Raw genomic sequence first — 576,716 nt, forward strand, 5'->3', positions numbered from 1 at the left:
ATCAATTTACATTACAAGTGGTTCAACTCTAGATCCATTCATTCATTGAGCAAACATACCTCTAGAATTTAATATATCAATAATGTCATGCTCAGCCTCACAGTTTAAAGCTTTATTAACTTTAAACTTTCTATTCAGGGGTAAAGCAACCAAACGTTGTTCTCACATATTGTTAAAAAAAAGTTTTAAAGCTTTGTATAATTTCTTGGGGTGACTATCTCTTTTTTTATGCCATCTGCATTCAGATGTTTGCTAATATATAAAAAAGGGAATTGTTTCTCAGGTTTTAACTTTAATTAATTGGAAAATAGTGTCATCATGTTAATTATCATGTTAATTTACGAAGGCAGGAAAGTATATTGCAATGAGTTAGAAATGTGTTTTTTTTAATAGCAAATCTTAAAATTCTAACAAAGACTGTTAGTTATTTATAAAATCACTAGAAAACTGGGTAAATATATTTGATCAATATAAATCTATAGTTACACATGTTTTAAGTGGCAAGGCTTTAAAAAAGTCTTGTTAATTAAGTATAATGTAACTAGAAAATTGGAGAAAAGTAGATGTTATCTTCAACATTTTAGCTACTGCTGTTTTTATCATATAATACATTTTATATGATCTCATTTTAGAGAAGAGTGGACTTTACTTAATGACAATAAATGTCTTCTCAGGGATAGAGGAGAAATCAATAACAAAACTCGGATATCCATCTGTATTTTGTGGAATTTCTGCTTGTAACTCTGCTATTACAACTGAAGGAAATAAGTCCTATTGGAATGGCTTAAAAGCCATAAATATTGAAACTAGATTGAAATTTCCTTAGACATCAATCCAGTGATTAATACTGACATAAATTGATCCTGTTAATTCCCAACCTGAAATTCTAGGTGGCTCCCAACTCTCCATGTTTGTCTAGAGAGTGAACTTCAAACCCTTCACAAGACATTTGAAATCCAGTCTTCTGTTTTTCAGTTTTATCTTCCACCATTTCCACCTGTCCTCACTGCCGACATCTTTTATTCCAACCACACTAGCCAATTGCCAGCATTAGAAAGTGCCTCATTCCAAATACTTTTGCACACATACGTGGGTCCCTTTGACAAACTTCTTCCCATGCTGCATGGCTTCAAATTCTCATTAAAAACTCAAAATGTCATTCCTTCTTTGAGTGCCTTCCATACCACCCAGGTCATGCTCTCATCTTTGCCGTGTGGCTCATTTGACACTTCTCACTTTGGTTGTTAGTACATTAGACTTCTGGGTCTCTATCAGAATGTGGATTCCCTAAAACCAAGGTTCATGCCTTAGAAGCTTTTAAAAATTTTTTTAATGTGTATTTATTTTTGAGAGAGAGAGAGAGAGAGAGAGAGAGAGAGAGAGAGAGAATGAGCGGGGGAGGGGCAGAGAGAGAGGGAGACACAGAATCGGAAGCAGGCTCCAGGCTCTGAGAGCTGTCAGCACAGAGCCTGGTGCAGGGCTCGAACCCACGAACCATGAGATTGTGACCTGAGCCGAAGTCGGACAGTCAACGGACTGAGCCACCCAGGTGCCCCTTTGGAAGCTTTTTAGACACTCCAGTGCCAAGCACGGTGCCCACTAGTTCTTCAGTCCATACTAGATATGACAACTATTAACTTTTTTTTTAATGTTTATTTATTTTTGAGACAGAAAGAGACAGAACATGAACGGGGGAGGGTCAGAGTGAGAGAGGGAGACACAGAATGTGAAACAGGCTCCAGGCTCTGAGCTGTCAGCACAGAGCCCGATGCGGGGCTTGAACTCACGAACCGCAAGATCATGACCTGAGCCGAAGTCGGACACTTAACCGACTGAGCCACCCAGGCGCCCCAACAACTATTAACTTTTAATCACCTAGTGATTCCAAGGGGGAAGGAAGGAGCTCAGAGAGATTTCCTCAACTGATGCAGTCACGTTTCTAATACTGACCTCAAGGAATTAAAAAATAAAAGTTAGCTGTCTGCATTGCTTCTGATATTCTGGCTAAGTGCCTTGGTATTCACCTACAATATTATAGCAAGAATGTCCTATCTCATGTTTTCCCAATATTGCTACATTCTACTCTCAGTTACACCTTTTGTGGCAGAGATTGCCACATCTGCTTTCTTGCATGGCCAGGTGTCTCAAAACGAGGATTGACTTTAGGATGCCTGGGTGGCTCAGTTGGTTGAGCATTCGATTCTTGATTTCAGTTCAGGTTATGATCCCAGGGTTGTGGGATCGAGTCTTCCATCAGACTCTGTGCTGACAGCTAAGAGCCTGCTTGAGATGCACTCTCCCTTTCTCAGAATAAATAAGTGCAAATTAAAAAAAAAAGATTGACCTTGGTGCCATTATAGTAACATAGAGTTTTTGTTTAGTATCATTACTGTCTGAAAGAAATATGTTCATTAAATTTGCAAATGATGCTAAATTGGATGGTTTTGAATTCACAAGTGAATGTGAAAAGATAAAATGATCTGAGGAGGTTAGAAATATGGCCAGGAAAACAACAACACAATCAACAACAACTATGGAAACATAAAAACTAGTATCTGTGACGGAAAATAAGCAGAAATTCAATCGCTCTGTGTGGGGGAAAATGGAGTATAAGTTTCTAACTCTTTGAGGTTCTGTGTAAATACCAACACATTAATTTTCAATAAAATGTTTTTCTATTAATGCAGGCTTTTTTTATAGGCAGATCTCATAACACATAATATATACTGAGACATCATTGTTTGAGGTCAGTAAATGGAAAATGGTATTAACCCTGGTTTATAGACCGGGAAAACTTTTAAAGAACTATCCAATTTGTTCAAGGTCACTGGAAGAGCTATTGACGCTTATTCTTAACAGATAATTACTAAGATTGAGTTTAAATATATCCACTAATTGCAATTGCGTATTTGCCTAGTTTACTTCTTCAATTTACCTTGCATTCTATTTAGATACTAGAGATATCTTTTTCTAAGATCTAATTGAAATTTAGCATCACTACAGCTTAATCTATTCCTTCCAACTTGTGGGACATTCCTAAACTGGCAATTCATTTCATATAGACGTGGGGACAAAAGAATTAGAGAGAAGGCTGGGTTTGAGGTTTTGGCGTTAGAGGATATATTATGTCCTTATTCATAAAAAAGTGCTGGTCATTCCCAGTGAGGGAACGGCACCCTACCACTGCATACCATTTAAGGTCCTTGGACTATTCAGAAATATTTAAAAAAATACTTAAAAAAGAAATGCGGGTCTGAGTTACCTCACACGTACACATCTGCCTTGTATACAACTGGCCTCTGGGAGTAGCATATGGGAAATTTACCAAAGGGGCTGGGTCAAGCCAAGTGATCCCATGGATCATGGTCCATGAACCAACCAAGCCAAAGAGGAAGAGAAAAGAGGTTGGCTGTGAGCATACCTAAAATGGGAAAGTAGGAAGGAACCAGATTCTTCCTCAAGTGGAAGGGACAAGTAATGAATTGAAATCAGAATCCTTGAAGTAGAAAAAACGACTGAGAACTGAATAAAGCAAATGAAGGGAGCCACGCGGGAGGCTCAGTCCACAGGCCTTCACACTGTGTTAAAGAAGGAAGAGTATAATGGAAAGAAGAGAGCAAAGTGCCCCCCCATGAAATTTTCCAGAGTTAATATAATTTCCAAAAGGAAAATATCCTACGTGTTAGATACAACCATGAAGAAAGAGATTCAATTTAGCCATGGACAATTATTGTCTATTTCCAGAATTTTCTAGAGACGGTAGGGTTGCTACCTTGCTCTTTCCTGATCTCACAAGTTAGAGAACACCACCACCCTCTCGTTATCTCTAGACCTGTCAGAATACTTTATTTTCCTCATAATGCTTATCACAACCTGTAATGGCATTGTTCATTTATTCACTGTTTTTGCCTTCCTCAGTTACTATAGAATGTAATTCCTACCAAAGCAGAGAGCTCAGTCATTTTGTTCACTACTGTATTCCCAGTGACTAGCACAGAGCTGGGACATACTAAATACTCAATATATCACTCCTTCATTTTCTCAATGTGTGTATACACACACATATACACATACATTGAGAGAATGAAGCAGTGAGTATTTTTTTTTCAATTTTTACATATGGGGAAATGTAAATTCTAGTGTTATTCTTCCCTCTACTGTATGTGTAGGATACCAAGGTGGGGTGGGGGGGGGACATTTTTCCTATAATCATTTCACAAAATGGATCAGCGCTATTTTCTTTTCTGTCATTTCACTTCTCACAGTATCCTTTTTTACATGCAAGAATTGTTAAATAGCTGGGGGAAGTATTTATATTTCCACATATATATATATTTTTAATTTTCTGACTCCAAGAAAACATTAGGGCAGCTTGATTGATGATGCTAAGGCCAGAATCGGAGGCAGAATATAATGAGATTCCAGGTGCTTGTTTGGGCTGCCGATTGTATCAAAAAATATTGTAAAACCTCCCACTGTCCTTATACAGAGGGGTAGCAGGCAGAGCTTGAGAGAGCCTCCCTGAGATGGCTGGGTCGTTCCATCCACATCTTCCTCCCCTGGCCAACTTCTTTTTCTTCCTTTACACCACCAGTGAGGGAGATGTCAAGGCATAAATGATGACCATCCTACCCTGGCATATTTGGAGCAGGAGAAATCTCTCCACTCTTGATTATATTATTTCTTGCCTTTTCCCCAAGAGTGTTTTTTGCTTGTTTTGTTTTTATGAGGTGAGGCACAGAATTCCAAAGCAACTATTTTAAAACACGGGTCGTGAGCATCTATGTCATGTATTGGTTTCGAGACAATGCAACTATGAGGTTAAAATCAGAGAACTTAGCCATTCACTTTTTCATTCATTCATTCGTTCATTCATTCATTCAACGTATGTTGCTCTCTAAGTGCCAGGCACTGTTCTAGACATGGAGGATGCAATAAACTCATGTTGCAAAAATGCAACAGAATTTCAGGTTAAACAGAGAACCACTAAATGATGGGAAGCCTCCCTAAAGAGAGAGGGCCAGGTCAAGATCTCTGAGCAGGGCATTCTAAACGGCTGTCTCTGCAAAAGTCCAAAGTAGAGTGAAGTGCAAAGCATAGAAAGAAGAAGCATGGTTGGAACACATACTCATGGGGAAACGGTATGAGATGCTCAATATTGAGATTTCTTAGACACCCATGACTTCATAGCACAGCTGGTAAAAGACGAGCGAGTTCCAATTCGTCCTATTTCTGATACAAAGGTAGTTGATCGTACACCCATCTGGCATATTATGCAGAGCATTTAGCCTACTAGAGACATACATGGTTTTGCAATGAATTACCTAAAGAGCCTACTTAGTCCCTGTACTTTATGCTTTTAATATTACCAATGTCTTTTCTGAGGCTTTTTTCAATTAAGCCTTCCCTTTACTTCCTGTTAGTAGTGGGATGATATATATATATATATATATACATATATATATATATATACACATATATATACACATATATATATGTATATATATATGTGTATATATATGTATATATATATGTATATATATGTATATATATATACATACACATATATATAGTAGCTATTTGCAGGAGTACTATTAACAAGTATTACAATGTGAGTTCAAAGGAAATAAAAACTTTATTAATAAAATAAGAGATTTTGCAAATTCAACAAACCAAACTCCCTTTTTATAGGCTTTGCCAACAGTTGTAACAACACCCTTGAGTACATTAATTCTTCAGATCTCTGTAGGGACTCACACGCATGTACCTCTGCCTGTGGGGTGGAGATTCGCAAGCAACAGGATTCGATTAGAAGCAAAGAACGTTTTAGTCATGCAAAGATATTAACTTCTCTGTGCCTAAGCTACTTTCTTCCGAATACAGCCTAAGAGAGAGCTCATCCCTCTGAATGTTTGACAAAGTGACATTCCACAAGGAGCCGTGTTAAGGAGATAGTGCCTCTGAAGCTCTGTACTCGACTGTGCCCACCTGAGAATAAGAGCGTCCATTATTTCCTCGCGTGTACTTAGAGCTTTACTCATACTGTCATGCGTGGTTAATAGCAAAACCACGAAGCTCCAGCAATTCTCTTACTCAAGTAAGATGGGTGTGGTGGGTAGAAAACTAACTATTAAATTACAACTATACACTGTATTTCCCAGCAAGCTTTACAGCTGAAGGAAAAGGTTCGGAGAGATGACTCGTCCAAGGTCACTTGGCGAGTTAGTGCCGGGATCAAGATTGCGGTCAGCCAGACCATATTGTGATATATTCTGTATCTTCAGAATATAGTCCCTCTGGGAGGTCTGTTGTTAGTTTTATTCCAAAGTAAGGAGGAACTTGCAAACTACTTTATTTAAAAATTGGAACATTGAAAACCTTCTTTAAAAACTTCCCTGATTAAAGAATTTAGGGCATTGACCTCCCGAGGGCGAGTCTGGGGAAGCCTGAACATTACTCTTCCTTGGAGGACTTCTCGTCCCCCCTTCTGTATTCTACTCTGTAAATCCTTCCCTCTATCCGGCTCTGAAAAAAACCTGACGTTAGTAAATTGTGTATATTCATGTTACTCTGCTGTTGTCACAATAGCAGTTCTGTTTCAGTGGGGTTTTGTTTTGTTTTGTTTTTCTTGTTTTGTTTTTGAGAGAGAGCGCACATGACGTGGGGACAAGGGCAGAGGGAGAGAGAGAAAGAGAGAGAGAGAGAGAGAGAGAGAGAGAGAGAGAGAGAGAGAGAGAATCTTAAGCAGGCTCCATGCCTGACAGGGGGCTCGATTCCATAACCCTGGGATCAGACTTGAGCTGAAATCAACAGGCAGATGCTCAACCGACTGAGCCACCCAGGCACCCCTGTTTCAGTCTCGTCTTTAGAGGAGAACAAAAGGCTTTGAATCTTTCCATAGACTTTCTGTAGTGTTTGGCTAAGTTTGAGGGCTTCTTTCACTTTTAATATTACACCATTGGTATTGGGAACTACTGTAATGACCTATTTGAATAAATCTTTCAAAAAAAAGCTTCAAAAATGTTATTTCATCATCCAAAAGTTGTGCGATATTAATACCTGACTTTACTTATCAAATACTTACCAAATCAAAGCACTGAGGGAGGATCCTGTATTGAAATAAAATGAAACAAAACCCCAAGCCTCAAATCAATAGGCTTTAAATCTAGGATGTATTCTCGGATCTTCATTCATTCAGCATTAATTGTGCAGACATGCATTGAGCGTCCACCATATCCAGAGCCCCAGGGATTTCTACTGAGACAGGCTACTTGCACCAATGGAACTCGCGATCCAGAGGGAGATGCTGTCATGTAAACATAGTTATCATGCGATGTGTTAAGGACAACATGATAAGCATTAAAACAACAATATACGGACACCCATTGTCTTTTACACTTAGGCTCCCCAGGCGTTGTATTTTGTCTGGGAAATTGTCAGCAGAGCTTTGTCAGAGATTTTAGAACTTGGATATTTCAGGAAGCCAGAATCCACCATTTCTTCAAATTCCAAGTAGATTTGGTTAAAGATTTTATCGATGTTTGGGCAGAAACAAAAAGATTTTTTAAAAAAGGTGAAGACTGTTTTCCTTTATTAGGTGTACGTGAGAGAGAGACAAAGATAGAGACAGTGAAAAGGAAAAGACATTGAAATTATTACCCAGAAAACACCAAGGACTAAAACTGGCCTTCCTTGAGGAATAGGTGAGCCCTTATGGGAGGATCTATAATACTAGTGTTTTTTTATTTTATTTTATTTTTTTATTTTGCCTTTAGTGGGCCACCAATAAGTTATGGTTCACCACTTTTTTAACCATATAGATAGATAGATATAGATATATGTCCATATACCTATATAGACATGGATATAGATATAGATATAGATATCCATTCTGCTCATTGGCACTTTGCTAAGATAACTCAGGAAATCTGCTGTCTGATTTTTCTGAGATTCAAAATTTTGCTTTGGTCATTTCTGCATTAATAAAATTCTCTGTAATAAGAATTTCAGGGTTGAACTTAATATTTTGATTTTATCTCTCTTCACTGACAGATAGTTGTACTGATTTTAATATACTTCAATGGTCCATGAATGCATATATCCTAGGAATATCAAGACTATTTAATACCTAACCTTTCACACACTTCTCTTTAAATTTGAAAAGGAACTTCAAAACATCACATCCAGCTTCTTCACTTTTCAGATCAGAGAAATGAACCCAAATGAATCAGAATGAATTGCCAGACATTGGTGAAAAATCCAGAAATGCAGCCTTGTTTTATTCCAGTCCAATATTCTTTTCTCTACGAAAACTGCCTCATTTGTAGCTTTTCACAGATAATTTTGAATTATTTGCTTATGTTTTGAATATCTGGATTCGTTGAGTGTCCAAAATAATGTGTGAAATAAAAGGCTACCCAAATCTTCCACAACAAAGCAACTGAATTTATTTTGAAATGCCATTCAGTAAAGCCAAGTCTCAAAGGGGTTTCAAGACTATCACATTCCAAGGTATTTTTAGACGAGAAGAGAATAGAATTCTGGAAGCGTGGACCTTCTCATTAAACAATTTAATACCAGTCTCCTAAGAAACCAATTTAGGCTGTGAGGTTGATTCTCCAAGGACATATTAAGAGTGCCAGGTTTGTCTTTCCTTATGACCTTTAGATTATTTTTCCCTTCTGCTCACCCACTCCCCCCCAAAATATTAGACTGGAACTCTGTCTGCTATCTGGAAAATTTTGAAGACAAAATAAATATGAAAACATGAGACTTTTAAATACTATGGACACGAATCTCAAAGGAAAAAAATTCTTTCCTTAAAAATTCCTTTTTTAATTTTTTATTAAATATAGTTTTAATGTTTATTTATTTGTGTGTGAGAGAGAGAAGGCAACCAGGGGAGGAACAGAGAGAGGGGGAGAGAGACACAGTATCTGAAGCAGGCTCCAGGCTCCGAGCTGTCAGCACAGAGCCCGGTGCAGGGCTTGAACTCACGAACTGAACTGTGAGATCTTGAGCTGAGCCAAAGTCAGACGCTTAACCGATTGAGCCACCCAGGCACCATTGCTTAAAATTTCAATGTCAAATCTTGTAAGAACCTAATGATCTTTGAAATACATTATTAGATATATCTATATCAGAAAATCATTATTCTAATTCTTTAAGAACACTCAAAGCAAATATTATAAGGTATGTTAGCTAGAATTTAAAGAAAAATCTTAAACATAAATAAAAAATTAAAAAAGAATTCCTTTATCTTATCTCATGTATTCTGCTACTAAAATTGCAACACATAGTCATATTAGGAAATCTTCATAAGCCTACCACCCAGTTACGGCTTCTGTTAATTACTTGTGCACTTTTAATCCAGAATTTATTTCACTGCACCTATCCATGTAACCATTTCTGTGTCTCCCTCCCTCTCTCTTAGTAAAATCTGTACCCACCTTCTTTCTACAATTTTCATGTTGTTTTGCTCCAACATTTGCCTTTGTTTTTGTTGATGTCCTCAAATATCATTCAAATATATGAGTTTAATTTTGGCAAATTGACCTCCTTGAAAGGATCATAATTAAGTCAGTCAATTCTTTTTTTGGGCATTCAGATTACTTTTGTGTGTGAATTTTGATACAATAAAAATCAGCATGTTGTAAGCGCTTACTATGAGGTATATAGTTTTGTTAACTCACTGAAACAATTCATGATGTAAATACAAGTTTTGTGCAGAGAAGTTGTAAGGGGATTTCAGAAGATAAGTTACTTGCCCAAGGTCATACTGCTGGTAAATGGAGAAATCTGAGTTTGATCCAAAATCAAAAGTCCATGTTCTCAACCAGGCTATAATGCCACCACATGGATATTTCTCTTTTGAATACTTCCAACTTTTTAACCGGCATGGTAATCTTGCTATTCACTCATTAAGAATACTGTACATCGAATACCTCTTTTCTCTTTAATTTGCCCTGACATCTTTTTGTACACTAAATTCAGAGCACATTGTGACTAGACTTGTAATCTGTCAATATTTTGATAGTTACTGGTAGTACAATTTAATATCAGCAAAGCCAGATTGTCTTCCTGTTTTTATTTTTTTTCCAATACCTTTGGCTATTTAGATGAATTTCAGGTTTATTTTGCGAAGTCTCCAATCATTTCCAACTGGGAATTGCATTAGCTCTAGCAGTTAACTGGAGAACAATGAGTATACATTTCTTTAATCAGCCTCTGGATATTGATTGAATTCCTACTATGTGTCATGCACTGCTCTCTGAGCCTTCTCTCCAACAGTGAATGATACAGACAAAAATCCCAGCAATCGATCACAGACCTTACCTTCTTGCTGGGAGATACTGAAAATAAACCGGCAAATAGCTTCAATATCTGGGTTGTCAGGAGGTGATGAGTGAGATAGGGAAGAGTTGGTGGTGGGGTACAGTCTCTGGAATACTGAATGTACACTTTTTCAGATCTCCTTCTGACTCTTATGAAATCTATTCATCTTCGTACAGACATTTGGCCTTATGTTCTTGGATGTTTTCATTGCTATTAACATAGGATCTTTGTTACGTTATCAGAGTTCATCTAAAAATCTACTCATTTGTTTCAATGTGTTTCTGACTATCTTACTGCTTGCTCTTACCTAACTGTAGTTCCATTTGTTCTCCGAGTGTTAACATTGTTCTATTATGTCATCTGGAGAGAATATTTTTACTTCTCTGTTCTGATGGGTATATTTATTTTTAGGTTTCTTGTCTTCTGCTATTGTCTAGGTTCTGGACGCTCGAAAAAGTAGTTGGCAAACTATTGCCAAGGGCCAAATCCAGTGTTCAACCTGTTTTTGTAACATGTCTTATTGGAATATGGCCACACCCATTTGTTTAAAAATTATGTGTCTGTTTAGTGCTAAATTGGCAGAGTTGAATAGTTGTGATACAGACCACATGTCTGTGAAGACCTAACCTACCTCTCCTCTGGAATATTATTGGAATATAATCTAGTCCTAACTTCAAATATGCATTGGAATCACCTGCAGGGCTCCTTAACAAAGTGCTGCCCCTGCCTACACTCTTCTTTATATGTATGATATATATGATACTTGTTTTTCATTTTAGTATTTATGCATCAAACTGCATTGAGAAGAAAATCCTAATGCCATTTTTATAGTATAGTTCTCAAGTGAACATATTAGGTCTCTGCTGTCTTCATCGTACGAAGTAGGAAATTTTGAACGTTTTATTGTGTTCTGAACCAGGTTATATAATATAGAAACCACAGTTTCTTTTAATAGCTTATGAAATTTCAACTGCAAGTACATCTGCATTCTGACTTTGAATTGAAAGCAATCCTTTATAACTTGAAAAAATGAGTCTAAGTTTATAGATCTCTTTATTTTTTCCCTACTTGGTATAGGGGTCAATTTTGTTAATTTCAACTTTTCCCCCAGAAGACTGTCTATTTTACATAGGATAGTAACTGTTATTTACTGATGACTTAAAAATAGTTTCCTCCTCTTTTAACCCAAATTGCATATGTATGTATTTCTTATCTTTGCAATTTTATTGGACATGCCATAAGGTTGTCTTTTGATGGCATTGTGGGTTTAATAGCTCCCTTTTCTCTTGCTAAAAAACAGCACTTATTTTCCTAATGCATTATTTTTTACATCTGCTTTATTTCTCCCTGTTTCTTCGTTGTTTATTTATTGTCATGGGGCATCTTTAATGACAATATTTGAGTACATTTTAAGAAGGATCTGATTTATTTGGCTTTTCCTGGGATGCCACCATAACTCACAGAGATTTATAAGATGTGCTTTTAATCAGTTTACACCACGAATGTTATTTTCGTTTTGTAAATCTGTACAATCCAATGGAAATTTGATACCGGCTTTTTTCTTCAAATGTTACTATTATTTATAGAATTACTACTATAACCTTACATATTTAATGGAAGCTATGTATTTTGTTTTTTCAATATGTAGACAATATGTTGCACCATGTTAAAGTAACTTTACACGGAACAATTCATGTTTAAACACTCGGCATGCTAGAATGTATTAATTCCACAAGAATTGTCTGAATTTTGAAACTTCAAAATATTGTACCTAAAGCTGAAATAGATGATGTTTAATCCAGAACGAAGCAGTAAAAATCATTTGCCTGTTTCCGCCAATGTTTCAAAGAGTATATTGGCTAAAAAACAATGCCCCAAACTGGGAGAAATGGGATTTCCTCTTATTTCCTTTCTATTGTTTTTCTACTTCAGTTTGACAATTGCTACAGTTATCTTTGTTATTAGTCTTTAACTTTTACTTCTTTAGGCTGCCAGGGAAATTAGAGGCCACATGAAAGCAAATGTCTTCTTTAATGAGAGCGAGTCAATTTGCAGGGAACTTTCATTATGGAGTCTATTTTCTGTGTCCCATTTGAAGCTAATGGCCATGTTCTAGCGCTCAGGGAAGAGCAAGTTTAGTTTGTGGCACAAATGCGTCGTTCTTGGGTTCCTCTGCACTTGTCCCTTGTTCTTGGTGGAACAAAAATGCTACTGAAATCCCATGAGGGAACATGATGCGTAACTATTGGCATTTGCTGACCTCATCTTATTCTGTTTAGGAAAATGTGCGCTTCTTAAGTTATTCCCTTTTGCGATGTTTCCAAGTGAGGCTGTTTTTACTGTGAAGTCATTTGAATTGGACGGAACTCCTTGTTACCAGTTTGCTTCTGCTCAGGAGGAGGAGGGGAGGAGGATGCCCCTCATCCCTAAACTGTGGCTAATCAGTGACCGTTGAGACTGAACTTTACCGAGAGCAGATGTACCATTCACTGGGAATATTGCGGCCCTACAGAGTTCGATCAAGTTATTATTTTGGAACTCGTCAAATGTGTTTGGTCTCCATACCCCACTGACATGAAGGATCCTGGATGCTTTCTCGTTGCCTTGTAGAAATTGATCCTAAAAACCAGCAACTCTTGAAAGATCACGACCATCTGCTAATTGAATCAAATGCCTCCTGTATTAAGAGTTACATTCCAACAGTGTCCGTTCGTGCAGTATTTCTTATGCCCTGGTGTATTGAAGCGTATTCTGTCACGATTCTGAAACGAAACAATTCTTCCGGTAGTGGGTCCCCACTGACAAAAACAAACGCAGCCCTGGTTAAAACACCAAACAGTCACTTGTTAGCCTGCCAGCACGTTCAAGCCTATAAGCATCTAACTTCTATTACTGACCTTTGCATTGCAAGAGCGTCTGCAATTCTTTTTTTTTTTAATATTTGTTATTTTTGAGAGAGAGAGAGACAGAGTGCACAGGGGAAGAGAGAGAGGGAGACACAGAATCTGAAGCAGGCTCCAGGCTCCGAGCTATCAGCACAGAGCCTGACGTGGGGCTCGAACTCACGAACCAAGAGATCATGGCCTGGTCCGAGGTCAGACGCACAAATGACTGAGCCACCCAGGTGCCCCTAGCATCTGCACTTCTATGCACTGAATATTTTAGCAAAAATTGGCCCGTTTATTTATATAAATGTATATCAAAGCATCTTTTCACACTTCTTTAAATTGAAACTACCATTACTTGGCACATAGAGTTATTAATGGTACAGATGAAGACAAGGAAATCATACAAGTATTCTGGTCTTTGAACTAGGTCCCGGTGCCCACCAAAGTCTCTGAGTAAAGACAGCTCTTCTCGGTAAAAATGAATGTTAAAACACATAGACTTCTAGGGTCCAAATTAAGATTTTCTTGGCCACCTGAGGAGAAGGACATGTAGGGGCACCTGGGTGGCTCAGTTGGTCGGGCGTCCAACTTCCACTCAGGTCATGATCTCACGGTTTGTGAGTTTGAGGCCCACGTCGGGCTCTGTGCTGACAGCTCGGAGCCTGGAGCCTGTTTCGATTCTGTGTCTCCCTCTCTCTCTGCCCCTCTCCCGCTGTGCTCTCTCTCTCAAAAATAAATAAACATGATTTTTTTTTTTAAAGAGAGAAGGACATGTAGAGAATGCTGTTTAAGTCCATGAGGACTCACCTACCACTACCAGTCATGGAAAAGCACCCATTATGTGGTATCTTTTAAGTCTTGTCAGAAAGAAAGAGCAAAAGAGATCGATTGGCACATTCCTCTGCCAGAGAGAGAGAGAGAGAAAAAATGAGCGAACAAAGCTGGATCACATGGTTAATATGTAAGCAGTAGCAGATTAGCACTGGGGAAAGGTTGATTATAATAAATGATAATGCCCCTGAGGAGGATTAAAAGAACATGTCCACACGTACTTTCCCTCTCTTATTTGACATAGGCACTTGCAGGTTTGAGGATAGCAGAGAAGTAAGCATTGGCATCAGAGAAAATCACCACAGAGAAAATAGAGACATATGAGGAGCTAATTCTTACTATAGCAGGGAGATTATGACAATGAGAAGCGGTCATAAGGAACATATTTTTTTTTTTTTGGTCTTCCCAGTCAAGGTCTGCTCTCGCCCTTCTCGTAAGGACATCCCAGTCTCCTTTGGGGGTGTCACTGATCAACACTCAGTCCACATGGAAGAGGCAGGGATAACACCAGTCTTGGTTCCAGAAATCACCATGTGATCTAAACCGGGACCATCAAAGCATCCCACACAGACACTTCCCATCACACACCGTGCTCTGGTATAGTCTATACTGATACAAAGGTTGGCTCGCCTGGAATTCTGCTGGCACAATCAGGAAAAGGGGCTCCTTCTCCATGAGGATCAGTGAGACAGCAACCAGGACAGCCAGCTCCAGGCGTCTGCACCTGCCCGATCCCCACCTTGAGAGGACAAACAAGCAGAACAGGGAAGAGAGCACAGCTGAGAGCTGGAGCCTTGGATTCCTGCTGTTTCATTCTAGCCCCTGCCCTGCTGAGGCCTCTACCACTGGCTTCACCGACCACAGAAGCCAAAACTCTCTTCCTTTGCTTATGCTGCTTTGAGTTGGTTTTTCTCACTTGAAAGCAAAATAGTACGAATTCAGAAATATTGACAAAAGGTTGAGAAGTTTCTGGTATACTTTGTAACACTACCGTCATCTCCACATGGACTTCAGTGATTCACTGGATTGAGTTGTGCTGTCACTCTCTTTCTCATGCATTTCTTATTCCTTTCTTTCTTTCTTTTTTTTTTTTTTAAATAATCCATCAATTTACTTTTTTTAGAAGCCAGGTAATCCCATGCTATGTTTTGGGCCCTGAAAACATGGTTTAATGAGACGTGAGTTTGTCTCTCTGCAGTTCCAAATTTAGTGAGGAAACAGAAATATAAACATGTGATGAGGAAAGAAAAGGGGTAAACATGATACTCTAAGAGTGTGCAAGGAGTGTCCGTGCCCAGAAGAGTAGACAAGGCTTTGTTGAGGTGGGCGTGATGGACAAATGAGAAGATCCTCCCTGGTGAAGGAGGGTTTTCAGGGTGTTCTAGAGACAGCAGACAGCAGATGCAAAAGATTGGGAATGAGAGAAAGGAGGTCATGAGGGTGGTGTGGCGGGGACTAGGCATAGTGCAGAGGAACGGAAGCACAGGGTGTACGATGGGCAAAGCCCGGCTAAGAAGTTGGGCAGGTCTGATCTTTCCTCTCTCGAAAATCGCTATGCCAATTTCCACTTTGTGCCTTAGCTCACTTCTTTTTTCCAAGTGAATTTCTTATTTGTTTTTCATCACATGGCCATAGTCCTCCTTTCCATTCCAGGCCCACCTCTGATCCTGCTGATGCCAAAGATGATTCTCTAGTCCTCTACTGTTCTCTCTCCCAGATGAACTCCTTCCTAGCTTCTCATCCACCAGCCCGTGCAGGTTGAGCAAGGCACCCTGTCACTACCAGCGGGGGGAGGTACCTGCTGTGATAATGACAATCCATGAGCCTGTCTCTGTTCTTGATGCCCTGAGACTGGCAGTGAAATGGACACAGTCAGGAATGGACTTTCCACAACCAGGCTTGGAGACAGTCTAACGCAACAAGAGCCTTGGTACACCTGAAAACCAGACAGGGGCAGAAGAGTTTCACCCGTATGCTGATGTGGAACTCAAAAATTGTCTTCTTGTCAGAGAGAGTATTACAGAAAAATTGAAACGTTTAAATACTACACTATATATTTGCATATATGTGTATTTTCAGATATATGCATTTAAATAGCACTGTATACCTTTTTATATCTGTATAGTGTTATACGCATAAAATGTCCACTCTCTGATAGATTTTCAAGGGTAATTTTGGCTGCATACCAACTGTTCCTTCTGCTTTTATTATAGAGGGAACTTTCATTTGAAATTAAGGGATTCAAGAGAGTCTGCAGTTATGGGTCAATGACATAAGAATCCATTATTGTATAGCCCAGTACCATCCAATAGAGTATTCTTTGATTAAGGCAATGTTCTATGTTCATGCTGTCCATTGTGATAGCTCCTAGACATATATGTCTACTGAGCACTTAAAATGTGGCTAATGTGATTGAGGGACTAAACTTCCACTTTCTGTTCATGAATCTAATTTTAATGGGTTCTATAGAAATTTAAAAACTACACCTGGTTAGTGACCACCATATAATACAATTTGATGATGTTACTGGGGGTGAATAAAAAGATGCCTCAAGAAGCCCTCTGTCCCACGGACATTGCTGGAATCTGTGTGTCTAGGCAGATGTCACCAAATAAAATTGCCTTAGGAGTACGGATTAGTGAGGATCCTCCAGAGAAACGGAACCAGTAAGATGTATATGAAAAAGAACTATCATAAGGAATAGCCTCACACAATTATGGAGGCTGAGTGGCCCCGAGATCTGCAGTCAGCAAACTAGAGAGTCAGAACTGCGTTTGTGTTGTTCTAACCTGAGTCCAAAGGCCTGAGCACCAGGAAAGCTGATGGTGTGAATTCTAGTCTGAAGGCCAGCTGGCTGGAGATCCAAGAAGGGCTGATGTTGCAGGGGAATCTTAAGACTGGGAAAGACCTATGTTCTCACGCAACAGTCAGGCAGAAAGACTTACTCAGTGTTTACGTTCTTCTCAGGTCTTCAAGTGAGTACGTGGGGCCCACTCACGTTAGGAAGGGCAATTTGCTTTACCCATTTCATTGATTAGAATGTAAATCTCCTCCAGGAACACCCTCTCAAACGCGTCCACAGAATAACGTTTGACCAAACAAAGATAATGTTCACAACCTGCAGCCCAGCCAAGTTGACACATAAAATTATCCACTATAGAATATTTCTTTTTTTTTTTTTTTTTGAGAGAGAGAGACAGAGAGGTGGGGGAGGGGAAGAAGGAGAGAGAATCTCAGGCAGGCTCCATGTTCTTCATGGAGGCTTGAGGGGGAGCTCAGTTCCACAACCCTGGGATCGTGACCTCAGCTAAAATCAAGAGTGGGACGTTCAATGGACTGAGCCACCCAGGTGCCCCTCCACTACAGAAGATTTCTAATTTAACCTTAAGAGACAGATTACTTTGGGAAACTCAGGCAACAGGCTAGACAACAAGTTAAAACATATTTGCAACTTCCTGGTCCTATAAATAGACAGGAGGGTAGAGAAATGACTCACAGGTCAAATTATGCTTTCTAATCACTCAGGTTTTCTGGTCTTTCCATCTCTTCCTTTATTAACCCTTCACCCATCCACTCCCTGTTCTGTTGACCTGGACAAACTAGCTAAGCACTTATACATTGGTACCACTCGGAAACAAAATATTTTCCCAGGGATTTTATTGCTCACAATTACATAATCTTCTGGAAGATTTTTTTTTTAACCTACTTTCCCATTTCAGCACAGCATCAATTAAACATGACCCCTAACATGCCATACAGCCCAGTCTCTACATGGGAAGAGGTAGCTGTTATGTATATAGATGCCCACCATTCCAACAGTGGGGACCATTTTCAAACACATAGCCTTGAGGGAATAAAGTATTGTTGAGACCATCTGGACAGTGTATGCCACTGAACCCAGTTAAGGAAGGTCTCTCTGTCTGTCTGTCTCTCTCTCTATATATATATTAATATAGACATTTAAGTCTCTAGTAACATAGAGTTATTAATTAATATTAATCTTATTAATCTTTATTAATCTTATTGATATAGACTGTTTATTAATGTCTACATTAATATGGACATTTAATATTCTGGCAGTCAGGTATAGAATTCTACAAGTCTTGCAGATGCCCAAGACAAGCCTTCTAAGAATGTTCCCTTGCTTATTAAAACTTCCACCTACTAATTTGCAATGACCTGTCTCTTTCTTTGGTCTGTCCTTGCCCTCTATGTATGGGGCCAGCTTGCAAAACAACACTTCTGCAGAAGCGTCTCTACTGGACTGAGATTGAAGCCAAAGCACAGAAGAAGGCAACGCGACACGAATCACAGAGAAGCAGTGTCAGAACCCTGACGCATGCCGAAGTCTACCCTATCTTCAGTCTGGTTATGAGATTGTCAATATCCGAGAAGCATCTGAAAATTTACTCTTTTTTGCAAGTCAATGAGTTAGGCTGCCAGTTCCATGGATGCTGGCAGACGGCATGAGACTAAGTACTAAGTAACAAAGGATGATTTAGTTCTTAAAACAATTGTGGCAGCCAGGGTATGAACATGGGCGCTGGTTCTCTGACCCCCGCCACCCCCCCCCCCCAAGTCTCACAGGATGGCATGAAAAGGGCTGGGAGATACCTATTCTTTTTTTTAAGTTTATTTATTTATTTTGAAAGAGACAGAGAGAGAGAGCGGAGGAGGGGCAGAGAGAGGGAGAATCTCAAGCGGGCTCCACACTGTCCGCCTAGAGTCCAATGTGAGACTTGAATTCATGCAACTGTGAGATCATGACCTGGGCCAAAACTGAGAGTCAAACACTTAACCAGCTGAGCCACCCAGACACCCCTGAGAAGCACCTGTGCTCACAGTGGTTTGTGTTACAGGAGAGAAACCCTAAGCTAGGGGAATCTGAATCTTCATAACGGGCAGTAAGCATGCCTTCTCTCTGCTCATGAAGGAGACATTACTCTTATGATACCATACACTAACCTGGCCTGTTGTTGACTTTGGAGAGAGATGATATCTATCTTCCAAGGTTATTCACCATGCAAACATCCTTGAAAAGATAGGCTGAAAGAAATACAGGCAGTGCCTCTGCTCACAAAATGTGCAGAAACAAAAGAGGTGCATCAAGAATTGTCTTTCAATAAGGAATAATAAGAACCTAGTATGGTTTAGGCCAACTTGGGTTGGTATTTTCTGTTATAGGATAGCTACCAAATCATCCTTACTACTGTATGGAGGAAAGGTACACAGATCAGTATCGGGGGGAATGTACCAGGTGCAAATGAGATCTATGTGAGCTTACTTTTGAGCAGGGAAGGCAGATGTTTTCCTGTCTTGCGACAGGTCTCAGTAATGCATCTCACCCCCTGATTTTACACTGACTGCCGGTTGAAATCCAGCATTTCCCTTCTCAAATCAGACCTTAGGCTAATATGTGAGGAGAAAATACAAAAAGAGGGAAAGGGGGTTGATTTCTACATGGGAGCTTCAGAGCTTGAGGGATGGAGATCAAAATGAAGAGATCAGAGGACAGGGTGGACTCCGTTTCTAATTTAATTGCTAAAGTGAGTTTTTGTCTCTCAAAGAGTCTAAATCAATAGTGAGTGTTTATATCCAGAAAGCTGTCTTTTCAAACCGTTTTTCCTTAGAGTTGGACCTCTTATATATCCATAGTAAATTAACTGAAGCTTTGAACAACCTAATTCCTTGTAAAAGTTATTTTGCTAAATAAGTTGTCAAGGGATTGTGGCAATGAATCGATATAAATATGATTATCCTGGGAAAACATTTTATGAGAACTACAGCTACACAATTCAAAACAGTTCTGGTTTTTCTTGGTTCAGAAAAAAGGACCCTGTGGGTTTCATTACTGAAAATGGTTTCATTACTGAAATGCATTATTTACTTTTAACGGATAAAAAAACTGTGACATATGAGGAACATGCGAATTTTTAATGATGCTGACACCTACGTTTAACAAAAAGAATGTGGACATTTGAATGACAAAGAGCTGGACATAGATGTGTTATGGTTTACATTTGTCTAGTAAGGAAAAGAGCTCATACCCGGCTAGACAAAAAATTGAAATGGGGAAAAGAAAAGTTACATCTAGTCATATCTAGTTGATCCCAACTTTGTCACATATTTGTATGTAAAAATGGAATGGGGGGGCGGAAATTTAAGCTGATTTGTATTGATTCACTCAACTAATAGGTTTTTTTTAAAAGAACTTTTACAAATAACTTTAGTATCTTTCTTTGCTGTCGTTAAATGTTTATTTATTTTGAAAAAGAGAGAGAGAGCATGCACGGGGGAAACAAGCAGAGGGAGAGAGAGAATCTTAAGCAGGCTTCATGCTTAGTGTGGAGCAGGATACGGGGCTCCATCCCACGATTCTGGGATCATGACCGGAGCCGAAATCAAAAGTTGGATGCTCAACCGACTGAGCCACCCAAGTGCCCCAAGACTTTTTTTAAGAAATAGAGTAAGGGAGGGGCAGAGAGAGAGGGAGAGAGAGAATCCTAAGAAGGGTCCATAGCCAGCGCAGAGCCCCATGTGGGGCCAGTCTCATGACCCTAAGATCATGACCTGAGCTGAAATCCAGAATCCAACACTTAAACTACTAAGCCACCCAGGTGCCCCAGTAGTTTTTTTCTTCTTTAATCAAATGACTCTCTTTAGTTCCCAGTAGTGAATAAAACAAGCAAGTCCCTGTTCTCATGGAACTGATGTTGTGAAGATGCTCATCCAGACTGTCAATCAAGTTTATACTTTTGATGCATCCATTTAAAAGAAAAATGACCTCAGTGACTTGGTGAATGAAATATCATGGCAATAACTTGAAACAGAAGATGCTGATTTGTTTCATTTCCTCTGCTTCTTTGATTACCTGACACAAAAAACAAATAAACACACAAACAAAATGGCTAAAAACATAAATACCCAATTCTCTAAAACTCTTTAAATCTTCTCTTCTCACCCCAAAATGGATGCCGCTCATCTGACCTCCCAGATTCACACTAAGTTGCAAAGGAAGAAACTTGATGTTTTGAGTTTTGCCTCAGCAGGGAAGGAATTACTCTCCCCTGCATTAACCAGGCTGGTTAAATGTCCTGCCTGTGATGTTAGAGAGCAACAAACAGCTCTGGGTCAGTCTGGGAAATCTGGCAGAGGGTGGAAGTTGAGAACTTCGTACAGGCTCTGCTCTAGTATTAGGGAAGGACAAAGAGAGGAGTATAAGTGGCTTGTTTAGGCAGGAGAAGGTAAAGACCACTCTCCAGTTGATGGAGGTATGCCCAGATTCCCCGTGGGTTTGCAGATAGATATAGATGTCACAGGGGAGTATTTTGTCTTTTGTCATCTCCCCAAAGAGGCTGATGAGAGGGACCCCCTCCCCGTAGAGGCTGTGAGTTAGACTTAGGGGAAGCGGCCAGACCTCCCCCAGCATCAGCCTTCTGTTATGGGGAAGCCCATTTGAGTACACAAGACCATCTTCAGCTGTCAAGATATAGAAGTATCAAACATCAGAGATAATGAGAGAGCCACTATCAGGACACGAATAGCTAGACCAGCCAATGTCAGAGACCATTATGAGAATTTTAATAGTGGACACAGGCAAAGCCAAGCTATGTGGATCCAAACACAGAGCCTTTCCACCCTGAGATACAAACAATCACACAGGCAGATAGTCTTTCTCGAAGAGGGTCTAGTAATGATTGCTTACAAGCTGGACCAGAAGAACAAGGGGAGAGAATCTACCAGCGCAGAGGAAGTGGCAAAGTCCTACAGATCCGATAACATAATTTGATCTCCAAAACTCTTCAGTTGTATAGAGTTTGCCAGAACGGTCTAGAATAAATTGTCATTAGATATACTTGGAAGTGAGGTACCGTAGCCAATTAGGCTACCATAATTCTGTCTAACAAACCCTACCCCATGCAACATCACCCATCTATGGCCCTGTGGGTCATCTGGAAAGGCTCTGCATGACAGGAGGGGGGCTTCTTTGGATTGGGTTCTACCACATATGAGAAGAGGCCGTGGCTACTTGGGGTCTGCTTTTTTTCATGTCCTTCCTAAGAGTGCACAAAGACGAGCCAAACCACCTGTTCATATTTAAAATTTCTGCTGGCATCACATCTGCTCACTGTCCAAAGGTCACATGGCCAAACCAAGCAGGGAAGTACTCCACCTCAACAGAAGTGTGGGGACTGAATACTTGCTGAACAGGAAGCCAGTCTATGACAGGTGGAGACCATTCAGAACTCCATCCCCCCACATTTAATTATTAAATATGATCATTAAATGCAATGATGTTTATTATTTGTGTTTATACCTGTTTCACCTGCCTTACATCTATCTTGCCATATATGCAAATTTACTATGTCACGCTTCACCTGATAGTTTGGTGGCTCTCTATTTTCAGCTTCTTGGGGAGAATATTGTTGTGCATCACAGATTCATTGGAATGCTGTTTTATCTTAATTAGGAGGAATGCTGCTGTCAATGGGTGCTAGGGAAAAAAAAAGCTAATGAAACACTCTTAGACTGTTAACTGTAGCCCCGATCATGAGTGGTATGCTAAAGTGATTTTTTTAAATTTTCTTTTTGTTTTAAAGGTAAATCACTACTCCAAATCTTTGCCATCATTGTGACAGCTTCAGAATTGTACTGATTTACAAATAATGTCAGAAGTGACTTAAAAATCTACCATTTTTTTTTCTAACGCTCTCCCCAAAGTGGTAACCAACGCCTTAAAATTCTGTGTTCTTTATTCGGTGAAGAACACACATTTCCCTTTCTATTTTAAAATACGTTAGTGCACTTATACTAAGAATTTTACGGAGGAGCAAAATCCAGGTCAAAACTACTTGCTAAGTATACGTCCACCACTCGGGACAGGTCAGGGATCTTTCACACACAGTGTTCGCAGAGCATTTCAGTAATGGCAGGCATCTAAACCCACTAATGAAAGAATCAAGGATTTGCAGGGCTCCCAAATATATCCACCTGCTGGATCAGACCCTGGGGGTTGTCAGAAAACCATGTGGGAAGGACCAGTCCGGCTTCCTTCTCTCTAAGTGTGCTGGCAGCCGAGGTAGGGACCTAAGATGCTTGAAACGTAGCTTCCCAAAGTTGCCTAGGAATCCGAAAGCTGAAATCTCTTGGAATCACGTCACAAGCCAAAGCACAGATGTTTTTGGAAATGGTTTCATTGTGAAATTTTTGTCTAAAAACAAAAAAAAAAAAGTAAATGTGGTTACGACCACGGATTTAGGCTTATTGGAGTCTGGATTCCCATGCTGACTCTGCCCTTCACATAATGATGTGACACTTTGCAATGGTGCTCCGTGTCTGTACAATTGGGATGGCTCATAGCTACTCTTTGGAGTTGCCTGAGATTTGAACAGATGCACATAAAATATTTCACACAGGTCTTGACACATTATAAATGCTCACTCTATTATAACCATTATTGGTAGATGGCCATTTCCCCCATTAATTTGGTAATAAATCTCTCCCCAAACTCTGATTCATTAGCATTGCGATTGTGAGATTGGGCACGTGGGGATTTTGATGGGCAAGGCTTGTGAAAATGCATCATTAAGCATTTTTATGGTATGTTTGAATTGTAACAGAGCCAATTCTACCCCCGAGTACAGGCAACCTTGCTTTCCCCTTGAAGGTGATTTTGGCATGCATATTTATTTCAACTCCACTCTGTCTACAGGGCCCTGTGTCTTTGATAAAATGTGTTAACAGAAGTCACTGGGATCCTGCACAGGCTGCAAACTCATTGTTATACCTAAACTTTCTGGAAGTGACTTACATCCCTGGTTTGTAAGGCATGGACACGGGCCACCTGGAAGAAAAACATAGCTCTTCTGTACCCATCACCTCTCCCCAACTTCCCAGAAGAGAGAAATGGGAAGCAAAATTAGCACGTGCCTTTTCTTCTGAAGAAAATGAGATTGATCTGAAATAGTTTCAGAAGAGGGTTATCACTAGAAGTAAGTGAGAATTTGAGGCTCCCTATTGCCCACAGCAGTGGCTCTTAGAGAACATGCAAATACTCAACTAACTGAAAGCTATTTTGTTTTCTTGTTCTTTTACTCAGCACACAATCTCAAAGCTTTTATAAGGCTTGTGCCAGTTTGTACCCATGATCCATTATTAAGAAGCATCTTTTTCTTTCTAATCTCCTTTATCTCACCCATTCCTCACCCACCTCCCGTCTTTACAAGATCATTGGCACTCTTTGGGAAGCACTGAGTGACTTGAGTACATTCCCAGAAAATGCTGATATTCTCACCCCTCCCTCTGTCTTCAACCACATATGTAGATATGACTCCCTCTACTTGCCTCCCTAACTGCCTGCGCTGCCCTTTCCCCAGGCAGGCTAGAGTCTCTCCCAGTTTGACTTCTTTGTGTTCAATGCTTACTTTGCTGGAGATGATATTATAGGTTCACTAAACACGATGGTACCACGATACTTCCTTATCAGCTAAGTTTTCTCCTGAAGCTTTAGATCCTCTATGAAGTTTGTCTGATCATCTCATATGGTCTTCTGGCCCCTGGGATCCCCCAAGGTAACTTTACGACAGCTCCTTTCCAAACTTTATTGCCCCCGTCAGCCTCCTGAGGTCAGGCTCACTCTGGATTCCCAGCCACAGGCTCAGCAGTAGGCACATGGCTAGTGTCCATTAAACGTCCCATGTATCACTGAATAAATTAAGAAATGGAATTAACAAAATAATGTAAGCTACAAAAATTTGTTTTGTTTTGTTTTGTTTTGTTTTGTTTTTCCTTGTCTTCTCCTTGGGGAGCAGAGATGGACAGCAGGGCCTGAGGAATGCCTGATTCAAATCCCTGTCTCTCCTTGCTCTAGCCAAAACTCTAAACAAGCTATGAAATGTAAAAATTTGCTTTCTTCGCCTTCAAAACTGGATTAATTGAAGCCACTATCCTCATTGAACTATTGCATAGATAACATGAGTAAATACTTGGAAATAGCTCAGGGGTCATGGCTCTCCAAACTGTGCAGTGAGGTGCCCTGTGTGCTGTCCCGAACTCCGAAGAGAGATTTTTGAGTTTTCAAAGGAAAACGGACATCACACAAATTCCTGGCTCATAGTTTCCACATCAGACTGCACTACAATACTTTTGATGGTGGTTGTGACAAAAAGCAACTCTTTATTTATTTATTTTTTAAACTTATCTAGGTAATCTCTGCACCCAAGGCAGGGCTCGAACTCACGACCCTGTGATCAAGAGTTGCAGGCTCCTGGGACTGAGCCAGCCAGGTGCCCCCCAAAAGCAACTCTCAAGCAAAAACCCACATGGAACAGAGAAGGAGGGGAGATGTGCTGAGATGGGTTTTAAGTCTGGAGAAATTATGTGACGCCTAACAGTTGCATCAATGTGACACATTGGTGAATAACTATGGATACTTTGGAATGGAATAAAAATATTATCTTGGGGGAGGTCCCCTGGGTAGTGCAGTCGGTTAAGCATCAGACTCGCGGTTGTGAACTTACAGTTTGAAAGTTCAAGCCCTGCATTGGGCTCTGCACTGATGCTGCGGGGCCTGATGGGATTCTGTCTCTCCTTCTCGCTGCCCCTCCCCTGCTCGTGCGTGCATGCGCGCTCTCCCTCTGTTTCTCAAATGCATAACTAAACTTTAAAAAATTAAAAGAAAAATATACATTATTTTTCCGCTCAATATCTGTGTAGCAATTTTTCGAATCACTGCTAAGTTGTTACAATGTAACCTATTTGCAATATACATGATTACTCAGATGTTCAGACCTAATCATTTAATAAATGGAACTTTCAGGATTTATTTTTTTCTTTGCCTGTAGGTGCCATGAAAAAGTTCCTGAGGGCTCCATGACTGAGAAAGTGTGGGGACTTTTACTTAGCATGGTGAATGTTCTGACAGGCAACTCAGTGAGTATTAGCTTTTTCGACGGGACAGTGTATTGAGATATTAATTTGGGTTTCGTCCCTCATGTATTTTTTCCTCTTATGTCATTTCCTTCCCGTGAATGTATCCCACACCTGGCGGGTTATTACTCTGGGGAAACCACATGGCAGAACGGAAAGCTTTTATGCAGAGGGCTTCCCTGCATGGCTTTGAAGGCCCAAGCTTATTATGTCGGTTTTCTCAGAGAGAAGAGAGCGATGTGTGCTTTGAGGGAACAAGGTGTGGAGAGGATTGCCCCAGTCATAGAACAAAGATGGAAATCTTCAGGTCCCGTGAATAGAATGGTCTACACCTCCCTTGTGGGATGCTCCAGGGAGATCAGTATGAGAGCAATCTTTCTGAACCTATTAAAAGCCAGCTAGTGGTTCTCGGGTTAAGTGAAACTCAAGGACTAGTGGTCCAGGAGATGTGAACTTGAGTGACTGACCTAGCCCTATCCTCTGTATACTTAAATACTCCATGCATTTGAGAGAGAGATCTCTACAAATCTTTAACAAATAATAAATACCGTGTATTAGGCTCATTTCTTTTCTTTTCTTTTTTTTTTTATTCCAGGCACTTGGAAAAGAATTGCATCTTCTCACACGGTGCTAACAAAACTGTGAGTTCAGGTACCGTTATTACGCTCCTTTTGAAAGCAAAAAAACTAAAGCTCAGAGAAGGCGTGTAACTTGCCCCAGGCCACACAGCCAATTAGTGGCAGAGAGCAGATGCAAATTCCAGAACCCTTGCCCCTGCTGAATGTTGGTGGGGAAGCTTCTCATTCCAAATGGCAGAAACCGAATCCAAACTAATTTAAATGTAAAATACACACAAAAAAAATTGTCCAAAGTTTAGAGAGAGTGTATCTGTGCCAACTGGACCCAGTTGTTCGAATGATGCAGTTCGCCATCTGGCTCGCGTCTCTTGGCCCTGGCTCTCCTCTGTGCTGGCTTCATTCTGAGGAACTTACATCCACAGGGGGCAAAGTGGCCACGGACCACTTCTGGTAGACCTCCGGCAGACTAGGACAGCCCAGCAGAAAGAGAGCCCCTCTTTCCCCGGACATTTCGAAAGAAGCCCCAGAATGAGTCTCATTGTCCTGGCTTCGTCATCTGCCTAAAGCGGGGCCCGGCTCAGGGAAATGAAACACGCTGATTGGCTAGTTCTGAGTCACTCGCGCATCTTAGCATCAGGTTGGCTTTAGCCCCATGGGAACCGTATGGATTAGAGTGAGGACAAAACAGTTCCTCCAGAGAAGATCAACGCGTCTTGACTGCAAAAGACAGAAGGGGTTCTGGCAGGCTAAGCAAACATCTCGCCTATAAAAAGGATCTACATCTGTATTTTCTGGCAAGAGAGGGCTTTCAGCGCTTACGCCCATTTCAGAGGTTAGTCGAGCCTATTTGCACTCCTAGAATCCTCTGGATTTGGCACCAGCTGCTGCTGTGGGTTTCCCCTTGTTGCTGACACCTTGCAAGGGGCATGCTTTTTCGTTCTTGTCCGACGAAAAAAGACGGTAGGAATCTGTCAACGGGAAACACCCTTCCCTGGTCTTGAGGCTCCGTGAGGGGAGGCAAAAACCACATTTGCATCTCGAATTCCATTCAGTTATCAGGAAGGATGAGGAACACGTCCTCAGGCAACAGGTGGGGGCTCACCGGCTTGTGGTCTAGGTGCTGGCTTGGCCAGGCTGCTTTGCAGCCCTCGTGGTAACTCCTCTGCGTGGTCGCAAACACCACTAGGTTTCAGTTGCCATGCAACTGCACGGTATTTCTCCATAATACTGCCTTTCCTATGATTACAGAGTGAGCAGCTTTTATAGTCATAATAATACCTTACACTCATGCCAGGCCTTTTACATAAGAGGATCCCGATAGGGTGAATAGAGGGGCTCTTTATGTAAGTCCTTTCACCAAGCACTAAAAATACCCGCGCTTCCAATTTAGCTACGTGGCAGCCATCCTCTTCCAGTTAAAATACACAATAGCTATGTTGGCAGGAGGTGATGCGGAGGATTACACATCAGATTTCAAATGCGAAAGATATTTAGGTGGCCGTAATAGAAACATCTCCGCAGAGAAGGCCTTGGGCACCTCGTCGGGGATGCTCCTCTGCCGACAGCTATGTTGGGGGTGTCTCCGATTTGGGGACCTGGAAAACGTTTGATCGCCTCGGCTTTTTGCACGGAATGAGAGAACCCATGGAAAAGTGCACGGGGTCGGACACTCCTGAGTGACTCAGCCGCTCCCAGGTCTGAAATGGCCACTTAGAATAAGCATTGAGGGTGACCCCACTGGAGTGCCGTTTGCCATTTGTTACAGAAAATTACTCCGTGTTTCCGATGTCCTACTTTTCACCGAGCGAGTGGTCACTCACCTGGCAGGATCCGGCACATTATTTTTAATCCCTTCACAAGAAACTTTCAAAAAGCCAGTTATTATCATCGAGGAAACAATATTCTCTCTGAAAACAAGCAGGTCATCGAGTCCGCAAACATACCCATCAACCTTTTAAAGGAAACTACCACATAACACGATAGAGGAAACCAGAACTAAACCGGCTCAGTCTTAACTTGAATTAGCTGGCTAAATGTGTTATGAAAAATAATTTGAAAGTAAAAGCTTTATTTGCAGTAACAAAGTAATTTTTTAAAAGATGCCTTCAAAAATCCCGTCTTTTTTGGGAAACCACCCATTCTGGTCCTTCTCTTTTTCTACCCCAGTTACATCAAGCAAACAATATTTGGATTATTCTTATTTCATCTCCACTGCCATGATTGTTCAGTATGAGCTGTCTTCCAGTATTTATACCATTCTTTTCCTTTAATAGATTCCTTAAGATTTATAGGGACACATGGCTGCCTTGGTTAAGACATGTTTTCCCGTCTTCCTTACAGCTAAGTTCGGCCATGAATATAAATTCCGACTTGTAGGATGTGAGTAGAAGTGACTTGTGTATCTTTCTGGTCATGCCCTCAAGGGAAACAGATGAGTCCTCTCCTCTCCCCCACCCCTGCCTTTTTTCCTTGGAATTTCAAAAAATGGATAATTCTTATGGGTGTTAAGGACTGGGAACTGAGTCTTGGGAGGTGTTGGCAGCCAGGTCTTCTATGGAGACCAGTCTAGTCGATAATGGGAAAACTCGAGCCAAGATGCAGGAGAAGAAAGAAAGAGAGAGAGAGATGAGAGAGGGAGAGAGAGAGAGAGAGAGAGGGAGAGAGAGAGAGAGAGAGAGAGAGAGAGAGAAATTCTTGTAGGCATTTGAGCCCTGTGTCTAGCTGGCTCTGGGGTTGTCTCTAGGTTGCTCAGACCCTCGATGGTGATAGAATACAGCATAGTATCTTTCCAATAGCTGTCTTCTTTTTTTCAAGGTAATTTAAGTCTCGCTTCTGTTACAAGTAAAAACAATGATTTATCAAGCAAGATAGAGTCTCCTGCATTGTTCTCTAAGTTGGCCTATATAGATAGACTTCAATGAGGTTAAGACCTATATCCTTTTATATACACAAAAATCTCCCAATCAGTTAAGTACTCATTTAAGCTGTGTCAATTGTTTGCTGCATACAGTGACCAATTTCATTTTAGGACCTGAGTATAAAGAGAATAGCCATAGCTTATACTAGGTTTAAAATACAGGATTCCTCGCAGGGCAATATTTCCGTTAAAAACATGCAATTAATTTTAAATACACAGCTAATTTAAGTGGTTGGGAAACAAGCAACCTGCAGGTAGTCTAGGCAGCTTTAAAATGATTTTTTAGGATGAGTTTAGATGACTCGACATGTATGTGTTTAAAAATAAAATAAATGCTAAGGATCATTTACTATTTCACAAAGCAGTGAAATTAAAATGGGCTGTGTGTATTCAATGCCTCAGGTTTTGGTTTTGCTTTACTATAGCATCCCTCCACTTATGCGTTTTATCTTAACATGAATAGAAAATGTAATCATTATGGACAATGTTCTGAATATTTTAATTGAGATAAGAGTCTCCATTCAGATAAACATGCTGCTAAAAATCACCGGTAATTACCTTGGATGGACTTTTACTACCTGTTAATGGTGCAGCCAGAATCAACTATTTCCCTTACTCTAATTTTATTTAATTAAATGAAATTTAGAGCATCTACTAAAAACTAATTTATGTCAAATCATTTATCTTGTCGTAATTATTGTGAGTTTATTTCAAATAAGTTGAATTTAAAATTATGGCAGTATAGTGACTTTGAGAAGGAGATATATATATATATATATATATATATATATATATATCCATATATGTGTGTGTTTGTACATAAACATCTACACATGGCATTTAAGAGTTTATTAAAATTGGATCTTTTCAAGATACAGTTTGACATTCTTCTGACTTTTGTTTGTATTCTATTTTTTTTTTAATCTTTATTTTATTTTTGAGAGAGAGAGAGACAGAGCACGAGCAGGGGAGAAGCAGAGAGAGAGGGAGACACAGAATCTGAAGCAGGCTCCAGGCTCTGAGCTGTCAGCACACTGCCCAGCGTGGGACTTGAACTCAGGAACCTGAGATCATGACCCAAGCCAAAGGCAGCACTTAACTGACTAAGCCACCAGGGAACCCCTGTCTTCCATTGTTTTTAACAGGGTCAAAAAGAGTTGAAAAAAAGCAGAAATTCAAGAGAACAAAAGTTTCACAAAATTTGTTTTCTCTCATACCAGCTACATACACATCGCACTACATGATTTCCCAGGTGAATGCACCTGGGAACCCACCTGAACACAAAATATTATTTCCTAGGTGAAGAATTACAAGTCCGGTCACATTAACTCCAGACTGTCTCTCTGGGGGAAAGAGCACCAAACTGGGAGACAAAATACTAGATTATTTTCATGAATTCTTTTTTACTAATTTTTGCAGCTTTATTGAGGTATGAACAACAAAAATTGTCTACATTTAGGTGGTGATTTTTTTAAGGTATACGGTGTAATGATTTAATGTGCATTTGATATGTGAAATGATTACCACAATAAAGTTAATTAACACATCCATCACCTCACATATTTTTTCCTGTGGTGAGAATACCTAGGATCTACTCTCAGAAAATTTGAAGTATACGAAACTGCATTGTTACCTATAGCCATCATGCTGTGCATTAGATCTCCAGAATTTGTTCATCCTCTAGCTGAAAGTTTGTACCCTTTGACCAAAATCTCCCCATTTCTCCCTCCCCTCAGCCCCTGACAACCACTATTATACCCTCTATTTCTATGAATCTGACTCTTTAAAATTTCATATATAAGTGTAATTAAATATGTCTATTATACACATACATACATACATACATACATACAACATGGTCTTTATCCATTCATTCATTGATGGACATGTAGGGGGTTTCCATATATTTCTTGGCTATTGTGAATAATACTTCAGTGACCATGGAGGTGCAAATATATCTCTGAGAATCTGATTTCATTTCCTTTAGATATATACCCAGAAGTGGGACTGTTGAATCATATGGTGGATCTATTTTTAATTTATGAGGAAACTTGATATTTTCCATAATGACTATACCAGAACATTAGATTTTACCACAGATTTATCATTGATGGGCTTTTCACAAATCATACACTTTTTCTGGCTACAAGTTCTTAATTTTAAAATAAAGTCATTGGAAAAAACTAATTTGATGTATTTTATGTTATGTGGTTGGATTTAATACTGTTTTCTTACAAGAACATTGCTGTAATTTTGATATGGTTGTGCTTTGTTTTTAGACAGGGTAGTTGGAAATCTTATTTTATTATCAAGGAATAAAAAGGCAGTTTATTGAAATGCCTCATCTATACATAAGCATATAAGTGACAATTTAATAGAGATATCTAGACTATACCAGGCTCTAATTTAAACTGTAAAATAAGTGAACCGTGATGTTATACTCTTCTGACTTTTACATTCTTTCCCCTCCTTATCTCAAAATGTCTTCACTAGATGCCCAAGTAGAGCTCACTCACAAAAATTTTCTTTAATTGTTTACTTATTAATTGTAAGCATTTGTACTTACAACCATACTTGATAGCCATGGGGAATATAACAATAACAACAACAGTAATAATGAAGAAGAAGAAGAAGAAGAAGAAGCAGCAGCAGCAAGAGGGGGAGGAGGGGAGAGGAGGAAGAGGAGGAGGAAAAGGAGGGGAGGAGGAGGAGGAGGAAGAAGAGGAAAAAAGTTAGAACTCCATCGTTCCTATTCTGTATAATCATTTTTCAATAAGTAGTATTTATTTGGGTGCCAGGTGAATGTAGCCCCTGGGCTAGGGAGCAGGTGGGTATCTAAATCATCAAAGGTTTTTTCATGTCCCAAAATCCACTATCTACATTTCCTTAACTCTGGTCATTTTGTATGGTTGGCCTGGTTCTCTGTACTTGCTTTTAATATTTTGTTAATCTTTTGAACTTCAGGTTAAATATGATTTAAACTTGGAAAGTGACTGACTTTAATTCTTGACTCTTTTCCTAAAGCTAGTACATTTCATTTCCCAGTGAAATGTGTATTTCATGCATATTTTCCTATATATTCTTTTATTTGAAATTCTATTCCACATCCATTTCTCTCAGACCCAAGAAAGGAGAAAACTAAAATGTGAAGAAATTCATAAAAACACGAAATTTTCATAACTACAAACTGATAAGCTAAGTCGCCTCAATGTTTCATTTCTATCATTGCCGCCTGCCTACCTACATAGGCATTGGCCAAAAGAATCACAGGATTATAAACACACACTTTGCTTTTGTGGTCAGAGGTCTATTTATGATGAGAAAAAATTATTAAGCCAGTTGATATCCCCCAAAGTTAGGTGTAGGTGAACACAGATTCCTGAGTGGGTATTTGGTAACCTTCAGATGAAGGCAGAGCTTAAGTGAAGAAAAGAGAAGAATTGCAGAAACAATTGTGGTTCACTTGGGGAAAATCATTTGGAAAAAGGACTTTTCTCCATGCTCACAGGGCACTGATGTAGACACAGAATTGGGGCCACTTGTCCATATGCGTCCACTCTGCCCTTTACCGCCCTCTTTACTGAGGCCTGAAACACCTTCAGTCAGAACAGAGCTTCTGGTTAGAAATAAGCCTGAGACTGAAGTGCCCCCAAACGTGAACAACCACCAGCTACTTAACAAAATATGTATCAAGAGCCTTCTGTTTTCCAAGAAACTTTCTGAATACTTGAGAGGTGAGAGGAAAAAGAAAGTCAAGTTCCCTGCTCTCCTAGAAGTTTATTACCACGGTAGAGACAAATAACAAATGAGTTAATAAGTGAATATATTATTACGATAGTAACATGCAATAAAAACACATGAAAGGAAGTCAAATAGGGCAATCAGAAATAACGTTTTGCATTTTGCAAACAGTAACTCGTAATTATCTCAAGTCTATGACATAGGTCCGATTGCCAGTTTTCCAATGAGGAAGTTGAATCACAGAGAAGTTAAGTATTGCTCACGATGATCACCGAGAAACCCCCTCACATTCATATCTGAAATTTCTCAGAGCCCAGTGAATATTTCGTGTCTTATGTCTCCACCCTATGAAGTCTGGTTTACTTTTGGACTCCATTTGAAATATGTGACTTTATTCTTCCTAACCTTCTGGGCAAGGGCCGAAAAAAACCCATGAATGAGAATAAAGCCTTAGAGACTAGAAAGAGAACTAAGTTCTAGACAACCAAAGAAGAGGCTGTCTTTTCTTAGGCAAGCTTTTTAACATTCTGTCTCCAATGTCCCAATCTGTTTAATGAAGGGATTGCACTGGATTATCAACAAGGTCCTGTTGCTGTATTTAAATTTGACCTCAGAGTAATGGCCAGTCACCGAGAGAGTGGGCTAGGGCACGATCAAATCCAAACTTTATCCACAAGCCCCTGAAATTTAATTCGTAGTCAGCCTGGAGTTAGAAAATGGAATGTTTAGGAATGATAAGATGGGATTTATTATTTCCATTGTTTATCATGTTTTGAAGGAGTGTTGGTACCTCATGCCTTACTTTAGTGATCAATTTCCCCGGCCTCCTTCATCAGCCTTAAAATGCCCCCAAATAACTTTATTTGGATCAACTAAATGAAGTGAGGAAATAGGCCTGGAGGAGAATACGTTGTAGGCTACAGCTTTCATTTGCTTCTTCCACTGTTCTCTCTAATTACTGATGGGTATTTTCAAATACTTGTTAACTCTGTGTGAGCTTACATAAGACTACAGTGTCTCCATTCAGGAAACACTGTAGCATTTTAAGTGGCAGAAGCTGAGAAAGAAGGGCGAGACTTGGCTCAGCGTCAACTAAGGCAGTCACAGACAACCAAGTGGTCCCCAATCCTGAAGGACACAATCTTCCAAGCCCCGTTTTAAATGTTTTCATTAGACAGGTTGTTTCCACCTGCAATTCCTTCTTTCTTTATAATATGACTTTTCCCCAAATCCTATCTGGCCAATACACTACTCATACCTACTTCTGAATTTTTATCTCCTGGTTGCAGATATTGCCAACTCGGTAATGCGTTGGCCACATTTCCATTTCACAAATCCTCCTGACCCAGGCTTCTCTTTTTGAAAATAAATGGAAACTCACAGATTCCAAAGGCTTCTCTTTCAGGGGGAATTTTGTGAAGACGGAATTTTACGTTTTCTCCCAAATTACCATATAAAATTATTATAAAAATAGCATATGCTTATTCGAGAAAACTAAGCAACACATACATCTACTTTTTAAAGAGTAAAAAAAAAATCATTACCCAGATATAAAAACAATTATACTATTTTTTCTGTACTAGAAAGTTCTCTCTGCATGTAATAATTGTGTAACCTCAGACAAATCCCTTTAACTCCCCTTCAATATTCTACTTTCAAATGAGGAAAATGTGCTTGCTCATAAGATCCTTGTGGTGACTGAATGAGTTAATTTAGGTTGAGCACACAATAAACATCATGTTTACTGTTGTTATTATACTATGTTTATGCATGAGTATTTTATATGTATGCATGTTTTATGCTATATTCTCTTATTTCCTATGTAATATAGCTATTCAATAAGTTTTAGTTCAATATATCCTATAGATGAACAACCACTCTATTTGCTTGGATCCAGCAAAGAAGTACCTGGAAGGTACCTGTTCTCACAATGCTTGTATCCTCGTAAGAAAAAACTAGTAAAATTAAAACCGCGGTAAAAATATATTCAATATACGCATGTATGTATGTGTGTATGCATGGGTGCATAAACAAGATAATATCACATAGTGATAAGTATTTGCAGAGAAAGTGGTCTGATTGATGGGATGATCAGTGACGGGGTTGGTTTTCTTTTACAGATTGGGGGAGCAGGAAAAAATATGAAATCTGGGGCATTACTACATTTAGAAACCAAGCAGAGGAGGAAGCCAGCAAAGGAGATGAGGAGGGAGCAGTCCCTGAAATAAGAGGGAAAATAAAAGAATACAGTGTCACAGAGGATGAGATAAAATAGTACTACAAGTGGGAAGATAAAGGAAGACAATGGTCCCTGGGTTTGAAAATATGAACGAATTGGTTTTAGGTATAGTATTGGTTATCTTTCCGAGTACTGCTCACTTTTCTCTGATTGCATCTATCACGAAGGTACACATTTATTGGTGCACATTAAGCACTAGACACGGGTTTGTTTTGTTGTTTTGTTTTGTTTTGTTTTTACATGGACTTTCACATGGATTAACTGATTTAATCTTCACAATAAATTTCTGACCTCCACCAATACTATTGTCTCTTTTCAGATCACTAAACCGAGGCAGGGAGAGGTTTCGCAGCTTGCCCATTGTCAGGCAGTCAGGATACAGGTTGAGGGGCACACCAGCCTGAAGATTCCTTCGTAGAAATAGTGTTCTCTTCCTCTTGACAGTGGTCACCTTCACATAAATGAATACAGATCTATACTGGCATTTTAATACTTGCGTAATATTTTTAAATCTCCTATTGTTGAATGTGTAGGAATGTTCAAATCTCTGTTATTATAAACCATAAGTGGCCACAAACATATAGTTTTGTACGCTTACCATGCCCTTAACGTGCAACTATGATTTCCAAGACTGTTCTCCTTAAAGTAAATTAAAACACCATCAGATGTCCCTTCTTTTTGGTTGTGTACATTTATATAACTATCCATTTCTCCACATACTTGCCAACGTGGGCAATTATTTTAAAAATGAGCCACTTGTGATTTAATTTGCATTTTATTACTCTCGAGGTTAAACATTTTTTTCTGTATTTACTTGCCATTTCAAATTCTTATTTTATGAATAACTCATACCTGTCTTTTGTTCTTGTTTAGCACTGTGGTGTTTCATTCTTGCTTATTTATAAGTTTTCCTTTTTATTAATAATACTAGCGTATTAATATTAATAATATAGGAGGACTATGTAACTGCTTAGCTCTCATCTATGTTGCAAATAATATCCCAATTTTGCATTTAAATGATAACTTTATTTATAATCTTTTTCCATTTAAATATTTTGCATTTGCGTTTTGGAGGGCGCCTGGGTGGCTCAGTCAGTGAAGTGTCTGACTTTGGCTCAGATCTTGATCTCACAGTTTTTGAGTTTGAGCCCCATGTGAGGTTCTGTGCTGACAGTTCAGAGCCTGGAGCCCACTTTGGATTCCGCGTCTCCCTCTCTCTCTGCCCCTCTCCTGCTCATGCTCTGTCTCTCCCTCTCCTTAGAAAAAAACATTAAAAAATTAAAAAAAATAATTGGCATTTTTATATATTCATGGGTTGTCACTTGTTTCTAGGTTTCATGTTCTCTTTAGTTGGGCCAAATCCACCCCAAGATCGTATTAAAGTTTCTTTGCATAGATTGTTTTTAAATTTTTTTTAACATTTATTCATTTTTGAGACAGAGAGAGACAGAGCATGAATGGGGGAGGGTCAGAGAGAGGGAGACACAGAATCTGAAACAAGCTCCAGGCTCTGAGCTGTCAGCACAGAGCCCCACGCAGGTCTCGAACTCACGGACCGCGAGATCATGACCTGAGCCGAAGTTGGCCACTTAACCGACTGAGCCACCCAGGCGCCCCTATAGATTGTTTTTTATATGCAAGCATTTGAGAGGAAGATGTGGAGCTGCATTGTCCAATATGGTAGCACTATCGATATGTAAATTTAAGTGAAAATTAATTAAGATAAAATAAAATTTAAAATTTAGTTCCTCATTTTCACCGACCGCAATTCAAGCGCTCAAGAGCCACATGCGGCTAGTGGCTATCATACTCAGCAGTGAAGGTATCATCGTATGAATTTTCACTGGACAGTGTTTCTTTAATGTTAATACGCATACCAATCGCTGAGGCATGTGTTAAAAGGCAGCTCCTGATTTCAGATGGTCTGGGGGAGACTGGGCTTCCACATGAAACAAGTCCCCAGATGATGTTGATGCCGTAACTTGTATCATACTTTGAATAGCAAACACTGAGACTTATTTTTATAAAAATCCTTTATGTGCATATATACGCGTTTCTGTATGTTTAACTGTATTACTTACTGATATGCAATAGCATATCTATCATGTGCTAAACACCCATATATGTTTGCCCTGGACTCTCTGAACTCTTCTATTGATTCACAGTCAACTGTCCGAGGCTACAAGAAAATCAATATAGGTTTGCAGCATGCTTTCATGTTTAGTCAAGAAAATATCTATCAATAGCTTTGCAAGTTCCACCAAACATCAAATTTTATTTAAATTAAAAATACATTCACTTTGAAGCCAATTTAATAAGACGGAATTATTTACCAAATTCTTTCTTTTCCGGAAGAAAGCATTTATCTGTTTTCCTCTATCTCATTTTATGTCTCTGCTGTCGACTGAATGTCTGTGTCTCCCCAAATTTATATATTCAAACTCTACCCCCAATGTATTTGGAGGCGGGGTCTTGGGAGGTACTTAGGTTTAAATGAGGTCAGGAGAGTCTTAATCTCCATGATGAGATCAGGGTCCTTTTAAGAAGAGAAAGAGAGACCAAATATTCCTTTCTCCCCGCTGTGAGGACTCAGCAAGAAGGCTGCAAACCAGACCAGAGGAACTTCACTGGAGACTGAATCTGCCAGCACCTTGATCTTGGACTTCCCAGACTCTGAGACTGTGAGAAATAAATGTCTGTTTTTTAAGCCCCCCAGTTCATGGTATTTTGTTATAGCAGTGTGAGCTCCAAGACAGTGCCTCATAAAAAAATTGTATTATTTTCTCTAATTACAATCCCTATGTTTGTGTATTCAATTGGTCTTCCTATGGTACCCTAATTATTTCTAGTCAGTATTATTGATTATTCCTATGGTACCCTAATTATTTCTATGGTATTCCTATGGTACCCTAATTATTTCTAGTAAGTATGATTATTTTGGATTTTTCAGGAAAATTCGGGTTTTTTTTGGATCTAATATGCATTTTGGATTTTTCAGCGAGAAAATGGAGTTCCTTTGGAAAGGTTTTCCCTCTTCGAATGTTTGAGATTTAGGAGGGGCCATTTTTTTTCTTTTAATTTTGATTTAGAATTTCATTTTTAAAAAGAGAACTTCATGTTCAATATATGAGCCTTTTTGAGTTTTCTACTTTGGCAAGCCATGCCATTAGTTGAGATCCAGAGTCACGCATTCCTTGAACAAATCCCTGCCGCTGGCTAGATGCAACCTATATGCTGGGGCCCAGGGAATATAAAGGAAAGATACCACTTTTTCAGGAGTATTTGACGAGCACACTTGGAGGATGGAGTGAATATGTTTGGAAGAACACGAAAAAAATCTCCGAGGCACCTGGGTGGCTTATCCAGTTGAATGCCTGACTCTTGACTTCAGCTCAGGTTGATCCCAGGGTCATGGGATCGAGCTCAGCATCAAGTTCTGCACTGAGTGTGGAACCTGCTTGAGATTCTCTCCCTGTCTCTCTACCTCTAACCCCCTCAAAAAAAATCTTGTGACTTTATTATTTACTAGTGATGTATTTATTGATGGAGTAGTTCATAATACAGAAAAGAGGTTTGGCTGCGGTAACTCAGGAGAGGCAACCTAGGTTAGGTATTCTTGATTTTGGAAACTCGAGTAAGCAATAGCCTTTCAAAAGAGGGAGAAGATTTGTTAGAGTGAGAGTATCGGTTTCACTAGAACATAGGATGGTTTTTAAACAATATTTTTTATAATTCTTGAGTATAGAGACAAATATAATTTATTATAAACGTAAAACCTTTTGAAATCTGCACTAGGAAATATCAGCTTGATAAAAGAAGAGGGATAGATTCATATGTTTGGATCAATTCATGTGTTTCCAGTCATGGAATATTCCATTTATTGTCAGTTCCCCCCCCTTGGCAGTATAAATTTAGCTTTTGTATATATTATTAGGTAATAAATCTCTCCCCACCCTTACACACCAAGTTACTCAGTGTTCTGGATCCTGGAGCAATGTATCATTATCCACTGCTTGCCAGTCTCTAAGTCATGCACAACTTCTGTTGACATCTATATCATTGCATAGGCAAAAATCATGAGGAGCATATGGTTCTCATTCTACCTAGACTTTCATTTCATGCTGTTCCCAGAATGCTCAGAAATCCTGATTGGATGGGAAGATTAGCTTTTCCCTAGTGGAATAATTTCATTATAATGGAGGTGTCATCTCCCTAAGCTAAATGTGGAAAGAATAGTGGAAAGATTACAGATCATGAAAAAAGAACTAGAGAGACTTTATTATAAATTATGACATGATTTCAGAGAGTATATTTTGATATATTTGAATAAACTCCTTAAGTTTAGGTAACTAGATTGCTCACTTTCAATTTTCATGTTCTCGTGTGCCTCACTTTTATACAAAAAGCATTACCCACCATCTGGCTGATTTATAGACTAAGAAGCACTTTCAAGGTGCCAACGCTCCTTGTCTATCTGAGTTCATGGAAAGGACCTACTTAACCCCAATGACACCAACTCTGTCAGCCAGTAGAGCATAACAGAAAGAGCCCAACTTTACCCTGACATAAGAACTTTAAAAGAAATAAGTCATGAGGCATTTAAATGACTGGTTTCTATGAGATCAGGAACACCTATGTATTTTACAGAGATGTTTAAGAAGTAAACCAACACATAATTTGAGCTTTGTTGGTCTTTCTCTACCTTTGTTCTTAATATAAAAAATTTCAACTTTAATTTTTGTGCTGTGACGTTCTTCTCTAAATACCTATGTATTTTACAGAGATGTTTAAGAAGTAAACCAACACATAATTTGAGCTTTGTTGGTCTTTCTCTACCTTTGTTCTTAATATAAAAAATTTCAACTTTAATTTTTGTGCTGTGACGTTCTTCTCTAAATACCTATGTATTTTACAGAGATGTTTAAGAAGTAAACCAACACATAATTTGAGCTTTGTTGGTCTTTCTCTACCTTTGTTCTTAATATAAAAAATTTCAACTTTAATTTTTGTGCTGTGACGTTCTTCTCTAAATACTACTGAAATGAGTAGAGATGAATTCCACATTTGAATCTAAGGTTACTTGAAAGTAGAAATCCTTTTCTATTTCAATCAGTGAGACCTAAGGAACTAGTTGTGGGGACCTTCTAGACACCAACCCCCAAAGATGCCATTAATTCCTATACTCTACTATATCTCCAGAGAAGAAATTGCCTGATCAATATATACTGTGGCCTGGAATGAGGAAGGCATGGGATTGAGAAGATAGAGTTGATATAATGTGATGGCTCCCAAACTCTATTCTGTGCAAAGGAGAGAAAAAAATAAAAGAAATGAAACAGGACAGAAACACAATAATCATAAATTTTTCTAAAGCTGAAGATGTTAAGTTTAAAGGGCTACACATTATTTTCTTGGGGTAAAAGTCCCTTTACTCTTGAGATATTTTGGGGGGAAGTTTTTTTTATAGTTAGCAACCATAAGCCAGTGTCTCTGCATCTTATTTGAAATTATCCTGGTGCATGATATTAAAGTGACTGAAAGCTCCCTGTTGGCCAAAGATGATGAGAGACACAGCAGCCCAGTGACTTCTGATCCTAATCCCAATGAGCCAAGGAGTATGAGGCCTGAAGCAAGGCAGTATGCTTATCTGGGTTTTAATTTTCTCCAAGGTAGAAATGGGCTTTACGCTAGTGTCTATTCAAGCTCTCTGTAGATAAAAATGTGTTCCACCCATCTTTATGGAGTTACCAGTCATGATTAAGTATTTACACTTCCTAAAATATCTGCCACATAATTTCTTTATAAAGAATCTTTTCTGCTTTGGGTCACATGCTGAAAGACGACTCCAATGACAACACTTGACCACCAAAAATAACGATACACTCCTAAACCTCTCAATGACAGTGTGGTGGCTGTTACTAGTTTGTAAGTGGTACTTGAGACAATTTTCCCCCCTACATGGTGCTAAGTTATTAGAATCTTCATAAGACAGAGGAGAGAGAGAGAGAGAGTGGGGGCAGGGCGGTAAAGAGAGGGAGAGAGAAAAAGAGAGAGAGAGAAGGAGTGAGAGAGATGTGGCCTCTTCTCTTTCACAATTAAATTTCCCTTCCTTCTTTCATCTATCTGATCTTCCACAGATGTTCTGTTCTGTCCAAAGAGTGGAGGCACAAAGACTAGGAAATAAGTGACATATGTGATTTGTTTTAGGAATGCACATTAGGACATGTGAAAACTGAAACTTTTGTAGCAATGTAACATGTTGATTTTATTTTTCCTCAGATACATACAAGTTAAAAAAAATAACATTTGCAACATCGTGGTACAGTTTCAGATGGCATTTACGAATCAGGAAGGTAAACCTAAGTTTATTATTTTTTATGGTCTGTTGATGCATGAAAAATTACATTCAGATCACATTTTTCTAAGAAATTAGTTATGAATTTAGATTTTGGGGATAACCTTTAGGAAAATCAGTTTGTGAGTGAAAGTAATTTACAAAAAGAGTTACTGGGAAAATGTGATGAAAAGAAATCTCCTGGTCACTATTGAATAATTTTCCCTCTCAAAATTGGTATTTCAGTCTCAACTAAGCAGAAACTCATTGCTTATTGTTATATTTACCATAATACCAACTAACACAATAAAACACCTATATTTTACTTCACTATACTTCTTACTTTGAAGGAAAACAAGTTAGATACAAACTTATGGGCTTGTATGTGTATGCATATACGCACGTATTTTTGTATACATATATGCATATGTCTATAGAAGTTGTATTATATAACATGATAGATCTGCATATATTCAGCAGGCTTTTAAGAACGGAATGAGGAGAATCCTCAGGAAATGTAGGGAATAGGCTGACTTTCAGAAATTTCAACAGTGAATCTATAGGAGTTAGTGGCACACCGTGGTTAATTCACATCTTATTTTTGTTAAAAAAAAATAGCGCGCTCTCTGAGTGAGAGCTTTATTCAACATACATGTGTGCTGTACATGTTCCTTCTAAGTGGGCTAGTTTTGTTCTCATGCCATGGGAGCAGGTGGCACGAGGCTGTTTTGATGAGGTTAAAAGGCTCCTCCCCTCTTTCCCCAAGCAGCAGCCTGAAGTACGTCAGCAGTAATTGTGTGCCTGGCTCGGCAGGGAGGGTGGAGGCAAAATTGGTATCAAATAAGGGTCTCAAACTGAGATCTCGATGTTCCATTTAAGTTGTTGCTCATTTTCATTAGCCATGCCAGGGGTGAAAAGCTTATAACTTAAACACCCTCTGTAGTAACAACATTTATTTTTGATGGATTTATGTTTTTCTTCTCCATAAAGCTGGAATGAGGGTTGTAGTGGATATAAATGAAGGGGTTTCTTTAGCCTTTTTTCATTTTATCACTTACTAATCAGACTTCAGTTCAGACAGATAAAAGGGAGAGATTCTGTTGCCTAAATGTGAGGTCTTTAATGAGAATGGGAGGCCCCAGGGAGGCGAAATCCGAAGTAGAACGATGCTGCTCTCGGGTTTCTTGTCATTTCTTCAGTTGCTTCTTCGCCTCCCTTTTCCAAGGGGCCTAGTGAGCAGGAACTATCCAAGGTGCTAGAATGCTGGCAGCTTTGCCGTTCAATGCAGACGGACTGCAGAAACAGAGAAGAAAGATTACTGCTTATTTCAGAAGGTAGGTTCTTTGTTTCAGAATCCCTGATTAATCAGCAGCAGCATCAACAGACTAAGGCAGCTGGAGAGGAGAGAGAGAGAAGCAGGAAGGGAGGGAGTCAGGGGCAGGGAGGGAGGGAGGGGAAAGAGAGAGAATGGGAGAGAGAGAGCTGGTTGTCACGGGGGAGGGACGATACCACAAGCTAGGCTGCTCTAAACCTTCTGTATGTAAGTGGCAATGAGAAAGAGCATCTTTTGGGCTGAGAGGAGACATTTAGAGAGGATGTTTCTGATTTTTTGTTTTCATTTATTGTTGTCTTCACAGAATATAATCAAATGAGGCACCTTAGCCAGCCTGGGTGATTGCTTCGAGTCTTGTAATCATCTGTGTAGCAAAGTGGGTAAAATCATTCAATTTCTTCCCTGCTGGACCTGGAAAGAGAGGGGCTGTGTGTTCATCCCCACCCATTAGCTATGCCCTCTTTTCTCTGAATGTCGATTTAAGGAAGCAGGCACCTGTCTTCTGCCACCGCATCTTCCTAGCAAACTTTAAAGGCCATTTTATCTGATAGGAAGAATATCAACGATGCTCTGATCTCTAGTGATGAAGAATCTGGGAATGGACACTTTCCCCATCCAGATGCAATGCACTTTAATTGAAGAAAAACTGAGCTGAACTACAAGTCTATTTCTTATGGTGCTGGATTACTCCTACAGAACTGCCCAGAGATCAACCGCGAGAGAGGGCTCTGACAGACACTAGTCACCTTCTGATTGTTGCACTTAGCTCTCCCTGGAGACGTAAATTTTGGTATGTATCTCATTTTTCAGATTCTCTAAGCATGCTAATTGAATCCAGCACTAAATAGATCAGGCAATCTGGTTATGAAATGGAATGGGATTTTATCTGGGGATACTTAATGCTGAAGTTTGCATGTCTTATTAGGTGCAACAGAAATAAAGCCACAGCAAAGGCATCCAAGGCTTTAATAAGCCTCCGGCTATTTTGTGCCCTCTTACCCACTTAGTTACATTACCACGGAAATGGCTAAACTAGATTTTCATTGGTAAAATGAGCCATGTTGAATTATTAAAAGCATTGAAAATATTTTCCAGGGTATTAATTGGCATTCACATTGTGCATGCTAGCTATTTATCGGCTATTCCATACCATAAATATTTTACAACAGTCTCTCAGCACATTTGTGTCAGCCTAATTTTGTATTCTCAAAAAAAAAAACCTACCAAAAAATAAATAAATAAAACTATTAGACATACACCAAAGCTGAAACTGCGCCTTCCTAACAGAGTAGACATAAACCTCTTTGAGAAACATGAATTTTAACTCTCAGTATCAGGAAGATCTCATTAGTCTTATCACAACAAATATTTTCTATAGAACTTTAGGGAGATTTGTTTTACCTGGGACACACACTTAATTTGTTGGGGTGTCTCCATTTTAATTTTTCTAAAAACCAGGAACATTTTAAATACAAGAAATGTAGGTCTTCCCCAGCTGGAAGGACTATTACAGGAAATAATACTGTTCCTTCTCATTAAGAATTCCTAAAGTTGGCTTGGTACTGTAGAACTGTATTTTTTTTTCTACACATACCCCCAAATAAGGGAATCCGACCTAAGAAGTTACACAATGTAGTTTTAGTCCATTTAATATGCAAGACTTTATCATCAAATAGTATGAAATAATGACGATAGAGCAAGACTGAACATCAACTCTTTTCCTAATTCTTCACATGTTAAACAATGCTCCAACTCATTTTTCTATATTGTCCGTTGGTAAACAGATTAATATGAGAGTATGTGAGCTACAAATGCCAAAATTGTTTTATTTTTCTGTGGAAATCCCAACACACCTTTGCCAACTCAGCAAAGAGGACTCTGTGAAGGACACTGACAGTTGAGGAAATCAGTGAAAACAGACCTGAGAAAAAAACCCGACAACTTCACAAAGAACTATAGAGAACCCCAAGGACTTGAGGCGTCTGCAAAGTTTAGAAAAACAAGTGTAAAAATGCTAGAGACAAGAAGGTTGTCTATTGTTTAAAAAAAAAAAGTCATTCAATTAGATGGTTTTCATTGTAGCGCCAGTCAGCAATTTATCATACTGACTGTATCTACTTTGCCAATACTGCCTTGTAAGCGTCTGGAAACACTTGGCCAAAGGCTCAGAAAAGTACCTCAGCCATTGACATTTTGTGTGAGTCCCTAATATTATCAGAGATGTGCTATCCCTTTAGACCATGGGCAAACAGCACCATGACAACCTGGAAGTTGGGGGCGGGTATCTGAGTTATGATACCACTCATTAGCATGATCTATGCCCATTTTACCCACTTTGGGAAGGGAGAGAGTGGAGAAAAAACTCGCTTCAAAGTAATCTGCTTTCTGAGAAAAAAGCAATCAGCGTTTTTGTAGTCACTTCAACAGGCGCCCGTGGTTTTAACTCTAACATTTCCCATGTTGAGCAGAACAGCTGCATTTTGATGAAAGTGAGAATAAGAAAATGAGCATGACCATTTGAGGGGTTGAGGGTAGGATTTTAAGCACAATCCAAGTGAAATGATAAGATTTGTTGTTGACAGATTATCAGAAAAACAATTTTGACATGGTTTACACAGGTTACGAATTATAACCAGGCAATCTGGTCTGTTGATTTGGTCCTGTGTGAAGTCAGCGAATTCTAGAAATTAATTTGCATACAGATTTTACATATGTATATGAAGCCTGATTATTTAAATACTTATATTTTGACAATGCGTTTTCAAATTGGTCTGAGTACATGCAACAAATGTGAAAGATCTTTTTCTTCCTGCTGAATAAAAAAGAAATAGTCAAAATTGCCTTGGGAAACTTTTATTTGGCTGAGTCAATACTGCTGGACAAAATAGGATTCTCTATATCAGAGAAGATTCAATGATTGGAATGGGAGGGAAAATCAAATTTTAATAGGTCAGATTCTAATAACTTCCTCACAGCACTGGGGCAGGTGTGGTTTGAGAACCTCATAAATAACTGAGAAGTAGGGACTAGAAAACTTTCCCATAAGCAAATGAAATGAAATGCACAAATGTGAAATGAGGGCAACATGACGAGGCTTTCCACGAGGAAATGCATTCCCTAGCATGCATTTTCTCCTTCCCAGTCAACACAAACAGCATTATAAGAATAACACAGGATAAAGTTTACATTATTCTAGCTGTAACGTTATCTTATAGGGCTAACTGTAACCTGAAATTTAAGAAGCTTCTTAACTTCAAGAACTGGGGAGCACTTCTCTCCCAAACAGTTGCTTTTTCTTCCTCTGTCACTCAGCAGATATGGAAAATGTCTGGATTGATGGACTATTCACGATTTTAAATCTTGGAAAACCAAAGTTTTAGATGGAGAGCAGCTTCACCTCAGAAATTCTGAGTACATACTTTGAGACGAGAAGAAAGAACCAGCCCCCACAAAGGCCAGTGGGCTAATTCACTTCAGTGATGCTTATATGCAAGGGTCCTGCTTTTTTGGTAGGGGGTGGCAAAGGATCCGTCAGAAGGTTCTGCCTGAGAAGTCGGTTTACACACCCACCTGAGTCAGTTCTTGCAGAGCCAGAGTGACTGATGTCACAGTGCATGAAATCACACTAAAGAGGGAATTTGTTCTGCATTTTAAGAAAAGAGAAATACTTTAACAAGTATAAGATGGCAGGCTTCATTTTTATCTGACCCTTTCTGTATGTCTTTTCTTCAACAGCAGCCTGCAATGAATCAAATGCTTTCTATACTATGGAGACCCCAATCTTGACATCAGTTAGTGACACATTAAATATCCTCTGGTAAATTGAGGCTACAAAAAATTTATTCCTTAGTTTACAAGGGAATCTACATACATGTATGTGCTTAGTTAAAGTTTTGTATATACTTAATTCTCAAAAATATGCTCCCCCCCTTTTTTTTTGTTTTAACATCGAAAGTCACGTAATGTCTCAGCTTCTTGAGTTCCTTGGATGCAAGTAGTGGCTATAGAATGAGAAAAAAAAAGGAAATGATTTTTTTATGTTTCTATGGATTCAATTTGGATACCTTTATGTATATTTTATGCTCCACATGTATATGTACTAGATAGTTTTATTTCAGTGGAAACATGGTAAAGAAATGAATTGGTACTTTCAGCTCTAGGCTCAGCATGGGTGAGGTACAGTGATGGTTTTACACAAAAGAAAATAAAGAAATGGCTAATACAAGACAAAGTTAAATGCTTAATGCTTTAAATATGACCTCAATCTCACCAGTTTAAATCGGTGCATCTAAGCTGAAGAGAGTGAAATTTCAAATTTTAGGAGGTACCACAATACTATACAAAGTAATCTTTGTGAAGGGTGTGGTCTACAGGAAATAAGAAATAAGAGTGAAAGAATACAATAAGGCAGAGCGATTAAAACATCCAGCTGTATTTAAGCTAACATCTAATAAAAGCCAACAGCTTTTGGCTTTTATTAGAATGGCAACGATTTTAAATACAGTAATTCAAAAATGAAACAAAAGGAGGGTTTTCTGAATGCACCACACAGCAGTGGAAGAAAGGCGTAAGGTGAAGTTGTGAAGCTACCTATGATTTGTGTGGGGTTTCTGATCTCAGTCATTTTAGGTGCTTTCCCGGGAGACTCCTAACACAAATTCTCAATGTTCGCCACAACTTCCAAGAAAAAGAACACATATACAACTCTTGCACTATTTGAGTCCACGCCATGCATTCCTGATAAAACCCATCTACCTTGCAGACCAAGAATGTCAACTTTCAACCAATGCTCTAGGGGGAGCTAAAATGTCTAATTTGTTGCAAGCAAAAATGGCCTCAAACACACACTGATCCAAAGGCAAGGGATGACTGGAGAAATGCAGAAGAGCCCTTCAACCTCACTCCCTTTGTTGTCACAAATATACCATGCAATCGTTTGAGATCTAATTAAGAGTCTCTTGCATATTGCAATGGAGCTAAAGGTGCTATCTAAAGGAGAGGGGCCCTTTTGCTTCTTAACTATTGTGTTCCTAAGACGCCAACATGAAGAATTAAGTGCTCACGACAAGCCTTTATGAACTACTTGTACACAGGATTGTTGTTAAAGGGCCAGAGATAAACTTGATTTAATATCCAGCAGCCAAAATGAAGCCAAGTGTTTAGTGGCATGGACCATGCCTTGTTCAACATCTATCTTAGCCATAACTACACATTTCTGAAAGACAAACAGATTTATGACCATACCTGACTGGGTTCTCACTACATAGAAATGGTAGCAGTTGCAGTGAGACAGGCACTTCACGTACAGTTCACTTTTCTCTAGAGAGGCCTCACATTTGTTTAAGGAGGAGTGAATGAATGAGTCTCTGCATTCAGACTTCAGCTGGCTGAGAAACACCGGCTTGGAAGGGTGGAGCCCAAGTGTTTGAGCTTCATGGCTCCTCTGTGACAAAGCCCTTATCTTCTCTTGGTAGGAACTGGGGCGGAATGGATAAATGGTCTGTCTGCATGCCCTTGGTTAGGAAGCGAGTCTATGAAAGCCTTCCATGCCTCCCTTTGCACACCTGTGACTAAGAACTTGAACTGCATTAAACATTCTATTCGTGTATGTTTCAAAGTAAACATGTGTTTATTGAGGAGTTATTACTAAACACCATCTTGGCCACAATTGAGAATTAGGAAAAGGATGTAAGTAGTAATGTTAGTGACTAATAATTTTGCTCACATTTCCTGAACACTCACATGTGCTTTCTAACTGAACGCTTACAGCAACATACCGGAGTTAAGTATATTCCAACCACCATTTTAACCACATGGAAACTAAAGCTTAGAGGAAGCTAAAGCTTCATTAAATGGCATAAAGTCAGAGACCTAGGGGTGCTTGCATTGTGATTTCAGGCCATACCGCCCAAGTCCTCAGTTACACTCTTCAGGACTGCCTAACCGCCCTCTGCCCCTACCCCACATTACAATCTACCTTTTACATGTGGACAAGAGAGCAGGAGAGTGTGATGCTTAAACATTGGTAGGGTCCACGTCCATTTTTTATGGTTATTTTTGAAGCCTAGTTGTTGTTATTGGATAATGTTCTGTGTTCATCCTCAAAACTGGTGACCACACACCATGACAAACTCGTGAAAGCTACCACCTGTGCTTGTCCCACTGACACCGTGTTGCAATTTTTTAATTAATTGTCCTCTTACCCTGCAGTGTGAATGTTTAGAAGGACACAGGTTTGCCTTTATCAGTGCCTCATTCATAACAGGTGCTCAAGAAATACTTGAAGACATGAACGAGCGTAGAATCAAATCCCTCCCTAGAACTAGATGACAAGCATGATTTCATGCATCCAATTATCATTGTCCAGAAATTTTACCAGATTTTGTGGTTTTTATCCTTCAAATTTTCATCTTAACTTTTCAGGTTATACTCTTACTACTTATAGCACAACTTTCCCTAGTATACATACTTGATGGCATTGTTATTTAATGTTGTCTCGGAACAAACATAATTTCAACTCCAGTCAATTTGAAAGACCACATAAAGAGATAATTAAGTTTCAGAAGTACCCAATTAACCTGGTTCATATCTGGAATATATAAACTGTATGGAGAATCTCTGGTGTCCTTTGGGTGGGAGGAAAATTTAAGGGAAGAAACAAAAATTGGGGGGGGGTAATGCTTTTCACAGGGGGGCATGTACAGTTTTGCTCAAGGGCAAAGTGGGAGGGTTCTTCCACCCTGAGGCGTTGCCTCTGGAATCCTTGTGCTGACTTGGCCTGCTTAACTATGGTAGCATTAATTGCCATAAAGTTAGACAGAGTTTTGTTTTCTTTTTTACCCAGGCACACCTAGTGTTGAAGTCCTTGGGAGAAGTGAGTTCCCAATAATGGTAATTCTTCAGCTTTCTGAGAATCCTGTTCCTGTATTTTTTCCTGAAACTTGCAATCATTGGTAGCAGTAATTTCTTATTCTTATGCATGTCTACCCCTTGAGCATCTAAGCTCATGGACTTATAGTACAATACAATTCAATTTTGCTAGACAGTTGAAATTAAAAGACCATTTTATGTGCCAACCCAGTATGGCTCAAAACCAAACCAAATGTAATAAAACTCCACATAACAACAACAACAACAACAACAAAATCATGAGTCAACAAACAACTCATATCCCCTAGTTCCAACAATCTCTTACTGGCTGGAGAATAAATCTTTAAATTCAGAGTAGGAGTCAAATAACAGAAGAATTGACTGGCAGCCGAAACGCTAATAAACTCTGATAAGAAGTAAAGTTTCCATAGCTACCATCCAGGTATGGAACCTGATTATACTTGTAAAAAACTCAAAATGAATATGATTCATAAGGGCAACGGTGAAAGCCTAGGACTTCTACATTAGATAGTTTGGCTGAGATTAAAAAAAACATATCTTCCTGGGGTTTTAAAAGAAAATAAAAGATGTAAACATCATTTATAATTTTAAATGGCCGAAGTTTTTTCTTATTAATAGATTTTGCTTTTGCTTTTTCAATTTGATGCAATGATACCAGTTTCCTATACAACGGTGAATATGCAATTGAGGACAGTAAGCCTTATTAAGCTAGAAGGCTAAAATACTTATCTTGCATGCAATTAATTAAACTTCAGTTCTATTTTTGATTGATTAGAGCACCATTGCTCTATCCCCTGGCTTCATTGATTTCTATAATTCATTGGAATACATCTGCTTCAAAGCATCCTGATTTTCATAGCCTGCTGGTTATCTATCACCTGTCCATACACATACCCACATATGACATTGGCAATCTTTCACCTGTACTTTTATTATGAAGATATTAGCTAACATGACTGTATGCCTATTATTGTTAAACTTTATGTTAAATTCTTTATAACATCACCTCTCTAAATCGTTACATCAGCAAGCGGTAGAAGCTATTACTTCCATCATTTTGGAGGTGGACGGTATATATTGATCTGTTGAAAGTCCTGTGTTTTGTTGTTGTTTTAATTGGATCTTGGTTTTACAGTAATACACTCTATGGTTTGGGTTTTTAAACCTTGACGTAGCAATGATAATTATAGTTGTCACTGCTTGAGTTACCAGATTGGTAAGGATCAATGTGGTCCTGGTGACCGACAATATTTGAGTTCTAGCAGGCAGCCATCAGGAAGCACCATTTTGGAAAGTAATGATGGGTCAAAAAGGGTTTATTTCCAAAATAAATTATAATAGAAATGTGTATTTCCTTGTTTACTGTTATGTTATGCACAAATAGTATAGATTCGTAGATCTTAATTTAAAACTAGAAGGAGAACACACACAATAAAAAAGTCTTTTCCAAATAATGTTATCATCTTATTTGAAATCGAGAAGTCTTTGTAGCAATTAGATAGAAATGAAGCTTGGATCTGATAGATCTTAATGATATAAGAACACATTTTTGAAAAACAAAATCGTGACTTGAAATACATAAACCAAACATTGAACTTGGCACCCTGTATTTGTACCTTCCCGTTACCTTTAAGTGCGAGAGATTTGGCCTTTGATGTTCTAATTTTGTTTCAGGGAATGTTTGCTACTCAGGCAACATTCACTGAATATTTACTTCTAATAGTCTTGGTGGTTCGTAGTTTCTAATGAGACGTTGTCTCCGAATAGATTCTACCATAATCTTTGGAATCTGGGGCTGAGAAGATATTAGGGTGATCAAACAGCACTTTGCTTTTTCTCCTCACCTTTGATAAAGGTAAAATGTGTTCTTATCCTACAGGAAGTGTTCCTTTTTACATGATCCCCTCCAAGATGATGAGTTCTAATCCCGAGGTAGACCCTTTGGACACATTTCTCCAATATATCGAGGACATGGGGATGAAGGCCTATGATGGCTTGGTTATTCAGAATGCATCAGACATTGCTCGAGAGAATGACCGCTTGAGAAATGAAACCAACCTGGCCTACTTGAAGGAGAAGAACGAAAAACGCCGAAGACAAGAAGAAGCAATAAAACGGTAAATATAAATACAAGTATTCTGAGTCTTGCATACACAAGGAGATCCACGAAATCTCACCTGTCTGTGATGTTGTCACCTGGTCAAGGCTGTGATGTTGTCAAGAAGGGGTTTACCCAAGTTAGACTTGATGAGAACAAGTGAAATTGACACCTCAACTATAACATAAACACAATTCATCCGGCTCTCAGTTCTTTCACCGTAGCTAACAAAAGTTATTTACTTTTGTGTTGTGCATGTGGAGGTATAGCTGGGATGGGGAAAGAATTCAGTTTTCTTTTAAAAAAAAATTCATACTAAACAACCCTTGATAAAAGCCCAAGGGAAACACTTAAACACTTCATAGTCAATGTTTGATGAAAATCTCCACCTTTAATGGTCTTTGTTTGTGTTTAATACCTTATAATAGTTCATCTTCTTAGATTATAAAAAGACTTATCAATAATTAGAATTATATGAGCCTCTGAAGGCAGGAGGAACCCTCACTATGTGCTCTCAGTGCAGAGTTTTATGATGATTGCCAGGTGCCCCAGGTTCGTTGATATAAAATGACTTTTATGTTGCAAAACCTACCCCCTACAAGCAAATAAGTGCCAGATTATGGCTTCCACATTGAGGCTAAATGTCCTGGGGCAGAAACCCAAAGTAGGATACACATCCTTTGATTTCCCAAAGAATGTTATAGTGTTTCCAGCATGTGTGTGTGTGTGTGTGTGTGTGTGTGTACCAGGGGTGCAGGTAGAGGCATATTGTGTTATACAAAGTCTTCTTTCTTCAATAAGTTCTATTTACTAAGTACAAAGATTCAGAAGTTAGAAAACTAATCCATGTCAATTAGCTGGATACTAAAAAATAATAGTTAAGCTATTTTAATAGTTGGTGGATGTTTCATCTAATCTGGTATTAATACTTGTACTTAAACTCTCTGTGAACGTTATCACATTAGGGAAAATAAATTATTATTTTAAGATGAACTATTTATGGGGGCACCTGGGTGGCTCAGTCGGTTGAGTCTGACTTCAGCTCGGGTCATGATCTCATGGTTCGTGAGTTTGAGCCTCGTGTCAGGCTCTGTGCTAACACCTCGGAGCCTGGAGCCTTCTTCAGATTCTGTCTCTCCCTCTCTCTCTGCCCCTTCCCCACTCACTCTCTGTTTCTCTTTCCTTCAAAAATAAGTAAACATTAAAAAAAAAGAGATGAACTATTTATGAAGCTAGGTAAGGATGCTCTACTCTAATCATTTAGTGGCAAATACTTTTATGCAAGAGGTTTGAGAGAGAGAGAGAGAGAGAGAGAGAGAGAGAACTGGAAAGAAAAAACAATAAATGTTATGGAGGATTATTTTGGAAGAACGTAATCTTTCCATTTTGAAAATGGACATCTATGCTACTACCATGTATATAAATGTTTGCAAAATGACATACTTGATAAATATTGCCACAGTTGCATATATTTAAGTCAATACTTGTTGGGGACTATGTTATTTTTTATTTCTACCCATTTTAGTTGGTATCACAGATTTCCTTCTATGATATATTAAATGTCCTTTATATAGGACAATTTTTTTCTCCTGGGAATTACTTCTGATGGATTTCTGTATGTTTGTGAGCATTTTACTCTTATGAGAATGAGCTTTCTAAAATTCATAACAAAAAAGGGTGGCCCACTAGACTTCTAAAACAATTTCACCTGTAAAATGAAAAGTTTCCTGATCTTGATATTAAAACTCAATTGTTCATTCTTTTTTATAACCATATAAATAGAATTATTTGCAGAATAGTTTCATTAGATTTTACGGTACTGAAGTGTGCTTATCACTGTATCTGTGTTTCATCAACAACCTTTAGAAGAGTTCTAGCTAAAGATATTAAGACAGAAGATGTTTAATTTTTAAGTAGCTTACTGGTAAGTGTTCAAAGAGATGTAACCAACGACTCCAGAGAACTCTGAAGTCAAAGGGATGGGAACAGGGTTTTGGTAGGTGGCAACATAGCAAAATTCTGTCATTGCATAATAAGTGAGGCTGAGGAAATTCAGTTATTTGCAATTTGAGTTGGTCTCTGCTAGATTAATAAGTCAATATTTTCTAGTATCAAGTTAGAAAGCACATAAGTATAGAGAGTTTAGATCATACATTGAATTGAAAAAAAAAAGTCCCCAATGATCTGGACACCTTTATTTCCACATAATGCTCTCAGCATAAGATAAAACTTTAGCCTAGCTCTGTTTGCGAATAGAGCAAAGAACAGGAGTAAGTTATCAATCATGTTGTGTTTAGTTGGTGTTATTCACAGAATTACAAAGATTTGTGATTTGTCAGTTTGACCCAATAAGGTGGGATTTTGGATATCACTCCATTTAGAATTTCTCCCTAAATGTGGGCAGATAGAGCGGGAGAATAAACCAACTTTGTAGGCATGAGAATGGCCAACTGGAGGTAAACAAACCTACAGGCACTAACAAAACAGGCTTATGTTCAAGTTGAATTCTGACCACCCCCTGAAATAAGGCATATTCCTTGTCATAAGGAATAACACTGATTCAGGACATCTCACACCTGAGGTCAAGGTGATAGAAGGCAAAGGGCAAAAATGAATGCAATATGCAACACGGTTGCTGATGTCCAAGCTACAATGTAAGTTTCATGAGAAGAATCATTCTATTTTTCTATACAGGTCTTACAACAGGATCTAATGTAAATGCATTGTTCAATAAACCTTTACTGCTAAATGTATTAGTTGATTAGAGAAATATGTGTTGAAATTTTACTAATTGTCAGGCAATGTTCAAGACTTTGATGAGATGGCAACGAACAGAACAAAGTTTCTGATTATAAGGAAGCTACATTCTGAGGAAAGCGTGAATAGGAGACAGCACTAAACATATAAGTGTACATAAATAGGGGCGCCTGGGTGGCTCAGTCGGTTAAGCGTCCGACTTCAGCTCTGGTCATGATCTCACAGTTTGTGAGTTCGAGCCCCACGTCAGGCTGTGTACTGACAGCTCAGAGCCTGGAGCCTGCTTCAGATTCTGTGTCTCCTTCTCTCTCTGCCCCTCTCCTGCTTGCGCTCTGTCTCTGTCTCTCAACAATGAATAAACGTTAAAAAAAACTTTTTTAAATTTAACGGTGGCATAAAATTATCAAATTATGGCACCATCAAAATTTTCTAATTGCTGTGATGTAGTAGTTGAGTAAGAGAAAAAACACCGAAGATGGCTTTCCATTTGTTTTGCTATTGTTTTGTGTGTGCGCGTGTGCTTGTGTGTGTGTTTTTCTTTGTCTTTTGCCTGAAACATGAGAAAAATGATGTTTTCATTTAACGAAATGGCAAAGACTAGAGAAGAAGTTTGAGTTAACTGTTAGAGGAATAAAAGATCATCTTTGGTGCCCCAGTTTTGTGAGCCTTTTTGGATGTCCAAGTGGAGAATGCTGGATAGGCAGTTGATCCAGGATTTATGGTAAGATCAAAGCTAAAGACACAAATATGAGGGTCCTCGTAGTCTATAGAGTTGAAAGCATGAGCCTGGTTGAGTATACCTAGAATCTAAAATTAGAGAGGGAGGGGTGCCTGGGTGGCTCAGTTGGTTAAGCGTCCAACTCTTGGTTTCAGCTCAGGTCATGATCTCACAGTTCATGGGTTTGAGCCCCATATTGGGCTCTGCGTTGACAGCGTGGAGCCTGCTTGGGATTCTCTCTCTCTCTCTCTCTCTCTCTCTCTCTCTCTCTCTCTCTCCCTCTCTGAACCCCTCCCCTGCTCTCTCTCTCTCCTCTATCAAGATAAATAAATAAACTTAAAATTTTTTTAAATAAAAATAAGAATAGAGAGAGATGGGAGAAGCACCCAGGACTGTTCCCTGGTATGCCTGTCTGCCTCCATGGTAGGGACAGTAGATGAATCCAGGAAGAACAGCCGTGAGAGAGGGGGAGAACCATGTAGGAGGGCGATGTCTTGGAGTGAAGTGACAGAAGTGATCAAAGAAGAGAGACTTTTGGGTGCCTGGGTGGCTCAGTTGGTTAAGCATTTGACTCTTGAAATCAGCTCAGGTCTTGATCTCAGGGTGATGAGCTCAAGCCCTGTATTGGGCTCTGTGCTGGGCATAGGGCCTACTTGAAGGAGAAGAAGAAGAAGAGGAAGAAGAAGAAGAAGAAGAAGAAGAAGAAGAAGAAGAAGAAGAAGCAGCAGCAAGAGAAGAAGAAGGAGAAGGAGGAGATTTTACTGATGGATCAACTATGTTGAAACCTGAGAATTGAAGCCCCTTACCACACTGGTGTTGTTGACAAGAACAGTTTTGGTGAAGGGCTGGGACAAAACCTCATGAGAGATAGGAAGAATGGAACAAAAGCAGAATATAGAGAACTATTTTGAGGGTTTTGAGGCTAAAGAGATTACAAAATACAGTGAGTAATTGTAGTGGGAGGTGGGGGTCTATGGTACTTCGTGTTTCTTTTTCTTTTCCTTTAAGAAGAGAGAAAACTAGCTTATTTAAAATGCTGATATGAACGATTACAATAGAAAGGGAAATGTTAATGGCTTAGACACAGGAAGGAAAAATGACTGTGATTATGTCCTTGAGTAGGTGGGAAGGGTTGGGATGTAAGTCATCTTGGGAAAAAGAACAGACTGCTCAGCCATCGTAGGAGAAGGGATGGCCCAGGGTACAGATGGCTGAATGAGCCTGAATGAATGACTAATTCTGCAACACAAGGCCCTGGACCCAGTTCATCCTATCCCAACACCATTGTGTTACTTCCACAATTTCCACAGCTGTTCGCGTGGTACGATTTGAAGAGGTTCTGGAATCCTGATTTAAAGTATGAATATCTTTGGGAAGAAGAAAACACTAGCAAAGCCTCCTAAATCACTGAGACTTTTGATGTCTTTCTTTTCCCAAAGCATGGCCCATGTACAACAGGGGGACACAGAAGTCTCTGGATGTTGTTGGGGGATGGGGTCTGAGAGAGAAATGTCAAAGCAGTCAAACACATGGTGACTGGACAAAAGGAGGAGACCAAAGGCCTCCACGTGACTGTGCCAGGGCTGTCTGTGGGTATCTTACGTTAGCCCATCTCAGTATCCATTATAATATCCAAATGCAACTTGATTTTGCTTATATAGCAACCAGTATTTTGCAATCCTGACAATTTTTTTTTTATTTAAATAATTTTTTAAAGGTTTATTTAGTTTTGAGAGAGAGCACAAGTGGGGAGGGGGCAGAGAGAGAGGGAGACACAGAACCAGAAGAAGGCTCCAGGTTCCGAACTGTCAGTTCAGGACCTGATGTGGGGCTTGAATTCACAAACCGTGAGATCATGACCTGAACCGAAGTCCAACACTCAACCCCCTGAGCCACCCAGGTGCTCTGAGATTCTGACAATTTAAAATATAATAATCTTTTATTTTCTTCTTATAATACATTTTTGGAATTACTTCAACTTTCTTAATAGAAAATACATGTTTCATATTTTTGAAAACTCCGTGGCAAGATTCTGGTCACACAAGCATGCTGGGGTTTCAGCGTTGGCAACGGAGGCAGAATACTCACATCTATCTTTAACACACATTTTAATATTTTTAACATGTAATTTAGCCCAACTGTAAAGAAAACTCTACATGACATTAATGAACACAGTTTAATCAATTAAAATTCTTTAACATGTCTGCTGAATGCCTTCTTAAATATATGCAATGGTTTAATACATGAGATCGAAAGGCTGAAAATCTAAAGATGGGGCATGTTTGACCTTGAAAAGGCATTGATGATAATTCTCTGTGAAATATGCCAGTTGCAATTTCAGAAATGTGCAGACTGCCAAGGATTGCTTAAAAAATGGAAATAGGATTTCATATGATTGACCTTCTGGATCACATATGTGCCGAAATGCCTTTTGTGTTGAAGCTGGGAGGCTTAAAACACTGAGCTCTTAGAAAAAGAATCTCCTCACCCCTTTCTCAGTGTTGCACATCATTTAGGCTCTCTGAGCCCAATGCCATATATATATTTTTAGTTTTATTTATTCATTTTGAAAGAGAGAGAGTATGTGAATATGAACAGGGGAGGGGCAGAGAGAGAGAGGAAGAGAGAGAATCCCAGGCAGGTTCTGCATTGTCAGCACAGAGCCCGATGCAGGGCTCGATCTCACAAACTCTGAGATCATGACCTGAGCTGAAATCACGAGTCAGATGCTTAACCGACTGAGACACCCAGGTGCCCCCCCAATTCCATATTTTTAAACTAACTCGAGCCCCTTGTCACTACTAACTTTCTTGTACCTTCACTGCCATTTCTCACATGGGCTTTTACTGTCAAGGCTTTTGGGTGAAAACTTCTAAATAAATAAAAAGTGATATTTTCAGTGCTTCCTTTAACAGCCCCGAATAACATTTGATGAGAAAGAAAGGGAGAGAATGACTTAAAGGAGAAAAGTGCATGGAGAATGAAAAAAAATGATTTCAGTGGCTCATCATTTCTGCTATTTTAAATCCTAATGGTTTTGTTCAGGCACTGTTAAATGAGACTTACTTTTTATTAAAAAGCCTGGAAGGAAACAAACACTCAAAACCTATAGCTTCAGATGAGTGAGCTCACTTGAGGTGGGTTATAAAACTCCCGAAAAGGGATGTTTAAGAGACAGGGATGAAGTTATGTTGGACTACTGATGCAGCACAGGATACAGACATTAAGAAGGAAGCAACTTAGGGGCGCCTGGGTGGCTCAGTCGGTTAAGCGTCCAACTTTGGCTCAGGTCATGATCTCACAGTCCGTGAGTTCGAGCCTCATGGGCTCTGTGGTGCCAGCTCAAAGACTGGAGCCTGCTTCGGATTCTGTGTCTCCCCCTCTCTCTGCCCCACCCCCACTTGCCCTCACTCTCTCTCTCCCTCTCAAAAATACATAAACATTAAAAAAATAAAAAAAAAAAGGAGGCAACTGACCAAGAACAGAATGTGGCCACAGACGACTTGTGAGGCTGTACCTGTGTGCACCTGTGAACATAAGACCTGTTTTAGAGGTTCGCTGTGTATAAGTAACACCTTGTTTCGGACATCAGGTAAGGCTATCCATTGAGGAGGAGGGACAGTCAAAATGAGTATCTGGTGTACCAAAAGTACATTGAGATTTGAAGCTTCCTTTTAAGTGAATTTGTCCTTCTGGATTATGGAACTTGTCCCTACACTGTCTCATTTGACTATTAGCCACAGTCTTTTGAAAACAATATCGGAAATATCCCTTCAGTTAAAAAAAATGTTACCACTACATGTTTTTCTGAGTATGTTTTCTACTATAGGAAGGGGTTGGATTTTTTTTTTCCTAATGAAACAAATGTTACATTAGTGAAATTCTCCCAAACATTGCAAGTCTGGAAGACAGCTCTCAACTAGAGGAAAGTGGTTCTGTCACAAAGGACTACTTAGGCTGATTAGGAACATCTCTGTTCCCTGTGGATGCCCTCAAGGGATCTATATGAGGCTATATTTCCTCTTTAAAAGTGACAGTCAGAAATGGAATTAGATTACTTATGGCTCCTTAAAAAAATACATGCAATTCTACATTAGTATGTATACTTGGAAGCTATTTATATTTGAAGGTTTCAGTATTTCTGTTAGCCAGAGAGAAACAAAGAACAGCTAAAGATCCTTTAGACCATAGAGGGGAAAAAAAAGTAAAAATAAAAATGAAGAAAAGATTGGCTTTTCTTTTTCAAAAACATTGTTCCCTAAAAAGCAAATTGTTCTAATACCAAAGTTTTGAATTGGTAAATATTTTAAATAATGACCCAAAGACACAATTACACAGAGAACTCTTAAGAGAGGAATGTTAACAGCTACATAAATCCTCTTTAGATAGTTATGGCTTCTCTGAAATCATACTCATGATTTGTGGCTGAAGACTTTATGGAAAGAGAGAGCATTTACTGACGTGCATTTTAGCCAGCGATCTCTCTATCCAGTGCCTCATGAATACCCACTTTGGTCACGAATAAAGAATCTCATTGGGTTTGCTTTAATTGGGGCGTGTAGAAAAACGAAATGCCGTATTTGTGTATCAAAACAGATGTGGAAACACCTTTGCTCAGGTGAGTGAGGACAGTGAAATGAACCAGGCTTCGGAAACATAACTGTGTCAACTTTCAAAAATACTCCACAGCTAGTCTTAAAATCTTTAGAAATCCTCTATAGTTGGTAGAGAAATAGTCTACAATTAGCTAAAGCTGCTATGCTTGGAGCCTAGGAAGCAAACTCAAAAAGCCCTCAGCCAAAATCCTATCTAGAATGAAACTCAAATCTGCAGCATGTCAGGGTTTTGCTGGAATGAATCAGCTGATCTGATCTGATGTGAATTTCTGACCTAATTTTGCTGTAGGACTCCGTGCTCAGGCAGAGAAAACAAGGTTAATGTGTTGATAAGGGGGTGAGATTAAACAGGCAGACAGTGTCTTAATAACCCTCTCTCTAATTTCAGCTTCCTCTTGTGTTTGTGATTAATTCCAATCACTTTTCTACTAATCATTTCAGGGGACCTCAAGCTGCTTTGCTTGTTTTTAGGTTAAAATTATGCAGCCAGATTTTCTTTTCTCTTTTTCCGAAGATAAACAAGATGTCCAGGTCTGGAAGTCATTTTGGTTACGACGCCAAATGTATGGGGAAGTTTCTATTTGGAGAGCCATACAATTAGAAGACAGAATTCAATAATTCACCTTGTCCTTCCCTCACTGATTGCTTTTTATTGAGCCAGAAGCCAAATCTACAAGGGCTGATCCTAAATAAATTGATTTATTGAAAGTGTTCCACTTTTTTTTCTCAGTGCTGGGGGGGAAGTTAATATTAATGAGCATATATCCAGGGACACCACTTATGCTCATGAATATTAGCTTTCCCTGCTTAGCCTAAGGACCTCACATTGGTCCATTCTGGCCATTGTGCCTATTCATTTTGCAAGTCAAAGTGGTGTCTTCCATTGTCAGGAAGGGTCACCACAGTCCTGAGATGATTAAGGCAAACGCTAGCATTCATCTATTTACAACATACACTGCATCGATATTGGTAATAAGGGTGATTTTAGGTTTTTCTGCCAAGACAGATTAGGAGCCATATGGAGAGGGGGCCCTTTATGGCTCATTTAAGATAAACTTCCTTCTCTTTCTCACATACCTTCTTGGGAGCTATTTTTACTTGTGGTTATTTCGACTTTCATTATATTCTGGACCAAGCACTGACTTTACCTTTTAGAGATCTCAGTGTCTGTTCCATATCTGAAATAAATACACAGATGTTGGCAAGAGGAGGGGCTTTCAGAATATAACCCCATCTGGACCAGTCGGTCAGCATGACGATTAAGCTCTTCTAATGCTGAGGAAATTGCAGCAAAGAGTAGACCTCCCAAACCTCCAAAATTATGGCATCCTGAGTGATTGAAAAGAAACCCATTGGAAAACCTAAGGTAATTTTTCTTTTAGAAGTAGTGTTAAATATTTAGAGATGGTTATAGATTAATTAGGCAACAGCTTTCAGCCCAGGGCTGTTTTTTATACTCTTCAGGCTCTCGGAGGATATTCTCAATCTTTAACTAAACATGGCCTTTGTAAAATGTTCAAAAACCCAGATAAGGGAAAGGAATTATGAGTCAGAGGATTTTTTAGCTACTAAAAATGCAATATGGCATAGAGAACCTGTCTAATGTAGCAAATGAAACTGCTAGAGATTGCACATGCTAATAAAATAGCTCCAAGGCTCTGTCCAACGTGGACTTAGCCTGAAAGAAACGTCATCATTATAAATTTATAGATCACCTTGAAATTAAGTTTAATCATGAATTGATGGAAGGAAAATCAAGCCCCCTCCCAAGATGAATCTTTGCTCAAGCCACATGCCACTACTTAAAAAGTGTTTTCAATAACACTCATATTTGGAGATGCATGACAATATTCATGTCCATACTACAATGTGAATATTACTAGCTTGCCAGGAAGCAGAGGAAAAAAAAGACACAAACTTTTTTTGTTTTTTTTAGGAAAGCACTTTCAGTAAGTTATACAAGGAAGATGCTTTAAAAATAAAAAGACCAGCATTTAAACTCCATTATTTTAATTAGCAAAATGCATTTTAGTCTTTGATTCAAGGCTAAGTATACCACTCAGCCTAACCTGATGTTTGAATAAGAAATGAAGTTGTTCAGCAATGAAGAACGTTACTAAGGAGACGTTTTAATATCCTATTAGGCTGATGTTTATGTGTGTTTCCTCGCTATTTTGTTTCTGTATGAAATGTTTCAGTGAGCATTTAGTGAACATCTATTTCACGGCAGGGGTTGTTCTAGGGGCTTGGGATAAAGCAGCAAACAAAATAGTAAAACTGTTTGTCTTTGTGGGATTTACAATCTCAGGGGAGTGGGATGAGGGAGACAGACAATAAGCAAGTAAAGTATAGAGTAAGTTAAAATGGGATGAGTTGTATGAAGAAAACTAAATCAGAGCATCGGAGCTCAGAGGTATGGGGAGAAGGCAATCTTACATAGATCGGTCAGGGAAAAGCTCACTGAGCATGTCACATTTGAGCGGAAAAAGCTGCACCGATCTCCAGGGTGACACGTTTTTGGGATTAAGAAACCTCCAGAGAAGCTATCCTAGGTGGGCGCCTGTCTGGTACATTTGAGGAACCTACCAGAGGTCAGTGTGACCAGAATGGGGCAAATGAGGAATGGGGTTGGATCATGACAGGACACTGTCGGGACTTTGGCTTTGACTCATGAGATGAGATGGGAAATCGTAGAGTTTTGAGACGCAGAATATGCCACATCTGACTGCTATGATTAAATGGAAGGTCATGCCGCCTGCTCTGTGGAGAAGCAGGGCTAGAAGCACCAACATCAGTTGGGAGGCTATAAAAACAATTGTGAGGAGGGAAAATGCTGGTGCGGACCTGAGTCCGTGGACAGGGGGAGGTGTGGGGGAAGTCGAGATACATTTTTGAAGGTAGAGTTGATGGAAGTTGGTGACAGATTCAATATGGAGTTGAGACCAAGGTAAAATCCTGGCATTTTCATTCACTAGGATGGAAGGACAGCAGGCAGAGGGTTTCGGTGAGAAAGATTTTGAATATATGAAGTTTGATATGTTTATTAGCCTACCAATGATTTGTTGATGTTTGTGGGTTTTTTGTTTTTTTGTTTTTGTTTTTGGAAACGTTTATGTATTTTGAGAGAGAGAGAGCCAGCTGAGAGCATATGCACAGGGGAGGGGGGGGGAGAGAGAGAGGGAGAGAGAGAATCCTAGCACAGAGCCTGACATGGGGCTCAATCCCACAGACCGTGAGATCATGACCTGTGCAGAAACCAAGAGTTGGACTCTTAACCTACTGAGCCACCCACGCTCCTCCAACTGTTAATTTTGGTAAGAATTGATGTCTCAGTTTTGATCGTTTGTAGGCGGGAGACTGAATCATTTTAGAGAAATTTGAAACACTTTTATAAAACTCTCCAAGTTACACAGACACATGCACATTTAAGTCTGAGGACAGATTTTTTTTTTTAAGTGTTTATTCAGAGGAGAGCGAGCTTTGTAGGTTAATCACAGCGAATGAACAATTGCCTGGAGGTCTCTCCATTGTGCAGAGTTAGTGGAGTTAGTAATCTTGATTCTGAGAGCCACATGATCCATATTCTCACACCCCTCCAGTTTAGGGCAGAAATAAAAGCCTGGTCCTGTAATCTGAGACGTGAGATAAAAGGCAGGTAGGTGTAGACCCGCCAAAAACCTGACATTTCTGAAAAGAAAAAAAATGCTTCGACAATGGGTTGATTCAGTTATTAGTGCTGGTCATGTTCATTTCCGACCTTTTTACAATGATGGAGACGTAGATAATCAGATTGTTAATTGATGGGCATTGGGCACCTTTTCTGTTCTTAGGTATGACAATAAACCAGTAGATGATTAACCCATTGTAAACAGAAGATTTGGACCAACAGTGTGCGTGGGTGTAAGGAAACACAATCACGTAGTGGGAAAATCCTAGCACCTAGACAAAGGTGAGATGAGTAACTTGTTTTCTAGCTTTAGCGAGACCCATTAAAACTTCTCTTGATTATTTTTTTAAAAGTTTTATGTATTTTTGAGAGAGAGAGAGAGAATGGGAGAGAGACAGACAGAGTGCGAGTGGGGGAGGGGCTGAGAGAGAGGGAGACAATCCGAAGCAGGCTCCAGGTTCTGACTTGTCAGCACAGAGTCCGACGCGGGGCTCGAACTCATAAACCAGGAGATCACGACCTGAGCCGAAGTCGGACACCTAACTGACAGAGCCACCCAAGTGCTCCAAAAAGTCCTTTAATCTCTAAAGTTAAGTTGACTCGTTTGGTAATTAGAAGTAACAATATTCATTCTGTTGCATCGTTAACAGAAATAAAGAGAACAACATACAGGAAGCAACCGGTGGAATAGAGAACACATCGCTGCTGCTTAGAATTGGTAACCGCTATTATTGGTAGAATTTGTACTATTACCACTATTACTGCTTTTACTGTCATCATTATCACCTTTATCTCCATCCCATATTGTGGTTCCGTTAAAAATGACAAATGGCGCCACCTCCAAAAAGGTGCTGCCTCCATTTAGGGTGGAAACCGACACAGGGAAAGAAAGAGGGCTGTTTGCTTTGAGCATTTGTACACGGCACGTGTATCCCCCCCTCTAATGTGAATTTCTTACTTGATCATTCTGTTTCATCTTCTTGATGTGCACACATTTTTGTTGTTTCTTCTAAAATCGTTAAAGTTACATGAGCGCTGGAAGAATTTGGGCATACAAATAGATTCCAAAGGTTGCACTAATTGGTAGTTTTAGTTTTAATTATTAAATTGGCTTCTAAGAGCAGAGAAACTGTCCCTTGTGCATAGTAGGTTTTGAAACATTTGTAAATCAAATCACATCGAACTCACTTGGTGTGCTGACAGTGGATTTCCCAAAGGAATAGTAAATAAACTGGTCTTGCATGTAATTTTTTAAAATGTAATTCGCTCTTGAATTTCCAGGTATTTTCAGGGCAGTACCCTCAAAGTTTTTCCTCTTGGCATATGAGCTGCTACATTTTTACTCTTTCCATGGAAATGTATACTTTCTGTGAAACTGCCATAACGTTTAGGTTAAAGACAAATAGCGAAGGAAATAATGAATCATGAAGATAAAATGACAACTACTTGATATCTGCAAGAGTTACAATCTTAAATGTGGTAGGTGTTTTTGCTTGTTTTTTGCTTGTTGTTGTTTTTTGCTTTTTGCTTTTTTGTTGTTGTTTTGTTTTGTTTAAAGCAATATGCTCAGTGGTTTGATTTCTTTGCTGGAGAGCAATGTGACTTTCAACATAGCATGTAAATCCTGCTTAAAGGTTTCAACTTCACTTTGGTTTGAGGATTCGGGAAGGTTAGCTCAACAATAGCGCTTAACTGCCCTTTTCAGAGAGAAATTCTTTCAAGTTACTTGTTGCGGTAATTGTAACTCTGATCTCTCCAGCTCTTTTTGAAGAGGACCAGAATTACATGGAGAAACTTCAGCCTTTAAGAATTTTCCTGGAGGGATTCCCAACCCCCTAGGATGCTTGCTGTTACATTGTCACGTATAATTTTTAAAATGCCCTTTCTAGTACACAACTGAAATAGTATTCGTTTGGGGGAGAAATGACACACAGGACTGGAAATGACTTGTCAAACAAGTTATTTTATAGATCATTTTTAAGGAGATTTTTTTTTCAGCAGCTGTTAGTTTATTTTATTTTGGGGAGATATGTCACTTTGTGATAAAAAAAATAAACAGTAATGGAGAAATAAAAAAAAATAATGGGGAGATATTTCTGTCGTGCTCCGAGTACATGTAGACTCAGCTCTCAGGAGAAAGGGGGTAGTTTCTTTTTTTTCCCTCCTTCCATACCAGGTCTGCAATTGTATAGCAAGGGAAGTTTGATCATGGTAACGCTAGAATCTGAAATAATTTACCCTTAGGTTGCCTCTAAAGTGTTTTAGAGAAAACTCATTGCAATTAATGTAAATTATTCTCTTAAGCCTACCGGCCTCTGGATGCTGAAACAAAAAGTTAAGAGATGTGTAGTTTGTGACTTTTCTCTGGATTGTTACCGAGCCCTATTTGAAGTCCTAAGATCTCAGCAGCTCCCAACTCTTAGCAGATCAATACAAATATATTTTATTCAGAAAGAAATTCCATGTGCTTTAAAGCCCATGTTAGTACAGACACATTCATTTGTAGAAATGAGTTCTTCGAAATATCAAACTTTATTCACAGAAAAATTTTTTTCATATAATTTTACTTTTATTTCTTCTTAGTAACTTCTTAGGATTTTGATTTATTTCCTTAGTGCGTATGTTTTATAATACATTTTGATTACAATCTGGCTTGTGTGTGTGTGTGTGTGTGTGCACTGTGTTCAGTTTGTGCACAATTATTTAAAAGCCTTGGTATTTCAAATAAAAGTAGAGAGGAAAAACACAGTCTCAAAACATAGTGCAAGGTTCAACAAGATTAAATAGGCTAAAGAGAGATGGGGGAGGGGACACAAAACGACTGCCCAGTAAAAGCCTTTTTAGCAAATCATGCTGAATCTCATTAATAAAGAATACGTCCACTAAAGCTGTACAATCAATCTGCCATGTGCATTAGTGATGTCTAGTCCAATTCAGGTAGATAAATTGTTCCCTAAGTGTTGGTCGGTTGCCACTCAAATCACAATACCAATAATACATGCCGTGCTGAATTTCTCCTGACTCATGATGAAATTTCCTTCACAGGGTTAGACTAGACCAAACAGGTGAAGGAGAAGGATGATGTCTGTCTGAATGAACACCACCATCTGTAGTGAAAAAGGATAGATAGGAAGAGAGGTCAGCAATAGACAGCAACACGACAAACCAATCTACCAAAAATAGACTGATGGGGAGTAATCCAACTAAACCCCATTGCCCAAAGTGTCGGCTAAAAATACAACCGGAAAAGTATAGTCAATACAGCGTTCGCAAAGTCAGATGAGAGCATTAATGGCGCACAGAGATATCCATCACGGGAGAACAGGCTCAAGACAAGGAGGATAAAAGGGAAGGGAAAACAGAGTCACTAAATACTTCCGTGAAGATTTTAATTACAGCATCTTAGTCTGGTTTCCACCCATGAACAATTCTACTCAATGATAGCTACCATGACTAATATCTTTCCCCATGGCTCGCGATCAGAAGCATTCATTATTATAAAGACATACTTTTTAAAGGCACAATATAAGGTGTCCTTGTGAGATTCTTTGGTTGGGGTCGACGCCACATGATTATTCCATTGGCTTCATAGACAGCCTGAAAACGAAAGCACCTGCTTTTGAACTTGTAGTGGAAGGGAGAGTATTCCAGCATCTCTTACAAGATTAAAAGTCTCCGAGGAGATGGCGTGCATGTAAGAGAGCATTTTGAAACGAGGTGGAAATACTAAGCCTGAGCTGTTGTATGATTGCATTAAAGCGGAGGAATGAAAGATTAGCATGGTATTGGGTTTTAGGAAGGAGTGTCGCATGTGGATTTGTCATTAATGCAGTGACCCTATCTGCCCAAGCCTTTCCATTTCAATGTGACTTAGAATTCTAAAGAGAAGCCAGCTTTACACAGTCCCCTGTGTAAGTTGCCTTCAGCAAAGTACCTCTCTCTTTAATTTAACACAATTGGCAATCTTGGTTTGAGACGGACTGTGATTTAGTTAACACGAAAACAGAACGACCTCTGTCACCCCAGAGTTGAATGAGAAACTCCGCTCAGTTTTGATGACATGTATGAACTCTCTTGGAAGGTGATTTGGGGCTGGGGTGGGGACGGGCCTCGGTGACCGTGCGGAGGACCAGAAAAATCCTTCCTTTCATGGCCTGATCTTCTCCTAGACAAATGGATGCATGTTTGTTTTTTAATGGTGTGCTTCGATAATGCATGCATGTTGTATTACCTCATTGACATGGAAAGAAACCCCACTGCGATGAACACGCCCCAAACGAGCCACCTGATGCGACAGAGCGGTCTTCCCCTGCCAACTAGGGGGACTTGTGAGTTCCTGATAAGAATGCAGCGTATTCTGGGACCTGTTCACGCAAGAAATCGTATGTGGCAGACACATCACCACTTTCAATACCTTGAGCGATCAAATCCGCGCATGGCAGATCAGACCTGATACATCTCAAAACAATACTTAGCTCCACTTTCCTTGGCATTCACGTCCGAACTTTGGAGAGAGTTTCCCTCACCCCTTTCAAATCCATTCGGATAGACCGAAGAAGCGAACGAAGGAAATGTTGTTTTGTATTAAAAATGAGAGCGAGACAACAGATTAATGAAAGTTTTCATCAAATTGTTTTTCTTCTCAAGTATCTGTACTTCAGATTAATCAAACATCCCATTTGTACACTTTCTCGAAAAGTTCCCAGCCTCAATTTGTATTATTGTAAACCTTAATCATCATTTCTGGGCAAAGCAAATAACCACACTTATATATACTGTAGGCAGTATCTATGTTCTGTTGTACACGGTTTATAAATTAGTGGAGAAGTTTTTTTTTTTTTTTAATTTTTGAACAATGACCTTTGAGAACTAAAGTGATGCTATCCTCTTATTTTACTTAAAACATAAAACAAATATAAAATCAGGCAAAAAAGAGGAAATTATAATTTGAGGGAATGCTAAATTGAAAAAAAAATAATGTTTATTTATTTTTTGAGAGAGAAGCAGAGGGTTAGTTGGGGAGGGGCAGAGAGAGAGGGAGACACAGAGTCCAAAGTGGCTCCGGGCTGTCAGCACAGAGCCCGACGCGGGGCTTGAACTCACAAACCGCAAGGTTATAAGCTGGAGCCAGAAACTTAACTGACTGCACCCCCCCAGGTGCCCATACAATCTGAGGGAATTCTAGAGCCCTTAGGTCTGACTTTTATAGACAGGTAAATATAAATAATTGCATTGACCAGCAATGCAATTATGATATTTATATTGCGTATATTTAGATGTGGCCAGGACATGGTCTTCTTAAAACCAAAGCATTAAATGGAAGTAAATTAGACATAAAGTAAGGATTAAAATGAAAAGAGAGTAGAGGTTAAGGAAATTTTAGCCAGGTCACTAAAATGCCACACTTTGTTTCCTTCTTCTCTAGCCTCTGAATTTCTATGTTTGCAAAAATGGTTGTTAGAAGTAATCATTAAAAGAATCCTTGCAGTTTTTAATAAAGTAAGCCAAAAATAATTTAAAGCTATGTCTATCACACTAAAAGTTGCATGTTTGAACTGGCACTTAATTACTACAATAACATCTCTTTTATAAAACCAAACTTTTGGCATGGCAACTTCAACAATAGAAATCAGGGTGTTGTTTTGTTTTTGATTTTTTAATGTTTATTTTTGAGAGAGAGAGAGAGTGCATGAGCAGGGGAGACAGGGGCAGAGATAGAGGGGAACAGAGTGTTTGAAGTGGGCTCCGTGCTGACAGCAGAGAGCCTGATATGGGGCTTGAACTCACAAACTGTGAGATCACCACCTGAGCTGAAGTCAGAGGCTTAACAGACTGAGCCACCCAGGCGCCCCCTAGGTATCAGGTTATTATTAAGGGAGAAAGTTTTCATAGAAAGGAGACAAAAACAGGAGGCACCTGGGTGGCTCAGTTGGTTAAAGCTTTGGGCTCTTGGTTTTGGCTGAGGTCATGATCTCATGGTTCATGGGTTTCAGCCCCACACAGGGCTCTGTGCTGATGGTGTGGAGCTTGCTTGGGATTCTCTTTCTCAGTCCCTCTCCTGATTGTGCACTCTTCTCTCTCTCTCTCTCTCTCTCTCTCTCTGTCTCTGTTTCTGTCTCTCTTTCTCTCTCTCTCTCAAAATAAATAAATAAACTTAAAAAAAAAAAAGGAGACAGAAACATATCAGGTGCCTGGCAAGTTGATGTCAATGGAGTGGCCATGTCCTTCTTGCTATGGAGTCAATGAAGCCACCAGAACTCAGCTACAGGATCAGGGAACATGGTGCGTTCGTGCTAACTCATGTCTACCAGACGGTGTATTTCAAACTAGTCAATTTGGCACATCAGAACTTTGACTTCAATTTTAGTGGGGTTTTTTTTATCTGTGAATATGTGTGTGTGTGTGTGTGTGTGTGTGTGTGTGCGTGCACTTCATCCACTGATGTTTTGATGGATTATACACAGAGCATTTCTCATCAGGAATTTATCCAACAAGTAAGGGCACTTTGGTTATTAAACTGAGGTCTCATGTTAGAGGCCATTAAGCAAATTATTTAGTGCCTTCTGCTTTAGAAAGCAAGGGCACAAGAACAGTATTTTATAACTGGTTAATTTCATGCTGCAATTAAAATCTTGACACACAGTTGGAATGGCAAACTTAACGCGATGGGGAAAATCGAAGAGGGGTTCTATTGTCAAGTTTCTGTTTGAAAAGGGACTTTTAAACAGAGTTCTTTCCAACACATTTAAGAATTCACCTTGATAGGGGAGTGGGGGAGAGAGGGAAATGGGTGATGGGCAATGAGGAGGACACTTGTTGGGATGAGCACTGGGTGTTGTATGTAAACGATGAATCACGAGAATCTGTCCCCCAAAACCAAGAGCACACTGTATACACTGTATGTTAGCCAACTTGACTATAAATTATATTTAAAAAATAATTAAAGAAAAAAAAGAATTTGTATCTTCTGCCTGTTGTGGGATGGAAACTACCTGTTGTTTAGAGAATAATCCAAGCAGAACTAAATTTTTGGGTTTTAGAGATTTCTTTAGATTTTATACAAACAATAGGAATTGCATTATAATAGATTTTAGCAGACGCTTTAATGAACAATGTTTCATAGGCAACTTTTTGGTAATAAAATTGGACTAATTCAATATACATGTTATATTAATGTCTAATTTTCATTTTGATGACTAAATCAGGAGAAAGTGGGATTATTTGTGTGTGCATGCATGTGTATGTATGCACACATGTGTGTGTGTGTGAGAGAGAGAGAGAAGAATATTGAAGTGTAAACTCGAGTTTATATTCATTACAGTGGGAAATACAGAGACAAAGAAAAAGAGAGGTAGTTTGTCAAGAAAAAAATTCTTGATATCTGAAATCAAAAGAAAATTCTAATGTCCTCTGGAAAATTAGTTTCGTATTATACTTACCTCTTGGAAGTTTTTTTTTTCCTTGTTTCTACTTATTTAGTATTTTCATCTGAACCCATAGTACAATGTAGCAGTTAACAGTGTAATCCACAGTGTCAGACTTCCTTCCAGGACATCTGGAAGGGACGCCTTGTCCCTAACTTCTTCTGGCCGTGTGATTGTGGACAAATTACTGGAACTTTATGGGCTGTAAGTGTCTCCAGGATAGAGGGGTGGTGATAAGAATAGTACCTATAGCTTAGGATGTTACTAAAAAAAGCTCAGTGACATCAGCCATGTGGACGGCTTAAAAGAGAAATCACAGGAAACACTAAGTAAGTGTTAACTTTTATGCACTAAATTATACACAACACAAGGGCAGGGGCTTGGCCTGGCTCATTACTGCATTCTTAGAACCTAGAACTGTAGTTGTTCAGTAAGTATATTTGAATGATTTATTGAATGATCAATTGATATTATGAAACCTCACTCATGAATTACTAGAAAGTTAATAGTATAATGTAATTTGGGGGGATGCTAATTTTTTAAAGTTTTTACTTATTTATTTATTGAGAGAGAGACAGAGAGAGAGAGAGAGGTGAGTGGGGAAGGGTCAGAGAGAGAGGGAGAGAGAGAATCCCAAGCAGGCTCTGCACTGGCAGCAGGGAGCCTGACATGGGGCTTGAACTCACGAACCACGATATCATGACCTGAGCTGAAACCAAGACTCGGACGATTAACCAACTGAGCAACCCAGGTGCTCCAGGAAGGGATGCTAATTTAAACCTTACCCTGTGAAAATATCTCCTTTGATATAAGCAATACCATAAATCTCAAAATTATAAAATTATTCTTTTGGCTTCCATGTTGGGTCACTTTTTATAAGGCAAATGAAGAGACAACATATTAGTATAATCATATGACCAGTAGTTAACTTTGCCTTACTTTGAATGATTTATTATATCCATTCCCAATAAAAGGTTAGTGATCCCCCTTTCAAGGGGATACCCGAGTGGCAAAGAGATGTGAATTGAATAGGGCAATAGGCTGCTAATAAACCCTTATTTTACAGTTTTTCTCAGATTTAAATTAATATTTAATGTCATCCAGTAGGAAAGTGGGTTTCCCGAAGTCATATAGTGAATTGTTGCTGAATTTAAAAGAGAAGCAAGACTAGTTTCCTGTTATAACTGACCTAAATTGTCTTATTTAGTTTAGATTCTTATTGTACATAAAAAACAGTTGGGCGATAAAACGTGGAATCTTGGGATTAAAAAGCTTAAAAACCTGCTAGAGATCTTTTTTTAAATTTTTTTTTAATGTTTATTTATTTGTGAGAGAGAGAGACAGCCAGGCAGAGTGCGAGCGGGGGAGGGGCAGAGAGAGAGGGAGACACAGAATCCGAAGCAGGCTCCAGGCTCCGAGCTGTCAGCACAGAGCCCGACGCGGGGCTTGAACTCACAGACCACGAGATCATGACCTAAGCCGAAGTCGGGCGCTCAACTGACTGAGCCACCCAGGCGCCCAAAAACCTGCTAGAGATCTTTGAAGGGAAAAAAATTGCCTCTCATCCCTAAGATTCTTTTCACCAAACTCCAAAAAAAGGAGAATGAGTGCTAAGGACAGACTAAATTTTTAGTGTTGCCCAGATATTCATCATTCAGTAATTAACATCTAGGAAACTGACAACAAAGCGATTATTTCTTATACAATATTAAGTGAGATACCAATAATGGCACTCCATCAAACTGTGTAATGTTAGTCAAATTTATTTATCATGAAAGTTCTTAAGTTTCCTCATCCATGAAATTCATAATCATAATGCCCACTTTGCCAGACTGTAGTGAGGATTAAAGGGAATATCAATATTCCTAGAGGGGCCACTACTCTACAATTGGAGAAGGATGAGTGTTTCCGCCTCAAGTTCTGCCTCTGCTCACACTTGTGTATTTCACACCGTTCATGACCCTATGTCTTGGGTGGGTCCCTGTGTTGTTTCAAGACTAATCTCAAGTTTCATCTCTTTGAAACCTTCTCCGGTCTTCACATTGGTTGTGACATTGGTTGTTCACTCTTACTTGCCCTAAAGCACTCTCTCTAATTCTGTTCTGACATTTAATGCATCCTCTATGATGATTTCCATATGTAAAGCTAAAACTGAGCCAAATAATGGCCATACCCTGGCACAGAATGGCATTACAACAAATAAGAGTCTAACAACTTGTGGGGCACCTGAGAGGCTCAGTCAGTTGAGCATCCACCTCTTCATTTCAGCTCAGGTCATGATCTCAGGGTTCATGAGTTTGAGGCCCACATTGGGTTCTGTGCTGACAATTTGGGATTTTTCTTTCTCCTTCTCTTTCTGCCCTTCTTCCTGCTCTCACTCTTTCTCTTTCAAAATAGATTTAAAAAAAATTAAAAAAAAGTAGAGTCTAACCTTTAATCTGGACCTTTGCTGGAGTGTCTAAAAGAATAGCCAAGGGGTTATTTCATTCAGGAAACCAATGACTCTCCTTCTCACCTATAAACTCCTAATTGGCCCCATACTGTACAACTCAGGCTTTCCTCTCTCCACTCCGTTCTCTGACTTTAAACTCTTAATTGCTTAGATCAACTAACTCTCTGGCTTTGGGGCGTCTTGTGGAGAAACAAGAGAGGTTGATTTTTCCTTCTTCAACCTTTGTGCAGCACCTGAATTCTGCACAAAAGGTCAGGTCCCTGGGCTGGGATGTAGCATCCTTCTTCCTTGGGAAGTGACAAAAAGCAAAGTTCATAACAATGTATAGTTTAAAATCATCACTTTTGTCCCAGCCATAGTTGCCCCTTCTGCTTTCTTCCCTGTTAGATTGAGTTTCTTCTCAGTATAGGTATCAGGATAGAGCTCAGAAAAGCAATATATTGGAGTTCTGAATATAATTTGGCAACTGTGTTTCTTTTTGTTTTTAAGTGTATTTATTTATTTTGAGAGAGAGAGAAAGAGAGAGAGCATGAGGGGGGAGGAGGGGAAGAGAGAGAGTCAGAGAGAGAGAATCCCAAGCAGGCTCCATGCTGTCAGTGCAGAGCCCAATGCAGGACTTGAACTCATGAACCATGAGATCATGACCTGAGCCAAAAACAAGACTTGGACACTTAACCAACCGAGCCACCCAGGCGCCCTGGCAGCTATGTTTCTTAAGATCCTCCTCTCTCTACCTGTACTTTCCCTCAGGTACACTTTAGTCTATGAGTCAGCAAACATTTTTAGATAGTGGTTATCTTAGGTTTTGTGGACCATAAACTCACTGTGGCAACTAGTCAACTTTGCTATTGTAGCATAAAAGTACCTTGACAGTACTTAAACCATGAGCATTATAGTGTTCCAGTAAAACTTTATTTACAGAAATAGATAGAGTGCCAGATTTAGCTTGTGGGCCAGTTTTCCAAATCCTGCTATTCTGTCCATTGGTTTTGTTGACCTAATTGTCACCATCCAGGCCAATTCTTCTAAAGGGAATTTCACTGGTATTCTACACTTCCCAAACATGTGAGTTGACAGCATCAAGAAATTAGAACTCTACTTGAAGAAGAAGAAGAAGAAGAAGAAGAAGAAGAAGAAGAAGAAGAACAACTGTACTTTCTGTGGAGTTCTCTAGCTGGATTATTGATCCAGATGCAAAACAAAATTTCAATAGAACTTTGAGAGAATTTTTGAAATTCTAGGATAGCTAGTTTTCAAGATGTGCTTAATGTAAGTAATAAAGGTGTGCATAGTTATAAAGGCATGACGATAGCAGCTGACATTGATTTAGTGCTTATCTCCGACCAGATGCTCTGTATTTTTAACATGCTATGTCTGTTTAATCCAGATGATATTCCCATTAGTTAGAGCCTATCATTTGTTCCATTTTACAGATGGAGAGGCTGAGTCTTAGAGACTAGGAAGTTTGCCAAGATCACAAGATGAGTGGCATAATAGGGGTAGAGCTCAGGCATGTCTGACTTCAAAGAACAGTTCTGAAAAGTAAGAGAGAGAGAGAATAGGGAGGGTCAGAAATAATGCATAATTCTAGGAGTGGGATTTAGAGATGAGACATGGTGCTCCCATCAGTTGCTTCTCCTTGAGCCAATCTGGCAAGTCCCCTGGGCAATTCCAAATTCATCATCCAAATGCTGTGCTTGCCTTTTACATGGTGATACTGTGGAGAGTCAAGAGGACCTCTGAGTGCTCACGAGGGACCATAAAGTATCCAAACCCACGATCCAGTTCTCGGGGCAGCTTTTACGCAAAATTCGCAATGATGTCTTCAGATTTTCACAAAATTCAGCACACCCGGAATTTCTTGCCTGCAAAATGTCTGTGACATTTCAAAGAACCACAAAAAGAATCATTTTCTTTCAAAATAGAACATAATCAAGCAGCTACAAATTCCTCTATAATAAAAGCTTCAACATAGCACAAGAGGAAACAATGAACTATGGTTAATATATTTTTCAATTGTATGCTGATAATCTATTGACCATTTTGAGATAAAATCTCGAATAAATGGCATAACACATTTGCTTACAGACTCTAGTCTAAGTGCTGAATGCTTAACCAAAGCCTCTTAAAACGTCCTCGTTCAATGATTTTCTTATAGTATTAATTTGAATTCTGGTGTATCCTTGCTAGAGCAGCATATCAGAAAGAAAGAAAAAAAAAACTCACTTGCACACTATGTACTTACCATGGCAACCCCAGCATCACATGGTGCACATGCTAGTCTGGAGGCAAAGAGCTTCACGGGCTCTTAAACAGACACACACACCAGCCTCCTGGCCACGTGACTTCGCCTACAGTCAGCAGCCTTGGCCAAGAAAATGTGTCAGCATAAACTGATAAACTCTGGGTTATTCTGACTCCTGCAGTTCCCTGCCTTCTTTAGATCTGCTCACTCATTTTCTCTCCTTTTCTCCCTCACTCCCTCTTTCTCTTCCTTACTTTTGCTTATTTTCCATATAGAATGCAATAGTTAAAGATTTATTTACCATCTTAGACCGGCTCAAAATAATTCTTTGTATTGAAATTTCTGTGACTGGAAAAATATTTTGCAGTGTGCATGATCTTATTCGTTTTTCCGTCAGTGTCTCAGCATGTGAATGATATGCAACCTTTCTAAAGACCGACAAAAACGTCGAAATGTCCATAGCAGAGATGAGGGAAATTCGTGCAAACTATTTAAATCTCTTCTTCAGTTGAATGAGGGGATATTATTTGCTTAGCCATTATTTTAATAGCATCAAAGTTATTTATTAAGTAAAATGTGATTCATTTGGTTAAAACCAAAACCAAAGATAAATAGAGGCTTAAGTTAAAAAAAAAAGTGAACAAAATAAAATCTTAGACCTGGTGATGCATATCACTTCTATCTCTTGGAAACAGTGATGAAAATACAATGGCTCAATCTTTTTCAAAAATTGTTCCAAATCCCAGGCTAGTGTTTTAATCCACTTGGGCTAAACACATCATAGTTACATGCTTTCCATATGTTATTGCTATAGAAAAATCAAACCACCAACAAATAATATACTCTTGACATTCTTTCAGAGTTTCAGTTTACATATTGGTTTAATTAACAAAAGTCTACGTCTCAATTCCTTGCTGAGACTGCCTCTCTAGTTTAGCTTCAAGAACATAAAGGCAGCAGATTTTGCAAACAGACAACTCCCAAGATCCTACGTACGGTAATTAATGAATCTTGTGATTTGTGGTAAAGCTTTTGAACTTCAAGGGAGTCCATTTTCAATTTCCAATGCCAGTCAATCAGACTCCAGTGCTATTTCCTAAGTAATCACGTTTATGCACAAATGTTTTTAGTTAACAGCCATTGAATAATTGCCTGCCTTTAAGCTCTCTCTCTTCTAGCTCTCTCTCTCTCTCTCTCTCTCTCTCTCTCTCTTAAAAATGAGCTTGTTTGCTTGTGACCATTTTGGAAATGATCCAGAACAAAATATCATTAGCATGTTCCAGGAACTCATTTGCAAATGCATTTATGCATTAAGAAGCAGGGCCGTGTTGCCTCTACTGTGAAAACAGAAAGGGGCTGAGGAACTGAACATAGGAAGGGTTGACCAAAAGTTTCCATCAGTGAGAAAAATCTGATGTTCACTAAAAAAAAGAAAAAGAAAAAGAAAAAAAAAGAAAAAAAAGAAAAGAAAAAAAGAATTTAGTGTAAGAAAATAGTAAACAAAGTTTCCAGCTAAAAATATACTGCAAATATGCATGTGAAGCCATATAATTCATAATAACAGTGTTTAGAGGTCTTGTCTGCAGAGGCTGATCATGTTGTAAACATATTTGTACTGTGTTAATCAGTACATACTCAGGTTTGGTTAATAGGAAAAAGGCAACATAAAATCATCTTGTTACCTATGTTAAGATATCTTTCTATATCTATATATTTATGGCTATATCTGTATATATATCCATTTGTATCTCTTTCCTACAATCTTCTTAAGAGCTGTGCCAGCTCTGCTTTGGTCCTGCATCTTCCAAAATCCTACCTTACTAGTTCAATTTTTGTAACAAAGAACCAAATAACCTTGATTTAAGTAAGGTAAAAGACTCTTTCACTCCCATATTGTCTCTGTGACAGTCCAAGCATAAATAGTCCAGGGCTGACATGACATCTGCATCACTTTTTGCATCTAAACTCCTTCATGTTTTTGTGATGCTGCTCATCTATCTTCTTGCACATTCTTTCTTGTGATCTAAGATCCATATCTGCTCCATCAAGTCCTGTCATACTTGCATTAAAAAAAGTAATAACATTTATTTATTTTTGAGAGATAGAAAGAGACAGAGCATGAGCAGGGGAGGGGCAGAGAGAGACAGGGAGACACAGAATCCAAAACAGGCTCCGTGCTCTGAGCTGTCAGCACAGACCCCGATGCGGGGCTTGAACCCATAAACTGTGAGATCATGACCTGAGTTGAAGTCAGATGCTTAACCAACTGAGCCACCCAGGCACCCCCTGTCATGCCTGCATTTTAGTCATCAGAAAGGCAGAAAGGTAGTCAGGCTCCTTTATTTTAAAGCATGACCCAAAATTGCACACTTTGTTTTCACTTATTACCTATGACCTAGTCACATGATGCCACTTAGCTACATGGGATGCTGGGAAATGTAGTTTTTAGCTGAACAGGAAAACACACATTGATTGAGCATATCAAAGTCTCAACCACAGCCATTTTCTAGGGTAGACATTTTATACAGAGTGCTTAGGACATGCACTTAAGGTCTAATGAATACTTGAAATTTTAAAAAGCTTACTGGTCCCAAATACCAAAAGGAAAAAACAACACCCCCCCCCAAAAAAAAAACAAAAACACAACACCCCACAAAATATAATTTAATGAAAATCTAATAACATATCTATGATCTGTAATTAGACAAAATTCATTAATTGTTTAATTCAGTATTCAGAAAAAGTCACTTCTTTTAAAAATAATATTCACATTCGATTTCCTTCCTTTAGAATATGCACGTTCGCTGATAAATTATAGTCCGTCATAAATTAAACAGGAAATGTATGGTCAAATATTTTCAAAGAGCAAATTTCAAACTACTTAAAAAGTGTCACAGCGAAGCCCATATTAAATGTGGTTATGTGTATACATCTTAGTTTGTCCCCTAAAAGTTGAGTGAGAACGTCCCCAAACTAAGTGATTCAATGGTCTTCAAATAGCCTGTCAGAGTCCTGAATACATGATTTTTAAAAACTGCTACAGTCAAGCTGTACAAGTCATAAAATGTCAGCTGTTTCATTAAACTGTATTTTACAAAATCAGTATTTATGGGATGTAGAACTGACCGCAAATAGAATGGGTGAGAATAATATGTCCCTCCATAATTATCAAGCCCTGACCCAGTATATTTTAATAAAAGAACGACTCTGATCCCAAGTGCCCGTGAGTTTCTCCTGTTCCCACAAAAGAGAGGGTTTTGTGTGAATGCTGAAGAGAAGCCCTCTTTATGCTACCCTCAGAAGAGTTGGGGAGAAGATTGTGTGATACAACGGAGGCTATGAAGATAACCGGGTTCCCAGTCAGGATGCTGTAAGGGGGGCGGGGGAGCAGGTTGAGGGACCTGAGGGACAGCTGCCATTCTGCATCTTCCTGGGGGGCTTGAAAGCTGCTTAGGAATCTCTGTCATCCAACAGCTACAGGACCACTCGTCTTTCTGCACAAAAATTAGGGGACTGTATCTATTTCTTTCTTAGAATTCTAGCACAGTTTTGGAATATTTGTGGGCAAGCAGGGGCTGTTCTTTGAGCTAGCTGATGTGATCTTTGGTGCAATTACAAGAAAACATCTGAAAAGAAAAATAATGCTTTAGCTTCCTGTGATAGGAGAAGCAAGTTCTTTATTCGGAAAACGTTCGTGCATTTGACCGATACTGATTGATTGTTCGCTTTGTGCCTGCATTACTAATAGGCGTTGGCAGGTACAACGTGAACGTGGAGGTGCTCTTTTAAACTAGTTGGTAGCTTCTGGTAATGAATTTTCTTTGTGAACTTTCTCCTCTGAAGACTGCACATCATGTCATTTCGTAACAGGGAGATAAATGGACGGTTCCATGGTTACAGATGGGTACCGGCTATGTGTTATAACTTCACATATTTGCTATGTGCTCTAAATGAAAACCCTGTTTCGCATGCGTGTGTATGTGTACCCACATATATGTGGAAAACTGATACTGGCATGACTAAGCAACTTGAGACCCTCCAGATATGACAAGACTTGACTATCTATGCCAGACGCTGATGCTGAAGGATTCTTCTTTGGGCAGAACGCCATTGTTCTCGCGAGCCTTTGTACCACTGACTGAGTGCTCTCTGAGGCAAGCCTGAAAAGTGTCCTGGGATATGAAAAGGCATTTTACCTTGTGATATTGCTTTTGTTGCATCCTGACCCATGGCATGTGACTTTTTTACTAGCCTTTTAGATGTATGATATGTTTCTTTTTCCTTTTCTCTCTCTCTTTCTCTCCTTCTTTCTTTCTTCTTATGTGCCCTCAGAGATGTTCAGTAATCAAGTAAACATTGAAAGTAAACTAAGCAGAGACACAACTAGATGAGGGTGTCGTTTTACCTCGTTCCAAATATATGGCAGTGAAGGATTAGGTAAGAAAGGGAAAGTGGCCTATGTAAAGACATAAAAAAAGAAAAGACGTCTGCTGAAACTCAACTGTACTTGTATTATAAACACAAATGAGGGTGAATTGAAATGGAGAGGCTTGAGTGCCAAATGATGCGTTATACATCAGTCCAAGGCACCAACACCAGAAGTCAAAATGGAAGTTAAGCGAGCTTAATTTTTTAATTTGACTTGACTGGTCAAATACTCAAATCTCAAATTTCCTCATGCCCATAGCTTCAGTCTGCCTGTTGATTCAGTCTTCTGCCGGCAGGATAAATTGCATATCATTCCTGATTATTAAAATGCTGAGAAATTTCTACATGTTGCTATTGCTTTTACTAATTAATTTCCCTGTCAAGTATTCACTTCAGGAAGTTAAAGGGATGCGTGTATATTATCGCAGTTCCCCTTCATAGCTTTGTTTCTTAGTCATTCTTATGCACACGCATAGAAACAAAAGAAGATACACACGTACTCATTTGGTTATTCAACTTAACATTATTACAGGGCCATATACCATAGTGAACTTGCACTCTGGAAGCAGACAGATCTGTATTTAATCTTTGCCTCTACCGCTCGCTCTCTTTGAGTATCAGGTTGGTCATTTGTAAAAGGGAGATACTAATTCTCTCTCATGGGATAGGTGTAAGAGTTCAGTGAGGTGATACTAAGTACTGTATATCTGTACCAGATATTAAGTACTAATAAACGTAAGATGTCATTATTCATTGATCACTTACTAGGTGCCGGTCACGGTGATTTGCAAATGTGCTGTGGACTTCTCCCTGGACTCCCTGTCTTTACCTCCTGCACCCCACATTTAGTCCGCTTAACATGTGACAACCAAGTTGATTGGTCAGGTCGTTTCTTTCCTGACGTTTTCTATGCTTTCCTTTTGGCTCAAAAATTAAGACCAAGCAATCATTCGTCCCACATTCAAGATACATTAGTTTCCTCGGCTGCTCTAACAAAGCACCACGAACTGGGTGGCTTCAAAAACAGAAATGCATTGCCTCAGTTCTGGAGGCCAGAAGTCCAAAATCAAGGTGTTTCCTTGGATGGTTCTTTCTGAGGCTGTGAGGGGGCAATCTGTCCCAGCCTCTCCCCTGCTTCTGCTGCTTTACTGGCCATCTCTGGAGTTCTTTGGTGCATAGAAGCATCATCCCCATCTCCTCCTACATTTTCACATGGTGTTCTCCCCGTGTGTGTGCCAGTTTTCCCCTTTGTGTAAGGACCCCAGTCATGCTGGATTAGGGGACCATCCTACTCCAATATTGCCTCATCTTAAGTAATTATATCAGCTAAGACCTTATAACATGAATTTGTGGGAGGGAGAGGGACAAAATGATTTAACTTTCAACATAAAACATGCCCTAACCTGGCCCCAAACCCAGCTCTCTAACCTAAAACTTATCATTTCCTTCCATATAGAGGAAGGAAGGAAGGAAGGAAGGAAGGAAGGAAGGAAGGAAGGAAGGAAGAAGGGAGAGGAAAGGAATAAGGAAGGAGAGAAGGAAGGGAGGATGAGAGAGAGAAAAAAAGGTGGGGGAGAAAAAAAAACCACTTTCTGGCCTCTACACCAACCACACTTTCCTGCATGTTTGCCTTCATAAACATGAAAGATGTCAGAGTGCCCTTTTCCCTTTTTTTTTTTTTTGTTCTCGGGTCAAATTCTGCCAGCTTCATGTGCATTCATTGCCCTTTCTCCACTCCATTTTCTTCCCGCTTAACAGACTCTCCTTCTCTGAGCTTCTGCCCTATCAGACACCTCGCTCCCTCAGCTGGGTCTGGTGCTGGGACTTAGGGAGCGGATACCCACAAGGGCAACAGATGGCTTGAGTAACCACAGAAGCTACCCTAATGATCAAAATGGCTCTGCAGAGGAAAAGACGAGCTGAGCTATGAAATGGAAAATAGAATTCAGCAAGCTAGGTTGCACCCAAGGAATATAAATTAGAATAATCTTGTTATTTGGTGTCTCGCTTCCAAAGCCGAGCATCTGTGACTTCTGCAAAGGTGCTATGCCGGTCTGGGACATGAGCACTCCACGTGTCTTCCTCCAAAGCTCCTTGGATTGGCTTAATGGTGACGCAAAAGTTGCTTATGTTTACAGAGGTCAGTATATGGCAGGTGTAAAGGAAATTTCCTGCCCCTTCGTGTTCTCAGCATCTGAAGATGAGAGCTGGTATAAAACACCAGTATCACCATATTTGGGAGTCGGTTTGTGTCAGCATGAGCTAAAAGGCAGACAAGTTGTCCCTGTCTGCTCGTAAGAGCAATCAAAGCTGGCTCCAACACCTGGGAATGCTTGGTCTCTGCTCTCAGAGCACATTACTAGGAGATCACAACTGCTTTGGTTTTTTCTCCTTCGGCTGGCTAAATAGAATAAACATAATGCTCTTTGGTAAATCTGGGGGGTCGCTCTCAGAAAAGAAGGGCGCTTCTCCACCTTGCTAAATAAACTCAAATCAACATGTCTGCAAGTCTAAATGAGGCCTTCTTCACCTGACACAGACACTGGGCTGTGTGCTTCATGCACATTATCAGATTTAATCAACCTTTCAGAGGAGTCTCAGCAAGGTCAAGTAAGGGGCCCAATGCCAAAGAGATAATAAGTTCGGAAATTACATCACATGTAGACCCGTCTTACACCGAAGCCTGCTTTTTAACCGTTGGGTTGCCTCTGCTGTGTCTCCGTAACTAATTAATGGATGAGGTTTTCAATTTAAATAGTCCGAGATGAAACAGTTGGTGATTCTTTCTCTTTCTTCCTCTTTCTGGATTAATATGGGTCACGCATGTGGTTGAAATAAGCAGCTGAGCACATGATTGTTTTCTTGCTATTTCTTGCTCGTTAGATCTCGAGTGTGTTCCTAATAGCAAGTCTCAAATCACTTCTAAGCATCTGCATCCTGACCCCTTTGCTATGCCAAGTTCAGCGCTGAGGACCTATCGTGTCCGGACTCTATTGGCTGGTTCTGAACCTTCAGCTTTCCTGGGGATAAGTGAGTTTCATTGGGTATAGATGAGTTTCATTTGACAACTACCACATTAAATCATACGTTGGATAAGCTTGAGTATATATGCAGTGCTATTGCAATGGTTTTAAGAGCCCGCAATGGTTTTAACAGAGCAAAAGATTCTGGTTTTATCAGAGATAGACACATGGCTCCCATTCTTCACAGTGCACTGCCTCTGCTCTGGAGCTACAAGTGACAGGTTCATCTACTAAGCTCTGCCCTGGGAATTCAAGACCCTATTTAGCAAGTACTGTAAAATCACTGACAAACGCCTGATGCTTTTATATAGGGCTTTGCATTGATTTAATATCTAGAGATAAAAGTATCAAGATGTTTTGGTAGATAATAACTTCACATATCTTTCTCTCTTTCCAAATTAAGGAATTAAGAATTAAAGGTGGTGGATATCTTTCAAACAATATCATTGTAAGTCCAAGGGTAAAACAGGAAGACAATCTGAATGATATGTTCATCCATTTGCTCATTCATTCAACACATATTTATTGTGTTGAAAAACACTGACCATTTGTTTTTCGGCACCAAGAATTATGATAGAGGATGCACACGCTTTGGAAGTATGTAGGCTTTGCACCCAAACCAGCATTAAAGCATCAGGTAAGGCTTCCTAGGTGAAGGTAGAGGTGAGGTAAGACTTCTGTGATGAGTAGAAGTTAACCAGGATAAGATTAGGGAAAAGACTATTTTAGGGCAAAGGGAGAAAGAAGCTAAGAGGCTCCTAAGCATAATGGGTTTAAGAAACACAAAGTAGTTTGATGTGACTGAAAGGAAATGTACTGGGTGAGTGGGATATGCTGGAGAAGAAAGCAGGGCAGATGTTATGTGAGTGAGTCTGAGTGAGTCCATGTGTTTGAAGGATAGGGAGGAGAGAGTTAAAGGCTGATATCAGGTTGGAGATCATGGATACATAATGTCAATGAATTTCCCACTGGTGATGGGTTTTCTAGCAGTGCCCAGAATCTTGGATTAGGCTAAGGACAGGGCAAATCTATACAAGCTGTGTTTTTGAACGTCAGATCTAAAGGATATACTTGGGGCAAGGAAGTTGAAGATACAGGAAAAGGGTATAATTAAAGAGATAGATCATGGAGGTGGCACCTGGGTGGCTCAATTGGTTGAGCATCTGACTCTGGATTTCAGCTCAGGTCATGATCTCATGGTTTATGGGTTCGACCCCCATATCAGGCTCTGTGCTCAGAACCTGCTTGGGAGTCTCTCTCTCCCTCTCTGTCTGCTTCTCCCCCACTCATGCATGTGCGCTCTCTCTCTCTCTCTCTCTCAAAAAAAAAAATAATAAACCTTTTTTTTAAAAGAGATAGCTGTGGAATCTGAGCCAAATAGGGAAAAGCATTAAAACAAGAATGCCCTTTATAATTAGAGAGAAAGTAGAAAGGCTCACATTTGGACTTTCTTTGAGGTTAAAGCACCAAGGAGTAGAACATGAGTTAGAGAAAGAGGAGAAGAGAGAGCTGAAATGATGGAAAGTGTGGCTACAGAATAGGGTGACTGGATTTATTATTTCAGTGGTGGAGAGTTCCAGGTCACTGCAAATTGCGGGCTGCAGCCACGGAGGTGGGTCACTGAAGTACAATAGAAATAAAAGTTACTGGAAATGAGAACACCAAGGAAATGAAAGATAAGAATGAGTCAGTTTCTGTCTGGCACCGAAGATACCCAGAATGATCGCAACACGTGGAGTGGATGAGGGCACGATGACCCATGTTCCCCGTCAGTGAATGAGGAAGAGTGAACAGAAGGAAAGCATAAGAAAATACCATGAAACTCAAGGAACCAGTGATTTTGTACATGAGGAAAACAGGCTAAATGCTTAGAAGTAGCAGAGGGAGGGCTATCGATTTTGCCTTCAGTTCCTGGGGTCCATCAGGTGGAATGAATGAAAAGATTTCATTTTGTATTAGCAATTAATGAGACATTGAGACAATGAGATTCTTAGCTGACAATTTCAGGCAATGCTACAAAATGCAGTTTTGACCACATGATGTAGGGTTAATCAGGTGGACTCATGGTTATGAAAGTTTGGGTTCAAATCTCAGCGTAAAAACAAACAAACAAACAAAAAAACAAGAAACAAAATAAAACAAAACAAAACACCCAGCTTCCTCCAAGAAGAGTTCTGGTTCTTTTCAGCTAAGGAGCAATAGGAAATACTCAGGAAAGATGTCTTAATGCAAAGAGAATTTTATCAATGTGGAACATGGGTTACAGGGTCTAGGGTAGAATGACTCACAATTGGTAAGAATGATGAGCAGTTAGGAAAAGGACAAGGGGAGAGAGGAATAGACCAGGGTACATGATATAAGACACATGCATAATAAGAGACAAAAAGCTTGGAAAAGAGGTGGAGGGGGAAGATTATTGTGGAGGGCAGTGTCACATTTGGGGGAATGTCCAAGGGTAACCTCTGTGAGGCATGCTGGATTGAATTAATCTGATCTCAATTTGCCAAAACATTGAGTTCTTCTAGTGGATGGAGGCAAGTTTGCCTAGAATTCTAAGAATCCTGCTCAGTTTGGGTGAATTGTACTTCTGATAGATGAGAGACTCCTGTGTAAAATAATGGGAGATTCCCATTTTCCATTGTTTTCTACAGCCGTCTATGGGAATTTAGGTAACTGGAGTCCATCACTGAGGAACAGATCCACCCCTGGTGTATAAATAGATCAGGTTCTGAGCCTGAAAGGCTAGGAGTAAGACCTCTCACCATGGGTATGTGGATATATAGGGAATAGCCCCCGAAAGGCTTGAACTGTATCTACAATACCAGTACTTGAGTGTCACTAAACTTCAAGCTGAAAATCTGGATTGGCTTATTTGAAAGAGCTGAATACAGAGGATTCTTTTATTATTATTATTTTTAATGTTTATTTTTGAGAGAGAGAGAGAGAGATAGAGAGCACGAGCTAGGGAGGGACAAAGAGAGAGAGGGAGACACAGAATCCCAAGTAGGCTTCAGGCTCTGAGCTGTCAGCACAGAGCCCGACGTGGGGCTCGAACCCACAGATCACAGAGGATTCTTGCACATGACAGTGGGGAATTCACAAGACATCACCATGCTGTCTTGGGAGGACTTGCCTGGGCAACTGGCAGGTTTTTCTGGGATGAAACCTGTCTAAATTGCTGTGTCTTCATTAGGAATTTTCAGCTTTGAAATACCTACAGATGTAATCTATATGAACGTATAGTTGTACCAGGTCTGTTCAGTGATGTTGAGATTAAAAATATAAGTAGCTGATGCTCACGGCTTGATATACTGTAAGATGCCTCTTCCAAATGTCCCCTTTGCTCACGACCTACTTCCTATTTCTGTTCAAATTGGCATATGAATGGGTTGTTCCTGCCCAGTGAAGCAGTTACAAGAGGAACAGTAGTTTATTTTAGTAGACTTAAGTCAGTGTCATTCTGGAAAAGGTGATGTTATGCCACACGGATGCTTAGCATTATGCAGAGGGGCTGGGCTTGTATTTAAAAGGCAATCCTTGGGGCGCCCGGGTGGCTCAGTCAGTTAGGCATCTGGCTTCAGCTTAGGTCATGATGTTGCGGTTTGTGAGTTCAAGCCCCGCGTCGGGCTCTGTGCTGACAGCTCAGAGCCTGGAGCCTGCTTCGGATTCTGTCTCCCTATCTCTCTGCTCCTCCCCTGTTCACACTCTGTCTCTCTCTCTCTCAAAAATAAATGAAAACATTAAAAAAAAATTTAAAGGCAATCCTTGCAGAAAGAAGTTACTTAATTCTTCCTTAAGATCAGAAGTGTACCTTCCAGCAGCTTCCACAGATGAATTATGTTACATCCTAATGATCACATCGATGAATAATTGCCTTTTCTCAGACATGGTAATTTAAAAGCACCTATAGTTTTTATAATACATATTAATTTTTAAAAATATATAAAAATAATTTAAATATTCCATTTACTGATAAAATACTGAATTCTAACAAAAATATCTCAACTAGTGAAAGATATAAAGAGCATATGCATGATGTCTGTGTAAGGATTATGTGACATAATGGATTAGGAGCACAAGGTAGGGGTCTAGGATCAGAAAATAAAGCTAAGGCTAAAACAAAGAGTAGGGAATGAACAGAGAGCAAGGGGATTAGCAGACCTGCTCAGAAATCCCAGCAGAATATGTCCAAGGTCGTCTGGGACCTAGAGATTGGAGAAATGGAGCCCTAGATATGCTGGGTCAAAGCAAGATGATTGATTGAGGTAATCAGGTAAGAATCCAAAAGACACAAATATTGAGAAGCATCAGAATAAATTTTAGAAAAATAGTCAGGAGCCAGGAAGTAACAGGAATCAAAGGGTAGGATTGGAACAACAGGACACGAATGTCAATAAGTTACGTTAGACCGGGGCTGAGATCTTGATGAGAAAGAGGAGTAGTTTCACACACCTACGGGAATTCTATGCATCAAGGAACAAATTACAGTAAAACCTTGGATTGCGAGTAACTTGTTCTGTGAGTAATCCGTAGGATGAGCAAATATCTCTGATGAATTTTGACTTGATAGATGAGTGATATCTTCTTGCATTACACATGGTCTGTGGCACCAAATGTCACACGATCACCACGGAGCCGATGGATCTTGAAATTCGCTTTGACATACAAGTGCTTTGGATTAGAGGCAGGTTTCTGGAATGAATTATGTTTGCAAACCAAGGGTTTATTGTATAAAGCCTGGCTAAGGTCAAAAGTTAGCTTGCGGGAACTCAGAACCCCAGAAGGAAAAGAGCGAGCTTACGCAGCAAAGGCAAATGAGCATCCGGGCAGGAGAACCTAGGCCGGTGACTGCGTTACAGGTGCTCAGAGTGATACTGTAGTTCATACTGACCCAAGGGCTGTATACACCGAGGGTGCACAAGAAATAAGTCATTTTTACTCCACCGTGCTAGTATTCTTCAAACTTAACTGAGAGAACCCATGTTGGCCCCAACCCACATTGTTGCTTCCTTGAAAGTCCTTGGTGTCAGAAAATTCTGGGCTCAAATCACACATCTGCTACTAAACCTGAGCCAATCATGGGTTTTTTTGGGACTTAGTTTCTTCACTTAGGAAATAGAGGTAACTACCAACCTGACAGAGTTGTAGTAGGCTTCCATGAAATAACCAAATGAAAATATCTACCGAGCATACTTAAATATTAGCTCCTTCCCTTCCTGTCTTTTCTAACGCATTCTCAGGCAGAATTTTAAGGCCCCAGACCCGTGGCTCTGGGAGTAGACATAAGTGCCAAGTCAAGGCTACTCTGATGTTCATGCAAACTGATTTCTTTACACATCAGTGCTTTTGTTTGAGCAGAGCCAATCTCTGAATGTGGTATAAAATGATGGTTCTGATGCATATATGGCTCCATGGCAAAAAAAAAAAAAAAAAAAAAAAGGAGGGGGGAGGGATATGGCATATTCCTGTTAAAAATAGAACCACACTTACAAGAAACTACCTGTAAAATAATGACAAGGCCCATTAATCACTAGACCAACTATTTTTTTTTCTGGGAATTTTATGTAAATACTACTCGAGAGTTTTGAGTTTTCTTTTGAGAAACAGCTGTAGAGTAATGGTCGCATACGGGTTAGGCCCCTTTCCCTTTGGGCTGGTGAAGTCCCTTTATGAGATGTGAGCTCAGACCGAAGAGCAATAGTCACGGGCCATCTCTCCAACTGAATTAACAAACGTTTACAGAGATCACATTATTGGCCTCGTGTGATCTGTCAGTTCCCAGGAAGTTTTACACATTCCTTTGTACGGTCTTGTGTCAAGCCAAGATGGCAGCTGCTAGCTGGATTCAGATGATTTCAGTGGGTAGTTCCATGCTGAATGGGTGAAACACCGAATGGCAATCATCTGCTCAGGTTGTAATTTTTTCAAATAACCTTGGAATTAGTTTGAAAGGTTGAAACTATATATGTTCAAATGGCCACCAACCACTCAGAAAGAGTTACCGTGCAAGCCATTGATTCCCAGAGAGATTTGTTTCCTGCCTTCATTATGGCATCAACACTGCCTATAGAAATTCAACATGTGGAGTCTAATTCTATACCAACTTAACCAGAATCAGTATGAATTAAATTATGCGCACTGGCAACTACGTCTTCCTTGAGTTCACTATTTCTCTTAGCGCACATGCCATCTGTGGTATTTTAAAGTGATGTGAACATATATGAATATAAAATTGTAATACAGACAGAAGTGCTTCTAAAAAGTGAAATCTTCCCAAATAGATTTGTATAAAAACCTATACATGCCTGAGTTATTTGATTTATTGATTTTATACGCACACACACACACACACACACACACACACACACACCTGGGACATGGTAGCACAAGATGTAGGAATCAAATTTAAGGGAATATTATGTTTTCAATTAATTTACTTAGAGTAAACTTTTTGAAGGATATGATTAGTTATCTTGTAATAAAGGATCTGTAGAATTTACACGATGGTGAGGGAGGGAAAGCGGATGTCTGAGTTGGCTCCGGTCATTGGCCAGTTGTTGGAAAAATATTACCTTCACATCATTTTGTTGCCAACTTATCCTACAATCACGGGGAGTTTTAGAAACACTAATGCTTTTCCAAACTAGTTTGGAAATGCTAATAATACACATAAAAACATGTTCAAAGATGACACTACTTACTTATGTCATTCATCTGCTTCTCCCGTAAAGTTGAGGAAGGAAATGATATTTTCTTCTTCTCTCCCTTTACCAGCATAAAACATGTAGAATAAAAAAAAGTTGGTCCACATTTTTTGTTATTGACCTAGCCAAGAGCTATGTCACTTGGTACTTTAATGATGTTCATATAACCTAATTTATAAAAACTTTTGTATTTTGCAAAACAAATATTATAGACGTATATCACTGACATTTTCTGTGGCAAAACATTACAAATGTTTGGGTTACTCATAACATCGTCAGATGTTTCAGCTAGAAAATGTTGACTTATTTTCTGTGCACAATTTTGCCAAAGTCCTACCTTCCCCAGATTGCTAAAACACATCAAAATTTTGTTCTTTTAATATTTTAAAGAATAACAAGAACTGTATCAATTGAACATAAAAATCACCCCGATTCACTGACAGTTCCAAAGCTTAATTAGAGCTTGGATTTCTGTGAAGCCAGGAAGCAGATCTTAGAATGATAGAATAACAAAGTTTTCAGAGGACCATCTGGAAAAAAAATAGCGCTTCCCTCTCACTTGACCACTTTTTCACACTGGGTGTACAATTTATATATTTTAATCTACTGAGTGATATGTATATTGGGTTTGCATTAACTGAATTCTCATGTGAATGGCCAAAATGTGATTTATGTGACCTGTGATACCTTTTAAGATGGTATTAAAAATATATGTATGTATACATGTATATGTATACATACATTCATATGTACAGGACTTAAAATCTGAGCAGCCCAATTTGGTATTGCACTAAAATAAAAATGAATTAGAGGCTCCTGGGTGGCTCAGTTGGTTATACATCAGGAAACTTGGGTCATGATCTCACAATTCGGACTCTGCTTGGGATTCTCTCTCTCCCTCTCTCTCTCTGCCCTTCGCCTGCTCTCTCTCTCTCTCTCAAAATATATAAATAAACACTTTAAAATAAATAAGTAAATAAAATAAAATAAAAACGTATTAAAGTGTTATATAAAATATTGGAAAGAAGATATTAAGGCTAAAGTGTCTTCATTAAAGAAATATATGAAATATAAATGCAAGTTAAATAATTTTTCTTAGTATGTTTTGAAAAATTTGTTATTTACTTATTAATACTGACATTCAATCTTATCTTAGGCTAATAAACTTTCTTTGTCTAAATTTCCTCATCTAGAAAGCTAGTACCAAACTTCTGGAGTTTTTGAGATAATTACATAATTAAGTGACTTAGAAAGTAAATGGGCCTTAGGAAGCATTAATGAAGATTAGTTGCCATTGTTGTTCATTCGTTCATTCGTTCATTCATCTACCCATTCATTCCATCAAATATACTCTGCTGAATCTGGGATACAGAAACAAATAATTCTCTTGAATAACTTATTACACTGGGTAGATGGAGATGTGAAAAAATAATTGCATTACCAACTAAGTTAAGAGAGACAAAATATGAACTTACAACACAGAGAGGAAGGAAATAGTAACTAAAGAGGGGATAGAAATGAGAAGACCCAATACTGCGGTGCCTACAAATGTGAACAAGTTTTAGTGCTTAGCAATTCATTGTAAGATCCAATTATGTCACATTGATTTAGTAAAAACAGCATATACTTCAAGGCGATGGAAATGTTGCTGTTAAGTGGTAAAGCCGTTCATACACAGCAGCAGGGTGATTAACAGGTCCACCAGGATTGCCACTGCAGCCGTTACGTTTGGCTGCTAAGGAGACAATGAGTCCAAATGGATTGAGACAGTTTATCACTTATACAGACAGCAAAGTCAAGATCGGTGCGGTGTTTCTGGTCCCACAGTACGACTCTGAACCAGAGACACCATTTGCAAGACGTTGTGAGCAGTGTGTTTTCCACTGAGAAGCCAACACGAAACTATAGCCAAGCAGTTTTGCAGACTTCCATGCAACTCCACATCTCCAGCCTGAGGTGGGGTTCAAGGCAGGTCCTCACCACACAGACATGGCTGGTAGTTGTGCTAGGACTCCAGTAAGACTGGACTGTGGTCCAGCCTTGCCCCGTGCGGCCTAGAGAGGGCGACACAGAAGGCTGTCAGGGTACTTCTTGCTGAAACTGTTCCCTTTCACCCAGCTTTGGACCCCATTGTTCTGTCATTTCCCTCAGGTTTGCTTAAAAACATGTTTGTTTTCTACCGTAATTTGTATTTGTAAAGCTGTTTATATATTAAACCTGTGGATCTTAAAGTATCCTAACATATTTGATACTAACATCCAAAAAAGACCAACTCTATTACATAAACCTTGAGACTTTGATATTAAAACAATTTACAGGAGTGGTTTAGGCTCAGGTCATGATCTCACTGTTCTTGAGATTGAACCCCACTCTAGGCTCTGGGCTGAGAGTGCAGAGCTGGCTTGGGATTCTCTCCCTCCTTCTCTCTCTCTGCCCCTTCCATCCTTGCGTGCACATGATTCAAATAAATAAATAATCAGTGTTTAGAAAAAACAATATACGTTATCTATGAATAAAGTCATTTGCGTCATAACCCCCAAACCTGCTGAAGGATGCTGACACTGAAGAGCCACTACAAATAAGAAAATATAAATAAGAATAATGTGAATGGGGCAACTGGGTGGCTTAGTCCGTTAAGGGTCCGATTTCAGCTCAGGTCATCATCTCGTGGTTTGTGGATTTGAGCCCTGCATTAGGCTCTGTGCTGACAGCTCGGAGTCTGGAGCCTGCTTCGGATACTGCGTCTCCTTCTCTCTCTGCCCCTCCCCTGCTCATGCTCTGTCTCTCTCTGTCTCTCAAAAATAAATAAACATTAAAAAAGAAGAAGAATGTTGAGTACCTTCCATACTGGAAGGTTAGGACCTCAAATCTACTATCAATTTCTTTAAACTAATATAGAATGGGTGAAAGAATCAGACAAATGACTAGATTAAAAATGAGGTTGAAAGATCAAATACAAGAAATCTATGATACTCAGAGCACTAACCTAGAAGGAACTCGGAAATGGCTGGGGAATGGTAAAATCGATGTCTTCTACATTCGACTACCTCAGTTATGCCTAATTCAATATCAGCAGTTTGAACTTGTAGCCCCCTGACCAAGAGATTATAAAAGAAGATTCTGGATACAGTGAGCGCAGTTCCAAACAGCTGTTCAAACAAATGTAATTTCTGTGAATGTTCTTGTTGTTCTTCGGTGTGATCTTTAGTTTAAAAAGAACTCGGGAGGCGATTCCATGTGAAGTGGAATTTACCAAGACTGAACTTGTGATAGAAAAGCAAATGAACCCAAAGCTGTCCCAGTTTGTTGCCACCTGAGATTGGCCTTTTCAGCTTTACTGGCAAAATACAAGTGCACGGTGGCAGTCAGTTACTAAGAGATTCAGCGCCGTGGAAGCAGAGGAAAGAAGGCATTCTGGTAGAAAAGCAAAAAAAAAAAAAAAAAAGGGAGACAGAGAGAGAGAGAGAGAGAGAGAGAGACAGACAGCAGGCCAAGTGGAGGAGTTGGAATCTTTCCAGGCAATTAACATACCGCCCCCTGCTTTTGAGGACACAAGCTGTAATCCAGGGACAGTCATCAATAATCGTTAAAGATCAGGAGAAAGTGACATGGCTCTGATGGTGGCGGGTCACACTTAACAGAGAGCAGAGGAATTGTAGGAAACAGAGGGAGATGTATTTAAATTGAAATATTTAGGGGCCGGGGGGAGGAGGAGCAGAATCTTAGGTTATTCAAGGGGATACCTCTCTTTTCATAAAACACTCGAATTAATGTGCCTATTCTTTACTTATCAGTAGAAAAAGGAAGTGTAAGCCCCCTGGGTGGCTCAGTTGGTTGAGCATCTGACTTCCCTTCAGGTTATGATCTCGCAGTTCGTGGGTTCTAGCCCCAGCCCCACATCGGGCTTTGTGCTGATAGGGCAGAACCTGCTTCAGATTCTCTGTCTCCCTCTCTCTCTGCCTCTCTCTCTCTCTCTCTCCTTGTCTCTCAAAAATAAACATTAAAAAAAATAAAAAGGAACTGAAAGAATGTATTAACCCGTAAATAAGCCTCTTTTACTAAAGTTATGGGTCGTGAATGCTTCTGAATTATTTATTTCTAGAACTCAGTTAATATGTGTGTTTACAGTTCTTGCGGACGCACCCAGTTCTACATCCCCATGTATGCTGGTTCTCCTCTCCTCCAAGAGGGCTCTAACTTTAAGTTACACCTTCCAAGCTTCGAAATGATCATTGCTATTCAGAAGCACTGAATGGTGGCAAGCCCTCGTCTTTGTCGTGCTCCAGAATCAAAATTAGCCAGCAGGGATTCAATGAACAATGTCTAAGTTTTTAGGCTGTTAATTTTCAAGTTGGTTTGCACACTGTGGGCTTTGTTTCTATGTGTTGCCGTTGTGGTTGGTATACATTCAGATCCGCACCAACTCTGGAGCGTGAAAAGGACACGTATGTGTTTATAGTAGATCATTTCTGCACAAACTGCAATGCTGAATTCCTAGGGGACAGTGGAAATGTCTGTTATACCACCTCATTGTCTCTTGGAGTATCCAACACAACACACTGAACATATTTTTAGTGATGAAGGGGGATAAGAGCCAGTCAAACAAATACCTATTTATTGAGCACTGACTATGTGACGAATACTCTGCTGGCCATAAAATAATCAAATGAGAGTAGAATGAGTTAGGGCGCACATGTAAAAGTTTACATTGTAATGGTAGATGTTCACGCACTGGCAGTCTTTTATCCTTGAATCTGATTTTCTTTGACCATCTTGGGGAAGTGATAAGCACTAACCTCACCAGGCAGTTGTGAGAATCAGATGAAACAACACGTAGTAAAGTCCATTTCCATTTTGAAATGCACAATACATAGCCCCAAGGCCAAACTCCTATTTTTTCTAGCCACCATAATTAGTTCTGATAATCTGACACCTAACAAATGTGTTAGATTATTCAAGGGGATACCTCTCTTTTCATAAAATACTCGAATTAATGTGCCTATTCTTTACTTATCAGCATAAAAAGGAAGTGTAAGGATTTTGTAGGATTCACCCTGAAGAATCAGTGAAAACACAATACACGGTCTTGGCCTTTACCTTCAAGACATGTATTTTATTTGGGGGCAAAATGATGTGGACATTAGAAGTAACGCAAAATTCAATATGTGAAGGAGATAACAACCAGCTGTACCTTGATGTAGGTTTATAGGTGCTAAGTAGGGAGCAATCCTGTAGGCTAGAGGGGGCAAGCAAAGGCTTCATGTTGGAAACCGGACTTGGTAGAAAACGTTCAGCTAGAAAGAATAGGTTTGGTGGAGTATTTCTAAAGTCAGTAAATACGAAGAGTGAAACTCATGAGACACATTTTGTTTCTGAGGAGTCTGGTCTGGTTTTTGGCACTGATGGCAAACCGAAGTCGAAATGTCTCAGTGGGATTATTTAGCTCAATGGAATAAAATCTACAGTGACCCACCTGGCTTCAGCTCAAATGATGGCACTTGAAGAGGCCAGAGAAGGGAATGGTTAAGACGAGCCACCTCCTCGGGTTCAAACCCCAGTTCTGTCCCTCGATAACGGTGTGTCCTTTGGCACTCCTAAAGACTGTGTACCTCAGTTTCCTCAACTGTAACACGAGCATGTGATTGTCGCAACCAACAAAACAGCGTATTTACACGTGTAGTGCTCTCAACACTGCCTGTCACTCTGTGAATGCTCCACAAGTATTAATCTTGTAACTGTTAGGACTCTGTCTCTCTGGATTTCTGCCATCTCTCAGGCACCATGGGGTATCTAAAACCTCCCAGTTGAAGACCAGTAGAAAGAGCATGTCTTCTTCCAGGTAATGGTTTTAACTGATCATCCTTAAACCATCTATGGCCAGGAGACTTCAGAAGACTTAGGTTTTGGCCAAGCCTGAATGACTACCCTTGCAGCAGGTGAGAAAATACCATGCAGAAGAGGGGAGGGGAGGTCCAAAAAGCAATATAAGTGTGCCAGGACCACATAAAGGATGACTAAATATGAAATAGCAAAAACAGTAAGTCAGTTATGCAAATGCTAAAAGGAATAATAAAATTAATCAATTAAATTAAAAAGAAAGGTTGGACCCAGGTTACGGAAGGGTTTAATTTTTTGGTATTGGCAAGAATGGGTGAGCACAATGAGGAAACATTAGGTACAAAAAAATCCAACCACCAGTCACCAGAAAGATAAGAAGTCATTGGAATCCATTTGGAATTCTCCTCACTGTGTGTTCTTGTCCATGGTGACTGACAAAAGCCTTTATTTTATTTTAAATGCCCTTGATCTTACAATATTATCACTTAACTTGTGTTCATAATTACATACGCAGGAACACAAAATGCACCTGTTTTTATACAGAGAATTACTTCATTGCACTGAAACAAAACTGAGGTTTTTTTCTTTATTATTATTATTATACTATGAAGATTTAGATCTGGCGAAACTCCATCACTATCTGTAAGAGTCATTTGGAGGCTGGAAATTATTGCTTTGCCTTAAAAAAATATATATATATATATATATATATATATATATATATATATATATAATACAGGATGAATGCATTTACCAGACTGAACAGATGATGTATACTTTATAGAACCCATTACCAACACTGTAATTTAAAGTAACAGGTGGAACACTTTATAGCTGATAGGAACGGCTGGCTAATTCCAGTTCAAATTGATCACAAAAGCTCACACAGCCCACGTTGCTCATTTTACTCAGCTACAAATTTCTGTGGCATTAAATAAATAGAACATAAAATAATGGGCAAAATCATGTGTTTTTTTTTCCCTTGGCTTCAAAACTCCGTTATATGATATGTTAAGAAAGTAAAGTTTATTCATTTGTACATTCATTCAACAAACATTTCATGAACTTCGAAACCACGTGCTCTTAAGTTGCTTCCCATTCACTTGTTTAATCCTCTTAATCACTGTGCAGTAGGGAAACCAACCACCACTTTCTTGTCTCTATTCTCTATTATCTATAGCTATAGTTGCAAGTATACACACACATATCCGTAAATAGTACTGGGAAATATTGAATGATTTACTCACGTCAAATGACTTGGAAGCAGTAAAATGTAAAACATCCTCTTAAAATTTGGAGTCATCCTAGGCCTTTTGGCACAAATTACCAAGAAGCATTGTTCTGGTTGAGGGACAATGAGGGTCCAAGTCTGTTCTGCTTCATTCCAAGTATCTATAATCCAAGGGACTTGGATTCAAATTCTGTCCCTGCCATTCACTATGGGCACAATTTAGATGAAGTCTTTTAACTTCTCTGAGCCTCTGTTTAAAATGGAGAAACCAGAAGCACCCATCTAATGGAGTTGTGAGTAAGCAAATTAGGGTTGTAAGTTACATCCGCATTGCGCCAGACTCTTAGGAAAGGCTCAATAAATGTTAGCCATTATTATTAATCATCCAAATGAAACTTGAGTCCCCTCTGCAGATCTCATTTCAAAGGGTCATTCTGCCTAAAGCGAAGCACCTCAGGCAGAAGATAATTCATTAGGTCCCAAGGCAGCCATCTTATCCTCGGATAGCTAGCTCTCTTAGATGGTTGCAAAGTTATTTCTTAAGACGAATGAAATCCTTCTTCCTGTAACTTCTTCACATTGTCTCAAGTTTTACTCCCGAGGGCTATATTGTATAGTTTTTTCCTTCCTCTTTTATTTGACAGCCTCTCAGATATGTAAGGACAACTTTAGAGTTTCTCACTGAATTTGATTTGTTCTCAGTGAAGCAGCCAAAGATTGCCTAGGGTGTTAAGTTGATTAATTTTTCTTATTGTTTATTTTGATTTGTTTCCTTTCCAAATCGGCGTTAAAAGGGACAATAAAATCTGCTAAAACACGTACATGCACACACACCACAATTCAGTTTCAACCTTAGTGTTACATTAAAATCTGCTTCAGCTTTGGCTTTGTCGTTGGCCTTTGGAAGGCCGGGTAACCAAATGCCTGTTTCAGTGCAATTCCCAGAATTTTAAAATCTGGGTGTAATCAGCCCTTGAGACTTTTTAGGATACTTTCAAATCCAAATCGTGTACCCAGCTCAGTGATCAAATGAGGCACAGCATTCAACACTCCGGTATATTCACTTTCAAATATAGATGAGCAGGCTAGATGTAAGTCAGGGTGTAAGTTCTTCTCTGTCTTTAGAGATTGAAAAGTGGATCAGCGATGGGAAGTATGAATGTTTATTTATTATTGTACAAATTAAAATATGATAGGAAAGCTGTTAATTTTATGCATAAAATATTAATGAAGGCCTTTGAAACAGTTAACAGGGAAACATACTGACAGCTAAGATAAATGTTTACATTAAGTCAGAGACTCTGCTATATCAGTGCTTCTCATACATTAATTGCTCACAAATCAGCCAAGGATCTTGTAAAAATACGGATTCTGATTCAGTTGAGTAGGACCTAAGACTCTGTTCCTTCTTGCAAGCTTGCGCATGATATGGAAGAATTCCATTGAAGAATATGAAATCCTTGTGATAATTCATGCTTAGAAGAATAAATACACGTACAGAGTAGAAAAAAAAAACAGAATGAGGTAGCATAATTCTAAGGCAATTATTTTAACATTTCAGCCAATAAAACAGCTTTTAATTACTGTTTTAGAACTTCCGGTGTGTAATTTCTTTAAGATCACAGAAGACAGATTCCAGGAAAAGTGCCAATCTGCTAATTTTTTTAAATAAAGAAATTAATGCTTTTGTGTTCCAATGTAAAACTTTAAAATTCTCACAAATATACTTATAGAACTAAAACTCAATCATAATTTTTTCATAAGATTGCAGGTATTTTCTACTACCCAGGATTTCAGTTTTGGTGATGATATTGACTTGAACTTTAGCATGGTCGTCAGAACAATGGCTTCCCAAAGATGTCCATGTCCTAATCATGGAAACTCTGAATATGTTATATTATATAGCAAAGTGGAATCGAGGTTACAGGTGGAATTAGGGTTGCTAAGAGGTGGCTAGAAAATGAGAAGATTTCTGTATTACCTAGATGCACGCAGTGTAATCACAAGGGTCCTTAAATGCAGAAGGAAGAGGAAGAAGAGTCAGAGGGGTGGGGCCTGGGCAAGGCTCCAACCATCCATTGCAGGCTTCAAAGATAGAGGAAGGGGCCTTAAAGGAAGGAGAAGGGGCAGCCTGTAGAGTTGGAAAAGATAAGAAAACCGATTTTCTCCTGAAGTCTCTAAAAAGACCTGCAGGCATCTTAATTTTAACCGGCAAGACCCATTTCAGAATACTGAACTCCAGAAGTGTAAGAAAATAAATTCGGGTGGTCTTCGCCACTGTGTTGATGGCCATTTATCACAGGGGCGATACGAAACTGATACACTTGACTTTGTTGAGTAATTATTTTAACACTTCACAGTACACATTCAAATCATGAAACTCTGACCTAGGTCCATATCCGGATTCACATTCTCAGCTGTATATAATCTGTGCAAGACACGATTTCATGCCAAAAAGCCCGAGAAATGATGAGTAGCATGCCCCCTTCCATAAATATTCCAACTATGATTTCCTCATAATTGATCACATCATTTTATCAGTTATGGGCCAGATAGGGAACGGCTTTCTCTGAAACTGAGGTATAAATGTCCTTGATTTGATGCACAAGTGTGATTATGCTACATAAGATGAGAATAAACATGATGTCTTTCCTCAAGCCTTTTATTATTTGTGTATTTTCGAGATGATGTGTGCTGAAGGAGATGAAACATTGCCATAGATCTCCAGGGGAACAAAATTAAACACTGGTGGGTGTTAGGGTCTTCTCACACATTTCTTCCCTCCTCTGGGATCAGACTTGCACCCTCCTCCAGTCTTCAGATTACTTGGGGGACATGTTTGAGAAGCGCGTTGCTTCTGAAGGAGTTCAGAGCATCTTAGTCCCAGATCTTCCATTTTGACATATTGGCCATTTTGAGTTAAAGGCACTTGTGAACCAGCAGGTACAACCAGGGCATTTTGACCTACTGGAAAGCAGGAGATACAACTCTCATGTTCAAGGGCGCCTTGGACCTTCTGTATTGGGAAGATTAAAAGACACTCATCTTCAAGGATGAGACCTTGAGTCTGAAAGAATTTTTTACAAACAGACCTTGTTAAATAATTCTTATTTTCTTTTACCCCTCTCCCACATAGTTAGGCATGGTTCCTCAACTGCCTTACTTTTCTCAAACTCATATAAAAGCAAGTGGGTTTTGCCATTTCTTTAGGTCTGAATTTCCTCAGGAAGGCTCCCATATCATGTTAAACTTATAGTCCATAAATTTGGGGGCTTCTTTGCCACTACTCTGTCAGTTTAATTTTCATAGACAGTCATGGACACCGAGAGCAGTGGGGAAAACCATTTTCCTCTTCTACACTTAGGTTAGAGGCTCTGCATTCACTAAACTGATTTAAGATTATCAACAAGTTTTAAGATTTCAATATGGATTAAGTAAGGCATAAACCTATCGTTAGAAAATAACGCTGAAACAGTCTTGTGATGGGTCTGCTCACTTAATCATGAATCATGTGAGAATCTCTTGGGTTTTCAGAGGCCCTGGTCCATATGAAAATGAACATATTTATTTACCAGGAAGGTTGACTTCCTAGAATCCAAGCATACGGAAACAACCACCTTAATTGCTTTGTTGGTGGAGTTTTCAGTTGAAAGACATTTGCCACACATTACATTTTCATGACTGTGCTCTGCTCAATGACGAATGGGCTTACACTGCTCCTTTAAACAAAACAGAACAGAACAAAACAAAACAAAACAAAAAACCACCAGATGTGGCCCAGTGGAGGTCCTGCCCAGACTTTGTTCATGAGATCACATCTCCTGATGCCCCATTTGTCACTGATAGTTTCTCCTGTTGGCTCTGATTCATAGCCCAAGATCTGATACTTGTCTGACTTGCATCCTGGCATCTTCTCCTCGGAGACCGAGAACACAATTTTGGCTTGATTTTCTGTGTCTGCCCCTGGCTTCCATTCCTCCTTTCTTCATTGATTCATTATATATTGATCAAGACCCTGGTATGTGCCTGGCACCGGTCCAACACTGTTCCAGAGTGAATGCAGTGTACTCTCTTTGCTTTTCCTCTACCAATCACTGTCATGTACCTACTGTTGCTCTCTACTCAGCCCTCAAATTAATGCAGAACAGTATATTATTATATAGATTTAATGTCAATTGCTAATTTTCTTGTAAAGAGGATCCCCGGTTTGTTGCTAAAGATACGCTAATGCTTGTAAGTAGAGTATAGAAGAGACCACCGATCTTTCAATAACACACTCCTCCACTGATAAAAGAAAAAAATCACTTTGAATTAATCCCACTTTAATTCTTATTGTGGTTATCTTTGAATATCAAATAAACAGACAAAAACTCTAACACTGAACTACAGAAACTGCTGATGTATAAACTATAAGAAAAGAAGAAAATGTCATTAAACCTAAACCAAGGAACAGAACAACATATTAACCCCTGAGTCTGAGTCCAAAGAACAACACAGACTCTTGTCAACTTCCACCAGCCTGAATGCATTCAGATAATAATAATTATGATTGAACAGATGATTCTATTATGCCATATGCACCATTTTATTGGCCTCAAGAGTGTATTTGTGAATACACAGAAATGAATGTAATTCATTATTATGTTAACCACGACCAAAGGTCATATGGCAGACAGGTAGGAATAAGGATAGTGCCTAATGAAACATTTGCTTTTCTGTATTAAACATCATGAGAGGAAAACAGCAGACTTAATACCCAAACGAGTCTACAAGGACCACAGTACCCACATGTGATGTTTTCTAGAACAAGTGTTTGATCGAGCAGAAATAATGTGGAATCATTTCCAGGGTGTTTTTCTGGCAAGTGATGTGCTGAGCTTTAGTTCTCCCTCCTTTTTCTTTAGTTACCTGATTAAATGTTACAACTGAACTAATTTCCACTGATGACTGAGAAAAAAATAAGCAACATACAAAGCACAAAGGAGATTCACTTAAGGGATCGTTTAAGAAAATGTACATAGGTTAAAGCATTCTTTGCAGCTTTGTTAAAGATTTCAAAATATAAGTCAGAGTCTATAGGTAAGATTGGATTGCAAATGTTTTGATGAAATGAATGTCCGTATAGCTTTAATCCTTTCATTTAGAAAAGGAGATCGTTTAAAATGTTTTCTTTTAATAAAACATAGCAAAGGCTTAGATTTATCTGAATGCCAGACAAAGTAATGCTGCTTTGTACTGGAGAAACATATCTCTGAGCTTTGATTCACACTAAAGAAGAAAACTCAGGTGCCTGGGTGGCTCAGTCAGTTAAGCGTCTGACTTTGGCTCAGGTTATGATCTCACAGTTCATGGGTTCGAGCCCCGCATCGGGCTCTGTGCTGACAGCTCAGAGCCTGGAGCCTGGAGCCTGCTTCAGATCCTGTGTCTCCCTCTCTCTCTGCCCCTCCCCTGCTCATGCACTGTCTCTCTCTGTCTCAAAAATAAATAAAAACATGAAAAAAGTATCTCTTTTAAAAAATGCTTCGGTGTCCTACCTTTAGCAACTGCAAATTTCAACTTACAAATATTTGGTTTATTGGAAATATAAATGTTTCATTCCTTCTTATCAATTAGTTAAGAAGATACAATCTAGTTCTAAACTAATTCTTGATGACTTTCTCTGCAGACCTGTAGGGAGATGATGAATAACAGTCCCTTTCTTCGATAAAAATAACACACTTCCCTTGAAAGCCACTATTAGAGTTTGCATCTGTCATCTCTTCTTCCAGTTTCCTAACCTCATACTTAGTCTCTTTGGAGTTTCTTTGTATCCTTTTGGAAACAGAAAGATCCATCTTCTTTCCCATTTTCAAGGAGTAGGGTAAATGAAGGGTGAGAGATATTTATAGTTACCTCCTACTCTATTGTATCACCCCCCCTTAAAAAGAAAGTGCATCTAATAAAGCTGAACGATTTTACTTATTAATAGAAATGATTTTAAACTGTGTGTATATTTTTTTAATATGTCTTTTTTTTAATTTAAATTTTACATTGTGCTCTTGTTATTTGCCTGCGTTTTCTTCCTCACCAGAATTTGGGTGCCACATAGTATTCAGATTAGGATGTGGGTTAAGGTAGAGTTAGAGTGTCCTGTTCATCATTGTATCCCACAGTGACTAACGTGGCACCCGCCCCCCCACACACCGGATGCTCACATAATACTATTTTTTAGGCACACTAAATGTCCATTGAGCTAAACTGTCTCTTTCTATCAGGGGATGAACTGTGTCTGCGGTCTAATGTAAACCTCCGTTGAACTATCTTAGTACATTGAAATTTAATTGGAAAAACTAGGCACATATACATTTGAAAGTGAGAAACACATGCTTTAATTAAGCATGGATTGGGGTAAATTCTTTCAGGTTTGTATTTTGGTGCCCTGGACACTTACTCTGAGGGGTGTGATTACCTTTAGAGGGTATAAGCAATTGAGGTGGATGAAAAGATTCAGGACGGCACTGTCTTAGTTGCCCTTAAGTTGTGAAATTGATGCTAAGCAATCAATTGACGATATTTTTTGTATAGACATTATTTAGCATTCGTTATTATTAGCCTTTAAGAGATTCCAAGAGGATACCAACCTCCCTTACGGATAATCTACAATTAATAAGGTACCAATGTTCTATTAATCAATTAGATACATTTCAGATGACAGTTTTTGCTAATATTGTTCGTGGTACATTATTTTCATTGATGATTTACTTTGCCAAAATTATTATCAAAAAGCCCTCAACATCTGATTTTTAAAATCTTTCTATTTCATTAGAGGGTTTCCTAAGTTACGAAGCCACATTTGGTCATATATTTATAGTTTCATGTTGGGAGGTGGTAATGATTCTCTAATCCTGATATTCTCTTCCTGTGGAGCGACACCCATGAGTGTAATATTTCTAGGCTGTCTCTGAACACAGAAGGGGTGCATCCACTCTCCAATTGATCCATTTGGAAGGAAGAGTCTGAGTGTGTCCATCTCAGCTCTTCCTTATTTTCTTTCTAGAGTAAGATGGCCAGAAGAGAGGGTGGGCTCCATGCTAGACCTTCTCCTCAGAATTTAAAATTAGCATTTAGAATTCATAGATGGGTTCATTGTGCCAAGCAGTAAATGAACATGCCTCTTCTGGTGACTCAAAGAGAAATGAGCTTCTCCATTAAGTGAACCAAATTTCTTTTCAAAGAAATCATCAGTGATCATTTGCCCACTGGCACCGTGCGGCTTGTTCATATGCTCCATCAAAATTGTTTTTCCCCACGCAAAGACTTAAAATTGATGATGAATTCCCCTAAATAAATGCCAGATGCGCCGTAACCATCTGTCCTATGTGAGGAGGGGTCTTCCTAAGTTATGTTAGGTTCCGGTCCAGACAAGTCTGTGCCAAACTTTGCCAGGGACTTGGGAACATATCGGGGTTTCTTTCCATACGGGCGTGGCACTGCAATTGCCACCCAGCCTGTGGTGCACGGTCCTCCATCCATCTTTTCTCATGGTCCTGGTAAAGTGGTATTTGAACACTTCGCTGAAAATAAGATACACTTTAGAGAAGAAAGAATGAACTTCAGGATATGCTAGGAATGGACCAGTAGAAAACAAAAATCTGTTCCTGGAATAAACCACAGAGAGTAGAAGGCAGAGTGGATTTGAAAGAGAAATTGGTCTCTTTCTGTACTTACGGAGATGTAGTCTTCACAACTTCCGCCTTTCACTTTTCCTCATGGGGCCCCAGATGTCTTCGCCCTGCTCCGTGCTTTGTATCTCCTACCATATTGTTATTTTGAGAGCCAGCATAGGACAAAAAAAGGGATCCAAGGATCCTTTACCTACCATTGATACGTCCAAAATTCCATCACTCTACATGGATTGGAGATGGGAGACGTTCATTGACAAAAACCATGGCATCGTGTTTTTTGTTGGTAGCTAATAGTGCGTAGATCGCTACCGAAGAAGACCGACAAGGTTCCGAATCATTGGTGGCAATAGCAATTATCACAGACTTTACACAAATTTTAAGCTAGTGTCACTGTGGACTTAGGAAATACAATAATGTATGTACCTTTGTTGTATTATTTGTTTGAGTCAATACTTTTATCTTCTTCTGCCACAGATTGCAGTATAATTAAATGTGGGTGTCTCAACATCAACACTAATTAGTTAGCAATGTAAATTTCTAAAATGCTGGGTCCTAATTAGAAAGCGATTTCTCCCCTGAAGTCTATGCGTGCGTCCTGTAAAAATATATTATCTAATTAAATAAAGTTGAACATATAAACGCATATTGTGTATAGGTAGGCTGTACATTTGCCTAGGTTTACTTAATTAATATGAAGATTTAATTAATGAGATTTGCTATTCTACGCGTATTTCTCCAGAGATTTCTCAATAAATGTACGTGGCAGTCATTGTTACCAAGCTTGAATTAAAAAGTCTGTAGTCATAAAAACGACTAACATTTGGATTTAAAGAATGAAATGAAGGATATCTATGCTTCCTTTCTTTTCATTTTTCACTCTCTTGCCATGTTCTCTCCATTGCCCCCATCATCATTCCATTGAGATCTGACTTCACCTTTTTTTGTGTGTCTTGATAAGTTTAACCTCTTTTCCCGACCAATACATCCACCCAGACTAGAAGACTCCAGTTCCCAACTCTTCCATCCCAATGAATGGCTTTATAACTTTGATGATGTTATACTTGGGTCAGGGAAGAAATATGTCTGCTATTCATCTTCTTGATCTTATTAGATCATATGTTTCCAGGCCAGCTCCAAAGAAATGTGATTCTCCCTAAACTATTTGAAATCCCTGGCTTTGTAAAACTGGATGACCTGAAACAGAATGTAAGACAATACAAGTGATTTCAGTAATTCTGAGTTCTATTCAAATCAGAATATTAGTTAAAACTCCTTCCAGTTGCTTCAATTGGTGCATGAAAAAAATAAAAAATGACCCGTTTTATGTTTCAGTAGCATGTGTCTGTACATGTCAAGAGCATTTTAAAATGTTGACTTAGATTGTTTAATCCATTCAATCTCAGTGATTATATTTTAAAAAAAAATTTTTTAACCTCTATTTATTATTGAGAGACAGACACAGCGCGTGAGCAGGGGAGGGGTAGAGAGAGGGGGAGACACAGAATCCGAAGTAGGCTCCAGGCTCTGAGCTGTCAGCACAGAGCCCGATGTGGGGCTCAAACTCACAAACTGCCAGATCATGACCCGAGCCTAAATCGGTGGCCCAACCAACTGAGCCACCCAGGCACCCCATTAAGTGTTTGTAATCAACTGGTCCCTCTAGACTAATGACCTATAGCAGAAGATGCAAACTCAGATACCCTACTGGGACTGGAGGTATAACGTACATAGTGAAGTAAGCAGGCCAGGTGAGAAATGGGTAGGTAGAGACTGGTGATCTAGAAATTTGCCTCTCAGCCCTACCTGTATGTAAGATGGCTCACCACTCCAAATTCCAAGGAATCATTGTTAAGGACAGGCTTAAGCCTACACCTCACTAACCCTGGACATGAATTTGACTACTTGTGCTGGGGAGTGGGATAAAGTCCAGTTGCACCTGTGGCATTTGGAATGATTGGCAGCAGATTACTGAATGGCAAATTTGCAGAAATAATTTTGTCAAATGGAATAGGTCATCAGTCAATCAATCATACCTTTTTTTTAAAACATATTTTTAACTTCAGTATCTCTTTGATGAGCAGGTTATGTGCAAATAATTTGGTCCATTCTTCAGAAATCTTCCTACTTAAAAAAATGTGTTACTGAGCTTTATTTGTAATAGTGAACACCTGAGGGCAGGGGGGCCCGCCCCCAGGGTACCCTAGAGTCACCAGCAAGAGATGAAACCAATACTTAATTATGCCATTTGGACAAATTGTTTTCAATGAAATCATATGGAGTCATTATTTCCCATATCACTCTGTCCTTTCCCTCCCCCCCTGGAAAACCCCTCTTTGGGTCTTTCCTAGGACACTCAGAAAGCATTCGGTTGCTAGGGCAGCAGGCAGATGCCGGGTAAGCAGAGCAGTTTGCCTGTGGATTATAAGCAGGTGCACATTTCAGGAATCATGGAGGACTCTGCTTGTAGCCAGAGACAGCTGACATAGGCTATCCTGGTGACTTCAGAGCTATAGAAGCTTGAGTCCTCATAGCAGATGTCCTAATACAGCAAAGACCTGTCAATGACACCTCCAATGCTAGATTGGATGGGAGGGACTGGGGGAGGAGGGGAGAGCAAAGTGGCTTCTAAACTGGTCCTTCCCGATAGGGAGTGCATCCGCAGGGGGCAGCCCACGGCCAGTGACTACTAGCTGCAGGGGTTTAAAAGCCAAGCTCAGGACACTTCTCACAGCCCTCTGAGCTCCAGACCACATCTCAGCTGGACCTTTCCCCCTGCCCATCTCAGCCCTTCTCCTCCACGTCTCTTCCCCTGGTGTTGGCCAGGTGTTGGCCTGAGAAACCTCCTGTGCTGCATCCTGTAACACTACTTCAACATCAGCTTCATGACCTGATGCCATGATACTTGGGAGAGAAGCAGAGGGTCAGGTCTGCGGAGAAGATGCAGGTAGACATCTGTTGCATCAGAAACAATACAACACAAAACAACACAAAACAAAAACCTTGAGAAGCCAGGAGGGGGGCCGTAAATGATGAAGGCACTCTGCTTCTAACCCAACAGCGAGGGACACTGTTTGCACTTGCCTGGAGGGCACATGCACCATAAAGGGGCAGCACCAAACTCATCTCCAGCCTATTTCTGCATCAGGACTGATGAGGTCTCGTGGTGATGGTGAGGTTTGTGGGGTTTGGAGCGGACAGCCAGAAAAAGAGTTCTTGAGGAAGTCTTGGGTGCAAAAATGGTGATTTTATTAAAGCACCGGGATAGGACCTGTGGGCAGGAGGAGCTGGGCTGGGGTTGTGAAGACTGACTGGTTATATACTACGGAATTGGAGGAGGTAAAGACAGGAGGGAGGCCTCCAGAGCGACTTTGATATGCTAAAGAGGATATCCAAAGATACCTGAGGCTTTGCTATTGTCAGCCAAGGTTGATTTCCCTCTAGTAAGGCATTAACAGGAGGATGGCAGGGGGTTCCTAGAGAAATGTTCTATTATGTATTTGCCTCAAGTGTTTGTCAATGGGCTGCGGGTTATAAGGAAATTTAATTTTACCTGTCATTTCCTTCTTGCTTTTGTTCCCCCACATCCCCATGGAGGGGAGGGTGATATTAGGGGCTCCAGGAAACTGAGTCTATAGGTTTCAGGAGATTAGGTTATTGACAAGATTGCCTTTTTCTTATAATTTACTAAGACATTTGGAAACTGATGGAGACTCGTGTCCTGTATGACTGTGATCTCTATCAGTTTACCATTTGTTTTCTGTCCTTTTCTTTGTTCTTGGGCAGCCAGGAGAGCCGGGGAATATCACACATATCCCAGGGGTGGGTGGGGAGGGGGATGTGCTAGCTTGTGCTTTGCCCCCAGCTTGCCTTATGGTCCCTCATCAAGGACCACTGATCCCATTGTTTCCAGATCTTCTGGAATAAGGAGAAGCCAAAACTTTATTGATGTGAAATTTTCTGATTCTTATAAGTGTGCGGGTTAAGAGAAAGTGATCAATGTTTGTCTTCCTTTCTAATGTTTTTCCATCCCATGGGTGGGTGGGTTGGGGGATGGTCAGAGCATGGCAGTGAGGCACAAATGTGCGCTCATCTTGCAAAGGGGAAGAGATGATCGGTGATTGTGTACCAGGAGCAACGCAGTCTGATTTGCCTGTAATGCATACTTCTCTTTCTCTTTGCTGCTTGCTCTCTGAAATGCTTTAGCTCATTTTGGGATAGTGTTTGTGCAGCAAACGCGGCATGAGATGAGCTATTTAGAGAATTTTAATCCGATTACTGGCAAAAGTTGTGAGTATTTCCATCTCGCCCTTGGATAGGGTACGAACTTGGGAATCCAATATGTGGAAGGCAATGAAATATACAATTTTGAGTACATAAAAGAACTGTTTTTAGGGGAATGGTGAATTTGCTTAGTTTTCCCGTAAAATCAAGAGCAAAAGGATGAGAAATGGGGAGTGGATTTTCTGCAATAGTGGGAACAAAGGCGTCTCCTTTGCCTGAACTCCAGGATTGTTATCTAAAAGTAGGTCTCTACATATTCATGAACCTGGCTCCGGGGCCAGTAGGCCCATTTGTATATTCTGTCATCCTCTGGGCACCTACCTGTCTACCTGTTACACCTCTGGATCAGACTCATGAAGGAATTTTTACTGTTGGGTGTTTCCTAGACCCCTACACATGCCAACACTACTTGCTGTGTGACCTTGAGGGCTTTGTTGAAAAACGCATCTGACATCCCATGAATGCATTTCAATGGGACAAAAATCTGGGCTCCTTCCTCAACCAAAAATCACTGTGCTTTTTCACACTCAATAACTTCTGTCGATCATGGGGGTTCCCGTGAAATATGCAGTTCCCCAACCATTCAGCAATTCCTTAAGCACAAAAGTAACTGCGCTCTAAAGAGGCAATCAGCAGGCTTATTAAGGTTCACCTACAATTGAAGGCACCATGTCGTTTGTTAATTTACATTGCAAATATGGAGCTGGTGGCCTTAACCAGCCACTTGAATGGAGAGAGAGCTTTGATAACGTGGGGAGGAGCCTGCCCCCTTTGTGTGCCATCCCACAACACAGGAGGGAACAAAAATAACGCATACACAATGTTTTCTGAATATACCACTTCTTCAAAACATTTTTCCTTCAAACATTTGCAAAAGATTTATGCCCTCTTGCCAAACCATGTTTTCCTTTACCCCATCTGTGACTTAGGGAAATTTGTGCAGTTTCTTTTATCTTGCTTATTTTCTGTGGGTGGCATGGATGTCTGTAACATCTTGCAGATATCTTCAGGATTAAGAAAATGAGCATTTGGGCCTTCTTTGGGGGATAAAGAGACTACTGAAGTCAAAACATGAACGCAAAGAGGGCAAATTACTTTAATTCTCTTATTTCAAGTATTCTTTGTCATATTTAAGACCCCAGGTGTGAGCCTTGCCCTGCTCCCTGTTGTGAAACTGATTAGGAGTTATGAAAAGTTAACAGGCAGGGCTGCGGGAGCTGTTCTTATGATTTTCTACTTTAACATGCTGTTTTGCAGTAAACTGGGTAGGTATATAAACAGACATAGATCATTGTTCTAATAAAACATACAAATGGAGAGAGAGACGTATTACCAAAATATCAAAACTTGAAGTCTTTAGATACCAGATGGGATCTCAACAATTCTAATCAGCCAGATACCTCCTCAGCTACCTTTTACAATATTGGGAGAGGTTATATTTGGTCTAAATAAAACATTAATCATCAATCTGATCATCTTTGCTTTCACCTCAGTGGCCTCTTTTTCTGCCTGAAATAGACTTCCACTTTTTTCTTAATGCTTCCAAATAGGCTACTGATGTCTTACTACCTTTCAATCAGATTTTTCTAGACCGATCAATTAGTAAAGCATTTATCAGATTATCAGCCACATGGGAATCCCAGGCTGGACTCTGTGATCCTCTTGGGATAGAAGATTGATAAAATAGTGTCCTTCAGATTCTTTTAGAAAAGCAATTAATTTAAATAAAGCAAGTACCACTGTGTCATTGCATACAAAAAAAATAACTGAATTATATGGTATAAATGGATTCATTTGTTGAGTACAGGCATTCATTTAATGAATACTTATCGAGTTCTTACTACATATCAGTCACTATTCCAGGTTCCTGGAATAGAGGGATGAACAAACCCTTCATAGTTAATGCCTACAGTGAGTCAGTCTATGAAAATTTAGAGAAGTATCAGCTACACAGATGACAAGTACCTTCTTGATGGAGTTGGGGCGTATGTTGAGCATTGAGAGAAGAGTATTTTTTATGCGTTGAATTATGTCCCTCCAAAAGACATGTTGAAGTCTTAAACCCCTGGTACCTGTGAATGGGACTTTTGAAAATAGGGTCTTTGTAGATATAATCAAGTTAAGATGAGGCCATACTAAATTTGAGTGAGCTCTGAATCCAATACGACTGGTATCTCTGGTCAGAAGAGAAGAAGAAACACAGAAATAAATCCAGAAATAAGGTAGTTTGAGTCACAGGTTCAGTTCAAGCAGACAAAGTATTGGCATTCAGATTAAGGATGTGATTGAATGATAAATGGAGAAACTCAGATCCAGCAAATAGAAAATCATTGAGAAAAAGAGGCATGACAAAGGGACATTTTAGGAAATTAATTCATCAGCAATACACAAACCCATGATCACTTAAGTAATCTAGTCATTCTAGCAACATCCACCATCCTAATGAGAAAGAGGAGAAGCTCTGAGGACATGAAGGACACGAAGAAAAGTTTCCTCTGATTGTGATAAGGAACGATTTCCTGTGACCCATGAATTTAACAGTTTGTATGTATACTTGAATTCTAACTTTGATATTGAGAATTCTTCTATCAATCAGGCAGGTGGTACTTCAAAACTCTGATTTCAGTAGACTAAAGTAAGGAGAAAAGTGTTAATTAACAACTAATAGGCCATTTTGAAGATTTCGCAATGAAATATATTGCAGCTTTCTTATCTATTAGGCATTACAGAAACGGTAAGCGATTGCATTGTGTGTTTCTGTCTTAGAATGCACATACAGTTTTAAAACTTGGTATATTTTCCTTAAGTTACTTGTGATGTGATTTTTTGTGCCTAACATAATAGATCTGGTAAGATTCTACTTTTTAAAATATTACTATAGAAAAGCTCTGTCCTTCCTTATTTTCTCCATGTCTGCTTATTCCTATGTTAGATGTGAACATAGGTATATCCATTCCCCCAATTACTAGAAATAAAAGTAAAATCCCATTAGGTTTCACTTTGGCCTATTCATTAGGATAATTTGAAACTCCAAATTGCAGGACGTAAGTGCCTTCTTGAAGTCTGGCATACACAGTACAGGTTCTTTTTAATTTCCGTTGGATCTTGCTATTTGTGCCATACTTGAGGAAAAGCACGCTCAGCATTTCTGGTGGGTAAAAAGCAATTCTAAGGAAAACATCTCATGGGGGGATGCTTGCTGAGAAATTCTCCTTTCCCACAAAATACGGGGCATTGTGTGTTCTTTCTCACTTACATTTTGAAATGTTAATAGCCAACGCCTTACCAGGACTGTAGTGAAAAAAACAAAAGCAAAAACCTGGCACATAATGATAGCACTGGACTGTAAAGACTAGAAAAACTTTTACATAAGACTTTGCGTATATATTTATATATGTGCGTACATATGTTTACATACAATCTTACCTGAGTCTTACGTAAAGCATGCTTTCTTTTCAGATGACAATGCCAAAAATGTTGCTAAATCTAACTAACATGCATGCATACCTTTGCCAACAATATGTGTTAGAACGTTATTCAGGATCAACTTTCCATTCAATACGGAGGAATTTCAACAAACCTCCACTGTTCGTGGAAATTAATCAGACTCCAGCCACTCTGCAGAAAATGTCTGCCAGAAACCATGTCTGTATTATTGAACATGCTATAAACTTGGTTGTCCCCAAACAAAGCCATTGCAGTTTAAAAATCATACCTGAAGCTGTTTATGTACTGGTGTTTATATATTCGTGTGTGTGAATGAATGTGTGGGAAGCAGTGCAGTCTGGATGAATTTTAATTTTTTGGTTGCTTAGAAAACCTGCCTTTGTGACCTTGGTCTTTGGATATCGCTGTGATGATAGATTAAAAAAAATATAGCTGAGACTTTTTAAAAGCAATATTATGTCTCAAATAGCTTTTTTCACTCTCTGAGTTCAAGAAAATACCAAAGCATGGTTGTATTTAAACATATTTTGAAGTAATTTAGCTTATTTTCATTGGGAGTAGGTCTCTGAACTAGACTTATAGTAACACATTCATAGAAATATCCCGGGCAACCTCCCCATTGAAACACTTGCTTGTCTATAGTTGATTTTGGTGAATGCTAGTAACCACTTTTCACAAGGTTCTGGGTTCTAGGTGGGGGCATTACTATAAAGGCATTATCTTATTCTCCAAACAGCCCCTGTGAATATGTTGCCTCATTTGCCACAGGAGAAAAACAAGCTGAGAGAGGGTAAGTTGCTCACAATTGTGTGCAGCAAATGTCAAGGCCGGGATTGAACCTGGCTCTGTTTGCCTTCAATGCCAGACTCCACTGTCTCTCCATGGCAGTGAAAATGCTCCAAGGAATCCATTAAAATGCAGTATAAACATACCAAACACACCTTGACATCACTTAGCTGCTAATTTTCACTTACAGAATGTATCCAAGAGGTCAAAAATAATGGCAAGAAATACCATTTAACAAGGGTTTATTGTATTCTCTACTGGATATTTAATCTTCCCACCATTCTTTGAGGGAGCTACCATATTGTCCTTGTCTTCTGTATGGAGTAGGTAAAGGTTAGGGGGTCAAGTGATTTGCCTAAAATCGCATGTCTAGTAAGAGTTAGAGCCTGGATTTGAAACTTGACAACCTGGCTTCTAAGAATCATACTGCCTCCCAAGGAGAAGGAAACTGTTGAAAATCAGCCAGCTTTGACATCATATCTCTGAGAATCACACAGGTCTACTAGTCTGTTGGGATGCTCGCTTGGCTCTCCTTCACTTTCATTTGGAGATAAGAGTCACAGGTTTGGCTATGCATTTTCAACAGGCAGCAAATATGCAGGCAATTCGATGGGCGCCCGGGTGGCTCACTCGGTTGAGCATTCCAGCTTTGGCTCAGGTCATGATTTCACGGTTGGTGGGTTCAAGTCCCATGTCAGGCTCTGTGCTGACAGCTCAGAGCCTGGAGCCTGCTTCACGTTCTGTGTCTCCCTCTCTCTCTGCCCTTGCTCCCCCCTCTCTCTCACAAATAAACATTAAAAATTAAAAAAATAGAAGTAGACAATTAGAAGAGTGGACAGGGGAAGGGTGAGGTCAGAGTCATCTACAGTGGTGAGCCCACTGACTCTAGAAGACAGTTACTGATTGGGAGGAAGGAACGTAAGTGCACTGAGGTGGGACAGCATTTGGTACAGAGGCAAGAGGCCTTTAAAATGAAATCGTTCCCTAAACCCATCAGTCTATTTTCAAACATGGTACAAGACTGATGCTCTTAATTTTGACTTTGGGTAGAAAAGAAGGGGACAAATTATCAACATATGTTCAGTGGGTGCTGTTTAAAAATCCAGAAAGTTTGTCATTTTCTGAAACATTTATATCTAAATAGTAATTATTTTTTTTCATTTAAATTTTGTCTCCTAAATATTTCAGTGTAAGTTCTCCAGAAAGAAAGCAGATGAACTACCTCTCTCCTTGCTAGCAATAGATAAATATGGTATTACTCCTTTGTTTTTCAAAACATCACCCATTTCAGAGATTTGTTATTTTCTGAATATATACCCAAGAGTGAGGGTCAGGACAACTGGAAAATTTTTCCCCACAAAGTACGTATAATCTTTGTCAGATACTCCAGTTCTGGGTCCATTAAGACTCGTTGTCTAGAATAAATCTTTTTTTTTTTCCTATTTTTTCATGAATATTAAATTTATACATACCTCTGGTAGAAATTTGTGAATGTATAGAAAACCATAGCAAACAATCATAAATGAACCAAACAAATGTATTCACTATTTGCATTTTGGAATATGTCACTGTGAAGAATATAAGTTTACCCAAATTAACAATTGTTTTATTGGCCAAATCTTGGACTGTTGCGAAACTAAACCAAAGTAACCACTTCACAGTATGGTGCACTAATGAGCTTCATTCTACTTCCTCAAATGATACCATCTTCTCTCTGTTCCTCCTCTAATGGCACTTAAATTTCTCTTTGTCATGTTAGTCAACGGTAATGCTGATATTGAAAACATAAACAAGACTGAAGGAAGGAAGTGCAACTAACTTTTGTTTGATTTATACGTTATGAGTATAAATTCCACATGGGGTATGGAAACAATATTCTACTTGAATCTGAAAGTAAAAATGGCATTTTGGTTTTTTGTATGTATTTATGTTACTTCCACAAATCTAGATTGAGAAATCATTTAGTTGGTCATGTGTGAGGGTTACCGTTTGAATGATTAAGTTACGTACCTGAAGAGTCAACATTTACAGATTTCATTCAGCTCTTTTGCCATTGTGTAGACAGAGCTAGAGAGTAAATCCCATATTTTGTTTGTAATTAAAATCTCCTGGTCCAGGTTTTTGGATGTATCTTTCACAATACTGAACTGACTTCCCAAGGAGAAACTGAAAAAGACATTTGCCCCAGTTGCTAATAAACCTACATGCTTAGAATGTCCTCTGGGAATTAAATGGTCTTGGAGAACATGACACTTTATGGAATATAAACTCCTCATTTTATAGTGAGGGAAAAAGAAACCTGGAGAGGTTACGTGATTTTCTAATAAATATGTGAGGTCAGAACATGTTTATGGAATAATTCATAATTGCATGGTACTAGAGAAGCTCCATATATGTTCAGAGAAAATTTTGAGTTGAGTCTAAATAAGTTAATAAAAACCTATAGGGTGGGTTACTCTACTTTCCATAGATGTCCGAAAATGATTTTACATAAAAAAAATGTGCACGTTTCTGTTGATTGTAGGAACGTTCTATTTCTTGTGACTTTACCCAGCAATATGTTGGTAAATGTTGAACAGGATCCTTAGGAAAAGAAAATGTATGCAAATGTATATTTTATGACACACTTTTAAGTTCATTTACATTATTATCATTTTCTCCATCACTTTCCTAAATCCAGAAAATCAAAACACTCAGTCAAGACCTGAACTGTAATATTTGTGGATTTCCATGGTATAAATACTACCATCATGACTGATTTCAAGCTACCAACCACAGGTCACTCATTGCACAGTTGAAAAGAGGTATTATACACATCCTTATAGTATCATACCATACAGATAGGGCCGGGGAATCCGAGATATAAATAATAGTAATGTAAGTAAAATAATTGGGCAGTGATGAGTTTTGAGTATGTTACTTTTATTCTTAATATGATTTATTTGTGAGTTTGTGTATTTAATGTTTAGAAGTGCCTGTGTTTGTGGTGCCTGAGTGGCTCAGTTGGTCAAGCGTCTGACTTCCACTCAGGTCGTGATCCTGCTGTTCCTGGGTTCAAGCCCCACGTTGAGCTCTGTGCTGACAGCACGGAGCCTAGAACCTACTTTGGATTCTGGGTCTCCCTCTCTCTCTGTCCCTCCCCATGCATGCTCTGTCTGTCTCTTTCTCAAAAATTAACAAACATTAAAAAAAAAGAAAAGAAAATGTCTTCCCTTAAAAAAATTTAAAAAAGTAAATAGAAGTGCCTGTGTTTCACACCTATTTTAGAAACTTTCTAAGCTTTTCACAGTTGCGTGTTGCTTGCCTGTATGAACCAATTTTAACCACCACTGCCTATGTCTTTGGAGGGAAGAGTCTGCGAAAACAAACCAGAACAAAACAAAAAACACAAAACTGCACCATGCATTGTGTTTCATATGTTGTATATGTCATATTCAGCATTTGTGAAGTACCTATATTATAGGTGTGCTTTTAGAAGCTTACCTCCAAAGCAATACTTCTCAAAATTTAATGTAAATTACTGGGGGATCTTGTTCAAATGCAGATTCTGATTTAGTAGTTCTGAGATTCTTTATTTCTAACAGGCTCCCAGATGTTACTGGTGCTGTTGGTCCCTGGACCATCCTTTGGATAACAAAACCCCGCATGAATTTGCTTAGAGTCTTAGTATATCAAAGAATCAATCTATGGCCTAAGTCTAAAAAGAGAGGTATACATACATAATGTGCGTGTGTGTGTGTGTGTGTGTGTGTGTGTGTGTGTGTAATATGAAGGAGGCACCTCCATCTGCTCAAAACAGAAGAGTATGTAATTCTGTAAAGAAAACAGGAAGAAAATCAGAGTTAGAAGAATTGTAGATGGTCTCGTGGAGGAGGACAAACTGTCTCTGAGGAGAAGTAGGATCCACAAATTCGGGAACAAATTAGAAAATCAAATTTAAAGCCTTGAAGTCAAGGCTTATCCATCCTGGTATTTATAAAAAGAAAAATGTTTAAAGAATCCCAAAGCAGTTCAAACTCTTTGAAATTTTAGGTCGTAGGGGGAATATGTAAACCTTGAATTTCAGCCAGGGACATTTGAAAATTAATCCCGCAGGCATTTATGGAAACATAAGTCATTAATAAAAAAATCGTATGCTCTAGGAAGTTTAATCTGGTGCTATCCCAATTGGAGCCAAAGCAAGGCTGGTACAGAGAGGTTGTTTATCATAAGCCAGGAAAGAGTAAGTGTTAAATGCCTGTGCCATGGGGTGCAAGAGTCTGGGAAGAACCTATGTCCTGGGCATGGGGTATGAAGATTCTGAGATGGGGAATCCCTACAGCGATGAGGAACATGATGGTGCAGCCATTTAATTAACAGTCCTGGGAACAGAAGCCAGTCTCTCTCCCTCTCTCTCTATCTTTAATGTTGAGAATAAGATGGAAGATATTAACTGTGCTTATTATTATTTTTCTCAAAGGTGAGGTGATTCAGAGGCCTAACTCATGATAGGATTAGTAACATGATCACCAGGAAGCTCATAAGCTTCTAAACTCTTGAGAAATCTTCTGTATGCTGGCTTTTTGCCATTGACCACAAGACACATTGGCTGGAAGTAAATCCAACAATCAGTTGCAGCTTTAGCCTGGAGCTGGGGACATTTATTTCTAATCATTCCATTGTTTCTATTGTTTCTATTCTTAGTGATCAGATGTTAATTTAAGACTCTTCCAGGAATGATCTGGGGATAAAAACAGATGACAATAACCTGCCATAAAAAATAGTGGTCCTAAGTGTGAGGTTCAGGCCAGAGTAATCCAGGAAAGGGCACTGCAGAAACTTACTGGAAGGTGGAGGAGAAAATTATAATTTAAACCCTCATATAGAAAGCGTTCTGTAAATAGTGGAAGGCGTGGAAGATGACTCTTCATGGGCAGTTCACAAGAAAAGTGTTTGAATTGTGAAAGAAAAGAGTGAAGAACTTTGACTCGCCAAATTTGAGATGCCATCAGGGAATCCAATCATTGTAAACAAATTAGAGATCTGGCCTTAGGGTGTCAATATGTTTTAAAATTATGATAGCAGATATGATTGAATATCGAGGGAGTCAGTGTATTCATAGGTGATTCAGCGAACAGTCGATGAGGGGGAGCCAAAGAAGAGAACGTAAGAAATGATAGAACAATTAATGGGAAGTATGTTGAAGAGTAAGGTTTTAGATCAGAGCTTCTTTGTACCCTCTGGCCAGAAGAAGGAATTCGGTTAAATAAAGCCACTGTCGTCAAATCCATTCCTTTGAATTCAGTCTAATTTGTATGGGAATTTCTAATTCTTGCAAAATCAGGTCAGTTATTCTTGATTTAAAATACAAGTTGTCCTAAATTAATACTCTACCTTAGTGCATTAGAGATACCAATGTGTTCTACTTATTAAGTGAATCTCAGAGAGAATACTTTATGAAAAAAATCCAGAAAATTTGAGCGACCCTAAATGACCCATTGGGATAGTTAAGAGGCACTGTTGCATATGCATATCAAAAGTCCCTTAATAAAACAGCATGGCATGCCAGAGGTTCAACTTTCTATGGGTTCTGGTAGTCCAGCCAAAATAATAACCTCTAATAGCTTTTTTGGATTTGTGACAATGCATTATGAAAACATTTAGAATTCCAAAACGCCATTATTTTCACTTCCTTTTTTAATCTACCAGCAATGACCAAAGGTTATTTGCTTATACAGTCACCTTGTATATCTTATAGTGTGATCAGCATTTCCTTAAGGGCAGACTTGAGAAGATCCAGAGGTTAAATTTAGCCGGGTTGTTAGGATACGAAAAGCATCTCAAATTTATAGGATACATAATTGAATTTCATGAGATTTTCCCCAAAGTGATTTCCTTCCCCCAGTCCTGTTTTCTACAAAGTAGCTTTCTTAAAAAAAACATTATTCTAGCTCCACGTTCCTCTCTTCAATTTGTAACCAATCCCAAAGGTAAACCTACATTAAGAAATTCTAGTTCTTTACCTGTCTACGGACAGTGGTGAACTTCACCAGCCATGCCATCTTGATGAAAAGTAAATGCAATCAAAATTCGCATTACTTCCTAAGGAGCTCCAGACTGCTCTAAAGATGTAAATTCCCAACTCGGACAATCGTTTCTGATAGTCTGAGACATTTTTAAATTTCAGAAAATTATATTCTGAAAGATTTATCCTTGTTAAGACTATTTTTCTTCAACAGGCATCGTTGAGTAACTGTGTCATAACAATTACAGTTGTTATTGGGAAGAGTGGGTACAGATAAATGCTAGAAATTAAGTAACTATGATATCTTTGTTCTAAGATACATAAATTTATAATAGGAAAGATGGATAAGTAGAGGAAAATTCTAAAATACAACCAATTGTACTGGTAAAAATTAAAGGCATAGTAAGAACACGGAGAAAGATGGAGGTCAACCAGACAGCCTTAAGGAATACTTCTTAAGTAAAAGGGCATTTGAGCTAGCCTTTGAAGAAATATATGTTTTCAGTAGGACGGGTGTACCTCGTTCAAGGGACACTGGCAGGGGAGAGTGTGAAGTGATAATTGAGGAACAAGAACACAGGTTTTGTAAAAGGAGAAGTGGTTTGTATGATTGATACAGGATATATCGTGAGGCCATGTGTGGCAAAGTAGGCTGAGGGAATATCAAGGAGGATGTTGAATGCAAAACCGAAAAATATGGCAAGGTAGGTCCATTAAAGATGTTGAAGCAGGGGAATTGCATCTCTAGGGTTGTCTTTGAGATGACTTAAACGTATTTGGTATGACCAGAACGACGCGAAGATAATTTTTTGGCATAATTTGTTTTTTAAGTTAGAAAAAAATGTTTTTAAGAATTTGCTAGAATTTTTTAATGTTTATTATTTTTTGAGAGAGACAGAGAGAGACAAAGTACGAACAGGGGAGGGGCAGAGAAAGAGAGGGAGACACAGAATCCGAAGCAGGCTCCAGGTTCTGAGCTGTCAGCACAGAGCCGTCGCGGGGCTTGAATCCTCTGGCCCTGAAATCATGACCTGAGCAGAAGATGGACGCTTAACTGACTGAGCCACCCAGGTGCCCCAAAAGTTGCTGTAAAGTAGCTCAATATCATGATCCAAGTAACAAGTTTCTTATAATATTATATACTATATATATAAGTATATATAATAATATACTTATTATACTTATAATAAGTATAAGATCCAAGTGTTAACTATCTTAAATTTAGAGTAAACAACCCTGTTGTTTATTTACAACTTCCTTGTTTGATGCAATGTAAGGACTGTTATAATTCAACAAGAGACCTCCTGTCCTCCTTAAATTGACACCTCTTTGAAATTTCAGAATGATTCTTAATTTAGGTGCCATGAAATCCAAGGGAGAAATAACAGAAAAATTGGAAGATGACTACTGATCTCCAGTTTTCCTTTAACAATGCCTTTTAATCAGAAATGTGTATCAATTAAAAGTCTTGCCTTACATAATTAATCTTCTCTCAAGAAGCAATCAGGTTATCCATGTACCTCTTGTGACTCTGTTGTTTATCAACCATCAAATCTCACCATTAAGTTGGTAAGTCATGATTATTACTTTTTGTTCTCTAATTAGTTATTGTCAATTCATCTAATGATCACTATTTTCATTAGCAAATGCTTTGGAAGGAAATTACTGCCCTAAGCCTAGTGAATTAATGCAGTTTGTTGTATTTATGTTTTTGTTCTAAATTTTGTTGCTAGTTTTTGAAGTCTGAACCTTGTGATGTCCTAATAAAGAACTGAATGGATTAAGAACAGGAACAGAGAGAACACAGTTGGGGGGCCTGTTATAATTTTTCCATTTTTCAACCTCGGCCGAGGTTGGGATTTAAATTAATAGTGTTAACTTGTGAGCCACCTCTCTCCTTTAAGCAATGATGTAAAGGAGGATTTCTGAACATTTTAAAGATCACTAGATATGACTTGTATTGAAAACCAAATATATAAACTAGAAAAGGTTTGTGATGTTCTGGTTCAAAGTGAGTCTTTAGGAAGCAAGGCCTCTCAGACATTTATTTATGTCTTCAATAAATATTTTTCATTCCCGGTTTGACCCTGCATCGTGCTAAATGCTGGAGATAAGAATGAGGCAAACACTGAAATCCTGCAGTGTGTGATTTAGTTGCAGGAGTGAGACATCAAAAGGACAACCACAGTCGCACGGGTGCGTGCGCACGCACACACACACACACACACACACACACACACACACAAAGATGCAACGGCAACGGTAGTAATCGATCAAAAAAGCTGGCACAGCATTATGAGAGAGTGTAATGAGAGTAAAATTAAATAAAGCAACACTACACAAAAATCTCTTACCCTTATACGGGAAGCCTGATGCCAATTCCTATTCTATTGTATTCTATCCCTTCCAAATGAAATTCTGATAGTGACCTACTAAATGGATTTCAAAACCCTTTAGCATCACTAATACCTGCAATTTGACAGAAGAAGTGTTACTAAGGATTTTTTTCATGACAAAACATCTTTCCATCTGCTTTTGCCTATAAAAGTTTTGTTGTGCTGCCTCTAGAGTCATTAATTGTGTGGATGTGGGGACCAGTCTGAGAGGGAAAGGGGCTGAAAACCGTGTTCCACACCCGCACTGGGCACACTTGCTCTTGGCCTGTGCGCCCTGACTCTTCTGCACTGTCCCGTGGTCTTGGCCTTTGTTGCTGTCATTCTGTATCGTGTCGACTATGAGGCTACTTAATATCTTTCCTCCTGCTTCACTCTGTCAGCCGTAGGTTAAGGGATCTGAAAGGAAGGTGGGCCTCATCATCATGGATAAATGAGCTGTTTCAATAGAAAGATGCAGTGAAATTTCCCTGATGGTTCCAGGATGCACCCCTTACCCACCTTCCTCATCCCTCTTTCCTCAGTTGCCACAGAAAATTGAACCTTCCAGAATGTTGTTTTGTATGCTTCACATGCCCATTCTCCCTGTTGCCACCCGTCCCTCCCTTCCTAGGATAGTTACTTCTTTAGAACTCAAGCTCCCGCCTCCTGGTCTCTGAGCTGGAATCCCTAAGGTGGCTCTTTTCCCCAGCCGGCCCCACCTGAGCAAATGACTTAGGTAAACAAATATGCAGTATTGCTTCAAAAAGGAAGGACAATAGGGTTGGAATGGGAGAGAGAAATGGATGAAATGTTGTATAGAGGCAGGATGAAGCCCGTGGACGCATTATTTCAGGGATCCCGTGGACTGTTCAGGACTTCTTCAGATAGCTGGTAAATATCTCATCTTCTTATCGAGAAGAAACTAGCTTATGTTTTCCTAATGCTGTGTTGCTAGAGTGCACCTGTGTGAATTTTCTGCGTTGCTAATTTATATGCAGATGATGAGTGATGTGAAAATCCGTCATTTATTTTTAATTGTTTAAAAATGAAATTAATTCAGCATTACTCATAATGTCTGCCCTGATCTGAGCAGAAACTTTAAAAAGGAAAAGTGTGGTTTTCATGCCTAGTTTTAGAGCTATTTGTGGAACCCATAAACACTGGGCAAAAATACTGGTCAAAATAACTTCCTCTTATAATCATTTGTAAATTTGACAAGAGCCATGCACAGAAAGGGTATGAAGGGTATACAGACACATACACACGCTATTTTACATAATAATATATGAGTAATGGTATACCTAAGAAGAAAATTGCCTCTAAATAAATATTTATTGAACTCAGTGCTCCAAATCTTTGTTAATTTTAAGTTTTATATGGATAACTGAAATGGTTTTATTTAGGTTTGAGTCACTAAAAGTTTCATGCAGAAATAATTTGATAACGTAATTGCTAAATGAGGAAAAACGTTATAGCCATTTCTCTGTTTCAGGCCTGGGAAAACAAGTATCTTGAAAAGTGTATCTTAAATTATTTTAAATGCTATCAAGTATTAGACTCTTTCACTTAAGGAACTAGAGAAATTATCAATACATGGAGGGCACTGAGGTTTAATTTGGTTTTAAATGTATAAATAAATATGTTTTTAAATGAATGTTATTTTAAAAAATATTTTTTACATTTATTTATTTTTGAGAGACAGAGAGAGAAAGAAAGAGAGAGCGAGCACATGAGCGGCGGAGGGGCTGAGATAGGGGGAGACGCAGAATCCGAAACAGGCTCCAGGCTCTGAGCTGTCTGCACAGAGCCCGACGCGGGGCTCGAACTCACAAACCGTGAGATCATGACCTGAGCCAAAGTTGGATGCTCAACTGACTGAGCCACCCAGGCACCCCATGAATATCATTTTTAAAATCAAAAGAATCACATATGCTAAGATGTGTTTGGGGGTTGTGATTTGCGAGGAAAACGTGAGAGTCTTGGGATCTCTGACTTAAGAAGCAGTGATGTTTCCTCCACCATTTTAATAAATGATCACCAAGTGTTTAGAGAAATTAGCTCTTTAGCAGGGTGCTTGATGGACCTGGGTATTCCACGTTGCCATGGGAAACATTGGGTGCCCAGGTATTCTAAGAAGCTCGGTTGTAATGTGTAAGCGAACAACAGTTATATCGATTTGTTTACACTGCTCTTTTTTCTTAGCTCTGGAAGCGGGCACATCCTGGAGATTTCCAGAAAGGATGGTGTTCCAGTGTGTATTTTTCCAGGCCATCAGTCTCCAGTGAGCAATGGTACTTGAGCTAAGAGCAAAACCATTCTCCAGGGCTCTGCCACTTGCTTCTGTGGCTTCAGGCTAGTTTGTGAATAATAAGAATTCTTATGTCCATTTGTATCTAGTGTTGAGATATCATTGATCATTTTGTAAAATCTTATTTAATTATCTCCATGACACCGTGAAGTAGGTAGGACAAGTATTTTCTCTCTGTTGCAGATGAGGGGCTGAAGATCAGAAATTAAATGATTCATTAAAGACTACTTAGCTCAAATAGCGTGTCAGATAAAGAGCCCTCATGCCTAGAATTCAGGTGTTTAGATGCAGACACCCTTTACTCTGTCTACTTGACCTTATGCTCCTGCTTAATGTCGATAAGCTGAATGTTTAATTTCCTCAGAGTTATGGTTAAGGTTAATCTCTGCTTTAAAATGCAATTTGTAAATGTTACTGTCTTTTTTTTTTTTTTTGTAATGTTTACCTATTTTTGAGAGAGAGACAGAGGCAGAGTGTGAGCAGGGGAGGGGCAGAGAGAGAGGGAGACACAGAATTCGAAGCACACGAACTGCCTGATCATGACCTGAACTATAACCTCAACCGACTGAGCCACCCAGGCACCCCAACCCAATAGCTTTTTGGGAAAAGTTACTGCAGAAGGAAGCAGGGGAAGATGTGTCCAAGATTAACTTACTCCCTTTAGCTCTGGCTTTATGATGTTTTCTGCAGGACTGTTTAAAAGCAACACAGCGATGGGAAAGCGGTATGTGTCGGGACACGGGGTGTTCTTTGGGTCAGGAAGTGTACAGAGAGTACATTTCGACTTAGCTCCCTCTAACTGAACCCCATGGCCCCACACTCAGAGCAACACTGGGAAGGAAAAGATGGATATCTTCCCAACTGCTGAAGTGATGGAAGAATGGGCACAAAAGGAGAGTGATGTGTCGTCATCTCACAAAATTTCGGGAGCCCCAAGGGTAGGTGCCTGGCAATGGCACGGGGGACATGTTGGACGGCATAACTCTGCGGAGCCAGCTGTCCTATGTCTTGCAGAATGTTTACCAGCATCCCTGGCCTCCACTTGCTAGATGCCAGGAGCCATCCCTGATGGAGTCATGACAGTCAAAAATGTCTGCAGACATTAACAAATGCCCCTCGGGGAGCAAAACTGTCCCTGCTTCCATTGGGAACCTATGCCTCGTAGGGTTTGCTCTCACTTTTTCCATCTCATGGTGCCTACTTGGAGCACCTGTTCCCTGCCTACTCTTCCCTGGCCAGCAGAGCCATCATCTTCTGAGCGACACGCCCTTCTCCTGGCTGTGATTTCAGGACCCAGGTAAAAGGAGGAGACCCAGATTCTTGAGAAACTTTGTTGCCATGCGTGAAAAATCCATCAGGAGCGAGAGTTAGTTAGCGAAGCCAAGAAAGCATTGAAAGTTTTTATGCTCCAGGCAACGGCCCACTTTGAAAGAATAGCCAAGGATGGGAGCTATGGTGGTAGATGAGCTGAGAAGAAAACTGCCAGCTATTAGCGGTTCTGTAGGAGGTAAATGTTCTGAGCTTTGATGCGACGGAGAATTCTCTGAAGACCCGTGCAAATGGCGCTGTGCAGGAGCCCGGAGAGCAAGCAGGCACAGGCACTGAGCCTTGCCCACTGCTGAGCTGGGCTTATGGTATTAGGGAGACATGATCCCTGCTTCCAAATGCCACTGATTTCCTCCATGGAGACATCTGCTTCTCATAAATAACCTTTGAAACAACCTCTGGATTTATTTCCAGCCCCCGCTCATCTAAGTTCATTTTCCTCATTGAAAGCGATTGGGGCTGTATTAAAATATAGAAGAAAGAAAAAGCCATCAGAACCCACTTCGGGGTAAGCTGGATGGAGACAATACCCTCCTTCAGGCTCTGGGATGACATTTACTTGTCTCGCTTCCTCTCTTTCCCTTCACAGTTGGGTGTCTCTGGGCCCTCCCTTTTAAGAACATTATGGGGTAATAGCTATTACCTCCTCTGAGTTCCAGCTGTTCCCCAGAAATCCCCACATTTATAAATTTGTGGTGGGAAGGGCCTTAGCAGCTACGGGTTAGTCAGTACTATGGGAGAAAGACAACACCGGGGTCACCAGCACCTCTGAAACCACACATAGACAAAAATCATGGAGTGCCATCTGGTAACTAAGGCCAGCCTCTCACTTCTGCCTGTGCTGCTCCCTATCCTCTTAGACACTCTCTGGGTACTGAGTGGGCTTTGCCCGGCTCACCTTCCCTCTCTCTCTCTGGGAAGGACAATCTTGGCACACTCCCTGCTTTGCACTGGGAGTCAGTAAACCGTGGCCTGCCCCTGGCCACTAACGCATATCGGTGCCAGGCATGATGGGACAGGACAATCCACAGAGACCCACAGTGGGCCCTCACAGCTTCCCTTGACCCCTGCTTGAGCCGAGAGCCTCTTTTCTGCTTTCTCCTAGGTAACTTTCAACTTGATCGAATACAGATCTTTATACAAATTTTAGTTAGCTTGGATAGACCGGTTTCATCCCACGTTCTAAGGTAACCTATGGTATTTCTGGTGGTACTGTCTATTCACAGGCATCGAAAGGTTTTTGTAGCTATCATTTTCTGTTAGTCTCCATCACCCTCCCAAACATCTCCCCCTTATAATCACACCCACAGGAACAATTCCATAGGCGGTGTTTTAAACAGATCTTCCGCTACCTTTATGCACAGTGGCACATCTGTTCGTAGCATTGGCAGAAGCGTAGCTGACATTCATTCCCAGGATGCTTGGTATAAGAGGAGAGGAAAGGGCCCGCCGGGACGGGAAAAGGGATTCAGCCTCAGCATTCGCAAAGCTGTCTTTTTTCTCTCGAAAATTTTCTTTTGACCCATACCGATTGACCATCAGAGAGTTCAGATCAAAACTTGTGCATTTCCATTCCATAATCCTGCTGCTATGTAGGAAAAAAGGGACACGTTTGGCAGCATGGACATAATGAAGTCCCAAGTGCCGGGAGGAGAATGATAATCCGTGGCCTTTAAAAAGATAACAGGTTTTGTTTATTTAATTTGAGAAAAAAAAAATTGGACTGTTCACTTTGTAAGTCCATCAGGGAAACTTAATGGAGTTCTTATTTCATCCTTTGGATAGGACTTTTATTTCCAAACTTTTCCGGGCGGGCGAGTGACCCCTTTGTGCGCCTCCTAAGGGACACTCTTCTGGGGCATATTTCAGCCAATTTCTACAACGGCCTATAGAGCTGTGTTGTCATGAAATGACTTCCACCATGATGCTTGCTGAGAGTGAGTTTATCAGTAGTATTGAAACAAGGACTTCCCTTAACAGGTAACTCAAGACCACACAGTGAATAGGGAAGTACACCATCCAGGTAAGGAAACAAATAGTTTCCGGCATAGCTTTGCTAAGAATCCAGGGGCAAGACCAGTCCCAACCCCACCTACAAAACTATTTAATGACTAGTGACACCAACTCTCGGCTGAAATAAGAAGTTTCCCTCACTTGGCTGCACACGTACTCCAAAGTCCACATCATACCTATGGTTTTTTGTTTTTGTTTTTGTTTTTTTTTTTTTGCAGTAGTTTTCCCCACGGATTAGAGCTTCCTCTTTTTCTTTCAAACATGAGCTGTCCCATCTGCCAGTAGCTGGTAATGAATCATAAAATAAGACAGTGGATTTCTAATTTCTGATCGACTCTCTTATGAAAGTGTGATAAATAATGTATGCCCCTTTTAGAGATGAGATGGGTATGTTCCCAAATCCCTAACTTTTGTGGGGGTCATGAAAGCATTGGGAGGTTAAACCCTGCTGCCCATCGTGAGACCCTGGAAGGCTTTTTAAATACCAGTGCCCAGGACCTTGACCCAGACCAAATAATAGATCTCTCTGGGGATGAATCCTTACACTACCATTTTTTACAGGTCTTCAGGTGGATCCAATGTGCAGTCGGGTTTGAAAATCACTAACTACAAGTCCATTCCCGAGAGGATGCTCATAGGTCTGTGAAATTCCCAGCAAAATAGCTTGGGAAACTATAAACTGTGAAATCTTCTTGGACGGTCACAATACACATTTGCATGGTGTTTATCTTCGTGACCTGCAGTTAAGAAACCTGCTGAACTGTCTTTAACTTGTCTGTTCTTCATGACTTGACTATGAAACTCTTAATTCACATACTGCCCATTAGAGGGGCTTCTATCTGTCAGAGCACTTCACAAAACACAGAACTGAGTACTCTGGGGGTTGGGGCAGCTTCTAGCTCTGAGATTCAATTTCCATTCTATTCTGTTCTGTTCTATACCATTCAACATGCGATGTTGTCCCAAAGGTATCCCTTTGATTACTTACAACATAAAGACTCTTGTTCAGCTCCCTTAGCAGCAGCACACGAAACCCACAATCATTATCCTTTGAAGAGAAATTTTCAAAGCATCTCCATGAATAATGCTTTGGAACAGTGATCTAGGATGCTTGTGGCTAAATGAAAGGAAAGACTAGTATTGCAGAACATTGGGGATTTTCCTTGTAGATGTAAGGACATCTCCCTGACTTTCTTTGTAAATTAAATATTGTAAGTAGCACCTTCTGGGTAACAGTAACGTCCAGTAGACCAAGGAACCCTTGTTGCTTGAGAGGATTAGGTAACCCAAGACGAAGATTATCAATCCAGAGACTGAAAGGGAAGTTCACACAGGGTTGACTCTGTCAGGAGCCCTGAAAAGACAAAGATGTGGATTGAAATCTTGTTATATCTTTGTCTTTTCATAAATGTGGACTTGGCAAACTTGGTCCTAAAGTTTATTATTAGACAACCTTACATACATCTGGAAACTTGCCTAATGAGTCACATGACTAGTGTTAAGAGATGTTGAATCTCAAGTTTGCCTACCTGGAGCATCACTCTCTTGACTACTTTTATGAGATTATTTATTTGGTCCACCCATTAATCAGTACTTCTTGACATTATTCTTGTTCCAAGTTAATGCACAAGATGATCGGGACAGAATGAGAATCAAGATGAGAGTCTTAGAGTCTTTGAGTGCGATCCAGTCTATCCAACACCCCTTCCTAAAGATGCCTGAAGAGTTCTTAACACAGGACTTAGGAAAAAAAAAGTTTAAATAAAATTGCCACGCTACAGAAGGATTATTGCATATAATTTGTTACCTGTAGCCTAATTATATAAGCAAGAAGTAACATATTCTATAACATACAATGCAAGAATCAAATTTCAATCAACTGTTCTCTAAAGAGCTAGAGAATTCCCTAGCTGGCTGTGGTCAAAGGAAATGTGCCATTGCTGATTAAACTCAAATCTGCTTCCTTAGGTATCTGGGTCCTACAACCTACCAATCTTATTTTGTGTTGAACACCACCACGCCCATCTGTGTTGAAGTGTTTTATTTCTTTTGTTATGGATTTTACATCAGAGTTGTTTAAGTGTCTGAGTGTGCAATCTCTCAGCAATTTCTTGAAATTCAGACTTAACTATAGCAACTCCATCCCGTGTATTTCTACAGTTTTTATTACAATTATTTATCTTTGGTAGGGACTTTGTAAATTTCCTCCTCCTCCAATGCGGATACTGCAAAGCTGTCTGCTCCAGATGGCTCCTCTCCAGTGGGTTGGGCTGGGGTTCTTTACTCTGCAGTTAGTGATGTTTCAAGTCGTGAGAGATGCTTAGAGTCTCAACTTTGGGCAGGTGACATTTCCAGTTGAGTATGGTCTCAGAAAGGCTTTTCTTCTCTATAAAAGTCATTGCTTCCTCTAAAGCAATAAAAGAGTTTTCCAGGCTCTAAGAGCTCATGATTTAATCACTTACTTTCTTTATTTTTAGTATACATTGTCTGCACATTCTCAGGTAGTAAAAATTGGGAAAGCTGTGTCCCATCTGGCTGTGGAACAGGAATAGACAGAAACAGTGGAGAAGGTATTGGTGTGGACCAAAAGGATGTGGGTTGACTCTGGGGCCTGTATGGAGCAGGTAAATGTCAGAGTGTGTCCCTGAGTAGTTAAGGCCAGGAGAAGGTCCATGTGCCTATCGTGTGTTGGCTGGTCCATGGTGCCTGGGACTGGTGGGTCATAGGAGAACAAAGTCCCTATGGTGCCCACAGCTCACAGTGACTATCTCTCTGCTTGTTGAATGTAAGAAGCATCTATGTCAGGGCCATGAGAGGCAAGCCTGTTTGAACGAGGCCATCTTGTCCAGCATATCTATATTCTAAGACACTATTTTTGGAATTTTTTTCTTTAAAAAATTCCCCATGTCCCATACATTTTAAGACTATGCAAAAGTTCTGGGGATAGGCAGGCCTGGTTCAAAACCAACTTAATTTCAAGCTGTGAGACCTTGGACAAGTTACTTAGGCTTCTTAAAGTTCATCTTTCCATCTGCAAAATGGGGACTTCTTTGGAGATAGTTCATATACAGGATAGTGTCTTAAACATAGATGGTTATAATTTTATTATTGCTATCATTATTATTATTATGAGTAATTTGGTCCATACACTGTGCCAATTCATTAAATGTAGTTATCTGGTGTCATTAATCCTCCATTCAAATGTAAGTCATGTGGCATGATACAAACAGGCAGATTGTCATAGACGTGGAACATTCTGGAATTGAGTCTGCCAGTCAATTTACCAGAGTGTGTTCTTTCATTGATAAAATGGGTCCAATCACACAATACTGTGTATTCACAAGGACATTGTGGTACACATATCATTTGAGGAATACAGGTATTTTGCATAAATATAAAAGACTGATAATTTAGATGTTACTTCCACGAGGTATCCTGTCAGTTTGCTTGGTGCAGAGTAAAGTAGGGACTGCTGAAATAAGTGTGCATTTATAACAACTTTTCTGTGTTATAAAACGTGTGTTTAAGATGCATTCCCCAAAAATATATTGGTAGAGTAAGGACACTATCCCCAGTTTCAGGAAAAAGCTCGGGTTGTTGTAGAGCCATGAACTTGGAGCTGCAGAGTGACATCTGCTTATGGTCACGTTTATCTCACACCAGCGCCGCACGTAAGGAGAAAACTCCCTATCATTTCTCAAGCCACTCAGAGCAAGCCCTTAACAATGGCCGAGAATCGAGCCCATGCTTCCAGTTGCCTCTGTGATCTTACCTCCGACTCTTCTCTTTAGTTTTTCTTCCTTGTTATTCAGTTATTTAATTTGTAAAATGGGGGTATGTGTGTAGAAACACATCATAAGGCATGTATGACAACACTCAGTGCTCCTAAGGGAAAAAAAAAACAAATGATTTATAAATCCAAGTTGGTGGGAACACTGGCAGTTCCCCTCATGTGAGGGAATGTGACACATAGATCACCGACTTTCATTGAGCTAGACAAATTACTCAATGACTGTGTCTCCCCACAAAACTGGATGTGAACCAAAGTTTCTGTCACCTGATTTACTGTGAATAGTCTCTGTATCTCTGAAGGGAAATGGGAAGTGTTAGTTCGCTTGATTTTAAGGATGACTTCAAAAGGCAAGAATGACTCAGTCGCCATCATGCATTCAGTCACATCAAATCCTGCCTGTTGTGCAAATTCAGTCACTAATGCTTCACTTTGAGGTGACCAGTTCTTCTGGATTCACCTTCTTGCCCCCAATTAGCCATTCGTTTCTGCTCCAGAGCCTGCTTGTGTCTTATGAAGGAAGATATCAGATATCAAGATACGACATTCCATTCCTTCCAGAAAACTGGGTCCTACGGAGGGTAAAAGTGGTTTGGAAGAAATGATTTGCAAACAAGCTTTCCACATGTATCTGTCAAGGTACGGTTGTGCGGTCTTGTTTTGTTTTGTGTTCTGAACTTGGTGGGACTGTCTAAGGGGATGTTGTTTACTATTATTTACCATTCCTGCTAATGATGCTTTCGGGGTTGAGGTGGGGTGGGAAGATTTGGTGGAAAACACCGATTTCTGTTCAGAGAGCTGGTGTGCACAATGCAATTGCATTTGTACCTCCATCCTTATGGAAGAGTCTTGTCTGCCTGGATTTTACCAAAGTTTAAATGTAACACAAGAGAAAACTATGGAACTTGTTATGACTGTGTTTCTTCTACCATTGTTAGGAAAAACTCATAATACCCACCAAAAACAATGCATTAGCTTTATCTAAACTCACTAAATGTGGCCCGAAAAATTCAAAGCACTGCCTTTGCTCATCACGCAGAATTCAATTAATGGTGCTTATGTAACTCTCCACTGTAAAATGTTTACCTGTGCTTATTTTGATAATTTAGAAGGAAACGTTAATAGGACAGTTTTTCTGAAAAGAGAGTCTCCCACATGTTCAAGACTTCATGAAGACTGTTAAAAACAAACCTACGAAACAGCACTGGTCCCCACCTCACTTTAGGAACCTTTACCTTATTGGAGAACAAAACATCGAAACTATGAAATGGATGAGAAAAATAAAGTCTATCTTATCTGCACTTCTGCTGGTGTAAGAAGTAGAGAAGCTTAGAGAAATCAGCTATCAGGGGGATCGGATTGAATGGTACTGGGGAATGAATTGGAGCTGGGTTTTAAAGAACAGGTAGGATTAAAAGAAATGGGAAGGGTAGCTTTTACCAGAAGAATGAATTAGTCACTTGATGCCATCTGAAGGAGGTCTTCTTTTCTTTTTCTCTTTCACATCACTGCTCTCTTCGTGGTATGCGTCCTGATCATCCAGCTTCCACTTTGGGAAAGATAAATATCATGCTCTCTGTTGAACGACTAGGACCTAGCACTCTGCCTGTGTCAAACAGGTCTTCAAGAATTAATGGGTTTAATGAATTAACTGGATATAGATTCATTAATCAGGTGTCTGTATTTTGGTGGAGGGCATCGGGTGAGAATGGATATAGAGGTGAGTATAGAGGCAGAAAATAAGGTTGAATATGTTTGGCGTTGTCACATTATAACATATTTTTAAATCAAATGCAGCTGTGGGCATAGGCTGACCTAGTAATGTTATGGCGAAGAGATGGGAGGAGGCTATGCACCAAACCTGGTGGTTGCATGGGGTCGCGTGTGCATATGATCATGACAACCTTGTCTGCCATGCCCCTGAACCAACTGACCATGACGCCACATTTGACCGACCCTCGCTTTTCACATTAACACTGAAGTACAGGGATGAGGGCGTTGAGGGTATGTGCTGGGGAGTGATAATAATGAACTTAAGCTGTATACAGCAAGGCGATCTTTTCAGCAATTGAGGAGGAATACAGAGAAAATTGCAAAACCCGGTGGATAGGAGTGGCCAAATAAATGACAAAGAGGACTTGAGCTTAGCCAAGCAGAGGTAGTGAGCCAGAAAGATAGATGTTGGTAGTCAATAATGCAGATGTTTACATTGACTTTATGGAGAGGGCGAAGGTATTGGAAACCAAAAGGTCCAGGTCTGACCTCAGGAGTGGCGGCCAAGATAAGAAGAAACAAGGTATCTTTGAGAGAAGATATCATGAAATTGAGTGGTCGGGGAATGTGTGAATATTTAACACTGTGTCTTATGTATTCCCAATTTAATCTAAAACTTACAATATTTCATCTCCCATTTTTTCAATGAAATGAGTCCAGTGAAATCTCTTTTGGTGATTTCAGTCTGGATTCAAATCCTAATATTTTTCAAGGCAAACTCTTTAAGAGAAAACTGAAATAGGTGCCCGCAAATGACAGTTACAAATGGAGGGTGGGGGGCAGGGAACTCTGCCAAGGAATCATTAAGTTAATTATGTTCCTTAAGTTGAACCATTCCTCAGTAAATAAGAAACTCCTTTTTCAATAAGGCAGCCATGAAGTCACATCTCCCTGGTCTTCTTGGATGTGCATAGAAGGGTTTATTTTAATAAGGTAGAGCTTGAATTTAAATGTGCTCTCCAATAAACTGTAAGCCCTGAGGGGGTGTGTATCTTTCACTAGGGTAAGGCACCGGCTCATTGTGCTCTCACATGCGACAAATAACAGATGATAAATATTATAATGAGGCCAACTAAGATACTGCATCCATTATCATGAGGAAATTGTTTCTTTTTATTTGAAGATGCACCGTGGGCATTAAAACTGTTGCTAATATGTTGTGATAATAGCTTCCAATTTGTTATGAATAAGGATGTGTAAGAGAGGATGAGGCCTGATCAAAGGCAAATTTTAACACCGGACCCTGAAGCCCCTAAGGGGTGCACCATAAAGCAAATAATCCAAGTGCTTGCATTGACACAGAGCATTAGATTCAATTATTTTGTCTGAAGGAAACCAATCAGGGAAAGTGACTTGTTCTCAGAAAGTCATTCTAGAAAATAGGGAGCCAAGCTTCTGGCCTCTGTGTAGGCCATCCGTAGCATCTGTATTTCAGTCTATCACCTTATTACATTTGGGTGCATTAAGTGGATGTACAACCTGTTGAGGATAAAGACCGCACGTTGGCTACTCCATTTAGAGCAACTAATGCATCCATGAATGAGTATTTGGTTCTTAAGTAGCGTCTCTAGTGATTCACATTTACATGTCACATTGATTCTATGAATGAGGGATGGAAGGTTGGTTTTTAGAACTGCAGGCATTTTTTTTAATGGACTTTAAAAATACCAAGGAGTGCAGTTCTCAGCTTTACCAGTTTGCAGAGGTAGTATATTCAATAGAAAGGTTTGTGAAATGATTTTTGTTGTTAAACAGGAAAAACACTTTATGAATATAACCTGACCTTGTTTTACATTCTCATTGGAATGCCACAAATATACTGAGGGATTGTTGGGTTAAGGTATTACTACCCCGTTTGAAAAGTGACTGACTCTATTTGGAAATGAATTCCCTAGTGGTCGCATGATGATTTAAGAGTAGAGCCAAAAACAAAATTTCCAAAAAAGATTGGGAAAAGCGTGTGTGTGCACTATGTGTGTGTGTATCCGAGTATGTCAGTGTGTGTGTGTGTGTGTGTGTGTGTGTGTGTGTGTGTGAATGCGTGTGTAATCTATAGTGTCCTTCTCTGCAGATGCATAGCTTATAAAAATTTTTCCCCACTTCGTAGGTACTTCCTGGAAAAAAAAAAGTGGTTTGACTATTCAATTGTGGATCTTGAGTTCAGTTCTCTTTAGGAGTTGGGAATTTCTGGACAACATAATGTTCTTATTCTCTCTGTTTCAGTTTATCTACTCACTTCTTTCCAAACCAAACTTCCACTAAAAAAAAAAATTGTCTGCCAGCCTTATTTTAGTGAAGCAAAGTTTCTAGATAGTTGTAACACTTTAATACACCTGTAAATAATGCATGAATATAATTAACAACATTTTTCTTTTAATTAATGAGTGAATTTAATTTAAATCCTTCAATATTAACCCATTACTTTTTTATGCTCAAAAAAGCATACCACATGCCATAGGATATAAAGGAATGAACAAAGTTTGATCCCCATCCTCAAAAATTCCAGAGTCTCATGTTTGTATATAATGGCTATAATGTAAGGCAGAAAGTGACAAGTAATACCAAAGAAATTCAAGCTAAGGAGAGAGAGCATGTTGATGAAAGGATGATATTCAGGGAAGACACAACATTCAGATTAGACCCTGATGGGCTTGAAATTTATTATGACTTTTTTCTTATAATTTTTTTAATATTTATTTATTTTTGAAGGAAAGAGAGACAGAGCATGAGTGGGGAAGGGGAAGAGAGAGAGGGAGACACAGAATCCAAAATGGGCTCTGGGCTCTGAATGTCAGCACAGAGACCCACGCGGGGCTCGAACTCACGAACTGCGAGATCATGACCTGAGCCGAAGTCAGTTGCTTAACTGACTGAGCCACTCAGGCACCCCTATTATGACTTTTTTCAAATGGAAATGTAGTTTAGAAAGGAAAGGCTCCCAGGAGAGAGAACTATGTGAGCGGATGATAGAAAATTGGAAAGGAGGTCGGGCCAGATCATGCAAAGCCTGAATTGCCTTACAGAGGAAATGGACTCTATTTTGCATATTTCTAGAGAAACAAAGTGAGGTGATCCTATTTCTTTTTTATAACTATTTCTTCAGGTTAATGATTAGTATTCAGAAAACTGAGCTAGAGAATCCAACTAAGAGTATCACTTAGTGGTCAATGCTGAAAGTTAATATGAACCTTGCAGATGATTTGGAAAATAGGAAATCCAAGGAGAACAGGAAGGCTTTGTTGACCAGTTGAATGTACACATATAAGAAGAAACTAGGTGTCAAATTGTTTGGAAGGTTTAGTTCTCTGTGACTGATAGACTGATGATTCTATAGAGGACTTAGTATCGGTGCCAAATTGTTTGGAAGGTTTAGTTCTCTGTGACTGATAGACTGATGATCCTATAGAGGACTTAGTATCAATAGAGGGAACAGGGAAATGATGCTGAGTTCACATTGACCTTGAGTGTCAAAGAAATATCCATTTGGAAATATCCAGCATTGTAGAGGGAGAGCAAATATATGTCTCAGGCTACAAGAGACAGTGGAATATTAGATTCGAAATCATAAATAAAGAGCATTCAAGTCTTTAAAAATGCTATTTCTTTTGTCAGAAAATGGAGAAATAAGGAAAACAGGACCTTGACTTGTACTGAAGCATGAGGGGTAGTAGGTCAGTGAAGATACTAAGTAGGAGCAATGAAAATGATGAAAAGTAAAAAAGGATGATTGCAGGGAAGCCAAATAACAACAACAACAGGACATTCCAGAAAGAAGTTGTGCTCAAGAAGAGTGAAAACAACTGTAAAGGGATAAAGAAGAATCTGAACACCCAAAAAGGAAAATCTCTGAGGTTACGGAATTATGTTGAAAAATTCTACTGAGGGAGATTGAGTCAAGAAACCAGAGAAAGGGCACAGTTCACAATGTGGAGAACTTCAACGTTGGAGAGAAAGACAAAGGAGTCTCCCGTTAGGGGGCAAACTCTTCTCGGTGAAACAGACCTGCGGGTGCTCTGCTGAGGGCCTGGGCTGTGATTTACCAAAACCAGGGGGTCTTAAAACTTTGAAAGAGTCACGATGAAGTATACACCATGGGTGAATGTAGTGCCACCCTCACTCTTAAAAAGGGTGACTTTAAGTTGAATTCAGATAATCTGAAAATATTATCTAGAAAGACATTGGGTGATTGTTGGCCTGATACAGAAGATGCAAGAACTCTGAATTTTTATGCATTGAGAGGTCATTTCCACCACTGTTCTGTACAGGCATGTCTAGACTTTCCTGATCTTTCCAAAGTACATTTTCCTCTGTCACCCCATAACTCTGTTGAAACTACAAACTTTTTCTGGGAACGGAGCAGAATATGTTGCAAGTGGCATTTCACTGTGCTCAAATACTCTGCATCTGTAGTACTTTCCACAAAGGTTTTGAGATCTTTTATTCAAGAAATGTAGAGCATCATTCCATTGAATTTTAAGATGCCATTTTCAAGAGAGGCGCATATTACAAATCTTTGTGAGGGGTGAATGCCTTACATTTGAGATAGAACTGACATTAAAGCTTTCTTATTACAGTCTTCTCCTTTGGCTTGGCAAATCTTATCGTCTCTCTTCTACAAGGTAAATGAATGAGTGACTACGGACTTGGAAGTTTTACAGATTCAAGGAAAACTCATTTTTCTGGCTGTGAAATGCATGTCTAGTAACTTTGGGCTGTATCAATCCCTTTATGCCAATATCATGGATAATATAGGCTCTACAAAATGGGGTATAAATTTTCCTATTTTTGCATACATTATCAGCAGCTTTCAATGACGATATCAGATTCTAATGTAGCGACATAGGTAATGATCTAGTCTGGGAAATTCCGTAGTTTCCCAGCTACTGATATGTAACTTCTCAGAAGAGAAAATATATTGAAATAGTACCGAAGAGTATGGCATCTGCTGCTTTTCCTGAGTTGTCTGGCTCTTTCCTGAACTGAGAACATTGTTTTGCACACTATCACCACTAAGAAAATGTGCTCTCCTTCCAGGGTCCATTTCCAAAGTGACTTAAAAATGTAATGGCTTAAATAATTTTCCACGAGTGAATTAATATTCTGCATTATTTTTTTGGGCTGTATGCAATAGTATATATCAAAGAAAATTTGATTTTTTAGAATGGTTATTTCTAAAGTAACTTCCTTTGAATCAATTATCTTTAAGTCTTGCATAATATTAGGGGAAGGACGGAGCGATGAAACCAACATTTTTTGAGACTTACTGTGCCTCTACTATCTACTATATGCCAGGTTCTTTGCTAGCGGGTTTATTTGTAGAATATGAATATAGAAGATCTAATATAATTGAGACTTGATTGAGCAAAAGTAAAAAAATAGAGAAATATCAAGAAGAGAAACACATAAGCACATAAAACACTTAAAAACATTTTTTAACGTTTATTTATTTTTGAGAGAGACAGACAGACAGAGAGACAGAGTCCCAGTGGGAGAGGGGCAGAGAAAGAGGGTGACACAGATTCTGAAGCAGGTTCCAGGCTCTGAGCTGTCACCACAGAGCCTGACATGGGGCTTGAACCCACGAACCTCAAGAACATGACCTGAGCCGAAGTCGGACGCGTAACCAACTGAGCCGCCCAGGTGCCCTGCATATACAAAACTTTTTAAAATTCACATCGTTCACCAAATTTTGCAACAGAGTCATTCGCTTGTGTACATTTTCCCCAATTCCGCTTCTATAAAAACTTTATGCTTAATATGTGCTCATTAGTTTTCCCTTTTTAATGTGACTTCAGTTTCTTAAAAGCAGTGCCAGAATTTCAAGATATTTGGGAAAACAAGCACAATTCAGAGTCCTTTTAGATTTCACAGATTTACCTTAATCTCATCTTATCCATGTAGACCTTTTTTTTTTTTTTTTTTTTTTTTTTTTTTTTTAGTAAGTCTCCTTTTATTGAGAACCTTCGAAGCAGTCAACAGAGTTTTTCAACAGAGTTCCTAGGGAAATTCTCACTAATTATTCACACTCATATTCTTTGGTTTATATAATATTTAAAACTATATAACTATGGCCCAAAGCACAGTAGACATAAGCAGGATTGACAGCAAACATAACTAATTCTCAGAAGCACACAGTTACAATTTAGTCTCCAGAACATACGTGTGTGGACATGCCAGAGAGCTTGGCCTATTGACTATGGGTATTTAGAATGCTATGGCTGTTAATCAATATGTTTTACAAAGTTAAAGAAGAATCCAATCTAACCCATGGATCTATTAAATAAAGTAAAAATTATCTACAAACAATATGACAGGTAGCTATTAAGAGCCTCCATTTTTTAAAAAAAAATTTTTTAACGTTTATTTATTTTTGAGACAGAGAGAGAAAGAGCCTGAACAGGGGAGGGGCAGATAGAGAGGGAGACACAGAATCTGAAACAGGCTCCAGGCTCTGAGCTGTCAGCACAGAGTCTGACGCGGGGCTCGAACTCAGGGACCGTGAGATCATGACCTGAGCCGAAGTCGGACGCTTAACCGACCAAGCCACCCAGGCGCCCCGCCTCCATTTTGTTTTAACAGTGAAAATACTTTTTGGATAATCTTACCTGAGTCTCATAGTGTCATTTCAGCTTTTATCCTTCCGATAATGGTTGGGGAATCCTAAGCCAAAAAAATTAAAGAAGAGAAGGTTCCCGAAAGTATCAAACAGTACTTCATGAGTCATATCTTTCCCTCCCTTCCATTATCCCTACCTACTTTCTTCTTTTTGGAAATAGTTGATGGTCTGTGCCTCAAGGGGCTCACAGACCAATAGAGGAGGTCCACTCACAGATGACAACTGTAGAGTGCCATAAAGGAAGGGCTCTGATATGGAGAAGCACAGAACCCCTTGACAGCCCAGACGGGAGGTATTGAGTTCAACTTTGATAAAGCCTGGCTGATAATGGGAGCCTCCTTCGAAGAAACTACTATATCTGAATTAGATCTAAAAACATGATTTAGCCAAAGGAAGAATTTCAGGAAGACAGAGCAGCGTGACTGCGGCCTGGGGTCATGATGTAACCTGTCTGTCTTCTCAAGACTCATTGCCACACTTGACATGTGGTTGGTCTTGAACTTTACCTTTGAGTCAACAATCTGGAACAAAGTGAAGGTGGGAACATGTTATATCAGGATAATCTTAAAATCAAGGAGGGACAATGTTGCAGTTGAGACTTAGCATAAGATCTGAATATTTGAAAGACCTTGAGTGTTATATGAAATCGCGCATTTTTAGTCCGAAGAAATGGAAAAGCCATCAGAGAGTTTTAATTTAGGGAGTGACATGAACAAATCTGCATTTACAAGGATAATCTGGCAGCAATGTGGAAAAAAAAAAAGATCAGCTAAGAAGCCATTGCATTAATTGAGCCCAGAAATGATGAGCATCTAAACCAAAGCAGGACAGTGGAGACGGAGAAGAGGGGATTAAGTTGATCCTTGAATTCAAATTATTAACTCTTCTAACAAGGACAGGAATTAATAATGTTTGAGGACTCACAGATTTTTCCTTCCTCCTTTATCATAAATTAAGAAAATGGAGACTATATGGGAAATAGTGCAGACTGCCATTGAAAAACATTATCATCCTGGGCGCCTGGATGGCTCACTAGGTTGAGCACCCGACTTTGGCTCAGGTCATGATCTCACGGTTTGTGAGTTTGAGCCCCGCATCGGGCTCTGTGCTCTCAGTTCCGAGCCTGGAGCCTGCTTTGGATTCTTTGTCTCCCCCTCTCTCTGCTCCTCCCTCACTCACGCTCTTTCTCTCTCTGTCTTTCAAAAAATGAATAAACGTTAAAAAAAAAGAAAAAAAAGAAAAAGAAAAGAAAAACATTATCATCCATCTGGGTGGTTAAGAAACCCAGGAGTTACTCTTGAACTTTTCCAATCATATATTTCTGCATTCATTCATTTAATAAATGTTTATTGGGTGACCTCTTTGAGCCAGGCGTCATTCTAGCCTTTGGGAATACAAAACAAACAGGTTCGATCAAGTTCTGCCCAAATACCTCTATAATTTTTTGGTTTCTCTAGATCCTCACGGTCAACACACAAATTCTCTTCTCCCCACTTCTCTCCCTTTTCTGATTAAGTTTTACTCGTGCTCTGTATCAGCTGAAAAGCCACTTCCTCCATGGGACTTCCCAGCCCCTCGGTCGTGGTCAGAACCTCACCACTCGTTCTTCCATTCCACCTGCTCTGTACTTCCTCTAAGGGCACATCCAACCACATGGTGCTGAAATCATGCTGGTTCAATAGCCTGTGGTTCCCTGAGGATACTGACCCCTGGGCTTTGGTCACGGCCAGAAAATAAGTCCTTGGATACTTTTTGAATAAATAGTGAGTAAATGAATTAAATGCCTCCACGTAGAGTTGTTTCTTCCTCTGTAAAAATTATACCTTTGAGAAAGCCAAACCCATATTATACTTTAAACTGGCCTGAAGTTAGCCCTGTCTGCTGAGGAGGTTCAAGGCCATTAAATGTTAACATTCTGTATTTCTAGTTTCCACTTCTAGGTTGGAAAAAATGAGCCACATATGGTTAGCTAAACTCATTTGTAAAAAGTTGGCATGTTCTCAAACTGCATTCAAAGCTTATGTCAGTTTTGAAGACACAAATAAAATATATTTTCTAGAACCTCCCCGTCTTTGGTTGAATTTTTGGAAAAGATCTCCCACGATGTGAAGTTCTGTAAACTATGTTCTAAGTTGAATCTGAATATCATGATTTGATTTGAATTTTTCCCTATACCCTCTTTTCTTCAAGCCATGACACTTTAAGAAGCAGAGAAATCTTATTTATGTACAGACATAGGAAATATTTTAATTTTAAATTCCATAGTGCCATAGATAATAACATATGTTAATCTTAAAAGCAGTTGTCATGTCTTAGTAAAAATAAGTCTCTGAAAGATGTTCTGTAGAATGTTCTATGCCTACTCTTTAATAAGCATATAACTTTGATAAAGGTTAACAATCTCTATTCCCTGCTCACACCTCCTTTACTTTTATTCTTTTTTAATTATTAATTATTAATTTATTATTATATCTTGGATTTTATTGTTATGAATAAGCATCAAGTGAATCACAGCATGATCAACCTCAAACTATTGACAATAAGTACTTTGTGATTAAAAATGTTACATTTGTGGGGCACCTGGGTGGCTCAGTTGGTTGAGCATCCGACTTTGGCTCAGGTCATGATCTCAGGGTTCATGATTTCAAGTTCCATGTTGGGTTTTGTGCTGACCGCTCAGAGCCTGGAGCTTGCTTCAGATTCTGTGTCTGCCTCTCTGCCCTTCTGCCACTTGTGCTCTCTCTCTCTCTCTCTCTCAAATTAAAAAGATTTTTAAAAAAGTTACATTTTTTTCAAGCCTAACTCCCTAGCCATGATTGCCCTGAACCCTAACTTTCATAAAAATTTTAAATATTATGAAGTTTGACATAATAACTGTAAATGTATTCAGTAGATTTGCCAAACTCTATATTGTACTCGACCAATAATTATGACAGAAAAAAATGAATTATTTTTGCTCTTTTTTCTTTACTTTGGAGCAATTTTTTTTTCTGGATTTGGAGGTATGTCGTATGTCAATCACTGTCAAAGTCCACTTATGGAAATAAGCAAATTGTATTGATATTCCTTTATGGTGCTGTGGGATGGAAACTGATCATTAAGATGTTTATTTTATAGTTGGGTACCGAGAGACAAAAAGTGATACGGAGTTGCCTGGTAAATTAATGTTTGTCCAACTTCCATTTGTACTGGCCACATTGCTAGGTGACTTTGAAATTTTTAATCTTCTTTTAATTTCTTACAACAACCCTGGAAAGTACTTCCATCATTATGAAGATAAAGGTAATTGAGGCTCAGAAAACATGTGCCTCCTACCTAAAATGAGAAAATTAGTCACTGGTTGATTAGATATGTCATACTCTTTCTGAAGTATCAAATTTGGGGCAGTGCTGAAATATTCTAGCAAGGAGAAATAACAGATTAGATGCTTAAGAATATCAACTTTAAGTATAACATCTGGAGCTAATGGAAATTGCGTGTTATCTCTTTGGGGCAGTTTTTTTTTTCTTTTCTTTTCTGTTTTATTCTGTTTTGTTTTGCTTTTCCATAACCGTTGACCACAGCAGTTGACAAAACAAGTGTGTAAAGATTCCATTTTTAACACTTGGCCTTAAGATCCAAGAAGTGTCAATAAATAGCCAGACACAAGAAGTTAATGTCTGAAAAAAAAATCTAAGAGAGTTAAAATATTAGGGGCACAAAAGTAGAAATTAGGTATCACTGAGGACATGAAGTGCTGAGAATAAATGTTAGAGCTTAAAGCAAGAAATACATAGCTTACAACTTTGAATGAGCAACTGAGACTCAGAGAAGACATTAAGGGCGATGGTGAGTGAACAATTTGAAAGAAAATATGAACACAGTTTAATTTTACTGGAGCCAAGTTTCCGCATCAAAGTATACTGTGTGATTGAAAAAAATATATATACATATGGGACAAACATACAAGACAGTTTATTACTCCCACTTGTAGTGTTAAGTAGGAAGAATATTTACAATCAAGAAATAAGTACAATACATTCATTTCCTGCTCCCGATGGCATTGACTGCATTTTCTGACATAAGTTAGTCAATAGCATTTATTTAGTAACTGGTTCACTTTGGACTTTTTCCAAAGCATGTGTCAGCAAATCCAACTATTATTGCCTTTGACACAATGGAATTTAGTGGACCGTATAACTGAAGGGTTTTAGGGTTGACCTAGCTGCAGGCATAACCAGATCCAGGTCTTCTACAATGCCACGGACCTGGTCCAACTAATCTCCCTTCATGGTGGCAAGAGGGATGAGGGGCGTCTGAGTTTGCACACAGTGCCCAGGATTTCCTCTGGTTGGACCTACCTGAGGCATTTGTCAGTCCCTACAACAATCTTCATGGCCACAGGGATCTGGTGGTGGATTGGCTCGGTCTGAGTAAAGAGGACTGGTTCCCACCCAGGAATTTCCATCGTCAGGAGTAGGGAGAATGGTTCCCTGGGAAGCACAGATGACAAAACTCTACCAAGCTCCCTAACTAAGCCCTCGATCTGACTATTCTCACAGAGGACTTACTTCCTTGGTTCATTGTTCCTTCATAAAACACGTGTTTGAGCACTTACGATGTGCTAGTGACTACAGCAAGGAGCAAGAAGACAGGATACCTGCCCTCACGAAGCTCAGGGTGAGTGAATGCGAACAGTCCCTTGTAGTCCTAAAGGCCCAAGGGGGTTGAGATGAGTTCCATCTGCCAAAAATGGAGGCAAATATAATTAATGATGCCTTTCAAAGTCTGACATTTGGTTGAGGCATATTACCTGTCAAAATAGAAAAAGGTGTAACACACTAACCTCTTGGTCTATTTTATGGCCAACTTTTCTTGCACATAGATTAGCTGGAAATGATACTCAGAAGAGGCCAATGTTGAAGGGGAAAAGGATCAAGTTCTGAGGCAGGAGTCCCTTTGGTAGGGCGAGCAGCACAGGGTTATTGGCATTTAGCCTTGTGTATCTGAAGAGAAGGCAAAAGGGAAGCGACATCAAATGCAAACTTTTAAAGTCATAGTATTAATGAATGACGTCCAAATATTAATTTTCTTCTACAATGCCTGACATGAAAGATTTGAGTAATTAGCAGATGATGGCAGTCAACTTGCCCACTGGCAAATTTTATTATCTCCTTTGCAGCAGTGGCCTCCATTCTCCTTTCAGGTTTCCCCCCATTTCCTTCATGGCTGAATGTGCCCCTTTTCTGGTACCAGATAAATATATATTGAAGAATCAAAAATTCCAGGTGGTTCAGAAGTTTGTGAAGGTAGAGAAATACTAGATGATGCATCTGTGTCAAAGATGAATTTTTGAGCTCAACTCCACAGAATGGTTCCAGGAAAAAAAAAATCCAAGCAACAAACTCTTGGGTCATCCTTCAGTTTGCGTGAAAGAGGACATAGACGGATGGATGGATGGAATGCGATATTGGTTTTTTCCACTGGTTCTCAAGGAAGGCTCTGCTATGAAATATTGGCATGTTGGCTTCAACATCACACAGAGAAGCAAATACCTCTGTCACTTTGAGAGCTGACATCTCACCTTGCTAGCTCACCCTTTTCTAGGGTTGTGTTTTCATCTCTGAAAGGTGACAGTTCTCAGAAGGAGACACAAAACATTAATGCTGATGGATTTTCAAGAAGACAGCAAGACAAGTAACAATCTCTGTTGAATAGCATTGTCAAAGCAGTTTTGAAGCTCTTGTTTTGTACCTTTGTTTGTCTGTCACAATCAACAGGTGCTTTGAAAAACAGAAGCAACTGTTGAAGGAAGTTAAGAGAACATGAAGACTATATTTGTCTAGATTATCCTGATACCTTGAGTTGAATGCAAGATTTTGCTTTGACTTTGCGTGCAGTTTCTTGACGCTACATGGTGTCTTATAGTATTCTTTAAAAACAGTCTTACCAGGTGCATGATGATTCTACAAACAAAATTCAGGAGGACAGGATTTAAAAGTAAGACTTCTAAAGCCAAAATAATTAAGTGCATATTTTAAGTCAGACTCTGGCCTAAGAGCTTCATGTACAGTATCTCAGGTAAACCTGGTAACGATCCGTGAGGACAGAATTATTATTTAACAGATAGGGAAACGGGGTTAGGGATCAATACCTACTATTGTTTGGTTTGTAAATGATGGCACTGGGGAGGGAGCCCACAACTCAGTGACTCCAGAGCACACATGTCCAGGCCTATGCATTAGCCAATAACTTGGCTGGGGGAAAAGTTTGTAAATATTTTATCAATTACTTCCGGGAAAATGACCTCCCTTGATTCAAGAAATACTTTTGCTTTGCTTTGTTTTCTATTGGAAAAAAAGTAACCTACAACTAGATCGTGCAGCATTGTCTTCATTGTGTAAGAAAAAGCATACTTGTTTAAATTCAGGATTATGAAACTTATTTTTATTTTTGTAACATGAGATGTGTCAGGCTTCATCTATCTTGAGTGTTACAGTCTTATTGCAAAAAGACTCTGCTTTCTTTAGCTCACATTACTTTCACTTCCAGCCAAGTATTCCTACAGTGGAGATGGTCCTACCTCCCCAACCACCATTTAAATGAAGCAAGAGATTGCCCTATTTTCACAAGCATTTATTATTTCTGGGGTCTCACATTCATTTTTAGGCTTTCCCTTCCCTCTTCTTTGGTTTCTGAATTTCATTGGTTGCATGAGTATTCCCACATAAGTCAGTTAATGCCCTCTCCAAAGCAGGCACCAAGCTAGATGGGGCTAGAAGTGTGAGAGATGTATTGAGAAAGATGCCTGGGATGATGGGAAGGGAGCAGGAATAGGCAGGGCTGGCCTCTGGGTCACAATGCAGTATGACATCTGCTAAAGGAGGAGGAGTGGGAGGGGAAAAACCTCCCACCACAGTGTAGCTATGGGAAATTCTCAGCCAGCCAATAGGGGAGCTCAGACCCCAAGACCACCCAGAGAGGACTCCCACATGGGGTAGAAACAGCCAGGCCCCAAATCACATCATGCTCAGCTCTTGGCCAGGAGCTTTCCAGGGACAGAGTGACCTTGACTAAAATACTGCCCCAGATTTGATGACCTTGTACAAAGCTGGTGGCCAACAGCTGCTGTCCTTGGAGAAGTTTCTCTAGAGGAAGATCTAAGCCACATTCACCCTTTACCCTCAGCAAAAGTTCTCCTACAGGTTTGGAAAACAGCTGTTTCATGGCTTCCTTAGGACTTCTTAGGACTTCTTCCTTAGGACTCTTCCTTCTCCTGAGGGGAAACTTACAAAGGAACAGTTAGAGCAATAAACTGTAGCCCTCACCATTGCAGTTCATACGGGGGCTGCGAGTGATACCCATTTTCTGTTCTCTCCACCATTTATTCTGAATTCACCTCATTGTCACCCTCACCTAACACCTCTCCTGGGCTCAATGGCTTACTTGGTGAGCCTAGTCCATCCCATGAGACATCTGAACCCCTGGTAACCAAACCCTTCTTGGGCCAGGGTTGCTGCATGGACTGCATTTCAAAATCACGATTGGGCAAGGGAATACCAAAAGGGGTTCCACAGATTTTTCGTTCTGCCCCATAATGTGGCAGCAGCCCTGCTACCTCCTGCCGATCCAGGTGTAAGACCTGTTCCACAATGGAGACGTGTCTTCTGGCCTACTGGCTACTACAAAGGGAGTTCAAATTACCCAGGAAGCAGTTATGGCTTGTTGCTCAATGGAACCCTTCCCGTGTCTTCTAGAAAGAGTGTGCCTCCTTTGGAGAACAGAATCTCTAACCCTGTAGAGCCCAGAATCACAGGAACAGAAAATACAAATTCCCTCATAATAACCACTGGGCCATTGGTTGTTGGATGACTTCATTTCTCATGGCAAGTTCTCTCTTTAAGGAAGATCTCAGTGGCCTATACTACAGCTGCTGTACCAGTATTTGGTCTCCTACCTTCAGACGATTATGTATCCCCACATATTGTTATGTAACTTGCAGTGTTTTCCTATTGAAGGAGAATCTATCCCCACCCCTTTGACATCAAGCTTGGTCATGAGACTGGTTTTAGCCAATGGAATGTGAATGAAAAATTTGATGTCATGTCTGAGCAGAAGCTTTAAGAGACACCACGTGGTTCAGTGAGTCCTTTCTTCTCTGCCACAAGAACATATCCCAGTAGGGGTTAGATCTTAGAATGGAGAAGATCCATAGAGAAGAGTTCTACACAGCTCATACACAACCAACCCAATTAACGCATGCAAGAAACTAACCTTTTTTGTTGTAAACCACTAAGAATCAGAGGTTATTTGTTACTGCAGGATAACCTAACAAGATATGAGTAATAAATTGTACATTTTTTTAATCTGTGATACTGTGCTGGTCTCTGGCAAGTTTCCTTTGTCCCACTTTCTGATTTTTGTGTCTCCCTGGCTGTTTCTAACTAACAGATGTCTGCTCATTAACGCCTCTAACTGTTGTTCTTCATGTTTCTGAGAGGTCTGGATTGGCTACATCAGAAGCATCTGGATATAGTCTTTAAAAACACACGACTCATTGGTTGCACGTACAGAGGTTGTGACTCAAAAGATGTGATTCAGTAGTTGTCTTTATTTAGTATGGGTTCTAGAATCTGCATATTTTTAAACGTCCACATGTTTCAATAAATTCAGGAATTAGTTGTATGCTATGGTCCAAACTTTTCAATTTGCTGTAAGCTAATCATCTTTATTGGTCTCTTGAACTTAGATATACGATAACCTTTATTTCTTACCCTTAACCTTGCGTTGGACAATGGCCTTTGTATCCAGATTATTTTAGTGCCATTCCTTTATCCTTCATTCACAGCCTGGTCAAATTAAACCAGCAACTCAGACCTACTATTGTTTGAAGTATGCATTGAATTTCTCTTTGAAAGAAGTGTGTGTGTGTGTGTGTGTGTGTGTGTGTGTCCATACATGGACATATATGAACAGAAGCATTCAGAGTTAAAGGAAATTGTTTTCTGCTGAAAAAAAATGTAATTTTGAAATGAAACAGTAGAGCTAATTATCTGTCTGGAAAAAGGCGCAGGCTCGATTTAGGTCAAAAGTAACAGAGAAATTGCTGATACAATTATTCCTAGTAACTCTCTCATAAATGCCTACTCGCATTAACAGATGCATAAATCCCCTCACGTGACTATGTTACTTGGAATGAGATGACTGTCTAAATAAATCCTTAAAGCACTCTTTGTTCAGTGATATGACAACAGAAATAAGGAAAATGATTGAAGGCAAAGTTACATGAAATCAAACACCTGTGACAAAAATGAGGGCCACCGTCATCACAAATCAAAGATATACCTTCCTATTCCATCACACCCATCCCCCCACCTCCACCACTCTTAGTCTGTCTTAAATTCTTAATGATTTTTCATAAACCATGCCATTTGAGTAAGCTTCGTTTATTTATTTATTTTTTTTGATTGATGTGCTTGAAGAAAGCACAGAAAGTAAAATGCTTAGAAACACTGCACAGGCTTAGGATGCTTACTACTGTGATGTGAAAAGCTCCACCCAGGCAAGCCTTTGCTTTCATTCATGTTTCTGGATATCTCTGCTCTGGTTAGTGCCCTGAGTTTCCAGGTATCTTTATTTTGTTTCGCAAAGATGGGATATGCAGTGTCTGAATGTCAACTCAAAATATTCAGAAAAAAAGTAATAAATGTAAAAAAATACTTTTGACTGAGGGACAAGTTGTCGATGGAATTAATGCCAGAATCAGAGTCTCATGTTCTTGTTGAATGCTTTCTGGCTCTATCCACTGTGGTCACATAATTGTCCTAAGTCCTCAACTGAAGAGGGAAAGAACAAAAAAACATTCCTTATTGTTCCTGCTGGAATGTCAAATTTGTGACCAACGTTATAATGCTATAAAAGATATGGCACAGAGAATTACGAAACCTTACCTTGAATTTCATTGTTATAAAGGCAAGCCAGCCAAAATTAAGGTTAAAAAAAAAGTTTAAATAAACATGTCTGGAAAGTTAGATTAAACAGTCTCCCAAAATTCATATACTGAAAGATACATTTTTATCATTCATATCAAAGAAAACCAGTGGGATATTTCTAACAATGTTTCTTCTATTGATGAATGAACATAAATGGGGAAAACTCTGGAAAAATCTCTTTTAAAAATTCTCATTGACATGTCCTTTTTCTTCAGAAAAGAGTCACCATTAATAACATAGAAAAAGGCCCAAGAGTCATTTCCTATATGATCCATTGAGTTTCAAAACTGAGATTTCTTCTATTTTAAAACGTCTGTTCAAACTTTCCTACATAAAACTTAAGAACCTTACATTTAAGAATTTTACGTATTCAGGGGTGCCTGAGTGGCTCAGCTGGTTAAGCCTCTGACTCTTGATTTCGGCTCAGGTCATGATTTCAGCTCAGGTCATGAACTCATGGTTGGTGACATCGAGCCCTGGACTATGCTCTGTGCTGACCGCAGGGAGTCTGCTTGGGATTCTCTCTCTCCCCTTCCTTCTGCCCCTCCCCTGCTCATGCTCTCTCTCTCAAAAATAAATAAATAAACATGGGGTGCCTGGGTGGCTCAGTCAGTGAAGCGTCCGACTTCGGCTCAGGTCACGATCTCGCAGTTGGTGGGTTCGAGCCCCGCGTCGGGCTCTGTGCTGACAGCTCAGAGCCTGGAGCCTGCTTTGGACGCTGTGTCTCCCTCTTTCTCTGCCCCTCCCCTGCTCATGCTCTGTCTCTCTCTGTCTCTCAATAATAAATAAAGATTTAAAAAATTAAAAAAAATAAACATTTAAAAACTTTGTCTCTTAGTGAGGTATTTAGAAGTATCCCAATATCACATGATATTTTAACTGCATCTCTTTAATTATCATTACCCTATTTTATTCTGTGAGGCAAGCTTATCAGTAGAACTAAGTTTCTAGTACAACTCAAGGTTTCTGGAGAACGAACAGAGGTTGGCAATTCTTTTCTCCATCCCTGTCTCCCTCCCTCTTTTCCTTCCTTCCTTCCTTCACCTCCTGTTCCCTTCCTGTCTCCCTTTCTCCTTCCTCTCTCTCTCTCCATCCCATATTTGGTAACGGTACCTCTTTTGTTGCTGTTTGCTTTGTTTTCCCCACGATGCCAATCAGGTCAAAGTAGAGATGATTTTGGTGTAGGGGAGATCTCGGGTGCTGTCCATCTGACCTCAGTCATGTGTCAAAAGACAGTCTGTGAGTCACTGTCAGGGACTTGTTGTTGGCTTTTTAATCCACCACCAAGATTTCCTTCAAGAAAAACAATTGCCCCTTAAATGCACTATGCGGCATTTTCTTTTCCTCTAGAATACTATTTTGAGAACATCAGGAGGCCTGGGTGCTAGGATGGCTCGCAATAAGTGTCAGGGTTTCTGGTTATAAACACGTTATACCTGCTTTCCCATCACACTTCAGGCCCAAGTGTGACGTTTGTGCCAGTGGACACGTGTCTTCCGCAGTCTAGCGTTTCAATGTGCGCTCGGCCGCTCGATAGACGCGCGCGCGTCCGTGACCTTGCCCTCCCGGCTCCCTTCACCTTCACGGATTTGGCTCTGCTTTCTTTTACAGCATAGGTGGCGAAGTGGGGCGGGGCCACGAAGGCACTTACGCGGGCAAACATTTCCGCATGGGATTCATGACGATGCCCGCTCCTCAGGACAGACTTCCCCATCCCTGCTCCAGCGGCTTTTCCGTGAGGTCCCAGTCCCTGCACTCGGTCGGGGGCACCGAGGACGACAGCAGCTGTGGCTCCCGCAGGCAGCCGCCCCCCAAGCCCAAGCGGGACCCCAGCACCAAGCTGAGCACGTCGTCCGAGACGGTCAACAGCACGGCGCCCGGCAAGAGCGGCAAGGCCGCCGAGCGGCCCGAAGGTAACACCTGGGCCCACTCCCCTGGGGACAGGCCAGGACGCGTCCAGGCAGCATGCAGACGAGCATGTGCCTACCCATTCCCCCCCCCATCCCCCCCACCCCGGCTCTCCCAGTCCTGCTCCCGTGTCCCTGAAGTCCCAGAAAGGAGGCATGGAGACCAGGAGGCCACTTAGTAAGGTGTTGACAAGTGACACCCGGCAAGATGTATTTATGTTATCCCAAAGGGAAGGGGTGTGAGTGTGTGTTTTATTGTCCCCTAAAGCCTCGCATCATTAGGAACTTGTTTTGCCTGGAAGATACCTAAAGTTTGTATGTTCTTGCTTTGATTAGTATTCCTCGTATAATTATAGAAGTATGATGTGATTATTAGGGGAACATTGTAAGGCAGAAAAATACACAGAGGGCAAATTGTAACCCTTTTTAGAAATAATGATTTTGGAGGCGCTGGGGTGGCTCAGTCTGTTGAGCTTCTGCCTCTCGATTTCAGCTCAGGTCCCGATCCCTGGACGCAGCCCGCATGGGGCCCGCTCAAGATTCTCTCTTTTCCTCTGTTTCCCTTCCCCGCTTGAGCGCCCTTTCTCTCGCGCTCAAATAACTTAAGACAAAGAAGAAGAAATAATGATTTTGTACATTTTGACGTACTGCCTTCCAGTGAATATGAATTTATGCACGCACATGTGTTTGTAGGAAACACACACACACACATGCTGTGTATATATTTCAGTGTCTGCTTCGATCTTTACCTCTAAAGTCTACCTGAGCCTCTGTTTTTCCTCGGCTGTGAAATGCACAAATCTCCCTCCACCTCCTTGCTGGTCTGTGAGTATGAATTAGGTCAGGTTAACCATAGATCTCACCAGATCTTTAGTAAGTTTCCGCCTTCCTGAGTTTTTCCTGAGAGTCGGCTGGAGGCAGAGCAGTCTCCAGTGCGCGTGGATACAAGCCCATCCAGAGTGTTGTGCGTAGTTCTGGAAAAGGCTTCCAGGTTCCCAGGGCCGCCCATGACCAGCTTGAGAGCATGGCTCTGCCGGGCCCCTTAGTGTTTCTCTCGCCTGGTTTGTCCTGGACATTCTCCACAGCAGGCTTCCCCGGCCCCCAGGGTAGGGTACCAAGTTCTGCAGTGGTTTGCAGCTGCCGATAAAAGCCGGGTGGCCTTCTCCTCAACTGGGAAGGTATCTTTTGTCACATGGGCTCCCCAGTCCTTCACGAATGTTCCCTCACCTTCTGGTCTACCTCCTTCCACAGACGCTCAAGTTTAGCCCATGAGATGGGGCGTCCGTGAGGCACCGTCACACCCCCTCCGTCCCTCTCTTCTCCTTTCCCACCCATTGGTGTCCAAGTGCCTATTTGGCCAAAAACAAAAGCTTCAGTGCATACTGAAGAGTGCAAATCAATGCCCAGAGGTGGAGCTCATCCACGCACTCTACAAGGAAAATCCGCCTTTGGGCTCGGTGTTTCCTACTACACGTACGTGCAAAAAAGCATGACTATGTGCATGTGTCTGAGAGAACCTGGGTGAATGACATGTACGTGAATGCAGATTTACGAAGTTGAAATCATGATGCGTACAGTTTTGTGCTTGATTGTTCACTTATTCTCCTGTGACTATTTTCCATGGCGTTCAGTTTAAGAAACACCATTTCGAAGAAGAGAGGTGTACATCACAGTACTTTATTTAATCATTCCCCTTGAGAAATGCTTAGGCCGGTCCAGCTTGTTTTGCTGTAATGAATGCCACTGACATGTGACTGCACGTGCTGGTGTGGGTCTGTTCGTGCAACTCTCTTCCTTGTTCCTCTGCTGCCTTAAGAGGAGATTAGAAAGTAGACCCCTCTTTCTCCTGATCCAAGGGCATTGGTATGTCCTTCAGCTTGTAACACACTGATGCTTATAGAGACTAGTCAGGTGTTTCATTTACTTGTTAATTAACACGCTGAAGGGCCCTGGAGATCTGCTTTGGTAAGTTTTAAATCTTGTGCTTAGGTTTTCTCCGATGTTGATACGCAGTGTCTTTCATTTCTCTTTATTTTCCGTGATCTTATTTCCATAACTCACCCGTCTCCCACCTCTCATGCCAAAACGCTACGTAGTCAACGATGCTAGATTGTTTACAAAGGTAGTTTACTGATTTAGAGCGGCGATATCTGAGTGTTGAGGCTCATCTAGAAATATTGAGGAATCAAAGGGAATAAAAAAAGAACCTCCTGAAGGGGAGGGGAAAGATGAAACAGAGGAAGAAAGTAGTCAGTCAGGAGGGCGTGATCAAGCCGTGAACTGTTGCTGGTAACATCCCTGGAAGCAGTGTGAAATGCATGCCTCAGCATAGCCACCCCCACCACCCCCCCCCCCCAGCTCAGGAGAGGGTGACCTTGAGTCTTGAGAGCGAACGCATGTAGAAATACATGATGGTTGTCCCACAGAAGAAACATTTGAGTGGTGGTGATTCAGTTGTCTTAAAAGTACAACCGATTGCCAGTCCTTTAAGATGCTTTAGGTACCTAATTCCTGAGGTAGAGCCGCTCTTAACTCTTTCAGATCCCCTCACCATCTAAAGATCTAGGGTTTCAAATAGCTACTGTATCAAACAGAAGAGAGTAGCTGTATTATGTGTTTTTCTGAGGGTAGAAGAGGAGAGAGTAGCTAAGTTACAGCAGCACGAAGATTTAAGTTAGATGTGGAAAACTACATCTAGCATGAGACTTGATTGGCATCGAGACTTGATGAGCATTGATCGGCATGAGCTTCTTAAACTGGAGGTCCAAGTTCCACACCTCTCCTCAAAAGGAGTAATAAGGGAGGACTGAGGAATCTTCAGCTGTAGCACTTCTTTGTGGATGCTCGGTGGACCGGATGGGTTACTAGGATCCAGCGCAGGAAAGGTCAGCTTCTTCAGAAGAGTGATTCTCAATGCCAATTTCACCTCTTCAGAACACTGCATAAAAGGCAATTGCAAAACTGGATGCATTCGAATCTCCTCTCGCAAGTTTTGACTTCGTTAACAAGAGAGAATCGGGGCTCGGTTCAGAGATGGGGAAAAAAAAATCTCGGGTCCGAAAGCACGCATGAGTATGTGTACACACAAAGCCAAAATCATATAAATATGTAGATTGTTCTTTTATGAATTCGCAGTTCTTTATAACCGGGAGTTAACTGGAGCTCATTGCAGAGAGCATATGTTTTCTTTACAAATTTTTCTAGCTATCACAATTACAACGAAGATGAAAAGTGACTTCTGTGAATCTTTGTCTGTCTTTTCTTTTTACATTAAATGTCAGCAAAATCAAAATATTGATTCAGTGGCATTAGAATGATTTCCATGGTAACCGGCTTCTGTTTAAGTAGGGGATTATGACTTCCCTGTGGATAAACGTAAAAAAGAAGTGGACTTTGTGGCAAAACAGCTTTTCAGAGTGGGAAAAAATATGTGCTTAACGATGAGCACACACAAAAATTACATACCGAGAAAGTACAATTTAATTTTTTTAAACTTGTAATTCTATCACGCTGAGAATAAATATTGGTGATATTGGTGACTGTATGTTAGGGTCTTGTACGATAGTAACACCTTTAAAAAAATATGCAGTGGAGAAGAAATACTGGCCACAAGTACGCGATAAATATTTTAATTGCTTTTTTTTTTTTTATTGCTTCGGTGCGGTATCTACTTGGTTTTAGGGATAGATTAGATTACGTTAAGGGAGTTAATTAGAAAGGAGGAGAGGCCCTACCAGCTGTGTCTCATGTATGATCCAGAAAAAGCATGTATAAGCTCACATTCTTTGCCCCCTTCTGCTCAGGTACACATTCGTCCAGTTCCTCCATAGCGTCATAATTTGAGACACTACGTGGGGCAGGCAGAGACTATACCTAGGACCAACAGGCAAACATTGACTTTGGGCAAGTGATCCAATGAACCTGTTTCGTTACCTTTAAAATGAGTATAAAGAACTGAACATTGGGGCACCTGGGTGGCTCAGTCAGTTAAGCGTCTGACTTTGGTTCAGGTCATGATCTCACGGTCCGTGAGTTCGAGCCCCGCGTCGGGCTCTGTGCTGACAGCTCAGAGCCTGGAGCCTGTTTCAGATTCTGTGTCTCCCTCTCTCTGACCCTCCCCTGTTCATGCTGTCTCTCCCTGTCTCAAAAATAAATAAACATTAAAAAAAAAAAAAAAAGAGCTGAACATTGATGGTGACTGTCTCCCTCCCAGCCTTATGACAACCCACTGGGCTAATGCCCATGATGGTGCATCGTAGGAAGAAATTGCTACACAGCTAGAAGTTAATACTGTTTTAAGACATACTTACTGACTATCAATAGGCCTGAATAACATAAAATTTGAGTTTGGTTCAACACCTGTATTAAAGACAAATAGGAGAGGAAAAGGAAGCCCCCTCCCTGCCCCCACTCTACACGTTGGGCTGAACATTTTGTATACAACAGCCCAAATAACAGGGGAGTAGTATGCCGGTGTAATCATCTTTTCATGGTATCATGACATTAGTATAATATTTAGTATAATGGGGGAAACATTTCTTTAAACTTGAAATACTTCTACATGTTGGAGTCCTTTAAAAAAACAAAGAATGCTTTTCTTTTTTTTTAATTGAGGGATAATTGACACGTAACATAGCAGTTTCAGGTGTATAACACGACGATTCAATGTTTGTGTATATTGCAAAATGATCCACGCAATAAGTCTAGTTAACATCACAAAGAGTTATGGTTTTTCCTCTTACGTTGAGAACGGTAAAAAAAACATTTTGTGAAATGTTTATTTATTTTTTGAGAGAGGGAGAAAGAGAGAGAGAGAGTGAGACACAGGGTCTGAGCAGGGGAGGCGCAGAGAGAGAGAGAGGGAGACACAGCATCCGAAGCAGGCTCCGGGCTCTGAGCAGTTAGCACAGAGCCTGCAGGGCTCACTCTCAGACCCAGAGATCGTGACCTGAGCCAAAGTCAGACACTCAACCGGCTGAGCCACCCAGGCACCCTTCGGGTTATTGGGTTATTTTTCATTCTTAATTTATAATATTCGTTTATGATTGTCCCTTTACAAAACAATGAGAAGATATTTTTTTGGAATTGGGGTCGTTTTTCCTGGCTTCTGATTTTACCTCTTATAGAGATGTTTAGTGGAGTCATATCTGTGAGTCAAAAATTAGAGTATCTGCAGAGATACTTGAATCATGACTGTCCTTAAAAACTTGAAATGTGGGAGTGCCTGGGTGGCTCAGTCGGTTAAGCACCTGACTTCATTCAGCTCAAGTCAGGATCTCCCGGTTAGTGAGTTGGAGCCCTGCATGGGGCCCTGTGCTGATAGCTCAGAGTCTGACCTGCTTCAGATTCTGTGTCTCCCTCTCTCTCTGCTCTTCCCCTGCTCATTCTCTCTCTCTCTCTGTGTGTGTCTCTCTCTCTCAAATAAATTAAAAAAAAAGAAAGAAAACTTAAAAAAACAAAAACAAAAACAAAAAACTCGACATGTGTAGTCAAGCCAGCACGAAAGGCTAAATTCACTGTAAAGTCACTGCCTTAAAAACAAAACAAACAAAAAAACCGAATTCCTTTTTCAAGTTACCAAATGAAGAAAGTTACGTTTCACGATGCTGGTTTTCGTGCTTCCATTTATTCAGCCAGTACTGTGAGCACCTCCCTGTTGGAGTGGGGATCCAGAGGCGAATGGAACAAGTGGTCTATTCCCTCATGTCCCCTTGTAACCAATTTTGTTCCCAGCTTGGCAACTCAGCCTTCCGCTGTCACATCACAGAGCAAGCACTGACTTAAACTCCTTTCTAGAAACCAGAAAATCTGGCATGAGAGCCATGGGGGCTTCCTCTATGTAATTAGTTGTTTAGCTCCGAAAGGAGCAGTTTAACACATTTTAATAAAGTGCTTGTTCCTACAAAGAATATTTGCTGTTCTTTCCTTGTTCAAGGCTGACAATGGAAAGGTGCCCAAATCTGATTTTCCACCGAGAAAGCTTCAAAAGCGACCCGAGGGCATTTAAGGAGAGAGGAGGAGAAGGTTGAGTGCTTATTATCTTGGGAGAACTTTCGGGTTTCAGAATTCTGGTTTAGGGACATAAATCAGCACCACTCAGGGCCAGCCATATACTTGTTTTTGCTCAGTTATAGACCTCAGACGTTTATAAGGTACTCTGACAAAAATTTGAAGACTATTCCTTTTAAAACTCAGCCTGACATGTTAAAGAAAGAGGGTCTTTAAAGGCAAACAGGCATTGGTTTCACATCAGTGCTGGCAGCATTTAACCCTCTCTCTCAGCCTTGGTTTCCTCACCTGTAAAATGGGAATAACAATAGTGATTTGGGGGGTAGGCAGAATGGTATCCAAGAGGGTGTCCAAGGGTCCACACTCCCCGGCATACTCACCCTGTGTATTCCCTGGAACTAACATACCATTGGTGGCTTGAAGATAGACGAGGTCATGTGGCAAGGAATATCAATGGCCTCTAAGAATTGAAGGTAGTCTCCAGCTAAAAGCCAGCAAGGAAACAAGGACCTTGGTTCTGTCACTGCAAGGGACTGAATTCTGCCAACACCAAAAGTGACCTTGGAAGTGGATTTGTCCCCGGCATCCTCAAACAAGGATACAGTTGGGCTTCCATGTTGATTTCAGCCTGTGGGACCCTGAGGAGAGAGCCCAGCCTCCCGGGTTCTGGCTGTGCCCAGACTTCTGAGCTAAGGAACTGTGTGAGCTAGGATGAGGCTACTGATTCTTAAGCTACTGTGTTTGTGATCACTTGTTGTCACAGTGGTAAGTAATCCATCTTACCGAGTTGCTAGGCAGAAAACCTGAGGTAAGACACATTAGCAAAATGGAGGATGTGGCCCTTCCTCTCAGCACTGGGCTGTTTTCTCAGGGAGTGAAGGGTGGCTCAGACAGTGCCAGTGGCTTTCCAGACTTCCCAGGCCAGACCTTGAAAGTAAACGAGATGACAGAACCTCAGGAAACACTGACATAACAGGTAGGGCTCTTGAGTATCTCCTCAGCTTTTTCTGAATTTGCTTGGATCTTTTCCTGAGAGGGTCCTTCCTTTCTCACCCACAGGTTTTGTTCTTTCAAAGGGCTCAGCAGTGGCTTTTTGGGTGGCTTCTTTGAACCACTCATTTTGATGGCTGCAGCTCGCCCGCTTAGGGCCTTTTCCACATGACAAGTGGCACTTGTGCTTCACAGTGTGTGCCTAACGAGCGCTCAAGACCCCATGTAGCCCGGCACTAATAAAACACAATGAAAGGGGGAAAGCGAGCTCTCAAAATCTTCATAGTTCCGGCATTGGCGAGTGTTCTGGTGTGAATGCTTGTTTGTTTTATGGGATGCGATGTGGGAGATTGTCATCAGAGTCCCACATTCCTGGATTCCTCTTTCCAGGTTGACGGAATCAGAAGCTGCTAGGTTTCCTAGTGTTAAAGCCATCTGTCGAACCAGGCTCTGCTCAGATGGAGACAGGGTTATACATCCACGGCGTGAGTGATCTTTCTCCAAACGTGCCCCGAGGCCCATGAATGAAGCAGTTTGCAAATCAATCATCACGTAACGCATCTCTCTCTCTCTCAGTCTTTGCCAGGTTTGTTGACTTTGCTCCAAAGAGCTACCTCGCCTCCAGTGGTCTCACCCAACATCCTTCTATTAAGAATCTGGATTTGGCCTCAATTACCTCAGTGTCTCAGATTCATAAGAGGATTTTTGTCCATGTTGTCGACACAGATGGATTTTTCCCTGAGAGACCAATAAGCTCAAAGTTCCTGAGTGTGGTGATCAGGACATTCATTTTGAGGGTGTTCACTTGCAACAAATTGACACAAACTTACTGACTTAAAACAACATACCTTTATTCTCTTACAGTTTGTATGAGTCAGGAGTCTCCTCAGGGTCTCCCAAGGCTGCAATCCAGGTGCCAGCTGGAGCTGGGGTCTCATCTGTGGCTCAGAGTCCTTTCCATGGTCACGTAGTTGTTGGCAGAATTGATTTTCTTCAGGTTGAAGGACACACAATCGCTTACTTCTTCTAGGACGGGAGTGGGGTGGGGGGGGAAGAGAGGGAGGAAGAGGGCAACTCTCTCACTTCTATTCTTTCCCTTCAGGGAAGGCCTAGATCTTCTTTTGAATAGCTCATCTAGGATAATCTCCCTTTTGATGAATGGCATCCACTGATTAGGAACCTTAATTACAATGGAAAATCTCTTCACCTTTTCCCATATACTGTTAACTTAATCAATGGAGTTAAAAAACAAAACAAAACAAAACAAAACAAAACAAAAACATTGTATTCACACTCCTGCTTGCACTCAAGGAGAGAGAATTACGTAGGATGTAAGTCACAGAGGGAAGGGGTCTTTGGAACAGCCTAGAATTCTGGTTGCCTACTCAGAAAGATACAAAAGAGAATATGTACGTATAGCCTTTTTAGAAACCATCCAGCCATCTGGTTGAATACTTCAGAAGTCAGTGTGTGGAAAATTAATTAGCAATGCGAGCAGTAAACAATAATTCACCAGAATAGTACAAATATCATAACATAATCTAAATAATTGGTAAATAAATAAGACATAACTCCCCTCTTCATTTCTCTCTTTGTCTTTCCTTTATCCCATATCAGGGAAGCCACTCCTGCTGCAAAATGCCTGGGTTGTTTTGCTGAGTTGAAAGTGGAAAAATCTCATTTCTTTTGGCTTCAGTCTTCCTTGAAAGGCATGATAAAATACACTCCTCAGTCCCATAGTCTCCATGCTAAAGGACTTCTAGCACATAATGATCCAAGTAAAATAATGACACCAAAATGGTGCAAATATTTAAAATTGTGGTGTGTATAAATGTCAGTCTATTTGATCTTTGCTGCTGATTTTCCTCGTTGACGAACTCTCTTGTTGACCCACTGGGCTAGCTTCACCCAGCGTGAGTCACTGTCTCGCGAGTCACTGTCTCGCGAGTCACTGTCCCCTAAAACACCATATGGAGGTAGGCCAGGTAATACACAGTATCCTTGATATGCCAGTGGTGCTCTCCAACATTTTCGACTGTGGTTTTCCCTAGAACCTCAGGACTGTAGGGATTAGTGGTGTTAATTTAAGCTATTTACCTTCTTGTCTTCTGCCTACCTGTTGAATAGCATTTTGATGACAAATAAAGATGAGACTGCGTGTTCCCAAGTTATGCAACTTCTGAATTAAAACAGTTCATCAATGTCCATTTATGGGTACATGGATATACAAAATCATGCATCCACCAAGGAAGTAGAGAGAAGTAGACATAACCCACATTGCAACTTGCCCCATGGTCTCTGTTTTTGTCTAGTCTTGAGCTTGGGTAGGTATTTGTCTCTTCTTTGCAATTATACGAAAGCATTAAGGAGCAATGTAGTCAGTTATTAAATTACTAATTACTAAGGTTTTGTCAGACAAATGGAAGAAAGGGGTTTATAGATTGCTTTCCTTAAATAGCATCTGCCTCTTTTATTTCCTCCCTGCTCTGCAATGTTCTCACTTCTTCTGTATTTCTTTAGACTTCAGCCTGGCCCCTAAGGCCTGAGAGTACCATCACTTCAGAGTCTCCTTGCACTTACATAAGCATATTCCCTGGACATTAACCCAGCTCGTTACCCCAGTCAGTGTCTTTTGGAGAGTGCTTCCGATAAAAACATTTCCTTCCATTTGATTACATACAGCATTTGATATTTTACCAAACAGCTATTATATATACAACTAAATTTAATGTTTAATATTAAATTTAATATTAAAATAATTATAAATTTATAGTAATTGTGTACATATGTATATGTATAGACAGATATATATGTGTATATATATCTATATCTATACATATCTACATATATGTATAGATATATATATAATTTTAGGAAAATGGTGTGTTATTTATCTCAACATTCTCCATCTCATGGATAAAACAAAAATGGGAAGGAATCTTTAGTCCAGTAGTGGGTGGGCTTCCTCCAAAGCATGGTGGAAATGGGATTAGCTCATTTCAGACTAATCTAACCTTGACTACTAATCTAACCCACTTCCAACCTTGACCCTATGACCTCTTCAAGCCACCATCTTGTATGTCTCCTTGTTCAGTTGGTTTCTCAAAGGCCTTCTGCAAGTGCCTGCTCCACTGAGCCAACTCTTATTTGTTCCAGATGCATAACTCATTAACCGTCTCCACCCTCACCGTGCCACTGAATCCAGTCTTGGTTCCCATCTCAATGGCTTCCTTCTGTGCCTATCCTTTGTTATTTCTCTTCAGCATTTTAGACATTGGTAACTCCCATGTTGGTAACCCTGCTGCTCCATTGTTCATGCATCCCCCTCTACTGGTTTTGTTCCTGACTTCTCTCTGGATCTCCTTTGATGGTGTCTCTTGTTCTGCCTGATTCTTAAATGATGATGTCTCCAGATTTTGCCCTTGGCTCTTATCTTCTACCATGATAGATAGTTGTTGAATCAATAAGTGATGAATCCACATACTCTCCAAATGTCTGACTGAATCTCTGGACCCACTTCTATCTATAGACATCACAGATTCTTCAAACTCATCATGCCCACAACAAACCAGCCAATTCCTCCATGTTTCCTCTCTCGATGTTGAGGTCAGAATGTAAGAGCCTTATCAGATTTCTTTCCTTACCTTACCCTGGACATCTAATCCATTATCAAGTGTGGCCAGGTTCTGTCCCTCAAACGTCCCACGTCTGGCTCTCTCCATCATTTATGCTTTTACTCTCCCATCTCAGACCATCGTCATTTCTCACCTGGACAGCTGCCTGGCCTGCAGTTTCTTCTTCTCAAACCTACCCTCTTTACTACTGCCAGAGAGGACTTTTCTCATTTGCGTATCCAGTCATATCATTATCCAGCTCCTGACTTCTCTGGGCCATTTGTTACCTACTTCCTCATTTACCCGATGAAAGCACAAAACATGAGTATGGTCTTCATCATCTTACTCCTGCCCGCCTCCAGAGCCACATCTCCTATCATGTATGCCCCTCGTAGAGGTTCCAAACTACATGATTTTCTCTGAACAAGCCAAACTTGTTCCTGATCCCGGGCCCTTCTGTGCATGTGAAATTTCTTCTGTCTGGAATGCCTGTTCCAAGTTAGTCTCCATAGCAAGTTTCCACTCATCCAAGACCCCAGAGCAACTGCTACCCACACCGTCCACCCATCACTCAATCCCAGCTTGGTTTACAATAGAGTCACCATTCTGAATGCAATGAGGTTTCATTAGGTTTGTGAGGCCTTATATTTTCTCTGCTGTTTTACATTTCTAAATCTTGGTAGGCACAGAAATTAATTATGGATAGTGTCAAAGAATACTGTTTACAGGCTGTAATGTGTTATTGGCACTGTAGACCTTTTAAGTTTATTCTCACTTTATAAGTCAGAGAAGGTTCAACCTGTGGCATTCAGATAAGGTATAAAAAACAAGTTTCTCAGTTGAGATGCTCTAAATAGAGACATGAGATTTCTTCCTCCTCAGTGACTTTGGAAGTCAGTTTTAGTCTTCCCTATTCTCATATATTTTGGGGTTTCCCCTCACCATTTCTGTTGTTGTCTTAAAGACCAGGGTTATCTTACAAATTATTTCTGTTTTTCCATTATAAAGGCATTCAGCTTCCCAGTGGTTCCTCACTCTAACTTCAAGAAGAGTGTGTAAAGCCATTTTTTAAGGCAGAGTGACTTCAAGTGTACATAAATCTTGCCTTTAATTGACCTCGGTGAAACATCCACTTATTGAAGAAAGAGTGCTTTGGTTTTATGGCTGTGTGTCTGTACTGAGAGTTTCTATATTATGTATTGCTTTCTGTGATTTTTCTTGATAAGTGGGAGGGCAGTGATTTAAGACAAGCTTTTCAAATTTCTTTTTTGCTACAATATGTATTAAATTAAGTTGATTATATGGAGCAGAACATGGGAACACATCACCCTTTGGAAACCTCAGCTTTTTGACAACTTCATTGAACGAGAACAGCTAAAAACTAAGAAGAATTAAAAGAGAGAGAGCTTACTGGAGCTAAACTCCTTCTAGCACTGAGGCTTGTGAATTGTACAGAATGGCAGTTGCACGTTTATTTGTTTGTTTTTAACTTAGTATACATTTGTTTGTAGGTCTTGTTTTCACACCCCCATAGCATGTTAGAGACAATGAATAATCAGGGGGAAAAGAACAACAAGGATCGTTTTACCTAATACTAAGAGGAGAGAAACAAAATTCAAAGAATTTGTAGAGTTTATGTCAAGTCCGAGAGCATCACCTGCTCAAAGTGCCTTGACTACTCTCCCCCTGTATTGCTTTCGGTGTTAGTAGTGATGCCCCTGAGGTTGTCATCAGTCAACAAATTTTTTTTTATATTTTTTAAATTTTTTTAACGTTTATTCATTTTTTGATAGAGAGAGACAGAGCGTGAGGGGGGAGAGGCAGAGAGAGAGGGAGACACAGAATCCAAAGCAAGCTCCAGGCTCTGAACTGACAGCACAGAGCCTGACACGGGGCTCGAACTCATGGACCGTGAGATCGTAACCTGAGCCAAAGTCGGACGCTTAACTGACTGAGCCACCCAAGCATCCCAGTCAACAAATATTTATTAAGTATCTGCTATGTGCTTTGCACATATGAAATGTCCCCTAAAGGACATTACAACCCAGGGAGGGCCACTGACATTTAAACAGGTAGTCATAACGCAATGGGATCAGTGCTCTGGTCGGTGAAGTACGGGATCTGTTGTGAGCATAGATCAAGGGCACCCACTTCAAACTAGAAGAGGTAGACATGGCTTTTCAGAGAAAGTATCTTCAACTGCTGAAAATAAAGATGCAGTATATTTTAATTTAATTTAATTTAATTTTTAAGTAAACACTGCATCCGACGTGGGGCTTGAACTCATGACCCAGAGATCAAGAGTCACATATTCTATCAACCGAGCCAGCCAGGTGCCTGGAGATGCAATGCATTTTAGAAATATTCCATGTAGAAATGCTTAAAATGAAAAAATGTACTGCTTCTGAGTGAGAATGCTCTTATATCTCTGGAAAATGTGGCTAACCAAGCTGATTTATATTCCTGTAGTTCCAAACAACCAAAGTTCTTCTCTCCACGTATAATCTTTATTTGAGGAGTTTAGATGTTTATTGTATCTCATAGAGCCTTTCATCTTTATGAGATACAAAGGACTGGGTTATCTTTCAAAGAAAGCTAAGAGTACACACAGGTGAACTTCACAGAGATGAACTGGGGATACTCACTTCCATAGAGGAAATCAACCTTGTATCCATATGTTAAACAGCAATGAGAAATTAAAATTAGATGTTGCCTGTTGTTACCTATTTCAATTGTATTTTTTCCCCTAACTATGTCTGGGTATATTGGCCATGATTATTTACTGGATATATAAACTTTGGAAAAGAAAAGGATATATATATATACATACTATTTCTATCTATGTGTGATTAACTCAAGGCTATATAGATCTATTCTTCAGATGCTTTGCTCTCTCTTATATCCTTAATCAGAAGTCAGGTGTCAGTGACAGTGAATATCTTTGTTTTAACAACATGTGCACACAGCTTGACAGTGAACACAAGCAAATTAAATATAAAACCAATTGCCACATTCAAAAAATAACAGAAGGAGGAGTTATTGGTTTAGTTAACATGGTTAGATGCATTTGAGATGCTGGGACCACAATCTTCTGTGGTATCTTAAGGATGATACCTATAGCAATAAACAACTTCTATAATCTGTAATCTAGGACAAGTGGAAGGATTGGCACCTCTCTCAGTCCCCAGAGGATACAGAAATTCTGACATGTTAAGTTCCCCTCATATGGGACGGTATATTCAGAAAGGCAGCTGCTTGTGATCTGTTGATTATTCCTTCAACAAATATTTACTGACCATCTACTATGTGCCACTTACTGTTCTAGGAGTTTGAGATACATCCATGAACAACCTTTGGAAAAAGGTGCATACCTTTGAGGTATTTCTATTCCAGTAAGAGTAAGCAGTTCATAAACTATAGACATAATAAACCCATAAACTGGCAAGGATGCTGGAAGGTTATAAATGTTATGGAAGAAAGAAAAACCCGGAGCAAGGCCAAGGGGTCCAAAAGGCAGGAACACTTAAGTAGAGAGAGAAGAAAAGACTTCATCCTGATCTTTGAGTTAAGATAGTGATTCAGTCTAGACCCAATCAGGAGAAACCATGTGGTAATTTGAATAAGGAGCATATACTGTAAAGAATCATTTAACAGAATATTAAATTCATAGGAGATCAACTAGTAAGAGGGAAAGCAAACTGCAGAGAAAGCAGGAATAGAACATATGAAGAACAGCCCCTACTCCTAGCATTGAGATAGTGCCCTCCAGCCAGAGCTGAGTTCCAGGCCTTGCTGGGAGCTGCAGTTGTGAATTACTGGATGGCAGAAACATTCCTGTGGAACAGTGCTCTTGCTGGAAATCCACCTTCTGGAACTTGCCAGAGAACCTCCCTCTAGGGTGTGGGAAAAACCGTGCAGAGAAGTTTCTCATCAGAACTACTCCATCACAAGAGCCTCTGGGGTGGGGAGATTTGCTGTAGGCAGCTGATGGCTTTTGGGTGTTTCCGGAGCCAGGCTAGAGAAGCTGTGGGCTCTATAGGAGCTGGACATAGGGAAGCCACTTGCACGGCAGGAACTTGGCTGGTGAGCTGTTGGAACCAGGAAGCAAGATCTCACTTTGCTGCAGTGTTTTTCCAGCATCTTCTACTGACAAAGCTTAACATTGTGCCAGCTGGCCCAGGAGAAGATATTTAAAGAGCCTAGATCTCCTGTCAAAAGCAGGAAGAGGATGAGTTTAGAAGTGAGAGACAACCAATTGATAACTTGCACAGACAGTAAGGAGATGGGGATGTGCGCTCGGTGGATGTCTTCAGGGAAAATGTTCCAAGTAGAGAAGACAGTCGCTGCAAAGACCCAAAGGCAGGAAATACATAGGTAGGAGGTCAGTGTGGGGGGAACATTGTGGATGAAAAAGACGAGGCCAAGGGGCACTTGGATGACTCAGTAGGTAAAGCATGCAATTCTTGATCTTGGGGTGATGAGTTCAAGCCCCACATTGGGTGGAGAGCTTACTTAAAAAAAAATGCAGGACCAAGAAAGAGGTCAGAGAGGAAAAAGAAGGTGAGACCCTTCAGGACCTGGGCCATCCTAGGACTTGGCACCCAAGGGAGTCAGTCAAAGGGTGGAGTGGAAGAGTGGCATGATGTCTGAAAAGAATCATTGTCGTGGCTGCAGTGAGGGCAGACTCATAGGGGTCAGATATAGAATCAGATCAGTTAGGAGACGTTTGCAGTAATCCAGGTGAGATGTGACGGTGGCTCAGAGCAAGGTAGGAGCTGTGGAATTGATGAGAAGTTGAAAAGTGTTACCTTTTTATTTGGAGCAGTTACTCATAGTCCCGCCCCATTCCTTCCTTACCAGGGATATAGCTCTAGCTCCAGATACAGGCATAGACATTGGCATTGACATAGGTATAGATACTTAGGTGTAGATATATAGACGTGTTTAGGATATACAGGTCCTATCTGTAAGAAAAGAATCCCAGAGCTCTGTGTAGATGAAAGCTCATTAAATGTATGCTGTTGATTACATTTACATATTTTTCTTGCAATCTGGAAGGTTGTGAGTCAAGAATGAGTTGCAGCAAAAGATCTATAGGTGTTTAAATTATAAACATAGCAGTCACAGCTTTTCATCATTAAATAAATGCAAAAGGTTGTATTTAACTTTTCATGTTTACCAAACACAAATCTAGTTTAGAACATTATCTGAAAGCAGAGACGCTTTCTATGCAGACCCCAGGCCGTCTCCAGCTGGCCCTGTTGGCTTACTCAGCCTCCCTTCTTCTGCTCAGCCCAGGCTCTGCCCACAGCTTGGAGCTCAGTGTTCCCTCCTGCCCTCCAAATGCACTCGCTCCCTGCCCCTTGGCATTCTCGTAGACTTAGCTATGTTCAAATGCTGGCCTACTTCCCCCTGGCCCCTGGAAAATTTATCACATTCTTCATATTCTTTAAGTTTCCATTTTAATCCCAGTCCAGAGTTATATTAGTTTCAGGTGTACCATATAGTGATTCAACACATCCATACATTCTTCACATTCTTGCTTCAAACCTTCATGAGTGAACTTACCCAGCTCCTCCCAGGACTGTACTTTTCCAGAACAAAGTATTCTTTTCTATGTGCTCCCTTCTGTACTCTTATTGCCACGCTTGGCATTGCTGGGTTTTTTTTTTTCCCCCTACAAGACTGTCTTCTCCTTTAAGCTCCTTTAAGCTTCAATTCTTGAAGGTTTTAGTGTTTCTAATCTCCCTACCGAATTTCCCAGAATATGCTATGTTTAATAAATATATATCAAAGCTGACCTTTATGTATTTGGAAATGAAGTTACAGAGATTAATGTTAAATCTACTAATTAGAAAAACATTATCTAATAATCGTTGAGATCATTCTTGCCAATTATTTTTCACCCGTATGTACCAACTTGTGTCTATTACCGTGAATTTCTTACTCCACTGGACTATTTATTGAACTGGGGAGAAATTCTTTGCGACAGTCAATCTTACCTGTGGCATTTCCTACCCCTACAGGTACAATGAAATCCACACTGTATTAATACTTTAAAATACTTCAAAATGTTTTCATATGAAGCACGATAATTTTCTTTTAAACCTTGCACTTCCCGAGACTATCACGTTAGACAGAGGACAACTACTCATGATTCTTAATCTTCTAGCATGTTCTGGGTGAAGTATGATATATGAACTATGCATATACTTTTATTAAGATTCATGTTGTCACCAAATATAAGTGCTTAAAATAAAAAAAAGATCTGTGTATTAAGCAATGCACCTCACTGTTTAATTACATAATGCTCATGTGTCTCTGAGAGTAGGAGGTTTACTGGGGTTGTCAAGTTTCCTACCACTCTAAAATTATGCTAGATTGGAGCAAAACAAGAAGGCAGAGAAAAAGAAATGAAGTGGGATTTATAGCCACATAAATGAAACACTGAGGGGAGAATAATTCAAAGATATTTGATGAGAGAGGGACCAATCCAAATCCAAACCACCACTCAGGACCACAGCTTGACAGAAGTTCGACATTAGGAAAACATTTATCTCAAACCTGAGAACCCTTTATCCTAAGGGATACATAATTTGTGATCTAACTTGTACGGTTAACTTCAAGTAATAAGCCAAACAAGAAACTGAGCAGTTCCTGTAATGAGAGCAAAAGTTCTCAGAACTTGGCTATTTGAAATGTTTTCCTCTGTTTTCCAGAATGGCACTTGAATACTATCCCTTTGCGTGTAGACGTATTTTATGTATTCTCTATTACTACATTTTTTCCAGTTGTATTGTAATTATCCATTCGCATCTGTTGTCAACTCTAAGCAGTGACAAGAATCATGTTAATCTAGTGTATGTTTGGTGGTAGTAAGTGTTCAATTAAATGTCTGTTGAAAGAATAAGTAGTAGAATTAAGCATAACTCCTATGATTTTAGATTGAACAAGTGATTTATGATGGAGTTATCACTGAGATGGGGAAGATTAGGGAAGAGCTGAGTTTCAGATGAATGTGCTTAAGGTGCTTGTCAGATATTTAAGTGGAGGTAAACCGTATACAGGCGGATATAGTTCTCTAGAGAATTGGGCTAGAGCTATAAATTTAGCTGTCATTGTAATAGATATCATTTAGCCACTGAATTAGCTAGAATCACATTGAGAGAGAAAGCAGAAGAAAATCATAAGGTCTAGAAACAACCCATGTGCAACTCAGATTCAGCCAGGTGTGAGACGAGAAGCCAAGAAAGAAACTGGACAAAGTAACCAGTAAGCTAGGGGGAAGACAGGAGGTACTTTAAAAGCCAAGAGAAAAGAAGGTACCATGTGATATAGTGATAAATGGTGACAAGTCTTTGAGAACTTAACGTAGGTAGTGGGTGGAAGTCAGTCTGTTAGATCTGGCAATATAGAGGCCATTTGTGATCAGGACAAATGCGCGCGCACACACACACACACACACACACACACACACAATTGGGGAATGGTGGAAACAGGAGGCAGATTTGAAGGGGACTGAAAAGAAAATGGACTATGAGGAAGTGGAGAGAGGGCAGATGTAATTTTTGAAAGGCTGGCCATGGAAAGAAGCAGCCAAATGGGGTTATAGCCGGAAGAGATAAGGGGTCAGAGTAAGACAGCTACATCCATACTTGTATAAACTATGGGAGGAACAAGAACAAGGAAGGATGGTGGTGAGAAAGATTCAAAAGAGAGGGAGAGGAGATGACCAATGGAGGAAAGTCCCCATCAAATGACAAAGGCCTCTGACAGGATGAAGGTTTCTTCTTCTTCTGTGTTTGACTGAACACAGTAAGTAGCTCTGTTCCATACAGTGTAGCTGAGGCCACTTACGCTATTGTTTCCGGTTGGAAGCTTGGCCAGAAGGTAGTCTTTCAACCTCTAGCAGCTCTCTTTATATGGGTTCTCACCATTCGGTAGTGTCCATTTATGCATGGCAACCACTTTCCAAGAGCAACCATTTCTAAGAGAACACACCTGATATTCAAGCATTTATCAAACATTTGCATCCATCATTCTTGTTAATATTCCTGCTGGCCAAGCAAGTCACATGGTCAAAGCCAGAGTTGATGTGGGAGAGACTATTCATGGTTTTGCATGCTAGAGTTAAAGTTCATTGGGGGGCCACTAAAGTAACCATCACAGGTTGCTTCTGTTTTCTGTTTTCTTTAAAAAAATTTTTTAATGTTTATTATTTTTTATTTTTAAAAAAAAATTCTTAATGTGTATTTATTATTGCGAGACAGAGAGAGACAGAGTATGAGCATGGGAGGGGCGGAGAGAGGAGGAGACACAGAATTCGGAAGCAGGCTCCAGGCTCTGAGCTGTCAGCCCAGTGCCCGACGCGGGCTCGAACCCACGAACCGTGAGATCATGACCTGAGCTGAAGTCGGACGCTTAACCTACTGAGCCACCGAGGCGCCCCTTTAATGTTTATTTTTGAGAGAAAGAGAGAGACAGAGCGTGAGTGGGGAGAAGGGCAGAGAGAGAGAGAGAGAGAGGTGGGGACACAAAATCTGAAGCAGGCTCCAGCTTCTGAGCTGTCAGCTCAGAGGCTGACACGGGGCTCAAACTCGTGAACCATGAGATCCTGACCTGAGCCGAAGTCGGACACTTAACCGACTGAGTTACCCAGGCACCAGCTTCTGTTGTCTTAGTGCTTTGCTCTGCCTTAAATGTTAGTCAGAAAAGACATACAGAAAGCAAGACTATCATTATGGGAATTGGAAATACATAATAGTATTTTGGGTAGGGTTGAATGCCTGTATGAGCTGTGTTTATGAATGTAATAGCAAATAACATCAATCTGTTATTGTGGATTTCTGTGATATTCTTCAGTAGCTCTCCCAGGCACAAAGGCAGCAGACAGATTGGCAAGATCATTTACAAATGTTTGACTCTGGGAGAAAGTACGTAGATAGCAGAAAAGTGTCAGTGTATATAATACCTATCCTCTTGTCTTTTATGGACTTTCTTGTTCTTTTCCTTTAGGAATTACTGGTGCATTACAATCAATTTAGATATTTGCTATGTTCAAATCAATATGTTAAGCTCTCAGAAGTTCAAAAATAAAAGCTATCAGATGCTATCGTTGGCATCGACACATTTATTTTAATAGTTGAAAATTTTATGAAATAGTTGAAGCCCTTTTTTCCATCACATAGGCCTTTGTTCCTTTCCTACTTTTCATTCATTACACGTACAGTTTTGCTCCATTTGCCCTTTTCAATGAAGGATAGATTGTCCAAAATTCCCTCACGTGTTCAAACTTCTTTCCTTGGCTTTTATATTAGTCACTGTCCAGTCATAGATATAGAAATTACAGTTGCTATTTAAACACAAAGTATTTCATATAAGGAACTGATTCAACAGATATGGAAGCACTGAAAAGGCAAAAAGAGGATGCAGATAATAACCCAGAAATAGAAATTGCAGGAAGTGGCGACTGTCTTTTGGGAGCCAACGGAAGAGGTTTTTAAACCCCAGAAGCCTGGAGGAAGAGCCCTAAGTACAAGTCATCTAAAGTTCTGAGGAGAAAGAACTGCCTTTGAGACAAGATGAAGCTATCTGTAGAATTGCTAGAAAAATCTGGAGACTGTAATCAAATGCCATCCCAATAGTGAACAACAAGATGCAAAACAGGAAGAAATAAATCCCTTCTCCTTCCTTCAGTTGTTCAGTCTTCCTGTCTTGCCTCCTTTTGGAAGATTGTAACAGGGAGCACCTGGCAAAACGTGAGCAAGGTTTGCGGAGACATTACCCCAGCACCACAGAGCTGACCAGGGAAGGGTGGGATTCGAGCTGATTGATGATATCTTAATGACCAGCACAGTTGCCCTCCACCGTTTTGGCCATCATCTCTTCAGTACCATGACTGGGAGGGAAAACGATAAGCATAGCCCAGTGGATGGCGACTTATTATACCTTGATCCTTGGCCTTGGAAGTACTTTATTACATTGGCTTCAAAGAATACTTGGACATTTTTGTGAACCTAACCCTTATTTAAAAGGTTCCAGTAGCAAAAATGTGCGTATGCCTTCCATTTATGGCTTAATAACGACGTGAACACTTGATCAAATTTTATCAAAGATTAAAAAAGCAAAAAAGTGTCTCCTAAACACGAAAAAGAACAAAATTAGGCATTTAATGAACCTGTAGCAGTCTGGCCCCTTGGTGTCCATTGCTAATCCTTTTTGGTACCAGAATTTTCATTTTTCAGTGGCAAGAAAAACAGTGAGCTATGCAAGACATATTGTCGTTTTGTTTTGTTTTTTTTCTTGTGTCCTTTTGTGGGCTTACTGTAAACTATTTGTATTACGGAAAAATTCCCAATCCATAAACATCTCTAGAACTGTCATTCAGAAAACATTTATCTTGATAACAGCTAATGCACAGATCATGGGAATTTTGAGCAGCATTTGTGAGATAATCACAGCTTTCTCAATGTAGTTATTATAGCAGCTTACAGAAACTGCAAGTATTTTCCAGTTTCTCTTCACAATTTTTTATCTTTATTTTCTATACAAAGTATGTTAATGCTTTTGGAATGATTTTTAGAGGATAATTCATAGACTGAAATAAGCATGTTCAAGCTTCCTCCCAGAAGGATTTGTGTTTTGACCAGCCATTTGGAAGGAGGTGGGAGCAGCCAAAATAAATATAGGATAGGTGGGAGGGGAAAAACAAGCATTTTGTTTCATTCGTTTTATAAATATATTTCCTGCACCTGAGTTGAGTTTTTATTTTATTTCTGTTTTCTTCTCTTTTCCAAATTATATGTAGGACATATATTTTATGTCCTTTTTCTTCCTTTATCTAAATGATATGTAGAGTCAAATTTTAGCTATTCAATGAGGAACCTTCTCTTCCCTTCCTTGGGCATGGTCTTTTAGTGTCACCATCATAACCGAAGATTCTATGTTGTTAAAATCTTTTCATCACAGTCTTAGGTTAATAACATCTTTGATCTTTAGGGATTGTTAGAGTCCCCAGACTTAAGATTTATCCATCTGGTTAACAATAGTGACTGGTGTGACCAACAGGTCTGGTGTTGTGTGCCAATGGATCCCACCGTAGGCTTTCCACAATATGGAAGCACGCCTCATCCCATCCACATGGGACCATTGCCACACAAACCAGTTGAGCCTGAGTAGTCCCCTCCTCTTCCTCTGCCCAGTAATAACATCAGCCAAAATCATGTGGTGATAATATGAGGACAATGGGAACTCTAGAATTTCTAGAATCACTTGAGTGGTGGTGACGGGTATGAATGGAAGAGATTGGTTGAGGGGGCTCCTTCCTTCCTCCATTTCCACTCATCTCAGGCAAGAGTCAACTGCATACAATGAACTTGTGCTTCCTCATCGCCCCTCCCAAATCCTGACACCACAGCCTGATATTCCTTACCCAGTTCTTTGTTCCTATCAGCAGTTATTACGTTAAAAAATATTATATAACTTATTATATTGTCTTACTCCTGCCACTATATAAACTCCGTGAGAGTGGGGGATCTTTTCACTGATCTTTTTCTTATCAACTAGAACACATGAAGATTTCTTAAATTTATTCATAAGAATTTAAAATGTTACCACATTGAAAGCTAGCTTTTTTTTTTAAATGAACATTCTTTTTTGGGGGAACATTCTCTTTTTTTAAGTTTATTTATTTATTTTGAGAGAAAGAGAGAATGTACAAGCAGGGGAGGAGTATAAAGACAGAGAGATTGAGGGGGGGAGAGAGAGAGAGAGAGAGAGAGAGAGAGAGAGAGAGAGAGGGAGAGAGAATGAATCCCAGGCAGGCTCCCAGCTGTCAGCATAGAGCCTGACACAGAGTTTGATCTCACAAACCATGAGATCATGACCTGAACCGAAATCAAGAGTCGGATACTTAACTGACTGAGCCAACCAGGCGCCCTGAAGAACATTCTCTTAAGCAAACATAAACCCTTTGTGATCCTTAAATAATCCTGTGGAGATAATTTCATAACTTTGTAATATATACAATTTTGTTACATGTCAAACATATTGCATAGGCTAATGGGTGCAGCTTCAAACTAAATTTTAGTAGTTAAGAAAATAGAAATTCTGCTCTTGCTCATGTAACAGTCCAGGTGGGGGTGTTTATGGTCTGCCGTGGCCTCTCCCTATGTGATTTATCAAACTTCTTCCATGTTATGACTTTCTCTTTTGTGGGTTTCCTCAGCCATCAGCATCCAGCTGGCTGAAGGGGAAAGATATGGCTTCCTAATCATGTTGGCCTTGAAGAGACACACATCACTTCTATTGATTCCATTCCCTTGATCAGAACTGTCATATGGCTTCTGCCCATCGTTATGCAGTCTTTAGTTGGACAGCCACTTTCTAGGCACGGTTCTCTACTCTGCCAGGGGAAGGATAAATGGTGATGAGTTGTTAACTATCTTTGCTACATTTTGTGACCAAGCTCTCCTGTAGCAAGCATTCTCATCAGGTTTTACTGTTATAATAATGCCTACTAACTAGAATATAACGTTTGACATCATTATCACTGGCAGTGTTCAGCTTTAGACTATAAATCACATTCAGGTCTACTTCAAATCTTTCTCATGCTGAGACCTAGCATGAGCAGCACCAGCAGAACTTGGGACGTGCTTTTCTCTTAAGCATGATTGACAGAGGCCAAGTCAACCACGCATGTCTAAATCCTCTTCATAGACATAAAATATATGAGATCCGCACTAGTTTCATTGGCCAATGCAAGTTACATGGTCAAGCTCAACAAAATGAGGAAGACAGTTCCCCCAAGGCATATATGGGGTTATGAGAGCATGAATATCTGATGATATGTAAAATCCCCCACAGGCTTACATTGAACAGATTCAGACATAGAACTGCAATTCAATATGGCATCTCAAATGGTTCCACCTGAGAATATAGGAGCCACTGAAACGAGAGAGGCTCAGATATTAAGAGGCCGCAGTGAAAATGAGAGCCCATTTTGAAATACCAGTCTCCGGACTCAACTTCCTATTTTCCTTTCTTTATTTTATGCCCATTTCCTGGGCAAAGCTGTTTGATCGCTAACATGCAACAATCCCAACTTTTCTTCTGTCAAACCCTGCCTTAGTGCTCCAATCTTGTTGACTAGTTTCTGTGCTTTCCATACCACCAAAGTTATGCTCCTTTCTGGGTCTTGGATAGTGTTATTATCTGCATGTAGAATGTCATCTGTAATCCTACCTTCTCTCCATTGAAGATTTATGAAATGTCACCCTTTTGTGAAGATTTCTTGATCTTCTGGGCATTAGCTGTCTTTTTTCTTTCATCCATCCATCCAATCATCCATCCATCCATTATTCCATTTATCTATCTGCCCATCATTTCAACAATTATTTAATGGCTGCCTAGTAAATATCAAGCATTTTACAAAATGGATATTTAGCATGAATAAGATAGATAAAATCTGCAATTACATAGAGCTTTATATTTTAGTGTAGAACATAGATATATGAACCAAAATATAAAAACGATTGCAGATATTGTGAAAAAATAAAAACAGGGAAATACGATGGATGCTGATGAACTATGTTAAATATGTAGTCATGGATGGCCTTCTCAGTATTTCAGCTGAGAACAAAATGACAAAAACAAAATAGCCCATGAATCTTTAGTCAAATGTATAATTCAAATCAGAGTCACCATACCAAAAGAACCTATAAAGCTTATCCTTTTTTCCCCTGGTATTCCTTTATCATATTTATGTTTTTGGGTAAATACAAAAAAGACTAAGTACAATAGGCCAGGCTGATTGCCAGGGCCTATAATTTGCTCAATTATTTTAAGATGAGGTGAAATTACATTGTTAGAAGGGTCTTTATTTTTCTAACAAAGCCACAATTGAGCAAAATGGTGGAATAATATTGCCTAATGTATTAGAGTACTAGATTAAAAGATTCAGGGAAAAATGAACAAGGGTTCTTGGATATATGACTTCCTTACTCTGGTTTTCCTGCCCTGCCTACACTACTTTGGGTACGGACTGGTTTGATCTCACGATGTGACCCTCCATAGGGGAGTGGTCTGACTGTGGAGGAAACACTGACTTTGTCACATTGACATTTAAGATATTTTGGTTTATATTAAAAACTAGCAATAGAGGTAAAAAAGTGAGGCTTGAGATTTCTACCCTTGGTGTCATATTCATTGCCTATCATTGATGTAACAACATGCCATAGATGTGGTGGTTACAACACAAATTTATTTTCTGATAATTCTGTTGATAAGAGTGTCACTGGTCTGAAATCAACATATTGGCAGGGTTGTATTCCTTTCTGAGGCCTGTAAGGAAGAATCCCTTTCTTCAACTTTTCCAGCTTTTATACACCACATACACTCCTTGGTTTATTACCCCTTCTTCCATCTCCAATGCCAGAAATAGCTGGTCCGGCCCTCCCATGACATCTCTCTGACCCTGCCTCTATCCTCACCTCCCTTCCTCTGACCACCGCCTGGGGACAGGTCCTCTGTTGTAAAGATTCATGAGATTGGATTAGACTCATCTGGATACTTCAGCCTAATCTCATCATCTCAAAGTCCTTAACCTTAATCACATATGCAAAGTCCCCTTTGCCTTGTAAGGTCAGATATTCATAGGTTCCAGACTTTAGCACATGGGCATCTTGGGGTCTGCCATGATTCCTCCTACCATAGCTTCTCTTTAAATTTATGACTGAGGGAGCATTTGGGTGGCTCAGTCAGTTAAGTGCTCAACCCTTGATTTTGGCTCAGGTCATGACCTCACCGTTTGTGAGATCAAGTCCCATATTGGACTCTGCACTGATAGCATGGAGCCTGCTGAGGATTCTCTCTCTCTCTCGCTCTCTCTCTCTGCCAATTTCCCACTTGCATGCACAAGCACATGCCCTCTCTTTCTCTCTCTTTCTATCAAAATAAACACTAAAATCTTTTACATACATACATACATACATACATACATAAACTGTGACCTCTATGAATGTGGGAAGCCTCTGGAGATAGAGTCATTCTCTAATGAGACTACCCTGATTCCTGGGAATGGGGAAGGAGAACAAAAATGTCATCGTAGCCCTGTGACACCACTCAGCTTCTGACTGAGAACTCAGCTCATCTGGGGGCTGAGTACTGTTTGTAATGTGTTACTGGAATGCCCCAGCCTGTTTGGTTTTTGCAACTGGAATTTGAGTCACTTTTTGAGGATGTTCTATGATAACCTGGAAGGGTTGTTTTTATTATACTGGGAGGTGGAGGCCTCCTTTCCCCCCTCATTGTTGATGTTTTAGCATCATGTTCTGTCCTTTTGATGGATTCCAAAGTGTTCCTGGGAGGAAACTGTGCTGATAATTCTGATTTTAGCTACTCTTGCTCTGGGGACTGATTTGGGCCTTGTCTTTGATATTTCACTTCTCTAATCATTACCCTGATTTTTTGAAATATGAGTGTCAGTAGAGAAAAGGCTTGCCAAGTCTCTTACTCATTTATCACTGAGAGGATGCTTTTAAGGAGCGTCTTAAATGAAGGCATTGTACAAATGCCAAAAAAAGAAAAGAAAAGAAAAGAAAAAGAAAAGAAAAGAAAAGTAAAACCACTATGTCTAGGGATTAGTAAAAACTTCCCATTGTGTGACCTCAATTAGGAAAAGCAGAAATATTTCTAAGGATTGCTTTCAAGACGCCTCAAGTGTCTTACCGGATGTTGGAGTTAACAATCTCCTAAGCTGAAGCTCTTTGCCATTAGTGATCTAGTAACCTCATTTCTTTACTTCTTTTCAGAAACTCCTCATAGATTTATGTAATGCCCTCCCCTCGGTGCCAATGGTTGGATTTAAACCGGCATTTACTGGAAGTGAGAAGTCATTATGTGCAAAATTAATGGAAGGAACTTAAAAATCTCCAAAAAGATACATAAACATAAGATTAAAATGTTTGGACTGGAATGAAATGGGCTTTCTCAGCCATTTTTTTTATTATTACACTTATAAGGAGCCCCTTAAGATTTATTTTTTCCTAATCGCCCTCCTGTGAAACAGTACCACTGCTATCCTGTGTATCTGTTGATGTGCTGGATATATATCTTTCACTTACAGAAGGACAATAGTTTGCCCCTGATCCAAGAGTCAATTTCCACCCCGTTATGGAAGATATCAACCCACCGGGAAAGCATGCTATAAATTGAAGGGGCGTATTTTATCTTCTCTGTGCTTTAAAGTTACTTCTTTTAAATGTGAAACTGAATTATGATATGAAACTCATAAAATAAACATACACACAAAAATGATAAAGAACAATGATTCTCCTGCCAGTCATAGAAAATAAATATATAATATACAATATATAAAAATGTAATTTTGTAAATCCTAGCCATCTTTCTATGTCAATGGGCATATTATCACAACACCATTGATATGTTTTCAGAGTACTTCATCATATAGTTATAATGTCTCATAATTCAGGTACAAAACACTTTTCTCTGATATTTATGTTATGATACCTTATCTCCAAGGTAACACCAACATTCCTATTCCTTATTTTGAGAGAAACAACACTGGGATATAGAGCCTTTTATGTATCTTTTCCTACATGACTGAGTATTTCCTTGAGATCCACACCTACAAGTGCAATCTTCCAAATGTACTTTTCAGGGTCCTTTGATCCATGATGCTAAATTGCTCACCAAACCAGCATGATTCCTTTCAAAAAGCCATCATCATAGCAAAATTTGGATAGGATCTGGGTAACTGAGTGATTTCTTTCCTACCAATAAAATATTGCATTTGCATCTAGATGATTGGGCATGTTTTGAGAGGCTGTCATTGTTCAATTGGAATAGAAACTCTCGGGAGCAAGCAGGAACCAGGAGATTTGTGATGTGTTCCGAATTTGACACGTGTCACTTGGCTTAACACAACTTATAGGGGTTTTTGTGGAAAAGGGGGCAGGAAGAATGGGTATCAGCCAAGTGGCTTTTGGTTTGACTCATTCTCGTTTCCTTTCTTACTTTTTATTTTCTGAAAACCATCCGCACATTCCATTCTAGCCTCTGCATGGATTTGCTGTAGAGGTCTGAGAGGGCAGAGAGGCAGGCCACAAGGAAGCACCTTCCAAATACTGTTCTTATGGCTTCTTGTGAATTTCACAATGCAGCAAATGTTTATTGAGCAATTACTAGATGACAGGCACTGCTGCAGGCCCGGGGGGATATAGAAGTGTCGGGAAGCAAGTCCGGGCCATCATAGGATAAAGGTTCCCACCCGGGGAGGCAAACAACAAGCAAGCAGACATAAATAAACATGCAAGGTGATGGCAGTTAGTGATGAATGCTATGAGGGTAAAGGAGAGAGTGGATGGTAGGGAGGAGGAAAGGCAAGGGAATGACTATGTCAGAGAAAAACCCTTGGAGCAGAACTGAAATGAAGTGATGGAGTGAGCCAAGCAGATCCTGGTGGCAGAACATTCCAGACAGAGGGAAGAGTAAGCAAGCAGGCCCTGAGACTGGACCGTGCTTGGCTGTCAGGAATGAGAAGGAGGCTAGAGCAGACTCAGCGAGGAGGAGAGGGAGAGGAAAAGAAATTGGGAAGACAGATAAACAGTTAACACGTGGCATTATAAGACGCAGTAAGGACCCCACAGCATCTCCAGTTTTGAATCATTGTGTTCAGTCATTCAGCGTGTATCTTAAAGCTCCTGGTATGCCCCAGAGTCCAGAGCCTTGGCTAGACACTGAATAAAGAAGGAGATGAAGACAGTCTGGGCTCTGATGGAGCCAGCACTCTGGGGAGGACACCGGAAGCACAGAGGCCAGGGTTTATCTTCCATAGTACTATCACGGCAGACGTGGAGGCCATTAGCTGGAACACAGCAACAATTCACCTGGATAGCTGCAATCTAAAAATCAGTTTATTTTTAATAAAATGATAGTTTTCTTTCAGCAGCTCACATATATCATTCTATCATGGCGTGCATTATGTTGTTTTGCAATTAAATATCAAATCATCTGCTGACCCCCATGGGTAGGGTTCTGGAACTAGGGGCCATATCTTTTCATCTGTTTTCTTCAATCTTTTCTTCAATCCAGCTGTGTCTGGGGCTGGCTTTCACCAAATTCATGGCAGTGAACATAAGGATGTAACAGAAATAATTTAGTGAAGGTCTGGCTTCCTGTGTTTTGAAAAGTTCAGGACCCCACTGGACCGTAGGTAAAGGATTAGAATGTTTCCGAAAAGCTCACTAGAAACCCAGGAGACAGGGCAGGGCAGGAAGGAGTGGGGGCAGCGATTTGGATTACTGGTGCTTTTCCTACGTGTTTTGTCAGTTGTGAGTCTCACTTGCTGGTAAATAGTTAGAAATTATATGTGTTTTGTTTCCCCTTTAAATGGTAAATGCACCAGGGGAAAGAACAGGTTCTGCTCTGGCTTTGTGTGGGCGTATGACAAATGATACACAATGAGGGAAACAATTCTTCTCATTGGAATCTGTACAGAGAAATACACAGAAAAATTCGAGAAATCCGGGGCATGTGGCTTCCTGCTCATTCTAAGGGCATTTACCACATGTGTCCAATGTGTCAATTATCTCCCTGACTCAGGAATTTCTGTTATTGTTTCAAGCAGCTTGCTGGCATAGCCCATTGGAAAGCTCTTATGCTCCGGTCTAAGTGCTGTGCACTGGAGGGTGATTGTCACAGGTTTCTAGGACATGGGTTTGATCGCAAAAGATCCTTATCTCCAAGGTAACACCAACATTCCTATTGGCTGAGAACAGTTTGTCTTCCCTGTTTGGGTCTTTGTGCTATTTGAAAAGCATTGTAGGGGCAAATTTGCTTGAGAACATTCAGAGTCTTGGAAATGAAAGAGGCAGTACTGTTCCCAGTTACCTTCTGTGCTTGTCCTGCATAGTTTGTTCCTGCTGAACAACCGAGGACAGCACCCTAAAACTAGCCCCTGTCAACTTCCTGTCCTGTGCTGTCCCGACTTGTACATTATCAGCACCACACTCTTTTGTAGTTGTTTTGTCTCTACCTAAACTACCAGTTTGACATGGATAAACTTGGGCTGCATCTTTTCTCCTATTTTAATTGTGGTGAGCTTTTGATGCTTCTCATACTATGATGTGTTCTTTATACATGGATCAGATAAGACGTCTAATGCTGAGACGAAGTCTTCAGACGTGGTCTTCATTGCAAAATATTTCTGATGAAATTAGTAAGGGCTGTTTGGAATGAACGAGCAACATGAAAGCTTACACATTTTTATTCGTAACTTTGCAAAAATTCTAATTTTATTCCAACACAGGCACCGGTCTAGGAGCTGAGGCCTACAAGGTGATGAAGACAAACATGATATTCCTGTCTAGGGAGGAAGAAAGATACTCAACAACCAGTAACATGAATAAACATGCACCTAGAAATGGAGGTACAAAAAAAGAAGAGGTTTTCAGGGGAGATTCTTTGTAGATTGAATTTCTGAAGAAGAGGTCCCTGAGTGAAAATTAAACCAAGATCTAAAAGTTAAGTAAGAGGGGACAAGGGGAGTGAAGAATTCTAGGCAGAATTTGAGGAATTCTATGTATCGGGAGCACATGGCAGGAGAAACTTGAATGGCAGGATCACTTCTTTGGTCTGAATCACTGGAAGAGAAGCCTGTGCCTGCTGGGAGTTATCACAAGGAGGAGCACTGTAAGAAGATGTGGAGAAAGATCTGGAAGCCATGACATGGAACACCTTATTTATCCTAATAATTATGAGGAGGTGTTGCCAGGCTTTGAGTAGGAGTGGGAGAGTAGGCTCATGACATGGTCAGAGCTAATTATGATTATAATAATTACAATTGTATTTATAAAGGATCTGATCAAACATACTGACCATTTTCATTGTCACAAAGCAGGGCATGTCTAGGTATATAGAAGATAGATGGCGTCCCTGGGTGGCTCAGTCAGTTAAGCATCCAACTCTTGATTTTGGCTCAGGTGGTGATCTCATGGTCATGGGTTAGAGCCCCTCATCAGGCTCTGTGCTGACAAGGTGGAGCCTGCTTGGGATTCTGTCTCTCTCTCTCTCTGCCTCTCCCCTACTCTCTCTTTCTCAAAAATAAATAAATAAACTTAAAAACAAGAAAAGAGATGGATAAACAGATAAATGAACATATACATAAACATGTTAAACATACATGTTTGTACACACACACGCATATATATACACACACACACACACACACACATACCCACACATGTGCCTGTGTGTGTGTGTGTGTGTGTGTGTGTGTATACACACAGACATAGTTTCTGTGGATTGAACAGAATTGCCAAATAATATGAGAAAGAAAACAGCACAGCTGGTCGGAGGCCCTGGGCTCGACAGTGAAGGCTTCTGCTCTCCCATCGTATGGCACTGCTGGTGTTTGCATTGTTTGAACAGAGCCCAAGAACTTAGAACCAGAAAAGACCAGTGTCTGCTTCTTTGGTCAGTGAGCTTCTGGCTTGAGTCAAATCACTCTGGGATAGATGGATGGGACCATTGTCTTCATCTTAATTTACAGAACGGTAAATGGGAATTATATACAAAGCCTACGAAAGAAGAATTATAGGGTCATTAAAGAAAAACTGTGCACACGCAAAAAAAGAAATCTTTTCCCTTTCCAACCCCACTCTGTAAGAATGAAGGGGCACACTACACAGGGATAATGGGATATCCATAAAATCCAAAATGGAATCACACGAATATAAGAAAGCCTACGTGTTTATTACATGCATTTGGCATAAAACTTTAGGATGTCCTTGAGATGAGCCACCTCAATTTTTGGAAATATTCTCCTTCTCTTTTTTTAGAATCTAGTCACACTTTTCCTAAATTTGCGAAGCATGGAAAACAACCCCCAAATGTCATTTTGCAAAGCCTAAGGGGTATATCTATGGTTCAGAAAAAAAGAGTGTTTCAATAAGAGGTGTTAATCTGCTGAAGGTTTGGCTTTGCCAGGCATATGCTGTGATTTACATTCTTCATTTTTCCTTTTGTTTTGATTTTAATTGCATTATTAAATTAAAACTTACCGAAAGTGAACTTCCTTTTTTTTTTCAGCTTAAGCTAAGAAGCTAAAAATGCCAACACTGAAATGGCAATTGTCCCCCAAATTCCAATGCCCACATAATTTTAAAGGAAAGATTACAGCTTTCAAAATAAATTCACTTCTATTAGTGGATATACATAGGCTATAAACCTAATACAGAAGGAAACTGAAATATTGATCGCATACTTCAGTGAACATAAAATCTATATTTATTTAGGCAATCATTCATTTTACAATTTCCCAGAACTGGTAGGCTCTCTGGCATTGGCGCCATTAATTTTTATAGCTCCATGCTAAATAAGTGGGAAGTATGTGTGAAAGCATATGCTCTCATTACATATCTTCCAATGTAGTCAGAGACTCTGATTTTTTAATGAATGCTGATAATAATTGATAGGGATATTGCTTATACTTTTTTTTGAGACAGAGAGAGAGAGTGAGTGAGCGAGCATAAATGGTGGAGGGGGGCAGAGGGAGAGACAGAGAGAGAGAGAGAGAGAGGGAGAGAGAGAATCGTAAGCAGCCTCCATGTCCACGGAGCCTGAAGCGGGGCTCAATCTCGTAACCGTGGGAGCATGACCTGAGCTGAAATCAAGGGTCAGACTCTTAACTGACTGAGCCACCCAGGCTCCCCAATTGCTTATACGTTTTAAGCCATCTTGGGGCAGTATGCTAACAACTTCTAATATAGTGTCTTTTTAAATCCTCACAATATCCTGTAAATAAGCATCATTATTATATCCACTTAAGAGTTGAGCTCAAGAAGGCTTAAAGAGGCTAGAGTTTAACTATCCCAACGTTACCCAATGACTAAGTTGGAATTGGAGTTCAGGCGCCCCTGACTCATAGATGAGTATTGGTGATGTTGAAAACATATTTACCTATATATTTGTAAAACAAATAAGCACCATCATCTCTAAAGGTAAATTATTCTTAGACGGTATGACGGTATGGCAACTTGAGTCACATCACCTGGGTTCAAAGTTGGTTTCTTTTACTTGGGCAAGTAACTGAATTTCTGTATAACTAAGTTTCAATGTCTGTAAAATGAGATTTATAATAGTATCACCATATAGGGATGTTGGGGGAGGATTAAATGAAGTAATCTTTCAAAAGCATATTGCCTGATACAAATAATGCATGTGACATATGGTAGCTATTATTACTACACTTGTTGTTATTATTATCATCATCATTACTAAGACTATCTTTCATCATTAGAGGTGTCAGCATACATCAACACAACTTCGGTGAAGCTGAATGAAATGTTTTATGGTTCTCTAATTCCATGCTGCTTCCTTTGTGATCTCAGATACTTAAAAATCTCACAAACATTTCTATCTTTATATCTCAACCAGGACAGATTTACAAAGGATAAGCCCCAGTAGACTGTATCTATGGAACTGCCGGGATTCAGCTTCTATAGAGTTGACTTGCCCGAGGGAGAGGGGGAATGTTCCAATCGTTAATCGGATTTTCCTCCCAACTTACTTTCCCCTAACATAATATCCTCCTGGGTTGAATCCAAATTAATTGAGTTTCTATTGGGTGCTCACCACTGTGTATTTTCCATGGCTACTTTTTTGTTGTCACATTTTTCTTTTTCCCCTCAAGACTCAGGAAATTAACTTATTTAGTAACTTCTTTTCTCTGCAGGTAGAGATGCTGCAAGAGATAACCGATAGCCACGAACTTGTAAAGCTGATGGCTTCAAAATATTCAGGCAAAGAGATAAAAAGCCACTATTAAACCAGTGGTTTAATAACACAACTATCCCTAAGTTTTAAATATGTGTACTGTTTTGACAGATCTCCATGAATTATTTGATTTACTACCAGATGGAGGTGATAGCATGCATAGATAAAACCACCCAGTGAGTTCTTATTTGGGGAAACCTGTAGTGATGTAGACACATAGCTTTAATTAGTTAGGTTCTTTTCCTAAATGAAACAAATCTTTAAGATAAAGTAGTCCTCGAAACTCTAAGGAGATCAATTTTCACTAAAAAAAAAAAAATGAAAATGGATGGAAGAAGGAAGAAAATCTGAAGGAAAGGATGAGAAAGAAAATTGAAAATTTTGAAACATTATGCATTGGTAGTTTATTGTCCAGTACACAAGTATCTATAGGAATGGTTGATCAAATGCCTATGGGGGTAAGTCCCTCTGTTAAGTTTGTTGTTTTTTTTTTTTTAAAGATGAGTTGTTTCTGTCTTTGGAAAGCTCATAATCTTTAGGAGAGAGAAGCCGATAACCAGGTGCAAGGTAGGAAGCGCAGGAGGTAACAAAGAAGAAATACGTGAAGCACAAGTAAAAAACAAAAACAAAAAACAAAAAACAAAACTAAGCGGAAAGAAAGGAAGTATTGACGCTTGAATTAGGGCTTGAAGGATGGGAGGATTTGTGTTTCAGGGAGATAGTGGGAGAGGAGCAGAGGAGAGTGTCAGGGCGGCGTCTGAACACACACACATCTGAGAACTGTGGGCAATAGTGGACGTTTTCTTTGGCCACAGTGCAGAGTATGTGAAGAAGGCCAAAAAAAGCAAGGATGGCCATTACGTTTGGTTCTCATGGGAGGTCTGGTGTGCTACGAAGTGAAAGCATACTTGTGGCCTTGGTGGGAGTCGTTCTCTTGCTACTACGGAAAGATCCTGCTACGTGCAAGATGGTTAACCCGTAAGGGGGTTTCTGGGCACTTTTGTTTCCTATTTCCCACATCTGTGACCCTGTTTCAAATGGCCTTGCTATATTAAGTTTTGAATCCATGAAGAAAGTTTTTGTTTTTTTTTTCAGGGAATGACTGCCATAACCCCCAAATTCATGGACTAAGATAGTGTTTATAAAGTCATGAGACCTTACGTTCTCTACTTTACATTGCAGGATCTAACCTGTGAATTTGGTCTACCCCTCTGACCTTTCCTTAGCATAAGGCAATGGAAAAAGGACTGTCTTAATCCCTCAGCCCCTCAGCTAATTTTTATGTTCTTCTGTTCTTCCTTTTTGGCAGGGAAAAATATTTAACCTGCCTCAGTTTCTATACATGGGCATGGTGGAATATTCCTCCTTTAACCGATCCTTCCATCACCCGTATGTTCATCTGTTTTGTCACTGTTATTATTCTCCACACGCATCATCATCTTCCTGCCTCATAATTCAAATAATGCCTAAGAAATGGCAAAACCGAGGGTTGTTCATGGCTCTTTAGAGCCACTGGAGAATACCAGAAATCCTGAATGCTGACTAAGAATGTCAAAAGTCTACTGTTCCCTGACTAGTGAGGAGATATTTACTAAGAACATCTGATGTTCCAGTCAGAGGATTTAACAAAGATCATGACAAATGGGGACCCACCTCCATCTCTCATGGAGTTTGTACTCAAGTGGGAGAGAGGAAAATATATACACAAGCTTAGAAGCTTACATAAACCAGTTGAGAAATAAACAAGAGAAATATCCAATGTGATGTGTGCTGATTGAGTGGTCATGAAGACTTCTCTGAAGACACGACTTCATGCTGAGATCTGAATGCCACAAGGAAGCCAGGCATGTATAGTTTGTGGATGTCAAACAAAAACCAGAGCTGAACAGTAGTTAAAGTGGCAAATATAAATTTTATTTAAGACTATAATGAGAGGGGAAAAGAGACCTCATACAGAGGTTCCTTTCCATCCAAACACAGCATGGGCAAGTGGGAGTTTATAGCCAAAGAGCAAGGTGGGGTTCGGTGGATGGAAAATTATAACAGAAGACATCAGGGGTAAAGGGGTTTCTGGTTGAATGGACTTAATAAGATTTTTGCTGAAGACAGGCTGGGGTGATCAGATATTCCCTGGGGGGGGTGGCAGAGAATGAAGAACCCAATCAGATATCGAAGATGATCAGATATTGAGGGTGGGGGGTTGGGATTAAAATGATTTTAGCAGGGTTATGTAAAATTGGATTTTATAAGGAAGTGCACAGGTAAGCCTAGAGAAAGGTTCAGGAACCTGACTAATGTTTGGTCACGCAAGAAATTTTGTCAGCTATGAAACCTGCTAAGCATCCCCAACAGGGATGATCCCTGCAGGACAGTCCTTCTCCCTGATGGATGCATTGCCTCCAGTTCTTTTTTAATTTTTTTTCTAGATTTGTGTAAAGTATGGAATGTCAGGTGGAATCTGAAAGACTGCAGTTGTGAAGCCAAGGAAGTGCCCATAGCTCTGCACCATTTCTGTTCTTTATAAGTGGGCTGTGTCTAAAAGGCATCCAAGGACTGGAGCAAGAGAACAGTGATTAGGAAAAAAGATACCGCCCGGGGGTGGAAATATCAACTATACAGTTGGGATAAGTATTGTGAACACAGGGTTGTGTCTCCTTGGAAATGCTGGCTGCCTTCCTGGACAGATTCCATGAAATGGTGATACTGTGGTGAATTTTTTCTGGTGCAGTACTGGCCTTCAATCTATAATCTCAGAAACTCCACCATCAGTTATCTAGAATACCCAAGATGTCATAGTAGCCAAGCTCAAAAAACATGGGTATATGTCACAGTCTGTTTGGGCGGTTATCTAAAATACCATAGATTGAGTAGCTTATAAACAACAGAAATGCACTTTCACAGTTTTGGAGGCTGGCAGTCCAAGATCAAGGGGCCAGCATGGTCATGTTCGGGTTGGGTTCCAGGTCTCCACATGGTAGAAGAGGCTGGGGGGTCTGTGGGGGGGTCTCTTTCATAAGAGAATTAATGCCATTCACAAGGGCTCCACACTGGTGAGCTCATCCTCTCTCAAGACCCTACTTTCTGACACCATAACATTGGGTGTTACGATCCCAGCATGTGAATTTGGAGCGCTGGGAGGGGGGACGGCAAACACTCTGACCATAGCAGTCCATGAACCTTGTTTTTAATGAGAAACAGATGCACGGTATTTCGGAACTCAAAATTCTTACAAAGTTTCTTGACAAGTCTGAAGTTAGGAAAAGAAAGACTCATGAGAATCATATATATAGTGGCTTTAGGTTCTACGAGCATGCCGAGTCCATCCCCACAACAGAGATATAATGGAGGACCAGATACCCAGGGCACTGCTGTGGGGTGCCGCCATGTTTTGCTCTCTAAGCTTCCTGGTTTTATATTCCTTGTGGGTGGCAAGATCCCCTCTGGTTGTTCTTCCTTTAATATATTAATGCCTTCATTCTGATTTCAATCCAGTCTTTTTCACCAGAAAATATGTAATCTCTTTTTATATCTCTTCTTTGAATCATCCTGTGGTGATTTTATAATACTCAGAATGCAATCTTACTTCCTTAATTTTTCTATTCTGGAAAGATGCTTTCTGTTTCCTCAGGGTGCACACTGTACTCTAGTTCTATGAAAATAACAATAGCATTTTCTATGAGATATCTACACAAACAGGAAATTAATTCTGGGATTTCTTTCAGTTATCTAGTGCCATGCAGTAAACCAACCCAAACTGCTATGGCTTAAAAAACAGCAACAGTTTATTACTTCCTATTATTCTGTCAGTTGACTTGGCTTCTTTGAGTGATTCTTCTACCCTATATGACATTGGTTGGGGTCTCTCATTTGGCTGCATTCATCTGGTATTTGGGATGGGTTGGAAGGTCCAAGAGCATTTCACTCACATGTCTGGGCTTACTTCCCCTCCACGTGGCCTCCTCACATCACCAGGTTGACTTTCTTCGTAGCGTGTTAGTCTGAGAGTTCTTACATGGGAGTTGGCTTTTAAGATAGAGGAAGTGAAAACTGTCAGTCTTCCTAAGTCCAAGATTCAGAATCACTTCTGCCACATTCCAGGGGTCAAGGTAAGTCACAAGGCCAGCCCTGATTTGAAAAGGGTTTGACAGACTCCAACCATTAATAGGTAGAAAGCACACAAAGTGGGAAGGAATGGAAGGTAGCTATCTATGAAGACTGTCTACCACAATTTGCCTTTCAGCTACAATATTCCCAGTAGGAAAAATATTCTCACTCTCTTGCCCAAACATTTCCTTACATGACAACAGCAGCTTGAAATCTCGGATTTCACCATTTCAATCATGCCCCTGTGCCATGAGGCTCCTTGAGTGCATTTCCTCACATGCAAAGGTCTTTAAGCTAAAAGTGCAATTTATCTGTCTTGCAAAACCTGACAGAGACTGGCAGCTCAGGAGCAGGAAAACTGCAATGCTGTTCAAAAAAGGGGGGGCTGGAGGTTGGAAGGGCACATAGAAGTCACTGGCTCATAGTGATTCTGAAGTCCACTTCCACAACTTGCACCCGGTTGCCCCTAATCTGATGGCGGAAAATATGTAACGATTAGGTCCCTGCTTTCTCTGGTTTTGGTTCTCTGTGGCTCTTTGTCTTACTCTCTGAGTCCTCACATCTGTTTTCCAAGTCATCTTTTCCTGTCCAGAAGAAGTGACCTGTCCCTCGAGAGACTTCTCAGCTCTCTTCCTGCCCTGAAAGTTTGGGGGCCCAAAGACTTTTTTTTTAAATTTAAATTTGAACAGCGTCCTTTTAGTCAAAGTTAACGAAGTGCCTTTACAGTGTTTGTGGTCTTCGTAAGAATCAAGTTATAGGCTATTCCATTAGACAAAAGACAAACACCAACTGTTTTGAGACAGACCTGTCTTCTCAGGGTTGTGGTCAGAGCGTTGTGGAACAACACTTGTAAGATTCTTAAAAGATTATTTCAGTTCTCTACCTTAATCTTTCAAAGATTTCAGTAAGGGGTCCTATTTGTAGATTTCAGTAAGGGGTCCAAATTAAGGGTCCACCCTTAATATGATTTTTACCTCAAGACCACCTTTTACTGGAAGAGCTCTGGATTGACCTTTGCCCTGACGGCCATTTTTCACTTTGAAAACCCTTTGCTGATCTGACAAGTCTTCGTGGCAAGTCCTGCGTGCAATGATTTCCTTTCATTTTGCTTGAGAATGGAACACTTCCTTCATTTGTCTCTTTCTTTCGCACACAGCCCTCTACCATACAAGGCCAAACAAGCCAGCTGCCATTTCCACATCCTTCCACAATTCTCCTTACTCAGGCTCACCCATTCATTAGGTACACTTTAGATTTTCTACATCACCACAGGCAACCGTCTTGCCAACTTTCCACCAACCTACAACACCGTGTTCTTTTATTATGGCCTCTAATAGCAATTTTCTATCCAAATTTTTAGTCTTCCAATGGCTTCCTCACTGTCCTTCAGGCTTCTGTCACCATCCCAAGGCCAATGGATAAGTTTTAGATTTTCTGTTAAGGCAGTTCCATACTTCTGGTACCAGTTTCAGATATACGCATACACACATCTCCCCAAATTTAGAGACATAAAAGTAATGATCATATTTGCTTATAATTCTGTGGGTTGGGAATTCAGTGGGGTGCAGTGAGGATGAATTGTCACTGATTCAAAGTGTCTGCTCTCTCACCTCAGATGGTTCAGATAGTACAACGTTCACCAGAACTGCTTGACTGGGGTCATATGGCCAGGATTTCATTTTCATTATTGATTGTTTTTCTTAGTTCTTTTCCCCTAGGCTGGCTTGGGCTTCTTCACTGCATGGTCATCTCAGAGTAGTTAGACTTCCTTCATAGTGTCTGACTTCCTTTGGAGGAAAGTGAAAACTGCCATATTCAACGGGAGAAAAGTACCTCACAAGGGACAAAAAAGTATGCACAATTACTAGAAAGGAAAGAGTTGATGGAGCCCTCCCTGAAGGCCATCAACCAGCGATTGTCTGCTTTAGGACTGTTCAAACATCCCTTATCATAACTTATGAAAGATATGTGAGTCCTAGGAAATATCTATATACTTAAATATTGTTTCAACCAATAACCTCTACTCTTATCACGAGATGCGCTCATATTTTCTAATCTGATTTAATTCATTTCTTTTAAAATATTGGTGACAAACTCCAATTTTATTTTATAATTACTGCGTTGAGATGAGTAATAAAAAAAAACAGTGGTTCTGATTAAAGTCTCTTATTATCTATGATAAAAATGAGTACATATAATAACGCACTTAAAAATAATTTGCCCAAAGTTATGCAGCCTAACTGAAGCAATGAAGTGATTAGAATCATGTCTTCTAGCTTAAGCCAAGACACTAAATCCCATTCAACTTGAAACCATGCTTTGGACCAGTTCCATGTCTTACATCGTTTGTCTCCATCCAAACGTTGATCCGACTTCTCTGTTTTCCAGAACAATAAGTCCTACAACTCCAATTCCGATCCTTTTTGCACATTAATCATACTTTCCTGGTCTTACAGTAAACAGATCAAGGGCACTTGCAACTCTCATTCCTTTATAAACAGCACCTTAATTTAACATACATACATACATACATACATACATAAATAAATAAAGTAAAAAGGACCAATTTTGTGGATGGTATTGTAAAGCTTGTGACTGTGGAAATAAAAATATCCCTCAAACCCTTGGAATTTTGAGTTGTGAAAAGAGAGTTATTGTGAGCACAGTTCTGCTGAAAGTGGGAAATGTGTCTCTCACCTTCCAGAATCAGCCAGTTTCAGGATCGCACAGTGTGGACACTACTTCTCATCACTGGACTCTCTTTTCCCAATTGAATTGCCTGCGTAATATATCTCTATAACTGGAGCTACACAGTTAAGGTGCTACCATTATAGCGTAGGCTGGGGAGACCTTTTATTTTATTTTTTTATGCTTTTATTTTTATTTCTGAGGAGACCTGTTAAAATATTCTATGCCAAATACCAAATAACAAATTACAGAACTATCCACCCCTGTTGTTTTCTTTTGTTTGAAAATGTATATGAGATTGAGGTGCCTCGATGGCTCATTTGGTTAAGTGTCCAACTCTGGGTTTCGGCTCTGGTCTTGATCTCACGGTTCTTGAGTTTGAGTCCTGCATCGGGCTCAGTATCGACAGTGCAGAGCCTGCTTGGGATTCTCTCTCTCTCTCTCTCTCTCTCTCTCTCTCTGCCCCTCCCCTGCTCTCTCTGTCTCTGTCTCTCTCAAAATAAATAAATAAATAAATAAATAAATAAATAGTATAAAAGATTGAATTGAAATGATGAGATTTCATTTTTTTTAAGTCGTTGGTAAGGAATTTTTGTCTCTTCTTCAGTAGTAATGTACAGCCCTTGGGCTGCATAATTTCTAAGAGCCCTTCAAATTCTGAGATTCTGTGGCCAGTCAGGGAAATACTGACATGACCTGTGTTGTGTCTTCTTGGGACAGGAACATCCACAGATACTAAAGCATGGTTTTACATTATATTTTTTTAATAAGGGAAAATTATTTCAGAAGGATAGGTTGACAAAGGACACGGTGAATTTCCAAAATTAACTGTGAAAGACGGATCATCTGGGCATGACTGAAAGCCATGCATAACCTTTGTGCTCCGATATTTCATTTCAAAAATGTCACTTTCTGCTTATTCAATGCTACTGTCATCATACTATTTTAAGCATTAAAATTTGTGTTCTGGAGCTGAACAGGAATTATTGCCTCTATCTTTGGGTTTATTAGAAATAATTTAAAATTCATTCAATAGCAATAAAACTCACCTTTTTTTATTATGGTTGAATTTGGTTTAATGTGGAAATTTGCAAGCAATTTTCATTGTCTTTTATTAGCAGTATTTCAGCATCTATGTATATAGATCAAGACTGTTTTGAAGTATTCTCTAAAGAAATGACTTTTTAAACATGATTTTTTTTCTTTAATTTTTAATGGCCTAGAGTGAGGTTAAGGTAGAATAAATTATGTGACAATGTTGTTTAAAATTTCAGACTTTGCCTTATATGGGCAAACTTAAAAAAAAAAGCGTATATGACAGTTAAAACAAATTTTTATTTCTCCATGAATTATTTACTCAATTGCAAGGGGGATATGGAATGGGAAGCAACTATTGCCCGGGAAAAAAAAAAAAAAAGTCTCCAGATATCAAAGGAGTGAATCTGTTTATTCATCCCTATCATCTGAAATTTACTTAACACTTTACTATCTAAATAAACCTCAATACGCTCATTTCAAATTTGGATCAATACAAAGAAAGAGGACTAGGAAACAAAATGTGCTTGCATTATGTGAATCTGCCTGCATTAGGCTCTTTTTATCACACAGGGTAACGCAGAGGAATAAGGTTGCCCAGATAATGAAGTATTCCTTGGGCAAGGCCGGCTGGGGAATTACTTCAGCTGGTGGGCAGTAGAACAACGTGGAACAGGACATAATGTGCTGAAGCAAACCACAACAACCAAAAAGCATCCAGAAAATGGGTTGGGATCAGAAGCACGTGCCCTGGCACAAATTAGAGATCGACGAGTCAGACTGAGAAAAGCAACCAGAATTACAGGTTGTGGGTACCAGGATGGATAGCTGGGAGGAATATTTCTGTATTTAGGTGTAATTGCTCTTTGTGACTTGACTCCAGGGGATAAGAGGATACAGGGCAGAGGCAGGTGAAACGTACATTTAAAAAGGCTGGGAGAGAGTTGTATTAATTTTGAAAATAACAAAGCTATTTCAAGTATTTTAATGCCAGAAGATGGAATTAAAGTGAGTGCTTAACATTCAACTGTACAGGGTCTTTATGCCTAATGAATACATTATTATCCAAGTCATTTTGGGTTTCCATAACAAAATACCATAGACCAGCTTAAACAATAGCTTAAACAATAGACATTTATTTCCTCTCGTTTCTTGAGGCCAGAGGTCCAAGATCAACGTGCTAGGATAGTTAGTTGGTTTCTGGTGAAAACTCTTCCTGACTTGTAGATGGCTGCCTTCTCACTACATACTCACATGGTGGAACCCCACCCCCACCCCCCACCCCCCGACCCCGGCCATGAGGGCCCAGTCCTCATGATCTCATCCAAACCCAATTATCTCCCAAAGGCACCATCTCTAAATACCATTATATTGGGGGTTAGTGCCTCAACACGTTACCGTGGGAGGGATGCAATTCAGTCCATAGTAAAAGTGAATTTTGATTATCTAAGAGTCACCGTAAGAGTCACATATTATATTTTATTCCCCCGGTAAGACAGTATCTGTGTTTAGTTTGGCACTGAAGTGGTCTCATAGTACGAATGGATTGCCTATATTCCTTCCTAATGAATAGTTGCTCTACTTTAATTCTATGCTGTGTTCTCGAACAAAACCTTTTCTTTCTTCAATCATTTCATAGATATGAAGTATTTTTACTTATTTTTTTTTCTCTTCCTTTTGGCACGCAGAATGAGTGTCATCTGCTCACATTTTGAGTATAACCCAAGCATTGGTCGTGCCCATTCCAAAGGCCATCTTCTAACCTATGTGGGAAGAGGGACGTTGGTTCCAAGGTTGTTCGTGAGGCTACTGCCTCCCTAAGTATCAAGTCATTACCAGCCCTACCACTGACCCCTCCCTGCCTGGGAATCCTGGGTTATAGTCTTCCCTTAGTGTAGTCTGCTTCCTAGTCTTGGGCTCAGATGCTTGAATTCTGCCTGTCCTGTTATTTCTTTCCATATAACCACCCAAGTCTAGGTGGGGATATCAGACTTTATGAAAGGTTAAAGAAAACAAAAGCAGATTATAATTTAGAAGGTATAAAAAGGCTAATCTTATTCTACATGTGACCACTCCCATATAATGAATTATCATCTCATGGACACATTAATTCCTAGTTTTAGGTTTACCCTCCATTCACAGAGCACCTCACCAATCAGACTTCTCTCCTCTAAGGTTTCCCCTTTAGCCCAACCCACTCAATCTCTAGAACCCAATAATCAGTGGCAAATATTTTCCCAGAGTGTGAGTTACTTAGCCTATATAAGATTCTGAGGTGGAAGAAGGTAGGAAACAAGCTTTAGAAGGATAGTCTGGATAGGCTTTTGTTCCTCTGCGTATTAACTCCCTGGCCCTCAAGTACTAAGTCAACTTTATTCAATTATGTATAATTTTACTTTATGCATCGGGCTCACATTTTTATATATCATCTGATGGGTTTTTTAATTCATGAAAATTAACATACACAGTAGTCTTTAAAACCAGTAAACTTTAAGACCAGTGAGAGATACAGAGAGGAGCTACTGGTCCACTTTGAGTCCCTCCTAAAGAATTCTCTAGGCATTTTTCACCCAATTGTGTCTCTAGGCTTTTCCCTTTTGGCACTAACAGACTCCATTGCTATAACCCCCTGGAACTCAGCATCTAGTTTTTCCCGATATGAGTTAAAGGAGAAGCCCAGATACATTAAGAAACTTCCCTTCAAAGAGGTGTTTGATTGTAGTGAGTAAAAACTCACTCATTAGGGGCACAGAAGAGTAGAATATTTGAAAGAATGACCCAGAAAAGTGAGAGACATAACCACTTCTAGAATGTTTGATGAGCTTCCTCCCTCTGAAGCCATGTTTGATGTGCAGAGCAGCCTGCTAACTAATCTTTAAGCGCTCGCTTCTCCTTTAGTAAGCTTTAGAAAAACTCCTGTGTCATAGTATGCTAATTGAAGAAAGCAAAATGATCTCAGGTGTTTCCTGATTTGTGTCTTGAGACCCCCTGTCCCCGCCCTTACGGCTGCAAATTGTCGGGAAGCCTGTTATTTTCTCAATCGTTTTACACCTATAAGCTACACTGTCACCTTACATTATATGCTACTATTTACCGTAAGTAACTGCATTCCACCACACCGCATAATAATGATAATCATTGTAATCATATATCAGCACAATGAGCTAATGAGATAATAACAAGATGCCAGTACCTTCCCTGCATGCTAAATAATTGATTTCAGTCACAGACAAGTTGCCAGCCTGTTCCACCCCACTGTATAGTGTCAGAGTTTACGTTTCACTACAAGGGGTGCCCGCAGTAGGCTGTTGAATGCACTCGTACGTATATCTGTTGTGAGTTTCCAAAAGTTATTCTTGAAGCTTACACAGCATTCTTTGGTTTATTTCCTTGTAAGGTGCTCGAGGGGGTTCTGATGTCTCAGTGCAACATACCTAATAAATTCATTCCAAGATAGCATTTGGGATATCAAAAGAGATCTCATGAACAAAAACAGACAAATACACCCTAATCAACAATACCTGGAGATTCAGAGATTAACTTGTCTAGCCTCATAAGATTTTCACATCAATTTCCCTTGAAATATCAGACCCATCTGTATAGAAGTTATTTATCTGAACCAAGGCAAAGATTAAGTCTAGCAGGCTAGGACATTTTTATCCTAAATGAAAGCGAGATGCGATCATGTGCAATAGCCACAACATTAAAAGGGCTCAAATCCCATGGTATTTTTGTGACCATTTGTGCTCAAAGAAACTTGATTTTGTCCTCCTGAGTTTCTCACTTAATTCTTGGAGGTTAATCTTTATGAAGTTTATGATCGTTTTTATGGAACATGTTTCATCGGAAGGTTTCTCTTTAGAAATTCTAAGGCAGAGGGACGAATTGCCCTGGTTAATGCATTTGTCAGTGTCGGATTATTAATATTAGTTTGAAGACAAACATTAGTACTGTTTTATCAGGTTTTCCTATGTATGGAAAGTGCTTGACTTTTTTTGAGTTTTAGTCTAAGCCTCAAACTAGAAATGAAGCAGATTACCACCTCCCACGCCGATCAAAACTTCATAGCAGTAGGGACGCCTGGGTGGCTTAGTCAGTTATGCTTATGATTTAGGCTCAGGTCATAATCTCGAGGTCCTTGAGTTTGAGCCCCACACGGGGCTCTGTGCTGACAGCTGAGAGCCTGGAGCCTGCTTTGGATTTTGTGTCTCCCTCTCTCTCTCTCTCTCTGCCTGTCCCTAGTTCTCACACTGTCTGTCTCAAATACAAATAAATATTAATTTAAAAAAAAGGGGGGGGGGGCGCCTGGATGGTTCAGTCGGTTAAGCATCTGACTTCAGCTCAGGTCATGATCTCACAGCTTGTGAGTTCGAGCCCCATGTCTGGCTCTGTGCTGACAGCTCAGAGCCTGGAGCCTGCTTCGGATTCTGTGTCTCCCTCTCTCTCTCTGCCCCTCCCCCGTGCATGCTCTGTCTCTCTCTGTCTCAAAAATAAATAAAAACTTAAAAAAAAAAAGTTCCTAGGAGCCAACTCGAGTAGAAGTCATTTTCGAAGGCTTTCCTATTGTAATAATCTATTTTACCTTTTTTTTTGATTTTCTCTTTTGCAGTGTCCACCAAACCGAGACCCCACAGTGATGAATATTCCAAGAAGATCCCTCCTCCCAAACCCAAACGCAACCCGAACACTCAGCTGAGCACCTCTTTCGATGAAACGTACATCAAGAAGCACGGGCCGCGGAGGACGTCGCTCCCGCGCGACCCCTCCCTGTCCCATGTCAGCAGCCCTGCGGGCGACCCCGAGGAGGAGGAGCCCGTGTACATCGAGATGGTGGGCAACATCCTCAGAGACTTCAGGAAGGAGGACGACGACCAGAGCGAGGCCGTCTACGAGGAGATGAAATACCCCATCTTCGACGACTTGGGCCAAGATTCCAAATGTGACCTTGACCATCACAGTTGCTCTTCGCAGTGTGCTACTCCCACGGTGCCTGACTCGGACTTCGCCAAGTCCTCCGTGCCATGTACTCCAAAGGGTTTGCTCTGTGACATCCCCCCGCCCTTCCCCAACCTGCTCTCCCACAGACCCCCGCTGCTGGTGTTCCCCCCCGCGCCCGTGCAGTGCTCCCCCAATTCCGACGAGTCTCCGCTCACCCCGCTAGAGGTCACCAAGCTGCCCGTGCTGGAAAACGTGTCTTACATGAAGCAGCAGCCGGGCGCGTCGCCGTCCGCACTGCCCTCCCACGCCTCCGGCCATCCCAAGCTGGACAAAGAGCAGGCGGCGGCCCTGGGCCCGAGCCCCGCGGCCTCCACCGCCACCGCGCTGTCCTCGTCCCCTCCCCCGCCGTCCACGCTGTACCGGACGCAGTCCCCGCACGGCTACCCGAAGAGCCACTCGGCCTCGCCGTCGCCGGTCAGCATGGGGCGGTCCCTGACCCCGCTCAGCCTCAAGCGGCCGCCGCCCTACGACGCGGTGCACCCGGGCAGCCTGTCCAGGGGCTCCCCGGCGGGGCCACATCCGAGCGCCAGGCCCGTGTCGCAGGACGGGTCCAAGATGGTCAACGCCGCGGTGAACACCTACGGCCCCGCGCCGGGCGCCTCCCGCTCCAGGACCCCCACGAGCCCCTTGGAAGAACTGACCAGCCTCTTCACCTCTGGGCGGAGCCTGCTGCGCAAGTCGTCGTCGAGCGGCCGCAGGTCTAAGGACCCCGCAGAGAGTAAGTGTGCAGAGTCCACGTTCCCTTAGAAGTAAGGGGAAGCCCCGGGTGTGCAGGTGAAGCCCCGAGGGCAGGGCCTTGGGTCCTTCCAGTTGAAATTCCAAAGTGGGGGCGCGCCTGGGTGGCCCAGTCGGTTCCCGTGGCTGACTTTGGCTCAGGTCGTGACCTCAGGGTTCACGTGGAGTTCAGCCCCTCCTGGGGCTCCGCGTCAAGCTCAGAGCCCGGTGCCCGCTTCAGATTGTGTCTCTTTTTCTCCCTGCCCCTCCCCTGCTTTGCACCCCGTCTCCGCTGCTCTCAAAAAAAAAAAAAAAAAACAAAAAAACAAAAAAAAACCACAAACAAACAAAAACAACAACAACAACAAAACACACACACACACACACACACACACACACACACAAACCCTATAAAAAAAGAGAGAGAGAGATTGCAAAGTGGGTTATTTAACTTTTGCGGTGCTGAAGGACACAGGGCGTTCTGGAAGCACTCCAAGGGACAGCGGGCCTAGGGAAGAGATGTTATGAAAAAGAAGAATGACTTTTTGCGGGACGAAGTATAAAATCTAAACGGTCACAGTGGCTCTGGGAAAGTCGAACAAAGTAAACAGGTCACTATGGAATTTTGGGGTAAATGTCTTGATTTTTTGAGAAAAAGGTAGACATTCAAACATATTGATAAATGTTAACATGTATCTTTCTCTTTACATTAAAAACCCACTTGAGCAAATGCTAGTCCCATGCTTTTGCTGGAAGCATAGAAATTAGAATGGAACTTAGTATTTCCCTTAATGCAATGAATGATTCTCCTTGCACACTTCGTGCTGTGATATTCTTACATTCACCCTAAACTGGAAAAGGCTCATTGCTTCCCTTTTAACAACTCTGGTAATTAGAATCTTATGCCTATGTTACTCTTCCTACAGACGCTGATATATAAATTACAGAAAGACCACTAAGTGGTGAATGGGTGGCCACTGAACTCTGAAGATGGGGAAATGTCTCTGTATGAATGACTAATGCTTTTGTGAGCCCCAAATCACTTCATAAGTTTACAGGAAAGTCCAAACAAATCCCAGTTTTCTCAGTGTCTGTTTCATGAAATTACATTGCTTTCCCTGGCTTAAAAATGCCTTAGGTACCTAAACTGGTAATTAATCATTTTCATCTCAGATCATCCCAATGCAGGATTTTATATATCCTCTCCCACAGTCACACTGAGTTCCTTCCTTAAAGGAAAAACAAAAAATCAATACTTCTGACGATGGAGATGATGACGGCATTTCTTAGAATAATTAATATGTATTGGTAGTTAGAAGCCACTTATCCTGCCTTTTCTGCTTGTTTACCCAGAGAGATTTATGTAAGTATTACTGCTTAAGTAATCCCCTGCCCCCCAAATCATTTCATTTACCTGACTAAAGGGAAAACAAATTTCTAATCTATTAGACATGTCTGAAGTTAAATACATACATGCATTTTTAAAATGATTTTTTTTTAATTTTCTGAAGTTTATTTATTTTGAGAGAGAGAGAGAGAGAGAGAGAGAGAGAACGAGCAGGGGAAGGGTAGACAGAGAGAGAGAGAGAGAGAGAGAGAGAGAATCCCAAGTAGGCTCCACATTGTCAGCGCAGAGCCTGACATGGGGTTCAAACTCACAAATCTCAATTTCATGACCTGAGCTAAAATAAAGTCAGACACTTAACCTGACTGAGCCACCTTGACGCCCCTAAAATTAGTGTTAAACTGAATTAAAAATAAGGAGCAATTTATTTCTAAAATAGGGGTTCTTGTGGCACCTAGGTGGCTCAGTTGGTTGAGCATCCGACTCTTGATTTCAGCTCAGGTCATGATCCCAGGGTCGTGGAATCTAACCCTGCATCGGGATCAGTGTGAGAGCGTGTGGAGCCTGCTTAAGATTTTATCCTTCTTCCCCTCTCCCCCACTCACGCTCTCTCTCTCTCTCTCTCTCTCTCAAATAAAACAAAAAATAAAATAAAATAATGGTTCTCAGTAAAAAACAATTTGGGCCCCAAGGACTTTCGGAAATGCCTGGAGACATTTTCAGTTGTCACAACTAGGGACACCACTGATATCAAGATAGAGGCAGAGATGCTGCTTAAAAGCTGACACAAAAAGATGATCTGGGCCACCATGTGAGGAGAGGCAAGTTTGGTAAACCCTGACCTAAATAATTTATCAAAGTTTAAAGTTTCTTCTAGATGATTGATTTGGTTTAAGCACAGATCGGTTAAGATTTTTGGAATAAGTTGGAGGAAAAAAATGAACGAAAAAGATTTTACTTTCAAAATATGTGATGGTTAGTGTGAAATTAATGGACGTTACATTCTAGAATTGGTGAAATTATTGGATTTTCTCCCTACCTACCAGTGTCTTTGGAGGATCCTTAACAGCTCCAGCTGGCAGCTATACCAATTAGCTAGAAAAAGTATATGTAAAAGAAATGATTAACTAATGAAGTTATTTCAAGAAAAATCCATCTGTTAGAATTCGGCTATGTGCTATATGTCACAGACTTCTCCATTCGAGTCCAAAACGAGCTTTGTGTACTTGTGAAACAAAGCTTATACATGGAAAAGTGATCCAGGCTCTTTATAGCTTTTAGGGATCTGAAGATTGAATTTCTTCCTTTCGTGTGCTATTAACCGTGTATCAACCCTTCCGAGAAAGGGCATGTCTTGTGTTACGTTGACTTCGATATCTTACTGTATGTGAAGGGACGGGAAGAAAAATGCAGATAGTGCAAAGAATAATTTCATACTATTTACTTTGGACTCCAGAAGAAAACAGACACTATCAGAGGCTAAAAAAAGCATTGTGGCTCTCAGGATCTTTCTGTAATTCGAAAAGTAGATCCAAAGTTGTTGATATTTGAGAGTTAACCTATAATCACTGTTGTTAGTATATTCAGTGAGGCAGCGCTCCCCTTTAGCCTTGTCAGATAGGATTTATAGATACCTACTGATACCATAGGAACAGAATAAATGGTATGAGGTAGTAGACATTCATGACTCCTAAATCTCAAGTATTTTTTGTTTTTTACATTTAAAGAACAAAGTTAAGGCTGGTATTTCTATCCTCCATACCCTCTGGCTTTCCCGGAAGTGCCGATTACGATAATTTACTAATACTCAATTCAAAGAAAATTTAATATTTGTTTTAACTTGAAAAATCTATGTTACATAAAATATGTGCCTTCAACTCTTATCTTAATAATCTATAACGTGGGCCACCTGGGTGGTTCAGTCAGTTGAGCTTCTGACTTCTGTGAAGGTCATGATCTCGCAGTGCATGGGTTCAAGCCCCGTGTAGGGCTCTGCGCTGACAGCTCAGAGCCTGGAGCCTGCTTTGGATTCTGCATTTCCCTCTCTCTCTCCCTCTCCCTCTCTCTCTCTCTCTCTCTCTCTCTCTCTCTCTCAAAAATAAAAATAAAACACTGAAAAATTTTTTTAAATAATCTGTAATGATACACCTAACTTATTACTTTCATATCTTAAAAGCTTTACAGCTGTTGATACGGATTGAGTAATAGGAAAGAAATAAATTCCATTTCACTGCATGATTTTCTAAATAAGGCCTTTGTATTAATTGTTCTAGGAAGTTTTTTCCCCTGGTTGATGGGACATTGTAATGTTGCTTTGTTCTATGTGAGGACACTTAATAGTCTCTCTCATGATAATAAATTTTATTTCAATTGGTTAGGATTACTATTTCTTAATTTTGTGCGGAGAGATGGAATCTATGAGGCACGTAAGAGGTGATTCATTTGTATTTTATTGCTGTAAATTTTTGTCTTTATGAGAAGTAGGCGAAGTACAGATATGTTGACAGTGAATTTGGAGTATTCACCATAATAGTATTTAGAATATTTTTCTCTTCAAATAAAAAATATTTTCTTGGGGGAGGTGGTGCCTGGATGGCTCAGTCAGTTAAGCATCTGACCCTTGATTTCGGCTCAGGTCATAATCTCATGGTTGGTCGGATCAAACCCTGCATTGAGCTGTGCCCCGAGAACTGGGAGTCTGCTTGGGATTCTGTCTCAGCCCCTCCCCGGCCCTCTCTCTCCCCAAAATAAATAAATAAACATTTAAAAAAAACAATAAATATTTTTAAAAGAAGGATTTTGCCTATGTTTAATATAAATGCATGAATATATGTTCCTATAAAAACGTTCAAGTCACAATGAAGAATATAATTAAATTCTATAATACCCCCGAGGGAGAGCATGAGATAGGAAAGGTATAAGTGGAGAGATGTTAATAGAAAATTTAAGGAAAAATTAGAAACATAAAAAGGCAAAGTGACTAATTCAGAGACTAAGGCACCAAGAAAGATACAAAAGGAATGCAAATACAGGATGAGATGGACATATAAGCCAATATGGCCACCAATATATGAAGCACATGGAAAGGCACACATAGAGACCATGGAAGGACACAGAGACACGGTGGGCCTAAAGATAGAGCAAAGAAAAACGAAGATGTAGGCCCACTCATCCGGTATCAATATTAGAAAATCAAAAGAAACCCAAGATGTTGAGTCGGCGTTGGTGAAGTTTCATTATCCACAACAATATGCCACATTAACGGAGATGTACAATTTTGTACTGTTACATCTCATCTTTCAGCCTCTTGAAAATATTCCCATTTAAGACTTTTACATGCTATGTTATATTTTTACAGTTGTAAATATAAATGGATCTTATGGGTTTGATGAAATAAACCTAGGAATCTAATGCAACCTTTGCCTTTCCATTCACTTTCTTAACACACACACACACACACACACACACACACCTTTATCCTTTTGTAAGTTGTCTGAGGTACAGTAATGCTAAAATATTGGGCATTGCTAGTGAAGCAACGTTTCCAACTTACTCTTACTAATTTAATTTTAAAAAGAATTTTGAATTAAACAAAGAATGATTTTGAAAGGCAATCTTTTAAAATATATTTCTGGGGGTGCCTGGGTGGCTCAGTTGGTTAAGCATCCGACTTTGGCCCAGGTCATGATCTCACAGTTTGTGAGTTCAAGCCCGTGTCAGGCTCTGTGCTGACAGCTCAGAGCCTGGAGCCTGCCTTGGATTCTGTGTCTCCCTCTCTCTGACCCTCTTGTGCTCTGTCTCTGTCTCTCAAAAATAAATAAATGTAAAAAATAAAAGTAATTGAAAATTTAAATATATTTCTGTATTTATATATTATACCGCTTTTCAGAAAAAAGGGAGGGTATACTAACATAATGCAGCCATCTTTATGATTCAGGGTCATTGTTGTGATCATCATTGTATGCTTAACTCTGTGATAATGCACTTAAAGTGTCTAGCAAGGTGACCTGAACAGGAGACACCTCACGCAGTGGTGACTATCATTGTCCCCGGCCATTTGTAATAACAGTGGCACAGTGTTGATAGCTTAATAATTACTGGGATGTCTTCAGGGGATATTTGAGTTTGTAGCTCTGACTAACCCTTTACCACTATATCATTTCAAGTTATTTCAATTCTTATGTCTGTTTCTTGTGGTTTTCTGGCTTCCTACCTTTCTTTGGGGTAGTTTTATTGATGTAGATAGGCTCTCTTTCCCTCCCTCCACCTCTTCTGTTATCCTTCAACTCTTTCCTTCATTGTCCTATCACACCATTAATCAGTTGTAGGCCAAAGAACAGATACCCAACTTTGTCTTAGAAGCCTCTCATCCAATGTAAGTGTGTGACCTTCAGTGTAGGGACTCTGTGACCTTTACTTTCAAAGGCCACTTTAACCAGTTTACTGTCTTGAATGACAAGTTCTTGGATTCCTATCTGAGCTGGTAAGAATATCGACTTCCCAAGAACTAGGCTGTCCTAGGAAACCTGAAATGAAAGTTAGTTATTTTAGGAGAACCTACACATTTGGTTTGGTGTGTTAACAATACTTTCTTCTGTAAAATTCAAAATGCAAAATAATTCAGGACTTTATATCTCCTCCTTTTCATTCCTGTGAAAGCAGGGGCTGAAAAGAGTGGCTAGGGCAAAAGCAAGTATTGAGAAGCCAAAGGGGATGGCAGAGAAGAGAATCTATGAGTCTGGGTCTCTCACTCGCTGTGAGAGTGGGTGAGCCCTCAGCCTGTGACTTTGGCCAGATCTTCTGGATGCCCAGTGACTTGGAGCCTCCTGACCAGAGTTGGGGGCTGGATCTGGAACTTGTAGAATTCTTGGATTCTTCAAAGCCATTTGGGACTCGAGCTACACTCAGAACACCTGAAGATTATCTCAGACTATTCCAGAAGGACTGGAAAGACCAAAGCCTATAGTTTTTTCAACATCTTAAATAAAGATACGACCCTTGTCAGGTCCCTCTCCTGCCGTTTGTTGGTTGCACCCCTCCCTCTGCTCCGAGTCCCGTGCTGTGGCCTCAGACTATTTTCTGCCTCAGCAAGTCTCCTTCCAGCTACTTAGAAGGGAAGTTGAGCCAGGACCTGAGTTATAATGATGCACTTGAGCCAAGACGGTGATGACCACCAAGGCTTCAGAGAAGGTACTTGGGTGGTTTGAAGTATGTAGGTAAAGACATAGAAAGCCTAGGCGAGTGGTCCAAGAACGTCTTGCGGCATATTCACCTGAGTGTTTTCAAAAACACAGATTCCTGGGGCACCTGGGTGGCTCAGCCAATGAAGCGTCCGACTCTTAGTTTCAGTTCAGGTGATGATACCATGGTTCATGAGATCGAGCCCCGTGTTGGGCTCCGTGCTGACAGCGAGGAGTCTGCTTGAGATTTTTTTTTCCTCCCTTCTCTCTCTGCCCCTCCCCACGTGTACACACGTGCTCTCTCTCTCTCTCTCACTCTCTCAAAATAAATAAATGAACTTAAAAAAAGAACACAGATTCCTGGGCCTTATTAGAGACTCATTCAATGAGAAACTCTGGAGGCTGGGCCTGAGATGTTGATTTTTTAATGAAATCACCAGTAATCCTGCTCTAACTCAAGGATATATGGCTATAATTAGCAATGCCCTCTACTTGTATGCAAGGGAAACCTATAAAGCACTGTTTTCCTCTAACAACGTCAAAAACATAATTTTTGTAAGAGAAGGCAGAGAGAGGAGAGAGCTTAAAATGAGTGAATGTTGTTTTCCTTTCGTTGAGTAAGCTATGGGTTGGTTGGCAGTTTCAAAGAAGACAAGTCAGGGTCATCTGGATGAATCAGTAGGGAAATCCATTTTTGCTCTGTCTGGATTCTCCCAGAGACCTTGGGAGTTTCATAGTGGGGTATGTGGCAGGTGATCTGTGAAGCACGTCCATTCTGGTTCGTTAGCCCATCCATCTTAGTCATGCCAGGCCTTTGCCATTCTCTTTATCAGAATTCCTCAGCACTTCAGTTTGGGAACCACCAGTAAGAGCTACTTCAGGCAGGAGCTGGTGCTGTTGGTCAGGGAAGCAGGAGAACTCAGGCCCGTAGAGGTCCCTACCCCAGAGGTCTGCCGAGATGGTTCCAGGCCACCCAAGGGGGAGGGCTGGCCAGAGCAGAGGGGGCCCTCCGATGGAGCCTCTACCCAGAACGAGGGTGTGCTTCCCAGAAAGGGCACCTAATCACATGATCTAGTTGATGTAGGACAGTAATATGACAGAATAGAGGTCTTCCCTGGAAAGACAGGGAAAGAAGGCATTATGAGGGCAATGAGGAGGTCTAGCTGTCATGACAGAGCGAGGATCCCAGGCATCCGAGCTGATGGCGGTAATGGAGAATGAGGTGGCGAAGTTCTAGGAAAATGCTTCTATGTCACACAGGTTTGTCTTAGGAACCATTTCAAGACCAGATTTCACGAACTATGGCCACAGCGGGATGCATCAAAGAAGCGAGCGGTGGGGACCTGGGAAAAGTGTGTGGTGCCCAACCTTTTCCTTAAGAATGCTTCTGTGATAATGGTAGCAGATTCTTTTACATGTTTCCTCTATGCCAGATGCTAGTCTAAGCATTTTCCATGTATTCCATCCTCGCTGAAATACTCTGAGGCAGGCGATATTAACATGGCCATTCTAAAGATGGGAGAAACTGAGGCACAGCCTGCCCAGAGTCACACACGGAGTAAATCTGGGACTTGAATCCAATTTTTTTTTTTTTGGCTCCAGAGTTTCTGGTTTTAATGATATTTTATGTACTCCTGACCAACACCCCCAATGTCTTTCCCCTCCCTATTGCCATTAAATTATAGCAGTTGTTATCAAATCTCTAATGACTTAGAGTGTTATCACTCCCAGGGGTATCAGCTTACTAAGAGAAAGCTGAATGTGTTCCTCAATGGCATGTACACCTTAACGGTTGTCATCAATTTAGGAAGGGGTTAGAAAACCTTTTCAGCACCCTCCCAAATTCACTTTGGAAGATCGTAGTCACTGTGATGGGCTCTTCTGTACAGCAGGCTTCTGCGCTGCCCCTCAGGGAGGACATGTGGTCTGCCCAGTGGGCCTCATGTGTCGAGTGGACCTAAATGACCTGGGCAAAAATATGTGAGTGCTCACCTCCATGCCTCTAAGTATAACTAAAGAGTGTACGTGTATATTTCTTTGGTCCATGAGATTTTCAACACTGAGCTACCAACTAGATGATTCTACTTCCAGGTTATCAGGCCTTTTGTCCTCGGCTGCTTGCTTCTTGTCCATAATTAGGTCATAGTTTGATTGCCTGTAGCTAGCCCAAGGGAAAAAGTAGCTTCTGGATCAAAAACCCCAGCCAATGCTCAAAGGCGCTGAGGGCCCTGGCCTCACTAGTCTAGAAACTGATCTAGGAAAGCAAACGCTCTGAAAGAGCCCTATGCAACATGTAAGCTTTGAATCACCTCTTTTCTCTTTAGATTTGTGTTAATGTGTGGATGACAGAATCAGACACGTATCTTTGAAATTAAAATGAAAAAAAAAACATAGTTCTTCAAGAACATACTGACCTACTTAATTATTACTATTTTTTAAAGCTCAAGAAATTTCTTTTCAAGATGATGAGGTTAAAAGAGTATAAGTAAAATCCCTTGATTCTGCAAATGCGTGTGACTTCTTGGTTAATTGGGACCATGACATTGTCTGTTTTCCTCATTCAGTTTCTTCTTGGATTGCAACATAGAATCACTGAAGAAGACATAATTTCATAAATAATTGCTCACCTTTCTGAGGGTAGCTGGCAACTGTCTTTGATTGATGCAGGCAGACGTGTTTATCCCCTGTGTTTATATTCTCCAGCTGCTGGATCTTTAAGTGCACTTTCTCGTTGGCAATTTAATCAACAATTTTCTCCATTAAGAAGAACCCTCCCTGCTTTACATTTATAAAATGCAAAAACATTTCAATTCAGAAATAAAGCTACACCAGTCTATTAAAACAACAACAACAACACAAGATTCCCTTAGCTTGTATTTAATATAGTAGGATGACTGATTTCTTTCCCTCCTATTGAATTGCCTCAAAGAAAAAATCCAATTTCTGATTTTTATTTAATATCCTAGGTTTTCAACACTTTGACATCTATAAGTAATAAAATATTAGTTATAAGTAAAGGCGTGCCTGTCGGCCCTACATTTGTCTTAGCTCCTAATTATATATGATCTAGAAGGCTCAGGCAGGGGCTGGATGTCACAAGAGATGGTTTCCATCTTGGCTCAACCATTAAAAAGCTTTGAGATTTTGGGTAAGTCAGTCCATCTCTTAATGCCTTAGTTTTCTCACTTTTCAAATGAAAATGTTAGGTGCTGAAACTGTGTGTCTTTTCTGGCTCTGTTGTTTGATGCATCTGTGGATTACTGGATGATGTGTACATCCCTCAAAACATGATTCTCTTCCTCCCTGTGAGACGGTCTGTCTGATGTTGTTCTCTGTTTCTGGAAGGGCTTCCTCATAAGTCCATAAAACGAAGTCTAATCCTTGAATCTGCTCAGAGCCTACCTACTTCTTCACAGAGTTTTTCTTATGCTATTGTCTACAAATAATAATCTTGTTCAAACTCCAAGAGCACTTTGTACTTCTATAACAGTATGTGTCTTATTCTGACAAATTGTGAAGTTTTTTTTTTTCTTCTTCCTATTAAGACATTTGGCCAAGGGGGTCAAGGGTCATACCTTTCCATCATTTTACTTAAGGCAGCCCTCAGCCCAATACAATTTTTCTCAACGTTGATACACAATAAGTATTTATTGAACTTGTTGAATTAATAGACATAGTGACTTAAGAGGGCTGTTATACTCGAGGAAACAAAAGACATATGAGAAATGTTTGACCATTAAGTAGAAAGAAAAAGAAAAATCAGATCCTATGACTCAGAAAACTCCACACTGAAATCAATATAGTCATTCAGCCCAAAATGACCTATGTTGAATGCTGCGTTTGTCGCTTTTGCTCTTAAGTGTCCTGTTTAAAAGAATGTCTATTCCATTCTAGGCAGATTTATTAGGAGAAAGATGTAAAGAATATAGCCATAAAGCATTTAAATGTGGACCATTTTGTAGATGTCAGACCGTCATCAGTTTCTGTATAAATGAATAGCTGTGAAAATGGATCACTTCTCAGCATTTGGAGAGAGAGAGAGAGATGCATTTTTTAAGAGAATCATAGAGATCAACATTTTAAAGAAGGACTTCTCATCTGCTTAACATGATGCATTATTGAACTTAGATGGTAAGGAGGATGAAAGCACATTCAACCAGGTCATTTAACCTCTTTGGCAGAAAGGTGCTGCATAAATCCAGGTAGCTCTTATCGTGTGACTGGAAGTCTTGCCCATATGTGCTGCCAGGTGAAAAGGGGTTCAAGTTGTAAAATCTTTGAAAAGCTTTTTTTTTTTTTAATTTTCCAAAAACTCTGTTTTTCGGGATTCAGTAAATGGATGGCAATTCCAAATTTAACGAAGTGTCTGTAGCGGTGGATGGTGCTTCTCGGTTGAAGCGAGCTCGTTATTGTCGTTAGTTGATGGGAGCTAGGTTAATTACATGTTCTACTTCTAGTGGAATAACCAATCAACTGGAGAATCTGGGCGTTTGCTCTTCCCAAATGAAAGAAGTGAAAATACTAAATAGAATCTAACAGGGAGGAGGGAGTGTTAGTAACATGAATTTTTGAAGCAGCCTTTCCTGTCTCACTAAGTGTGTCCAGAGCAGCTGAACTTAAAGGATATCAAATATTTTTTTTCCTATTGTTTGCATGTATTTCCTTGTTGTAGATGAAACCTATGCAATTAAGTGGGGAAAGAAAAAAGGAAGAAAGACAAAAGGTAGAAAGGGCCAGCAAATAAATATTGGGGGAATCCATGGATTGTTATGGGTGGGCAATCCTGAGGTAGGTTTTATTCCCATGACTCAAGTAAATCTGGATTCCCCGGGCGGTGTGTGTGGCTCAGTCGGTTAAGCATCTGACTCTTAATTTTAGCTCAGGTTATGATCTCATGATTTGTGGGATCGAGCCCTGCATCGGACTCTGCCCTGTCCAGCCCAGAGCCTGCTTGGGATTCCCTCTCTCCCTCTCTCTGCCCCTCCCCTGCTCGTGCGCTCTCTCTTTCTCAAAATGAATACATAAACTTAAAAAAAATGAAATCTAGATTCCCAGGAACTAGAAGATTTAGTCGGTTTCGGTGTTAGCCCCCAACAGAATGACCAGAACTCAGGTGAGGTACTGCTCTCTCAAAGCTATCCCATTCTGAGTATCAAAGTTGCCCCTAGATTCACAAACTAGTTTCATTCTTTGATTGATTAGTTATTAACTACTTACTAATGATTAATGACAAGAGAGGTGTGCCAAAACGATGAAGGCTTTTTGTCAATGTGGGCTCAAGAGAAATTTCAAACCTACGAAATTAAATTGCCTCAGGTTGGTCCTTGTTTGGTTGATTGATAATGTTACCTGAAGCCTGTGAAGAATTCACTTTGGCCTCTAAGCCAAGCTAGGTTTATGAGTTCTGAATATGAAGTATAATAAAACTGTCCATTGATGTTTCAGAGAAAAACAGCTTGATTGTCTATCCAGCCATGATTCTCCATTTCCCTTTCACGGCCGAACCACTCAAGTGAATGCTGTGTGTTTGCCGCCTCCAATTCTTGACCCCCTCACCCCATTTCCTCCAGTCCAGCTTCCTCTTCTGCTCACTCCCAAGTCACACGGGGCTGATGCCTAATTGGTCTCTCGCTCTGGCCTCTGCCTTCTTTTGGTTCTCTTTGACTTCACAGAACGTCTGACACTGTTATGTATTCCATCTGAAGACATTTCTCTTGATTTTCATGCAAAGTTACATCCTCATTAGCAATCCTTTTTGGACTGTCTTCTGCTTTTTTGGCAAAGGCCTGGGAGGTCTGCTCCTCCATTTATAAAAGAAAAAAAAAAACTCTTTTGACACATGCCTGACACAGTGTTGTGATTAGCATTTAAGTGTTTGCTTCCCCAACTAAATTGTCAGGGCACAATACTGCGAGACTTTTTCATTGCAGCAACTAGCACATTTTCTGGCCCAAAGTACATCTTCAATATGTGTTCCTTAAATCATCAAATGGCTGTTTGACTAGAGTGAATGAATGTGTATCCAAGCTCCACAATTAAATGGTAAATTTTTGAGAGCAAAGACTATATATTTTGTTTAAGTGCCCATGGTTTCTATGACTATGTTTTGCATGCTCAGTTTATACTTATGGCTTATTTTTCCAAAGCTAACATGTTTTAAATAGCAAAGCCCAATGGGATTACCCTGATTACCAAGCATTGATAATAATCTGATTTTGCACAGGATGCACAGATCGAGACTAGTTAATATATTTCAGAATCAACTGCTCCAAAGAATATCAATGGAGAACCCAGGTTTAGATCATTTTTATATGGAATGGTCAGAAGGGGATCAGGCCTGTTACTGATTAGGAAAACTAGGCAGTACTCAGCAAGGAAAATGAGAGCAAGTACCCATAATCTGATCAAAGTAGTTTGTTTATGTAGGAAATAAAGTAGGGTCCATTACAAATAGCATTGCATAGAGTTTCACTGAATGATTCGGGAAGCAGTATTAAGATATTATGTTGTAGATAGAAAATTATCACCTGGATTGTATGTGGTGTACATATGGTCCATTTACTATTTAAATTCCAGCATTTCAGGGAAGTAAAACATGTATCCCCGTTTCTATACATTTGTTGGATTTAAAAAAAAAAACTCCTTTGCTTGACCAGCTTAAAAAACAATCTCATTATAATGGAAAGTAGTGTGGAGAGTTCCTTAAGATACACATATGGGCAAAGACACAGGAGTCAAATGTCCTGCGGTTGAAAGATGGATTTATCACTGAACAACTGTGCTTTTAGGGCATGTCCAACTCTCCAGGTATCAGTTTTTTCATATTTACCTCCGAGGATTGTGAAAAAAGGAAAACTGGGCTCAAGAAAAGACCCTGTAAAATGTAAATTGCGTGCAACTCTAAGGGGCAATTGACTTTTAGCTCTCTGTGGAAAGAATAAATATTTTATTAAAAAAATGAAGTCAGGTCAAAAATGAATTAAATTTTCAGAGATTCCATATTGTTTGGGTAAAGGATCTGACATCTTAAGTGGCTCATCCGGTAGCTGATGTGAGAAGCATAAAGCATTGGGGAGCATGTAAGTGGTTCTCTGTTCCCACAGGGGGCAGGCTGTTTTCTGGTTGCTGGAGGATATCTGAGCCTTGAAGGTGGAGGGGCATCATACCCGATGCAGTGCACTTACCCCTATCCTATAAAGAACAGCCCTGAGAACAAAGAGGCCATCTTCGTTGTACAAAGGGTCAGGCAACCTGACGTGATTGTGAAAGGTGTTTCATCAGCGAAAGAAAAAAGTCACTCTAACTGAGGGGGCTGACACAGTTTTCAAATATAATAATTTTTTTTCTGGTTGAACATGGTTTATCTTTTAAAAGAAAAGCCTTGCTTCCACAAAGGTATAGGTATTAACCAATGAATTAGTTGGAAACCAAGAAGGCCCAAAATGCTTCATATAAAAAATATTTAGTATGCAGATGGGGGCTCTCAAAGTGTTTTTCTAAGCAGCTTCAGTAGAATTGCTTTTCCTTTTTTTTTTTTTAAGGTTTTATTTTATTTTTTGACAGAGAAACAGAGTGCAAGCAGGGGAGGGGCAGAGAGAGGGAGACACAGAATCCGAAGCAGGCTCCGGGCTCTGAGCTGCCAACACAGAACCTGACGTGGGGCTCTAGCCTATGAACCGCAAGATCATGATGTCAGCCAAAGTCGGATGCTTCACTGCCCGAGCCACCCCGGCGCCCCTTTAAAAAAAATTTTTTTGGGGCGCCTGGGTGGCGCAGTCGGTTAAGCGTCCGACTTCAGCCAGGTCACGATCTCGTGGTCCGTGAGCTCGAGCCCCGCGTCAGGCTCTGGGCTGATGGCTCAGAGCCTGGAGCCTGTTTCCGATTCTGTGTCTCCCTCTCTGTCTGCCCCTCCCCCGTTCATGCTCTGTCTCTCTGTCCCAAAAATAAATAAACGTTGAAAAAAAATTAAAAAAAAATTTTTTTTAAGTTTATTTGTTTATTTTGAGAGAGACAGAGACAGCGGAACCTCAGAGAAGGGGGGGGGGAGAGAGAGAGTTCCAAGCAGGCTCTACACTGTCAGCACAGAGCCAGAGGCAGGGCTCGAACCCACGAAACCGTAAGATCATGACGGGAGCTGAAACGAGAGTTGGTCACTTAACCGTGCGAGCCCACCCAGGCGCCCCATATCGCCTTTCCTTTTAAAGTGGTTAGTTCATAGGCAACAAAATTTTAAGGTTAGCATTTGAAAAACTGTGCCAGAAAACAACACTTAAATCTTGTCTAGAAATCTGAACGTAACCACAGACACAGAAGGAATGCTAACCTCCTAAATACAGATTAACGGACGTTAGTAGGCAATGCATGAAGTGACCATCCCTAGAATGTCTCATAAATGGAAGGTTGACACAACGATAGCTGTTGAAATGCTTCCTTGTCAATTTCCTTATTTTTTTATTAACTTCCATGGCTTTCCTGGTAAAGTCTTTATCTAGATGCTAATTAAGCAGAGGTTTGCTTTGCGCATCAATTTTTAATATTCGCTCCTCGTGGTTAAATGAAACCTGCAGCGGACAGCTTCTCCAGTTAAAAGCAGTCCTGACCTACTTCCATGGGAAATCAATGGAGGACTCAGGAAACTCATAGGTAGCTGGCGTTTAAGGAGCCCAGCTGCTTATTCGTATTGGTGTAAACCGTGCTCCAGCATTCTCTGTCTTTACTAATTTTCAAAGTTTTTCTGGGGCACCTGGGTGGCTCAGTTGGTTGAGCGTCTAACTTGATTTTGGCTCAGTTCAGGATCTCACTGTTCATGGGTTCGAACCCTGGTGTCCAGCTCTGCACTGAGAGGGTGGTGTTTGCTTGGGATTATCTCTTGTCTCAACTCTCTCTCTGCCCCTCCCCTGCTCACGCTCTCTCTCTCTCTCAAAAATAAACACTTAAAAAAAAAAAAAAAAGTTCTTCTAACAATAGAGAAGACCCTAGAAGCTATTGAGCCACATAAGTGAAGCCAGACCTGCGTTTTGTGCCCCTGGGGACTCAACAGAAACCCCTGGGTCTGGGACTGAGGCAGGGAAAGAAGGCCCTTAAAAGGCACCCGCTCACATTCAGATATGATCTACAAAGGAGTCAAATCCAATCTACCAGAGTAAGGTCTTCAGACACCTGTGTTCCAGGGTTTTTTTAAGACATATGAGATATAGCAAACTTTTTTGAAGGCTTGTATGTTAGATATCTGAATTGAAGGGCACGGAATAGGAACAAGAATCATACCCAGCTAGACAGCGGGGCAGTCGTCATGAGGACAAGCACGCCGGGGCTCTTTCTGGTGAGGGGATCCTACGGAAGATCAGGTAAATTCCCTTCAAAAGTTAATGTGCAGCCACATAAGGGGTCGTGTGAAACCTGACAAAAACGGGAGAGTCGGCCTCATGCTAAATTCCAGAATAAAAGGCTAGAGGAGAGGGAGCTGGCAAAGTTGATGGAAGAAATAGAGTTTAGTGTAAGTAATTTTTACTCCCTTGGTTAAGTTTAGTCCTAAGAATTTGGGGAGTTTTTGATGCCATTAATTCATAAGTGTTTTAAACACATCTATGTGTTCATTCAGTGTTTCATTCATTCAGCGCATGTTTATAAAATACCTGCTGTATGCCAGACACTATTCCGGGTGCTAGAATCTCTGTTTTGAAATGTCAGACAGTAAAACCTAGGAATTCAAACGAAGAGGAAAGGTACGTTTATTAGTGGGGAGGGTGCCTTATGAGGGAAGACGTGGCCGTCAAACACATTGTTACAAAGGTATAAAGAGTGAAAAAGACAAAAGGATGTGGAACAGAGCATTCGAGAAAGGCACTGGGCTTCTCTTTCCCCCTTGCCTCTACGTTGTGCTTCTGACACCCCTGGTCCATGACGCATTTCCTTAGGTTCTGAAGTTCGCAATGGCCTGGGCATCCTTGATCCACTGGATCTGGTGACCCTCAGCTGACGAGTGGTTTTGTTTGAGGCTTAATCATAGCCTCAGTTGAAGAATCTTGCACTGCAAATACTAATCTCTTGTTCTTTTCCTTCTATTCCTTTGGTTTCTCTCTTTCTCTTCCTCTTTTTTAACCCCTAAGCCTAACCCCATGCAATGGCCATTGAAATTCTCTAAGGCCTTATTCATCATTCAGATGATCTGGCCACAAAGAAGTCTGCCAGCAGATAACTTATGAAACAAGGCATCACAGTAATAAAGAGTATTGGGAACATCAGAAATAAGGAATAACATGTAATCCAGGTCCTGTCTTATTTGCATTTAATTAATAAACAGGTGAGAAATAAACCTCTTATTCCCGAGGAACTTTGTGATTAATGCAGTTCATATGTGCATTTTGTGTGTGTGTGTGTGTGTGTGTGTGTGTGTATGTGTGTGTGTGTGTGAAAAAAAAGTCATGATGGCAAGGTGAAAGAAGGGAGCAGGTGGCATGTACCCAACCTAAAAGTAAGCTGAGAAAGAGAGACAGAGACAGAAGGAAAGAGAGAGGGGAGGAGGGAGAGAGAGATAGAGAGAGAGAGAGAAGAAAGAGGATGGAAGGAAGAGAGGGAGGGAGAAAGGAAAGAAGGGAGGATGGAAGGAAGGAAAGATGGGAAAGGAAAAGGAAGGAAGGAAAGATGGGAAAGAAAAAGGAAGGAAGGAAGGAAGGAAGGAAGGAAGGAAGGAAGGAAGGAAGGAAGGAAAAATAGGTAGAATAATATTTTTATATATGATTTCCAGGAAACTCTTATACCCTACCTTCCTTGACTCCAAAGAGAACAAATGTCAGATAAGATCCTTAACTTCCTGCTCTCCGTCCTTAGACCATGAGTCTCACAGTGGGCACTTAAAAAAATATTTGCCAGGCCTTGGAAATAGTCTTATTTAATTCCCTGTTATAGACAGGGAATTGTGTTATAGACAAACTGAAATCCAATGAGGTTCAAATATCAGAGCAAAAAATAGGATGTTATATAGAAGCACAAGCTATAGGGGCGCCTGGATGGCTCAGTCAGTTGGGTGGGCAACTACAGCTCAGGTCATGATCTCGTGGTCTGTGGGTTCAAGCCCCACATGGGGCTCTGTGCTGACAGCTCAGAGCCTGGAGCCTGCTTCCAATTCTGTGTCTCCCTCTCTCTCTGCCCCTTCCCTGCTTGTTCTCTGTCTCTCTCTCTCTCTCAAAAATAATAACCATTAAAAAAAAAATTTAAAGCACAACCTATAAAGACTTGCAGCTCTCCTGAATGGCTTCTAAAAATTAAAACAGCATTTAGATACATTTCCATTGGTTTTGCCCATAGCTTAACATGAACTTCTTGGCTGACTGCATTTAAAATACCATTTTTGGGGGGAAAACAAACCTAGTTAATTGGAGACTTTTCCTAAACAAGGTTTGGGTTTTCTTTCCCCTCGTCTTCAAATTTATATGTGTAGTTTTTCCACAAGAACACTATGAAGAATTCCAGATTGGCCGATAATGATTGGCCAACTTCTCTACTCTAGCTATATTTATCGAGAGAATTGGTCAGTTACAGTTAGCGAGAAATGTAATGCCTTATACATTCAGGCGTGCAGTCATCAGTTATATTACCCCTAAAAGGGTTAAAAATTCCACCTTGCTTTGCTTATGAAATTTTAATAGATCTGACTTTTTTAAGCCCCCAAATATGGCCATTAGTAACTGTGATTCCGACAATCTAAGTTTTGCATTTGCTTTGATAGAATTTAATTCTTTTTACCCTTTGTGATGAAGGGATTGTTCTTAGCATTTAGTGTTTGCTTCAGGAACATTTATGAATGTATTTTCAGAATTGCATCTTTCAGGAAGAATGTAAATGATATTTTCCTTCCCATGCATTAATATTTTTAGTGCCTTAATGCCTCTGTTTCTTTTAAAGAAGATTGAAGCATTTTTCCATCTGCCTGTTAAAATGATTTGAGTCTTAATTAAAGTTGATTGCACCTGTGCATATATTCGACTACCCACACACCTCCCACCTACTAGTGGAAAAGCTTGTCTTTCCTTCGAAAATCAAGAGAGAGCACTATGACCTTTAAAAAAAATAGGCATCGAGAACAGACAACACTGAGAAGGAAGTATGATGTTTTCTGGCTACCTTACATCATGACTTTGTGTCTCCTAATGATTGTTTGGCAGGTGATGTAAATCAGCCAGTTATTTTCCTAAAAGCGCTCATTTCTTTATCAATTATAAGGCAGCCTAGCTGAGGAAGCCATGCAAAAGAATCAAAATGCAACAACAAATTCTTGCCCAGCCACTCACTGATTGTGTGTGTTCTTAGCTTTAACAGCTCCATTTCCCCTTATTTGTGAAGATAGGCAATAAATAAATAAATAAATAAATAAATAAATGATGGAGACCATTTTAAAATTTGATGTGGTCAAACATTTTTCTTCTCCACCTATAACATTTTTTCATGGAATTTTAATAAATTTAAATTGATTAGCTTCTACTTTTTTTTCCCTTTCTCTTGGGTAAGGAAGGATAATTAAAATGCTTTCAGCTAAAATAGAAAAAACCAGGGAAATAACCCACCCAGTCTACAAAAGAGTAATGAAAAGTATATTAAATATTGCTAAAAATGTTCCATTAAGCGTACAAGAGTGATTGTGAACCATGGCTTTACTTCAGAAAGTCTTGGGAAGCTTTTAAAAAATTACCAATGTCAAGGCTCCAGCCTCAGCAATCTAACCTACTGGTGGCCCAGGCCCGGATATTTTTTGAAGGCTCCCCAAAAGTTTCTACTATGCAGTTAGGACTGGGAATCGTTAATATAAAATGTATTCTGGTACTTATCAGTAGAATCCTAAACTTCAAGACCCTTGAGTCCAGATGCCTCATTTAAAGAAAAGCAAATGAAGGTTCAGAAGGCGAAGGCGATTTGCTCAAGGCCTCACAGTTAATTAGGGGCTAAGTTTGAACTGGTACCCAGAGTCTCATAACCCCCCAAACAACTCTGTTTACACAGTACCCTGTTGGGGTTGGGACTTCCCAGATCTTGGTGTTCATAGGTATGAACCTTCTGCCCTTGGTTTCTAAATTGCTGTAGGAATCCATGCACTGCGTTATTAGCAACAATTTTATATCTTCCAACAACATCGAAGCCATTTCTATAAAAATGTGGTAATAACCCATGCAAGAGGAACATCAGTTTTGATCCCAAATGCCTAATAGTAATTTCCTGTGCACATTAACTCAGTCTTGAGGATACATAAAAATGTCCTGCATTACCAAAGTCTTTCCAATCTATAAAACGTCTAGTAGCAGAATATTGTTTTGATCTTTCTAGGTATTCCCTTTCTCTTCCATTGTTCAACAAGTTATTCTGACTTCTGCTTAAGAAATAGACAAAAACAGAAATGCTGTAGAGGCATTGGTAGAATTCCACATTTTTTTTCCCCTGTAGCAGAAAAAGTGAATTTGGATTCCTTGCATTCGATAGATAATTGGTCTATTTTCTCCCAATGGTCTTAGTAAGCAGTGATTTTGCTCACAAAGCCAAATCCTCATGAATATCTCATATAAGGGCAACTCAAGTTATAGCCATGTTTTGTTTTGTTTTGTTTTGTTTAATTTGCTTCATACTATTGTTACTTCTCCTTGGGCTTGGCATCGTTTCTTCTGCATTTTGGCTGTGGAATTGCTCATGATATTGGCAGCATCTACGGATATCTTGTATGTAAAACCACCTCTCTTTTGTCCTATGGTAAGGTATCATTAATTAGTTTGAAAACTCCTTAAAGCAAGCCAGAACTGTAATTTTAAGAACATTGGTCTTCAGTTGGTGGCTCTTTCATCAAATACCAGTTCTGTAATGAATTTAGATACACATAAATCCCATTTCACTTCAGAAGTTTAATTTTTTTTAATGTTGATTACTTTTTTTGAGACAGAGACAGAGGCAGAGAGAGACAGAGCGCGAGCTGCGGAGGGGCAGAGAGAGAGAGAGAGAGGGAGACACAGAATCCGAAGCAGGCTCCAGGCTCTGAGCTGTCAGCACAGAGCCTGATGTGGGGGCTCAAACCCACGAACTGTGAGATCATGACCTGAGCCAAAGTCAGATGCGCAACAGACTTAGCCACCGAGGCGCCCCAATTCCATTTCATTTTAAACTGAGGAAACAAGTGTATGATTTCAAGTTTGGGCCCCTTCTTTTTTTTATTTTTTTCCCATAGAGTTTCAAACCCAGAAAACATCTTAAAGATGCTATGGTCTAAATCCCTTATTTGAAAGATGAGTACACAGAAGCACAGAAAGTCAGAAAAACGTGCCCAGTGTCACCCAGATAATGGCAGAACCATTCCCAGGGTCAAGTTTCCCAAACAATGAAATCCAGAGTTCTTTGTGCTATGACAGTCTGTATCCAGCATTGCTGTGACTGGGGCAGTAGAAAGGAGGAGAATGTAAAAATCACATATGTTTGAGTCCCGGTGGCCTCCTTTCTTCAACATGATTCTTTTTTAGATTGTCTGCTTTATGTTAATTTGCTGCCTTGTGTCCTACTTAAGAATGACTCCGTGTCAGGTCTTCTATAACCGTTGGCATCTAATTTTGGAATTTGTCAAAAGATGTAGATGTCTTAAAACATCCTAAGTCAAAATGTGGGCCTGATCTAGGTTACAAAGATTTTAGAACCTTAAAACTATGTTTGCCAAGTATCTTAGAATTCCATTTGTCCCTCTAAAGAGATTTTTATCAGTAGTTTATCAAATATTTGAAGGCACTAGATGTAGAGGGAGGGAGATGAGCTTCGGAATGCTTCCAAATGTCAGGTCTTAAATGGGGGGGGGGACTAAAAGCCCACCATTGGTATTATAGGGGGTGCCAGGAGCTGTGGGCATAAATATTTCATGTGGTAAATTATAAGGATGCATTTGCATTTTTATGCACTATTTTAAAGTAAAAAGAATTGTTGAACAATAAGGGCACTTTCCATAATTATGTTCCATTTTTAATATGCAGAGAATTGACTCTGAGTTCAGGGTAGTTATTTGATGAATTCTTAGTATAACCTTGTCTTGTATTTTGCTCTCTAAATTTTGACATCAGATTAAGACCAGACAATGAGGTTGGCTAGTAAAAAAATGATTATCTTGTCATCAAACATATGATGGGTTTTTGCAGTTCAAAAAGTGATCTTCATCTGGTAAATAGTCACAAGTTTAATCTACTTTAAAGGTAAACAATGAAAAGTGTTTACAAAAAGATATACTACAAAATATTATATATTTCTGCATCATTGCATCTATGTTTGTACACCCCCATTGAAAAGGACGCCTAAGAAGTTGATGGCATCATAATGTTAAGACGGTGATATCTGAAGTTCTGTGGATTTCATGTGCCTGGAGATTAGATGATATTAATAATGCGTCTCTGACCTGGGATCACTGCTCACACATCTTCCCCTTGGTCCTTCTTGCATACTTCCCCTGGGAGAATCTTCCTTCAATGCTGATGGCGTCACCATACCCTGCTGTCACAAATACAAACTTCACCCTGTCATTCAAAACCCTCCTTAATTTGTTTCTTTTCCATGTAAATTCAGGTCCCATTCTTTCCTAATATAAAGGCTTTCTTCCAGACAGGCTGAACTTATTAAGGAGTCCGAACCATTCAGTTTTCCCCTCCATCCTTCTTTTTTCAAGTGTTGGATTTGCCTGTGCTTTTTTTGCCAAGCTGGAAGTTTGCTGTTAGGTGGGATCAGCTTTTAGGAGGACAGATCCAAGGAAAGACTGATTGTGTTCAACAATCAGTTTCCCCTGGCTGCAAAACTCATCTAACCCTCCCCCCGCCATTCTTTGAATCACTATTTAATCAAGATTTCTTGACCTCTCAACTAGGAAAAATCATCTATTATACTTTCATTGTACTCTGCCATCTCTTTTTACTCCTCTTATCAGAGCTCTAATACTGTATTAGCTCATGTAAAAAAAAAAATTATCCTCTCTCTTAGAAAAGGAGCCCCATGCGGGTAGAAGTCATGGTGTTTTGGTTCACTGTCTTAGTCTCTCACTGTCATAGTTCCTGACATGCAAAATGTCTATACATATGGAGCAAGGTGTATGCATTTTACTATTGATTGAACATAAGAAGAAGGATATATATATATATATATATATATATATGTATACACACATATATATGTATATACATATGTACACACATATATATATGTATCTATATCTTCATTTTGCTTTTTTTAATCAAAGCAATGCCCCCCTCCAAAGTGTGTCAGAGTAAACTACTAAAAGCAGTCCTAGAAAATGCATGTTCTTTGTTTTCTGACTTGCTTCACTGTTACTGATAAATATCAGTTAATTGCTGTGCTTTGGATTACATAGTGTGCTGCAGGAATTTAATCCAGTCTGCATCCCATCTGAAAACTACTATGGACTTCTATATAACTTGCATAGTAAAGTGTCTTAGGAGCTGAGTTGTGCATAATTTATGCTATCTAGCCTGACAACTAATTTCTCCTAAATCTCATTGCATTAATTTTCCTGTGTATATAGTCTTCAGATATCTTTAAAATAAAGGTGGGTTTAAAAAATTTTTATACTTTTTAAAACAAGGTAAATAATCCTCCTGAAAAGAACCCCAACAGAAGAAAAGAAAGCCAAACAATGCCTCACTGGTGTGGCTATTTGTTCAGAGAGACCTGAGTTCAAATCCTGATTCCTCCAATTACCCATCTCTGACCCATATTCACCAGCAGGACCCTAAGCTTTCCCTAACAGTGAAGGTTATCACTCTACATGCCTCCAAAAGCTATGTAAAGATTAGAAATATTATTTGTAAATAGTGTAGTTCAACATAAGATACATGGTCGCCACTGATTTCATGAAATTGTCATCACAATGCTGCTGCTGGTGTTATACAACATCGTTTAGAAGGGCTCCTGGGTGGCTCAGTTGGTTAAACGTCTGACTTCAGCTCAGGTCATGGTCTCGCGGTTTGTGAGTTCAAGCCCCGTGTCGGGCTCTGTGCTGACAGCTCAGAGCCTGGAGCCTGTTTCCAATTCTGTGTCTCCTCCTCTGTCTGCCCCTCCCATTCTCAGTCTACCTCTCTCTGTCTCTCAATAATAAATAAACATTAAAAAAAAAAAAAGACATTGTTTAGAGCTGGCATTCTGCTTTCCAGTGGTAACTAGGAGACAAACAGGGGAAAAAAAACATTGTAGGTATTCTCTCTCTATTTTCTAAAACCAGGACCCCTGTTTATTTCAAGTCTCCTAATCAGGTGGCAGGAAAAGAAGTTAGATGTTAGGTTTGCCAGTGATGCTACACAACTCATTAATGTTTTTTAAGAGCCCACTTTCTTAATTTCTTTTCTACTTCACTGGGATTTGATTGGAAGGGGAATTAAACTAAACTACAAAAAAGTCACCTTGACAAATGTAAAACATTCTGAAGTATAAATAGAAGTATATTTTGGAATAGAAATAATAATACTGTTGAATCTTCATGAAGTATTTTGCTTTTTGTATGAGCTTTGGCATTATAAAAGTAGATGACTTGGGGCACCTGGGTGGCTCATTCGGTTAAGTGCTGGACTTCAGTTCAGCTCATGATCTCCCAGTTGGTGGGTTTGAGCCCCGCATCGGGCTCTGTGTGGACAGCTCAGAGCCTGGAGCCTGCTTTGGATTCTGTGTCTCCCTCTCTCTCTGCCCCTCCCCCACTTGTGCTCTGTCTCTCTCTCTCTCTCTCTCTCTCTCTCTCTCTCAAAACTAAACAAACATTAAAAAAGTTTAATAAAAAAAGATATACGATTTTAGACCCAGGAGGATGCTTAGAAATAATTTATTTTATTATATAATTTTATCTGAGGAAACTAAGGCTCTGGAAAGATGTTTTATTGAACCAACCTGACCATGGACTGTAGCTCATTTCAACCCCATCCAGAATGGTTCTGAGAAATATTTTTTAAATTTATTGTACATGTTTCCTGAACATATCTAATTTACAGCTAAATTATTATTATGCTAAAGAAATAGTTGCTATTTTGTTTGTGAATGTAGTAGAAAGACCTTGTTTTAAAAATTCTTTCTTAGAGATTTTGTTCTTTGCTACTATTTTGGATGAAAAGCTATTTGGGAAAAGAAATTGGGGTGGCATTATCTTCATTCAAATGAATATAAATGAAATATACTGCTGCTTGGATGATCATTTTAGAGGCCCACCCACTTGTATATTCAGCAAACACTTATTGAAGCCATAGCATTTAAAATATTTATTAAATACTCGATAAAAACGTGTTTGTTAGTTTTATAAAGCTTTTTTATTCCAACTAGAACTGAGAGAGAAGGTGTGTTTGCCAGATTCTTACACTGTATTTGGCAATTTAATCTCTTTGCCCCTCATTTTTCTGTCGGTGTGCCAATAAAACTATTGTCCTCATTAGAAAGTCAAGGGTTTCATATTAAACTATATTCCACAGGAAGGAAAGTAAAAAGTAGTATCAGTTGAAATCTGCATGAAGGTAGTCCAATCGCTCTAACCCGATAACTGTAAAACCTCAGTGGCTTTATACGATACAACTTCCCTCCTGTTCACGTCATAGGACATGACATATGTCACGGGCATGTGATTCTCAGTTAGTGGGTATTCCGTGAAAGACGGGAAGGTCTCCCCGCAGTTACTGGGAAATTTCCATCTGGTGGTCCCACCGGCACCAGCATCTGGTACTTCAAAAAACTGCCAGCCAGCAGGAGGGGAATCTTCAAGAGGAGGAGGGATTTTGTGGGAAGTTTGATGACCCGACCTGGCGGTGACCTACATCATATCCACCCACATTCTAATGGCCAGACCTCAGTTATGTGGCGCTCCCTCACTGCAAGGAATGCTGGGAAGTATAGTTTAACTGCATGCCCGGAGAGAACAGACTTGGTCATCTGGCTGGACTCTGTTCACGGGTCCTCGTGGCTGCCACATTCCCAGAGCAAACAAAAATATAGATTGAATTCTCTAAGTTTTCTCTTATTGCCCTACAATACTAGAATTTCTTAAAGTATTACTAAAATGTGTCAACATTTGAGCTATGCCTGATGACTTCTGTGAAGGTGTTTTGTTTTTTTTTAAGTAGAGCTAATTTGTATTTCTACAATCCTCATCCACCTTGTTAAAAAAAAAGTGAATAAGTAAATCATCTGGATGTTTAATTGAGAGTTAAAATTTTTTTAATGTTTTAATTATTTTTGAAAGAGACACACACACACACACACACACACAGTACGAGTGGGGGAGGGGCATAGAGAGAGGGAGACACAGAATCCTAAGCGGGCCCCAGGCTCCAAGCTGTCAGCACACAGCCCGACGTGGGGCTCAAACTCGTGAACTAGGAGATCATGACCTGAGCCAACGTCAGACACTCAACCTACTGAGCCACACAGGCACCCCTAATTGAGAGTTTTAAAAGGCCAAACATGGTCTTTGAAATTCTATTTATTATCACACTCTGATAAGTGTTATTCCTTGCAACCATAAACAACAACTGTAGAATATGAATCAGCATGTGAGTCCCCCTGTCTTCTGGTGAGAGGTGCATGCTGGGTAGTGGCCAGGAAACCTGTCTCTTTAGCAGGCCTTTGCTAATTGCCATCTGTGTGACCTTGAGCAAGATGTGTAAAAGCTCTGAGCTGTTTTTACACCTGTCAAATGATCCGGATTATTTGCGTATTCAATCCTACGTCAATGTGCCTCCTCTATTTTGTTATTCTGTTAAGTAACGCACTTCATCTATCTTATTACAATGGAGGTTTTACTTTCTGTGCCTTCTTCACACAACCTGGACTTTCTTTCCAACTTTATTTGAAACCATGTAATCTGCAGAAGCCTGAGCTATTGTTCTTTCTCTATTTATATTTGAGGAGCTGACATCCCTCAGATGTTGGAATTGACATAACTGACACCTAATGACAGAATTCACATGAGACAGGAGCAATAATAATAAATAAATAAATAAATGGCCCTGCTCCCTGGTGCCCTTTTGCTGTGGAAACATGGGAGCCTGTGCTCTCTTTTCCCTGGAGACTCCAGAGATGGAATAAGAGAAGAGCAGGGAGAGGATCCCAGTGCTCCCTTAAACTCACAAGAAAACCATGTCAAGCTATCTGGCTCTGACCAGCTCCAGGTGGCAGTTTTAAAGGACACCAAGACATGCAATTAGTGTCCAGGCCAGGGTGCCCGAAGAGTGAGCATTCTAGACTTGTACTGTGAGGAAGATGTGACCAGAGTGAGACAGACTGCCTCACTCTGGATTCTAAAGGGTGTCTGCTTTAAAACAGAAATAAACTCATTCTGAGTTGCTTCAGAAACAAGACTACCTACAACCAACAAATGATGGTGCTTGGAGGGAGGCCCACTTGGGCTCAGTATGAGAGCTTTCTAGCAATTAAAGATGTTCCAAAGGGAGCCAAACTGTCCTGTGAGGTGGAAACTCCCCCTCCCTGGAGCTCTTCTCCCAAAGGCAGGATGGCCAGCTCGGTAATGACTATGCACACCTTGCTTTTCCTGAGCTGTTACAACTGTGATTTCAAGGTCTTTTTCAGCTTTAAGTCTGATGATTGAATCTAATACCCATCTGATAATGCAATTTAGTTCAGTGCCTCCTTCAGCACTTCCAATGTGCTGCCTTTTCTGCCTAATTAATCTGCCTTGATCACCTTTCATTATTTCCACTGTTCAGCAGTTGGAATAGAATGGAGGGACTTTGATCCTGCTGATTATGCCAATAGGAAGGGACAATTCAGTAGCGTGGTCTGTTTTTTGTTTTTTGTTTTTTTTTTTTTTTTTTTTGTCCATAGGAACCTCAAGGGCTCATCAGCTGGAGCCTTGGTCTCTTTGTCACCAGATGTAGTGTCTGTATTTTGTAACCAAGGGATCCCTATGTGAGAGGGTGAAATTTCAGGAATAATGGCAGTCACAAACCCCAGAAATAAAAGCCTCTTGTGTGAACCATTTGAATCATCTAGATGTTAATAGAAACAAGGGATATGCAAGTTAATCCTTATATATTGAAATAAGAAAGACAGAAAGCACAGAAAGAGAAAAAAAAGACCGAAAGAAAGAAAGAAAGAAAGAAAGAAAGAGGAAGGAAAGAACAAAGAAAGGAAAGGAAAAAGAGATAGAAAGAAAGAAAGAAAGAAAGAAAGAAAGAAAGAAAGAAAGAAAAAGAAAGGAAGGAAGGAAGGAAGGAAGGAAGGAAGGAAGGAAGGAAGGAAGAAAGGAAGAAAGAAAGAAAGAAAGAAAGAAAGAAAGAAAGAAAGAAAGAAAGAAAGAAAGAAAAAAAGAGAAAGAAATGGGATCTTAATGTTCCTCCAGGAAAATGGTATGACTGGTCACATTTACTAATTTTCCAGGCAAGTAACTTATTTTCTGGCCAGTAAGCAAGTCAGTTAGAAACATGCATGAATTAACAAAAATAACTTTAGCTAACTTGTGTTTGTCACTGAGGGTTGTTAGTTCATGCCAGGGCCCATGTGCTGGGTGAGATTGGAAAGGAGGGAGGGAGAAGCCATGGGTCATGGCCTACGTGGAGTAATATCCAAGAATGAAGGCTAATTAATTAACTGACCTGGGAGAAGTGTGCGTGCATTCATTCACCCTGTCTGTTCTCACTGAGGACTCTATTAATAGACACTGAGGACCAACATGAAACGTAGTCTTTGGTCTTAAGATGCTGTGTATAGTCTGGTGAGGGAACTAGACATATAAATCAATAAGTACACCATCTTCCTGACCAGAAAAGAAGCAAGTCTGGAAAAAGGATAATGCTGTCTGTCAGTTTTCATGTGTGTGGTCCCCAGACAGCCATGTGGAAAGGTTCATCAATGCAATAATGTTGTCTTTGTTTCTAGAGTTTAAGAGGGATTTGGGGGGTCTGGAGACTGACAAGAATCCTCTGTACCACTTCTGTTGAGAGAGTAAATGCTGATGAGGAAGAGTGGGTCAGAGATCTTGGGAAAAGTCAGTATCTGGAAGGGGACAGACTTGGTGGGGAAAGCCATCAGACCTGGAAACTGAAGTCTTTCTAGGTGACCTAGAGCCCCTGGGCAGGGACACAGAGGGAGAAGAGTGAGGTAGAACTGAGAGACAAGTGCAGACCCACTTGTCAGGGAAAATTCTGAGAAGGAGCCTCAGAATTAGCAGCGTGAACTGTGATAAGATTGGAATCCTGGAGAAAATATTCTGGTCATGAAAAGGTTGCTTCTAGCCTCTTATCCTTCTCTGTCCTTGTTTAACTTGAAAACCATAAGAAGTTTAGGACGAGAAAGTGCAAAATGCACAGTCTGAAAGACAAATGTGAAACATAACGTGTATTTCTCACAGCAAGATTTCAACTCAAGATCAGATTTCAGTGTGAGAATCAGATTTTAGGTCGGTAGTTGACATTCAGTCCTTCCAGGTAGTTGGCCCTGTACTGCAAGATCCCACCTAGAAATTTACCACAGCACCAAAGATTGATTTTGTTCAGGAATGTTTATGGTACTAAAATCAATTTTGTTTTTCAGGCTTTAAGAAAACATTGAAATATATGGATAGTGATAAATACCTCTTTATTCCTCTGAAAAGATTTCTTTGAGGTTTCAATGTGTCTTATTGTGTATATTTCTTAGTGTAATTGTCTGCCTTTTATTTCTTTATTTGCAACAGCTATTTGGAAGATTTTGATACATATTTTAATTAGAAAAATGCATTTTATAGGAAGTTTTTTATGACTACATGCAAGAAACTAGATTTATTCCCAAATAAAATGCTCAAAAGTACATTGATGATTTTCTTCCAGGTTTTTCAGCTTCGCCTTCTGTTTAGGAGGCAGATGTGAAGGTACATGGGTGCAAGTCTGAGTAGCATTATTTCTTCAATCCTTTTGTTCAAGTTTCTCTAAATACATCTGCCAAAATTCACTGAAGACTAACCTCTGGGACTTGAAAACAAAGAAGGAAGAACGAAAGGGGAAAAAAAGACTCCTTTTTGTTTCCAAAGCTGTATTGGGCTTTTATTTAGTTGAGGTTTGAGACCCAAATGACACTTCCCCAGGATGTGTATGTGACTAATTTGAATGAGAACAAAGAAACTGATGTAGGTGGAGGTGCTTTGACACACATCCTCAGCCTTTCATATTTAGAATGTTATCCAAACCTGCAGGAAGGATACATGCTGGATCCAATGTTCTGTGTAAGCATTTTTTAGTTTGGTTAGTTTCAGTCCCAGTGTTAGTAGATGCTGTGTGTGTGTGTGTGTGTGTGCATGTGTGTATGTGTGAGAAAGAGAGAGAGAAAGAGCAAGAGAGAGAAAGAGGGAGAGAGAGAGAGAGAGAAATAGTAAATTCTTAATGTTGCTATTGGAAAAAAAAACACAGAAGTTGATAATAAAAGCAAGCATCTCAGTGTTTTGTTTGAAATCTGGAAGAGGAGGTAAAGAGAAACAGATGTGTCATTAGGCTTTGAGGCTGTGACATTTGGAAGCCAGAGTTCCATTTTCCTTGAAACTGTGAATAAACAGCTTGGGAATAGTCTATGATGTTCTTTTCTGATACTGGTTTTATTCCACGGGACGCAGGGCACCAAAAAGCAAGTGTTAAATTGTCTTGCCGTAACTATGATGCTGGAATGTATTACTTTTTCAATACTTTTACTTCCTATATTTGATTTTAGTGTAACTGAGACTTAGGCTTTTATGAGCCCCACTTAAAGGCCAGGAATCTTTCTGAGGTTTTTATTATAAGATGACCCTCCTGGTTGAAGTTTTATCTCATAGAGTAATACTCATGACATATGTTTACACAACGGCCTAGCTTGTTGGAGCTGGAAGGAACTAGAGCGATGTGCATACAAATGAAGACCAAACAAATGAGAGCAGGCAAAGCCTATTCAGAGCTTGCTACAGCAAGCAGTTACCCACCATCACTTCTAATCGCTGAGATTCGAAGGCAGGGCGAAGAACGAGAAAAGTTGGTGGGAGAAACTTAACGGCAAACAGGCAAGACTTCAGATTTGCCCCAAGTGGAGGCTGTTGGCATGGGGTAGTTGCCCGCAGACCAGCCAGAAGGAGGGCGTCCTATGTGATTGGATAGAGATGCATATTTGATTTTCTCTGCTGGTCTTACGTTAGAAGCAGGGGCAAAAATCCAGGAAGCTATCAGTTATTAATCAAGTTAATTAACAATCAACCCTGGTTGTTTGGGGCCAAACAGACTGTTGTTCGGTTGCCTGGATTGGTTGTTAGAGATAGTAGTCTGACTTCCTGTAAGTCTGACTTAGGGAGGGTACATTGGCTTTCTGGGCTCATTACTGTAGATGATGGGTTGGAATTCTATTTCAATATGTGGTCTGGCAATTGTCCACTTGTGTTTTCAATCTCTCAGTAATTATCTAGTCCAAATGTAGAAAGGTTACGTAAATTCATAAAGGACAAATGGCTATGGTTAATTTTTTAAAATTTGTTTGAATGTCTATTTATTTTTGAGAATGAGAAAGAGAAACAGAGTGCAAGCAGGGGAGGTTCAGAGAGAGACACACACACAGAATCTGAAGCAGGCTCCAGGCTCTGAACTGTCAGCACAGAGCCCGACGTGGGGCTCAAACTCACAAACTGCAAGATCATGACCTGAGCAGAAGGCAGACGCTTAACCGACTGAGCCGCTCAGGTGCACCTACAGTTCATTTAAATTAATAGTATCTTTTACATGTATGACACTGCTTAGTTTTAAAAATATTTTAAAATAGAGGTGCCTGGGCAGCTTAGTCGGCTAAGTGTCTGACTTCAGTTCAGGTCATGATCTCGCTGTTCCTGAGTTTCGAGTCCCACGGGCTCTTTGCTGCCAGCTTGGAGCCTGGAGCCTGTTTGAGATTCTGTGTCTCTCTCTCTTTCTCTGACCCTGCACCCCGCTCATGCTCTGTCTTTCTCTCTCAAAAATAAATAAACATTAAAACTTTTTTTAATGTAGAATACCATTAGATCCTTCAAATTACATTGGAGAGGTTAGGCAGGGCTGATATTATCTTTACATTGTAGTTAAGAAAAATGAAAAAAAAAAAAGAAAGAAAGAAAAATGAGGCTCCAAGAGGAGAACCTGAGTGTTCAGTGGCATGGATTACTAGCCCATGACCATGACCAGGGCTGCAAAACTGGGCCACTCAGATGACCTCACCTAGGACCTCTTACTCTATTATAAACCTCTTCTACCTCTGCCCCACAGATATATGGTAATATGGAATCAAAGTGGGACATTTGTCCCACATTGCTGAAAGTTGATGAGTATTTGAGCCTAAACATAAAGAAAGCAAAATACAGATTCCCTGAACCATTTCTGTGATTTTTTTTTTTTTTTACTGCAGTCTTTCCCAAAGATTCCTCATGTGAGTGATACTTCCAACGTGGTGACTTTTAGGGACACCTGGATGGCTCAGTCGGTTAAGCATCAGACTTTGGCTCCGGTCATGAACTCACACGGTTCCTGAGTTCCAGCTCCACATCGGGCTCTGTGCTGACGGCTCGGAGTCTGGAACTTGCTTCCGGTTCCGTGTCTCCCTCTCTCTCTGCCCCTCTCCCACTCGCTCTCTCTCTGTCTCTCAAAAATAAAGACATATTTAAAAAAGTAAAAAAAAAAATGGTGAATTCTACAACTGTGATTGTTAGAGAATCAGATTTTTGCAGAACACTATTAGCTCTGTGCCACTTTGATATATTTATAACACTTGCCTGATCCTCTTATTCCATTAGGAGCACTGAATTTCCACACACATCAGAAAGATGCCCGAGGAGTTGAGAAACCTATTAAACAAATAAATAAATTAAATACTTATTGAGCAGCATGCTAGGTGCTAAGGACACCACATGGAAAAAAAAAAGCAAAAAACAAAACTCAGTTCCTGCTTCCAAGGACTCAGGGCCTTTTGAGAAGAACAGATCCATCGAAAGATGATATATGACAGTATCAGTGCGGAGATGACCGAATCCCAGCCTGGGGTGGGGATATGGGTGGAGGAAGCTTTGGAGGATACTTAAGTTGAATAACCCGGTCTGAGGGGCCTTCTCCAAGGAAAGACAAGATACAGAGGTATTCAAAGCAGGTGAGGTCGAGGACGGTAAGCTCAAGACAGCCTTGTTTTGGTGGCAGGTGGAGGGGGGAGGAAGAAGGTACGACCAGTTTCGCGGTGTTTCTTGAACACAACGTTCAGGTGGGAAGTGATGGTGTGGAAGAGGAGTGGCAGGGTTGGGAGTCTTTTGGGTCATAGGAAAGAGATCAGACGTACTTCTGTGGGTCACAGGAGGCTTCTGGAAAGATGTGAGTCAAGAGTACACTGTAAACAGGTTGTGTTGTTTTGTTTGTTTTTGGTTTTAAACACTTCTCTATAGGCACTATAGAAGGGCTGTGGCATCCATTCCCCGAAACAACACTGTTCTGAAAGTAACAAGCGGTTGTCACTCATATTACGACCTGTGTGTTTATTTTTTTAAGCTTATTTATTTTGAGAGAGCGTGTGTGTGCGTGTGTGCTAGCGTGAGCTGCAGAGGGGCAGAGAGAGAGAATCCCAGGCAGGCTGGGAGCTGTCGGCACAGAGCCGGATTCGGGGCTCAAACCCACCAACCCTGAGATCACGACCTGAGCTGAAATCAAGAGTGGGACACCTAACCGACCGAGCCACCCAGGTGCCCCTTGCTACGTGTGTTCTTGAACACTTCTGTACATGGGTACCAGAATGCCAATTATATCCATTCCCTATAAAATACACTTGGTTCCATTTGCATTTTAAACAGGTCATTTGGGCAGTATATGGAGTTCATGCTTTGGAGAGGGAAGGATAGATGGAGACTAAGAGAGAAGCTGCAGTAATGATTAGAGTTGGAACCAAAGTAATTGAGGTAGATATGATACAAAGGGCGGCAGAAGAGAAAGCAAGATTTTCATAAATAAAACGGGTAGAAAATGCTACTGATAGATTTGGGGAGTAGCAGTTAAAGAAAGGGAGAGACAAGCTTCTAGTTTGGGTGGTTGGCTGGACAGGACAGGAGGAACTACTGGCTTAGTAAGAAATAGTGTCAGTCCAATATCTGAAATGTTAAATTTGTAATACCCATGGGGCATCCAGAGAGACCCAGCTGGCAGTTGGATAAAGGGGTGCAAAGTTCAGGAGAGGGGCACCTGGATGACTCAGTTGGTTAAATGTCTGACTCTTGATTTCGGCTCAGGTCATGATCTCAGAGTCCTGGGATCATCCAGCCCAGTGCTACGGTCTGCCCTGGGCATGAAGCCTGCTTGGGGTTCTCTTTCCCTTTCCCTCTGCCCCTCCTCTCTGTGTATGCATTTTCTCTCTCTCTCAAATAATAAATAAATAAACAAACAAATAAATAAATCAAGCAAGCAAGCAAGCAAGCAAGCTCAGGGCAATGATCCAGGATTGTAGTAAACTATTTAAAAATCGCTAACAATCCTGGAAGGTAAAATCACAGGAAAAGTATATCTAATAGAATGAGAAGAATAGCAGCTAACCTAGCATCTTGGGGACAACATATAAGGGATGGATGAAGGAAGAGAACATATGAATGACATGGAAATAGTGTTGTGTGTAGAACGCAACCCAGGAAGATGGGCCATTCGGGAAGCCAAGAGAATCGAAGATATAGACGAGAGTAATAAAGGAGTTGTCAAATGTCTTAGAAGTGTTTTCTAAATTTGCCAACTAGAATAGGAGCTCTTAGCACAAGCAGTTTTACTAGAGCGGTGGGCTGAATTCAGGAATTCACAGGGGGTAGCAGAATGAATGGAAGATATGACAGTAAAGACAGTGAGTGTAATATGCTCTTTAAGAAGTTTCCTTGAAGTTGAGGGGAACCTATGAGGCTCAGTCGGTTAAGCGTCCTACTCTTGGTTTCAGCTCAGGTCATGATCTCACGGTTCATGGGATCAAGCCTGTATCAAGCTCTGCACTGTCAGCGCTGAAACTGCTTGAGATCTTGTTCTCTCTCTCTCTCTCTCTCTCTCTCTGTCTCTCTCTGCCCCTTCCCTCTCTCAAAAGTAAATAAACATTAAAAAAAAAGAAGTTTCTGGGGTCTTGGGGTGGCTCAGTCAGTTAAGCCTCCAACTTCGGCTCAGGTCATGATCTCACAGTCTGTGAGTTCAAGCCCCATGTCCGGCTCTGTGCTGACAGCTCAGAGCCTGGAGCCTGCTTCGGATTCTGTGTCTTCCTCTCTCTCTCTCTCTCCTCTGCTCGTGCTCTCTCTCTCTCAAAAATAAATAAGCATTAAAAAAATTTAAAAAAAAAGAAGTTTCCTTGACAGTGAATGCAAGAGTTACTAAGAGATGCACGATTCATTGAGGTTTTCTCTTCCAATGAGAAAACTATTTCCCAGTGATATTAACCTGCACACGGTGATCTCCATCCCTGTTATATTTAAACGGTGTAATCTCCAACACATTTCCAAGTTCACAAAAATAGATTGAAAGCATATTAGAAAATCATTCTTTAATGTTTTAAAAGAATATGGGAAGAATTTGACTTATGCTTAACAGAATGTAATTCTGGTTAACACACAGAATCAACAGAGGAACTGAAAGTCCGAAGTCACAGCACGGAGCCATTACCAAAGTTGGAGAGCAAAGAGAGAGGGCATCACGGGGCATCTTCCAGAGAGCCTATCAAAGCTCAGGAATGGGATGGAACACCAGGACCGCCTGTAGTCACCAGCAGACTGGGAAGATGCTCCGTAAGCCCCACCTTGTTAGCAGGAAACCATAGCTCAGGTAAGATCATGATCTCTCACCCGGTGATTCCTTGTTTCTCCAGAAATTACTTTTACACAACTGTCACTTAGAGAACCATAACCACAGATATCACTGTCTCGACCCATAGAGACAGCATAAGTAGCCCTACACACAAAGGGTTGAGACAATATATTGTCTCGGTTATGGGGGGGGGGCATTAGTCACAGGGTCATAGAGAAGTGAATAGCGCTTCTTGGAGCTGTATAACGAGGCAGCTCTGACAGCTTGAAACATCTTGTATTACGTTTCTTTAAAGGCATGTAGAGGCCTCATCTAAAGCAGTTTTGTTTTGTTTTGTTTTTTAGAGAAAGAGCAAGCAAGCGGAGGAGGGACAGAGGGAGAGGGAGAGAGAGAATCTCAAGCAGGGTCTATGCTCATTGCAGAGCCTGATGCGGGGCTCGATCTCGCGATCTTGAGATCATGACCTGAGCTGAAATCAAGAGTCAGATGCTCAACCGACTGAGCCACCAGGTGCCCCTAAAGCAGTTTTAATTTATAAAGTTTAAGTGATTTAGAGTTTATGTCTCCTTTGTTGCAAAATAGATCTTAGGCAACTGGGAAGAATTAAACAGAAAGTGAAAGTGACGATTCATAGATAACAAAAACTATCTGAAGGCAGTGGAGACAGTCTAGATCATGAAGTATGTGCAGTGATGAGCTGAACTCTGTAGCCGGACCTTGGGCATGCCACTAAGTTTCCAGATCTAAGTCAACCGAGTTAGAACACTTTAATGGAATTCACCTTTAAATTTTCCAAGCTGCAATTCAGATCTGCAGTGTAATTTTGAATTGTTGATAGATAAATATTATTAAACATCAAGTTTTTAGAAGCAGCATATGTTTGCTTTAAAGTGATTAGTCTTCATGAGGGACTCACCTAGAGCTGTCGGTGTAGGAGTCACAAATAATCAAGTGACCTCCCGTAGTTTTCAGGTTTCTACCCGTTAAGAATGTTAGAGGTCTGAAGAAAAGACCAATCCTTTAATGTTCTTTTCAACTCTGATACTCATCCTGGAAACCAATTTACATGTGTTCAGCCTGTGGTCTCTCTAGTAGTCATGCACAAGTTAAAATTGGAACAGTATGAATGATCTCTGTATTTGGGAAGGGATGTTTCTAGAACAGGACCCAGACAGAGACAGAGCAGTAGCTTCCCCAGACTTAAAATGTAACTCACAGTGTTGGTGATGGAGCCACAAAAATCTCGGGGAAGAAACAAGTGAATTTAGCAGAAAGTAAAAATGTATTTTTGTGAGTAGAGTATAAATAGCTATAGGTGTTTGAGAAGATGCATGTATTTTGTCAAAAAGAAAAGAAATGTAGGGAACAAATTATATTTTGTAGAAAAAACAACACCTCTCCCAAAGAAGGTTGACATCACTATCCAGTTGGGACTTATGATTAATTTTAGGCTTATTAGTAGTATTTTTTAATTATTTAAATTTGTACCAGTTCTAGGGGTGCCTGGGTGGCTCAGTCGGTTAAACGTCCGACTTCGGTTCAGGTCACGATCTCACAGTCTGTGAGTTCGAGCCCCGCGTCGGGCTCTGTGCTGCCAGCTCTGAGCCTGGAGCCTGCTTCAGATTCTGTGTCTCCCTCTCTCTCTGCCCCTCCCCTGCTCATGCTCTCTCTCTCTCTGTCTCAAAAATAAAACATTAAAAAAATTTAAATTTACACCAGTTCTGTTTAAAAAAAACATGAATGATATATACTCTTACTGGGACTAGAGGTCTAAAAGCAAAAACATTACCTGAATGTTTATTATGTAACAGCCACTGTCCTAGTGTCTGAGAGCACGATGATGAATAAGGCATCCTTGCATTTAGGTGCTCAAAGTCAAGTGCAAGACAGACAAATACAACCATTACAATATAATGTGTTAGATACACATAATGCATGAAACAAAAGAGAAATCAATTCATTTCTCCTGGGAGTGCATGATTTGGGCAAGAACAATCAGGGGATTTTAGTGGGTAAAATAACAGCTTGAAGATGTAACATTTGACCTAGTAGAACTTGAATCATCAAGAGCTGCCCACCAGGAGAATGCTGGAGAAGAAGTCGGCCGTCTGGATGAACACCTAAAATGCTGTAGAATGGAACAGAGTGTGTTTGGAGTGAAACGCGGGGGAAGACTGACAGAAGAAACTACAGAGTTGGTTGGTTCCAGAGAGCAAGAATCCTGAAGGGCCTTGTATATTACCTAGAAATGCTTTCAGCAACAACATGCCAATTACGTGGCTTAAGTAATAATGGCTTCTGCTAACTCCCATTGCATTGCCAGCTCCAGGTATTTTCCAACTGTTCACTGTTATCATTGAGGACACAGGGACTTTCTGTTTTTTTTTTTAACTCTGCCCTTCTGCTACCCTTGACGATTTTTTCATGATCATGAGCTGACATTTCTGGGCATCGTGCCCCAGCAAACGGTCCCTTTCATCTGGTCGGCCTACACTGGGAAACATGTCCTCTGGACCCATCATCACTCAGCGAAGGGGAATGGGATCTCCATGAGTTTACAGAGGGCCCTTCTTTCTCTTAAATCTCTCAGAAATGAAAGCAACAGTCTGTTCTCAGGGATAAGGGGAGAACAGTACGTAAGCAATGGACAGTATCTGCCACATCATGGTTAGGGTTTGAACATTATGCGTAGCTATTTTGTAGTCACTTAAATATTTTTAAGATAGGTATAAGGCAATTCCATTTTCATCGTGAAAGGTTCATGATGACTCCAAGGCTTCCGGAAGTGGTGACTGCGTGGCCGTTTATTAAAATAGAAATTGTCCATTTGAGTTGCGCACCATAGTTTAGGTGGGGAAGTCAGGACTTCTTTTCTGACTATGCTAAGTTGAGAGCGATCTGGGACATCTAGTTAAGAAGCTAGTAGACACTTGGAATTACAGGTCTGGAGCTAAAGAGACTCAGCAGTATGACAGACTGAAGTTAGAGACGTTTGGAGTGTTCAGAACCCTAAGACCAGATGATTGTAAACTATAGGAAAAGACCATGGAGACGGCAAGGAAAAGGAGTGTGGACCCGTGGCAACCAAACATTTTTAAGTGTGGGCAGAAGAAGAAGAATTCGTGCTATAAATGGAGGTGAAACAATTAGATGGTCCACAATTAAACTTTAACTGAACCTTCGGAAGGGTGCATAAAAATGAGTACAACCGTGATATGTTTTTGACACTTTGACGTGACTCCTCCGAGAAATTTAGAGTGTAAACAGGATTTATAACACACTTTCACTTTCTTCAACTGCAAATTCCTGAAGCATCTCTTCTGCTTGTTGACATCTCAAATCTGCCTTCGTGGGTCTTTCAGCTGTGTTTGTAGGGCAGCAAACCTTCTGCTGATCGGAAGAAATGACATAAATATCTTCAGTCCCGCACCCTCTCCATCTTACGTGATGAAAGAAGTAGATAAAGGTGGAAAAAGAAAATATTTTTGGAACATTTTGATAAAGACGCATTTGCGCCTATGTTAAAAGAAATGTGAGGGGCGCCTGGGGGGGGGGGCTCAGTGGGTTAATTGTCCAACTCTTGGTTTCAGCTCGGTCATGATCTCATGGTCCATGAGATCAAGTCCCAAGTTGGGCTCTTGCTGACTGCACAGAGCCTTCTTGGGTTTCTCTCTCTGCCCCTCCCCCACTTCTCTCTCTCTCTCTCTCTCCCCCCCCCCCCACTCTGTGTTTCCCACTCTCTCTCTATAAATAAATAAATAAATAAATAAATAAAAACTTAATGAATAAATAAATGTGAAATGCAGGAGCAAATGTAGAGTCCCGTAGACAACAACGTCAGTGCAAGTTAGGGTTTCTCATGTACCAGAGAAACTATCACCATGAACACTCAAAAAAGCATTACGATTACTGGAACAGTGAGATGGCCTTTGTCCATCATAGACAAATAACCAGTGAAGGGAGCATTTTGTTTGGAACAGAAGTTGGTATTTACCCTTCTCTTTTCGTCACACTACCTCTTCATGATTTTCTCCTCGCCACTGGGCCACTGAAAAACGAATCCCTCTACCAGAAACACCGGAACTGCGACCAATAATCTTTCTCCCTAAACAACAGAGATACTCAGGTCCACACCTAATGCTAGAGAGGAAAGAATACTTCACCTGTTCCACCTATCAATACCCACCTCTGCCAAGTGTCTGCCTCTGGTTCTCTCTCTCTCTCTCTTTCACACAAGCACACACACACACACACACACACACACACACGCGCGCGCACGCGCACGGACGGACTGCTACCCGTCACAGTCTATCACTTTACCGAAAGTAGTTTAGCCGCTTGGAATGGTTGCTTTTAACAACTCTTTTGAGGAATGCAAGAATTACCGACATAAAGCAAAGGAACGTGTCAGGAGATCTCAATTCTAATTAACATTGCCACTGGTTGCTGTGTTACTCTATTAAAGTCACTGCTGTTTAGTAAATCAGAGATTCCCCAGAGGGTGATTCCTGAAGGCAGTGGAGGATGGGGACCCAAATGCTCATGAAAATAATGGGAAAAAGTAGAAGTTATACAAGTGAATATAATCACAAAAATTCAAATTTCAATCGCTGAATCAATCAACAAATAGTCTCTAAACAGCTTGTATCCAGCTCTGTAATGGTTTCTGTGGGACAGATAATCATGTCTGTGCCAGTGCATGTGCACTAACACACATGCACACACATGCACACACACATTCACACACGCACACACACATTCACACACACACACAGGTTATACGAAACATGGTCTCTGCCACTCAAAGACCTTGCTATGCTTCCTTACGACACAAAATGATGGAACATAAATTAATTAGTATAACTAAGTGTATTTTTATGGTCACCTACTGTTTACTGTACATTAATATCATCCAAAGAAGAGAATACTAGGGCAGGCTTGAAAAACGATGGAGGGCTTAACGGAGACGTGGAGTCTTAAACCAAGATTATGTCAGGTATTATTTGTAATCAAGTCTTTTTTAAATAATGATAATTATTATTAATTGAGTAGAAATGTAGAGAGAAGTTTCCACATGGGGCAAAGAGGCTGAGTGAAGGTGCAGGCACACCTGTCATGGCTTATCCCTGCCAAGCCAGACTGACTGAAGAAGCATTTTTGGAAGTAAATACAGAAAGCCTTGGCTCAACTCTGTATGGAACAATCTTGAAAAGGCCTCAGTTTCTAGGGTCACCTAGGTGGCTCGGCCCGTTAAGCATCCAACTTTGGCTCAGGTCGTGATCTCACGGCTCGTGGGTTCGAGCCCCGTGTCAGGCTCTGTCCTGATGGCTCAGAGCCTGGAGCCTGCTTCAGACTCTGGGTCTCCTGCTCTCTCTGTTCCTCCCCCACTCGTGCATTCCGTCTCTCTCCCTCAAAAATAAATAAACGTTGAAAGAAGACCTCAGCTTCTATGTGTTCAACGATATATGTTTCTGCCATTTTGAGGAGATCCACCACGGGATGCAAACTGACGTGCCAGGAGGACCAGCTGTAACATTAGCAAGTAAATGAGAAGATGTGCCTCCTTCAAAACAGACGTGCTTTGCTTATACATTCCATACATGGGGATGTTCCTCACTTCCACAAAGCATTTTCCCCATCCTTCCGGAAACTTGAAGTGTTTTTCTTATAGGTTATATATTTCCACATTGGCTAGAATCTTAGACATGAAAAAAAAATATTTCCCCATTGCAAAGAAAATCTGCGTACTGATGAGCATCAGGACTGAATGATGGACATGCAGGTGACCTGGAAAGCACAGGGGCCTCTCGAGGGGACAGAAGCTATTCGATGCCAGCTGATGCTCACCATGAGAACCGTTTACCCCAAATTTCAAGATTTAATTGTTATTATGTGGACTCTCCCAAGTTTTAAATACGGCTCAAATTTCAGGAGAAATTGAATCGAACAATTCACTTCCTCTGGCTGGGTAAGACCTAAAGCTGCCAGTTTGCATTTTCTGGCTTGTAAATCAAGCAGTGACCATTCCATGAGGCATAGAATTGACCCTGAAGCAGAGAGGTTGGGTCATAGTAGAGGCAGCAGGTGCCGGTAGACATCCTGCCCTCTTGGCTTTCATTTTTCAGAAGCTGTACCTCCCTGAGAAGGATGTGCTGAGGGTCTGAGTGGGGATCAGAGAATGGCACATGGCTTTTGATGAGCAAGAAGGGAGGGGGGATTTCATAACTTTAGAAGAAGAGGAACTGAGGTATGGCATTCTGTGAATAGTAAGGACTAGCAGCTTATCCCTTCACAACATCCTGGAACACTGGCCTGGCCTCTGACTGGGACAGGTGGACAGGTGGGTGTCATACAGTCCGGATCTGGAGTTCTCTCTTGTTCAGCAAGAAAGCAGGATGCAGGATTAAAAATTCGAGAGAAGCTAATGTCCGGGAGGAGACAAGAGCCCCGAGTAAGGGCCTTTGCTCCGTTTTTATTAGGATCAGAAGACTTATAAGCATGATGGACGTGCACAAGGGAACAATGAAACCATGAACATTAACTCACGGGCGTGGGGCAAAGGGGGTTTTGGAGATATGTGGTGTTAGGGGTTTGCGTCAATACAAAACAAGATTCTGGTGCTGGGCGAAGATTGTTTTCAGCAGACATGGGGCACCACATCTGTGTACCTAAACTGGCCTAGGGGACAAGAAAGACAGAGCATGCTACCTCAGGGTCAACAAGGCACCTTTCTTTGGCTAATGAGCTCAACTCTGGGCAACTTTGTCCACTGAGGTCCATAGCCCTATTTACTTGTTTACCTAATTTGGTCCTTCCTTCCCATGAAAGCTGCTTTCTGCTATTGTACTAAGTTGGGGGGAGGCATTTCTGCCCTGAATACCTAATCTTGTTTACCTCATCTTGAATATTTTCATCTTGAGATTCCCTATTCCTGTACCTTTGTCCTGTACTGGGGACCTTTGTCCTGCTTGTCCTATACTGGACCTTTGTCCTATACTGGGGAACTTTGCCCCGTTTACCTATTTTATTTACCTAATCTTGTTTACCCAAACTTGGATGTGTACATCCTATGGCTTTCTAATTATTTATGCTTTGTTAACCCATCGGTGTAGGCTCAGGGAATTCCTAAGCTTGTTCCCCACAGGTGGGCAGAGTTCACATGAGGTTTCCAGTGAGGCCAGACTTCATACTTTATGGTTCGAAATCCCCAAATATGGAACTCCATCCTTCAAGGGAAAAAGAGACTCCCTCATGATGACCAGTATGGCCTGAAGACTTAAAAAGCCATCTTGTAGATTCTGCTCTAGAGAACAGTTCTGGGCCTTTTCATGACCCATTGCAGGGAAACATTTTCCACCACCATTCATGAGTCAGTTCTTCACATCCAAGAAGAGTCCTGTGCACACAAGTTCGGGGAAGCAAGAACACACATAGTTTTGGTTTCATTGAAAGAAAACAAAGAAATGTGCCAATTCTTGCACGCCACATTTGTAGAGTAAAATTTATGCATAAAATATAAGATAGTGGTTGAGCACTGTGATTTGGCCATCCAGTAGATCTGGATTTGAATTTTAAATCTGTTGTTTTTTTTTTTGTATTAGTGATAGCATGGGGTACATCCCATCATCTCACTGAACTTCATCATAAGGGATAGACAATAATAGTATCTAACTCAGAGATGCTGTTGAGAATTAAAGGTGAGAATTAAGTGAGATAATGTGTTAACGCACTTAGTATGGTATCTGGAGCACTACAGACATTAAGTAAATACTAGTTATCACTATGACTCCAGATACCTTTCCAGATATCTTTACAAGAGAGCACAGAGAAACACTGGTACGGGGTAATGCAATAAAGTTTCTATAAGTGGTGGCATTTGAGCTGGGCCTTGAACTGAGACAAATTTAAACAGAGACGGAAGCAAGAGAAGTGCAGCCAAAGGGATCTTGGGTTGTTTTGTTGGGGACAGTGAGAGCTCCAGTTCCAACCTGACCACTGAGCATACCCATTCCCCAGACTATGGTTTCTAAGACATTAGCCACTCTAATTCATATTCTAATCATGTCTTTGAAGAATAGGAAGATTACAAAGATGTTAGGGTGTTAACCAAAGGCCTAAGATTGGATATCCACCAAGGAGATCTAGCTGAATGGGAGCCATTTAATACAAGCAACAGAAAACCAGGGTTCAGCAAAGGGAATGATGATTGAATTCCAGAGTGTAGTCTTTGAATACCGAATTTTTACCAGTTGAATTTTTTAAGCTTATTTATCTATTTTGAGAGAGAGAGACAGCGAGCATGCACACGCACAAGCGCACACCCGAACAGGGGCGGGGCAGAGAGGGAGAGAGAGAATCCCAAGCGGGCTCCACACTGTTCATGAGGCTAGAACTCAAGAACCATGAGATCGTGACATGAGTTGAAACCAAGAGTCTGACCCTTGACTAACTGAGCCACCCGGGAGCCCCTTTACCAGTTGATTTTTAAGAAAGATGCTTTCCTCTTGAAAATTCCAAAACCTTTTTACTGATGATGCTGGAATCACTGGCGAACTTTGCTAATAAACCTCCTGGCAGCTCCAGCTCAAAAACATTCATGATCCAGCCCTTTATATCCAAGAAGAGTCCTAAGTACACAAACTGAGAGAAGTTATCCAGTGTCAAATTGGGCAGCAGGACTGGCAACTGTGGAATAGTATTTATGATGGTAATTCCTGGTGAAACATACCAAACCTATATGGTTTTCTTCTCTCTTTTTTAGTCCAGGTGAACCATGCTTTGCAACAATGTTAATAAGTTAATATTTTGGTGGGAATGACTTGAGGAAATTTCATTACACTGCTGTGCCCCAGTTTTTCTATCTTCATAGAAAAGATAAAGGAAATCTCACTGGGTAGGTCATTGTAAGGATTAATTTTTGAAACGCATAGAAATGCCTGGTATACAGCTGGCTTATAATAGCTGGTAGGCCCACAGTTTATGCTGCTACCCTTCAATTTTACTTAAAAAATCTGAAAACTTTCAGGTTTTTTTCTAGGACCGAGACTGAATGTTTCCTTGGGAAAGCAGAGCTCATTGCAAGTGTGATACAGGGTTTTCTCTAGATACACGTGATGTAACTGGCTACAGGACCGCTGACAGTCTGTGCTTTTGTTTGTGGATTTTCCAACAAAGATTTTAGGTCAGTGTCATAGCCATTTTCGGGTTCCCCTGAGGCTACATTTATAAAATCTGGGGAAAGGATCAGGTGCAGGCTTTAAGACTTGGTTGCTGCATTATACAGAATCATCATAAAAATCTTAATCTCTCACAGTGTTTCTGTTCTGCTTAGTAGCAATGAACGGGATTGGAAATCATGCTGTCGAGGATGTGCAAATCACAAGAAAATATTGATACCTCCAAATGTAAACATATCTTTTAATAAACACCTGACTTGACTTTCATTCATTCATTCATTCATTCATTCCCTTTATATTTATTTTCTAACGAATATTTCTTCAGCATCTACCCTATACCATTGCAGGGGCGAGGTGCAGAGGTGCAAAGTGTGCAAGGCAAATATGATAGACCAGACCCACATTCCCAAAGAGTATAGTCTAACAGGGGAGACAGAAATAAGATAAAACATTCTCTTTTTTTTTAAGTTTTGTTTATTTTTTTTTTGAGAGAATGAATGAGACAGAGCGTGTGCAGACAAGTGGGGGAGGGGCAGAGAGAGGGAGACACAGAATCCGAAGTAAGCTTCACGCTCTGAGCTGTCAGCACAAAACCCAACGCCGGGCTTGAACCCACGACCTTTGAGATAATGACCTAAGCTGATGTGAGATGCTTAACCAACTGAGCCACCCAGGCGCCCCTAAAATAAGAGTTACTTATAAATGTTATGAGGGGGGAGTACTAAAGACAGTGACATGATTTATTCTCTGGTAATTCAGACAGGCTTCCTAGAGAAAGTGATATTAAATTTGATACTGGCATGACAAATACGAGTTAGGAAGTAAGAAGGGATAGAGTGTGCCTACAGCTCACTCACTGAAGTGTGGATGAAAAAGATTTACTTTCAGAACCCAACTGGTATTAAGCATTTTAATATGGTGACATAATTCCCAAACCATATCCTTTTCTCCTTCTTCCATTTCTTCACATGATCTGGCACATCTGGGATGCAGTTTGGTCCCAACACTCTCCTTCCCTTGTATCCATGCTCTCGCAATGCACTTTTGTAGTTTCTTATCAGGAAGCAAGGTCTGTTTCTTACCCCTTGAATCTGGGTTGGCCTCGTGTCTTCCGTTGACCAGTTGAATGAAATGGAAGGGACTGTGGGTTCATTTCTGAGCTTCAGCTTCAAGAATACTTCTACTTGCTCTTTTCTAACCCTACCACCACCATGTAAACGAACTGGAGCTAGCCTTTTGGAGAAGGGGATACGTGGAGGAGAGCCAAGAATCTTTGGCCTTCATGTAGCCAACCCCCAAACATGTGAGAAAACACAACATGAGATTGCAGAAATACCTCCTTGACCACAGGTACATTATTGAGCCCAGCTGGGACCAGAAGAACCACTCAACTGGTTCGTGGACTCAGGAACAGAACCAAATGAGTGTTGTTTTGAGTCACTGAGTTTGGGTATAGCAGAAAATAGTTAACTGATAAAGAGGTCACAGTCTGTTTGAATTTTTGCTGATTTTCCCTCAAATGGAAATGCTTTATTGTGATGATTAGAAGAGCATGCTCATTGCAAAACAAAGTCAGGGGTGCCAAAGTCAGGGGTACTTGCCTGAAGCCTCCGACTTCAGCTCAGTTCATGATTTCATGGTTCACAAGTTCAAGCCCTGCATTGGGCTCTGTGCTGATGGCTCAGAGCCCGGAGCCCACTTTGGATTCTGTGTCTCCCTCTCTGCCCCTCTCCCACTCAGGCGCGGGCTCTCTCTCTCTTCTCTCTCTCTCAAAAATAAATAAACATAAAAAAAAAAAGAAAAACAGAAAGTCAAAGTAAAAAGTGAAAACCCACTCTCCTATCTTTTGCTTTGCCATCCCATGTTTCAAAGCATAACTTTTAACTGTCATGGTGTCACTGTCTAGGAGCTATGTATTGAGAGGAACCATGAGTTCTCTCTCATTTTGATCATGCAACAGGAACAAAACACCAATCTGGTAGATTTCAGGCCTCCACTGTAATTTGGGCTTTTCTGCAGGATGTTGACTAACTTCCTGCTTGGCTCCCCAGCAGCCCTCAGCAGCTGTGGGCTTTAGTGTCTACGACCCTCCAGGCTGTCATTCTGTACAGTCGGCTTAGGCACCAGAACATAGTTCTCCACATCTGCTCTCCCTCTCAGTTATAATTGGGTGCATGGTTATTTCCTCTGGGAACACTGGCCAGATCTCGTTGCTAGGTTCTGCTCAGTATTTTCACACTCTAGCGTTTAACACTCTCTTCCTTAATTCTAGTAGTAAACACATAACAGAATTCTCATTTGGAGAGCCTTCGGAGGGAAATGTAAGTCAGATCCCCAATAGCCCACTTTTATTTCTCTGTGGAAAACTGTGACTTCGGCCCGCTAGAATTTGTGATCACCAGAGAAATAGTTTGGTTTGTATTTCTCCCGATGCTGGCCAGATGGCTTTGAGAAACAAACAGAAAAGGGGAACGTGGGGTGAGTTAACCATTTTAAAACAGCCAGAGTGTGTCTTTATCGGAATTGAATGTAAATAAGCAGGGTATCACCTGTGGAAAGGTAATTTAAAAATGATAGAAAGTAATTACTCTCACATAGCAAGGCAAAAAGCTAGACCATAGAAGCATAACTTGCAAAGGAAGCGATCAAAATGAATTTTGTTGTCCTTAAGTGAACTCTCATCTCTAGCCTAGGAAAATGGTTGCAGGCTGAGAGATTAGACTCTAGGTATTAGACTTGGAGATAGACACTGGGTATTTGTGTGATGACTCTGCATCCTTGAAAGAAAACTTCCCAGTGGAGAATCAAGGGAGGGAAACTAATGGGACTACCTGTAAATCTTGCCATTGGCCTCTAGTCATTGAGCGGACGCAGTAAAATAAAAGTGCGAGAGGTTAGCTGAATGGCCTGTGTAGGCAGAGCAGAAAGCTGCTGGGCAAATAACTGTCCAGCCACTGACGGTGGGTTAAAAGTGTGCATAAAGTGGGTTTTCCGTGGACCAGATTAGGCCAGAGAGAGAAACCCTGGGGTTGGATTAGGTCATGTGATTGCCAGGAGTGGCGAGGACTCTGCAGGACGTGGCTCAAGGGGTACTACGGGATGTTCAGTGGGCAGCCAGAAGGAGATCGCCAGGTGGGAGATGGCCATTCAAGGGAGGCCTTTAGGGTACACTCGAAAGCACCCCAAGAAGAGAGTTGTTCCCTTCTTCTTTCATCTCTGGTGTCAGTGAAGAAGACCTTTCCTACCCCCTCTCCTCAACCCCTCCCTCCTCTCTTGGCCCTTGTGAAGGCAGATATGGTGGGGACCAAGTTAGGGGCAGAGGGGCAGCCTGGAGATGAGGCAGAGAGAAAGGTCGTCTACTTGTGTGCCAGGAACAGGGCTAAATGGGCTAGAAGAGAATGTTTCCTTGAAACAAAGTTCAAAATTGTAATTAATGTAAAAAAAAAAAAAACCACTAGACATTTAAATTATTACTCCAATACGACTTTTTTTTTTTTTTGACTTGAAGAAACTGATTTTTTTTTTGTCTTTTCAAGTTTTTATTTAAATTCTAGTTAGTTAACATATAGTGCAATGTTGGTTTCGGGAGTAGAATTCAGTGACTCCTTATAACACCCAGGGCTCATCACAAGTGCCCTCTTTAATGCCCATCGCCCATCTAGCCCATCCCCCACCCACTTCCCTCCATCAACCCTCAGTTTGTTCTCAGTCTTTAAGAGTTTCTTATGGCTTTTTCCCTCTCTCTTTTTTTTCCTCCCTCCTAAATACTCATCTGTTTTGTTTCTTAACTTCCACATGTGAGTGAAATAATATGGCATTTGTCTTTCTCTGACTTATGCCACTTAGCATAATACACTCTAGCTCCATCCATGTCATTGCAAATGGCAAGATTTCATTCTTTTTGATGGCTGACTAATATTTAATTGTGTGTGTATGAGTGTGTGTGTGTGTGTGTGTGTGTGTGTGTACCACATCTTTACCAATTCATCAGTCGGTGGACATTTTGGCTGTCTCCGTAGTTTGGCTATTGTTGATAATGCTGCTATAAACTTTGCATGTACCCCTTCAAATCTGTATTTTTTGTATCCTTTGGGCAAATACCTAGTAGTGCAATTGCTAGATTGTAGAGTACTATTTTTGGCTTTTTGAGGAACCTCTGCACTATTCTCCACAGTGGCTGCACCAGTTTGCATTCCCACCATAAGTGCAAGAGGGTTCCCCTTTCTCCACATCCTCACTAACACCTGTTGTTTCTTGTGTCGTTAATTTTAGCCACTCTGACAGGTGTGAGGTGATATGGACAAAATTAATTATCAAGATGAAAAGGAAAGTTCTGGGAGTTGGCCTAGGCTTTATCCAAAGGTCGAGAAAGAACTGCCTACTACCCCACCGCGGGTTAGAACTGGTTTGTGGGGAAAAAAGAATAACTTTGTTTTCTGATGGCATTGGAGGTCCTCTGTGTTCAATTGAACAGTGAAATATACAAGTTTAAAGAAAACAGAACTTGATATAATTACAAAGTGTACTCTAAGATTATTATTGCACATCATATTTAATCCAAATTCTGGAATTTAAGTTGATCACCTTTATGGATCATCTGTGACCCATTTAAAATAATGCCTTATATTTATTTGCAATGTGTTAGCTTTTCCAATACTTTTATAAGTGCTGTCTCATTTGATCTTCACAAAAACCTGTACATCTCTGGCGTGGTGTTGTGATCTGATTATTTAGGTGACCAAACTGACGCTCAAGAGAAATCAAGTAAATTGCCCATTGGTTTGTAGCAGATTCAAATAAAAAGATGGCTTTCAGGGGCACCTGGGTGCCTCAGATGGTTAAGCATCTGACTTCAGCTCAGGTCATGATCTCACAGTTCATGAGTTCAGCTCCCTTCTGACAGCTCAGAGCCTGCTTTGGATTCTGTGTCTCTTCTCTCTGCCCTTCCCCCGCTCATACTCTGTCTCCTTCTCTTCCTCAAAAATAAACATTAAAAAAAAGAGAAAGAAACATATTTCAGGTTCCTGACCCTTAGTACAGCTCTCTTTCCATGGTTTAATTAGACTGGGTTTCCCTATTTCCACCTGCAGGCTCATAAATCCATTAATTTATTCATCCACTCATTTATTTAGCTAATTTCTTTCAATATAATGCTATCAAGCATTGAACATATGCCAGTGGGAGAAATTGCCATTAATAACAAAAGTTAAGAATATAATTAATCTGTAACCAAAGCCACCAACCAAGGAAAATGACGCCGCACTTTTTCTTGAGTGTGTTACACGGCATCCAGGAGACATGGGAACTGAGATCTCAGGTGAATTAAGGGGAAGAGCATGAGGGTATGGTGAGAGGAAGCTGAGGGCCTGACAAGGGCTAGGCCAGCTGCCTATATGAGTGATTCCTGATCTTTAGGTCTTTAGGTCTTACCTAAAGATGACAGGAAGTCGCTTATGGATTTTAAACTTGGGGCTTGTGTGATCAGATTTACAAAGTCAGCTAATGCATCAGCATCCTAAACCAAAGGAAACAGAATTATGAAGATAAATGTGCTGCCCTAAATAACTTGCCTTGTAAATCCAAAGAAGAAACATTTTCTCTGTTGTCTCAGCTCTGAAGTTCCTCTGTCCCTATAACTAAGTGAGGGGTGCTTACAACGGATTGTTTTGATCCATCTAAAAATTAATTCTTGAGCACCTGAACAAGCATGTCACACGTGGGATTTTCCCCCCCGAAAAAACAGCAACATTATGTGTGCTTGTTTTTCTTTGGTTTCATCGTTTACTCATTCAGCAAATTTCTCCCAGTGAGAACATCTGTTTGAACAGCACGGTATGGGGTAATGACAGATGACCTTTGCCTCCAAGGAGCATATATGATGGGGTTGATTTTATATAGCAAGGGGGCATTATTGCCCCATTCAATAAGACAGGATGCTGGACTTTGTTTTGCACTAGTTTGCTGTGTTTTCTCTAAACCATTTATATTCTTTTTCCTATTTTTTTTTCTATCAAGATGGTTGGCTAAAGTTATGGGAGCCATTTGGAATTCAAGAAGTTTGATGATGCTAACTGGTATGCGTAGGGATGTGTATAATTTTAAGCTTGGGTCTTATGTGATCCAATGTGCAAAGTCAGCTAACTACTATCATATACAATACATAAGTATATGTGTGAGTACACACACACACACACACACACACAGTCCCTTAAACTTGATTTCTACTAAACTAGACCATGGCATTATATACTATACAGATACCCTGAAAACTGGTGGGAAAAAATACAATTTGATAATGATTTCATTCTTGTCAGAGAAATTCTGAATTTCTAGGTACTCTCTGTGCGAGTCCTGTGGGGAAAAAATAGTTAACCAGGCAGATACAATTCAGATAACACACAAGGTAGCTCCACCTCCTTGCCTCTCAGTAGACTAATCCTGTTTGAGGACCACAATGACAATACACTGGCTTGAGTGTTGACCTGAGTGCCAGCTCCTTCTGCCTTTCCCTGCAGGGAGCATGGTTCCACCCTGTGCCCTCTCTCCGAGGACTCCTCCTGACATTACTCCCCAGTTGCCCGTTGTTGGCTTGCTTTGCAAAAGCCCTGTGGGTATGCCGCACCAGCAGTATTCACAAAGAATGCCCCGTTTCTGTGAAAAGCCATAGTAGACACGACAAAGAAGAAGGTTCCTTCTGACTTATGCTGGGCGTTTACAGAGACTAGTTCTGGAAGCTTTGTAAGCCTACCAGAGTATGTATCAAATAATAGTGGCACTCCCACCTACTGTCCAAAACAGGCACTGCATTTTCCCCTCAATTTTTTTTTTTAAATGTTAAAATTCAGTCGAAGTCTGGTCAATGTATTTTTTGCCTTTTTGCTGGCAACTTGGGGAAAGTGAAAGAAAGGAAGACTATGCTTTTAAGGTACTAATGAAACATGTGCAAACAACTCGTCTTTTACCCTGGCTTCATTCTTTAAAATATGGTTTAAAATAATTCATTCGATAAATAATTCATGAGTCCTGATCAAGGGTCAGTTGTATTACTCAGGGGAAATGTATGGGGGAATGAGACAGACGTGGCTCCTGTCTTCACAGAGCACATGATCTAGTATATGAGGGAAGGGAAAGAAGGGGGGTGGGGGGACAAATGCACCAAGCAGAGCGGAAAGGCGTGATTAAAATCATAGAGGCAGAGAAGACAAGACGTGGGGCTTTAGGAGACCCTGACGGGGCATGGCAGGGGTGAGGCTGCAGATGAGACTGGTTATGTAAACTGAGTCACGTGTACCGTTGTGAGGAGGCGGTTTAGATCTCCTTATAGTATAAGCAGAGGAGGCGATGGTCAGATTGGCCTTGAAAGAATACAAATAGCCAACATTTCTTGACATCCTATGCGGGTTGCTTGGGTGAAATCTCCGATTATTCTCTTATTTCTTACAAGAACTTCATAAAGTGGATACATTTATTTCTTCCCATCTTACCTGCGGACAAACTGAAGCTTAAAGAAGTCAAGCAAATGGTCCACGATGGTCCGCTGCTAAGTGACGAGAGCTTAGCGGCCCTGACTCGAGAGCTCCGGCAAAAATCGGAAGGCAGCCCTCATTGCCTGACTTGTGTCACATGTCCTCCCCTGAGCCAATCAGTGAGTCTGAGGGGATGGAATAATTGATTGAACGGACCTGCGTCACGTGGTCACTTCTGGGGCTGGAGTCGTGGCGCCACCTTGCACAGAGCTGTAAGGTCTGAATGTGTTGGTTATGTTGTTCTCCAAAGGAAATTCAAACTGTTCTTCCAGAAAAATAAGAGCAGGTGGATTCTGGACCGGTGAAAATGAATGACAGACTACCCTTACCTCGCTTAAATTTAATTTTAAAGCATTTTTTAAAAAATCACGTTTAACCATTTGCTACCAAAACTGTTACCAACAGCTTTAGAAGAATTTTAGCAAATAGCAAACTTGAGTTAGACATAATCCTAACAACATTACGAAAAGAAAGCACAAAGAGTAGATCAGAAAGGAGGAGTAAAAGCCATGACGTTAGTAAACGAAGCTTAGGATCCATCAAGAGCACTTTTGAAGGCATTTCAGTTATTCCAACAGATTTCATTTATGAACGTCAAAGAATCAATGAATGAACCTTGGAGGTTGCTTCTTATTATAAATGATAAAAGTGCCCTGAGAATTTGGATGGCTTCCCTCAGGTCTCGGAGGCAGGCAGCACCTTTTCTTGGACATTGTCACAGAGACTGTCCTAGGGTAGCATTTCAAAACTGGTTGTTTTCCCAATCCCCTAAAATTTTCAAAGGTCTTCCTTTGTGCTTCAACATGGTATTTTCCTTTGTTTCAATCTGTGTTTTTTAAGTACTCCAATGACATATTAATTATATAAAAAAGTTACCTTTTTAAGGGAACTCTTTGGGGACTCAGAGTCTATATAAAGTTACTATTCTCAAAATCTTCAGTCGCAGGACTCCATATGTTCATAAAACTTACTGAGAATCCCAAAGGGTTCTCCTGGATCTGGAAGTTAAGTCTAACATATGGGTTAAGTATGACAATATTTATCATATGAGAAATTAAAATTGAAAATTAAGAAAATTATTCATTAAAAATAAATCCATCATATGTTAGCATAACCATTTTTATGAAAAAAAACTATATTCCTAAACTATAACAAATGGTGAAGAGATTGAAATTGTTTTATGTGTTTGTAAATCTCTTTACTATCTGACTTAATAGAACATGGATTCTCGTAGCTGCTTTGGACTCAATCTGTTGTAATACGTTGCTTTGGTTAAAATATATGAAGGGAATCTGGCTTTGTACAGATGTGTAACTGGGGGCAAAAAGGAATATTTTGATAGCCTTTTCATATAACTGTGTATATTCTTTTTCAATATCCTACCCAAACTCAACGAATAGCAGTTTTGTAAGGGTTAGTTACCTATCAATAAACTCATCATACTCTGTTGCATTAAACTCATTGGTCTATCTTGCCCTTTAAATGGATCTTTTATCCATGCATGATTTATAAGATCATGCTTTTAGAAAGTATTGGTTCACAAAGTCATGCAAATCTTCCATATGTTGACACATTTCATTATAAAAATCAATACAGCACATTAATTAATATCACCACTGATCTCATAAGAAAAGTCTTTCAGTATTAGGATGCTGTCTAGCTCACAGTGGTGCAGACAAGTTTTTCAAAATTTGAATTCCTGCTTGAAAGCTCAAATTTATCATTGTCAGCAAATTCTGTCAGTTGTCTTCCTTAAAGCAATAGGCTTACTTTATTCATTTTTGACAAAATATCTGTCAATTACTCAAGTCTGTGTGGCAATGAAAAATACATAATTACCACTACAGTTTAGTGCTGTTGCTTTGATGTGCTAAGGTCACAGCTGATTTATGCAGCATGGTTTTTGGACTTTGAGTGCATTTGTCAACCCAGTGGGAAAAGCAAATTACCTCTTACTTAATACTTCTTTGAAAATAGCTTTGACCTTATGTCACTACCTCCTCATAGGATCTTAGAGACCTCCAGAAGTTCTGCTACAGAGTGAACACACATGGCCATTATTGGAAATCAGATTGAAGTTCCCTTCCATCGTGGACTTGACCACATATGCTTTTGGATAAGTCTTGTTCCTAGGCACACAATGCTGAACTTATGTTCATTATGGACAATGGTTCAAGGCAAAAGCATAAGGACCATGGCCATGGAAATAAAACCTACCATAAGGACCATATAAATTATTTTGGACCAAATTTTGTTTCAAGATGTTTGTTTTTAAATAAACCACAGGGCTCCTGGGGGCTCAGTTGGTTAAGCATCCAACTTCAGCTCAGGTCATGATCTCACAGTTTGTGGGTTCGAGCTGCACATCGGGCTCTGTGCTGACAGCTCAGAGCCTGGAGACTGCTTCAGATTCTGTGTCTCCCTCTCTCTCTGCCCCTCCCCTGCTCACACACTCTCTCTCTGTGTCTCTCTCAAAAATGAATAAACATTAAAAAAATGTTGAAATGAACCACAAATGTCAATGGTATAAAAAAAGACGTCATTAGTATCACATCCAGTTTTGATTTTCATTTATTAGGAATAAAGAGTTTTTACATTAATAAGGTGGGTGATACATAAAATTGAAACTTGGATTTCCTTCTTTTTATTTTGTCATTTAGAAGTGAAATATAACACATTTTAAAAATAAGTTAAAATGGGGCCCCTGGGTGGCTCAGTCAGTTGAGTCACTCAGGTCATGATCTCACAGTTTGTGGGTTCGAGCCCCACATTGGGCTCTGTGCTGCCAGCTCAGAGCCTGGAGCCTGCTTCAGATTCTGTGTCTCCCTCTCTCTCTGCCCCTCCTCTGCTCATGTTCTTTCTCTCTCTCTCTCTCTCTCTCAAAAATAAACATTAAAATTTTTTATTAAAAAATTTTAAAAAATAGGTTAAATTATTTTTGTCATGTTTTCATTCCTAATACGGGTGATGAAGGGTTTTATTAAACTTTTGTTTGTTTGTTTATTCTGTTTCTGATGCCATAATACAAGGTAAAATGCCTATCCCCATGATAATATGCATTTGATCCTGATACAAATCATGATATGTCTTTTTAAATTTGTATCTTGGCAAATGGATTTTCTTTATGTTATGGTAGTAAGTATGATTAAACAGCATATATTACTTAATTTTTAAAAGTTTATTTATTTATTTTGAGAGAGAGAGAGAGAGAGAAAGAGAGAAGGCATGCAAGTGGGGAGGGGCAGAGAGCGAGAGGGAGAGAGACAGAGAATCCCAAGCAGGCTCCACACTGTCAACATGGTGCCCAATGCAGGGCTCGACCTCACGAACAGCAAAATTGTGACCTAAGGTCGAACACTTAACCGACTGAACCGCCCAGGCACCCCAGTAGCATATATTACTTATTAAAAAGGTAAAATATATTCCTTTATACACATATACTATAATTTTATTTTAATGTGAAATAAAGTATTCTTGAAGACAAGAGCACCTTTTATATGCAGCTAAAGTGATAACTACCCTAAGGGGTGTTTCAGAAATTATATATTACATGGGGTACCTGGGTGGCTCAGTCGGTTGAGAGTCAGACTCTTGATATCAGCTCAGGTCCTAATCGCACAGTCCTGGGATCCAGCCTCGTGTCAGGCTCCAAGCTGAGCAGAGCCTGCTTGAGATAGTCTCCCCCCACCCCGTCTCCCTCTCCCTCCCTTGCTCATGTGCACGCTCTCTCTCTCTCTCTCTCTCTTTCAAAATAAATAAATAAACTTAAAAAGAAAAAGAAATTATATATTACAATAAAAGAGGCTGTCAAAAAAACAAAAACAAAAACAAAAAACTGTTAATGCCACACCATGCTATCCTGCCAGGTAAGAAACCAAGCATGCATTGCAGTACGTAGGGCATCCCTGTGTGGTAGGCAGTAGTATGATTTATATTATGTCTACATAAGAAAGTGGAAAGTGGTAAGGGGAATCTCAGCTCTTCAGACATTTAGAAGGAACACAAGTGGGCATTCCTAACTCTACATGCGTATGATTCTCCTTCTCTCTACAATGGATCTTATATTTCTACAAGTACTTCTAGAAGCCATCCTTGGCCCATAAACTCTACCTATCATGTCTCCACCTCACTTTTTTTGGGGTTTTAGATCTTCACCAGAATTCCAGTATTCCCAAGAAGAATTACCAGTTCGTCCAGTATCTATAGTTTTACTCTCTGGCCCTGCAGATAACACTAGGACCTTGGTCTGTGACTATGGGGTACTTGGGACTCATCCAAAGCTATGTAAGTCTCATTCAGAGGAAAGCTCCACGGAACGCTGGAGAGAGGAATATCTTCTCCCAGGGTAGATGTTTGCATCCTGCTGGTTTTCTTTCTCTGGTCACAAAATGATCACAACTATGATTAGGCCCGTTTTCTCTTTTCAGCGCCATACTGACAATGCTGGGGCCTATGAGTTTCTCAGGGATCTACAGAAATATTGGGTATTAAAAATAAAATGGTAGCACTAAAATTCCAGAAGAAACTTCCAGGTTAACATTAATGAATGTTTAATGAAATTATACAAAGTATGGCATCAGGTTCACGGAATCAATTGTTAAATTCAGTATTAAAACAATTCTATTACAGTTACTTGGTGATCAAAAAGGATGAAATCTTACCATTCTGAATGGAGCTAGAGTGTATTCTGCTAAGCAAAATAAGTCAGTCAGAAAAAGACCAACATCATGTGATTTCACACATATGTGGAATTAAAAAAAAAAACAGATGAACATAGGGTAAGGGAAGGAAAAATAAGACAAAAACAGAGAGGGAAGCAAACCATAAGAGACACTTAAATACAGAGAACAAATTGAGGGCTGCTGGAGGGGTGTTGGGTAGCAGGGTGGGCTAAATAGGTGATGGGCATTAAGGAAGGTACTTGTTGGGACGAGCACTGGGTGTTATATGTGAGTGATGAATCATGAAATTCTACTCCTGAAACTATTATTACACTATATGGCAAGTAACTTGGATTTCAAGAAAATTTAAAAATAAATAAATAAAACAATTATATTACGTTTGGGAACAATTTCTAGATTCGATTGTGTCATACTGCAAGAATTCCTGAGTCCAGTTGATTATTGCCTAGAAATCATAGCCAGTCATGAATGAATTGGATTATTCACAGTCCAATCATTCCTGAAGCAAAATTATAAAAATGCATGCAAATTATATACAGGACACATGACATTTAGCGTGGGACTTGAGGGCATCTTATGTGTTTACTTGTGATGAGTGATAGAAGCCTTTAAACAAAGTGGTGGGAACCATGAAGGTTTTACTATAGTCCTGGTACAACTACCACTTATTACTTAAACACCAGTGTATCTCAAATAGCATATGTGTTATTTCCAACAAATGCCTTCCTTAGAAATGAAAGTAGAATTTGTAATAAGCATACTTTTTTGTATTGTAAAGGGACCTCTCCGTGACTTCCATATAGCCTTGAGCCATTGATTAGAAACTTTCAGCAACATGACTTGGGGAAATCATGATATGTTTCTGCTACTAGAGATAAATATTGCGTATTAGGAAAAAAAACTAAGATAGAGGAAAGATATGTCTCAGAATTTGACTGATTTTATTTCTTTGATGCTAGATGAAAGTGTTTTCTTTGGTGAAAATGCCCTACTCTCCTGTTGCTGTGTAGATACAGAGGTTGAGAAGAGTCATTTGTCTTTGCTTTCTGAAAGCAAAGAGAACTCCAATACTCACAATAATAGCAGTGAATGCCTTAGAGATTATTTGGTAACACAACTAAGGACATGATTTTGAAGAGAAATACAATTCACCTTGAAGGGAAGATGAGAAATGATTGAGAAATGACTATCTCTACAACAAAACAAAACAAAACGAAACGAAACAAAACAGTGATAAATTGAATCCACTAAGAATAAAAACAAAGAAATATTAAGTCACACAGTTTGCTGGGTACTTACATAATAAAAATTTTAAGATGATCATGAGTCATTACTTGGGAAACATTTCATGATAATATCTTGATAATGGTTTATTCCAAAAAGTTAAAATTGGTCTCTTTTCTTTTCCTTTTCTTTCCTTTCTTTTGTTCTTTCCTTTTTCTTTTGTTCCTTCCTTCCTTCCTTCCTTCCTTCCTTCCTTCCTTCCTCCCTTCCTTCTTTCCTTCCTTCCTCCCTCCCTCTCTCCCACCCTACCTCCTATCCTTCCTTCCTTCCTTCCTTCCTTCCTTCCTTCCTTCCTTCCTTCCTTCCTCTCTTTACTCCCTCCCTTCCTTCCTGCCTTCTCGGCTTCTTTTTCTATTCTTTCTTTTCCCCTCTGATTCTCTTTCTTCCTTAATCTACTACCTTTTTCTTATTCTTTCTTCTCTTTGCACTTGATCTGCATTGAAATTTCATATATGACATCAACTGTTACTTCTAGGATGATGATTAATAATACAGCTTACAAAGAAAGAGCTTTTCCTTGGATGTGGGAATAACAGGTGCCTTTTAGTTCATCATTAATCTCTTAATGAAATGGAATGAGTTTTTCTTGAGGGAGGAAAGTTCTACCTTAGATCTCTTTTGAGGAACATGGCCATTGTTCTTGAGCCCCCAAAAAACCTTGGCAATTTTTACATGAACAAAATTCAGGATGAAAATGTACTGTTTTTAGTGTCATGGCTCCTAAGCTTCCCTGTTTAAGGCTCAAAGCACAGTGTATTTCCAAGGGCAGGTAAGATGGACAATTTAACTTCAATGCCATAGCCCTAAAGAATCTCTGTGAGGCTTGGTTTTAATCAGAATCTTTTCTGGGATTTTTTGATTTTGGGGGCTTCTTCAGACAATTCTTTTGGTCAAGGATCCTTGGTGGATGCTACATCATAAAGACCCCCAACATGGCCCTTTAATATAGAGGGACCATGATATACTCCATAATATAACTCCATAATATAATAAACTTGAAATGCACGTAAGGGCCATGTAAAACCGAAAGAAGGGCAAAGAGCCAAAATGAGTAAGATAAAGATAAACCAAAACTTTACAATTGTAATAATATCCCTACAACATGACACCATTAAGCAGTAATGTTATGCAGTGTGTATGTGTGTGTATTTGTCTCTGTAAGCATGTGGACATAATGGCTTTATGGTCACAATGTTAGTCTGCTGCTACAGGTAGAATCATGACCCATATGAGCCATGTTGGGATCCAATAGTTGACTCCAGTGTGACCTCACCTTAGCGCTAACCCACAGGGTAGTCAGCTAGTAGCCTAAACTGCTGTGTGTAATGTGGATTGAGTGGTTTATACTGCAGTACCTAAGGGGGCTTCGTGAGCTCAGACATGCTCTGGACTGATGTCCAATGGTGGTAAGATGAAGCCTTTGCAGGTCATAATGAAATGGGGAGTCTGTCTGGATTTTGGTACAGCTCAGTCTGTTCCTTAGAGATATCTTTGTGTAGGTTTGAAAGAGGCTGGTTAAGTCAGAATCTGAGTGGAAGCCTAGCAGGAGAAATTAATCCATAGGTACACTAGATAATGTAAAAGGCCTCGAATTGTGTCACTCATCAGATAATCTCTTTAATATAAACTGGAAAAGGACCTTAAGTAAAGAAATATTATTTGCCATCCTTTCCTAGGAAAAAATAGTGAATTTTCTGACTCCATGTGACTAAATGTGCTACCACAGCAAAGGGATACATGGAAACATTGGCCCCGTTCTAAATACACATCAACCAGGATTGTGATAGATGCTTTACCCGTTATTTTATATAATAAAAGATGATTTGCTGAGGTATGCAAGGATTTATGCCTCCTGGGAAATGAGATTAACTTCTAAGTTACAGTGATAGTTTATGCCATTGTATGATACTGTTATATTTAAACTTACCTTTCAAAAGTGGTTGAGTAGACTAGAATCATCTGCATAAAAAGTAAGGCAGGGAGAGTTTCCAACCTCATGCCTCCTCTGAAATGGACCCTAGAACATCACAAAGCCTTTGAATGAGAATCACTGCCTTTGTAAGTGGGGAGCTAGGCCTTGAACTCAGGCCTTAAAGCATATTCTACATTACTTGCATTGCCTCCATTTGTTTTTAGGAGTTGCCTTGACCTTTCCTAGGTTAAACTGAGTGTCTTCAGTGAAAGAAAAATGCGTATTAATTGAACACTTACTGCGTGGCCCACACCGACATAAATGCCCAAAGCCACAGCAGGCATTGCAAACACTGTATAAGTGCTAAGGCAGTTTCAGAAGAGAGACTCAGGATGCTTCGCAGTAGGAAGGACTTGCTGAAGTTGGTCTTCGGAAATGGGTAAGACTTAGTCTGACGGAAGTCCACACAAGCGCACACCCTGAGGTGAAGGACAGAAGCAGGATCAAATGCAGAAACTGAGAGGGGAAGACAGTTGCATGTGCTTTGGGGAGAACAGTGGAAACAGAGTGGATCTGAGCAGATCACAGGAGGCCTCTGAAAATTAGTCAAGGGGGTTTGAAGTTTTTCTCATATGAAATATGGAATAATTAGAAAACTTGGAATAAGGTGGGTGGCTTCAAAGTAATTTAGGAAGCTCAGTCTAGGAAAATGGTGTCTAAGTTGGTTTTGAGCAGAGAGATTATGGGGGTCAGCAAGGAGGTTTCCAATATATACACGTGTATGTAAGTATGTGTAGAAATTCGCAGCTTTTCTGGCTAACTGTGTAACTCTATGGAATATCTTTCGGATTAGAGATAATTCAAATATAGCCCAGACAGAAGCTGGAATATACCTGGCACTCAAAAAGTTACAGCCAATATAAAAGTCTGTGACAAAAGTATTTTCTTCTCAAACGTCTTCATCTATATTAACATTGAAATTAAGATCCGATCTGTACCCTCTTGGATGAAGGGAACTCTTCCATTCCCAAATTCTAATCTCCAAAGTATCCCATCAATGGCCTGGGAAACTCGTTTGAGCTTCTGAAATCGAAGAAGAGTTAGGGGAATGTTTTTATAACTTGGAAAAATACTATCATTATGAAAAATACCAAACGTCTTAGAAGATGGTTGTCAACTTGAAAGTGAATAGAGATAAATTAGAGAAGGGCTACCTTTCAGCCCAAGCCCCAGGTTCTAGATTTCAAGATTAGAAGAAGGAAAAAGAGAGAGAGAGAGAGAGAGAGAGAGAGAGAGAAAGGGAGAGAAAGGAAGGGAGGGAGAGAGGAAATATTTTGGAGCAGGTAGAAAAGACATTTCAAGACCTCTGGACCAGCGCTGGAGGAAATGTTCATGTCACTTGCTTTTTTTTCCTGCATGGGGCTCTTGCTCTGGCACTCGCTCTATAAAAACTAACTCCAAATGAGGTAAAATGCCTGAGGGAACAAGGCCTCTGCTTGTTCCCTTGGCTCGTTCTTTATTTCCGGGAGCTGAGTGCAAATAAAGCTCGTTTTCGAGTCGGTTGTCGTGAGACTGTCACGACCTGCCAGGTACCAGCAACCATCTGCAGTATCCAATGCACTGAAAGAGCGCGCTGCAAAACAATACGGGAGCCTGAACGCCGCTGGTCGCTGCAGACCCTGCTCAGCTAATACTTTGCCTTTTCCCCCCCTTTTCACAGAAGCGAAAGTAAGCTGCAAATTAGGCCGGTCTGCGTCCACATCAGGTGTGCCCCCTCCATCAGTGACGCCTCTCAGGCAAGCCAGTGACCCGCAACAGAGCCAGGTACCATCACCGTTAGCCAATCGTGATTGACTTCGTGTGATGCAACATGCCAGGCGCTTCCACGTCTGTCTGTCCTGTGTTGCCGTAGACAACTCTTGCGTTTGCTTTTATTTTTCTATGTGTGTATGGGTGGAGGGGGTGAGTTGTGGTGGTCTGTGTTCTCATCCGGAAGGGAAAGTCTTTCTTCTCTGTGACTGGTGAAACTTCCTTTGCTGTTTGTTACCAAATCGTTTTTTTGTCTCTGGTTCCCATCATTCTGTAATATTAATGTAGTAAATTTGTACTCTATGTATTGGCTTAGTGGTTTTTTTTTTTTTAAAGCTCTTCCTCTCTTCCATGTTTTGTGTACTTTTATACTGTCTCTGAAAATTTATCAACATTTGATAAATTTATCTACTTTGTTTCATGTAGATTTCTTTTTAAATGTTTTGTCTATAACACTTGCACAGATGTTGGCAATGAATTTGTACATATCTTTCAGCTCTTATCCTATTAGACTGTAATATTTGTGGCCGTTTTGCTTTTATTTCTATTTAGCTTGGAGCATGATTGTAAGACACTGTGGATATCGATGTCCTTATAAATATTCATATACCAACTCATCTGGATTGAACATGGCAGCCAGTCTTCTTTCTTAGGCTATAAAGACAAATTGACCGACCAGATAATCTAGATATTTACCAAAAACTGTAGATTAATAAGGCGATCTTTAAATAAATGATTTTCCTCTCTTACACCAACAACATCAGAAATGTTCTCAGAAAGAGAATGTAAGTGTTCATGCATGGTAAATAAGATCTCTATTATCGCTTGGAGAAAAGAGACAAGAAATAAAGGCATAAACTAAAATATCATTTAATCCTTTACAGTAAGAGTATGTTGCTCTGATGTTCATTTGGGTACATGGTTGTGTCTGGGGAATAATCACGACACATAAATGTCTGTGTATAACTCACCCAATAGAAATTCAGTACGTTGACTTAATTTGTGAAACTTAATTGTTGTTAGTGTTAAGTATTACGGGTGTTAAATAGGATAATGTCGTCCTGGAGTGATTTCTCTCCACTTCCCAGCTTTAATCTTTGCATTCATAAAACTCTTCTGAAATAGTAAATTATAAAACTAGTGAGGGTACCTCCACAGGAACTGTCCGTTACTGATTAGCAAATTACATATTCATCAATTATTTAAAATGTCAAGCTATTTTAAAAACATAACTAAGCAGAATAATTGCATTTTTTTTTCTAGTGGGAGACATGGTGCTATTTAGTTTTTGGTCTGGCTTAAATGTGCACGGGATTTGATTTATGAATATATGAGTTATCTATAAACACGAGAGATGAGAGGCTTCTCTCAAGGGCATCTGAAGTGTCATTTAGATTTCCTTGTGTCTTAATTTAAAATGTTAAATGCTTTCATAACTAAATGTATCCAGCTCAAACACTTTGGGGGTAAAAAAAAGAAGAAACAATAGGACAAGGAATTAATAAATAAATAATGTAATTAACCTCACTGAGATAAAATTAGTTTCTTAGTTGATTCAGAGCTGTTTCAAAAAATTACATTTACTGATATTTAAAAATTTAAAAATTGAATCCAGAAAGGGGAGAAATTTAGCTGTCAGGAGATTGCATTAATATAAATGATTTTCCAAGGACATGTACCTTGCTATTACATTACCCTCAGTATCACGGGGAGGTTTTGTGTTCTTTGTTTTGTTTTGCTTTTTTCCTAATTATCTTTATAGTTGCTTCATCCTAAACCCCTTTAATTGTAAGGGTCCCTGGGTTAAAATGATAGCAGTTCCCTGGGCTAAACTTCTGAAATAAAAACAAGACAGGATTTTTGTGCTTTCGCATTACCAACTCTTTATTCACCTGATGGCATACTCTTTATTCTTCAAAATATAGCAACATGAGAAAGCCCCAACCAGCAGAAATTCTGGCCCACATCCATATGGTAGATAGGCTGTCAGGGTTCTGAACTAGAAGGCTAGCCTCTGAGACTCTCTTCTGTGGCTTGTGACTGGTTGTAGTATTTGCCTGTTCTTGTACTAAAGAAGTAAATAGGCTCAGAAGATCCTTGCTTTGCATTCCTATGACTTAGGACTAAAGTCAATGGTTACCTGTTGAGGATCTCTTCTCACCCAGTTCTCAGACCCTTGACTGAGATGTCTAAGTAACAACCCTTTGTTGTGTTGATGACACTGCCCTTTGTTCAGTAACCCAAGGCGGTGTTGACTTGTTGACTGTAAGAGTGAATATTCACACACCAACTAGGCTATGGAACACCTACCATTATCAAATAAATATCCCCCCCCTCACTTTGGATACCAGGATTCCCAGTAATTATTTAATAACAGAATGTGTAGTAAGAGATGAATCCACCTCTCGTTAGGAAATTATGGAAAACCACGTGATCTCTTTCAAACAAACAAAAGCAATCACCAATCCCTAAAATAATTCCAATGGGTGCTTATGAGCTGAGGAAGTTGGCTTTAGGATGCCTGTGCCATTTCAGCCATATTAAGGGCATTACCGTTCATAGAGAAGGCACTGTGCTTTCTTTCAGATTGTTCATATCTGATCCCTTTTCCATTTCTTCAGTAGAAGCTTTTGACTTGCCATTACATGTCATGGTAGGAGCTTTCTCAGAAGTACTGCAAGAAGGGTACATAGAAGTGCCTGATACTGCTCCAGCAGAAAAATACAGAGGTGCCCACAGTGGCCCTTCAGGCCTAGGCCAATAATGACTGTCCACCCCCAAAGAATCTAGAGACAGTCCCTAACTGACTGAGCTACAGAGGAGCCTAGGGCCAACAGTGACTGCCTACCATCTGCATTTGTGTATCAACAAAAGTCAAGGTAACATTGCTTGATTTTGCAATCTTTTGGTCTCAGGTAACTACGGCAGAGGCAAGATTTGTAGAAATACATAATCTTATCTGACTGGAAGTTCAAAAGACGTAAGTTAAAATGTAAAGCTCAGGAAAGAAGTGAGTTGTAAAGCATGTAGAGTCCAATATTCTTTGAAATTCAGAGAGATGAAAACACATTACTTTCTTTGTGAATTCACTCCGGAATAAGTAGACTAGACAAGGGGCAGGAATTTTATTGCCATGAAGCCGCATATGTTGGCATTTGTCTGAATGTAGATCTTTGGAAATTAAACCGAACTTCTGTGCCTCCTGTGAAAAAATAAAACCTTTTCTTTTCCTTAGTTATAAAAGCAAAACTGTCTAGTGGTCACATTGAACTTGGAGCACATGTAACTTTCTCTTTTTTCCTTATATAATAAAGTGGAAAGCCATGTGTTCAGAAGAAAGGGGGCGGCCACCTTTGCAGACAGTAGAAAGGGGAGTTCATGTCATGCCCCTGATTCGGCCGAGAACAAGCCTACCTCTGGGAATGGGACCCCCATTCCACTGGCAATCATACCATCTGTGGTCTTGCTGCAGCAGGTGATAGGACAGCCGCTAATGCTCTTGGCCACGTGACAGCCATGCTTTCTTTCAAGAAGGGTGCCGCGAGGCCGTGTCTCTAAACAGAAGTGCCAGTTTTCCTTGGAAAAATGTTCCCAAAGAACGTTTGTATTTGTGTTTCGAGGAAGGAAGGAGATGAGCACCACACCCTCCACTGTCCACACACTCACACAATACACACATGCGGACGCGCTCGCACACGCACGTACACACGCACGTAGACACTGACATTTACATACACTTACGCTCCATGATACACACGGACTCTCACACACTCACGTATACATACACATACGTGCTCACACTTGCACACTCAATCACTTGTGAATGTGCCCACGTCACATTTGTTAGGTAACACATCCCCGTGTCAAATCAGAGAATCCCAGAGTAGTGATCACATCACGTCACATCACAGCATCACATCGCCATAACAGTGATCTAAGTGTTGAAATGAAACTTCACCTTCTCCCTGAGGCTGGCTAGTTGATCTTTCTAACCTGGATTATCTCTGATGATCCTTGATCTTGGGGAGGGGTTGGGAAAAGGCTGTCTGTACTGTCCTTCGGACATACATTTCAAAGGCTGACAGACCCAAATCTCTTTGGAAATCTCACAGTCGCCTCTGAAGCCATTATCTCTTGTTCTGCGGGCCCTCTGTGCCATGACAGATGCCTCTTCACTACCTAGGACAGGCCTCACCCCGGCGTCTTTTCTGTGTCCTCACAAGCTGTTAGCCGGGCAAGCACCCCAGGTCCATTCAGCCTGCCCCTTCAGTATGATTTCTCAAACATTTATTCCTTTCAGTGCCAGTCCTCTGGACCCTTTCCAAGCTCCTAACATCCTCTTTCGATATTTGATGATCCTGCTGGGGCGTAATGAGAGCCAGCCTGGGCTGACTGCAGAGCAGAACATGTTCTCTTTCCTCATGGATGCCATAGCTACGTCTGCAAGCCAGCATCAGGCCAGCTTTTCTCTTCTAGAAAGAGCATGTTGGGGTGGCCAAAGCTTGGCACATGTCCAGCATGTGTTCTGGCCATGCCTGGATGTCAAAGTTATTTTTGAGATACCCTTATAAAAAAAAGGAAATTAAATCATTCAAAGATATGGATTAGGGATCAGTATATATGATTCTGTGCCCAATTCAGGGGCATACCTCTAATGGCCAGCACACTGTGTGAGAATCGGTGATCTTTGCTGACTCACAAAGTTTCTCCCTTGATAAATGTCTCTCTATATATGTCCTTGAAAAAATGTTTTTCTCACACAATCTAACACTGACCCTTTCCTTAATTTTCTACCTCCGATGCAGTGGGATGTGTTGATTGGTCCCACAGTCTCAGTAATGCTTTGTCTTAAAGCTTTGAGAAGATCACTGCTCTGTCTCAGGGCCTCTGTCAGTTCTGGGCTTTCATTTAATTTTCCAGATAGTCAGAACATTTGTACATAGAACCTGTCGGAGCCTGGAAAGCATAAGGAAGGTGAAAGACAAAGGGAGACCGAGTATAGTAACATAAATACTCAAACTAGGACGTGGGAATTCTGATTCCATCCACTCAATGCCTACCTACATCTCTGAAGAATGTAACCTTAAAGGGTATGTTCCAATTTAACTTCACCTTCAATACATGGGAGCAAGTAGAAAAATAGAAGAAACAAACGCTAAGAATAAAGAAGCCTTAATGATGCTTTCTCCTTAGAATTTCCATGCCACCATTAGCATGGATGTGGCTTGTTTTGCCAAGACTATACATCCTTTATTCTGGCATTAAGCCATATAGACCTAGAACATATGTATTAAGAGGTTTCATCTGATCAGTTGTATATATATTTTCAAATGTTTGCTATCTAGAAGCTGAAGTCTTGTGGTGGATGGGAGGGAACAGTGTTAGGCAAGGAGGGAACAGAATATGGCATGTGCCACCCCAACTTAACACAAGGAAGGGGTCCTTTTCCGGCATCTCTTTTTCAAATGTTGAACAAACTTTTGTTGTTGTTAAGACCCTGTGACTATTCCAGTTACTCTTATGAGACCTGATCCGAGAGAATGTTCTGCATTGTCTTTGTACTTTACACAGATGATTCGATTGTATGCTCATTATTACAGTGCATGATGGGAATGGGCGAAAGGCAGAAACAGAACACACAACCAAGCAGCAAATGTTGAACTCACTTCATTAACACATAGCTTCCCACCACAGAGTTTCCTTCAGGCCATGGGATAGATTTTACAATGACTCCTATTGTTTGCTTCATTCTGCATACAAGTTGACTGTTACGTATTTCCAAATATGTAAAAACTCAACAAGGATACTTGAAAAACCCTGCTACCTTTAGAAGGCAACCATCATCACGCTCGAGAAGGGTTTACCTGTACTAAGTTAAAATTGTAAAATAAAGTGTTATGTTAACAAAGATTATGTTACAAAGAAATTATAGTTATTTGTTATAATAATGATATTTACTGAAGAGATTGGACCTAGCCCTGTGAAATGTGGAATAAATTCATATTATAATTAAAAATGTCAGTGTTTATATTGATCTCTTGCCATGCATTATGGCAAAAGTGCATTACAATAATGCAGGTGTCCAAAAGCAAAAACAAACAAACAAAAAGCATTATCTTATGTGTGCTCTCAATAATACTGTCTGATTGCTTTATATAAATATTAGGCTTTAGTACCCTATAAGACTCTCTACAATTGTTTTCATGTTTAAAGAAAAAAAACCCAAAATTTTGTTGTTACTTTTAAATAATAGACAAATCCGGTAATATGTTTAATGAGATATTGGCATTCTTTGGTTTCCACTTTTATACAAAGAATTCAAGTAGCAGGGACTCCGATTGCTTTTCACAACACACTACAGTATAGCTAAGAAATGTGACCTGTTATTCAGGCATCATCCTGTGTTAACTTTTGTATATTTCAGGTGGCGAAATATTTAGAAATCGTCTTTTAAAGAGCAGTATTCTCATGAGCGGTCTCGCAGTCACTCCATTATTGAATAGGATGAACTGAAACAAATGTATCCCCGTGCCCTTCTGCCAACCCCCGCCCCCCACACATATAATCTTGCCATTTATTCCTTTAGAATAGGAGGCAGAGTGTACCAAATGAGGACGTTCTAGAGGAAGTCACGAACCAACTGGCACAGAGAGGTGGGGATGGGGACAAAGGGACTCTGAGACTGTACATCCTCTGACTGCCGCAGTCCCTGATAGGTGTGTGTGTATCCTCAGCATCAGAGTTGATAACCCCACCCACCAGAGCTGCAGGTAAAAGTGTGAAGTAGCTAAAGTCTATAGCCAGCATCCTTGAACTGGTGGAAAAGACCAAACATTGCTCGGATTTCTTCAATGAGGTTTAGCATGACGAAAGCCATGTGCCGCTTATTGCCATCTCTGATGTGTTTATTGTAATCCAGGACTGTTCTGAGAGCTTCCCCACATCACCGCAGGCAAGCTCTCAACAGTTCAACCAGTGGGTACCATTGCCATCCCACATTACAACCAAGGTACTCAAGTACCTTGTCCAAGTTTTGGACTTTTAGATGTCAGTCTGTGATCTTAGCTACTCAGCTGAATGAAAACCTGAGCTTTTGAGGTGGATTCGATTAGATTATGACTATTAGACTCTTGAATCCACCAATTAGTGGCTTGTGACCTTGAATACATTGTTCAACTTTTCGGAGTCTGTTTTCTTATCCGTAAAATGGGCGCGGTGTTACCTGCCTGGTATAGCTGGTGTTGTTGTTGAGGATTAATGAGATAGCATATGTAGGGAAAGTCTTGGATAGACAGACACAAACTGCTAGAAAAATACTCATTCTTTCTCTTTTCCCGGATAGCTTTTCCTTCTTCCAAAGAGTCAACTTTCCTGCTTGCTAGAAAATCCTAAGTGGGAGAGTCATTCTAATCCGTGGGATTCCGAAGGGGATGAGCACGGAGGGAATGGTTGCATCCACCCTGTGTTATGGACCTTGCACAGAACTGCTAGTGGGTGGTGATAAGAAAAGGCAAACAGACCTTTAGTCAGTTTTACTACTGATTTTAAATTCTCTGGACAGTGCATCTGTCTCCCTCTTGCCAAGCTTCTGAGCTGAATTGGTTTTTCCCACCCCCTCCTTGGTGTACATGATATGACTGGATTCATTGTTCCTTTTCCAAATAGGAAATTAGGTACTCGGTGATTCACTACACAACAGGAGTCCACATTGGGCATTTCTTCCTACCTTATCAGTCTCATGTGTGCCTTGGAAGCCAAGTGAGTAGAAACCAACTAAGGCTATCGTTTCAGAATTCCACCTGCCCCCAGTACCACTTTGCTCTCCTATTTGAGTTCAAGTATGAATGAACGTGAGGAAAATGTTCCCACTGCTGAGGAAGCCATTACTTGCTGGGGCCAGGACGACGGGTATAGAGAAACAGGTTAAGCTTGTTACCCACTTCCACACTTAAAGCTTTCCCAGACCATGGTTTTAAACACCTGACTTCTAACCCGAGTCTTGCGGAGGGAACATGTGCCAAGACTAGTCCAGATACATGGTGTCAGATGGCACCATTTTGTATTTCTTTTTTTTTTTTTATGCTTATTTATATTTGAGGTGGAGAGAGAGCGCAAGCAGGGGAGGGGCAGAGAGAGGGGGAGACACAGAATCCGAAGCAGGCTCCGGGCTCCGAGCCGTCAGCCCAGAGCCCGACGGGGGGCTCGAGACTCACGAACAGTGAGCTCATGACCTGAGCTGAAGTCGGACGCTTAACCCACTGAGCCACCCAGGCACCCCACCATGTTGTATTTCTTCAGCCAGGTCACAGACAGTGGAATCAATATTGTTTAGTCCTTTCTAGCTTCCTTTATTCCTCTTTAAACGCCCAGGGTGTCCTTCTTTACTAAACTAACGATAACATGGATGTGTCCGGGAAAGTAAAGCCGACGATTTTAAATCACATCAGTCCCTTCAGTTTATTCCAGGTGTTTTCAAGCTGATCTTTCAAGTCCCCAATTTCGTGTCAATTTTTATTCAACAATTGGAAAATAGAAAGTCGGGGGTGGGGGCGCTGCCGAAAATATTTCACTGCTAGACTTATTCCAAATGTCCGGTACGCTTAAAAGTGAGGCTTTGGCCCAGTCTAGAGAAGAAATGATCAATTTATCATGGTAGAGCTTGTGGGAGTTGTATACAGATAGATAGCCTTTGAAGGACCATTAAAACTTTACAGATTGATAGCTCCATTTGAGAGCTAAATGCTATGGTGGTGTTTTGCTGCCAGTTGTTAGCGGAAGTCCACAGAAACCTTCATCATGGACTTTAACTACTGAAACGAGTAGCAGGCTTTAGATGGGGCTGGCCCATCTAACGTGGGGAAAGTACTGTAACGTTAGGCGGACCCATAGCGCCACCTAGCGTCCAGAGTGTGCTTTGCAATCTGTACTTGGGTTCTAAAAATAAATGAATCCAACAAAACTGCTTTATGACAGAGAAAATATGCTGTTTGCGATAATAACCATAATGCTTATAAGAACCCACAATGAATACTTTTGATATTTGTTTTGGATAATGTTCATGACTTTAGTCTTGCAATTTTAGGTTATCTAACTTAAAAATTTTTTTTTCTAATGCTTATTTATTTTTGAGAGAGAGAGACAGAGACAGAGCACGAGTGGAGGAGGGCCAGAGAGAACGAGGGAGACTCAGAATCTGAATCAGGCTCCAGGCTCTGAGCTGTTCTCACAGAGCCTGACACGGGGCTTGAACCCATGAACCATGAGATCATGACCTGAGCCAAAGTCAGACACTTAACCTACCGCCAGCCAGGAGCCCCTAGGTTATCTAACTTTTAAGTATACCTTTCTGTACTTTTGTGGGGAGAGGCATGACGAACCACGGCCAGAGATCTCTGAATGTTGTGCATCATTTATGATGAGATGCAAGCATTTTCATTAGGACTTATGACCTCTTCTGTGCGTTGTAATTTTCTGAATCCAACCTGAGCCTCTTGGAAAGGAGATCATTTTTCCTATATTGCATTCTGAAAAGAAAGCTAGCAGAGAAAAGTCGACTGGCTGAGTGAAAGAATTCCTGTTGATTGCTTTTGTTTATCATGAACATATTTGAAACATATCACTTAGGATTCTTTTCTGAAAAGAGAAGCCTCCCTAACTAGTGGGTAAAATTACCTCCAACTTAAGCTGCATGTAGATTAGGAGGAAACCTTTATGCTACATTAATGTCGGGTTGGGTTATACTACCCTAGACTCAAAATAATAAATACACCCACATTATGACTGCCTTAGTCAAGAAGCACTAGAAATCTTTCCTTTTCCCACCACTTTCTGTTCTTCATCTATGGGCAAATTATTGTTCTCTGTTCTGCACTGCAAATAAACATTATCTTTCTTGTTGAAAGCATCTTCTCCAAAGACAGTCAATTTGTAAAATGGCTTTTGTTGAAGAGCATCTGGGTGGCTCAGTCAGTTAGCTGTCTGACTTCAGCTCAGGTCATGATCTCACAGCTCCTGAGTTCGAGTCCCACACTGGGCTCTGTGCTGACAGCTCGGAGCCTAGAGCCTGCTTCGGATTTTGTGTCTCTGTATCTCTCTGCCCCTCCCCCACTCATGCTCTGTCTCTCTGTCTGGATGTCTCTCAAAAATAAACATTAAAATTTTTTTTAATAAATAAATAAAATGGCTTTTGTTGAGCGCCTACTATATGCTCGGCACAGTGTTCAAGATGTTTTATTACCTGATTTTATTCTCACAACCTACATATGCAGTAGATAACATTATCCCCATTTCACTGATGGGAAAACCAAGGCTAGAGAGTATGTTACCTGTTGAAGGTCTCATTGCTAGTAGTAGCTATGTGGACAGGAGGTATGAGCCCAGGTGGTTCTGTCTACTACATGTTTGTTTTCTTTTCTACCAGAAATAGCTGCCCTTCTGAATGTGCTCTCTTTGTAAAACCCACCTTCCTTCATTTCTATTAATGTCATTCATTGATTTATTTAATCATTCTTTGATTTTCCTGGGTCTTGCCTTTGAACTTCTCTAGATTAAGAGCTAGCATAACAGAGGGTCAAATTCAACTAAGACTTCAACTGAACAAGGTACCACCTCAGAGCAGGATCTCCAAGAGTGAAGCAAGGCTGGGAATGTAGCCCCTGGAAGGAGGCTCGATGGCATTGACTGTCTCATTCTCTTATGGACCGTGGACTGCTGTTGAGAGAAACCAGCCGTGCAGGCGTGGGTGCGTGTGCGTGAGTGTGTGCACGTGCACAAGTAGGAACGCGGACACCTGAGCACATCTTATTCTTTGCACACACTGAAAAGAAAACGCACCCCCTCACACACATGCACACGTACACACAGCTTCTAGAGCACTGATGTAGATTTAACCAACAGCACACAAAAGACAAATAATGTATTCACCATGATTTATCCAGCTTCTGGGCTTCCACGGGGAATCTGTGAACAGACACTTTAAAGGGGGAGGAAGCAACCAGACTGTCACTTCAAAGCCTTTGTTTCCTAAAATAAATGCTGCATTAAAGGTAGTTAATAATCCCTAGTTGTCAGCTATTTTGACAGGGATCGTATTTGGAATACTGCATTTAATGACTTCGTTTCCAGGAAATGTGGAAGTTACTTGAAGGGCCACAAGGTGTCAAGATGACCCAGCCCAGTCATCTTTGCCCATGAAAGGGCTGAGGCTCTTCAGGAGTAGCCTTTGCGGTCAGTCACTTATCCTCCAGGATGCAATCTAGAGAGGAACCCAAACTGTGCTGTCGTTTGACCGATGCTAACAAATAATGAAACAAGGAAGCTTTGGAGAAGTCTTGCATTGGAAGCACTTAACATCCATGGTTGCTTTTCCCAGACCTCGTGGAATTTCCAGGTCTTTTGATTTCTACATCCATATGAAATGAGATAATGAATGTAAAATGACATTTTAAGCTAGAATATTTAAATGTAAATGCTTATTTTCAATCATTTATCGTTTAACACGTAGTTCCCCCCCCACCTTTTATTTTTTAACATTTAACTTTGAGCAAAGAAGTGCAAGGCACTGTCCAGAAGCCTTAGGGGGGAACAGGACAGGAGAGCCGGAGACGGCAAGACTGGGGCCGCTCCAACAGCTCTAGGTTCTGGCTTCTCTCAGACCCAAAGGTGTCTTGGAGAGTGATCATGCAGTTTTATGACAGGTTCATCCTTTTCCCCAATGGGTGACCCTTCTCGCGACCTGTCCCCATATCTAGCCTCCACACCACAAGAGACTATGTGTTGACTCCTCAGTGTAAAATTCTGTAAAGTGTGCCCATTGCTTACAGGATGGATGATAAAGGGCTTTGCCTGGATTTCAAGACCTGTATGATCGGGCCTGGTCTTTCTGTCCACCTTCATCATCCAGCACCCTATCTGGTCCATCTCATGCCTATCTACGTACCCTGCACGGTTCTTTCTCACTTTCAAATGTCCCAGGGATGCCTCCAAGATTTGCCTAACATTTACTTCTTCTTGGAACACCTTCCCTAATCTTGGGGTCCTGGAAACCAGTGCTTATCTGTACATCAAACCTGGAATCGGTGTGAGAGCACAGATAGCTGTGAATAGGGTTGTGATGGCTCCTAGACATAGGGTGAGAGTTTGAATGGTTGTGTTCTCCGGCCACAACCCTTCCAGGCATATCTCCCATCCCCATATCTCCCTGTACTTTGTACTTACTACGCCTTATTTTTATATAAAGTAAAGGGGAGAGTGTTCGGGTTCAGAGCCGACGGCCGAGAAAGAATTCTTGAGACATCTTTGGTGCAAAAAGGTGGTTTTATTAAAGCACAGAGACAGGACCCATGGGCAGAAAGAGCTGCCCAGGGATTATGAGGAGTGACTGATTATACACTTGCAGGTTGGGAGGGGGTTAGGGATAGAATAAGTCTTTAAGGTATTTTGGAAACAAGGTTTCCAGGACCTTGAGGGGCTAGCTGCTGTTAGGAAAAGGTCATTTATTACTGTTGAGTAAAAACTCAGTCATGAGACCCTTCAGATGTATATCAGGGGGCCATAAGCTTGGAGTATGATTGCTGATTGCCAATCTATAACTTAGGGGGTAGAGATAAAGGAAGTTTCCAAAGGAGGTTTTATATGTTAAAATAGACTCAGGGGATCCTGGAGGGTCGAGATAATGTTAAGCTAAGATTGCTTTTGCCCCTAGCAAAGTGTCATCATCCAAGCAGCTGAGTTCCTAGAGGAAGGTCTGTCTGCCTGTCTCAAGGACTTGTCAGCGGCTGTGAGTTGTATGGAAATTTAATTTTTTTTTCTTCTGCCTTTGTTTCCCACATCCTAAAGGAGAACATTGTCTGAGGATGTTAGCCTCTGTTCTGATACCCGGAAAAAGCAATCTGGGGAAAGGTCAGGTTAGAAAGATTCCTTTGCTATCAGAGTTTTCAGTTGGCAGTTGTGCATTGGAAATTACAAAGAGGAGGCTGTACCATGTCATGTTTCCCAAATATATTTGACCATGGAACCCTCCCCCCCTTCCTTTTTTTTTTTTTTTTCATTTTTCCAAAGAGCCTCTTTTTTAATTCCAAAGATGCAGATTATAAGTGTCTGGCTCTTTAAGGGCTGGGGTGCATATTTTCATCTTAAAAATCTCTAGTCGTCCTGTACATACTGAATGAATAAATTAATGCTACAGGTGGAAACAGATAAGCATCTCATTGTAAAGCTGTTACAATAATTTGCAGAAGCATTTGGGCTCCTGACAGGTGGCTCTGCGCATAGTCTTCACATATGCCCACCTCCATCAGTTTACTGTTTTTACCTGCTGGTGGAGGATGAGAGACAACTAAATGTTAGAGAAGAGATTTAAAATTCAAGGGCCACCGAGGGAGATAAAACAATGACTGCAATTCACAGGAAAAGGGAAATACCTATTCAATTCATTCCTAAAAATTTTTTCTTTCTTTCTTTCTTTCTTTCTTTCTTTCTTTCTTTCTTTCTTTCTTTCTTTCTTTCTTTCTTTCTCCTTCCTCCTTTTCTTTCTTTCTTTTCCTTCCTTCCTCCTTCCCTCTTTTTCTTTTCTTTTCTTTCTTTCTTTCTTTCTTTCTTTCTTTCTTTCTTCTTTCTCTTTCTTTCTTTCTTTTTTTTTTTTAAAGCAGCTTTATTAAAACAAGGAGGGACAGTATGTCATGGGGCCCATTTTAGAAAAGGAGTAAACTTTAATGATGCAAGAATATATTGAGGACAGAACAGAAACTGGGATTGGAGGAAATTAAGACCTTTATGGTCCCTCATGGAAGTGATTATGAAGCTCTCTCCCCACAAATAGCTCACTCTGAAATTTTATTTTTTTAAAATAACACAAAGCTTACACAATGTTTACACTTCTGACACCTGCCACATTGCGTGTTCATCTATTCACATTCTGATGTGTGGAAGGTCTTCCCCCACACCACCGAGCAATTCTTCAACACCAGCTGGGTATCCTATGACTTAACTCAATTCTGACTGCAGATAGCTCAATTATCTGCCCGCGGATGGCACCAGATCCCACAGGTCAAGGGCTTGGCTCTACAAGACTGGCCCCACCTCAGATGCCATAATGGAAAGTCCAGGTTGTCACTCTGCTTCTGACCAACTGGCTCTAAATCTGAGGTTCCTATGACCCCCTCCTTGGGTTCAGGCATTTGGCTGAAGCGGCTCACAGAACTTAGAGAAATCTTTTACTTACTAGATCACTGGGTCATTATGAAAGAATATAAATCAGGATGAGTGGATGGTAGAGGTGCCTTCCTCTTGACAAGAGGTGCCTTGTCCCCCAGGACAAGTTCTGGGGAAGCGAGGTACTGCTTCCAATGCTCTCTGAGAACCCCCTTCTCTCTTTGAATCTCTACACACTTACCAACCTGTAGAAGAAAGCTCCAGAACTTCTTCCTTTTGGGTTTTCACAAAGGCTTCATGCCACAGGTCGGATTGACTAATTCATTGACTATTGATGATTGAACTCCTTCTCCAGGGCCTCTCCCCTCCCTGGCGGTGGGTGGGGCTAAAAGTGCCAACCCTCCAATCACGCATGTGGTTGGCTCCACTGGCAAGCAGCCGCCCATCCTGCCTGGTTTCCAAAAGTCATCTCATTAGCATAACAAAAGACACCTTTACTGTTCTCTTGGCAGGTAATTCCAAGGGTTTGAGGAGCAGTGTGCCAGGAAGAGGGGTGAAGACCAAGGACAGATTCCTTATTATGAATCCCACTATCACAGTCTTTATATATTCTACTTCATTTAAATTTTCTTTTTACAAAATTTTGCCTAAGGTTATTGAAGCTGAACCCCTTCTGTCTTGCATCCAGTCTTTTTTTTTTCTATTGTTTTGCCCCCGATTTTGAGGGCAGGTGACCTCAACACATGACAACTTGTCTCTTGGGTGATTGAGCACATGTTACATGCCCGCAGAATTTCTAAAACTATTCCTGCAGCCAACTTTAAATACAAAGTCAAGAGTTCAAAAAGTGTTCTTTGAAGAGGTGTGAGAACTATCAGTGACAAAGAGCTATTTGCTATTATAGGATGCTGACTTAAAAGAAAGTCTACCCCCCTGCTATACTGTCTGTCTTCTCAAAAAGAGTCACAGAAGGGAGACTTTAATTGAACTATTAACTGTGTAATGAGTTGTGGGCGCGAAGATTTGCTAAAGCTGCCAGAAGAGGGCAGCATTTTGTCTTTCCCTGTTTCCTTTAAAATTCAGGACAGATTTTCCGGGTCCTTAAGGAAGTGCTACATGTCAATACTCGCCATGGAGATGAAGACAAATTATGTGGAGGGGTGAGGCCAACAGAATGATCTGGAATAGAGCATGTCATGTGTTTTCCTCCCTTCTCTTCCTGCCTCTTATCTTTCTTTCCTCTTCCTCTTCGATGCTCCCGGTACAGCGACTAGACCCTAGGAAATACGATTCACTGCAGGATATTGCTAGGTGCAAACTTTCTGATACTGTTACATGCTACAGCTCTGCAAACAGCCATTTGAGGTCTGGGCAAACAGACAGTGTGGATCAAATTAATTTGGGGCCATCTTACCTTCTCCTCTTCCTTCTAAAGCCTCCCTGCTCTAAAATCACCTGCCTCACACAACATTTTCCAGCCGGTGTCTCATACCCACTGGCTAACCTACCACCTTTTGAACCACTAACCAAACACTAATAACTAATAAGAGTAACTGTCATTGCTAGTTACTACCACGTAGAACTGTCATTGACGCTTTGCAGTAATTAGCATTAGCCCTTTAGAGTTTGCAAGCTGCTTTCATGCATTCACTCAACAAACGCTCATTCTCCATCTGAAAAGCACCAGGTGTTCTGATAGATGCTCAGTGGTTGATAAAACTTTTCGTGTTTAAAGGAACTTCAGCCTAATAAACGATACACGCACGTGCACACGCACGCACACCCCACACATTTTAATCGTGACATTTCATCTCTAAATACTTAAACTGTATCTCTAAGACCAAGGACATATTTTCTAAACAGTCACACCCCAAAAGGCAGTCAAGTCAACTCTAATGACTTAATACTATGGCCTCATATAAAGCCGATTTTCAACTCTCTACGAGTGTCCCAATACTATGCCCTTCCCCAATCCAGGGTCCAACCTGGCATCACATATTACATTCAGTTTTCATAGTCTTTTTAAAAATTACTTTTCATTATGAGTATTTCTGCGCTGCGATGATTTTTCACTGCGCTGAAATTTTCCGTCTAGAACAGTTTTGTTTTGTTTTGTTTTTCAGAATGACCCTTAGTTTTGATCTGATTGTTCCTTTGTGACTAGAGTTAGTTAAACGTTTTGAGCCAGAAGACCACTTGTGAAGGTCTTCTCAGAGAATCACATGGCACACAATGTTCCATGACTGACAACATGATGTTGGATCACTTGATGAAGGCTGTTTTTCTATTCTAAATACTCGGTGGGGCGCCTGGGTGGCTCAGTCGTTAAGCCTCCGGCTTCGGCTCAGGTCATGATCTCATGGTCCGTGAGTTTGAGCCCCGTGTCGGGCTCTGTGCTGACAGATCAGAGCCTGGAGCCTGCTTCAGATTCTGTGTTTCCCTCTGTCTCTGCCCCTCCCCTGCTCATGTTCTGCCTCTCTCTGTCTCAAAAATAAAATAAAATAAAATATAAAACCATTAAATACTCGGTACCAGGAGGGAGGGATCGGGGAGGCTCTGTTGGAGTCTGTTCACCATAAGACCAAATCCACTGATTAAATACATTTTGCCTCTTGCATTTTATTTTTTAAAAAGGTAAAAAAAAAAAAAACACATTGATCAATTTCTAAATAGATTTGACTTTACATTTTCCTTTGTGACCGTCACAATGAGTCTGCAAATTGAATCGTTACGCTCTACATCTGATGAGAAAACTGAAAAACAAAAGGTCAAGTCTCAAGTTTACATAGCTAGCAATGGCAAATCTGGGATTTTTTAACCCTTTCCAGTCACTCCTCATGCCATGTTTTTTCTTGTATGGATCAGCCTCAAATACCGAGCACAAATGTTTTGTACCGTTCATCACCACTAGAGGGGGGAAGAGGAATTTCAAAGTTAATGTATTGGAAATCTTGAGAGTACAGAGTTCCGTGCTGGGGACTGCTTAAACATGAATGAATAATAATAAAAAAAGATGCTGTATCCCCACTGCCGCTCCACCTTTTTTTTATTTTTTTGCTCATTTAGGTTAAGATAGATCGAATATACATTAATACAGACATTATAGAATAAGATTAAAGACAAGTATAAACCCTAGCCAACTATGAAATGAATAATGGCCCATATTTAATTTATAATAAGGTTTTAGATAAGAGAAGCAGTTGGTTGTTTTTTTCCAATATGTATTATCTATCTGCAAGCATAAAACATAGTACATGCACTTATGGAACAGGCATTGAATCTCTCTTCTTCCATGAATCTTTTTTCCTTTTTAGAGAAAAGACAGGAAGTCATTATGGAGTATGAACTTGGCATTTATTATACTGTGTTGTTTTAAAATTAAAGGACCCCAATTAAATATCTGTATATTACATCTTTACCTACCACAGTAAGATATCATGATGTTTAATACATCTTTAAAAATTCACTACCGTGGAAAAATACAAGGCAAAGCTAATCTTTACACTGGCTCGATTATTAAAACAGACCTTATCTTGTGATATAAATAGAAACCTACATTTTTTATTCCCAAAGTAACAGCAATAACAAAATAGTAATCAATGGGGGAAAAAAAGAAAGAAGGAAAGAAAGAAAGAAAGAAAGAAAGAAAGAAAGAAAGAAAGAGAAAGAAAGAAAACAAAATATAGAAGCCTGGTCCTCTCATGTCAGCCTTATGAAAACAGATGCCCCACACATACTGGATAGACTTTGAAAATCATAGGGAAGTGCTAAAGTGAATAACAGAAAATAAATCAAAACCTCGTTAATATTTAAAGTGCTAAATGAAGAAAATGTAAAGTAGCCTTCAGTTCAGTAATAGAAAATGTATAATAATGCTACACTTTAAAGAGGAAAAAAGGAAGATTGAAAGAAAGAAACATGACATATTGTAGTTCTGTCCCACTGTCAGATGATGTGTGGTGCAAAAAGGTCAACTTAGTAGGTGCTATGATTCCAAACTTGTTTAGGGGCACCTGGGTGGCTCAGTCGGTTGAACATCCAACTTTGGCTGAGGTCATCATCTCACAGTCTGTGAGTTCGATCCCCATGTCGGGCTCTGTGCTGACAGCTCCGAGCCTGGAGCCTGCTTCAGATTCTGTGTCTCTTCTCTCTGCCCCTCCCCTGCTTGCACTCTGTCTCTCTCTGTCTCTCTCTCTCAAAGATAAGTACATATTAAAAAAAAGATCTTTTGTTTAAAGCCAGTTTGAGGACCTCCTCTGAAGAGTCAGGAACTATGCAGAGTTGGAGGGCGCAGGGATTCACCTTGTATAAGGGAAAGCTAAAACACTCTTCAGATGAAGAGCTTTGCCTGGCACATTCTGGCCCTCTAAAACACACCCTCTGCTCTGAACGGTGGACCTGGTAGTCCTACCTTGGAAGGATTTGTAGATAAACCATGATGAGTTCCTCTGACCAAATTCGTTTCAAACAACTTTGCTATGGTTCCCTCTCCACGGCTTTAACGATATACATGGCCGCCAGGGAATAAAGGATGGAGATCATCTGTTTCTCATCTCAACCCAAGAGGCAGGTTTAACTAGAGGAAATGGGTGGATGCTGTTGTATAAAGTATTTTTATGAGACCGGAGAGGAAAATCCTGGAATGTTTTACCGGGAGAGGTCGTGAAATCTTCCCTTTGGAGACCTTTAAAACCATAGCAGATTCCCAAATTGATGAGCCGATACTAGTCTGGCTCTGCCCACAGGCAAGCGAAAGGATTTGTCGATGGGTCTTTAGGCCTTTATAAATATAATTTTATGGGAAGAAAATGTTGTAAAGGCCCTTATAAAATGATGGCCTTAATTATCATTTGTATGCCCTTGTACTGCCACACAGGGGTGCTATTGACTTAGTGTATCTCTTCCTCAGAAAATGATTTTAGTATTTTCTCCAAAAATCTTACCAGAGGCTTTTGGCAATCACGTTGGCAGAATCAGAGAACAAGTCGCAATTTTAAAATATATTTTGGAATTTTAAAATACATTTCGGAATGACAGAGATCTGGATTAAAGTCAATTTTCCTAAAAGGCATTTGGACTGCTTGTAACAATCTCTTTAGAAAAATAAACACCATCCCTGGATTATCACTATGGATCAATAACAAACTACACTCCTTCCAGGCAGTAATAGGAGTTATAGACATTTGTAAATCAAATCACCATCTTAGGCTGTGATCAGGCAACCCTTTTGGTACTAGAATTGTAGGATTGATGAGCAGTTCTTAGAAAAAGGGGATAGTTAGAAAGCTCAGTCTTCTTTGAGGAACGAGTGTGGCAAAACAAAAACAGTGGGGACCCCAGCCGTTGGATTTCCAACCATTCTTCCTTGGCAGGGAGGGGAAATGCCAAAGGGCTCTTCAACCATTTCTGTACTCGTCACCCATAGTTCTCTGTTGCCCCCTTAATATTGGGCGTAATAACAAAGCAGGTGTTCTGTCACTGAGCTGAGCTGAAGCTCACGGATTTGCTGTGTGGTGAGCAGCGGACCCATTGAAGGCTGAGGAAGCATGGTGAAGTCACAAAGCTCAGGGTCTTAATTTTCCTAAGTTGGATCCATTACAGTTTTAGTAACTGGCTTCCTGCTCTGAGAGCTGCTGGGTAGAGAGAAGAAGCGAAGGTGAATGAAAACCTCCCATTTCTCCTAGCAAGACTTGGATGAGGACACCAGTGTCTTCAAGAGAGGGTAACTTGCAGAGAATTTGAGGCTTTGGACGTCTATTAGGTTGTATGGGTTTGGAGGTTTAAAAGGCATCCTGACATGACCTGTGTAGAAGGACTATATTTTCTGGTGTTTGCAAATAAAATGCTTTGTGAACTTAACCTAAAAATAGTCTTAGAGATTATTAATTAATCTTTTCTCTGGAATCTTTGGTGGGGAGTGGGGATGGTTCGCACACCTGGAGTACTTGAGAAGAAATATGTGTGTTCACACTTGCCCCTTGGGGCTGTTACTGGTGAGTGTGCAGAGGGCAGCAGTGAAGTATGTCATTTTTGGAGAAACTACAGACGGGCAAAGTGAGTCAGCACAGGGTGTGGGATGGAAAGTTACCCTCAGTCCAGAAGCTTTGTCCTATGACCACAACTCCTGACCTGTCATTGCTTTGTGTATTTTTCTCTTTTTGCTACTTGAGACCAGGAAGCTGTCTATATTTGCTATTAGTCAATCGACAAGTGGGACATATGTTACATCCCATATCCCGAGTCCGATCTCTTTGTAGGGTCTCTTGGGAGTGATATGTGGAGAAAGAAACAGAGGTTCTATTCGGTTCCAGTGGGGGTGAAGATTTGTGGATGTTTGCCAAGGGTACGGGGGTCACCAGGATTCAGAGAACTCAAGTGGGAATACAATCTGGGAGTTATATTTTTCATAACATTCTGATTTTAGAGTAGATTGTATTTAGAGCAGTGAGGGGCAAAACTCCAGGCTTACATGCTGACAGAAGAGAAACGATATGGCACTTAATTTCTAGAGTAAAATGAATGGTTATCCATGACTGCCTTCTCAAATCATTTGGCAAGATATGTTTTTTTCACAAGCTGCATAGGTTGCATTAATGATTTTCATTAGTCATTGTTTACTAATGGTGAAAGAGTGTCCATGGCTCTTCTCAAAACTTGGAACAAATTAATGGCTTCCATTTTCAAAGGTCAAGTTCTTTCAGAGCTTTTTCTAAAATTTCATGGGAGGAAGGCAACTTTTCATTTAATTTGTAGCATTTTCTTCAATGAGTAAAAGTAAACATAATGACCATTTGTTTCTTTCCAGAATCCTATATGTTTTTGAATTGCATGATAAGATATGAAATATAAGCTTTGGGGACCCAGAGGCATCCTCCCAGAATATTATTTATGAAACTCATTGCTCATGAACATGGTATGATTGGTTATAAATGTGCAGATGTGCAGGGTCTTTGAGTCTAGTCCTAGCTCAATTATCCCCTTGCTAAATTCCATGGACAAATTATTTAACCTCTCTGACTCAGGTGTCTTATCTGAAAAATTGTAGTAATTAAGATGAGTTGTAATTATAGTTCTAAAGAGTATAGGATAATGGTAATTTATGACAAAATAGATTTGACAACATCATCGGTTTTGTTATCATTGCTCAGTCCTCAAAGGACAATGAATAAATTATTTCATTTCTGTCCCAGCTAAGAGAAAGATACTAAATATATTATATGAGAAACTTGGCAAGTTGTGTTCAGGGAAAAATGTAGCTTGACAAGTATGGACATCATTACAATTGTTTTTGGAGGCATGTTCTCATTTTAGAAGAATGTTTTAAAAAAGCAAATACTTATTTCAGAAAAAAGAAAACAGAAAAGAAAACATTAGTAATACTGTATAATTTGAAATCATGATACTAGGAAAAAAAAGTGAGTGCGCTAAGTAAGAAGTTGTACTATATATGATAACAGTGAGTATTTGGATACTTTGAAAAAATTTTGCCTATAGTGTTCATTAAAGCATATAATAATTATATTGAATTATGTAATTCTGTTGATTATCTAATGTAACTCAAAACTTATTTATTTATTTAAATGTTCATTTATTTTTGAGAGAGAAAGAAAAAAAAGAGTGGGGGAGGGGTAGAGAGAAGGAGACAGAGAATCCCAAGCAGGCACCACACCGACTGCAGAGATCCCGGGACGGGGCTCGAACCCCTAAACCGTGAGATCATGACCTGAGCCAAAGTCAGATGCTTAACCGACTGAGCCACCCAGGCGCCCCTCAAAACAATATTTACCAACTGGAAACACATTGGTAAAACATGTTTACTTCAGAGTGTAATTTCTAATGGTTTTAAATTTTTTCAAATCAGTTTTATTATTGACTCTTTTTTCTACTTCTCAAGAATGCTCCTGCGTGTAGAAAGATGGTGTGAAGTCCATCAACCCTGAAAACTCTCTGCCTGTCACCACCCTGCTCTGGAACCTTAGTTTCCTCACCTGTAACATGGAAATGGTCACAGTGCTTTTAGTGAATATAAATGGAGACATGAGATGAGATGATGTATCGAGCAGGTAGCGTTGTTTTTGACATACTCTGATGTCCGGTCTACCTCGTAACATTTCCCCTTGTCTTAGAAGTCATGAGTGAGTGTTTGGCTACAGCAGGACAGCTTCTCAGGAGCTCCAATACCTCTAGTCAGAAGGTCAATGGAAGCCTCTAAAAGCTGTTATGAAGCTTGACAAAATACATCTCTCCCTCATTAACCAAATATATCTTTGACAGAGATTAAAAGGTTGCTCAGATTTAAAAGTATGGAAAAGCTCTAGTCGAAAAGGCCCTGCCTTATAAGGTGTGGGGTTTTCTTACATTGGCGAGGTTGCTATTCATTCACAGACTGTCTTACCATGAGTCCCAAATATGGCACTGCTCCTGAATTACTCTACTGACAATAATTTGCATTTTTCTAGAGCTGTAGGGCTCAATTTTCTCAAGATTAGTATTACTATTTTAATTTTTATTTCAGGGAGAAAAAGCATGTGAGCATGGGGGAGGGAAGGAGGGAGAGAGAGAGAGAGAGAGAGAGAGAGAGAGAATTTTAAGCAGGCTCCACACCCAGCTCAGCACCCGAGGAGGGGTTCGATCCCATGATCCTGGGATCATGACCTGAGGCCAAATCAAGAGTCAGACACTCAACCGACTGAGCCATCCAGGTGTCCGAAGATTATTTTTAATTCAAGACTATTTTTAATTTTATGAACATAAATCCTTAAATGACAGAGATAACACCTTTTACTTATATAACTTTTTATAAAGATATGATATATTTTATTGGCCTCTATACATAATCAAATTGTAATAGAGACTAGCATTCTTATTTTTAAAAGTGGAAAGTGGAGACTGTTTATAACTTCCCTAATGTCCCTTCCAATGTAATTTTATTCCCTGAAAACTACTAATGGATATTAGCTACGGTTTGTTTTGTAATTCTGAACCCACACGTTCATTAAAAAAAAAGTATATAAAGAGAGCATCTCATTAGTATGTTGCATATCATTTCCATAATTAGATATGTATCCATCCATAGAACTCCTTTTTTAAATTTTTTTAATGTTTACTTATTTTTGAAAGAGATAGAGAGAAAGCATGAGTGGGGAAGGACAGAGAGAGGAGAGAGAGAGATAGAGAGAGAGAGAGAGCCAGCATGGGTGGGGGAGGGGCAGACAGAGAAGGAGACACAGAATCTGAAGCAGGCTCCAGGCTCCAAGCTGTCAGCAAAGAGCCCAATGCAGGGCTCGAACCCGCTAACCGTGATATCATGACCTGAGCCGAAGTTGGAAACTTAACTGACTGAGCCACCCAGGCACTCCCATCCATAGAAGTCTTTTTAAAAGTAAGATGTAAAGTATTGGAAAATATCATTCTGAGACATTGCACCCTAGATCTGGATATAGCCACATGAAAAAACTAGCTAGAATACAAGTTGTAAAATAACAATACACTTCTTCACACTTTATGTGCTTTTTTTTACATTTGTGATTATGGATTGAGTAGCTAAGTGGCCATAACAGGCATAGCCCAACATTTTAGTATTTTTCCCCTGAAATAGTGTTTCTCTGTCACACAAATTCAACATGGATGTTCCTGGTCGATGGCTATTTCTGATTTGGGGACCAACCTGGGCTTCTCCCAAGGTAGAGCTCTGTCATTCCTGAGAACATCTGTACCTTCAACTGAATCTGCTGCCTCCGGCTGGTAGGTGAGGGATGGAGGGAAAAGAGAGATCATGCATGAAAGATTTATTTCAGTCTGTCTTGAGAGAGACACATAGAATTTAGTTACAAGGTCCTTTGTAACTAGAAGGGAGTATGTAGGTCTTCAGTAAGTAATTATTGTAGATTTAAATGCACAAATCATGGTAGCAGGCATGGATTGAAAACAGCGGGGTCTAAAGTCTTCGGAATTGCTGAGGGGTTACTGAATTCAGAGAGAAGCAGTGGGGTACTGAAGATTCTAAAGTTAGATTCGGCTATTCTGTTGCCTGGTGGTACCTCTTTGGGCAGCACTGTAACTCCAGTGAGCCTCAGATACTTAATCTGTGAGACAGGAAGAGAAAGAAAATGAACACTTATTGGCCACATGCTCTTTTCCAGAAACGGTGATAGATAAGTAATAGAAAAGGTTTAGAATCCCACCGTAGTCACAAAACTGCTTGAGAGTTGTATTTCAAGAAAAATAAAACAGACTCTTTACTGTTTGCTGTTGTGGTCCTGTGTACAGCCCTGAGAAATTATAAGGTCTTTCATGAATAATACATGATTATTCTACTAGAAGATAGCCAATGCATTTAGAATTATCTCTATGTTAGCAGGTGTGGAGAACCATAGGAAGAGCAGTTTCAATGGGAAAGAAGAGGGGCACCTGAGTGGCTCAGTCGGTTAAGCATCCAACTTCAGCTCAGCTCATGACCTTGTGGTTTGTGAGTTCGAGCGCCACATCAGGCTCTCTGCTGTCAGCACAAAACCCTCTTTGGATCCTCTGTGTCCCTCTCTCTGCTCTCCCCCACTTGTGCTCTCTCTATCTCCCTCCCTCTCTCTCTCTTTCTCAAAAATAGTAAGTAAACACATTAGGGGCACCTGGGAGTTAGTGGGTTTGAGCTCCATGTCGGGCTCTGTGCTGACAGCTCAGAGCCTGGAGCCTCCTTTGGGTTCTGTGTCTCCCTCTCTCTCTGCCCCTACCCCACTAGAACTGTCTCTCTCTCAAAAAACTAAACATCAATTTTTTAAAAATACTAAATAAACATTTTTAAAAAGTGGGAAAGAAGAAATGAAAACAGTAGTAGGATTTTTAGGCCACCTCAATTCCATTTGAACCCTCTAGCAGCTACAAACTATTACAAAACATCCATATCCTCCTTCTCCCCCCTAGTCTTTGTGATTTTCATTTCTTCCCCCACTTGTATTTTATTTCTGAGTGGTCTATGCATCTGACCTGGGGAGAAGAAAGGTTGTCATTTTAGCTGTTATGAAATCATGGGTTTCTGAAGGTGTTGGTTATTTCTTCAGGCTCTCAGAACAGTATGTCAAGAAGGATTCCTCATATTTTCAAAAGTAATAGGCGTATCACATCTTCAGACATCTAAAGATGTCCGTGACTGAGAGAAATCATCATTTGATTTGCCTTGGGAGTGATATGGGAGCCCAGAGTTCTTAGGAAGGAGTTGTAAGCAATGAGATCATGAAAACAGACATGACCATCAGGTCCACACATTTCAATAACAACCTAACTTACGTAGCCATAATGCTCTGACAATGGGAGCCCTTTGACGTTTCTAGGCAGATAAATGGCGTGATGAAAGCCATTCTCTAGGGACATGGATGTACAATAGCAGTCGTCACCCCTCTTTCTTAGTGACTTGTCAACCAGGGTAGAGGCACAAGGACAATCCTGGAATAATTTCCAGCAAGGACTTTACTGCTTTAAATCTTTGATTTGATTCCACTTTTGAACATAAACAGTCCCTATGTACAGAAGGGAATGATACTGTGGCCCACACATGATTCTCTGGAAGGTGGGTGCTGAGAATGCTGGGGGATGGAACAGTCTTTTTCTGGGTAATAACTCAAGTCACTTCCAGGATGAAAGAGCGTATGAACAGGATGAACACTAGAAGCTTTGCAAGTATTGATTTAGAAGAGACTTTGTGCATATGGGTTTGGTTTTTAAACTAGGTGGCCTTCTCAATGGTTAACACTTTAATTACCATTTAATAAGAAATTCCTTCCAGTTTTCAAACGTTAGCCAATTGCATCCAACTGCCCTCATGAGAAGTGTATTACCAGCAAATAAGAGCCGTTAATCCTGGAAATTAGATGTCAAGACGTTCAGTTTGAGCCTTGCATGGAAACCCTTGTGTGTTTCTCTGTCAAGCACATCTTCCACAGGACATGCCTGTCCCAAACAGCAGTTAGCTGAGCCTCTGTTGCATTCGTAGCCCTTCTGAAGAAGGTCTTTCTGGGCAGTGAGTAAACAGAAGAGAAGGAAGAAGCCAGTGGAAGATACAAAGGCAGCAGGGAAAGCACCTGTCTCTTGAGCTTGGTAGATCATATGCTACAAGGAGACCTTTCGCTGTTGGGTTGATTTTGGGTTTCTCATATGAGGCGATGGGTTTTTCCTGCCTTTCCGTACTGACCACGTGAAGAGTTGAATGAATTTGGCTAAAAGGTATTGGCCGACCTCTTCTGAGAAAATGCAAATATAAGAGTCCAATGCACTTATGGTCAAAATTACAAGGCTGACTTTGATTACTTGAGGAGTCGGGGCTAGCCAGGAGGTGGGATGAAAGGCCTCGAGCTTTAGGTCCGTGTGGCCCAGACATGGAATCACAGAATGAAAGGAGATTTATTTAAATGGCACAGTTAGGGAGACACAGACCCCGATGCCTGCAGCTGCCTGGCAGGAATTAATAGTGCTTGCTCACTTTGATAGAATCAGCGGTACAGCAAATATTTTTCTCCTATTAAAAATTTCATTACCAGTAAAATGTAAAGTGGCAACTGGCACTTTGCTTCAGCACGGAATAAAAACGGGGACCGGGTTGAAGTGAAAGAGATAAGCCTACATAAAGAGAGGGGAGAAAACTCACCTCCACCAACTGTTGCCAGGCTTCTCTGATTTTTCAGGAGAACCCCAAAATCTAGAGGTGCCTGTCTCCCCCTTCCCCTCTCTTTCTCTCTTTTAACATGCAATCTATTGATTTTTCTTTGTTCACATCGGCTCAAAAATGTAAAATATCGTGCACTTTATATGAAATACAGCTATGAGCCCCATGTGGCCCTGCATTTTACTGTGTGCCCTCTGGTTCTTTCTAACCTGAGGCCAATACGAGTGAACTGACTTGCCCGGAGATAGTCAGTAACAAGGCTGGCTTCAGAATTGTTGGGATCAGAAGTGTGTTTCTCCTTTATAGCAGAGGGGTGCTCATATTGGGCAATGCTTTCTGGTGGAGAAAAAAATATATTTTATGTACTTTCCCAGCTTTATTCAAAGTTATAAGAACTAAAAATGATTGTAAGCTATTTATTATTAAAGTCTGTTCCTTGAGGGCTAGGATATTCTGCTTGCCTGTGAAACTCCCTCTCTTTTTCTAGATAAAACAAATGTTTACTGAGATGTGACTCTCCTTAATTTATCTGTGGTCAAGTCCATATGCGCTATTAAAAGCCAATATTTTGTAATGAAATTAAACTTGAAATTACATTAATGCTAATGTAAGTGATTAAGAGAATATACTTAGTGAAAAACATCAATACACTTCTTGTAATTGAATTTTATCTTCTAATACTGTTTGCTCCTTAAGGGAATGTCTCTTTAAGGCATTCTACTTATAAACTTCTTGCTCATTTAAAAACATAAATTAATTCTGAAACCTGCTCAGAGGGTTTTTTTTTCCTTTATTACAAACAATTAGTTTAATCAATTAACAGCTGAAATTGTATCTGTAGTCATTATTAGGTTTAATTGCTGAGAAATATGTTGTGTCTTTTTAATTGGGAAAAATGTATCACAATTTTTAATAGCCTTTTTACTTTCCAAGGGCAAAGACTTTATGATCATAAAATAATACAAAGCCGAATCAAAAATAATATATGTATTTTTGTATAATATAATATTTATATATTTTATGTTATTTTAGATTATTTTATTATTATATAATATTTTACATATTAATTATATATTATCTAATATAAGTATGTTACTATTCTATTACATTACATAATATTATATATTTTTAAGAGTATGCATGGTTCTGCCTATGGACATAAACATAATTTTTTACATAAGTTTTTTTAATGTTTAATTATTTTTAAGAGACAGAGACAGAGTGTGAGCAGGGGAGGGGCAGAGAGAGGGAGACACAGAATCGGAAGCAGGCTCCAGGCTCTGAGCTGTCAGCACAGAACTCTATATGGGACTTGAACCCACAAACCGTGAGATCATGACCTGAGCCGAAGTTGGATGCTTAACTGAGTGAGCCACCCACGTGCCCCGACATAATACTTTTTATATGTGACATGAATCAGCTTTTCTCTGAAAAGCCTCGTCTTGCATTTTGATATATGAATGTCATATATTACATTATATATCATTTAGGCTTATGTTAGATGTCCTTCACTACTTTATATACATTTTAATACAGCAACTTTAAGGAAATTTCAGACGCTTGAGAATTATATCAAAAACCAATTATTTCTCATACAATACTGTCATCGTGTCTCAGCCATTTTTCTGTATCCTTGCACAGAAGAATCCACTTATTACATGTGTAGATACGCTCTGTATACCTGTATAAAGATGCAAATATCATGTCCTTCACATCTAGATGAATTAGATAGAGAGGTTTCCATTACATGTTTGACAAGCCTTTCGCCAGGAAACAGGCACTAAATTACGTACAATTGCCAATTTGCATTTTGCGTGTCTTCATAAGAGATACAAAGTTAACACCCAATTCTGACAACTTGCTTTTTGCTTTTAGTTGTCATCTTGTAATATGGAAACTTCAAACCTTCCGTTTTCTGCATGTTGAAATTTTATTCTTCTCTAAAATTCGGCTACAGCAAAGAATTTGTAAAATGTTGCCTTGATGCAATTAGCATCCCTGGCCTTTTTCCATGATGCAACTTTTTTCCTTGAGCTTTTTCTCCAAATGCAACTCATTGAATCAGCTAACATTCCTGCCGCTCATTCAAGAGATACCAGTAACTCACCATACTTGTGAATATACCTAGAGAAGCAGACGTGTGTGCAGAAGGACTACTACATTGTCTGCTACCATGAAAGGGAGAAAAAAAGATGTTTATTGAAAGGAATTGCAGTGTGGTTGATGAAACAACCAGAAAACTATCTCCAGAGGGAGGGACTTGGCTTGAGGCAGTGTCCGTAGCAGGTAATAACACACGCTCAGCACGTACTCGTGTGGAAGTCCTACCAGTGAGTAAGAGGTTTGGAAGGGAGATGAGATGGATGTTTATACAGCGAGTAACAAATCGTCATTCTTATTGTTATTGAAATTGTTACGGAAATTGTGTCCACTTGGACACATCTCCAATCAGGACGCCGCATCCATTTACATTAAATGTTTCAGTAATCGTATCTTTAAGAAGGAAGCCAAAAGGGAGATAAAGCAAAGAGAAGAGAGGAGCTAGGTTTGCAGTTCAACTCTGGGATGTTAAAGATAATCAAATGACAATTTTCCAAGGCCTTATGAGTGTATTCTTGTGGGTTAGATGCAAGGAACGTGCACGGTGGACAGAAGGTCTGACCCAGGGAGGGAGATTATCGTGTTCTGCTCCCTTGTTAATTCCTTTTCACACCCAGTATGGAGTCTGTCTCCTGGGGCTGCTAAGTGATCTTTAACCTCTTGTGAACTTGAGTTTCTCATCTGGAAAATGGTGATCACAGGGTTATTGTGAGGCTAGTGTGAAATAAAGCAAGTGAATGTTCACATGATGCCTTGCCCACTGACAGGAAACACTTCGGTTACTGTGTGCATGATTTCAATAACATGATGAGAGGATGGTGGTGATGACTGAAATGGCAAATATGACAAATAATAAGGTCAAAGTTTCACTTCTCCGCTAAAGTTTTGATAGTTTATAAATCTTCTAACCTTTTAATCTTTCAGCAACAAACTTTATCACCTTTATTTAATCTAGTACATTTTCCCATGTCATTAACTATGTGAAGTGAAAGTACCATAATAACTCTGTGTGTGTGTGTGTGTGTGTGTGTGTGTGTGTGTGTGTATGTGGTTTCCAGTTTGGGCCACTTTAATCACAGTTAGCTGTGGGATAATTTGTTGTAATGAGAAGGGCATAGACTTTGACATTAGTGTATTTAGGTCTTGTATCCCAATTCTTGTTCTGCCTTCTATTAGGAATACGATGCTGTAGATGCTATTCAACCTCTTCAAGCCTCAGTTTATCATTGAAAGAATAGCAATAAGACATGCTTATAGAATGATTAAGCTTTAAAAGAATTAATATATGCTAAGTGCCTGCTGAGAGTCTGGAACAGGGTTTATGCACAAGAAATCACGGTTGCTGCTTATTACATTGTTGATGTTATGATTGTTCCTGAGACTGGGACAGTCCTTTGCTCCACAGCCACATGACCAAAGGTGAATACAACTTGCTAACTTATTTTAGAACTTTTGAAAATCATTCAAGAGTGTTTTGAATCATTCATTGAGTTCAATCAATAATCTTAAGATACGAGATTTTACCAGCTGTAGCCACCATTTTTTCTCTTCAGTGATATTATCAACACATATATTCCTTCAGCAAAACTTTTATTATTATATTTTTTGAACAACATGATAGCCAGGAGACCCCTAGAAATTTTCAACAATTTAATAATAGATGTATGATATATATATATATGCAAAAACATGCAAGTACATATATACACAAAAGTATGATACATAATTTTATACACACATATATAAAATGTGTGTGTATATATCTTCAGGAATATATATGAAATGTACATATGTATACGTGTTTTGTGTGGATGTGTATGTCCTTGTGATAGACTTCTAGACAGGCTTCAAAACAGATTTTTATTTTCTTTTAAGGGAATATAATGATTCTTTTAGACATACTTGTTAAATATTTTCCTAAGTGAAACACTTAAGAAGACCATTGTAATAAATTGCAACCTGGAAGACTACATTTGTCCAAAATATGCATCATTTGAAGCAGAAAAATGAAATTTTTTTTCCTTGGAAAAGACTGATTAGGTGTATATGTGAGTATGGATGTAGATTTATGTTTCAAGAAGATAATGGTTACACCAGGGCAATTTGAAAAGGGGAAGAACAATTTTTTCACTTAGACATTATTTTCCTTAAGGTAGAATTGACATATATATTTTAACGATTGAGTGTTTCACTCCAGCTACTACCTATAAAATGACATTATAAGACAGAAGTACAGAATTTAAAATGTGACTAAATCATTATGATTAACAAATATATGCTTGAACAGTTGATTAAATACTTGTAATAAATAAACATAGGTTCTTAGCTCATGAAGAATTAAAAAGTAAAATTTGTCTCTTCATTGTTTTAACTTTTGTCTCATTTTCCACCTTAAATATATTTTTCCCTTCCTAAGCAACATATTTTTCAGTGACGAGGAAAAGTATAAATAAAGTAAAATATGAATTAAAGAGTTTGCTGAATCCATAAACTTGAAAAATATAAATCATTATATTTATAGATTATTGAAAAGGCAGGGGGTTTAAAGAATAACAAATGGAGGCATTTTGAAACATATCAATTGATTTGACTTTGGAAAAATTAGAAACATCTGTCTGTAATAACAGAAATGACTATAAAGTGTCGGACACTGGAAATAATTATGATAAAATGTAAATACCTGTTTAAAAATGGTTAAAAAATATAAAGTAAGTAAATATATAATATAATATAATATAATATAATATATATATATATATATATAATATAAAGTAAAAATACCACCTCACTAGAGACCAAAAAAAAAAAAAAAAGAGCAAACTAAGGGTATGAATCAACTTTTCTGTTATTAAAAGTTTTGGAAATATGCAATCTCATTGAACTCACTATTAATAATAGCAAATGTTGAAATCAAAGGGTTCTTCTAGACACAGAACATTTATAGGGTTTTTGGGTTGTTGCTTGCTTGTGTCTTTGGTAACACAGCCTGTGCTAGTAGGGTATGAATCCCACACTGCATATGGGAATGGAAAATGGTTTAATTTTTCTGGAAGACCAGAGGCTATATCTGCATCAAAAGCCTTAAAATGGTCTGATGCTTGACTTGGGAGTTACTTTTTGAGAGGATTTCTGTAAGAAAATGTCATAAAGTATTGAAACATGACTTACAGCATTTAAAAAATGAAATCCAACCAAAGTAAAGGTATTCATAATGAATAATTTGTTTTTGTTATCATGTCTTGAAAAAAGCATCTAAAACTCTAACTATAATAATGAGGAAAACACAAGGATATGAAGTTTTATATATAGTGTAATCATAAGTTAAAAATAATTTGTATGTTTAGGTTCATACACAGTGGTTACATATATATGATTATAATTATGTATATATGATTTATATGTAAGGAAATATATTTAACATTTTGTGTGGTGGTATCACAATTGATTTTTCCCTTAAATTACTATAATCCATATTTGGTAAAATAGGCATAAATTACTTTTATAACCAGAAAAAACAAGTGGAAAATCTACTTCTCAGGTTAGTCGCTTTAAAATTTATTTCAAAGAAACTTTATTTATTATGATACTTCTTTGAGGGTACTGACTTAAGATTCTAGAGCTACCAAAATAACATAAACAGGATTTCTGTTTTCCAGAATTTCAGAATCCTGTGCAAAACTCATAATTAATACGATATTCATACCATTAGGAGATCTACTGACTTCAAGAATGAATGAATGAATGAATGAATGAATGCTGTGCCAGCAGTAAGCAAGCATGGCTATCAGAGTTCATAGTGGATCTCAGAATGGATTGGATTCTTGCTGCATTTGGCTGGACTTTAAAAGCATAAATCAGATTTCACATGAAAGATAAGGGTTCAAAGAGGCAGAGAATTCCAGAATGGGGAAATACCTTGATTTAACGAATGGAAGCAAATCTTGTGCCTGTGGTGTTGGGTGAGTTATGATAGCCTGTATGACGGGAGTATAAAGTAAACAATGGAGTGAAATAATTGGCCAGAAAAGACAATGTTGAAGTTCACTGTGGTGTGTCTGGGGCATTGACTGTTTTCTGGAGGAAGTGGGGAGCCATAATATGATTTTGTGGGGACCTCACCGAGAGTACTTGGGCAGAAGAGTGGCTGCAGGATTACAGGTGACCTGTACGTGCAACAGTAGAGGCCATATCGATAGTTCAGGAACTGAATCAAGAAACTGACACTGGAAATGTGAATATAGGTGACAGATTCGAGAAACATTTCTGAAATAGAATTAAACACTTTTTGGATCATTTGAATGCCGTTCCCTGAGCCCCACTTCACGCAGAACCTAGAGTCGGACTCTGGGGATGTTAACTAAGAATGTGCATTTTTTTATTTATTTATTTTTTATTTTTTTTCAACGTTTTTATTTATTTTTGGGACAGAGAGAGACAGAGCATGAACGGGGGAGGGGCAGAGAGAGAGGGAGACACAGAATCGGAAACAGGCTCCAGGCTCCGAGCCATCAGCCCAGAGCCTGACGTGGGGCTCGAACTCACGGACCGCGAGATCGTGACCTGGCTGAAGTCGGACGCTTAACCGACTGCGCCACCCAGGCGCCCCAAGAATGTGCATTTTAACAAGCTCTCACGGGATGCCAAATGCATACCGATGTTTGGGGGGCATGGGTTGGTCACCTAACCTGAGCCAAAGGGCCAAGGATGCTGAGACCTCACCATTCAAAGGATATGAATCCTTGAGACCCCAAGGATTCAAAGACCTTAGAGTCTGAGAAAGATACTCTCAACTGCAGAACATCCAGGATGTGACTCCCATGGAATCAAGGGCTGAGTTTAAGGTCGGATGGCTCTTAAGGTTCAAAAACTGTAGGAAATATATATTTTTTTTAACCTTGTACACTTGGCATATTGCTGAGTTCAGCTGAACCGAAGTGGAATAAAATTATTTATGTATTTAAAAAAATTTTTTTAACATTTATTTATTTTTGAGAGACAGAGAGAGACAGAGCATGAGCAGGGGAGGGGCAGAGAGAGAGGGAGATACAGAGTCTGAAGCAGGCTGCAGGCTCTGAGCAAGCTGTCAGCACAGAGCCTGATGCGGGGATCGATCCCACGAACCGTGAGATCACGACCTGAGCCGAAGCTGGACTCCCAGCGGACTGAGCCACCCAGGCGCCCCTCTATTTTGTCTTTAAAGCCGTGGAATCGTAAGGCTGTTTTTTGATTAGTGAGTTTTACATAATTGATCATGTAAGCAAGCACAAATATGTAAAACCAAATAGCTTACATGGCTTGAAATAACATGTGATGTTTCTCATATGCCTAGTAGTTGATCAGAGATTATACATAAAGGGGAGCTGCAGATCTAGAAAAGGAAGGTGGAGTTGGTGTATGCCCATGATGTTGCATTCAAAAGCAGCTCTGAAGCCAAGATGTGGCTCTCATTTTATCAATATATCTGCATTTTAAAGTGAAATTTGGTGGGGCGCCTGAGTGGTGCAGTCGGTTGGGCATCCGACTCTAGCTCAAGTCATGATCTCACAGTTCGTGAGTTCGAGCCCCGCGTGGGGCTCTGTGCTGACAGCTCAGAGCCTGGAGCCTGCTTCGAATGTGTCTCCCTCTCTCTGTGCCCCTCCCCCACTCACACTCTGTCTCTCTCTTTCAAAAATAAAGATTAAAAAAATTTTTAAGTGAAATTTTGGCATCCAAAGTAAAATCTGCAGTTCCCATAGAAGCCTTAGGTATACACTTGTCTAATAATTCTTTCATAAAGCAGAGGTTCTGAGTCAAAGTTGTTGATAAATGAGAGAGGAGGACAAGGGAATAATTTAAGAAGCACCCAATCAATAGATCAGAATTAAAGATGGGAAAAAAAAATAGAAGCTAGAAACTATTAAAAAAGCTAAAGATAGGCCAAAGATACTATTGTTACAAATAATAACATCAAAATCTAAAGTTAGGAGAATTTTATACATAGGTTTAATTCTCGTAATATCAGAAAGAAAGCAATATAACTTCCTTGTGGAGCCTCACGAATGGTCTCTGTCACCACTGTGTAATTCTGCTTTATAATGTGAACACAGCCACGGATGATATGTCCACAAATGGACATTCCGGGTGCCCATTAGATGTTCATAGTCACTGCCACTTGAATTTGATATAATTTTCATGTGTCAAAAAACATTCTTTTTTTTTTTTTTTTTTTTGGTTTCGTTTGGTTTTGTTCAACTGTTTAAACACACAAAACAGAAATTATTGCTTATAAGCTGTACAAAAATAGGCAGTGGGCTGTATTTGGGAAGTGGGTTGTATTTTGCCAACCACTGACGGTTACCTTGAAGTTAGATGTAAAAAAGCCACGGTTACTTACATGTTTATTTTTTTATGTATGTTTTGTTAATAGAGTTTCCATCTCTTTGCTCACTCCAAAGGACAGGAAGAACACTTTCAATGACAGCACTAACAGCTCTGGCTGACCTCAGGACACCTATGGATAAGGGAATGCATGGAGGCAGCAGACTCACTACCTCCCATAATTCCTGAAAAATTAGCTTTCCTTTCTCCAGTCACACTTTCCCTTCCTTGTTGCCCCGCCAATGCCATCCATGCTCTCCTAGGGAAATTTTCTGCAGGGTAAAGAGAACATGCAAAGAAATTTGGTGACTCTAAGCTTCTTTTTCAGTCAGATTAAAGTTTCCAGCCCCCGTGCTGGAAATGGTGATTTTCCATAAGAGGGGTTACGGGAGGTGGAGAAATTGGTGCAGAGAGAGTAACATGGAACTGATTTTTTATTTTCCTGAGAGCATCTGAAAATTAGTGCTGGTGTGGGGTCAATTGTTTTAAGAAATTAAAATTTTATTCACAAGTCACGGTTACATTTAATTCCAAGGCCAACGAGACACTTGCTCAACATTGCTTGGTCCTTTAAGTCTTTGGTAAATTACTGCTTGTTTTACATGTTAACTCATGAGGCACAAAAAAATCAAGTCAATGAAGCTATGCCTACCTGTATCAATTTTATTCCAGTATCCATTTTAGTGTTGAAGTGCTAACATTGAAATGCTTATTTCAGATTTTTTTAAATCTCTTCATGGTTTTCATATTTTGGAAATTAAATAATTTTAAATAAATATATGGAGATTTATTATTGAACATATTATCATTCTTCTGGTCTTTGGATAAAATATACTCAATATCAGAAAGTACTTAGTTTATTTCCTAGAGAAAGTAATGATTGAAGTAAATTAAAGATTCCTTGACATTTATGTTATTCTGCATGCGTTGAAGGATCAGTAGATAAGATCATTAACAGTGTCGGGGGCTTTACAATTTCCCAATCCAATTGCCTCTGTTCATTGCCTCCTATAACCATGTGAAGTATGATGTATGTGGCAATACATGAAATGTGTATATAAAGTATGTCCAATATACATAATATATATAAAGCATATACAAATATATATACTATGTGTATATGAATTATGTACCAATATATATACAATGTATATAGGAAGGGCATACAACTTCAGAGAAATACATGACTTTTCAGTATGATAAAACAATCAAGATCCCAATCAAGTTAGTTAACTTTTTCCATTATACCGTGTTGCTTCCATCTAAAAACATTGCAAGGTAAGCTGCAGTTAGCATTTGGAATGGATGTGGTTTCTTCAGGTGATTTTTAAAAAATATATCTTTTGAACTTCATAATAGTTTTACATTTACAGAGAGGCTGCAAAGAGGGCACAGAGGGTTCCTGTATGCCCCACACCGAGTTTCCCCCTTTTTAAAATATCTTATATTGCTGCTGTGTATCAGTATTGAAACCTTATTTTTAAAGCCCACACATTACTGGGATTTTCTTAGTTTTTACGTATCTGTTTCAGGATCCTTTCCAGGATACCGCACTAGTCAATTTCAGTTATCATGTCTCTTTGCCTTCTCTAGATTGCGACAGTTTCTCAGACTTCCCTTATTTTGGCTGATCTTAACAGTTTTGAGGATTTCTGGACTGGCATTTTATAGGGTATTTCTCATTTTGTGTTTGGTGTTTTTCTCATGGTTAGGTTGGGATTAATGGGTTTCGGAGAGGAGGAGCCCAGAGGCAATGTGCCTTTCTCATCACATCATACCAAGGGTCCATACAGTCCACATGACTTCCCGTTGTCGATGACTGGTGTGCTGTGTATACTGTTTGCCAGAGCTTCCCACGGTTAAGTTACCCTCCTCTTTCTTTCCATACCGTATCCTTGGGAAAGAAGTCACTGTATGTAGCCTGCTCTTAAGGGATGAGGATTTATGTTTCCCTTCCTTGAGGAGGGACTTCACTGGATTTTATCTGCCTCAACTTATTAGCCAAGAATATTACCTCTGCCGGATCATGTTGTCCGAGAGATGTAACGAGATTCATATTAATTGAGCAATTGTCTTACAATTGTCTCCTAATGTATGCTTGTTGTAAGTCAAACCCAAGAGTTCTTTTAACTCCAGGTTGAAATGAAATGGAATTTTACAGCTAAATTGAAACCGGTCTTGAAGAATTTCATGACAAATCATGAAATATTTTATGGGTAGTATTCTTAACGCACCTCCTATAAATACTTAACATGTTATTTGCTATGTACAAACTAATAAATTGAAGCATCTTACTATCAGAGTGAAATGTAATTTTTAGACATGTTTTCTGCCATGTAAATTGCCCTAGTGGTAACATTGGAGTTTAATGTCGGGAATTAAAAAGAATGTGCACCCTCCAGAAAGAAATATTGAAAAACAGATGCTATTTAAATGTAAACACGGAAAATAGATTTGTCTTCCACCAAATGAATCACATTTAACAAGTATTTATCTCATCTTAACATAGTAACAATTTTCTTGGGTATTTTAAATGAGAAAAAAAAATATTTGACAACAACTTAATATGAGATGATTCTATAGCATTCTTTGCCAGACTTATTAAAATATTGAAATTAAAAAGTTTCGAATTGGCTATTTTCTAATACCGTGTATTTAAATTCTCTTTAAAATATCTAGCCTTCATTCATGTACTGACAAATGTTTTCTCACAGAATTTGTATTGACTATACATCTGGCCACCAAAAGAAAATAGTTTAATATTAAAAAGCCCGTCTGAGAAAAAGGAATTGATTTTCTTCTATTAATATTTGAAACCATTAGATCAATCAAGTGGACACTTAACTATTTTAACATAAAAATGTAAAGAACATGAAAATCATGCTTTGTAACCCTTTATGCTTAAACTGATTTTTTAGATTTTTAAAGCATGGATTATTCTTAAATTGACACACTTACACAGTATAAACTTCTAATTGGCAGAAAACACACACTTATAGGTAATGTAATGCAGTTATACATGCGTAAAATGTAACGATAACTCTGAAATATATTAGAGATACTGTTGTTAGAGCAATTTAGGAAAAATATTATTTTTCAGTGACATGTACTGATTCGCACTCTTAAATATTAAAGGAGATTAGATATTATCCAATTTGTGGGGAGAAGTAAATACAATGCAAATGTTGAAGTGATGTAAATATCCTACCTTAAAGAAGTTGGAGGTTTTGCGGTTTTATTGGAATGTGTAAGACCCAGTGAGATTTTACTGAGAAGAAAATTATCTGGAGAGCTTTCCAAGGGTGAACAAACACTGTTCAATGATGGTGGCTTCTATTCGTTCATAAAACTTTTATCGAGAGCTTAATGACTCTGTTCTGCATGTTGGGTCTGCTAATGGATAAGATTTGGGGCTTCCCCTCTGGGAATTCTATGTTATAAATTCCATTTTAAGAGTTTATAGTCACTCAATAAATTTTGCTTGTATTTCCACCCAAATAGAGTTACTGTATTTTTATTGCATGGGTTATCAAGTTCTAAAATATTAGAAATCTTTTGAAAAAATTCCAAGCCATTTTGGGCAATGTTCTGTTGGTGCAAAAACCTATTGGTTAGATTAAAACCTATTATCTGGTTAAACCTATTTAATAAACATCTAGAATTTCATTTGAAAGGAAAATACCCGTGGCTGTGAAACATGGCTCATTCTTTCAAGGAACTTTGTATTGAATTAGGTACAAATATACAAGGTATTTATCTACGAGTATCATCTTCCGGACTCCAAATCCAAGCCGTTGATTTGGATTTATTTGATAAACACTTTTTATTCCCTCCTTAAAGCCATAAATATGTTTGTATTTTTTGAGCAGCACCCGGATATGGTAGTACCTATGCCAGTAACTATTATTATAATTTCTAGATAATATTCAGTAGATTGAGCCTGCTGTAGTAGAAAGACTATTCACTGTGGAGTCAGACAGATCCAAGTTTGGTAGAGGTCTGTCTCCCATGTAGTAATCTGAGACCTAGATCTACTTTCTCAGACTCTGTTTTTTCACTTATACTGGGTAGATAAATCCTAGCTTTCGGGGTAGCTGGGAGGATTCTGGGTAACATACACAGAGCTCTTCACACACGCTTGGCAGAGAGCAGGCACGAAAAACTCCCATGTGTTTGTCAGTGCGGCAGTGACAATACTTAGGCAATGATTTAGTGTTTTGAAAAATGACTTCACCTTCATTATCCAAGTTAACCCTTATATCGACTTCTGGAATTGAAATACGATCAATTCAGCTATTCAGATAAAGACACCAGGAAGTACAATTGCAGGGAGGAGTTTGATACATCCAGGCTTTGATTTCTTGTCTTCTAGCTCTAGATCCTGCTGTCTCCGTAAAGGATTGCGAATCATGAGAATTCAGTCTTGCCTTGTTCGCACCAGAAACTTACCTGCCTGGCTTTGGGCAACGTGTGCAGTTTCTTGAAGCCGCGGCTTCCTCACCTGGACATTGAGAACATTGTGCTCATTTATCTTCCCGATCCTTCCCAGTTGTACATGTACGCTGAAAGTCAGTATAGTGTAGTTGTTAAAGGCAAGGTGTTAGGAATGAACTCCTGGGATCCAATCCCGACTCTGACATCTGCTGGCTCTGTAAGCTTAGGCACGTCACTAGATCTCTCTAAGTCTCATTTTAGTCATCTTTATGGATTAATGAATAGCACTTACTTCAAAGCATCATCATTGTGAGGAATGAATGAATGAAATTACGCAGAGTATGTAGAATGGGATCTGGTACAGAGTAAGCGTTATATAAGTATCGGTGCTTATATTTATGCTAAAATTGTAACATCTAATACAGTGACTCCAGCTGAGCTATTTTAGCCCTTAAAGTCAAAGAGTAGACGTGCTTAGACACAGATTCCTCATGCTGGATTGGTGGCCCGATCACATTCCTCTCCTTGTATGGCAGATGCAACTCGGTAGTTCTGTTTTAAAGAAGATTTACCAGAGGACATGACCACATATACCTACCAGGGTGCAATGTTCTTCTTTCAAGAAATATGTTATGTCTATCAGTACACAGTCAGCTCTGAACCATCTCCTGGCACGTAACTGACCCCAGGAATCTGTTTCTCTAAATTGCCTGGGTCAGCGTGAAGGCACAGGTCAATGATTCTAATTAGACATTTGCTGAAGCATCAAAAGCATGGAAAAAATTCTTTGCAAAAAATTATTTGGGCATTTAAATTCCAAGCATTCGATGCATAGGCAAAGTCGTTTTGGTAGAATTATGAAAAATCTTAATTCTGTATTTTTTTATTAAAAAAAAAGTTTTATTTCAAGAACAAAAATGTTCTTTAAAATCTTCAAAACATCTCATATTCATATTAGATCTCACTGAAAAGCAGTTCCAATAATTGAACTTAGACACCTAGAAGACAATGGAGTCAACATAAAAGTCATGGGTAAATACAAGGCAAATAGCTTTAAAAAAGAAAGGGTTATCTCTACACTGTGAGCTCCTGAAACTTATCAGAAAAATCTTCTCACCCAAATAGTTGTTTAATTATATCACAAAGTCAAGCACAAAACTTATTTATAGTCCCCATACGTCAATTTTGCTTTGTAAGAATTACAAAGGTAAAGAAACAGCTGACATTTTCTCAAAACCACGACTAGCACGGTGCAAAAAAAAAAAAAAAAAAATGACGACAACAACAACAACACGATTGCTTTCGTTCCATTTTTTTTGCTTCTGTATTCACTCTTTCTTTTTTGCTAGGTGGCATGCATGCAGTGGTTTCATGGAGACCATACAATGCTTGAGATGATTGAGAAAAAGCGTTGCTTGTGCAAGGAAATAAAAGCTAGACAGAAAACGGAAAAAGGCCTTTGCAAACAGGATAGCATGCCTATCCTACCCAGCTGGAAGAAGAATGCAGGGGCAAAGAAGTACAGCCCTCCACCCTACTCTAAGCAGCAAACGGTGTTCTGGGACACCGCCATATGACTGTGCGCAGGATGGCGTGAGGTCCACACGGAGAGGGAGGTCGACTCAGTCTTGAGATAAAGAACTGTTACGTGTCTTCTCTGTCGGGATGGAATGCCAGTGCTTCCCCGGAAAACCCATGGGAAGCTGTGCCTACTCACAGGCAACTTCAACATAAAATGTATATTAATTGTATCCTTGCAATTAAGACACTTATTTATCCCGGATTATTTTGAATCCAAAAGATATTAAGATGTAAATATTTTACTAGTTTATGGGTGACACCTGAAATAATACACATTATACGGATATAAATTACAGAAATATCGAGAGTTTTACTATATGATATAATTTCGGTATTAACTGGTTTGTTATCTCTTTTATATGTAATCCCTTGATGCCTTTTATTATTAATTTTTGCATTTAAGACGTTATTATTTTTTTTCTGTCCACATTTGGCTTCTGTATGAGAGCTCACAGCTATAAAAATCATGTTCAATCACATAATATAAGATCTGGTGCTAGTAATGTAGAAATCGAGTATCATATTCGTCAAGAACATCTGTTGCTTTGTAAGTTTCTAAGGATTTGACAGGAAATGAATGCAAATGTGATGCTTAATTTGGACGTCCACATTACATCAATACCAATATTTTTGCTACATTGGCTTTATAAGAATTTCTCTTCAATATTGTCTTGTTTATACTAAGCAATCATTAGACTCCAGAGAAAGTTATTAGGATATATTTGGATTTCCCAGCAGAAAACATTTCCTTCAGAAATGACTTTAGGGACATGTGTCCTTGCATCATTGATCTGATTGGAGGAGACCAGGGTTCACTGTGACAATGGAAGGAATAAGGAATCAATAGCTAAATAGCATGACTGCTTTCAAGAAAGCAGGACCAGGGGCCTCACAGCCACTGCAATCACTATTTTTAAGTAACTTTTCACGTGTGTGTTTGTTTCCCCTAGAAAATGAGAAATAAACATTCAGACGGACGCATTTACATATTTTAGTACATTAAATGCCAATCTGTCTCAAAATTAAGGCCCATTAACAAACTAGTGTTTCTTAAGTTTTTTCAAACGAGTTCTCACCACATTTTGGGGTCACAATCTTCTGTGCATGACCATCACACCCGTTCTTACTGCTTAGGACACCATGACCAAAGAGTTTTGACCCCTTGTTTCTTTTATTTTGTTTCCAGGAAGAAGCGGGAAATGCAGGGGAGAGGGGGTGGAAGGGGTGGATTCAATTTTATGTGGTGGTAAAATTTAAGTTAAACAAATCATATATATCTTTTAAGAATAACTTGTTAGTTGAATATAAATATTGCCACGGATGAATAAAAAGGAAACTATCGCGTATATTTTGTAATATTTAAATTACTATCTATGCTTCCTAAAATTGACAGTATGTGATTCTTCTTTAACAATCAATTTAGTATTATATTTCTGAGAGAAAAAGGTACGTGTTTGAAGTTATTGTCATAGTGGTTTTCCTCGTAAGGGTGTTGACAGCAAGAGTCACTGCTGCTCAATAAAACCAAATAACAGGAGTTAGGGAATTTTTGTAATCTATATTGCTAACAACCTAGTGATGCTTTACCAGTAATCGTTCCTTTCAAGCCTTTGAAATGCTATAAAATAATTTTTTAATATTTTATAAGTAATGGATATTTTGATGTCCAACTAGAATTCTGAAAGAATAAGGAAAAAGGGTAAGTGGGAGCATATGTATCTGTTGTTTTTGCGTGAATGAGTTCTCAGCAGAACTGTATATGTACAGTGCTTACTGAGGTTTTAGGTTTTGCTTGTATCACTGAAGTGGTAAAAAAACAAACAAACAAAAAAGCAGGATCACAAGTACAGGAAATCATGGAGAGATCTTAAGTGGCTTCAATAAATCCTACTGCCGTGTTTCACCAGTTAGAGATTATATTTCAAACCCAACAATCAATGGAGTACCAATCGAAGAGGGATGGAAATGTGTTCAGATAAAATCAGCATAGACATAAAATGTGCTGAGGACCCAGGTTAGCCTGATTCAGGCCATTCTGACCACAGGTACTCAAGCCAATCAATGAGGCGTAAGACATCAATTCTCAGCATCTTGATGATCTTGGTGTATGTCTATGTATATTCAGGCTCAGTATGGTAATGGCTGGATAATTCCTTTGAAATTTATATTTCGGTAACGTATCCAAGTGTGTTTTTCAGATGCCAATCTTTCCCCCTATCTTTCTGAATAAGGGAGAAGATATTTCTCACTGCTGGCCACTTGTCAAGAAGGAAACAGAGGTACTGAAATGATGTGTGTTGGATTCAGACATTCCCATTTGTTCTGCCAAACTCATGATGTTGCCAGGTTTCATGGACTCTTTTTTCAAGCAAGTTATTTTCTGAGAAGGCAGCTTGTTTGAAAATCTGACCTTGGGCAACTATTTCTATTTAATATCTCCAAATCTTCCTTTCCACGGGAAGTAATTGAACGATCTGGAAAAGTGGCTTCGCTGATATTTGACTCCGTAACTTTTATTCAGTGCCCAAACCCCTGTCCATTGCAGCTTAGCTGATAGGGCTATAACCATTCTATAATTAATTTTCTCTTTGTGTAGCGTTTCTTTGTATGGAGAAAAAGAAGTCATTAGGATACAAAGAAAAATCAGTGTATTCTCTCGTGGCAGGCAACCAGGATGCTTCAGTCTGTGAACTTGGTCAGATGATCAACATTCCACATACAGAACACAATGGGAAGGTATAGCTCATATGTTTAGCAGTGCCAAAGAGCAAATGGTATCCTGGCATGGTTATTGGGTGGGAAGAGCTCATACCTATGAGAAATGGTCTTTTCACAGCAAATTTTACAGAAACAGAACTTTATTGGCTGTCAGCAAGATGCTTTTCTGTAGGAAGAACTTGTTAGCACACAAGAGACCAATTTCTTTAGAGTCCATGTAAGGGAAAAATCAAATTCTGCATTTCTGTGCAATGCCAGAAACTAGCATCTTCTGAGGTTTTATGGCAGTTCCTCACAGGAACACTGCTACCCTTTCCCCCATATTTATGCTGCGGACCCAAGTTCAGGTGAAGGTGATTGATTTGCGTTAAGTGAAGGTTAATGTCCACCCATACAAAATATTCGGGAAAGTGAAAGAAAGCAAAAATTAAGAGGTTAACGTTTGTGGTTTTAAAGAATATACACATTCAAATATCCAGAAATGGTCTGGATACCACAAGATACAACTTCCCTTTTCAAAACAGGATATTGGGACTTGGGACACAGAGGTTCCATATAGTTTTGTTGAATGCTTCCAGAGAATAGAGAAACATTTTTCTTACTACACTCTGGCTTTGGCCTCATCCTCACATATCATTTGGTTTGACTCTTTGGGCACGTTTAGTAATCAAGTAAAGAAAGAAAGAAAAAGAAAAGAACTAAGCAACCTTTTTGGGTTATAGTTTTAATGAACTATATAGAAGGCATCAAAACAATGCACGTTAACGATACAATTTAAATATCACCTATATGTTAAAGTGAATCACTTCACTAAAGCAGAAAAGAGATTGTAAGTTCATTATGGCTACCTATAAAATTAAAAAAAAAAAAACTTTCCTCTGATTTAAGCAGTAGGTGATCTGAGAGGAGATACAATTTACCCTTTTAAAGGAATACAAGTAGGATGGAATAACAATTCATAGGGCATTGTATCCCAAACTTAAATGGAACTGAAGAAAAATGGTACCTATAATATGTAAGATTAACTTACTACATCTTCCCTCCATGGGAACATTGATAGCTAATTGTAGAATGTGGACAATTTATTAATTTATTATTAGCAGTTCATGGTTGAGAAACGTATTAGTTATTTTTAAAAATTCTGTGAAGCACTTGGAATTAAATATTCAAAAAGATATGATCCCTGCCTTCAAGGAACTTAATTATGCAATCCTTAAAGTTTCAAAACAAAGCCAATTATTTCTAAGAAGGTATACAATATCACATGTTTGACATCTCCTTTGTGTTTATATATGGTATTCTCTCTTTTTTTCCAGATCAAGTGTACAGCCGAAAAAAATACTAAAACATATTAAAGTTAATGTCTAAGTATAAAATGTTTATGTATAAGACTCTATATGTACACATAGGATATGTACTGCTGTCTATGTATCTCAGTAAAAGGATAACACGTTTGCCATGTTGGACTTGAACATTGTGGCTTGTTGTTTGGATTGATTTAAAACCCTTTGATATTTGGGTCAATTACATTGCAGCAAAGTGTGTGTAATCTGGAAAAAAAAAACCATCTGATTACATTTCCCTTTAAATATTACACAGTTTCAAATTTAAGGGGAAACACCTTTACAGAAACATTGCTGGATTTATCGCAACCAAGTACGTGTGAAGATCTTGTCAAAGTGTTCAATTGTCCCCAAATGTGACTGGGTTCGCCCACCCTAAAAACATCTACATTTACACATGTATACACCCACATACAGTATACATACTGTATATAATATATATGAAAATGTTTAGTATGCACTTCTTTTGTTTGGAACTCCTTGAGTTAACATTTATAGTGTAGCAATTGGCATAAAGTGCACTGTGATTATAAAAAGCAAAGCACAGTAAAGTCACAGGTCTTGTTATCTTGCACTAAAAATGTGTTTACGTATTTAGCAATTGTATGTTTACTTTTTTGCTCTTTTCAAGAAACTAAAACAAATAGCTATTGAGAGATGATATAAAATATTGTTTTCTAGTGGATAATGGCACGACATTTTTAAAAGACAGGGTTTTTAAAAGAAACCATTAAACATCCATTTCAACATAACGTGTTTACCGTATCGAAGAAGCTGAATGTCATATTACATTTTCATAACTCATTAAAAATGTCAGGTATGTGCCTGAAAAATTGTGCAAATAAGCATTAGCTAACAGATTTCTCTATTCATGTGTTGTTAGCCATTTCTATATGCATATTAATATAAACACTGATGTTTTAATTTCTCTTAATTTTTGTACTTGATTTTTTTAGGTAACATGTAATTATAAATGTACTTTGATACTACTGAAGTAACCAGATGTTGTTGGGAAACAATTTGTTTTCTTTAGTGCATTGGCAATATTTTACAATACTTTTGTGCTTATTTATTTGTGCTCCCGTGTAATTATAATAAAAGCAATAGTTTAAATTAGTTGACTTTGTTGCTGTTGGTATTCATTCACCAAGAAACACAATTTGTGAGAATCTTTCGAAGAAAAACCCATACAGTTTTCAACTTCAGGAGTGATCCCTGACATTGTATGTATCATGGACGAGCAGCAGGGGTGAATAGTGAGACCCTAGACTCTTCAATTTAGCTAAGTGACCCCCAGTGGTCCTCAATCACCACTTGGCTTCTGCCTCATACAGAGGAGTCACTAAAATAAGAAGAAACGACACTTTTCTTCCTTCAATATGCACCTAATTCCAATTAAATGACTCAGCATGGGTCTGAAATATGCTGGAGGCATTAAGAAAAAATCCAGCCATCTTAGACCTGCGTATATAAAACGTTTATGGCATGGGTGTTTGCCACGTTCATGCATTCAATCATACCTCTGAAATTAATTTAGTTTAAATAGGGAACAAGTGTTTGTGGTTAACACTTACTGGGGTTATCAATAGCTAAAATGTCATTGGGCACTTGACATATGTAAAACAAGGTTCTGGAACTCGGCAAGCTTACACAAAAAAAGTATACTTGTGATAATATAGTCTCCTGTAATAGTTTCTTATGGCTGCTTCATCAATCACTTACATCTTCTGCCACAGGTCCAATTGCAGTGTGATTTACTATAATTTTATAATTCCTCAAATTCTTTTCATGTTCATTTCTTAAAAGAAATCCAGTCTATCCCCACCATTTAGCCCCTCATCCAGCCACTCCGTGTTCTGTGGGCACTGTACTTGAGGGTTGAACCAGAACTAATCATGCTCCACATCGTCAATGCTGCAAGTTTCCATCCATCTCAGCTCACAACAAGAAGTACCCCCATATTCTATATCATCTCTTCTATTTTCGCAACTGCCACTAAGACTTATTTGTTTCCAACTTTATGATCTCAGAATCTGATTAATTATGTTGATAGTAGAATACATGATAAAACAATGTCCATTCTCCTCTGGCCATTTGCACAGGAGAGGATTCTTATTAACATGTGTAAGTGAATAGCTATCAGTAGAATGTCAGGCAATGTGACAGACTAGGAGATTGGAAGAGGAGGAAGTTTATGCAGGGGGCACCTGGGTGGCTCAGTCTGTTGAGCATCTGACTTCGGCTCAGGTCATGATCTCACGGCCTGTGAGTTAGAGCCCCGCATCGGTCTCTGTGCTGACAGCTCAGAGTCTGAAGTCTGCTTTGGATTCTGTGTCTCCTTCTCTCTCTGTCCATCCCCACTCATGCTTTCTCTCTCTTTCTCTCTCTCTCGAAAATAAACATTAAAAAAAGGTTTATGGATAAATTTGCACAACATCACCTCAAATCATGTCCCCTAGAATTGTGCTTCTCATACTTTGCTACATAGAAGAGTCATGCTGGCAATTTCTAAAATCTATTGTCCACAAAGCATCCTGCGGGGAGTCCCAACCTTGTTAAATTTGGAAGGTACTCAAGAGACTCCAGTGTGTGGCCAAAATTGAGGATTAGATCAGTACCTCTCCAAGTTTAACAAACATGCCTATCGCCTGCCGATCGTATTAACATACACGTTCTGATTCATCAGAGTCTGAGATGTGGCATTTCTAGAAGATCCCAGGAGATGCTGATGCTGTCCGTCCATAGACTATTTACTAAGCAACGACTCCCAGATGACTCACTTCTCTGCCAATTATCAGGTAGCCTTTGGTACCACACTCTAGAGCACTGGTACTCAAAGTGTACTTCACAGATGGACAACATAGAATTATCTTGGGACTGGTTAGAAATGCAAAATCTTAAGCTCCACCCTAGATGGATCTCTGGAGCTGAGATGCACGAATCTTTGGGGCTGGGCTTCATTGATCTGTTATAGCAAGCTATCCAGATGATTCTTATTCACAGTAAGGCTTGAGAAACAGTGCCCTGGATCATTGCCCAGGTGTGGTTTTCGACCACGGCAGCTCATTACATTCCTCTCGGGATATTTTATTTATTACTGATGGCTGGGCTCACTTCTATTGATTCTGGGTTTATCAGGCTAGGTTTCAGGGCTAGACAATTTTTCCTTCCTTTCCTTCACCCCCCCCCATCTCTTCCTTCGTATCCTTTCTGCTTTCTTCCCCACAACCTCCCAGATGATTAGAATATGAAGCTGTTACTGAGAAAGCTATATTAAAGAATCACCTCTGTTCCATATATTGGAAATTGTGTCACGTTCACCAGAAACAATATTTTGTCCACAGCACCAAATGCAAAAAATGTGTCCACTCATAGCCCTACTGTTAATTAGAGGCACCTCATGGCAAACAGTACTGCTGTGGGGAGAAACTTCCAGCTTTTGGTTAAATCAATTCTTTGTGATTAGGTGTCCATCTGCCCTCTGAAGAAGTCAATATTCTATGAGGACAGGGATGTTATTTTTAATGTTTGTTTATTTATTTTGAGAGAGAGAGAGAGTATGCAGCTGGGGGGCAGGGAGGCAGAGAGAGAGAAAAGAGAGAGAGAATCCCAAGCAGTCTCCAAGCTATCAGCACAGAGTCCAATGAGGGGCTCAATTCCACAAAATAGGAGATGGAGGTCTGAGCTGAAACCAAGAGTTGGATGCTCAACCAACTGAGCCAACCCCCTTTTTTAAGGTACCCTTTAAAAATTATTCTGGGTATTGCTTAGAAATTGGTATCCAGGTGTTACTCAGAAATCTTTGTTGTTGGTAATAGTATTAGGAGACTATCAAATGTCCCCCAGGTTGGAACTGATGTCCACCAGTCAAAGACCGATTTGTACCCCAAGCACATACAAACACATGGTGTGGTGTTTGGATCTTCATTACAATGCCACCTGTTCATAATAGTTATTATTATTTTTTATAGTTGGTCATCTAATACTATATAGTAATTTTCAGAAAGGGGCTAACTGGGCTTACTAGTTGTAAATCTTTTATTCTCCAAGGTGTCTGGCCCATTGCTCTGCACATGAAAATCTTAAATAATATTCATTGACTTCCTTTGTGGATTTATTTAACAAATATTTATCAAAGTCCTCCTACATCCAGTACTGTTCTGGACAGTGACAGTTCATGCAAAGTCCTCGCACTTTATCGACACATTCTTTTCCTTTCTGTGTTTCATCACCATGAAACAAGAATTGTCTGAGGTCTTGTGACATATATTAATTCATAGCCCAAGATTACTGTAAATACATATATTATTTATATCGTTATGGTTTATATCTATCCATCTACATATTTATTTAAACTCCACTCTGTTGTAAAATAAATTAAAACTACATTTATTGATGCATAAAATATAGCAAGGTAACATGTGTTAGCAATGTGTGAGAACTATAAGAAGGAAATAAAAAAAAAGATTAAAGCATGAAATAAAAGCATCCAGGAATGAGGTTAGCTCACAAAAATGCATACAGTGATACCTAAGTAATTACTAACTAACTATAAGTTTAGACTTTATCATCAGAGGAATACCACCGATAATGATAATAAAATGACTGTTATGATTTATTGCTTACTCCATGCCAGATACTGATCTGTTTTTAATATGTTCCACTTAATTCTTACCTCAACTCTATGATTATCTTAATTTTCTACATAAAGTAATTGAAGTTTACAGACGTTGTCCAAACTTCTACAAATAGTAGTTACAGATCCTGGAAACTCAAACGAGGATTATCTGGTTCTAAAACAAAAACCAATGCAACACAGCCTCTTATTTAAATTACTTTTTGTCAATTTGGTATTTGCTGTATACAGAAGTTCAAAGACATTTTGACACTATGCAAACACTATGCTGTATTCACATACCACAAATGGAATTAATACATTTAGATACTTAAGACCAAAGAGACAGTATGTTCTCAACAATAGAAAAATTTTACAACTACAGCTCAGTGTGAGGGATTTTAGTTTTTCAGAAATATTTGTCTTTATTGATCATTTCTTATTAATCTTCTAACTGGTTGCATAGAAGATCAAATGAATTCACTAAGGTCAAATGAATTCACTAAAGTCAAAGGGTAAATTGGCTTTTGAATTGATTTTTCTGGTACATTTTCCTTAGAGCAATTATCATTGCCACACTATGTTGTATTCAGTTTCTTGATATGTTTCAAAGTACCTTCTCAGCTGCATTAAAAAAAAAGACATATTGGGGCGCCTGGGTGGCTCAGTCGGTTGAGTGTCGGACTTCGGCTCAGGTCATGATCTCATGGTTCAGGAGTTCAAGCCCTTCGTTGGGCTCTGTGCTGACAGCTCAGAGCCTGGAGCCTGTTTTGGATTCTGTGTCACCCTCTCTCTGCCCCTTCTCCGTTCGTGCTCTCTGTCTCTCAAAAATGAATAAATGTTAAAAAATTAAAAAAAAAAAAGACGTATTGGCTTAAGGAGGTACTTTGTTTTAGGCAGTACATCTATCCAACTTTTGTTAGTCTTTCTTTAGGGAACATACTGAATGATATCATATTTATAAAGGAAAGAGAAGGGAGGAGAAGAGACAAGGAGAGAGAGGGAGAGAGAAAGAATGAGAGAGAACTAGAAAGAGAGATAATAGAACAATATCTGTTATTAAGTAAAAGTGTACCATTCCACAGAGCATTAACACCTCAAAACTATCTTCCTCAGCAATATTTCTTCACAACGGTCCTTGAAAGGTATTACTCATGACACTGGGATAGGAAAAAAAAAGCATTTGTTATTATTTTAATAGCTAAGAATTTTTTGTGTATTTAAAATATAAAGTTAGCATGTTAAAGTACTTGATTTGATTCACTGAATAAATATTTCTTGAGTGCTTATATGTCAGCCATTATTATCCATGACAGGGATATGGTTGTGAATAAATGAAATGATGACGACCTTACTCCTTTTAGAGTTCACACAACTGATACGATCAATCATGTCGAGGTTGAAGATGGTATCACCAAGTTAACCCCCCCATACAAACCTCAAGGATGTATCACCTGGCGTTCAGGTGATACTCAAATGTGGCAAAATTGACAAGTATTTGAATGGCTAAAGGGAGCTTGATCTGAGACCAGAAAGATTATCCATTGTCTCTGTCAGAAGAAGCTTTATTCATATGTCCACCTTACTCATTCCCTTGGGATTTGACATCGTCATGTCGGAGATCACATATATGGACATATTGATTTGCTAGTAATTAATATGGATACACTTCTCCTTTTATAATGGAAAATTTCTGAAAAAAATCATGCAAACCACTGAAACCACTTGGTAAATATTTAGACATCCCTGATAGTATCAAAATAATCTACGTGCCTGAGGATTCTCTAGATTTTATCTGAGACTAACTGCTTGTCCTATTCTAGAAACTTCACATAGTTTACAGTATCGTTACATTGTCCAACTTCCAAACAGTTCCACGTGGTTCCAGTAACCCACTGACTCAGTATCGTACTACAAGTCCCTGCCTTCTCCTGTCATACATCAGAGATCACAAACTCAAATGACTGTATGCATTGGATAAGAGAAAAGAGTCACTAGGGGCTCTTGGGTGGCTCAGCTGGTGAAACATCCAATTCGGTTTCGGCTCAGGTCATGATCTCACGGTTTGTGATTTTGAGCCCCGTGTCAGGCTCTGTGCTGACCGTGCGGAGCTTGCTGGGGATTCTCTCTCCCCCTCTCTCTCTGCCTCTCCCTGCTTATGTGTGCTCTCTCTCTCTCTCTCCCAAAATAAATAAATGAACTTAAAAACAAAAAGAGAGAGACAAGTGACTCCCTTCAAATATTGAAAAAGGCAATAAACAAGGTAAAGGTTGAAACAAATGGAGGATGAAGGGGATGATAGATCACAACATAAACTTGGACGGAGGTAAGAAGTTTGCTGGTAAAGACACAAGGGTAGGGATATTATAAAGCTAAAAAATAAGTTCCGGACTATGTAGTTCTGGGAGAGGGACCATTCATCTCAAAGGCTGGTGGGTGGAAACTTTGAAAGAAGTTGACCTCATTTTTATTTAAATGTGTGGCCTTGTTTCAAATTAATATCAGGATTCTGCAGAAGAACCCAGTGGGGAACTTGATCAGAGCAATTTAGAAAGGCAAGCAAGACAGCAACTCGCGGCATAAAAATGAATAAGGTCATTACAGAGAAGCAAGTAAGGCAAAAATCATTGGCCTCGATATTTTCTGATGACTCCTCAGAGCTTTCTCTTTCTGGTTTATAAAATGTACTGTTCACTAAATCCGAAGAGGTGAGTAGAGATGGAAGCAATGAATAGTCACTATGCAAAGACCTGGAGGGGGTTTTCAGATATTTGAGGGGCTGTAAAAGCTCTGAGATAGAATGGGGTTTGATGTGCTGAGGAACCCCACTGGCCACAGATATCGTAAAGATGAAGTCAGGGAGAGAGGCAGGGGCCAGGTTACATAGGCACGGTGGAATTTATCTGCCAAGCTGTGCAAAGTATATCACCCGCAGTATCTAAAACCCAGAGGCATGGGTAGAGTTTAAGAGTATATAGATCTACTAAAAAGGATATCCCGGACACTTCCCTAAACGAATTAACCTACCTCTCAAAAAATGTGTGCGAAAAAACAAAAAGCACCAAACATTTAATGAAAACTAACAACACAAATGAATGGAAATCCAATAGAATTTATTAAGATCGTAATAAATTATGGTTAGATTGAGCATCAGAGGTAGGTTTGATGTGAAACTAATGAAGCTTGAATTTTGTGCTACACACGTGTAAAAGCTACTCTAGGATGCCAGGACAGACCCTAGTAATATGTTTGCATGGTCATATGATTTTGTGAAATTTGAAAAAGTGGGTCGTTTTGACTAGTCAGTTCAGAGTGATGCCTTTTTCTATTTTAATTTATTTTCCATCCTATTTGGCCTTAATTTGGGATGACTGGAGTGGCTGTGGGGATTTGGGGATCTGGCTAGGAAGTTAGGTTGGATATACATTTACTTTAGACTTAGTACCTTTTCACCTGAATTACGGAATTCATAATTTTGTTTATTTTTCCCCCAATTTGTATAAGCGTCAGTCCTCACAGAATTTGGAGTTGCACTGACTTTCACAGATTTTCATAGATACTGAATGATATTATGAATTGAATATTAAACTTTTTGGCAACTTAAGCACTTGTATCCACATAGAAATGACTAGATAGTAGAAAGTTAAATATAACTGTAAAAGTTACCCATTTATATCCTTTAAGCTCCAAATCTACCCCCTCGTTACCTGCTCTATGAGGATGCATTTGGGTCCTGTAGTTTTTCTTTGCAACTTGCATCATGTAAAGATTTGTCAACAGGAGGCGATAGAGAGACACTACAGGAGGAAAAGACTTCTCCCCAAGTCCTTTTTTTCTCATCTACTTCCTGCTCCTATTTTGCTGCTGCCCACAGAGTGTGCCAGGGGCTACCCAAGTGATGCTTCCCCCAATCCAGTTGGAATGGTACCCCAGAGGGATGTTTCTGGCTTACCTGGGGACCATGCTGCAGTTCTTGCCCAAGGCAACTCGGCAAGCTTCTTTGACATCCAAGGAGCCACAACCATACTCTAACAAGGTCTGAATTTCTTGAGGAAGGGATTCCCATCTTCCATATTTGTTCCTTCCTTGAGTCATCTCCCTCAGCCCTAGGGTAATTTTTAGAATCCTCTTTCCTGCTGTATAGAGGTTTCCCCACCGTAGTCGACAATTCTCGTCATCAAACTTTCATTGTTCAAATTATTATGTGGTTTCCATCTTCTGATTGGATTTTGACTGATGTCACATTTCAGAACAGCTTTTTATTCAGGTTCACTAATATTATGATGTTTTTCCTTTTCACAGATACTTCTCTGAACTATTCCCCAGTTCATTAAGATAAATGCAGGCTTCTTATACTGTATAGCAACACTTAACACTGACGGCGACACAGTCAAACTGGTGATTGACTTTTGGAGCCAAATGCATATTAGTCAGTTTTGGTCCTACTTACTTGTTTTAGAAAGTTTAAAAAAATTCTTTTTTTTTTAAGTTTACTTATTTATTTTTTTGGGGAGGGGGAGGCCAGAGACAGAGGAAGAGAGAATATCCCAAGCAGTCTCCATGCTCAGCACAGAACCCAATGTGGGGCTTGATCTCACGCAGCCTGAGATCATGACCTGAGCCAAAATCCAGAGTTGGACTCTTAACCGACTGAGCCACCCAGGCATCCCAATACATTCTTTCTATAGTTTATTCTGATACTCTTAATCTCTTGTTGTTAAAAGAAGACACTCATTTGAAATTTAGCATGCCCTCTGATTTCATTCCTTCCAGGTTCGTTATTCTTTTGCTAATGTTAACTGAAATTAAACGTAGCACATTTGATGTTTGAAAACGAAATTTGGATGCGGGTGGAAGGCTTGGTCTTGAAGTAGAAGAATGACTTTCAGGGGTACCTGGGTGGCTCAGTTGGTTGAGCTCTTGATTTCAGCTCAGGTCATGATTCCAGGGTAGTGGGATTGAGCCCTGAGTCAGGCTCTGTGCTGTGTGTGGAGTCTGCTTAGGATTCTCCCTTTCTCTCTCTCTCTCTCTCTCTGCCCCTCCCTTGATCTCTCTCTCCCTCTCTCTCTCTCTTGCAAAAAAAAAAAAAAAAAAAAAAAAAAAAAGAATGACTTTCAAATGTTCAGTCCAAAGCAAAAATTCTAAATTCTAACTTGCTCTAATGCATATAATTGGTTTAGGAGTTAAAGGCCTTCATGGGGGACAGTGAAATGATGAGTGAAATGATAAAGGGATTACCTATGTAATCTACCATTCTACAGGAAAATAAAGTTGCTATCTTTTATTGTACATGGTATGTATATTGGAAGATGAAAATTCATCGATAAATAGGTAGTAAAAAATCTAATAGAGCTTGTATCCTTCTGGAGAAAACAAAACTTTATGAGGACACCAAGAACTACAAGATTATTGCTCATTCTTACAAAATGAGTGAAGATAAATATTTCATTTTCCCAATTCTTAAATACAGAACGTGAAAACTTCCTGTTCTGATACCTCATAGACTTGAGGATATATCATGATTTTCTAAAACATCAGATCATATAATGACACTAATGTGATGCATACAACTTATCCCTGATTGTAATGTCTCCCTCTGGGTGTGGGACCCTCGAGAGCATCTGGGCCTCTCTCTTTGGCCTCTCTCTCATTTACCTCACTCACCCATTCCCCCAGGAAGGGAGAATGACACAGGTTTTAGTTTGGGGTGAAAACCTGGCATAACTGCTCTCCATGTCAAGATGTGCATTCTGACCTGTTACCATTTGAAGCTTCACGAACCTAACAGCAGACCTTCGGCTTTAGTATACTGCCATCTCATGTCTCATGACTATAAAGCCAGGCATATGGCTAAAGGTAAATTAAGGTTTTAATACATCTTAAAATCAGGAAATCTTTTCTTCTCTGCTTCAGAAACCTTTTTCCTTCTAGAGAAAAAAAATGGTTGGAAACATACTTGTGCACCTTCTCAATCAGGCAGCAGGAAATTATACATATATAAATGGAACCAAAGGTTCTGTTGGGGAAAAAACCTGGGCCCATGTGTCCCCATGGCTGGGATGGGCTGGAGCTAAGCAGCCATCGATACATAAGGCAGATCACCTCCCATCTGATCTACTCTTTTCCTCTCCCTGTCACCTGCCCCAGCCCCATTTCTTCCCATTCGTGTTGATAGCGTGACGCCTGTTTGAACTCTCTACTTCAGATACTTGGGTGGTCTTTCTTTATGATGATGTGCATTCTTTTAAAAAACAAACTTGTAATGTTTTTATTTATTTTTGAAAGACAGAGAGAGGCAGAGCGTGAGCCGGAAGAGCAGAGAAAGAGAGAGAGGGAGACGCAGAATCCGAAGCAGGCTCCAGGCTCTGAGCTGTCAGCACAGAGCCTGACACGGGGCTTCAACTCATGAGCCTTGAGGTCACGACCTGAGCCAAAGTCGAAAACTTAACTAACTGAGCCAGCCAGGTGCCCCTGATGATGTGCATTCTTAAAATGAAGAAACACTGTGACCACCAAGTCATCTTGTGGGACTTGTGTTTATGACAATAATGGTCCACCATCCTCAAGAACAGCATTCATTCATCAGCAATCAGCAGGGCCAATAGGGTCTACATATCAGTTCTTTCCAAATGTTCACAGGTTCAGCCCCACTAGAAGCAGATGCTGATGCAAGATGTTTGTTATAAATCGACCAAAAAAAGCAGATTATTCAACAAATCATGTGGGCACAATTATTCATTTGAACAAAACATAATACATTGCAGTCACTACCTTGCACCATTCACTGAAATAAATTCTAGTTGGATTTAAGAGTTAAACATAAAACAACCCTTAAAACTATAATGGAATTTTATAAATAATTTAAGTTATAATAAAAATATAATTCATTTTATAGTGCTTTGCTGACTGGAGAAAAACTTCCTAAGCCCAACATATTCTAGATTCCATGTCTATCAAGAAGACAGAGATTTTACTATATGAAAGTCAGAGCTCTGTGTCATAAAACACATGAGAAATGAAATTTAAAAGCAAAAGATAGACTAGGAGAAAGTATTTGCAACATGTACAACGTATCCAGTATAAGGAAGCCTAACATATAAGATTCCCTAAAAATCTAGGGGCACCTGGCTGGCTTAGTCTGTGGAGCATGTGACTCTTGACCTTGGGTTTACACTCCACATTACATATAGAAATTACTTAAAAATAAAATCTTAGAAAAAAAAGTGTTCCTAAAAATCTAAACGGCACAACAAAATAGAAATGCAGACAAAAGATACGGCAAGTCAGAGTAGATAGAAAGAACTCACACACACAAAAACATAGTCAAATTAATAAACAGAAACTACAAATTAAATGACATTGGTCCACATTTCTAGAACTTCAGATCCTACAAGTATTTCATGGTTGATAGATCAATATTAATGAACCAATATTGACTATAGCGTTAAGTCAATATGTATCTTCATGACTAATTCTAATAGTGTGAACAGTTACAACATTTTAGAGGATGACAATATCTGACTGACTCTATGGAAAATCTGCCTTGAGTACAAGAATATAAGAGATAAATTTAAGATTGTCCATTGCCACTATTTTATATACGTTAACAATTGCAAGTGACACCAGTTCTGTTATTAGGAAAACAACTGCGTTTAAAAATCGTACATATGTGGTCGCCTGGGTGGCTCAGTCGGTTAAGCGTCAGACTTTGACTCAGGTCACGTATTCATGGTTCATGAGTTCTAGCCCTGTATCCATCGGACTCTGCTTTCAGCCCAGAGCCTGCTTCCGATCTTCTAGGACCCCTCTCTCTGCGCCTCCCCTACTTGCGCTCTCTATCTCTGCTGATGCTCTATATCTCCCTGATGCGGGAGTACCCCTCCAGAATCTCATTGGCCTAAAATACGAGGTTATTTCTTGCTCAGACATGGCCCTCTCAGGTCAACTGGGGACTCTGTCCTGTATCTTCTCACCCAGGGTCCGGGCAGACGGAGCCGTCATCAGTCCATCAGTCTGGGGTATTTCACCAGACCCTGTAGCTGAGGAGAGGTCATGGTGCCTTACAGACAGCATGTAAAGTTTCCGCCTGAAAGTGATTCAAGTCTCCGCCGCTTACATTCTATTCACAGGGCCACACCTAACCCCACGGGTGCCACAAATTATACTTATGCCTATGAGGGATACTAGGAACTAAGGTACTACGGCACTGTGGAGTGAAAGATATTGCAACTCTCATGAGGCGGATAAGCATGTTCATATTTTAGTTGCAAAGTCATCCAGCTCTACGGGATATTTAAATTCCATTGCCATTTGGAAACCACATATATTTGCATACGTACATATGTATTTATGTAAATGGACAGACAGTTTTGAAGTCATAAACCATTAACAAGAGGAAGTGGTACGTCCTCGGTCAAGAGCAGTGAGGGGGTACTTGTATCTTTGCTTTATATATTGCAATCTACTTTTCCAAAGGTAATTGTAGTCATGCATCGATACGTTATTTGTTTGATCTAAAAACAGGTGAAAAGAAAGGCCCCGCGTGGTCTTGAGACTTTTTCCGCTTCTCCAGAAGGGGGAAAAATGCCAAGAAGTGACGGGAACGATAAATAACGACTATCTACATCTTGTGTGTGGAGTTGTTATCTGTATCTTGAATATCCCAAGAAATATTTGTGTGGATTTAGCCACTGCATCTTGTATGTCCCAAGCAATATCTGTGAGAATTGGTGAAGACGTCAAGGTTCTGTTAGCTGTTCCCAGATGAAGGAGTCGTTAACTTTTGGTTTCATCAGACGGCAATGCATGTCACTAGGGAATATCAGCCCCTAGTCTCTTCCCTGTGGCTCACTGTTTCTCAAGAAAGGGTTATTGAAGGGAAAAGTTCTGGCCCATTTTCCTCAGTGGTCATCACTTTCTAAACATACAAACACACGTCCACACGGTGCTGTTAACTGTGGCCTCTCTCAATTATTAGGTTGTTTTCACAGGCGTCAGTACCTTCCTGCAGTTAGAGGTAGATGGGAGCCCCTTGCCCTCACCTTGCTAGGAAGCGATCTGCTAGCGATAAAGCAAGTGTAGAATTCGGCCACACTTGGAAACCGCTCTAAGCAGGGGGACTCAAATATGATCACGCGTACAGTCCCACCAGCTCACTGAAGGTCGGCTCTCTGAAGAGCCGCTTACACACAGGTCTGCTAGAGGGAGGTGAGACAATGTTAAAGGACAAGTGTCGGCTACTCCCAGTCGGCTCAGGTGACACAATCCAGTGAAGATGGCTCGGGGCAGGGCTTAAGTCATCCTTAAGCCGAGGGCTCACGCTGAGAAGTGTGGATCCTGAAATTGAGTTCATGCAAGGATGGGGCTGCTGGGAGATGCTCACAATTTGCACATTACTCCCTTCTCCAGTGAAACACGTTTCTAGAAACCATTCTGTCACACGAACAGCCCTCGGTTGCCAATTAGAGATAAAGCTGCCAGATATGCTTGTGGCATCACTTCTGGAATATGCGTTTAAACAAGCACGAACACAGATACCACTTCCTATGCCAAAGTATTTGCAAGTAAATTACATACACTATCACCTTTGGCGTGTCGAAGGTACAGTGGCAGAGATGACCGAAGCAAGCAATGAGGAGGTGTATCTTACCTGAAACTGCCTTCTGAATAATAACATAACCAACAAATCGCCCTACTTTTGAGAACCATGTGCTCCGGGGTGGGATGTGGGGGCTAATAAACACGAGTGAAAAACCACTTCTTTCCTGAAAATATCTTTTGTTGGCTTAAACTCGAAACCATCCTTACCGCTATTTTTGGTTATAAGTAATATGTAGGTAAACATCAAATTAGTCGTTGTTATTCTTACTTTCAATACACCTTTTATTTTACATGCAAGTTCATTTAGAGGATCCCCCCCCCCCCAATTATACAGCTCGCAACATACAGAGACAAAGCTACCAATGTATTTTTGGAGAATACGTTCATGGCGGTTCGGAGTCATCAGAGTTCATTTGGGGCATACTTGTATCTTGAACTCCTATGGTACCACTCAGTCTTGAGTTTCAACAGTCGACCCAAAATAAACAATTCTTGCACAGTGATTGTGAAGACACATAAAGAGAAGTTGAGTTATTGCAGTTGGTTTATGCTGTGTTTCAAATGTAAAACAGTGAAACAGCGTGAATTGTAAGGTGTAATATTTTTGTATGGCACAGTGAGTTTTAATTTGCACGCGGAATGTTGTACTGAATGAAGATGATTCGTTACATTTGTACGGCGAAATGTGTATGAATTTTAGGTACATAAAAATAAAATCAAAACTTCGTTCTTCTTTCTTGATTATTATTATTTTTTTTTCCCAAACTGAAATAAAACATCACCACAGCGGCACGGCTTGGTAATTGCCTGAACTGTATTTGTTTTGCTAACATTGCCAAAAAAGTTAGAGTACATTTCGTTAACATTACATTACATTTGGGTAATGAAGTAGGTGTACATGTCACCAAATGTACATCAGTGTGTATTTTTCGCTATCATATCTACTAAAGTTAATAGGCAATTATTTATATAGCTTGTATAGAACTGTCCCCTAAAGATCAAAGTTCAAACTGCTTAGTGGGATGTAAAAACTGATTAAAAATGGTGTTTTTCCTTTTAATATTGCAGTGGAGTTGACCCACAATGTTACAATGGTTTTGGGTATACACGTAGTGGTTCCACAAGTCTATACATTATGCTATGCTCACTATAAGTATAGTTACCATGTGTTGCCATACAACATCATTGACTATATGCCCTATGTTATACCTTTCATCCCTGTGACTTATTCATTCTATAAGGGGAATCTCCTCCCCTTCACGCATTTTTCCCAGACCTTCACCTCCACCCCCAGCTTTTTAATTTTTATACTGAACAATTATTTTATTTTGTTTTACTTCACTTTTACTAATTTAATTATGTATGCAAAGTTCAACCAGAGAAACTTTTTACTGTCTGCTCCTCTTCTCTGGCTATTATTTCTAATTCTTTTGATTTCATAATTACTACTAAAAACAATTTTTTCCTATAGAGGAGGGGGGATTAAAAAGCGATTCACTACAGAGAAAAAAAATACATTAGGTACTGGTTATAACACACACATCCAGACACACAGACTCTCACACACACCAACTCATTTAGCATTCTGGATATTTCTCTGCCTTTCAAGCTTAACTGCCAACAGAGGAGCTCAATAGCATACAGCCCACTGCTCCTGGGACCTTTCCCAAGACTTCCTTTGAACATTCTCCCCTTATCTGAGGGACCAGCCTGCAGAGAAAAGGGGACAGAAGACAAGTAAGCCCATGGGGTTCTCCCGTGTGACAGATATGGAAAACTTTATCTTTTCTTTAGTTCAGTCTTTCCATTTTCACCGAGAAAAGAACATACAGAACCCTATAAGGATATGCTCTTAAACAGAGCCCTTTGATATTGTCTAATCTGCCTCCAACTTGGGGTGCCTCAGCATTACGGTAGTAACAAATGTAGAAAGGCAGTATATTTGGGGCCAAATGAAATTCCAGAAATCTTTGCCATCTCTTCCTGTTGGTAGCTGAAGCTGGACTTTTGGTCAGGTGCTAGGCATGAGCAGGACTCAGGGAGCTATCATACTTTTCCTCTTCTGATGCAGCATGAAAGTGACTTTTGCTGCCCCGTATATGTATACTGTCCACGTAAGCCACGCAAACCTGGGGGGCGGTGTCTTTTTTTTTTTAATTTAATTTTGTATGTCTATTTCATAAATAAGGAAGCACACTTTTCAGGGTGCTATAATAATCTGCCCAGGACCACTCATCTGCTTAGTGGCAGACCAAGGATTTGACTTTAAATCTGGTTTTAAAAACCCACTCACTTTCTACCACTTTGCTGTTATCCATAGTGGATATTAATTTAGCAAATGCTGAAGAGCAGTGAACATTATTTTAAAATCATGGGAATATAAATTTTCACAGGATAAATACTCGGGAATTGAGACGATATTAGCCAGGGTTCCCCAGTAAGGATTCATTATAAGGATTTAGCTCACGTGATCATGGAGGCTGACAAGTCCTGAGATCTGCAGGGAGAATTGTTCTGCTGGAGACCCAGGAGAGCCAATGTGGTAGTTCTAGTTCAAGTGGAAGGACCTGAGAACCAGGAGAGCCAAGGGATGGTGTAGTTCCAGTCCTAAAGCTAGGAAGCTTGAGACCCACGGTGTTTTTGTTTTGTTTTGTTGTTAGTTTTTGAGAGCGAGAGAGACAGAGAGACAGAGAGAGACAGAAAGAGAGAGAGAGCTTGAGTGGGGAGGGGCAGAGGGGAGACAGAGAATCTTAAGCACACCCAATGCAGAGCCGGACATGGGACTTGATCTCACAGCTGTGAGAATATGACCTGAGCCAAACTCAAGAGTCAGATGCTCAACCAGCTGAGCCACCTAGGTGCACCAAGTTGATGTTTTAACCTAAGTCCGAAGGCAGGAATAAAGCTGATGTCCCAGTCTGAAAGCTATCAGGCAAGAGGTATTCTCTCTTACCCGTGCAGGGCAGATGTGTGTGTGTGTGTGTGTGTGTGTGTGTGTGTGTGTGTGTGGCGGGGGGAGGGGGGGAGGGGTATTCTTGTCAGTCTTTTTGTTACATTTAGGCCTTCAACTGATTGATGAGGCCCACCCACATTAGAGAGGTCAGCCTCCTTTAGTCAGTCTACTGATTCAAATGTTAATCTTACCTAAAAACATGTTCACAGGAATACCCAGAACAATGTTTGATCAAATTTCCAGGCACCCTGTGGCCCAGTCAAGTTGATACATAAAATTCATCATCATAGAAACCTCATAGTATAACAAGCTTGCTTCTGGGACTGTTAGCTTTTCTAGATATTAACTTTCTAAAAATTAGATTGTGGAATAGCATAATAAACCACCTTTCTCATCTTCTCAGGAACGTATTATATGTGTATTTTTCAGGAACTATATTTCTTTATATTATGACAAATCTGTTTGCGCTGAATTTCATTTATCTTGTTCTCTGTGCAGTGATTAACCTGATTCTTAAATAAATTGTGAAAATCTTCAAGAAGCTTTTTTTGAAATTCCTTTGGGTGGCATTAAGCACTAAGGATGTTAATTGAATCCTTAAATTTTCATTTAAGTCAGGTTATTTTTACCCACAGGCTATCTAGTTATCAAATGTCTATTTATCAAAATAGATCTGTCCTCTTACCTTTTAAACTTTATTCTCATTTTTTAGAGGATAAATGATCTCTATTGATTTTTCTTTGTAAGTTTCTATTTTATAAGTCATACTAAGAAACGGCTCATTCCCTAGTTAATTTTTTATCCTATATTACAGATTAAATGGAGAAACCTCTAAAAATATAATTCTAAGTATATTGGATGTGGTATATTACGTGCAGAAAACACTTTTGTTCGATGATCACTGCTCATGAAAACTGTCAGAATTTTTTATGAGTGCACTTAGTTAAAAATCATCAAGGTAATAATTTTATGGTACTTAATATTTTCAAATGGAATTACATTTATTAAACCTGATTAGTAGTCAATGGACCCATGAAGCTTGAAGCAAAGTGATATCAGACTCATCAATCAAAGCTTTAAAAGGTTAGAGGCTTTTGCAAGATTATGTAGCCAGCACCCTTCCTGTATTTAGATCTTAATGATTCCAGGTTGTAAGAATGTATTCTATTTTAAAATCCCTCAGGATTCCCTAAGGATTTATCATGAAAAGGGTTATTGTGTGACAATGTGTAGCAGTAATAAAATATGTTCTTGATGTTTTTAAGCATAAAACTGAGGTGCTTTGAAGATTCATCTTTCTCTTCACTTACAAAACTTAGATAATACCTGATAATGCATACTTTCTTTTCTTCATACTTGGTATTTAAAACATTTTTTTAATGTTTTATTTTATTTTTGAGAGAGTGTGAGCAGGCAAAGGGCAGATAGAGAGGGAGACACAGAATCCAAAGCAAACTCCAGGCTCTGAGCTGTCTGACCTGACCAGTGCAGGGCTTAAACTCACAAACTGCAAGATCATGACCTGAGCCGAAGTCGGACACTTAGCCGACTGAGCCACCCGGGCGCCCCTCATACTTTCTTGTTTTGAGAAAATTCTTTAAACTTTAACAAGAACTGTTAGAACATCAGTTTAAATACAACCACAGCTCCCACTCAACCCTTTTAAATGGTCTTCCAATGACAGAAGAGGGCAAATGGGAGAAAACAAAACAATGCCTGATATTTACAGGCCCCTGAAGGCTCAGCGTTAATCTGAATGGTTTTTAAGAGCCACTGGACTATGGGGTGAGCAGGTCACAGGAACCCACCCATCCAGGTGGCAGAGAAACTGATCCTTTGTCATCTGCTAGAAGCTTTTTTTCTCTAGCAGATCCCAGAGGTGCTGAGAAGAAAGTCAAGGCAGGCACACAGCAGGCCTCTGGGTACCCAGAGTAGGTGTGCTGGAGACCTGAATTTAGAATTAATAATGATCTTGACCTGAGGCTGAAATTCAAAACAATTTTATTTCTGGGACTGAACCAGGAGGATTTAGCAGTTTGGGTCAGGTTCAATATTGAAAATGTTTTTAATTGACCACTTTTGTTTTAGGAAGTTGTGTACGTTTACTGTTTGGTAAAACTCACTTACTGGTGAAGGCTGGTCCATATAACTACTTTCCAGCTTGAGTCTGAATTGCGATTCTTAGAGTGTAGTGTATAGATCATCAGGAAGTCACTGGAAGAATCAACTGCCAGAAGAGGCGCCTGGGTGTATTGGTGGGTTAAGTGGCTGACTTCAGCTCAGGTCATGATCTTGCCGTTCCTGGGGTGGAGCTCTTCATCAGGCTCTGTGCTGACAGCTCAGAGCCCGGAGTCTGCTTCAGATTCTGTGTCTCTCTCCCTGTCCCTCTGCCACTCTCTCTGTCTCCCCCCCCCCCCAACAAAAACAAAAACAAAAACAAAAACAAAAAACATTAAAAACAAAACAAGTTAAAGGATATTCTGCGCACAGGGTAGGATTAAAAGAGCAAAGCAAGAGGAAACAAAAGGAGCTATTTATTCAAGTACCGGCCCAAGAGAGATTGAGATGAAGCACTGAGAATGGGGCTTTCCAGTTGTGGGGGGCATCGAAATGCTTTGGACTGGGTGAAAAGTGTGAAAGTTCATTTGTTTATTAAAAAAAAAAAAGCAGGGGGAGTGCCTGGATGGTTCAGTTGGTTAAGCATCCAACTCTTGATTTCCGCTTAGGTCATGATCTCAGCATTCATGGGATTGAGCTCCATGTCAGGCTCTACACTGACCACATGAAGCCTCCTTGGGATTCTCTCTCTCCCTCTCTCTCTGCCCCCCTCCTGCTCACATCCACGTTCGCATGCTCTCTATCCTAAAATAAATAAACATTAAAAAAAAAAAAAGCAGCAGCAGCAGCATACAATAAATCACTGATCCTGGTCTCCGATGAAAGACTTGTGCCCTCTGCTCTCCCCTAAAAGTCAATGCCTGACTGGTAATGGGGACGGGGGTTAGAATAGATTTTCCATAGTTTGGTGAACTCAGAAGCAGGAGAGATTTTTATAGTATTTCTATCTAAATCCCTGGGATCTGGCAAGCCTCACAGAGTCCCTCATGCATGACCCAGAAATAGAAGAGTATGATGGAGTTGTGAAGATATTTCAAGACAGACTTCAATAGCACTGCCGAGTTTTCCTGACCGCAGAGTGGAGCAGGGGAGGGGCTGACTGTTGATGCTACTCAGGATGAAGACCAGCCGAGGAGAGACTGGGAAGAAAACTGGACAGCTCTGTGTCATCTCAGCAGAGGTCAGTGTGGGCAGGTGTGGATCGAGGACCAGCACACCTCCTCCTTCTTATGCTTTCACCATCCTGAAGCTCCCAGATTGTTCACGCTTTCTCAGAAAAGGAGGGACGGGGGAAACCCAAACTTCCCAGGAAAGTCCTGAAGCGACCGCTATTTCTCTGAAGGAGAAGTTTGGAAAAACACAGGATGGTGGCAAAACACATAGTTTGAGGAGACAGGGTGGGGGAGGGGGAAAAGAGGGAGGAAGGGAAAAGAAAGAAGAAAGAGGAATAAAAGGAACAAAAGGAAGGAAGGAGAAGGAACGGAATAGAAATGGAAAAGGAAACGAAATAAATAGGCAATGGGAAAGGATAAAACTGAAATGCACGAACAAGTCACAGCCCACGTAGAAGCAACTCACACTGCGGTGTGATTCAGTAAAATGAAATAAACCCAACTTGATCTTGATACTTGGGACATCTCTTTCAGCTTTCACAAAGGTCCTAACATTAAATCTGAGATAAAGACGGGATTCTAACACAGTGGCCATAAAATCACCTGCACTGTCCTAATCATGTGGCCGTGTGTGTGCTCTAGAGCTTGGGAGTGAGGATGTGGAAAAGAAGCAAGGCCAGCTTGGGTATAGGTGCGGAACAGCCTGTGAAAGTTCACCAAGTTAATCACTTACAAAAGGAAAAAATTCACTGGCAAGGTGGGAGATGACAGAGGGAAGGAATACTTGAAGGGCACGTAAGGGTAGTGACAACTTTGATTTAAGAAGCAGGGAAGGGATAACAGACACCATGAAAATTCTATGGAAAAAGAACTAGAAGTGTATGTACAATACTCATATTATAAGAGGTCAGTATAAAAAAAAATAAGAGAAATAATACTACCATCAAACACTGGGGCTAGAGATGGAGAACGTGGGGCAAAGTGTTTTAAGCTAAATCATTGATCATAGTGAGGAGAAAATAGGTATTGTTTTTATTAAAGAGTATCAAGCATATTATCCAAAATTAGGGAGGAAAAACCTTAAGATATTAAAAAAAAAAAAAAAAACTTAAAAGGGAACTGTAGAGTATGGGATTAGGAAAGAAAGAATTCCAGAAGTGTACAATTCTTCTGTACAATTTGATGTTATTGTGAGCAAGAATTATTACAATAAAGATTCCATGACTGTAATGATAATGCCACTGGGGGTCATGGTTAAATACCTGGATTTTAAGCCTATCATTTACTATTTAGTGGCTGGAGGCTTGAGAAATTTTCTTTAACCTTTCCTGTCTTAGTTTCTTAGTCTGTAAAATGGGAGAGAGTTATAGGATTATTGCAAGGACCTAATCTGTGAATTTAATCTCTAAGTGTTAATCTGTGTATTCAGACATGTGGGAAGTACATTATGAATGTTGGATTTAACGATTTAGCACTTCTGACCCTTAACATATTTATATTTGCCTATAAAATGGTGACTCTAAAATCTATATGACTAAGTGTTATTTACGCTTTTCATTTACATGTTGCTAGGGGGATAAGACCTCTTCTGAATGCGTTACTTCTTTTTCATCCCCCAGCCTCAGGGTGGCTGGTTGAGTTTCCATCTTCTGTTATATGGCCCTTTGTGGTAGCCTTCGTGGACTTCTCCCCCTCATCCCAGATTTCTAGCCCTCTATTTACCATCCACACTCATTCAAGAAGATATTTTTAACCTGGCCAAATCTCTCTCCTCCTTAAAAGTCTTCAGTGTTTCTCTGGATGCCTCAGTTGGTTAAGCATCCAACTCTTGATTTTGGCTCAGGTCATGATCTTGCCATCATGAGACAGAGCCCCAAGTAGGGCTCTGCACTGACAGCATGGAGCCTGCTTGGGATTCTCTCTCTCCCTCTCTCTCTCTCTGCCCCTCCCGACTTGCTCTCTCTCTCTCTCAAAATAAATAAATAAACTTAAAAAATATATATCTTAAAAAAAAAGTCTTCAGTGTTTTCCAACTGCCTAAGGAGACAGTTTCTACTTGTAGACAAAGAAACAAACCTATTCCATTTCCCTGTTAAACATCTTATGAGCAGGCCATGCTGAACACTTATATTTCCTGAAATAATCTATTGAGATAATTATTCCTCTCCGTAGGAAATGAGCTTCATCCAATATAGATAGTAGGATTTTAACACATGTTTACCGAATGAATAAATGAATGAATGAATTAATAAATAAATGAATAAATGAGATTATAAAACCATAATAACCCTGTTGTTTGATTCCAGAAATAGATTATATTTATTCTACTTCTAAAGAGCTCAGGAAAAAAGAACAAAACAAAAACCACTATGCGATCTTTTTCTGTGCCATATAAATCCAATATGATAAAAATACAACCCAATCTTTTCCTCCATGTTTAGGGCTCTGATTAGAATAGAGTCTTACTGACAGTTGATTCTGAATACATATTTGTTGAATGAGTTAATACATGAATGGCTAAATGGATGAATGCATTAATATGCATTCATTCCAAGTTCAAGAACTCCTATTTAACACAGTTAATTGAATTTTACTACTGGCTGTATTTGAGTTTCCTCATTTTAGAATTAAAAAGTTCAATCCCTAGTATAGTTAAATGTCTAGGTATTCTTAAAATAGAGGATATGTAAATGCAAAACTAGATCCAAAACTGGGCTATTCAATATTTGTCTATGCTAATTCACTGTAAAAGCTTCTTCTCTATTAAAAGTATCCCCCACTCGCCCCCAGCATTAGTCTCCTTTTCAGTCTCTATTTGTTCTCGCTACAGTAATGATACAGAGGATCCCAGCCCCGCAGGAGTTGAAAATCACCTTAATCTCATCTCCTGTGAGCGTGGATGCTGTGAGGGGAAGATCTTTCCAAAGAAGAGTGGGCTGGGTCCAGGCAGTTTGAAGCAGGTGTGTGATTAATGCAGGATGGTGAACGGTAATGGCAGCCATCCAAGGGCAACAGCAAGCTGAGTAGTGGAACTCAGTGGGAAGACCTGAACGTGTGTACAAGGCAGATAAAGAAAGACCTCAATAAATTGTTTAGGCTTTAATTATTGCAGCTTGCAAATATTTTTAATAGCAACCAGGAGAATCAGACCAGAGCTTGGTGGGTATGAACCAGTTCTCAGCTTCTGGGTTTCCCTTATTCCCCCTCTGCCTCTCAATATTAAAACCATTTTGGTGATAATTCACCAAAGACCAGAGGTGCACATCCATTGCTTTCCATTTGAGGCTCAGGGTATTGGGAGCCGGCATGATGAAAAACAGCTTGGTCCTCAGGTAAGCAAATGAGTTCATCTCATTTCAATTATAGGATTTATGTTTCCCATTTAGTTATAAGAAGATGCCATAAAACTCTAATTGCCTAGAGGCAGAAAACTGTGACAAACTTGATTCTTATCCTTTATGTCATTTCTTGGATTTTGACGGCAGATGCTCAAAGTATAATTTTCTGTCAAATGAACGACGATGTTGAAAAGGCAGTGGTTAAACTCATCAGTGATAACCAATAGAAACAATGTATGGCTGAATCAGACCATGAAGTAAGAAAGAAGTTAAAATTTATTTCTTGTTCCCACGTGGAGATGACAGTTAAAATAATGGGTCTATGCCTGAGCAAGACCAAGGGTTTATGTGGACTTTAGAGCCATCCTACAAGTTGGTTTAGAGACTTTGGCAATTGTGTCACTGATTCTCCAAGACGAAACGGCCTAAGATTTCCATACGTCTCTCTGGGATTCTTTTGTTTGGGGATGATCCTGTGTTTAGCGTTGACAACCAAGTCATGGTTATATATTACATTTGTTGCGGTAATCACGTTTATTTCTGTTTATGGTTGTCTATTCACTTCCCTCTCTAGGAGACTTTCAGCTTTATGAGGAAAGGGCCACATGGGTCCTGTCCACCGGTTCACAGCACAGTTCCTGTCCTGATTAATGGGCATTGAATAAAAGAGTCAGGATGTAATTTTGAAGTCTAAACATTTGACAGAACAAGTCATTAGAGAGCAGAACAAGTGTTCGTAGTCAGTATCTGCCAAGAAAATATTTTGGATAAATTCGAGCAAAAACGAGCTACGATTTTTCAAAAATGGAATATAATTCCTTGTGAACTGTTGAGTACTCTTTCATCCAGTAAAAACTCTGCACTTGGATCATGGTAACAATCAAACAGCAATGCTCAGTGTCTACAAAGCCTTTTGTGACATAATCTTCCACTGTCACTTGAGCTTCTCTCCACAGCCCAGGGTTCTGCTGGTTCCTCAGTCCACTTGCCTTCCCCACTTTCCTTTCTGATACAAGGCATTTCTTTGGACTGGGCACTCCTTCTCCATGGGAAGCTTATCTCTTCTTTGCAGGTCATTTCATTACCATTCTCTGAATTTTAAAGATTTTTTTAAATGTTTATTTATTTATTTTGAGAGATGAGAAAGAGAGAGAGGGAGGGAGGACATGCACACACATGAGTGGGGGAGGGGCAGAGAGAGAAGAAGAAAGAGAATCCCAAGCAGGGACAGAGCTGTCAGCACAGAGCCAGACTGAGGGCTCGATCTCACAAACTGTGAGATCATGACCTGAGCTGAAATCAAGAGTCAGACACTTAACTGACTAAGCTGCCCAGGGACCCCACCATTCTCTAAATTTTAGAGTTAAGACTCTTACTACTCATCTCTCCAATGCATTCCCTTTCGTAACTGTCTCACAGCATTTGGATTATGTATGTATGCTGTTTCACAAGAGCCACTGGAGTCAGAGATTATTTCTTACACTCACTGGATCCCTAGCACCCAGAATGGATCAATAAATGTTAGCAGGATGAATGGATAAATTAATCCTGGCTTAAGCTTTAAAAATTACCCTACTACTTGCAATGGTTAGTTTTATTCCTCAACTTACCTGGACCACTGGGTTGCCCAGAGATTTGGGCAAACATTATTCTGGGTGTTTCTGTGAGGGTGTTTTTGGAGGAAGATGAATGAACATTCAAATTGGATAGACTGAGTAAAGCAGATTATCTTCCCTAGTATGGGTGGACCTCATCCAATCAGTTGAAGGCCTGAATGGAACAAAAGGGCTGACCCTCTTTCAGGTAAGAGAGAATCCTTCCTGTCTGCCTTTGCATTGGGACATCAGTTTTTTTTCTGTCTTCGGACTTGAGCTGAAACCTTGGCTCTTCTGGGTCTTTAGCTTACTAACTGTGTATCTTGGAACTTGTCACCTTCTATAATCATGTGATCTGATTCCTTCCAATAAATCTCTGTTTATATGTTTATATATCCTATTGGTTTTATCCCTTTGGAGAATGCTGATTAATGTATTACTTGTTGGTCAAAACAAAATAACCTGGAACATTTTTCTCTTTAACTTTCGACGTCTTCTGATATTTTCTTTTGTATTATAAGATACAGTCATCTGGGTGACTGAGGTCTTAAGATAAACATCTTTGATTTCTTCGTGGTATTTTCCTTTCCTTTCCATACCTGTATCATTTTCTAGCTCGACCTGACTTTTAATAACAAGTTTGAAGTATTTTTTTTAAATTAAAAACAGACAACTGCAGAGAAAGAAGAGTATCTTTTACTTCTGAACTTTACACACATTTTTCAACAAAAAAGAGCCAATATTTAATAACATTTTTTCATATCAGTATATAAACTATTGCCTGGCCAATTACTTTTTATTGATCCGAATTTATTGCTTGTACGAGCTTTGGAGATTTGTGAAGTTGACCCTGTATCTTCAGTGGTCGGCCCTTATTAAAAGAGTTTGTAAAACTGCAAATGTTTTATATTAGCTTGAATACAGCTGCGTTTGTACAAAACATCAACGTCCATTGATAGGGAAAGAAAGTGACACATACAGAATTAAAACGTTAAGGATATTAAGGCCTATGTGCTGGGAGACAAAACTACATTAAAGCCTCAGTTATTTAGAAGCTGCGTTTTGGCAGCACAGAGGAATATCCTAATTATTATAGATGACATTAATGATCATGGTGATGACTGAAAATAAAACTAAAATGCGAAGATAGTCGTTAAAAATGAAGCCCCAGTTGAAGCCGCTAATTACACTTAATGTGCCACAGGTTAGCGGATTAGCCAGCCAGAAGTAGAGAACATTACTGCTATGGGTGTTCTGTTTGGGAACACTGGCAGGAAGAGACAGGGCTCAAAATTCATAAGATCATGTCGTTCTATGGCTTAAAAGTTACCAACGGCTTCTGGCCTTTGGCATAACATCTGATTTCCTTTCTTAATCTCTAAATCCCCATGTGTCCTGGCCCTTTGCCCGTCTGTTCCTGATCACTGAGATTCAAGTCTCCCTGACCCTGTTTCTGTCCCATTTATGTCTCCTTCGCTGGATTTCTACTTACTGTTTCCTCCCCTGCAACTGCTTTTGAGCAAATATTGTTTGCTTTCGTCTTTCGGGTCTGAGACCAGAAGTCACCCTCATGGCCTTCTCTGAGAATCTCATCTGATAGGTGGTTCTTCCCTTGTGCTCCAAGTAACACCCTATCACTGCATTTGTTTTCTTAAATGCACTTGTCAGCAACATTCTTCATTGATTTCTCTGACTCCCCATGTTAGAATTCAAACGTCATGGGAGGACAGACCTGGTCTGTCTCATTCATTGCTACATTCACAGTTCCTCCGAAAGTGCCTGTGCCGTAGGCTTGATGAATAAGTGGGTCAGGCGTAAATCCTAATGCCACCGAGGCCTTTCAGAACAACTATCAAACCTGGCATTCGAGAATCAGTGCTGAGTGGGTGATCAACTTTGTTTTCCTTTTACCCTGTTACCACTGCTGAATTTCATTCGGGGAATTCTCCCTTTAGGTTCCTTTCTGCTGTTTTAAACTGGGTATCTATTTCTCAATTTATAAATATGCGAATTACATGAATGCGGATTATATGGGTACTTGGCTCTGATCATGGATTCACTATCTCATTCTTCATCCTACAATTGGGCAACTGATGGTTTATCATAGGATTGGATTGAGTAACTTTAATACCATAGACAATGTTCACCAAAGATGTGCAAAAAACCATAATCAAATATATTTGCTATTTAGATGGATATTTAATAACTAGGCGTGGGCTCATGATATAAATTAGAACCATTTTGAGTTTCAGGACTCAGTTTTAAGAAAGCTGAAGGATACATCTTTTTCTATAAAGAGACCGAGGTAATAATCACTATTCCTAAAGACTGGAAATTTAACTTTTCCCATAAGTACTAATTTGGTTGTCCTGTGATTTGTAGTTGTCAGAGCAAAGATATTGCCTGTAGATGTTTGGCAAGAAAGGCTTCCTTGAAGTCACCCAGATGCACAGTTTATAATGTCATTTATATTCGACTTCTGGTAAATCAGAAGATTTAAGTCATACCCCAGAAGCCAGATGAAGCAGGTATGGCAAAAATCCAGTTTGGGGTGTAATTTTGGCAGATATCCAACAGGCGCACGAGCATGTCAGGATTCCCTGGCCTCAGATAAAGAACTGGTGTCACGGGAAGAGGACTCGAAGTTTCTGAGCTAGCCTAATCATCGATGGATTTGTGTCATGGTGGAATTTTAGCAGTGCTAGAAAAACTTTCCCTGCTATGACACCATAAAAGTCAAACTTAGGAAACTTGAGGAGGATCAACAGGATACAGTTGTTGGAGCAACTCATAACTTAGGGGATGGGATAAATATATCTATCTGCAATTATAATATATTACCATATGTGCCCTTACTGAGACATGGATACTGTAGAACACAGAACGCAACCTGAGAGAAAATATGAAATAAGTATTCCTGTCAGCTGGGTTCAAGGAGGAGTAGGGTTTCTCAGTACCGTGCAGGGCGGGGAAACATGGGACATTTCACACAAAGGAAGACACTTCAACCTTTCAGCAGAAAGTTTTCACCTCTAAGACGGTGGAAAGAGGATGCCAGCTGGAACCCAACAGCAATGAAAACTGAACCAACAGTGACAAATCCAATGGTTACCTTTGCAGTAGGGTTGGGGCCTAGGTGGAGGCTGGGAACTGCCTCACACACAGAGGGTGGCCCACATAGCAGACTTAGTCTAGTTAGCTCAGTGGTCCTTAACATGGGGGAACTTCTCCTCCGTGAGACATGCAGAGCGATTTTGATTGCCATGATGGGGAAGAGGTGCATTGACTTCTAATGGGTAGAGACCAAAACTGCTGCAAAGCCTCCTACACAGGACAGCCCCTACAACAGGGAATTACTTGGTTCCAATGTCAATAGTGCTGTGGTTAAAAGACCCAGATTAGACGTACTCAGTTTCAATTACAGCAGGATAGAGTGCAAGTTTCTGGCATTTAATGTAGAACTTTAGAGATGTTTCATCTTTGGAGTGATTGGGTGGGTCAGTTGGTTGAACATCCGACTCTTGGTTTCAGCTCAGGTCATGATCTCATGGTTTGTGGGATAGAGCCGTGCATCAGGCTGTGCACTGACAGTGTGGAGCCTGCTTGGGATTCTGTCCCTTTCTCTGCCCCTCCCTGGGCACGTGCACGCTCGCTCTCTCTCTCTCTCTCTCTCAAAATAAATAAACTTTAATTTAAAAAAAGAAAGGAAGGAATGTTCCTTCTCCGTACCCTAAAATATCCTGCGTTCTGTGGTCTGAGAAATTCTTAGGTGTTTCTCTCGCCCAGTCTTTCCTTCTAAACTTTGCCTCCTGCCTCAAATACTGATGAGACTGGTTGATGTATAGGTAATACTGTGACGTGGAAAAGAGGCCATATTTCAGACTGCAAAAAAAGACACTTGAGGATCATTGCTATTAATGAACCACTGTTAAATAGTCTGGTAGTTCTGTCTCATATTGATTGTAAAAGTTTGGCCTTTTTGCATACTTCCCGACATCTCTATCCAGGTTCTTCTTGCCTTGCTTTCCCTTCATGGACCTTGAAGAAGGATTTACACCCCAGGAGAAAAAGGATCCCTAGAAGGCAGAACTCACAGATCAGATACTGGCAGTGGTTGCAAACTAAACAGTTAAGGCCTTTTTTGTAAGTAGGCCCTGTCTTTCCTTCTTGATGTACACAGAATTTTGTCACTCTGACTCTCTGTCAATATTTGTTATATACCATTTAATTCTTCAGAGGTCTTAAGGATTAAAGTTGATATTAAAGGATGCAAAGTCCGTGAGCTCCTGGGTGGCTTAGTCGGTTGAGCATCTGACTCTTGATTTCAGCTCAGGTCATGAGCTCGTGGTTTGTGAGTTCGAGCCCCACTTCTGGCTCTGCGCTGACAGCACGAAGCCTGCTTGGGATTCTCTCCTTCCCTCTCTCTGTGTCCCTCTCCTCTCTCTCTCTCTCTCTCTCTCTCTCTCAAAATAAATAAATAAACTTTAAAAAAAGAATGTGAAATCTGAGTTATGATTTTAAATTTAAGATGTTAGGGAAATTAGGTCATCCTGAGAGATCCATAAAAGAGCAAATATTTCAGATGTTTGCATCTGTTCATCTTGAAATATACGTACACGTAATCCAAAACCTGCCCCTGGACATGGGATGTTCCAAGGTAACAGAAACTCTGCCAAGTAATTCATAGGACAGGGCAGAATAAATCATTAAAATACAGGCAGAAACGTTAGTCAGACAAACTGATGAGATTGCTGCCGAATCAAGAATGAAAACAAAACATAAAACGAAACGAAACAAAACAAAAAACCTTCACGGTTGGGCCACCCTCATAGATTTCCTCAACAAACACCTTGGAATAGTCCTGTACTTGGTGACTTGATTCTGCGGTCTTGCGTTATCAACGTCTGTCACTTCACTGCTTCAGAGAATGATCATTTGAGAGAAAATGTCATTTCAAAGCTAATAATGGAAAGAGAAAGAAAGTGGCACTCATTTGTCTGGCAGTATTTACCTTGTGTTCCTGGAAATAAAAAAAAAAAAAAAGATAAACTCAAGCTATTTGGAAATCTGAGTCAAGATTGTGAGCCAGGATGGCAAGCGTTGCCATCCATAAGAGTTGCCCAAAATACATGTTAAAAGTGCATATTCCTGGGGTGCCTAGGTGGCTAAGTCAGTTAAGTGTCTGACTGGCTCAGGTCATGATCTCATGGTTCATGGGTTTGAGCCCCGCCTCCGGATCGGTGCTCACAACTGAGAGCCTGGAACCTGCTTCAGATTCTGTGTCTCCCTGTCTCTCTGTCCCTCCTCTGCTCGCACTCTCTCTCTCTTTCGAAAATAAATAAACATTAAAAAAATTAAAAAGAAAGTGCATATTCCCCACCCATCCCCATGAATTCTGCAACGGGCATTTTTCACATGCTCTAAAGGTATTTCTGGACAAGTGCTGTAACTGTACAAAAAAGCTGTCAACGTTGTCAGTTCAGGGTTTATTGGGCAGCAGAAAAAAAAATGGGGCACATGATAAGGGCTCAATAAATATATGCTGAAGGAATTATCTCTTTTCCTAGAAAGAAATTTCTTGCTACTTTCATTATCAGTGGATTGCTGATGGTCTTATTGGAATATACAATATTTTAGAGAAAGTCAACTCTTTCTTAATTATTCTCCACCTTGCGTTAGATGACTTTTAGTCTTTGGTGTTAGAAAACTCATGTTAAGTCTTTCCTTTCCTAGTAATGTGACCCTGGACACTTCTTTTGACATCCCTTGGCCTTTTGGCCTTAGTTTTTAAATTTCAAAATATCACGTAGCACCGAAAAGTCAAACAGGAAACAATATATGTGACACAGTAGGAAGTGTGCCATGAATGTTATTTTACGATTCCTAGAAATCAATTATGAACTGGAATCCAGGATTGCATCACAGAGGCAGTGGCAATGAGTTATTTTTAATCAATCCTCTGCTCTTAGGAAAATATGTTTTCCTCCATGGCTGGGAGCAAGCCAGATTTAAAGTAAATGCAAGTTAAATGGCAGTTGGCAAATTCAAGTTGTACCTTCCCTACGTCTTTTTGCTTTGTTGTTTCAAGCATCAGCATCACCGAGGCATTAGCCACCTTACTGTTTGCTTGATTCGAAAGACAGTGGTCACCCACCTCCCATAGAAGTCAACTAATCTCTACTAGGAGAGCAGATGGCCTGTGGATGGAGAAGAAGGCTGGTTAAGAGAACTAGCCCACTTCTGAGCCCCACCCCTCATGCCACCTTTTCCTATGTATACGTGCAAACTCACACACTCAAGTAGACGCGTGAGGCATTCCCCTTAATTCTCACCCTGTAAAAGAGTCACATGGGTTCCTCTTTAGCCCCCCTTCAGGTGTGCTGTGTGAAATGTATGTGTTGGTATGCTGAAAATGCATCCCTAAAGAAGGATCATTCTTTCAGGGTGTTGGCCAAAGTAGTTCACTAGGGAGCGTGAGGGGGAACCAAGTCCCGTGTTTCGATTCTCAAACTGTTTTCAATTAGGAAATGACGTCTGTGTTTCTCCCGCTCAGGTGCCTTTGATTAGTGAGAATCACAACTATTCAGTCCCACAGAAACCCCCCTCTCCCCCCACATCAGAGCCCACAGAAGCTAACCCGTTCCCCAGCTGGCTTCCATTCCCGTACGTTCCTGGACACACGCAGATGTATCCTGAACCTGGCTGGCCTCTCCTTGTGCTCAGCCTCCAGACTCCGAGAGGCTAACTGAGGAATGCTCAGAGTTGTTTTTGTTTCTTACACCGGCAGGGGGTGGGGGGCTCGGCCTAGAGGATGGAGCCATTCCTCTGAGCAGCCCTGTGCCATCGCCAAGCCCTGGCCCTGCTGTCCCTGGAGTCGCTGTAAGATCCGAGGGGTGGCTATTTTTCACCACTGGCGAATGATTGTGGATGTTGAGAAGGGAAGGCTGCATGATCAATAACAATGATGATGATAATAATAGTGCGTGTGTGGGACAGCATCCATTTTGTGACACTTTAGCTATCGATTATGTTTGGACTCTGAGTTCAGGGGAGGGCCACGGGGAAGAGCAAGGGATGGTGGAAAGGCTTCTCTCACTCCCTTTCTTCAATCTTTCCCCCCTTTGCAGCCGGATCGACTTGATCGGGTCTGATCAGCCAAAGGCCCCTGCCTCCACATACCCTTTTCCTATGTCTTTGGCTGCTCCCCTTTCTTTCTCCTAAGCCACAACTTCTCTCTTAGAGGAGGATTTTTTTTTACGTTTTTAAGAAAATTGATTATGATGACAAGGTATTATTTAAGATCAATTAGTTAGGGGATATACTAGCTGAGCAAATCCATTGATAAATTAACAGTCTGGCCCCCAGGGTATGTATGTCTGCTTTCCTAAACGCTCAAAACACATATTCTATTGTCTGGGCTTGAACTTAGCATCTGATTCATGATAGGTTCTCAATATAACGTACCATCTATCAGTCTCTGTATACGCCTTTCTTCAGCTATGTTCACCAATAATCATCCTCTGTTTTACATCAATACGCCAAAAGAGTGTATGAATCCCCCACTTAATGGTTTTGCATTTCCCTACAATACAATCTCAATGACATCATTCACCTTCAACTATAAAATAAACATCTTCCGTCACTGGGTCCACTAGATGCAAAACCCTGGAAACATAAACAAATATTTTGATTTTGTTTACATATGTGCCACCAGCTGCTTCAGAAAATCCACTTGGAAAAAACTGCAAAATTACAGAAGAACCCCCATATTGGAAACACCTGCATTTCAATCCTCAACCAAAAGCCGGAAAGTAAACACCACAATATTAAACTCATTCATCTGGGGGGGAAATCTACTCCCAAGCGTATCTGAGATATTGTTTAATTTTACATAAAAGAGAGTGAGTGGCAAGCAGAGAGAAGAGAGCAGACAAAACGGAGAGGCTCGCTGTGGTGGTGGGGGGGCAGCTGCGTCTCATCAGAGTGGATTTTGATGGATTGTTGGAAGGTTCAGAGCACCCCAAATATACTGAGCTTCTCCTCTGCCTACACCCTTTACAGCCTATAAAGAGGATAATTTGACCACACATTCATTTTCCATCAGCAGGAAGCCCGTTTGCTAAGTCTGTGCCAGGAGCTTAATTCAGTTAAACACTTACTCAGAGCCAATGACGTGCTGAGCACTGTACTAAGTGTCAGGAATACAGAGATGAATAAAAGGACTTCTTTCCTTTAGGGATCTACAATTCCGTGAGGTCTGAAATACCCGTGAATCATTGTGTAATATTCGTGATTCGTGCTGGAATGGAGGTTAGGGCTGAACCAGTGGTCGCTCCGAGGAGGAAATAATGAAGTCTTGCAAGGCTCAGGGAAGCCTCCATAGGAGAAATGATGGTTCATTTGAGTCTTGGAGTATGTGTAGGAGTTTCTCCAAAATTTAGGTAATGGAAGATGAGTTGGCAAGTGTGAAGGTGATGTTGGAAACAAAGGCAGAAGGAAATGTAGATAAAATTAAATTTCCTTATGACCTGCAGCCCATTGACAAATCTTTGGGCAAGCAGATGTAACATTCCTTCAGGAACTCCCTAATCTCTTAATGTTAATGCTTTGCTAGAGGGAAAAACAGCCTTAGTTTGACAATAGCTAAACCTCTAGGATCCCCTGGATCCCCTTTAGCATATGAAAGTCCTTTGGAAACTTCTCCTTGCTTTTACCTCCCCCAACTCCCATAATCCCTGGGCAGCTCTTTCTGCCCAAGGGTCCTGTCTCTGTGCTTCAATAAAACCACCTTTTTGCACCAAAGGTGTCCCAAGAGTTCTTTCTTGGTCATCAGCCCTGGACCCCAATATTTTCCACATCAAAGGGAGTTACAAATGTGTGATCCAGGCAAAGAAAACATCATTGCAAAAATGATGAGAGCTCCCCATGACTGCCAAGAGGCCTGGGGGGCACACAGGCTCAGGGACACTTGCTCCCCCTGCGGATGCACACTGCCCCCAGGTTCCAAACTTGTATCCTCCTGCACGCTCCATTGTTTTGTGGCATATCCTTTCCAAATCACTAGGTCAAAGATAAAATTAGTATTAACAGGAATCTCAGGATGGCAAGAACAGAACATTAAACCAAGCTTGGAGCCTCTCTGAGCCCTCAGTGGGGGCCCTTTGCTATCCTGCAGATTTCAGGCTAAGAAGCCAGCTCAGGCTTAGCTCAATTCTCATCCCCGGGTAACATAGAGTATGGTCAACAAACATTGTTTCCTTTCTATTTTCTCTCAGATTTAGTATTACCTGGGCTTGGAACTCAAACACATTGGGGAAGTCTGGAGGGGGAAGCCAGCAACAGTGGCTTGAGGCTGGGGCCAGAGGCAGGGCCCAGATCCTGCAAACATTTCACAGCACGTTGGAATTTGATGTTTATCTTACGGGTGCACGTACACTGCTGAATGATTTCAGATAAGGGTGTCACACATCAGGTTTGTAGACTAAGAAATTCAGTTTGGTATTAAAGCGGCAGATGGATTTGATGTGGAGAAACAGGAGGTAGGGAACCAGACCTGAGCCTTACAGGTGGGGGGAATCTTTGACCTCCCCTGCCTGTAGAGATTAAGGCACCAGGGGATACCTGGGGAATGATCTAGTTCTGAGTGTGCCTGCCCTAATTTCTCCCACTAGGGAGAAAATTCCTCGGGATTAGGGGGTGCCTTTTACGTAGTAGATGCTTAATATATATTGCCTGAGGTTTTCCTAGCTATCTGAGTAATCACCTCAAAATCGTGACTCACATAGAGATCTTAGTCTCAATTTTACCTGAAAAATTTTACCTGAAAAATACCCGATCAGAGGCAAATGGATTTTTGAAGCGCAGCTGTAAATTGCAGTGTTCACCAATGCTCTTGAATGAAGTTAAATACCCGAGTGAGAGTCATCTTCCCGGAGAAAAATATAAACGCACCACTGTATTGTCTTCAAGTCACAGATCAATCAACTGATATTCGTTGATAAGGGAAATTATAGTTCTATTTGTAGAGAAGAGGTGATACTTTTGGCAGCTATCCTTTATTGCCTACGATTTCGATATCACAGTCAAAAGGGATTGGAACTCTTAATATGAATGGACCAGTGGAGCAGATTTCAACGCTTCCTTTAGACCCGACCTGGAGCTTTTTAAAAATTACCCTTGCCTGCCTTCCACCACAACTGATTTAGATTCTCTGGGAGTGAAACTTGGGTGTCTGATTTTTGTTGAGTTACAATTTACACGCTAAAATGCACCCATTTAAAGGGATTTCCATCCCTACGATGCGGTTTTGGAATGGTGGTAGGTCCGGAGCTGAAGGCGAGGAAAGAATTCTTGAGAAGTCTTTGGTGCAAAAAGGTGGTTTTGATGAAGTTTTGGGGGTGATGGTGGGGTTCGTGGGGCCCAGAGCCGATGACCAAGAAGGAGTTCTTGAAGATATCTTTGGTGCAAAAAGGTGATTTTATTAAAACATGGGCAGGACCCATGGATAGGGGGAGCTGCACTGTAAGTGTGTGTGTGGGGTGACCACTTTATGGAGTTGGGGGCGAAGGAGTTTCCAAAGAGACTTTCACATACTAAAGACTTAGTGGAGGCCTAGCTATTGTCAAGCTAAGGCTGTTTTTCCCTCTAGCAAAGCATTAACATTAAGAGATTAGGGAGTTCCTGAAGGAATGTTACATTTGTCTGCCTAAAGACTTGTCAATGGGCTGCAGGTCAAAAGGAAATTTAATTTTATCTACATTTCCTTCTGCCTTTGTTTCCAACATCACCTATAGTTGGGTCTTTTCCAGAATGTCATGTACATGTAGTCAAAGTATTTAGTCTTTTGTACCTGGTGTCTTTCACATAGCATGCTATGTTTGAGACTCATCCTAGTGTTAAGTGTGATAGTAGAGCATTCCTTTATGCTGTAGAGAGAATACTGAGGGGTATTCCAGAGTATGGTTATACCACAATTTATTTCTCCATCCATTAGTTCATGGGGACACCTGATCTTTTTAAAAGCCTCCCAGTTGATCGTAAAGCGTAACAAAGGTTGAGAACCACGAGTATAGAGAACCTTAAATATGCATATTATTTTATATTTGACCAAAATGCTCTCACCGTGTCTCAGTTATCATACTTGTGCTCATTGATTTAACATGATATATGTGGAAGAAGTTAGAATTACCACAGCTGTTTTGCAGGCCACACTGTCTGATGCACATGGAAACTCTGGGTCATGTCTGCCTAATAATTACTTCCTCCTTTGCATTACCTAAAAATAATTACCTAAAAATATATGTGCTTTTCAAAGACATAGTGAATGAGTACCCCGCGCATCCAACTATCCGTTATCGATAAAGTCTGATACGCTGGTGGCAGGTTGAAGAGAAACAAATCATTCACATTTCAAATCATTTTCTCTTACCCATAAATGGAAAATTCTTGCCTCTGTATCGAAAGACTGGTTTTAGGATGCAAGATTATTAAACTAGCCTGTACATATTTCTGACCACTTGGAAAGCATTATGAGAGTATTTCAGTATCCAAGTCTACAAATTATGATGAAGAACAATTTATAAGGACACAGCCATTTCCTTCCTAAATGCTTGGTTGTGACAGTCTGGGCCTCTCCGCCTTTAAAGGCAACACTTCGAAGCAACGTGATCAGGAATATTCTGGAAACTTTAACATCGCAATTAAAAAGTATATTTGTCAGTGCATTTTTTTTAAATGGATTTCTAGGGTAGTTTTTAAATTGCTGTGATTTAATAGACTGTTTGATGTTGGATACATCATGCAACTGAATCATAATGAGATGGCTGGGGGCCCTGAAGCTTCCACAGAGACTTTCACAAGAGATCAGCTGCTTGAGAACAAAGGGTTGAATTTGGCTTCCAGAGAGTAAAACACCATATGAGGGAGTTTTTCTGAGTTAAATCAAACTTGAACTTTATACTTTTTAAAAAGAATGAAGTGCACAAGGTCCCGTGCTGATGAGGTAAGATCAAGCACAACCTGAATTTGAGTAAATTTAACTGATGTTCTTAAATATTATGACCTCTCTCCACCCTGAAAATGCTACCGTTGAGAACTGAGCTCTTTGGGTCTGACACGCTCCATGATGATTGCAATCTGTTGGCCTCAGGAAATAAAAGTATTACCTAGAATTTCTGATGTCTCTTTTGTCTGCCTATTTAAGAAATAATACTAATAATATTAACAATAATAATAATAATCCCCTTTCAGAATTGTTATGCATCAACTCCTCTACTTTTTAGAAGTTGATGGGGTGATACTCATTACGCTGGAATGGCTAACAAAAGTTAAGGAGATTTATTCTTCATTTTGTTTTGCATATTTTATTCAATTCACTGAAAAATTCTTTCTTTTGACAACCAAAGGAAAATGCAGCATTGATTTCCTGAGAGACTCTTATTCTGTTCTCCTACATACATGCACACACAGATATATTTTTGAAGGAATTCCTGGTTTCTGAGAATGTGCCAAATCTTGCAAAGATAGCAATGAGGTAATTCTAAAGTCAGTGATACTTGTGGCCTCTGACAAACAGGGGGAAATGCTCAAAAGAGAATTACCCCAGGAATCAAGCAAGAATCTTAATGAACTGAAATAAAAATTGGGAGAGAGTATGTATTTTCTCATTTGCTTACAAAGAACTCAACATTATTTCAAGGTAATATCTAATTAAGTAGTTTGAAGACTGTGTGGTGGGTTGAATAGTGTCCTCCCCAAAATTCATGTCCTTCCTAGGACTTCAGAACGTGACCTTATTTGGAAATAGAGTCATTGCCAACATCATTAGTTAAGATAAGGTCACAATGGAATAGGTGGGTCTGTAATCCAACATGATTTGTGTCCTTATAAGAGGAGAAGGGACACAGAGACACAGACACAGAAGGAAGACAGCCTTGTGAATACTGACCAGATATGACAGGATGCAACCATAGGCCAAGCACCGCCTGGGGCTCCCCGAAGCTGGGATCCAGGGAAGAATTTTCCCCTGGGGGCTTAGGAGGGAATGTGGCTCTGGCAACACCTAGATTTTGGACTTCAACCCTCCAGAACTGTCAGAGAATACATTTCTGTTGTTCTAGGCCACTCATTTTCTGGTACCTTGTGATGGGAGTCCTACGCAACTAATACAACTTGCCACTGGAATTTTGCCCAAAGTGAGAGTTTGAGGCTTACCATTCCAAAGACTTGTGGTCTAGGAGGAGTCAGGAAACTTTAGGAAAACAAACAAAGAAACAAAGGGAGCATCTCTTCACTTCTGCTCATCTATAACTTCCTCACCATGTCATATGTTGTAATCTCTGAGCTAACAGTATCAGGATCACCTGAGGTTCTCAACAAGCCTGTTGGCTGGAAGTATTTTTGGTTAGAGCCAAGGGATCTGCATTTTACTAAGTTCTTTATATCTTTCTCACGAATGCTAGAATTTTGAATTATTTCCATACAGAGTCTTATGTATCACCACCTTTGAGAGATAATTAGACAAACACCCACTGATCCATTAAGGTCAACAAAGGCTCAGTCTTGTCCTCAAAACTGTACATGGGACCATGTGAAATCCAAACACTGGACAGAATCAGGGACCCAACAAGTTCCACACAGTGTCTTAAGAGGACAAGGAACTTCCCAACAGCACATGAGCAGGTAACTTTTCATTTTCTTCCCACTCGCCCAATTTCTATAGCAAATAATGGGACAAGTCCTTGGTCATCTTACCTCATGCCAAAACCATGGCAGCTGGAACTTGGAAAGGATGAAGGAGAAATATGGAAACCACCAAATGTAGAACTTGATACCTGTATGGTTTTCTTCTTTAACCCTTTGATAAAAGTAAAAATCACATGCCTTCAAGATAAATTAAAAATCACTACCCTACTAGTGAGAACTACACTACTAAGACGAAATTTACAGAGAAAAAAAAAAAACTCTTCTGGAAGGGAAATTCCACTTCACAAGAGCTTTTGAAGAACATAAATCTGAAATTACATTTATATGAAGTAAATGAGGCAAATAATTGGCTAAAGGATTTGAAATGGAAATTCTAAATCTCTCCTTTTTTATTTGAGACTATCAGGATCCTTATATTTGTGCAGTACATGTATGAATTATACAAGTGAGATAACTCATGTTTGCTTCCTCTAAATATAGAAATTTGTGATTGTAATGACAAGCTTTTCTCTGACTTCCTTTTACAAACGTTGGATTTTGAAAAGTTTTAACAGTGTGGAAAAGACAAGAGAATAATGTAACGATTACTTACGCAGCTACTCCCCAATTTTAACAAACTTTATAATATTTCTCTGTAATGTGATTATGAACAAGATACATAGGGAATTATAGACCAAACTGTAGACCTTCTGGGATAGAGCTTCTCCCTAAGGAATGTGGTGAAAACCTCAAGACAAGGGAAGGCAACCTGGCTCTGTGTGTGTGCGGGCGACATTTCCTCACAACTCTGTAACACAGGCAGCCCATTCAGACTGTATGTTACCATATATGGGAGACCAAGGAGCAAAAATTGCAAAAAAGACAACCTCTTCCCCCCTTCCCCCCACTGCACTCAGGGCTCAGTCTTTTGGGTCTTAGCCCGCTGAGCCCGTGCTGGCACGAAGAAAGTTGGTTCCTGGAAAGAAAAACCTCAGTGTCCCAACTCTTTGTGTGTGATTTACTGCTACACTTCTTTATCTGCTTCTTGGGACCATACTTTCACTTCTATAGAAGGAAGTGCTCTCTCATCTCCCTATGGTCGGCCTTCTCTCTCCCTGCCACTTATATCTCCATGGTTATATATATGCATATGTAAATATATTTGGTTTTATTCAACTCAACTGGTAAACAGTATACTCTATTATTTGGATACAAAACAGTTTCTTTTAGATATTTCCCAAATCATGGATTATTTCTTCCTAAGTATTCACGATATTGAGGTATCATAATTTTTTAAATATCACACATGATATCTGTTTTTTTTTATATTTTATAACTGGCATCGTTGGTATAAGGACATTACCGAATTTCAGATGGTAGTCTTCTTGATTGTATGTAACCTTGCTCTTACTAGTGTTAATTGTGTTTGTTTGTTTGTTTGTTTGTTTTTTGAAAGACTTTTTATTTAAGTAATCATATCACCTGCATATAAAAATGTTTTTTCTTGGGGCATCTTGATGGTTTAGTCAGTGAAGCATCCAACTCTTGACCTCAGCTCAAGTCTTGATTTCAGGGTCAAGCGTTCAAGCCTTGCACTGGGCTCTACCCTGAGTGTGAAGCTTATTTAAAAAAAAATCACGGTGCCTAGTTGGCTTGGTTTCAGCTCAGGTCATGATCTCTTCGTTTGTAGGTTTGAGCCCCATGTAGGGCTCTGCACTGACAGCATGGAAACCACTTGGAATTCTCTTTCCCTCTCTCTGCACTTCCCCTGCTCGCTCACTCACTCTCTCTCAAGATAAATAAATAAACATTAAAAAAAAAGTTTTCCTTATCTTTTATTTGTATCGCCTATTGAATGACTTGGGGATCTCTGGGAAAGAGTTATGATGTCAGGATATGGTAGAGGTATACTGTTCCTGACATTAATAGGAATATTTCTGATGCTATAAAAGTAAGCATAGTGATGATTAGAAACGAGCCATTCTTCTAGTAAATTGCTGTTATACATATCTTCAGAGCGAAGCCAATAGGAGAACGATATTGACAGAGCTTCGAAAAGCTTGATAGGAAAAAAAAAAGCCAACACTTTATGGGAGAGAAAGTTATAACTCACAGCTATTCTTTATATAGAAATATTGGTCATAACATATCCTTGTCAATGACCTGAACTATCTCTTCAGACAGTGGACTCTGGACATAATTGACACACAGAAATCATTTTTTGCAATATATGAAATGAATAATTCATCTGGTAATGATAAAATTAAATGCATAATAACTATGGCAACACAAGAAACAGTGTTTTCTTTTTCTGAATTTCCTATAATAACCATGCAAGTAAAAGTAATTAAAACATGAAATAAACTTTACTGTATGAAAAAGAAAAAGGAATTAATGAATACTTTTAAATTACAGCATTTGTCTTTTCCAAACACAGGGGAAAAATGGTAAAACAACATAGCATGTTTTAGTAATGTATAAAAACATAGCTTTTGTTTTTGAGCATTAAAAAGTTAAACATAACATTTTCATAAAAAGATTTTATCAGGCTAAACATATTTCCCTTCATTTCTGGCATGCTAGAGTTTTGTTTTTATCATAAATGGGTATTTTTAATACTTTTCCTGCATCTGTTGAGATCATCACACAATTTTTGTACCACAATCTACAAAGTTGCTCAAATCCTGACCTTGAACATTCCTGTATTCCTGTATAATAAGTTTTACTTAATTATAATATTCATTTATATATTGGGAATTCATATAGAATGTTTTCACTTACATTCACAGTGTGATTATTTTATTATTATCCTTTTTAAATTTTTTTTAAGGTTTATTTATTTTTGAGACAGAGAGAGACAGAGAGTGAGCAGGGAAGGGGCAGAGAGAGAGGGAGACACAGAATTCGAAGCAGGCTCCAGGCTCTGAGCTGTCAGCACAGAGCCCGACGCGGGCTTGAACCAACAAATTGTGAGATCATGACCTGAGCTGAAGTCGGATGCTCAACCAACTGAGCCACCCAGGCATCCCTGATTATTTTATTATTTTTCTTATAATAATCCTTACAAAGTGTTACCATCAAAGGACATTACCACATGTACATCGAAATGGGTGGACTTCTGTCTTTTGTTTTCCTTGACATGATTTTAGAGGACACAGATTATCTACTTCTTAAAGTTTTAACGTAAGCTTGCCTATAAAATCCTCTAAGCCTATTTTCTTTTGGGGTTCTGATGAGATAGTCTGGGAGGTAGGTTTATTTCTTTAATAAGCAATTCATTCACTTTAATGGTTATGAGTCCATTAGAACATTCCATTTCTTATTTCTAACAGCTTTGTTAAAGTACAATTTCCATACTGTAAAGTCCCCTGTAAAATTCAATGACTTTTAGTAAATTTGCAGACTTGTTTAGCCATTATCACAATCCAACTTTAAAACATCTTTATGCCACCAGAAGCTCCGTGGTGCCTGTGTGTGGCCATCTCCTAATCCCACCCCCGACTTTGAGCAACCACTGATTTATTTTCTGACAGATTTGCATATTCTGGGCATTTCATGTAAAAGGAATCATACAAATGTAATCTTTAGCACTTGTCTTTTCTTCCACTGAACATAATGTTTTTGAGTTTCCTAGTATCGTAGCAGGTATCAGTAGTTGATTCACTTCTTTTTTATTTTAGTATTTACTGTCTGTTTTTCATGAATTTGCTTTGAAATCTCCATTTTCTCCAATATTTCTTTAATGTTTTAAAATGGGTTGATAAGTTTGTTGACTGAATCTATTTTTTTTAAAGTTCATTTATTTGTTTTGAGAGAGAGAGAGAGAGAGAGAGAGAGCATGAGCAGGGCAGGGGCAGGCAGAGAAGGAGAGAGAGAATCCCAGGTAGGCTCAACACTGTCAGCGCAGACCCATTGTGGGTCTTGAACTCATGAACAGTGAGATCATGACCTAAGCAGAAATCAAGAGTTGGACGCTTAACCAACTGAGCCACCCAGGTGCCCATGTTGACTGAATCCATTAATCTTACTTAAATCTTTTATTTGTCATTTTATTCCTATTTTTGGTTCCAAGTATGCTGCTGCTGCTTCTGCTTCTTCTTCTTCTTCTTCTTCTTCTTCTTCTTCTTCCTTTTTTTTTTTTAAGAGAGGGAGAGAGTGTGCAAGCTGGAAGTGGAGGGGCAGAGAGAGAGAGAGAGAGAGAGAGAGAGAGAGAGAGAATCTTAAGCAGGCTCCACACTCAGTTCAGAGCTCAGTACAGGACTCATTCCCATTACTGTAGGATCATGATCTGAGCCAAGATGAAGAGTCAGATGCTCAACCGAGGCATCCAGTCACACACACCCCCCCTGCCATGATGTTTTTATTTGTGCTTGTTCTCTTTATTATTTTTTGAAAAATATGTCAAAAGATTTATATTTTTAACCCTTTTCAAATAGCCAGTTCTTGATTTTATTATTTCTATACCATTTGTTTCATTTTCATTTATTTTTTTTAACTCGTTTTATTTATTTATTTTTTTAAATTTACATCCAAATTAGTTAGCATATAGTGAAACAATGATTTCAGGAGTAGATTCCTTAGTGCCTCTGACCCATTTAGCCCATCCCCCCTCCCCCAAACCCTCCAGTAACCCTCAGTTTGTTCTCCATATTTATGAGTCTCTTATGTTTTGTCCCCCTCCCTGTTTTTATATTTTTTTTGTTTCCCTTCCCTTATGTTCATCTGTTTTGTCTCTTAAAGTCCTCATAGGAGTGAAGTCATATGATTTTTGTCTTTCTCTGACTGACTAATTTCACTTAGCATAATACCCTCCAGTTCCATACACATAGTTGTAAATGGCAAGGTTACATTCTTTTTGATTGCTGAGTAATACTCCATTGTATATATATACCACATCTTCTTCATCCATTCATCCATCGATGGACATTTGGGCTCTTTCCATAGTTTGGCTATTGCTGATAGTGCTGCTATAAACATGGGGGTGCATGTGTCCCTTCGAAACAGCACATCTGTCTTCCATGGATAAATGCCTAGTAGTGCAATTGCTGGGTCGTAGGGTAGTTCTATTTTTAGTTTTTTGAGAAACCTCCATACTGTTTTCCAGAGTAGCTGCACCAGTTTGCATTCCCACCAGCAATGCAAAAGAGATCCTCTTTCTCCGCATCCTCTCCAACATCTGTTGTTGCCTAAGTTGCTAATGTTAGCCATTCTGACAGGTGTGAGGTGGTATCTCATCGTGGTTTTGATATATATTACCCTGATGATGAGTGATGTTGAACATTTTTTCATGTCGGCTGGCCATCTGGATGTCTTCTTTGGAGAAATGTCTATTCATGTCTTTTGCCCATTTCTTCACTGGATTATTTGTTTTTTGGGTAGTGAGTTTGATAAGTTCTTTGTAGACTTTGGATACTAACCCTTTATCTGATATGTCATTTGCAAATATCTTCTCCCATTCCATTGGTTGCCTTTTAGTTTTGCTGATTGCTTCCTTCGCTGTGCAGAAGTTTTTTATTTTGATGAGGTCCCAGTAGTTCATTTTTGCTTTTGTTTCCCTTGCCTCCGGAGATGTGTTAAGAAGTTGCTGTGGCCAAGAACAAAGAGGTTTTTGCTTGCTTTCTCCTCTAAGATTTTGGTGGCTTCCTGTCTTACATTGAGGTCTTTCGTCCATTTTGAGTTTATTTTTGTGTATGGTATAAGAAAGTGGTCCAGGTTCGTTCTTCTACATGTCGCTGTCCAGTTTTCCCAGCACCACTTGCTGAAGAGACTGTCTTTATTCCATTGGATATTCTTTTCTGCTTTGTCAAAGATTAGTTGGCCATATGTTTGTGGGTCCATTTCTGGGTTCTCTATTCTGTTCCATTGATATGAGTGTCTGTTCTTGTGCCAGTACCATACTGTCTTGATGATTACAGCTTTGTAGTATAGCTTTAAGTCTGGGATTGTGGTGCCTCCTGCTTTGGTTTTCTTTTTCAAGATCGCTTTGGCTATTTGGGGTCTTTTCTGGTTCCATACAAATTTTAGGATTATTTGTTCTAGCTTGGTGAAGAATGCTGGTGTTATTTTGGTAGGGATTGCATTGAATATGCAGATTGCTTTGGGTAGTATTGATATTTGAACAATATTTGTTCTTCCTATTCAGGAGCATGGAATCTTTTTTCATTTTTTTGTATTGTCTTCAATTTCTTTCATAAGTTTTCTATAGTTTTCGGTGTATAGATTTTTTACTTCTTTGGTTAGATTTATTCCTAGGTATTTTATAGGTTTTTGTGCAACTGTAAATGGGATCAATTCCTTGATTTCTCTGTCACTTCATTGTTGGTGTATAGGAATGCAACCGATTTCTGTGCGTTGATTTTATATCCTGCAACTTTGCTGAATTCATGAATCAGTTCTAGCAGGTTTTTGGTGGAATATTTTGGGTTTTCCCTATACACTATCATGTCATCTGCGAAGAGTGAAAGTTTGGCCTCCTCCTGGCTGATTTGGATGCCTTTTATTTCTTTGTGTTGTCTGATTGCAGAGGCTGAGACTTCCAATACTATGTTGAATAACAGTGACGATTGTGGACATCCCTGTCTTGTTCCTGACCTTAGGGAGAAAGCTCTCAGTTTTTCCCCATTGAGGATGATATTAGCATTGGGTCATTCATATATGGCTTTTATGATCTCGAGGTATGCTCCTTCTATCCTTACTTTCTTGAGGGTTTTTATCAAGAAAGGATGCTGTATTTTTTCAAATGCTTTCTCTGCATCTATTGAGAGGATCATATGGTTCTTGTCCATTCTTTTATTGATGTGATGAATCATGTTAATTGTTTTGCAGATATTGAACCAGCCCTGCATCCCAGGTATAAATCCCACTTGATCGTGGTGAATAATTTTTTTAATGTATTGTTGGATCCGGTTGGCTAATATCTTGTTGAGGATTTTTGTATCCATGTTCATCAGGGAAATTGGTCTATAGTTCTCCTTTTTAGTGGGGTCTCTGTCTGGTTTTGGAATCAAGGTAATGCTCACTTCATTGAAAGTTCAACTTCATTGAAAGTTTCCTTCCATTTCTATTTTTTGGAACAGTTTCAAGAGAATAGGTGTTAACTCTTCCTTAAATGTTTGGTAGAATTCCCCTGGAAAGCCATGTGGCCCTGGACTCTTGTTTTTTCGCAGAATTTTGATTACTAATTCGATTTCCTTACTGGTTATGCGTCTGTTAAAATTTTCTATTTCTTCCTGTTTCAGTTTTGGTAGTGTCTATGTTTCTAGGAATTTGTCCATTTCTTCCAGATTGCCCATTTTATTGGCATATAATTTCTCATCATATTCTCTTATTATTGTTTTTATTTCTGCTGTGTTGGTTGTGATCCCTCATCTTTCATTCTTGATTTTATTTATTTGGGTCCTTTCCTTTTTCTTCTTGATCAAACTGGCTCGTGGTTTATCAATTTTGTTAATTCTTTCAAAGAACCAGCTTCTGGTTTCATTGATCTGTTCTGTTTTTTTTGGTTTTGATAGCATTAATTTTCACTCTAATATTTATTATTTCCTGTCTTCTGCTGGTTTGGGGTTTTATTTGTTGTTCTTTTTCCAGCTCCTTAAGGCGTAAGGTTAGGTTGTGAATCTGAGATCTTTCTTCCTTCTTTAGGAAAACCTGGATTACTATATACTTTCCTCTTATGGCCACCTTTGCTGCGTCCCAGAGGTTTTCAGTTGTGGTGTTATCATTTCCATTGACTTCCATATACTTTTTAATTTCCTCTTTAACTGCTTGGTTAGCCCATTTATTCTTTAGTAGGATGTTCTTCAGTCTCAAAGTATTTGTTACCTTTCCAAATTTTTTCTTGTGGTTGATTTTGAGTTTCATAGTGTTGTGGTCTGAAAATATGCACGGTATGATCTTGATCTTTTTGCACTTACTTAGGGCTGATTTGTGTCCCAGTATATGGTCTATTCTGGAGAACGTTCCATGTGCACTGGAGAAGAATGTATATTCTGCTGCTTTAGGATGAAATGTTCTGAATATATCTGTTAAGTCCATCTGGTCCAGTGTGTCATTCAAAGCCATTATTTCCTTGTTGATTTTTTAATTAGATTATCTGTCCATTGTTGTGAGTGGGGTGTTGAAGTCTCCTACTATTATGGTATTACTATCGATGAGTTTCTTTGTTTGTGATTAATTGATTTATATATTTGGGCACTCCACATTTGGCACATAAATGTTTACAATTGTTAGGTCTTCTTGGTCTATAGGCCCCTTGGTTATGATATAATGCCCTTCTGCATCTCTTGATACAGTCTTTATTTTAAAGTCTAAATTGTCTGATATAAGTATGGCTACCCAGGCTTTCTTTTGTTGACCATTAGCATGATAGATGGTTCTCCATCTCCTTATTTTCAATCTGAAGGTGTCTTTAGGTCTAAAGTGGGTCTCTTGTAAACAGCATATAGATGGATGTTGTTTTCTTATCTTTTCTGTTACCCTATGTCTTTTGATAGAAGCATTGAGTCCATTGATGTTTAGAGTGAGTATTGAGAGTTGGAGTTTCTGGTGGTGTTCTCTGGTCCTTTCTAATCTTTGTTGCTTTTGGTATATATATATATATTCATCTTTTCTCCCCTCAGAGAGTGCTCCTTAAAATTTCTTGCAGGGCTGGTTTAGTGGTCACAAACTCCTTTAATTTCTGTTTGTCTGGGAAACTTTTTATCTATCCTTCTATTTTGAATGACAGTCTTGCTGGATAAAGAATTCTTGGCAGCATATTTTTCTGATTCAGCACATTGAATATATCCTGCTCACTCCTTTCTGGCCTGCCAAGTTTCTGTGGATAGGTCTGTTGCAAACCTGATCTGTCTTCCCTTGTAGGTGAAGGACTTTTTTTTCCCTTGCTGCTTTTATGATTCTCTCCTTGCCTGAGTATTTTGTGAATTTGACTACGATATGCCTTGTTGATGGTCGGTTTTGGTTGAATCTGAATGAAGTCCTCTGTGCTTCCTGGATTTTGATGTCTGTGTCTTCCCCCAGGTTAGGAAAGTTTTCTGCTATGACTTGCTCACATAACCCTTCTACCCCAATTTCTCTCTCTTCCTTTTTTGGGACCCCTATGATTCTGATGTTGTTCCTTTTTAATGAGTCACTGATTTCTCTAATTCTTAAATCATGCTCTTTTGCCTTAATCTTCCTTTTTTTCTGCTTCATTATTCTCTGTAAGTTTGTCCTCTATATCACTGATTCTCTGTTCTGTCTCATCCATCCTTGCCGCCACTGCCTCCATCCGTGATTGAAGCTCAGTTATAGCATTTTTAATTTCATTCTATTTTTTACTTCTTTTATCTCTGCAGAAAGAGATTCTAATCTCCAGCTAGTATTCTTATTATCGTGATTCTAAATTCTGGTTCAGACATCTTGCTTGTATCTGTGTTGGTTAAATCCCTGGCTGTCGTTTCTTTGTGCTTTTTCTTTTGGGGTGAATTCCTTTGTTTTGTCATTTTGAAGGCAGAAAAGGAATTAATTAGGTAGAAAAATTAAAATTTAAAAAATTAAAATTAAAAATTAAAATTAAAAAATTAAACACACACACACAAATCTAATAAATGATGTTAGATCCTAGGGGTGTTTTGGTCTGGGTGTTGAAAGTCGTTTGACAGATTAGAGAAAAAAAAGGGGGATAAAAAAGGGGAAAAAAAGGAAATTGTTTGAGAATTTGAATAAATACAGTGAAGTAGACTAAGATGAGATGATGGGAGTAAAATAGAATTTGAAAAAATTTACACAAAAGTAAAGAATATAGTGGAAATTTAAGTATTTTTAATAAAAATTCAAAATAAAAATGAATTTTTTCTCTTTCTTCATTCAAGAAGAAGAAACAAAACATAGAAAAAAAGAAAGAAATAGTTTGAAAATTTGAAAAAGTGAATACACTGTAGTGGACTAAAATAAAATGATGGAAGTAAAATAGAATTTGAAAAAATTTACATACAAGCAAAAAATATAGTAAAAAATTAAAGAAAAATATTTTTAATAGAAATTGAAATTAAAAATGAAGTTTTTCTCTTTCTGCATTCAAGAAAAAGAAAAGAAATGCAAACGAGAAAAAAGAAAAAGAAAAAAGGAAATCGTTTGAAAATTTGAAAAAATGAATACACTGAAGTAGACTAAATTAAAATGATGGAAGTAAGAAAGAATTTGAATAAATTTACACAAAAGTAAAAAATATATTAAAAATTTAAAGAAAAATAGTTTTAATAACAATTGAAAATAAAAATGAATTTTTTTCTCTTTCTGTATTCAAGAAAAAGAAAAGTAGTGTAAAAGAGAAAAAAAAGAAAGAAAGAAAATTGAATAGATGGACCTACTAACAGATTGAAATAGGACTGAAATTACTTCATTTTCCCCTAGAAGTCACACATGTATGCTTTACAGTCCATAAACTAAGTTGGCGGTGAGACTTGTGTTCTTGAAGAGCGAGGTTGGCTCAGTTCGGCAGGGCTCAGTGTATTGGCTCTGTTCTCCACTAGATGGCGCTGCTAGACTACTGGGGTGGATTGTTGCGGCACTCGTTGGTGCGTATGCACAGGCGCGGGAGCGGTGAAAATGGCGCCACCCAGCTACCCAGTCTGTTCTCCCCCATCAGCAATCTTGCACCCATCCTGTCTTCAGCTTTCATCCACTCCCCATTTCTTCACTGTCTGTGACCAAGCCCCAGGCAGTACCTCTCTCCCGAGTTTTGTTTTTGTTTTCCCCAGCCCCTTACTTCCGAAGGACTGTGGCTTTGACCTGTTCCACCCCTCTGCGGGAGGGTCTCACCGAGCAGTGGCCGAATGTTGGCTGCACCCAGGAATGCTTGCGGGACCCTTCTGCTGGTGCCCCAAGAATGCCGCCAGATGCCAGCCTGCCCCGGGAAAAAGTTTGTGAGATAGTGTAGCAGCTACACTTTCAGGGATTATGGAAAATAACCACATACATCTGGCACCAGGCTTCACCCTTAACGACCTTGTTCCAGCACCAGCGAGTGTGGCCACCTTCTGAGTTCTGCTGGGACCAGGTGGCTTCAACCGTCTCCACCAAAGGTCCTTCCAGCAGTGGAACCGCTTTTCCCCGTGTGGCCTGAGAACCTCCCGGACCCCACTCTGTTCCTGGGGATTCGCCCTTCCCACCAGAGCACCGCCAGGTATGGAGCTGTGGAGTTGCAGCCTTTGCGCTCCCCTTGTTTATAGTCTTAATGGAATTTAAACCTTTCCTTTCCCTTTCTCCCTTTTTAATTTAGTGTCTGTGGCTGTTTCCAATTTTCTACTTTCTCTCCAGCTGCTTTTGGGGAAGGGGTGCTTTTCCTGTATTCTCCCCTCCCCCAGTCTCCATCCTCTCTCCACCAGCAAAAGTGGCTCCCTGCCCACTACCAGCTTCTCTCTCCCCAAGTTCACCTCTCCGTGCCAGTACCTGCTGAATTCTGTGGTTCAGGTTGTGCAGATTGTTGTGTTAATCCTCCCATCAGTTTTCTAGGTGTGTAGGATGGTTTAGTGTTGGTCTGGCTGCACTTCATGGACGCGAGGCACACAAAAAGCTTACATGCTGTTCTGCCATCTTGGCCCCTCCCTGTCTTATTTCTTTTCATTATTTTACTTTCCACGGATTTTGTTATATGCTGATCTTTTCTTAATTTCTTTTATGAAATGATTAATTTATCCAATTTATTTTCAGTCTTTTAAGTCTTTTAAGGCTATCATATATTTTTCCACTTTTAGCCATACTTAAGTATATCTCACAAGTTTTAATATGTGATATTTTCATTCTGTTTTATTTATACATATGAAATATTTTAAAAATAGGCACCTTACCTACCACATATTTATAGTTCCTTTTTTCTCCTGACCCCACAACCAATAAAATAATTGCTATGCTAACTTTGATATTTATCAATCTCCTGTGTTTATTATACTTTATTTTTTAATTATTTTTAAATACAGCAAAATAGTTTTTTTAATCTTTTTTAAGTGTTTATTTAAATTCTAGTTAACATACACTGTGATGTTAGTCTCAGGTGTACAATATAGTGATTCAACACGTCCATACATCACCTGGTGCTCATCACAAGTGCCTTCCTTAATCCCCATCACCTGTTTCATCCGTAGCCTTACCCACCTCCCCTCTGGTGACCATCAGTTTGTGTTCTAGAGTTAAGAGTCCGTTTCTTGGTTTGCCTCCACCTATTTTCTCCCTTTGCTCATTTGCCTTTCTTTCTTTTTAAAAAAATTGTTTATTCTCAAGTTAGTTAACATACAGTGTAGTCTTGGCTTCAGAAGTAGAACCCAGTGGTTTACTGTTAACATATAACACCCAGTGTTCATCCCAACAAGGGCCTTCCTTAATGTCCATCATCCATTTTTCCCAACCCCTCACCCCTCACCCCTCACCCCTCACCCCTTTACCCCCTTCAGTATCAACCTTCAGTTTGTTCTCTGTATTTAAGAGTCTCTTGTGGTTTGCTTCCCTCTCTGTTTTTATCTTATTTTCTCTTCCCGTTCTCAATGATCATCTGTTAAGTTTTTAATACACATATATTCTTTTCCAAAATCCACAGCTGCATGCCATTCAATAGCATTGATGTAACACAATGTATCCATTTCTTTTTTGAGGAACACTTAGATTTTTGTAAACGATTTCTATTATAAGTGATGCTTCTGCAAACATTTTAGTGTATGTCTCCTTACATATGCTGTGAGAGATTTTCTAGAAGATAAAAAAAACAAAACAAAAAACAACTTCCTTTATAAATCACAGAGTATATGGCATCTTCAGGTTCACTAGAGGTTTCCAAATATTTCTCTGACCAGCATTTCAGCCCAAATGAAAAGAGAACCATAGCACGGAGAGGATAAAACTTCAATTCCTTGTCTGAAATTGAGTCACATGGGCAGTAGCTACACGTAGCTACAAGTACAGCTGCAAAATGTGTCTCTAGCTTGAAATTATGTGCATCACTAAAACCTAGAGGTATGCAATTACTATTGTCAAAATAATACGGAGGAGGGGGGAATAATATGGAGGAGAGGAGAATAGTAACAGCTTCTACAAAAGTACCCAAAAATCCATGTGCCTCTTGTTCCCATACCAGCACTCACCTACTCACCCAAAGGAGATGACCTAAAGTGCCTCCGTGCCCAAGAGATCCAATAGGTTCTACCTCTTCTCACACCCAATGGACAGTAGGAGAAGGGACAGGAACGCCTATGTTTGAGGAAAGCAGACTGACTATCAAGTGTCTGATATATGCCATTTCCTGAGAGTGAAGTTTTGTAGTTCTCATTGAGAGGCAAGTCTTCATAATTTCTAGGCACCTGGATATCTCTATGCAAAGATCCATGGCTCACACCCTGTAAAGAGCGATAAATTCTTTGTGCACATTGGTATATTGCGTCGTGTTATTCTGACACTCATGACTCTTCATCTTAATGATTCTGGGCACTTATCCAACACTTTTTTGCCATCTCTTGCTCTGGAAGGCTGGATAAAAACAATAAAAGACAGGATCATTGAAAATATTGGGTTTTTGTACTCTTTGGTAAAAATGCTCTATGAAATTGTGGTCTTGAGTTATATGTCTCATCACTGTTGTATATTTCTACTTACAGTATTATGGAAGATGACAATAGTTTAATAAAATAACATGACTCTTTCTCTGAAGCCAGGGTAGTTCAATACCAGATAGATTTAACCATATCTTAAAAGAACAGAACAGTTACATGAGTCAAGGAATTTTGCTAAGTTTTAGAGCTTTTGATTAGATGTAACCATTGCCTTAGGCAGATGATTTGGAACATCTGTTTATTGATATGTTGTGTGTAAGATAATCCTCCATCTAAGTGTAACTTTAAGATACATTAAATATTACTATTGTAAAAAGGAGTAAAATTGTCAAATACATTATTAGTATTTTGGAAAATAGAAACAATAGCAAAAAATACAATTTAGGGGATTGGAACTTTCACAGATTCCTGGAGAAGGCAAAAATGAAATACTTTTTGCATATAGTTCATTGACAATACCAATGAAAATATTAATGATATATATTTAATATAGAATCTTAATATTGAGAATTAACCCTAAAAATACATTTCTATCTATGGGCAAGGAGGCATGGATAATTGACATCTATTAATAGAAAAATTATAAAATTCTATATGATATATATATATAGAAGGCAATGCTACGTAGTAGGAAAAAATAAGTAGACCTTTATATTAGTTTTCTGTGTTGTATAAAGGATTACCACAAACTCAGTAGTTTATAAGAATAGAGTTTGTTATCTCAGTTCCTGTGAGTTGGGAGTTAGGTGCTGCTTATTTAGGGCTTCTACTGAGGGTTTCATAAGGCTAAAGTTGTTTCTGGGCTGTGTTCTCATATTGAATCTCATGTGGGGAAGAATCTGCATCCACAGTTACACGGGTTGTTGGAAGATTCATTTCCTTGTGGTTGTAGGATTGAGGGGTCTGGTTTGCACTGGTTGTTGGCTGAGGGTCACCCTCTGTTCCCAGAGGCCATAATTCCTAGAGGCTGCCGCAATTTCTTTCCACAAGGTTGCTTACTTCATCAAGTTGCTAAGGAGAGTCTCTGAAAAACACCTGCTAGGAAGACAAAATCTTATGTATTACTAGCGTAAAATAATCATGGGAGTTACGTTCCATCGCCTTTGTCACTATTGATAAGAAGCAAGTCATAGGTCTGGCCCATACTCAGAGTGAGAGGATTATATACAGATGTAAACATCAGGAAGTAGGGTGCAAGGAGGGACCACCCTAAGGTCTGTCTACCAGGAAGTCTATGTGCTGATAGGGGATGATTTCTAAGATGTGTTACTGAGAAGGAAAAAAAGTTATTTATATTGTATACCTATGTATGTGTGCACACATAGGCAGGTACTTGTTTTTGCCTCTGAAGACAAACAATGGGGGAAAACTATTTGGAGTGGAAAGAGGATTAACAAATCAATTTCTGTCTTTTTTTTTAATGTTGCAATTTGCATGCAGTATATACATATATATGTATATAACACAGTATATATATACATATATATATGCATATATACGTGTATATATATACATATATGTATATATGTATATATACATATATACATATATACATATATACATATATACATATATGTATATATACATATATACATATATGTATATATATACACGTATATATGCATATATATATGTGTATATATACTGTGTTACTAAAAGAGTTTTTTCTTTGCTTTGCTTTACATTTTTTTTTTCTTTTCAGAAAGGAAGAGTGTGGGTGAGGAGTGGAGATACAGAGAGCGAGAGCGAGAGCGAGAGACAGAGAGAGAGAGAGAGAATCTTAAGCAGGGGACATGCCCAGCAGAGAGCCTGAGACAGGGCTTAATGCCACAACCCTGGGATCGTGAACCTGATCAAGAGTCAGATACTTAACCAACTAAGCCACCCAGGTGCTCCAAAAGAGTTAATTGTTTAAATTTATGGTGTTTTATGGCTATGTGGAAACCTAAAGCAGAAGTAATGACTTTTGCAAAACAAAAAACCCATTTTGCAAAGAGTTTGAGAATCTAAGCTCTGATTTCTTATTTTCCTTTGAGCAATTTATGGAGTGGCCTAGGCATTCTGAGCCTCAGTTTTTTAATTTGAATTTTGGTAAAGTTGGAGTACAAAATCTCTTTGGGGCACCTGGGTGGCTCGGTTGGTTATGTATCCAACTCTGGATTTCAGCTCAGGTCATGACCTCATGGTGCATGAGATTGAGCCTTGTATCTGGATCCATAGTAACAGTGCAGAGCCTGCTTGGGATTCTCTCTTTCCCTCTATGTGCTCCGCCCCTGCTTGTGTGTACTCCCTCTCTCTCAAAATAAATAAACTTAAAAAAATCTCATAAATCTCTTTTAAATACAAATCATTCAAATATTGAATAGGTAGTAACCTAAATACAATTATGAAAATAACAAATATTTTATAAAGGAAGATCTTTTAAGCATGAGGTGGAGTTAGACTAGGAGGGTGGGCGAAACCCATCAAGCACACAAGGGTCTGATGGAGTTGAGGAAAAGAAGGGGGAGGGGAAAGAAAATAACACCAAGTCAAAGGGAGTGGAACCTTGGAATTAAGGTAAAGCTTATGCTGAAATGGCTTAGAATTCACTAAGAGAGGAGATAGGTCATCTGCATAGCTTTAAGTTGCCATCAGATGATTTTATTTTTTTTTTAATTGAACTTCTTACTTTTATATGCTTGCAGATACCCATGTACTTGTAAGCATGGGAATACAGAGAGAGCTTATACACACTTTATTCAGTTTCTCCCTATGATGATATCTTGCAAAACTATACTACAATGTCATGACCAGGATATTTGACATTGATACGGTCAAGATACAGAATGTTTCCATTATCACAAAGATTTGGAAATTGTCCCTTTAAAACCACACCCACTTCCTTCCTGCCACCACTTGCTCCTTAACTTCCAGCAACCCCTAATGTGTTGTCCATTTTTATAATTTGGTCATTTCGAGAAGGTTAATAGGAATGGAATCATAGAGGTATGTAGCTGTTTGGGCTTTTATCGCTAGGAGAATTCTTGGGCTATTTGTTTATGTTGCAACATTTATCTGTAGTTTTTCCTTTTTATTTCTGAGTAGTGTTCCATGGTGTTGTTCTACCACGTGTCTCCAGTGAATGTCTCCATTCACTCACTGAAGGAACTCTGAATTTGGGGGTATTTTTAACGAAGCTGTTATAAACATTTGCATAAAGGTTTTTGTGTGAATATAAATCTTTATTTTTTTGAAGTTTATTTATTTTAAGAGAGAGAGAGACAGAGAGAGAGGGTGAGCGAGCACAGATGGGAGAGGGGCAGAGAGAGAAGGGGACAGAAGACCCGAAGCCGGCTCTGCACTGACAGCAGAGAGCCTGATGCAGGGCTCGAACTCATGAACCTCAAGATCGTGATCTGAGCCCAAGTCAGAAGCTTAACCGACTGAGCCACCCAAGGGCCTCTAAATCTTCATCTCTTTGGGAAACTGCATAGGAGAGCAATTCATGAGTTTTTTGGTGTCTGTATGTTTAGGTTTTAAGAAACTGCCTTTTTTTTTCCTATAGTGGCTGAGCCACCTCACATTCTTCCCTTCAGTGTAAAAGCAGTACAGTTTCTTCACATTCTCACCAGCATTTGATTTAAGACCTAATTTCTTTCTTTTTTTTTTTTTAGTGATTCTGAGAGATGGCTTAGTTTTCATGTGTATTTCTCCAATGACTAAGATGTTGAACAACTTTATGAGCTTATTTGCCATCTGTATATGCTCCTCAGTGAAATAGCTCTTCATGTTTTTTGCTCATGTTCCACTTGGATTAGACTAAAAGAAAATCCAGGGACCTTTGCCACCATGTTATTTCTCTGGTTCAAAGGTCTCTAGGTAGTCTGCCTTCTCTCTGCCTTTTTGAGTTTCCTTATGCTTATTCTATATGTAATACACAGGGTTTATAGCTGTACTTAGTAGAAAATTAGATCTACTCCATTTTCCTGGAAGTATCTTTTTAAAATATGAACTTATGTTCTACCTTATTTCACCAAGAATTTGAGACACATTACAGAATACTGACAGCCAGACTGACATTTTTGACAGCATAGATGTAAGTAGATATAATTGCACTGAAAAACCATAAAATACCTAGGGATAAACCTCACCAAAGAGGTAAAAGATATCTATGTTGAAAACTATAGAAAGCTTATGAAAGAAATTGAAGAAGACAAAAAGAAATGGAAAAACATTCCACGCTCATGGATTGGAAGAACAAATATCATCAAAATATCGATACAACCCAAAGCGATCTACACATTTAATGCAAAACCTATCAAAATCACACTAGCATTCTTCACAGAGCTAGAACAAACAATTCTAAAATATGTATGGAACCACAAAAGACCCTGAATAGCCAAAGTGATGTTGAAAAAGAAAACCAAAACATGAGGCATCACAATTCCAGACTTCAAGTTGTATTACAAAGTTGTAATCATAAAGACAGTATGGTACTGGCACAAGAAAAGACACTCAGATCAATGGAACAGAATAGACAACCCAGAAATGGACTCACAAATGTATGGCTAACTAACCTTTGACAAAGAAGGAAAGAATATCCAATGGAAAAAGACAGTCTCTTCAGCAAATGGTGTTGGGAAAAATTAACAGCGACATGCAAAAGAATGAACTAGACCAATTTCTCACACTGTACACAAAAACAAACTCAAAATGGATGAAAGACCTAAATGTAAGACAGTAAACCATCAAAATCCTAAAGGAGAACACAGACAGCAACCTCTTTGACCATGGCTGTAGGAACTTCTTACTAGACATGTTTCCAGAGGCAAGGGAAACAAAAGCAAAAATAAGCTATTAGGACCTCATCAAGATAAAAAGCTTTTGCACAGCAAAGGAAAAAATCAACAAAACTAAAAGGCAACCGATGGAATGGGAGAAGAAATTTGCAAATGACATAACTGATAAATGGTTAGTGTCCAAAATCTATAAAGAACTTATCAAACTCAAAACCTGGAAGAGAAATAATCCAGTGAAGAAATGGGCAAAATACATGAATAGACACTTTTCCAAAGAAGACACCCAGATGGCTAACAGAGACATGAAAAGATGCTCAAATCACTCATCATCAGGGAAATACAAAACAAAACCATAATGAGATACCACCTCACACCTCTCAGAATGGCTAAAATGAAACAGAAAACATCAACAGATGTTGACAAGGATGCAGAGAAAGGAGAACACTTCTTCACTGCTGGTAAGAATGCAAACTGGTGCAGCCATTCTGGAAAACAGTATGGAGGTTCCTCAAAAAATTAAAAATAAAGCTGCCTTATGACCCAGCAATTGCACTACTACATATTTATCTAAAGGATGTAAAAGTGTTGATTCGAAGGGGCACATGCACCCCAATGTTTATAGCAGCACTATCAAAAATATCCAAATTATGGAAAGAGACCAAATGTCCATCACCAGATGAATGGATAAAGAAGATGTGGTATACACATACCATGAAATGTTCGCTGGTGATCAAAAAGAATGAAATCTTGCCATTTTCAACAAGGATGGAACTAGAATGTATGATAGCTAAGCAAAAGAAGTCAGTCAGAGAACGATAAATATCATATAACTTCACTCATTTGTGGAATTTAAGAAACAAAACAGATGAACATAGGGAAAGGGAAAGAAAGACAAGAAAAAGAGAAAGGGAGGCAAACCATAAGAGACTCTCAAATACAGAGAACAAACTTAGGGTTGCTGGAGGGGTGTTTGTGGGGGGATGGGTTAAATGGGGGATGGGTATTAAGGAGGCCACTTGTTGGGATGAGCACTGGGTGTTGTATGTATATAAGTGATGAATCACTGGGTTCTATTCCTGAAACCATTATTACACTATATGTTAACTAATTCGGATTTAAATAAAGTTAAAAATAAAAAGAGAAGATAACTCAAGTCTCACTACTTCCATGACCTCTTTTACTCTGTTCCTACCCTTAGGAAATATTCCCTATTTTAACAGAACACATCACTTGGGGAATTTAGTATTTGTTATTGCATGAATAATTTAAAATATATAACAATCGAAATATTTCTAGGAATTTTCTGTTCCCTCTCATAAGTTAATTACCAAGAACTGAGCTTCCCAAAAGGTGCGAATCTAACACACTGGTATGTGTAGGTAAAAATGTCCCATGTATTGAACACATCAGTGCTCAGTGTCACTGGGTGATTCATTGGTCATGAATTTGATGACCTCATGTCACAAAAGCCTCCTCGGTTTACCTTTGTGTGTTAAACAAACATTAGTTTCTGTATGCTATGATATGTAAATGTTTGGGAATCCCTGGCCTTCATTAAAAAATGAAAATAAATAAAATAAAATAAAATAAAATTATATAAATACAATAAATAAAATAATTATGAAACAATACGGGGCCCTGAAAAGTGTATGCAAAGGTTCTCAAGTAGCAGTTACTACCAAAAAGACCTTTCTAAAGTGGTTGTGTGAATTTTTTTTCTTACCAGCAATCTGCGAGGGTTTCACTTCTTCCCTACCCTCATGAACACTCGTTGTTATCAGTCTTTTAATCAGTTTTTTTCTGGTGCTCATGTGTCAGTATCCATCATGGTCTCCATTTTCATTTCCTACACTTACGATCAGTTCGAAACCTTTTCACATACATCTGGGTGATGTGGCTATCTTCTTTGGCTAAGTGCTTATTTATCTTTAAAAATATTATTTATTGGTATGTCTCTCTTGTTCTAATTGACTTTAAATGTTCTTTATATATTTCAGATACAAGCATCTTCCTGCTCTTTTTTTCCTTATTTCTTGATAAGGAGTCCCAGATAATTCATTTTCAACCTTTCTTGTTTTTAAATGTACACTTAAGGCTATAAGCTTTTGTTAAACCATTAGCTATGTCTCACAAGTTTTGATAAGTTGTGTTTTCACTGCAACTTAGTTCAAATATTTCTGGTTTCTATTTTAAGTTCTCTTTTTTCCTCATGGATTAATTAAAAACACATTACTTAATTTCCAAACATTTGATTACTTGATAACTATTTTGTTTGTTTTATTTCTAAGCTAATGTCTATTGGGATCAGGGAATGTACTCTGCATGATTTCAATCCTTTCAATTTTGTTGACTTACTTTATGGTTCAGTATATTGCCTTTTCCTAGATCTGCTCGATCTTCATTCAAGATAGATTGTTACATTCATTTCCTCATTCAATTATTCAACAATTTCTCCAGGGACTAACAATGCAATGTTAAGCATAAAGCAAATATCATTTTAAAGTTCCCCAGAGTGTGAAACATGAGGATAAGCAAGATGAGGCCATGTGTGTGTGTGTGTGTGTGTGTGTGTGTGTGTGTGTGTATCTCACAAATAATTTGATATATTTGTGCTGTATTTGTATGTATATGCATATATATGTTATGAATAATTTGACTCAATTTCCTTAATAGTTCTGAATATATTGCTTCTGTTTTTTTTTTTAATTGATATCCCCAACTCTCTCTTTACCTTTAGTGCAATAAAATATACATTAGTTTCTAATTTAATTTTTTCTGGTGTCTGTCATAAGAGACAGACATAAGATCATTTCATTCTCCACAATGCAAAGGGTTAGACATGTCAAGTGTTATTTGTTATTGCCATCTTACAAATGACAAAAGCAGATTCAGAGACTTCTCTGAGGGGTGTAAATCCTGCCTGCCTATGTTGTAAGGTCAGTGTCAACATTAAATGGAAAAACATGGTGAAGGTATTTTGTAAAATTGTAGGCTTTGTGCATATGAATGTTGTATGGTACACTCACAAAGACTTCTCAAAAAAAAAATAGCTCAGGTACTGTTTAAAACTGTAACTCTCAGTACCAATATCACTGCTTTTGGAGTTAACTTTAATATGTAAAGGCACAACTCCTTACTGATAACTCTTTTTCCAAACATTTAATTGGTGAGAATTTTTGAGAATGTTCAAGTCAAATTAGAAATTAGCCATTTCCATGGTTTATTTCCCCAATGACTTTGAGGAGTTAATGTTTGGGTTTTCAGCCTAAATTTGCCATGAAGTTCCCTCCAGCCTTTTTAGAGGAAGAAACCAAGGACTCCAAATCATCCTCCGTGGAAGTATATTTAAAAAAAAAAAAACCCTAGAACTTAGTTGGATCTAAGGGCCTTTTTGGGTGGAGACTCTGTGGTGGTTGTAGCTTTAATCTTGACCTAAACTTCCTCTGCTTTTTAAAAATAAACTCTAAGCATTGTTTCTTGGATCTAATTGCAAGTGATCTTTCCAGAAAAAGAACAACTCTGTTTTGAAAGAACCTAGTAAGTACTACTGAAACCTATGTGATGGAAGGTTGGTCAGACTCTAAATGGCTAAAACCGGAAATTCCCCAAGACCATAACATTCTTTAATTGTAGCCAAGCAGTGTGCACCAAGGGAAGAATCCTTTCTAGTTCTAAACCATTTGGACTAAGATATTTCATAGAATTTTGGTTTTCTTTTAAATGATTTTAGCAAAACTCTTATTTTAAGAATTGGCATGCAAGTTAGTGCCATTATAAACATAGGACTGGTGTTGTTTTTTCTCCAAAAATGATGTATCCATTTGAGCATAACTGGAAAACTCAGAATGAGCCAATATTAATTTCATGGCATTCAGCTCACATATACAGGCAAATGTGTTATACCCTCTTGAAATGAAATGCTTGGTCCCTCATCTCTAACATGGCAGACATGTTCTGGAATACAAACAACCTTTGTTTACAAGAGGCAAATAATGGCCTCGGTGTCCTGTAATTGATTTTCAGGGCCCAATACTGGAGTAAATAGTTCAGTATTCCATTACTACAGCCGGTTTCACGAATCAGTCTAAATAAATGTGTTTGCTTTGCAGTCTTGAATCAATACAAACAAATTTGCAGACTTCTTACATGGTGGGGAGAAGAGTGCATGAGTTTGTGAAGACTTTTTGTTGTTCTGAAATACCATTTTAAAAACGTTCCCAGATCTTGAATTTTTAAAGTGAAACTCTGAGAGACTACATTTCTTTACCAAATAACATTACATGCTGGATGCTTTTGATCATATATATATATATATATATGATCAAAAGCATTATATGTATATATATACATATAATTTATCCAAAGTGTTTTTCATTACTGTAATCCAAAGTTGCCTTACTTTTATAAAATGTAGTGTTTTAAATTAAAACATACAAAGACTAAAATAAAACAAAACATGAAAAGACGTGCAAGTATTTAGGTTTAGCAGAATACAAAGTTCTTGACAACTAGATGATGAATAATCTTTCTTCCAGTTATCCTTACCTAGGTCTACTGACCATAGAACATGCGCAAGAAGGTTTAACATCAACACCAGGATGTTCGTATATGCCTACCTGCCTGCTTGTCTTTCTCCTATTATATATTTATTGACAGTCTATCCTACTTCAGACAATTTGCTAAAAGCTGTTGATATAAAGGTGAGACACCGTGCATTTGTCTTCGTTCAGGCTGCTTATAAACAACACAATGTATTTCTCACAATTCTTAGGGAAGCAAAGGTCAAGGAACTGGTGGATTCAGTGTCTGGTGAGGTCTTGTTTCCTGGTTCATAGACAGCTTCTTCTCACTGTGCCCTTACTACATACAGGAAGGGGTGAAGGAACTCTCTGGGCCTCTCTTGTAAGAGCAGAGTCCTCATGACCTAATAACCCCCTAAAAGTCCCATCTCCAAATACCATCACATTGGGAATTAGGTCTCCACATATGAATTTTAGAGAGGATACATACACTCAGTCTATAGCAATATGTAAACAAAAAATTCCAGTATAGGTTATGTGATGCAGAGTTTTAATCAAAGTGCTGCAGAACATTAATAGACTAATTTTAGTTTTTATTTTTATTTTTTTAATGTTTATTTATTTTGAGAAAGAGAGAGAGTGAGCAGGGGAGTGGCAGAGAGAGAGAGAGGGAGAGAATATCCCAAGCGGGCCCCATGCTGTCAGCACAGAACTGTGAGATCATGACCTAACCCGAAATCAAGAGTCAGATGCTTAAACGACTGATCCACCCAAGCTCCCCAGGATAGAATAATTTTAGAGGTAAGAATTAGAAGTAACTTTACAGAGGAGACATAATTTGAGTAGGGCATTGAAGGAAGATTAGACAAACTTAAAAGGAAGAGAATCCTTATAAATACTGTGGGCACAGGCTAATTCTTAATTCAGAAAAATAATCCAAGTAAAATTTTAATGGACATTAGAATCATCTATGAAATTGTTTCAAATGGCATTTACCCCTCTTCCTCATCGCTCATCACTCCAAGATTATCTTAGGCCTGACAATCCCTGTTCAAGATTCATTACAAAAAAGAGTGATCTCAAGGGGTGGAAGAACATTATGTCCTTCAGGGGCATGGGAGACAGAAGAATTTAGGATCACTGCTTAGTACAAATCTACCATTGCTACCTGGATGAACTGCTTAAGCTTTAACCGTCAGCTAGTTCAGGGGCGCCTGGGTGGCTCAGCCCTTTAAGCGTCCGACTTCACCTCAGGTCATGATCTCACCGCTCGTGAGTTCGAGCCCCGCGTCGGGCTCTGTGCTGACAGCTCAGAGCCTGGACCCTGCTTCAGATTCTGTGTCTCCCTCTCTCTCCCTGCCCCTCCCCTGCTCACACTCTGTCTCTCTCTTTCAAAAATAAATAAACATTAAAATTTTTTTTTTTAAAAAGAGGCAGTTAGTTCAGCAAGAAGTTTCTATAGGCAATGACTCATGGCAAATGAGTCCCTAGGAATGAAGATAACCCAGGAATGAAGATAACCACACACGATTTCTCTAATAGCATGATGGGGTGAAACTTTTCAACGTGGACGTATAGTGCAGTGACTTGTTTGGCTCAGCATATACATCTCTGACAGTTACTCAGAGTGCAGTCCAAGACCACGATCATGTACGTCAGCATCAGCATCACCTAGCACATTTAAATACAAACCGATTCCCTAGGCCACTAACAAGATTCACGGCATCAGAACCTCTGGGCATAAGAACAGTGCATCTGAACTTTAAGCATCTTTCCAGATGGTTCTCTTGCCTGTTAAAGTTTGCAATGGAATGAGATGAATTTTAGGCATGATGAATTCAATGCTACTTCACCTTTGGAAGCTTTGCCTTTCATTTGAAACAGACTAAGGTAAAGATAAGCCTGATATAGGGGTCTTAGCATTACCACTAAACGTCTCTGGACCTCCAGGTTTTTTTCTTCGAATCTAGTCATTAACCACTGAACTCGATGGCTTTCAAATCACTCAATTATCCATGTTTTCATCCAGACAATACATATTTCTCTAGTACCTTCTGTGTGTTAAGCACTGCTATATGAGGACCATAAACAAAACATTTTCTGGGAGAATCTTGCTTCAAACACTGTGCTCAGTTATCAGATGAAAGGTACTATAACGTGGGTGCTCTATATTGGGCTGCAACTCTCAGAAAGACTATTCTTCTCAATGAGGCTATTTTTCTTCCCTGAGTAAGCTTTGAGAATTAAATTTTCTCTATGCTGAAAGCTCTGTCTAGGCAGATTTACAATAATTGCCCTTTGGTGCTTTGGGGGAACTCTTACTCTGCAAGAGTCTTAATGGATACAAGAGGGTTTATTACTCAATTCTTGAGGGCACAAGCGGTCAATTCCTTGAATTAATTTTTAGTATAGCGCAGGTGGTTAAAAAGCAAAATTCCCTTTTGGGACATAGAATGACAAACGTTTGGACAGATAGTAAACCTTCAGGGAATCAAAGAAAATATATTATAATAGAAGCCCGTGGAATTCTGAAAGTAAGGTAGAAGATTGTACATTAGGATTTTCAGGGACCTTGTAGACATTTTCTTGTTTCAGTAAATAAATATTTAGTTTCTTCCTTTCAGGGTCAACTGCCCACAGTGACATTTTGGATGATCATGGAATGTCATGGAGGGGTTTGTATGCCATGAAATAAAGGTAAGTATGTTTCTAAAGAGCAGAATAGTAAAAGGCACAATTTACGAATCTTCATCCAGTAATGAAACTTGTGTTAAATAGTTTTCATGTTTTCGTTATGATTTGTTTATTTCTTTAGCCAGAAGATCTCAAGAAGCATTAACTTAGTGAAACATCACAACTAGTGGTGGAAGAGGGTCAAAACAAAACATATGGCAAATAGAAGATGAAAAGTGGTTTTCCTTAAAGGAAAGTTCATTTCACGGTTAGGGCCCGCAAAGATCTTTTCTGCTTGTAACTTCATTCATAAATGAAGCTTGAATTTCAACAGAGAAACCACCTGTTTTTGTTTTTGTCTTTGTTTTCTTTCCCACCACAGAACATGAGGTTTTTTGATGGTTTTTGCTCAACTTCGCTTCTCCCACATTTCATGCCATTGTTAGTTATTCTGCCACTTGAAATCTTTGCTCACAGTTCTGCCTACACTCCAGGCTCTTGATTGAGAGAACTCACAGTTCTCAAGCCTTATTTTTGTTCCATAAGTTCTGCATCCTCATGGTCACCGTTCCTATGGCTTCAACTCTCATCTCTAGGCTGACGCTGCATCCTGAGCCTACAAATTTGATTCCCTTAGAGAATCTTTTCTTCTTCTTTTATCCTACCCTCTGGGCTCCCTATCACCCAGAAGAGGTCGTCTCAAAACTGCCTCTGGTGAGGCTCTCACTCACCCTCTCAAGCCCGACTAATGGCTTCTTTCTCTGTGTGGTCTTGGTCCTTTCCACAAAGCTTCACCAATATATCACAATTCGGGGCACATCTCTCTCTCTCCTGAAGATTAGGAGTTCAGCATCCATCTTTTATTTAGTGAGCCATGCTTCATAGACAGCAATAAGAATTCTGCTGTAAGGATTGAATAAAGAGATCCAGGTTGCACAAAACGGTGGTATTGGCAAAGACAAACCCCTAATTCTACTAAAAAGCACACGAAAATGTTGGAAAAAGACAGGAAAGATGGTGTTGACAATTCCAAATGCACACATATGGAGAAGATAGTATAATTTCATGAGTTGGTAGATACCGAGGTGACTTATCAAGGAATTGAAATGTTAGACTCTCTTACTGCTGGGACCTGAAATTTTGACCTGTATGAAAGGAGAAAAGATATAACCTTGAGCTTGAGGAAGGTGAGGAACCAGAACTAAGAACTCTTCTTGAAATAGAATCTTAGAAGGACAGCTCCTACTGAGCAGCTAAGCCTGCACCATGAGTTGCCATGGAGATTAAATTTACATGAAGGGCCTGTTTTAATTCTTCGTCTTAGGAATTGTCAAATATGTTTTGGGCTGCTGAAATCCATGGATGTTCCTCACAAACACAATACCATTTGTTAGGGATAATTGCACAATCCTGATTCTGTGGGACTGCCATAGATAAATCAGTTACTCCTAAAATAATTTCACTAACACAAATGGCAAGGCAACTATCCACCGTGAGAAAAAGCTAGCACACAAAATATATAGAACAGCTACAAAGTGTAAAGATAAAAAAAAATCACATGAAAATTTAGAAAATAAAATGTTTACAGCTATTAGAGATGTAAAAAATAAGGCAATGGAAATTTTATCAACATTCTATGATAAAATGAAAGGACACTTAAAAAGAACAAAATTAGGACACCTAGCTGGCTCAGTCGGTGGTACAAGCAACTCTTGATCTTGGGGTTATAAATTTGAGCCCCACGTTGGGTGTAGAGATTACTTAAAAATAAAATCTTGAAAAAAGAGAAAAGAACCAAATAGACCTTAAGCAAATGAAAAAGAAAGTAATTAACTTAAAATTTCAGAGGACAAGTTTGACAGTTCAAGGCTTGGCTTATGTGCGTATCTGTGACCTTGTAAACAGATGCAGGACGGAGAAAAAAAAGATGAGTAAAAAGACTTGAACCTAGCATCCAGGGATATCTAGAGGAAGAAAGAGCATGAAGAGAAAGCTAAATTTGGAAATATATGGAACAAGAACGTTTAGAATCGAATCAACGGGAGACTTGTTTGCTTAGAACGCAGAACCACGGTGATTCTTGAACATAGTAAAATAAGGCTATGTCACAGCGTCACAGCAAAGCCCTAAATCCACAGGAAAAGATTCTTTAAGGTTACCCAAGGAAAGGACTGACTTAAGTGTAAAAAACTGACAAGTAGACAGATAATAATTTTCATCACCTTAGGTGGGGCCAGAGAGTAACTTAATTATAACATTAAAAAGCAAAACAGTAGGGGAGCCTGTAAGGAAAAAGCAAGCTACACCATGTCCTAGCAAAAAGCAAGTTGTCATGGAAATGTTGCTGTCAGAAAAGGCATCCTTCAAGGCCAAAAGTCCTATGAGGGACAAAGAGGATCAATGTATGAAATAAAAGGAACGATTTTCCAGGAAGTGACAGCAACCCTAAGCTTCACTCTTTCACTGATACGTAGCAAAACTTATAAAACAGTAATTCACTGGGATATGAAATTGGCAGATTTATAAATGTATTAGATAATATTAAGGGATTTAAAAATATTTGTTTCAGGAACTGAGAGACCTATTAGACAAAGAATTAAGAAGACTTGAACAAAAATCTTAATATGCTTGATCTAGTGCACACACATACACATACACATGTAATAAGGGATATTAGGTAATATATAGAAAATTAGGGATAATTAGGTAATACATATTACTTTCAAAGAAACATGGCACATTTTAAGAAATTAACTGTATTATTCCATACTTCAAAAGAAGTACTAGGAGCGCCTGGGTGGCTTAGTCGGTTAAATATCTGACTTTGGCTCAGGTCATGATCTTCATGGTTTCCAGCCCAGCATTGGGCTCTGTGCTAACAGTTCAGAGCCTGGAGCCTGCTTCAGATTCTGTGTCTCCTTCTCTCTCTGCTCCTTCCCCACTCATGCTCTATCTCTCTCTGTCTCTCAAAAATAATTAAACCTTAAAAATCAAATTGAAAAAAAGAAGTACTGAATATAATGACCATGATCTCTAAAAAAATGTAGTAAGATTAGACACTAATAAGAAAACAACCAAAAAAAATTTAAAAGTTAAAAAAAAAACCTTTTAAGAAATGAAAAATAATTAATGTGAATCAGAAAAGAAAAAATAATAATAATAAAGTAATCAGAGCTGATGACATTGAACTACCTTTTCAGAATATAAGACATAGCAAAGAGTGGGGCTTATGGGGAAATAAGACCAATTAAATCTATATGATTGAAAAAAAGATTTAAAATTACCTTTAAAAAGTTGGGAAAAGAACACGGACTAGATCCAAAGAAAGTAGGAGAAACAACAATAATAATAATAAAAAAAACCTAACCAATGGAACAGAAAACAAAGGAACCTAATAGGTATTAGAGACTAATAAACGAGGCACTCTTTTGCCCGTATTGGTTCAGCACCATAGAGAAGGCACAGAAACAAGTGGGGATAGTGATACATAAATATGGAACACTATGGACTTATAATAACTTTGAAACTTTAACTAACATGAAGAAATTTGACAGAAAAAGACTTTTACTGTAAGTAATTAAAAAAATTACATAGAAAACTTCAAAGAACCCCTTTTCTTAGTCCACATAAACAAAAATACTATAGACTGGATGGTTTTTAAACAACAGAAATTTATTTCTGACAGTGCTGGAAGCTGAGAAATCCAAGATCAAGGCGTCAGCGGATTCGACGTCTGATGAGGATCCCCTTTCTGGTTCGTGGCCAGCTATCTTCTTGCTGTGTCCTCACATGGGCTTCTTTTACGAGGGCACTAATCTCTTTCATGAGGGCTCCAGCCTCATGACCTAATCACCTCCTAAAGACTCCACCTTCAAACACTCTCATCTTGGTCATTAGGTTTTAACCCATGAATTTTGTGGGGACACAAACCTCCAGTGTATAGCACCCATCAACTGTTTCCATTGGAAACAAAATGTGATTGCCACCCCATATGGACACATACATTCAAGATGGATTAATGGCCTAAGTATTAAAAGTAGAATGTTTAAATGATAGAAGAAAATGTAGATAATATTCTTTTAAGATAACAACTGAAGTAATTAAATAAAGCCATCAGACTGAGGGGCTCTAAATCCTCGGAGGCTGATACAGCAGACCAAAACCTGGGCCACAATCAATGGACTTGAATCTGAGAAAATGAGACTTACGAACAACGAATCCCAAACACCGACTAGTCTTTCCCAAATAAGGCAACTGCTGAAGGTGTAGCCAATCAAATGATTTCCTAGTTTGCTCTCATGTCTTTACAAAAAACTCTCCCCAGAGGAGTGAAGCTCCTTTGGAGGATCACTTGTAACTACCTTTGGTATGGCACTGCCCTGTTCAAATTGATGTCTCCTCAAAGAAATTCTTGAAGATTTTAAGGTGCCTCCCTTTACCTTTCCACACAATGTGGAAAAAGATTTACTAAATAAGATACAGAATGTATAAATCAGAACTAATATGCACATTATTTATATGTGTTCTGACAGTAGTTATGAAATACTTTTTCAACCTAGAGGGCAGTATTGAGGACTAATAAGAAAAGGGGTTGCCTAAGAAAATTTGACAAGTTTCAGTTTCTGCTGATCATGGGTCCTAGGGTTGCTTTTTCTGAAGTAGACTCCAAAACAGCACTGTCTTGCAAGGACTAAGAATTTGAGTTACAATCTTAACTTGGGGTGGACTTTACTCCATGCACTGTATACATTTGGGAATGGGAGTGGGTGAGCATTTTCATGGTCTCTAAATTTAGAGACCAGAAGTGCTAAGTACAAGACCTAAGACCGTGCAGAGCAATGGAAAGAAAGTCTTATACAACTAAGTGACAACTCAAACTTCAATATAAATCCTTTCTTTGAATGAGATTGCCATCCCCAAGCATCTTTTTATACAGAAACGTAGGACTACTACCCACAACAGAGTGCCAAGGCGTTCAATCTGCAAGCCGAGGCCCTGGGAAGGCAAACCAGGGCAAGGGATCAGAAGCTTTGGTACAGTCACGTGGGTGGAGAGCTCTGTAACCAAGCAGATTGCGGAAATGTCATGAAGATTGTGGGGTGCCCAGCATCTAAGTCTGCTAATGCTAGATTTCAACAAGAATACCCTTTCAGGAGGCCTGTTGGTATTGCTGAGACATTAGTAATGTCAACATTGCCTCAACAGACCACGTGGAGGTGAGGGGTAATCTTTGCGTGCCAGACCTGGTGCTAGATGCTTTAGTTTATCTCATCACCACCCTAGGAAGTCCTTGGGAGAATGAGGCCAAAATAGGCCAGCACCAGGATTCAGTAGAGCCTTCCTGATTGCAAAGCTTGTGTTCTTTATTTTCCAAGATCATTTTGAAAGAGGTGTGATTAGGGGCGCCGGGTGCCTCAGTCGGTTGAGCGTGCATAATTGGTTCAGGTCATCATCTCACGGTTCTTGGGTTCAAGCCCCATGTCAAGCTCTGTGCTGATAGCTCAGAGCCTGGTGCCTGCTTTGGATTCTGTCTCCCTCTCTCGGCTCCCCAGCTCTCAAGCTCTCTCTGTGTCTCTCAGAAATAAACATTAAAAAAATAAATAAATAAATAGGTGTGATTATGCCCACTTATCAGTTGAAGAATCTAACGGTGGGTGCCCGATTTTCAACCTGGAGTTTCCTTTTTATATTCCAATATTCCCCAAATTGGTCTTTACTCTACATTCACTTTTACTTCAGTCTAGGATACATGTGTACGTGTGTGAGAGAGAGACAGAGACAGAAGAAAAGAAGGGAACATTTGCGTCTTGGCATCTGTCCGGTTTAGAATTTTTTATAACATTTTTTTTTAGTTGGAACAGTTACTAGAATATTATTCTGCTTTTTCTACCCATCAAGTCTTAACTGAAGTTAAAGCGAATAAAAGTTACACATACCTGAGGATGTCAGAAAAACAAATTGCCTTTTCTTCAGCTGATTACCTTGTGAACCAAGGTAAGGCTTGTAGACTCACAACCAACCCCTCCCCAAACTACTTGTGAAACACATAAAGGAATCAGGGGCACCACACTGTGTCTGGTTGTTTGGTCTTTTAATCCAAAGTTCAGATGATCAGCTCTTGTCATTTTCATTTTACCCTAGATTTAAGGCCTACAGTTCCTCAGTAAATCAAATGCTCCCGTTTGTTCTTCCTAGTTTTTATTATTATTGTTATTATTATTTTTTTTAATTTGAAAAGTCTGCAACTGTGAATCAGAGGGATTTCTCTGCTCAAACTGTTTTCTTTGGATTCCAACGGAGTGACCCAGAACACATTTGGATACTTCGCTGAATGTTTAGTTAGTGAACAGCATCCCTGTCAGTATTAGAGCCTCTTCGACAACAGACCAGATAATGGGGCTGTTTCCTGGTAGCTAATCCTTGCCTCTAATGAGATAATACTTTTCGAACACCATGGACTTCTCCAGGTTTGTGGTGTAACTGAAAATCACGTTCCCGTAATTTTCTATTTTGACTGGCTGGCTTCATGGTGAAGTCAGGTTAAAAAAACGGTGGAAAACTGTGGGTGGTTTGTCTCTAACACTTTCTTAGAATTGGAGAAACTGTTCAGTTCCTCCCATGACAGGGACATGTTCCTTTTCATGTGGTGATTTCTTCCTATTACAAATCCAGAGTTTGATTTGAGGGCCTTTGCACATTGCTTTTGTATTGGTTGAAATCTTCTGTGTTTTATAATATGTGAATTTAGGAGAAAGAGAGTAAATTGAACAAGTAGAGTAGGGATTTTTTTTTTAACTGTAAATTTTCTAAGTGATTTCAAGGTCGTTATCTCTTATTCATTGTATGTAATGAGAATGTTGCTGGCAATCTCTCATGCCTTGATCTCCTACTATTGGATGCCATAAGGCCTAGTTCTGACGTGCAAAGGTCCTACTTATCTGTTTTCCATATGGTCAGCTTCCAAAGAACTTCATGACAATGTATATAACAAACGTAAACATCTTATGCTTTGGATTTCTTTAATCAATATTTAACTTCCTTTTGCTTTGCGTTTTATTTATGAGACACTTGCAAGAATTAGCGTGGGTTACTGTTTTCTACTTCATGATCTGATAATATATTTCTTACTGAAGGTTTTGCTGTACAAATTAGAAATGTCAGAAATAGAACTACTTACAAAAAATGGGTTAAAATGCCTAAGTCTATAATTAAAGCTCTCAACCTTTAAATTAATTGATATTGGATGTTGCAATAACAATTTGTCTTGTTCGATGACTGCACCTAGACAATGTCATAACTTATTATTAAATGGGTGCCTGGGGGGCTCATCTCTGTGGTGGAGACGGTTTGATGCCTTCTAGAATCTAGGCCTATTTTATATCGTCCTTAACAGAGTCCTGATATTGGTTGAACCATCACTGCCTGAAATGAGTGTCCACATATCTCAGCTTTCCATACGTGCTAGATGTGACATGTGACCAATTTATGGCCATAAGATACAAAGGCAACTTTTTGGTGGGACTTTTTTCAAACAGAGGTACAATCCTCTTCTTTGTTCCTTTTCTTCCATCCTATGGTTTGGAATGCAAATGTGATAGCTGGAGCTCTAATAGGTGTTTTGGATGGTGAAGCAAGAACAAGCTGGTTGTCTGCCATGTTGGAAGGTGCCCAGGCTATACTAACATTAGGTAACCAACCTCTGGACTTCTTTTATAAGAGAGGGAAATAAAGTTCATCTTATTTAAGATAGTAATTTCTCTTTTTAAAGTTGTTTGAACACAAACCTAATTCTGACTGGAAAAAAAAATCATCTCTCTACAATGAGTAATGGTAATTATGGGAATAACTAACATTTATTCAGTTTTTACTATGTCAGACACTATGCTAAATACCTCGTATTAATTAATTTGATCTCCACAACAACCTTATAAGATAGATAATTATTATTTCCTTTTTAATAGATGAAAAATTGAGGATTGAAGTGGCAGGCAGAGAATCCAGGCTCCAAAGTAGGTAATCTGACTCTAGAGCATTGCTTCCTACCCCTGGGCTATATGTTACCCTTGAAATGTCAGTAGTGGTCACTTTCTAGTTGTGGTCAGACTGCCCACGCACATCACGTCACCCCATAGTCTCCTGCCGTCTTCACGACACCTGTGACGCTTAAATATATATGCAGACCAGATAAAATAAACGCTTATTGATTAATTGCTATTTCCCAGAACTGTGATAAACGTATGGTCGATATTCTCATTCAATTTGAACCATTGTTCTGTGGGGAAACATAATAAAGCATGAGTTAAAAGTATAATTTTTACAGACATAGTGACTAACCCCAGGACTCCTACTTACTAGGTTTGTGACGTTTTACAAATTAGATACTTTCTGTACCTCAGTTTCCTCATCTGTATAAAGGGGGAGGATAATAGTGATTGCATTATAAGATTTTTAGCACTTAAAATAGTTAACTCCTAAAAAGTGCTTAGAAAAGAGCCTGGTGCATAGTAATCACTCCATGCAATTGAGCTATTCATTAATATGCCTCTCTTACTACACATGAGAGACCTGAGACCCAGATAAGATGGTGAACCAGCTCTTGTGGACCAGCTGTCTTGGAAACAGACAGAGGTTAGTTGCAGAAATTATATCAGACAGTTCTGTCAATAGTAACACCTGGAGATGGAGGAGAGTGAGGAGGGCAGGTGTGAGCAGAGAGAAATGTTAATCTGTGATGCAAATACAGTTCTACCATTTTCCTCTGCTGATGTCCCAGAACTGGCTGGTTCTAGAACTGGTTTTAGAACTGAGTTTAGTTCTAAAACCCTTTAGAACTGTCTGTAATTGAGATGGGTTTAGGTATCTGTACCTGCCCTTTGACCTGTCGGGATGGGAAGGGCTCCAGTAACAAGGCAGAGCACAGGGCGAGGCAGTGCCCTCTGCTGGAGGGTGATTTCCCAGGAAGATCTCATGGGACAGCCTCCAGCAGCCCATCAGTCTTGAGTTCGTCCTGGGGGGTTGCATCTGCACAGCACCAAACTGCCCAGTGCATCCGCACAAAGTCTCCACGTCATAAATGAAGGAGGTCATGCAAAGCCACATCTGTACAGCCTGCCTGCTGCCTCTTTGGGCTGTGTTGTAAACCCTTTCATACATCTTAGGGAAGAACAACTTAATGTCAAGAAGTAACCACGGATTGACATTGGAGGGAACCCACATGAAACAGCTCCCCTAGAATGTAGCAGAAAAAATTAATACAACTTAGGTCATCGTTGGCATTATTTGACTTTTTTCTCCTCTTTTCTGGATGGAGCTTCAATGTTAGACTGTGTTCTCTGGAGATGTAGAGGAATAAAGGAAGACATATAAGAAGAGCTATGGAAATGAATGGGACAATTAATTAATTAATTGTGTAACTCCTGATAGATGTTCCATGTTTTTTAAAAAATTGTTTTAAAGTTCATTTATTTATTTTGAGAGAGAGAGAGAAAGCATGAGTGGGGTAGGGGCAGAGAGAGAGGGAGAGAGAATTCCAAGCAGATTCCATGTTGTCAGTGCAGGACCTGACACGGAGCTTGAACTCACAAACTGTGAGATCATGACCTGAGAGGAGATCAACAGCCAGACCCTTAACTGACTGAACCGTCCAGACACTCCGTCATGTTTTATTCTTTTCCAAGTCAACTCTTGATTATCTGTACCATAAGTCGAGTCTAAGGTAAATAAACCATTAGTGTTTACCTATGTATCACCAAAGATTTCAGCAAGTAAGTTCTTAGAGGTGATGTACAGGATGGACAGCACTGAGCCGGGGACTAGGAACCTGTGTGTGTGTCACTGCATTGTCTTCTGTTGTCCCTATAGCCCCACTGTGCCTGAGGAAGCACTTCTGCACAGGCTCTAGGGATCAAAAACTTGAGTATCTCATTGCATAAGAGAGTCAAGTTTGGAGATTGACACTGAACCTCACAGTATTTGATAATGAATCTTGCTAATTTTGTTTAACCCAAGTTTTCTGGGACTTAATTACCATTTCATGGTTTCTTAGATCAACATCCTAAAGAATGCATGCAGGGAAATTCTACTCTCTGCTCACCTTGTACGTGGGCCCTTCTCCATTCCTGTTTTGTTTTGTCTCTTAGTGTCTCCTGGTGGGGGATAGTGACACGTTCCATCTCTGTGTCCAGGCCCATTCTGGTTTCTACCATCTATCATTACAGTTTCAGAAGAACCCAGCAGCTACAGGTATATGACAGCCTGGACTCATGTAGCATGATAAGCCCTCCTCATGATCTGATGTGCCATGAAGAGCCCGTTCGGTGATGTTAATGGCATCTTTGCTCCCTCCTTCCCGTCTCTCATGGTGTCATCTCAGAGTTCTGGAATTCTTCTTTGATCCTTGGGCCCTATGATGCCCACATACCTATTCCACTGCCCACCCTGAAACCTAACTTTGTTTACTTACTTCCATGACTGCTCACCTATCCCCTTCCTGTCTCCTTTGGGAAACCAGAACCAGCAGCTTATAGGGACTAACTTCTCTCCTGTAGTTCAGTGCATACAGTTGTTTTCCTTCTGGTCCCTCGTGGAGCCTTACCTTGATCACGCTATAGGACCACGTTGTATTGCACTTCCTTGAGCCGTGTTTGACTTACTCTGGAGCACCTAGATCCCCTCTTTAGGAGCAGATTAGACAACTGCATGGATTTCCAGTAACCTTCTGCCAAAACAGGATCAGTGCATCGAAAGGAACTGTACCTTTAGCTAGAATTACTTCCAGCTTCCTTGTGTCCCTTCAGGCACTACTTTCTGTTTGTCCCAGCATGCCTCAGACTGGGGCTTCTTCCCCTTACTACAGGAGCTAGATGTGTGATTCAAGATGAGGTCATTTCTATGACACCTGAACCATTTATTTATTTATTTATTTATTTATTTATTTATTTATTAAATGTTTATTTATTTTGGGGAGACAGAGAGACAGAGTGCAAGCAGGGGAGGGGCGGAGAGAGAGGGAGACACAGAATCTGAAGCAGGCTCCAGGCTCCGAACTGTCAGCACAGAGCCTGACGTGGGGCTCGAATCCACAAAGCGCAGGACCATGACCTGAGTCGAAGTTGGGCGCTCAACAGACTGAGCCACCCAGGCACCCCCTGAGCCATTTTTTATCTAATCTGGCCTTGCTAGTACAGCTGCATCATGATCTATAAAGAGGTGGCAAGTAGTAAGACACTCTGATATTGGTGGGGGATCCAATACTGGACATTTTACTACCATTGCTGCTTGTAAGCAGAGTGCAGGACGCTAAAAATACAAAGAGGAGTAAGTCCGTGCCTATCCTCAGTAGCCTTTTGATCTAGCTGGAAAGGTAGTTCGTTACATACAGTGATCTGTGTTGATAGAAGAAAGCATTATTATGAGGTTGAATATCGTAGCCAATAACATCCGCAATCAGAGGAAGGGTTCACTCTCCCCTGTGGGAAAGGGTTCACACTCCCCTGTTTTCCCTATAGGAAAACCCTGAATTTGGCCTTGAAAGCATAGAAAACAAACAGTGAGCTCCATGTGACAGGACTATTTTTGAGCAGTGGCTTCCAGGGGATAGTTTTGGGCTTTGGGGAGATTTAAAAAATAGAACAAAGTCCTTGATTTCAGGAACTGAGAATGTAATTATAGAAATAGAACTAACACATGAGAAACATTAGTGGATGGTAGATGTGATATAAATGTGGGGCACAGATTACAAATGATGCAGAAGTGTAGAGGGAAAGGGATAATAGAAGGGGACTGGAGAAGTTGTGAAAGTATTGTGGAGACAATGGGAATGAAGTAACGTCTTAAAATATGGGTGGTATTTCAGTAGCAGAGGGGTATCCGAAGGGGTGAATAACAGGCTAAGAAAAAGACTCCTATTAGGACAGCCACATGCCTTGGTTGGTCTGGAAGTTGTGACTTAATTATTAATAGTACCAACTTTTGCTCTCCAATGTGCCTCTGTTTGGATGAGAAATTAGGTGGTCACTGACTTTTGAGGGACTTCTCTATAATCCCTTTCAATGAACATGCCATTAATACATCTACTAGAGAGCTCTATTAATACGTCTCTATTCGAAGATGCCTACCTTTTCTTGGTTTCTGTTTCAGGCATTTTAAAAGTTTGCTCATGTCGTGGCATTTCTAATATAACTTTTGGAGTGAAAATCGAATAGCACATGCTGTTTGTCTCTGGCCCACAAGACTCCATTACATGCATTATATATAACCTGTTTCCTTTGGAGGGAGATACAGCGGAGGAAGCTGGTTTCTGTGGTTCTGATTTCACTCTATTTTCCCCTATGGATTCGTTATATTACATGACAGCAAACAGCTCCATTTCCATTACTTGGAGTCCCAAACTCCAAAAATATGCTTGAAGAAAACGGTGTTCATTAGAAAAAAAGTGAAAGTGGCTTCAGAAGATGTTTCTTTATTGGAAAATATGTTTCTTTGTGGCAAAACAAACCTGCTGTTCATAGCTCACAGCTGTATATCTGTGTATCTGCTAAAACATGATGGATCAGGATTAATAAGTGCTAATGGTTCTTAAGGGTGGGCATTTCATACCCCTTTGATGAGTTAAACCTTTTTCGAAACATACAGGTTTTACAGTTATGGGAAATCCACACGTTTAATCTCTGTTTTTGTTTCAGGGGCACAATAAGTAGGTAATGATACTTAAGAAAATAAGCGATTTAAAATTTATGTGGAATATAATGTGTTACGTTCCAAGCCTTATGACTTACAGGAAACTAAAATAACATTTATGTCTTCTGGAAAGAAAAAAAAAATTCCAGATCTTTGAAAATCTTTGACGTTCTCATCCTATTTCTTATTCATATAAATTCCCAACTCCCAAACTCCAAGAATATCTATTTGCTATAGAGTGAGATTACTACCCAGTTTGAACCTCAGATGAATATAGAAAAAAATAACTCTCAGAGCCAGCTAAAGAAAACATTTATTAGTATTATTTTGTCTGATACTCTTTGTCATTCTCTCTCCTTTCTCATCGGGTAAATTTGGCTGTGGTCTCATGGGCGATGGCTACTCCGTGAGCTATCTGGCACTCACACCATCATTTCCCTCTCTCAGCTGGGAATCCTGAGAAACCAGCCTTTCGAGTGAAAAATAAAGAGAAGAGCTTGGACAACCTTTAGTGGGAAATATCATTTGGTTTGTAACTGGGTGGTAGATCACTTGTTCCTCAAGCCAGATGAACTGCAGAAATACTGGGAACTGCCACCAGATTTGTCCCTTCTGAAACTGACCCTTCTGTGTGTTTGAGAAAGGAAAGCAGGAAGAGTGTTTCAAATGCATAATCTGTATCTGTGCTGTCCAATATGACCACCACTACCCATGTGTGTCTATTTAAATATAAATCAATAAAATTAAGTCAAAACAGCCACATTTCAAGTGCTCAGTAAGCACACGTGGATATTGGTGACCACACTGGGCACGAAAGAATTTGAAGCAAAACATTTTTATTATTGCAGAAAGTTCTGTGGATAACACCAACCTTTACGATCTCCGATTAAAATGTGTCATAAGATTAACATTATATTCAGTGTGGCTATAACATGTTTACTTGGCAAAGAGGATACAATGAAGGGGTGTGGCTAATGGGGTAGTAATTTGGGAAAAGGAAATTTTGGGTGGGAAAAAGAACCGTGGAACTCTATGAAAAGAAGAGAAAGTTTTCTTATGACTACCATCTCGGTTTATACTAAGACGACTTTAACTCACTTCTTGCTATGACTTTGACATATCTTTTGTCCCAAGATTAATGAAATATCATACATTTTCAATTCAATTCTAGAAAGCTTTAAAATTACAGAATGCTAACTCTGGATGACTTAGGAAAGCATTCATTTGTATAAGCATTATTATATTTAAATGATCAATAATAGTTAAGGATAATAGTCTCATTACAAAATGCACAAAACTTCCCAAAAAAAGCCAAAAGTACACAGATATGATTCCTATCTCCATTTATTATTTTATGTGTAACTTCTAAGAATTTATCTTTCCTCAGTTCATTTTCACCACCCCAAAACTTCTAATAACACGTATTTGAGGAATTTTGTCAGAATGAGTACTAAGGCAAATGTGACTGACAGTTTATCCCAAATATGTATATTCATATGGAACTAATGTAAATGTTCGTATGGAACATTATGGAACAGATATACCTAAATTAGTACATTTTCAATTCAATCCTAGAAAAATTTGAACTTACACAATGCTAAATCTGGATGACTTGGGAAAGCTTTCATTTATATAGGCCTTATTACATTTAAGTAATAAATAATAGCTAAGGATAATAGTCTCTGTTAATACACCAAAATGTATTAACTTAGGTAGCAATATGAACATAATGCATGTAACAGAGCAAAGTTTTATTAAATGAAGCAAACCTAAATTCAAAATCAAATATATTGGCTGTGATGAAATCACAATATCTTTTTCCTGTTCTGTAATAACCCATATAGCTTAAATATCATGATCGATATCATGTGGATATAAGACGACTGAAAACTCTTTAAAACCTTGTCCAAATTTTTTGAAAAAATGAATTCTGAATTCTATTCACTATAAACACTTATGTTGTTTTTTAGCTTAGTAATTCATTTTAAATAAATATTTATTAAGTTCTTAGATGGTCTTGGCTCTATGCTAGCTATCAATGGGCAGGGCCATGAATGAGGGAGGCCAGGTCCCTGCCCACGCAGACTTTGTGACTCATTCTCTAAGGGGGTAAACAGGCAATAAATATGTAAATCAATTAATAAGTGGGATGAAGGCAAGGAAATAATACAATAGAAAATACATGGAGCAAATGGAGATGGCAGAGTCCAGAGTAGTCAGAGAACTTTCTGTTGATTGACGAGATTTCAGATGGAGGAAGCTAGCATAAGACACCTTCAAAAAGCATGTTACCTGTACTGATTTTAAAGTATGCCTATTCACAGCTTTATCTAAATGTCACTCTATCTGGCAGATGAAAAGTAACCTATTAAAGAAAATAGGTCACAACTGAGGACAAGATTCTAATGTCTTTTATTTCGTTTATTCCACAATTATTTGTCAAATGCTTATGATATTTCATGCTGTGGGCTAGTCGCTGGAAATACAATTCTAGGCAAAACAGCCTTCGATGTTACCTCAGACCAGGCTTTGTGGATTACTGGCCCTCAGGAATGGAGAGCATGGTTCAATGATGAGTACCATCTTTGCAAAAAAAAAAAAAAAAAAAAGTCAGAGGTTAAAAACAAACACAAAAATAACAAAAGTGACAGAGGAGAAGTCTTAAAATTATATGACACTCAAAGGCTTTACCCTTTTGGTTAGAAATTTCTGTTTCATCACCTGCCCCAACAATCTCTATGATTGATAGTGTCATATTTATAGCTCCAGGATGAAAAACAGAAAGTCTTCTCTTTAATTAGATGCTTGCAAAAATTGTGAATGGTCAGTGAGAAAGGAGATAGAGCCAGAGGCTGATGTTGCTTTAGTTTATCATTCCTCCACCTGCTCTTTAAAGGCCAGTTTGTTTCCCACTAATTGTCTCTGGCGTGGAGTTGGCAAGATTATCTGCAGACTTTCTCTATTGTGGTCTAGGTCAGCTTCACCCCATGGGAGAAAAGCAGGATCTGGTTCATTGAATCAAAGACCTAAAAAAGTCACGGAGGAAGTTTTCCTATAATCTTGAAGTTTATTTTGTAAACAAGCCCTCTTTAATCACAGCTTTCTAAGCTATTCTGTCTCACTTCAAAGTCCTTTTGCGCCGCCCCCAAGTCACATTTTTGGTGCACAGACAAGGAATGTGCCTGTCAAAAGCAGCCATCATTACCACTCACCACCCTGGTTACGCTTTTTAAAAAAAGCCCAGGACGCTCCAGCAAGTCCTCTGAACAATGACTGAAAACGTCTTCTAAGAAGAATGAATCTAATCAATCCATTTGTTTTGATATCTGTCTTTAAAAAGCAGTTGGTGACGTTGTCCTATACTTGAAAGGGAGATGCAAATGAAGAAGAGGTGACCTTTCTCCGACTCTTCAACTTCTCAAAGTAGTGTGAGAGTCAAGGAAACCAGAACCTGAGAGTGAGAGCTCTTTGTACGGATGGCAAAAGGAAGTGTTTCCATTCTTGGGAATGCAATGCCATATAATTCCACATCTAGTATACGGAGCCCATAGAGGTAGTCGTCTAAAATCAGAGACTGGGTGAAATAAAATGTCCATAATGATAATTGCAACCCATTCTCATATGTTGTATTTTTTTTGTGCCAGATACGTTTCTAAGCTCTTCACATTTGCTAACACATTTAATCCTCCCAGTGTTGCTACTCTTATTATAGAGACTCTTATTACGATCCCCATTTTCTTGAAGGGGAAACTGAGGCAAAGAGAGTTTAAGTAACTCATGCAAGATTACACAGAGTGTGGGTGGTGGAGCAGGGCTTCAATTTTTCTACCTGGGCTTTGGAGATTACTCTCTTAGCATCTCAGCAAAGTTACGTTTCATAGGGAAGTGTTGAAAAAGTATGCTCTCCATGGACTAGACATTACTTGTGTATAAATATTCATTCATGTATTATATCATGCGATTTGTTCTGTTCATAATAAACTGAATATGAAATATTTCTATGAATATTTCTACAATATATGCCCCTTAAATAAAAGAAATAAACAAAAACTATGGCAAAGATCCGTTCAAGTGAAAACATACAATGATTGCTCATAATTGTCCACATGGATGTGGGTGTCAAATAGGAAGTACTAGAGTAGCCCCCAAATCAGCAAAAAGCAAGCTCTTTTTTTTTTTCCACAGTGGCAATCTCCTAAGCATTTTGCAAGGTTCTTTTAAGCTAAACACACGTTTCCTAAAGAAAAAAGCAATGCCAATTTGGAACACTCTAAGAATGAAAAGCTTTGGTGAATATAGTTCCCATGTGTGTTGAGCTGGAATAGAGGACCCATTATAGACTGTTTGTGCCTCCCTGCCCCCCACTCCAGTTGCATATATTGAAATCCTAACCCCCAATGTGATGGTATTAAGATACAGCCATTGAAAAGTAATTAGGTTTTGAGGAGATCAGGAGAGTGGTCTCCATGCTATTAGTGCCTTTATAAAAAGAGAAAGAGACAACAGAGCCTCCACTGTCTGCTGTGTGAGAATTCTGACAAGGTGGCCGTCCCCAAACCAGGAAGAGGACCCTCACTGGGAATCTAATTGACCAGCACTTGGATCTTGGACTTCCCAGTCTCCAAAACTGTGCGAAAGAAATGTCTATTGTTTACGCCACCCAGTCTATGGTGCTTGGTTATGGCAACCCGAACAAAGACAGAACTCATGGACCCTAGAGTCCTTGCTCTGTAAGGACAGAAGCACATTGGCATCACCATGAGGTGAAACCAGAGAACAAAACCAAGTGTATTAGTTTCTTGTGGCTGCTCTAACCAATGACCACAAACTGGGTGGCTGAGAACAAGAGAAATTTGTTCTCACAGTTCTGGAGGCCAGAGGCCACATTCACGGTGTTGGCAAGGCCACGTTCCCTCTGGAGTCTCTGGGGGGGGGGGCGGGGATCCATCCTTTGCCTCTTCCAGTTTTTGGTGGTTATTGGCACTCCTTGACTTGCAGCTGAATCACTCTGTTCTCTCTCTGTGGTCACATTGCCTCCTTCCCTCTGCCTATGTCTTCTCTTTTGTGTCTGACTCAAATCTCCCTCTGTCTTTCTCTTTTAAGGACACTTATAATTTGTTTTAAGACTCCCCAGATAATCTAGGATTATCTCCTTATCTCAAGATCCTTAACTTAAGTATACCTGCAAAATCCTTTTTCTCCTAATAGGATCATATTGACAGGTTCCTGGAATTAGGATGTGGGCAGCTCTTTTGGGGGACCACCATTCAATCCACTGCACCCAAGTGAAAACAAAAGCAGCCAGGGAGGCCTGGGTGGCCTCGCCGGTTAAGTGCCTGACTCTTGATTTCAGCGCAAGTCATAACCTCACAGTTCGTGGGACTGAGCCCTGTGTCAAGTTCTGCCCTGACGGCACTGACAGTGTGGAGCCCGCCTGGGATTCTCTGTCTCTACCTCTCTCTCTCTGCCCCTCCTCCATTCACTCTCTCTCTCAAGATAAATGAATAAACATTAAAAACCAAAAACAAAAACAAACCAAGATCAGCCAAGGGGTATCATCTCTGGGGAAGTTCTCCTGGTGAAGGTGCTGGCATTACAAACCTCTCCTTCACCTTAACCCCAAACCCAGGAAAAGTGTTAATTGTGAAGGAGTGTCTGTTAGATCTGAATGTATGCACATAGCATACCTGATTTGCAGGAGTCAGTACGTCCTTAGATTGCAACATAATGTGAATTATAGTTAGATTAACTTTCCCTGTTTTGTCTGACAGTAATCCCATACTAGGTGTTGATGAATAAAGATACATTAAATATGGCTTCTGCCCTTGAGGAATGGGGCATTAAATTCTACAGGGTGAATGCACTGGAAGTTTGACATTCTAAAACATTTGATATTCCTGTCTGTGAAAATGTTTCTTGTTCTTCATATTGTGAATTCCTTGTCTTTGCCAGTTCTCTATCATGTCTATCACAGACCTGGAAGTATTCGCTGTTGTGCATTTAAAGGCAGGTTCGTGGTGCGAATGAAAGAATGTTGGCCATAGCAGTGTCCTTCTACCTGGAATCAGTAGTGGCGAATCCATCAACTTAGACAACAACTCAGAATAAAAGATTTAATTTAATTGAAGACCGGTCTCTCAACATCTACATTAGATGCTATACTTGAGTGTTCTTATTTGCTTAATTGCCCACGACTAGGCAAGCTCCCCAACTTCTATTAATTCCTAGTTGATTCTTTTCCTCTTCAGGTTAGATAGGGAATTCTTTTTTTAACTTTATTGAGGTCTAATTGACAAATAAAGTTTTAAGATATTGAAAATGTACATTGTGATGATTTAATACACGTATATTTAGTGAAAGGCTTATCTTCATCTAGTTAATTAATAAATCTGTCACTATATGTGTATAAATGTTTGTGTGTGTGTGTGTGTGTGTGTAGAGAGGGTCATTGGACTTCTAGTCTATTAGCAAATATCAATTATATACTACAGTAGTATCAACTACAGTTACCGTGTTAGTGCCTCAGACCTTATTTATCTTATAGCTGAAAAATTGTACCCTTTCACTCACCTCTCCCGATTTTCCCCACCTTCCAGCCCGTGGTAACCACTTTTCTACTCTCTATATTATGATTTTAACTTTGTTTTTCCTTTAAAGATTATACATGTAAGTGATACCATGCAGTATTTGTCTTTTTCTGATGTATTTCACTTAGCGTAATGTTCTTGGGGTCCATCCGTATTGTCACAAACAGTAGGATTTCCTTCTTTCTCAAAACTGAATGACATTTTCTATGCATATTATATATATCACATACATCTTTTATATATCGCATACACCATATGTATATCATATATATCATTTATCACATCTTTATCCATTAATTTGAAGATGGGCATTTAAGTTTTTTTCACATCTTGGTTATTGTAAATCATGCTCCAATGAACATGAGAGTGAAGGTATCTCTTTGATATCTTGTTTTCATTGCCTTTGGATACGTGCCCAGATGTGGTATTGGTGGTAAAAGCTATGGTAATTCTATCTTTAATTTTTTGAGAAACCACCCTACTCTAATGACTGTACATAATGACTGCACCCAGTTACATTCCTGCCAATAAGGTACAAAAGTTCCCTTTTCTCCACATCTTCACCACGTGTTACTTGTGGTCCTTCTGCTAACAGCTATTCTGGGAAGTGTGACTATATCTCATGGTGGTTTTGATTTGGATTATCCCGAAGGTTAGTGATGTTGAGCATTTTTTCACGTACTTGGTAGCCATTTGTACATCTTCTAGTTATTCTAGAAGTATTCTAGAATTCTAGTATTCTAGTTATTCCATGTGTGCATGGAATTATAATAATTCTGATTTAAGTTTAAGAAAGAAAATTACAAATGGGCACCTGGAGAGTAATACAAAAACATGTACGTTTAACAGAAAATGATTAGAATGAGGATTTATACTCGGCATATGTTCTCTAAGGATTTGGTTGCTTCATGAGTGGAACATTTGTATAAAAAGTTTTATTTACTTATCTGTGTGTCTGATTCCTTAATAAGCTCCTATTAAAGTTTGGCAGGGGGACCCTGAAAAGTATATTCTGGCTGCCCTTTGGTAATAAAAGTGTATTGCTTTCATCTGAAATAATGTTAGGTCACTAACGTCATACATATCCATCAGTAATGGCAGCTCACATTTGTCAAACAGACTGTGCTTGATGAAAATCATTTTGTATTTGATTCTCACAGGAGTCATGTGTTAAGTGAATCAAATGTCATTACCTCCGTTATATAGATGGGGAAGCTGAGGGTCAGGGAAGGTAGGGGATTTGCCTGAAGCCACACAGCTGGGGAATGGTTGAGAGGGATTCTAACTCAGGGGATGTGGTTCAAGACCCATCCTCCTGTAGTCACCATTTATACACTCACCCTCTCGGGGTCCTCCACATCAACTCTGGTATGTACCACAAGGTCTTCCTTCCTCCATCGTTACAGGCACGGAGATTCCTTTACTTCCCTTCTGAGCCCCAGACGCCATCTTATTTTCTGGTCATCTACGGCCCCAGCCATTTCCATGTTCCTTTCTTTTGCACCTTCCCTTCATGTATTTTTACTTTGGGCAATTTGCATTCCTTTTTCTCAGAGAATACTTCTTTCTTTCTGATTAAGGCAGCTGCTCTGCTCACACAGCGACATTCTCCTGTGTGTTGCAGGGCAACGACCCTGAAGTGATAAAGTAAGGGCAGGGCATTGGAGTCCCTGAAGAGCTGGAGAACCACGGTTTGAAGAACAGTGTTGTTTGTGCTGTCTCCTTCTGGGGACAGACCTATTTGGGCAGGTGTAAGCCCATAGAACGTAAAGTGAGAAAACTCAAATTCCAGATCTAACTCTCTTCCCTGCTGTCTCTGTTTTTGTGGACAAGCCCCTTTGACTCTCAGATGCTTGACCTCTCATTTCTAGAATAATAATACTAGCAACACATGCAGCTTTGAGACTGCAGGCGTGAAAAACATTAAAATATTGTAAGGTGGCAGAGAAGTGTCAGCCATTTCTCTCTGTATTCCAAGCACCACTTTGGGTTAATAAATTCTGTCTTTGATCATAATTTTGTGTTGGAGCAGAGTCTGCTTTGACAGGCTGATGAGCCATCTGTACGTGAGGACGGCTTGTATCTCTTCAAGTGATGCAGACTTCCATCAGCCGTGGTACAAGAATCCAAACCAGATTAACGTACCAGACGATGGTACTAGGCCTCTATATTGTTCTGTGCCTTTTACTTCCACCTTTCATCACTTAGTCCCCGCGTACCCATAATTGCTCTTGAAGGGAAGATATCACTAAGGCTCCAGTGTGGTTTCATACTTGGCTTCCAAAAGAGACATTCGTTCCCTTTGCTTTTTCAAGACAGTTGACTTGTATCCTCACAGTCATGCTGTGTTGATGCTGTTTACAAATGTATGCTGTTTGGTTTGTATATTTCTATACTCTACCTACTTTGATTGTCTATTTGTGTTTTTTTTTTTTTACTCTACCTACTTCTTGGAAATGGATTTGAGGTCGCTAATATATACTTTCGGGGAAATCAAAGCAAAATAATTTCTAATGTGAACCATGTCTGAGTATGAGGCTGTTTTAGCTCCAGCTTATTAATCTTTGGGACATAAAACAAAACCTGCCTTATTAATTGCCATGCCAAGATGAAAAGGCTGTATGAAATATACTGTATTATGTTGCCATCAGTTTGACTAAATGTTTTAATGAATGACTTTATTGTGTTTGTACCCTGAGGCTTGTTAAATTTAAGGCCATTTTGAAAAAAATGAAAAGGAAGAAAAGTAATCTTGTGAATGTGATTACCTGCCCATGCGTGGTGGAAATTAACGATAACAAAGGTCACTCTTACGGGGAAAAATAGGATCACCCTTGGCTTGTGTCCCAGGGCTAAGTAATCTGCAATCCCAGGACACCCACTGCGCAGTCTTTCAGAGAAATTTGTTGTATACAACACACCAAGGGCCTTCCTGCTTTTGGGTATCTTTGAGAGGTTTTGGAATATTAACATTCTCTGTCACAGTGACCCTTCTTCCTGTCCTCCTTTCCTCCTTCCCTCCTCCCATTTCTTCTTTCCTTCCCTCTTCCCCGTCCTTCTTTCCATTCATCCTTCCTTCCTTCCTTCCTTGCTTCATTGCAGAAGAATAAGTGACACACAATATGCTCACTGTCTAGTATTTCTACTCTGTTTAGGATAACCAGGACTTATATTCTTAATTTTCTTAAATGACAAAAATAAATTCCTATGCAAGAAAGCAACTTTACTTATATGACAGCAGAAGGATTTTTCTGGGGGATGGATTGTGCACAATAAAAAACAACATCGTAAATAATTGTGTGAATTCAGTCAATGCCAGTATTATAGTGGAGTCTGAAAAATGACAGATTCAGGAGCAAATTTGAGCGGAAGATATACTTTAATTTGTGCTTTATGGGGTTTTATAAATTTGAAGTACAACTTCAAAATTTAGAGGTTAAATGTTCAAATAAAATATTTCAGCTCCTTTTTATTTTAATTTATTGTCAAGTTAGCTGACATACAGTGTAGTCTTGGTTTCAGCAGATTCCTGTCATACATCATTTACATACAACACCCAGTGCACTCAATGCCCATCACCCCAACCCCTCCACCCCCATTAGTCTTCAGTTTGTTCTCTGTATTTAAGAGTCTTTTGTGGTTCAAGGCTCCTGGGTGGCTCAGTCAGTTGAGCGTCCGACTTTGGCTCAGGTCATGATCTCGCAGTTCATGAGTTTGAGCCCTGCGTCGGGCTCTGTGCTGACAGCTCAGAGCCTGGAGCCTGCTTCATATTCTGTGTCTCCCTCTCTCTCTGCCCCTTCCCCACTCATGCTCTGTCTCTCTCTGTCTCTCAGAAATGAATAAACATTAAAATTTTTTTTTAAATAAAAAAATCTTTTGTGGTTTCCCTCCCTCTCTGTAACTTATTTTTCCATCCCTTCCCATATGGTCGTCTGTTAAGTTTTTCAGATTCCACATATGAGTGAAAACATATGATATCTGTCTTTCTCTGACCACCTTATTTCACTTAACATAATATCCTCCAGTTCCATCCACATTATTTCAAATAGGAAGATTTTGATATTTTTCATCACCAAGTAGCATTCCATTGTGTGTATATAACACATATTCTCTATCTATCCATCAGTTGATGGACATTTGGGTTCTTTCCATAATTTGTCTATTGTTGATAGTACTGCTATAAACATTGGGGTGCGTGTGCCCCTATGAATCAGCACTCCTGTGTCCTTTGGATAAATTCCTAGTAGTGCTATTGCTGGGTTGTAGGGAAATTCTATTTTTAACTTTTTGAGGAAGCTTCACACTGTTTTCCAGAGCAGCTGCACCAGTTTTCATTCCCACAGACAGTGCAAGAGGGTTCCCCTTTCTCCATATCCTTGCCAACATCAGTTATTTCCTGAGTTGTTCCTTTTAGCCACTCAGACCAGTCTGAGGTGGTATCTAAATGTGGGTTTGATTTGTATTTCCCTGATGATGAGTGATGTTGAGGATCTTTTCATGTGTTAGTTGGCCATCTGCCTGTCTTTTTTTTTTGGAAAAGTATCTATTCATGTCTTCTGCCCATTTCTTCACTGGATTATTTGTTTTTTGGCTGTTGAGTTTGATAAGTTCTTTATAGATTTTGGATACTAACCCTTTATCAGATACGTCATTTGCAAATATCTTCTCCCATTCTGTTGGTTGCTTTTTTAGTGTTGTTGATTGTTTCCTTTGCTGTGCAGAAGCTTTTTAACTTGATGAGGTCCCAGTAGTTCATTTTTGCTTTTATTCCCCTTGTATTCAGAGACATGTCAAGCAAGAAGTTGCTGTGGCCGAGGCAAAGAGGTGGTTGCCAGTTTTCTCCTCTAGGATTTTGATGGTTTCCTGTCATATATTTAGGTCTTTCATCCATTTTGAATTTATTTTTTGTGTATGGTGTAAGAAAGTGGTCCAATTTAATTCTTTTGCATGTGCTATCCAGTTCTCCCAGAACCATGTGCTAAAGAGACTGTCTTTTTTCCATTGGAGACTCTTTCCTGCTTTGTCAAAGATTATTTGGCCATACATTTGTGGGTCCATTTCTGGGTTCTCTATTCTATTCCATTGGTCTATGTGTCTGTTTTTGTGCCAATACCATACTGTCTTCATGATTACCACTTTGTAGTACCGGCTAAAGTCTGGGATCGTGATGCCTCCAGCTTTGGTTTTCTTTTTCAACATTACTTTGGCTATTTGGGGTCTTTTCTGGTTCCATGCAAATTTTAGGATTGTTTGTTCTAGCTCTGTGAAGAATGGTGGTGGTATCTTGATTGGTGTTGCATTGAATGTGTAGATTGCTTTGCGTAGCATTGATATTTTAACAATATATCTTCTTCCAATCCATGAGCATGGAATGTTTTTCCATTTCTTCTTCAATTTCTTTCATTAGCTTTCTATAATTTTCAGCATACGGATCTTTTACCTCTTTAGTTAGTTTTATTCCTAGGTATTTTTTGGTTCTTGATGCAATTGTAAATGGGATCAATTACTTGATATCTCTTTCTGTTATTTTATTACTGGTGTATAGAAACACAACCGATTTCTGTATACTGACTTTGTATCCTGTGACTTTGCTGAATTCATGTATCAGCTCTAGCAGCTTTTTGGTGGAATCTTTCAGATTTCCATATAGAGTATCATGTCATCTGTGAAAAGTGAAAGTTTGACTTCTTCTTTACCAATTTGTATGCTTTTTATTTAATTTTGTTGTCTAATCGCTGATGCTAGGACTTCCAACATTATATTAAACAATAGCGGTGAGAGTGGACATCCCTGTCGTGTTCCTAATCTCAGGGGGAAGCTCTCAGTTTTTCCCCATTGGGGACAATATTAGCTGTGGGCCTTTCATATATGGCTTTTATGATGCTAAGGTATGCTCCTTCTATCCTGACTTTCTTGAGGGTTTTTATTAAGAAACATCGCTGTATTTTGTCAAGTGCTTTTTCTGCATCCATTGACAGGATCATATTGTTCTTAACCTTTATTCTATTAATGTGATGTATCATGTTGATTGATTTGTGAATACTGAACCAGCCCTGCAGCCCAGGAATAAATCCCACTTGATTATGGTGAATAATTCTTTTAATATACCATTGAACTTGATTTGCTAGTATCTTGTTGAGAATTTTTGCATCTATGTTCATCAGGGAGATTGGCTTGTAATCCTCCTTTTTAGTAGGGGTCTCTGTCTGGCTTGGGAATCAAGGTAATGATGGCTTCATAGAACGAGTCTGGAAGCTTTCCCTCTGTGTCTATTTTTTGGAATAGCTTGAGAAGAATAGGTATTAACTCTACTTTAAATGTCTTGTAGAATTCCCCTGGGAAACCATCTGGCCCAGGACTTTTGTTTGTTGGGAGATTTTTAATAACAGATTAAATTTTTTTGTTGGTTATGGGTCTGTTCAAATTTTCTATTTCTTCCCTTTTGAATTTTGGTAGTGTGTGAGTGTCTACGATATTGTCCATTTCTTCCAGATTGTCCAGTTTGTTGGCATATAAGTTTTCATAGTATTCTCTAATAATTTTTGGGGTTTTTTTTTGTGGTGTTGGTTGTGATGTCTCCTTTTTCATTTGTGATTTTATCTATTTGGGTTCTCTATCTTTTTGAGAAGTCTGGCTAGGGGTTTATCAATCTTGTTTATTCTTTCAAAAACCAGCTCTTAGAGTCATTGATCTGTTCTACTATTTTTTTTATTCTATATTGTTTATATCTGCTCTAATCTTTATTATTTCTCTTCTTCTGCAGGATTTGGGCTTTCTTTGCTCTTATGTTTTTAGTTCCTTTAGGTGTGAGGTTGTTTTTGTGTACTTGGGACCTTTCTTGCTTCTTGAGATAGGCCTGGATTGCAATGTATTTTCCTCTTAGGACTGCCTTGCTGCATCCCAAAGGGTTTCAGCTGTCATGTTTTCATTTTCATTTGTTTCCATATATTTTTTGTTTCCATATATTTTTTAATTTCTTCTTTAATTTTCTGGTTGACCTATTCATTCTTTAGTAAGAAGTTCTTTAACTACTATGTATTTGGGGGTTTTCCAATTTTTTCTTGTGGTTGATTTCAAATTTCATAGCATTGTGATCGAAAAACATGCATGGTAGGACCTCAATCCTTTTATATTTATTAAAGGGCTGTTTTTTGACACAGTATGTGATCTATTTTGGAGAATGTTCCATGTGCACTCAAGAAGAATGTGTATTCTGCTTCCTTTGGATGAAAAGTTCTGAAAATATCTGTTAAGTCCATCTGGTCCAATGTATCATTCAGAGCCATTGCTTCCTTATTGATTTTCTACCTAGATGATCTGTCCATTACTGTAAGTGGAGGATTAAATCTCCCTACAATCACAGTATTGTTATCTATACATTTATTTATGTTTGTGATTAATTGATTTATATGTTTGGGTGTTCCATGTTGGAGGTATAAACATTTACAGTTGTTACCTCTTCTTGATGGATAGACCCCTTAATTATGATATAATGCCTTTCTTCATCTCTTGTTACAGGCTTTATTTTCAAATCTAGTTTGATATAAGTATGGCTACTCCAGCTTTCTTTGACATCTGGTAGCAAGATAGATGGTTCTCCATCCCCTCACTTTCAATCTGAAGGTGTCCTCAGGTCTAAAACGAGTCTCTTGTGGGCAGCATATGGATGGATCTTGTTTTTGTTTTTGTTTTCATCCATTCTGATACCCTGTGCCTTTTGATTGGGGAATTTAGTCCTTTTACATTCAGAATGATTATTGAAAGATAGGGATTTAGTGTCATTGGGTTGTCGGTTTCAGGCTTGTAGTGATGTCTCTGGTCCTTTGTAGCTTTTGCTGCTTTCCACTCACAGAGTCCGGCTTAGGATCTCCTACAGGGCTGGTTTAGTGGTCATGAGATCCTTTAGTTTTTGTTTGTCTGGGAAAGACTTTATCTCTCCTTCTATTCTGACTTACAGCCTTGCTGGATAAAGGATACTTGGCTGCATATTTTCCTATTCATCACATTGAATATTTCCTGCCACTCCTTTCTGGCCTGCCATGTTTCAGTGGACAGATCTGCTACTACCCTTATGTGTCTACCCTTGTAGTTTAAGGCCCATGTGTCCCTAGCTGCTTTCAGAATTCTCTCTTTATCTTCATATTTTTTCCAGTTTGACTATGATATGTCATGGTGTTGACATGTTCTTGTTGATTTTGAAGGGAATTCTCTGTGTCTCTTGGATTTGGATGTCTGCTTCCTTCTGCAGATTAGGGAAGTTCTCAGTGATAACTCTTTTCAAATAAACCTTCTGCCCTTTTGTCTTCTTCTTCTTCTGGAACTCCTATGATATAAATATTTCATTTCATTGAATCACTTAGGTCTCTAATTCTCCCCTTGTGGTTTAGTAATTTCCTTTCCCTCTTTTTCTCAGCTTCAGCATTTTCCATAATTTTATCTTCTGTTTCACCATTCTCTCCTCTGCTTCTCCCATCCTTGCTGTCACTACACCTAGTTAATTTTGTTTCTCCTTTACAACATGTCCTAATTCATTGTGACTATGTATTAGGTCCTTGACATCTGCATCAATAGATTTGATGCTTCTTCTATGCTTTTTTCAAGCCCAACTATGAGTCTTATGACCATTATTCTAAATTCTTGTTTATATATTTTGTTTATATCTGTTTTGAACAATTCTCTGGCTGTCATTTCTTCCTATAATTTCTTTTGAGGAGAATTCTTCCCACAACTCCTTTTTTTTCTTTAATGTTTATTTATTTCTGAGAGAGAGAGAGAGAGAAAGAGAGAGAGAGAGAGTATAAGCAGGAGAGGGGCAGAGAAAGGGAGACACAGAATCTGAAGCAGACTCCAGGCTCCAAGCTGTCAGCACAGAGCCCAAAGGGGAGTTTGAATCCATGAAGTGTGAGATCACGACCTGAGCCACCCAGGGGCCCCTCAGCTCCTTTTGAAAATATTAGAGAAGGGAGTACTCAGCCTACATTCTGACATGGCTAAAATTGTCTCTCTTCTCCAAATTTGACTGTAGTCTGTGACACTCATGCCACATAGGTATAAGATCTTAGTCATGGTCACTTTGCTAATCAATGATATATGCAATGACATATGTTTAAATGCTGGTGTTTTTTTCTAAGGCACTTATAATATGCAATCATAGGTAACATAATGCTTACAGAAAGAAAACTCTGTTCCCATTATAAATGGATCATTTGTATTTAGCTATAAGAAAGAACAAGGCAGAAATTTCTTTGCCCAGTACTTGGTACAGTCGACCAACTTACCATCATCATTAACCAAGCAAGAATGTTGGATTGTTGAAAACCAAAACTGATCTCATAATCAGTGGTCTTCTTTGATTTTCCTTAGTAGTACTTAGAGCATAATTTATAACTTAAACTATGGTGTCCATTTTCTGGTTGTTTATCCCATACATCCAGTGGAATTGTTCCTTTGTAAGCTCATTGACTCTAACATTAGTGAATATTCACTGTGAAACCTCAAAGAATATCTAGAGCCTTAACCTGACATCACTGAGTACTTTATTACTGGGTTATATAAACTGACTGCCAAATCAAACCTCAGGAAACCATAATGTCTTTAGATGATTGGTTGGTGGGCTCCTGGCCATGTAGAACATATTACATGTTCTTTATATCAGTGTATTCCCAGTCATTTTTCCATCAATCATTGCTCTTTCATTCTCTTCAGATTCTCAATGGTCCTAATAGGCCTTGTCCATAGTTTCTTTCAATTAATTTCCCTTCAATTTTTCTTTAATAACCCCAGGCTACCATGATACTTATGGAACCCTTAATAATGCCCAATTCTGTAAATCTTGAATTTCCCAATGATCTCTACATTCTTTTGTTTTTATTTGTTATTTCTTTTATACTCAGATCTTAAATGTATTGGGAAAGGAGTTTTATAACTGTCACTCAAAGCAAAATAGCAGATACGTTTTTCTTTTTCTGCTAACCATCCTTCTAAATCTATCCACAATCACTTGTGTTTAAACTTATCAAGGTTCAGTCAACATACATTAAGCTACTATACTTAAAGCATGTATATGGTTATGTTTTAGAATATATGTCAAAATTAATAAATAAATAATCACCACAATTCAGTTGAGATAGTAGTTGAGAACTCGTCAGCTGAGAGCATGTGCTCTATTCAAATATTAAAGTGCTATATTCAGATATAAGAAGTCGCATAGGATATATAATATGCATGGCTCTGAACATCAAAGTACATAGAACACGAACAAAGGTGATACTTTTAATATAAAAGACAAGGAAGATATGAGGGATTTCTTGGGTTCAAAAAGAAAAAGATACCAGGTAACACAGAAGGGAAACCCTGCTAAGAAAATAGCAGTGGAGGACCCAGTTTGATTTTTCAAATTAATGTTTATAATTCGTCCATTATGATCTAAAAAGAGCACTGTCAGCCACTTCTAATTTATGATGCTTTTCTTACTCAACTCTTCTGACAATAGAAATGACATTTCCTTATAGCAGAGCTGAATTCTAGAATGTACTCCCTTAAGTGAGATCAGCAGTTTCCTACCCATTTCTGAAATATATCCATCAAAATTATTGGACCCTCTCTTTCCATTCTTAGTGATTCCCAGAAAAAAATTGTTTTCCTTAAAAAACAGGAAAGAAAGTTTTATTTGAATCTCCCACAATATATACATTTTTTCGCTTGTGGAGCTATTTTAGTACCTCCTTATCTTTTTTCCAAATAATATAAAATGATTTTTTTTTGTTTTTAATGGCAGCTGAAAAAAGTACTTTAAATGCTCCTAATGTGAACAGTTTACAATGACTCATTTTAAGTAGCTATTCTGGCTATTCTGAGGTACATACTTTCTTATTAGCATAATACCAGTTAGCACTTTGAGACAAAAGACACTACATGTATTCTACAATATACAGATATTCAGCTTTGTGTATGATTTCTTTATCTTCTTTTTCTCTCTCTTTGAAAAGGAATGGATGAAACCAAACTAGACAGATACACATATGTATGTTCTGAATCTTTGGGCTTGGCCATAAATCTCTATGGCCCATAATAATATAATTTATGAAAGTTTAGTAGGAATGGATTCTCTTTATAGGTGAAAGGTCTTAATAGTAATATCTATCATGTTGAAATTATAGGTGTGAGTCTTTTTTAGCAATTGGATGTGTTTCAAAATGTGGATAAATTTTTAAGATACAAATTATTTTCATATGTGAATCTAAGGTCCATTTTTTAAAAGAGCACTCTTGTAGTATTCTTTCTTTCTTCTTTCTTCCTTCCTTCCTTCCTTCCTTCCTTCCTTCCTTCCTTCCTTCCTTTCCTCCTTCCTTCCTGTCATTATTTTTATTTGAGTATAATTGACACACAATGTTCCATTCTTTATGTTTTTAAGTTTATCTTGAGAGAGAGAGAGAGAGAGAGAGCACAAGTGGGGGAGGAACAGAGAGAGAGGGAGAGAGAAATAATACAAAGCAGACTCTACAATGTCACTGCAGAGCCTGATGCAGGCTTCTATTCACTAAGTCAAAATCAAGAGGACACTTAACGGACTGAGCCATCCAAGCACTCCGACACACAAGGTTACATTAGTTTCAGGTGTACAACATAGTGATTCAACAACTCTATAGTTAATTCTCACCTCAAGTGTATCTACTATTTGTTACCATACAACACTATTACGATATCATTGACTATATTCCCTGTGCTGTACCTTTTATTCCCATGACTTATTCATCCATAAAGAAATACACCTCAAAAAAAGAAAAAGAAAACAGAAAAAAGAAATACACCTACATTTGTTACTTTAGGACTCAATTTATAATTTTTCCTTTAAAATCTCTAAGCTTTAAAGAAGTGAAATTTTAATGTTTATTTACTTTTGAGAGAGAGAGACAGAGACAGAGTGCAAGGAGGGGAGGGGCAGGGAGACAGAGAGTGAGACACAGAATCAAAAGCAGGGTCCAGGCTCCTAGCTGCCAGTACAGAGCCTGAGAGGGAAATAAACTCACAAACTGTGAGATACTGACTGGAGCCAAAGTCAGATGCTTAACCAACTGAGCCACCCAGGCACCCCTAAATAAGTAAAATTTTATTTTATTTTAATTTAATTTATTTTATTTTATTTTTTAATGTTTATTCATTTTTTTTTTGAGAGAGGGAGAAAAACAGAGCATGAGTGGGGGAGGGGCAGAGAGAGAGGGAGACACAGAATCTGAAGCAGGCTTCAGTCTCTTAGTTGTCAGCATAGATCCCGATGTGGCGCTCGAACTAAAGAAATGTGAGTTCGTGACCTGACTGAAGTCAGATGCTTAACTGACTGAGTCACCCAGGCACCCCCAAGAAGTGAAATTTTAAATGAAATAGGCACAGGCTTTATATGGATCACAGGCATCTCCCGGGTTTGTAAACAGAATTTGTGTGTGTGTGTGTGTGTGTGTGTGTGTGTGATTTGAATATGGAATTTTTTATTTAGACAGCCTATTAAGAGTTGGTTCCTTTCTTCATCAGAGTAAAACCAGTCCATTTTCCCCTTCTGCAGTTGTCCCTGAACTTAGCACATTTCCTTAAACAGAAATTAGTAGATGCCAAAATATCCAGTTAAAGTCAAAATAACATGCGATTATGTCTTTCTCCTGAAGGATTCATAAATGAAAGTGCTGTGAAGAGAAGCGTAAACACTCATCAACATTGGCTTGGACAGAAAACAAGCTCCAAGATTTGTCTCCATGGGAAGCAGATCCTCAGGGCTTTCTCCTCCTTACAAGGGGACAAGTACCCTTTAGTACTGTTTCTGTGTCTAGTAAAATGGATGTGATCATTTCCTTGAAAGCTCCATTTTTGGCTTTTTAAAAACTAAACTTTTAATCTTAGATCAGTTTTAGATTCACAGGAGAATTGTGAAGATATAGAGAGCTCCTGTACCCCTGACTTCCAGTACCTTCTATCAACATTTTACCATATCATATACGGGCATCACAAGAACTGAACAAATATTAATATATTATTTTTATTAAAATTTTTTAATGTTTATTTTTGAGAGAGAGAGAGAGATAGTCCAAGCAGGGGAAGAGAAGAAAGAGAGACAGAGACAGAGACAGAGACAGAGAAACAAAATCTGAATGAAGCAGGCTCCAGACTCTGAGCCATCAGCCCAGAGCCCGACGCGGGGCTCCAACTCACAGACCGCGAGATCGTGACCTGAGCTGAAGTCAGACGCTTAACCGACCGAGCCACCCAGGTGCCCCTATTCTTTATTTATTTTTAAGAGACAGACAGTGAGACACAGTGGGGGGGGGGGAACAGAGAGAGAGGGAAACACAGAATCCGAAGTGGGATCCAAGCTCTGAGCTGTCAGCAGAGCCCGATGTGGCGCTCAAAACCTATGAACCTCATGATCATGACCTGAGCCCAAGTTGGACATTTAACCAAATGAGCCACCCAGGTGCATTCACCATTTCTTGTTTTAATGACCAAAATCAAGGTGACATATATTTTTTCATAAGTATTTTTTCAAAAGTTTTATAGTTTTGCATTTTACATTTAGATCCATGGTCCATTTTGAATTAATTTTTATGTAAGGACTCTGCCTATGATTGTTTCATCCCTTCTTCCTTCCAGCTTCTTCTTTTTTCTTTTTATCAATGGATGTCCAAAATTTCCAGCACAGTTTGTTGAAAAAGGCATCCTTTCTCAACCTGACTTTGAATCTTTGTCAAGATCATTTGACAGTATAAGTCTATTTCTGGGCTCTCTATTGTGTTTCATTGAAATATGTTTCTATTTTATCACCTGTACTAAACCTCTTGAGAGAGCTTAATAGTCTTATGAGAGAGAGAGAGAGAGAAGCAGTTGTCAAGTCCCAAGATCTATACAGTGAGTAGGCAAGCTAGAACTTCGCCCAATGGTCTGGTTCCAATTTGAGTCTCAAGACTTGAGAATCAAAAAGCCAAAGATGCAGCTCCCATTTGAAACCTGGTAGGATCAAGACACAGGAAGGACAGATGTTCCAGTTCAAATATGAAAGCAGGGAAAAGCCAGTGTCCCCATTTGAAAGCTATCAGGCAAGAATACACTCAGGGGAAGGTCAGCATTTTTCTTCTATTCAGGATTTCAACCCCTTGTATAGAGCCCATTCACATCATAGAAGGATTCTGTTTAACTTAGTCCAGCAATTTAAATCTTAACCTAATCATAAACACCCAGAAACAAGCAAAAATAATGTTTCATCAAATATCTGGACCCTCTCTGGCTCAGTAAGTTAACACATGAAATTACTTCCTTTACTTCCTTTTCCTACCTTATTTACTATCAGAACTTCTCAACACAATGATGAATACATGTGTGAGAGAATATCTTTGTTTTGTCCCCCATCTTGGGGACAAAGTGGCCAGTCATATCATTAAGTATGATGTCATCTATAGTATGATGTCAGTTTTACCTTTTTGTAGATGTTCTTTATCATCTGAGAAAATTCTCCTCTATTCCTAGTTTACTAAGATGGGTTTTTGCTGTTGTTGATTGCCATGAGTGAGGATTGGATTTTATAAAATCCTTTTTCTGCATCTACTAATATGATCATGTCATTTTTATTTTTTAGCATGTTGATGTGATGGATGACATGGAAAAGTTTTTGAATGTTAAACCAGGCTTCCATACTTCTACACCACTTATTTGTGGTGTATAATAATTATTTTTGCTTTATTTGTTAAAATTGTACTGAGGATTTTGCATCTGCGTTCATAAGATATAAAGGTCTTTAGTGTTCATTTCTTATAATTTATTTGGTTATGATATTATAGATTTTTTTTTCAGTTTTTACCTCATGTATTTTGATCCTCTTTGGTTGAGTACATACACATTTAGGATTATATATCTTATTGGAGAATTGAGCCCTTTATTATTATGTTAGGTATCTCTTTATTCCTGATAATTTCTCTCTTCAGAAGTTTCCTTTGTTTAAAGTTAACATAACAATTCCAGCTTTGTTTTCATTAGTTTATCATGCTATATCTCTATTCTTTTACTTTTAGCCTATCTGAATCTTTATAATTAGAATGGGTTTATTAGTAAGAACATATTGTGTCTTGTTAATTAATTTTCAGAGAATTTTTAAAATTTTTAAACAATTGGGGCACCTGGGTGGCTCAGTGAGTTGAATTTCTGACTTTGGCTCAGGTCATGATCTCATGGTTCCTGAGTTCAAGCCCCATATGGGCTTACTGCTATCAGCATGGAGCCCACTTTAGATACTTTGTCCCCCTCACTTTCTGCCCCTCCCCTATTCATGCTGTCTCAAAACTAAATAAAAACATTAAAAAATACGTAAATAAATTTTAAAACAGTTTAGCAACATTTAAACTAATACCAATTTTCACCTTCTAAAATAATACTTAATGAAAAGTCATTGTAGTCAAACATCAGAAAAGAATTACTTTGGTTATTAGAATATATTTTAAGTGCTTAAAGACCCTTTGATCTTTTATAATTCAAATTTATATTGCCTGATGTTCATTTTAATTCCTTACATAGTATTTGATTTCTTACAATTAGTTTTTAATATGATTCCAAGGATATTTAGGGGTAAAATCAGAATTATAACTGCTCTAGCTGACATCAAATTAAAAGAATTTATTGAAATACTTCTTCTGACGCTGTATTAGAAATTTAACTAGAGTGCATAATTTCATTAATTGTTTCCTACTGCAGATGATCAGATATCTTTATAACTGATCAGATGTTAGTATAATTTAATGAGTATTAGCAACAGGTTTGTAATCAAGAGAGCCAAGTTTCAAATTCTTACTATGCTAAATACCAGCTATAGGACTATGGGTACATTATGTAAACTCTTTGAATTGCAAATATCAGTTCAACTAATATAGGACTCAAAAACATAAACTATAGACTTGGAAGTAGTTTCTTGACCATACTTTACCATTTATTAACTATGTAAAATAGGTTCAGTTAATTTCACTGAGTCTATTTTCTCATCTGTTAAATGGGATTTATAATTTAGTTACAGTGATGTTTTTTTGAAAATTAAACAAATTTTATGCTACATTTATTAATAAAATTTAAATAGAAGGTGACTAAAAGGTGCTTAACACATTATAGTTCCTAAATAAATCATAAAAGTTATTCTTAATTCTCGAATTAGAAATTATCAGGGTTAATATGCTTTTTGAGGTTATCTTGGCCTTTTATATTTTTCTGTTTCTTTCTTTACATTTTAGTTCTCTCTCACTAACATCTCTCTGGAAATCCTATTCTTTGACTTGCCATGAGCTAGAAAATGAAATACCAGTGTCCATTGATAGATGAATAATCTAATGGAATATTACTCAGTCACGAAAGGAGATGAAATCTTGCCATTTGTGACAACATGGAAAGACCTGGATGGTGTTATGCTAACTGAAATAAGTCAGACAAGAAAAGACAAATACCATATGATTTTGCTTATGTGTGGGATAAATAAATAAATAAATAAATAAATAAAACAAATGAGCAAACAACAACAGAGCAGAAATGGACTCATAAATACAGATAGAAAATTGGTGGTTGCCAGAGGGAACGAGAGCTGAAGGATGGGTAAAAACAGGTGAAAGGGGTTATGAGGTACAAGTCTCCAGCTATTAAGTAAATGTCATAGAGATAAAAAGTACAGTATAGGGAATATAGTTAATCGTATTTTAATAACTTTGTGTGATGACTGATGGTGACTACATTTATCATGGTGAACATTTCATATTATATATAATTGAATCGCTATGTTGTGCACCTGAAACTGATATAATATTGTATGTCAAGTAAATTTCAGTACAAAACTAAACATGTTATAAATAAGTAAAAAAGCCCACAAAAATAAACACAAAAAAACACAAAAGACACAAAACTGAAAAACTCTAAGCCAAATACATGGACTATTCCATGGGAATGGTGTGTCTCCTGCTATGTATGACCTGGTATTTGGAGACTTGTAAAAAACATTTTGCTTCTTGACCAAGTTCTATAAAAAGCTGTTTGTCAGGCATCTGACTTTCCTGTAGGTGAGCTATTTTGTAGTAAATGTTGAGATGGAACTAAGCATTTGCGGTGGTGACAACGGCATAGAGATGTGACTTCCAAATGTGCCCTGTCTCTGGGTCTAGGTCACATTTTCTATTTTTGTTTATTTTCATTTATTATGCTCTCCACCTTGAGATCTCAGGAATCTGTATTTTAATTTTTTTTAACATTCATTTACTATTGAGAGACAGAGAGAGACAGAGCATGAGCAGGGTCGGGGCAGAGAGAGGGGGAGACACAGAATCCGAAGCAGGCTCCAGGCTCTGATCTGCCAGCACAGAGCCCGATGCGGGGCTCGAACCCACAGACTGCGAGATCAGGACCTGAGCTGAAGTCAGATGCTTAACCGACTGGTAGCCACCCAGGCGCCCCAAGAATCTGTATTTTAAAGGCTGACATAGCACTTCCACTTTTTCTCATGAAGGAATAACTGAGGGGAATTGACATTCTGCACAGATATAAAACTAAACAAAATACAAGAAAAGTTTCAGACATTATAAAAAGTGTAGTGCACATATGTGGAATTTAAGAAACAAAACAAATGAATATACGGGAAGGGACAAAAAAGAGAGAGAGAGGGAAGCAAACCATAAAACACTCTTAACTGTAGAGAACAAGTTGAGAGTTGATGGGAGGAGGTAGGTAGGGGATGGGCTAAATGCGTGATGGGCACTAAGGAGGGCACTTAGTGCGATGAGCACTGGGTGTTACATGTGAGTGATGAATCATTAAATTCTATACCTGATACCAATGTTACCATTTTACCATATGTGTTAACTAACTAGAATTTAAATAAAAACTTGAACCCCCCCCAAAAAAAGAAAAAAGAAAGGTGGTGTAGAATCGTAATAACTAATAGAAGAAAAATGGATAAAAAATAGCCTGTAATTGTCTCAGTTTACAACCGAAGACAGTTTTCAGGCCACAGTGCAGAATGGGCTAACCAAACAGGCCCTAGTAGTCTTGATGTGCTGAGAAGAGAGAGAACAGAGTTTTCAAGGGAAAAAGTGGCTAGACGGTATGAGGCGGAATATGTAACAAGGAACTGTCCACAGAAAAAGACAGCTCTGGCTCTTTGGGAAGTAATCTGTGCCCATGGGAGAAGAGAACCACTACAGTCTAGGGAAAGAAATAGTAAAGAGACGTAGCCCCCAAACTCTCCCACAGCTCACACAGACCTGGGAGTACTTGGTGTTCCTTCCAGACAAAGTGGAAACTACTCAGAATATACAGGATATTGGGCAGAGTGCTCAGAAGCACCTTGCCCTAGCAGTGGAGCTCAATTAGTCCCAAAACAAAGTTTTCTCTAGGACTCCAATAAAAACTAATCTCAAAAGAATCAAACTGATTCATAGTTATTTAATGAAGCACCACAACAAAATCCAACATCCTTCAAAAGAATAATTTAAAAAACTCTCAGCAATCAACAATGAAATTAAATGACATCCAAGAAGCAACATGGTCCACAGGTAGGGGAAATTCGGTTAAAAGAAATAGATACTAAAGTGACTGAGACTTAGTAGCTAAGGAATTTTCAAAGTTATTTTAAATGTTATAAGTATACATTGGAATACAAAGAAAGATGAATTTGATGAGGATAAATGGAATATATTTTCAAAAGATCCAAATGGAATACCTAAAGATGAATGATATCATCTCTGAAATTAACAATACACTGAATATCATTGATTGAAGATTAGGCATTGCATAGTAAGAAACTCAGTGAACTTAAAAAATACAGAAATAAACACTTACAGATGAAGCACAAAAAGAAAAAGTACTTAAAAACACAGAAACGACAATAGCAACAAAACGGATAGAGCCTGCAAAATCTGTAGGAAAATATCAGGTAGTCAAACACATGTAATTTGAGTTCCCAAGACAGGGGTAAGAAGGATTTGTCAGAAAAAAAAATTGAAAATAGAATGGCTGAAAGTTTTCCTTTTTACGAAAATTTAAAATACCTGTGATAACAATAAGCTCAATAAATACCAAGCAAAATAAACACAAAGAAAATTACAGCAAGGTCTATAATAATTGAATTGTTAAAAACCATTAACAACTGTCAGAGAAATAAGACACATTATATTAAGAAAAAAAAAGATAAGAATGATGGCTGATCTTTAATCAGACATTACAGAGGCTAGGACAAATTAACAAAGTTTAACAAGGGCATTAAAAAACTATCAACCAGAATCTATACCTAGAAAAATATGTATCACAAAAATAAAGGAGAGAAATCATCGCAGAACACAAACAGCTGAGATAATTCATCGCCAGCAGATCTGTACTACAGGAAATATTTAAGATTCCCTAGGTTCTTTAGGTCTACAAAGAGAATAAAGAATGACAGTAAATGGCATGGATAAAAATAACAGGTTTTTATTTCTGATTTTTTTATTGAAAATATTTTTGAGAAAAGTATGATGAGGTAATAATAGCCAATTTGGGGCAATGAGTATACCAGTGTTATATTTTTCTTTGTACCCATTGTAGCTTTATTACTTTTAAATTATTTATTATTTTTTCATTTGAGTATAGTTGACACACCATGTTATATTTGTTTTAGGTGTGCAACATAGTGATTCAACATTTCTGTACGTTATTCTATGCTCCACCACAAATGTAGCTAGCTACCATTTGTCACCATACGACACTTACGATATCATTGACTCTATTCCTTATACTGTGCCTTTTATTCCTATGAGTTACTCATTCCATAACTCGAAGCCTGTATCTCATTCCCCTTCACCCACTTTGCCCATTTCTCTGACTTACCTCCCTTCTGGCAAACCATCAGTTTATTCTCTTTATTTATAGGTCTGATTCTGCTTTTTGTTTGTTTATTCATTGTTTTGTTTTGTTTTTAGGTTCCACAGATGAGTGAAATAATATATTTGTCTTTTTTAATTTGACTTATTTCACTTAGCATAGTACTCTCTAGATCCATTCTTGTTTGCTTTTCATTTTTTTCATCTCTTGAAAAGATAATTGCTTAAAGCAAATATAATAGAAATGTGTTATGAATTTTATAACATGTTGATGGGAAGGAGGAAATAGAGATATTGTCATAAGGTGTTATACATTAAGTGACATTCTATTATTTAATTATAAATTTATAAGTTAAACATATATGGTAAACCTAGAGCAACTACAAAATAATAAAATAAAAAAGTACTGATGATCAAGCTAAAGTAAAGATAAAATCACAATCAATTCATATAAAAGGTAGGGTAGAGGGAAAAATAACAAGGAATGAATGGAACAAATAGAAAACATAGATATCATATTGATAAGTACAATACATGTAAATAGCTTAAATACCCCAATGAAAAGGCAGAGGTTGTTCACATTGGATAAAGTAGCAAGATACAAAATTTTATGTTAAATGAAAGACGCTAGATGCAAAATACTACTAACCTATGATTTAACTTACATGAAGTTATAAAATGGCAAAATTTTAGTGAGGGGAGAAAATTAATTTCCAGTGGGTTTGGGGGGATTTGGGACTTGATGTAAATCTTGATTGTGGGAGTGATTACAAAGCTACTTCTGTTTGTTAAAATTTACAAACTGAGCGCTTAAAATGGGCAACTTTTATTATATAAAATTTATAGCTAAATAAAAATGAATTTTACAACTTTTATGAGCATTTATATTTGGAAATCAGAAGTGGTTTTCAAGGAACCTTTATTTCTGTTAGATTCTTTTGGGTTTTGGATTTTATATTTAGTAATGGGTTTTGCAGAGGAGGAGGGAATTATCAAAGTATCTACCTTATGCAGGTATTCATTAAATTATTCTTAATAAGTTGGGTACTCAAAAAAGGCAAATTTAAGGTAGGTGGTTAGTCAGTATCAAGATGTATTTTTAAACATAAAATGTTTTCACATTTGGACTTTAGAATCCCAATTTTATTTTTTCAAAATTATATTCCCTCCTATTTAGCTGTCAGAATAAAACCAATGGCAGTTCCATTCTAGAAACTGGCCACAGTGAGATTCAAAACCATTGCATACTTGAACAGGCTATTTGGAAAAGGAAAGGGCCCTCTATATTATACAAGGCAGTAAACTTCTTTCTTTCCACAGTTGTTTTGGCTATTGCTTGAGAAATTTCACAAAGATTTCTCATAATCCTCAGATTCTATTCTGATCCTGGTAATGTTAGTCTCCATCTGTGGTTGGTTAATATTGCGTGTTAGCATTACTATCATATAAGTAATATAATTTTTTTTAAAAGAGATCAAACTTGTGCAAGCAAACAATGAGAGAGTATTTTAAGAATTTGAACCAAAGATTATACATGTGTGTAGATAACAAAAATTATAGCAAATGAACTTTACTTACAGGTGGAGCTACTTAATGATATAATTTTAGCCATTTGTGCTTACCATGAGATTAGTAATAATGAGAAAGTCTAATTTAATTCAGAAAGTAATCAGAAACAGAGAATGCAAGCAAATGCAGCAAGTGACTAGGCTCTCTTTGGTAATTTAACTTCCTGGAATTCACTTAAACTAAAATAAATTGTTGGAAGTGTCCTCTTGGGTGTCCATTAGAGCTTTATGGCAGATTTAAGGACTTGGAATAGCCTCACTCCAGACCCAGGAGGCCTGAGTGTCTCTTTGATCAATTATTGTACTTCCATTAAAATTTTTAACTTCACTGTGGGGGCATCTTGATCACTCTGCATCTTGCTACAGCTGTCAGATCATCTAAGTCTTTTACTTTTAAAGGTTATCGCTCCTCTCTGTAAATGAGTCCAATGTTTAAGGGGTCCAACATGGAACTGATTAAATCTTCCCTGCTGAACTAGGAATTGACTTTGCCTAGTAGTGAAAGATGTTTTATCATAAAACACCCTAGTGAAATTCATGGACAGTCCTCTTAACGATTTGGCTGATAGAGCAACATCAATAGTAGCTTTGATGGCTCAGCCACGTTGACAACTTTTTATAATAATAGAGGTGCTTAATATATGTTGTAATAGTATATTGTGTATAGTGACTTTGTACTCTTTGTATTTCTATTTTGAAGTGAATTGTCTGCTTGAAAAATGGCTAATGACTACCAAAAAAAAAAAAAAGAAACAAAAAAAAGCAAGTTAACTGTAGGTGGCAAATATCTTTTCTTCAAGTATTTACTGGACCATTTATTAAAAAGTTACGTCATGCAATGAAATGAATGCTTGCTCCTTATCTGCATTAAAGGAAAATTATGAATTAATTAGAAAATTTTAAAGTATTTTGATCTCCTGAATCTGATATATATACATATATATATGTAGCATTACTATACCTTAACTATATATAATATATGTATATATATAATATATTATATATATGTATATGTATAATATATATGTATATATAATATATATTATATATATGTATATATAATATATATTATATATATGTATATGTATAATATATATTATATGTGTAGTATTACTTTAATAGTAGTACATTTAGTGATTATTAAATGAAAGTTCTTACTGTTACTCTGTGTATTCACCTTTATTTCTAATTTCTAGCTCTTTTTTAAATTTTTTGGTAGCATTCTATATAGGCTTTGATATTCAATTCTTGAAACAACTTTGGATTCCTGTCAATTTTTTTAAATTTTTTTTTCAACGTTTATTTATTTTTGGGACAGAAAGAGACAGAGCATGAACGGGGGAGGGGCAGAGAGAGAGGGAGACACAGAATCGGAAACAGGCTCCAGGCTCCGAGCCATCAGCCCAGAGCCTGACGCCGGGCTCGAACTCACAGACCGCGAGATCGTGACCTGGCTGAAGTCGGACACTCAACCGACTGCGCCACCCAGGCGCCCCCCTGTCAATTTTTATTCATTTGCTCAGAAGTCAAGTTAGTGAAGTGCACCCTAATATATAAATATCAGGCTAATATCTTTGTCTTGAAAGTTAGCAACGTACTAACATCCCATTCTTGGAGAAAAATTTTATGAGTCAATCACTGTGCAGTTAGTTGGTAGAGATTTGGTCAGTCAGCCACAGGAGTCAAATTTTATGTATACTTGCATTCCATTTTTTAATAGCATCAAATATACTCAATAGACAGTAACTATAATAAAAATGTTACATAATTGAGGAGAATGGTAGTGGTAAGAGATTAGATATTCATGACATTCTAAGGGTAAAATCAAAAGAGGGGAAATATAGGTTTCAACCCAAGCTAACCACCATTACTAATCACTAAAAAAACTAAATAATGCCTGAAGAAGAATTATTCAACTTGATGTACCAGCATCGTCATATTTTTTAATAAAAATTTAGTATTTGAATTCATAACAATTTGTTTTTCTGTGTATCTTCAGCTTGATGTAGGTCATTAAATGTTCATTTAATTTAAACAATTTCTGAAGCCTTTTAACCAATATTGCATTAAAAATTAACAAGAGGTGGAGCTCCTGGGTGGCTCAGTCGGTTAAACATCTGACTTTGGCTCAGGCCATGATCTCATGTGAGATCAGGCCATGATCTCACAGTTCATGAGTTCGAGCCCCATGTTGGGCTCTGTGCTTACAACCTGGAGCCTAGAGCCTGCTTCGGATTCTGTGTGTGTGTGTGTGTGTGTGTGTGTGTGTGTGTGTGTGTCTGCCTCTCTCCCACCCCCTCTCTCTAAAGAATAAATAAACATTAAAAATGTAAAAAAAAATTAAGAGGTTTAATGTTTATGGAGAACTTTTGATCTTTCCTAAGTCAATATTATCTCAAATCAGACCAAAATCTTACCAAAAACGTTGTATTCCCTAGGTATATTCTGTAATAAAAAGATGAAGTTAATATGAAGAGACAACAGATGAACTGGTTCTGTATCTTCTTTCTATGAGAAAGAAAGTTCATTTTTATATTACTCAAAATGGATGGGAGGGGTGACTGGGTGGCTCAGTTGGTTGAGGGTCTGACTCTTGATTTTGGCTCAGATCATGATCTCACAGTTTCATGAGTTTGAGACCTGCATGGGGATCTATCTGCACACTGAGGGAGCCTGCTTAGGATTCTCCCTCTCTCCTTCCCTCTCTGCCCCTCCCCCGCTCTTGCTCTCCCTATCCCTCTCAAAATAAGTAAGCAAACTTTAAAGAAAAATGGGTGGGAGAAAAAAAGATCAGCCTGCTCCCTCAAAGACAGTGTCATCCTAATCAAAATTTTGTGGTTGAGGTGAAGGAGTATGTGTTTGTATGTGTTTGTGGTTTTAAGTTACTAACTTGAAATGTTTATGCCTATACACATTTATATAAAATGACTTGGTATTCATTTTCTCAAATTCTCTTTAAATTCATTTTTGTTTTGGCCATATTTGTCCTTTGTTCTTCCCTGTGTGCTGTCTTTCATGTTCATTCAGAGAAGTAAAGGGTTGAATGTTTAGGTACGTGTTGGTTTCTTAGGGTGACCATAAGAAATTTATTCTCTCATAGTTATGGAAGCTAAAAGATCTTAATCCAAATGTTGGCAGGATTGCCTCCTTTTGAAAGCTATGAGAGAGCATTTGTTCTATGCACCTCCCCTAGCTTATGGTGATTGCTGGCAATCCTTAGTTTCGTTGGTTTGCAGACACATCACTGCAACCTCAGTTTCTGTCTTCATGTAACATTCTTCCCTTTGCGTGTCTGTGTCTCTTCTCCTCTTCTTCTAAGGACATCAGCCATATTGGATTCAGGGTTCACCCTGATCTAGTATGGCCTCATCTTAACTTGATTACATTAAAGGCCCTATTTTCAAGTAATATTATGTATAAAGGTACTGGGGGTTAGGACTTCAATATATCTTTTTGTGGGACACAATTCAACCCACCACACGTTTACAGCATGTGTATACATCCATACACAAGTAGTTTCTAGAAGCGTCTTCTTTTCTTCACACAATAGTATCTTTCACAAAGTCTGTCATTTGCTAATTGACTTGCCATGCAAGATTTTATCGTCTTATCCAGTCAGGTATGAACTCTCTTTCCTTTTAGAAGTTCTGGGTTGACAATTTTTGTCGCGACACTTTCTCCAGGAGCAGCTGATCCCTTAATTTCTTAAAGCAGTTGTTGTGGACAATGCTACTAGCTTCAATACCCCTGCCGTGCTTCTTTCTCTTACTAATTGAACCCCTGGACTGTTGTGTCGATGGCTTCCCAGACAAAGTGCACTTGACCAACGTCCTTATGGTCTGGGATGTCCACGTTATTCAACTCTGTTATATGGAATGTGAGCAGAATGAAGTCATGCCTTGAAAAAAAGGTGCATGGCCTCCTCTGACCTACCACCACCTCTTACTTCTTACTTCCCACCTCTTCCTCCCTCCCCTACACTCTGGCTGGGATGTTTGTGAGTCACTTTGGACCATGAGGATGTGGGCAATACCCAAGAACTCCAAAGCAACTACATGGCAAAGAGTTGTTTCTCGACGTGATAATGTCCCCATATGAGCTCCAGATTCCTGTGGGAGAGAAATACACTGTCTTGTTTAAACCATTATTTGGGGACTCAATTATAGTAGCCACAACTATATCCTAAATACTATAGGCAGCCTAAGAATCTCAGGTGTTCCACATTTAGAAACTCTCAACTGTCTGGCAAACGGAGTTTGAAAACAACAGCATTACTTGGGATTCCAGTCACACTGAGAGATTGATTTGCCTGCATAATTCTGTTTAAAAAAAAATAGAATATTTGTCCCATTATTTTCCAGCATACTGCTTAATGATTCCTTAATATCTCTGTGTTTATTCAGGCACCTAGTAATTATTTTTCTTAAGCAAGGCTAACAGAAAACCAAAGAAGTTCAAATAATAATTTTGCAAATATGAATTATAGGCTCAAACTTGAGTTTGACATTTTCAATGGTGGGTGTGAGATTTCCTGAGGCCACAGGGACAACTGTGTGTTTAGCACCTGTTTGTTTTATTTAATAACATCATGCACTGCACTTAGCAAGATCAGTAGCTTTCAACTCTCAATAAACATATTTTCACATTCTCTAAAAACAGCATTTGATCTAATTTTTTCTTTTCTTAAGAAGTAATTTTTTTTATCATGCCATTCTTACCAATATCAATCTTCTTTTATACTGAAGTGTTTAATTTTAATAAAAATCTAACTGGAGAGATAAGATTAGACATGGTCAGTCTTCACCCCTTTACTAAGGTGTCTTTCTCACCCCAACCTTTAAGTGTTGGCTTTTTTCCAGAATGTGACTTCAGTCACCTTCCTACCTCCCTCTATATCACCATTTTTTTAATTCCATTTTGTATTTTTATTTTAATTTTTTTTAACGTTTATTTATTTTTGAGACAGAGAGTCAAAACATGAACGGGGGAGGGTCAGAGAGAGAGGGAGACATAGAATCTGAAACAGGCTCTGGGCTCTGAGCGGTCAGCACAGAGCCCGACGCGGGCTCGAACTCATAGACCACGAGATCATGACTTAAGCCGAAGTCGGACGCTTAGCCGACTGAGCCACCCAGGCGCCCCTCAATTTTTTATTTTGAGAGAGACAGAGAGAGCAAGCAGGGGAGGGGCAGAGAGTGAGAATTGCAAATAGGCTTCAGCACAGAGCATGCAGGGCCAGAACTCATTCACTGTGAGATCATGAGCGGAGCCAAAACCAGGAGTCCGACGCTTAACCGACTGAGCCACCCAGGCACCCCTCTACAACCATTTAAGTTAATATCCTTTTCCACTCATTGTAAGATCCAGAACTGAACTTGCTTTTCTCCTATACAAGCGGAAACTCTTTCCTATTCTCCTCATATTCCAGTGTCACCCTATAAAAGAAAATCATTCTGTCACCACCTCAGCTTTTGCAGAAATTCTGGAGAAAACCTTTCATCCTTACTCACCCAGAAGAGGTAGATTGGCTTATTCGTGATGGTCTGCAAGGCAACACTGGGTCAACCTCTATTACTTTTTCTGGAGCTGCTTGTCTCACAGCCAGGTTGGAAGGCCCTTTGGCTCCCTCATCTCCAATGACCTACATGAGTCAAGGCTGAGAACCTGGTTTTCACCAGCAGTCGGGGAAGCCATGCTCTATAATGTTCTTTGTTTATAGCTGGCTTTGTGCACCACATTGCAACCCCTCTTGTGGCTGGCAAGGTGTTTGGAACATAAGCATGTCCCAATGTCTAGAACTCTTTGGGAGGTAACTGAAAGCCCCCAATTTAGTCTCACATCAAAACCTCACTCAAGCCCATCCAATACACCACGATTCATACATTTTTCAATTGTTGAGCTCCATGTACCTAGAGAGATTGCTTATGTTTACGGGCTTACCAGTAAGTTTGTTAAAATATGCTAGATAAGAGCTTCTTTGGTGTGTTACAAGACCTTCAAAATCAGGCCCCAAATTTATTTTCTTCTCCTGAGATATAATTTTTACTTTTCCATTTATCTTATGATCCTGTAAGAGATAGAGTGTAGACTGATTTTTCAAGAGGCGAGGGAAAGTGGAAATAAAGTGACGGCAAGTAAGGCAGGAGGAGAAACAAAGATGAGAAAGAGAAAGTAAAAATATGAGAATGACAAGTTGAATATGTTTTTAAGCATACTTGAGAAAAATCTCTGGATCTGGAAATCAGGAGCCCTTTTTACCTCCAAGAGCAGAGATCAGCAGACTAAATTTAAATAGGTAAATTGCTTAACAAATGAAGAGGAGAAGTAGACATAATGGTGGCAACATCACATTTTAGGTGATGTGAGAAGAACACTGACAGGCTAACACGATGAACGTGACTCTGAACCAGGTGCTTGTGCAGGAAATCAGGAGCCCATGCGGTCACGCTTCAACACCAGGCTTCAGGCAGGAGCTGTCATGGTCATGAAAGTCTGTATCTGTGCTGGTATCTACATCTAAATCTGTATTTATATGTCTCTATATCTGTATCCATATCCATATCCTTATCTATATGCGTTTCCATATCTGTATCTGTATCTCTCCATGTCCATATATGTATCCATATCCATATCTTTATCAGTAGCTATAATATCCATTTCCATATCTATATCAGTATCCATATCTGTATCTATTTATCTATATCTATCTATATCTATATCATCTATATCTGTATCCATATCCATGTCTATCTATATCTATCTATCTATCTATCTATCTATCTATCTATGTATATTTGTGTCTATCTGTATCTATATCTATATTTGTATCTGTATCCATATCTATATCTATATCTGTATCTATATCTAAATTTATATCTACATCTGTATCTAACCTGCTTCCCAATATTATAGTTCACACGAACTGATATAGCATTCTTTTGAGTAGAGTTAAATTATTAGAGCTCATTGCATATATTTCATAGGAAGGAAATCCAATTTTTTCCTTTTTATTTACTTTAAATACATATATATTATATTTTCATATAATATATAATAAAATATAAAATATATATCATATAAAATATATTATATGTATTATATTATATATTATATCTATTATATTATATGTATTATATGTATTATATTATATATATTATATGTATTATATTATATATTTTATATAATATATAATATAATATATAATACATATAACATATAATGTAACATGTAATATATTATATTATATTATTATATATTATATGTATTATATTATATTATATATTATATAATTATATATATTATTTATATATCATATATAATACTATAGATATATATTTTGTATTTAAATTAAATTTAAATTATATATATTAAATTATATATATTTAAATTAAATATATATAAATATATATAAATATTTATATTTATAAATATTATAAATAAATAGATAATATATTTATAATTATATTATAATTATATAAAAATATATAATTATAATATAATACAATACATATATAATATATACATATAATATATATATTATATGTTGAATATATTATATTATATTATATTATATTATATTATATTATATTATATTATATATATTATATATTATATGTTAATATTATATGTATAATATTAACATATATTATATTATATATTATATCATATCATATCATATTATATTATATGGTATATATATTATATATTAATATATAATATATATACCATATAATATATGATATATAATATAATATAATTATAATTATGATATATATGATATGTGATATATATGATATGTAATATATAATATATAATATGCTTATAATAATATAATATAATAATATATAATATTATGTATTATATAAAATATATAATATATATACCATATAATATAATGGAATATAATATAATATTATATTATATATTATATATAATATAACATATAATATATTATATATGTGTGTATATACATATATTAAAGTAAATAAAAAGGAAAAAGTGGATTGCCTTCCTAGGAAATATACGGAATGAGTTGTAATAATTTAACTCTACTCAAAAGAATGCTATATTAGTTCGTGTGAACTAATATTGGGAGGCAGATTAGATAGAGACGTAGATATAATGTAGATATACAGATATAGAAATGGATATATATAGATATACATCTATATATATATATGGTTATTTATTTATTTTGAGAGACAGAGCCCAAGAGGGGAAGGTACATAGAGAGAGGGAGACAGAGAATCCAAAGCAGGCTCCTAGCTGTCAGCATAGAGCCCGACACAGGGGCTTGAACTCAGGAACCATGCGATCATGAATGGAGCTGAATTTGGATGCCCAACCAACTGAGCCACCCAGGCGCCCCTAAAAAAGAAAATTATTTTATTTTTGAGAGAGAGAGGGGGAGGGAGAGAGAGAGAGAGAGAGAACAAGTGTGTGCACACATGGGGGATGGGCAGAGAGAGAGGGAGACAGGATCTGAAGTGGGCTCTGGGCTGAGAGCAGAGAGCCCATTGTGGGGCTTGAACTCACAAGCTGTGATATCATGACCTGAGGTGAAGTTGGACACAACCAACTGAACCACACAGGCGCCCTTTTTTTTTCCTTTTTGAAGTCACTGTTCATTTACTTAACTAACATTTGCTGTGCTATGCAGTTTACCAGACAAGCAGGAGTAAATCAGTGAGCATACAGAGTAGTTGTGCACCCTTATAGAATTTTCAGTGAGGTAGGGAATCTACTCTTAAAGTTATTTTTTACATGAAATAAGTGCTAAGGAAGAGAACTTAGAAGGTGCCTTCTGATTAATAACTGGAAACTTCATTTTTTCTGAGTAAGTAAGAAACTAGGGGCACGTGAGGGGGCCTCATGGTGGAGGAGGAAAGGGATGTATGACAGACTTGAAAGTGAAGACAGAGCTTTAGAGGAGCAGAGAGAACAGCGAGCTTAGACGTCTGAAGGAGAGAGATTGTGGTATCTTTACAGAAGAGAAGAATCGCATGATTGGTGAAATTAACACGGGTAAAGGTGATAAAAATGACTCTTAAAAAAGAGGATGGGGCCCGATTTTCATCAGGCCAATTAAAGACTGTAAATTGTATTACAGAGATGTTTCACACCGTTACATTTAAGAGAGTTTCCGTCAGGAGGTAGGAGTGCAAAATGGATAGGAGGGAGTCAGAATGAAGGCAGTGGCCCAGGCGGGGGGACACAGTGGTGTTAACTGACCTGTGATGGTGAGGATGGGGAGAAGGAAAGAATTCTAAAGGCATTTAGGAGGTAAAATACAAAGATATACTGGTAGATTCCTGAGTAAGAAAAATGGAGGACATGGGGAGGATCTTGGCTGAGCATCTAGGTAGAGGATATAATTTCCTAATAGAAGAAATAATGGAGGGCCATCATTTCTGGAGTGAAGGGTGTCTCCCCCTGCCTGTCTAGCCTTATAACATCCAAACCTCAGTAAACATCCCATCTCTGTACGTTGGTTTGCTAGGGCTACCATAGCAGAGTACCACGGACTGGGTGGGCCTAAATAATACACATTGATTTTATCATCGTTTTGGAAGCTGGAAACCCAAAATCAGGGTGTTGGATAGTTTGGTTTCTCCTGAGGCCTCTCTCCTTGGCATGTAGATGGCTTCCTTCTTGCTGTGTCCTCTTATGACCTTTCCTCTGTGTGCAACACATTTCTGCTATCTCTGTCTTCTTATGAGGAAACCAATCCTGTTGGATGAGGACCTCAATCTCATGCCCTCATTTAATTGCATTGACCTCTTTAGAGGCCCTTCTTTTAATAGTCACATTGTGGGGTTAGGGCTTCAACATATGAATTTGGGAGTAGAGAACACAATTTAATTCATAGACTCTCCCATGATGCACTAGATTCTTTCTTCAGTAGCTTTTACTACACATAAAGCCGGAACTGGTATTACTTAGTTGGAAATAAATGTCTAAACATTTTAAAACCTTTTTCCATCATACCTCAATAAAGCTGGAAAAAAGAATACAAACTCATTATTTATTCCTTCCACAGATATTTATTTAGTGTCTACACTGTATTATCATTGTTATTATCTGACATTGGGTCAGAACCAAGCACCGTATTTCTCAAACTGTAACCAGTGGAGTACTTTTCCCTAAAATCTTTTGTAGACTTATGCTTGTGTAAAATAGCTGAATGTATGAATATATGCTTAGGTATTGCACCATTATCAATATGCTGGTAAAGTTTGTAAAGGCTGATGCTCAATTTCCATAATGTTGTTGCAGATTACTAATTATGGAAATTCAAAGACTCAGTCCATATTGAAGGCAGCACTGCTGAGTGAGACATAAACCAGTAATACAAAGGTTCTGAATTTCATTCCAGTAGAGAATCCATCAAGTAAACAAATAGTTAAAGGAAAATATAACCTCAATACCATGGTACATTATGGACCTCTTACATATGTAAAAGTGTTGGGTCTCTATTGTACTGACAGAAGCCAATTGTACAGCATGGAAAATCTCCTACACCCAAGTCCAGAATTGGTGGCAATGGTTTCCTTCCAAGGATGGAGACTAAATAAAAAGGAGAAGGGAGATGCGTAATTACTGTTGATAACAGTTCTTTTCACTCTTAACCTTTTATACCCTTTAGCTTTTCTTTTTTTAATTCTGTGCATCATTTACTCACGTTGATTCATTAATATTAAAACTAGAATTTTGGGGGCGTCTGGGTAGCTGAGTCAATTAAGCATCCAACTCTTGATTTCAGCTCAAGTCATGACCTCATGGTTGTGAGATGGAGCCCTGTGTCGGGCTCTATGTTGATAGTGTGGAGCCTGCTTGGGATTCTCTGTCTCCCTCTCTCTCTGCCCCTCCCCTCTTCTGCCTCTCTCCCCCTTAAAAATAAATTTAAAAAACATTAAAAAAATAAAACTAGAATTGAATAGACTAATGGGGGTATAAAGGTCTAGATAGCTTTTAGTAAAAATATAGATACTCTTCAAACTCCATTTAAAATATTAATAATTTTCATGATAAAATCAGTCTTAATGCATTTAATAAGTCCTTTGCTCCTGTGTGTGCACCCAACCTGTTATGTCAACACAGTGTGCACACACACACGTACATATGCACAAACACAATACATATGATATATGATTATTCTTAAGGTTGTTCTGCCATTGATTTTATTTATTCAGGTTAAAAGGAAGTGGTTTCCATTAAATGTTTTAAGCTCTTGTAAAGTAAATTTTTTTCCCTTAATTCCTCGGGGAAAATACATCCATCCAAATAAAGGATCAAAGGACTCCAGTGTGGTGAGATATGAGCATGGCTGTTTCTTTTGTTTAAGTCTGATAGCCTAGTCATACGTGTGCCACATGAGGTCGACTATACATGGCTGGGGATGACACTTTTCAAAGATAAACCCCAATGCTTATTAATCAACTTTTCCTGTTATGAATATTTTCAGACATTTGAGCATATTTTTCCTGAATGCTACAGTCTGAGAGGCCAAATAACATGAACAATACAGAAACTATAAAAAGACTGTCAGTGTCATCCTTTGGGTCTTGTTACCATGAAGATTCACAAGCATTAACCTGGCCCAGTCATATATTGATGCCATTTCTGGACATTTTGAAAGTAGATAAAAATCATAAGACTATTGACACAAGTGAAGGGGCTAGTCATGGTGACAATTCTTTACCTTTCATTGGTAACTAATTAACTAATTCATTCCATAAATAATCCTGGACCCGAACTTCTATCTGCAAGACTTGATGATGATCCAAGGTGCTGCTCATGGAGAGTAAAGTCACACAGATAATGAACATTAGGTTTTTGCCTGTGAGTATTGATATTTCAGGAGTAGAAAGATACCAAGTGAATAAGAATTAATAACATAAGGTAGACTGTATTATGAACCATAGCAGAAATCTAAGAAAAATATGGAATCTGGGAATATGACCTGAGTTCAGGGCTTCAGGGTGAGTTTTGCCAAGAAGTTCATCCAAACAGCAAGGTCAAACTGCCAAGGAAAAGTGTCCAGCTCCATATTCTTCAGAGACATTGGGAATACGTCCTGTTAAGTTCTTTCCACAAAGAGTCATCACCAGGTCCTTAATGGGAACAGGCTGTCCTCAATTAAGATGCCATCATGAAATCACCTTAACACAGTTACAAGGTTGTTAGGTGACAAGCAGGCTGGTCTTGTTACAGGCTCCTTTGGGTGAGTCAGTTTACATCCTGAAAGGTGAGCCCTCTTGTGTTACCTGAGCCCATAAGTCTATGGTCTGCAACTTCCACTGACTGCCATCTTTTCAGAATTGGGAGAAAAAAAAAAACTCTTAAAAATAAAATCTTCTTTTGTTCCTAACTGTTGGTAGTTTTACAAAAGCTTGACAAAATAAGGTTTGGAATTAGACATACTTTGGTTCACCCCCTCTGAATTTACTAGCTGTGTTACTTGGATAACTTATCTACACTATTGATTGTTCACGTGTAAATGAACATTAGGTAACATATGATAAGTATATGCCTAGCACGGAGTAAGCATCTAGTAGTGTTTACCTATTATCATGATAATGGCATTATTGTTATTTAGCTGCCAAGCATGCTTCCTCCATATTTAAGGCTGGGTGTACAGTTCTCTTTGCCTAGAAATATCTCCAGTGACTTTCCGCTTCCCCAGGTCCACTCCCATTTTGCAATCCTGTTTAAATCCAATCTTATAATTCCTACAAAGCATAGTTCTGGCCCTCAAATTAAATGTTTATTTGATCAAATGCAATTTCATGTTCATTAGTCTAGTTAGAGATTTAGTAAGTGGCTAAAAAAATAAAAAGAGGATAAGATTAACCCATATCAGTTATTTCTAGCACCGTAATTTGGATATAGGAGAGATACAATCAATTTGATTGGAAGAATGGATAGATCACCTACGTTCAAATTATGGCTCCATTACCTAACAGGTGTGTGAATTTTGGCACTTTATGTCACTTCCCCAAATCTTAGTTTTATCATGTGAAAAGAGATGTTAAGCATACTATTTCAGAGGGTGGTACTTCCTTGTCTGAAACCAGCTTTTTCAGATTTCTGTAACATCCTATGGTATCAGTGGTAATAGCATCACTGTTATCCACACCATCCACTATACCAGAAAGGTATACCGAGACCAGTTACTTTTATCTTACTATTTTAAGCTCTATCTGATTTGAATAATATCTGTTTAAATATTACTTGTTATTTACTGGATCTGCAGTCAGGTAGCCTGGATTCAGATCTTAGCTCTACAAATCGATATTTCATAATTCTGAGAATTTTATTCAAAAGATAGATGATTCCAGAGAGATATCTGATGATAGGTTTCTCTCAGGAATTTCTAAAAAGCCTTACTAGATTTTCTTGCCAATGTATATCAAAATTTGCCATTTCTCTTTCCCAGAAAGATTAGGTATGCAAAAATGAGACAAGAAGGAATGATAGACAAACAGTATTATTAATGTAACATTGAGCCAGGAATCTGAATGCTTGGATGTATAAAGCCAAGTCTTATTGAACTAGACATGCTTGAGCAGAGTTTCCAATCACAACCATCTCCTTAGAGTGATACAGATTACAAAGGTTTCATAAAACCTGAAATAGATTTGTTATTCCAAATAGTTTTCATGAGAGTATCAATGAAAATGATATTGACATTTAACTTTTCTTTAAGATGATTTTGAAAAACAAATTAATCTTTCCAACTTTGAGTGAATATGTCCCATACCACCACCATCTCCTGCCATAGCAGTGATCCTGAAAAAATACTGTTGGAAATTAAATAGAAAGCAAAAGTGAGTTTTGAGGAACCTCATTTGGGCCACTTACCTGCAGCTTTCAGGTTATACTAGATGTCATGCTGCTGGACAACTATAAGAATGATAGGCTCATCTTACAGAAATTGGAGCTTTCCTATCTCTACTTGATCATTCGCTTGTTTATTTGATCATTAATTTAATCACTTAACATTTATTGAATTGTTATATGGCCAAGGCACCACATTATGTCTGTGAAAGCAAGCAAGCAAGCAAACAAACAGATTCTGCTTTTTGTTTGTTTCCACAGTAAAATAAAGCTCTTTGTGCAGCAAGTCTAGAATGGAAAATTTTGCATGAGTTCCATGTATAAAACAGGCATGGGGAATACTTATACAAGAAATATGTGAGTAGATGTTCTTAGAACCTACCACAAAATACAAAAGTTGTGGAAATATATATACCTTTTCAATGACACCTTCCATCAATGTTCCATCTACAATTGATATACATCAGATTTTTGTGGCATATTTACATGTACTCTCACATTCCCATCTAAAATATAAGCATATATATGTATATATTCCCATATAAAATTCCCATTATATTCCCAAATAAAATATAAGATATATATATGTTGTTTTAATATATATATTAAATTATATATATATATATGTTGTTTTAACAGATTATAGGTTTGTTTTAAACATAAATCAGTTTGTGCTAGAATTCTAAAATTTGTTCTCTTTATATCTATATTTTGGAGATTTTCCCGTATTGGTATATTTAGCTGTACAGTTGACTGTTGAAAAATGTGGGATTAGGGGCACTAGCCCCTACACAGTCAAAATCTGTGCACAATTTTTTTATTTTATTTATTTGTATTTTTTGAGTATAGTTGACACAAAATGTTAATTAGCTTCAGGTGTACAACTTAGTGATTTGACAAGCTTATACATGATGCTATGTTCACCACTAAATAGCTACCATCTGTCCCATTACACTGCTATTAAAATATCATTGATTGTATTGTTTATGGTTAGTGTTTTATTCTCATGACTTACCCATTCCACGACTGGAAGCTTATATCTTCCTTTCCCCTTCATCCATTTTGTCCAAAGCCTCACCTCCCTCTCCTCTGGTCACCATCAGTTTGTTCTCTGATTCTGCATTTTCTTTATTGATTCATTTTTAAGATTCCACTTATGAGCAGAATCATAAGGTATTTGTCTTTCTCAGTCTGATTCTGCATTTTCTTTATTGATTCATTTTTTAAGATTCCACTTATGAGCAGAATCATAAGGTATTTGTCTTTCTCAGTCTGATTTTCTCAGTCTGATTTAGAATAATACTCTTTAGATTCATCCATGTTGTCCCAAATGGAACGATTTCATCCATTTTTATAGCTGTGTAATATTCCAGTGTGTGTGTGTGTGCACGTGTGTGTATGCGTGTGTGTATATAGCATTTTCCTTATTCATTCGTGTATTGATGGATACTTAAGTTTTTTCCATGTCTTGGTTATTGTGATTAGTGCTGCAATAAACATGAGGTGCATACATATTTTCAAGTTAGTGTTTTCATTTACCTGGGTCAATGCCCAATAGTGGAATTATATGATAGTTCTATTTTTAATTTTTTGAGGAAACTCTGTACTGTTTTCCACAATGGCAGTACCAATTTTCATTCCCACCAACAGTGCATGCAGATTCTTTTTTTCTCTCCACATCCTTGACAACATTTTGTTTCTTGCCTTCTCAACTTTAGCCATTGTAACAGACATAAGATGATATCCCATTGTGCTTTTGATTTGAATTTCCTTGATGATGAGTAATATTGAGCATCTTTTCATGCGTTTGATGGCCATCTGTATATCTTTTTGGAAGGATGTCTATTCAGGTACTCTGCCCAGTTTTTAATCAGTTGGTTTTGTTTGTTTGTTTGTTTTGTTTTGTTGGTGTTGAGTTGTATACGTTCTTTATATATTGTGGATATATAACTCTTTATTGGGTTCATCATTTGCAAATATCTTTTTCCATTCAGTAGATTGTCTTTTAGTTTTGTTGTTAGTTTCCTTTGCTATGCAGAAACTTTTTATGCTGATGCAGTCCCAACATTTTTTTGCTTTTGTTTACCTGCCTTAGGAGACATATCTAGAAACATGTTGTTATGGCTGATATCAGAGGAATTATTGCCTATGCTCTTTTCCAGGATTTTTATGGCTACAGATCTCACATTTAGGTTTTTATCCATTTTGAGTATATTTTTGTATATGGTGTGAAAAAGTGGTCCAGTTTCATTCTTTTGCATGTAGCTGTCCAGTTTTCCCAGCACTATTTCTTGAAAAGACTGTCTTTTCCCCATTGCATATTCTTGCTTTCTTTGGCATAGATTGACTGTATAATCATGAGTTTTGTCTAGGGTCTCATTCTGGTTCATGTGTATAAACCTTCCCAAAGGATAAATAGTTGATTAACACATATATTGCATGTCATATGTATTATATACTGTATTCTTACAATAAAGAAAATGAGAAAGAAAAATTTTATTAAGAAAATAGTAAAGAAGTTTCCTCTTTTTGTTTATTCATCTTTGTTTTTTACTTTCCATATAAGAGTTAAATCATATGATATTTGTCTTTCTCAGTCTGACTTTAACATAATACCCAGAAGAGAAATACATTTATAGTACTATATTATATGTATCAAAAAACAAAAAAAAATCCCTGTATAAGTGGATCCATGCTGTTTAAACCCATATTATTCCAGAATCAGCTGTCGTTTCTTTTTTGTTTTTGGTACTTTCTTTTTTTTAATTGAAGCATGGAAGACTAATGCAGGGAGGTGTGTTTTAAAGCTAATCCTTAGTATTCACCTATAAGATGGATGTCTTAATCACCAATTTGTAAAAGAGGAAATAAAGCTAAAAGATGAAGAACAATTCCCCATCTCTGAAAGCAGTAATTACTGAGGTCTGTATATGAATTTAAATCTTTTTGTACCTTGCTTTAGTTTTTTTTTTGCTTCTTAAATTTTATTCAATATCTCATTTATAAAGTCAGAAAGATATAAAGATAATTTGTGCATTTGTAAGACGAGGTGGATTTGGTAAAAATAAATAATATTGCTTAAATAAGAATGCTCAAATTTGGGGTGTATAGCTTTTAAACAGCCTTATTTGGATCAACTTGGGTTTATTTCTGGTAGTTTTTTTACTAGAAAAAAAGTTATGAATTTATTATTGAGCAATACAGAAATGCGACAGAGGTTATTGCAAAGAGGCTGGGTGGGTACAAATGAAACAAGAGAGGAGAAGAGCTAGAGTGTTCATCTTTTGGGTTTTCCCCAGAGGCAGGTGCTGAAGCAAATAATTGGAGCCAGGTAACTCCAAATAATTGGAGTTGCTGGGGAAGAATTTCCAAAAGACACTAGTAAGGAAGTGTGGAAGGTGAAACCAAGAAAAAATGAACCCAATATCCAGTGCATCAATGGTTTCTGCATAACTGTGGCTCTATCCTTCAGTTGAACCTTTGAGTAATAACGTAGAAACTGCTTCACAAGCGTCCTACCAAAGATGGAGAGAGTCTAAAATATATAGCCACAAAGTCCTATACTCCTACAGTTGGAAATTGTCGCAGGGGGGTGTTAATTCCTCTGTTTAGTCCTCCAATTCCAGGTTGTGTCTGTTTTTGGCTACATGGCCTTTCGAGGCAGAGAGCAAAACAGAGAATGCCTTAGCAGAAAGCCACAAAGTGCAGGGAACTATCCACCACCACTGTGCTGAAATCAAATGGGCAGAAGGAATATGGTATAGGGCACCACAAATATCAGCTCCAGTCTTATTCTGTTAAGCAGTGAATAGGCAGGCCCTGGTTTTACACTAGATGGAAAAAAATCTCTGTTGGCCTGTCCATCTCTTCATTGATAAACTCTCTTCTTATTCTTCCCCATCCACCATCCTACACTAACCTTCACACAAGCCCTACTTGCATCTTGCCATCATGAAACACATTATGTGCATCAACAAAAATACTAAAGTGGTGTTAATTGATAAGCTATATTTCACAGCCACAATTAAATTTTAATCACCTGCCTTCAAAGAAGGGGAAGATTCATGGAACAAAGAAATGTATTACATGACAGCTGGATCGTGAGACCATCATTTTAAGGCTGGGTTTTATTCTACCTAATTAAAACAGGGATACTGGAAATGAGAAAGAAAAATAAATATGTTCAGGGAAAATGTGTTCACCAATTCACTCATTTGTGTTTGTAATTATTCAACACTGCTTTATAAAGGGCCTCATATGTCACAGACATGGTGTGGGATATTACAGACACTACAAAATACAGCTTAGAACAAGCTTAGAACAAGGTGGAAAAAGTCACAGGTCACAAAACTCAAGTAACTTTGGCTTAGAGAAGAGATATGATGAATATGTAACAAATAAATTAATGGGACAATTGCTTATTCCAGTAAGTGTTATGAAGGAAACCAACACAGTAATAAAATAAAGAATTACTGAATAGGAAATAATGGGTAGGAGAGCTTTACACATGGTTGGGAGTAAAGCCCTCTTTGACCATATATACGCGAATTTCCTTAGAATGGAAAAACAGTCCACCATTTTCAAAAACACCCGGAAAACCAGTCATATCACAGTCCAAATGAATGCTGTCAGATGGGGCGCCTGGGTGGCTCAGTCGGTTAAGTGTCCGACTTTGGCTCAAGTCATGATCTCGCGGTTTGTGAGTTTGAGACTCGCGTCGGGCTCTGTGCTGACAGCTCAGACCCTGGAGCCTGCTTCAGATTTTGTGTCTGCCTCTCTCTCTGCCCCTCCCCTGCTCATGCTCTTAACAAATGAGTGTTGTCCTTGGAGTTGTGTTGTGCACAATGCATAGTCATATGTGATAGCATTGATGGGAAAGAAGATTTGGAAAGGAGCTTTCTAGGCCAAACAAAGAGCAAACATAAATGCTCTTAGTTGGGAAATTATAAGTTTAATTTTGGAGATGAATGTGTGCGGGAAAAAATAGGGAGAAAGTGGTTAAAGGAAACAGACACGAGTCAATTATACAGAATCTTGTTGACCATGAGAAGGGGGGTATGAAGAAGATGGGAAAAGAGAAAAAAAGGAAATAAGAAAAAGATGGCGAGAAAGAAGAAGAGGAGGAAATAGAAAAGGAGGAGAAAATTAAACCAGATAGAACCAAAGAACCAAAGAGTGGTAATACCGTCGAGGGATAAAATCGAAGAGCCCAGTGATTTAGGAGAAATGATCAAGATGCAGAAAACAAAAATGGTAGAACTCATCACTATCTTAGAGAAGGGAATACCCTAAAAACCTTAGAAGGTATAATAAGTATACTTTCGGATACGTGAAGAACTTTAATCTGGAAGGAAAACTGATGAAGAGGTAGGAAGCGTTTACTCTGATTTACTGAGCTTTTAAATTTTTTCTCATGTTTGTTTGTTTGTTTGTTTTTCTCATGTTTATTTAGAGAGAGAAAATAAGTCGGGAGGGGCAGGGAGAGCCCAAGCAGGCTCCGTGCTATCAGTGCAGAGCCCTACACAGGACTCAGTCCCAGGAGCTGTGAGATCATGACCTGAGCCGAGATCAAGAGTCTAACACTTTACTGACTGAACCACCTACATGCACGTATTCTGCTTTACTGGGATTTGAAAGCCACGCTTATTCAGTCGTCCTTATGGAGACAAGTATGGACAGACAGTCCTACAAAATCTTGTAAAAAAATTCCAGTCTCTTGTACTATATTTTATTTATACTATAGTAATCCCAGGAGACAGATTTCCCATGTTCTTGTGTTGACTTAATTTCAAATGTGTGGAAAAGAAAAAAATCGAAGCAGTTATACAGCTTGACAGGCACAAACAGGTTCTGCTCTGCTACCCACATATTCTGTAAGATTGTCATTCTTTTTGTCTTTGCACTTGGCATTCACAATGTACAGTACCAATTATTCAGTTGTGGAGAAATTCCTGTGTTGTTTTGAAATGAGTTATAATCAGTTATAAAATTTGACATGCATGTAATGTAATGTCCAAAGACATTAGAGCTCCCGGATATGTTTTCTATTTGTGGTGGTGATAGGGACAAGATGAGGATTTAATTTGCTACTTCTCACCCAGATGAAAGGTGCAACCTTTGTTCTTCTTTCTTAAATTTCTCTGTGGAGAGATATGAAAAAATCTGGCCTCCGAGTTCATTGTGTGTTTCGTGTTTGATTTAGCAGACGGAATATCAGACGGAAGCAGCACCCAGCATGATGGGCATTAAGAACACATATGAAATACATCTGGCCAAGAGTCACTAGGCTTGTCAATGGCTGGGCTGCTTAAAAAGAGTTTAACATCTCAGATCAAGTGTCCAGCACATGAAGAATTAGGACCGGACTGCTTGCCTTCATGGATGCCATTTGTATGAACGGAAGGGCTAATGTATCCCCATGCCTCGTACATACTTGGTGCTCTCCCATGGTCATCGCCAGCAACCAGACTGCCTTCTGGAAGGAGCACTTCATGTTGACTTAACAATGGAAAGCACTTGGTGTTAAATTCTATTATTGCTTGGCTACCCTAGAAAGTGAAGCCCCAAATCCACGAGAATCTCATGTCCGTGTTAGCACCCATTTCTTTTTCATTCCTTCCATTCAATTGCTTATTCGACGAAGATTTATTATGCACATGTTTTGTACCAGGCAATGTGAGAGGGAATGGAACGTCAAATTCCCTAAGATCCCCTCTGTGCAGTATGGTGCTACATCAAATCAGCCTGTTCCAGCGGCTGCCCCGGTGTTATTTCAGATCTTTAATGGCATCATATCGTAGCGATCTCGTGGGAGGGCTGAGTGGGATTCCTCACTTCTCATAATATCAGGAAATAAAATGTCCAAAAGCTCATAAGACCAAATCATCTATGAAGCCTGAATACCTGCAGTTAGATGCTGTGACTGTCTCTAGTTTGTGAACAAGAAAACTTTAGGTACTGAATAAGTAGAAAAGCCTGGACACGTTCCTGACAAGGTGCTTTGGTCCATAGGACAATTTTGATTTGTTCGCTGTTCGATGTGAATTTCCTAGTTGGAAATAACAGTCTTTGAATAAGGAATCTGTGAATATGCCTCAGAAAATAATGGGTGGTATGGCCACTTGTTTTTAAGTGTAAAACATGCAGTATTTACATCTAGAAATGAGCTGCTTAGAGACAAGCCTCTATAGGAGATGCCATCTACCTAATGTACCAGAGTCAGAATTTCATCTGATATTCAGAGTTGAACTTTCTTGCGCGAATAGTGATATGCCCATAACTACAGCTATGTCTATCTATTTAGCAGTTTTCGTAACTGTACATATATGCCCCATAGGATGAATTATCAACTTTGGACTTCATATAAAAAGTGTTTATTTAGAGGCCCCTGGGTGGCTCAGTCAGTTAAGTGTCTGACTCTTGATTTCAGCTCAGGTCATTATCTCATGGTTCATGGGATCGAGCCCTGCTTTGGGCTCTGTGCTGACAGCCAAAGCCTACTTGGGATTCTTCTCTTTCAGCCCCTCCCTGGCTCTCTCTCTTTCAAAACAAATAAATAAACATTTTTTAAAAAAGCACGTATTAAAAAAATGTGTGTGGGGGGAGGCACTCGGGTGGCTCAGTCAGTTAAGCGTCTGACTTTGGCTCAGGTCATGATCTCGGGGTTTGTGGCTTTGAGCCCCGCGTCTGGCTCAGTACTGACAGCTCAGAGCCTGGAGCCTGCTTTCGATTCTGAGTCCTCCCCACCCCTTTTCTGCCCCTCCCCTACTCACTCCCTGTCTCTCTGTATCTCTCAAAAATAAATAAATGTTAAAAAATTTTTAAAAAGAAAAGAAAAAAAAAAGTGTGTGTGTGTGTCTGTGTGTCTGTGTGTATTTACACTGGGATTTAGGTATTCTCCCAGACCATTGCATTAAGTGATGGATCAGTGACTCTTATCCTGTGTTTTTTGACTTCAGTTTTTAGACTCCAACACCTCCTCCCACATAATTAAAATCTAACCCTTATAATAAGTTAATGATTTAAAAAAAATAAGTTTATTTATTTTTGAGAGAGAGAGAGAACAAGCATGGGAGGGGCAGAGAGAGGAGGAGACACAGAATCGGAAGCAGGCTCTAGGCTGTCAGCACAGAGCCTGACGCGGGGCTCGAACTCACAAGACATGAGATCATGACCTGAGCCAAAGTCAGACGCTCACCCGACTGAGCCACCCAGGTGCCCCTAATGATTCTTATTATACCCAGGATGGGTGGGTTTCCAGGTTAACTTTTGACTGATAATATGTGGGGTGGATGGAGGAACAATAACCTGTGCTTTAAATGGATCACTCTGGTGTCTGGAAGGCGTGTAAGAAAGAATTAATAGGCCTTGCTAAAATGTTAAAATACTTTATAAATATCCATTTTTAGATTTCTGAATCTTGAAAAATGTAAGGTTCTGACAATATTGGCCAATGATGAGCTGAGTAGTTGCTTCCCCTTACTTGGAACAGGTGGCCTGTGGTTTTTCCCAGTCTCCATTGGTCCTTATTATCTTATACATTTCCCATTTTCTTTCTTGACAATACACGTCTGGTTCCTCTATGTCAGCCTTTTATTGAGTGTTTAATAAACAATACTCTTTTTTTCTATGATGCCGTTATTATTGTTAAGAGGTTTCGTGGAAGAATGGAAAGAATATCGGGCTTTGAGCCAGAATCTCGGAGCACAATTAATGTGTCACTAATTACTCCAGTTACACTGGACCTTTCAGAATCTCCTAATATGTAACAGTGAGGATAGAAACATCTGTTCCACCTCCCCACAGAGCTGCTGTGAGGACCTAATGGGGGCAATAACTCTCCTTCTCTGGCTTTCGTACCATGCAGAGTCTGCCTCTCACTTTATTCTGCCTCCCATTTTAATTCCTCATGTAGTTTGTACGTTGTTCGTCACCATGAGGTCACTAAGTCCTTGAGGACTAGTAATGTGCTCGATTCATCTTTGCATCTCTCATTGTTGAGCAGAGAGCTTCAAACACAGTGGTGCTAAGTAACAATTTAAGTTTGGTAAGCAGTGTATAGGAGATGTTTTATAAACTGTGAGTGGATCCAAACATATAAAAGTTTAGCACGTTCCTGAGTCTATATCTTGCTTCTCTGACTACCGGCCTGTAATGGGATCACCTGAGCGGTATGGGTAGGTCCACCGTCAACCCGAATCTACAGGCAGAGCCTGACTGTAGCCGTGAGTTGATCGTGTTGGCAAATTTCAAGAAATCCAACTCAAAGTGACTGAAGCTCTGAAAGACTGAGAAGCTCACAGGTTGGAAATGGTCCAGATGTGGCTTGATTGAGTACTATCTGTTCTTCTCTGATTCTTATGCCTTGGCTTTTTCTCTGTATTTCTTGTTTTACTTGAAACTGGATTGCCTAGTTGTGAAATGACAGGCATAAAATGCTGTAGCAATTTTAGGTTTCATATCTGCTCACAACACTATATAGAAGAGACGACATTTGTGTCCCAGAACTCCTAGCGAATATCCTGGTATCCATGTTCATTGGACACATAGGGTTTCGCGAAGGAGTAGGTTACCTAGAAATATGACAAGATGGGCTGCGTGACTTTGGATGATACTCATAAGGGGTGTTATTGACTTTTTTGGGTGTAACATTTCTTTTTTATGTGGAAACATGCATATTTTTTCTTACTGCCACTCAGTGTAGTGGCACCTTGTAGGAACTGAGATAACTGAAAATGTCCCCCTCTGACTGACTTCACTTGGGGTGCCTCATTGGTTAAAACTAATGAGAGTTCTTTCCTAAAGCTGGCGTGGAATCAGATGCTGCTGCGCATTGAAGAAATTGTGGAATATCTGCCGGGGATTCAACTAGAATGTCTGTAATGCACCGAATGTCCCTCAGCCCCACTTCTGCCCAAAGTCATATATTGATATCCTAATCTCCAAAGTGATGGTGCTTTGAGGTGAGAACTTTGGGAGGTATTAGAGTTAGATGAAGTCATGAGGGTGGAGCCCCATGATGGGTAAGTGCCCTTAGATGAAGAAAAACAGAAGAAGAAGAAGAAGAAGAAGAAGAAGAAGAAGAAGAAGAAGAAAAGAAAGAGGTGGGGGAGGAGGATTAAGGTGGGGGAGAAGGGAGAGGGAAGGAGGAGGAAGAAAGAAACACCATAGTGCATGCACTCTTGCATCATTTCTCTCTCTCCCTCTCTCTCACTCTCACTCTCGCTCTACCATGTGAGAATATAATGAAAAGGAGGACATTTGCAAACCAGGAAGGGAGCTTTCCCCAGAACCTGACCATTCACTCAAATCATGGGACTTCCAGCCTCTAGACGTGTGAGAAATAAATTTCTGTTGTTTAAGCCACCCAGTCTATCGTATTTTGTTATGGTGGCCAGACATGACTAAGACAGCATCCAATACATTGTCAGGCAGCCAGAAACCTCAGCAAGACTGGTGGCCACTTCCGTTATGTAGAATCACAACACAGAGACCAAGAAATACTTCTCTTCCTCCAATTCCATTAAGAAAAAAAATGGCAATCATTTATCGCCATTACATTAGGCGCTTTATCTCATGTAAGATTCCTAATAATTCTGCAGTCAGTGTTAACATCCCCCCTCAGATAAGGAAACTGAAGCTCGTAATGTGTTAGTAAATTTTGCGTTGACACAGCTGGTAGGAGGCTATGTCAGGAGTCAGCAAATGTTTTTCTGTAAAGGGACAGATAGTTAATATTCTAGGTTCTGTGGACGATAGTGTCTGTCACAACTACTCTGTCACAAAAGCAGCCATGAACTATATGTAAACAAATGGGCATGCAGCTTGCTCCAATAAAACTATTCATAGCCACTACAATTTGAATTTCATATAATTTTCACGTGTCATTAAATATGCTTTTTCTTTTGATTCTTTTTAACCACATAAAAGTGCCAAAACCATTCTTCGATCATGAGCACATGAAAAGAGGCAGTATGCTGGGTTTGGCCTGTGGGTCATACTTTGCTGATTCCTGAGGTACACCATATTGCCACCCAGAAAAGTCTCACTGGATTCTAGGATGGAAGTAGGGGAATTTCTGTGGCCAACTGGTTGTGAAGGCACCACTCTTAGCTTCATACCCTATGGAAAGTGCTCTCGATAACCACGTTGTCAGGGATGCACAGTCTCGCGGTTCTTCAGGAACTTAGTGACTCTTTTTCGGCTCTTAGTGACTCTTGGACCATTGGGTCAACCCATTTACATGGATTCAAGTCTTCAGTTGTCACCAGGGTATGTTCTGTGACGACACCATGGAATGCCTGCCTCAAATCCGGCCAACGATGTCTGTCACCTCTTTGCTGTGCTACCATTATTTATAATTTTGCATTCATTAAGAAAACATATTCTTTAGCCTTATAATGCCTGTTAATTTTTCTAACGTATGTTTCTTTTAACACAAACATTAAAAAGATACATTTGAGGACAAGTGTTTGGTAGCTCTTTTCTTCCCCCTTTAAGAATAATCCCAGGCCACCAAAGGCAATCAGGAACCGACACCTGTCATTTAGCACCAGTTGGATTTGCTCATCAGTGATTCATCCTGGACCAAGTTCAGGACCAGCCTGAGGCAGAGGCAAGTGAGGCAGCTGCCTGGGGGAGAATCAGTACAATGTTGAACAGGTGCCTGGAGGCCTGAATACTTCAAATATTTAAGATGGGAAGCTTGCCCACAAATAATTTTAAACACACACATTTATCTTCTAGTTTTGCCTTCAAGTCCATTTTTGTAAAAGCATTTCAGTTTCCTTCTGTAGGTTCACTCTTCATTTTAGAAAGGTTTCATATTTTTTTCTTTTTTTTTAACATGGAAAGTCAATATATTGTCAAATACTCAGCTTAGTGAACTGTTTTACATTACACACACACACACACACACACGCACCCAAGTCTCCAAACTAAGGGGGAGAAAAAGACTGAATCCTATAAAATCTCTTATTAAAAGCGCAAGGTAGATAATTCTGCCTTTAATATTTCATTGTAATTCAGTTCTGAATTTCTGTTGTATGAACCCACTGACTTCCAGACACAGCCATAAAGAGCCATTTATGAGTACTTGTGAGCTATGGCTGTACTGGGCAAACCTTGGTCTCCTGAATGCAATTTAAGGTAAAGTTTAGGCACTTAGAATGTCTGGAGATTTCTTTCAGGGGTCAATATCCAAATCATGTGGCCCTGGGAGTTAGTTCTCATGTCCATCTGGACAGGATCAAGACTGTTGGAAGAATGTTATTTAAATACCTTGCTTTGTGATTTTGTTTGCTGTTTGCTATCATTATTTTTTAGTTTCTTTTTGTTTTGTTGCTTGGTCGCTCTCATTTCATAACCTCAGCATTACCCCACTAAATGTAATTCACATTTTTTTTTAATCTCAAAGAATAAAGGCACAAGTTTGGCACATTAACAACTTAAGAACATGTCAAGTGTCTTGGGCCTTTATTTTGTTTTCCTCTTTGCAAAATTTTTATTTCGTTTGATGCATTTCTACTGAGTTTCTTATGTTGCTATTATTCCTAAGAAATGTTACCATTGTTCTAGCATGTCTATCAACAAAGAAGCATTTACTAACACATGTTGATGGAAATGTTACAGACAGTAGGAAAACCATCCACTCATCCTTTTACGACATTATACTGACTGAATTTCTCCCACATGTTAAGCCCTCTGTGGATGCTGAGGATACAGTTTAAAATAGGTCAAACACATTTTAAACACTAAGTGCTCTGGCCAAGATTTGGAGAGACAGCCTCGTGCACACATTGGTGAACATGCACGTAAGTGGAACCTCTGCCATTTGCCGGCTTTGTGATCTTGGCATGTTGCTTAACCTCTGTGTGACTCAGTTTCTTTATCTATAGGATGGGTGTATGAAGAATCCCTCCCTCATTTAAATTACTGCGAAGATTAAATAGGTAATATTAGCCAAGAGTTTAGAACGGGACTGGCATACAACTAGATCCACATAAACATTTGCTAAATAAAATTAATTTAAAATATGAGTATCAGGTCTGTCTGACTCCAGAACCTGTTGCTTTTATACTCTGCCCTGTGCTATCTCTTGGGGCGCAGCTACTGGTACTAAGTTTATCCCTCTTTCCTTCTCTTTCCCACCAGTTGCAGCCTTGTGAGGTCAGAAGAAGAGACTCAGAGATAGGCTGGAAGTAAGGAAACATGAATTCTCCACTCTGGCATTATGACCATCATGCTTACTTTTTCAAAAAAAGGACGAAATTGGGTTTGTTTGGCAGGACAGGCTAAACAAACTTATTGTTTCTCTAGGGCCTTCATGGAAAGAAAATAAAACCAAGAAGGAACAAAAACCTTTCCTTTGTTTTAATGCATGACATTTCATTTGGAGGGAAGATTTCTTCCATCCTCCAATTGATGTTTTTAGACAAAACAGTTAAGTTCATATAAACAATTCCATGCCTCCTCCCAGAGGGTGTATTAACCTAGGTATTGTAGCTGGGTAGAAGTTGAATCATCTAGCAACTTAAAAAAATTTTTAATGTTATTTATTATTGAGAGAGAGAGAGAGAGAGAGCAGGGGAGGGACAGAGGGAGAGGGAGACACAGAATCTGAAGCAGGTTTCAGGCTCTGACCTGTCAGCACAGAGCCCAACGCGGGGCTCAAACTCATGAACCGCAAGATCATGACCTGAGTAGAAGTCAGATGCTTAATCGACTGAGCCACCCAGGCGCCCCATCATCTAGCAACTTTTAGACAAGAATTGAATAAATGAATGGCTATTTATTTTATTTTAAAGTATGTATTTAATTTAAAATAAAAATATTTATTTATTTTTAACCAGTACAAAATTTCTAGCCATTGAGGGCAAAATAATGTTGCTGTGACAGCTTTGAATGTATCTAGGATTATTTTACACCATAGGGCGCAGTTATATATTTGGTTACAAACATTCTGGTGGAAAATAGTCTCATTTTATCAACGAGACAAAGGGACTTGAAATAAATATCACTTTGATCTGCTTAGTTATTTATAACCTCTAATAAAATAGATAAATCAGGTTAGCCAGTATCTCCTTGAAGTCCAGAAATGCTGTTTTCTAGATTTTAAAAAAAGTTACCTATCAACACTCCATAGAACAAATAAATCTTATGATTAATTCTCCATAAATAGTCTGATTCATAACATTCCCCGGGCGCAGAGTAAATCAAACTGTAAAAATGTCTGATCTGCCATAACAGGTTGATGTTCTATCAAATGATGCTAAATATTTAAGAACTGGAAAAGTAACTTAGACTGTATGCATTCTATTGTAAGCCTTTTAAGAGTGTAACACCTTATTAAGGTAGAGTTACCACTGTAAATCCAATAATTCGAGTTTTGTATTAAATTGTTTTCTAAAATTTATCCATGCGCCGGCCTCAATAAATCCATAACAAGTTTAATGAAAAATTTTGAAAGATACACCAGCATGTGCTTCTCAGGGAACAACTCGGGTGTCTGGCTTCACCTTTATAAATGAGCTAAATCGATTTTAAGTTTCATTATTTTTCTTTTATTTGTCATCTTCTGGAAAAGCTTAATTTCTCTAGCCCTTACACTGTCCAACTTCTGGCTGAGAATACCAAATCCAACAACTGCAACTCTTTGAATCGCAGTTTAATCCTCTCTGCAGTGGAGAATAATTTTACCTTTTTTATGGTCTTGTGAGAATTAACTAAAATTCTACATGGAAAGCTCTTGGAAAAAGTACTTGGCAAATATTAAGCACTCAATAAAAAGACACTACTGTTAATATTAAAACTAAAAATGTACATTCATGCGCTTGCCCAGGCACAAAGTGAGACTTTGAGAAATGTTTTCTCTTCCTTTCCATTATTATTATTATTATTATTACTAGGTAAGATAAAGTAATTTTTAAAAAATTTTTAATCTCTATTTCCAAGAGGGTATCATGTTTTTGTTAAAAAAATTTCAACACATAAATGTAAGACCTTTAAAGGAAATGAAGTTGATTAATTGATACATACATTCAGCAAATATACCAGTGAACCTCTCTGTGACAGACTATACTCGTGTTGAGAATAAACAAAAAGGATAATGAATGCACTATACCTCTTAGTCCAAGCACCTCACCACTGAAAGGGAGATAAGGTGCAAAATGGTTTTTACAATTTTGCCATTCGTGAGTAAAGTGTTATAATGGGAGTATTAGAGAAGTTTGGTAGAACCCAGAACTTACTAAGTTTTAAAGCTAATGACCAATGTTTGTTAAGCACGTTACCAATATCTGAGTATTGGTTGCTTACTTACATCTACTTATATAAAGATTGGGATTTTTGTTCCTTGCCTTTGTAGTTCTCACAACATAATCAAACAGTAAAAGTATATAGTATCGAGAGTGTAGTAATAATACAAATCAGCAATATAAGTAACGTCAAATTGCAGCGACAAACCACCTCAAAGGAGGGAGAAGTCAATTAGGGTCGAATTTTCTTCAAAAAAAAGGCTTTCTGGTGGAAGAAAGGGCTTTAACTGGTTTTTGATATATAGATAGGACTGAAGTACCTAGAGACTATAGAAAGGAGATCTTTCTAGGCTTGTGTCAAGTTTTTAGGTTCGCCCAGGTACCGATACAAAAAAATGCAAGTGGAAAGCCCTGGGCTGGCCGGTGCTGCTTTTTGGCTACACGAAAGCTTTGTGGGAGATTCAAGAGACAGCCCGTGGATTCTGAGGTTCCTTGATTACAATGTAAGGCAATCATCTCTTGGAGGCATAGGAGAGGGTTATAGTCCCCTCTACATATTAGGTAATTAATAAATAATTCAAAATAAAAGAATGTGTACCTGCTTGTATTCGTGCCCTCACAAAGTGCATTTTGAAAACAGGAGGTGCTAAACTAGAGACCCAGTTAGGGATTGAGCTAATAAACCAGCAAGAGACAACTAAAAGTACTTCCTGTGTAGAGAGTTGAAAAAGTCATACTCAATAGCTTTATTCTAATAGACTGCAGTAATTTAAAATGGCAAAGTTACAGAGGACACAAAGTTTCAAAGCCTCAGTGAATTGAAATCAGGTAACCACTGGTCCTTTGTTTCAGATCTCAGGTGAGTACCATGGAAGGAGGAGCACCTAAGACCTGGGAGCACCCGTCCTTAGGTTCAGATTTTTACTTCTCTATATACAGTTTGCTAATAGTATTAAGACAATATGTCAATAAGGCACTGATTTTGCCCCACGTCTTACTATTGTGCAACTGTTTTTATTTTCTTCCATTTCCCTTAGTCTTTACCCTGTGAAAAGCTCTTTTCAAAAAGTCTTCGTCATTAAATACCTGCAATTTTGTAGTCTTTATTTTCACCAACTCCATTGCATATATTTATCTTGTTGCTTCGGTAATCATCGTTACAGTTGTAACGGTTATCTGATGTTTTTTTTTACTTAATGTCTTATCATTTACTGTCTTTCTATTGTTGGATACTTAGGTGGTTTCCTCTTTTTTATTTTACCAGTAGAGTTAATGCTGTAATTAATAATTGTATGCATCCAGTCGTGTTCCTTTTTTGAATTATTTCTTTAGGATACACTCTCGGGAGAGATATTACTGGGTCAAAGGTATAAAGGTTTTTATAGCTTTTCAGACAGGTTGCCAAATTGCTTTCCGAAAGGATTTTACTACATCAATTTATAATACCCCAGGTGCCTCTCCTGATAATAATGCGTGTATTTTCACTCACTTACTATCCCATGCTATCCATTACAGCATCGTCTATGAGTATCCAAGCTGAGGATCAGGTGGATTATTCTTATTTCATCTCTATTCTCCCCAAGATAATCATGTCTTCTTCTGTTGCTTTAATACCGTGAGGAATCTCCTGTTCCCATTTATGGCCCCCTGCAGAATCACTATCATCTAGGATTTTCCTTATGATAGGCAGAGGATAATTGGGACTTCTGCCTCATTGAGAGAAATTTTTGAAAAGACTTTGCAGAGGGAAGAATAATGGATTAAGACAGAATCAGTGACACTCAGTATTTGTTGAGCCAACTAGGTTTCCCTGGCCTCCCAGGATGTTAGAATCTAATCTAGTATTTTATCTTTTCGATAAATTATTTATAAATCCATGATTACTTGTGATTTTGTCCAGACCCTCTGGTTCAGGAAAGCATTATTGTTGCAACATTTCCTCCTCAAACACATAAGGCACAAGGATCATTAAGAGTGCTCATTTGGCGGAAGACCTGGCCTCAGATTCTGATGCCACAGCGTCTAAACCTTAAGGCTATGGAAACTGATATGAATTCTCTAATCCTTGAATTTCTCATTCATTAAAAGAGGATGCTATTAACTCCTACGTTATCCTACTGTGAATACTGAATGAGATAATGCAGGTAGAGAGTTCTGTGGAATGCTTAGAACATGGCACACCCCCAATAAATATTAACCCTGAGAAGACAATAGCACAGATTAAATATGTTTTCTCCATTAAAGCTAGTTGAAATATACCAAGCCCAGTGGTGGGAAAATCTCACATACTGTTTCAAATATCCTGAGAGTATTTCTGAAACATTTTTCAGCCCTGGGTGTATGAGAACATTTGTTGAAAGCTATCAATCCTCTCTCCCTAGAAAAATACAAGCTGCCTCCAAGCTCTCTAAGCTGAGTTCGCTAACCTCAGGTTAAAATCCCTCTTTGTATATTTAATTACAAATATGAAGAAACCAAGCTTCCAAGAACTTGTGTAGTCTGTTCAATATTGCATAATTTTCTAAAATCATAAAGCAGATCAGAATAACTATGCCTGCTATTTTTCTAAAAATGTATATTCAGAAGCATCCAGTGACAGCTGAACTTAGTTTTTTTTTGTAAAGACAAAGACTGTAAAACAAAAGTTCATTTTTATGAAAACAGGATTTTTCTGTTTTCTGTTTTCCCTACCAGTGTCAAGGATTACATTTTCTAGACAATATAGAAATTTTACTTCTTTGGGGTGCATGGGGAGCTCTGCCGATTAAGTGTCCAACTCTTGATTTTGGCTCAGGTCATGATCACATGGTTCCTGAGATCAAGCCCTGTGTCGGGCTCTCCCTCCTTCTGCCCCTCCCCTGCTGATGCCCATGCACACACACACACACACACACACTGTTTCTCAAACAAACAAACAAACAAACAACCAAAAATAATAAAAAAAGATATTTCACTTCTTTATATTTTCTAATTCACATTTTCTGGTGTATCATTCCTGCCCAGCCTCTGTTACAGACCAGGAAACATCAACACATTTAGTTATACGGTATCAACTTTCAAGATTATTGACTCAGAGGCAAGTACCAAAAGAGAATTATTTTCCCCCGAGGCTTAGTTCTTCATAGTGTCTAATTACATTTAAAGTTCTGTACATCCTAATGTTTTCAAAGTTCAAAGAAATAGAAAAAGAACTCATATTTCCTTAAAATCAGGGGGAGAGATCTACAGTGAAAGGAAGATACCTGATCCACAAATCCTTAAGAGTTAGTAGATAAGTAGGTTTATAAAAATAGTAAGCCATGTACTTAAGACACTTCTTCCTTTATCTAAAAATCTACCTTTCTGTTTATATGGCAAATAGATAATGAGTAAAAAGTAGAGAATATGGAAGTAGGTCCCGGAATACCTGTTACACATGTCAATATAATTTAATATATTATAAATGTGATAGTTTACTTGGTGAAATTATTCTATAGGGTTGCAAATATGACTGGGTGCCTACATAATTTAATAGATGTATCAATATAATTTAATATATCATAAATGAGGTATTTTATTTGGTGATATTATTTCATAATGGTGCAGGTAAGATGGGCTGCCTATCTGGTAAAAATACAAGATTGGATCCTGTAGCGGATGCTATGATGTGTTTCCAGATTCCTCCTCTCTCCCAGTGGCTGAGAGGGTTCCTTATAGACAGTCTTGTCAATCTTGTTTGGAATTGCCCAGCTGAAAAAAACTGCTTAACCCAAGTTATAGCACCTACCCAGGGCAGCCGTGACCAATAATTGGACCAGCCTCCTCACTCTATTCCAGTTTCGGAGGCTTCACGGACTTGACTAGAGCCCTCACTGAGATGTCATGGCCATCCAGCTACTCCCTCAGCCCAATCTTACTTCCACAGGTTATAATCCCAAGAGCATGCCATGATACACTGTATGCTCAGTAAATCTTCATTTTAGAGTCAGTGTCCCAGGGAACCAACCTGTGTCAGACCCCAGTCTTAATCTGAATTTATCAATTCTGTATGTAAAATTAAACAATACAAATAAAAATATGGTCAGAAAATCTAGAAGACTATATTTACCTACGGGAGAAACTTTATTAATCAGGACTAGAAACCCAAGGCATTAAAAAAAAAAGATGGACATACATTAATACGATTAAAATTCTTCTGTATGACAAATATTTTTGGTTACTCCTTTTCTTCCTTTCATTCTTTTAAAAATCTGTTCCAAATAGGATTTTGCCACATCAAATATTTTTAAGTACTTGATAAATATGTATTGCATTAATGAATAAATAGATAGCAAAAAATAGCAAAATAAATTCTAAAGATAAACATTTGATTTTAGAAAAAAAAAGTATTTTTGATTCAGACCTCAATTTATAATATTCAATAGCTCCTCAATTTTGACTAAAAGGAAACAACCCAACAGAAAAATGTGTAAATGTGGGAAAGCAAAGAAGCAAATGTAGACATATCACAGACATATGGGAAAAAAAAATGTTAAAGCTCAATAAAATTCAAGGAAATGTAATTCCTAATGAAATTATATTTTTACATCCATTACAGTAATTTAAACAAAGAAATAAAAAAAGAGAAAAAAACATCTATTGCTGGTGAAAACTTGGAACTGTTAGAGTTTTTCCAAGAATACTCTCATAACATCTCTAGAATTAAAAATACACATACGTTTGGAACAAGAAATTTTATCTTGAAACTTTTCTTGACAGATAAAAAGTACCAGAACCTTGGAACATAAGAATCTAGAGTAGTAAAGCAACTATGGCCAAAAAAAAAAGAAGTAAGAAAAGAAACGGGAATGTTCTTCAGTAAGAGAACAATTTGATCAATTATGAGACATGTACACATATCCTGGAATATGTTACAGTTATTGAAGATAATGAATTAGAGCTGTATGCCCACTGTGGTGTACAAAACAGGTGTGGGAGGAGATGGTGGGGACAAATTACCTGGATAAAAGCAAGAAGGTGGTTCATTGTCATCTGTATGCTCAACTCGAAGTCACCCCACTGGCTAGTACTTTTGTATGCTGGTGATTCCGATAACATTAATGGTACATTCTTCTCCACCAGTCAATAACCTTCTCCTATTGACTGGTATCCCATTGTGTTCTTGGTATCCCATTGCCTTGCTCTTGGTATCCCATTATGTTCCAGTTAACTTGGGAACCTTTCCATAAAGTGCTGTGTTGAGTGGCAAAAGAAAAATACAAAATTTGTATATCATGTATTCTATTTTTTTTTAAATAAAGGTCAAAAATCCTGTACCTATACCCAAATGTATGTGAGGATACATCACACATGTAATGCATTGCAGAGATATTCATACATGATTAAAAGGATTATCTGAGCATTAGAAGAAAGATTGAAGGCCACCTACTAGACTGTGAACATGGGCTCCTGGGGACTGGGAGACAGCAGTGGACAGGAAGGAAAAGAGAAGGCAGGATAAGCAAAAACTAAAGTCTCAACTGCTGCATTAAAAATGTATATAGGGGGGCACCTAGGTGGCTCAGTCGGTTAAGCATCTGACTTTGGCTCAGGTCATGATCTTGTGGTTCTTGAGTTCGAGCCCCGCATCAGGCTCTGTGTTAACAGCTCAGAGCCTGGAGCCTGCTTCAGGTTCTGTGTCGCCCTCACTCTCTGCCCCTCCCCCGCTCACACTGTCTCTCTCTGTCTCTCAAAAATGAATAAATGTAAAAAAATAAAATGAAAAAAAAAAGCAGAAAATAACAAATTGTCATACCTCCTTTTTATGCTTATTTTTCTATTTCGAGAGAGGAGAGAGAGCAAGAGAGCAAGAGGGCGGAGGGGCAAAAACAGCGTGTGTGAGAGAATTCCAAGCAGACCCCATGTGGGGCTTGATCCCAGGACGTTTAAATCATGATGGGAGAGCTGAAACCAAGAATCGGACACTCAACTGACTGAACCACCCAGGCGCCCTAATGTTTCACACTTAAAAAAATTTTTTTTAAATATTTATTTATGGGGCACCTGGGTGGCTCAGTCGATTGGGCATCCTACTTGGGCTCAGGTCATGATCTCACGGCTTGTGGGTTTGAACCTGGCGCGGGGCTCTGTGCTGACAGCTCAGAGCCTGGAGCCTGCCTCGGATTCTGTGTCTCCCTTTCTCTCTGCCCCTCCTCCACTTGTGCTCTGTCTCTCTCTGTCTCTCAAAAACAAATAAATGTAAAAAGAAATTTTTTTAATATTTATTTATTTTTAAGAGACAGAGAGAGATTGCGAGCAGAGGAGGGGAAGAGAGAGAGAGAGGGAGACAGAGAATCCAAAACAGGCTCTGAGCTGTCAGTGCAGAGCCCAAGGCAGGGCTCAAACCCACAGACCATGAGATCATGACCTGAGCTGAAGTTGGACGCTTAGCCGACTGACCCACCCGGGTACCCGCCTCCCCAAATTTCTGTACTGTTAAGCTGAAATTTTGGAATCCGGATTTTGGAGCTCCATACTGTGTGAAGATTTAAGGATCTGAAATCCAATGTGAAAGGCTGCACTGACAGACCAGGGTAGGAAGAGAGCTGATGAACTCATACGTGCCCCTAAAATCCAAGGTTCCCTTCATCAGGGGGATCCCACCACCTGCTTACCTAGCAAGTGGAGAAAACAGATTCATTTAGTGCAATATGAATGCATATCCAGGATACTTACACACCACTGCAGTGCAAATTAGTATTCAGAATGAAGACAAATTTTCAACCTCATTTTCTTTAGAATGAACATAATCAAATGGTTAACAGAGAGTTCCAATCATTTTGACTTCCTCATTTCCCGGTTTGTTTGCTTATGTGTTTAGTTATCCAGGAAATTCTCACACAAATGACTTAGATTTTGACTGTAAGCTTTATAAACACAAAAGCTAAGCCTCTACTAGTTCGAAGAAAGCAGAGCTGGGGCGAGGTTGGGGGTGATAGTTTGTACCTGACACAAAGCAAACATTTTAATTATATCTAATCAGAAACAGATTTTGTTTTGAATTCCAATGTCAAAGCCAGCAGTCTGCATTGAGGAATCTGCACGGAGGCACAATAGATTTCTCCATTAGTCATTCCGGCTGCTTTGTTCGTGTCACTGTGACCTTTCAGAGAACACAGTATCCTTGGAGACTTTAAAATCATGTTCTAGGTGAACCTCATAAAGTACATGAAGGCTATAATCCTACCCCGTGTAAAATATTGTGAATTTCCTAACAAAAGAAAAAGCGTCTTGTTTTGTTTTGCTTTGTTTTCTGGATTAAGAGACATGTTGGGATTTAGGGAGTCTATTGCTTGTATCTACGTTACTGGATTCGTAACATCAGCAACTTACTACAAATAAATAGGAAGGGTTAAATATTTTTGAGTTGAGTCTTTTCATTTTAGGCAGAGAGACAATATAGCAAATCAAAAAGGATGCTTGGCAAGTACAACCTTTCAATTCCATGTCTACCTTAGTGAATGGGTAGTGCTGAATTCTTTCTAACAAAGAAAAACAAAAATTGATTTCTATAAAGAGCTTCATTTTCAGGGCGCCTGGGAGGTTCAGTCATTTAAGCATCCAACTCTTGATTTTGGCTCATGATCTCATGGTGCGTGAGTTCGAGCTCTGCGTGGGGCTCTGTGCTGACAGCATGGAGCCTGCTTGGGGTTCTCTCTTGCCTTCTCTCTCTGCCCCTCCCTCTCTCTCACTCTCAAAACTAAATAAATAAATAAACAAACAAACTTTTTTAAAAAGTTAAAAAAATGAAGAGCTTCATTTTCAATCTCTGCAATAGGGTTTTGCCACACATTGCTTTAATTAAATACTTAAAGTCCATGTCATAAGACCACTTCCAAGGTCTTTGAGATTTTTGAGCTGCCAAACTCATATGAGTGCAGTAAGACTGGGTCATGTTGTTATTCAAATTTCTACACCTCAAATAGAATTATATCAGGGCCTATATTATTTTTAGAAAGAAATAAACTTCTATTTTGCAGACGTGGAAGCTGGATTAAGAATTTGGATCTGTTCACCTCAGCATAGTACATGTCACTTTGGAGTCTAATTCCTTGTCCATGTATGAAAATGGGTCATTCACCCCAAGCCAAAATTCTGATCAGGCACCTTTTTCTGGAACATTCTGAAATTCGATGGCAAAAAATAAAGGCAATTAAATATTTCCTCAGATTGTAAGCAAATAGCCTGAGTCTTGCAATGACTACTTGACAAAGAATTTTGGCTTGTAGATTTTCTTAGCAAGCTTCTCAAGAAATTATTACAGTTGTTGACTTGAGACCCATTTAGTTTATTTTTGTTTCATCCTTTTGTTTTTTTTTTTTAATTCAACACTCATGGCATGAGTTTAAAGAACCAAAGGCAATATAACTCATGTTTAATTTTCACATCCGTGTCCCTTAATAGTTACATTATTAATCTCTATCTGAGTTTTTAAAATTAGAGATATAGAAAAAATAATCTAGGTCTAAAAGAGCTTTTGGAAACAGTAAATTTTATAGATGACATGTAATGCTTGGATATATTTGAGAAAAAAAAACATACTTTTGAGTTGAGTTTGATACTTTTCAACTTGCAGAAGAACCTTTCAACTTTTCAACATGGAGAAGATAACCAACCTATAAACTCAAGCACTGACCATAAATGCAAAATTAAAAAGAAAATTAGATACAAATTTAATTAGACAAACAAATTCTAATGGTGTTTTGGAAAATAACTGAATAGGATTCATTTCCTTCCTATTCAGCTAAACCTAGTTCACCTAGTCATAATGATGAACATTTACTGCAGGTCTTAGTTTGTGTTGGGAACTCTGGTAAGTTCTTTATATGCATCATTTTATTTAAGCTCCTCAACAACCCTACGTAGTGTGCGTTTGTATTAATTATAAGAAAGCCGACTGCTATAACAATAAAACCCCGTAATTTGTCTCTTTATTAAAATCCATTTTTTTCTCACTCATAACATCCAATTAATCATAGTTTGGAGCATGGGAAGGTACCTTTTTCACACAGCCATTCAAGGACTTAGACTGAAGGAGGCAATACCATATACAAAACACATGATTTCCAATAATCACTATGGACAACAAAATCCACCAATCACATGGAGGAAAAGAATGGTTGGAAGATAACATGGGATAATTTTATTGGCCAGGTTTGGAAGTAGCATACAAAGAATTCCACCATATGGTCCCATGTTACTTTAAAGAAGGCTGGGAAATGTTGACTAGCTTGTGCCCAAGAGGAATGGGAAACTAGCAGATTTGGTGAGTAGCTAGTCAGTCTCAACCACAGAACAAGTATGGATTCTACTGTTCTGCTAAGGAAACTAAGGCTTTGTTAAGTTTCAGCTCTAGCATATGACGAACAATAAGGCATGTCTTTTTCATGGTCTTGATTTGTGAATAGCTTAGTTTATTACCTGAATAAATCATTTATATTCTGTATTTATGTGCTGGACAAAGTCTATTATGGAAAGAGCTCCAATGTCCATTGACTGATGAATTGATAAAGAAGATGTGGCATATATAAATATATATATATATATATATATATATATATATATATGCATACAATGAAATGTTACTTGGTGATCAAAAAATGAAATCTTGCCATTTGCAACAACAATGTGGATGGAACTAGAGTGTATTATGCTAACAAAAGAAGTCAGTCAGAGACAGACAAATATCATGATTTCACTCATATGTGGAATTTAAGAAACAAAACAGATCAACATAGGGAAAGGAAATGAAAAATAAAATAAGAAAAAGAGAGGAAGGCAAACCATAAGATAACTCTTTTTTAAAATTTGTTTTAGTGTTTATTTATTTTTGACGGAGAGAGAGGGAGACAGGGTACAAGCCGGGGTGGGGGGCAGGCAACAGAGAGAGAGGGAGACACAGAATCAGAAGCAGGCTCCAGGCTCTGAGCTGTCAGCACAGAGCCTGACTCGAGGCTCGAACTCACAGACTGTGAGATCATGACCTGAGCCAAAGCTGGTCGCTCAACAAACTGAGCCAACCAGGCGCCCCATAAGATAACTCTTAAATACAGAGAACAAACTGAGGGTTGCTGGAGGGAAGCAGGTGGGAGGATGGGCTAAATGGGAGACGGGTATTAAGGAGGGCACTTGCTGCGATGAGCACTGTGTGTTACGTGTAAGTGATGAATCACTGGGTTCTACTCCTGAAACCAATGCTACACTGTATATTAACTAACTTGAATTTAAATTAAAAAAATATATATATATTTAAAAAGTCTATGCTCCTTGATATAACAGCCAGTTTGTATGTAATAGATGTTCAATAAATAGTTTGATGAAGCCAGTTAAACATCTGACTTCAGCTCAGGTCATGATCTCACGGTTCATGAGTTCGAGTCCCACATTGGATGAGCTTGATCTCTGCTCTGGGTGAGCACGAGCCCTGCCTTGGGTGAGCCCCACTTTTCTCTCCCTCTCTCTCTGTCTCTGCCCCTTGTGTGATTCTCTCTCTCTCTCTCTCTCTCTCTCTCTCTCTCTCTCTCTCCCTCTGCCCCTGGCTCACTCATGCCCTCTCTCTTAAAAAAAAAAAGAGTTTGATTAAACATTTTTCAAGTAAACTCAAAAAAACCACTTTGGGACTTGTATTTATTTTTATTTTTTGACTTATTTATTAAGAGAGAGAGAGTGAGCATGAATAGGGGAGGGGCAGAGAGAGAGGCAGAGCGAATCCCAAGCAGGCTCCACACTGCCAGCACAGAGCCAGACGCAGGGCTTGAACTCATGAACTGTGAGATCATGGCCTGAGCTGAAACCAAGAGTCAGACACTTAATGACTGAGCCACCCAGGCGCACCTCCAAGTAAACTTTCATTTTATTTGGCAGCTGGTTAAATCCTTGTAGGTTTTCAGTAGCCAGATACATAAAAATTAAGCATGTGATGAAACTAAATAGTCAAAGGAGTCTTGGTTGGATAATGGCTATATTTGGCAAGTCTAAACTGACTGACAATCAAAGGCAATGAAATGACAACCTGGTGCAGCTGAATGAAAGACAGCATATATCCAGACCTGCACATAGTGCCTTTCCTGAACTGTAGGCAGGCTTGACGGACCACCAGGAAAGGGACCCGAGAGTCCAACAGGCTGTGAATAGCCCAGCTCACCATAGTCTCTCCTCTGAGTGTCTGAATCTTTACCTAAGCAATTCAGGGATGAAGAAAAGATGGGTAAAATGGATTCTTGTAAAAACTGAAGTCCTTAAGAGATTATCCATTAATTTGTGCTACCTGGATCTGGGTAAGATCCAAGCTCTTGTCCTCTCTGAGGCCAAGTTGACTTTGAGCTATTCCTTTGACTTTGTGAGCCATATTTTCAACAAGTTTCTCTTTTGAATAATTTTGCTGCCATTTCTGTTGCGTTCAAGTTAGAACAGTAGCAAAAAATATCATATGTATCACCAGGGTATTATTTTATTGTATCGCTAGCCTCAACAGCAATTAGAAAGTAAACTGTTTATGAATTTTAAGGGGTGCCTCATTGGCTTAGTTGGTTAAGCCTCTGACTCTCGATTTTGGCTCGGGTCATGATCTCACAGTTTGTGAGATGGAGGGAGCCCTGTGTTGGGCTTTGCGCTGACAGCCCAGAGCCTTCTTGGGATTCTCTCTATCTCTGCCCCTCCCCAGCTCATTCTCATTCCCTCTCTCTCTCTCTCTCTCAAAATAAATGAACTTAAAAAATAGAATTTTAAGTCAGTTTGGTCACCCAGGGAATAAAGTGTAAGAGAGCTAAAACTGTTCTTTTATCAAAAGCCAATCAAGTTTGGCTTTTCCGTGCCTAGCACAGCCCTGGCTTGTGAGCCCAAGAAGCAGCTGAAATGTGTAGCAGCTCTAAAGCACCAGATGCTGGATCAAGTGAACAGCATGTTTGCTCCTCGCTTATCTGCCAGTCCTCCAAATTGAGAGAACGTCTCCCCCTCATCATTCTCCCAAGGAACAGAGTCGAGTGTGCCTTGTCAGGAGCTGATGTAAAGAAGACCTGAGTGCCGTGGTTCCTCAAGATTGATGGCAAGGTCTGAAATGATGCTACCTACCCTGCCAGCTTAATGGATGCCATCAACATTGACAAGACTGGAGAAAAGTTCCATCTGACCTAGGACACCAACTTTTACTTTGTTGTTCATCATTTCACACCCGAGAAAGCTAAGCACAAGATGTGTAAGGTGAGGAAGATCTTTGTGGGCACACACGGAATCCCTCAACTGGTGACTGATTCACTATTCGGATTGATTTTGAGATTGGCCGGATTGCCAATTTCATCACGTTTGACACTGGTAATCTGTGTGTATGGTGAGTGGAGGGGCTAACTGAGGAAGAACTGGTGTGGTCATCAACAGAGAGAGACATTCTGGTTCTTTGGATATGTTAATGTGAAAGATAGGATGGCACCAGCTTTGCAGCCCAGCCCTCCAACATTTTCACTTTTGGTGAATGGAACAAATTATGGATTTCTCTTCCCCAAGGAAAAGATATCCATCTCACCATTGTTGAAGAGAGAGACAAGAGCGAGTGAAATGATTGGGAAGGTCTTTGTATTTAATTAAAGATAATACAGCATGATTTTTTGACGTATGCCCAGTTACTACAACATCTGGTTGTTGTTCAAAGTGACTTTTTTATCAGCCCCAGTGACCCAGTCGCCAATGAGAAGTGCATATAGTTAATGACTTATTGTCCATCACTTGCTGTCTGTCTGTCATCTAACTAATGAATTAAACTCTTTCTGGAGGCAAAATTCATTCCAAACTTCATTGAGCTTTCAGACTCTTAAAGTTCACAAGGCAATCTTGTTCAATCTTGTTCATAATATAAATATTCTGAGCTAAGGAAGACAGGAAAGGCACATACATTCTCAGCAGGTCTTGGGGGCCAAATCTAAGCAGATTTTTTTGTTAGCATAAAACCTCTGGGCCTTGTATTCTAATTTTTAAATTAATATAGATTTTTCCATTCATCTCTCGAAAATATCCATGTTTGTTTTTTGTTGTCATTGTTCTTACCATTTCTACATGGCTTTGGAAAATGTTTCTGCTCTAGAACAAGTGTATTGCTTATCCTATGGCATTGAGAAGTCCTAGCATATTACCATATTCTCCTGAGGGCACTTAATGACGTGTCTGTAAACCAAGACCCTATGCTGCCACTGATGATAACCTTTACGTTTTCACCTTTTGGGATATTATTACCATTATCTCTTTGCCGTCATCAGATGTACCACTGTCATATTTGAGCTATATTTTCAGCACATATACATACTTCATTCTGATATATAGATCAGAGATCACCAGAGCTCACCTACATGTTGAAATCAAATGAAATGCTTGAGTTTGTTCATTTATTCAAGAATTAGAGTCTCTGTTCAGAAAGGCTGTAATTGGAATTGGAGAACTTGTCCTGGAGTTGACATCACTTGACATAAGCACTGATCCATAATTTAACAATGCTACAGGCTCTCTCTCATATTTCCATAGTGTCTCAATAGAGCTAGCTGGTGACAACTTGTGCTACTTTTGCTTTGCACATGCTGTCGTTCCTGTCACTGGTGTAGAGGATCATTCCAATCCATGATAGTTATCTGCTGCCCTTGAGAAAACACATGGGGTTGGGACCCCAGCACCTAGATGTCAAAATCTAGTCAAGACACGAAGGCATCTCAAAAGACAAATAAAGGACAAAACTCCTCTTCTCCGGAGATGTGAGCTGATATCCGGAAGGCACCAAAAAATGTCATGGAGAAAAGAATCTGATTTCTTTGTATGGAAGCTGCTAATGCTGCTTCCCTCTCCCTCCTCCACCTCATCCTTCTCCTCCCTCTTCTCCCACTTCCTGTCCTTCTCCTTTTGTTTTTCTTTCTCCTCCTTCCTCTTGTAAGTCATTATCAAAGGCAGTTCTAGAGCCTACCTCCCACGAGGCCCAACGTGGCAAAATAAAAACCAACTTTGTTATGGACAGACCGAACTCCATAACAACTTAACCTAACCCAGGACCCTAAAGATCAACAGTGACTAAAAAAAAGTGGAGTTGGAAACTGCTAATATGTATTTGGTTACATAAGGGTGATTTTTTTTCATTTCTATGTTTCCAGTCCCTAACTCGTTGATGGGTATTCCATACCCAAGATGTTCAAACTGAGTTTGCACTGGGCTTTTCCCACAATCACTGCCTTCTCCTCAAGTTTTCTTTTGTTCTCTTCATCAAAGATAATGTCATGTCTTCCATCTTGCAGCTGCCTAGACACTTCTGTCCCCTCATTCTCCTGCTACAGCTAAACCGTTCTATATCCTCAACTCCTTTTCCCTCAATTTCTATCCAGTTGCGTTCTTTATCCACTCCCCATGTACACCTTTCCTTCTTTCATAATCTTTTGGGTCCACCAATGAACATTTCCAGACAAAAGTATTGAAATGGCTTGCAAGGTGGTTTTCTCGGACTTAGAGTCCATACCCTCCAAACAGGTTTCCATTCTGCTCCTAAAACAGAACTTCTGAAGTAAATATGATCATGATATTTTCCAGTAAAATTATCTCAATTCCTCATCTCTTACGAAATGAAGTGCATGCTTTTTATGAGGCAATGATCAGTTTTCTGTTCATCTCTGAAGCCTCATTTGGAGATTTCAGTGTCCTGACCCCAAACCACACTCAGTGACTTTTTGTTCCAAGAATGTAGACATATTAAGATTAAAATACCCACAAGAAGTGTAACATGGAGCTATAGTTCTGAGCTCTTATTTGCACAACTATGCATCATGCAAATCAAGCATCCGATACTATAACCACTGATCATCTTTCACACTTTCTTGCCTGGCTACTGGCTGTTATTTAGGTGTGCCTCTGGAATGTTCTTCTTTGGCCACTGGGCAGATACCTACTTACCCTTCAACATCCATCAGGTGCCACCTTTGAACTCATGAGGGGTATGATCTTTTTTCCTTCCAGCATAACACACATCTATTTCTATTATAGATTCTCCTCCCACATGCTTGCACTGTGACAGTTTATACAACAGTCACCTATACAACATAGTGAGGCAGCAGAAGACTGAAATCTTACCTTATTTACCTGCATTTACAGATAAAAATCAGTTTCTGCAAAATAAAATAAATAATGAAGGAATAAATAAAAGGATTTAGTGAAAGGGAGATAGATGCAATATAAATGGAAGATGTTGTGCGAATGGATGAATCTGTAGAGATTACAACTATTTATGCACTGTAATGTCTTTGTGAAGAAACTTTCTACCAAATATCTTAAATACAGATATATCTTGACATTTGACAAGAGATAAACAACTTTAATAATACTGGTGTTTTGAAGACTCTGAAAAATCAAATTTCTGTATTTTCATCATAAAAAAATGAGGTATATTTGTGGGAGGCAGGTTTTTTTCCTTGGGTTATGCCATCCATCCAAGCTTTTAAAGTAGAGTAAATGAAATCATAGTAATACTCTTTAATTGTCTTAATTTTCTTTAATCTTAATCTTTATTTCACGTTTCTCGAACATTTTCAAGGGGTTTCTAAGTTAGCATAAAACCCAAAGTTCTTACCAGTTATACACAATCTGGCTGCCCATTATTCTGACTCCAGTCCCTTCCAACCTAGTCCTGCTCATAGTTCAGTCATATAAACTCCTTGCTCTTTGCTGAACATGCCAATCCCTGTCTAATCTCAGGGCCTTGCTGTCCTCTCTGCCTAGAACACTCTCTCTCAGATCGTCTCCTGAGTAATGCCCTCGTATATTTCAGGTCCTGGCACCCCATTAGAATCTTTCCCTTATCACATTGGATAGAAACACTGCTTCCCATTCCTCATCATTCACGAACCCTTGCCCTGCTGTCACCACCTGACACATCACATGCAGGTTGAATTGCTTATTTTATGTACCCTCCCCCCACCCAACGAGAAAGGAAGCCCCACAGAATCGGAAACTGCTTTATTCTGGTGAATTTTTATCACTTAAAATAGTACTGGCAGATGAAGCGTTTGATAATATTTGTTGAATTAGTGAATAAATACTTTGATAAAGTTTAAGCCATATGAAAATATTTTACAACTTCTTAAACTTCTCATTTAAAAATTATTATATACAAAAGTGGCAAAGGTAGTACAGGGAGATCACAGATGCTCTCGCGCCCGTTCTGTCCCTATCAAACACTGCATCTTAATTGATTATAGAACAAGATGAAAAACGAGGGTATTGACATTGATATAATAGGTGTGCATAGTTCTGAATCATTTTATCAAATGCGTGTATTCATCCGATCATTGTAATCAATGCGTGAGGTTATTCCATCATCACAAAGACCTTCCTTGTGCTACCCCTTAGTAGTTACACACATCCCCCCATGTCTCTTTATTCCTAACCCCTGACAACCACTAATCTGCTTGGCATCTCCATATTTTTAAAAATAATTTTGAGACTATTATGGATATAAAATCAGAGATCATGTGACCTTTGAGATTGGTCTTTTTCATTCAGCATAATGTCCATGAGATCCATCCAATTGTTGTATCAATAGTTCATTTCTTTTTTTTTTTTTTTTTTTTATTGCTGAGTAATAGTCCATGATATGGATGCACCACAGTTAAACCATTGACCTATTGAGGGACATTTTGGCTGTTTCAGGTTTGGGCGATTACCAAAAAAAGTTATTTTTGTAAAAGAGAGTACAGGTATTTGTGTGGACATAAGCTTTTGGTTTTTTTTGGATAAATATCCAGGAGTGCAATTGCTGGGTTTATTGTAATTGTATTTTCATTTAAAAAAAAATACCAAAATATCTTCTAGAGTGACTATGCCATTTTACATTCTCACTGGCAATGAACGAATATAGATCCAGTTTTTCTGTATTGTTATCAGCATTTGTCTGGTGAAAAATTGTGTGTTGTCACCGGAATACATTCTCTTTTAATAAGGGTGTAGTAATACTTCTTTTCCCTAGTGATTAGTGATGTTACACATATTTTCATACAATTATTTGTTATTGTGCTAATTACCTATTTTCTAATTGGATTCCTTTTGCTATTGTTTTCTACCTAACAGTTGAATTTGGGGAGTTCTTTACATATTTTAGACCTAAGCCCTTTGCCAGCTATGTGGTTGACAAAGGCTTTCTTCCCAGCTTGTCTTTTAATTGACATAACAGGGTCACTCACAGTTATGATAACATCTAATTAATTGATATATTTTTTTTCTTTTATGGATTGTGCTTTTGGTGACAGTTCTAAGAACATTTTATCATGCCCTGAAGCCTGAAAATTTCCTTTTATGTTATCTTCTTAAAGTTTTATAGTTTCATATTTTCCATTTAAATCTATTATACATTCTAGGTTAATTTTCTATGAGATGTGAAGTTGGGCTTTTTAAGGTGTGAGGTCCATTTTCTTCTTTCCTTTTTATAAACATTTGTAAAATTAGTTTATTTATTTATTTTGAGAGAGAGAGAGAGAGAGAGAGAGAGAGAGAGAGAGAGAATGAGCTGGGGAGGAGTAGAGAGAGAGGGGGAAAGAGAGTCCGAAGCAGGCTCTGTCCTGGCAGCAGCAAGATCATGACCTGAACCCAAGTTGGATGATTGACTGAGCCACCCAGGTGCCGCTTGTTTGTTTGTTTACAGAAGCCCAGTTTCTCCAGCACCACTTGTTGGAAAGGCTATACGTCCTCTGATGAACTGCCTTTGCTCCATCATGAAAAATTTAATGGGCATGATTTTATGAATCTATTCCTGGATTCATCCTTCTGTTCTATTGATCTATATGTCCTTCCCTCCACAAATACCACATAGTCATGATAATTATAGCTATATATTATGTCTTGAATTCAAATAGAATATTTCTTCCCACTTTATTCCTCTTTTAACAGAGTTATTTTAGCTCTTGTAGTTACTTTGCCTTTCCATACAGTTTTAGAATAATCTCATTTATATTTCCAAAAACTCTTGTGGAGATTTGATAAGATTGCATCAAACATGCATATCAATTTGGGGAGAATTGGCTCTGATCAGTCTTCTAAACCAAGGAAATGAAATGTCTCTCATTTATTTGGATTTTATTTGATTTTTTCCATCAGTATTTTGTTGTTTGTAGCAGAAAAATTTTCTACATGTTTTTGTTAGGTTTACACCTAAGTGTTTCAGTTTTAGAGCTATTGTAAAGTGTATTGGGTTTTTAATTTGTGTTTCTATATACTTGTTGCTATAATATAGAAATGTAGTTGATTTTTCTGTTTACATTGTTTCTTGTGAACTTTCTGTTTCTGGACTTAGTCCTGGAAATTTTTTATAGATCCCTTTGGGTTTTCTACATAGACTATCAAATTATTTGCATAGAGAGAGAGAACTTTATTTTTTTTTAATTTTTAATGTTTATTTATTTTTGAGAGAGAGAGAGACAGAGTGCGAGCAGGTGAGGGGCAGAGAGAGAGAGAGAGACCCAGAATCTGAAGCAAGTTCCAGGCTCCGAGCTGTCAGCACAGAGCCCGATATGGGGCTCAAACCCATGAACTGTGAGATCATGACCTGAACTGAAGTCCGACACCTAATTGACTGAGCCACTGAGGCGTCCCGAGAGAGAACCTTATTTATTTATTTATTTATTTATTTATTTCCAACTTGCCTGTTTTGCATGCTGTGTTGTTGTCATTTTGGTCTTTTAGTTTGCTGGCTAGAACTTCTGGTATAATAGTGATGGCACTGGTGAGAGCAGATATACTTCCCCTATTCCTGGTTTTATGGGGAGAGCATTCAGTAATTAGAAATTAAGTATGCTATAATCTGTGGGTATTTTTGGAGGTGTTTTATCAGGTTGAGTTATTACACTATTCAGTATAATACTGGAAGCCCTGGGTTAAAAGTCTGTACTGAATTGAAAAGAAAATAAACAGTTTGAAAGGAAGAAATAAAATTGCTTTTATTCAGCAAGGGAAAAAATGGATATGTAAAAAAACTCTAAAGAATATACATAAATATTCCTTGAATTAATAAGTGATTAAGATAAAGGACATTATATAAAAGTGCATTGCTTACCTGTATACAGGTATTGAACAAATGAAATTTGAATTGAAAAACAAATACCATTTAGAGTAATACCATATATGAAATAATTAGGTATAAATATATCAAAATTTGCATATAATATGTTTGCATAAAACTACAAAACACTGATGAAAGCAATCATAGATAATCTCTATAAATGGAGAAATATTCCATGTTCATGGATCAGTAGACTCAATATTGTTAAAATGTTAATTCTTCCCACCGTGATCCATAAAATAAGTGGAGTCTCAAACAAAACCCTTGCAAGTTATTTTGTGGATATAAACAAACTGATTCTGAAATGTATATGGAAAGGTAAAGAACCTGAAATAACAAACACAATGTTGGAGAAAAGAAAGAACAAAGTTAGAGAACTTACAGTGCTCAATTTCAAGACATACTATAAAACTACAGTAATCAAGACAGAGGAATAGTATTGAAACAATACACACTTAAATCAATGAAACCCAACAAATAGACCCAAACAATTATATTCAAATGATTTTTGACAAAGGCAGCAAAGGCAATTCACTGGAGAAAGAATAGTTATTTTCAAATGGTGATAGAACTACTGATGGTTCACATGCCATAAAAGAAGGTAAAGGAGGAGGAAAAGGAGGAGGAGGAGGAGAAGAGGAAGAAGAAGAAGAAGAAGAAGATGAAGACAAAGACGAAGACGAAGACGAAGAAGAAGAAGAAGAAGAAGAAGAAGAAGAAGAAGAAAGAGGAAGAGGAGGAAGAGGGGGAAGAAGAGAAGGAGGAGAATGGGGAGAGGAGAAGGAGGATGAAGAGGAGGAGGAGGAGGAGAAAAGAAGTCAGACACAGCTTTTGCACATTATACAAAAATTACTGAAAACAGAACACAGATGTAAATGTACAAATAACTTTTTAGAAAACAAAATAGGACATAATCTAGATGATCATGGTAATGAGTTGTTAGATACAACTAAAAAATCACCATTCATTAAATAAGGAACAGGTAATTTAGACTTTATTAGATTTAAAAATTCACATCCATGCAAGATGCTGTTATGAGAATAAGGTAAGTCACAACACAGGAGAAAATATTAGCAAAATATGTTCTTGGAACAATAACTGAAATATATAAAGACCTCTTAAACCCAACAATAGGAAAACACACAATCCATTTTAAGAAATGGGCAAAATATCTGAACAGACACTTCTCTCAAGGCGATATACAGATGCCAAGCATGTGAAAAATGCTCAATATTATTTGTCGTTAGGGAAATTCACATTAAAAGAACAACGATACACCATAATATACCTATTGGGATGGCTTAAATCCCAAACTTGACAATAATTGCTGGCAAAGATATAGAACAGCAAGAACTCTCATTTCTGGTAAAATGCCAAGTGCCACAGCCACTTTGGAAGACAGTGTGACACTTTCTTACATGATGAAGCATAGTTATGATCCTAGGTATCTACCTAATTTACACTCATACAAAATACTACACACAAATGTTTATAGCAATTTTATTCAAAACAGTTTTCAGTAAGTGAACGGATAAACAAACTTGGATACATCCATCTGATAGAACACATTTTAGCAAGAAAAAGAAATGAGATACCAAGCCATACGCAAACATGGTTGAATCATAAAAGCATATTGCTAATCTCAATAAATCAGAAAGAAAGGATGAACAATATATACTGTATATAATATAGTATGTAATACATACCATGTACTGTACAATTCCATTTATGTGACATTCTGAGGAAGATAAAATTATAGAAACCATAAACATGTCAGTTGTTGCCAGGGCTTTGGGAAGGAGAAAGAGTTGAACGGGTGAAATAGGGGATTTTCTCAGGTAGTGAAACTATTCTGTGTGATAACATACCACCAGGCGCATGAAACTAGGCATTTGTCGAAACCCACAGAACTTTACAGAAAAAAAAATAATGAACCTTAATATGTGCATATTTAAAATACCGCTTGGCAGATTGGGAGATTCCAGGATGGGAGTCACTGTGACAAAAATATGGGACTATGTTACAAATGCATCAAATAACTTCTCTCAAGAGATTAGAGGGAAACATACTAAGTAATTTTGGAAATGAATAGAGACTATAACACAAAGACTAAAGAAAATACATATAAGCACTGTACTTGATTTGGTAAAGTTGTTTCCCATGGGGGTATCAGTTAACATTTTTGAAACCACTATACGTATATTCTAGAAGTGAACAATTAATTAAATGGAAGTTGAACGGTGGGCGTTAATTTTCTCATGCTGGTGTGGAAGCAACAGCTAAGCAAGGAAAGAAAGCTAGAATGAACCATGTAATAATGAGTTAGAGTGGAGATTCCAGCAAAAATATGTTTAGTTTAATATAAATACATACATATGCAGATATAGATTTGCAAAGTACATGAAATCGTATAAATGCATATATTTTCTTGCTCTTTTCAGCTAAAAGGGCCTTGAAACAACTCTATCCCAGTAGCAATGAGTTTACCTGGTGCCCATGTCTTTGTCTCTACTGCCATTCTCAACAAAAGGAACCTAAGAATTTTGAGAAATGGCTGATTCGAGGGCTAAGTCAGAGAATCTACCAGAGGAGCCTGGATTATGTTGCAGGGCCAAAAAATGAGGTGCTTAAAAGTACTTGAATGGGGGTATGTCAAAGGGATGTAGGAGGTAATGGAAAGCTGGAACAATTTTAGCAAGGAAATGAACAAATTAGTGTTGGATTATAGCCAATGTAAAAATAAATAGCCATGAGTCTAGGCCAATTACTTATATGGGAAAAATAAATAAAGGGAGAAAATAAACCTCCAATGGAGGAGAATTTTGAATAATTCATGTAGATACGCACCCTGCAGGAGACTCCCGCACTCACTCCCTAATCCTTAAGTGTAGACTGCACATAGTGACTTTTCCCTAAAGAGTACAGTATAGAAAGGGACACAAGAGTAACTTTACTGCAGAGAGATCTGACAAACTGTACCTCAGTCAGGAGATCAAGGTTTACTCAACAGGGATAAGTCAAGTTGATAGTACACACCTTTGATATGACATGATGGGCATGGCACTTTCCCTTTGTGGTCTTATCCCCCTAAAACACAGCAGCCTGATCATGAGAACAACAACAGACAAATCTCATTGGCAGGACTTTCTATAAAATATCCTACCAGTGTTTTTCAAAACTGCCAAGGTTATCAAAAATAAGAAAAAGCCTAGCATGGTATAATGACAGACAGTAACTGTGGGGAGCAGGGCATAATGTGTAGAGAAGTTGAATCACTATGTTGTGCACCCGAAACTAACGTAACATTGTGTATCAAATATAAGTTGAAAAAAATAAAAATTAATGTAAGTTAAATTAAAAAAAAAAACAAGGTAAGTCCTAGAAACTGACACAGTGAAGGAAATCATGGGGAAACATGATCATGATGAGTAAATGTATTGTGGTACCCTAGATGATGCTACGTAACAGAAGAAGACACAAATACTAGGTAAATCTGAATAAAGCATAGATTTTCGTGAGTAGCAATGCATCAGTATTTGTAACTTATGGCCAATGTCTACCACTAATGTAATGTATTAAGTATGGGAAAACTGGGTGTGAAGTATATAGGAACTCTGTACTATCTTTGCAAGCTTCATGTAAATCTAAAACTATTATTTAAAAAATGTTATTAAAAAAACCAGCATTCTCTTCCAAAAATCATAAATATAGGAGGCTAAAAAAGTACTTATATATCTTACAGGCAGCTGATATATTATTTAAGACACAATGATTAAGAATCTCACCTTTTCTTTAAAAGTTTATTTATTTAGTTACTTTGAGAGAGTCAGGGAGAGAGAGAGAGAGAGAGAGAGGGAGAGAAAGAATCCTAAGCAGGCTCTGTGCTGACAATGCAGAGCCCAAGGTCAGGCTCGATCTCACAACTGGGAGATCATGACCTGAGCAAAAATCAAGAGTTGGATGCTCAACCAAACGAGCCACCCAGACACCCCAAGAATCTCACCTTTTATCTTTGTATTATATATTCATATATTGTCCACCAACACTTCACTAGAACTCACTCTTCTTTCAACCAGCTCACTGGCTTAAGCAAACTTGTACTGTTACCTTCAACTTGTAGTAATAACTAATGGAAACATAAACTGAAATGCTTGAGCCAAAAATTTCTAGGAGGAAAGGAAAGAGGAAAAAAAAAACACTGTAAATGTTAGGATACCAGACTGTAATCAATTTCCTTAATGGTAATTGATTCCTGAGGTAGTAATATTTCCCAGGTGGTAAAACTTGGAAATAAAGCATACAACAGTTAAATTTTACTGCTTAATGATAAAAATATTAGTCTAAAGGATTTTTAAAATATGGATGCTATCAACCATGTTAGATTAATACAATGAAAGCTGTCTTCAAGTCTGTTTCAGTACCCGTGCTGTCAGTGCCGAACTTGTAAAGTGATTATTAATCAGAACAACCCTCGTTTGGTATTTTAGAAAAAGACTATTTTATGCTGGCAGCTTGAAGACGGATTCACTGCAACAAAGTGCAGTGTGCATCCTAGTGTGATCCAATTTCTAAGCTTTAATGATATATTCATATCAGAAGCTCTACAACAAGTCTCTAAACGTGGTAACTGCCCTCTGGTCAGTCTGGTTGTTTTAGTGTTCTTAATGCCGTGAAGGCCAACGTCAAGAAAACATCCCTCTGTGTTTGAAACCAGTAAAAATAAACAGCAAATGGTTGGGATTCACCATCCGCAGGAAGAGTTCTCCTTAAGCAGTGATGTGTATTATCTGCTGCTAAGGAGAGTGGGGACAACCAGCTCTGATTTTCATGATGATAGCATGTCACACACAGTAGAATGCAACGAGAAGAAGGTACAACCTAGTCCACTCACCTGTCACAGTGCAGTGTAGAGTTAGAAGGTATGAACTTTTTTGGACCATGTGGTATTGATATTTGTCAATTTTTGGCAAAAATAAAAGGAATATTTAGGTAGTGTAACCGAAAGTATTCAAACTTCAAGAGTGGTGGGGGGACCAAAGAGTAAGAACATTCTAACTAATTTTCTTAGGAAAACAGATTCTCTGGTTTTTGCTGACTCTAGCAGGTATTTCTGTAGCAATAGTCCTGAATGAGAGAAGACTGTGAATTAGGATGCCACACAACCTATTGGAACTATTCTTCTAGAAAATTCCATCTCTGGCACTCAGTGGTAATATTTGGATCTATAACTTGGCCTCCTCAGGAAACGTGCCCTTTAAAAATGACAGGAGAAGTTACCACCTCTAGTTTTCAAACCAGATGTGACTGCCATGTTAAAATGTTAATTTGGGATCCAGGATTATTAACAAGTTTCTTGAGACTTTGTTCACGTGAGTCGATGCATCTAAAACTAATCAATTGTCTATGTATTGAGCTGCCCTGTTTTCAAGGAACTGTGTTGGGCATGAAGAATAAAAAAAAAAAAATGTAGACTCATAAAATTCAAAGGGCTCGTAAGCCAGAGAGGGAGATGAATATGTACGCAATCAGGTTTAATCCAAGTTCAAGCATTATGGGAGCCTAGAAGAGAAGGTGATTAATTCAAAATGTTGGAACTGGAGACCATTTCCCAGAAGAAATGAGAGCTGGGCTACACTTGAAACACACAGAGATTTACCACGTAGAGAGTTGCTAATGTAATTGGTAAACTAGAGAAGGGACATAGCAGGATCATATAACCAGAAAGTACATGACGTGTTTAGGGGAGGAAATATTTTTGGTGTGAGGATGTCCTGGGACCTATGACTAGAGGATAGGAAGCTTTTATTTTTGTATTTTTTATATATATATTTTATTTTTGGAAGTTTATTTATTAGCATGAGAGAGAGAGCGTGCAAGAGAGAGCCTGTGTGAGCAGGGGAGAGGCAGAGAGAGAGGGAGAGAGAAAATCCCAAGCAGATACCGCACTGTTAATGCAGAGCCCAAAGCGGGGCTCAATCTCATGAACTGTGAGAACATGACCTGAGCTGAAATCAAGAGCTAAGTCGATGCCCGACCGGCTGAGCCACCCTGGGGCCCCGGCAGCTGATTTTTAGATAGAGGAAGAAGTGGTGTAAATACCTTGCTTACTATTTCTGTAAATCTACTGATCTACCACCTTTTTTCCTCCAAATAAAAGCCATGAGTAACATTCTCTCATCAATATTATCTGTCTCTCATTATTGACGGTGATCTTCATTGCGGGAAAGAAAAGCGTACTGGGATTATAACCTGTCACCGAAAGGTTCTTAGTGCATCCCATTACGGTTCAGTGAACGATGTCCACCGGGAGCACTCCTAGATCCAAACAAGGTGGGATTTATTAATTGCGCTGCAGAAGTGCAGAGCACTTCAGAGAGGAAACTTGGGGGTGACTATGATGGGGGTTAAGGGTGGACATTTACGGGACGTGGACTTGTGTCTGGTGAGTTTAAGGAGGAATGAAGGTAGCCGGAGTCAGCCCTGCACTGGGCACTCTAAGTAGCAGGCCCCAGTTTGTGAGTTGGTACCTTAATAAGCGTATCCCTGAGGTGGGAGGCTTGAAGCGGGGTCAGAGTTATGATGGAAAAGAAGCCGTAGCCATTCCTGTTGATCAGTGGAGGGGAAGGTTTAGTCATGCCTGTGGCGCTGGCATGGCCTCATCAGTGTTCTGGATCGAGTGTTGTTGGTGCTCTGATGGGAATGGTGCAGTCTGGTCGTCAGGAGGCCCATCCTTATTCTCGCTGATTGTCCACACGGCTGGTTTTCATGGTGTCCCCGGCCACTCATGTTCTTCGTTCTTGGTTGAATATCTGCCGAGGACACGTCAAAGTTGTCACCCGCTGCCGTTATTGTTCACCGGTGTTGTTTTTGAGCAACAGAGTGATATATCTAGATCATTAAAAATAGCTGTGGTTACCTTGCGAAAGATACGCTGGAAAGCTGACAATCTGAAGGCATGGAAAGGAGTTAGGAGGCTATTTCCAAAATGTAGGTAAAATGACGGTAATCTTGGCCTAGACATTGAGATCAGAGAAATAAAAGTCGGGAGACACTTCCATGGTGGGATCCGTGACTCAGCAGCCAATTGACGTAGGTCATCCAGGGGTAGGTCCGAAAGGATTTTGCAGTAAGCGTATCGAATGCACATATATAATTAAGTACCTAATTTCGAAATACTCATGACCATGACGTTACATGCTTTTGTTTATGCATTGTGACTATCACAGTGGTTGGGAGATGAGTAAAATAACCTTTGCCTTCGTGCGATTCACTGTCAGGAGTGGTGCACAGATATCTGCAAATACACGATGAATATAAGTGATGCAGCGAAGGATTATGAAACCCTACAGACTTTGTGGAATTGGGAATTACCCCAGGGAGGTCACCTGGAATCTGGGACTTGAAATACAAAGGAGGGAGGACAGAAGCTGCCACAATATCGTGAAGTCTAAAGCAAACAGCTGATGCTACCAACACTCCCATACAAATATACAAACATAAAGAATGGCTCATAAGTAACTAGGAACACTAGTATAGACTGGAAGGGTGTAGCGGGGTTTTGCAAAAAATGGGTTAGGGTGTGAGTCCATGCTGAGGACATGTACATTGGAAACGCGTGGGAGCCATACGCACCATGAATGCAGTGAGCCAAAGGGACTCCTCGTATACATTAATTTGCCTTGTTATGAATCAGTAATTAAATATAAATTGGCCATGGGAAAAACCTACCATAGCCAACTTATTTATAATTTATGTTCTGCAGAATCACGCCTCTCGTCTCCCAGGCATAGTAAACCCTGTTTTGTTTATAAAGACCTCCACTGACACGTATTATACCATGTCCTCTAAAATCTGGTTCCAAGGGCGCCTGGGTGGCTCAATCAGTTAAGCCTCTGACTTTGGCTCAGGCCATGATCTCCTGGTTTGGTCTGTGAGTTCGAACCTCACCTTGGGCTCTCTGCTGTCAGCACAGAGCCTGCTTTGGATCCTCTCTCTCTCTCTCTCTCTCTGCCCCTCCCCCCGCCCTCAAAAATTAAACATTTACAAATCAAATCAAATAAAATCTGGTTCCAGCGTTAACAACTTTCGTTGCCAGGATCTTTTCTTTTTTTCCTTTTCCTCACGGCATGGTAGCACTTTCTTCTCAGGCTTGCCGGTTCCCACATCGTGGTGACCGCGTGATCTTGGTTGTCTGAAGCCCCAGTCGCCACCGCAATCTCAGGATCACCAAAGGCAGACAGCTTCATTTTCCTTGAACAAGCCAGGAAAGTACACTCCGTGAACATGTCCCCTGCCACCACGATGCCGGGCCCCTTCCATTTTGGTTGGCCTGTCAGATTCCTAAGCAAACAGACAGACTAGAGATAAACTCTCTCTGCCTCGACGTGCTACGTGTCAAGCTGAAGACAAAAATCCACACCCCCCCCCACACCCCGTGGTATTTTAAAATCCCAAGCGAAGGCCAACAAGTGACAAAGACGAGGTAGTACCCACCGCTCCAGAGCCTGACTGACAATGGCCTGTTAATGATCAAATCCAGATGTGGTGCTGGGCTGGAAGAAATGTCACCGGCCCCTGCCCTTGGCTTAGCAAGGCCGCAATGTTCCCAATATGCCAACAGACACAGTCCGAGCAGACTTCCGTGGCTTCCCTCTGCGGGGAAGGCTCTCTGGAGGCTGTGTGGAGCCTGTTTCGGTGACTGGTTTCGTGGCATCTTAACAGCTCTGTGTCCTTGCCCCTTTCATTCCCCACATCCACCTTAAGCACTCGGCTGCCTTGCTGAGTCCCGAAAGGACACTTCTGTCTTCCAGAGGTAACCCGGTTCCACACCCTCCACCCCCATTCACTTCACCCCCCTCCTCCACAGTTAGGGAGCTTCCTGTATTTCAGACGGCCGGTGTTGCAAAGAGAAACTTCTTTTCTCGTTTTTGTCTCATTTTCTAGTTAATTATCTTAATTCTTGAAAATACCTAGTAAGGTGTCTTGCCTGTGGAAGTCCTCAGTAAAAATGTATCTCCTTTCTGTCATCTTAAACACATACACCCACACTCAGAGAGAGATAGAGAGAGAGAGGAAGGAGGAGGAGGAAGAGGAGAGGAAGAAAAGAATGATCTTACAAGTTAAATATGTTTTGGGAACAAAACTGCAAAAGCAGAAGTAAATCACCATATCCTCGAGAAACAGGTGTAGAACAAATTTAGACAAGCAGTGATGGCACTGATACAAAGAGAACTATCTAGATTAATTTGTACTGCTGTTGCCCTCCATCAAGAGAGTTCATCAGGAATTAAGTACTCAGACTCAACATACACCACCTCCATTGCCCCGGTCAGGTCCGGGAAATCTTCCTTCACTCCCTTGGTCTAGCCACACTCCGGGTCTTCCTCCCAGCTCCTCAAACTTTCCAGACAGATGCTTGGCTCAGGAATTTACATTGCTTTCTTCTCCCTAACTGAACCCCCGTCCCCATGCAGTAAAACCAATATAATCCCTCACCTGCTTCAGGTCTTTGCTTAAATGCTCTCTTCCCAGCTAGGCTTTTCCTGAACCTGCTAAATTACAGGGCACGTTCCAACCATTATCACTTTTGGAAATCCTCATCACGGGAAGTAGTTTCCCATAATTCTTATTGTGATCTGACATACTACTTATCTATATGCCTATACCATCTTCTCAACTCCAACTAAAATGTCATTCAGTAGATGATCCCTGAAATAATGATGAGGGGCGACCAGGTGTCTCAGTCTATTGAGGGTCTGACTCTTTATTTCTGCTCGGGTCATGATCTCACAGTCAAGGCCCATGTTGGGCTCAGAGTTGGCAGGATGGAGCCTGCTTGTGATTCTCTCTCCCTCCCCTTCTCTCTGCTCCTGTCCCGCTTGCACTCTCTCTCTCTCTCAACATAAATAAATACGCTTAAAAATATTAAAAAATAAAAAAAATACTGATGAAATAAATGAATGGATGGTTGTTCACATATAAAAGAATACTAAATAGTTGAAGAGTAAAATCATGAGAAGTTATAAGCTTAGAATCATGAGAAGTTATAAGCTTAGAAGATGTTTATCAGTTTAACTCAGGAAATCACCCAATTGTCCATTCTCTCCCCCAAGGGGATTATTCCCTCTACCAAAATGGATAGACTCACTGAGAAGCTGATATAATTATCCTTCATTTCCCTTCTTTTTTTTAAAGTGTAATTATTTACTGTGTATGTGTGTGTGTGTGTGTGTGTGTGCGCGCCTATGTGTCTGTGTGTGTGTGTGTGTGTGTGTGTGTGAGAGAGAGAGAGAGAGAGAGAGAGAGAGAGAATTCCAAGCCCACTCCACACTGTCAGCACAGAGCCTGAACTCAAGTTCAAGCCCCACATCAGGCACACAGATTACTTAAAAAAAAAAAAAGAAATATTATTGAATAAATGAATCAAGAAAAATAGAATACCAAAGCAATTTGAACCAAATGAAAAGCTCTGTAGACATAAATAGGCAAAAACTCTTTGGGCATAAGTAAGTAGCCCTAGATATTTAGCAGAAGGTGTATCAGCAAAAGTAACATATCTCAGCAATAAAACTGATGCAGACTTTATGACGGTGAATAGTGAATAGGTAAAGATTGAAAATTATTTACAATTCACAAAATTGCTGAAAGAAAAATCCGCTGCTTGGAGCTTACAAACCAAGATAAATAGTGGCTAGACTGAAAGAGACAGAAATAGAAACAGAGATAGAGAGAAATTGACTTCCTGGAGAATGGATTACTGACCATTTTCTTAGGCACATCTTATTTACAGATTCACCAGTTCATATGTGAAAATAATTTAAAATCATGACACACACTCCTCAATTCCCTCTCCTTGAGTGTGGACCTGTAACTTGCCTGTAACCAATATAACATAGCAAAAGTGAAGAGATGTTGCAGATTTAATTAAGGTCTTTAGCTAGTTAACTTTTAGTTTATCCAAAGCGAGATTCCCTTAGGTAGTCCTGATCTGATCAGGTAATTCTTTCCAAGAGGATTTTGAGGGGCACCTGGGTGGCTCAGCCAGTGAAGCGTCCACTCTTGATTTCGGCTCAGGTCATGATCTTATGGTCATGAGATAAAGCCTCATGTCGGACTCCGTGCTGAGCGTGGGCCCTGCTTGGGATTCTCTCTCTCCCTCTCTCTCTCTCTCCCCTGCTCACAAATTCTCTCTCTCTCTGAAAATAAATTAAAAAAAAATTCATAAATAAGTAAACAAACAAACAAATAAATAAATAAGAGAGGATTTGGGGTTGGGCGTGGAAGAAGTCAGATTCTCCTGCTAGTTCCACTGACACAAACTACCACGTGAACCACCTCTGGGAAGACATATATGTCAAAAATGGTCAAGCATCAGACATTTTATAGAGTTCACCTTATATACACAATGCATTGCAAATAATACGGCTGGTGCTCTGTATTAGTTATTTGTTGCTGCATAACAGATTACCATGAAGTGGCTTAGGCACCCATTTTCAGTCTCTGCGTTTGCATAGGTCGGAAGTCAAGGAACAGCCTACATGGGTTCTGTGCTCAGAGTCCTACAGGCTGACGTCCGTAAGGGACCTGCGTTCTTTACCTGGTGCTCAAGGCTGTCTTCTGTCTCCCCTGAATCTATATATGATTACCATCCCAGAGATTTCTACCACTTTACTTTCTTCATTACATGTTAGCTTAAAGAACCAGATGCATGAATTGAGAGGACTTTATCTGATTATAATAGGGGATATATTATTTAGCCCACATAGGCAAAGTAAATAGCATCCGTGAGTGAAAGATGCCTTAAGAAATGTTCCATTAGAAATTAGTTATTTGTTATTTATTGACATTGGGTGTTTAAAAAAGACTTTGAGAAAGCTAATTGGATCATTTCTGAAAGTATCTGAATTTCTCTTGGCAAAAAGAACTAGCTAAATATATTTAGTATTATCTGGAAGACATTCTGACACATAATTGTGTCTCAACAATTTAATTTTTCTCTAGATAAAAATTCAAATTTACCGTATTTTTACAGATAGCCGAAAAACTAAATTGAAGGCTACCTACCTAATGTCATGCTTCATTGGTCTTCTATACAGAGGCAATGTGTTTTAATATAAACTCATATGCCATGAACATAGCTAACCTGGAGTATATGAGGACAAAGGAATCTGAGAAAAGGATGTCTTAGTGCCTGCTTACACATCGAAGAGAAAAATACCAATGATTATAATGTTTCAAGCTGATTTACTTTTTGAATATTCTTTGGCATTACGTATGAACTACATAAACAGAAACCGATTGGCCAGTAAGGGCAGATGTACCTCAACTACGGAAGTGATTTACTTTTGATTTCTTTTTAGGTGAGTATTCAGAAAGATATTCAAAGGCAAAACAAATTTAACTGTAAAAATTAAAAAGGCATGGTAAAATACTATGGAAATACATATAGGGATCATTTTGTATGGAAGCATGGAATTTTCTCTTATTCCAGAAAGACATGTAAAAATAAGAATTATCATATTCTTTTATTTTATTTCATTTCATTTTCCTCCCTCCCTCCCTCCTTTCCTCCTTCTTCCCTTCCTCCATTCCTCCCTTCCCCTCTTCCTCCCTTTCTCCCTTCCTTCCTTTCCTCCTCCCTTCCTTCCTTCCTCCCTTCCTTCCTTCCTTCCTGGTTCCAAGTACTTATTGAGCTTCTACTCTGCTGGTGCACTGGGGAAATAGTGAACAAAACAGACATAATCCCTGCACTTATGTAGTGTTTATTCTATGGGAGAAAGACAATTGAAAACAATAAATATATAATATAAAGTTGTAAATAAATAATATGAACTTAAGCAGTTGAGGGCTTGGGGATGGTGGGGGTTGCTCTTTTAGATACCAAAAACATGACCCATTGGCACATCTGGGGGAGCAAAGTGAAGGGCACTTCCGTTTTGTTTTGTTTTGTTTTGCTTTTGTTTTCTATTGTACTGAACTAGGAGAGGTAAGGTCCGTCTCTGGGCCACACCAGGGCTGTTGTCTTCTCTAATCCCAGCTTTTCAGGTTTTCCTTTGCACCTTCTCATGAGGGTAAGAAGTCTCCAATCTGTAGAGGACGGAAAGCAGAGCAGTGCCATCTGTCAACGTAGTACTAACGGTCCCTCGGGGACTAGATGTTCGGGAGCAGAGCAAACCGCTAGGAGTGGCTTCGTGGAATAAAGGCAGAGGAGGAGGATGCAGGGACAGTGCTAAAAGGTGCCCCATGAGAGCCGCAGGAGTGCCTGGTGACAGGGAGAGGAGGCGAGGACATTTGGAGAGGTCGTGGGAAGGCTCAGGAAAGAAAGGTGAAAGACCCCAAAAGCCAGCTTTTCATACTTGGCACTGGGGCCCACCAGTGACGATAGTCTTTCCAACATCTGAAAATTATCACAGGTGGCTGGACCCACTAATACGAAGCCTTAGCATGGTGCATCTGTGAATTCACAGGCACGATATGTTTCTCACTTCTAGGTGCACACACGGGCACACACTGTTAGCATGGAAAACAGCACTAAGTTTTACCTACAGGAAATATGGTTTCATTTCTTGCCCCATAGCTTATGCACTCTGTGATCTAGGACAAGTCACATCAGCCTCTCATTTCGATTTTATATTACCAGAATTTAAAGGTTCTTGGCTATGCACTTCTTCGTGAGAAAAGACCAACGCTTTTGGTGATTGAACATTTTCTCTAATTTTGTCGTGGCTCCTTTATTATTGCCTGTCTTTCTGTGCCTGTTAGGTCTTATTTATTTCACCATTGTTTTTATTTTGGGGCCACTTTGGATTAGCCATATTTCTTACAAAGAGAATTAGGGGATTTTGCTTTATGTTTGAATTTGTGTGTCCTAAACTTTTAATATGAAGTTCAAGCCAAATTGTTACAATATTTTAAGATCACTGATATGCTGGGGTGCCTGGGTGGCTCAGTCGGTTAAGCGACCCACTTTGGCTCAGGTCATGATCTCGCAGTTTGTGAATTCAAGCCCCGTATCCCGCTCTGTGCTGACAGCTCAGAGCCTGGAGCCTGCTTTGGATTCTGTGTCTCCCTCCTTCTCTGCTCCTCCCCAGCTTGCTCTCTCTCTCTCTCTCTCTCTCTCTCAAAAAATACATAAACATTAAAAAAATTAAAAACAAATAAATAAAAATAAAATCACTGATATGCTTATTCACATGCTTTCATCTCAATTTTTCTTTTGTTCTCTTGTGATTTACCTATTTTCTTACCTCTACGTCTGTTTCTGGATCCTCAATTTGTAAATATGCTTCATTATTCTGATGCTCCAATGTAATCTATCTTTTTATCCTTTTTAAAAAAAAATTTATTTTTTATTTTTTTCAGAGAAAGAAAGCAAGCGGTAGCGGGGGGGGCGGGTGGGCAGAGCAGGAGGGAGACAGAGAATCCCAAGCAGGCTCTGTGCTGCCAGCACAGAGCCCAATGTGGGATTCCAACTCAGAGGTCATGACCTGAGTTAAAATCAAGAGTCGCATGCCCAACCATCTGAGCTACCCAGGTGCCCCCATCTTTTTATCTTTATGTAGTGAAGGTCATATAATTTTTTATATGAAATACATTATTTTCCGGTTGCATTCTTGTGGAAGCTTTACTTCATACTAAACACACACACACACGTGCGCACACACACAGAATAAGTTTAGATGTTGTTTTAGTCCTAGAAAGTCAAAGTATAATATTAGAAATTTTGAACTTTCATCTTTAAAGATGAGTGAGGTATATTATGTATTTGGTTACTTTTAGGATGTCAGGTGTGATAATCTTGGATTTAAATATGAAAATGAATATGATGATATAAATTCCCATTAAAATGTTGCAGCTTCCTCTATAGCTCCTTATGCACTCTGTCCTCTATAACGCACACACATTATTCTCTATTTGTTACAATTTTTTATTGTGCTGGGAATTCTTAGATGAAGTGTCCATTTTTTTACCCTTAAAATCGGCCTTACTTTTCATGCAGTTCTTTACAAATGTGTTTTATTCTCTATATGATCCTCAGACCTCCTTTATATGCTCCTCAGTATTTTTAATTTATATGACCTTTTGATAATTGCTAAATGGCAGTGCAAGACAAGCATTAACGAGATGACGAATTAGGTATAGGCTAGTGTGGATATGTTCTTTGCCTCTTAAGAGCTCAAAGGCATGAAGACAATTTTCTGAGGCTAAAAAAAAATGGGCCCATTTAAAACTGGGGTTGTGTTCATCATTGGTGTCACAGTTGGAAATGAAGTGTGACAGGCGGCTGTTAACTCTGGCAACTTGTCATGTACCAGCTGTTTTGTCACAACTCAAAGGGCCCACAGGCAAATTCTATGCTGAAACAATTAAATGATAAAGAAATAGAATCACAGAAAAATAACACCAAATACCAAAAGACACTCAAGTTTCAGCAATCAATAAACAAGGTGAGTCCCCACGGGGAAGCATCCATCAAAGGAGAAAAGGAGATTTATTTACCCTTAGTACCTTCAAAGAACAAAAAGCAAACTCTGTGATTCTTCATGATGGCCTCTAGATCCTATTTCGACGAAATTCTCAAGCTAATAGATCTAGTGTTCTTTTAAAATTCCAATCAGAATGCCATAGTGCAACAGGATTATTGCAAGGATATTCCTTAAAATGAAATTTCTCCAAAGAAATACCTAAATTATAGCCACAAAGTGTAATCTCTATTCTTTAAGGGCTTTATTGTTAACACATCAAAACTCTGGGCAGAACTTCAAGACATCACAGTTTCCATGGAATTCATGTTCTAATATGAGTCGTATCACCTCAGAGAATATGGTGACTATTTCCCGATTCTTCCCTTTATTTTAATTAATTAATTAATTAATTAATTAATTCTGAGAGAGAGGAGGGGGAGGGGCAGAGAGAGCAGCACAGAGCCTGAGGTGGGGCTCAATCCCACAAGCCATGAGATCATGACTTGAGCTGAAATCAAGAGTCGGACGCTTAACTGACTGAGTCACCCAGGTGCACCATCCCTAAATCTTCTCTTATAACTTGAGTTTTGAAACCAATGGCCTCAGCACCATTGGGTGGGATGTTCACCACTCTTGGGCTCTTAATTCACTTGTTGGGGCACTACCACTTTGTTAGCACTGGTGGCATTAATACAACTCTGCTTTGACTATTGGGGTGGTAGCCTTGAACAGAGTAAGCCAGGCTGGGTTCCTTCCTTTAGCGATCCTAGAATGCAGAACAGGAGGAGTGTGGGACACACAGAGAAAGAAGAAGCATGAGACCAAGATGAGGATACAGGACACCATTTAATGCTCAAGTCCTGGAGTAAGATAAATCCGGGTTTGAATACTGACTCCACGACCAGCTGTATGGCTATAGACACATCATTTGAACACTCTAAGCTGTAGAAGTGTTTGTCGCTAAACAGAGGAGACCCTTCCTTCTCTTAATATAACTGAGGTTTAAATCACATGATCTTTAGAGGATTGCGAGCAGAATTTGTAATACCTTAATAAACATTTCTTATTGTTTTGGTTGTTCCTGCTTGTGTTCTATTGATCACCATTGTAACTATTATTATTTTTAATTTTATGGCTTTAAACTCCACAAAATCTGCTTCGACTTTTATTTCCTCCAGGAAATAGTTTCTCATCTTTTTTCCTGTATCATGTGAGATCTATTCTACCCTAAAGCCCTTCCATATGTACCTATGCTTGCCTTACCTGAGACAGCACCAACTCACGAGTGTATAGATGAGATTTCCAGGTGCCTGGTGGCTCAGCCGGTTAAGCCTCGGACTCTGGATTTCAGCTCAGGTCACGATCTGATGGTTCTTGAGATTAAGCCCCACATTGGGTTCTGCCTGTCAGCACGGAGCCTGCTTGGGATTCTCTCCTTCCCTTCTCTGCCCCTCCCCTGCTCACACTCCCTCTTTCTCGAAATAAATACATAAACTTAAAAAAAAATCAGACTTCATCTATTTATGTGTCCCTATCATATATAGCATGGTACTTTATATGTATTAAGAGCTCAGTTTTGCTTGTGGAATTGGATTGGTACCAGATTTCTGCATAATCTGTTATAGAACTTTAGTGTTCCCTCATGTAGTTGCAAAACCACTACTTGAAATTTGAATCTTTCATTACAACTTTATAATATTGTTTATGGACCCATAAATGTGTCATTATGACTTAGATTTTTTTTGACTCAAGATGACCAAGCTTCTGCCTTGTGGAAACTCAGAATCCCTAAATCTAGCTTTTCTCCTAGAAAACAGAACTTTCCTCTGCAAGTTGCGAATTAGGTTATTATGAAGTTGAAAATATGTTCTTGATAAAATATGCTTGGAGAGACATCACAGGGCAATTTTTTAGACATTCTATGAGCAAAAATAACTGCTTTTATTGGGCCAACCTCTGATAACACAGGAATCTATTTGATACTCTGAATGACGGAGGCGCTAGGAACCTTTGTTTCTTTGTTCATGATCCCGTTTTCAAGGATTTGGAGGGTCTTGACATGACTTCACAAAGAAGCAAGCAACTCTCAAGGTTCAATCATGACCTGTGGGACCCATCTGGATTGATTTTGATTTCCAATTTGGAATGAAAATTGGTAAGTTAATTCTTTATTTTTACCACATGTTCTGAAGTTTTCCAGAATTAGGCCAAACAGTTGAAAAAAAAAATGAATTTGATGGAAAATGAAAGACTCAAGTAGATGACCCCCTGGATACTTAAAGCAAAATCAATGTTGAGAATATCAGAAAGAGTTCTGAGCATTTGTTGACTGAAACCAAGAAGTGGGAAACTAGAGAATAATCCAAGCACAACAGAAATTGTTGACAGAGGACAGAGAGCCACATGGTTCCTTCTAGGGGAAGAGACAAACTCTGAAGCGTCTGGATCCTGGGACCTTTTAAAATCATGCTTCAAAGACAGTTAAAACTATACCGGCAAACTTATTTTGTGAGTCCTAAAGGGGCATCTGTAGAGTGTCTATGTCATAGGATAAAGCTGCAATGACATGAAAAGAGAACAGTTTTTTTTTCTTTTTTTTTTAAGTGTATTTTGAGAGAGAGAGGGAGAGGGAGAGGGAGCTCGTGTGCACGTGTGAATGGGACAGAAGCAGAGAGCGGAGAGAGAATCCCAACTAGGCTCTGCACCGTCAGCACAGAGCCAGAAGCTTGAACCCACAAACCACGAGATCGTGACATGAGCTGACACCAAGAGTCTGATGCTTAAGTGACAGCCACCTAGCTGCCCCAGAAAGAGAGCTGTTCTGGTTAAAACACTAAGAGAAGTGCCAAGTGTGTAATCTCAATTAGATACGAACATTATTGTTCTTGTGCTAGGGTCTTAACCATGGCACCCAGTAGCTTAGATTATGGAATCAGAGAATGCAAATCTGGATACCATCTAATCCAACTACCTCCTTTTTTAAAGAATTTTTTAATGTTTTTGTTATTTATTTTTGAGACAGAGAGAGACAGAGCATGAACGGGGGAGGGTCAGAGAGAGAGTGAAACACAGAATCCGAAGCAGGCTCCAGGCTCTGAGCTGTCAGCACAGAGCCTGACGTGGGGTTCGAACTCCCAGACCACGAGATCATGACCCGAGTGGAAGTCGGACACTTAACCGACTGAGGCACCCAGGCGCCCCTCCTTTATTTTTTTTTTAATTATTTTTTTAAACAGAGGAAGAAGCATAAATTCAGATGGAGTAAGTTGCTCAAAATATTTATTACGTATTTCAAGTCACAAGTATTGAGAACCCCAAAACAATTTAATTGTAACAATTAAAATTATCTCTACATTTGAAAACCCAGAGGAGGGCTGTCTTCATGAGCAGCTTTGTTCAGGAGCTCAATCGTTGTCACAGGGGACTTGACTGCCTTGCCTATCTCAGATCAGTCAACTCCTCCTCTCCAGGGTTGAGGCTCCAAGCATGAAGAGGCTCTAAGTATGAACAAGGCGATAACAGGTCTGCCTCACGCCTTTGAAGTCTGAGTCTAGCAGGAAATAAATTTTCCTTCCACATGGCCATCCACCTGTGGCCCCCACAGAAGCATGGTACTTTGCTTTAATTAGACCAACTCTAGAATTAGTCCCTACTGTGACTTAATCATTGTGGCCAGGAAGATATGAAGCAATGATTGGCTTAAATCTGACATGGGGTGGGCATTTCATCCTTAAAGATGGATGTGGGACTCAGATGCCATGGACTGAAAGTAGAAGAGGAGGGTCCCCCACGACAAAAGAAATGAGACATTTCCAAGAGAAAGCAGATATAAGCTGAGGGAGGAAGCAACTGTTAAATCAAGATTTAATTCAGAGGAACGGTCAGGACTGTCACTAAAATATTGCATCTCTTAGCGTCTTTATATAAAAAACATATAGTCCATGTATGTGGTAGGTTGTAATTATTATTCATTTGCATTTGGTGCTCCTTCTTGTGGGGAGACTGTACTCCGATGAAACCTGGATTCTCCTGTGAGCAGAGACAACATGCAACATTTCTGAGTGGAAGCTTCCAGAGCCAGCACAAGGTTAACAAATTTGGTCTTCCTTCTGCCATTACAACCTGTGGTACTTTGGCTGGAAGTCTTCTCCATGAGCCTGGTCCCAGAAGTGAAGATGAATTGGTGCAGATTCATTGGCAACATATAAAGTACATAGAATGTGAGAAAGAAATGGGTTTTCCTTGTGATATACTAGCACTTAGGACATCAGAACATAACTTAGCCTGACTGATACAACATCCGAAAAACAATCACCAAATTCGCTTCCTGTTTGGCATTTGTAGACCAAGAAGAATCTTCTATTCTACTGCTTTTTTCTAATCGTATTGCCCCCCAGAAGAGCTAGGGAAATTATTTTAATTTGTCATAATTTATTTGGGTTTGGTGAAATTCACCATTTTAAGTTTTCTCTGTGTCTAATCTGAAATATGACACATGACTGTATGACCTTGGACCCATTTTTTTATCCATTAGACATTATATTCTTTAGCTCTGAAATACTGTGTTCAATCACTAAATGAGGTCCAAAGTCACCTCTGTCAATGAGTATCTATGGTGCCATGAGTTCATATTTTTCATTCCTTTATAACACTTACTACAGTTCGTAATTATCCATCCTCTTGTTGATTTTTAAAATCTTGATTTCTCCACACTAGACTATAAGCTCCAGGAGGGCAGGGACTATTTCTGCCCTTTTTACCATTGTACACCCAGTGCCTAGCAGAGTGACTCATATATAGCAGAATGAATCATGTTGTTATTTGTTGTTACAAGTGTTATATGGATCTTTTGGCTTAAATAGAACATTCTTTAGGTGAATAGCTTTGAGTGGGCATTATCTCATATTTGTCTATGCCAAATGTTATAAATGTCTTATGTCCAGACATAATACACAGCATTTATTCTATAAATATGCATCTTCATGAAATCAGAAATATACATCTTCTTTGGTGTTGACAGTAAAAATTAACAAAAAAAACTATAAATCATTGCAAATCAAAGGAAACTGTTAACCTCATAGGCTTGGCCTGTTGGAAATTAAAGCATGTGAGAGTTTATGGGTTAATATTCAGTGATAGGTACACAGACTGTTAGGTTTCTTTTCCTTCCTTCCTTCCTTCCTTCCTCTTCTCCTTCCTCTTCTTCTTCTTCTTCTTCTTCTTCTTCTTCTTCTTCTTCTTCCTCTTCTTCTTCTCTCTTCTTTTTAACTCAACGTTGATTTGAAGCAAAATACTAATAATGGTTAAATTTTTAAGCAATTCCCCCTTTTGCCTCTAGATGTCTCACCTGGAATTCTGATGATAGAAGATATTCTGATGCAATATTCCACTACACACTTGGCTGAAATGTCATCTTGGGAAGTAAAACAGTAAACCATGTGAAGTTAACTGCAGTTGGGTCAAAACATTCCATCAGTACTTTTTTTTTTAACTTTCTGGAAAAATGCAAATAACAGATGGTGGGAGAATAGGCAGATTTATGAGAAAAATGACTTTGTATTAGTCATTCTGATGAGCCACATCCCAAAGAGGCCTTGCCTTTTTGGCTATGATGAACAGTTTCCAGGTGTAACCCTTGATGTTGAGAAAGTAATATTTAAGACAATGGTCATCAGCCCATCTTAGCAGCTTTTTTCCTACTTCAAAAATAATTCATACCACTTACATCTCCGTAGGCGAGGTATGGAATTCAAATTATTAATATATATCTTTAGGATATGACTTATAGAAAAATAATGATGACTGTAGCATAAGAAAATTGAGTCTACAAGTTAAACCGGAAGCAAAAGTAACAGTTTTACTCCTTGAGAGGATAAGAAACATTTTTGTAATAGGCCAAAAGAGTTTATTTGTTAGGATTTTTGAACATAAGTAATGAGAAATAGTTCTCCTGCAAATATTCCTATTAGTAAAAGAGCTTTCCCAGGACCATATGTTACACAGATCAATGTATACTATATTTGCAAATCCTATGATAACATTTGGTAAGGGAAATGTGAAAAGACAGACGACATTAAATGCTTTAGAAATAATATTCCGTTTAAGATGATATTCAGACTACCTCCAAGTAGTTTAGCAAAGTAGTAATCGAAGCTAATCACTTGGGTATATTTATCTACACTGAGTTTCTACCAAAAAATCGAGATTTCCCCAAAGTGAGAGAGGGACAGTCTTTTTGTCCCTGCAACTGCCTGGCAAAAGCAGATAATCAACATTTGTTTGTTACAAAAAAGTGAACTAATAAAAGATCAGTACAATCTGATTATTTTCTTCATTATTTACTTAAGAAATGTTTTGTTCTCTCTGTCTCTCTTTCTCTCTCTCTCTCTCTCTCTCTCTCTCGTAGCCTTTCATTGTACTAGGCTTAAATTTCTGTGGCTTAAATTTGGTTTTTTTTTCCTTGTTTTATTTGGGGCCTTGCAGGTCTAAAGAAAAGTTTACATTGACGTTTCCAATCATTTTGACTTGGGTTCAAATCAGACACCAATGAAACTAGCCAATGTATGATTCTCTAGGTTTCCGGCACAACTGCTTTGACAAAACCAAAAATAGTAATAATCCCAGTGTGCCCTATGTGCCCTGTGCTTCTGTTTCATTTTGATAAATCAACATTTTTTTTTTAGTCAGTTCAGCTCAGTTTGGATCATGTAAGTCATATGTACAATATTTCACTTCCATAGTTGAAAGTATCTTCAGGGGTGCCTAGATGGCTCAGACGGGTAAGCGTCTGACTCTTGATTTTGGCTCTGGTCATGGCCTCACAGTCGCGGGATCGAGCCTCACATCAGGCTCTGCTCTGAGCATGGACCCTGCTTAAGATCCTTTCTCTCCCTCCACCCCTCCCCCACTTGCACACGTGTGCTCTCTCTCTATATATATAAAAAAATAAATGTGTAAGTATTTTCGAAGAATCATCACAAACCACATGATCATCTGTAAACTTTTATAGAGCTCTCCCCAGGCTAGTCCCGTTCTCCTTTTCCAGCTTCTTCTTCCTCTAATAATTCCAAAAGAATCTAAGATCTCCTCCTATATTTACTTATTGTGATAAATTGTTATTTAACTCAAACATTGCCTACTTCATGATGCCTATTCTGGTTTACTCAGGTAGTTGTGACCAAATCCAAACCCACTCTCAAAAATTGGAGAACAATTATTTGCTTCCTTGTCTCAAGCTGTTGGCTCACAACCTCAGGAGTTCCCGATGAAATCTGAATCTGGTCCCTTTACAGTGAGGGCAGGGAGAGACTGAAGAAATAGGCAGACCACTCCAGATTGGTAAGTGGCAGTTTCCACATACAAGGGAATTGACATCTGAGGCTTGCCTTGGGAAACTGTAAGACAAGTAAATTTCTTTACCTGCCCATCCGAATCTTAAAAATTTATGTAAGAGCCTTAATGGGTTCAGTCTTGTATACAGTCCAGATGGCCCTAACAACACCTTTCTCTCCCCAGACTACGTCATTGAGACAGGTACACTGTCCTGCTAGTGTAGGAGCTGTAGGCGGGACATTCATTTCCAAGACAAGGAAGATGGCGAGGAACCTTCTGTTACCTGAGTCTACCTCTCAAGTCAACTGGCAGTCACATTCTCCTGATGACCTCCTCCAACATAAGCCAGATTTTGAGGTCAGTGAGGTCAACAACTATAGCCTATTACTAAGAAAATTGCTTGACCTTCAACAAAAGTTGGTTGAAAAAAGTTGAATTATACTTGTTAATTTACCAGCTAAAGGAATTGATGCAGACAACATTATCCACGGGAGGAAGATTGGTATAGCTCTGGTGAGTTACTAGTGGGACGTAAGACACCAGTAAGAAGAAGGTAAGAGAAAGACTGAGAGAAGTTAGTAAAAAAAGACAGAGACTGAAGAATATAAATAAAAATGAGGAGGAAGAAGTAGAAGTTAAATATAATGAGCAGCAAGAAAGGTAAGCTTTTTTTTTTTTCCTCTGAATGACATTATTTCTGGGATCTTCTGTCTTAGCTCCACCTTATCTTGAAACCCCAACTTAGGGGCAACTGGGTGGCTCAGTGGGTTAAGCGCCCAACTCCTGGTTTTGGCTCAGGTAGAACCCATTTGGGGTTCTCTCTCTCCCTCTCTCTAGGCCCCTCCCATAATCTTGCTATCTTTCAAAGTAAATGCATTAATAAAAAAAAAAAAAAAAAACGAAAAAGAAAAAGAAACCCCAACTTATTTGATAGCAGTTCACTGGGATTTGACCAGCCTTTAAAATTTGGGAATCGAGCTAGGGATCAGACAACAATCCACCAGGGCTGCGCAGGTCTGAGAAGTGCGAATGTCCACCCAACTCCCTGCTCCCTTCTCCCTTTCTCTGCAGAAGATCATATTCTAATAGCCTCAGTTTCTTTTGACCAGAGTAGTACCTACTTTCCAGAGCATATTCTGGTGCTTTGTCTGTGGAGCAGCTGGAATTTTCTGGGAGACCTACGCTTGCCTATAAAACTGGGAAGTATTTAAATTTCAAAACAGTTGTTTATCAGTTGTGGATGATTCACTTAGATTGCCTTGGTGGCAAATTTCAAATTCTAAAGGATGCCTCTTAGGCTAGAATTCTCACAGAACTCTTCCAGCTATGAGATTCTATTATTCTATTCTGGAAATTAAATTAGGGGTGTGAAATCCAATCCCCTAATCATAACAGTTCAATTAAATTTTTGTCTGTTACTAATGTAATAATATTTATATGTGTATATATGTTTATATATATATATAATGTACACATATATAATTTATATGTGTGTATATAATGTGTATATGTGTATATAATATGTATATATGTTTATATATATAATGTACACATATATAATTTATATGTGTGTATATATATGTTTACATAAATAATATATACAATATAATGTTTACATATAATATAATGTTTATATATAATATGTTTCTATTATATATAATATGTTTATATTTTTTCTATATATATATATATATATATATTTATTTATTTATATCTTCCAGGTATAATTTAATTTTAAAAGAAACCTTAAAGTATTTGAAGTAGTTACCAGACTTTAAACTTTTAGATTCGTCTTTTCAGTAATATCAGAAAAGGAAGTAAGCTTTGATTTCAACACGTAAAATTGAATTCACGGCAATTGAATTGCCATGAATTCAACACGTAAAAATTTACTGAAAATCTACCAGGAGCCAACCCTTGCTAGGTGCTTGGATTGGAGCAATGAAGCCAACTTTCTTTGCCCGCCACCTGAAGCAGATGCTTGAATGGACCTAAAAGCTAGCAGGTCTAATTAAATCATGTATTTTGGAAAGAGTTGGACACCAGTGCTCGTATAACTCTGATCCACAGCCATTCAGCATTTAAAAATATTTTTTCTAACATTTATTTATTTTTGAGAGACAGAGAGAGACAGAGCAGGAGTGGGGGAGGGGCAGAGAGAGAGGGAGACACTGAATCCGAAGAAGGCTCCAGGCTCCGAGCTGTCAGCACAGAGCCCGATGCGGGGCTCGAACTCACGAACCGCGAGATCATGACCTGTGTCGAAGTCGGATGCTCAACGGACTGAACCACCCAGGAGCCCCAACTTTTTCTTTAATTACAGCAAAACAATCTGTTTTTAAGACCCTTATAAGGATGTTAACAATGACAAATATATTTTCCTTAGCACATTAACCGTTTCACTTATAAATGCAGCTAAGGTTTGCGAAATCTAGGTGGCTTGTTGAGAATGCAGAAAATGTAAGTTGAGCTGATGCAAAGTTTATGATGTATTTTTAGAACTCTGTAGGGAGCCTGCTTGAATTTAATTCTAATAGTCCATGCAGGTGCCATGTTAGGATGTTGACAAAAACAGATGGTTCTTTCAAACGATGTAATTGACGAGTTTTTAATAAAGATATTCCCTTTTTTTTTTCAAGCGGTGTGAACAGGATTTAAAGAAACAAACAAAGGATGGGTCATCACACAGGGGCAAAGAGCTCTGAGGAGTTGTTATCACCTCTTCCCCTGAGTAGAGAAATGGGTTAGGAGAACATGGGGAATGTGTATGGACAGGACTGCCTGGGGACACTATGGCCTTTGGCAGAGTGATGCAGCCAACCTGTGGCCACTTGGCAAGGGGAGTCATGGTAAAATAGATACCCTGGCCACATTCTCCTCCTCCAACTCAGTCTACTGTCAGTGCTTCCCATCGGCCCAGCCCACAGGAAGCCAGAGAGCAAGGTAGCTCACCGATGAGATTCATAACAGTCAAGCTTCTACAGCTTAGACGAGAACGGAAAAGGCTGGTGTAGGGAATCTGGATAAGAGTATGGAGAACATCAGAACAGTATTAATTAGAAGTCATTAAAATTATGTCTTGATGTTTTTAGTTTAACATTGAAAAAGTGGCTTTCATGACAGAAAAGTATATGAATTCCTCTTTTGTTTTATTTTTTTATTAAAAAATGTGTAACCTTTAATGATTTTTGGGGAAAGGGGAGAGGCAGAGAGAGGGAAAGAGAGGCTCTGAAGCAGGCTTCGCTGTGCTGTGAGCGCAGGATCGGACGCAAGGCTTGAACTCATGAATAGTGCGATCATGACCTGAGCCGAAACCAGGAGTCGGAGGCTTAACCTACTGAGCCACCCAGGCGCCCCTGAATTTCTATTTTATTTTGAAAATGATTTTCAAAATTCAAATTGTTATCTTTTCATCGTTCACTTCAGTAGACTACGAAAACATCTGAACCCATATTTCTAGATGTTATTTATATATCACAGGGAGGACAGTATTTGCTCAAATATTAGTGAAAAAGTTCCTCTTTAGATTATTTAATAATAATGGAAGTATTTCTCAATCTTTGTATTGCTGCCTGGCATACAGTTGGCCCTTCAAAATTAATTGAATAGGGGAGCCCGGGTGGCTCAGTGGGTTAGGCATCTGACTTCGGCTCAGGTCATGATCTCACAGTTCGTGGGTTTGAGCCCCACATCGGGCTCTGTGCTGACAGCTCAGAGCCTGGAGCCTGCTTCAGCTTCTGCGTCTCCCTCTCTTTGTCTGTCCCTGCCCAGCTCACAGTCTGTCTCTTTCTCTCTCAAAAATAAGTAATTGAGTAAAAAGCATGAAAGAAGCAAAAAGGTATATTCACGTACACCAGTCATCAGAAGTATTTTGAACTGGTTCATTTTAAGTCCTAGAAATAAACAGATACTTTAAGGTATCCTATTTTTAGGATATACAAGCTGATGACTACCTCCTATTTTTTGTGGAATAAATCACTTTGTTTTACTTTGCTTCGATTCATGTTTCGTAACTGACAATACACACTTCATACATAATCTGGTTTCGATCAAACTGCTGGCTCTATCAAGAGCAGCGTATTTTGGCAAAGCAATTAATTCCTTGCAGTTCCCACATCATATATTTTAAATATATATCAAATATTTTGCTACAGCTTGGCCAGTGCAGCACAGCTAGCAAACCCTTCATAAGAAAGGCCGCAATGTCACGTTGGCATGAAAATAGAATCTGGGCTGAGAAGTGGAGAGAAAAATAAAAGTTCTCTTAAGGTCAAGGGCAACAGCTGAGCAGCTCTGCGGCTACCTGCTTCAAAGGATACAGTGTCTTGTGTTTATAGATTAAATGTTGGTTTCTATGGGGGGGGGAGGGTGGTCATAGGAGCAAATATCCCTGACACCCAAACAAAATAATCCCAAATAAAATGGATGATGTAGCCCTTAGTAAAAAGGGAGTTAACTATTCATGGGAAAAAATGCATGACCTCACTCTTTCAGAATACACTGTGATTCATCAGCATTTTCCAGCTTTCTTGCCCTGCTTGCTTTGAATTTACAACTCCGCCCCTTTCCCTTTCGCCCCCAAGGTTAGATAACTGAATTGAAGGTGCTGGGGGTTTGACAAGGAGGGTGAAACTTCCAAGAAGCCCAGGGTTTGTGGAAGTATATTTGGTGTCAGTAATTTAGAGGCACTGTCTTTGCTGACGACAGACTTTTCTCAAGAGCTAAATGTTACACTTGTTTCTTTACTTTTTTTTTTTTTTTGGTCTCAGAGCTGTCTCAGAGCTGTGCTATTGTGTTGGTTGAAAAAGAAGCCTCTGTGATCATGAGGAGAACGTAATGGGAATAATATCTAGAGATGTGTTTATACGTAGAAGGAATCAGCTAAAAATATCATGACAAGCAGGCTAATTTACAATTTTAAGTTGTCACACTTGCAAAAACGTCGAAGGGCGATCTGCCCGTCCCCTTCTTACGAAAACCACCGTCGTTTGATCAAGTGACCATGAACCCACTGCCTTGAAATTGCAACCAAATTGTTTGTGCAGTGTTATGTATCTACGGAAACAAATGCGGACGTCTAGAATTACATTATTAATTTCTTTCGAGCCATGTGCGCTTCAAAGATTTTTCAAAAACTAGTAATGCTGAGCTCCATGCTGTGGGTGGAAGCTCCAGGTTCTGTCCTTGCTCTCTGGGCATCCATGTACCTTCTCGTAATTTCATGATGTTTGGATGCTGCAAGGTGGGGGCTGGGGAGCAACGATCCCGCCTGGTCTGTTCTATCGGACATCTACAGCTTTGTACAGGGGGTGATAGGACACGACAGGTGAAAAGGTTTTTGAACCCATCTGCTGCTTTCAACTACACTCTACCAGTGAGCAGAAGCTTACACAGCACCGTGGTGCCTGTTAAAATGTAGATTCCTAGGCCCCACCTCCTGAGATCCAGCGGTGGTAGTCCTGGAGTCTGTATCTTTTTATTGGGAATCTCTGGGCCCTGAGCACTACCTGGTTTGGGGTCAGAAGACTGATTTTTAGAAATCAGGTCAGGCCAATAGATTTTCATGTATGCTGAGCAATTTCTGCAAGAATCATTTCCCTGCTTCTCAGAAGCTGGTGATTTAGACCCATTAAAGTGGCAGGGATAGTCCTGGCCCTCAAAAATTCCAGACACTCTCTCTAAAAACGCATTAGCCAGGAGTGATCTGAAGAGGGTGGTTGGGGGTAGCTTAAACGTGACATATCAGTATTGCCTCCTCATTCAGCTGGCTTCATGGCTCCAGTGTAGATGAAATCCTGATTAGCAGCATCCCCTGCCCCCACCTTGGGACCTGGGTAAGTCACAGACTTCGTGCTATGGCCTCATGCCTTTGGAACAGTAGGTATTTGGAGGGGGGTGAGAACTGGGACCGGGTTCCCACAGCCCCTCTCTTAGTTCAGAGGTGTATGCATGCCCGCGTGGTCTGTGGGTCTCCCATGCCCTGCGTCCCCCCGCATTTCTGCTTGGCTCTCTGCCTTGATGTTGCTGGCTGGGCAGATAAAACATTTGTTTTCCCTCTGAGAGCTTTCCTTTCTGCTCCATTTGCACTTCTGTCATTCTGTATTCTGGTGATAAACCCCATCTGATTCAGACTAACTGCTTACACTCTACTCGGTCAGCACTAGGGCTGAGTGTAAATATTCTTAGGTGTTTTCGTGAGGTTGTTTGACCAACCAAATTGCGCGATATTTCTGGGAGTCTGTTATTTCCTTTTTTCTCCTTTTTAAATTTTTTTTAAAACATTTTATTTTATTTTTTGAGAGTCACAGAGAGACAGAGCATGAGCAGGGAAGGGGCAGAGAGAGAGGGAGACACAGGATCCAAGGAGGGGATCTGTGCTGTCAGCACAAAGCCGGATGTGGGGCTCAAACCCACGAATGTGAGATCATGACCTGAGCCGAAGTCAGATGCTCAGCCGACTGAGCCACCCAGGCATCCCTCTTTTTTTTCTTCTTCTTTTTCTTCTTCTTCTTTTTTTTGGGGGGGGGTGTGCAAGTGAGCAAGGGAAAGATGGAGAGAGAGAGAGAGAGAGAGAGAGAGAGAGAGAATGCCACGAGGGGCAGGGGTGGGTGGAGAAAGAGAAAGTGAGAAAGAGAGAGGCAGAGAGAGAGAGAGAGAGAGAGAGAGAAGCAGGGCTCACCCAAAGCGGGGCTCGAACTCACAAACTGTGAGAACGTTACCTGAGCTGAAGTCAGATGCTTAACTGACTGAGCCACTCCAGCGCCCCAGGAACTTATTATTTTTCTTTTTAGGAAACACAACTTGGGATCACTCCAATAAGCTTGTCAGTGTAAACAATTCATTACTTAGTTTATGACACTGATGCTTACTTTTTGTAATCAACATTATTTGGGGTATAATTTATATACGATAAAATCCCCATGTAAAATGCACAAGTTGGAGACTTTTTTAAACCTTTCTTTTATTTTGAAATAATTGTAGATACACAGGAAGTTGCAAAGATAGTACAGAGGGTCCCCTATACCTTCCACCCAGATTTGCTCAATACTTACATCTTACAGAGTTCCAGTATAATTCTAAGACCAACAAAGTGATGTTAGCATAAAGTGTATGTCATTTTATCACGTGTGTAGATTGGTGTAGCCACCACTATAGTCAAGATACAAAACTACTCCATCACCATAAAGATTTTGCCCAAGTTACCCCTTTGCAGTTACAATCGTTACTTTCCTTCAACCACCCTAATCCCTGACAATCACTCATCTGTTGTTTTTCTCCGTAGTTTTGTCATTTCCAGAATGTTCCATAAATGGAAGCAGACAGAATGTGACCTTTTGAGACCGATTTTTCTGACTCAACATAATGCCCTTCGGATTCATCCACGTTGTTGTAGGTTTCTTCTTTTTTATTGCCGAGTAATGTTCCCATCTAGGCTTATTTGCATACTGAACTTATCTATACACCTAAAGGCTTTGATGTGGCTTATACTGTTATACAACAACGCTAAGAAAACAGAAATACAAAATTGTGAGTATTGAAAAATAGAAAGGCCTAGTAAGCTAACCTTAGTGAATGATAACATTGTCACTATGGTTAAGTTTCAGAATGAGCTTCGAAATTCCTGGCATCCAGGTTAAAAAAAAGAACATGATAAATGGCACAACTCTCATTATTAGAAACAAGGAGTCCTGCCAGTTCTTCCATGGAGAGAACTTTCCTAAATCTAAAAGAGATAACTCAGGAGAGGTTTTACGTAGACCATGTTGATGCAACGTATGACATTCTCAGCCACACATCTACAGCAAAAGCAAACATGGATCTTACTTGCCTGGCTACTTTTCACTCTGACTCGGCCACAAGACCAAAAGCAAGCTCTCAAGGGACAACTCCACAAATCCAATCAGCAAGACATCACAGGGGGCCCCTGGCTGGCTCAGTCAGTTAAATGTCTGACTCTTGCCTTCAGTTCAGGTCATTATCTCATAGTTCGCGGGTTCAAGCCCCTTGTGCTGACAGCGCAGAGCAGGATTCTCTCTCTCCCTCCTTCTCTGCCCCTCCTTTGAAAAATAAATAAAGAAAAAACTAAAAAATATATAAGACATGACATGGCCAGCACTCAATACAGCATAAAGGAGGCTACGGGGGGCTCCTATGTCCTCTATGAGGAAGTACATCATATTGGAGGGATATTCAATGCCAGCACATTATCTGTCTTGCCAGAAAATATAGCATGAGAGCTATTTGAGACACAAATGTATGACTCCAGGTGGGGTGTCAGGTGTACCCTGGATGGGAAGATGGTCCTACGTAGCCATTACGGTCTGATGCTATTAAACCGGCCTCCTTTGCACTATTTCCAAGCTAACAAGGCACCTTTCCTTTACAGTTTGTAAGCAGAAGAGAAGAGGAAGAGAAGGGTGCTGGCTGCACAACAGATATATCCCAGGGATCCTGGCATTATATTTCTCGTTATAAAATTTGCCTTCTTGCGTAATGTGTTTCCAGAGACTTTGATTGCTGGTATATCCCTCTTCTGCTCCTTCCGGAAGGTACACTTCCTCTTCATCTGATCAACAAATTAAGCTTCCAAGATGAAAGAGTTTCAGGGCCCGAACCTTGGAGAAATCATCAAAGCCAAGGCCACTTTGTTTCCCTGATGACACCTCTGGTCCCTCAGCACGTCCTTCTCTTTCAGACATTTACAGTTACATGTGATCATCATTAGTATTTTCCTTGTGGTTTTTTTTTTAATGTTTGTTTATTTTTGAGAGACAGAGAGAGACAGAGCAGGATCGGGGGAGGGGCAGAGACAGAGGGAGACACAGAATCCGAAGCAGCCTCCAGGTTCTGAGCCAGCAGCACAGAGCGTGACACAGGCTCAAACCCACGAACTGCGAGGTCATGACCTGAGCCCAAGTTGACTGCCTAACTGACTGAGCCACCCAGGCGCCCCACTCATAGTTCTTTTACACTCTCAGTTCGGGGATGTGATTAAAGTTAGCTGACTCCTAGAGCATCCTTGTCTAAGAACAGTTCTTTCCTGGTTCAAATGGCTCCTCACATCTCTCTGTGCTGGTCCCATCTCAACCCTGGAAGCACAGTCAGTATTCTTCCCTGTCACCATGAAATGTCCCTTAGAAAGAACACTTCCTTTTGACTTGTTCATTATTCTTGCACCCCTCAGATGTCCACTTTCAGCTGCTCTCACGTCTCTGGGAAGGTGATTCCAGTCCTCTGTTTCCCCTGCGTCCCCTTTCGGGCCCATCAGGTCAGTGTTCCATAGACCAAATGTCCTTGTAGTGAATAAACCCCCCTTTGTCTTATTTTGCTATGTGTTCTGTCTCTCTAGTTTTGCGTCTATGACTTGGGGCACCTCCAATTTATAATCTACCTCCTACCAAGAAATGCATGTTAATAGCTTTCTATTGTTGCATGACAAATTGCCACAAATCTGGCACCACAAAATAATACAAATTTATTACTTCACTGTTTCTGTAAATTTGGGCACAGTATGACTGGATTCTCCATTCAGAGTCTGACTGGGATGAAATTAAGGTATAAGTGGAGGCTTCAGTCTTATCTGGCTTCATGGTCCTATTCCACAATCACTGATGTTGACCAGAGTAGAATTTATTTCACTGAAGTGGCAGGTTGGAGACCCCATTCTCCTTCTAGTTGATGGCCAGAGACAGCTCCCAGCAACTAGAGGCTGCCTGAGGTTCCTTGCCACATGGCTTCCGTTGGTAGTTTGCAACCTACGTCACTTTCTTCCAGGACAGTTAGTGCGTATCTCTCTGACTTTCTCTTGTATGATCTGCTGGAGAAAACTCTCTGCTTTTAAAGAACACGTGTCATGAGGTCAGGCCCTTCCAGATAATTTCCCTATCTCAGGCTCTACTGATGGAGGATTTTAACTACATCTGTAAAATCCCTTCACTGTGGTAGCTGGGTTAGTGGGCTAATTAACTGTGAGAAGGTGTGTACATGGAGCCACAGGAATTCTTGGAGGGACCATCTTAGAATTCTGCCTCCTGGTCAGGTTTAGAGTGAAATGAATAAAGAGTAAGTTTTGGGGTCCCTCATTTGCATAACCTTTTCCAACTCTCTAGGGAAGGCCCTAGCGATGTGTTCACATGGTCATATGTTTATATTCTTTGCGAACGTAATGTATTTTGCCCACGTTGCAGTAATGCAACTCTAACCTATCCACTATGAAGTCCCTCTGTCTTTGGTTGTGTCATGGTATTTTGGGGACCTAGTTAAGGGGAAGATGGGTTAGGGATACTCTCAATTTCTGCATAAGGTGGTATTTTTATATGGTACCCAGTCACTTTTGGGCACTAGCTGGGAACACCTTACAGGAATGCTCCCACTGTTCACGATACCCGCACGCCTGTTGACATAACATAAAGGTGTATCTATCCAAGGTTGCAATGCATTATGAATGAGCCTCATGGGATCCAGTGCTGGAAATGTGTGTGAAGAGAAGGAGGAAAAGTAGTTTTAGCATGTGTGGAGCTGGAAACGTTTCCTCCTTCTCTTCCTTCTCTTGGGGTGCCTAGTGTGGCCCAATCAGTTGAGTGTCTGACTCTTGGTTTTGGATGGGGTCATGGTCCCAAGGTCATAAGATTGAGCTGCTTGGGATTCTCCCTCTCTCTCTCTCTCTCTCTCTCTCCCTCCCCCTCACCTTTCTCCCCAGTCATTCTCTCTCTCTCTCAAAAAAAGAAAAGAATGATTTTTCTTATAAACCACCATGCATTCCAAATGTGTCTGCAGTACATGAATACAAGAGAACAAGAATGGTGAGCAAAAACCTAATCAACACAATCAACTTAATTACAGCTAGCATTTAAGATTCTGTATCTATCTATTTATTTATTTATAACTAAAATTTACCTTCCCACTTTTTATTTTTAAGTGGCATTGCTTCTCGTGATAGTTTGCCATGATCAAGAATCGGAATGTTGTTTGGCCGAGCAGTGGATACCTGCCTTGGTTTGCCACCATGCAGGATCCGAACACTGCTGAAGTGTGTAGGACTTCCCACTGTTTACTGAAACAACTTTCTTGTTAACCATGGCAAAATGTCCGGCTCTGAAAATACTCTTCTGAGAACCCCCATGAACTCACCACGACTCCAGTATAATGCACATTTAAAGGGATTTCTGTGAGTCTTTGAAAATGTGTGGTTTATCACAAATTGCCAAAAACTTGCCTGCAGTGCTGTTTATCAGCACTAAATTATTTCAAGCGTTCTTCCTGTTAAAGCTTTTAATGTTCAATGTGACTCCTTATGCTAACGTTATATTGATCACTGGTGTTTCTGCTCCCACAAAACAAGGCACATTCATAAAATTCGGATTTTGCACAAAGGTCGCTTTTTCTTAAACGTTGCATTTAAATTGATTCATTCTAAGAATTTCCTCTCTATTCCTATAAATCTGATACAGAGACTGTTTGAATGGATCAGTCACTGGAATGAATCAGATAATGCGTTACACATTAAGGCGAAGTAAATTTAACCTACCGCTGGTAAAAATGGAGTTGGATGTGTGCGGTTTTTGTACAACGTGCAATCTGTTGTGTTTGATCTCCTCTTTGGGGGGTGGGGGTGGGAGAGGGCAGTCTACACACAAATACGCCAGATGAATATATGTTTATGCAGGCAAATAAATGATCCTTTTCTCTTCCAGCAGTCTCTTAACCCCACCTCTGATTCCAAGCGAGGCCGCAATCTCTGGGTGGAGTTTACCTACACTACTCGGCACAACTTTTCTACGTATAATTCTGAAAGAGGTTTTTACTTCATAATTTTATTTGAGGGGAAAAAAAGCACAGTTACTAAGGTCGATCTGTACACAGATAGTGTATTCAAATAAATGATTTTGGATGCTTTCAAAAACCAAATGCATAGTTCTTCCAAATTTTAAGTATACCCCCTCCATAAGAGCCATATTATCATGTATGGAAGTCTCGTTAAATACAGAATTGTAGAATTGTGTCTCGGGCAACATGCAGATATGGTTCAGCCAGCTGGGCTGACTGAAGAGGTTTGTTCAGTTAAATAGCTGAACTGGTCAAAGCGAAGTTCCAGGAAAAAGAGTTGTTGACAGTTAAGTGAGTCAAAGCAGTTGAGTTGTTTATGTGTGTGAACATGAACTAGTCAGGAAACAAAATGACCTCGAAATTAAATCTCAGCATCTTGATTGTGCAGATTTTGGCATATTTATTTACCTACTCCAGAAAATTCATTCATAAAATTCTTCTAGAAGTTGTTACTTGTAAATCTCACAGGAAATTATTATCTGGTGTCTTTTCCATTTGGTGCTATAGGCCAGAGTACAAGGGAAAGAAATCCAGCACTGAAGCTCTAAGTTATCAGTGCCATTCTGAGAATGTTCTTATGGGAAAGATGATTGCCTCATTTAAAAAATGAACGCTATTACTACATAACTTGTTAAGGACTGGAGCGTGTCTCCCATATAACTTGGAGTTACTATTAATATTTGTGCTAGTCATACAAATAATAACATACAAGGTCATGTGAATTAAGTTCTTATTAATCATATGAGTAAATAAAACGCATTTAAAATGCAATTCCATTCAATCTACACATGTATACTGAGGATTTATTTTTATCAAAAAACATTTTGAGAGGTTTAACAACAGCCAAACTAAGATCATGTCCCTTCCTTCTAAGGTCATCACAGTCTGAGGATGAAGTCCTATAAAGGCAAATTTCTTAGATCCAGTGGACCAAACAAAAAAACCTGCTTTTAGAGGCTTCAAAAGCAAACAAAAGGCATTTCTTTTTCTCAGTATCTCTAAAAACTTACCTATTTCTAACAACAAAATACTAATATATATTTTTTTAATTTTAATCCATTTATGTATTTATTTATTGAAGACGAGATAGAGACCATGGGGGAAAGAGATCAAGGCAGGGAGAGAGAGAGAGAGAGAGAGAGAGAGAGAGAGAGAGAGAGAGAATCCGAAGCAGGCTCCACACCTAGCACAGAACCCAAAGAAGGGTTCATTCTCACGACCATGAGATCATGACCTGAGCCAAAATCATGAGTTGAATGCTTAACCTCCTAAGCCACCCAGGTGCCCATAATATTGTACATTTCATTAAAAAATTTTGTGTGTGTGTAAAATTAAGACCCGCGATAGTTTTTTCTTACCCAACGTGATCTACTTTATTTTCCAGGTGTAAGAACTTACCTGCGGCTTGTAGGGTTTGGTCATTGTTCCACAGCATGTTTGATGATGTGAAATAGAAAACGTGGCAAAGAAGTGATGCACTTTGAGTGTCAGAAAAGTGGAATTTAACATTGTATCCTTATATTCTATTTATATTAATTTTTATATTATGCTCTCATATTTTATTCTTAAGAAATATTTTCTTATTTGGGTTTTGTTGCCTTTGATTTGGGGAAGATTTGTGCAGTTCAGTTCTCTATGAATCATTTTCTGTTTGATAAAAGTCCCTATTCAATAGAGGTAAATTTCTGTAAGCAACATTGCAGTCCCCATAAACTGTTATACTCTCTGTAAGTATGTTATAGTGCTATCAAACATTTTATCTCCACTTTTTAAAAGTAAGTTGCCTCTGACTTGGTATAAGAGATGTTTGGGGTAAGAGATGTTACCTGATACAGGTAACGAAGTGCATGTCTGTAGAAAGTGGACACTTTGTTATAGAACGTGGCGTTTTATCCCTGAAATATAGATCCCAGGTGCAATAAATCATCCGTTAACTCTGCTTTCAGTACATTAGTATAAGATCATTTCATGTTTAGTTTTTTTTGTTCAGTTCTGTTTTGTCTTTTTGCTTATGTGTATGTATGTGTTTGACTTACCCAGGTGTCTAGTTGCACGTTTTAGGAAAAGGCTAACATGCCCAAGGCAACTTGCTTTTACATCCCTTCAATATTATATCTCTTTGGGAAGAAAATGTTTTTCCCCCTTACTTATGTTTTTATAGACGTTTTTATCAAGCTATCTGTTATGAAATGCATAGTCAGAGAAATCTTCAGCAATACAAACTTACGAAACACAGGCTATAATAATTCTGTGGCCACAGCCCATAAAACTGGTGAACTGAACAATGTCCACTACAGTCAGTTGTGAACTTGAACCCATGACTTTAATCATATTAGTTTGGTATCACTGTATTTGTTTTCTCCCAAGATATGAGCTAAACTCCTGAAAATGGTCTGTGATTTCTGAGTTCATCGACAGCAAATAGTTTAAGTAATACATGGTTAGTATCTTAAAAGTCACTATTGAACTTTGACTTTCTCTAACCACTATCCCAACCTCCAAAGCACTATATTTCTTGTTGAAGGCATAGTGATAACAGTTTCAAAGGACATACCTTTATTTTTTCAACTATTCAGTGTTTCTGAGATACCAGACTCCATGCGAGATACTTAAAATGCAGCAGGGAACAAGAGAAAATATGATGCCTTCCATCATGCAGCTTTGAGTTCGAAGGAAGACAGCATGAAACCAATTTATGGAAAAGAAAAGGCAAGAGGAGAGTAGCTGGTCCACACTGGTAGTGTTGTGAATGCCCTCAGAATTGTTCTCACAGCTCAATATAAACCAGGAGAAATGCATAGATATTTAATGTTAACTGTCATCTCGTCTCACTAAATTTAGCCTGGTGCACAACCTACCTGTATGTGTAGGCACGTAAAATGGGATAATACAAATTAGTGGAAATGTTTTGTTTTGTTTTGTTTTGGACAAGGTGTTCTCAAAGTCACCACCATTAGTGCAATATGAATGTTTAAAGATATATATTTTTATACACCAACATCCAGAACTGCAAACCAACTGCTTAATCTCTTCTCATCTAATAAAACACCTATGTATTCTATTTCTGGGTTCAAAAAAAAAAAAGAAAAGAAAAGAACTGCAAACTTGTAGAGACTTTGTGATTGTCTGAAACAAAGAACAATCATGAATAATTTTCAATAGTGATGTGACCACACTCAACGTTTGCCTTATACTCTGTCTTTAGAACCTAACTTCGGGTTACATGAGACTCTACTGTATTTCTTTCCGGGGTCCAACTTGAAGAATATTACTAACTTTTTAAAAAATTTATTTCAGTGAACTTACTATATTTAGATTAATCTTAAAAAAACAGAGATAAAGTGCTATTTCTTGGCTCTGAAAAGGGAAAATATTAAGTATTCTCAATATTACACAGACAGCCATTATTAGAGTAAAAATATGACCCAGATCTACTTATTGGATTTTAACAATTTTTTTTAAGCAGGCTACTTCTTCTTTTTTTTTTTTTTTAATGTTTATTTATTTTGAGACAGAGAGAGACAGAGTGCGAGTAGGGGAGGGGCAGAGAGAGAGGGAGACACAGAATCCGAAACAGGCTCCAGGCTCTGAGCTGTCAGCACAGAGCCTGATGCGGGGCTCGAACCCACGAACCGTGAGATCATGACCCGAGCCGAAGTCGGACGCTTAACCGACTGAGCCACCCAGGCGCCCCTAAGCAGGCTACTTCTAGCAATAGGACTGGTCATTAAAAAACAAAGCAAAACAAAAATAAAAACAGAATGTATGCATCAAAATGAACTATATTTGCTGTAAGCAATCTTGTTTGTCTGTGTATCCAATTTTGCTGCTAATGTGAAGAAACTTTTGGAACTCATTTTTGGAAAGATGTCCAGAATCCACAACATGCTCCTTGAAGGAGTCTTGACGATGGCAAGTGACAGCAGCTGGCTGTGTTGGTGAGACATTCAGGACCTTGATCTGGTCAACTAAAGGTGAGCTCTGGCAGTTCCCACGTGGGCAAGAGTCATGGTTAATTAAAGTCATGGTTAATGGTCCTAATGATATGAAAGGATCCAAAATGGTTCTCTGGCCATTTGCAAACAAACATGAGGTGACTTTTTTTTCCCCTCATGTGTGCGTGCCGTTTCCATATATAATATATTTGCATAATGTGCTATAAATTTTGACAGAAGACTGTCCTCTGACCCCATCCTCTCCTGTAGTGCAATAGTCTGGTGAGGATTATTCACGATTGATAGATGGATTCATTTTCCAACTAGATACCTGGATCCAAATGAATGCTTTAATATTTCAACCCCTTAAAAATGTAATGAAAAACCTGTCATGGGTAATAAGTTGCAATGAAGTGTCTGAGCACCTTATTAAGTGACAGGCTCTCTGTGATTTCAGACTCCAGTTGCCCTGGATTTGAGTTATGTGTAGTTAACTAAGCTAGGGGTGGTGTGTGTTAAGAACAATGTAATAATCTTCAGAGAGATCACAGTTGGCATCAACAACAAAAAACATCACTCTGTTTTCTGTAAAAATATGAAAATAATTTCACAAAACTTTCACACCAGACACCATGAGGTGTAATCTGAAGTCCATTAGACATCTCATTTCCTTTTCTCAGCCTCCTTGCTTTGCTTGGTGTTCATTTAGCTTTTCGTCTACTCCTTTACCTATTAACCAAAAAAAAAAAAAAAATAAGAAGAATATAATCCTTTGGACAAATCTGGATTGCTAGGAGAAAATAACTCAGAAAGCTTTATGAACACTTTTTTGGTGACTTCAACAATGGAAAATTAGCAATCATAAATGTTAGGGTGGCCTTTCATGGGCACGTTCTGGGTTTATATTTCAAGAATCAGACTGCCTTACTAAATGCAGCCCAGAATCAAAAGTTCTATTATGCTGATAAATGTGACTTTCCACTTCAGGAAAGTTCCTTTTTTTCCAGTCTGTGTTTTATGTGGCTGTTTGTTACCGAGACAAACCGAATGGCGAAATCAATATAAATGGCCCTTGAGGCCCAGCGAGACCACAAGAAAGTGTAGCATCATTAAACTAAATTACAGACAAGCACTTAAGGAGACGAATAAGTATTTTGTTACCCTAAGTCCTCTTCTTTTTTTTTTTTATGGTGTGGATGATTGAAAATGTTTACAGAACATGTGTAGCACCACTACCAAGGCTTCTGTGGTGGTGCCTTAATGGGTACACCTTAGTTGCTATGGTTGTTTTAACTAGACAAGAGGGTATAACAGAGGGAGGAGGCAGAACTCATAGTGTTTTTCTAAGCCCCAGTTTCTACCTGGTATTAGGAAAAAAGTGCTTTCGTGTAACTCAGGAGAGCTGATATTCAGTGAGATGAGGAGACGAATAACGAACACCAGCCAGAGAGTGTGAGTGTAACCTTGTTACTCTACAGACATGGGTGTGGGGCCTGGGGTGAGCCAGGAAGGGACACCGGAGGGGATAAGCTGAAGAAATACTACAATACAGTCTCCATCAGGGTCTCCCTTTCTGTTTGCTAGGAAGATGCTCCCTGGTGCCCATCAACTCCTCTACAGTAGATGAAAACAGAGACAGAAGGAATAAGCTCAATTAGTTGATAAACTGAAAAAGGGCCCACAAGCTAGAATCCAGGAAATAAGCTTTAAACAATTTCTATTGGGGTGCCTGGGTGGCTCAGTAGGTTGAGCATCAGACGATAGCTCAGGTGATGGTTTCCCAGTCTGTGGATTCGAGACCCGTGTCGGGCTCTGTGCTGACAGCTCAGAGCCTGGAGCCTACTTCGGATTCTGTGTCTCCCTCTCTCTTTGCCTCTCTCTCTCTCTCTCCCTCTCTTAAAAATAAACAGTAAATTTTTTTTTTAAGTTTTTGGAGAAAACATCTCAAGAGAAAGAAGAATAAATTGCCTAGAATATTTTAAACTCAGAACTCAGGTTGTAAATGACCCATGCACTTGAGCAATACAGCGTGTGTGACGTGCCCTCTGTGGGTGGCAGTTTAGAGCAGTGGTCGATAAGCAATGCATCGCAATCTCTGAAAGCAAAACCAAATAAATTAATTTCACTAAGGTTCTTGTATGAGGTATTTAAGTTTAATAGTAGAAAAAATGTACTTGCATTATAAAATAATGATGGTTTTGAGTTCCTCCATCCAGGATTTTTTTCTTCTTTATATGTGCGATTTTAAACGTAAATTTAAGAGATGTTTCATACCAAATGTTTTGCTACAAATTATTTTCATGACACATACACAGGTTTTGATTTTAACATGAACCTTCTCTGGGAAGTTCAAATCCTTTAGAGCTTTTATCAAAGATCGTATTCAGCAGAAGGTTATGCTTGTTTGCCTGTTCTGGCTACTAGAGTCATGAATTTGGAGGAATCATTATATATATATATCCTTATCACTGCCAGCTGTTATTTTGACAGATTAAATGGGAGATGAATAGACAATTTTTGTCTCAGTAAATCAAAAGACTTTTTTTATTGGTTATAAATGACATTGAGCTACACTTCTACAAGGCATAAGGGCAGTTCAAGTCTTTTTCAGGAAAAAAATATTATATTCAATGGGCCTACTGAAAATTTGTCTTCAATACAGTAATTCTATTATAGGTGAAAAAAGATAAAATTTAAAGAAACTAAAACACAGATAAATTATTTTTATTTGTCCTCTGACAGCTGAGGTAGAGATGTCCAGTGCTCACACATGTGTATTTTGTCTTTCTTTTCAGGTCTCTGGAAGGATTAGCATTTGTTGCCTTTGCACTATGCATCACTATGCAACTGGTTCTGGTCAGAGAGTGGTGAGCAGAAGTTACCTGGATCACTTTGAGACTAAAGCATTTAATTGCTGGTATGACTTCCCCAGCACTCTATCCCTCTCCTCTGACAATCATGGCGGAAGACTCGTACTCTAATGGTAGAACCACAGTTTGAAGCATCACGGAGCAACAAATTCCTAGTTGGAGAATAGTTACTTAACAGAGTTACCTGGATGCGTTAGGGGTACAAGTTGTAGCAAATACAGCTTTACACATGTTTTGCTTCATGCTATTTCCGTGTAGAGCCTAATGTAAAAATGTTCATGGTGTGATATGGTTTCAGATTTGATTCACCAGAGCTTATTAGAAGCTGAAACAAAACTATATACTAAAGACGAACAACATGACCAAGTTAGTCAAATATAGGAAACTCACCTTCGTGCCATAATTTAGAATTAAAAGGATGGTTCCATGGAGGTAATATGTCAAATATTGTGTTGGCAACTGTCTTTCTCTTAGAAAAGCATCTCTTACCCATATAAACAGAACTTTTGTGAGCATTACACTTTACTAAGTCAATATTCTATAGCAGCCAGCATCTCTGATTTACAGGGTATTATAGTTGGCAGAGAGATATAAAGAGAAACCCGGAGGGTAATGTTTGGTTATCTTATTTCTGGAAGGCAGGAAGTGACAAATACAGCCAAGGGAAACCCACCCCATGCCAGCTATCCCTGGGTGCTTTAATGAAATTCAATTTTTTTTAAATTAATGTTACTTTTTTAGTTCATTGAAAATAACAAATTTTGGAAACTATTTTTTCTGTCCTGAGAATGATGTATTTTTCAGTCAAGAGTTGTTGTGGTTTTTCTTCATTTGGGAGCATTTATACTTATTGAGAACTATAGGGAAATTTGGAAAGTTACAAAAGCCGTAAGAGACAAATTTTGAACACTAAACGTGCTTGTTGCTTTGGGATATTTCACCTGAAGAAGAAAAAATTTGGATGGTCCTCATAATATCTTGTGAAAACTTATGTGTTGGAAAATTCTGTGGTGGTGACATAATTTAATATCCCTGTAGAACATCATATATGTATTCTCACTACCTTCTCGTCTTGGTCTTATGTCCCTTCATCAACTCTTGTTAAGTGAGGATACTGACATTCTGAAATTTACTAAATAAAAGCATGGGGAATATTTAGGACCTTATTTTATCTATTTTTTCCTTACAATTATGGGTGTGTGTGTGTGTGTGTGTGTGTTTATCTCTAGAACTTCAAGGATAAAAACAGAGTTTCAGGGGAGGTCATTGAGAGGATGTGACCACCCATGAGCTGGACACTGGCAATCAGAGGCTCCTCACTTTCTCCCCTGACCTTGGAACATGTATTTCACTTACTCTCAGAGGCTGCCACAAGGACGTAGCCTTGAGATGGTGAGGTGGTATTGAGACCATCTGGATGGTATATGTTGTCCAGTTAAGGCCTGTCTATAAACTTTTAAGATTTGGGGGATGGGTGCAGAGATCTACTCTTCTGAGACCACCCAAGACAAGCCTTGTATGTAAGTTCCCTTGCTCATTAAACTTGCCAGCTACTGATGCGTGGTAATCTCTTTCTTCAATCCCTCCCAACCCTTTGTGTATGGGAGCCAGTATCAGATTATACCAGAGAAACTCCCAAGGAGGTTGCAAATCAGCAAAATGGAAAAAAAATATTTTTTTAAAGTCATTTGTTGTAGTAAGCAGAATAATGCTCCTTTCAAACGAGTCCACATCCTAAACCTTAGGAACCATGGAAATATTAAGTTGCATGGCAAAGGGGAATGAAGGTTGTTCATGGATTTGAGGTTGCTAATCCAGTGACCTTAAAATAGGCAAGATCATCCCGGATTTTCCAGATGACCCAAAGGCATTCACAAAGGGCCTTAATGTAGAGAAGGGGTCCAGGAGATAGTGCCAGAGTGCAACAATGTGAGAAAGACTGGACCCTGATGACTTTGAAGATAGAAGACAGAGACCATAAACCAAAGAATGAGAATGATCTCTAGAAGCTGAAAAAGGGAAGGCAATGGATTTCACTGTTGGAGGCTCCAAGGCAGATTACAGTCTTGTCCCAAGATTTTGTATAGTGACACCCAAGTCAGGCTTCTCACGTAGAGACTATAACAAATTTGTGTTTTAAGCTAGTGTGTTAGTGGTCATTTCCTACAGCCAGCAGAGGAAACTAGTTAATGTATCTGTAATGCTGTGTTAGAAATAAAAACTCTGAAAAGCGCTGCATTTTACGTCTATGAGAAAGCACCACAAGAAGCACCATAATCAACTGTTCTTGATTTCAACCAACGACTCAAAACAGACACACAAAGGCTACAGACAAATTTGGATCAAAGCAAGTTGGAGTTTTATTGAAAATGACCTTCATTCTCTAGAATGGAAGGGTTTGGGCGAAACAGGATCTAATTCCTAAAAGAAATAGAAGAGGCTCAATGCTCTCTGTTCTTGGGCCCTGATCTGATGCAGTTTTCCAGGGAGACAGAGACATAAACTAGATTCTCTTGTGAAGTCCTTCTACACCCACAAGTCTATGATTGAAGAATAAATCACAACAAGCCAGCATCTTGAAAGGTCAGGCTAAAGTTTGCCACTGAGTTGGACTGGGTCACAAGCTGTGAATGTTATTTAATACTGAGGCAGATTGTAAACTCGCCAGTCCAATCAGACTCTACTTTGATGTCATGCTTTTGCTTTGTAAGCTCTCTTTTATGGCAGTTTATGTTTATTTCACATATATTTTCCTTTCTTCCTACTTACATAATTCTTAAAATTGGTTCTTCTGCATGCTGCTTAAGTAACGTATTAATCTAGCCAATCTGTAAGCCTCCACCATCACTTGGTTCCAATTTTAACCCCATTATTGTATAAAATTTCATGTTTACAACATTCTAACTCTGTGTTAAGAATAACAGTCTCAGTCACTGAGGCTTATGGGGCCTTCAACATTTCCAAGTATGACAAGCAGTCACAGAGAGGACGTGCACATTTAAAAACGTTATTTTGTGGAGTAGTAACAATTTTCTAACTGAAGGTGGGAAAAGTCTTCTGCGGCCCCTAGGATAGGAAACTGGGATACATGCTCAATCAGAGTAAATGCACAGAATTTATAATCTGATTTTCCTTCCTGCATTAATAGCATTAATCTGTCAGCTGCAAATCATTACAACCGAAAGTTAAGTCAGTTTGATATTGGCAATCATGTGCCCTGTTCCTACAAATACAGGGTTTTTCAGATTTCACCATTAAAGTTACTATGATAAAAAAAAATCTGAACTCATTTTTAAAACAACATACAGCTGATTACAAGTTTTAAGAAGCCGTTGTAATGTGAAAATATCAAAAATCTCTTTAGCAGATCGACACCTGAAACTAATGTAACATTGTGTGTAAACTGTGAGAAAGGTTTTAAAAAATTAAAACTAAGTCCACATAAATCATAAAAAACATCCAGTGTTGCAAAAATAATGACGTACAATTGACTTCTTAAGTTAATGGCTTGTGAACAGGACTGCCAAGCCACTTTTTATAGTGGAGTCTAGCTATTTGCACGGAACTTCGAGTTTCTGAGACAAGGTTTGAAGCAAAAGGAGACTCATTTTGAAAAGTGTTGATTGATCTGACATGTTTTGTTGTGGTTTTCTCTGGCGTAACTGCTGGTATATAGCAAACTGTACTAACAGCTGAATGACAGCTGAGCAGAGACAGGAGTTTTGCAAGTTCCCCAGGTGTTTGGAGTCAAGAATTTGTCAAAAAATGTGTAAATTTTGGTTTGTCAGAACAACTTTTGTTTCATTCTCATCCTCTTTCTCTTTCTCTTCTCCTCTCACCCACCACTTCATCTTTTAGCTGTTTCCTTACCCTTTTTTCTATACATATTATTTTGTATTTTTTTCTACTCCATATTCTCCCTTCAAAGCCTCTTTCCTTTTGTATGGCCCCTTCTCTCACTCATTCTCTCTCCCATCACCCTATACTGCCACTTTTCTTAGTTATTTAGTCATTTTTTTCTGTCTTAAGACTCCACATAGCCCCAGCCACAAAAGAGAATATTCCATTCTGTTCCTCCTGGATAACATTCACAAGAATCTTGATGAGATGCTCATGGTTCCTCCTACTCTCTTCTTGACTGTTAAGTTGTCAGTCATTTTCTTTCACCTTCAAATTGTCACTATTTTTTTTTATTTAAAGCCATCATCAGATCTTAATTGCTTATACTTGAAAGAAATAATCCATCAGTCCCATGTCACATTTCCAAAGTGTCTTGTCCCAACTCAGAATGTTGGGTCTTCCTTGTTAATGTCTCTAGAGTTGACGTGAGTATAGTTTTGACTATTTTCAAACAACCAATAGAAACTGGTTGAGAAATACACTTTTACTCTTTGGCCCCTTCTTAAGTAACAAACAATATATTTCCCCCAGCTTTGGAAATTGTCTCTCATAAATTCTTCAGTTTGTTTTCTGTTGTTCTGTTTTACTGAAGACTTTTCCATGAAAAGTGAGAAATCCAGACTCAGACAAGTTAAACCATAAGGAAGGAAAATTGTTGCCTCAAATAGTCAGCAGTTCACAGCCATATTATCTTCAGGTTCAGTTTGAGCTAAAGCATCGATGATGTAATCATGTTTCCTCTCTCTCTTTTTCTCCTTAAAAGATACAGTTCTGTATCTTTTATGTGTTGGTCTAATTACCTGCCCCCCTGTTACATAGAATGGATTTCTGTAGGGTCATAATTCCAAGACAATATTTACAAACTTAAACTCCAAAAGTTAGTCTTTTCCAGCTTCAACAGAATTTGGAAGACAGAAAGCCTCCCTCAGGCTTACGCCATTCTTCTAAAAGATCATGGAAACAATGGTACTCTGTGTGGCCCAGTTCAAATAATACCAATACCCCTTTAGTGGTAGAAGTGGGAGGGATGGGAGATTATGGCATGGCTCCTTGATTAAAATTACTACCAAAACTACCTGAAAATGGAGGAAGTATTCCCAAAGAAAGATGAGAAATAACTTGAAGTGGACAAAAACTATATTTAGCATAGTCCAATCTACGGGGACTCTTCCAAAATAATACAATTCTGGGGAATAACCTTATAAACTCCGGAACAAGTAAGATATGCAGATATCAGAAGATTCCAGAGGACCAGTTAAATTTCAACAAATAGCAAAGGTAGTTCTAGATTGCACAATTAATTTAATACATTTGGGATATGTCTGGATTTAAGTGGCTCTGTTAAATCCTTAGACTGAAATTGTTACATTTTTTTTTTATGTCACATGTGAACAAGAATAGGTTCACATGTATTAGTGGATCCAAAGTTAGGAGTTTTATGTTTTGTTTTCGTTTTCTTTCCCAACCTTCATTCTTCCTCTTCTAGTACTTGAATTCCCATTTAAAATACTATTTTTTATTGTTTGCAGCCTAAAACCTTAAGTTGTAGCAGTCCCTGCCCCAATAACATTCACAACTCTTAAGAATAACCTACAAGACTTACTGACTCTTGCCTCAGTGCCTCTCTAATCTTCTGTTCTCTCACGCTAATCCACACGCTGTGCTACAAACTGGCCCCCCTTGCAGTTCCTCATGCACATCAAGCACACACCCACCTGAGGCCCTTTACACCTACTGTGTCTTTTTTTCTGAACACTATCCTCCCCATAATCACATGGCTCACTTCTTCCTCACATAATGAATATCTTTTTTCAGATATCTCCATCTCAGGGAGTACTGCAGTGAGCGGTCTACCTAAAGCAAATAGAAAAGCTCTCTCCCATTAGTGTCTTCAATTTTTTTCATAGTACTTTTTACCAAACATATTATTTGTACACCAACGTTGCGTATTGTATCTACACATTATATTTCTGTTTGTTTATTTCCTCTTTACCTACTGATATGTGAGTTACTTGACAAGACAGGTTGATTTGTTCTTTGCTATATTTCAGGACCCAGGACAGTAACCTGACACATTGTTGGTACACGATTAATATTTGCTAAGTAAATTCCTGAAGGGAGAAAGAATGACTAAATGGTCCCATAAGTCAGATACAAATGTAAGTTCATGACCTAGGTTTATCTGGTCAGAATATTTTATCTCCTGGCCAGCGTTATTCTTCAGGAGTGGCCATGAGACTTATATCAAATGAATGATACATATTCACAGTAAATCTATGTCACTACAGGAAAAATAACACAGATCAAAACAATGAGACCCATGAAGAGGTCAGCCTGAGCAATAATCCAACATAGATATGATGAGCAGCATGTTGACTTTAGTAACCTTTCCTCTCTTTTTCTTATAGCAGTTGGAGCTGGTTTTCTTTTTTTCTGAAGTTGAAATAATTTGGAAGTTCCCTGATAGTTCTTTCCAAAAGAGATTTAGTGCCTGCAGTGCAATCAGAAATTGATAAGTATGTTGATTTTTTGCTACTACAATTTTTTACAAATTTTATAAATTTTGCTAATTTAGAATATGATACCATATTGCTGTTTTAGTGTATGTGAATTATAGTATCATTTAATGATGGATCAACTGAATCATTAGTAATGACTTGAAAATTTGAGGTGACATCACAACATGACCAAATAAGATGCCCTCACTCATGTCCCCCTCTCATCAACAATTTAGCAGCCATCTATGGACAAAGGTATCTTTTTGGGAGTTGTGGGATCCAGCACTACTTGCCAATGGACCTAGGAGGAGTATTTCTCACTCACACATCAGGTAATATGCATACAGACCTCATTCCTGACTATGGCAGCAGTGGCCCATGAACCAGCTCTATCCCCTCTTGGCCACAGATGAGAGCCTTTATGGAAATCCAGATTTCCAGTGGAGAGGTTTTGACACAATGTTGGGAGTAAAGAACATGAGTTTGTATGCACAGAAGAGAATAAGAGGAACCTTACTCACAACACCCTTCCCACAAAGTGGCACAGCTCAGGGTGGTGAGACTTTCTCAGCCTATGATTTCTCCTAAGGGTAAAAGTGAGAGTGTGTGAGTGAGTGCCCAGCTTTCCCAGCTCTGTGGGATACCATCAAGGAGGTCCATTTTGTGTCTCAATTTCTCCAGAGTGCTGAGTCATGAGCTGCATGAATGAGGATGAAGAAGAGGGAGGGTGGGGAATGGCAGATAGGACTCATGGAGGGTGAAAGAGACAAGGATCCTACTAGCTGTGTTACGGACACAATTAAGAAACTTGACATGAAGTAAGTCAGAGAAAGACAGGTACCAAATGATTTCATTTATATGTGAAATCTAAACAACAAAACAAATAAATAAATAAACAAATAAATAAAAGAAACAGAACCATGAAAACAGAACAAACTGATAATTATCAGAGGTGAAGAGAATAGAGGGTTGGAGAAAATGGGTGAAGGGGAGTAGGAAATACAGGGATAAAAATATATTCAACGGTATTGTAATAGGATTGTATGGTGACAGATGGTAGCTACCCTTGTGGTGAGCATAGCATAACAAATAGACTTATCCAATTATTAGTTGTAGACCTGAAATTAACATAACATTACAACTATACTTCAATAATTTTAAAAAAGCCCACTTATGAACCACTAAGAATGCCTTGCATACAGATTCACCAAATGGACCACAGGCACTCCCAGGGCTCTGCACACCTCACCCATACACCCTGTCCTTCCTGTGGCTGTCTCTCAGTGTGCACTCTCCATGGTGGTGAGGGTGATTTTTGGCAGACAACCAGTAAGAATACACAGAAAAGTAGCCTGATTCTGTGGGTCAGGGAAAGACCACACTAGAGCATTACCCCACCCTTGGAAAAGCAAAAGGGAGGCTGTCAGCACCCTTCCCAGTATGTTGCAGGATGAAGAAAAGGCATAAAAACTTAAGAATTTGACCACAAGAGGGAGCAAGCAGCATGGAGCAGGCATAACCTTAGGAGGTCTGAGAAGGCCTCAGAATCCCTAGCAGGGCTAATGGAAGGTACCTCTCTTCCAAAGCCAATAAAGACTGCTTTATGTAACTGCTGCTTGAAATGTGAAGACAGCAATGTAAGACTTGAAAAAACATGAAAAACCTAGAAAAAAGTGACACCGCTATGGGATAACAATAATCATCCAGTGATCAATGCCAAAGACATGAGGATCTATGATTTACCCAATAAAAGTTCAAAATAGTTATTTTTAAAAACTTCTATGAGTTACAAGAAAACACAGAAAGATATTTAAGTGAAATCCAGAACACAATACATGAACAAAAAAATGAGCTTAAAAAAAAGGGAGATAGAAATCATAAGAGAATCAACTGGAAATTCCAGAGCGGAAGAATACAATAAATGAAATGAAAAATGCAACATATGGCATCAATAAGAGAATGGATCAAGCAGAAAAAAGGATTTGTGAATCAGAAGACAGGACCTTTGAAATAATCCATTCAGAAAAATAAATGAAAAAGAGCAACGAAAGCCTACATGATCTATGAGACACCATCAAAAGAAACAACCTGAAAATTATTGAGGTCCCAGAAGAAGAGAGGGGGGAAAAGATGCAGAAATCTTGTTTAAAAAATTAATGTCTAGGAACTTCCCAAATCTGGGAAGGAATTTAGATATGCAAGTTCATGAAACTCATAGGGCACCAAACAAAGTCAACGTAAAGAGATCCTCTCCAAGACATATAATACAACTGTCACAAATCAAGACAGAGAATCTTAAAAGCAACAAGAGAAAACAAGTTTGTAACTTATAAGGGAAACTCCATATGGGTCTAAACAGAGTCCTCAGCAGAAACCTGACAGTCCAGGAGAGTATGAGATGATATATTCTAGTTGCTGAAAGGAAAACCAAACCTGCCAAACAAGCATACCCTATCCACAAAAGCTGTCCTTCAGAAATGAAGGAGAGATAAAGACTTTCTTACCCCGAGAAAACCTGAAGGAGTTCATCACTCCTTGATCTGACTTATAAGAAATGGTGAAATGAGTTCTTCAAGCTGAAAGGAGAGAACGCTAGTTAGTAACATTAAAATATACAGCACACTGGCAGAAATAAGTATATAGTCAAATTCAGAATACTCCAACATTGTACTATGGTGGGGTATGAACCACTTAACTCTAGTATAAAGATTAAAAATAAAAATCATCAAAAATAATTATAACAACAATAATTTGTTAACAGATACACAAAAATAGGCATCAAAGTTTTTGTGACATCAAAAACTTAAAAGGAGGGAAAATAAAAGAGCAGTTCTTATATGTGATCAAAATTAAGTCATTATTAGCATAAAACAGATTGTAATATCTGTAAGATATTTGATGCAAGTCTTAGAGTTACTATAAAACAAAAATCTACAGTAGATACACAAAAAAATAAAGAGAAGGGAATCAAATCATAGCCTCATGGAAAACCATTACTTTTAAAAAGGAATGCATGGGGCACCTGGGTGGCTCAGTCGGTTAAGTGTCTGACTTTGGTTCACATCATGATCCCCTGGTTCGTGGGTTCGAGCCCCATGCCGGGCTCTGTGCTGACAACTCGGATCCTGCAGCCAGCTTCCGATTCTGTGGCTCCCTCTCTCTCTGCCCCTCCCCAGTTCGCACTGTCTCTCTCAAAAATAAATAAATAAGTAAACAAACAAACAAAATTTTAAAAAAATGCAGCAAGAGAAGAAGAAAGGAACAAGGAAACTACAAAACAACTGGAAAGCCATTGATAAGATGGCATTTGTAAGTCCTTACCTATCAATAATTACTCTCCATGAAAATGAATTGCATTCTCTAATCAAAAGACATAGAATGGCTACATGGATAAGAAACAAGACCCAGCTATATGCTAGCTTACAAGAGATTCACTTCAGTTTTAAGGACAAACATAGGCTTAAAGTGAAGGGACGCCAAAAAAGAAAGTATAAATCAAAAGAGAGCAGGAGAAGGTGTACTTCTATCAAACAAAATATACTTTAACTCAAAACCGGTAACAAGAGGCAAGGTCATTATATAATGATACAAGGGCCAATTCATGAGCAAGAAAAAAACAGTGGTAAATATATATACCCTCAGCATTGGTACAGCTAAATGTATCAAACAAATACTAACACATCTAAAGGGAGAGATAGACAAGGATACAATAATAGTAGGGTACTTCAATACCCTACTTACAGCAATAGATATATCATCCAAACATAAAATCAAGAAAACTGTTGGACTTTTAATAGCTTTAGGCCAAATGGACCTAACTGACATGTACAGAACATTCCACGCATCAGCAAGAGAACACACATTCTTTTCAAGCCCACATGGAATATTCTCCAGAATAGATCAGATGTTAAGTCATAAAACAAATCTAACAAATTTAAGAAGATTGAGATCACACCAAGTGTGTTTTCCAACCACAGTGGTATGAAACTAGAAATTAATAACAGGAGGAATAATGGAAAGTTGACTATTTCATGGAAATTAAACAACACACTCCTGAACAATCAATGGGGCAAAGAAGAAACCAAAGAAATGAAAAATAACATCAGGAAACAAATGAAAATGGGAACACATATCAAAACTTATGGGATGCAACAAAAGCAGACGTAAGAGGCAAGTTTATAGTGGTAAACACCTTACGGTAAGAAAAAAGAAGGATCTCAGATAAACAACCTAACCCTACCTCTCCAAAAACTAGAAAAAGAACAAACTCAGCCCAAAGTTAGCAGAAAGAAGGAAATAACAAAGAACAAAACAGAAATTAATGAAATAGAGAGTGGAAAAAACAGAACAAATCAACAAAACTAAGAGCCATTTTTTTTTCAAAAAGATAAACAAAATTAACAAACTTTTAGCTGGACTAAGAATAAAAGAGATGATTCAAATAAATCAAATCAGAAATGAAAAGGAAATATTACAACTTATGCAAAGGATTGTAAGAGTCTATTATGAACAATTGTACACCAACAAATGGAATAAGCTAGAAGGAATGGATGAATTCCTGTAAAATGCAACCCACTAAGACTGAATTATGAAGAATTAGAAAATTTAAACAGAGCAAAACAGGCAAGAAAATGAATCAGTAATCAAAAGCCTCCCAACATAGAAAAGCCAAATGGTTTCACTGGTAAATTCTACCAAACTTTTAAATAAGAACTAATACTTTAATCTCCAAGTATTCACAGTCTTTCCAAATTTTTTCTTGTGGTTGATTTCAAGTTTCATAGCGTTGTGGTATGAAAATATTCATAGTATGACCTAGATCTTTTTGTACTTGTTGAGGGCTGATTTGTGACCCAGTATGTGATCTATTCCAGAGAATGTTCCATGTGCACTCGAGAAGAATGTGTATTCTGCTGCTTTAGGATGAATATATATGTTAAGTCCATCTCGTCCAGTGTGTCATTCGAAGCCATTGTTTCCTTGTTTATTTTCACTTAGATTATCTGTCCATTGCTGAAAGGGGGGTTTTGAGTTCCGTACTTTTATGATATTATTATTGGTGTGTTTCTTCATGTTTGTATTTAATTTATGTGGTTTATATATTTGGGTGCTTCCAAGTTGAAGGCTCTGAAAAACAGAGCCAACAAAAAATCAAAAATAGAACTACCTAACCTATGATCCAGCAACTGCACTACCAAGTATTTATCCAAAGGATACAAAAATGCTAATTCGAAGGGGCACATGCACCCCAACAGCTGCACTGTCAACAATGGCCAAATTATGGAAAGAGCCCAAATGGATAAAAAGATGTGGCGTGTGTGTGTGTGTGTGTGTGTGTGTGTGTAATGGAATATTGCTCAGTGATCAAAAAGAATGAATTCTTGCCATTTGCAACAATGTAGATGGAACTAGAGTGTGTTACTCTAAGCAAAATAAGTCATCAGGGAAAGATAAATATCATATGATTTCACTCATATGTGGAATTTAAGAAACTAAACAGATGAACATAGGGGAAGGGAGGAAAATAAAAACAGAGAGGGAGGCAAACCATAAGAAACTCTTAAATACAGAGAAAAAGTTGAGGTTTGCTGTAGGAGCGTTCGGGTGTGTGTGAGTTAAATGGGTTATGGGCATTAAGGAGGGCATTGTTGGGATGAGCGCTGGGTATTATATGTAAGTGATAGACCACTAAATTCTATTCCTGAAGTCATTATTATACTATATACTAACTAACTTGGATTTAAATAAAAATAGAAAAAAAAGAACTAATACTAATCTTTCTTAAAGTTTTCCAAAAGATTGAGGAGGGGTAAACACTTCTAAACTCATTTTACAAGGCCAGCATTACCTTATTACTAAAGTCAGATAAGGGCACTATAAGCAAAGGAAAATACTGGCCAACATTCCTGATAAATATAGATGCGAAAGTTGTTCAACCAAATACATTTGTAAACTAAGTTCAACAGTACACTAATAGGCTCACACACCAAGATCAAGTAAGATTTACTCTTTGGATGCAAGAGCGGTTCAATATACACAAATAAGCAAATATGATACACCACATTAATAGAATGAAGGATAAAACTAATATGATCATCTCAATAGATGAAAAGCATTTGGCAAAACAAAATACCTATTCATGATTAAAAATTCTCAACAAATTGGGTATAGAAGAACATACCTCAACATACTAAGGACCAAATAGGACAAGCCTATAGCAAACATCATACTCAACAGTGAAAGGTTGAAACTTTTCCTTTAAGATCAGGAAGAAGACAATGGTACCCACTCTCATCACTTCTGTTCAACTTAGTACTGGAAGTTGTAGCCAGAGCAATTATGCCAAGAAGGAGGGGGGGGGGGGTGGGAAGGAGAAATGAAAAGAAGGAAAAAAAAGAAAAGGCATCTTGATCAGAAAGGAAGAAGTAAAATGGTCTCTGTTTGCAGATACAGAAAATCCTAAAACTTCACCAAAAAATTGTTGGAACTTGTCAACAAATTAAGTAAAGTTTCAGTAAAGAACATCAACATAGAGAAATTATTTGCGTTTATATACACTAAGAACAGAATATCAGAAAAATAAAGAAAGCAAATCCCATTCACAATAGCATCAAAACCAATACAATGCATAGGAATAAATTTAACCAAAGAGGTGAGAGATCTTTACACTTAAAGCTATCAGATTTTGATGAAAGAAATTGAAGCAGATACAGTGAATGGAAAGATGCCCTTGTTCATGGATTGGAAAATTAATATTATTGAAATGCCCATACTACCCAAACACATCTATAAATGTCATGTAATCCCTATCAAATAAAGTATATTAAAAAGCTATAGTAATCAATCAATATAGTACTGGTATTAAAAACAAACACACACAAACAAAAAACCCCATACATACCAATGGCAGAGAATCAAGAGCCCAGAAATGAACTCTCATAAATATGATTGGCTAATATTTGGCAAGGGAGTTAAGAGTACTCAGTGTGGAAAAGATAGTTTCCTCCATAAATGGAACTGAGAAAAATAGACAAACATTTGTAGAAGAATGAAATTGAACCCCTATATTACACTACCACAAAAGTTAACTTTAAAATGGATTAAATACTTAATCATAAGATCTCAAACTCTAAAACTCCTGAAACAAAGCAAGGACAAAGCTCCTCGATATCATCTGGACAATAAGTTTTGGGATATGACAAAAGCACAAGCAACACAAGTAAAAATTAACAAGTGAGATTACATGTAGAAACTAACAAGCTTTTACACAGAAAAAGAAACCACCAACAACATAAAAAGTCAGCCTATGAAATAAGGAGGAAATATTTGCAAGCGACACATCTGATAAGGGGTTAATATCCCAAATACATAAGAAACACAACTCAATTGCAAAAAACAATCTGATTAAAAAAATAGAGGAACCGATTAGACATTTTCCCCCAAGAAGACGTACAAAGCATGAACTGAGACACAAAAAGGTGCTCAATATCACTAATCATCAGGTAAATGCAAATAAATCCACAATGATCTATCACCTCACACCTGCTAGAATGGCCACCATCACCTAGACCAGAGATAAGGAAACTGCCTTAGCGTCAGTTTATGGATGAATGGATAAAGAAGATGTGGTATATATAGACAATAGAATATTATTCAGCCAGGAGAAAGAAGAAATCGGGCCTTTTGTGACAATATGAGGGAAACCAGAGGGCACGATGCTAAAAGAAATGTCAGTGGAGAAACATGAATACTGTATGACAGAACTTATATATAGGATCTAGAAAAGCAGAATTCATACAAATGGGTTAGAATCATGGTTACAGGCAGTAGAGGTGTGGGAGAGTGTGGAGCTATTAGTCAAAGAGTACAAATTTCCAGTTATGAGATGAGTAAGTTTTGGGGATCTAATGTACAACATGATGATTATTGCTAAAAATGCTCCTATACTTGAATGTTTCTAAGAGAGTAAACTGAAATGTTTTGACCACAAAAAGAAATGGTAATTATTTGAGGTGATGAAAGTGTTAACTAACCCTCCTGTGGTAATAATTTTGCAATATATGTGTATCTAATTTTAAAAAGAAGAGAAAATTTGAATGTCCTCTTTATACAACATTACTGTCACCAATCTGTCATTTATGCTTGTAGCAAAAGCCTTCCCCCATCTCAATAGAGCAGAGAATTTCAGATGGGAAAGACCGAAGAATCAAGTCATACCCAATTATCTTACAGATTAGCACACTAATATCAGGGAAATGTAATAATCCAGGTAGTAAATTAAAAGTCCCTACGTGGTTCATCTCATGTAAGCCTTGTCAAAAACTTAGCTGAATTTTAGTATTTACATATTCACAAATAGAAATGTAGCTGTGAAACTGAAACCAAATTAGCAGTCAGTGGTGACTAAATATTTCATAGCAGGTGCAGCCCTTAAATTTATCTTGTCTCACATTCCGAATGGTGCAACGAGTCCAAAACCTCCAACTATATTCAATCAACACAACCTAATACAAGTGAATGCAAATACCTAATGTGAAAGGTCAAGATTAATACCAGGAAATCAGTGGCATGACTACTGTTAAAGACTGACCTAAGTGTCAATAATAGCATCCAATCATAACAGAGATAAGGTTTGACTTACTCATCCTGGTTAATTCGGTTCAACGTTTAAAATGTGATCTAGCCTTTCCCCTTAGTGTCTATTTATGTGATCCTTCAGCTGTGTGATTATATCACAGGCCCAAAACAGTACCTCGAAATACAGGCTGTAAATTACTAACGCAGCATACATAAGGTTAGAGCACAAACTAGCATCTCAGCTAATTCATTTACAAATTATCATTTAGAAAGATATCAAAAAATGGGAGCAAGAGTTCCATGTATTGTTTTATTTCAAGCATGGTTGTAGCATCTTTATAGGTTCTAAGATCATCCTTAGGGAGGTCACATAATATCTTATTGTCAGATCTTAAATATATCAAGTTTTTAATGCCCATAATAGTTCTCCGAGGCAGGTACAATAATCACCTATGCTTTACATTTAGGGAAACTGAGATACAGAAAAACAGTTCAAGGTCATTAGTCACAGAGCTCCATAGAATTGTTAGATTTACTAAATGGTTTTAATATGATTAGAAATTATTATTTGCACTTGAAATTATTGTTTATTCAATTATCAAACATATGTTGAGTCTCTGACATGTCCAGATAACTGTTGTGGAACCAATATGCAGCTATAAAGAACAATAAAATCCACAGATGAGTCAGACCCTCACAGTCTTACTACTAAGGACAGGGAGACATTAAAAAAAAAGATACGTTTTTAGTCTCAAAGTTATTTTGTTAAATTATTTAAAAAATTAAGTTTTTATTTCAATTCCAGTTAGCTAACATACAGCGTTATCAGCTTCAAATTTACAATATGGTAATTCAACAGTTCCATACATCACCCAGTGATGTGGGTGCACTCCTTAATCCCCATCACCTATTTACCCACCCCCCACTCCACTCTGTGTAACCATACAAATGTGTAACCATTTGTTCTCTGTAGTTAAGAGTCTGTTTCTTGGTTTCTCTCTCTCTCTCTCTCTCTCTCTCTCTCTCTCTCTCTCTCTCTCTCCCCCTATCCCTAGCTCTCTTGTTTTTTTCTCTTTGCTTGTATGTTTTGTTTCTTAAATTCCATATATGAGTGAAATCATATGGTATTTGTCTTTCTTTGGTTGTCTTATTTCATTAAGCACTATACTCTCAAGCTCCATCAATATCATTGCAAATGACAAGATTTCATTCTTTTTTATGGCTGATTTATATATATACATATGTATATATATATATATATATATATATATATATATATATACATACATATATATGTGTGTGTGTGTGTATAACATCTTCTTTATTCTATATCTATATCTATCTATCTATCTATCTATCTATCTATTTATCTATCTATCTTCTTTATTCACCAATTGATGGACACTTGGGAGTGCTTCTGTATCTTGGTTATTGCAAATAATGTTGCTATAAATGTAGGGGTGCATGTATCCCTTTGAATTAGTGTTCTTGTATTTTTGGGGTGAATACCTCTTAGTGTGATTGCTGGATCATATGGTAGTTCTATTTTTAACTTTTTGAGGGACCTCCATACTTTTTTCCACAGTGGCTGCACCAGTCTTCATTCCCACCAACAGTGCATGAGTGTTCCTTTTTCTCCACATCCTCACCAACACCAGGTGTTTCTTGTGTTGTTGATTTTAGTCATTCTGATAGGTGTGAGATGCTATCTCTTTGTATTTTTGACTTGCATTTCCCTGATGATAAATGATGATGAACACCTTTTCATAGGTCTGTTGACCATCTGTATGTCCTCTCTGGAGAAATGTCTGTTCACATCTTCCGCCCATTTTTTAATTGGATTATTTGTTTTTTGGGTGTTGAGTTGTATATGTTCTTTATATATTTTGGATACTAACCTTTTATTGGATGTCATTTGCAAATATCTTCTCCCACTCTGTAGGTTGCCTTTTAGTTTTGTTGATTATTTCCTTTGTTGTACAGAAGTTTTTATTTTCTTGTAATCCCAGTAATTTATTTTTGCTTTTGTTTCCCTTGCCTCAGGAGATATATCTAGAAAGAGGTTACTATGGCCAATGTCAAAGAAATTACTGCCCGCGTTTGTTCTAGGATTTTTATGGTTTCAGGTCTAACATTTACATCTTTCATTAATTTTGAATTTATTTATTTATTTCAATTTTTTTTTATTCTTGAGAAAGAGAGAGAAAGAGAGAGAGAGAGAGAGAGAGAGAAAGAGAGAGAGAGAGCATGAGGAGCAGAGGGGCAGAGTGAGAGAGGTACACAGAATTGGAAGCAGGCTCCAGGATCTGAGTTGTCAGCACACAGCCTGATGCGGGCTCGAACTCACAAGCCGTGAGATTATGATTTGAGCCAAAGTCGGACACTTTACTGACTGAGCCAATTTTGAATTTATTTTTGTGTATGATGTAAGAAAGTGGTCCAGTTTTGCATGTTGCTGTCCAGTTTTCCCAGCACCATTTGTTGAAGAAACTGTCTTCTTCCCATTGATATTCTTTCCTGCTTTGTTGAAGATTAATTGACCACATAATTTTGGGTTTGTTTCTGGTTTTTCTATTCTGTACTGTTGATCTATATGCCTGTTTTGGTGCCAGTACCATACTGTTTTAGTTGCTACAGCTTTGTAATATAACTTTAAGTCTGGAATGTGATGATTTTAGTTTTGTTTTTCCTTTTTCAAGATTTCTTTGGATTTTGGGGGTCGTTTGTGATCCCATTCAAATTTCAGGATTGTTTATTCAGTTCTGTGAAAAATGCTGTTCGTATTTTGATAAGGATTGCGTTAAATATGTATATAACTTTGGGGTCGTTTAGACATTTTAATAATATTTGTTCTTTTAATCCATGAGCAAGGAATGTTTTTTTCCATTTATTTGTGTCATGTTCAATTTTTTTCATCAGTGTTTTATAGTTTTCAGAGTACATACAAGTCTTTCACCTCTTTGGTTAGGTTTATTGCTAGGTACCTGATTACTTTGGGTACAATTATAAATGGGATTGATTTTTAAATTTCTCCCTCTGGTGCTTCATTATTGGTGTATAGAAATGCAACAGATTTCTGTACAATGATTTTATCCTCTGAATTTACTGAAATTGTTTATCTGTTTTACGACTTTTTGGTGGGATCTTTGGGTTTTCTATATATAGTATCATGTCATTGCAAATAGAGAAAGGTTTATTTCTTTCTTACTACTTTGGATGCCTCTTATTTCTTTTTGTTGTTGAATTACTGTGGTTAGAACTTACAGTAGTATTTTGAATAAAAGTGGTGAGAGTGGACATCCTTTTCTTGCTCCTGACTTTAAGGTACAAGTATTTTCTCTATCAATTATAATATTTTTGAGAGAAAGAGAGAGGGGGGAGGGAAGGGCAGAGAGAGAGGGAGAGAGAGAATCCCAACCAGACTATGCACTGTCAGTGTAGAGCTCAGTGAGGGTTGGAACCCATGAACTATGAGATCATGACCTGAGCCTAAATCAAGAGTTGGACACTTAACCAAATGAGTCACCCAGGCACCCCCATATAAGGCTTTTGTTATGTTGAGGTGTATTCTCTCTAAACCTAATTTGTTGAGGGTTTTTATCATCAATGGATATTGTACTTTGTTAAATGCTCATATGGTTGTTATTTTTTCTCTTATTGATGTGATATATCATATGATTGATTTGTAAATATTGAACCACCGTGGCAACCCAGGAATAAATCCCACTTGATTGTGGTGAATGATTTTTTTAAATGAATTGTTGAATCCAGTTTGCTAGGATTTTTTGAGAATTTTTGCATCTATGTTCATCAGTGACATTGGTCCATAGTTCTCTTTTTCAATGGTGTATTTCCCTGGTTTTAGTATTAGGGTAATGCTGGCCTCACAGAATGAATCTGGGAGTTTTCTTTCCTCTTCTATTTTCAAAATAGTTTAAAGAGATAGGCAATAATTCTTCAAATGTTTGGTAGAATTTGTCTGCAAATCTGCCTGGTCCTGGACTTTTGTTTGTTGGGAAATTTTTAATTGTTGACTAAATTTCTTTTCTGGTTATTAGGCTATTCAAACTTTCTATTTCTTCATGTTTCAGTTTTAGCAGTTTATATATTTCTAGGAATTTACACATTTCTTCCAGTTAGTCCAATTTTTTGGCATATAGTTTTTCATAATTTTCTGTTAAGTTTGTATTTCTGTGGAGCTCGTTGTTATTTTTCCTCTCTCACTTGTGATTTATTTATTTCACTCCTTTCTCTTTTTTCCTTGATAATTCTATCTAGATGTTTATCAAATGTATTGGTTTTCTTCAAAGAACCAACTCTGGTTTGATGAAGTTAAGTTGAGGGCCACCTGGGTGGCTCAGTCAATTGAGTGTCCGATTTCAGATCAGGTCATGATCTCATGGTTCGTGGGTTCAAGCCCGATGTTAGGCTTTGTGCTGAAGCTCAGAGCCTGGAGCCTGCTTCAGATTCTGTCCTCTTTCTCTCTGCCCATCCCCCACTCACACTCTGTCTCTCAAAAACAAACATTAAAAAATTGAAGTTAAGTTGAATAAAATAACGGAGCAAAGAGTGATAGTTAGTGAGTGGGATAATATACTTTAGAAAAGGTGATCCAAAAAGATGAAGCAACATTTTAGTTGATACTTCAAGGTGATAAATACCCAGCCATATAGAAATACAAGAGAAGAACATTTTAGGCAGAGTGTATAGCAAGTGACAATTTCTTATTTGGACATGAGGTTGGCATGATCAAAGGACAAAAAGAAGCCAAAGAGCATGAAATGGACAGAGGTGGGAATAAAACTAGAGGAGTAGATGGGGGGGGGGGTCGCAGATTCTGGAGGGCTTCAGAGCCCAAGATAAGGATTGTTGATATATACCCTATTCCTCCACCCTTGTCAACTGGAAATATACCATATAGATTTTTGTCTATTGGGAAGCATAGAATAGAATTTATGGCCATAATGTATTCTGAAAAATCTTCAGTTGAGTCAGTTCACCAATATGTAACCAATAATTCCAAATTCCTCTGCATAGTTACTGTTCCAAAGGCAGAGCTCCTGGTATGTCACATCTGTTTATGTGATGTTCCTCTATCAAGAGCAGCAGAGTACCTAGACTCACAAAGGTAATTATTCTGCTATAATATGTATCTGTCTCACTTCTCATCAAATATTCCATTCCTGTTAGTGTTAAAGTTAATTTTTATTGGGATACAGATACATGAAAGAACATTCAGAAAAGAGCAGATAGAGGGGTGCCTAGGTGGCTCAATCGGTTGGGCAGCTGACTACAGCTCAGGTCATGATCTTGTGGTCTGTGAGTTCAAGTCCCACATTGGGCTCTGTCCTGAGCACTCAGAGCCTGGACTCTGCTTCTGATTCTGTGTCTCCCTCTCTGTCTGGCCCTTCCCTGCTTGCTCTCAGTCTCTCTCTCTCTCTCTCTCTCTCTCTCTCTCTCTCTCAGAAATAATAAACAATAATTTTTTTTAAACAAAAGAGCAGATAGAATGACACAGAAGTTGAAATCATCCACCAGAGGAACCACTGAAGGAAACCTAACTCTTTGGCCAAGAGAATATGAAGTATTAACAAGAATTAAATAGTTTTTAAATACTGATGAGATCTCCAGAATTTTTTATGGGTTTAAGAGTTTGTAAGTGTACCTGGGAGACAGATTTTATTTCAAACTGAGGAAGTACCATGTTGGCCAGAGATTGTATGCATTCCTCAATGGATATTTATTTTTTTGCAGGCCCAGAAAACCTTCCCTCCAACTTTTAGAAATGGCACCTTGTTGGTATTTAAGAAAAACAAACAAACAAAAAAACAAAACAAACAAATAAACAGACAAAATCCTACATATACTTACTTTGAGTAAATACAAAATGCAACTCAACTCCATCTCACAGCCTCAGAGATGGGCATGGCACTTACGGGTATAGGATCAATCAGATTATCATGCCCTCCGAATGACAGTGGTTGATTCAGAGATGGGCACTATACCCAAGCCATGCAAAAAAAAAAAAAAAGACTCAACTCCAGGATAGTTATTTGAACTGAGCTCTCTTTCCTTTAGGGTTGCTGAACTAGGGAGACAGAACCTTAGAAATTCCAAAGGCCCCAATATGGAGAGAGATAGTGTCTGAGAATAAAGCAGATATTGAAAAAAGAGTGAATCAGATTGTGGAAAGAGTATGTTACATGAGTCCTTAAATTCGCTTCTTACTTGAGTCATTTTGAATCGTATTTTTGTTACTGGCAAACAAATATGACCTGATTAACACAGGATGGTGCCTATATGCAATAGACAGAGAATAAACATGTGCAATTTACTTCTTTCCAAAAGATTGCAGTACACTCAGGAAAACATAACTAATTTCCATGAAAAATAAACAAGATGATGGGGCAGCATGTAATTAATGACCAAACTGATGGCTTATAACATGTGTTTTGTGCCCAGTAATATATGCAGTAGCCCATTTAAAACAACCTCTTACATGCTCTTATAAGTAGTGCCTTTGATATGTTACATAATCTTCTGTTTTTCAGTTTCCCTATCAATGAGATGAGAGATATGACAGCATCTATCTTACAGAATCGCTCACAGTTTAACTGAATAATATATAAAGCTTATGACACCATGCTGGCAAATAATTAGTGTTCAATAAGGATGAAACTACAATTGTCATTGTTGTTGTTGCAGCTGTTGTTGTCATTATTATCATTATCCCTGTGGTAGGCAGCTTGTGACATGGCTTCTAATGATTCCCCCATCTTGATATTCCTGTCTTTGTATAACTTCCTCCTCTTGAGTATTGACTGTATCTAGTGACTTGCTTCCAATAAATAGAAAACAGAAAAAAATGATAGAATATGATGGGATACACAAGACCATGGCTTCTAGCTGGCTAGCGTTTTCTCTCTCTCTTGCTGCTACTTTCTTCCTGCCCACTTGCTTGCTGTGAAGAAAACAGTGACCAGGTGTTAAGATAAAGTAGAGAGGTAGAGAGGCAGCAAGGGACGGATGCAGCCTCTGACTGCAGCCTGTAGGAAGCAAATTGTGGCAATAACTACGTGGGTGAGCTTGGAAGCAAAGTTCTCCCCAGTCAAGCCTTTAGAAGAGAATGCAAGCTCGGCTGACAGTTTGGTTGTGAACCGTGCCTGCATTTCTGATCCACAGAAACTATGATATAATAAACGTCTTTTGTTTTAAGGCGTTAGATTTTCAGGTCCATTCTGATGCAGCAAGAGATAACTTATACAGTCACCACCATTAGTAAGACATACTCAAAGGGATACTGTGTCCCTGGAATGTCTTCTGAAGAGCACGGACTTTGAAAGACAGGTAGGAGTGGGATAGACATAACAGGTGACCACAGAACGTAGGGTCATGTAAAGTGACAGAATAACATGGGCTAAAGCATCAACAACAGAATACTTAGTATCTAAGAATCATTGAGAAAAGCTTAAATAAGATTAAAATAAGAGGATTGAAGTATGTTTAATTAGATGGATGTAGAAAAAATGTCAAGGGAGCTAGAATGTAGACTTTTTCACTAGGCTTATTAGATATTTGATAGCAGCATAAGATTCTGCCTTAATGCTCTCTTTTCAAAGTGCCTAAAATCGTGCCTGTGATAAAATAGTCAAAAAAACATTTTTTGAGTGAGAAATAAATGGGCATAGTGTGCCTTACGAGGCGTCAGGAATCTCTGGAGGATTTTAAAGTCAGAAGTGGTGTGCTGAAAACAATGTTTATGGAAAGTGATTTGACAGGACATCTGTACCTTGGAATATAGAGGGAACAGCTGCTGCCATAGAGGTCAGCTCTAATCCACATGTGAAGACATGTGAACACAGACTAGAGGGAGAGCAGGAGGCATAGAATACACCCAGAGACAAGAACAGGTCACTCAGAAAGTCACAGGTAACCAAGCTGTGCTCAGAATGCCAGATCTGTAGGACTGTCACTACAAATGTTTGATTGATCTATTTCTTCTAGTCCACTCTGGAGTAACTGAGCTAGGAATTCTCTATCCATTTTGTGTTCCACTACTCTCCATCTGTCCATGAGTGCACCTGTTGTCCATCTGTAGCTGGAAGAGCTAGAAATCTATAGGCAAAGGTGGCTATTAGAAGTATACAGTGTCACATGCCCTGAGCAGTATTTGCAGAAAGAAGCACAATCATGAAAATGAATTCCAAATGCCCATGTTTCCTGTCGTTCAACCTACTGACATACTATTTGATCACTGAAGTATATAAAATTAAGCTTCATAAATCTAGGGCAGAAGTGAGCTAAATAAAAATCACTGTATCTAAGAATCAGCCCACTATTTTTTTTGTTGTTGTTAACAACATAGTGTTAAGTTCTGAGTAAATTAAAAATAAATTAAGCATGCACTTATACACATTATCTCTACCCTAATGAATTTCACAACCTGACTGGCTTTAAAAAAACAAAAATGCACAATTAGTCACATAAAAGGGTAAGTGAAGAGCCATTATATGATGGAGATACTCTTAATGTGTAGCATTAAATAATAAGAGTGATTTAACTGTGTCAATATTTAATGGAAGATTGATTTGTATGTAGAAAGCCTATCTATTTACATATTAAAATAAAATAAAAATATTTGAGAGACTTTTTGTAAGGCAATCACTTTTCTTTCTTCCTTATTTCCTGTTTGCAATTTTATTGTTTGCCATACCTATTTGCTTTGTTTTGTTACTAGAAGCTATCTTGACAGTCTATAAAAAATGAATAAATTATTATTTAAATATAATAAAAACCACATGGAAAAATAACCAATAGCAACGTGACAATGAAATAGAGATTATTTGATCTACGTGAAAGTAAACTATATGATATTCTTGAGAAAACTGAACCAAATAGCATGTGGGATTTATGCCCACATGAGAGTTCATCTTTAGGTGAGAGAATAATCAGGCCATTTCAGTTTGTACCTTTTTTTTTTTCCAGGTAAACTTCTCATTCAAATACAACATGCTTACAGAAAGTACATAAATCATAAGTGTAGAGTTCCATAAATTTTTAGAAATTGAACCCAACTGTGCAGTCAAAACCCAGATCAAAAAGCAGAATATTGCTAGCACCCCATAAAGTCCCCTAATAGCCTCCATGGCACTTCTGCTTTTCTGAAGGATACACACTCTACTCATTTCTGAAATCATTAACAACATATGCTTATTTTATAAGTTGTAATTAAATGTTCATTGAAATAATTTTACTTTTTATTTATGTTGTGTGAATTATAGTCATTTAAGTAATGATATCATATTAAATGAATGTATTAATATAGTAAAATGTATTTATTCATCTACTGTAGATGGGCATTTGAGTTGATTTCCCATTTTGGGCTATTACAAACAATGTTGCTATAAGCCAATTGCTATCAAATGAAAAATTATATATATATATAAATAAATATATTTATATTTATATTTATATTTATATTTATATTTATATTTATGAGAGAGAGAGGGAGAATTAGACAAGGCACTGGGCTCTGTGTGAAATTCTTTAGATGAATGATTTCATGTCATATTCAATAAAACAGGATGTGATAGTTACTATTATTTTACCCATCCTTGAGCTGTAGGAATTGAGGTTTGGGAAGGTTCAGTTACTTGCCCAAGGTGACATAGCTCATCAGTAGGGGAGACGGGATTTACGATTCAACGAATAAAATCGCTAATATGTGCTAGAACTTCTTGTAGAAGCAATAGAAATAGCAATAAACAGAACAGATCATAATTCCTGTCAACCATTTTAGTTGGTGTTGGGGGAGCAGATGATAAGCTATGTCCTATGTTAGCTGGTGAGGTGATGGGTATAAAGAGGAAGATAAAGGGAAATAAGGAGTGGGAGGACTCTCTAATTGCAAAGCCCGTGCTGTTTATGACACATTAAGCCAATAAATATACATTTACAATTTCTTAATAGAGATTTCCTAAAAATACTGTGCATCACTTTTTTTTTTTCTCTTCCTTTTTTTTTTTTTTTTGGTAAACAATCTACTGGCCACATATTAATGTACAGTTCATTAAACAAAATGAAACAAAAGAAAGCAAACAAAGAAAAGCTTATAGCACAGGATTTAATTGCAAGATCTCCAACGACTGATTTTGAGTAAGTAGCAAAACTATTTGTACTTATAAACAGTGGTGGGGAAATCATATCTGGACACATACTCTTAGTTACTGAAAAAATTAGAGGTAACACACGAGAAAGGATTCAGTTATTAGCACCTGCCAATTTGATGTAACCTTTATTCTAAGGAATAATTTACTTAAAGATAAAATGATAGAAATTGATTTTAAAGTATTTTATATATTGTATTGAGGTTAGTGGGTCATATGGGCACCATTGCTATTTCAAGTTTTTTTGTGTTTTTTTTTTGGGTTTTTTTTTGTTTTGTTTTGTTTTTGTTTTTTAAAGAGAGCTGGGTAGAATAGTCTGACAAAAGATTTTTGCCTCTGGGGTGACCTATCCTCGAGATCCTACCCATGATGCATATAATGACTACAAATTTTGAAAAATTATGAACAAACATAAACAATGACCCAAAGGCATTGGAGAGCGAAACGAAGCACACTATTTCTGGATGGAAGTTGACATTTGAAAGAAGCAAGCGGCATAATTGAATTACTAGTTTTATGGCTTTTAACCCAGGGGCAGGTAAAACCTACACATGGGTCATCTAAAACACTGATAGAAAACCCAGACTTTCTAGTCTGAAGAACTGTAGAAAAAGATTTGGCAAAATATAGCCATTGGTAAGCTGTTAGGAAGAGGTCCGGAAAGGACTGAAGCAAAGAAGAACTCCAAATGTTGTATATAAACTATTCCCAATTTCAGGCTGACCTCTAAACCCTCAGATATGGGACATATTCTAAAATGTACAATAACACTGAGGCTGAGTTGCCAGCCAAGAAAAGAATTTACAGTTTGAATCCAACCAGGTTAATTACATGTTAAAGAAAAGAAAACAAACAAATCACATGTATATAATTGCATCCAGAACATACCTAATATAACGTTCACAATGTCCATGATAAAATCTAATGCTACTAGATGTATGAAGAACCAGAAAATGTGACCAATTAAAAAAGAAAAGACTACTGAGATGATGTAGATGTTGGATTTATTAGAGAAAATTTTTAAATCCTTCTAATTCTATAAAAGATCATAAAGGAAAGCGTTCTCACAATAAATAAACACATATAAAATTTCATCAGCAAGATGAAAGCAATTTTAAAATCAAATGGAAATTCCCCAAGAAAAGGCTACAATATTAAAAAAAATTAAATCACTGAATTTTTACAATCACAGAAGGAGATAATGGAGGAAATAATCAGCAAACTTGTAGAAATTTCAACAAAAACTATCCAATAAAATAAAAAGAAAAATAATGAAGAAAAATTCACATAGAGTCAGGGACCTGTGGATCAGTATAAAATATTCTAACATAGGTGTAATTGTAGAATTCGAATAAAGGGAAAACAGAGAAAGATGAAGCAAAATATTAGGTGAGAATTGACATCTGTACAATGTGGAGTCCTCCAATATGTGGGCACAATATGACTTTCCACTAATTTATCTCCTTTGATATTATTATCAGTGTTTTGCGGTTGTATAGGTTTACATTATCACATTTTTATGCAACTATAAATGGTATGGAATTTTCAGTTTTGGTGTCAATGTGTTCATTGCTATGGAAATACAATTGATTTTTGTACGTTTCTTTCGTATCTTGTACTGTTGCCAAAGTCACTTATTCTAGGAATATTTTCTATTTGCCTATTTGTTTTGCAAATTATTAGGATTTTCTACATAGACAATTATGTCATTTAAAATATGAAAAAATATTTTTCTTCTTTTATGTTCTGTATGCATTTTATTTCCTTTTCTTGCCTTAATGTGTTGGATAGAACTTCTAGCAATATGTCAAATAAGAATAACGAAAGTAATCATTCTTGCCTTTTTCCCAGTCTGAAGGGAAAAAAATTTAGTCTATCACCATTACATTGATAGCTACAGATTCTTATGGGTTCTCTTTTGTCAAATTGAGTAAGTTCCTATCTATTCCTAGATCTCCAAGTGTTTTTAATCATTTATGGACTTTTGAAATTTCTCAATTGTTTTTTATGCATCAGCTGATATGATCATGTGATTTGTCTTCTTTAGAGCCTATTAATAGGGTGGTTTTACTGGTTGCTTTATTAATATTGAATAAGATTTGGGATAAACTATCTACTGTGGTGATATCATTTAAAAAATTGTCTATCATTGTAATGAATTATAAACTCACTGTGGTCGTGCTATACTGTAATTTTTGTTGAATTTGTTTTGATAATGTTGTATTATGGAATATTATACCTATACTTTTGAGTGAGATTTTCCTGTAATTTTCTGTTTTGAAAATTCTTCAGATGTTAAATACTGTTATCAAGTCTGTACTGACTTTACAAAATGAATTAAAAAGTATTCCATTTATTTCTATTCTTTTGAAGAATTTGTATGTGTTTGTTGTTTTTTCTGTTTGGTGGGTTTGGAAGAATATTCTGGTGAATTCTTTCCAATCTTGGTAATTTGTGTTTTTCTAGAAATCGGCCATTTTGTCTAGATTTTAATTTTTATTGCTTTAAAGTTGATCATGATAACTTTGTATATCTTTTAAATGCCTGTGGTGTTAGTAGTGATGTTATTCTGTTTAGTCTTGGTTACTTAAGGTGTCTCTCTTCTCTCTCTGATGTTCAATATGATAAGTATAATATCAATTATATTAGTCTTTCTGAAGTGCTAAGCTTTGGTTTTGTTGATTCACTATATTGTACTTATTCTCTATTTCATTATTTTCCACTTTATAATACATTCCCTTCTACTTTATTTGGACTTAATTTAATGTTAATAGTATAATTTCTTGAAAAGGATTTTTAGATAATTATTTTTTTGCCTTCATTTTTATCTAATAAGCCAATTTAAGGCAAAAATTTCTCTATAAGCACAACTGTGCTGCATCTCACCTGTTGACATATATAATAGTTTTATTCACATTAAGTTCAATGTATTTTCTAATTTTTGGTGGAACTGATTTTACGAAGTACATTTCTCTGTTTAGAAATATGCTCCTTAATTTCCCAAGATATGGAGATTTTTAAGCTATTTTTTTGTTTTGATTTTCAGATTAATTCTGCTCTGATATAGGAATTGACGATGCATTATTTAAATCCTATGTCATGTTGAGACCAGCTGTGTTGCTAGGAGTGTTCAATTTTGTTAAATATTTAATTTTCACCTCTTTTAAAAATTATTTTGCAACTATTGGGTTCAGTACTTTTATATGTTAATTAAGCCAAGTCTGGAACTCTGTTGTTCATATCATCTACACGCTTACTACATTTTCCATCTGCTTATTCTATAATTACTAAAGAAAGATTATTAAAATCTCTCAATGTTTAAAAATTTGATGATTCTATACTTTTAGGCTTGTCAATTTTTTTCTTTCTGTATTTTGGTCTAGATTATATGTGTGTATACATTTAATCGCTAAACATTTTGCTGGATAACCGTTTACTATTATAAAATATACCTTTTATTTCTATTAATTATTCTTGCCTTAAAGTATTTGTCAGACATTCATTTGGCGGGTTCTTCTTGTATTGTTTACATGGTATAGTTACGTGGTATCCACCCTTTTAATGTCACCATTTAAATTTTGATATAACTCTAAAAATGGAATGTTATATTGAAAATATAAACACAAAGTGGGCGGTCAGTTCTTCCCACTAATACCCTCAATCTTTCCATTGTAATATGGTTGCCTGATTATAATCAATTAATCCGTGAGTCTTTGTTTGGGTACTTGTGTGGAGGTGAAGTTCTCATTGGCAATTGCCCAACTTATACAAGCAGAATCAGTGATTCCAGTGTTTCATGAACAAATCGTTATTGGTGGAGTCACACACACACACACACACACACACACACAAAATAGTGTAACCTGTTTAAAGGAATTGGATATTTCAATTTTAAAGAATATAACAAAATTCACATTAAGCAAGATAAATGCTAAATGTTACACTTTGTGTACAAGGAGCCTTAGCTTGTCTCTTTTCTAAAATGAAAAGGATATAGGGAGGGAAATTTAAAAAGTGAAACTTTCATCAAAGAAAAACTATAAAGAAAAAATAAACAAAGGTTCTTACAATGAGCATAAGAAACAGTAAGTAGAATAAAGCAATGCAGTCAGTGAATTGAGTTAACAGAGGAAGACTTTTAATATTTCTCCACATTCAGAGGAAACAACAAAGAAATAAAAATAATGAATAAAAAGATAACAATGAAGTACAGACAACAGGATTTAAGCAATAGTTCATTGCTGTTCATAAAGAAGAAACTAGAAGTAAAAATATAGGGGCATCAACCATGTGTATAGAAATGTGTAATAGAAAAATAGTTTTTGTGAATGGACAAAAATATTCTCTCTCTCTCTCTCTCTCTCTCTCTCTCTCTCTCTCCCCCTATGTTCATCTATTTCATTTCTTAAGTTCCACATATAAGTGAAATTATATGGCATTTGTCTTTCACTGACTTATTTCACTTAGCATAATACACCTTAACTCCATCCACATCATTACAATAGAAAGGATTCATTCTCTTTTTGTGGCTGAGTAATATTCCATCGTATGTATATACCACAACGTCTTTATCCACTCATCAGTTGTTGGATCTCTGGGTTCTTTCCATAATTTGGCTGTTGTTGCTAATGCTGCTGTAAACATTGGAATGGATGTGCCCCTTTGAATCAGTATTTTTGTATCCTTTGGGTACATATCTAATTGTTGGATCATAGGATAGCCCTATTGTTAACTTTTGGAAGAACCTCCATATGGTTTTCCAGAGTGGCTACATCAGCTTGCATTCCCCCAAACAGTGTAATACACCCAGGATGAGTTTTAAATAATAGCAGAAAATTTTCACAACGTTATACAAATGTCAAGTTGAGTTCATGCTAAAAAGGATGAAATTGTTAAAAACGTTACCATTATACTTAATAATAACAATATATATTTCAAGCTTGAAAATACGGAAAAGAAAAATGTCAACTTTCTGGACATACAGGGGCATACCATTCACCTATGACATTTAAATTAATATAAGATCAACTATTGACTTCACTATTTTAGAGATAATTTTAGTAAATATAAAAACAAGTTCTCAAATGATGAGGACAGGCTGACCATCCAGGGAACGTATGTACAATGAAATGTCCCCCGCTCATAATTACCTATAAGTACAAAATAGTACCTTTTTGGATTTAAAAAAAATATTACATGACTGCAAGCTTATAATTAAAATTCAAAAGGTAGTAGGACATACAGTAAAAAGAAACATTGTATCTATCTCAGCTCTTCTAGGGTGCTGAGGAGAGGGTGCTGGAAACACTTTCAATGGTTATTATCATTTCCTTCCTTTCTATAGCTATAAATGACAAAATTAGAGCTCCATTTATTTTTTGTTAAAGTGAGTATGTACTCTCTTGCTTTCTAATATGATAGATTAAGATTTAGAAATTTATACCACTAGCCTCTGTTTCCTTTCTGGTGTAGGTATAAACATTATTGTTGGTTTTTCCATTTGTCACTTCTCTTACTAAAGCGTAAAATTAATTCTCTCTTTCTTGTTGAACCAGACTTATTCAGTTTTTTTTTATAAGATGAAGGCTTTAACATATCTTCCATTTCTTCTCATCTTCCATCTTTTAATTGCTGCAACAACATCTTTACTCTTATATCATAAGGCTGATAATGTTTACATTATTACATTATGTTCAGTAAACATAATTAGATTTTATGTGATATATCTTAAGTTGATTCTAAAAGTTGAGAACCATCCCATAATTATTGCGATTATTCATAGTGTTTATTGTAGAGCCAAGAAGATCCAAGGTCACAACCTCATGCTATTTAAAACAGTGCATTATTAGAGTCGACAGAATGGATTCATAATTTTTATACACTGTCAATCATTTTGATAATACTCTCAGATTTCTCCTAAGAGCTCCATAATCCATCTGCCATCGACTTCCCATATTTCCCCAATTTCTCCCTCCTAGAATGTTCTACTCTCACACTCCTATGTTGACTTGTTGCTTTCCAAATTTCCTATTCCATTTTCATATGGAGGGCACTCCGCTGCTTCCCTGAAGCACTATTTCATGGCTCCCATGTCTTCTTTCTTAACCTCCTCTTGCTTTTAGAGTATATCCTTATATCCTTTCTGCCTAAAGAAGGCAGAAAGAAAGAACAAAATTTTTGAGATGTTGTATATCTCAGAAATATACGTTTTAATCCTTTATGTTTTTGTTCTGTACTCTGGGAGATACTTTTGGCATTATTTTCTGCTTCTTTGATTTTTTTTTAATGAAAATGTCAGTATCACTTCAAAGAACTTATTTTTGTTCTTTACTTATTTTTCATACTTCACCCTTCCTGTGTTATCAATCAATACAATATCTCCTTGAATCTGGCAACACAAGTGAGAAATTTTTGTAATTTATTTTCTGTTCCTTGATGTATCACTATTTACTTTGCCATTTATTTTGTGCTTCTTTTTCATATTGTTGGTATCCTTTGACGGTCTGGTAGTCATTGACTGTCTTTTACTATGTAAAGATATGGCCATAAAAATATTACTTAAGACTAGTATATGTATAAGTAGGATTGTTGTCTGACATCCTTTACTTTACAATGATTGGGCATGAGCCAGACTTTACATTAGGTAACACCTAAATTCAACCATACCAAAATGTAACCTGTAGATATCTCTGGTTGCAATAGAGGCTTGGTAACTAAAAACAGAGCTTCCCAGACTCAGTAGAAAAAATAGTGGGGGAGAGAATGGTTGGCAATGGCTTATTAGCCAGTCACTTTTGTCTTCTACAGCTACTTCTCTTCTCAAATTTACCGGATAATTCCCATCACCTAATGGTCTCAATTTCTATTTTCCAAACCTCTATTACAATAGACTTTTTCAGTGAAAGAAAAACAGTAAAAATGGCAACAAACATTCGTTTAATGTTGTCCTAGGTACTCCCGGTGCATTGATTAATTTCACCTTGACAAAACCCTGTGGGAAAGGTATTGAGGCACAAAGAGATGACAAGTGGAGCGAACCTCGGCAGGCTGGCACCAGACCCAAAGCTTAGTTCTACACTGTGAATTAGTGAATAAATAAAATGGTGTCTTGAAAACCTCTCTTCTTTTGGCTGCTATAACATTATCCTCCTTTGAGGTTTTCTCCACCTCATTGGCCTTTTCCTCTAACCTACTTTCTAAATGTTGAAGTGCCTCAGGTCTTGCAAATGGGCCTTCTTCTAGTCTCAGTTTAATCTCGTTCCAGCTCCATAGATTTTAATAACATCCGTGTTCTGATGCTTCCCAAATGTCATCCTCCTTTCTGAACATCCAAATTTGAATGTTGTACATTTCCTTTCCATCTCGGACTTCACGTTGTCTAGAGCGAAGAATTGCTCTATTTCTCAATTTTTGTTCCTTGCCTGTCCTTCCTCATCTCATTATGTATTGCTGCTCAGGTGTTCAAACCCAACATCCAAGAGTCAATTTTAACACATCCATTCTCTTACCTGAAACATCCATTCACTGATTAACAGGTTTAGCTTACTCAGTCTACCTATGAATCCATCCCACGTATAACCACCTTCCTCCAAGTCCATTGCCCTTCCTAGTCTGAACATTCATACATCCATACTAGGACTTCTGCCTGAGCCTCCCGACAGGTCTCCTTGATTGTGAGGGATGTAAAACTTTCTAATATCTTTTCACTTCACATGCTGATGATTGTTTTAAAGGGAAAATTAGACTACTGCACCCCTTGCTTACAGCCTTCAATCACCACTTTGAATCAAGTACCTGGAATAAAACGACTTATCATGGTTTTAGAGTCCTGTATGATTATACTGCTGAACCTGTACAATTTTTCCTGCTCTTTTTGTGAGCAAAGCCACACTCACATTTGTCATGCAACTAACTCATTTACCTCCTTTCAAGTCTACTCTATAGGCAGTTTCTTCATCCTGCAATTTCTTGTCCAGACCCTGATTTCTTACTTCAGCTTTATCTGTCTGATTTAATCGTATGCTTCTGGAATCAGCTCGAATGTATTTTCCTTAGAAGGACCTTCTTCTACTACATAGTTTTATATAAGTATCTATAGTACTTTCTTTAACCAAATTCCATTCATTTCATGGTATTCATTAAAATTCACTTAGAGTTAGAAACAAGAGATAAATAATGGTTTATTCCTACTTTAAGGAATTAAGTAGGAACTTAATATTTAACTGAGGAGATACACATATATGCACCAGAATACAATGTAGACAAAGCTTTAATAGTGGTATTTCCACAGTTCCATGACAAGACAGGGACAAGATATATTAATTTAGCTTTTAGTGGGATGGGAAGGAGAAGCCTCACAGTATGACAGTTTAGTTGCTGAGTGACTGAATCCATCAGAGAGAGAGATTTTGATATTTGAAAAAAAAATGTCACTTGAAAATTGCAAGCCTCTTCTTCCCTCTGGAACAGACAGCCATTATTCTCCTTTATCGTAAGATAAAAGATATATTATTTTTCTTTTAATTTTTTAATGTTTATTTATTATTGAGAGACAGAGAGAGACAGCATGAGAAGGGGAGGGGCAGAGAGAGAGGGAGACACAGAATCCGAAGCAGGCTCTGAGCTGTCAGCACAGAGCTGGACGCAGGGCTTGAACTCACAAACTGCATATCATGACCTGAGCCGAAGTTGGACGCTCAATCGACTGAGCCACCCAGGCACCCAAAGAGATATATTATTTTGCAAATGGATATTTACATAGAGAAGAAATGGACCTGATGTATTGTCCTAAGACCATGAAGTCATAGGGGATACTAGGACAATGGAGATGAAAGAAAATCATGATAGATTATAACCTCTGCATGTAGACCTGTTAATTCCCTTTTGTGTCCACATATCTAAACATTGCTCTCCATTAGCAGCTCAGCTCATATTATGTCTTTCTCAGAGCAAGCAATCTGTTTTGTGGTTAGCCATTCAGAACACTCTTCTCTGAGAAAAATTAAGAGCTGCTGAAAGATACAATTTACTACTCAAATAACAAAATTAAAAGATTAGGTAAAGATAAGTAACATAGTTGCATATAATTTTAGGTTTATGTTCTTTTCCTCCTCATTCCCCAGTTACTTCTAACCTTATTTTGTCCCTAAATAAAGTATGAGTGATAGTTTCTATCCTATGATGCTTTCTTGACAATGTGAGTTTGGTTTAAAGGAAAAGCACTTTGGGGCGCCTGGGTGGCGCAGTCGGTTAAGCGTCCCACTTCAGCCAGGTCACGATCCGTGAGTTCGAGCCCCGCGTCAGGCTCTGGGCTGATGGCTCGGAGCCTGGAGCCTGTTTCTGATTCTGTGCCTCCTTCTCTCTCTGCCCCTCCCCTGTTCATGCTCTGTCTCTCTCTGTCCCAAAAATAAATAAAAAACGTTGGAAAAAAAATTTTAAAGGAAAAGTGCTTCATTGTGATTAAAATCCTAAAACTTTTCAATCATTGTCATAACATGAGCTTTGAGGTCCAAATTACTTGTAGCTAAAGCCTTCCTAATGTCCTTTCGATATTTTCAAAATATTTTCAAATAGATATCCCTAATTTGTATCTTAACTCATAAACTAGTAAGCAGTGCTAAACAATTTTCAATATTTATGTAAAAAAATTGGCTGCAAAAAAAGAAAACTGGTTGTATATAAACACTGAAGTTGAGCCTTAGAAACTGATATATATATATGTATATATATGTGTATATATATATACACATATATATATATGTATATATATATATAACTTTTGATCAAATGCAATAATTTGGGATGGCTACCTTTATACGTATAATGAAAACATCTATTTTTATCACATTGATGATCCCTTACATTATTAGTGATTACAGCCAAGATAATATGATTATGTGCCATAAAACATAGAATGTCATCAGAAATGGGGAAGTAAGGACTTCCAAGAATTCATCTCTCCATAAAAGCAAATACCTGACAAAATTTGCTACATTGTTTTTCTCCCCCCGGAGCTCTGGGAATTAACCAAAGGCTTCTAGCAACCAGGGAAGCATTTAGTCAAGATGAACTGCTGAATCTCAGTCAGAACAGCAAGACCCCTTCTCACCAGCTCAGCCGTAGCCTTGAAAAATAACATCCCATACTCCTGGTACTTGAGATAGAATGGACCTCATTCCTAAACAGTTGTCATTATTGGACCTGTCTGGTGGTTACCTGGAAACCCTCACTCAAAAGGCTTGTCTTAATTCAAATTCACTTGATCTCTCCCAGCTCTAAGTGCCTTGATGGACAAGGCATTTGTCTAATGCTTTAACATCAAAGCTGTCTGAGACTATGGATAAAAGTTGGGGCAAATAATAGATTAGCCAAAAAGCTTAAAATAAAAAGCTGTCAAACGAGATGTCACTAGGGGATTTAAAATGCTTGTGTCTGGAAACCTAGAAAGCAGTCCACTTTCACAGGCTGCATACTGTTGTGTGCATGCTCACAAAAGACAGGAGAGGCCCCAAGATGTCACCTCTGACTGACCTTGAGGTTCAAATAAAAGGACACTAGACAGTAACACAAGTACACATAAAGAAATAAGAAGTGCTGGTAAATACAAGTAAATATAAAGGCAGTATAAAATGTACTTGTGTTTGTAGCTCTACTGTTGTGTTTTTTCTCCACTATTTGATTTAAATGACAGTTGCATAAGCAATAATTGTAAATCTAAGTTACTGGACACACAACATGTAAGGATTTAGTTGTGATAATCATAGCATAAAGGGGGGGGGGGATAGAGCTATACAGGACCAAAATTCTTGTATGCTATTAAAAGTAAATTGGTATTAATCCAGATGTTAATGATAATCCCCAGGACAACCACTAATAACTCAAAAATATATAGTAAAAGAAACTATAAGAAAAAAGAACGGCACCCTAGAAAATATATATTTAACACAAAGTAAGGTAGTAATGGAGTAATTATGACCTGAAACACATAGAAAATAACAAAATTTTTGAAGTAAATTACATTTTATCAATAATTACATTAAATGTAAATGGCTTAATTTCTTCAATTAAAAGGTAGAAGTTATTAAATTAATTATTAAAGTAAAAGGCAGAATGGATAAAAAATATTCAATTTGTGTTATATACAAAAGATGCACTTTAGATTCAAATACACAGATAGGTTGAATATAAAAATATTAGTAGATACACCATGTAAATAATAACCAAAAGAGTTGGGATGGATATAGCAATATTATACAAAATGGACTTTAAGACATAAATTGTTACCAGAGACAAAGAAGGACACTTTATACTGATGAAAGGTGAATCTATCAAGAAGATATAACTATTATAAACATATGCACATGACAACAAAGCCCAAAAATATTTGAAGCAAAATTGAATGAATTAAAGGGAAAAATAGATTTTCAACAGTATCAGTTGACTTCAATAATGGATAGAACAAGACAGAAGATCAACAAAGAAGTAGAAAACTTGAACAATACTATACAACAGTAGACATAACAGATATCTACAGGACACTTTACCCAATAAACCCATAATTTTTATACATTTCAATTACACATGGAACATTCTCTGGGATAGATCTTAGGTTAGACTGTAAAATAAGTTAGACAAATGTAAAAGAATTGAAATTATACAGAGCATGTTCTCCAACCATAATGAAATGCAATTAGAAATCACTAACAGAAGGGTATTTATGAAATGTGTAAAAATGTAGAAATTAAATAAAATATTGCTAAATAACTAATTGATCAATGAAGAAAACACAAGAGAAATGAGAAAGTATTTTGCAATAAGTAAAACTAAAAATAAAACATACCAAAACTTAATGGGATACAGCCAAATGGTGCTCAAAAAGATATTTATAGCTCTAAACATGTACATTAAAAAGGGAGAAAATCTCAAATCAATAACTTAAAACTTCCACCTTAAAAAACTAAAAACAGGAGAAGAAAAAACACCAAAACAAGCAAGGAAGAAAATGATAGAGATTATAGTGAAAATAAAGAAATTAGAAATAGAAAAACAATAAAGAGAATCAATACAATCAAAAGTTGGCTCTATGAAAAGATCAACAAAATTGACAATCTTTTACTGATATTTGCCAAGGAAAGAAAGGAAGAAGACTCAAATTGCTAAAATCAGAAATGCAGTAGGAGATGTTACAGCTGACATTATACAGATAAGAAAGGCTTTAAGGGAATATTATGAGTAATAATAGGTTAAGAATCTAGATAACCTAGATGAATTGCACAAATTCTTAGGAGACTCAAATGATCAAAACTGATTTCTAAAAGCAAAAAAATAATTAAAACAATAGATAAGCTTATAACAAATAAAGAAATTGAAATGATGATAATGATGATAACAATCAACCTCTCACAAAGAAACACTCAAAACCAGGTTGGCTTTACAGACGTATCATATCAAATGTTGAAAGGAGAATTAATGTGAATCCCTCATAAGGAATTTCTAAAATTTTTAAAAATTCTTTTAAAAACTGGAAAAGAAGTGAAATTTTCCTAACTGATTTTATGAGGTCAGTATTACCTTGATACTAAATCCAAACACATAACAAAAGAAGGAAACTGCTGACCAACATCTTTGAATATAAATGCAAAAAACCTCAGTGAAATATCAGCAAATTAAATCCAGCGACATATAAAAAGAATTATACAAAAAAAGAAAAAAGGATTTTGTACCATGACCAAATGGCATTTATCTCAGGTATGCATGACTGGCTTAACATTTGAAAATCATATTGTGTGTGTGTGTGTGTGTGTGTGTGTGTGTGTGTGTGTGTGTATCCTAAAGAATCCACACTCAAAGATGTTAGAATTAGTAAATGAGTTCAGCAGTGTTGCAGAATACAAGATCAATATGTAAAAATCAGTTGTATTTCTACACATTACCATTGAACAATCTAAATGTAAAATCAAATTAATTCCATTTATAACAGCATCAAGCAAAATAAACCACTTAGGAATAAATTTAACCAGGAAGTACAGGACTCGTACACTGCAAACTGCAAAATATTGTGGAAAGTAATTAAAAAAATTAAATGAAAGGAAATAAGAGAGAAGACATTAATCTTCATGGATTGGAAGGCATAATTGTTATAATGGCAATACTCTTCAAATTGATCTGCAGATTCAATAAAATCCTCAGTGCCTTAAAAATAAAATAAAATAAAATAAAATAAAATAAAATAAAATAAAATTCTAACTGCCTTCTTAAAAGAAATAAACAAGCTTACCCTAAATTTTACTGAAATAGCAACAGACAAAGAATGGTCAAAATAATCTTGAAAAAGATGAACAAATTTAGAGAACACATGCTTCCTGATTTCAGAACCTATTACAAAACTACAGTAATCAAAACAATGTGACACTTACAAAAGGATTGACATATAGGTTAATACAGCAGAATTGAAACTTCAGAAACGAATCCCTTCATTTATAGTCAATTAACTTTTGTAAGGGTGCTGTATCAGTTTTTTAGAGCTTCCATTACAAAGTACCACAAACTGGGTGGCTTAAAACAATTAAGCTCATTGTCTCAGGTTTAGGGGCTAGAAGTCTGAAATCAAGGTATCAGCAGGGCCATGATCTTTCTGAAAGCTTCTCTGCCTCTTCTTCTTAGCTTTTGTTGGTTTTTCTTGCCATCTTTGGTGTTCCTTGGGTTGCAGTTTCCTGACTCCAATCTCTGCTTTCATCATCACATGACATTTTCCCTTTGTGTCTCTGTCTCCACACAGAGGGCCATCTTCTTATAAGGACATCCATTAGGTAGGATTCAGGACCCACCCTATCCCAATCTGACCTCATCTTAATTACATATGCAACCCTATATTTACATAAGATCACATGCTGAGGTACTGGGATCGGGATTTCAATACATCCTTTATGAAGGAGACACAAGTAAGACAATTCTATGGAAAAAGAATAGTTTTTTTCAACAAATAGGACTAGGGCAACTAACTGTCTACAAGCTTAAGAATGAATTTGGGTCCACTACCTCACCTATAAACAAAATCAACCCAAAATTGATCCAATGCTTAAGTGTAAGATTTAATACTCCAAGTTCTGAGAAGAAAACATAGGTGTATATCTTCATGACATGGATTAGACAACGGTTTCTTAAATATGACACCAAAATCACACAAACAAGGAAAAACAAATCGGGCTTCACCTCATTAAAACCCTTTGTGAATCAGAGGACATTATCGCATAAGTAAAGAGACAAATCATGGAAGTTGAGAAAATATTTGCAAGCCATAAGTCTTGTAATGGTCTAGTGTCCAGAATATATAAAGAACTCTTAAAACCCAACCATAAAAAGACAAATGACCCAAATAAAAAAATAGTAAAAAACACAAATAGACATATCTGTTAAAAGGATACAAAAAAATGATGCTCTTGTCGTGGAGCTCACATTTTGTTTGGGGGAGTACAAAAAGGAAACAGATGTGTTAAATAAGTAGGGCACACATCAGAATGATGAGTACTATGCAGAGGAATAGAATTTGTGCTATGAGAGTTAGTAGGTGGATACATTACATGACGAGTTGAGTTGTGTTAGTTGGTTAGGGTAGTGCTAATGATTGTTAAAAATAAACACAAATTTAGTGGCTTTACAGTTATGTAAAAATCCAGTGGGGTTATAGTATAGAGAAAGGTCTCCATGAAGTCATTCAGAGACATGGACTGATGCCAATTCTGCCATATTCAACACTTGGCTTCCAAGCTTGCTCTGCATGATCCTTCTGCTCTGCAGAAGGAAAAGAACACGGAGAATGGCAGACTGGATCTTTTGCATTCCTGGCCTGGGAGTCACATACATCACTTCTTCTGGTATGCTATTGGTTCATACTCTGTCACATGGTTACCCTCAGTCTCCATAACCAGAAGAGAGACTGGAAACTAGCCTATCTATTTGCCATGAAGAATGGAAAACCAATTTAAAAAAATTTTTTTTAATGTTGATTTATTTTGGAGAGAGACAGACAGACAGAGAGAGTGTGAGCAGGGGAGGGGCAGAGAGAGCGGGAGGCACAGAAACCGAAGCAGGCTCCAGGCTGCGAGCTGTCAAAATAGAGCCCCATGTGAGGTTCAAACTCACAAATCATGAGATCATGATCTGAGCTGAAGTAAGACGTTCAACTGACTGAGCCACCCAGGTGCCCCAGAAAACCAAATTTTTGATGGAGAGCTATAGTCCTCTTACAAATTGTGAGATCACATAGACTATGATGAGAAACCAGCAGAGAGCCTTAGGAATAGAATTACGATTGTATTTGATTTGATTTGATTTGATTTGATTTGCGTGCTTCAAAGAGCCCTCAGACTATGAATAATGGCTCAGAGAAGGTCAGGATTGGGAGCGTGGAGGCCAGTTAGAAGGCTGTTACAGTGAGATGATGGGGACTTCATGGTGACTTGAAAGTAAGGGACAATTCTAATGGGGATGGAGGGATAACACGGATACTTTCAGGATGAGCTTGAAACTCTTCAAAATTAGGCACAATTCATGAATATAGGTCTTCTCCACATTTCTTCTTAGATGTTTCTTCTCCTTAGCTTATTTCTTATCAGAGATATCTACTTGCACTTCAAAAATATTTAATCAAAAAAAATATTTAATCAATTCTGTACCCAGGTAACCTCGGTGGCTGGTTTTAGTCTTATTCTATAATGTTAAATGAGTGCGGCTTTTTCCCTAGTTGTCATTACCGGATGCTTAGATGATGTCCCCTTCTGCAAACAAAAACAACCCAAGGATTTCAAAGAGCTCATATAAGTTAAATCCTCTCTCCAGTTGTGTAATAAGGTTGGCGCTAAATCCAGGGGTGAGAATCTCCAGCAGCTGGGGGAGGGCAGAGGGAAATGAAGCCTATTGCAAGCCCATGTGACAGTCATGATTCATAATAGGAATCTGGGTCAGAATTTGCAGCTGGGGAAGCACCAGGAAAAGATTAGTTTTATTATAAAAGCATGTACTTAATTACAGCTCAGAGCTGGAGTGGGGGGGTGAATTGCACAGCTGGAAGGGAAAAGCAAATTAATTTGTTGACTTTTAAAGCCCTCTTATAGTGAAATATGCCCCCTCCTGTTTTAGCATCGGGTTATAACTGAAAATTTTTTAGAGTAGCCTCAGAGCAAAAGTGGGCATGATGCAATATAACAGCAGATAACTTACAGGAGATATTTCCTCAGCCTGCTGAACTGTAAAAGCTGTGGACTATGGTTACTTTTTACACAATAAACAAAGCCTGGCCTGCAGTCAGACTGTTTTCCTTAACAGGCAAAATCACCTCCAGAGAAGACAATGTTCTTATAAACAATATCTTTGATTTATGCTACAGAGTCAATATTGATCACTGGACTCCCTAGCGAGACCTAATTGACAGAAACCAGCATCCTGGTAGCAGGAAATAAAGACATTCAAATATACACCAGGTTGATATGTTAAAAGAGTGGGACTTGATGTTTTCAAGCCAAAATGCGTTAGTTATAAAATAAACCAAGGGCGTAAAAACCTTGGCAAATTTCACAATAGCTAAGTTGTATCTCATTTGGCCATGCATTGAACAAGGCAATGAAGTGCAAAATAAAAGCCCAGCAATCTAGGTGGAGGTAAAGATATGGATACATTAACCAATAATTAATAATCCAGGGCACCTCCAGGAATAAGTCAGTCAAGGTAAGTGTTGGTAAGCAACTTAAAGGGGAGAGTATCAGATAAGCAGAGGCCAAGAGTTTGCAGTCATAAACAAGATATTAATTGGAAGCAAGAACACAAAGCTGGTGGACACAAGGGTGTCAGTAATAGTTTTTTTAATGGCAAGGTTCAGAGAATCTGAGACTTTTCAACAATCATGAATCAGAGTATAATTAAATTTATCTGGAGATTCAGAAAATATTTCAAGGCAAAGTAAAATATTTAATTAGTGTATTTAAAGCTAGTGTAATATGCCATTTTATGCTCTCTGAAACATTTTCAAAATCTCTAAAATTTGAACTATTATAATAAAGAGAGAAGATTAACATAATTAACAATCTATATGTTGTTGAGTTATACTAACTTTATCTTATTTTATATTAGGACACTAAGATAACATTCAAATTTTAATTATTCCTCTATAAAAATTTATTGAGGACTTTGTATGCAAAAACACTTTGCTTAATGCTGTCACTGAATTCATATATGCTAGTGACTTATGTAAGTATATATATTATATATAGTATATATATTATAGTATAGCATAGTATATATATAGTAAGTATATATATTATATATATTATATAGTAAGTATATATATTATATAATATTATATATTATATATTATATTATATATTATATATTATATAGTAAGTATATATATTGTATATATATTATATATGTAGTAAGTATATATATTATATATATAGTATATATATTATATTATAGTATAGTATATATAATATATATATCATGTATATAGTATATATATTATATATATAGTATATATAGTATAGTATATATTATATATATTGTATATATAGTATATAGTATATATTCATGTTCATATATATAGTATATATATTATATATAGTATATAAATTATATATATTATATATATTATATATATTATATATATATTAGTATATATAGTATATATAGTATATATATAGTATATATATTATATATATATACATATATGATACATATATAATATATATATATGTATGTATATATGTAGCCAATTTGTAGGCATTGCATCTTAATAGAAGTCCTAAGTAATTTCCAGCCATTTATATATGGATTATCTGATGATTGATTCTGAGATCATAAATTTCTAATGCATTTTAATTAATGCATAATTATGCAAATTATGTACAAATATTTACAACACTGAGACTCTCTTTGGTGATAATTTGAAGGATAGTATAAAATAATAGAATCGATATTAACTAGGTAGTCAGCCAACTCCACTCTGGACCTGGTTCTCCCACTAAATGAAAGGCATAAACTTTCACAAACAGCTTCTGGGCCTTTCTAGTCTAGAAAATGGATCACCAGACTAGATACTATTTATGGTTCCTTCTATCTCTAAAAACTATCTACGTGTTCCAAAATGGTAGCCATGTATAATATGCAAGCCATTGCAGCCTGTGCAAAAATTCTTCCTGCAAATAGAGCATCACATCTTGACTTCTAGATGTGAACAGTGACAGACTTGGAGCTGTCACCTGTCTTTGAAGTAGGCCTGGCTTTCACTTTTGTTTGTTTATTCATTTTTGAGAGAGTGCAAGCTGGGGAGGGGCAGAGAGAAGGGGACAGAGGGTCTGAAGCAGGCTCTGCACTGACAGCAGAGAGCCCAGTGTGGGGCTCGAGCTCATCAAGTGCAAGATCATGACCTGAGCTTAAGTGGGAAGCTCAACCGACTGAGACACCCAGGTGCCCCCCGGCTTTACTTTTAACAGGCATCTAAGTATAGACTTCTACCAAAGAATGAAGAAAGCAAATAAATCCACAAGTAATTCTAACTCCACCACATATGACTGTCATCATCCCTAAACCTAAGCATAGCGCTTGAAAAAAAAGGCTTTCCATGGACTTAATTTTCAATTTGAGTACCTTCGACTTGGCTAGAATAAGCAAAAACTGGTTAGCCAAATAAGTGTCCAGTTTATCCAGGATCCAAATCTAATTTTGAAATATAATACTGAGGTTTCATCAAGAGAGTGTGTTTTAAAACACTGGGACAAGGGCATAGTCTAAAAATACCATAGACCTCAAAAACCATAATAAATAAACGACAACAGTAATTAGAGCTAACAATGCGTAGCCCTTCCTGTAAGGGCTGTTCCTGTTCTAAGGACTTCAAATGACTTAACTCATTTAATTCATTTAATGCTCACAACACAACTTTGAGAAAAATACCATTGTTTTCCATATCTTATAGATGATAGAACTGAGGAAGAGAGGTTCAGTAACTTTTCTCATGATCAAACGGTCGATAAGAGGCACAAAATGGCTTTCGAATAAAAACAATCTGGCTCTGGAATTCAGACACTGAGTCATTTGCTACATTACTGCTGCATTACTGTTGAGAGGAAAGACAACAACAAAAGCAACACCAACATGACAGGCAGCTTTGAAGGTGTCCTGTTGGGTGTGGTGCTCCAGTCAGGGTAGCATTCTTGCCCAAATCGCTCTCAGTTCCCAACCCTTTCTTGACAAATGTTTGTGGAATCATAAAGGATTCCAAAGAAGCATAAAATGGGCTCCCTGTCATCAAAGCGATTGAAATCAAGTGTTGGTGGTAACATAGACGTAGGGAGGGAAACCCTTGGTCCAGAGTAGTGGGCAAGAGCCTGAGCTGAACAGAAAAGAATTAGTCCGGGCCAGAAAGGAGGGCATAAGCTCAACTGTCTTGATGATTTCCTCTTAGATGGTGCTTAAAATCCTCAAGCTCCTCACATCTTTGACTAGAGACAGTGCATGAAAAAGTAAATGTTATAGAAGGAAGAAATCACATTAAATTATTATTGGGAATGAATCAGCTCATTTTGGAGAATCATTCCTTGTCATATTACCAGACCTGGTGTTTCCATGGAGGACCCTATCGACACAGGTGAGCCTTCTTGGACAGAGTACGTGCACCGGGCAGTAATGCTGAGCACAGCCATGGGACAGAGACAGAGGGCTAAAACTGATGGTGGGTTTCATGACTCCACATAGGACACTCTCCTGATAATCAGGGAAAGAGTATTTGGGCATTGAAATAATTGAGGAGGGTTGCGTTTAGATTTGCTGGTTGAAAAGAATGCACGAAATATTTACTTCTCTTTACTGATCCCTAAATGGAAAACAAAATTTCCCATTGTAGGCCAGAGCAAAAGCTTCTCCATTTCTTTTTTTCTCCTCTTTCAGTAAAATACATTCCGGATATCTAGGACCCCTTATGAAATATTCCAAAGAGCATCGGTCATCTCGGCCACACTATCACCACAATTTCTGGGACTTAATGGCCTCTAGAGGCTTCCCGGATGTTCTCTGTAGTTTCCCATTTCTGGTTCCTTCGGTCATGTCGGAAGTTGCTATAAGCAGTTTGACTTCCAGAAACCAGATGGATGAAGTCTCAGAGAACAAAGGCTCTTCGGCTAAGTAAATTACTTAGGGGCCTATTGTGCTCTGCATCAACACTTTGCCCACAAACTGGTTTTGTGGGATCATTTCTACATTTGCCACATAAGTCACTAAATGTGTGAATTTTAGGAAGAACACGAGCTAAAAGGTTGCCTATAGAAATATCATTTGGAAACAATATGTTTCTATATTTCAAATGAAACTCCTATGCTTAGAATTGCAGCTTTAACAAAATTTAAAAAAATGTGTCTATGTCTATATTATGTGTATATATATATATATATGCACACATATACATATATTATAATGACTTTATATTATTTGTTACATTGCATTTTATTTATTTATCCCTTAATTTTATTTAAGATAAATGCCATTATAGATATAATTATTGTTTTACTTTATTTTAATCTTGACAAATAGGTATTTTGGTAATAATTAGGGATATAGTTTGGTCATCTTTCCCCTTATCTAAAGGGCAGACAAAAGAATGTTAAAATGCTTGCAAAATTTGTACAACACACAATTTCAGGACGAGTTCCTCAGAAAATGTGTTGTAATCTGAGTCACCAGAGGGACTTCTGAGTAGAATATTTGGAGAAAAGTAGTAGTGTGAGCTTTAAAAAAAAAAAAAAACTTATATTCTTGGATACAGAATAAAATAGACATGAGAGTCTACTATTGAAATTCGACTTTTTCTTTCTTTTTAGTTCATAGGTGAAACACTCCTGCCCAGAAACCTTCAAATTAATGAAAATATCTTTTGTCATTTGATATAATGTATCATTAGCCATCTGTGGAAGTAATTCAAGGAGTTGCTTGTAAATGTGTGACTTAAAAATCAGTTATGGGCCAGGTTATATGATAACATGGTTCTACTGAGATTTGTGATAACAACCATATGCTTGTTCTCCATATCAGGGCTCTAAACTGTGGAAGGGAGTTTCAGACAGCCGGGGGCCAGTTTACAGCTTACAGAGTGGATCAGACAATGGACCATAAGACCCTGAAGTATGTGTCTCATTTATAAAGCCTGAGGTGAGAATGTATCTTAGAGTAGACTTCTCTTTCCAAAACTTTAAAACTGTGAGGAGAGCTGATTCTGAAAAATTGATTTATTCACCTTCCAGCCAGTTCTTTGGAGAATCACAGGCCTACCTCGAACCTCTGTCAAAATCAGACCAATATGATGAAAATCAATTCAAAAATTATTTTGTCGGGGCGCCTGAGTGGCTCAGTCGGTTAAGTGTCCGACTTCGGCTCAGGTCATGATCTCGTGGTCCGTGAGTTCAAGCCCCGCGTCGGCTCTGTGCTGACAGCTCGGAGCCTGGAGCCTGTTTCAGATTTTGTGTCTCCCTCTCTCTCGGACCCTCCCCCATTCATGCTGTGTCTCTCTCTGTCTTAAAAATAAATAAACGTTCAAATTTTAAGAATTATTTTGTCAGATGAATAATTCACCTAAAAACAAATTGATTTGGTTGCTTGTCTTACCATGATCATATAATAGCTAAATAAAAATATGCCCTTTAGAAGACAAACTCTTGCCTCCAGCCACCCACCTCTCAATTACAACTATATTATGCTTGAAGAAAAATCCAAAAAATGTACTGTTAGAGAAGGATAGTGTGTAGTCCTTCCAAAAATTATTTTATAGAAATCTTTTTCTTTTTAAATGTTTTATTTATTTATGTTGAGAGAGAGAGAGAGAGAGAGAGAGAGAGAGAATCCCAAGCAGGCTCTGTGCTGGCAGTGCAGAGCCCAACATGGTGCTTGATCTCACAAACCAGGAGATCATGATCTGAGCCGAGATCAAGAGCTGGATGCTTAACCAACTGAACTACTCAGGTGCCTCTATAGAAATCCTTTTCTACAGAGCATTTAAGGAGACTAATATGATGTGGAATATACTTAGGCAGAGGATAATCTAGAACACAGGAAAAGAAATCTCCAGAACAAGCAATCAGTAGAGCCCATTCAAACACAGTCTAAGGAAAGGATGTCCTGGCACTCAACCTCTGAACACTGGTCTTTTGGGAGGATTATGCTTTTTGAGTCATTCAATTATCTCTTCTGAGTCTGACTCTCCACTTACAGAACAATTATCTGATTAAAGTTTGGCTTTCAATGGAGATTTGCCTGCAAAGAGGGAATGTGCTGCTTGGGCCAACAGTGCCACTACAGCCCTATGTTTTGACTTCACTGGAACTTCCAGTTCTTCCAATCCCTCAGTCTTTTCTTTTCATTGCTGTGCTCCTCAGCCAACATGGAATTCATGAATTATTCCAGAATTTTGGCTTGCCATTTACCAATGTTCTAAAGTCCCTTGTTTCTCTGTTTTTTCTTCTTCTTCTCCGCATGATGAAATCACAGCTCTAGATGAACTTTAACTACATTTCCGTGTTTGCACCCATGCTCCTGAATTCTGGTGGACAATGTCCCCAGATGTTTGCTAAATTTAGGATTACTAACCTCAAACAGGCCCTCCACACTGCCTACAAAACATTGGATTTTTTTCATTCCACTCAGTTTCCAAAACTCCACCGTGACTTTTTCTAATTTTCTCTATTGCAGTCAGATCTCAGACTCCCCATCTCTTGCTTTCTGTAGAGAACATGAAGGAAATCCAGAGGGAATGCCTTCTTCTTTCCACTGGAGTGCATACAATTTTACCTACATTCATACAAATCATTTCTTTCTCCCCTGCTATTAGAATGAGGAATAGAACCACCTCCCTTTTAAGGTCAATCCAATAACTGTGCTTTGGGTTGCTTCTCTCACCTTTTCAGACACCATGCACTACTTAATTATTAGTGCCTCCTTTACATGTGCATAAACATCAATAAAACACACACATATACGTAAACACACATGTAATACACTCACTTTGGAGACTTCCACCTGCCTCAAAGCTATAAGCCTATACCTTCTTCAAAACATTTCTACAAATCTCTATATTTTGTGTGTCCTTCCTTTAATCATCTTTCATTGTATCCAGTGCCCCTTTGATGAAGGTTGACTTAAACCAGCTGTTTAATTTCTTCTTTTCTGTTTAAATATCTTTTGATCAAAATTTTGATAATTTATGGGTGCCTTGGTGACTCAATTGATTAAGTGTCTGACTTTAGCTCAGGTCATGTCTCACAGTTCATGGGTTCAAGCTCTGCATTGGGCTCTGTGTTGACAGTGCAAAGCCTGGAGTCTGCTTTGGATTCTGTATCTCCCTCTCTCTCTCTGATCCTCCCCTGCTCATGTTCTCTCTCTCTCTCTCTGTCTCTCTCTCTCTGTCTCTCTCTCTCTGTCTCTCTCTCTCTCTCTTTCTCCCTAAGAAATAAATAAACATTAAAGTTGTTCTTAACTGATAATTTATATTTACCTGGAATTTTCAGTTTAACCTTAGATGTCCAAATGGGTCTACATAACATTGTAGAATTGATCTCTTGTAATTTTTGTGCATCTTCCCCATTGCTTTAGTTAAGACTCCTTTCTCATTCATAATGTTATTTTTTCCCTTTATTATTTGATCAGACTTTTCAAAGATTTGCCTAAGTCACTGAAATTTTCAAAGAACTACTTTTGGATTCATTAATAAGTTCTTATGTTCATATTTGTATTGATTAATTTCTTCTTCCATCATTATTAGTTCTTCTACCAACTTGAAGTTTACTTTGTTACTTATTCTTTGGCTTCATTTCTGCATTTTATATTTTATCAATTTATAAAAGCAAATGTATTTAAGGCTATAAATGTTCCACTTAGTATCATCCTATCCACATTCCATTGGTTTCATAGCATTATGTTTTCATTGTTGTTTATTTATAAATAATCTCTAATTTTGGTTTTAACTTTTGCTTTAACCCAAAAGTTATGTAACAGTATATTTTTAACTCTCCTTATAATGTACTTTGTATAATGTGTGATTTAAGGAATTGCTTAAAATTTTCTTTGTAGCCTAAGACCTTAGCCAATTTTTGTAATACTCATGGATATTTGCAAAAATCTCTTTCTCTTAGGAATAAGAATCTATTGGGGACAAAGATCAATATTTCTACAAAATTACATTTTTAAAAAAATTTCTATAGCATATCTCATTCTAGGAGAGAGTTGTGCATGCCTGTATTTTTTGTTGATGCCTTGTTTTCTAAAAGTTCATACTGAAAAGTGTTCAATAAAGCCAATTAAACCAAAGTTTCAATACATGTACATTACCTGTGATACCTGCTCACATGAATTTTTCTCATAATTTTGTCCACAATATTTTAGTTGAGCTGTTTCATTTGTTTCAAACTCTCTAGATGTGATGTTTTTAAATTTGCTAAATCAATATGTGTTTTTTAACAAATGAAATAGTGCACAGATACCAAAAAAAAAAGAAAGAAAAAGAAACAAACAAACAAAAAAAAACAAGAAAGAAAAAAAAGAAAATCCAATTATTTTTCTTTTATTACACCCCTAAATTAATCAATATTATATTTCCAGTATGTATGTTTTCATAACTTTTCCCTAGACCATCATGAGCAACTACTTATCTTCCTTAAAGTAAGAAAAAGGTAGCTAGATTTTCTTACTAAAGAGGTTCTGTTATGAGATGATAGGTGAAAATTTATAGAATCTATAAAGCTAATTGTAGAATTCACTTCCTTAGTCCCTTCTCTTTAATATGAAAGAAAGAAAGAAAGAAAGAAAGAAAGAAAGAAAAAGGGAGGGAGGAACAAAGAAAAGAAGAAAGACAAAGGAAAGAGAAAAAGAAAGAAAGAGAAAGTTTCCTAGACATTTTTCTTAGTGCTAGATTTCAAATGTAACCCATGTTATGTCTTGGGGAAATTATGTCTTATAAATACTTTTTAAGTAAATGCTATGGACTGAATGTTTTGTACTCCCTCCCCAATTCATTTATTGAAACCCTAATTCCCAGGGTGGTGATATTTGGAGGAGAGGCCTTAGGAGGTGATTAGGTCATGAAAATGAAGCTCTCATGAATGTGATTAGTGTCCATATAAGAGATGCTAGCAAGACCATCTCTCTTTTAGCCATGTGAGGATGGCAAGGAGGTAGCCATCTGCAAACCAGGAAGAGGGCTTTCATTGGACTTTGAATCTGTTGATCCCTTGACCTTGGACTTCAGCCTCTAGAACTGTGGGAAATAAATGATTATTGCTTAAGCCACCCATTCTATGATATTTGTGTTATAGCAGCCCAAACTGGTCAACACAGTGTGCCATTTGGCAATGAACATTATGTATCAATTTTATCAATCTTACATATTATTATACATAGAAATTTGTCAAAAATCTGGAGATTATATTACATAGCTACAGTAATCAGGACAGTGTAGTGTTGGCAAAAAAAAAAATGGATTAATAGATCAATGGAACAGAATAGAGAGCCCAGAAATAGACCACATAGATATGGTCAACTGATATTTGACACAGAACAAGGACAATACAATGGAGGAAAGATAGCCTCTTTTAGTATATTTTATTTTAGAAAGAGAGAGAGAGAGAGAGCACAAGCCAGGGAGAAGGGCAGAGAGAGAGACAATAAGCAGGCTCGATGCTCAGCCCAGAGCCCAATGTAGGGCTTGATCCCACAACCCTGGGATCATGACCTGAGCCAAAATTAAGAGTCAGACACTCAATCAACTGAGCCACCCAGGCTCCCCAAAGATTATCTCTTTTATAGGTGGTGCTAGAACAACTAGACGTGCTAAAAATTAATCTATATACCTTAAACCCTTCACAAAATCTATTCATAGATCTAAATGCAAAAGAGCAAACTATAAAATGCCTAAAAAATAAAACAAAACCTAGATGACCTTTGATATGTCAGTCACTTTTTAGATACAATATCGTAGCCATGATCCATGCTAGAAAGGACTGATAAGGTGGACTTTACTAAAATTAAAAAAAAAAATCTGCTCTAAGAAAAACAATATCAAGAAAATGAGAAAACAGGCCACAGACTGGGAGAAATTGCTTGCAAAAAACACATCAGATAAAGGACTAGTATCCAAAATATACAAAGAATTCTTGAAACTCAACAAAAAGGAAACAAACAACCCAATTAAAAAATGGGCCAAAGACCTGAACAGACATTTCACAGAGGAGATACACAAATGACAAATAAGCATATGAAAAGAACCTCCACATTGTATGTCATCAGGGAAATGCCAACAAAAATGAGATACCACTGCATACCTCTTAGAATGGCCAAAATCTAAAACACTGACAACACGAAATGGCAGTGAGAATATGAAGCAATGGGAACTCTCATTCATTGCTGCTGGGGACAGTTTCACAGTTTCTACAAACCAGTCTTAACTTATAATCCAGCAATCCTGCTCCTTTGTATTCACCCAAAAGAGTTCGAAATCTTGATCTACACATAGACCAAGTTCTACACATAGAACTGTGCATATGGATATATATAGCAGCTTTATTTACAATTGCCAAAATTGAAAACAACAAGATTTTCTTCAGTGGGTGAATGGTTAAATAAACTTGTACATTCAGACAATGTAATATTGTTTGGTGCTAAAAATAAATGAGCTATCAAGGCATGAAAAGACAAGAAGAAAACTTAAATGCATACTAATAAGTGAAGGAAACCAATCTGAAAATGCAATAAATACTGCATGATTCCAACTATGTGAATTTCTGGAAAACGCAAACTATGGAGACAATAAAAAAGTCAGTCATTGCCTGGGGCTGGAGTCAGGGGGAAGAATGAATGGGCAGAGCACAGAGAATTTTTAGGACAGTGAAAATACACTGTATTTTACACCATATTATAATTATGGGTACCTGTCATTATACTTTTGTGCAAACCCATATAATATATAATGCCAAGAGTAAGTGCTACTGTAGTCTATAGACTTTGGGTAATTGAGATGGGTCAAGCTTTGTCAATAGTAGCAATGTATACTCTAGTGTGGGATACTGAATATCTAAATGAGTTAGTTAAATTCAACTCCAAGAGATAATATCCATTTGTAAAATGAGCCCCTTGGTTTGTCATGCCCGAACCTTATTTAGCTCCTCTAAATGCCTTGCAGTTCTATATCTCTGAAATCAAGAGTATGAAAAGATTATAAAAATCTGTCCATTTTGGGGCACTTGGGTGCTCAGTAGTTGAGCATCTGACTCTTGATTTCTGCTCAGGTCATGATCCTGGGGTTGTGACATCGAGCCCAGCATTAGGCTCTGTGCGGAGCATGGAGCCTACTTAAGATTCTCTCACTCCCTCTGCTCCCCTCCCCTGCTTGTGCACTCTGTCGCTAATAATTACAATAATAATAATAATAAATAATTCAATCTTCATATGTCCTTTTAATTTTTAAGAAAATAATTTAAAAATGAAACCATACATGGGCGCCTGGGTGGCTCAGTTGGTTGAGCGTCTGACTTCAGCTCAGGTCATGATCTCACAGTTCATGAGTTCGAGCCCCGCGTCAGGCTCTGTGCTGACACCTTGGAGCCTGGAGCCTGCTTTGGATTCTGTGTCTCCCTCTCTCTCTGCCCCTCCCATTCCTGCACTCTGTCTCTGTGTCTTGAAAGTAAATAAATATTGATTTTTTTTTAAATGAAACCAAACAAAATACAAAGAAAAAAGAGAAATAAAGAGATACAACTTAAAACTGTTGTGCAAAGGCCGATATCACACTTTGATATGCTACGCTTGCATTTGGCAAGTGTATTTAGTGTCTAAATGTTCTATATATGCAAAAGATTCTGTGAACCTAACGAAGTCAATTATGCAGCTTCCTCCACTTGTCAGAAAGGTAAAGCACACTTAGGAAGGTCACGATTATTTCAGCTCTAAATTGAGGAATGTCTGCATCAAAGAAACCTTCAAGTGACCTTGGCCATGCTCTGCTTACTAACCAGCCCCGACCTAACATGATGACATATATCATTGTCAACAGAAAACTTCAAAGAAATCAGGGTACTGGATGCCTATGATGGATGCTAAGTGATGAAATCCCCACTCTGATGTTAATTATTTGTTTAGAAGCTATTGACACACATTACGCAATCTGTTTTTTCAGAGATTTTGATGAAAAAAAAGCAATGTAGCAATAAGATTTCAATTTTTAAAAGGCCACATTTGCAAGCATATTATACACACTTTCCAACACCCAAGCTCGGAAGAATTTAAAAGTATTTTGTGCATTCTATTTTCCTCAATAGAAAAAAAAACACCTTAAAACAACGTGAAAGAGCAACATAGGACCATATAAATAAATTTGTGGCTATAAGTAATAGGCTAATAATGCAGCCATGAAACTAGATATGTGGCTTTATGTTTCTGTTTAGTGTCATGGGAGAATAGCCATGTCATTTTAAGAATTAAACTAAATTACAAAACGTGTGCATGTTGATTCCATTTGGTTGCATGATATATTTGTGTGTGCATATATATATATGTGTGTGTGTGTGTGTATATATATATATATATGTATTTGTACTTGACCACATGCATGCATACACATACGCATGGATTTCTTTGTTTTTATATTCTTTCCCCACATTTCCTTGCAGGCCAGAATTATTTTCTCCCTCTTTCATCTAGTTCATGGATGTGTATGACCAAAGAGTTTTCTCCAGGTAAGAGTTTCTGATGTTTTCCCAGGGCAGGGTTTCTGGAAGCTGTTGTGCTTTCTCTGTGGCTCGAGTTCTCAGTAGAGTGGCCCAGCACGATTATGATTTCCTCTGGCATGATTCTAGCTTCTGACACCTGTCTATCAGCCTCCAGCCCTGCTAACTCCCCCTCGTCCCTTTTTTCCTTTAGAGTAAGGTCAGTGATGACTTCATCCGGTTGGCATATTGTCTCTACTCGGATTCTCAGTTGTTCTACCACCAGAGTATAAAATATTAAACTCCTTTTGTTTTACTTCCTAAAAGGTCCTATGTTGCTGATTTGGCCCTGATGAACACCACTCTCATACATAGAGACATACAAAGAAACAATGCTTAAAAAAAATCATAAAAAAAAAGATAGGGTACCTGGGTGGTTCAGTCAATTAAGCGTCCAACTCTTGATTTTGACTCAGGTCACGATCTCACAGTTTGTGAGCCTGAGCCCTGCTTCCCGCTCTGTGCTGACAGTGCAGAGCCTGTTTGGGATTCTCTCTCTCTCTCTCTCTCTCTCTCTCTCCCCCCCCTCCCTCTCTCTGTCCCTCCCACCTCTCTCTTTCTCCCTCAAAGTAAATAAATTTAAAATTTTTTTAAAGAAAAGAAACTGTTGGAATCTATAATGGCCCCAAGTATTCTTACTCCAGAACTCACTGTCTAGAGCCTCATGCTAAATTTCTCCCTTGATGGAATTTACCCTAATCTAGAATATTTACATAAGACTTAAGTTACTCTGTCCATACTCTGGGAAGATCAGTGTGCTTCCTCGGGTTTTTGATTCTGTCAAGAATTTAACAGTCTGGTGGCTTCTTGTTTTAAATTTCTGCTGTCATGGGATTTAATCTGATTTATTTTTCTCCTCTAATTTCTATAGAGCTGTTTAGTTTCCTTGTCTCTTTTCTTGAGATTATGTCTTCTGGGCCTCCTGTTTCTCAAACAATGTGACCTATTAGAGTATTTTCCTAAATAAAGACAGTTCCTTCCCTAGAACTTCCTAGTTCTTTCCCTAAGAACTCTGGGGCCAGCTGCCAAGTTAACAATTCTTTACCCATCCACAGAGATTATTTCTTGCTGATGAGATTAAGGATGACTTTCTTTATGTTGATTTGTCATTTTAAATTATTTTTATAATGAGCACATATCACTTGTGTGGTTAGAATAACTCTGCCAACCACAATAACTGTTCTCATTTTTCTAAAGAAATAAATTTGCTATGAGTTCAGAATATTTAAACGAAATTCACCACTGCCCCAAACTCAAGAAACATTTTTCAACCAAAGGAGTAAATGATTTAACATACAGAGTTTGAGATCAAATATTTAATTGAAAGGGGGAGAACACTTAACTCATTTTCACACACAGAAAGAAATAAATGATTACAGTTATAGAATAATTACTTAGCTTCTGCATAATAGTGTTTTATCACAGGCTTTGTCTTAAGATTGGTTCTTAATTTTTAATAGTAGCCTAAAGTGATAAGAAAAGTAAACAAAAACAAAAACCAGAAAATAACTGTTGTGGATGTATTATTTAGGATATAACTCATTATTCATTCCCACAAATCTCTCAGACATTGAAAATCTATTGTAATTATATAAACTATTACTTACAGTAAATAGACCATTGAAAGTGGCATATATATATATGTGTGTATATATATATATACATACATATATATATATATACACACATATATATGTATGTATATATATATATAAATAGTGTGCTATAAGAGCCTTGGAAATTGCAGGGAGATGTGGAAAGATAACCTTAACTGGGGCTGAAGGAAGTAACAAAGACTCCATTGTTGACCAAATTTTGGTTGGTTCCTCTGAGCCTTCTTCTCCACCAAACTGGACGTTGGCCCCCATCTGGTTATTGGTCTGCTCCACTGAGTCTCAGCAAAGAATCCTGCTAAGTCATCACTGAACCTTGATATCTGGTCAGGTTCCTCATCTCCCATCTTGGCTAAGTCCTTGGCCTGCCTTTAGCAGAAATCTTATTAGGTCTGTTTATCAAGAGTCGCCCTACCCTAATGTCCCTCTCCTTTTAGTAACTATCCATTCACTGACCCCTTCACCCTGCCTGTTAGCTATAAATCCCCACTGGTCCTTGTTGTATTTAGAGTTGAACCTGATTTCTCTAGCCTACTGCAGTACCCCTATTACAACAGTCTTGCATCAAGTCTTCCTTACCATTTTAGCAAATGTCAGAATAAGTTTTTATTTAATGCAAGGCTTTCTGGAAGGGCTTATAATGGACCTAAATCATGAAGGATAAGGAAGAAAAGATTGGGGGGAAAGAAAAGCAGTGAAGAACATTCTTCATTCGTTCCTCTTCTTCACAGCCAGAGGAAAGGACTTTCCACAAGTAGTACCTTTAGGGGCGCCTGGGTGGCTCAGTGGGTGGAGCGTCGGGCTTCGGCTCAGGTCATGATCTCGCGGTTTGTGAGTTCTAGCCCCGCGTCCTGCTCTGTGCTGACAGCTCAGAGCCTGGAGCCTGCTTCAGATTCAGTCTCTCTCTCTGTCTCTCTGCCCTTCCCCCACTCACACTCTGTCTCTCCCTCAAAAATAAATAAACATTAAAAAAAATAAAAAAAAAAGCAGTAGCTTTAAGAGTCTGTTATGCTTGGAGAAGCATGGATTTGATGTGGTCGGAAAGTAAATACACTGACATGGTGGTGTGAGATGAGGCTGGAGACGTTGGCCAAGGACTGCTCCTGAATGAAGGATCTTGAGTACCCGACCAAGGAGTTTGTATTTACTCTAAATAACATTTGTATTTTTCTAAATTAAAGAAAAATTAATGTTTATTTATTATTGAGAGACAGAGAGAGAGAGACAGAGCATGAGCATGGGAGGGGCAGAGACAGGAGAAGACACAGAATCCGAAGCAGGCTCCAGGCTCCGAGCTGTCGGCACAGAGCCCGCCGCAGGGCTCAAACTCACGAACTCAGATCATGACCTGAGCTGAAGTCGGACGCTTAACGGACTGAGCCACCCAGGCACCCCATCTAAATAACATTTGTATTTTGTCCATTGAGATATGTTAAGCAGAAATGTGACACTGTTGGCTTTTCCTTTTAGAAGGACCACTGTGGCAGCTATGCGGAGCATGAATTGAGGGATGTGTATTTGGTGGTCTGCATGCCTAGCCTAGGAAGCTCAGAGATTAATGGGTAGTGAGAGTCTCAGTGAAGACCTGAGTGGGTGGGAAGAATTAATGGGTGGGACTGGACTGATTCACCCAGACATCGGTAAGAGATAAAGTTCTATGGCCATGGATAAGGCACAAGCCTTCCCCCTTTCTCTACTGGGTTTCCCTGACTGGGGTAATGGGAAGGGTGGTGGCTCATTTATTGAAATAGCATATATAACAAGAGGGAGGAGGTTGGAGGAAAAGATGATGATTTCACTTTCTTTTTCCCCCTTTAAGTCCCATGATGAAATTCAGAGAATAGAAATTGCTAAACGGCTGTGCAGTCTTTGGAATTAGCTGTGCAAGACCAAATTACAGTAATTCATAACTATAATCATTCTAAATCCATTTGATTTTAATATGTTTCAAATACTTTTTACTGTATAATTTACAAGAAAATTGTTCTATATTAAAATGGTCATTTTCTCTAATTGCATATTACCAAATCAGGGTAGACTAGGAAACAGAAATGTGTCTGGGTAAATTTGCAAGGCAGGATGAGCTAGAATTCTGAAGTAGCTTATTGCTGAGCTCTTCTGGGTAGAATAGCACAGAAGACACTAGGATGTCTTATTTCTGATGGTATTTTTTTTAACTGACACACACACTGAATTTACCTTATCGTTAATATTGAGGGTCTTTCTCCCTCTCTTTCTCTTGAGGTATTAAATTTAAATCCTTTATAGGGTTAAGCTGATTTAAAAGAATGTTCTCAACTTTTGACAGGTTTAACTGGAAATCAGAGAACAAAGAGTTTCCCAAAGGAAAATTTGCTCAAATATAGATAGCACATGCATTTAGAAATGGTAATATTTACTAATCCACTGGAAAATGTTCCAATATGTATATAAATGTCAACATTTCCTGAAAATACCATTGGACAGGATATATGGACATCTGATGATAATTATATTTCTAGTGGCCCTCAAATGTTCCTCATAAGACAACAGTTCAAACTACAGCACTGAATGGAAGGTATACAACATCCCCATTACTATCTTAAAGAGCTTAGTACCCAATATGCTGTTATCCCTTAAACACACATGGCAACATGAGGCATATACTTGTTTTATGATGAAAGCGTGAGACTGCGAATATGTTCAGGTGGCAAAAAAAATGATCACTAAATAAATATATTGCTGATGACACCAATCTTCAGAGAAAAGGTCTATACAGACATACAAATGAAAAAAAATCAGTAAATATTACTTGTAGGGATTATAGCAAAGGTAAATGGGAAGGGGTTAAATATGGAGGTAAAGTACCACCCACACAGCATAAACTCCTAATGTTAATCTACTGTTGCAAGGCAATGTTATGTTGGTCTTACTTTTACCTGGAAAAATGGGTAAGTGGGTGGCGGGGAGGAGAATTGTTGGGCCACCATGCAGTGTCACTTAAAATAAAAGCAAATATTTATTAGTAAGTCAATGAAACAGAACCATTATAATAACAGCTTGGATTTACATTCTAATCCTACAATGATGCAAAACCTCAACAGGAAGCTTTCTTTCCCAGTCATAGCAGACTGTAGGAGATATAAATGGAACTCTGTTCTAAAAGAAAATTTCAGGGGCACCTGGTGGCTCAGTCGGTTAAACGTTTGACTTCAGGTCAGGGCATAATCTCATGGTTCATGAGTTCAAGCCCTGCGTTGGGCTCGGTGCTGACAGCCCAGAGCTTGGAGCCTGCTTCAGATTCTGTATCTCCTTTTCTCCCTGTTTCTCCCCTGCTCATGCTCTCTCTCTCTTTCTCAAAAATAAATAAGCATTAAAAATTTTTAAAAATAAATAAATAAAAGATAATTTCAGGTGGCTTTTTTTTTCTTATGGCTGTAGTTTGAAATAGTTTTGTCCCTAATCGAGAATACCTATCTATGTTCATTTTCAGATTTGACAAAAAAAAGCAAAACAAAATGTTTCTGTCACAAATAAATATCATGCAGTAACAGATGTCCAGGACCTCAGAAACTGGACTGACAACCAACTACTACTGAATTTGATAGTGGATACATTTTTGTTTAGTCCTTAACAAGGTGACATATGATTTCTTTGGGGATTAAGTTTAGCCTGATAGTCTGACTTTTTTTTTTTTTTTCTGGACAACTGGCAGATTGGATTAGGCTTAGTAGTTTCTTTGAAGGGCTAAAGGATGACACAGATTATTTCTGCCTTTTTCAACTAATGCAATCATGAAAAAAGACATGCCATAGGGCACAGGATTGAGAAAAGTCAGATGGTACAGGAAATAATCTCAGCATTGACTAATACGCTCAGCCAAGAACATAATTGCTAAAATAACCTTGAAAGGGGTGAAAGTACTGAATACTGCGGTGGTGATTACCCTGATTTTAATTACTCTGGTTTAAATGGAATGAAATAGGGCTCTAACTCCGTTAATTAACAAGCCTATCCACAGGTGATCTCTAAATGCTCCGTGTATAGCTCCCATTAATGCAGGAAACGTACATGCCTAGAAATGGCAAGTCTGCATATTAAACCCAATTATGCAGTTTACAAGAGAATTGGCGTTCTTTTATTTTTCCACAAGAAAATTATAGTGAAGGGTGATGGGAGAAAGCGGAAAGAGTGGGGCAGAGGGAATGTTGCATACATTAATGGATAACGATTTAGAGGCAGTGCCTTTCTTGAATTAGTTCGTTTTTTAAGGAGAACAAAGCGGCTGTCCTGCTGGGTACGTTTTCAGTAGGATGCCTGACTGGCTTAGTTTTTATCTGACCACGATGTGGTTTCAATTAGCAGTAGCACTTACAGCACTAGTGGCAGTCACTGTACCAGAAAATATGAGTCTAAAGGGGTTGAAAGATAGTCCAGATGCATGCAGGGGACGTATCAGTGTGCACAGCTTTAACTTCTCCCTGCCTAACCATCCCGGTCCTTAATAGTCTCTGCAGGTTTTGAGAACTCGAGGTGGGTGTCTTATCACATCTAAACCATGTCCTCTATAACTTCTTTTCACTCTCGCTCTCTCTCTTATTTTACTTGCCTAACTATGCTTTGGGCAAAGTCAAGAGAGGGCTTATTTCTACTTCATATCAGTAATACAAGCTTGGACTTTTTTTTTTTTTTTCATTACCATCAAGAAAACTACAACACACATAAACTGACTCAAATCCACTGCTGATTTTTTTTTAATGCAATATTTCCAAATGTGAAAATGGCTAAATTTGAAAGAAGAGATCGATGGGCCAGCCGGTCTCCTAGGAAATGGGAAGAAACACGTCGAGCAAACACAAATCCAGAAGAATGATAGGGATGGCTTGCAGGGTTAGTGTACCCTTCCTGACACGTTCCAAATCGCTGACTAGAAAAACTCAGACGCAAATGAACCCCTAACTGAATCGGAAGTTCAGATTCTTTCCAGATGTCTGGTGGTTTTCACTATTTAGGCTTACCAAGGATCAGATCAGTACCCGAGGGATGGCTAATTTCCTCTTGACTCCTCCCTCTCTATTAGGATATTACCTGCCACCAGGTATGTAACTTGCTTATAACCTTCAGATCTGCAAGGTTTTCCACATATCATGGGGGATTCGAAATCAAAGACAAAAATCACAATTTTCTTACTCAGTTACATCCAGGAAAGATCTTGGTTAAAAGAGTGAAGTATGGGTTATAAAAAACATATTTCACAATATAGAGCATGACTTAAATACATCCAAATAGCTATACCCAAATTATTTGCCATGATCAAAAGTGCAACTCAGGGGTCAGCAAATTATGCTTCATGGGCCAAACCTGGACCTCCCCCTGGAACACAGTCTTTGTGTATGTATTATTTGTCCGCTTTTCGGCTAGAATGGCAGAATTTAGTAGCAGCGATAGCAAAGCCTCAAACATTTATTATCTGGATCTCTAAGGAGAAAGTTTGCTAAAAGGGATGTGACTTAAACTTCATTTAAACAAAAGTATAATGTTTTCATTAAGTTTTCCTGAGTCATTTTGGCTCTACTTTAAATAAATAAATAAATAAATAAATAGAAACTTTTTAAAAGATATGCCTCCAACTTTCAAATATGCAAGTAGGAGACAAAGTACCAAACCCCACACGACCATAAGCAAGGAGCTGTTAGCAGTGCTATCATGATGAGGCATATGTAGATACTAGAAATGAAGGCAAACTATAGACTAGAGGCTTCAGAAAAACAGGAAACAATTCTCAATGTTTTTCCTTCACTTAAAATACGACATTGCCTTAAAACCCCTCTTATCTGTAAATCAAGAAGAGAACCCAAATATATTCCTAGATACTCAGAGACATATAATCATAAGTGGAGTGCCTTCAATCAAATCAATTCCTCACCTAGTATATTGTAAAAGAAGTAAATATTCTTTAAAATGTCAACCAGTGGTTAAAACAAAACATACAATTAATGAGGCCTTGCAGTTGGAACAGAAAGATATCTCTATTCAAACGACTGACATTTAAGTAACGCTAGATATGCACACAGATGTTCCTTGCACCATTAAAATACAAACCAGTCTGGGACCTGTACCCAGCTAGGCAAAAACTAGAAGGATCAGGAGCAGAGAAATCAAAGGGTAAGGTCTCGATCCAGAAGAAATAAGTGTAGAAAACTGTACTGACAGCTATTAGCATGAAACTGTTATTTTTTTTTATTTTAAATTTTATTTAAATCCAAGTTAGTTAACATATAGTGTAATAATGGCTTCAGGAGTAGAATATAGTGATTCATCACTTACATATAATACCCAATGCTCATCACAACAAGTGTCCTTAATGCTCATCACCGATTTAGCCCATCCCCCCACCCACCACCCCTCCAGCAACCCACAGTTTGTTCTCTGTATATAAGAGGCTTTATGGTTTGCCACAAGAAACTGTTATCAATAATGATTTACTGCTAAATAAAAAATATATATATGTGAGAAAAAAAATATGTGTATGTGTGTACGTTTATATATATATATATATATACACACACACATACTGTTCAGAATACTGTCTATGTAGTCTATTTCATAATGTTGATTTTTTCAACTGATATTTTTAACTCATATAAATTCTAAAGTAAAAGAAACTGCAAAGTTATTTTATTTTCTTTTTTTTAAGTTTACTTATTTTGAGAGAGAGAGAGAGTGTATGTGTGTGCACATGTGGGGGAGGGGCAGACAGAGAGAGAGAGGGAGACAGAGAATTCCAAGCAGGCTCCACACTGTCAGTGCAGAACCCGATGTGAGGCTCGAACTCATGAACTGTGAGATCACGTCCTGAGCTGAAATCAAGAGATGAACACTTTATCAAGCAAGCTGTCCAGGTACCCTGTGAAGTTATTTTAATGTTAAAGGGAGATCATAAATGAGGTAGGTTGCTTCTTCTTATAGACTACACAAGTAACACAGCTGAATTATTTTTCCGACTACATGAATTCATATGAATAATTCTTCATATCCATCATTTCTTCATATCCATCATAGATTTGACTCTTATATGTAAGGTATTTGGTGAACATCTATTTTATGCCAGGCACTGGTGTAGGTGCCTCCAATTCAGCAATGAGAAACACAGAAATCCGTGCCTTCGTTGGAACAAACAATCTAGCCCAGGAGATGGACAACTAAGGGCCAAATTGAGTGGCTCTGCTTTCAAATGTATATCCCGATCTAATCAATTCTCCACCTCTACCACTATGGTGCAAGTCACGTCGCCATCATCTCTTGTCTGGATGATTTCATTAACTTCCTGATTGCTCCCCCTGCTTTGGCCCTCGTCCCCAAGTTACATTCTTCAGATCAGAACTAGAGTAATCCCATTAAAACCTGATAATAATGCATCTTCCTTTTTGAAAGCCCTCCGATGGTTTTGCACTTTGTGGGAATGAAACAAAAAGTCCTACTGTTGCTTCCAAGTGTGTACCCTGAGCCCCATCTCCGATCTCACCTCCTACAGCTCTTCTTCTACACGAGAACTATGGGCCTCTCCACTGCTTCTTGAAAACGCCAGACATAAGGAAACACCTGTCTCGGAAGGGCTGAACTTGTTCCCTCCACAGATGTCCCTGTCCCCTTAGCCCCTGGAAAGCCACGTGCCTTGCTTCCTCCCTTCATTCCTGTTTCTGTCCAGCCGCCACCTTGGTTTTGACCTTTACACAATCTCTTCTGTGAGCTCACCGAAATAATAGAAACATAAAAGATTTACAAGTCTTTACAAAATAGATTTCACAATTTTTAAATGTACAGTTGATTCAAAATGAGGAATGATTAATTTTGAAAGTCCTTTCTAATGACTCCTAAGATATTTATTTTTAGTCATTCAAATTAAAATTATTAAGAAAAGCTATTTAGGGCTGGCCATGGATCTTTTTATTTTCTCATTTTTTGAAATAAACTCAGATATAACATATACCCCATATTAAGAAGTGCTTATGTAGATAAAACTATATGGAGTAAGGAATGAAAATGCTTTACTTTTGAAGGAAGAAGAAATACAGAATTCCTCTAACTTTATCAAATGTAATATAAGTAAATGAATACTATTTCATAGTTTCCATCAGATTTTTCAGCTTCAGGACTATAGGATTAATAACAGCAAACTTTCATCCTGTCTGTATGTTCACTCTGCCTTTCAGATATGCACCCCCAGGTAAAGTAAAACCAATACAAATTCTGTTGGTGTTTCTTTCTTCTGAATCAGTTACATCACTATTTGACTTGTTACCATTTTTACATTCACAAAATGTGCTTTTTTTACTTAACAAAAACACAGTGAAGTTCATTTCAACCACTGTAAACTATACTTAAAAATAAATACTACCAAGCCCACTTCTCTAATTTAGCTAATAATATTTAACTATACATGAAAACCAACAGGCTAGATTAAAACTTACAAGGGATGCGGGTGCCTGGGTGGCTCACCCGTGTAAGCATCTGACTCCTGATTTAAGCTCAGGTCATGATCTCGCAGTTGGTGAGATCAAGCCCTGTGTTGGGCTCTGTGCTGACACACAGCATGGAACCTTCTTGGGATTCTCTCTCCCTCTGTCTCTTCCTCTCCCGCTGTCCCTCCCCATTAATCCCCATCCCTCTCTCAGTAAATGAGTCAACACTTTAAAAAATTACAAGGGATGTAAAACTACACCGATTAAACGTTCTGTCTTCTCCCCGTTTTCTCCAGACTCTTGCTTTCCCAGCAACAGTCACATAATCCTGGACTCGCTCATCCGGAAACAAAACAAACACACAAACAAGCACACAAGCTTCATCCTCTGTCCCAAAGGAGAAAAGTGGAGCTGGGAGACATAAAGAGTTTGGCCAATACCACAAGGATTTTGCACGGAGCAAAACTGAAGCCAAGAGTCTCTCTCTGACGTTGACATCAGGCAAAGGCCTTCAGAGGCTGTACCCTCCAGGTCAAGCATGCAAATTCAGGAAACCAGCTAATCTGCATTTAATCTCAGCTATTTTATCCACTAGCTATTAATTTACTTTATCTCTTTAAACTATGTAGCCTCATAACCTACTGCACAGGGTTATCGCGAAGAATGATGAATGTAAAGTGCTTGCCCTAGTACCTGGCACTTAATTCATGCTCAATAAATATTAGGTATTGTTATTAGTCCTCATTCTATGTCACTATTTTGCCTTATGTATTGAATCTTTCTTTTCTTTTCTTTTCTTTTTTATTTGAACATGTATTTATTATTGAGAGACAGAGAGAAACAGAGTGTGAGCAGGGGAGGGGCAGAGAGAGGAGGCGACACAGAATCGGAAGCAGGCTCCAGGCTCAGAGCTGTCAGCCCAGAGGGCCACCCAGGGTTCGAACCCATGAGCTGTGAGATCATGACCTGAGCCGAAGTAGATGTTGAGCTGACTGAACCATCCATACCCCCCTGTGTTGAATCTTTAAAAAATGCATGGCTTTCCCTTTTGTTTCTCTTGCCGAGATGAGTTATATGTGGTCTGAAATCTCTTTTTTTTTTTTTTTAATTTTTTTTTTAACATTTATTGATTTTTGAGACAGAGAGACACAGAGCATGAACAGGGGTGGGTCAGAGAGAGAGAGGGAGACACAGAATATGAAACAGGCTCCAGGCTCTGAGCTGTCAGCACAGAGCCTGATGCAGGGCTCAAACCCACGAACTGTGGGATCATGACCTGAGCTGAAGTCAGACGCTTAACCGACGGAGCCACCCAGGCGCCCCTGAAATCTCTTTATGCTTACCATCATCACTGTAATGGGGGCCTCACTCTCTCCCTGCAGTAGGGTACCGGCTAGTATCAGGACTGCTCATCTCCTACATTCTTGCACAACCAAAATGCTCTGGATGCTGCCTCCAACATGCTAGTCCTGTGCTCTTTCAAAGGCACCCTCTGTTATCACCACAGTTAGACTAGACACCTCAGTCTTTCAAACTGCCCATACTCAGAACTAATCACTTCATGTTTTAGAGCATTCAAGTGCTCCTTGCCAGCTTCGTCCCTATCCCTGTCCCCTCAAGTCACCGTGGCAGCATGCTGTCGTAGTTAAGCATGCTGTCTCTGAAATCAAGGACATTGAGTTCAAATCTTGGCTTCCCCAGTATCTGCAACAGGCAGGTTACTCAATCTTGCTAAACTTGTTTCCTCCTGTACAAAATGAAGATATTGATAGTAAAAATATGTTTTGTTGGGACCAAATAAGATAAAGCATGGGGTCTGTCCCATAGTCAGCATCCAGTAAACCCCTGATAGAGAGCATATCTGGTCTTCTCTCTTCATTCTTCTGCCCGGCCAAAGCTACTCTTCCTTTATGCCCCGTCTCTTGTATTCTCTACTCCTTGGGCAACATTTTTTTTTTAATTTTTTTTTTAACGTTTATTTATTTTTGAGACAGAGAAAGAGCATGAACGGGGGAGGGACAGAGAGAGAGGGAGACACAGAATCCGAAGCAGGCTCCAGGCTCTGAGCCATCAGCCCAGAGCCCGACGCGGGGCTCGAACTCACGGACCGCAAGATCGTGACCTGAGCTGAAGTCGGACGCTTAACCGACTGAGCCACCCAGGCGCCCCATGGGCAATGTTTTTTTAAGAAGCTCTAGACCATTGTGTAGGCCCTTACTGATCATGCTTTACTTCACTTCCCCAATGGATTATAAGTCTTTTGAGGAGAGGGAGTATATTTTATCCTCTGGTAGCCTCTGCAGTGCCTACTGTAGACTGCCCAGTCTGCCAAAACTGCTTACCAAGCTTCCCGAGGGACACGAGACCAACATGAGATGGGAGCGGTCATTGGAAAAGGTGATGGCCTTAAGTGCTTTGGACTCCTTGCCATTTTTAAAATCAATAACCAGGAAGTGATGAGGTAGTTCATTATACTTCTCTGACCCATATCACCTGTCATCATTTATCCACACGGGTAGGCTTTAAAAAAAAAATCTTTAACATGTATTTATTTTTAAGAGGCAGAAAGAGAGAGAGCATGAGCAGGGGAAGGGGCAGAGAGAGAGGGAGACACAGAATCTGAAGCAGGCTCCAGGCTCTGAGCTGTCAGTACAGCCTGACGTGGGGCTCGAACTCACAAACTGTGAGATCATGACCAGAGCTGAAGTTGGACGCGTAACTGACTGAGCCATCCAGGAGCCCCCACACAGGTAGACTTCAGATGATCAACAACCATGGACAAAACCTGGAATTTTAGCAAAGGTAGAGTTAACAGCTACCAGAACATCAGCATCATCTATATAGAACACGGTCAAGATCTTATCACGAGGCCTCTGAAAGAAATATAGCTGCCATATCTTTGCCTACATCTAATGTTCTCCAAGCATCATGTGTCGATCTCCAGAGTTTGTTTCCCCAAAGAATAATTCTATTACGTCTCTTCAAAGTGCATACAGAATCGCATCTTGACAGGGTAAAGGGCAAAGAAAAGATGACCCCATTTTACAACATCTATTAATTCTATGGAGAAAACATGACATTTTATGGGTAGCGACAGATAACACTTCTCTCCTTGAGTACATTCACTCTAGGACTAGAGATAGCAATCTACCTTAGCCCCTGACATGGCTACTTGTGATAAATGCGTTACAACTGATGTTTAACAAAATCATCTATTGGAAGAAACTTTATATTATAAAAGAGTACTATGGAAAACCATTTCATTTGCATTTTTAATACTGATGAAATAATCAATGCTTTTAGAGACAGTGATATAAACCAGCCCTCAAAGTAGTTTACCTGAACATGCTTGTGTTGCATAAAATTGAAGGTAGGGAGAAAATGATATTCTTCCAGTAATGGAGTGAAGGAGTCATAGGGATACAAGATACAGTACAGGGAATATAGTCCCTGGTATTGAGCCAATGTTACATGGTGACTGACGATAGCTACACTTCTGAACAGAGCATAATGTATAAACTTGTGGAATCACTATGTTGTACACTTGAAACTAAGGTAACATTGTGTGTCAACTGTACGTTAGTAAAAAAAGAAAATGCCATTGCAGGAGCACCTGGGTGGCTCAGTGGATTAAGCCTCCGACTTCGGCTGAGGTCATGATCTCCCACTCCGTGAGTTGGAGCCCCGGTCGGGCTCTGTGCTGACAGCTCGGAGCCTGGAGCCTGCTTCAGATTCTATGTCTCCCCCTCTCTGACCCTCCCCCATTCATGGTCTGTCTCTCTCTGTCTCAAAAATAAACATTAAAAAAATTTTTTTAAATGCTACTGTGAAATTGCAGAGAGATCTAATGTACAATCAGATGAGAACTCTCCATATGCTTCTATGTGTGATGACTTTCAGCCTAGGAGATAGGTATATGCATAATACGTACTACCTATGTCTATGCAATATACATTAAAATATATGTTACATATAACACGATTTATTACATAAATGTGATACAGTTGTTCAAAGCGCTGTTTAGGTAAATTAAAATTATTTTTTTTAAGCACGTACAGTGAAACTTAGATTTAAAATAGAAAAAGCGTATATCTTTGGGGCCAAGAGAGATCATTTTTACTGTATACATGTAATTTGAGATTTTTAACTTTTATCTTACACAGGGAGCCTCTTCACCTGAGACAGACTTCCCTGACGGGAGGAGCAGAGTTTTCTCAGATATTAGTAGCATTAGGTTATCTCTCTCAGTAAAGGGAATACAAGGTTTGTGGGAGGAGTAGGGTCCTTGTGATGCAATCCTCCCTCACACACATAGGCACCATCCCTCCACTGAGGGAGAATGCCTGAAGGGGTACTCAGCTGAGGGAAGTCAGCCTCCCCAAATCCCATAGGTGAGGGCACCAGGGCCTAAATCCTGAAGGCTTGAAGAAGACATCCGGGAAACACACCACAGAATCCACTACAGTGGCCTTGAGGGGTGACTTCTGGAAAAGCAAACCTCCGTGTTCTCTTCTTCGGTATGTTTACAAACCCTCTACTGTATGCTTCCCCTTCCATAGCTGCCCCTTCCCTCCACAAACCTCCCAACGTCCTCAAGACGCTGCACAGGACACTCTGCCCTCTTTCTTGCTGAAACTGAAACTTGACCCATTATGAGGATGCAGCCATCTTAATGGTGACGACTTATTCTCCTTTCCACCCACCCGGTACGTTGGCCAACATTCTCCTCCATCCTCCCTGCCAGATCTTTCCTTCTGCACTCCTTTGAAACTCGGGACACCTGGATATCTCATCTTCTACTCTTTCTGGTTTCTACCAACTAACATCTTTGCTACTTTCTCACATTTTTCAAAGATGGTGGCACCTGCCTCGTGGTATTATTCCCTACCCCACATCATGGCATCATTCTAGTCAGTGAACAGCATTCCAGTCAGTGGGGGGGGGGGGGGGGGGCGGATATGACAGCTCCACCACAAAAAAAAGTGGAATGCAGGGCTTGAGCATTAAAATCGGGCCAAAAATTAGAGGTAGAAAAGGACCAGTTAGAGTAGGAAGCCATATCAGAAGGGAATGACTCAGAAAAAGTAGGTTGAGGGGTGCCTGGGTGGCTCAGTTGGTTAATCATCCCACTCTTTTGGTTCAGGTCATGATCTTGTGGTTTGTGAGTTCAAGCCCTGTGTAGGGCTCTGTGTTGACAGTGTGGAGCCTGCTTGGGATTCTCTCTCTCTCCCTCTCTCTCTGCCCTTTCTCTGCTCATGCGCGTGCTCCCTCTCTCTCAAAATAAATAAATAAACCTAAAAAAAAGTAGGTTTAAGTCAAGTCATGATCACATGACTCATGACAAAGAATGTTATATTCTGATGTCGGACCACAGACAGTAGTAAAGCTGACAAGAACTTTCCCAAAAGCTCAAGGAGGCTCTGACAACTTTTATTTAGTTAAGAATTCTTGATACTTTTTCTTTCCCTGCATTCAATCCACAGACCTTTTTGAGTGCATCCACAGACAAGATCTTAGTTTAAGCACACTGAAAGATGTACCCAGTGCTTTGGTTTAGGGAACAAGTGAATGCAGAACCCTATTGATTTGTTGATACGGTATACACTTAATTTAATGTCCTGAAGAAACAGAAGCAATTTTAGAGAGTTAATCTGCCATCTGGAATACAAAATATAGGTATATGTTCTTTATTCTGTTTTAATCAGGACACAACCTGGAGTCCACAAAAGGTATTGCTGACAGATTTGGTACATAGAACTTCATATGTTTCTGCGATGATGTCTCTATTAGCAAAGTTAAAAGATAAACAACAATCTGGGAGAAATGTTTACACTGCATAAAAGAAGCAAAGGCTCTCTTCATAAAAAATTTTCAGAAATAAAGAAGAAAAAGATCCACAAAGGAATGGGGCAAGGGGTCTGAACAGACAAGTCCCAGGAAACACTACCAGTGGCCGATAAATTTAAGACTCATTCTACCTCAGCAGGAATAGAGACAGGCGAGCGAGGAATCCATATGACATTATATTTGTTTAAGATCTTGACAAAACTTGCTTTTTTTTTTTCATTTTTTAATGATAATAAGCAGTGATTGAGACTGTATGAAAACAGTAGTCTGGCTGCATATGACTCAGGGGCACATAAACTGTTTTTGCACTTTGGAGAGTAATTTGGTAGTGTCTATACATTAAAAATTCACATACCCTTTGGCCTAGTAATTCCAATGCAATCTAGCCTACAAAAGTACTAGCACGGATGGTCAAAGATTTTTAAGAATGCCAGTTTTAACATTACTTAGAAAAATTTTAAAAATGGAAGTAACCTAATTACGTATCAATAGAGTAGTAAGAAAATAAACCATGAAGTCTTATGTAGTAGTTCTGAGAATGTAGTGAGTTATAGGTCCTGATGAAGAAAGATCTTATTGGCATATCAAGTGAAAAAATAAAGACTTCACAGAGTAATAGAGTATGATAGAATCTATTATTCTAAACGAATGGATATGGTTGGTGTGGCCTGACTGCCTCAGTTGGTAGAGCATGAGAGTCTTGATCTTGGGGTTTAGGTTTGAACCCCACACTGGGTGCAAAGATTACTTAAAAATAATATGCGGTTGTATGTGCATGTGTATACACACAAAAATATTTTACAAGGTCTTGGGGCACCTGGGTGGCTCAGTCGGTTGGGCAACCAACTTCGGCTCAGGTCATGATCTCGCAGTCCGTGAGTTCGAGCCCCGCATCAGGCTCTGTGCTGACAGCTCAGAGCCTGGAGCCTGTTTCAGATTCTGTGTCTCCCTCTCTCTCTGACCCTCCCCCGTTCATGCTCTGTCTCTCTCTCAAAAATAAATAAACATAAAAAAATTAAAAAAAAATATTTTACAAGGTCTGGATGGAAACAGCAACTACTTCTGGAGAAGGAAATAATTTGCAGAAGGGGGCCTTCGCGGGAAATTTTCATTGTTGAATCTGTATAGCACTGTATTATGTAAACTTTTTGCAACAAAAATATATGCTTGTATAACTGAAAGAATAAACAACACAGATTAAATTTTTCCTAATATTGGAGAAAAACTATAAAGTTAACGAACGCTTAAAGGAAAAAAAAAAACACACCTTGATTATTACTGTACTAAAAGAGGGTAAAAAACAAACGTGAACTGCTCTGCTATGCTTATTTCTGATTGAATTCCACTACGATGGTAAAATAATACATTAAAAGGTAACCACTTTGTGATTAAGTAAAAGATTTAGCATTGCATATTTCAAAATGTGAATTTGGGTACAAATCAGTTTGCTTCTTTGCTTTCCCTGTAAAGCTTTAGGTGATAAAAGTTGATAGTTTGCTGTGTGTGTGTGTGTGTGTGTGTATGACTAATTCTCAGGCAAAATAAAATCGTTATTACGTGCGAAGGTATTTCCCATTCCATTCAGGCCCCTTAAATAGCTTCAGTGCACCTCTAGGTATAAAGATCATATTTCCCTAACTGAAAAGAGTGCACTTTACACACTGGGCAGACGCCTACCATTCTCCTGTGTTTGTTGTGAGACCCATCGTCGTGTTAATGCTAATAAAGCACTTGTGGTCCTTCCCACTTTTAGTCATGCTCTGAAATCCGTCCCTAACCTGCTCCGGGTCATCATTTTGACATCACAAGATCCGCTTGCGCCGCTGCAGTGCATTTTAACACCTCATACTATTATCCCTGGAAAGGGAAGTTCTACTCAAATCCCAGGAGTGCTTTAAACTGTACTTCCTAGGTTAATTAGCCTCCCGCAAAGTTCTTCGCGCTACGTCCCGTCCCCCCCCCCCAAGAGGGAGGTCTCTGCAAAGCAAAAACAAAAACAACAAACAAGCCAACAACACAAAAAACAAAAACGTCCTCCAGTGGACCATCCACCGTGTGATACTACAGCACAAAGAAAGCAGAGGTTCCAAGATTTGGAAATGGAGGGTGGAATTTCCTTTCTTTACATGCAAGAGGTGATGGGGGGGGGGTGTGTGGCTATTTTCTCTATGGGAAGGACTGGGTCTTGTAGTAAGTAGCATTTCTATTGTAGATGTTGTTTGTACATATGTATAAGTATATATATTGCATGTTGCATACATAGTGCATATATACCCTGAATAAAGGGAGTGAGGCCGATCTCTTTTTATTTGATGCTAATCTCCTCTCTCCCGCCTCCAGTGGCCTGGGAGCACCCCTCTTTCTAATAAATGGCTGGCAGAGCAGACCATTCAGGCTCTCCCCTTTGATCACCTCCGAGCTGTCAGCCCGTGCTGCTGTCTTCCTCCCAGCTCTTGTTCCTGCCTAAAAGTGGAAGTAATACCCCCTGAAAGAAATACCCTAGGTGTCCTGCGAAGCATCAATCTACTTCTTCTTTTTCTTCTCTTTTTGTCCCCCCTAGAGGCCCACCCTCCCAGCTTGAACAAATCCCCCTCTTCCTCCCTCCCTCCCCCTCTGCAGAGTCGCGGTTCCTTTGGAGCCCCCTCCGCTGGGCAGGAGTGACCCCCTGGGCCCCCGCAGTCTGCGACGCTACCACCCGGCCAGACGGGGGAGGCCCTGCCTGCCCCGCCCGCCCCGCCCGCCCCTGCAAGCCCACACTCCCTCTGCCTCGCCCGCCGGGAGCCGGATTCTGCAGGCATCTGAGTTTGCGTGTGCTGCCTTTGCTTTCTGGAAGGCACGCATTGTTTTCCTCTGAATGCAGCCTTTCTGTGACCCGCCCCCCAATTTCTCCTGCTCCCTCCCCCCGCCTGGGACTTGGGATCGCCCCGCGGGCGCCCGGGGAGCGCGCGGGGTCTCCCGCCGCCCGCCGCGGTGCCGGGGCGGCGGGGAGTGCGACCCAGCGCCGGCGGTGAACACGTTTCCCGGCGCGTGTCCCCCTTTCTTGTTTACAGCTGAGATGATAAGCAATCTGTGTCCCCTCTTATCATCGTGTCAGGCGGGGACGTTGAGTTTGTAAATATTATTCAAAGGGAATAATTTGCAAAGGCAAGCAATCACAGGCGGAGTATATGGACCGTGAGGTTTGTCCTCAAGGTGTTTACCGGGAGAGGGAAGGGGCTAGGAAATGGGGGAGGTTATGGAGGGGGGAGGGCGACTCCGAGGGACTCCGATTCTGTGACAGTGACAGAACTAATTAAACATAATGTTGCTTAAAAGCCTTTGCTCCCTTCCTGAAATTGCTTGGAAGTATGCATTATTAAAAAAAAAAAAATGTAGCAAGGGGAAGACTGAGGGTGACTGAATAGGACTCAGTGTACCGACTCACAAACGTCAAACTGCTGTGGAAAGAAATACAGCCCACAGGCTGCGCGGAGGCCCCAGCCAGGGAAGCTGGATCCGCTCAGTGGAAAATTCCTGCCGGGGACGTGTTTCCATTTCCAATGGGGAGAAAGAGGGTGTTGTTGGAAGCTGGCGATTCTTTGGAAAATCCAGAAAACACAAGGAAGATGACAAAATGACCTCACTGAACTCTGAGAAATTAAGCAAACAAGTCGTTGGAGCCAACACAGCACATTGTTACAATGTCTGTGCCTGGGGAGCCAAGCTGAGCCGCGTTGGGTGCAGAGGCAGGAGCCCGGCTCTCCCGCCCGGCTCCCCTGGTCCCCGGAGAGGAAAGAAGTGGTATTTTAGGCACTAGCAGGGTAGGGGAGCATGACTGCAGACGCCTGTATGTGATGAGGACATGTGGACTCCGCCAGGAGACTTGTGAGCTTAGGGACGTCTGGAGTTCGCAGCCTGAATACTAAACGCCGGTGGCACCTTTGTTTATCACAGAGCAGAGGATCTCAGTTTAGGCTGCACGTTTCTGTCCGGAACCTCAGCCCCTAAGAGGGGAGTCCACCAGCTATGACTAGCCAGGTTGGGGGGGGGGGGGGCTCTGGAAGAGGTTAGTAGGGGAAGTCTTCAAAGGTTAGTAGGGATTGTATCAGGAGGAACTAGTTAAAGGTGCTGGACACATATTTTTCCCCCCAGGCAGCGGGAAGGCATCCTATAGCTGCAACTAGAATTACCATTTCATGTCATCTAAACGCATCCCGGCGGAGAGAAAGGGAGACTCGTCAGAAGCCATGCTTTTTGTTGTCCTGCAAAGCTTCTGTCGGAAAGAAAGGGGGGAAATATGCCAGGCATTGAAAGCTTTACACTGCACGATGCATCTCCACTGATCTGCGTTTGCTAGGCTGTTCCTTTCTCCACCAGACCTACCTACAGCATCCTGGCAAGTTGGAGAAAACTTGTTTGGCTTCTATGGCCGTGGGGTGTGTGTGTGTGTGTGTGTGTGTGTGTGTGTGTGTGTGCACGCACACACTCATGCACATACGCTTTGGGCAGCACTTTTATATATAACTCCTGTCCATAATAAATAGTCTGAGAAGCAAGTGAATTCTTGCTGAATTCTACTGAAAACTCCTTATGAGAAATAGTTGTCATTTTTAAGTTATTTTGGTTAAAAATTACAGGTGGCTGGGGCACCTGGGTGGCTCAGTCAGCTAAGCCTCCAACTTCAGCTCAGGTTAATGTCCTCTGCGATTCACAAGTTTGAGCCCCGCATCAGGCTCTGTTCTGACACCTCAGAGCCTGGAACTTGCTTCAGATTCTCTCTCTCTCTGCCCCTCCCCCGCTTGTACTCTCTCTCTCTCTCTCTCTCTCTCAAATAAATAAAACATTAAAATTTTTTTTAATTACAGATGGCTGAATTTGTGTGGTCAAAGTCACACCTACTGACAAACCTGAAGCATTAATCAACATGTCTTGCATCATTCAAGTATCATTTTTGCATTTCAAGTTTACTTGGGTACCTAAATTCAGTGCTATGGTGGATTTTGAGCCTTCAAACTTTTGCATAGCATGCAATATTTAGTTCAAGACAACTATTAAGCTCCGCCTGATTGCCAAAATAAGAAAGATTGTTGTTTAAGGAAATGATATATTGTGAGTTAGTTGTTACATACTTAAAACATGAACGTTCTTGTTTGTTCTTACAAACAACCCACTTGCATGATTCTTCAAAAAAACTTTAAAGAGTTCTACTGAGATAAAATGTTTATACCATAAAATTTAATCATTTTAAGGGTTCAGTGGTTCTTGGTATATTTACAGAGTTGCACGGCGATTACTACAATTTTATTCTAGAATGTTTCCATCACTCTAAAAAGAAATGTTTATAATCACTATTGGTTCCCACCTCAACTCAAAGCAAGCACTAATCCAGTTTCTGTGTCTGTACATTTGCTGGTTTGGGACATTTCATATAAATGGAATCATACAGTGTGTGTGTGTGTGTGTGTTTGGCTGCTTTTACGGTGCATGTTTTTGAGGGTCCATCAGTACTGTACCTATTTAATGCCAAATAGTATTGCATTATATGGATATACCATACTTTGATTCCCCATTCATCAGGTGATGAACAGTTGGGCTGTTTCCCTGTCTGGGCTACTGTGAATAATGCTATTATGATCAGTCAAGTACAAGTTTCTATGTGGACATATGCTTTCTTCTCTTTTTGGCAGATGCCTATGAGTGGGATTGTGGAATCATATTGTTAAGTCCATGTTTATATTTTTAAGAAATTGCCCAAATGTTTTCCAAAGTAGCTGTGCCATTTTATATTCCTACCAACAATGTATGAAGGTTTCAGTTGCTTCAAATCCTCACCAACACTTGTTACTGTTTGTCTTTTTCATTGTAGCCATTCTGGTGGATATCTCAGCATAGTCTTGATTTGGGATTTCTGATGATCAATGATGATATGCATCTTTAGGTGTGCTTATTGGCCATTTGTGTATCTTTTTTAGGAAAAAATATCCATTCAAATCCTTTGCCTGTTTTTCAGTTGGGTTAGTTACTTTTTATTATTGACTTACAAAAGTTCTTTTTGTGTTGTGGATACAAGTCCCTTATTGGAAATATGATTTGAGAACATTTCTTCCAACCTGCAGGTTGTCTTGTTTTGTCTTGATAGTGTCTTTGGAAGTACAAGTATTTTATTAATTTTGATTAAATTCAATTCATCAATTGTTTTTCTTTTATCATTTATGCTCTTGTTGTCATATCTGTCTTTAGAGTTTTAAACTATCTTATTATTTCTTTTTCAGGAAAGAAAGATCTGACATCTAGAACATTTTCTTTTCTTTTCTTTTCTTTTCTTTTCTTTTCTTTTCTTTTCTTTTTTTTAATTTTAGAGAGAGACAGAATGCTTGGGCAATCGGGAGGGGCAGAGGGAAAGAGAGAGCATCTTAAAAGCAGGCTCTGTGCTCAGCATGGAGCCCGAAGTAGGGATTGATCCCATGACCCTGGGATCATGACCTGAACTGAAATCAAGAGTCAGATGTTCACCCAGGCACCTCGTAGGACTTTTTAGATTCTTCAGAATCAAGTAGGAACTTACGATAGAAAATGAATTTAAGGCCACCTAGGGGCACCTAACGCAGTTTCTTTTAAACTGAATG

At 39.0% G+C, this 576,716-nt stretch overlaps 1 protein-coding gene and 1 pseudogene across 2 annotated transcripts; both read left to right on the forward strand.

Moving 5' to 3' along the window:
* The first annotated feature begins 42,541 nt into the window (after nt 1–42,541).
* NYAP2 (neuronal tyrosine-phosphorylated phosphoinositide-3-kinase adaptor 2) lies at nt 42,542–308,964 on the forward strand. Of its 2 annotated transcripts, XM_027049063.2 has the most exons (8): nt 42,542–43,125; nt 43,429–43,914; nt 51,895–52,132; nt 151,182–151,483; nt 197,321–198,427; nt 233,514–233,720; nt 260,003–260,106; nt 301,135–308,964. In XM_027049063.2, the coding sequence occupies exons 3-8, from the start codon at nt 51,912–51,914 to the stop codon at nt 301,360–301,362; spliced, it is 2,169 nt and encodes a 722-aa protein (XP_026904864.1). In that variant the 5' UTR covers nt 42,542–43,125; nt 43,429–43,914; nt 51,895–51,911; the 3' UTR covers nt 301,363–308,964. The 2 variants fall into 2 exon arrangements, with proteins under 2 accessions (XP_026904864.1, XP_053071848.1); XM_053215873.1 differs by lacking the exons at nt 42,542–43,125; nt 43,429–43,914; nt 51,895–52,132 and adding an exon at nt 131,073–131,849.
* A 142,658-nt stretch (nt 308,965–451,622) lies between these two features.
* LOC113598314 (40S ribosomal protein S4, X isoform-like) lies at nt 451,623–452,340 on the forward strand (annotated as a pseudogene).
* The last annotated feature ends 124,376 nt before the right edge of the window (nt 452,341–576,716 follow it).

Source organism: Acinonyx jubatus, chromosome C1 (assembly GCF_027475565.1).
Source record: "Acinonyx jubatus isolate Ajub_Pintada_27869175 chromosome C1, VMU_Ajub_asm_v1.0, whole genome shotgun sequence".
Lineage (NCBI taxonomy): Eukaryota > Metazoa > Chordata > Mammalia > Carnivora > Felidae > Acinonyx > Acinonyx jubatus.

Coding starts and splice junctions, on each gene's coding strand:
- NYAP2 (XM_027049063.2), top strand. CDS start 51,912: ATGATCCCCTCCAAGATGATGAGTTCTAATCCCGAGGTAGACCCTTTG. Junction 151,484..197,320: donor GGCCGCCGAGCGGCCCGAAG/GTAACACCTGGG, acceptor TCTCTTTTGCAG/TGTCCACCAAACCGAGACCC. Junction 198,428..233,513: donor GTCTAAGGACCCCGCAGAGA/GTAAGTGTGCAG, acceptor GTTAACACACAG/AATCAACAGAGGAACTGAAA.